The sequence below is a fragment of the Opisthocomus hoazin genome, chromosome 9, assembly GCF_030867145.1.
Source record: "Opisthocomus hoazin isolate bOpiHoa1 chromosome 9, bOpiHoa1.hap1, whole genome shotgun sequence".
Lineage (NCBI taxonomy): Eukaryota > Metazoa > Chordata > Aves > Opisthocomiformes > Opisthocomidae > Opisthocomus > Opisthocomus hoazin.
In genome coordinates this window covers 31,456,298-32,019,781 of record NC_134422.1, presented here as the reverse complement: position 1 = coordinate 32,019,781, position 563,484 = coordinate 31,456,298, and the positions used below count along the sequence as shown (strand labels likewise).

Genomic DNA, 563,484 nt, shown 5'->3' with positions numbered 1-563,484 from the left:
CTTTGGTAATGCCTAAGTGGTGAAAATGCCTGTTAAGGAACAAGGAGAAACAAAGGAGCACCAGGGTTGAGAGAAGAACAGAAAAAAAAATGAAGTTACAAGATTTTGTAAAATGTGATCCTTCATAATGGGAGCACAAGAGGTTTGCTTTGTCCTCTACGTGCATGGATTAAACTGATGCAAGCTTCTTTCCTCCACTGATGACTTAGAGACAGTAGCACAGAGACAGCATGAAGAGTGAGGAAGCTCAGCATGTAAGACCCAGAGGAGACAGAGCAGCAATGCCAAGAGGCATTTATGGAGCAATCAACTCTCTTGCTCCCACTTTCAAAGCAAACCCTCCAGCTGTCCCCAGGTCCTGCACTTTGATTCACATTGCAGAGCGGCCTTGAGGCAACCAGACTGGACTGCTCTAGGATGAAACTAAGCTGGCTCATCTGGTCCCATCACCAAGGTGACTGTAGGCTGCAGAAGGAGACCTGAGCTGGTTCGGTGTAAAGCCTGCAAAACACATACAGCACAAGTTCAGATCCTCAGCACCCTCTGTCTCTCTCTGTGGAGGCTCTCCCATTGCACTGCCTGCCACATAGGTGCAGCTTTTGCATGTGGCAAAGGGATACCTGTTGGCTCCTCCATGTACTCCGGCACTGCAACTGCCTTGGGATGACAGGGTCATGCTCTGGCCAAAGAAACTGCCAGTGACACCCTGTCCCTCTTCTCACTGAACTCATACATGCATTGTTCTGGTTGGAGCCCAGAGATTTGGAGCCCAGAGATTCGCTTTGAGCTTTTCCTTGGGATAAGCATCATGCTAAGGCTGCTGATGGAGCCCCATCTGGCAGCTGGGCCCTGCAAACTTCTCCTCCTCTCTATAAACCTCCATCCCCACCTCCTCACAGCATTCAACAGTGAAGTGAAAAACCTCCTAGAGAGGTTTTCTTGCAAACCTGAAATGGGGATCGTACAATCTTTATGGCTAACTACATTATTAAATCTGGAAAATCTGAACCATATTTAATAAACACACTTGTTCCAAGCAGAGACAGTTGATCTCCCACTATTAGCTTTTAACCCTTAAAATGTTTCTACTCCAGCAGCGAGGTTTGTATAGGCTAAGGAGTAATTAGAAAATTTAAGAAGCACCCAGGTAAGCTTCCTGAGCTGTTCTGCATTTCCTCATGTAAGTTCAGTGGTCAAATAAAATCTGTTGTCCTGTCCTCTAAAAGGAGTTTGAGATTTCACAAAACTCAGTAAGCTGGGGGAAGACTAATGTGGGCAGAAATGCTAACTGTACTGAGGAGGAGAAGACAGCTCCCAAAGCTTACTTTTTTAGTTCTGAAGAGGCTTCAAGAAGCATTACGGAGTCCTCTGAAGACTTTTTACAAAAGACACATTTAAGGCACAAATAAAAAATCAAGTTATTTAACAGTAATGATGGCAGCAATTGCTGATGAAGTGGCTGTGGGCACCCTAGCTGACAGTCAAGATGTGAGAGGGATGGAGGAAGAGGATGGTGATTCATTTTTATGCAGTTGGGTAAATCTTGCCTGGTAAGTGTTGAAATACCGTGGGAGATGGAGCTTGCAAGCAAACATCCCCCATAGGATGATGCTCACGTGGGAGTGATGCACAGCTGCATCTCCCATAGCCACAGTTCCTGCCATCCTTCACTGCGCAGGAATTAAACCAAGGGAGTCAAGTAAAAAAGAGATATACATCCACCCTTTGGAGTCCTCGGTACCACTGGTGTATGATGACACTTTGAACCAGTCTTTCCAGCTTTGATAACAAAAGAGCAGGAAAAGGCTGTCCCATAGTTTGAGACTCCTCATCTTCAGGGCTGCTGAGCTAGAGTCCTTGTGGTCACTTCGTGAGTCTGCACAGCTCACTGTGAATCACACAAACATCCTAAAATTCATGGACTCCTTACAGTCTCTTTAGGCATATGTATTCAACTTGGCAGGTTACAGGTCATAGTTATATATATATACTATTAGTATATATATCTATCCTTTCCCTAGAAGTTTCCCATGTAAGCCTTACAACTTATCAGCAAGTAGCCTGCTGCTCTCATTTTGGGTAATATGTCCAGTCCTGTTCACCTGTAAAGCTGGACAAAATATAGTTCATGCAAAAGAATTGATAATATCAAGGACTGAAAAACATGTATTGTTTGTGTATTAGAAAAAAGAGGGAAGAAAATTTTTACCAGACTAATAAGAACTTTACCACCTACCCATCCCCTCTCCCCAAAAAGAAACAAACACCAAAAAATAAATTTTTCAAGATTTCAGTGAAAACAGAGCAAGTATCTGCTATTTCAAGTTAAGGAAATAATCTTGCCCTAGAATAAACAAGAAAATTACCATTTATACACACAGACCTAAGCATCTGCTGGCTACAGATAAGCTACAGCAGGGCTGGAAGTTGCCCTAGATCACCTTTTTAAGGAACAGGAAAGCATAAGCTTGCAGAGGAAAGCAGGGAGGTTTCCTGGGCTGTGAGAATAACATCAGGCAAAGGGATCCACAGTCCACTGCAAAGAGAGAGGGAGGCATCTCAGAAGGGGACGGAAAGGCTGTAAAGCTGTAGTTCTCCGACTTTATTAGTAGGCAGGAACCAAAAATCTGTTTTCCCACATTTAGGAGAACCATAAATAAGGAAGTTTGGAGCATTAGCACACACATACAGAGTACTTGAGAGAGAATCAGGTTTGTGGAGTGTTGGGGTTGATGTAGCTTGAGAGTTAGCATGACTAGGCCACTTAAGCAAAACAGCATAACTGAACAGGCCACTGGAAAGGGCAGCTAAAAATAGCCATTGAAAAAGTTCTGATAGTGCACATGATGTGGGTTAGCAAAAACAAGATGTGTTCAAGGACATAGAGGCGGTCTGTTTCTATTGGCGTTAGTGCATAGTTACCAATCATAAGGGAATATGGGGTGCGTGAACAGCGCGTGATTTATGTCTGTAGCCTATCCAAATAAGCGTGATCGCGTGTACAGATATGAAAAATGTATATAACCACGCAAGCAGATCAATAAAGGGAACTGACTGTGCATTGCATCAATGTGTGAGAGTAGTTCCTGTCCCTGCACGGATGCTGAAACTCGGCAGTGGAGGTACAGGAAATATTCACATTCAAAGCTACTACAAATGTATTTATTAAATATCATAATGTACCTACATCTGTTCTTTTATATCCATCATCTTAAATTGTGGATGTAGCTATTAACAACTAAAGGAAATTTGTAACAGCAGATTTTTAGAAGTAAATATTTCAAGAAAACTTCTGAATAGCCTGTGCTTAGTATATTCCTTTTTTCTTGTATCTGTATCATGCTTCAAGAGTGAAGCCTTTCCAATAGTCTGATAAAGAATTCATCTGGGAAATGCTGGAGGGAGCTCTAAGATTGCAAGTATTTCCCCCCCCCCCCCCCCCCTTTAGTTCCTGTTATTTGCCTGCGCAATTGCATCTTAATTTATGTTATCTTAAAGTATTAATAAGCCCATTGTATCTTTTCTCTCTACATAAATAGCTGGAATTCCAGACAATGGTCATATTCAAACATTGCACTTTCTTGCCTGGATAAATAAGGAAAGCTGTAGATCTTCAGCAACTGCGCAGGGTCAAACTCCTCCTGCCACGTGTCATTGCTCAGCGCTAAGGGAAACGTACAACAAAGGTTCATTAAATTGCTCTTGCCCTGGAGCCATCACACTGTTATGTCAGGCTGTATTTTAGGATAAAGCAGGAGGAGGAACACACTGCTGCTTTTACAGCTCTCTAATGCAGTGAAGGTAATCACTTATGTCAAATCACCGAGATGGAACCCATCATCCCACTGCTTTAGAAGATCAATCCAGTTTTATGTTTGCTTTACATTTTGGGGGAAAGGGGGCTTCAAGGTTCATATGTAATGTCAGAAACTCAAGAAAAACTTTTTCTATGTGACTCTTAGCCCAGAAGAAAGTATTTCTTTCAACTCCACTTGTTACATAAAGGTAACATTACATACATTTTACATTCATTGTTTGTTACAGATCCATTTAAACTGCAGCATTAAGATGAGATACAGCTTTGGCAGGCCTTACAATACCACAGATAGTAACACGTGCAACAGATACAATGAAAACTATTTTCAACACGAGGGTGGTCAAACACTGGAGCAGACCGCAGAATCTCCATCCTTGGAGATGTGCAAAACTCTAGTGGACAATCTCCTGAGCAGCCTGATCTAACCAGACTTAGATGACTTCCAGTAGTCCCTTCAACCCTGAATTATTCTACATTTCTATTAATTTCAGACTTTGCTAGGAGTTCCCAAAAACTGTAAGAGAAAGTTCCACAAAAGATGAGCTCATGGCAAACAGGTAGTAAGTTCTTAACCCATCACCTGCTAGGTTGGGTTTTGAAAATGTGAAGCTCTACACAGGGTCATTGCACCCTACATGACATGGTGCGGTGTGCAGAATATTTTTGAATACTGAAAATGCACACTGTCTGAACATGCCACCTCTACAAGAGCCTTTCCATGGTGTCCAGCGCCTGCAGATTAAGAGCTCCTAGTAGAGTTGCTCTGACCGAGGGGGCAGAGCTGTTGCTGTCTACCCAGCCCTCGATCCACAGGCTGCAGACCACTGGAACCAGTAGCTTCAAAGAAGCTTCTGCAGCCACATTTGCAGAACTGTAGCAGTTCTGATGGAAGCATTGCACAACAAGCAAGTGGCCTCTCCTTCCAGAAAGCAATTCACAAAATCCCAGTTGTCCTGGTTAGCCAAATGTTTGTTTCCCTGCTAGGTTTCTGTACTGTAGTTCTGCATCAGCTCAAATGTGGTAACTCCACGGCAACTAATAGAGCTATTAAGTGTCTGAGAGTGAGAAAAAGCCAAAACATGGGGCAGCACTTGGTTTCTTGCATGAACCACTCCCTTGGAAGACAAACTAAGTGCTGGCACTTAGTCCTATATATACCTGCCCTGCTGCGGGTAAGCAAGCTGAAATCATCCTACATCTTCTCATGTCCCTACAAAGATAGTTCCCGTATCTCTGGACACCATCACCTAAACACTCTTGCTAAGCTAAGTAAAAGTATAATTAAGTATCAAAGGTCAGAACTGACATTTCAGATAGCTCCCTGAGCCTACCTAGTAGAACACACTGGAAGAAACAAGATGCCTTGCGTGGCAAGGTGTCTCGAAATTTCTAAACTCATTTTATTTGGATACTCAAGACTGTGTTTTCTGCACTGTTTTTACAAGCTGCCAGCGGGAACATATCTGCATTATTTTTTGAAAGAATGAAGGGAATTAAGAACGAGAAGCTTTTTGGTTTGGGAATTTCCCATTTCATGGGAGTGCTCAAAAGTCCTTGGATTCTAGGCAACTCCTGCTCTTGTAGTGAAACCAAGAAAGCAAAATTTTAAAAGCTAACTCATTTCTAACACAAATGTAACAACAACAAAAACAAAATTGAAATTGAAAAAGGCACTTAACTACGTTTTCATAGTGTTGTGCTGAAACACTGATCCGCACTACTGGACTCATAATTCACTTCAGAAACCATATTTTGTGATTTGCTCTGTTTCCATCAGTAATGCATCACTAATGTTACAGTGCTAGAGCTTGGTAGGAAACACTTCTGTTTTAGCCAATAAATTTCTTCAAGACTACAAAAATTCCTCCCTTCCCTGTTGAAACAAACCCCTACTGTGACTTTTCTTCCATGACAAACAGCAAAGGCAGGGAAAATCTCCCCAGAATGCTGCTCGTAGCACAGTGCCAGGAGGGCCAACAGGGTAAAGAACATTCAACTTAAGTCTTTCTTCTCCCTTCCCCACCTCTTTCAAGTACTGCAAATTACAAGCCAGAGGTCTGTCTATCCGATGAAATATTACCATTCAGATGACTCAAGTGAGATGATCTGGCTGTACTCCCATCGAGTTAGTCAAATAGTATGGCTCCGACATCTCCTCCAGAGAATGAATCACACATGTAGGAACAGGCAGCTATTCAGATATGTAAAAGGAAACACAAAGCTAGGCATTCTTCTTGAAGTTCAGGGAAAAAAGAGAAATGTGCCTCCCAACTAAGCCTTTAATTTGTAGTGTAACCCACAGTCATCCTCTTACATCTAAAGGGCAGAACTTCTAATGAGGTCATTTGGGAATGCATAGTTAGCATATTTTTAATCTGTATGCCTAAAAGCACATTTGTTTTCTTAACATGTGCACGCTCATCAACCTGACATGCTATAGCCCCAAAGACTGACCTATTTTCAAAACCAGTTTAAGTCACGGAGAGTCGCTACACAATTTAATTCAAGGCCCTAATAGTCTTTCAAAATATAATTAAAAGAAGCAAGATAAATGCCATCTCATAAGCCCCTGGAAAATGTGAAGTACTGGTTTATGCTCTTATTTCTCTTCTGGAGATCACAACACAGAATGAATAGTTTATATGCATTCTTAACCAACATATTACACAATTTGTTTTAAAAGTTGCATTTCTATTTTGTGTCCAGCTGACAAGTTTTGAGTAGTCAGAATTCATGAATGTTTCTGTGAGTTATGAAAGGAGAAATCCATGTCCTTTCTGTGCATCCAAGAGTCTGAATATCCCTATTATGATCAACTTTATTTAAAAAACAAACAACAGAAATGGGGCACAGCATATTAAAAAAAAAAAACCTCAACATACTGGAAAACTCAATCTCACCATTCCAAGAGTATCAAGAATGTCAACAAGTGGCAATGGTAGAGGAAGAACATATATTAACAGAAATGTCTTTTACTTGACTCATATGAAACTTATTTACCTTGTAGCTCATGATCTGAAGAGTGCCTGTAGCATAGATATTTGGCATCCTGAGAAAAGTAAACAAGGTGGCACTGGATAAAATGGAGAGGTTATGTTGTCCCTCTTTTTCACTAAATAATTAATGTTATTACTGATGTTTTCTATTAAACAGATAAAATGAGATTTTCAATTCTAGGCACGAAGACTCATCCATGAAACAGCCAAGGCATTCTTAACTTCCTCACATTACCATTTCCTACTCTGCTCTGAATTCTAAAGAGCCTATAGACAGCCTGAAGACTTTCTTGCCTTTACAAAAATAACTGTGAATCAAGAGTAAAATTTGTTAATTTTACTAAAGATAGTCATTATTGTTAGTTTTTGCATGGCTCCTTACCCACAACTTTACTTTTTCCAATAAATGAATATGTTTTACCAAGTGCTGTCACTGTATTTATCATATGACTAGGACGTATCACTTCAAAATTAAATAGAAAGCAAATATAAATTAAGCTATGGTTATAATAAGAACTCCTAGCATTTATTTAGTTCCTTTAGACCCCGGTCTGAAACCCACCTGAATAATAAGAGCCTTAAAGAACCTTAAGCTGCATCCTCTGGAGCACAGTGTTACTACCAATTGTGGTGGTGTATCCTGCATTCGGCCCAGATAGGGTTAATTTTCACCAGAATCCAGGAGGTGACACAGCCGGCCAGCTGACCCAAACTGGCCAAAGACACCGGTTATTTGATACAATGTGCCATCTTGCTCAGTTCCGAGCGTGGGAGCTGGCCGGGGGGAGGTGAATTGCGGCTGGGGAGCGTGCTGGGCACCGGCCGTGACAGAACTGCTGTCTGCATATTCCCTTGTTCTTATTAGTATTGTTGTTGCTACTGTTCACTTCCTTTGCTGTTCTATTAAACTTCCCTTATCCTGACCCACGAGTTTTGCCTTTTCTTCCCCTTTTCCTCCCCACCCCACCGGGGGGAGGGGTGACAGAGCAGCCACGTGGTCTTTTGCTGCTGGCCAGGGCTAAACCACAACATGGTGCAATGCCAACCATGCTAGAGAAGTCAATGCCCCTCACTTTCCATAATTAATTCTCACAGTAATTAACCAATTTCAATACTATCTATCCTTGTTGATCCACTTTTACTCAAGTTTTCTCTGGAGACGCTCAGAGAGAGAAAAGAATTTGGTATCATTTAATAGAAGCTACAGCTCAAGATCAGATTTTTCTACAATTATTTCCCATTGTCTTGAATTTTTTGAGATTCAAGCTTATAACCATCTGAGATGCTGGGAAACACATTAGTTATGCATAGTCCTCCTTTGCATTAACTTTCCATACCAGTTTCACTGCACAGCCAACCTCAACATTGCCCTCTATGCTGTGCCTTGTAAAGCATCCAGTTTTCATCAATTCACATGAAACTAGCATCCTTCTTTCCATTCTGTATCTCAAAACATATCATACCTCTTACAAAAAGACTACACAACCAACAAATTCCTGTATGAAAATCTCCACGAAAACATTCTACTATCAGCAAACTCCTACATGAAAACCTCCAGCATAATTCTCTACCATCAACACATTTCTATCAGAAAACTTTACATTGTCCCTAAGATTCCCACTCAAAAAACATCTAGAAACAAAGATCTACTGTCCCAACAACAGCTAAAACACCCCAATGATCAGTGCAAACTTAAAATCAGGAGTGCACTGTGATTTTGTTGGCATGTGTTAATGCAGAGTTGGGTTTGAAAGTTGTTAAGTGTGTACCTTACAGTTTCATGTGGCATTCACTGAAAAAATCAGTATTCGCACTTTGAGAAGTGCGGATACAGAAGCTTTTTTAAAAAGCCAGAAGAAAACTTCTCTTCAGTGCTCTGAAGTCAAGGGTAATCAGGGACACCTGTATCTCCTAGCAAATATCTTCTGCTCCAAACAGAACTTCTGCTTGTATTACCAACCTGTAGACCCCTACCTCAAGCAGAGATTTGGCCCTGAAAACCTGAAAAGGTAGAAGTACCATTTTCCAAGTGCAAATTCAGCATATTCTGAACTTCATAGCCACAGTCATAAAAATTAGCATCATCATGAAATTAGAGCAAAATCTTTGATTCCCTTAACACTGAATACAGCTCTTACCACAGAAGGAGAGAATTACAGAAATAAATAAAAAAATCAAGAAGTTACATAGCCAAACCTGCTGCCTTCTTACAAGACTAAAACCGGCATTTACTTCTGGGTAACTTTCAAGAACAACATTTGCAAGCCTGATAAAATGTTTGCAGTTCCTCTAGCAGAGGATTCTCATTCCTATAGACCTTTACTACTGACTGAAGTTCTTAAAGCACACAGTCCAAAAACATCATTGAAAAGCCAGCAAATGAAAACTAATCGGTATACTCCAGTCCAAGGTAAGATCATACCTCCCATATTATTGCAGTAGGTAAAACCCAACCATGCTGTACCAGCTATATTTTACCAAACTCCTGTAATTACTCCTTTTCCTTGCCTGACTACTGGGAGGGCCAGTAACGGGCCACAGCTGGTGGCTTTTAACCTTCCACTGCTCCCAGCAGCTGCAGCCCTGGCTTCACTTTGGGCACAGCTTTAATTAGCTGTGATATTTTGGGTGTAATTGCATCTTAAAGTTGATTTCTCCCTGTTTTGTTTTTTTTTAAGAAATATTGACTGATGTATTCTTTGTCTCTCACTGAAAAGGAATGCAAATATTAAAGTTACCATGTTAAAAAGGGTAGAAAGGTAACCTAAAATAAACCTAAGTTTCAAGAAGATTCCTATTTTTAATATCCAGGTTTGTGAGACTTTTTATGACACAGGAGTTGGTGCGAAGAGTTTGCAAGTTACTCATGAGATGGCTCAGTTTTGCTGCTCATCATTGTACGATGCTACGCAGGCAAATAGCCCCAGGAAGGTCAGCAGGGTTTGTGTCTTCCTTGGGGAATGGTGCAAACAGTAAGACATTGTAGGACACAAGACTGGAGGTCCAGAATGTAAATCCAGAGTAGGAGATTTCCGTATTCCTTTGTTTTATAGGCTTGCAAAATGGGGGAATGCACAGTACCAGCAATCTAAACCCAAAGGCAAAACATCAATTAAAAAAAAAAAAGTGCTCGTAATTGTTAAGACAGCATGTTAATACTGAATAATAGCATTTCAATGGCTCTGTTGCTGCAGAGGTATGGCAAGCACTTCCCATGTTGAATTAACTTTATCATTCAAAATAATTTGCTATTTAACTGAGAATTTAAATATGCTTCAGATACTCCAGCCTAACCTCTTCCTTTGAGGCAGAGCTGACTGTGACTGTTATTCCCAGGACACATCCTTCTATGACTAAAAATATTAGTGTACAGGAAAACCTTCCACCCTGTTATTGCTTCAGCTTTTGTGGAATGAGCAGAAAACACTACTGCCTACACTGAGGTTAAAGACCCCCATGCATGGCATGGATAAATGAAACCCTTTAGCTGTTCTGTATTTTGTGGACAGCTGCTAGGAGTCACAAGTTAACAGCACAATGTTGGCAGAAGCTAACACACTTCCTATAATCAAAATTGTAATAAAAAATTAATATGTTTTAAAAAAGAGTCTTTGAAATATATTTAAGCTAAAAAAGAAAACTTTTTACTTTGTAAAGCAAACTTAATTAATAAATAGCACTGAACACTGAGGTTCCTAAACTGACACCTGGGAAGCCACTGTCTGAAATACCTATTTCCAGGCTGCCTGTCCATCTAGGAGAACATCAGGTAAGTTTGCCAACCAGAAAGCTAACCAACACCCAGAAAAACTATCCAATTTACTGGCATTTCAATATAATGCTCTCTCATTACAGAATCACAGAACGTTCAGGGTTGGAAGGGACCTCTGTGGGTCATCTAGTCCAGCCCCCCTGCTGAAGTAGGGTCACCTAGAGCAGGCTGTACAGGACCTCATCCAGGTGGGTCTTGAATATCTCCAGAGAAGGAGAATCCACAACCTCTCTGGGCAACCTGTCCCAGGGCTCTGTCACCCTCAGAGAGAAGAAGTTCTTCCTCATGTTCAGATGGAACTTCTTATGCTTCAATTGGTGCCCATTGCCCCTTGTCCTGTCACTGGGCACCATTGAAAAAAGTCTGGCCCCATCCTCCTGACACCCACCCATAAGATATTTATAAGCACTTACAAGGTCCCCTCTCAGCCTTCTCTTCTTCAGGCTGAACAAGCCCAGCTCCCTCAGCCTTTCCTCATAGGAGAGATGCTCCAGTCCCCTCATCATCTTTGTAGCCCTATTATGCAATTATACTTTATTTTGAGACAATCTTCCTTGGCAATAGCTCATCATAGCCTGTGAAATGTTTACTGCTTGGACACACTTCCATTTCATCAAAATTTTCCCTGAAAATGGTTGTAAATATTGTAAAAACAGAATTTTTAAAAAATAGTCTACTCTTTAAAGGGAAATTTGTTAGCATACTGCTTCTTCAAATGCAGGCAGTTCCATTGCTGATGAACTGGCATCTAATAACACTGTTCACTTCAGCTTCTATTTTTTCACTTTGGATGCCCAGTAAAGTGATATTAATGAATCAACACTGCCTCCTTTTGAGGCTGGTACCTTTGTTACGATAACTATTTCTTGTCATACTACGTCATTGCAACAGAAATCAATTGAAAAAAGTCAGATTTTTGTCATAGTAAATCTACTGCACATGACATAGTCTTCATCAGAGTACCTCTGCTTTACACTTTTAAATACCATCTTTGCATTGCCTTACACCTCCCATCTTTATTTAAAGTGGCATTGAGCATTAGCTCAATTAATTTATCAACCTTTCCACTGAAAACAGAAACTCTTCACTTGCAAACACTGCCAACTATATATACATATGTATAAAGAAATCTGCACGTATATTTGATCCCTGTTACTCCAGTTTTGTATTTGCTTTCATTCTGCTTAGTGTCCAGAAAATTCAAAGGAGGCCAAAGAAAATTAACAACACTTGTATCAAGAAAAAATTTTTTTAGATTTTTAATTTATCCATCCTTTTTGCTATGAAATGAACCATTGTACTTGTGGGTAACATACAACCCAAAGCAGCTTTACCAGCCTGTAACTCATCATGTGGGAATGTAATAACCTTTTTCGCTTACCCAGGTAAGCAATACCGCAAAGACATATGTATTGACTTAATATATATCCTTAATACCTGGTGCAGCAATGGTAGCCCATTAGCTTTCTGCCTTGGTTAAGCAAGCAGTCAGAGATGAGATGCCTAAGATAAGCCATGAGTTCATACAGCAGAAGCAAAGGAGAGAGTTTAACTCTCATTATTTCCAGAATAACCCCATGATTTCTCCCCAGAAACTTTGCAAAGATGTTGTCTATCTTTTCGTGGTTCCAAAGCTTGGTTTTCCCTGGATTTTGCTGCCTGAAGCATTATGAAGGGGTTTTCCTAACCAGTTCTCTGGCATCCTTGGGAGAAACAGCAGATTTAGTGAGAAACTCACTAAGTTTGTGTGGCTTAAGGGGATAGTTTTAGGTGTCTGCCTTGTTTTGGTTAGTGTTGCCTGTGCAACAGCCACACACAGGAAGCCTGCAAGAAGGAAATGGCTTAGCAGTAAGGAGCAAGGGTGCCATACAGATAGGACTAACTAAACTGAAAATCGAAAACAAACAGACAAGTCTTTTTTATCATTTATTGTGTTCCTTAAAAATGAAATAATGGGAAAGAAAAGGACCTGGATGGAACAGGAGTTACAAGCTTCACTTGCACCTCTAAAGCTGTTGGAAGTAAGGATGCTTACCAGGTACTTTTATGATTTTCTGTTTGTTTGCTTGTAGGAGCAGCACTGCTTATTCTCACATTCAGTTGTTTTAAAGAAATAACCGTGGAAAGGAGAGTTCAGAGTGGCAGAATAACATGTCCAGAGAGCAAGGTTTAAGACATGAAGCTTAGTCAGACAGAAACTCCATTTCCAAATTAATTTTATTTATGTCCAGCTTAATGTGCACTTACAGACATTTTTCTGCTCTTCTTGTGGTTTGCATATCTTGAGGGCAGCACCAATTTATAAAAATCACCAAGACACACCATTTGAGACTTGAGATGCTGTCTTCTTATTACAGAATCAACTTTAAAAAAAGGATACAGATATTTTCAAGAAGCATTGTGGGGTACCACTAAACACCATGTCCTTCTTTAGATCAAGTCTGTCTATGGAAGAGTTCATTGTGCAAGACAAGCCCCCACCTTAGCATCAGCTGGGTGCACCAGTCAGAAAACAAGAATTCATTAAGATCTGATGTTTAAAACAGTTTGAACTAGCTTACTCATTTAAACAAGATAGGTCAGCTCACACATGTTTGGATTGCTCCATTAGTTTCCTATAACACTGTAACTACTACAGCTGAAGTTTGAATATCGGTTGGTATTAGACTGTAAAGTCTTTGAGGCTGGAGGTATCTCTTTAACCATGTCTGGTACTATGGGATGTTGCCTGGGGTCTACTGCAAGATGAGTAAAAGGATTGTTAGATTAAGTTCTCTATATTGATTTTGCACCTGAACATTGTAGAAAGATGGATCTTAGTTAAAATAATCTGGAGGTATGGAGATAATTTCCTTCTCCTCCCAGCAGCAGCCATGCTCACTCTCCTGTCACTTTCCCATGGAAGCACTGGTGCTCCTTGACCTCCTGCCAGTACTCTCCAGCCTGTGACCACCGTGGGCAGAGCTCAATGTCACAGCAGTATGGAGGAAATTCCTGCGTGGTTTATTGAGGATATTAGACCTTCTGTCAACAGTCCTTGCAAATCATAAGCAAAGTCTGAGGTGGCAAGTTTTGGCTGTGGTGCCAGTGTTGATTATATTGACTGACTGTTTGCCTTCCTGGAAAGGAGCAACATATGTCAAGACACCGACGTAACAAATCCCTACTTCATTATAGTTCAACCCTGAGCTTTTATCCCACACGGAGCTGGCTGCCATTTACCTTCAAGTTGCCTGCACAGTGCATAACTCACTCCAGGTGATTCTGCCCCCTAAAATACACATCCACCTCGTCTCCAACCTCCCTTAGTCCCCCATCCCTTAGCTTGTGCACAGCTTAAAGGCTAAGAGAGCTGTACTAAACGTTAACCTGGGCCTTTTCACAAAACAATATAAAACCCGATGGCTTTACCATACATGAAAGTCCTTGCAAAATGTACCTGACATACAGCAGTGCCAGTTTCAGACATGCTTCAATGCTGAAACTCACTTTATGTTACAGATGGAGAAGAAGAAATCTTTACCTTCTGAGGTTTTCTGTTTTTTAAAAAAAGACAATATCAGTTCAAGTAATGGATTGGCAAAAGTCAAACTTCCTTTACAGGCCTGAATTTGTGTTTGCTAGAGTTTCACGCATCCCTGGAGTAATATATTAGCACATAATTCCTTCTTCTCCCTGTTTCAGATTGGACTACAGCATTTCAAGTCATATCACAATTTTGGTCTATCTCCAAAAAAAGCATATATTCCAAAATTAATGGAATTTTTGTCTGAAAAATGTGCTTGACTCTCCAAGCTCTGAGGCTGATGTACTTAGGCAACCAAGTATATTTCTTTTACCTAGTGATGCAGAGCATATTCCTTAACTGACTTCAGAAGGTGATCTTTCAAAGCTTTGCATAAAATTTGTTTGTAAAAAGCTAAAATGCATTACCAAAATTACAGAATTTAAGGGGAGATTAACCCAAATGGTGTAATTTACAACAGCATAAAACGAATCTACATCAATTGAGATTATAGGTGGAAGTGTCATACACCTGTCTTCCACATACCATCAAAGCAAATCAAATAACTCCTGATACAAAACAGTCTTAGAATATGATCAGATTAAGTTGTTTAAAATAAGGGGCATGCGAAAGTCATCAAACACTGACATCAGATGGAAATCAGGCTTCTCTTCTGAAAAAGCTGAACACACGTAGGTCTTAGTGTATGACCAGAAACTTTCCTGGACTGTTTCCTGCTCTCAAATGGTTTAGCAAAATGCTTTTAATAAGTGTAATAGACATCCAAAAGCATTTAAAAAGTGCCATCAAAGGAGATCTATCATTTTAATAAGATAATAGGGTGGCTACTTTTAAAAGCAGAACACAATTAGGAAAAAAACACTGTCAGACAGGAATCAGATGTAGAACCTACATCAGGTTAAACAGAGCATGTTAGCATGGAAAGCCTACTGGAAGCATGTCAGAAGACCCAAGAGACCCTTCAGCATTTTGCTGAATCGGATGACACAATACCTGGTAAAAGCATGTCCTTACCAATGAGTGACGCACATTTCACTTCCTACAGAAAGATAAGTAGATTCCTTTTCCATAAGTGACTATTCAATATTTGAAGGTATCTGTGGATAATGACATTAGAAGAAGTTATTATCTTTTCTAGGTATAACATCCATGCCTTAGATATCGTAAGAGAAAGAGACTTAGAAACACCTAGGAGGTAAAAATTTTTTTAATAAACTAGTTTATTAGGAACAGAACAGCAATGATGACCTCATCTATAGGAGCCGATGCACAGTGAGATAATTCCTGTGATACTTATGCAAAATGTGCATTGTGGGATTATTTTTTTTCCTGATCAGAAAAGTGAAAAGAAGTATTTTTCCATCTTCTTAATGGCAACACAAAACTCTTACCCGAGTTAAAGGGGAAGGCATTATGCACTTCAGCTCTTCTAGAAGAGAAAGGACGCTACCAGGCTTTTCTTCTGAGACAAGCCGCGGAAGAATTTTCCTAGCCTGCAGACATGCCAGCTCCTGCCACACTTGCTCCCAGTTCCATTCAGCACAGTATTTACAGGGCTGAACAGCCTTGGAAAGACACAATGTCATGCAGCACAAATCGGTTTATATTTGTAGTTCCCAGCTTTACTAGCACTTGCCAGTCTTCTCTCTCCTCCCCACCATCTCGTCCGTCGCCCTGACTTGCACATGCAGCCCAGGAAACCACTGTGCTCGTGGGTATTACTCCCCAGGGCTGTTAACGGCCACGACGCAGCTGTAACCCGAGCAGAGGAGCTGAAGGCGAGAGCCAGCTGTGGCTTGCAGCTGCACGGGGCAAAGGAGGGTTCCTGTGTGACCAGGGAATATCCGCAGATGGAAATGCCCAGGAGAGGACAAGAGGTGCAATAGGGAAGATAGATGCATTGCCAAAAAATGTAGTGGAGCACATGGAATTAAGGGAAGAGATATGAAGTGTTGGTGGAAGGTAGGGATGGCAAAAAAGGAGGCAGAAAACTGTGTTTCAGAGCCTGAAATGTCACTAGACATTCTTTGGTGGAATATGTATGAAGTGAGCCCTGAGTGGCTGAATGAGATCTTTGGTGAGGAGGGAGCATGGCCTGAGAGCAGTGTAGAGGAAAGCTGTTCGTTAAATAGGTTTTCCATTAACATGCTGACCACAAAAGTAATACCCTGACATTTACCTTTTCCTCTCAACCTTCCAGGAGTAAAAAACTCTGAAATCCAGCTGAATGCAAAGACATGTCTCCTGGCTCCTTTGGAAACGATATTTGGCAAATTTGTCAGCAATGATGTGTATCTTTCTTCTAGTGCATGCAGGGTATGCATTAATTCCTCATGGTTGACCCTACCCTCTTAATCCTGCAAAAATGTCTGCACTGAAAATAAGAATTTCCTTGCAACCATGCAGGAAATGTTGACTCCTTCCTTGCTGAGATTGCAACCTTTAAAAAACACGCTGAATTTCAGATATATGAAGGAGCAGGGAAAAAAGTTTCAGACAGACTTTCGGGTGCGCATCAAGTTTGATTTTTTGAATAGGGGAGTTCAAAGTTAATTGCTGATTACACAGAATACCACAGGACTTGGTATCACTTGTAAACTATTATACAGCAGTAGGAGCAGGTGTCTTTCCTCTATAGTAGAGGGTGATTTACAGCAATGCCCAAGTGGTGTTTGGGACAAGTAACGAAGTCCAGCCTTAATTTCTTGTAAATTAAATGTCTCAAAGCACATAGGATCCCCATCAAGTACAATGTTGCTAGTGCTCGGAGACTTCGCTTTATTTCTATTCATCCCATTCACAGAGCACTGGAGAAGCTTCTCCCTCTCCAACAAGCAGTGCCTGCGGAAGACAAATGAACTGTCCTGCAGCCAAACATCTGGCTGGTCCCAGAAAGACAAGGAATGGCAAGAAAGCCCCTACCTCCAAGCACATGGGCTGGCACAGTAAAGCTCCATGAAACCTATTCACCATTGGATTCATCATGCATATTGCCCAGGAGCCCTCACAAAGCCGTAGTTACAAATGTAAATTAACCTTCAGAGAAATCTAAATTCTCAAAAAGATGGAGGTGTAAATCATGGGGAAGGACATCAAAAGCAAAAAAGAATTTTAGCTGAAGGCAGTCAAACAGTCTTCCAGGAATTAGCAGAGACTTCACAATGGATAAGACAGGGTTACCAGGGATTCAGCATGAAAATTCAAGTATTAAAGACCTTTGAATTAACCTGTTTTCAGGATAATGATGGCAGGAATGTGGGCATCAGCATTTGCTTCCCTTTTACTATGTGATTTTAAGTAGGGGAAGGACCAAAAGTCTGAATGATCTTCAGGGCCATTTAAGGTAAAACTGCACTTCTCAGCTTTCCGAATCACTCCCAGAAATATCTGGAATGCATGAGAACATTTTGGGATCCACCTGATACTGAATGGTTGTCGTAGCAGCCACACGCTGGACAGATGGGAACCTCTCTGCAGCAGAACTTGTAGCCTGAAGAGCCTCCCCAGACCCAGCCAGAGCTGGCCTTCCTGCCAGCTGCAGACGTACGCTGACGTTAAAAAAGAATGAATGCACTAAAACGACAGACTGAAATTCAACTAGCAAATGCTAACCTCTTTTTTTCTTAAGTACTATGTTAAGAACACCCTGTGCTGTGTTTTGCACTCAAGGAGAAACTGGCCTTGCTGGGCAATTGGCTACTCAGCATTTAGGTATCAAGTGAGGGGCTTCTCACACGGAGGTACTTAAGGCTGCCCAATTTAGGGCTGCCGAATACTTCTCCTAATAACACTGGCAAACTGTAAGCCCTGAGCTGAAGTATTTAGCAACTGTCTAGTTGTACAACCTAAAGAATTAAATACCAGCTGCTTGGGGGCTGGGGTTGTTTTGCTTTGCTTTGGTTTCAGACACAGTCATTTCCAGGGGCAAAGCTAGGGAAGAACACTTCGACCACTCACGCAGGTGAGGAGAAGCCATATCTCTCTCTCAGCAGCTCCAGCACTTCCTTTTCTTGGTGATCTAGGGTGGAGGGAGAAATTTGACACTAAGTCGTGAAGGCTGCCACAGGATCAACAGTGTGCCAAAAGCTCTTGGGCATTTCAGTTTAAATTGTCCAAAGATTGGGCAAATTTCCCTGTGAGTGACACACCTTGAAAGCGGACACCAGGCGACGGGAGGAAGCAAACATCCCTGGTACCCAGCAGCCAGCAGTAGGAGGCTTGGCTCCAACTGCAGGAACAGGGGACAATGAGCGGAAGAAAGGGAGATATGCAGCCAGGAAACAGGAAGGGGAGAGCAGGGCAGAAAGCCACGAGAAAGCAGAAAGGGACAGCTGCAATGGGAAAAGCGAGACCAGCATTCAGCTGAGAAAAGAAGGGAAGCCCCTATCAGAAAGGAAGCCCTCAGGAAATGTCAGATAGTATGCTGGAGCAAGGGCGCCAGGACAAAGGCTCTGCAAGGGCCCAGGGAGCAGGAAAACAATACCAGCAAGGGTGAGTGGCGGGACTAGGAGCCCCTCTGTGAAGTCCCTGGGGTAATGGAGACTGGCGCACAGGATGGACAAGCCTGGTTATCCTGTTCCATGGAGAGAAAAGGTCACTCAAGACAAACCTCCCAAAAGGAAAAGCTGGAATGAGCTGGGATTATGGATGTAAGACCAATGTCCAGTTACAGCTACTCAGTCCAGGATGAAAAAAACGGTGGTGCAGATCTCCCTATTTTAGCTGTGCAAAGAAAGGGCCAGAAGCAGACACATCACCTGGGACAGAAACAGGTCTATACGAGGCACAAAGAGGTTCAAGCGTCTCAATAAACCATATAGGATTATGCAATCAAAGTCTCTTCAGGCCACCTATTTCAAACCCTCGATAACTGCACACAAATCTTTATTACAGGAAGGTCAGGTTTGCCACATCAGGCATTCAACATTTAGGAAGTCCTACAATTAAAGCTATGACCTGTGATGTTATGACGTTGCATATAGTTACACAGTAACACTTTATTTCATCTGTGGGATCCTGAATTTTTTCACAGAATCACAGAATGGTAGGGGTTGGAAGGGACCTTTGTGGGTCATCTAGTCCAACCCCCCCCTGCCAACGCAGGGTCACCTACAGCAGGCTGCACAGGACCTCATCCAGGTGGGTCTTGAATATCTCCAGAGAAGGAGACTCCACAGCCTCCCTGGGCAGCCTGTTCCAGTGCTCCGTCACCCTCAGAGGGAAGAAGTTCTTCCTCATGTTCAGATGGAACTTCCTGTGCTTCAGTTTGTGCCCATTGCCCCTTGTCCTGTCACCGGGCACCATTGAAAAGAGCTTGGCCCCATCCTCCTGACACCCGCCCTTCAGATATTTATAAGCATTTATAAGGTCGCCTCTCAGCCTTCTCTTCTTCAGGCTGAACAAGCCCAGCTACCTCAGCCTCTCCTCGTAGGAGAGATGCTCCAGTCCCCTCACCATCCTTGTAGCCTTCCGCTGGACTCTCTCCAGTAGCTCTTCATCTTTCTTGAATTGGGGAGCCCAGAACTGGACACAGTACTCCAGATGAGGCCTCACTAGGGCAGTGTAGAGGGGAAGGAGAACCTCCCTCGACCTGCTGGCCACACTCCTCTTGATGCATCCCAGAATGCCATTGGCCTTCTTGGCAGCCAGGGCACACTGCTGGCTCATGATCAACCTGTCATCCACTAGGACACCCAGGTCCCTCTCCGCAGAGCTGCTCTCCAGCAGGTCCGCCCCAAGCCTGTACTGATGCATGGGGTTGTTCCTCCCCAGGTGCAGGACCCTGCATTTGCCCTTGTTGAACCTCATCAGGTTCCTCTCTGCCCAACTTTCCAGCCTGTCCAGGTCACGCTGATGGCAGCACAGCCTTCTGGTGTATCTACCACACCTCCCAGTTTGGTGTCATCAGCAAACTTGCTGAGGGTACACTCTAACTCTTCATCCAGGTCGTTGATGAAGAAGTTGAACAAGGCTGGGCCCAGTACTGACCCCTGAGGGACACCACTAGTTACCGGCCTCCAACTAGACTCAGCGCCGCTGATGACAACCCTCTGAGTTCTGCCATTCAGCCAGTTCTCAATCCACCCCACCGACCACTCATCCATCCCCTCTGTCGAAAGCCTTGCTGAAGTCTAGGTAGACAACATCTACGGCTCTCCCTTCATCTACCCAGCCAGTCATGTCATCGTAGAAAGCCATAATATTGGTCAGGCATGATTTCCCCTTGGTGAATCCATGCTGACTACTCCTGATAACCTTCTTTTCTTCCACTTGCTTGTTGATGACCTCCAGGATAAGCTGCTCCGTCACCATTCCTGGGATGGAGGTGAGGCTGACCAGCCTGTAGTTCCCTGGGTCCTCCTTCTTGCCCTTTTTGAAGATTGGAGTGACATTGGCCTTTCTCCAGTCCTCAGGCACCTCTCCTGTCCTCCAGGACCTCTCAAAGATGATAGAGAGTGGCTCAGCAATGACATCCGCCAGCTCCCTCAGCACTCGTGGGTGCATTCCATCGGGGCCCATGGATTTGTGAACGTCCGGATTGCTTAAGCGATCCCTCACGCGATCCTCCTCGACCAAGGGAAAGTCATCCTCTCTGTAGGCTTCTTCTCTTACCTCCGGGGCCTGAGATTCCTGAGGGCCAGTCTTAGCACTGAAGACTGAAGCAAAGAAGGCATTCAGTAGCTCTGCCTTCTCCGCTTCCTCCGTCACCAGGACACCCGCCTCATTCAGCAGCGGCCCCACATTGTCCCTAGCCTTCCTTTTGCTGCTGATGTAGTTGAAGAAGCCCTTCTTGTTGTTTTTGACATCCCTTGACAGCTTCAATTCCGGGTGGGCCTTGGCCTTCCTCGTCGCATCCCTGCATGCTCTGACCACATTCCTGTATTCTTCCCAAGTGGCCTGTCCCTCTTTCCACATTCCATGGACCCTTCTCTTCCACCTGATCTCTGCTAGAAGCTCCTTGTTCATCCATGCAGGTCTCCTGCTTCCTTTGCTCGATTTCTTTCTCAGGGGGATGCACTGCTCCTGAGCATGGAGGAAGTGACGCTTGAAGAGCAACCAGCACCCTTGGACCCCCCTGCCTTCAAGAGCCCTGGCCCACGGGATTCCTCCCAGTAGCTCCTTGAAGAGGCCAAAGTTAGCCCTTCTGAGGTCCAAGGTTTTGATCCTGCTTATCGCCCTGCTTCCTCCACGCAGGATCCTGAACTCAACCATTTCATGGTCACTGCAGCCGAGTCCACCTCCAACCTTCACATCCTCCACCAGTCCCTCCTTGTTTGTTAATACAAGGTCCAGCAGAGCGCCGTTCCTTGTTGGTTCCTCCACCACTTGCATCAGAAAGTTATCATCAATGCTCTGTAGGAACCTCCTGGATTGCGCCTGCCTAGCTGTGTGGTCTTCCCAGCTGATGTCAGGGTGGTTGAAGTCCCCCATGAGAACCAGGGCCTGTGACTGTGAGGCTGCTTGTAGCTGCCTGTAGAAGGCCTCATCAATCTCCTCCTCCTGGTCAGGTGGCCTGTAGTACACACCCACCATAATGTCACTCGTGTGAGCCTGTCCCTTAATTCTAACCCACAAGCTTTCAACTTGTTCCTCATTTGCCCCCAGGCCAAGCTCAATGCATTCCAGTTGCTCCCTCACATACAGAGCAACTCCACCACGTCTCCTTGTTGGCCTGTCTTTCCTAAAGAGTCTGTAGCCATCCATGACAGCATGCCACTCATGCGAGTTGTCCCACCACGTTTCTGTGATGGCAACCAAGTTGTAGCCGTCCTGCTGTATAATGGCTTCCAGCTCCTCCTGTTTATTGCCCATGCTACGTGCGTTGGTATAGATGCACTTGAGCTGGGCTGTCAATCTCACCCCTGACCCTGGCATGCCAAGCCTGGGCTCGTCCCTAGTGAGCAGGGCGATGTCTTCTCCCCCCTTCGAACCTAGTTTAAAGCCCTCTCAATGAGCCCCGCCAGCTTATGGCCAAGAATCCTTTTTCCCCTTTGAGATAGTTGCGATGCACCTGTTGCCAGCAGGCCCGGTGTTGTGTACACCTCCCCGTGATCAAAGAAGCCAAAATTTGACCGATGGCACCAGTCCCTGAGCCATCTGTTAACCAGGTGAGTTTTCCTGCCCCTTTCAGTGCTGTTCCCTGTCACTGATGGGGAGGAAAACACCTCCTGCGCCCCTGATCCCTCAACCAGTTGTCCCAGTGCCCTGAAGTCCCTTTTGATGGCCTTGGGACTTCTTTCTGCTATCTCGTCCCCACCAACCTGCATTACCAAGAGGGGGTAATAATCAGTAGGCCGCACCAGATCAGGGAGTTTCTTAGCAATATCCCTAACCCGGGCCCCAGGGAGGCAGCAGACTTCCCTGTGGGATGAGTCCGGGTGGCAGATCGGGCCCTCTGTTCCCCTCAGAAGGGAATCGCCTATGACAACTACCCTTCTTTTTTTCTTAGCTGAGGCAGTTGTAATACGTGGGGCTCTCTGACTCGTTCTAGGCAACCCCCTGGATGGAGCTTCACCTACACCCACTTCCTCTGTGGCCGGTCCCTCACGTTCCAGAGCCCCATATCTGTTGCTTAAGGGCAACTGGGCAGGTGAGGGAGGCCATGGGAGATTCGCTTGCTGCCCCGAGCAGGGACCCGTTTCCATTCCCCCCCATCTCTTCGGTCCCCTCTTTCTGCTTGGTGGCAAGAGGGTAGGGGGTCCTCTGCTTTTCGTGGAGCCGCCTCCTGCTGCCTCTGCCTCAGGGAGGGCAGGGTGCGGCTCCACCAGTCGATCTCCCTCTCACACTCCCGGATGCTCCTCAGCCTCTCCCCTTGCTCTTTCAGCTCCGCCACCAGTCTGAGCAGCTCATTCGCCTGCTCGCACCGAATACAGCCATTGTCTTTGCTGTCCTCCGGTACGAGCGCCAGGCTCAGGCACTCCCTGCAGCCAAAGACCTGGACACCTGCGTTCTGTCTGGGTCCCCACACTCCTTCTAGCAACAGCTTTACCACGGGTGGTAACCATGGCTAGAATATCTCCTGGACAGACAATGCCCACTACTTGAGTTGCCAGGAGGGGCGGCTGCACCCCGCCTGTCGCCTTCCCTGCTCGCCCTGCCCGCGCAAACTGCTGCGCCGCTCCCGGGCTGCTGCGCCGCCTCTGGTCGCTCGCGCTCCCCAGGGGCTGCTCTGATCCGTGAGGGGGTTTGGCCGCTGTCACACTCGACTCCGCCCCCGCTGAGTCAGAGCTGCCGCTCGTTGGCACCTCCCGCTTTCCCGCTTTTTAACTACTCAGCACCTCCTGAAGCTGCTGAAGAGCCACCCATTGTACAGTATTTCAGTGACGTTCTTGCTGCCACAAGTAGTCACAGGAATGAACAACTTTATCTCCATGAGAAATTATCACCCTCATTTTACAGCTAAACCTAACCCACCAGAAATATGCACTTGGTGCAGAGTCTCACCCTGAGACGGGATGCTTTAGAGTCTCACATTTTTAGTGCATTTTACACATAAGATGTGGAGGGTTGCTCGTTTGTGCTTGCAAACACGTGGCATCTGCTGTCCAGGTGTCTACCTGGCGCCAGGAACAGAGAACATGGTGCATCACTTGCTTTTCACAGTGCATCGCTTGGGAAAGGTGCACAAGAGCACAGCCATAAATACTTTCTGGTGCCTTCATCCTTACACCCCTTTTCCATCACTCCCCCCGTCTCACTTCATTATCATTCATTAAAGCTTTCAAGCCCTGCAGTGGGTGAGACAGCAATCAGCTGGCCCGAAGCACCATATCTGCCAGCGTGGGATTACTTCTAAGCTAATAATCTCTCTTGCGTGGCAAGGTTTATTTGGGCCTCGTGTAGGCATCTATAGCTGCTCTGTGAATGAAGCAGTTGCACAGTTTTCCATGCCCAACCTAGGATCACAATAGTGGACTCAGTCGGCGCTGGCATGGGGGTCTTTCCCCTGGGTTTCACTACATAACATGGGCTAGTTCGTAGGGAGTTTCTGAGGGATTAATTCAGCCTCTGGATTTCCTAGATCCCCAGCTGCCCTGTTTCATAACTGTAGGGAAGCTGCCCATCAAAACAGCTACTGCTCCTACCATGGCTTAGACAATTCTGCATCTATATGTTTATCCAGCACAAGCTGAAAATTGAGGTTTACTGCACATCCATGAAGCCTTGTGCAAGGCAACTTTGGTTTGGAGCACAGCCTGATGCTCTCCAGTGTTTGGGAAGCATGGGAAGAACAAGACATTAATTAACCCAGTGCTGGGAGGGGGGGGTGTGGTGTGTGTGCTGCAGTCCCCATGGTGATAGGTCGGAGGGATGGGCAAATACATCTCTCCCAAGAACACTGCAGGGAATCAAGCTTTTTTTTGTTTTGTTTTTTCCCCCCAAAAGACAGAGAACAACAGTTTGACAAAGAGGGTCAAGCCCAAGCAGTTTTGCTGCCGATCTTGGTGCTAGTGGTGCCTGGTCAGTGACACTGTGGTGATGCAGTTACAGACAGCTTTCTGGACATGTTGCTTTTTGGTATCATCCTCGTTAATAGTGAGGTGCAGTGACCATTCAGGAATGCATTTTATGGATAGGGCTCCGTTGTTTATCCTCAGGAAAGGGCAACTGTATTGCAGGGATGTTTACATTTTGTTCTCCTTCCTCTGTTCATTTTACTGCTGAAGGCTTGCAAAGCACAGAAGTGCACAGAAAACACCAGCTGTGGCTCATGTGCAGCAAGACAGCAAACATCAGAGTCTGTGCATACCCATGCTCCAACACCACTGTCCAAAGCAAATAATAATCAAATAACCTGTACCTTTTCAGGGAGGGAAAATTCCCTCTCCAAGGATGACAGAATGACTTATTAAATTCTCTCCTGCAGGACGCAGAGCTGTTGTACTGTCCTATAGATGAAGCAGAGGACTTTTTTTTTTTTTTTTTTTAAGTTACACAGTGGCACTGCCAGAGAGCAGGAAGACAGGCCAGGGGTCCTCACTCTGTTGACTATCGGGACTGCGCCATAAGTAGACATTACCTGCTGGTATGGGGTTTGGGTTATTTCAGGTGAGAGAAGGGAAGCAATAGTAGCCAGTAAATCTCTCCCACACAGCTGGATTTAAGCATCCCCAGCTGTATTACTTCCCCGGTGCATAACATTCATTTGTTCATTCATTCTTACTATGTCATTAACTTACCTTCCTAATTTATAATATACAAACTCTTAAAGGAATGGATTTTGGCATCTTACAGAATGGCAGCAACGTTCAGGGGAACCAGACCATGGCACTGGCAGCCTCCCAAAACTGGGGACCCTCGCAGTCCACCTCTTCCCAGTAGGCACTGGATTTACCCGGGGAGTAACTCAGAGTAGACATATTTCATCCCATCATCAATATCACACTTGACTGATGCTTTTCTCAGGCTTGATATACTAAAATCTTACAAAAAGAAAAAACTGATTCCAGCTGATTCCTATTCTATAGTCTGATATCCTCTAAAACCACTGACACCTTCCCCTTCCACTTTCCCCACCACTGCCACTGCACCCCCCAAGGATCCTGATGTTGCATTTTTCTCTGAACAAAGGCTTTCTGAAAGCAGGAGGCCCTCCGGCTGCCTACTGCTACTGGCACTGGCTCTACCTGCAACCCTGTTCGGATCTGTTATTTTCACGCCATTGCTAACGTGTCCAGATTTATTAAAACCATGAGTTAACCCCTGCCCAGAAACCAGAGACATTGCTTATGAATAAGCAACTTTGGTGTTTATTCCTCCTGCCTTCTCATCTGCCGAGCTGCACTAGGAAAGGCTGCCTTCTGATAAGCAACATGTCAGGGTAATTATTCACAGAGATTTTAAGCTGCATATTTTCTCTCTGGACTAATATAACCCAGATGTGGGAAAGGCATGGTTTTAATCAATCATTCTATACATCCCATGACACTTGGTCACACATGCACACGTAGGTATGTGCATCACCCAGTAAAATAACCACGTTGTACACAATTAATAAGCTGGCTGCCGCACGCCATTTTGTTTGCCCTCCTTTTAAAGGATTTTAGTGCTACCTCCAAACAAACTAGTTCTGCAAACAGAAAGTCTTTGCATTTGCAAGTGAAACAAGGAAATACTCTTAATGATTATAGAGCACTCTTTCCATAGCTACAAAGGTTTTCATAATAGATTGGGCATGATCCTCAAGTAGTTTCACTGCAGGCAAAAAGGGAAGATTAAAAGCTATATACTGTCTCTATACTGTTACAAAAAAAGCTTGGAAACAGGGGAAACCAGTGTTCCCTCCAGCACGCAGATGGCCATTTCGAAGGGATGCACCACCAAAGCCCATACTAGAAGCTACAACACAGCCCGTGGCCGAGCTATGCCACTTTACAGTCATTCAAGTCTTTTTTCCTGAAGCAAGTGATAGAGCCAGGCCACGTGGTGAAAATGGAGCCCTGCACAAACTGCAGGGTCACTTACTAACATCACACTGAACAGCACAGGATATGAAATAAACAGCTGCTTTTTATCACTGGTGGAACCCGACTTTGGATGTTGCTATCACTGCAGCAAGCAGAAGCTGATTTGCCTCCAGACTGTATTCCTCCAGTATTAAGGACTTGAAGATGATCAGAAACTAGTTCTCATCAATTAATGAAGTAGACCTACTCCTTTTCTTTGTCTCCATACAGCATTATTTTTCCTTTGACCCTAGCTACAGGGATTACAAGATGAAGCAAGAGTATCTCACTTTCAGAGATGAATGGAGCAGATGATGGACTGGAAGCAGGACTTCTACGAACAATTTGAGTATTAACACTACATGTCAGCAGACAGAGACCTGCTTTGAGCACAGGACTGGGGTGATAGTGAGGGGAAGCACAAGGCAAAGCTCAACAAAACTTGGGGAAGACAAAAAAAAGCATTTTCACACCATACTCTAATTCTAAATTACATGAGAGGTTAGGTGACTCTCAAACTGAGACCTAATCAAGGAAGGTGTAAAACTACAAACTTCTTTGCTTTCTTCAGAAGGCTATGAGGGTGGCAACAGGATGACAGTAGGAAAGATTACTCAGAAGTTTGGGTTTCGTGGCTATCTGTGCAAAAGATTTTCTTTCTCCTATTAACTGCCTGCTATTCACAGATTTCTTAAAAAAAAATAAAAGTCCAAAGCCTAATAATTAAATATGATTCACAATGGGCTTCATAGGACTTGCTACTTCATGATGATGTCCACCTTGCCATGCCTACTGCTACCACCACACGCAGAGATCTGCTAGCTGGTACTGAGGCTGGAAAACACAGGAAGCAGGTGACAGAGTAAATGAGAACACAAGCACCAGACAACAATGTCCAAAATATACCAGGGCAATGTTTTCAAATGGGAATAGCTTTATTGCTATTGTTTAAATGATGATGATTATTATTCTAATTCAGCTTCCTCTTTGAAAGTCCTTCCACAGCTTCAAAGCCAGCCCATGCAGTACTCTGAGTAAACAGTGAACTAGCTGGAGGATCAACATACCACTGGTAGCTTTCATAGCCAACCCTTCCCCTAAATTTTCCCCTTTAGTTTTCATTAAAAACAAAAAATATGACTGTTGCAGGAAACAGTTCTATGTTTCTACTTACTTGGTATCCAGTCCAATGGAAAACCTGCCCTGAGACCTCTGATTATTAACTGAAATCTTAAAATAGCACTATTATAAATATTCCCAATGTTGTGGTTTGGCCCCGGCCACAACAAAGGAGCACGTGGCTTCTCTATTGTCCCTCCCCCTGGTGGGGTGGAGAGGAGAATAGGAAGAAATAGGCAAAATTATGGTATCGAATACCCCGTGTCTTTGGCCAGTTTGGGTCAGCTGGTCAGCTGTGTCCCCTCCTGGCTTCTGATGAAAATTAACCCTATTCAGGCTGAACCCAGGACACCCAAATATTTTTGTGTTTATGTACCATCATCATATTTTCAAACTACCTAACAATGCAACACTGTTTTCTTAACAAAAGGCAGCCCTAATGCACTTAAGACAATACTGACAGCTGAAAACACAACAGCCATGTGCATCTTAAGTAGAGTGGGTTTCCCTCTGTAGACTACAGCAAAGAGGACTGTTATTTTATGTATGCTATTTTAATTTCTTTTGAGCATGAAAGAATAGAAAAACAATTTCAAATATGTCAGCACTATCTGCAAAGAATTCTATAAAAGCATAAAAATTAAGGTTTTTTTGCTTTTTATATTTTCAACGGTAATATAAAAAAAATACGACATCGGTTCAAATGTCAGATAAGGTCTGTGTCGACAACTACAATTTTTTCTATTGGACATATTTTACTGAGCATCAAACATTTATTCATGTAGGCACAGATTTAATAATAACACCACAAAATCAAAAGCATAAAGTGCAGACCTGTACTAAGAAACAGGCCTGGTAGGTCAGTCTACTCCTACAACGCAGCAAAGAAAAGAAAGAAAAGGGGAAAAAACCCCGCCGCTGTAAGAGAAGTGTATTACAACTTATGTCCTGTGGTAACAGAACTACATAACCTTTCCTGCAAGGTCCAGAGCACTGGAAAACCCAGGTCCCCTGTCTACAAGCACACCATGTTTGTCGCAGGAAATATTTTAAGTTAGACTTTGGCTTACACAAGTGGTTTATTTATAAGAAAACAAAGGTGTACTGATTAAAACAGTTTTCAACATCATTTCTTCATATATTTCAGAATTATATTTCAGAATAAAAAATTACTGACTTAAAAACAGGTAATGACCTCCTCCCGACACTAAGTTTCAGCAAAGTGACCAAGAAAGAGTAAAAGGGGGAAGCCAGTGTGAGTCATGACTTTAAGCGATGGTCTTTGCCAGATCTCATTCCTGCTTCCATAAGAATTTTCTCCCTAAGAAGATTTGGGAGATAAAATGGTAAATTGAACATGCCCTTGTCTTTCTCCATGTCATAAGGGCAGTTTTCTACAGTTCTTAGTAACAGAAAAAATATATGTACTTCCAGAGCTTGCAGACATCTGAAAAAAAACAGGCAGAAAACAAGAGGGAGAATAAAAACTAATATAAGCTAAAACATTATTTTGTAGTAAACAATAGAATATAACGTGCAATAGTGCAATTTCTCCTTTGCTGCTCCAACAATGAAGTCTTGGTAGATAGTCCACTCTATGTCAGTGTACAGCGTCCCACATCTAACTACGTGCTTGTCGGGCACTGCTGGGTTTGCTGGGCTTTGGAGCTAAGTTGCTGTGTCCAGGCTCTCCCTTCCCCTTCCCAAGGTGGCGGAGTTTCTGATCCCAGCGCTGCATATTGAAAGGCAAAGAAATTACAAAAGAGATTACAGAAAAAGAAATAAGTAATATGTAAAGCAACCACATGTGTTTACAAACAGCAGCAAAAAAATAAAAGCCATCACTGTTTCCACCATGTTACCTTCCATTGGGCTCAAATGGTGGAATGTGAGGTTATCAGTAAAAGTCACTTTAAATAGAAAACCCATTTCCTGGCTTTCTTGTAGCCTCTGTGAATGAAGGGGCTGACACAAGGCATAACGGCTTCACCAGAAAAGCATCTCGCCTCCCACAAAACAAAATGTAAATGAAGCTATCTGTGCAATCACTGTGGGAAGCAGGATGAAAAGTCAAGTGATTTTTATTAACTTTTTTAAAAAATTACTTTTTAAAATTTTAGTACTGATGACACTTTTGGAAAAGGAGATTGCGATGAGAAGCGGTGGCGATATGGCATGGTCCTCAGCAGCCCCAGGCTGGGCGTGAGGGCAGAGGCAGGGGGTCACGGGCCACAAGAAAATAAGTGAGAAAAATAAGTGAGTTCCCAAAAACACACCAACAAATGATACTGCCACCTGAGAACTGGAACTGAGCAGAAGTCAGCCCACAGCGGTAATGTGGTATTTGCTCTGCGGCACTGGATTTCATAAGGTTCTGCCAAATCAAACAACAACTTGGAATAAGATCCCCATATCTTATCACTCCTGTAATCTCTGTGGATGCGATAAATGTGCACAGAAAAAAACTTGCATTTTTAATCAGAACAGTATTTTCCTGCCAGTCACCATTAAGGCTGTTGAAGAAAGTGTTGAGTGGAAGAGAAGACTGGTTTGCACAGGCACAACCGTTACATCAAATCAATGGCTGAGAAACTGTGTCAAAATAAGAATACTCTGTGCAAAATGACACTCCTAACAATGTCAAAATCACTAATACTTTGAAGTGCATCAAAACATAAAAATGCAATCCTTCCAGAACTTGGAAGGCATTAGAATACATTTAAAGTTGAAAACATTAGAACATATTTTCATATATTGCTTGCAATTGAGCTCATTGTCCAATCTGCTATGCTACGACTTTCTTATCATGTACCTCCCTCATCTAAGCCAGGAAGGTAAATTTAAAATAGTCACTAGTCCACACTATTTGGTTAGAGAACTGTATTTAAAGAATACTAAATCTGAAAAGTATAATTGTGACTTGGTCTGCAAAACATTTGTAAAGCTTTTTATTTTTTTATTTAGTACCACAATCCCAATTAAGCAGATGTGTGTTGCAGAATGCACAGTTTGCCTACAGAGTTAAAACACTCCTACTGTTTGCTTTTTTGAGATGGAGGTTTTGATTGCTGCTACACTGGTGCACTTTGGGGTAATTCAACATATCCCTTTAGTTTATTCAGCATGCATTTTCTAAGTAGTGCAGCAAATAACACACCAGGTTAATTTCTGATACTTGATATTAATTAACTGGGGTCAGCATGTGTATTTTCTTCCCTTATTTTGAAAAGATTAGGTAGATGTTTCATGGTTTCTGCAACAGTTGACATTTGGTGAGATATTTTCTTACCTTTACTTTTTTACCAAGACGATCCTTCCATTTCTCAGCTATGGAGCCTTCCACCAAGAGTAACCTATGCAACGGAGACTACCAGTTACTCCATCAACAGGCACGCAAGCTATACAACACAACACATGCAAGACTAACATCTCTGTGCCTGCAGAGTGCCTTGTCCCTCCTGAATACCATTAAGAAGATGTACATAGAGTCACACCAAGTTCTCCTTAGCTGGTGGCTCTGAAGTTCAGCTTTACAGGCAGGGGAACAAACAACAACAAATATGTTCCACGGACAATGCAGAAAGAGTTACCTGGAGCGCTCCTCGTCTTCATAGCCCATAATGATGTACTCTTCGTTGGTGCTGAGCAGTGGGCACAGGCAGCCAGAGTTCGTGTGAAGGTTTACAGTGTCCTTTGGGATGTTCACCAGGGAAGATTTTAGGATATCCTTTACTTCCACTACTGCAGTGATGTCGTGACATTTAGTCTTCACCTCCTTCACTTTAGCCCGAATGACTGGTAAAAAAGTCAAGAAGAGTATAGTTAGCAGCAGTAGATAATGCAGGTCACCCCCAAGCCCTTCTTGGTGACCACTGGGATTAGCCTTTTGCATGGTGTATTATCAATAGCTTAGCTTAACTCCAGCAATGTCCCTCCCCCAATCTCTTCATTACTTCATCCTCCACCACGAGGGTCCAGACAGCTCATTATATCTCACAGTAGTATGGTCACAACCAGGAGTTACCTGTTGGATTTGCATCCTTTTCAAGTTGGGCTTAATTTTTAGCAACCCCCCTTCTTCGCCCTTTCCAGTTTGAACATATTTATTTAACTCCCGAGCTGTAAATGCTCCCTCTTTGACTATATGCAGTACAGATGAGTGAATTAAATTCGTCACTCTCAACCTATTGTGAAATGTGAATGTGCATTAAAACTTCTCATATCACTGCTTCTATTGGATGACAGGCCCTTATCTTGTTTATTCTCTTTCCAGTGACCTAGCACCAATCTGCTCTGTTCTTTATTAACTCCAAACGCTCCTGATCTTGACCTGGTGACCCATCTAACTGTTTCTTCCCTCACCCTTTCTTTTTGCCATAAGTTGCATAGGAGGAAAAGTTGACTGTCCAAGGCAATGTTTTTTTGATTTCCTCATGGCAATCAGTGAACTGATACCACATGCAAATGCAAAGCTAATCCAGAGGTCATGTTCTAGAGAATACCACCTCTTTCACAGCTTGCAAACACAAGTCCCTTTCCACTACAAATAGCAGATTCTCAATTTCTTCTAACCTATGTGCAAAAAGTAATACGGAAGAAACAAAACCAAGGACTTCTTACATCTCTATTCACATGCACTGCCCATAAAGACAATCGGCCAGCATGTTTTGCAGCCACATTAAAAACTGCTGCCAACAATTGATAGCTGTTATGCATTTAACATGTACAACTTACCCCAAGAGATCCACTTCCTTAAAACCTCTTTAAGATTTCCTTAAAAACTCTTTAAGAAAAGTAACAGCCTGGACCTCTGATATGCCTGAAGACCAGGACAATCCAGACAAGACAGGACATAATACGGACTCCATGCACTTTCACAGGTATTACTGACAGCATAACACAGCTTGCAGAGATGCTTACTGCAGGCTTTGATATGTGAGAAGGAAACAACCTAGTATGCCTGTTAGATCCCATGGTGAGTTTGTGGGCATGGAGGTTAGTAAAAACATCCTTTCCTGTGAAAGGATCAGAGCTGGGAATCAAAGAGGCAGTTCACGCATAGCACGCATGTCATTTTTGTCACATCACTTTTCACACTAAAGAAGTGCACAAACCCAAGATGCCTGCGCTGACACTGAAATAACACTCAACGTCAATAAAGACACTCGTACACTAACACATTAAGCTAATCCCTTCCATCCTTCTAATTTGGAAATGTTTCAGGCCACATCTTCCTTCTGTAATAAGTACCAGTGGATTAACCATCAGTAATTGGGCCCATAGTCTTTTTTAATGAAAAAATTTCCCCTTACTTTAGCCTGAAAAATGCTAGGAGCTGGCCATGCAGCTGTCCTTACCGTAGTTATAATTGTTGCGTAGATAGGTCTTCTGGGTAGCTTTTACAGGCTTGCATTTGCAGCGCTCTAGAAGACAGAAACTTTTGTTTAGAAAGAAAAGAGTGTATGTTCAGTGACAATCTCATGCCTAATGAGAACTGCACTGAATTAACTTGTTTATTACAGGCATGTGAAATTTCAAAACCCACAGGGTATTCCTGGTCTGCTCTGCTGGAAGATGTTGTGGAACCCTCCATGAGATCTCAAAGGTTTCTACCAGAAAACTTGGCATGCTGAAATTTAAAAAACAAAACAAAACACAACAAAACTACTACAACCAACTAACCCCACAAGAACAAAGACACAAGGACCTGGAGTCTGAAGTGACAAGATCTTCCATTATAAGCCAATTCAAGGTTTAATCTTGGTTTCTTCTATGCTTGCAAGTGCTGTGATTCCATATCCTTACAATGCCATTCTCTCTTCTGTACTACATTACTGAATGCCCTCCCTTCTGCACCTTTAATCATACAGACCATAATACAGACACAGAAAGAAAATACTATGACAGAGCATGGTTTAACATTTGATTGGAGACTACACATCTCAGCTCTGTTTAACATATTGGGATATGCTGGCTAGCATGCATTCACCATACGAAATATGATTTTTATGGCTAATTCTCAATGTACAATCCATATCTAGAACTGCACCAGAAGATTTCTTACAGTGGCACAGCCCCTTTACACCTAAAGATGCCTAAGAGCTACAGCCAACAGATGAAGCATGTTGGAGGGCAGTGGGACCAAGCAGCATGTAGCTCTCTGCTTCTGAACGCTTCTGGGACGGTCCCAACAAAATGAAACTCCAACCATGTTTCTTCAGCAGTGTCTGGTAGGAGATTTAAGATATTAAGTTTAAAATTAAGAGGCTGAAGGGTCTTGACTACTGCAAGTGCTTAGTGTTACCTTTGATCTTGCTCTGGACTCTCCCTCTAATTAATAAAGCCAGTCTTGAGCAAATGGTCTTTGACTGAACTGTACATTAGTCTTTACCAGACTTGGCTGGTCTGTTGAACTTCGTGCTCTACACAGGACTAACCTAGATGGATATTTTAGAGCACTAAATGGAGAATATTAAGCACTGGCACATTTGCATTTGATTTTACCAATCCTGTAACAAAACAAACCAAAAAAGGCATTTCAAACATAGGGCTAGTGGAGCTGCCTGGAAAGGCTACCGCCAATCCTCCTGATAAATTTATGCTGGGGATCATCAGACCTGAGTATAATTTAAGCCCATGCCACACATGTGGAATTCAGACACCTTTCTGTCTGAGTTTGCTGTGTAAAATTATGACCCACAACTTCAGGTTAATCACCACAGGGAAATTATTAGCCCTTATAGCACTAAGGATCCCCTTCAAAAGACAACAGAAATGAGCATCGTCACAGCAGCATTTCCAGTGGTGCAGCTGCCAGACAGGTGGGAACCACAACAGAGGTAAAAGCTCTTTCATTAGTGCCTGGGGAGTGCTGGGGCTGAAGCTCCAGATCTGCGTGCTCATTAACACCACTGATATTTCACAGCTGGTTGTTCCAATGCAAATATTTACTTATTGCAAGCTAGTGTGTAACTGGAGTTTGGAGGAGTCGTATAGTCAAGCGCAGCTGACTGATAGCTCCCCCACCAAGGCCACTGCTGCAGCCACTGCAAACAGCAGGTCCCAGGATAACATATATGTGGTCATCTATTTTGACATGTGACTTGACATTTAAGTGTAAGTAGACTTCATGCAGCCTATTTCTACACACCACTGTTCTAAAGTAACAATGCATTTAGCTAGTAACTAAGTTAAATCCAACGTGAAAAAGAACTTTGATTTGCTACATAAGACTTTTGCATTTAAAAAAAAAGAAGAGATGGCATCATATGCTTATGGACTTATCAAATCTTTGTTTATTTTGTACTGAAAGAATTTTTGTAGTTGAAAATACAAAAAAAAATACAAGAAAGAAGAGAACATTTCACAAGAGGATATTGTTTCCTTGAATATCAAACACATCCTCAGGAATCTATATATAGAGTCCTACAGACTTCAGCTTTTGTATGAGACTGTGTTAAAATAATAAATTCAGAAAAAGGAAGTGATTTTTGACTTTTCTTCTGCCTGTGGGAGCTCACATATACTTTAGGTCAAATCATGGCCCATTTTGCAAGCTGCCTCGAAACAGCCATAAAAGATGTGCTCCTATGACCCAGGCTCATGCAGGCATCTCAGCATTCATGTCCAACAAGTCGTACACTTTTATGTTCTGCTGCTCTACAGTGCTTTGCTGTGTGGCACAAGTGGAATAAAATAGTCTAAATTACAAGACAAGAATACATGGCCTCATATTTCCCTCAATTTTAAGACAGCATTGGATTATTTTCTTGTATTGATTTGAACAACATATTTTATTGATTTGATGAATATATTTTATTAGTCTTGTTCTAGACCTGCCCATGTTCTTAATGATGGGTATCTCCTAGTCGCCCTACTGCTTTTCAAAGTTTCACTTCAAAGAACTTTACAAAATGCTGCATTATTTCTAACTACTCTTTAGAGATACAGAAAGTAACAGAGTCACTTGCCAAGGACAGCTATAAAGTCAGTCGCAGAGCTAGAACCAAATCCTCTCTCCCAACTCCTGCTACAGTGACTTTCAAAGGAAGCACAGCATGAGTATTAAAGAACCCATATGTTACTCATGCACATTTCTTGCAAAGCTGAGCTTTCCCTACGGAGTGGGAATACCCACAAAAGATGGCTATAAAAACATTCTGCATCTCTTGATGCTGAGGGAAAGTCCCATCTTACATGACAGTCTCTTCTGAAGCTGCCAGAATTACCAGAAGATCTCAGAGACCACGACAACATCATATCCCAAGCACCGAAACAGACAAAGAGGTTCACAGCAATTCTAACTCTGTCATTAAATATTATTTTTTAATACAAGTCAACATAGGACTAACAAAAGCTCAACACCTAAACTTTTGAAAACTTCTCCCTATATAAACACAAAAACAAAGGGACTACATGGGAAAAGGATTTTCTGCACGTCACTACCAAGAAACGTGCCCTCTTAAGTATACATGCATGCACAGTCTAAAACTTGGCTGTAATAGTGATTAGTATAAGCACTCAAACCTGGCAAATGCTTCCCTTATAAAATAAGGATTAAAAAAAACCTCAAAACACGCTTGGAAAACTTCTAAGTGACTTGAAAAGCATCTGATGAAGCAGACAACAATGTAGTTTACTGTCCAACAATGTAGTTTGCTGCCCCCACCCCCACCCCCCCAACCGTTGCAGACTCAGAGGGAAGGTTCTGCCAGTGGACACTGCCAGGGATAAAAGGTGCCTCGAAGAGGGGTAATACACGAGTATTGCTCACCGCACCCATGCACAGCAGCACATGCAATACGCTCCAGAAACCACAGAGCTGGGTCCAGGATTTTTAAAAACACATCAGGTTGTTACTTGCAAAAAAAAAAAATCTATTTACAATGGCAAAATTACAAATTTACTGAACATATAAATACAGCAATTATGAAACACAGCCTTTTAGGTGGCTGAACTGTGTTTGTCAGTTGAAACAGGTGCAGCACATTGAACCAGAAATCATGTTTGTACAGCAAAAAGCAATAAAAATATTACCCTTCCTTTTCATCAGGTCTTTTTCTGCACATCTTCACCCTGTTTTTTGGATTGGATTTTTTTAGGTCTCATATTGCTTTCACTAGTCGAAAAGCACCATGACAGCAACAGTATAAATGAATCTTACTATTTTCTCTTCCGCTGCAGGGCTGCTTACCGGTATTACATGCAGTCTGCATCCCTAAGGACAGGCAGTGCTGAAGATATGTTTAATATTTCTGATACAAGGTGACACTGAAGGTATCCAACGTACCTTTCATACTCAAAGTGAAGTTTGTATGCTTTTTGTACAGTCACTGTAGAGCATGCAATCCACTTTCTCAATGCCACACAATTGAAAACGACTTAAAAACTAAGATACTAACATTAGTAATAAAAATCTTTAGAAAGTCTTTCAGACACAGTCCCATGCTCAAGGCAATTTTAATATGAAACTTCTGGGGCTTACTTCTGTTGGGTTTTTCTAATTGCAGCTGGCTTTCTAAAGGACGTGCACAGTGATTTAAATAACATTTTGCACCTGCATAGCTACTTTCACATTGTGACCAACTGATCACATTTTAAAAATGTACTATAAGGTGGGCATTGTTAATACCTTTTACAGTTTGGTCAGAGATTAATGCTGAAGTTATCCAATTTTATGTAGGTATCTAATTTTGTGTTTCACAACCATACTTACATGTTTATATTATATTATTATATTAACAAACTGAGCATCAGTGTACACTGTAGCTCATCAGTCCTTCTGGAGAAGGAAAGACACGATGGCCAACACTAGGTTTCCAAGTGTCATCTTTTTGACAAAGGCCTAAGAGCAAAACACCTGAAGGAATCGTAACAAAATTCAAGGAAACCTATAGTCATTGGCTTCCTTGAGCAACAAACTCACTTTTCTGTAACCTATTAGCTACCAACGTGGGCTTTATTTCTTTGCATTGCCTATGCCAAGTGGTAACACTCAAAGGGTTTTACTCAATTCCAGCAAAACCAAACCAAACCAAAAATAAAAGCAATAGGAGATCTGCTGGAATAAAACCAGTCTCAGAAGGTCTCAGCCTCAACCGCTTCAGGGTAACTGGAGTTTTGCCATTATCTACACAGAGGTCAGAATTTAATTTGCAAACTTTGAAGTCAGAACAGTTTTCCCCAGTGAAAATCCATTTAAATGATCACTCTCATATTCAAGACAAAACCTTTCATGAAATCAGCACAGCCCTTTTGATTTGATGGAAATTTTGCCCTGACAAAAGCAGACGAGACGAGTGCTAAAAGACGCACTAAAACGTTAATTGAGTTGTCTGCTGAGAGCTCCACAGGCTGACCAGCCCTAAATCCCAACTGCCCACGGGATACAAAAGCACGATCTACAGGACTCCCAGAGAAGACAGGGTTTTTAAACATCACTTAGTACATCCCTTACTTAATCAAGTATCAAAAGGATTTGAAAGACTATAGCTTATTTACAGCTTTATAAAAGTGTACTCACCAATGCTGGTGCCTCTGCAGTTGCCATTATTAGAATCCATAGGGAAATCTGGCACAGATTCGTAAAATACGTGAAGAAATGTTAGTATGTTTAATATTGGATTATATCAATACACCAAACCTTACAATATTTCTCCTTCTCTAATATTTAGTACATTAAAACTTAATAACTTAATTAACTAACAGGTTGTAAAGTTCTACAGGCCAGCCTGTTAAGTTGACACGATTTCTTATCTGAACTTCACCCGAATCTGGCACACCATGTTAAATGCTGAAGCCGATGAAAGATTCCATTTCTACTGGTGCACAGGCTGGCAGGTTTAGGACAAGGATGTAAATTTACAGCATAAACTTGCGAGCATCTACAAAAAGTACATGCACTATTTGCATTTAATTAGGTGATGAAGGAGAAAATACTTTTGGTTTATTTTTTTTGGTTACTGAGGAAATCAATCCAACCAACTACAATCCTATTGTTGAAGCAAATGCCAAAGAAAATGTTTTAGGCTCTGACCTTCCCCTCAGTTTAAAAACATACTGATTATTTTAAAGGACAGATAAGGAACAGAAGGGAAAAAAGGCACTATGCTAGAAGAACTGCTTTTAGACACATTTGTAAGTGAAATGTGTCCCACTTTAGTAAAATGCATTATTTCAAACCTCTTCTTTATTAAATCACACAATTTAATGGTTTTATACATATACTTAAATCATGAAAAACAAGTATGTTAATGTGTATGATGTCATACAAGTTAGGGAAAAAATAAATGCAATAGAAACAAGACTCAGGAGAGAGGCAGTATACTTTATTAGAATGACATGTAAAATGGAAAAACAAATGAGCTTTCAAATAAAAAGCCCAAATGTTTACACAGCTTTTTCAACTCTGGAAGCTGGTATCATATATTACCTTTCTTACGTCCTTACATCATCATAGACACAACATTGCTTTCACAATATAGAACAAATACAACAAAAACTCCTCTCCTGCAGCTGAAGCTGGAAGGATCTGGCTGCAATACAGCCTAGGACGCTGATGATATTCTGAGTAGGTATTAAATTTTAAGGTTTGGGGCCATTATTTAATCACAAGTTCTGTAAATATGTATTTAAAATACTTAGTTAAGCTTCTAATTTGGCCATCTTCCTTTTTTTTTTAAAAAAAATCTCCACCTTAATGCATATTTGTACTTCTCACAGCAACATGAAACTTCCTTTACATAAATGGGGATATGGCTAAATGATAGTCAGGGCAAGAGTAAACCTGAAAAACAACTAATTCCCTTACATAGTAATTAATGTCACAAAATTGAGACTTCAGGAGTAACGATTCCTATCAATGTAAAGAGCAAAGGGTATAGAAAATAGCACAGAAGGATTGAACAGCTGCCCTTTTACATCCGACATCGCTAGTAAAAATAACACCCATTTTCTTCCAACGGAAGTTTCAAACTACCACAGTAACTTAGTTTATAGAACAAACCTAACATTTTCACTGCTTTTTTTCTTCAGTTTTGGTTGGTCTTCAGTTATCATGCACTTTCACAGCAGCTGTAAGACCTCTCCATGCTGCCTTGTAACAAGTCAGACTACACATGTCAATTCACAGAATCACAGAACGTTAGGGGTTGGAAGGGACCTGTGTGGATCATCAAGTCCAACACCCCCGTGCCGAAGCAGCGTCGCCTACAGCAGGCTGCACAGGATCTTGTCCAGGTGGGTCTTGAATATCTCCAGAGAAGGAGATTCCACAACCTCCCTGGGCAGCCTGTTCCAGTGCTCCGTCACCCTCAGAGGGAAGAAGTTCTTCCTCATGTTCAGATGGAACTTCCTATGCTTCAGTTTGCGTCCGTTGCCCCTTGTCCTGTTGCTGTGCACCACTGAAAAGAGTCTGGTCCCATCCTCTTGACACCCACCCTTGAGATATTTATAAACATTTATTAGGTCCCCTCTCAGCCTTTTCTTCTTCAGGCTGAACAAGCCCAGCTCCCTCAGCCTCTCCTCATAGGAGAGATGCTCCAGTCCCCTCATCATTCTCGTAGCACTATTCTTATTTACGTGTTTTACTTTGATTATTCATCTGAGCTATTCTCAAATTTTACAAAAGCTGTGGTTATAAGGTGGTAATTAGAGATCGTGACCTCTACCAATAGTATACGGAAAAAAAAAATAAAGAGGTCTTCATAAAATTTTAATTAATTTTACACCGTATCAAGTGCCTTCATGTATTCCAGGACAGGATGAATGAGAAATTAAAATGGTCTCCCTCTTACAAATGGTTAAGTAAGAGGATGATCACCTTTCTTCTCATTCACCCTCTCTTGAGGCAACCCTCTGTTGTCTGCTTCATTTCACCAGTGCTTTGCTTTACACCTGCAACTCCTTCTGATGCGGTAACAGCATAGAGAACGCTTGGGTTTACAGTCTGATAACCCTCCCATCTGCTCCTATGGCAGACAGATATCTGCAAAACCTCCCAACCACCAACTACGGAGAGGTTGCTCTGCCTCTCCGTATGCCTAACACTAGCCTGAGATGTTTCACCACTCTCTGGGCATTCAAGACCCCTACAGAGGAAGTTCTCCAGATTCACTGTCCCTCTCATTCAGTTGCGCTGGCCAACTTCTCAGGTTGCCTGCAAGGCCGGCCGGCTTTGCACATGCCCAAGGCAATTCTTTCTGGTGTTTCACGTGGCCCAGCAAGTTACAATTCCTATCAAAACAGGTACTTCAGTTATGAATGAAGGGATGGTTCATTCACACCTCCAAAGCACATTCCCTGCGCCAACAAAACCATCACTGGCTGCAGAAAAAATTTTCATCAGCAGAGGCATCAAGGGAAGTATCAGGTTAAACGCTTACCATCTTTACATCCATAGAACATGGAAGGAAAAAGAAGCTCTGAAGTGCACTTGCCCTTACTAAATCAAGGGCTGATCTAAGCAGTCACGACTTCATGCTGTTTGAGCAAACCAAGTCCAATTCACTCTGGAATTACAAGTAAACACAGAGCCCAGTGAGCGGTTTGCAGCCTTCGCTGACACCACTTGAGGGTAAGATGCTCATGTGTATTAGCTTGAAGTAACCATCTTCAAACGCACACCGATGCAAGGAGGGCTGGTAAACAACCAATATGCCCAATATAAACCTGGTCCTGCAAACAAACACAGAACTAAACTGCTTTCCACCAGGTGTTCCCTTCCACTCCTAAGTATACAACTTGTTTTATTTTTATCAAATTACAATGCACCACAAACTCAACCCATTTCCTAATTCTGCATTCATTTGCCAGGTCCCTTGTTCCACCCCAAACCAGCGGTTGTGGGGTATCTGATGAAGCAGCTGGCTATGCAGCAAGAGTAATTAAGATGTGTGCAGAGCAGCTATTAATTGAAATACCTCACACTTCTGCACCTGCGTGAAGGCTGTGGTGCTCAGCACGTTGTGCTCTCCAATTGTGGTCAGAGCACAGTGTCTATCAATGAGCAAAGGAGGAGTAAACTGGTACCAATATGTCCCTTCATGATTCATTTCCCTACTTGTGAGGGCTTAGGCCAGGCAAGTATTGACCTTGCCTTGATGCTGACCTTTCCCGGTGCACTCGTGCTTACTTAGGGATGAGCAGTTTCTACTGATGAAGAGTAGTGTGGGCTTGTGGAGGTGACCAGAGACCTCCACCACTGTACAACACATCTTGGGATCCTTGCCCCAGTCAAGCTCATACTGCCTGGTCCCTTCTCATTTAGCAGGGAACCACTTGGGAAAAAGGGTCTGGGCCAGCCCTGCCACCAGCCACTCACAAGATCTGAGGTGGGCATGAGCAACCATGATATCCCATCCCCTGACCCCAGCAGTCTCACGGGCAGAGACCTCTCTCCATAAGGAGATGCACACTGCTTAGACCTCCAACCTTAATGTAGACAGGGGGGGGAAAAAAAAGCAAAGCTGTATTTAAAAATAAACAACTGACTTCCTCCTGTTCCACTTCTCTTCTAAGGTGACCTCTCTGCCAAGTTTTGTCTACACAAAACAATCTTTTTGAAAGAAATATCTGTCAGTGATGATTAGCAGGCTTGCCAAAGAGGAAATATTATCCAGAGCTCCAATCCAAATGCTTCCTGCTAAATTTTGTTTAAGATCAGGGGAAAAAAAATCCAAACTTATTTTCCCAATAAGCCATTTTAATTAATTGCCTTTCAGAGGGATGTTATATATAATAAAACCCAAACCACTAACAAGGAAAGCAGAATAAAGGCCACTTGCGTAGTAAGTGTACAAAGCAACAATGCCTGAATCGCAGATTTGAATACGAGGTTTGGGAAAAGGAAGCAAGTCGGTAAAACACAGTTTTGAGCAAGCACTTTACTTTTGTCACAGTTTAAATAAATAAAAAAAAAAAAAAAAAAAAAAGGCAGAGGAAAGAGCCAAAAGTAACCTGATCCTGATTATCACTACAATTAAAGAACATGGCCCAGCTATTCCTGAAGCCATTCCAGGCACCCTGCTCCAAAGAACAAAACCACAGTGAGTGGTTGCTGCTTGGGCTCTTTCTTCAGATGGAGACATCTCTGCGCCCCATTGATTAAGAAACCTTCAAATATGCATGAATTCAGCCTTTGTAATCTACTTCAGGTCTTAATACAGAGAGGATCTTTGCTAATCTGATTGCAAAAACATGCACAGCAAAGCAAAGTAATAGGAAAATTGATCCTCATTAAAATTTGATACAGTTCAGTTCGGCTCCAAGTGGCAAAGCAGCCTGCAACATGGCAACACGGCTGCTCCACATAACCGATTACTCCACATAACGAACCCTGCTGGGTTTTGATGACATTTAATGGCCTAGGTCTTGAGTTGATGCTTAGACTGTAAAAGGCATTCTAGGGGACTCAGCCTACAAAGGCAGGCAAACTGAAGCGACAGTATGACACCACCGATTGTATCATCATTAATAAGGTTTAAATACTTTCCCCATCGTCTTTAAGGCTAGAAGCTTGCAGTGATTTTCTTCTTTAACCAAGAAACGAGGCTGCTTCTGAGTTTTGAGCAAATACCTGACACAAATGTCAACTTTAAAATGACAACCTGGGCATGACTACTCGTCTGTGGTACAATCTGAAATGCTCTCCTAAACCACCGTGTATTTCGGCTACTATAAGGAGAGCTATGCAAACTCTAAGTCAGAGCTTGGAAACCACTGTTTTGGAAATGAAGTTAATAACACATGAAAAACAAGCATGGGAAATGTCTCCTTCACTTTTAAGCATACAAAGCCAAACTCACACGCTGGATTACTATGAATTCATCTAGGCAGACAGGCAGGCACGGAGGACTTGGGCCTGCATGGGGAAATCATGGGTTCATATAAGATTTAAGAAAATACATCTCTATCACTTGAGTAATCTTTAATTTTCTTACATGTTTAAGAGATGGCATTTTTTTTTAAGAGATTCAGAGTTCTCCTCAGCCATCTTGTGATAACAACACAAAACGGTTTGGACATTAATTACACATGGTTGATATCTTGTGATGTTGCTTCCCTTTTCTCCAATACCTCATTAACAACCCTACATGCCTTCAAGCTGCTTTTCTATCTAAATAAGATATGGTGAGACAGACCCAGCTGACAGATCTGTCCTTCAGTATGCATGGTATCCATCATATTGCTCTGGTTGTATTGCCAGTTCCCTCTTCAAAGCAGGAATATACACATCACTTGAGACATAAACACTCTGCCAGACAGTAGCAGCCAAGCACAGGTGCTGAAGCACTTTTTTGAGTCAGCATCTCAACACCAGCAATGACTGTGGTCAAGGTGGTCATTCATTGTGTGTAAAATTAAAGACAGGTCCCGGCATTGAAATTTTAGATTCAAGACAGTTTTTGTCTATCTGCACTTCTTGCTGCTTCACAGGCTGAAGAAGATTTGATAGGACCCCGAATGAAGGAAGCAGATAACCTGACAGATGTGAGCAAGAGTCAGCATATGCACACAGAGGCTTAAATACATGGAGCATGTGAATGCGACCTCCTGCCTACACAAGACAGCTTGTATCCGGGTCTGTGAGCAGAACTGCTTTCACCCCCAAAAAGCAAAGGACTGAGATGCAGGATAAAAGCCATAGGATACAGGAGACACTAGCATATACTAATTTCTCATCTGGGATGTTAACATAGCACCAAGAGGCTTTTTCATCCTCCATCCTAGACCGTGATTTGTTGGATCCTCCACAAAAAGCCTAAATATTCAGTGTCACACCTGCCCCCAGAACACCCACACCATGCCTAGAGCATCCCTTTGCTGCCTGGGTGCAAAGGAACCCAGATGTTTCCCAAAGATAATGAAAAATCAAGAAAGATCTGCTTCCCACATGACATTTGTTTGAAAGTGGTCCCTGTAACTTGAGGAACTACAGATCTCCAAATCAGCAGTGTGGTACAGCAGCTCACACTCAGGTTTTGAAGACCAGCACGAGCCCCGGTGGTCTGCAGAGTTTTTCCTCAAGCCCTAACCAAGGCGCTTCTACTGTTCTTATCTGCCTTCTCCATCATAGACATAGTAGCGCCTATTGCATCGCTTCAACGCATCAGCAGCTCTGAAGAACATCAGGAATAAGACAAAAATACCTCCCTTGATCCTGCAAAGAGGAAGCCTCTAAATCATCCTTACCACCTTGGTTGCACACGGAAAAAGGTCCTAGATGTCTGTGGAGGACCTGTGCCTCAGTAACCTAAAGTGAACTTCTTACTGGGATTTGCCACAGATTTTACCAACCACAGTTACTCCACGTTTTGCAACAGCCACCGTCTACTAGGCATGGGGAATACAACTGACATGAGAGAAATTTCTCATCTTTTGCTGCAATGTCAGCCAAAAACCCTCAAGTGAACTTCAAATGATCTTCAATTTGGCATCACTGAAATGACAGTCAAGTCCAACTACTTTAACGGTGACAGGGAATTTTTGCGAGCATCTATGTAAGGTCTTCCTGGCCACAGAAGAGCAGATGACAACTGATCCATCATGTTAACCCACTGCACTCTCCTGCAGGCGACACAAGCTGGAGAGAGTGCATCCTAAGGGTGAGAAAAGCCCTTGCATCCAGATGAACCAGGCACTCAGAAAGATGTACAGTCTAATATTGTAAAAGGAATGGAAATTGGGCTTCCTGAACCTCATTCCTGCAGCAAGCACAAACATCTGACCACATCATGCTTCAGGCTGCTGCCATGTAGAAGGGACTAGCAAAATGCATTAATCCTCACCAGTAATAACGCAGAGACCACGAAAGGAAAGGGAACAGTAGAATCCTGTAAATTTGCAGGTAGCAAAAAACGAAAGAAAAATCAAGATTTCACTTCTGAAGAATAAAAAAATTCCCTCTCCTACAACAGAAGCCTATAAAAAATGGATTTATGTTACTGCCTGCCTTACTAGATGTAGTTTACAGACAGCACAAGGGGCGGGAGTACTTAGCAGATAAAATAACAGCAGGTACTCTGCATGGTCCCCCTTAGGCAGTTGGTTAGTTGTGTCTCCTACTTGGCTGCAATCCCTTCATTTGGAGAATTGAATTTGGAAGTGTTCACCTTACCTCTTCCTAGAACAGGAATCCTTCACTCTGCATTCTAAAGAAGTAGTTTTATTCCCTCAAGAAGGATTCTTTCAGTCTGATACATAATGCATTAGTTCAAAATTTTCAGCCCAGAAATGTGAATGTCATCGGGTTCTCATTCACTGAAAGAGAGTTTTCATGGATCCGGCCCTCTAATCCCTCAAAGAGGTTATTGTACTGCTGGGGTCCTCAGAAATAGGTAACTCGGGGGCAATTTTAGCCAAACTGCCTCCCTCCAGATTTGAATGCCTTTGCTTTCAAATTGCTGCAGATCTGCCAAGCCCCATTCAGTTTGGAGCCATTTTTAAGGTGGTTTTGAAAGCATCTCAATGCTGCAGAGAAAGGCGCTTGGTGTTCAAAACTGCATTTCCTCAAACCATCCCAGCAGGTCTGTAGCCCACAGAGAGCAGCAGCAGCCAGGGAGCTGCAGGCAAAAACAGATGGTTGGTTCATGGGCTGGGGACAACTGTGGGGGGGAGGAAGGACAGAAAGGTGAGAGGGGAGCCATTAGAAGCATTAGAGAGTAGTAGTAACAACCGGAGATACCAGGGTATGGTCATTAGAGAGTAATAGTAACAACCGGAGATATCAGGGTATGGTCACTGAGCTGAGATTTCAAAAGGTGGAGAGGGTAACTGAATGGAGTCAGAGAAGGAGCAGGGTTAGTCTGGCCTACAAATAAATGCGGAGGAGTGGAGAGAGCAGCTCACCCAGGAAGGCTGAGCTGGGCAGAACAGTCAGGAAACCGAAGCATGAGATGTTGTTGGGAGAGGAATTACAGCATCTGGCATTGCTAGCAATGGGATACATAAAGCATTTGGTAACGGGACAGAAGCACAGTCAAATACTGTGCTGAGCATAGCATAAAAAACCCAAAACTTTCGTTCACAGGCCACTGCTGGGGGAGAATGGAGAGGTGGGGTCTGCTGCCCATCAGCAAGATGCCACAACCTGGTGTTGCAGCTGCAGGCACCGAAGGAGCTGGGTGGCAGCACAACGAGCCCATGGGGCTCTGCTCTCCTGATCCTGTGATGGAGACATCTGGCAGACTCACTGACACAGCAGCTTTGCAGCGAGGAAACATAGCTTGGTTCCACCACCAGCAAACGAGACAGAAACTGTGGTCATTTCGTAAAGGTCAGCACTCACTCATGATAACCATCCACTGGCTTGCTTCCATTTCCTACTCAATAGCTCCTTCAATTTAATATTTCTGTGGTGCTCATCTTGCCACGCTGGACCTGCGCCCTGCTAACTCCAGCCCAAAGGCAGCCGTTGACAGGAGCGCACCTTTAACAGAGCAGAGCCCCTGAGCAACAGCAGGTTTCACAGAATGGTTTGGGTTGGAAGGGAGCTTGAAGATCATCCAGTTCTAATGACCCTGCCATGGACAGGGACACCTTCCACTAGACCAGGTTGCTCGAAGCCCCATCCAACCTGGCCTTGAACACTACGAGGGAGGGGGCAGCTACAGCTTCTCTGAACAACTTGTTCCAGCACCTCACTATCCTCAAGGTTCCACCCTCAAGGTCTGTGGCATCATGGTGGCCCAAGCGGTCAGATGTCTCCACTTGACCACCCGGAGATGCTCCTGCTTCTTCGGTACCCCCTCAGACAGCAGCCGGTCACCCAGCACCAGCTGTCCCATGGGACCAGTGAGTGCAGCTGGTGAAACAGGGTACAGTGAGAAAGCTGAGGGGCTCCAACAGCCCCTTGGAGGCTGTGGGGTTCGGGTACCATCAGAACTGTGCTGCTTCAGTGCCGGAGGCAGCCCTCAGCTCGCTTGGGGATGACAGGAATGGAATGCAGTGGAAGGCTGTACCATTGCTGCGCTCCTCTCCTGACCGCAACTCGTGAGCTCTGGGACCTGACAGGGGGCCTGTGCAGAAATGGAGCGTTCGGCACCAGCCGCAGAGACGAGTCTGTCTTCTGCCCTTCGGCTGGCGCGGGAGGCGGCCAGGGAGACCGCAGCCCCCCAGCTCCGGCCCGGGGCTCTGCTGGGCACGGCTCTTGCCTCACAATCCACTGGCTAGGCCCCGGGGGGCGATGGCCTCGGTGGTATGGGAGCAGCCTGCTTGGGAAGAGCGAGCGCCTAGGGACACGCAATGAGAGGCAGTATGTCTCTCCCGGGCGGCGCTGCCTTCTCAGCACCTCCGCCGCCGACGGAACGCCGAGCCGGGGTGTTTCCCACATTAGAAACGTTGCCGGTTCGCGTGAAGCGAGGGTTGTCGCTCCCGGTTTTTAAGCGCTCCCCAGCGCGACGGCAGGGCTGTCAATTGTCACATCCCCCCTTTCCCAACAGCAAAACTTTTCCAGCAGCGACACGGCCGATAACGGCGGAGAAAAGATAAGAAAAAAGTGGAGGGAAAGGAAAGAGGCTGAAGAGAACGGTCCGAAGGAGCGGCGAAAAGGCAGGGCTCCCTGGGGCGGGCTCCCCTCCCCGCCCGCCGGCGCCCATTGTCCGGGCGGGCGGGCGGCGCGGAGCGTCCCCGGCCCCGTCCCGGTGCCCGCGCACCTACCGGCGCCCTCGGCAGTGACGATGGCCTCGGGGGAGATGCAGACGCCGCGGTCGTAGAGCGGCAGCTCGTCGCAGGCCAGGCTCTCGGGCCAGGCGTGGCGGTAGCGGATGAGCACGGGCTCGCAGCCGGCGCGGGCGCGCTCGCAGACGGACTTGCAGGGCTTGATGGGCTCGTGCTGGAAGTCGATGGTGCAGATGGGCGCGTACATGGCGCAGAGGAAGAAGAGGAGGTCGGGGCTGCAGTTGGTGCCCAGCAGCCCCTCGAACTGCTCCATGGCCAGCACAGCGTTGGCCTGCGTGCTGTGGTGCAGGTGGTTCGGCATCTTGGTCATGTTCCATGGCAGCGACTTGCACAGCGGGATGCGCACCGGCTCGCAGGCCGCCGACCGCCCCGCCGGCGCCCGCCCCAGCACCAGCAGCCCGGCCAGGGCCAGCACCATCAGCCCCCGCCACATGCCCCCGCCGCGCCGCGCCGGGCCGAGCGGCGAGACCTCGGCGTAGGTGCCGGCTCCTCCGGCAGCTCCGACCGCTCCCGGCCCCTCCGCGCCTCCCGCCGGGCGGGATGGGGCGCGTGGCGCCGCGCGGCCCGCCTCCCCCCCTCCTCCCGCCGGCCGGCGCCCCGCTCCGCCCCGAAGTTTGGCCCCGAACAAAGGAGAGTCCCGGCGGGGTGCAGCCGCGCCTCGCTCCGGGGAGGACAACGGGAGGTTTCTTTTCTGTGTTGAAAGAAGAAAAGAAAAAAAAAAAACCAAACCCCAAGAAAAATTCTTTCCCTCGCTTGGAAAGAAATAGAAAGCATTGCTGTGAATGCAGACTCAATGCATTCATTTCAGATCAGTCTCCTGGAGATATATTCGTATATTATTTGGGAAATGCCTATTTTTAAAGCACGCTACCCTGCACAGTGCAATGCTCGAGAAGGAGGTGCTTATGCAGAAAGAGCCCTGACATAGTGACAGGAGACCATTTTTAGAAAAGTGCTTGTAATGGTCAAAGGGTTTATAAAGAGGCTTTTTTTTCAGGTTAAAAAAGGGGGGGATGCGCCTATATTGATGTTTACATAACTTGCAGCACAATGGTACTACAAAGGGTGTCCCAACTTGACAAGAACCTTAAGAGAAGCAGCAGCATTTATTAACTGAATAAATTCTTCCTCATTATAAAGGTATCAAGCAACCGCTTGAGCATGTGCCTGATTTAGTTTTAGTGGGGTAGCAGGGGGCTTATTGTTTCAGTTTCTGATGTTAAAGCAAACCTGCAAGTAGAAACACACCTCCCAAAGGGCAGCGCTCAGAAACCAGATCAAAAATGTGGATAGGTTGTGAAAGCAACCACGGATACAAACTCAGAAACACAGGGGCCTAAGCCTGGAAAGGCTTTTTTGCATTTTTTTATCACTGCAGATGAAACCTTGATCCCTTTAACTCAGCTGCAGAAGTCCTGTTGGCTCCAGTGAAGGCAGCATATGTCAAGCAAACCGGGAGTTGTCATAAGGCCAGTGGAGTTGAGTGCATGCTTCAACTTCTCGGCCCAAGTATTTGGCCTTTTTTTTGCCTACGTCTGCAGGCAGGCGCTAATTTCAAGGACTGGATTGTTCCCTGCACTCCCAGAAGAAAATGTGGGCCTCAGAGAGGACTAGAAACATCCATACATGTATGACTCAAAAGCCATCAGTCAGGCTGCCCATGCCCCTGAGCCCACATCCAGGCTTGCAAAACAGCCATGAGGGGAGGCAAAGAGGAGCTTGTTTGTCTGCAGGGCGAATTAAAAAGAAATCTGGTTTGACTCACCCTCTCAGCTCCTCAAATGAAGTCATAGCAAAGTCCAAGGCTTGAATTTCCTCTTGTAGTATAAAATACATGTTTAAAAAGTACGCGGTGTAATAAAAACCTTACCTAGCTGGTTGGGAACGGAATATGCTGGCTTTCTCTCCAGGACCTACCTGGCAATGATGATGGATGTGGGAGTGGCGCATCTGGGGGTATCCGAGTCAAGTGAGATGGGCCAGAGCAATGCAAAGGAACCACTGACATGAATGAACTCTAGTTAATATTTCTGTCCTTCAACATGAAATATTCTAGTATCTGTATTTTACATCTGTGAATAATTTTTCAGATCACCTCCAATCTGATTTAGAATTGATAATTACACAGAACAGCATTAAAAACATTTCCTATGCTTTGCAGGAAAAAGCATCAATATGTTGAATATTCCTGTGTGTGCTATAAGGCTATCAAGTAAGTTTAATTTTTGAACCCCAAGTCATGATCTACATGTGATGACCTTGCACTTCTTTCTAAACAGTAAAAATACTGAAAATACTTTCTCAGTACAGCAAATGCAGACATTTCCACAAACTTACAAGCACTGACATACGTTCCAATGCGATCTGGCTCTAAATCTTTCAGTGTCAGTGTGAAGGTATCTCTGATGTATTTAGCTGGCAGAGCATCGCCCACCATGCTGCTCCACTGGCAAGCCCCTCGTGCAGCTGTAATTACCTCAGTGGTAATTACCTCTTAGTATTTCCGGTATAAATCAGCTTACACCTGGTGGCAAAAATACCTTGGCAAAGGCAATTTGGTTACTGGCCCAGAACATTTTTACTGAATACCTATACCCCAATGTCTGTTATTTTCTGTTAATACAGAAGCACGATAGCCAGTCTTGACACCTTTTTAAACACATGAGGAGGCTAGTAAAAGAGAAGAGGAAGGCTGTGGTTTCATGCTATAAAAGTGCGGTTGCAGTGCTTTGCTCTGCATGTGGACAGGTTATGCCAGAGGGAAAATAAAATGGCTGGAGGAAGAGAGCAAAGTAACAACCTGCCCTCTGTCTTCACATGCAGTTGCTGCAAAACACAAACTGCTAATTGAAACTAAAATATGTGTATAGACTTAAAATGAGGAATATGCGTTTGTGTGTTAGCTGAGAAAAGTCCATGCTGTGGGATCTAGAATTTGCTACCAGTCTCAAAATACTGTATGAGAGGTCAAAACCACCATCCCATTTTGCAGAGGGAAGACTGCAATGGGAGAGGGGAAGAGACTTGCTCACCTCTCCCCGGGCTGTCTGTGCTTGCACCACACAGCCCCAAGGGTGCACATTTTCCAGATGACCACACAAACGATGCACAAATTTTCACCCAAAGCTCATACACAGTCAAAAAAGGTTCATCAGGAACGTAGATTTTACTTTGGGTACCACCACACCACCGTTGGGAATTTCATATCCTTCTCTCCTGCCACCTTCTTAAGATTTAGGAAGAAAACAAAATCTCTTTCTACAGCTTGCATCAACAAGGGCGATGTCAAAACTTTGGGGGTGGGTGGTGACAATAATCAGATTCCTAATCCTGTACAACACCAAAAGGGCTTAGTCAAATTATTGTATTATCATTGTATCAGCTGAATGTCAGGCATGATGTGTATGACTAGCAAAAATTTCTCAATAAAAAGCATGCCCAGGCAGTGGTCTGGGATCAGCACTGCCTGCCTACGGGTTTCCTGGTGGGCTTTGAACGGTCGGTACAGACCTGGAAGTTTAAAGAATACTACTGCAGCCCATAGTATCACACACAGTCATTTCCTAGAATAAACAAGTCCTCGGTGGGGCTGAGGCCTAAGGTGAGGATTTGACCCTGCAGTAGCTCATATGAAAATCACAGAGAAAATTTATTGTTATTACAGCATACAAAAATCACGGTAACACACAACAGTGCAAAACGCAGCCCATGGCCAAACTGCTCTCAGTTACTCATCTGTAACCCTATGACAAAGAAATAACCCAGTGGCCTTGTGGTGTCATGAGGATGGATTTCAGCAGGAGATGGCTGGACAACCCTCACAGCTCTGGGGATGGCAAGTGACTTTATTTGGATACAGAAATGTAGCAGTATGAGGAGTGCTACAGAGAACATGAAAATGGATTGAGGGCTTTGTTCCTGCACCATTCCCCTAAAGAAGCCGAGTAAGGAACTGCTTCCAGACGGCTGACATTAATTTATTCATTTGTTGGTTTTTTTCCTTATATAGTGTCTATTGTTCCTCCCTCCCCCATTGTTCTTCTCTCCTGGGAGTCAGATAAACAGCAACGGGCTTAAGAAGCAAGACCTGCCTTTCTAAGATGCTCTGACGTCCAGCTCAACTGTTACAGTCGCACATTAGCAAAACTACATGGCTTAAAATATAGAAATGTATTTATTTTAAGTTTAGGCTGGAAGAAGTACGTTACTGAATAGAAATATTACCTTATTAAAAATAAAATTGAAATTCAAAGCCCTCTTTGCAACAGTAAGAAACACATATGAGTTTGGCCAAGACAAACGTGTTGTAGCCAAGGTACTCCTGAGTCCATTTGTTAGCATCAGTTCTATCCTGAAGTGCTACAGTCTCCAGTTATGTAAATGTAACATCCCCATGCATATGTCTCAGCAGCTTGCTGCTACGAGGCAAGGGGTGTTTGTAGGCCAGAGGACGCACAGGGAGGACAAGAGCCGAGCTTAAACCAAGTAACATCTGCTCTGGCTCGGGGCAGAGTTCAGCAGATCAACAAATCTTGTATTTACATTTCTAAGAGGAATGGTATTAAGTAGACCCCCATAGTCTGTTGTGACCTGTTGAGAAATGAGTACATGTCTAAAGTGAACAAGGATGATGTGAAATTCAGAAAGGGAAAATTAGAGCAAAGATCAGGAGAAAATGCAGACCAAGTGTGTCATTTTTCCTGATCTAACAACTACCCTGATGATGAAGAGTCCATGTTGCGTGACACATTTGTATTTCAGATCCCATAAATCCCACTGGCACCACAGTGAACAGCTTGCATTAAGCTGCAAGCTCTAGGTGACATTATTGTTAAGTCACGTTTTCCCTTTCAGTTTGCACGTTCTGCCAGACCCTACAGACCTGGAACGGTGTTCAGCAAAGACACGACTTCATCCTGTTCTTGGTGGGCTTCCCATTGTCTTACCAGTTCAGGCTGACCACATGCCCAGTGAGCTGCTGTTTATAAACCAGGTGCTATGTTTTATGGTCTGCTCCTGTCCATTCCAACTGAAAAAAAGTGCAAGCATCTGTTCAGGCTGTTCCTAAGAAGAAAACTAGCTGAGATAAAAATACTTCTTCAAAACAGGTTTTCATTTCACTGAACCTTTCTATAGCCATCTCAGGATTACATGCAATTTAATTTGCTAATACACACTGCCTTAAAAAACCAAACACAAATCCCAAACCAAAACACAAAAGCCAAAAAAAACACAAACCAACATAGAAGCTCACCAAAATCAAAACCTAAAATACTTCTTACACAGCTGTTACGAAAACCATAAAATCATTGACTTAGAGTCATAAAAATGGGATTTATTGTACATTTCCTGTTCCAGCCAGCGTCTCATTTCAGCTCCCTCAGGTAGACAAAACACAGGGGACTACTAACTTCATTTAATAATCTTTCAAGCCTCTACATGGACAACTTGGAAGTAGCAAGGAAGGTTGTTTTAATGCAGTCTCTTTCAGACTTGTCATTTTTGGGACTGTTTTTATTAGACAGCTCATTATTAACCATCCCGTACCCTCAGGGTCTGCATGCCTCTTTCGAATAAATTTTTTCATACTAGTATCTGCTCACATTACTTGTCTTTATCGTTAAACACCAAGAAGCCCAGCTAACATGCATTTCAAAGACAAAATGATGCCAATAGCAATTTTGTTTAATATTGCCTATTTTAGTCTGTCGACACAGACACTTACTCATACGCATCTCCACAGAAGTCTCATTTTGCAGGGTGATTTTGTTTGCTGCCTGGGGTTTTCCCAGATTTTTGTGGCCATGCCAGCGTTTACAGCTTCTCAACACTGAAGTGTGCTACCTGCTCATTTTCCACCTGGACATTGGAACCTATATTACTGTTCCTGCAGAAAAGCACAGCCGGACTTATTGCAAGCAATTTATTGCTTTTCAAAGCACTCGGCCACACTGAAGAAACTTAAGAGCAGAAGACAAAAAGCTAAACTTCCTGACCTATCTTTGTAATCCTCCTCCAACAATCCTTCCAGCTCATTTTAAGTGCAGTAGTCGACTGCAAAAAGTCTTGTGCAAATCTGAGCACAAGAGATGCCAGTGGAAAGAGAAATGCTCCTGTTTCTTGTTTAGCTGGAATTATGATGTCCGCAGATTTCCTCATCCCCAGGTTGTGCACACATTAAGTGCACATTTGAGTAAAGCAACAGATGGAACTTCCATCTTTTCCTTTGCCATCTTAAATTCACAGACAGTAAATGCTTTCTATCTATAATCTATAGCTGCTGAAATTTGTGACCACAAAACTAAAAATATCAGAGAGCTTTTTATTGTTCCAAATCTTGTATATCACCTCAATATAATGTCCAATGTAATTCCTTCTTTGTAAATGAATTGCCTGAAGCCTGTGATCACATTCAGAACAATGTTTTCACATTTCAAAATACAGAAAAGAAGTGCTTCTTGTGATGGATCACCATACATACAACGCTCTGTCTCCATTGAACAGCACACAAGGAGATCTCAATATTTTCAGTCACACAAGTTTATCACTAAAAGCATAGGAAAATAAGGCAAAAGCATGCAACAGGTACTTAAACATATGAAATGCGAGAAGAGTCTATTTTTCAGAGGCATTAAGAACAGAAACTTTGTCCCCAGTTCCACAAACATCCCCCTTCAGATAACAGTACTGCAAGTGTCGTAAGACTACCATTTTTGTCTAAATACTTGCAGAATCAATTTACATGGTGAAAAATATTAAGTAAACAGCAAAAGGGAGCCAACATGATCACACACCTAAAGCACAGTTGGTTGGGCTCTACTTGGGCTCATGGACTTAAGACTGGGAAAGCATTCGCCCGCATTTCAAAGCAAAGTAGCTCCATTTTCACTAAATTCCACTGTTCTTCACCATTCTGTGTTAATACAGCAATTCTCCAGTGCAAGGATGAAGTACAACCATCTACAGTCATGTAACTGTACTGACTGAAATGTAATTAAAGTCCTGAAGGCAGTTCTTGATCCACTGGGGGGGACCTGCTGCTGCACTGGACGGGATACTGGGGAGGATGCTTGGTTGCTTCACTTCACAGCATAATTTTTTTTTTTTTAATTATTGCTCAAGTATTTATGAATGCAAGATAGTCTCTGTGTTTGTATTATGTACAGATGTTCAATTTAAATACACATTCAGTTCATTACTCTAATTGCTACATGCTATTATGATGACCATCCAGATAATGAAAGATACATTCTTCCCTCCCACTGTGGGCCATACTAGAGAGACAACAGAATCCACCGAACCCTCTCCGAATCATAACCACCTCCAAATGGAGCATTTAAGGCAAAAAACCTGCAAAGCTCTATAACACCATATACATTACGCAGCATTTCTAGTCTGGCCCCTGCAGAAATAATTTGAGATGCCTAGCTTAAAGGCCATAACCACTCAGAATTTAACTTTGTTAAATCATAAATTTACTACTTCAGATTTACAGCCTCTCTGGTTGCATGGCCTGAGTCTGTCTCTGCTCCTGCTTACCCAGATTTATTACCAGACCCCAGCAGTATTAAGTACCAAATCACACCCATGCCAAAAAACAAGCCCCGCACAAACAGCCTAGTATTGCCAGGTGCAGAAACTCTGACTCACCACTGATTTCAGTGGGAGGTGATTGGGTTTGACATGCCCTAGGATCAAGTATTACCTATAAATAGAAGCCAACATACTTCATGTGTATTTTACTCATGCTTTGAGCAATTACTGGTGGGATTACAAAGGGCTCTATATAGGAACCTCAGCAAGCTTAGGAAAAGAAACATTGCCTTTTACTAACACAAAACAGCAGATACTCTAGAAAACGAAAACCTATGAAACCTAATCTTCTATAAACAATTTCATTTTAAGAAGTCAACCCACATGCACAGTTTTTAACTCTTCCAGGTTAAGATTCCCAGTTGCCTTACGTCTATGCCTTGATAGCACCTTTGCTCCATTAGACCCCTTTCAGTGGTAAGCATGCACAGCCAACGATGCTTTCCAGATGAGTAGCTCCTCGATGCTGATTTTTAACTTCACAACTCAGTTTTTTGTTCCATTTCTGATTTACTGAAAAATCTTAAAATTGGGCAAAGTTACAGAGGCTGCAGTTACTGCTGTGGCTTTGTGAGGGTGTTCACGTTTTGCCACTTTATTTTTACTTCTGTGAGGGATAGTAAAATAGAGTAGAAAATAAATATAGAAGGATTCACAAAATTAAGGAAGAGCTGGTGGTCTATAAGCACAAATGTTATTTAAATGTGAAGCCGTTACACAATAACATAATACACAGTCTAGCCTAAAGTAAGTGCCCAGTCTCTTCGACAAAAAAATCTTATTTTTCTGCAGAACTTTTCCTTGCTCACCAGATCTTTTAGCTCTTTGCAGCAATCCACAGCGTTCAGTATGACCAGTGATTTACAGTCATTTCAAAGTATGCACCAGGCCATGCTAAAGTTCTTCCCCCCACAAAAAAGTGATTTGGGGGACATTGTGGGAACTTTGTGACTTTCAGATCATAGTTCTTAATCCCACACAAACTTCAGTTGTGACAAAATAAAAATCATGTCCAGGAAATTAACATGTTTATCATCCTCCAGTTACTTGATGATATCAAGAATGTTTTTTTAACTAACAAGAAAAAAGTTAAATAACGAGGTGACAGTGTTGACAACTAAAGGTTCTAAAGTTGCATTACCTCTCTACTCAACAAACTTCCATAGCTCAACTAATACCAAGGGAAAAAGCTAATGGCATTTTTCCAGAAAATATATACAGGTTTTAAGTGTGGCGATTCTGCTGTCCCTCCCCTAGTATTTCTTGCACAAGATCCATAAAACTAACCTCCCAACAAGCTTTTCTCAGGCTAGGGTTTTGATGGTTTTTTCCCCCCACATTTACAGACTGTTCATACAACAATGTTGCTTTTTTCCTCTTCCCAAAGCCACAGGCTTGCTTACTAAAACTGGAAACACAAATCTTCCTTTTGTAGTATAGCTCACAAGCGTACACACTTTTGCCAGTTTAACTGGACAGGAATAAACTTGATCAAGGCTTTGTGACTTAGAAAAGCTTATGTATTTTACTCACTCACTAAGGACTAATTAAATACTCGATAAGCCTCCCCTCTGTTCGCAGGGCTCTCAGTCACCATGTTGGAATCATTAAAATACAAGTTTAGAAAAAGACATCTTCTGATACCACAGGATTTTTTACTGGTAGCTTTCCTTAAGGCAAAGGCAGCAGGGGTTTTGCCTGCTTTGCATTTCAGCTCCAACTCTTTTGCAAACTACCCACACTCTCACAGCGCCGTCCCACTTGATTCAAGCAGCATATATGGTGGTTTCAAAATGGTCCTCCGTGGTTATCCCTGGCTTTCATTTCCCCTTCACGCTAGCATCACCGGGTGCTCAACAGCAGATAGACCTAGAAGTTGAGGTCCAGACACCTCAACGTTACGACAGAGGCTGTGTCCTTGCTCGCTGTTCTCCATCCCCACCACCTACCTGCAAAATTACAATACTGATACGCACCTTCTCTTTTTTTGCTGCTTGGATCTTCTGCCAGTAACTAAGATTTTGAGAAGCTCCAAGGTCATGTCAGTCTGAAACGCTTCAGCACCCTTCTTGAAAGGCATGTGATCCCTACTGCAACTATGCCAAGTGTCTGTCTGCTTGGCCAACAAAATCCACGGGATGGTGTCTATTTCTACCCGCTCAAGAGACATATTTAAAACCAAATCCACACACCCCTTAGCAAATGATTTTGACCAGGTTCAACCAGCACCTGTGCCACCAATGGATTAGCCAGCAAAGAATTAGTATTACATGATAACACTCAAGCACATTATTTCTGTCTTGTCATATGGTTTCCCTCTGAGCTTTTACTAGATAAAAGTTTACATATTTTCTTGGTATTCAAACAAAAATCGTTATGAAAACAGTGGTGCAATTATTTCCCTAATAAAGTTACCTCTAAAGCAAGTGTCACAGTAAGTCCATTTTCTCAGCTGCTTTTCAGCCCTTTGAAGTGCCTTGTTATCCAAAATAATAAACTGCTGAGATGAACTCTTTTGCTTAACCGATCTCATTGTAACACTAAACATAATTCCTGACATCTTCCACTTAAAAGACATAAATGGAACTAAATCCAAACAGCACAGAGCATCTTTAGTGTTTTCCTGTAACAGGCATGAGAGACATGTTCCTATCCAGTTGACTCAGTCTTGGCAAACACATGCTCATACTAAGATACCTCAAAGTTTTACACTTTCGAGCATCCTTTATTTACCAGTGATCCTAAAGCTGGACAAGTTTGCTTCATGTAGAGAGTGGAAAACAGATGAAGATGATACCTCAGTTGAAATTTTTAAATACAGTTCTGAAGTCTGTAAGATACAACATCGATTCAATCCATGAAGTGTCAAATAAGACTTCAGAGTTACAAAATTGACTGAGTCACTAAGCAACATCTTTCCCAACTTCTCTGAGCACCCTGTGATCACCACGTTCAACTTTCCTTTCACCTCCCTTTTCTTTTCACTCCTCTTTTGTATCACGATAATTAGCATAAGATTAATTTCCAGTGCATTCTTACTTTCATTTCTTTCCTTTGTGTGCCTATGCAAGGAATGATTTCATTGTTGTTGCTATTATGTCCTTGCTATTATTAAAAAGATTATAATTTAATTTGTATTTAGAAATAATACTGCTCTTGCCAAACCCAAGTCTTCGATTCTCTGCACTGGCTGCCTGTCGGGTTTACCTCAAATTCAGCCAAACTTAAAGGCTAATGACAAGGGCAGAGAGGGCAAGAGTGGGAGAGTCTGCAGGTAACCTGCGATAATGCTTTCCCCATCTTCCAGTCACAACCTGAAGTGAGTACTGACAAGATACGAAATTACGTTGCTAATGGACAATGAACTGGATTTAGTAGCATCAGGGTTTTAAACATTCAGCTGTAATAGCTTTGCAGCTTGCATCTGTACTTACACAGGTGTCTAATTTTTTATTATTACCTTCATTATTTGTGAGAAGGCAGTTTTTAAGATCACTATTATCATGAACAAGGTGATAGCCTGAAAGTCTACACAAGAAACTATTCAAATCCCCTTGCCTTACACTAAGCTCAACATACCATTTTCATTCTGATTTTAATTCCAACATCTTCTATTACTGAATTGTGTAAGACACACCAATGCTATATCCAGCAAGCAGGTCATTTTGACCTAGTAGTACTAAAACCAGCATGACTAATAGCAAATCAGAGATGGTTTTGGACACGGGTCAGGGAGCCATTTTGATTTTGTTATGTGCTAGCACAAATATTTATAGACTTTATAACATGACAAGTAGAAAAAGGATAAAAGGAGTGGTCAATTCAAGCAAAAAAAATCTGTCATTTCAGGGGAATATTTACCTTTATCATAAAAATGGTTCAAAAATTGTACTTAAAGAAAAAATAGGCAGAACTTTAGTTTGAAAACTGGTTATTTGACAACACTGAAAATGGTGGCCTTCATCCATGAAACCAAATCGAATGTGTAGCTGTCATTTAAATTACCTTACCTTACACAGCCAGCCATGTCAGTGTTTCAGGGCTAGCCACAAGGACTGAAATGAAAGCAGTTTCCCTGTGTTTGTTCAGTCCTTAATTTATCAGCCAAGTTTAGCAGTGAATACGACTACAATAAATTACTTTTACAGCATCCAAAATGCATTATGGAGTTAAAAGATGCTTGTATTTCAATATGAAAACAACTTGAAGCCTATTTGTAAAAAACTCTTTCATTGATTCAATAGGGTAATTGGCTACACCTACAAACCTAGCTTTGAGTTTGGTTCAGCTGGATGGAGAAATTAGCGAAAAATATATTACAGCATTAGTTCAGACATACCTGAACTTATAGAATTTGTAATAGTTACTGGAAAGTAACTGAGAGTTCACTCTTTAGTATGAATCACAACGCTGAATCCCAGGACCAGGGAAACCTTTGGAAAAAATACAGCTGAGAGGCAAGGCATATTTACTTATGGTCGAGAAATCTTGAATCTGGAATGAATAAGCTCTGAAGTCATACAAGCCCATGATGACCTGCTGAAGGAGTCTCGTATCTTTCCTCAAATCACCAGCCTCATTTCAACACTTTCTGGGGGGAATGCCATTTTCCAGTGCATCAAAACTAGTATAGTCTAAATGTCAAGTTTGGTTACCAATTCCTTTTTTTATCTGAAAAACAAATTGCTACAGCAAAAAAGGTTTAACAGTAGCCCTTGTTTTCAACGGTAATCTTTTGTCCTGATAGACATATATTTTTAAATTACAAAAATAGTTTTCTGGGCAGCAACAGGACATTTTTCCATGCTCCCTTGCACGAGGCTAAGCCCTCCCCCACGAATCATACATTTGATCTAAACTGGCTCCATATGGGACCAGCTCAGCCATCTCTGCTTCATGCCCCAGGAATTACAAACACTTCTGGAAATGCACAAAAGGCCACCTGAGATGACTCAACATACAGTACTAACAGTTGAACTTACTAAGTTGTGGACACAGTGCTGCTGGCTCCAGAGGAAGAATTCTTTCTCTAGCTTCTTCCCCAACAAATTTGGTCCGACAGGCTTATTACGGTCTGTGTAGCGCATGGACACAGGTTGTCTTGATGACTATGCTTGATGTGTTGGATGTGCTCTGCCTTCCACAAGCAGGCTGAACCCTAAAGAGCTTTGTGGTAGCTCAGCTGAAACCAGAAATAACAGAAACACAGCAAGCAAGAACAAAGCAAGGACACCCTTCCACCCCCACCCAAAACCACTCCAAAACACAACCAATACATGGATGAGTCCACATAATTCTTACCCAATTTCCCCGTTCTTTGGTCTGGTTCTGAGCATGCTCTCAGTTCTTGCAGGAAGGGGCTGTTTAAAAGGCATCATCTCAGGCATTTGTGTGCCAGACAGCACAGCACAATCATTTTAGGATTCCCACAGAAACTACTGAGTCTAAAAGGTTCACAACTAAATCTAACTAACCGCGTCAGAAGTAGCTTCTTGCAGAGATACTGCACTCGTAATCTGTTTGTCAGAGATTACCTGTTTTCTAGAGATTACCTATTTTCACCTCAGACAGTGGAAAGCTGACAGAGATTCAAGGTAAACAACCAAATACAATTCCTTAGTACTTAAAAAGATTTAAGACATAAAATAGGTTATTTCTTAAACTTGAGTTTTTCAAGAGTCAGTCTTGAAAACAGGCATTATTTTTCCACAAAAGGCTACATTACAATAAAAATCTTAATTAAAACATAGATATTTGAACATACTAGATTATAAATATTACAGAATACAACTCTTAGTCTCACATTTGATCTAACTTCTTTATGTATAAACTTCTTCATTATGGTATTAAATTATCAGTTTAAAAACAGTTCTATGGTTATAACATAAAATGTGTAATTAGGAAAAATATGGATGTACTGTCTTACTTCCTTGGGACAACTTTATTCCAGTACTTTTTTCCTCCGGACAGGGGAAGCTATTGTAACTGAGCACACAACAGTTCTTTCATAACAGAAAAAGTTACTAGCATGCACATAAGTTGCATCAAGAACAGGGGCTCTATACAATGTCCAGAGCCTGTTAGAAAACACATAGCTTTTATATGCTGTGGATTAAAGAGCACAACCATCTGGTCAGCTTTTAGGCTAAATGAGCCAATGCTATCTTGTGTGCCTATTTGCGCGATTGATAAAAAAATGCCTATTATACATCTGTCTCAGTAACGTCTGATGTTACGGTCTTAGCAACACTCTCCTGCTTTATGATTATTTCAAGTTTTATACTTTAACAATACACTTATTTCTATGGGTACAACTGGCATCGCTACATACTATAGAAATGCTTTTCTCGCTTTATTATGCAAAATTAAGATTTAAAGGATAATGGCACTAAACTGACACTTTTTACATTGTTTTTAATTCCTTCCTCCAAGTTTTTACAAGATTCACTATTGCAGAAGCCAAAAGGTGAAGGATTAAAAGAAGTCTTCACATCAAAGCTCTAAGGATTGATATTTAATGAACTGTGAGATGTAAATCAATGCACAACAGCATAGTTAAGCTTAAAATACTAGGATAACATTTATATTAAAAATAATTCACCTACAGATAATACAGTCTAGTGTTAATTGTATGTTATGGAAGGTACACTTGAATTTCAAAAATCTAAAACATATAAAAAGTGGTTAAGGGCTAACATTTTATCAACGTGATAAATGTGTAAGAATGTTTATTATACAGCAAGGTACAATGGTAGTGTTAATGCCAACAGGGCACCACAGAAGTTAGTTTAAAAAAAATTTCCACTATGCTTTATACAAACAACACCACTTGCTGTTGTTTAAGAGTATCAGGAGAGGACTCCTGTCTGAAGCATAAGCAGTCCTATAACATTTTTAACATTAGATAGTGTCACAGTATGTAGATTGGTGAATGTTTCAAAATAAAACTAGAAATGTTGTAATTACTCCACAGAAATGCACATCCAATATTTGTTTTCAATAAGAACAATAGGTACAAGATTATAACTCTCCCTATATGAAATAATTTACACACAGATGAAAGCTATGCTATCTAAAATAATCACTAAATACATTTTTCTTCTGGGAAATAAACAAGCAATTTCTGTTTTGCATGATCAATATCAAAAAACATATAGCTGTAGTAGTTTTTAAACATAACCAATGCTCTAAATTAAAAAAAAAAAAACCAAGGAAGAAATGAGAAAAAAGATTTTTCCATGAATGTGCAACCTAAAATCAACCAAGCTTATATTGTAGTACAACCATATTAAGAAAGCACTGATCAGAATACAACTTTATGGAAAAAGTTTATAATCCACAAAACTGTTCATCAGGCCATAAAGTAAAATAGCTCCACAGTTTACAGATAAAACTGAGGCCACATAGATGCGTGCTACGTCTTACGTCCAGTAAGTAGATACTTAGGCAGAGGATGTGATACTTTGTTTGTAGACAGCATGGTATGCATTTCTCAGCAAGACATAAGGGAAACAAGACTCCAAGAGATCCATTGTCAGGAATGGAGACTCCTGCACTATCTGAAAAATACCAGAAACACAAGGTTTTGCAGTACACCTTCTAGAGTCTGCTGCTGATAATCTATTTCATGGAGATACTACTGGTCTGCACCACACCACCACTCACACATTTCATAGCAAAAAGAAATAATACAAAGTGTAAACACTGAGGAGAAACACATTGCTATAAACTCACCCCTTCTCAAAGCTAGTCATTTAGCTTTCCTATAGTCATACAGCACTGCAGCCACTTTCAAAAGGCACAGAATACTGAAAGGAAAACCTCCAAGCAGAGACGATTTTCCCACACACACTCTGAAAAGCACTTCTTTAATATGAAATTTCATTTTAATATTGTATGTACTAAATGATCAACGAAAAGGATCTGAACAATGTGATACAATGCTCTAGGCAACAAAGGATGACAGTAAAAACGTGTGTGTTGGGGCAACGAAAAAAGTTAAATTTCCAACATTAGAATGCTAGGAAGAATGACGTAAAAAAATTATTTCCACTGGTTGATGAGCTACAACATACAAGGAGACACCCAAAATCCCCTTGCTGAATGATGCAATGTGGAGCCTATTCCTTAAGTTAATATCACATAAAATAAACAAACGCTTACCATGTCTAGTAGTAGGTAAACAGATTCTCTGTTCCTTGTAGTAGTTTTGTCCGTCTCCTGGCCAATCTTCAGCAGACTAGACGATGCAAGCTACATAAAAATGAGTATTTCAAAGCAATAAATAAAACAATGCATTGATCGACTTCTGCTATTTTTCTATATACACACACACACACAACTTCTCTGAAGAAATCAATAACCTAGCCCACAGACACTGCGGTGTACTAGTAACTACAAAGGAAAGTAATCCTGAATGCACGAACCATCACTGACATTTAGTCTCAGTGAGCCATTTCTGTTTATTTCTAGCAGTGTTTAATAAGCAATGTGCTCTTTTAATACAAAAAGTGATTTAATTTATTGCAAAGAACTTTTGGTTGTAATAATTGGTTGACCATTATAACGTCTACTGAAATCAACAACAGAACTTCCATGGGATCGAGATCTTACTTCCTCTGTCATTCCCAAAATGTATGTAAATTTACTGCATTTTGGTAAGATTTAAAGTGATTGGAGTTGCTATTGTTTGAAGTTATACCTATTTTGCAATAGAAGGACTAATTAAGTTTTACTTCCTAAACTATATTTTTAATTGAAAAAATGTCATCCTAAATGTAAATCAGTAATATTTTATTAGACCATAAGCAACCCTACAATATTAGTTTTAAAAGATATCTTATAAACCTTGTAACATGTACTTTGGAATTTACAAGCTCAGGGTGACAGAATACAGTAAAAGACATGCACCGATAACCCATGTTTTCATGCCTCACAGAAATTTGAAAAACAACTCTTTTGAACTTTCAAATGTACAATCATCATTTATACCCTCACACTAAGCAATGACAATGTGTCTAAACCACACATTCACTAGAAATGGATTTTAACTTAAACGTTAACTTTAAAATCTAAATCAACATTCTTCTTGATCACATTCTCATTAATCAATTTATAATATAAAATGAATGTGTATACTTCAAAAGAATCTTAGCACATGTTCACCAGTATTTAATAACCTAGTTAAGTTTTTTCTGTATTTAATTAACTTTGACAGGAAAGCAAATCTTCACCAGCAGTACATTTTCTTCTTAAAAGAAATGTTTTTCTTTCAGACTAACAATAAGTCATATATAAAAGGTGTTAGAAAAGAAAGATTATCAAAATATCTGAACCATCAAATCATAGTCTGTGAAGTAAAAGCAGTGGTCTGAAACCAGTTCGTAAGCACTGAAAAAAAGGCAAACCTCATACCAAAAGTGTTTTTATCACATGAAACTCTACTGGTTTCCTTCACTTGTCAAATGTATGCAACTTGACACAACCATTTCTCTTTTATCTTTTACAGCCAGCAGTTGCATTAGACAAGGTCAATGGCCAAAGTTTTTTTTGTTTTACAAAATGCAATGAATTTCCAGAAATGAAAGACCCTTTTAAGGAAAAAAAAAAAAAAAAAGGAAAAAAAACCCCAAACTATTTCTGTGGACTTCTAGTTACAGAAAGTTACCATTATCCCACTTCCCTAAGTCTGTAAGGCACGTAAAATAAGGGGGGAGGAAGAGAATTTTTTTTCCTATTTCAAGGCCAAACTGCAAAAAACAAGAATCACTCAAAATCAGTAATAATTTTTAAAAAATTTTTAAAAGCTGCCGTTTTAGCCTTTAGTTTCCCTTCAAGTATCAGCTAATTAAGAGCCACTTTAAAAATTCTGTTTCTACTTGGGCAGCAGACGAAAATGTATTTAAAATGCATCACCATCACCCTAAGGCCTTTTGATTTTTTTCTAAGCATCACTAAAGATTTCAGAAGCTTTGATCTTCAACCTACTCTGAAGCATAAAAATTCCTCTCCCCAGATAGCTCTGTAACATACCACTATCAGACAGTTACTGTTTAAGATGGACAGACACGTCAAAACATACAAGTCAAAAAACACTCTGGTGTTACATTCTTTGAAAAAGTAAAATAAACTGAAGAGTCCAACACATCATGGGAAAAAGTCTGCTAGACACAATCTTGATTTTACACGCATTGTACATTTCTTTTTCCAGTCGTGGGCTACACAATTTAAGAGATGGTATGTGCTAAAATACTAATAATTATACCGAAAAAAAAAATGTAACACTGGTATTGATTTGCTTCTGTTACTTTCTAAGATCACACACAGCTGACTATTGCTAAAGGACTACGATTAAATGTAATCTACACACAGACTTGTATTAACAATATGCTTTTCTCTCCTGCGTACCAAACCCAGATTTATATAAAATCAATTGCATTGCACCCCAAATTAATATTACATTTTCCACCTCAATTTGAAAATACTTCCTGAAGTCAATACATATTTTTCGTGTTAAGATAGGAATTGCTATTGGAATAAATGTTGGTTAATCTACAGTCATCCATACTAATCTAAATGTCTATAGTATACCTTTGTGATTAAGATTACTCAGGGCTGACTGCAAGTGTTACCTTTACAGTGGCAATGACAAACACATTGATAATTTAATGACAGCACTGCACAAGCTAGAGTATGTATAAAAATGGATTGAGGGGCATTAGGGGGCAAGAGTTCCCCTCTTTTTAGAAGAACTAGCTCTAGAAATGAAGTTATACATACGGCCAAAAATTCTTTAAGACGGTCTTCAATGCTTCCTTTGTGGATGGTAAATAAAGCTGCAGCGATCTGATTGATAGCTTTTGCCAAGCAGTGAATGTTGTTGCAATGCCCTAAACAAAAACATATACAAATTACCTCAGCATCACATTTGAAAATGACAGTATTCTTTGGAAAATATCACAAAAGAGTAAATAGACTTGTCACAATGAAAGATCAACTTTTAGCATCTTACACAACAACAAGGTACTCTTCCCACTGAACTTGGTATCAGGAAAGCCATCAAAAGTGCAGATCTCCCTTCTGAATGCTGTAATGTAATAGTCACAACAACTTGACAAAGATCCCTGTGGCTTTTAGAAATAAGGAAAAAGAATATACTGGAAGTTTATTTGGTTTCTACAAAACTTGAGAGCACTACTACTTGACTAGGCTATAAAGACACATGAAAGCAGGATTTCTTCAAGCTAATTCACTGCTTTTCTCCCTTCTGTGTAAATGAACAACTCATCATGCCCTGACAGCATTCACTCAAGAGATCTATAGGAACTCAAGAACAAAACTGTCAAATTGCTATTTGCTGTACGTAACATCCTGCCTAAAATTCACCCAGGGTTCTGAGGTCTGAAAGGTGATTAAATGACACCAGTTTTCAAACAGACCAGAAGAACTGCTCCTCAGTAAGCCTGATATCTCTTCTAGCCAAATTAAGTCAAATCTACCACTTTAAAACAAAATTAATAGACACCTGGGTAAGTACCTTGGGAAAGTGCTAATGTATGAGGAGGAGGAGGTCTTTGAAGGAGTTAAGAAGCATATAAGCATACAAATGCCACTGATTCTTACCAATTCTTTTTGACCATTGCTGAGAACTGAGCTCATTTTTTCATTCAGTCATCTACCGTAACTACTAGATCATGCTTGAATAGCAAGGTCAGCCAGACCTCACCACTGCACATGAGAAAAATTAGGTAATTCATTAATTTTTTTCCCCATGCATATCACTAGTCTTACTTTAATTTTATCTGTTATTTTATTGCCCAATTTAATCAGTGTCATAATATCTATCTGCAGCTCTTTACTCCTCTAACATCCTCAATAACTTCACACGATACGAACATTTTCTCACCTCACTCTTCAACCTCCTTCTGGGTGGTCTATATTGTGACTAGTAGGTGCCAGCAAAGATCCCTGTGGATCTCCATCAGCAGCCCCCCAGAGTTGATACTCCTACTCTATCTGCTATTTTTAATTAAATATTGCTGCATGAATATGCTAGTCCAAAACAAAGAACAGATCACCACTTTCCTTGAACATCAGTCAAGAACACCTGTTCTGCTTAATTCTGCTGATTTAAGTTTATATGTTTTTGAAGTGTCTTCATTTTTGTGTCTCAGACTGTAGAAAAAGCAAGGAAATTCGGCTGATGAATTGTTGTCTTCCAACCTGCGACACGTTTCAAGTATTTAGAAAAGGCTATGCTTCTTGCAGACTAGTGTTCTATTCTAGCCTCTGGACGTCACACTAGTCCTCCAGCCTGGTATTTGACTAGCAGTTCAGATTTCTTACTGGGAACAAAAGTACAGGTCTGTTACAGTCTGAGCCTTGTGAAAGAAACAGGCTTGATCCTGAAGCAGGCAGAGAGAACACAGACATTGCTAAAGCTGTCCAAGGACTGTCTGTATTTTAGAGGTACGTCTTGCCAGATTAGAAAGCTGAAACTACTTCAATTTTGTGACTTGTTGATGGATAAATTCAGCATTTGTCTAGGGAATTTGCTTCATAAAAAGCAGCATTTATTAAGTTCTCATTCTGGAAATAGCATCTATATTAAGTGTCCAAAGCCACATGTTAAACATAAGGGCAGAACACAGGAAAAAGTAGTATTATGTAAGGAAGGCCAGACTGACAAGGTCTATTCTGTTTATTTAGTTACTTTTGTAGAGTGAACATATTTTATATATTCCTTTTGCCAGACTCTTTTCCTTTCAATAAAAAAGAGCCCACTCACTAAAGAATTACATAATACAGAGGCTACATCTCATAAAATCAGTAGCAACTCCTAACAGGGACTTTTTTGAGTTCTAGATGTAACTTCTCTCCAGTCACAGTTTTATGAGATCTTATTAACTACACTTGCTTTAAGAGCCCACTTTGAAATAGGCTTTGTCTGACTTCATGTTAAGAGTTACTGAACATAAATGAAATCACAGACACTGAAATATTTAAGCTACATGATATAAAAAAGGCATAAGATAGAATTAGCTGTTATTTCAGCCTGCCAAGACCCTGAGGACTAAGAGGGTCTTCGGAAGAGATGGGAGTTCGAGGAAGGCAAATTTGCATGAGCTCTAACCTGCTGGAGAACCTCTAGCTAGCCTGACTCATGTTCTTAGAAATAAATCATCAGAGATTTATCCAACTTCTTCCCAACTGCCAAAAGGCTACACTATCTGTTTAAAATGAAACTAGAGTTAACAAATCCCTGATCTCTGAAAACTGAAGAAAACGTTATTTAACCCAATTTAAAACAATCTTGGGTCTCTCAAAAAATGTGATCTGCATACTACATTAAGTGGTACAGAAGGCTACCAGAACTTTTGATATTTTCCTAATTCTTTAAATTTTCAGAAGTCAGTTTACGCATTCTTTATGAGTTAAATTTTGACTGGATCAAAAAATGCAACTTAAAAAAAAAAACAGAAAAAAAAAACATGCTACCTCCAGTAAATGGATGCAGAATAAACATGGTCTTTTATGTGAGCCATGCTACACAACACAAAGGAAATAGCTTGAACAGCTGAAAGATGACTTTGTGTGTGTTGGAAGAGTTTTGTCAATTTTTTTTTTTTTCAACTTCATTTTGTCTGAAAGGGAAATTTTTTGTGGATTACATACAAAGAATTTCCTTGAGGCAAAGATTTATTTTTTTTTTAATAAGAAAGTTGAACTACTGTGTAGGATATAATTCTGTTCACAGCTTACATCTTCCAGGTTCTGCTTTCAAAATTTTATGCTTAGCTTAATGCTTATGAATAGCATATTAAATGTAGAAAAGACACCTTGTATGAGTGACCCAACACCAATGTAAAGATTACTAAACCATTTATACTATAATAAGTCACACACTAATTAATGTAAAATATATGCTCTAGCAATTCCACATATTGGGACGAGATTGCCCCCTGCAGTATCTCAACTGTTCTTAAAATCTCTAGTAGAAGACTTTTTTCACAGAAAGTTCTCTCAAACAAGAGTTAAGTAAATGTTTTTTAAAGCAACTTTCATAGAAACTTTCCCAGATTAGGACCAACTGATTTTTAAAATTTGTTCACTACAAAATATGAGTAAATATTTAAAGCAAAAGTATTCAAGAAACTACCAGGACTATTATGAAGAAAATTCACAATTCACTCATGCAAATATTTAGCTGACTCTACATTACCTTCAATGGCGGGGCTATACTGAGACATCACATTACTAGCCAAAGTCGGCAAGGAGACTGCCACAAAGACCATGAGAAGGCAAGCAATTTTATATTCTTCTTCTGGACTAATGTTTTCTAAAAACAAAAACAAAGTTCTTTAATTAAAGAAGTAATCTTAAAGTATTTCCTTTCAACTAACAGGTAATTTAGAATATAAAATGTATGACCAAACTGAAATTTAAACCCATCAACAACCAACTCAATGTCTGTATTGTGAAAGGAGGCACATTATGTTAGTCTTGCCAAAAGACACAGGGTGGGGCTTCAAAATGTCTAGTTTGTTATCTATGAGAATAAAGGCAAGCCACTGCCACCCTATCACTTCTAACCATTTAGTTACTAAGACTTTAATATGCTGAGCAGAATAGTATTTTTATATGCTGGTGTAAATCCACTTATTGCTTTGGGATGAGGAGAGCTTCTCCTGCACTGACCCTTTGGTAAATAAGCAGAAGGTGATGTGCACTCACCTCAATTCACACTAAAACCTTGTGTTTTCAAAAATTGCAGCATCACCACACATTAGCATAAGATTAGTTTAAAAAAAGTCAACAGCTGGTAAAATACAGTACTTCTATCTGTATATACAGAATTACTAAAAGCAAAACACTTCAAACTGCAAAGGTAAGAATCAAAATACAAGATCCTAACCAATCATGAAAATAAACAGAAACTCTGTCCTGTTCACCTAGCTTAAACATTTCACAGCTGCACCACAATGAAAATAATCTATTTAAAGTACCATTTCAGATACTAGCTGTCTTCCAAAGATATACTTATGTGTATTATAATGTATTTAAAATAGATACACATTTTACTTTTAAGGTACACAAAGAAATTGTGCTTGACACTTAAGTTTGAATATTAAAATAACCCTTGGAATTAGCTGTATTTCCCCTTTCAAAATAACTACTAGTAAAGCAAGAAAAAACAACTTAGGTTGCATTCAAAATATTCACTATCTGATTATAACATGAACTATACATTTGTCACGAATGAGTGGTTAGGTCGCTTAAATGATAACTCAAAAGTTTTGCAAGAAAATGTTTCACTGAAAATTTAGAAAATGTGATCTTCCAAAGTTTGTTGGCAACATTCACTCTATTACTTATCAAATCAATGGAATACAAAATCAAAAGAGGTTCTGAGTGGAAGATGATTTATACAGAGTAAAAGTGTAAGGGGTAAGGGAGACCCTCCCGTTGAATCACCAGATTTGGACTGGACCTCCTTGCTTTCTAAACTCCTGGGTGTAAGTGCAGCTGCATCCAGAACCGGCCTTAGACCACAATGGTTTATGTCTAAAGAATATGTTTAGCAGCAATTCAGGGTGTGTTCACAGTTTAAAGAGAGAAAGAGAATCAGAGGAATTTAGCAGCTATTAATCACTGGTTAACTTAGCATGTACAGAGTGATTAGAAAGAATTTGCTATTACAATCACAGTAATGGAATATTACATTTTGAATCGGTTCACACATAAATGCGCACAATCATAAAAATTCCCCATGAGTTCAGTGAAACACTCACTTCAAATCAAATGATTTCTCAATGGGCGAAGGTTGAGTTTCAAGGAGATCAGCCCAAATAGCTCGTGAGTTACTCAGAGAAGCATCCCACTCAGAGGGAGTTACTCGGTGCAGCCTTGCTGTGGACCAGAAGAGCTCAAAGGGCCTTCCTTGGTACTGCTGTTTATAGGGTCTCAAGATGATTGACTTTAGGCATCAGTGATTTTCCATCCTGGCATCCTGGTCACAATCCACATGATGCAATCCTGGTATTTAGACATCAAACTATACAATTCCAGCACTACCCGGACTGTACAGTTCTGACATTTACCAGGCAGGTGTGACTCCAGGCATCAGGAGTTTCAGGTGCGGTCAGGGAGTGCCTGATCGGCCCAACTCACTGCTCTTGTACAGAGACAAGTGCCAAGTCATCCCGATTCAGTGCACACCAGCTAACTATTCCTGCAGTGCAAGCAAGAATACAATGTTGGCTGGTTCTGGGATTGCAGGGGGTAAAATTGGTAAAATTTTACCATTTTTCCCCTTGTAAGCTCCATGTTAACGCTTGCATAACACACTGGTAACACAACGTGGTGAAACTGATGAAGCGCATTCAGCTCCTAATGCCTACTTACGCGACAGATTTTTTACATGACTGTACAACAGAACTGATCATGTCTGTAGTCGTTCACAACAGAGTCCTATTTTCATTGTCCTTAAATTACAGCAGGTTTCACCATTAGCTATTAAACTCCTTTAACATCTACTCATTATTCTTTTCTAGGTCAACAAATTAATTCATCTATCTTTGAAAAGATTCTCAAGCTAACACATCAGTAGGCAGCAGGCACAAATAATTCACGTTATTTGCCATTTATGGAGTTCATCCAAGGAATACAAAGGACTCAAGATATAAAAGTCTCCTCCTGGCACTTTAAACACTTCCATGCCTGGGTGCATTTATTTTTCTGCTCCCCCTATTTTTTATATATATATTTTTTAAACACTTCTATTTTTCAAGTTGTAACTTCTTACCTGATTTTTGGGAAGACAGTGCTACAACCAAGGCAGGATCAATCTCACAAGGCAATCCAGCAGCTGATGACAGTTCATATACATTCATTGCCACCTGAGGACCAGAAGACAGATAATTACAAAGAAGACAACACTGAATGCTTTTTGTGTAAACATGACGAAGCACAGTTTTGCTGTCACGTTTAAAATGCTCATATTAAGAGTTTGAGGCACTAAAGAATTTCACAGACTTAGTTAAAACAAGAGACTCTAAATTTTTATTTCTAACCCACACTGAACAGCTGGGTGAGAACTTTGTGTGCTAGATTATAATTTCTTCCTGTCAAGCCAAACAAAGCTTGTACGCTTTTCTACATTATCTCCAAAGCAAACATCCTGACTTCCAATTACCTCTTTCTACATCTTTCTTCACTGTTCATAAAAACTAACAGATTTTCTCTACCAGATCTAAAGTATCAGCTAACATCTGCAAACACAGCATTCTTAGACAAAAGCCAAAAGTCACAATCTGGTGAAATATTAGAGTAAAGCAGATATCTTACAACATTCAAACTTCATAGATACAGTGTCCAGTGATTCCAAGTGCCAAGAATTAAACTCTTAAGTGGCCCTAACACTTAAAAGGAACTAAGTGCATCCTGAAACGTATCCCACTTTCCAGCCTGTCCCAGGCTGCATCTTTTATTGCCATTAATAAACCTTCACCACAGTTCTCTCTTTTCCTAATTTACATTTTGGACAAAGTATCTGAAGCTATAGTTCAGAAGAATCTCTGCAAAAGCAGGTTTGTTCCAAATACAAAGGACTACAGGAAACACTAGCAATGTGTCTTACTGCCACTAATATTGGAGAAGTTTTACACTCTGCCCGTAAGTCGTCACATACAGTAGGTCAGCTGCACGTAGCGGATGTTGTGCAGACTATCCTTATTCGCATGCTTCTGCCTGGCTACCGGAGGGCAAGTTCTGATATGAAAAGCATACAATGTCGTTTGCACAGTGCAATGCTGTCAGCAGGACATATATCAGCTTGAGTACAGTCTTGCATTACAAGAATTACAGAACATCTTGACAGGAGCTGATTCCCAACAAAATGGTTAAGAAGCAACAGTGGAACAAATGCCAGCCTGTTTCTAAAAGCCTGTATAGACATCCCAACAATTTAATATTAAAAATAATCAAATAAAAGGAGAACAAATCCCCATTTTGCCAGTCACCACAAATCGTAAGTTTCAAGGATATTAAAATAACATTGCATAAAAAGCATTTATTTCATCCACAGCTTTAAAGCTATTTATGCTTTGTTTGGTAAATTCAGTATACAGGAAATTAATATGTTATTATGTCCTAAAATATGCCCAATCGGGCAATTTTCCCAACCCATTGTACAAAGCCTTGTAAAGGTCTGTCTGTTGACATGCCTTCATTTAAGAAAACAAGTCTCCCTTATTGTCCCAGAAGAAGCCTTTGCTGTCTACAATTGCACTGCTGTATGTGACAAGGCCAGAAGAAAGCTCAGACAATGAGCTGCTGATTGTCTGGAAGGCTTAATTGCTAGCAGATTTATAGCACAGTTCTGGCTCTTCCAACAAGCTACTTTCAAGAAACACCTCTGGCAGAGCTGTGGGGTAGCACAGGTCAGAATTCCCAGTATTCCCAGTAGGTACTACAGACAAGACTACACAAGTTTGGCTCCTCCTCCACGCACAGTCCTCCAACATTATCCAGGCAAATTATACACTCTCAAACAAGCGTCCATGGCATCATGCCACACCACAAGACATGACATCTATGGTTGGTATCATGTGAACACCAGGATGGTAGACCGTACCACAGCACTTGGAATTTATTTCAGACACTTTGAACTAGAAAAAAACCACACACAAAATATGTATATTTAAGAATCACAGCAGAACTACAGCAGACCCAGAGAAGGCAAACAGCCAAATGTTACATGAAGCAGAGGCAACTAGGCGGTCCTAACTGGCATGAACCAGTCCCTCAGCATGGTTTTACTTAGCAGTAGATAAGTTTTTTTGCCATCCAATTATTCCAGTGAGTACAAATTACTCTAGTGACTTCCATTAGAGAAGCAGCAAGTACTACGCTTTCTCATATCTGCTAACACAAATTAATTCAGTGATGTCTTTAGAGATCCACTGAGACACTGAAAATGATCTGTTACCATAATCTTGAAAATATCAATGGTAAAATACTGTCTTCAATGATTACTGTCACAGCCTTTAACCCACCCTGTTTTTCAGCACCCCTTTGATACCAGAGGGTGTAAGGTGCTTTCTGAAAATATCAAGCAAAGTAAGCAGTGAACTTCCATTCTCATCTCTTCTGCATGCTGATTCCTCAAGTTCAGTAATGGAACACGATGCTTTGGTGATCAATGATTTTCTCTGTAACTACAGGTGAGAATTTTAGAAAAGCTTTTCTTGAGAAGTGCAAAGGCAACTTGCAACATTTTGCTATAATTTTTATCGTTAGCCAGTATCCTTACAGTTAATTTTCCATAGCTTTTCCACAGAATTCCTCTATTGTGGTATGAATACGAATGTTTTCTGAGACATCAAAGATTCATGGCTGGTGCGTTAGCATTGCAAGTTTCAAAGAGCAGGTGATTGTATTTTTGAGTGAAATAGCATACGTGTGAGATTTCAGTAACTTCTCGTATTCTTCATGCAACCTCTGACTCATTTTTCAGACAGACTACTAAACCATGTCTTCTGAAATCATGAGGCCCACCACAATGGACTCTGAACTGTTCTCATAGTGTACTTTTAAAAAGAAGATGGATGTTTTTTATGTAGTGAATCTTCATACACAACAGAACTTAAGTTTCTTTCCTGAAGAGTAAACAGCAAAATGTAAACTTCAAGTTCAGAAATAACAATATATTCCAGCCCTCAAAAAACATACTTTGCTCAAGAGCAGATTTCTAATATTGTTTCGGTAAAAGTGAATCAAGAGTTGCACAATGTTTATCGCACTACACGCTTTCTGCAAATCAAATTGCCACAATACCATTAGGAAGCTTGCGAACCTTTATAGGCTCCAAGGTGCAACAAGATACTAAAACACCACCTAGGCTGCAGCTACTGTGCATACATGTCCAGAAGCCACATGATGTACTAACAAGGGTTTCTGGATGGAAAGATACTACCATTTAGCAGCAAGGCACCTTATTTAAGCTGCTAACTTTTTTTCAAGCATTTCATACAGGCTTGACAAGAATTTTCAATTTAAGGTCAAAATCAGACTTGCAGCTATCACATGCATAGAGCTCCAATCATGTACACAGAGTGCTTGAAACATTTAATTTTACCAGTTATACTGCTCACAGTATGAAACAGCTCAGTATTCTTCCCTTTATTGCTTAGTCATGGGCAGATAGAGACTTGTGCTTATCCTATCAGCTGGTTGTGTTTTTTCTCCCCAGAACATTAGAATGCTGCTCTTTGGAAGAAAAGGGTGTTCTTTGTTTTTGGATTTTTCACACTAAGCATGGAAGTCTTGCCCCTTACATATTTTCAGTAAGCTCCAAAAATTACTCAGTCTCTCTTTGGACCAAACATTACCTTCATGTCAGTCTCTCTTGGAATATGATCTTTAAAGTCCTCGATGGAACTTACAAGGAAAGGAATGTGGTAGGACAAGACCTAAGAGACACAAACACATACAAAATGAGAAAAAAGTACTTCCCATGTTAATAATCAATTAGGCACTACCATTATTTTACTGGATTTATTAATTTTTAAAAAATTAGTTTTTATTTAACGCATGTGAATGTTTGTAGATTTAAGACATTAAAGCCTAATAAAAACAAAATCAAGCTGCTTGCAAAGTGAAATGAAAGCTTTTAAAATGTACTAAACACAGAAAACATTGAAAGGCACGGTCAAACTAAAACCTGTATGTCTAATGCAACATTTCTCTGATCCCCATCCCTAACTTGCAATTAAAAGCTCAGTTATGACTGAGTATTGCCATTTTACCCACATGCCAAACTTTTAAGAAGCAGCATTCCTAAATCGTGAAGCTTTAAATACCTTATCATTCCATTGAATTAAATACAATGAAAATTATTCGGAACATATTCAGTTATTTCTTACATCTCTGAGTGCCTCCTGTGCCAAGGACCGAAAAGACAAGATAACACCAATAATCGTCATTCTCTTCAAAACACTGTCAACAGCTGAATAGAAATGAAAACAACAGTGAGCAAGAACCTGTTGATGTTTACAAGCTCAATTCTTCAAAAAAAGAAAGTAAACATTTAACAAAAAACTAAAAAACACAAGGTACTGAAACAACAACAATGAAAAAACAGCATTCCTTAAGAGAGCCAAAATAAACACTGCTTAAGCAGGTTTTTATAGCTGAGTTGACAATGGGAGTTTCAGTAGAAGACTATCCTGTTAACCACTTCATGGAATGAACCCACTTACACACAGCTGATAATACTGGATGCTAACACTAGTTCTGTGTTTTCCTGAAGCCAAAAATGTATCTTTGTAATAATTATGTTTGTTAAAAAGTTATGTTAATTACACATAAAAAATGGTTCCAAAGAATACAACAATTTACACTGTGATGGAATCATATCAGAAACGTGTCAAAAAAAAGCCTGTGTTTTGTATTCTACAGCTATGCACCTGGTTTGCAGACTACTGTTACAGCTATGTGTTATCATCCCTGAAAAGATGCTCAAAGCTTATCACTACTACAGCTCCTGTGTACTAATTAACACTGAAATCTCATTTTGTCTGTACATCAGAACACTGGAAAATTTTGAAAATATGCATCAATTTATATGAGCTTATACATCTTTTGCTGCTTCTGTACACTTAATACAGAGAAATTAATTTTTCTCATTTTCTTTACAAGGACAAAGATTCTGCATCTTTAGTAGGACCTTGCCAGTTACCCACAGGATAATCTTTTAAAGAGTGCTGCCATCTGGTCTGGCTTGTCGAAGCTGGTCCTCATTTGCGTTAGAACTTCAACATTCTCCACCACAAGTTTCTAAAAAGAAGCAAGGATTCAGGTCAGCTATAGATTTCAGTATGTTACCAGGATGAATGCATGGTTTAGGACATTTCAGTCTGGTAGAGAGGCAACTAAACTCATGGAACACAGATGTACCCACTGTGTTCTTAATGGGACTACAACAACAGTTTTATCATCAGGCACTGCTCTACACAAAAGCAAGCTCCGAATCAAAAAGCCAAGGATCTGATACCCCTTGGAACATGATGTTTATATTCAGCAATGTATACAACTTCTTAAAACAAGGGAATGAAACTCAGTAAAAGCAGACAATAGCTCCTCATGTTATTCAGCTTTTTATAAGAAAAGTACACATGTATCAGTAAAAATGCGGATTCACAAATAATCCATTCTTTTGGGTTGCTCCTTTTACTAGTTATGCCGTAAGGATTAGGAATTTAGTGTTATTAAAATTGAAAAATGGAATGAAGAGGGTAAACAGTTTACTTGAAAATTTTCTTCCATTATAATATAAAATAAAAACAAAGACATTCATTCAAGTCCCAACACCTTAGGCTGAAACAGTTAAACTCAAGTGCAATATCTTCATGTCAGTTAGACCAAAAGAAAACATGTGTCTGTTTCTAATTTGTAACAGGTCTCATACATGCAACTCGCAGCATTAGGGTAAATGTAATAACTTTCCTGAAATCATTCTCCAAATATGTATCAGACTTCAATTCAAATTACAGATATTGCATAATCACATCTATAAAATGTCAGATCCAAAAAGGGTTTCTTGCTAGGTGAGGAACTTCTTTTGTGCCAAGTAGTACTTTTAAAGTCTGTTCAAGCAAGAAATAGGTACGTTATTCTCACAGAAAATATTTTTGCAGTTTGAATGCAGAGTACCCTATTTCAGAAATGGAAAATATGATTATCTCTCTTTAGGTAGAGGACAACCATCAGCTAAGAAAATTCAGGTATCTAGTGTGCTTCTGAACATTAAATTAAGAAAATGTTTCCTTTCTTCTAAAGATGACTTCATTTAGTGCTTTGTATACTAAACAATATCAAGGCAGAAAACAACTGAAAGATGGAGGAAGAAAACAAGATATTGTGGATTGGGAGTGGTCTTCCAATAACTTTATTTTTCAAGTGGATGCATTCCAATCCATCTTAATTACCAGGCAGCACAAAGAAGGAACAATGAGGAGGAAGCAGGAAAAACTACTACTCATTACACATGTAGTCCACTATAAGCCTGGAACATAATTTAAGATATATGATATAAAAATCTCAGAGACATACCTGCAGGAAACCTACTGCTAAGGATCTCAGAGCATTTGACCTCTGATAGTTCTGCTAACTGCTTCAATAGCTTTATTTTACTCGCTTCAACTCACACTAAAAACAGGTCAAAACACAGCAACTGGCAAGCAGGGAGATTAAATTTCAGAGTAAATATTCCTGTGACCACAGGATGAGAAAAAAACAACACAATTTAAACTATAATGGTGCTATGAAATAAATGATGGCCTGCATTTACTCCCACCTCCCAGTCAAGTAGCCCGTGCAAAGCCGATCTGTGCAACAGTTTAGACCTCTCAGATTCAATTACACTGTGTCACAATCATGCTATTTCCATAAACTCAAGTCTGTCCATAATTCACCCAGTCTTCCCACTTTTATTCTTCTTATCTTCAGTGAGAAGCAAGGAAAGAAATAAGCTACACAAGGTGAAGCAAACTAACCACCTCCAAGAATGTGTGCATGTGTACAGGCACACAGACACACAAGACATAGTTCTGTGCTGAAAACCAGAGCAAGACTGGTTTGCACTGAAATCAAGATGGGTAATTTTAAACCAATCAATGTGTCAGAACTTGGCAGATGTGTGACATTTTAATTTAAAACCCTCAAAGCTCTTCACAATGTCAGATTGAAGGCAATAGCCCACACACATTGTTATGAATCAAGCTTTCAGCTTTACGAAAAATAACCAGCATATTATCTTAAAATTTGAAAAGAACAAACTGGAATACTGTTACTTATAGTTATTTAAATGAGGCAAACTTTCCCTCCTCGCCCCAGTCTTAATCTTCAGATATAAAACCAACACCTGGTCCCACTGCAGGAAGCAAAGCGAGCATATTGAACCCTACTCTTACTTAATAAATGCTCTGTTCTATCCTCTTGTTGCTTCCTTCCCCCAAGCACAGATGTTTCTCAGTGTTCTCTTGCTAAGCAAACTGCATCTCAGCCAGAGATGAACATTTTATCACTTTATTTTTTTCCTTCAAATACATGGTCATGTGCATGTGAATCTACATTATGTTCTGCTTATCCTTAGCAGTATCAGAAAACAACAAATCTCAGAGACAATTTAAAGTTGCTTTTAAAAAAAATACACAGAGCTACAGTATCAATCATGCTAATTTTGAGGAATTATGACAACTCCACAGTAAGCGGACAAATACAGCAGCAACCAAGAACCACCTCCCCAACAGCTTTGTGTTTTACTTGAAAGATGACAGATGTCACTTTGTGCACAGCCAGGAGTTATAGAATTTAGCCTTAAACTCGTAGCGTTCTCATCTGGAAAGTCTCATCCTACAACTCAAAAATTGGAATGGACATAAGGAATCAATTATCCTACTCAGCAGGTCACTCAGGTCAGGGTTGCTGCACGCTCTTTTGGCAGCTTGGAAAGCACAAGCAGTCCCTCTCCTTAAGCTGTGACACTGAATAAAAGGCTTCAAATCTTTTAGGGCATCATACATCCTAGCAACTCAGCAGCATTAAAATTCACAATGTTTACAGAGAGAACACGATTTTTGAAACTGTAACATGGGCTATATTAAAAACACACACTTTTAAAGGCCTGGTTATGCTAATAATAATAAATTGTTGAAGAAAAAAAGGAAAGTTCCTTAGATCTCTTAAGTATTCATGTGTATTTTTAAAACATAGTACACATGAACAGTTATAAAAAACCCTCCTTATCACAATTAGTTGAAAATGATGAGATGTAATAACAACTTGGAATTAAATTCGGAAATTGCACTAAAAGAGTAAGTCATATGAAAAGCAAAAAAATGCCGATTAGTGATATTTTAATAGTATGACTATCCTGGGAAAGAAGTACACATTATTAAATTTATTAAAACCTCTTTCCAGAAAGAGTTAATTACATAGGCACCAACTGCTTACCCTGTCACTGTTTGTTGTTTTGAATATACATGCAACTAGCTGCCTTGACATGCCCATATTTCCCTTTTTTTTTTTTCAGGGCACCAACTTTACCATTTGTTTGTGTTGCTGTAGGTATGGGGTTTATTTACCAGAATACAGACATTTGTAACAAATGGATACTGTTCAGTCAGAGGGAAAGCTCTGTCTAAAACGCAGGAAAACTAACAAAGAAAAAAGACCCCAAGTCTCCCATCCGTGTAAACTGAACAACATATGCTAACACACACAGTAAAGACGTAAGTTCTTATAGATGACAAGGATACATTTGAGATTATCATGCTAAGACCTGCAACTGAGACTTGGGTAAGCACTTCACAAGCACCTGGACATCTTGAGAAACATTTCTCCTCCTGTTGATGATAAAAAGAGACTTGACTCCTAACTTAGGGTATCTAACATAGAAATTAACAGAGCCTGCATAAAGTCCTGCTCATCCAGTTGCTGAAGAATGTGGGATACACATAGACTATGTGTGCAAATGCACTACACAATGAGTAAAATTCACAGCTTTATCATTTTTTTGATGCAGTCATGTCAAAAAGATGGCATGCAGAAGTATAGCTATTAAATATCCTAGAGGAAGCTTAAACAGAAAATTACCCGACTTCCCACCCACTAGTTTCCCAAGGTTACCTTAAGCTCAGCAACCTGTGAAGAAATGTGCCACATCAGACTTTCACTTAGGAACTTCATGCCATATGGTCCCAGAAGTTCAGAAAGGGCTCTCATTTCTGAGAAATAAAAAAAACCAACTGTTCTACTTCAAACATTCTATCTTCAGTTATTTGATGCCTATCACGTATCTAGCAATGGTGTTTTAATTGCAAAAATATTTTACCGCAAAGTAGAATTTTAGATAAAAGAACTTGTATCATCATAGAACTGAAGCAGCAGTCAGCAACACATCATACGCCTATCCCTGTAGCTTAAATCCAACAACCCTACTTTGACCAAAAATAGGAAAAACAAGCTCTCTCAAGACATGGAGGCAGCATGAATAAAAAGTACCTAAAATACTACTGAAGGTTAACAAATGCTGTCTATAAAAGAATGCTCTAAGAGTTACTGTTATTCAAATTATTCAAGCATACAAAAACTATCCCTCACAAACATACAGTAGAAACACCAAAATTTACCTGATATGTCAGAGTATTCCTCAGCATTAAATGTCAATTCATTTTCTGTAGGCAAATTCACGAATGCCTTCATGGCTGGAAAATAGGCTATGTGACCATTGCTGACTTGCCGTAGCAAAGTTTCCAAATACCTATCAGGAAGGGAAAAAGTTTTAGATGAAAAGACACATGTTCGTAGACACACTATACACATGAAGTATACTTGTGTGACAAGGGACAGCAAAGCATACAGAATAATTTTACTTTCATAGTTCAACTGATATCTGTATGTACTCTACCTATAAAAAAAAAATGAATTTCACAATAGGCAAACTTTAAAGTGATTTTAACAGGTACTGGGAGAAGTAAACTTGTGAAGTCGGAAACTTCAGAAAATTTCACACAACTTCACTTCTCCAATTCCAGATTTTTAATTACATAAAAATAGTACTAAAAACTTGTAACCAGTGTTCATATAATTACTTACCAATTTGTGTACAGACTGGTAATGGTTGGCTCACCATGACTATCTAAATGCTGGGTTTGCTGAAGCAGAACATTGTTAAATACTCGTGTAATGTCGATCTGTACATAATTTTCTATTGACTGGAGGACTGTCATATAGGCTCTTACACTGGTTAACAGCTCTGAAGGCTTTGCAATCTCTTGTGTTGCTTGATTATACATAGTCATTCCAACAATTGACCTTTTGGAAACAAAAAAATTGGAAAAAAAAAATCACATTTATTAGTAAAATTAAACAGAGACAAAGATGCAGCACAAAAATGATTTTATATTCAAAGCTTTTATCTGAATACTCCTCCAAACTGCAACTACAAAACTCTAATCAGTGCACATACTATACTAGCACTTTTAAAAATAGTTCTAGATGCCAAAGACAACTGTATTCACGGTTCCAGAAAAAATTTCATAAGACTGTGAGACTACTCACCCAGCACTTTTTAAATAAAGCTTCTTTCTTCCCATATATAAGGGCAATACACAATGAGGAAGACTTGTAATATTACAACTGCTTTGGTAAATAAATTAACACTGAAGTCTTTTAAAATGCAAAACTTCTAGGAAATGCAAGAGCAATGATGTATTAAAGTGTTCAAAGCATATTAACTAAGGCAAAAATTCTTTGACAAAAGGTATCGTCATAGTTTCAGTTTGAAGTGTCTGTAAAAAAATTGTATAGCTATAATTAAGTATGAATTGAAAACACCCAAAGCAAAACTTCTGTCTTGTGTTGCTTTACATAACAATTTAAAGGCATGTCTGTTTATCTGGTGATATTAACTATGCCTACTCTATTTGAGGGCATAAATTTTGTAAGACATGGACCATACCATTTAAACTCTCTTTCTGACTCAGCTTACACAATATTTAAAAAACAAAACAAACAAAAAAAAAATCACAAAGTTATCGTGAGTGATCTCGTCTCTTTTGTAATGCAGGTAGTTTGCTAGAGCATCCTTTTTTTAAAAATTACATTTTAACTGTTTTAAATAACTTTCTTGAAAAGTTATCAGAAGCACTGCTTTCAACAGCTAATACCTCAGTAATTATCTTGTAAGTTACATTTGTACACACAATTTTAAAAATTTTGGTACATGTTAAGTAAGTAAGAATCTTACTAATGAAAAACAAATCTCCCTTTAGCTGACAGACCGATTTCTATCTAAACAAAAAGTCAAGAAATTTCAGGATGTACTTTGATTTGTTCAAATTCTGACTATAAATAAAACCAGGCTTGTAATGAAAGATGTCCTATACATCAGACTAGCTTTCAAGCTAGATCAGAACTGCACAAAGGACTGTACGTGTCTTTTTAACAAAAATGGACACGGACTTTACTCAGTATCTCACTGAAACCAGGCCCTCAAGCAAACTATATCAGGGGGTCCTTAAAGCAAATAGTCTTCTCAGCAAACAAATGTTTGTACTATTCAGTTTAGACTGTAATGGTCTGACTTTCAGAGTTGAGCTTTTGAGTGGTATGTGCTTTTCAAAAGCAGAACAACCAAAAAAAAAAAAAAAAGTAAGAAATCGGTAGCTAACTACCTTCATCAGAGGTGAACGGGATGAGTTATTCCAGAGGAGAACATCAGCTTATTTAAGTAACATTTTAGTTGTTGCGTGGAAATGTGCAAATAACCCTGTTTTCACAGGTTTACGTCTGAGAGTCTCTCCTTTGTTTTATAACTAATTCAAAAATGGTATTATTACAAAATTAAGTGGCACAATAATAAGCTGTAGTCCAGTCACACATGAAACAGAGCAGGTTGAAACAGTAAGCAAAAAAACCTCGTAACACTGAAACACTAACTCTTTATTTAAAGGCAAGCTGCAAACCTCTGGAAGAAATACCTTTTTACAAGGGTATGTAGTGATAGAACAAGGCGGAACGGCTTTAAACTAAAAGAAGGCAGATTTAGATTACATATTAGGAAGAAATTCTTCACCATGAGGGTGGTGAAACACTGGCACAGGCTGCCCAGAGAAGCTGTGGCTGCCCCCTCCCTGGCAGTGTTCAAGGTCAGGCTGGATGGAGCTCTGAGCAACCTAGTCACAGAATCACATAATAGTAGGGGTTGGAAGGGACCTCTGTGGGTCATCTAGTCCAACCCCCCAAATAGTCTAGTGGAAGATCTCCCTGCTCATGGCAGGGGGGTTGGAACTAGATGATCTTTAAGGTCCCTTCCAACCCTTACCATTCCATGATTCTATAAATGCCACTTAAGTATCTGAAAAAAAATATTACAAATTAAACATTTATTCTGTTTGGCTAACAAGTCTCATTTCTTTCATGAGGTAAGAAAAAGGAATGCAGTCTCTGAAAGCCATCTGCCTGTGGCTTCAGCCCCTATCCATAAGCCAAATCGCCCCAAAATTTAAACAATAAGCACAAGTGACTAACGCTGGTCTAAGTTCATAAACCCGAAGATTACAGCTGACTTCTTATAAAGTCATGAAGTTATTGTCACTTGTATGCCACCTTGCCTTAGTTCAAAGAAGTGCTCTAGTGAGCTAGTATGACGTCTTGACCATTGTTTATGTCTGCACATATAACTTAATTGTAGGTCAAATTCCAGCTACAATGACAAGTTTCGCAATCTGCCTTAAAAAACTAGTTTTATCTAGTAAGTACATTTAATAAAATACCCCCAACATCAAATCAGCAAAGACTTATCTTGTATATGAATACTTCTAACTTTACAATATTTCTTACTTGGTAAAGCGGATTTCCAGGTGAGATGTTAAATACTCTCTTGGGGTAAATGTGTGTTCCCAAACCACCATATTTGGTACATAATTGATTGAGAAGCAGAGCTCAGAAAGTGCAGTGTGCAGTTTGTCCAGGCTTTAAGAACAGGCAACAAGAAATAAAGAAAAATATTTAATGTAACATAAGTACGTATTATCATGGAAAGCACACACTGGATGGAAGATGTCTCCAGAGCAGGTAGAGCTCTAACCCTTTCATTATCTTTTTCTGCTTTGACATACTTTTCTAGCTTATTTAAAAAAAAGTATTTTGGGTAAGAATACATCCTACAACCGCGTACTGATCTGCATCACACACAGTGGTGCAAGAGATACACAGATAGATAAAAATACGTATAATTTTCCCTCAAAAAGAACAGTCCGTTTAAGGTTTTTTCCCCAGCTGAACTAAGCAACACAGGTAATGTTTGCTAGTAGCCACTACTAAAAAACTAAAAATATTGGGGTAGGGAATCTCAAGCTACAATTAAGTTTTCTTCCCTCAACTTCCCTATATTTACAGTTCTCTGATGTTTGGTTATTGCAGCTGTAGCAAAACCACTTCCCTTTCAGCAGTGTGTGTGTTTAGGTACTCCCAGCCATAACACTAAGCTTTGATTGTTTCCTTTTTTCTAGCTTCCTTCCTCTTCATACTTTTATCACTCTTTCATCTTCTCCTCTAATCTCTCTTAACAATTATCTTCTACTTTTTCCTCCCTCCCCTATTATATGTATGCATTAATCTTTCCTCTTACCTCTTTCAGGTGGGTTTTTTGGTTCTGTTACTGATTTGCTGGTGTTTTCAATTGTTCTATAGCCACTAACAAGGAAACCTTCCCCACTTGGTACAGGCACTGGAGCCTCAACTCCATGCCTGCAGCTGAAGGCAGCAAACAGCCTTTTGGCAGCAAGAACATCCAGGCCAGCCTGTACTTTACTTAGTTCAGAGTGTTAAAGCGAGGCAGAATCGAAGACACCATCCACTCCTTGGACTCCCACTTCCACAACAATTACTACCACTATACAGGAAACCTAGCTATAGCACAGGGGATCCTTTCTGCTCAGGAAAGGAAAAAGCTGAAGGGATAAATTCAAGAGATACACATTCCTATTGCTGTGTAACAGAATTCAGTCTCTATACAAGCTACAGAAGCATCACATGCTCACAAAGTTGTCATATTTACAGTCAATTAAACTTACATAAATTAAGCAAGAAGCATTCAATATGTAAAACACACATTTTGACTTGTGATTCAAGGTGAAAGGAACAGAAGAGGTGGCTTACTTTGTCACAACCAATCTGTTTTTCCTCATGCTTTCTACTCCTGGTTTCTCTCTTTCAGGTTCTCCTTTCTTTCCAGTCTGTTTTTTTGATTTTTTGTTCACTGCTTGACTGATGGTTTTGGCACAATGCTTTGGCAGCAACTAGTAAGTGAAAAGTAACAGCCCTTCCAAATTAAAAATCTAACTTTTTAGTAGCCATGAGATACAAAATAAGCTTATGGTCCAGATGGAGACTTCATCACACAAATAACACATTCTTCCTTTGATTACCAACTACACAATTCTAATATTAAAAAGCCTTCTTCAAATCACCTTCCACTTTATAAACAGAAAACTTACCCAAAGCAGAGAAAAAATAAAAGCAAACAAGAAACAGAACCATAAAAATTCATAAAGTTGACCAGAGAAAAATTTCAAAGAATTAAAATAGACACAACCACACTGACCTGATCACTCAGCGTACACTGTTCTGTGCAAATGTCTGTGATAAGATTTCGAGCTTGCTTAGCCATTTCATCCAAGAACATGTTGCACAGGGAAAGACTACGATCTCCAATGTGATGTCGCTGTTAAAGAAGAAACACCAGGAAGTCTGATTTCCAGTTTCCTGTTATTCCTACAATACTCACCCAAGACACACTGTACTGCAGATAACAGTTCACTAAATCACATAACTAGGGTATGAGAAATAATAAATTAATTAGTCCTCAACAATCTCAGCTGCAGGATTTTTTTCTTTAAGCAATCTGAACCATGATATTTTCAAAGTCACTGAGATGGCATATTATCATGAAAGATACTTCGCTTACTATATTTTGCAAAATATTTTCTGTAAAAGGAGGCAAAATAGATTTTAAAGAGTACGTTTTCATGTTTAATTTTGGACTGAATCTACTTTAAGTTGTCCAATACTCAAGATTTCTGTAAATCTCCTCTTCATTAACTTGTACCAGTACTAAATGTAGGCGAAAAAGAGCATGCAACTCAAGCTATAGAGAAAGCACAGTATCCTTCACAGCACTGAAAAAGTCAATAATGAAGCCCTGCTGCAGTAATTTCTGGATTCAGTTCCTTTGTCACTGGATCTGCAAAAGCCTCTGTCTCACTGAAATCCTTCTTTCACCACTAATGTATACTTTCTAACAGACACACTACTACACATTGTACACAGTACAATGAAGATCATTTTTCCAAAATCATAATAGTTACCAAGTCACACACTTTAGATATTGAATTCAAAGTTCTGCTGGCTGTGGCAATATGTGCTTGCTGCAGGTGAATTCACAGTAACTAGAGTACAGTGGACTTTGGCTACTGATTCCTTACTGTTACTGGAATTGTTCTGAAAGGCATCTGTTGTCCTAAAGGGAAGCTTTCCTGGAAACTTTTAGTGGCTGTCTAGTATAAATAGAAGTTGCAGCTGTTTAAAGCAAAGTATACAGGGAAAATAATGATGCAAACATATATTGAGATGAAGTTTAGCAGAAAAAGATTCAATGCTTAAAATAGAAAGACCCGTATCATGCGTATTACAACAGATCTTATTAATCCAATTGTTTCAGATTAGTACTGTTAAGAATGAAAACACACTTTCATGAGCACTACATAAAATTGATCAAGTTGATCCCCGGAGTAATTTCAAAGTCAATGGACATACAGGAAATGTACTAAAGGACTGACTTCATCACAACAAAATAGAAAGAATTTCCTTAGAATGAAACTACTTCCTTGAAAAAAGGGTCCATTTCTTTAAGCAACACTGATTTTTCTTTATTTTTAATTCTAACTGAAGAGGAGGGCTTGCATCACCCGGTTCTTACCAAAACGAATGCTTGCATCATCCTCTATATCAATTAAGAACTTTTCCTTTTTTTTTTTTACTCTTAATGAACAAACACTGTTTATACCGAGCCATACAGAACTCCCAGCTACCTATTTCCTTTTTATAACTATGAGTTTATAAACCATTCGAAAGAAAAACTGTTGCTTGTAAGTTTTAATATGCATACGGGATTTATTAGCATCTAAGCCTGAATGATCCCGGAAAAGTCATCTAACCTTTGTACCCTACTTTCATCTCTCTCTAAAGCAAAGATAATAATGCTTATTCACTTCAAAAAAAGGATTTTGAGATCTATGGGTGAAGAATCACATAAGAAGGTATCTACTTGCTTCACTTTTCATGACTCTCCTCCCTCAAATCTTATATTGCCATAACAGATATCATCTTCTAGTGTTCAGCTCTAGTCCTCTCTACTTTGAACAAGAGATGAAAATAGCTAAGACAACATATTTAAAGATTACCTCTTCTGGGCACAGTTCATGGGTACAGCTCATAAAATGAGTACAAAGCAGTGGGAATGCAATTGAGTATCTTGATTGAGAGGGAAGCTCCAAGCACTGCTGAAACATCTTCTCAAAAGCACGACTATAAAAACTGATCAGAAATAGACATTTAAATGGAATACACACATAATTTTGCTGCAAATAAAGTCTACTTCACACAAATCAAATATGCTATTAGTGTCAGATTTGTAGTTATAACTTAATATACCAAAACCTTCATCATGCTTTCACAGAAGTTTGTTTTCTGTATTCACTTCTTATGCATTTTATTTACATCTCTATTATTATCACATTTTTTTGCCACACAGGCACTGCAAAAACTTCCACCTTTTGCAAAAATGTATGAAGAAAGAATCTGCAAATAATGCCAGATCAATTATGTGACTGCTTGAAGAACCTCGCTGACAGATCTTCAGAAATATTTTTATCAAACCAACTTTGATGGAAACCAGAACTTCTAATTGATTCTCCCACTGGCCTATCTTCCTACCAAGTTTGCTATCAAAAAATTACTCTTGCAAGGACAAACCAAACAATAAATAATAAAAAGCTTCTACAGTCAGGTTAGTAACATACCAAAAAATAGAAAGATCTGAGGTTTCAACCAGCATCTCCACCAAAGAATCTACCATTTTTGTGTGGAAAATGATTGTGTTCATCATTTTTCCTAGTTCTCTATGGTCTGCAAGACTAAGTGAAGCTTTAGAAACACTGGTGTAGGCCTGAAAAGACACAAGAAAAATTTTATATTGTATCTACAGCTGCTTTTTCGCAAATTCCATTGCCCAATACATATGCTAAATACTGATTATTCTATGCATAGGACACCTGTGTACTTAAAGACTGCGGATAAACTATTTTATCTTTCCAATATAGCTTAAGAAAAGCAAGCTGCCTTTCAACAAAGTCTCCGAACGTCACATGACACCAATTCACAGATAAACTGTATAACAAATGTATTGACAAAACACAAGTGTGCACTTGTGAGCTCCCACTTTAACAATCCGGTTTTAGAAAACAAGAAAAAGAATGTGTATTTTGAAAAAATAAAAATAACACATCTATCTAATCTTGAGATGATTTACAGTCTAAACAATACTTTATTAGGTCAATTGAAGACACTATTATTGCAATGCACAGAATTGATCTCACTGAACATTATTTTCTCTCTGAATGGTCTCTACCTTCCCTTGGCTGTGCTGGCTGAACCACACTCCATACAGTACGCAACTGCCAACAAACTGCTCATCCTCAACACACTCTATTTCCAAACTGTTATAAATACCCCAAAGAATAATTTGCAAAAAGTATGCAATGCAGACAAAGCTATATCAAAACGCAGCACATTATCTGCTTAATTATTTGTTTGATTTTGAAAGAGTAGGTTATCCCTAGACAGCCTACCATGCACGCACAGTGTGTCAATAATGTACAAGAGCAGTAATTTGTTAAGCCTTTTGTTTTTCACTAGTAAAGTGTCACACATATTTACAAAATCTTACCTGCAATCTAAACCAATCTAACCTCATTCCTCTGAAGTCAAACACCTCTCCATCTTCAACTGCATAATGGAAAAATACAGAACATAAAACCTTAGGAAAAACAACTAGAAATTCAGATATACTAGATCAGACCTTCTAAAAAATCTCAAGGTACTTGAGAATTACTTGGGTACTGAACCTCGTGCTTTTACCTAAGAATTTCATTAGCACAGCCATGCCAAAAGGAATTCAAATATCTAGACGAAAATATGTGCAATATGCATTCTAAATTAAAGGTAGGATTACTTCCCAATAGCATTCTCAAAAGCTCTATCTGTACAGATCTTTCCTGGAAAAGGGACATACAAGATGCAGACACCATGACAAAAGAGAAAAAAGGGAACATATTCAGATTATGCAAGTTCTCTGCTTCTACCGAGTGCATGAAACAAAAAGCAACGAAGCTTTCCAGAGTAATCTGTCATTCTGTTACCATTTTCACAAGTTCACTTAAACTTACCTTGTTTTACACTTAGTGAAGTCATTGTGTTTACAAAAGATGACATGATAATTGATTCATCCTCTGGGCACACTGAAAGATTCTAAAATAAATGTTGTTGCTATTATTATTTCAAACTTGGTTTATGAAACAGTGTCAATACCCATGCCCAATTCATCAACTATACTCTGAAATGTACAGAAATTTACAAAAGGTAACTTAACTGAGTATTTAAACTAGTGCTATTTAACTGCTTTCACTTTTTAATTTGTTGGTTGATGACAAATACCTAGAAAACCTTGCTTCCAAACCAACATTGGCTCAAAACGGAAAAATCTGTCAGTAAACATGTCCACGCATTTTCAGGCTGTAGTAATTCAAAAAATGGACACCAAACTTCTTCCTGTTACACAACAGACATCAAACACTTTTCTGATCTCTCCAGGCACCTGATCTGCCTGCTTAGAAAATATGGCCATGGCAGGATATAATGGAGCCCACATCAGCGTCAATTCCTGCAAAACCCTCTCTCAACAGTTTTTTACTACCATTGATTTGAATGATTTACACCACCAGAAAGATGGGCTATCAAGATTTCAAATTTTACAAAACTCAACCATTCACGAAAAAAGCTGTTTTAGCAATTCATAAGATCATGTTTCTACTAAATAATACAACACAAATTTCTCATAATTCCAGCTATGACTAACATTTTAACCTCAAGGTTGAAAACATCCAAATTATCACTCAACCATTTGTTTAGTCTTGTGCTTGACACCTGTTATAAATTAATTACAACTAAAATTCAAGCCTTTTTTTTTTTCCTCATTTCAGTTTGATCCGAAGGATTATCCTGTCTAAACACAGCACATTTGTGCCACTTGTACAGCATTTAGAAGTCATTCACTAAATCAAGGAACTAATTTCCCAGGCGTCAATGACGTATGTCAGAAATATTTAACTCTGTTACTCAAAAAAAAAAAAAACCCAAAAAAAACCACATGTATGTATATAGTTATAAGCAAAAAAAACCCCAAATACAGTTATTTTGTTATTGAAAGTAAACCCAAGGATATAGTTACATTTCATAATTTAAATAGTGACAAACAGGTATTTAGATTGTTTAAACAGTTTGTTTAAAGAAACAGTAGAGTAAGTAACTTCCACCTTCTAGTAACTGATGTAATGCTTGAAGTGTGAAACTAATTTTTGAACAGAACAAATAAGCTTACAGTACAAACTTATCAAGTTTAAGTAGCTGCCCTAATCACAAAATTTGAGCTCCATCTAGTGGTCACTAGGAAATAAAATAACAGTTCAGAAAGCCCATCATTTCTTTGTCAGCCTAAATAAGAAAAAGTTTTTGCAACACTCTTTTAGTGGCAGTACCCATTTTCATTGTCTCTAAATAAAACATCGCTTTAGTAATACTTATGTATTCATATAACAACCAAAAGCACAACTTTAAATCACAGAATTAAAAAGTAAGTTAAGTTAATTTGCCTTATTTTGTAACAGTCACCAAAATCCACAAACCAGGACTGAGTTTCATAAAGTCATTTTGGACAAAATGCCCTTTTTAAAGTTTGCGTCTGAGAACCCAAAACCACAGTCGTGCCATACCTGAACAAGCTCATTTAAGACCACCGCATCAAAGCCAGAGAGATATTGTACATAGTATCTCTGCATCACGGGTCCGTATTTTCGCACATGTGCTCTGAGTTCCTCCATGTAAAATATTAGCTCGGCTATGTGTCTAGGCAAGAAGAGAAGGAAGAGCTTACAAATACAAAACATCCAAAACATTAAAACCAATTTCTATCAGTGGAATTCTTTTCAATGGGATGTCCTCCTATACTTTACTTTTAAAACTATTATTAATAGCTAGTATCTGTATGAAAAATATTTGTTCACATTGTAAAATGAGTTTACACAGGTAATTTTCTCTGCAAGGTAAAATCCACTCAACAGACGATAAGTGGGAAGGATACTATCACAGAATCCTCAAAGGTCTGTATAACTATTCACTTCTTTTTTGAATAATAAGCCCTTCTATAATATTCAATGTGAAAAAAAACATTTTCTCAAAACATGGTTAAATCTGAAAAATACAATTTTAATAACTGCTTTTCTATATTTATTTTATTTAAACCATGAGGATGGTTAAATACTTGCACAGGTTTTTTCAGAGAGGCTCTGGGACCTCCATCCTTCCCCTAGCACCTAAATCCACTGAAGAAAACCCAAAGTTTTCCTACTCCAGCTCTAGAAATGTCCTTGTGATTGTCACTTGTTTAAGCTCCTGTAGACATTACACAGACTTTAAGTTCAACTTTGTGTTCAGTAATCTTGAGAACATCTCAAAGACTAGTGCCCTTCTGCCTATCCACATTCAGAAGACCTTGTAATCACATTTCTCACTTTTACCTTCTGTTTATGGTGACACTAATGTAAATCTTATCTGATTTAAAAGGCAGTTTTGCTACAATACAGGACATATTCTATAAATCAACAAACCAAGCTTTTTGACAGTTTACTTCCCCCCACCATTGATATGCTCAATGCAAGGCAGTAACACTGAAGACATAATAAAGCTTCTTTTTGCTTATTTAAAGGATATAAAATATTTTTATTTCATAAATTTCATTTTCTGCAGAAAATGAATTTTCATTGATGTGCTCCAGTCTCTAATACAATACTTCTAGTTTTCTGTTTTGATGGGAAGTTTAATATTCCCAGGTAAAGATTTTCTGAACTGTCCCAACTCTTCCATTTAGTCATACTTTTCTGAGATTCCCTTGCCTTCAAATGCATTTCGTCTGTGAAATCTTCAGAAATATTTAAGGTATCACAATAAAAATTAACATACTTATCTATGAAATCATCTGCGCTCTTCTTTGGCATATTATCTGCATGACGAAGTAGCCAAATAATTTCATCACGAGCAAAGGATAACGCCATAAATACAAAAAGTGCCTAAAAAAGAAAAATTGTTCACTAACTTATAGATATGTACAACAGCTAGACAGCTTGTGCACACTAAGAGGCAACTAGTCTCTAAAAGCAAAGAATCTTTAAAGTAGGTTTTCTCCCAGAATGAAGTGTGGGTTTCCCCCCTTCCCCAACCAAATTTCATGTCATACTGTCACTGAGAAACACACTATAAGATTGCATAAACGCAAAACATAAGAACTGTAATTACCTTGGGACCCAGCAGGCCTGGCTGATCAGATAGGACAGTAGCCAGTTCCTTGAGTGCAGAACGTAAAAACTTGCGTCTCTCTCTATGCATTGAGCCACTGCATCAAAAGAAGAAAACAAAACATCATCCACTGTGCTAACCACAGAACACTTGATTTTGCCAAACATTTAAGTCCAAGCATAGGCAGCTCATATCATATCAATTTCAGTATCTTGAAGGATGTGCTTCAATTAAAATTAGCATTCCCACCACCAACGTTGTATATTCCTGAAGTATGGTTACATTTATAACCCAAGTTCTCTGCCCCTGCTCTATGATTTGCGTTTGACTGACTGAAACATTTATATTTAATATGCATTCACATTAAGTACTTAGACAAAAAAAACCTGTAAACTAAATGCTTCCACCCTGAAAATCTGAAAAATAATCTAAAACTTGGGAAGTTAAATTGGTAATGGCATTAAGCAAATCCAGATTTAAAAGAACGAGTACATGATCTTATTTGAATAAGCACAACTAATTCAGGATTCAACAAATCCTGTTTATACTTTCTTTTTAACTTTCTTATGAAAAATAACAGTAAAATCTGTCAGAAAAACTTTAAGACACTTACGCATGTGAAACAGCAGCTTCTTTGCACTCTCTGATGTCATTAATACGCTTGTTGTAGCTGCAAGCAAAAAAACAATCGAACACAGTAGTAAGTAGCACAATTTAGCAAGAGCTGAGTGGGACCTGAGAGGAGCTGCAATGCCACAGCAAGCAGGATACAGCAAAAAGCTCACACAAGACTTATTCCCCGATCAGACCTAAATGCTAAAACTGAATACCCAAACCAAAAATACTCTCTACTGATGTCCTCCTCCTGGTGTTCGCTGGTAGATGTCTCAACTGCATTTCTGCATTTTCATATGATGTATTGCAGAAATAGTGGCAAACAGTTGCAAATCTTCAAGTAAACTCTGCATTCACAACACCATTCTCTTCACTAGATTAACATTCGTGGGCAAGATCATTGATTTTAACTTTTGCCACTTCGGAGACTGATTCACCACACTTTTTCAGAACTGAGATAAAAAAAGGCATGATGGTTATGGAATCAGGCTCCTGGAAGTTATGGATTATAGACACAGTCAAGGTACTAAGCAAAAACGTTTGTGTACTGACTATCCTTAAGCAGAACTTATATGAAGTAGAAGTAACATTTTCAAAACAGTTCAAGAAATTATACATTTTTAGAAGGGAGAAAAGAACTAAAACTTACCCTCGTATATTTACAAACAAGTCTTCTGCAGCTTTGTGAATATGGAATACTTCATCTCGAAACAGAGCCAAACAAGAGCTGCTTTGAAGTGCAAGTTTCCAAAGGTTCAAAGCTGTAGCATCGCTATTTAGGATTCCATGGCACAAAATAAACCCAACTTCAAAAGTTCACATTCATGTACGTCACAAACCAGATGCACAAAGAGAGTAACAGAACAGTGAGATTATTATGCATTTTCTCTTAAATAGTTCAAATAGTTCATTGGTAAACTGTTTAATGGATAACATTGTTCTATATATATAAACCCACCCCACACAGTTCTAGTTGAGCTATTTTTGTAATATTAATTACTTAATCCTGATACTACTCAGCTATTTTCACTGGAATTACTAAACCCCTCACTTTCAGTCAAAGTCTGGAATGAACTGATGACAAACTCCGTTCCAGCATATGCTGAATTCTAACTTCACTGTATGTAAAAGTATGATACATACAAATGAGCTTTAATCAAGTTATCTGTAACGTAATTGGAACACAACATCTATTGTACAGTACAGAAAAGCAAGTACTCTTCTAAACATTAACTGATTTTTTCTTAATACTATCATGAGCTTTTTCAGAATATTTTACTCACAAATGATCCATTTTTCCATTGCATCCAGAGAGAGGTATTCACATGGCATCTGTTGAAAAAAACAGTAATTGTAGCAAACTAGTTATATAAAAGATAATACATTTCATAAGAATTACTTTTTAGAAAAAGGGACAAATAAAGCTTTCAATACTGATGAATTATGGAAGACTGCTTCTGATTACTAACAGGGCATTGTTTCATCCCTCTAGAAATTTAGGGTGTGAACATTAAATGAGCTTCCATACTCTCCAGTACCTTGAACAAAACCGTGAACAAATTTTGACAAATGTTTAGCTTCAAATGTATTTAAGAATATATAAGAACAAAAGGCTTTTGATGTATACTAATCACAACTTGGCAACTGTTAATGTTTGAACTTTTCAGAAAGATAACCATTCATATCACAGCTGAGGCAGCAAACAGTAAAAATTTTAATCAGTTCTGATTTTCAGTCTGCTGGCCCACAAACATCTGAGACTGTACACAGGATTCCTTCCTTCTACATTGCAGAAGTTAACATTGCTTTCCTTAATCTTTTGATTATCAAATACTGGAATAAAAGGTAATCAAATAGAAAATGAAACACCCCCACATTATTTTAATGAAAACCTTGCTTAACTTTATTATATAGTGCAAATTAAAAGGCCATACTGTATCAGACTGTGCAGGATTAAGCATTGTACTGGGGGCACTGATGAGGCTCAGTAGTTGTGCGTTTCTCCACTGGTCAGCTGAGAGATTTCTTCGAGGATAGACCATCTGGAGTGAAATCAGAGCATCTGAGAGGGACTAAAAAGGAGACCAGTGATTAGTTTGAAGATGTCCTCAAGGCTCAGTCTTGGATAAATATCCAAGTTCTTTACATCATTTTGTCAGCTGTGTACTGACACTGCCACACTCCAAGCACAAGAGACACTAAGTACTATTGTACCAGTAGTGCTATTTTCTCAGCATTATTACTAACATTTTACTGAACTAGTTCCAAAATGAAACTTGAGGTTAAAACCCATTGCACCTATTTTATTTCACATATGAAAAACTACTCCAGGCTAAGGGAAGGATGAAGAGAAGCAGCAGGGTTTGATTTTTTCTTTTAACTAGAGTTCTAAAATTCCAAGTTCAGAATTAGAGGACATGAAAAAAAATCAACAGGGGACAAAAAAAATCTGTCACAACCAAAAATTGTTCATTATTTATTCAAGCATTCAAATTATTGTGTTATTGCCTTCTCTGCCACTTCATATAGTATGTCCCTCCCTCCTTGTTAGCAAATTATTATTTTGAGCAGATAATGTCTACAGGGGCATCTTCTTAGCAGATCTAGCTTATCTGAGTAAGTGTGGTCCTATGCCTTTTCCCTGTCTTTTGCATCAACACTGGTGCTTGTCAACACTGGGAGCCAGAAGGTCACTCAGGAGACAAAAAAAAAAAAAGTCATCTACTGAAGCTAATTTAAAGGACTAAACAACTGTCAGGATTACTGCAAAGCAGTGAGATGATGGAAGGACAACTCAAGTGCAAGAAACTCAAGCGTGTTTCTATAGCATGGTGCCTGAAGGGATCCCTGACCCCAATTCATACCTATAGTTCAGAATAAGCAAAAGAGCAAAAATCAGACTGAAAAATGGCTTTACAAAACATTTCAAAGGAAATGATTGGTCCACTCTTAAATAAAAGAGCATAAATAAAGATAATAGGGAAAAAGTGAAGCTTCTTTCCTAAAACGTGCACAAGATTAACTGCAAATGAGATCCTTAGCTAAATAAGTCTTAACAAGACAGGAATCATGCAAAGAAGTATAACAAAAATTATAACAAAAATAAGATTACAGATTATTTAGACATATGAGAAGTATTTAAAACTATTTCAATTCAGAGCACTTACAGAAGTAGCTGGAAAACTGAGCTTCTAGTGACTATCTTAAATTTAAGGAAATTAAGAAAAATCTCAGGAGGACTAGAGCAGGAAGACACAATCATTACCTAGACTTCAAAACAGAAAAAACCCACACCTTAAAAACTTTAGGCAATAACTTTGTATTTAACTTAAACTCCTGCCAAAGATTCCAAAATAAGTTGTTAGGCAATCAATTTGCAAGCACCTAGAAAATAACCCCTTTTAAAATAAGTAACAGTCAGTACCAATCAAACAAATATAGTTTCCTTTGACAGAATAGTAAGCCTAGCAGACAAATAGGAAGTAATAAACAGGATATACATTGACTTTGGTGAGATTTCTGTCACTTTTCTTAAGTATTCTGATATGAAAATACAGCCTAAATAAATAATCACAGGACTGCAGCACAACCAGCTACAGAAGAATGCAAGCTTATAAACATTTGTACAGAAAAGGCTGAAGGAATTGGGTTCATTTAACTTTGTGAAGTCTACCAAGCAGGGTACACAATGTCAATTTTTGAGTACAGAAGATACTATTAAAGAGGCAGCAGTAATCGCCAGAATCCCCCGTTTAAGGACAATCCAAAGCAAAAACCCTCTGGCTACAAAACAGAAAAAACACATCCATCTAGGATGGTAAACCAGCAAAAAAATGGTTTCATAGAAACTTCTATGACTCTCCTTCATTTCAAGCTACAAATCAAAAAAACACACAGACATAGCAATTCTCAGACAATCCACAACTGATTATTTAATCAATTTATAATCCTTAGTGAGTAAAATGGAACCTTACCAGCAGGTCTTCGCATTCCTGTATTTGTACAGGTTCTATTATTTAATAGGATACCAATCCCCAGCCCCAGACATCCATTATAAGCAAAATATCCTGTAAAAATTATACCTAATGGCCTTTTGACAAAACAAATGCATATTTACTTTTTTATCTCTGCTTCTGTCAATTAAGGTTACCACGTGCCTGTGAAAAGTAGTTACATACTTTACTGTGAGGTACAAATTCCTCCATCATTTTCTTTAAAGGATTTTCGTAATCCACAATCATCTGGCCAAGGCGTGGATATTCTCTGTCACTAAAAGCAACAACAAACAATTCACTCAGGTGGAGCTGTTATTATTATTATTACAATCATTTCTTATACAAAAGATTTTTACCTTGCTCCGTGTGTCATTTCATGGGCATAGTTATACAATCCAATGATGGCTTTCCTTTCTTCAATTCGAGACAGCAATATCATTAAAGTTGTGTAGGTTATAATCAAATCTAGGTAGTTCTTTGTTAAATCAAAGTTTACAGTCTAGAGGTAAAAAACAGTAAAATATCATTCTAAAGCTTTTAGAAACAAGCATAAAGCTTTTTCCTTACCTTTCTACTGCTTTTCAGCATTTTTTAAGTATAATGGACTGTCTTGAACAAAGTTTTTTTCTGGTTGCATACAGACTTTGTATAATCTTACTCTATTCACTCAAATTCCTAGAACTGTTTGCATTCATGAAAAGAAGCATGCAAATAAATCTTTCCAGGCTTAAGTGTCACAGTTCAGCTGACAGACCGCAAAACTTTTCTTGGGTGTTACTAAGCAGTCAGCAAGCACATTGCCTATGAACTACATTTTGATAAGACTCTGTAATGTAAAAAGCTAGCACATAATCCCACTGGCCTGATAACATCATTCCACATGATATATACTTGCTCCTCTTTCACAGTATAAAACTACGTCAGCAAAATTTAGAATAATGACTAAAACTAGCAAGGTGACGTTATGAAAGAAAGATGAAACCAAGAGAAAAAGGTGTTTGGTTGTGTGGGTTTTGGGTGTGTATTTTTTTTCCCAGTATAACACTTTTAGCTGCTTTTGTACTTGTTTTAGTGAACACCAGAAGTGACCTCCCACACAGCTTAGGTGGACACCAATAACATTCCTGTCTTGTAAGCCTCACATGGCTTAAGCATACAGAGGACAGTAAACCCTAAGAATTAACTTGCAGATGCAATAAAGCAAAAATTACAGAACGATTTGTATGTCTGGTAACAGACAATGCTGTTACAACTGTCCATAAGTAGCTCGTTCAAAATGGTCTATCTTCTGATTGCAAGCTATTATAAAAATCAGATATCTGAAGATTACAGTGGTTTTATTTCTCTTGCATTGACAACCAGAGATGTCATGTTTCTCGGGCTAACATAAGCAAGTCCTTCTGATTCTCCACACAGGACTCCAATTAGAAACATTTTTAAGCGGCATTTGAAAGTTTAAACCCAGAAACTTACAATATCAAAGAAGACCTGGCAAACATCAATAGTGTTCAGCAGCTCACAAACATGGTCCTTGAAAAACAAAGTAATAACTTTAGTTTTAAAAGATCTGAGTAAATAACTTTACTATGCTTAGCGATGGAGACTGATTTTTTTTTAAAAGAACTCAGCTACAAGTTCAGCTATTTCATTACAGTGTTATTTCATAAATAAAAAGACAGAAATCTGATGTGACAGAACAACTGACATATTTGCAATATGTTACCTTAAATTCCATAACATCAACAAACGTGAAGTAGTATAATGCCAGGTTCTTCAGAATCTCTGATTTTTCTTTCTGGAGCTGAGCAAGCTGTTGCTAAAAAAGAAACATATACATATACGCTGGTCTTAGAACACATTGAGAAGACTGTTGAAAAATAACACCTGTGAAGCACAGAGTAACCACCAGGCTATACAAAGAAGCCTTAACATGGTTTTCCAAGACTGAGATTCTAGGTGTCTCAAATACACACAGAGTTCTCAAAACAGATCATTTTAACAGCTGCCAACTACACTATGAAGATAAAAGTCAAATTAGTACACATTAGTACCAAAGTCACATTGTTTAGCTCAGATAGAGATGAAAATGGGTAGTTAGGAAAACAGTGTTATCATACATATAATTAGCAAAAGCAGAACAGTACAGTACATGAGCACCAATCAGTATGACAAAAAAAAACAACATTACTTAAGGTGGGAGAAAATAAGGTTACAGACTTTACTACAGAAAAACATTATGCTTTTAAATTCTGAACTTACCAAAAAGAATATCCAGGCAAAGCCACGTTAAGCATGCAAAATAAAATGTAGATACAAACATAAAATACAGTAACGGTTCTTTCACCAGTTCCATATAAACACAATAATACATTCAAGCAAAAGCAACAAAATAAAGAAACAAAAAAGAAGCAAAACACTAGTGTTAGACACTGGTGGATAAAATGAAGAGGCAAATGTGAATACAAAGGCATAACATAGTTCACATGGACTTTTTTCTTTAAACAGACAATGAAATAATTTAATTTCTGTATTTTTCAAAATTTTCTGAAGGAACGAAACAGATCACTTAATTACAATTAAGAACACCAAAAAAAGCAGCTGCTACTGAACAGCCATTCTGTTTATCTATGTATCAGTCTCACAGCACTGCAAGAATCCAATCATTTTACTTGCACTATCCAGCTGCTAATTAAGTCACTTTCCTGATATATGAACTGAAATGAGTTAAAGCAGTCATAACACTCAATATGAAAAAGTGCCCTCCAAAAACCCACAAGATTTTAAAGACTAATCAAGTCAAATAGGATTTTCTTCTCAGCAAGAGCAATCAATTACAAAAAAGATTAAATAAATTGTTTCAAATTGGTTAGCACCGAATACGCTTCTTCACATCCCTCCCTTTATAAAACTGTACTCTGCATTCTCAGTTTTACGTGAAGCACTAGAATTCCTCTAAATTCAAAAAACAGACTGCCTGGACCACTACATCATACATAAGATAGTTTTTGCTTCTTTCCTCTGAATTTTTAGAGGTGATTACGCATTTTTAGAGGGAATTATGATTTTTAGAAGCCCTGAGTCATAACACTTTCATTATAGCCAAGGAAGACAGGCATTCATAGAGTTATGAAACGGAACAAAACATATTATCAAGTATTCCTGCTTATTCATAAAATCAGAGTAAAGGCTTTAACTTCAAAAGTCCAACTTTGAATGGACGCCCCATATAACATTAAAGTTTCTTTCACATAGTCATCAGCTGGGACTTAAATGAAAAATGAGTGCAAGTACATGTGTGTGTTCTTTCACTTCTGATAATCTCATGCACTAGGAAATACGTTATTTCCATTTAAACTGCTGCTGTACAAACTCCGTTTTCAAATGTAAGTCCTATGAGTTGTATTTTAATCCTCCGTACGAATTTACCACTACCTTTTCCAGTGTATACCTTAAAGTTTAACTGCCTTGTGCTCAGAGAACGAAGTATCCAGCATCATCACACACGTAGCCTGGAGCTGCTGCAGGTCTACAGAGCTCCAGTATGCCTCCAGGCTTGTATCCACAATCGGGACCTCCCCATAGGAAAAAGAGTGCTTTGTACTTTCAGGGCTGCTTCCTCAATCCATGGTTCTTACATGATAAACATTCATCACCTAAGATGCTTGGTTTTAATCTTCATCATGACCCAGTGGTTCAAACTATTTATTGCAAGTAATTAGGTTTTAAAACACCAAGCAGAAATAGGGTTTGTTTCTGTGCAACTAACACAAGCATGAATTGGCTGAATTTGAGGAATTGTTTCACGATTTTTCAGGAACAGACAACATGCTATTGTTCAGAAATAAGAATAATTCTAGTGCAGAAAGACGACAACACCAAAACTTACACTACAAGTGCAAATATGCTTTAACAACTTTTTCCAACTGCAATCCTAACTCAGCATTGCACTTTGTTTAGTGTAAGGGAGACTATCAAGATTACAGGTTGTTGTACACAACACCTATGTTTGGTTATAACCAATAGCAATTGAGTGTCCATTTCTGGAGGACAGGACAATTTCAAATCCACAACACATCTGAGCCACAATATGTGAATCGGGGAGATACAGCAAAAAGGGAGACAGTGATGGGAACTGTGCTTGCAACAGAAATAATCTTTTTTTCAGAAATTCTGTGAAGCTGCGCATTAAGTAAGAGAATACAGGGAGGTATGCATTACACTCAACCAAGAACAAAGCAATCACTGCTGTGCACTGTGAGCTAGTTACCTGCATTTCCAGAAATACTTAAAAGATGTTAAAACTTCTGTACAGAGTTAAGGTGATAATTCTTTGAACTCTAAATGTTGAACGTGTCAGCAAACTTTGATATTAATATTTTTTTAAATAAAAGTAAAACAATATAGCAACTGTAATCACTGTTAAATCAGTGTGGTGCAAACAGTTCAATTCATGCAGCACAGCCTGATCAGCGATGTTTAAAGTACAGCTTACAGAATGTAGGGTCTTGGACGTTTATTTGCATTTTTATCACTAAGGAATGTGGGTGTAGCTCTTTCCACACCCACTGCAACAAAACTTTCCATTACTAATTTCCTAACAGCTGTTTAGAAATAGCTGGTGCTATATCGTATTGTATTTGGTTTGAGGCTTTTTTCCTTAGCCTGCAATTCTATTTATCAGTAAACATTTCTGTTTCAAATATTCAATAGAAGTTTTAAAACAGGATAATCTGAAGAAATAACTCTTAAAACATTACTAGCATCAAAAGATTTTTTTTTTTGCTACAGCTAGCCATGCCTTGTTGATTGGTTAGACCTGTTTTATTTATTCTTAAAGAATCTGAAGTACAAATTATACCAACAAAGACAACAGTATTTTTGCTCAACTAAGTGAATTAGCTTTAAGACATGTGAAAAGCTATAGAAATCTTAGCATAATATAGCAAGGTCAAAACAAAATTTGAAATAATTTATCTGAAATAATTTTGTCTATTAACAAAATACCACATCTCCAATCTTATTTGAAAGTTATTTATAAATTGGGATTCTAATACCAGAGAATGAAGCTGACACTCTGTCAAGTACATTACCTACAAGAGGGGGAACTAATCTTTACCAAGTTGTCTTGTGCCTTTCATTCTTCATATTAAACCCCCAAATCTCTACACAACTGATTATGAACATGGAGAAAGTACATTAAAATGCAAAAAACAAATCAGAAAATGCAAGACAGCCTCAGTTAAAGCTTCCATGAACACAATGGCTCATAGACAAGAAAGCAATGACACAGATGCTGGCATATTGACAATATGAATAAATATGAATTTAGTATGAAGGCAGAGGAAAAATATGAGACAACCAGCAAAGGTTGTTCAGAGAGTTTTATGTGTAGCAAACCAGAGGATAACTGTAGTTCTGTAACTATTTTATCATATTTATTTGACTGGTAGCAGTAGCCTTATTTCATGCTCCAAGAATAGACGGGTAGGGGAATTTTCTCCTCCTTGTATCAGTGTGATGTTCTCCCTCCAAGTATGATCACTAAACACTTGCATCTGTCTTCTGCAAACCAACACCATAGATATTACAACATCCCCAGAAAGAACACCATCAAATTCATCTTACTACCCAGAATATAAGCCCCCAAACGAAGCATTACAAATTTTGACTGCTAAAATTCTGGGGATAGGGATAAATAACCACTGTCAGTATTCTTACTGTCATTTATTACATTCACTATGCTTACTACATGTAGAGTCTTTAGGTGAAGACTTAAAAAATTCAACTCATTTGAACAAAGTTCTGTGTCTACAAAATCCATAGCAGAATGGTGGGAGGAGAGGGAAGGATCTAATCAAATGAAGAAAATCAGTTTTAAATTCTGTAAATTAACTGTAGAATGATAGATGTGTCCTTGGTTTTCTTATTTCCATTTAAAATCAGCCTCTGAAGCGATATGCTGCATATAAAAATATGTAATAGAACACTTCACATGCTTACTAATGTATTTCTACTGCAAGATCTAATCTGGGTTTGTTTTCAAGTTTCTAGCACTAAGTTAATTCCTTTGAAAAGGGAATAGTCACCCATGACCCCCCACAACTGTCACTGTCCCCGAGGCTGACCATATTATTAATTACAGCAGACAATCAGCGCAGTGAGGCTCCTCTTTAGAAACTGATCTACCCATCAGTCGTAAGCAACAGTTTCCCCATTATCTCACTTTCTTTTACCTAAATTTATACAGCAATTCCTACATTACACTCATTACATATTATGGTATCATACAAGCTTTTGCCACAGGTCTTGATACCTGAGGCAACTATTTACAGAATAACCGTCTCATCTGTGCTGTTCACAGAACAGATAAAAATATTTTGGACATACGTCTCTAGCTGCCCGCATACTTACATTTCTGTAACGAAATCATGAAAGAACTATTAATCTAAAATGCATGAAAGCTAATTTTGGAATGCCATCTCAGTAACACTGCTTAACTAAAACAGCCTTCAGGTATTAATGAAGTTTGCTTTTTCATGGCCAAGCTCTTAAGTTGCCAATCATCAAATCAAAAGAGGATTTCAGTTTTAATGGAGGAAATAAACAGGTTAAGTATTACACACATATTCACTCCTTTGCAGGTATTGCATATGCTATTCAGCAACAAGACTGAGCACATAACTAGTTTGGTTTACCTTGGCAAGTGACTTGTATGCACTAATTTGACTCACAGTAGTGTACTACAATGATTTATTACCAATAATGATACAAAAGAACTTGTATTTAGATGCTACTTCATCTCAAATTCACACACAATCAAGGGTTAAGCCATGAATATAAACAGTATACCGATAGCACTTATAATTTTGAAAAAGTGATAAGTTACATTTTTGATAAGTTACATTATGACAGTTCTGTTTGGTGAAACACTTTAAAGAGATGTCCAGTTTTCGCATTACCTTTTGGAATCACCAAGAAAAAATGCTCAATTTCAAATGACTGTTAGGCTGAAAAATTTTACATATTATTCTCTGACTATATGATAGCATAAGCAATTTTAAGCTTCAAAGTCAGTCTTATGCAGGCAACAACTAAGACATCAGACATGCTAGTTGTGTACAAAATCAGAACAGTAGGTATGGTTGTATCAGAGCAAGGCATTAGCAGAGCAATTTCAATTCTAAATGATTTTTAGCAAAAATGTAGATTAAATTCTATTTGTTGCAGATATTTTGCTGTTTCTTCTGAACTAAAGTATCATTAGTAAATCCTATTCTCAAGCATAAGAAACCTCAACTGCTCGTACAAAGCAGAACACAGACTAGTTACTCATCAGCTAGCTTTACTAATGAGGGGGAACTCCCATAAATGAAATTACTGCCTCCGTGAGTTTTGGAAAACCAATCCCATTTGTGGTCCCTTCAGCATTGTAAGTTCCTTGAGCAGTAGCAGAGCTGAACAGGCAGCTGTGCAAGAAAAGTACAGCATCTTCTTACCTGGAAAGGACTTTAGTCTTCATGGCTAGAAGAACCAGCTGCCACAGGTGTTAATTCCCATATAATTTCCTCAAAAATAAATGACTGTTTCTTAGTGAAAAAGGATTACCAATATACCAGGCAGCACAGCTGAGACCCCAAAGATTCCTCAGAAGACAATTTCTAAATTATCTTCACTAGCTCTGTGCAAATTAGAGTATTAAAAGCTTCATTAGAAACAAGCAAACAAGTGACATTTTCCTTTAGGCACTGTACGCCTTGCAGGGGCTGAAAGGAGTACTTTAAAAAGCAAATAATTATTTGTATTTAGTTAAGTGTTTTGAAAAAGACTAATTATTGGAAGCACCTATCACAAATTAAAAAAAAAAAGATTGATTGGTTATAAAGTGCATATTTCAATTATTTTATCCCACATCCAGCTAATTTGCTATGCAACCAGCTCGCTATGAAGTGAAACTGAAAGACACAGTAAGCAGACCACACATACATACTGGGATCTAAAAGGAAACAGCCAACACATCCATGAAGGAAAAGTAAATAAAATGTAAAGCAAACTAATTCATATCTACACATCCTAACCTAGGCAGGCTGTAAATGCTTGCACTGCTTGTACTCTACTCATATATTATTTCCAGTCCCACTGACCAAATACAGCAGAAAATTATTACAGTTAAATCAAGTAAAGAAACCCCCAAAATACTATTTCCTAAGAATCTGAATGTGTAGTCAATACAAAACACAACAGAATTGATACCAACCATACTGGGAAGACAGCTACTAAAATATGAACACTAGCAGTATCTGGAAAACATGGATGTTCCTCCCACTAACCATACACCTACAAACTTCTGAGTAATGTTTCCCTGGTCTGCTTACTGCTAAGCAATGACTAAGCATCAACTTCTCTTGCAGACATTTCAAAATGTAGGAAGTTTTTCTACAGAAAAATTGCTAAGGAGTAATGAGTCAAAGAAAAACATACGTTCAAGAAAAGACAGAAATTCTCACTACTTCCTATATGCAGTGTTTTGGAAAGCAGAAAGAAGGCTAGCCCCATCACAAAAAGACACAGTGCAGGCAGCAGATTTTTCAGACCCTACTCACATCTACAGAAAATCTACATCTTTTCTCTCTGCATCTCCAGTTCCTCATTGTAAAGTATTTTATTCTGGCTTGACATGGCATAAAATGTTACTGCTGGCTAAGAAACGAGTGTTACAGAAAATATTAGTCAAAACGTAAGAAGAGTCCCTGTTTTGTGTTCTGGTATACTACTCATATATATATATATATATGTTCATATAACTAACTTGCTTAGCATTAGTGGCCAACTTCACTGAAGCCTTAAGCCACACATTGCGAATTTGCCACCTGGATACAGTGAACTGTCATTGAACCCTTGCCAAGCTCAGTGAAGAAGAGCCCCAAGGACTCAGATGTAGCTAAAAGACAAGGAAGTTCAGTCACCAACTGACAGCAGCTGCCTCTTTGAAGATAAGGAAAGAATCTTCAGCCTGCCTAGAGACAACCAAGGGGAAAAGAGACCCCAGACCCAAATAACACAAGTTTGGGCACAAACTGAGGCACTGGGCACAAACTGAGGCACAGGAAGTTCCGTCTGAACATGAGGAGGAACTTCTTCCCTCTGAGGGTGACGGAGCACTGGAACAGGCTGCCCAGGGAGGTTGTGGAGTCTCCTTCTCTGGAGATATTCAAGACCCGCCTGGACAAGGTCCTGTGCAGCCTGCTGTAGGTGACCCTGCTTCGGCGGGGGGGTTGGACTAGATGACCCACAGAGGTCCCTTCCAACCCCTACTATTCTGTGATTCTGTGATTCTGTGAACACCATTGGATCAGCTGCCACTTGTACACCATGTGGAGAACTTGTGCAACATGGGAACTTAAATTGTCAGGGCAGAATTGCCCAGGGATTTCTTTGTTCAGGAGTCCCTGAGCTCGAGGTGTTTTACACCACTGTACCACTCAGTAAATTTGTCTGGCATACATCACATTGGAGACTCTGCTTCAGGAAACCTATGGTCGAGCCTGAGGAAGCACCCTAGAGTGAGTGCGTGTGTGTGAGGAGTCGAAAATGGACACCCGTCAGCTCACTGGAGTCGCCCGCTGCAAAGGGACTCTGGTCCTAGCAGTTAAAGTGGTGTGTGTGTGTGACTCCTTGAATGGTGTGTGAATGCTCAGGCACTGGCTTCTCCCTTAACAAGAGTAATTTTTAGGTCCTATTACATTGTTTCAGAGTTTCATATGTTCTCTTCCAACTTGTCTGTGGTGAGAGCTTTGCCGGTACACCTTATCAGAGGCTGAGGTCTAAAAAACAGGCTGCTTCTGCATCCCTCTCTTTGGAACTTTTCTTCTGAAGCTAGTCTAGGAAATTCAGTAAAAATAAATACTACCCTGAGTCAATTCTAGCACAATCAGATCATAGAATCATAGAAAGTTTTGGGTCAGAAGGGACCCCTAGAGGCCATCTAGTCCAACCCCCCTGCAGCGAGCAGGGACACCGCTAACTAGATCAGGTTGCTCAGAGCCCTGTCCAACCTGGTCTTGAATGTTTCCAGGGATGGGGCCTCCACTACCTCTCTGGGCAACCCGTTCCAGTGTTTCACAACCCTCATTGTAAAGAATTTCTTCCTTATATCTAGCCTAAACCTACGCTGTTTTAGTTTAAAACCATTACCCCTCATCCTGTCACTGCTGTCTCTACTAAAAAGATTGTCCCCATCTTTCCTATGGGCTCCCTTTAAGTACTGAAAGGCTGCAATCAGGTCTCCCCTCAGCCTTCTCTTCTCCAGGCTGAACAAGCCCAACTCTCTCAGCCTGTCCTCATAGGAGAGGTGCTCCAGCCCTCGGATCATTTTTGTAGCCCTCCTTTGGACCCGCTCCAACAGTTCCATGTCCTTCCTGTGCTGAGGGCTCCAGAGCTGAACGCAGTACTCCAGGTGAGGTCTCACCAGAGCAGAGTAGAGGAGCAGAATCACCTCTCTCCACCTGCTGGCCACGCCTCTCTTGATGCAGCCCAGGACACAGTTGGCCCTCTGGGCTGCCAGCACACATTGGCGGCTCATGTCCAGCCTTTCGTCTATCAGTACCCCCAAGTCCCTCTCAGCAGGGCTGCTCTCAATCCTTTCATCCCCCAGCCTGTATTGATACCGGGGATCACTGATCTGACCAAGAACAATGGTGGTGTTAAGCTTTTGGAAGGCTTCTCCAACTTAGAGGGCTTTTTCAAAACAAAGCTTAAATAAATATAAATACTAAGGTTTCCCAAGTGCAGAAGACAGATACTTTTTACTATTATATAGTATCCTTTTCAAATAGGACTCTAAAATGTTTATTTCTCACTTTGTCAGTCCTTGAAATGACTGTTCACATACATTCCCTCCTTCTGCAGGTTTCATACACTATTAAGCAGTACTGCACTGCTGTACAACATCATTAACACTCGATTTAAGAGCTCAGTCTTCAAACTTCACATTGTCAAGGTTATAAAGTTCATGATGCTGATTGAAGAAGAAAGAGTAAGTGTAAGAGATCACAGGGACTGCCCTCAGACAACAGGAGAGAAGAGTTATGAACTGATGAGGTCCAGAGTTATCTATAATCGATCCTTTGGAAGATGAACTGCTTCATTTCATTTTTCAGCCTGGGCAGCAAGGATTCATCATGCACTTCATTTTTTTTTTTTTTTAACTGCTCATAAACTTTCACTCTTGCTACAACATCGAAAATCAGCAACTGTCAGACATCGCTCTAGTCTAACTCAGCACAGCAAACACTGCAGGGAGAGCGAAACTAGGAGCTGTATTTTTTGTGAATAAAGATGTAAAAGCTGTCAATAGCAAACATAACAGAATCACTTGTTTCAAAAGAATAAAAACATAGGCTTTTCAAGATCAGGCACCCATCTGATTACAGTAAAGACTGCTCATACCCTTGAATAAAACGTGGTGTTCACCTCTGACACGCAACACACTGTAAATGATGGTACACCAGAAAAACAAACAGCTAAGAACAGGTCAAAAAAAATCCAAAAAGCAGGCACTGCTGATTCCCTTTCCCTAACTGAATGCAAGCTTGTTTGGCAACATCACCTACTGACATGTCAATAAGTATTACTAACCGTACAGGTGCACAATGCTAAGCTATGGCGACTGCTGCAGTTGAATGTACAAAATTCAAAACCCCTCCCTGAAAGGCTGTCCTGGAATTATTGCTGCAAGAAGGAAGCACAGGTTATGATTTCTCAACTATTTCCCCTGCAATAATCCTTTGCAATACTTCGTTAATTGATGTGTCCTTATTCCAATAAGCCTTTTGCCCTTTTAAGTCTCCCATCACCCGTTTCCCTACTGAGGGAACTCACTGGTGTGCCCTCCTAATACACGGTGAGTTGGCTGTTGGCCAGCAGGAGGAGGGAGACAAAGGAAGAGTAAGGAAGAGAGTATCTTTCTGACCAGGAGATAGCTGTGTGTGACTTTTTGAAGGTTTACAAACAAAATTTTATCTTATATCAAACTAGAAATTTCTCTGCACACGATATGGCTTTTGTCTCATTAGGTATCTGTTACGGGTAAAGGTTTATTTTGGGAGATACAACACTCTACAGGAAAACATCTGTAAATAATAACTAAGACAAGAAAACTCCTGTCAGCTCTGACCGCAGGGAAGGAAAGCCCAGCTGCCTATGGCTAGAACTCAAAATCATTATTTTCAAGCGTGCTGATACTTAACGAGGGTAGGCTTTTAATAAGCATGCTTAATAAGCACAGGCCTAGCTGGCTCATAGTAAACAAACACAAGACAATGAAAAAAATCTTATAAGCGTGTCCTATTTTAGAAACTGTGATTGTCAAAATATATTGTTAGCTTTGATCTCTTTCCATAAACTTCATAGTACCAGATCCTTAAATATCTATCGTTCATTAAGCTCCAAATTCATAGTCAACAACCAGAAGACATACAGAGCACACACGCAACTGCATTAAACAAATTCTATGCACATAATCTTTTACATTTAATAGTAGATCTGCCACTGAAGTTTAGAGAATGCAGAAGCATTTACCAAACATGGTTTAAAGAGTTTACTACTTTTACATAAATTTGATAAATTTACCATACTTGTTACTAACACAATCAGATTCAATACAGAGATGAGCAATATTAAACAGTGCAAAGCAGATACAAGTTTTAAGTTGAGACAGCATATTGTTACTGAAGCTGTTTCCTCCACAAGGGAAAGATTTTATCTTTTTTTTTCATTGTTATTACTGAAGACATTACATAGGAATTCTAGATGGCATTGTAAAAGAAACTAATTCTTCCCACTACTATTCTGCAGAAACCTGAATACTCAAAGCAAGCCTAAACCTCTCAAGCACACATGCAAGTAGTTGCATGCAGGGAACATGCAAACCCAACACCTACCTCCACTTTCCACCTTTGGAAAGAAATATAAGCAGGTAAAACAAAAATCTTTTCCTTGACTTTCTAACTGAAACAGAGAAACCAGTGTACACCACCTGCCAAAATGCCTACCTGTAATCTAAAAATCTTAATTATCTCTAAAAGGCTACAAAGTTAAATTCAGTAATATTGGATCACTAGGGTGAAAAGTAATTTCCTGTTGCAACTGAACTCACTACGTCTGAAGAGGAAACAATTATATTTCCATATTTTTGTACTTCACAAGATTTCTCCTTACGTACTAAAGCATTCTTTACTCCCATACAGATTGACCCTACAGGCAAGGGCACCTTTAAGGTATGAGCACCTGCAAAGTACACATGCATTTTCCCACTTTGCAGTCAGGTGCCTTTTATTGATCTGCTAATCAGGTCCCACCAGATATAAAGTTATGCAACTACCATCTTCTGCAATCTGTCTGATCACCAAGAATTTCTGCTATTTCTGAAATGGAACAGAAGACAGTAGGCAAAAAGAAAACCAGAAAGTGTCCTACCCTAACAAAACCAATCCAGAATTGAAGTATAATATTCTCTCTTTGGAGATAGTTCTTTCTTAAGTATCCTGTCAGACATCTGAATCAACAACTATATTCCATCTGCACCAGTCACCATCAGATGCTTTATAAGAACACATAAAATCTCACAGATTTGAGCAACAAGTGCTGCAGGGTATCGAGAAAATACTATATACAGCCATTTAGTTACTTACATTGTTGTTGCGTGTTTCTACTGCTGGAAACTTCCTGACTATGAATTTGACAGCAGATTCCAGGTTTTTGTCAATAAGATAGGATGGTTTGGCTTTGGGGTCACCGCATGCCTATAAAAAAATAAAATAAAAAATGAAGTAAAAACACAATCATCCATGTAAAGCTAAGTGATAGTTGCAAATCAGAAGACAATCTAGAAAGATTCTTTTTTTGTTTGTTTTTAGTGAGCAGGTGATAAAATGAAAGGCAAAGTGCAGGGACTGTCACAGCTGAAATATGCAATGGGAAACAGTACAGAGATGCTCTTCTACTGAAAAAGATGCATGGAAGTATCAAAGCAGTTAGTGCAGAACAGCAGTGAGGGAGAAAACTCAATCCTAAAAGAAGAAGGAAAAAAAAAAATTGTTTCCTTTAAATGCTATTTCAGGTTTGAGGTAGTGTTGTATTCATCCGGAGTTAATAAACTGTCAGAAAATTCAATCATGTCATCATCTGTGGAGGACAGTGGTGGGCATGTTAAATGATTAAACTATCCTTTGTGGAACAAAACTAAAAGCCCCATCACCAATCTGCATTTATTTTTGCTTTAAATTGTTAACTGCCAGAAAATCTTTCATCCCACAATAAAACCACCAGTACTTGTCTACAGTATCTTATTTCCTTAGACTAAGAACTCAAGTTTTGCTCATCTTCTTTACTCCTACAGTAGCATAGGCTGTGCTTTAAAAGCAGCAATCAAAGAAACTTCACTAAATTTTTATTTGAACAGAAGTTGCAACTAAGTGTTAGGTCTCTCAACTTGCGTAGACATATCAGGACAGCTTCTGTGGACAAACAACTGCCGAAGCACCTACTTTTGCCAGCTATAGTGCATGCTGTCAGACACACTACTACTTCTCAACTACTCTGACTAGCGAGCCATGTATACCACTGAGTTTGGATAAACATAATAAAAGCAGCATTACTTACATAACATAAGTTGTGCTCAAATTGTATTTTCTCAAATATTCATTTAGTTTTATAGTCCTCATAGGGATTTGCAAAGGAGTTTTGTGTCTCATGCAAAACTAAATTACATGCTAGGCATTTCTAAGCAACACAGTGAACTCAAATGACAGCTCATTTAAAAACTTTTCCACACTGATTTCTGTGACTGATTTGTGGACTGTAGAGACAGAAGTCATGAAGTATGAGACCGATTCTGAAAGCGGGCAAAGGGAAGGTGAAAAGCTTTGCAAACCTTCCAAACTTGTCCTTGCTGGGAAAGCAGTGTAATAAAAAGAGAGAAAAATTACATATAAACAAATTACTCTTAAATTCTAAAATATGTTACATTTAAGTGAACTAATACACTATTACCTACATCCAAGATAACATTACGACCATCTCTTACTCTAGGCAGCACACTTTCTACTGGATGGTGATTATTCTAATACTCACAAACAACTTTACATGTGCTTATTAGAATTTTACTGTTGTGCAAAGCATTGTGCGTATGCTGAGACATGTTACTTCTAATAGTATTTCCAAACTAAGTTCAGGTAGGGAGAGAAACAAAGGACTTAACAAACATCACATGCAACTACAGGGGAAAAAAATAGAGAAACTCAGTGAAGTTTTACATACCTGAAAAAGAAACGGTAGCCAAGAAAAAAAAACAAAACACAACAAAAAACAGTCATTATTGTAAGTTTCTAAAAATCCTATGACAGTACATGACGATCATGATGTATGGTAACACACTACTCTAATACCAAAACTCTCACATTTGCTAATTTTTCCACAGAAATACTAAACTTTATTAAGATATCAGATCTATAATACTACAAGAGGAATTTATAATGAAAATAAATTCAGCAACACTCACAGTACCAGTTAGATATTAAATAGTTGCTTCAGTATTCTTACAGCAGCAACACCACGTGCCACAGAAGATCTATTCTGTACAAACCTTAATTTCAAAAGTATAAATTATACTGTAAATAGGCATCAAAAAATTAAACCATGCATGCCTCAAATTTATGAATCTTAACTACGTCATGAGTTTGTCAGAATCTGCGTCAGATTATTTCCATTTGCTGTCTTTGCCACCCATTATATAACTTTCTCTACTGAAAGAAGGATTACAAACTAAGAAGACAGCTTAACAGACAACACATATTTGTGACCTGTTGAATTCCAATATGGTTGCTGTTACACAGGAGACAAGAAATCTGCCACCGTTGACTTCCTAAATTTTTCAGTCTGAATTCAAATACTACTTCCCCATACACTTCTTATTTTTTCCTAGCAACAGATGTTTTTCCATCTATAAATCCGCTCTCCAAAATGTTTACTAAAATTTTTTTTCTGCCCAAGCCCTTACACATAGATCATTCACATGGAAACAGATGTCTGAAAACAGTAACATGCACATCCTCACATGGCTTCAGGAACTCAGTTCCCAGAGATGACAAATATTATCCTCAGTCTAACTGGCAATTCCCTCAATATATCTGAATATGCAAGAGAGCTTTGCTCCTTCCCATTGTTTGTTTGCTAACCTCACACTTAAAGCAACAGTAATTCTTCCTACTAATAAACTACACGAGAGTGATCCATAGATAAGAAAGAAAACTGCTGCAAGATATAAAAGGTTAAAGGTATCCTTCATACATTTCAAAATTCCAACTTCTAAAAAGCTGTACAAACCTACCGACACAGAGTGAATAGAAAGAGGAAGACAGACCCCACCAAACCAGTGGGTCAATGCCTTTTACTTCCCCCTCCCATGTTCCACAGCATCTCAGCTTCTTTCTAAGAACTGGTATTACTTCATTACTAGCTGTTGTTGCATCAATACAGTTTTCATCCATACTGTTACCTGCATTCAACATCACATGTAAAACAGTCAACATAAGCTAAACCTCTCCTACAACAGCAAACAGACCTATGAAGCTCAAGATCACTACAGTTTACTCTAGAAGGCATAAAAGAATGAAAATACAAACCCCAATCCTAGTGATTTCACACAAGTGTGAAAGTGTGGTAAGGCACATAACCACAATTTTGTACTGCAGAAAGAACAAAGACTTTGAGGGAAATGATCTTAGAATACCAATAAGAAAGGCAGCTTTTGCTTTTAATAGTTGTATTAGTCAATACAGAATCACAGAATGTTAGGGGTTGGAAGGGACCTCTGTGGGTCATCTAGTCCAACCCTCCTGCCGAAGCAGGGTCACCTACAGTAGGCTGTAGAGGACCTTGTCCAGGTGGGTCTTGAATATCTCCAGAGAAGGAGACTCCACAACCTCCCTGGGCAGCCTGTTCCAGTGCTCTGTCACCCTCAGAGGGAAGAAATTCTTCCTCATGTTCAGACGGAACTTCCTGTGCTTCAGTTTGTAAATTGTATACAATTTGTATACAATATCCCTTGTCAGTACTGTCATAGCTAGGAACATCACTGTACAGCACACAAAGATCACTTTGCCATATACAGCTCTCTAGCATTCAAACAGAATTTTGAGAATTAGCCAAATGCAGTATCCCTTTCTCAATCAGCCTCAGATACCACTTTTTCCCCCTAAGTGGACTGCAATAACCTTTCTTCATTTCTTATCTTGGCTACATTTTTTGAGCATTAAAAAGAAATTCAAGAATTAAAAGTGTTCTTACTAGTGCAGCATTCATGGAATACAGCTCTGAAGCTATGGGATTCCAGCTGCTTCAGCCCCAAAATATTATACTGAAAGAGTTTCCCAGCAGTCATACCTAAATTCCTTTGCACATTACTAACCAGCTGTCAAGCAGTTATGCTTAAAAAGATGATGCAAAGCTACTGTTAGAAACTAATCTATGTTATTAAAACATAAAAAGGACTTAGGCACTGGATTTCTATCAAGTTACACAGCATTTCTTTCCACAGCACTTCAGAATGGTACTCTGCTATGATAAGCTCTCAGCTAAGTGAACATATTTTCCTGATCTGATCCTGTGCATCCAACTCTTAACAAGAACAATATGATTTGTATAGCTAACAGATTCGTTATTCAGAATACTAATTTGCTATCATATGCACAGCTCATCAAACTTCAGAGAGATCAGACTGCATTTACTGTTTTGAGATGCTTCACTATGCCATAAGTTTTGAAATACAGCAGCTTTTTCCTACCTATCCTAATAATCTAGTTATCTAGACTATTATTATTAAACAAAATTCAGACTCTGTTTTTCACTTGATGTTATTAGGTTGCTCTGTACTGTTTTCGCTTTGAAAATAAAGAATACTACATAATACTACATAGCTCCACTTTCTAGGTTGTACTCACTCAGAAGCAGCCAACAAGAAAACATCCAACAACAAAAACCTGCTTAAGGTCTACATTTAATATAAGTAGCCTCTAAAGAATAACACAGAATCCAGTACAACCACCTTTGGCCCAGATTACACCAACATTAAGAGACATGGCAAGAAAATCTTTTGCCCCAGTACAGTTACAGCTATCACTGCAAAAATAAAAGCCTAACATTTTACTTCCTACTTCAGGGCAGAGTATGTTGGAGGAGAATAAAAAAACATCCATCAACAAAATTACTACACATATCCAGCTGATGTGACATGAATAAAGGGAAGCTTATACTCAGGTACAACCACTGTCAAAATTCAGTGCCAAGGCACAGCATACAGTGTGCAAACTTGCATTTAGAACACCTAAACTTCACTCACGCCTTTTACATAAACCTGCCACGTCCTTGAATAAGAACACTGGGAAGTATTACCCGAGTTACATGGGGTACGATGATTAATAAAAAGCCTAAATAAGTTACTGTATTATGGAAATACTTTTTATAACCTTTTTGTTGCTAAACCCAACCTATTCCAAATGATTACCAGGGCTGTTTCCCAATAAAAGAAAAACAGGGCTATTTCAATGAACAAATTCCCATTTTCATCCCCAAAACCTCATACATCAGCAGATGATTGTAAAGCAAGTCACATTTTGCAGCAATTTAACATGTTTTCATTACTTCTGGAGATCTTGATTTACTGCTACTGTGGACTTGAGATAAATCATAGCTGAACACAGTTCCACTGGACTGTGGTAACATATATTGAAATAATCTTAGTCAACACATCACCTCACCTTCAAGTTTACTTTACAAACAAATCTGCACTAAAAAACTCCGAATTTAAACAGAAAACTGATGGAATTTCAATGACAGTAAAAAATACGCCATTCCCCAAGTTAGGAACTTTCATTAGTAAATGGAAATACACTAAGATTTCTCATCTCTGATGAAGCCTGCAACAATTGCTTAGCTGTATTTTAGGTTTTGTGGAAGCCTAAGTTTAATAATAAACAGGCTGGTCCCAATAAGCTTTGTGGATGAAGCCTTGTCCCTCTTAATAGCTATGCAAGCAGATGCAAGAATTAGTTGGTCACACATGGACAAATTATTATAGTTTAATACCTTTGATGGCTAAAATTTAACTGTCCTACACCAGTATCACTTGGGTAATCTTGTATCAAGTAAATTACATTACTGACATTTGCAGTTACATAAATGATACTTGTACAAAAGGTAAACCTGTATTTTGATATATAAACTATGCTAACAGATTCAACCAGAACTGTATTGTTCCCATGATCCAGCCAGGATCTGGAATCAGAAGAAAGTCTCTAGTTGACTAATTTTTGTACAGTCTCTGTAGGCCTTGGACATATCCAAAATATGGCTCAAAATTATTACAAATTTAACAAGTATTGCACTTTTCATGCATGACCTTTCAAAATTTTTAAAGACAACACACTTTCATATTAATTCAAAATTACAATTAAAGGTATTAAAAGTCAGTCTGGTGTTTCCTAGACCTAAGCAAGATGTCTTCCCCACTATTATTCATTATTTGATGTGTCTTGAACCCCAAAGCACATACCTTATTCTAAATCCCAATGTATCTCTACTCAGAGACCCAGTCAATTAAAATGTACACTCCTGTGAAATCAGAAGAAAAGGCCAGAAAGGTCTTTGAGAAATTGCCTACCCCACTTCACTTTCCTGCTCCAAAGCAAGATCAACTGTATCTATACTACTCCTGGGAGATGTCTGCCAAATCTTTACTGACAGGTCTCCAACAGGCTACATTCAAACAATGTTCTCACAGTCTTTTCCAACATTTAGCAATCTTTTCCATTAGGAAGTTCTAAGATCTAAATTAAACTTTTCTCACTACAATTTAATTCATCACTTCTCTATCTCTGTGGTGATACTGAATTGCACAAACTATTCCCCTTCTCTCTCCGAATGTCCTAAACACTTAGAAACTTGTATCACTGTTAATTTACTTTAAACAAAATCTTTGATTTTCTTAATGCATGAAATTTTCTGCATCACTGGTCTTTCTTATTATTCTGCTCTGGACCTTCTCCACTTTGTCCGCATCTTTCTTGAAAAGTGTGTCAAAACAGATACATTTCAGATGAGACTCAATGCATGCCATGTAGAGCAAATGGGTTAATTCCTTTGTCTTCAGACTATGTTGCTCACACGTTTACAAAGCCTCATGTCATCCCTGATTTTTTGCAGCAAAACTCAGTTGGCTCACATTTGCCCTGGCATGCCCCTAACCCTTCCCAGCTATTTTCTGCAGACTTGCTAGCTCACTACTTTTCATTTTGTGTTTTAAATTTCACCAGGCATAAAATGGCTTACAATCATACTTGCTCAGCCACCTCGAAGTTTGTTACACCATACTTGTAATTTGTTAAGCTCAAACTGAATTCCAGTTAGGTTCTTCATTATTTCTGTAGCTTCTCCCAGTTTCCTACCTACAAATTTATTAAGCATGCTGTGGTCATCATCTAGGTTGTTTAATACAAAGAGCAACTGGAACCAGAGGCAAGACACACCCCAACGAGACCCTGCTGAACCGTGGACCAACAATGAGATCTTCGTAACCGTTCCCCAATATGGTTACCCATCTGCTTTTATCACTACAATTTCATCCAGACTGTACTTCCTCAGATTTTTTGTGAGAACAATCAGATGAGATAATGTCAGCAGCCTTGCTAAGGTCAACATGTAAAATTTCTACTAAGTTTTCCATACTAGAGTGACCTGCCACCTCACCGATGAAAAAAATACACCTGGTTTGACACTGTCTGTACATTGATCAATTCACATTGCCCTCTTGTAACACCTGTTTCAGTAAACACTTAGTTCTATTAATCAAACAAGGGGCAGGTAAAATGCAAAGAAAAAAGATGAAGATAAGTTTCACTGTCACAAAACTTTCCTTAAGTGCAATTTATAAAGTAACATCTTAATAAAAGAAAGCAAGTCAATGGGAATGCCCTGTCTATTCTGAATCTAAAGTGGGAACTCTTAAGACGTATTAGCTGTATCTCCTCTGCACATGTTCTTCAAAGTGTCTTGCAACTAAAATTGGATTTTGTTTTGTGTCAACAACACATGGCAGGGCAAATCAACAGTAATTAGGGGGCACGTAATTTGTATTTGTAAGCAAAGAAAAAATGCAAGATAATTCTGGGTATCTATACTTGATGCAAAAGGATAAATACACCTGGCTTTCTCTCTGTATATTTTAGAAGATATGTGACATTTTTACACTTTATTAGAAAGTCTGTTTCTTTACCAAATCAGTTACTTTTCCAAGTTAAAAAAAATAACGTGACATGATATCATCCATTTTTGTTTGCCTCCTGAGCAAAGGCTTTTTTTTTTAATTGTCAGCACTGACTGTGAGTGAGTTTGGAGCTTCCTCCTCTTCTTATCAGCAGGACAGTATTCCCGCTATATAATTATTCCTCCAAAATCACAGACACAAACAGACAAACACATACTGTCATCTTAACCTTTAAAGAACTGCTGACATCCAGCCAGCACTGGAAGCAATACTGCCACACCCTAAGACACTTCCTGACAACCTGAAGACATTATCCATTCTTTCTAATACCAACCTTACAATTGAAAACTGGATTTTTATGAGCTTTTCCTCTCAGCTTAAAGCTCTGCACTCCAGCACAAAGCTCAGTGGCAAAAGGGTAATCTAATCCTACACCCTTCCAAACTTCAGAGCTCTGCAATTGGAAACTCCTCCATGTTCTGCCAGTCACCTAAAATCTCTCCTACTTTTTCCTGAAGAATCGCTGTAGTGCCTGAGCAAAGCAGTACACTTCAACTGGTTCTATTAATGAAGCAGTCAACAGGCTTTTGCAACTGTCCCCTGCAATGTTTAGAATTTGTGAAGTCCTCTCTAGTCCAGCTTTGGAGATCTTTTTCTTCACCCCAATCTCACAAGCAGCGTAAAAGGCTGGTGAAGTAAGATTTGACCTCTATTCAGCCTTGGCTGATCTGGTCAATTTGTCACCATTTTACCACAGGAGACTTGAAGCAGTCGTCCTCCTTCACTCACAGCATATGCCTTCTCTTGCTCTTTTGAAAAGAGTATGTACTTCAACTACTGCAGAGGAGAAAACAAACAGGGAAAACAGAAAGTACTTAGTCTTTAAAATGGCTAACAAGTAATACTCTCAATACAGGTAAAAATCCAATAGTCCCACTATTGCATCTTTAAAGAACTAACTGGCAATTAACACCTGCTAAATGACTTTAAATCTGGCTTCATACTATGCTATATGGTGCTCATAATAGGATTGGGACCACACTTTTAGTTTGTAATGGTAAAGATAAAGGTAGTTAAAGCCTGGACAAATACTTCTTCTGTTCCTTAACTATGACTTCAGTTTGGTTATGAAGTTCATATCTAAGAATTGGTTTAAGATTCTCATTTTTCATATACTGTGTAATCATCAGAGTTGCCAAAGTCCAAAATTTCCAAAGAATTTTTTAAATGACATTTTAAGAAAGAATTTTGCACACAAAGGTAGAATTTGTACCGTGAAGAACAACAGAACATTCTAGCAAAGCAATTAATTCTAAATTAATTCATCATGTTCAAATAACATATACTCTAAGTAATTCAAAACCTTAACTTTTATCACTAGCAGTTCTGTTGACAGTAGCACTGCTTCGACATTCATCAAAATTGCGCTCTCTTGATTTACTCTGGCTACATCCATACTTCAGGTATTTTAAGATTAAATATCTTACTGTAAATACTTCATGGTATCCAAGGGCTTTAGAAACAAACAAAAGACAGGCCCACAGAAAACAAGGTTATTTCTCTGCCACCAGTCTTGAAAAATACATTTTATTTTACAGTACCAGCAGCACTACACACAGCTTACCAACACGGTCTCAGTCTGCTCTGAAAGGCAACCACAAAATCCAGGCTTCATCTGAGCCAGGATGGCATGAAAAAATCCCTGCTGTCTTTGACTTACAGAGGTCTGGTTGTAGGCAAGTAATGACAAAATAATTACATGGAAAAGCAATAATACAATTGTTGTCCTGGATAATTGAGATAAATTCTTAAAAAGTAGAAGAAACAAACCAGGAGATAAACCACAATGGTAAGATTTTCAAGTTTATGCTTAATGCTGGTCCCAGTACAAACGACAGATGAAAGCAGCAGGCAAAGGGTCATCCTTCAAAATAACAGCAACAAAAAATCCACCTCCATACAGATCAAATGTGAGTTTTGTCTCATCATCCACTACTACCTTAGTAACTCCAGTTTTTGTATTTTCCATGTCACTCTCAAGGACAAAAAAAACATACATTTAGATACTCTTCCTTAAAACCAACAAACTTAAAAATATTTCAGAAGACAACAACAGCACAGAAGGTCAGTAAACAGCAAACGATGAACAATTAACAGCTCTAAGCACAATGACATCAAATCTGAAATTTATATCAGCAGATGATAAATATCAAGCTGCTAACTGCTTTTAACAACTTCTGTAATTCCTTGGGAAGTAAAATTTTCCTGCTTTGTTTCTAAGAGTTGAGAAAATTCTTTACCCTTTAAAATCTCTGCTCACTAGACAGCATCTACAGCAATCTGTAAGGCAGCTACGAATACTTCACCTCTCACTTCCTCTTATTAAAACAAGTCTTCACTATTTCCTCTAACCGCAATACCACATATTGTGTGGTTGTATCTCGTAACTTGAGTTTCGATATCATCTTCAGTGGAGGAAGCTATGAGAATCTTAAACAGCAGTTTTGGAATCGACTGTTTTCTGAGAGGGAAAAAGTAAAAAAAAAAAAAAAAAAGAAAGAAATTAAAGTGTTCCAAGCAGCCAGCTATGCTACAGCTGGGCTGAAGAGAGATCCGCAGTAAAATACAGTAATCAACCACAAGACTTCTGGGGTTCACCATCACAGCTAGCCAGTTACCACCGTCAAGCAGTACTGACTGCAGATTAAGAAAACAATTCTTTGAATCAGAAATCACTACGTGAATACACAGCTGTGTCTGCGACATCTCCAGATCTACACAGCTATACGTCACACAGTAATCAAGCCGCTTGGACATGCCTTCTCTCTCTCTGTAAGATCTATGCAATTTTGGACTCAGCTCATGGCATTTGCAGGAAAAACCGGTGTCACCTCTAGCACTGATGCTCCCTACTGAGAATCTATCCACTTCCATCACTTCACTAACACTAGCAGCAGCAGAAGCTACCACCATATGGGCAAACACGCTCAGGACTCTGCCATCTCAACACACCAGTGGAAATGCGTCGGTAGGCACTGGACTGCTTAACATGAGGAAGCGTCCCCAAACCAGAACACTGGTAATGAAAACAGAGTCCACACTCAGAATGCTTAAGGCACAGCTGTGTGTCAAGAAAAGGTTTCATTCTTGTCTTGTTTCCTGCCTTCTCCCCCCAAAGCAGGGCTATGCTCAGGTGAAATTCCCCTAGCCTGTTTTTCACCTGGTATATTTCTTTCAAAGCACAACAATCACACACACACAATTTCCCTATTTTGATGCTTTTCCCCATAAATAGGGAATTTGTTTTGTATTAGAAGTGTGATTGTATTGTTACAATTATTACATTGAAGCAATTCTCCATCAAACAAAATGGAACGTCACTTCTATTTTGGAAAGATCGGAATTGGCAATAATTTAGTCAGAACACTTTATTTATGCCAGTGAAGATCTGCAGAAACACTCAAATGCACATCAACTACTGACATTGCTTTCCATCAACACTGACTTCTGAATACTTCAATCATTTGGGGCTTTTTCCTCGAAATAATAAATCAACTAAAATCATCACTGCACTTGGTATAGCCAAGTAGCCCTTACTTCTTGGTTTACTTCTAGAACACAAGTCTACCACATGAGCAAAACAATTTGACAAAACACATCCTTTAGCTCAGATCCATTAGGGAGGATCATTCCTCAGAAACTTGGGTTCAGAAGCCAGAGCATTCAAGCAAGCACCTAAACCTCTCAAACTCCCTCTGCTATTACTGGAGTGCAGACCAGCTGAACCCAGCATGTGAAGGGCATAGAAATTTTAACACACTGAACCTGCAAAGGTATGATCATGGCTTGAATGTAATAACGAACATTTTCTTTGAAATAAGAAAAACCTCTCAGAAATCGTTGTGTTCAAGGCAAAGCAATAAAATCCTAACTAATATTCATTACTGAAAGTGGATTGAGCAGCCATACACGTTCAGATGACGTATTGCACATTAGGAAAATTAAGCTGGTAAGCATACATGAAGCACCCGGAGCCAGGGACGGCCAGGGACTACGTTCTTCCATATAGAAAATCACAACGATTTCCTCGCCAAGAGAAACTAACGAAGTAGGGAGGCGTAACCCCTCCTTTCCGTCAACTCCGAGACCGGCAGCTTCCTGCACCGCCGACCCACCTCGCCGAGGCAAACACCGACCCGTTTCCTTTCGGGAAGGCGGGGAGCAGCCTCAGCACCCACAACAGCTTCAAACAACTGCTCCATCTCACACCGGGAGCTGCTAAGCAACAGCGTGCCTCGAACTTACTGAAATTAAACTTACTAATTTTACGCCAAACCCTTCAATTCGGTAGCGACGGGTTTCGCCACTCGGCGTGGGAAAGCCCGTGATGAGCAGCCCACTCCCAGCTCCCGTGACTCACGCACGGCGAGGCGGGAGCAGCTCCGGGCGACACCGGCTGCGGCGGGCGCGGGGGCCGCGCCGGGCCTAGGCCCCGCGGCGGGGGGCGCCGGGCCTGCGGGGGCCGCGCAACACCGGGCCTCCCCTTCCTCCCTCCCTCCGGGTAGCGAGGCGGCGGCCCCCCGGGAAGCCCGAGCCCATCCTCGCCTCCGGGCCCGCAGGCACCGCAGCAGCGGGCCGGGCCGAAGCGCCTGACGGTTCCCTCCACCTCCCCGCCCTGCCTTTCGGGCCCCGCAGTTAGGCCGCAGCGCGGCCGGGTGAGGCGTAAACCGCGCGGCGGCAGTGAAACGCCGGGCCGGCCGGTGCCCGGTCGGGCGTCGGGGTGGTTCCTCCCCCCGCCTCCCCACCGGAGCCCCCGCACCTTCTTGATGTTGTAGAGCCGGGTGAGCATGCCAACTCCTCGGTCATTCAGGATGGTGAGCTTCTCCGCCAGCTTCTGCTGGCTCGGCTGCAGCACCGCCCGCGACATCCCGCCGCGCTCCGCTCCGCGACCCGAGCCCCACCGCTCCCAGCCCCGCCGTGGTGCGGCCACCACCGTCCTCGCTCGCTGCTGCCTCCGCGGGGCGTGGCCACGGCAGCGCGGCTTGCGTCACGTGGCGCGGCTCTCGGCCGCCCCCTGCAGGCGGGCGGTGGCTGTCGCGGTGGCGCGGGCCGGGCCGCTGCGGGAGGGGACCTCGCCGTCTGGCGCAGAGGGCAGGCGGTCTGCTGCTGCCACGCCGCGGAAACCGGCAGCGTGGAAACCGCGGGGGGTCAGCGTTAGCTTCGCTTGCATGTGGCGGTGGGTCTTTCTGGCTGGTTTCCTTCGCTCTTCTTCGTATCAGACCCGTTAGGTGGTGTTCTAGGTAAAACCCCCAGGCGTGCTTTAAAACCATGAACATTCATTTCTCTTCAACGTTTGTAACAAAACACGATTTTTTTCCTGAGTCATCTGAAATAAGTAACTGAAGCTCAGAAAAGCACTGCACTGTGTGTATTGACACAACCGCCGTCAGGCCTCATTTTCTGCGAGCGCTGCTGTTGGCACCACAGACGCACCCCTGCAATGGGCCGCGGGGGCAAGAGGCACCCAGGGACAGCTGGGGCCGAGGGGGATCCCGCAGCCACCACCCACTGAGGAGGTTCCCACCATTCTCCTGAGCCGTTGCTCTAGACCCATGTACAGCAAATTCAGGGAAACACTATTTCACCCATTAGATGAGTCACATTGCTGCTATTTTTTTCTCTTGAAGCCATGGGATATAAAGCACATATTTTTAAGGAGCAGTGAGATTTCCATGCTGTGAATGTCAACAAGAAGCTTCCATGAGAGCTATCCCTTACTGCAACCTCTCACTGAGGTGGCCAGCACAACCAGCTGGGATTCACGGCTCCTGAGCCTAGTTAATGGGAGATAGGCTTAGGAATTAGCCTGCTAATCTCATTGTTTTAGAATGACACCACCATCTGTGCCTTTTTTTTTTTGCATATTAATACATCTATTTAATTTTCACTTTACATTTTTGCATTAGAAATCAGAATCAGATGATCTCAGCCTTTCAGTGGTTTTAAACTAATAGATTTTAGAAAGCATAGAAATAAATGCGAGAAGCCTAAGTGTAATTAAATTGTTACTGACCTCCTTCTTCACTTTAGCAGTTACAAGATAATTTATAATTCAGAATGAAACCAGGAAGCAAGAACTTAGAGTTCTGATCTTAAGTCTGCTATTGACTCATTCTTTGGCCTTTACCAGATGATTTCCTGCCTCAGCTTTGTCTCCAAGAGTTGGGAATAGCTAACAACCATGTTGTAATGATTAATTAGGTTAGACCTGACCTTTCACTATTGGAGTCTATGGAAAACATCAGAAACATTCAAATCAGCATTTAAATTTATAAAGCATAAAATGCTATGTAATTTCAAAGTATTTAATGAATAATATCTACAGTAATATTTTTACTCAAAGCATCTCCTATTATTAATTTTTTAAAATATCAGATATAATATTTTTATTTTAGTTGCAATAAAGATGTTTTCCATGTAGTTGCACTGCAAAATAAAAATATTGCTGAGAGCATTTTGTTTCTCATCTAAAGCTAAAAAAAAAGCAGCCGATTTTTAATTCCATATTCAATTATTTTTCAGCCATATTGAGTCTTCTGGAAGTTTCAAACATTAAGAATCACAGAATTTGTAATTTATATATCACCAGGCAAGAGGAATGATAACAACATAGTGACAGTTTGTTGTGATTTTTGTGTGTCCTGTTGAATCATCTATGATATCCCAATCTTTCTTCCTCTGGAATTACTGGAAAAACATGAATTACAAAGGAATCAAAGTCACTTGGTTTCGACAAAGTTTGCACTTCCAGAGCTCACCAGAGAACTTTCAAGCTCTCTGTAACTACACTGCACAGATAGTAGGTTGAGGCACAGAAGGGAAAAAATGACTGAACCCTTTGTAGTAATGGCAGAGCACTCCTACACTATTTGTGAGGCTGTCCACAAGATCCTATTATAAGGAGCATCTCTGGTGGCCTTTTTTTTTTTTTTTAATGCAAATGGTGCTGAGTTAGCTGCATTTCTTGAAAACATACTGAATATCAGAATAGGGAAAGGATCAATATCAGTAAACAAGAATTTCTGATACAACGAATTTTTACTACCTTGCAGCCATACAGATCTAACACTAAACTGATTATCTGAATTATCACTGTAATGTGGTTAGTCACAGACTTAACAATAATCTTCTAACATGCAAGCAGATACATTAAAACGAAAAATAATCTCCTCTTTAAGTAGAGACTGACAAAGTAGACAAGATGTTTGCAGTTACAGAATGTCCCTTAACACCTTCCGCAAAATGAGAGTTTTTCAGGAAAGGTATCAGCGAGGTGCCAAGACCTGATTAGGAAAAGAAGGTGTACCATATCTCCATTCAGAGAAAGACATGAAAGGTGAGTTCAAAACTCTGTGACAGAAGATGTTACTGACCATGCAGACACAAAGATGCCGCTGATCACATAATTGGCAGCATCTTGCTAATCTGAGTGTCAGGACTGGCTTCAAGTTTGTAACTACAAAACATGCATTTCTCCTCTTGCTTTTAAACACTTACTGCTTATTAGAAGGAGAAAATGTGCACATCTAAGGAAGATACAGAATAGCTGAAAAGTTAGGCTTCATAGAAAGCACATAAAAAAACCCATGGAAACCTTTGCTATATGTGAATGCAGAAATTACAATGACAGAAAGCAGATGGCACTGAGATCAAACTTAGTTTATGTGAATGCATGTACTTAAGCAGTCAACAGTTTTGTCATTGCTTTTAATGGCAGCAGCATAAAGCTCGTGTTGTCTCACTACTTTTGCTGCAACTTTGCATAGAAACTGCAGGAATACGTATAGGTTGTTGGCAGGAAGATTTATTGCATATTAGATTATAAAAATGTCTCCATCTGGGTTTACCAGTCTAACAGCAAGCATAACAATAAGGTGGAAATACAAGCTTTGTCAGTAACAGCATAGCTCTTATAGGTGTGGCAAAATTAAATGAAGGGAAGAATAAGGCTAACAATTAATTTAAAACACACAACTAGTATTTGCTTGATGATTTATTAATGATTAACATTTAAACAGCTTTCTATATTTATTTCAAAAGTATGAGTTTAGGGCAAGTTTCAAACAGCACTTTAGATTTGGCTTGAATTCAGCTCTGGTCCTTTTAAAGTCAACTATCTGTTCAGTTCAGGGTTTAATTGTGGTATTTACTATAGGACTTTCAGACAGTAATGAAAATGTTGTTTGAGAAGCTTCAAAAGAATAATCACCAAGCAGCTCCATATATATCAACTCCACCTGGTGTACAGTGAATCACGTAAATAGTATGTATACTTCTCTAGTATTGCTACTTTAAAACACCTAACAGAGAATTTACTACTGCAGAGTAGACTGTATTACCACCTAAGTCTTTGCTACTTTCTAACTTACATTTCTGTAGAAGTATTTTTATATATGTATTTCCTTTCCTGTCTGCATTTTTTTTCCTCTGTTTAACTTCTTCTGACTTGGGGACTATTCAAAACTCCATGACCAGGAGTTTCAGTGAAATGGCAGCCACCAGGAGCTGCACTCTCCATGAGTGATCCAGCATGGTCCACTGCATGACTTCTGCCCATTTGGCCAACAGAAATCAAGAAGACATTTTTACAGTCTCGTTTTGTTCAATATTTCCTTTTCAGGTAAAAACAATTCAAAACACAAAGCCAAACTGTTATTTGAACAGACCAGAATTTTTCAATGGTCATCATAATCCAAATTATTTGGGTCATGCCATAGTATTTGTTTGTTAATAATCCATAAATATTTACTACATTGTTAAACTTGCATGTAAAGGCACACAAGCTGAAAACTTTATCATACAAAGGCTATACTCTTGTTTAGATCACCTACAAAAATAATAAATAGCATTGAACAAACACAGTTGCCTTTATCAGACAGACTTTTAATCTTATCTGAAGGAGCAACAGGTTCAGAAGACCTATCACCCTCACTAAACCAAGCTGACAGAGTCATTATATTTTAATCTATAATTCTCTGGACGAATCCAAACCTCTTTCATTATTTAATCTTTCATTAAGCCAACATGTCTGCAATTTCATATGTTCTCTTTTTTCTTCTCTTTAAAGGTATTTAGGCATTATTTTCATCCATTCTTTCATTAACATGCAAACTCATATGTTTGCCAGCTCCCTGTTCAATTTTCTGCCTGTCTCCAAGTCCTTCCAGACAAGGTTATATATGACATATAGTAGTTGCTCAGAGATACTAGGCCTTTGAACTTAAAGAAAAGAACATGAACATTGGATAGGAAGGACATAAAAGAGGTTTGCAAAGCCTGTTTGAAAGAGATGATGAATACTATAGCAGCTATTGTCTCATGCACTGCTGAAACCTGCCATCTTCAGAATGCATGAGAACTTCTGCTTGTACTGGACAGTGTTGCATTAATTTGGCAGAAAATAAACCCCCTTGCATTCTAATTCTCTTCACCAGAGTGAGAGGCTAGGTGCGGCTAGGTTTAAATTCTGAGTGATATCAAATTTGCCACTATCAGTCCAGTCAATACAAATATGATGAGCCTGCTCCAGAACTTCTAGTCAGACATTATGCAAATGAGCCTTTATCAGTAGAGAAGCAGGTTGTTATCAACATTTCAGATCTAGCTTTCTTTCTCAGCATGTTCCAGGTCCATGACTAATCAGTAATGCTTAACTGGCATATCAAATGTCAGCCTGGTAGCCATGGAAGTTCATGGCAGCAGGAAGAAAATTGGTTGTGTGTGAGCTATCAGCATGGCTAAACAGAATGAGGTTAGACAGTATAGATGGGCTATGATTTGGCTTGTTTCAGTCTGAAGCACTGATTACTTTTAGAACAGAGGTAGAATCAAGATGGTAGGTTTAGATCCAATTGTATAGTTTCAGAGTTACAATTACAGTTAACTCTTGCAGAAACCATTGAGCAAATGGATTAGAGTTTTCTTGCTGGCAACCAAACAAAGCTTAGAAGGGCTGTCGGAATGAGTCACCAAACTAAATTAAGGTCTTGAAATTATATGGATGTAGACCTTAAGTTAGGTTTCTAGACAGGGGTTACCAGCTTTAAAAACATCCTGGTAAATACTGGAATTAGAAAGGGTACTGGATTAGGAGTCCACCTATATTAGAAACAGCGTTTTATTTGCAGTTTCCTTAAAGGCTGAAGAATAAAGAAGAACCAGTGGTGATCAACGAGACGTCTGTGAGGCCACTAAATAGAGACAGAGTGCCTAATGGGCTGGCAAATTTTCATCATAAATATGAGTTAGCCTATGCTAACTGCCCATTGACCAGAATAAATCAGGAGCGATCAGTTTGCAAAGAATGATCTGTGTCCTCTTTGAAACTGAGATGCGGTCAGAAAGCTGAGCATTGATGCTGGAACACAGATGTCAGCTACTCAGACAGGACCCATCAAGGTGGTCCTACACACAGAAAAATTGTGGGGCTTCTTCTGGCCCCACATTTTTCACTATCTTCATCTACCTACAGAGCCTTCTTTCACAGGCACATACGAGCTCATGTGCTCTGACCTACTTTCTTTAGCCTCTGTTAACATTTTATCTGTTCTAGATAAATAGGTTAGCACCAGGGACTAATGGGTGGCTACAGTTACAAATGTACAAAAAAAAAAAAAACTATTAGAGGTTTCTTTGTCTCCTCCCTTCCTCTCCCTTTCTCTCAGGAGAAGCCAGGGAAATAGTATGTACCTCTTTTAATACATTACAGCAAAGAAAGAAGCCCTCTGTCTTAAACTTACCCTATATTTCGGTGAGGAAAATTTTAGCCAAGCAACACCCAAAGAATGAAGGGTTCCCCTACTGTTTCTAGGAATCACAGTTACCAGTCAGTGGGGATCTTGAATACTGACTATAGTAAAAATCAAGCTAAAATGTTCCCTTTAAAAGTTTGAAGTTTACGTATGACAGAACAGTCCAGCTGTAGATTTTTATAAATAAAATATGCACTGAGAAAAGCAAGGTAGTGGAGAAGGATGATACAAGCATCACCCAAAGTGTCACACCCATGAGCTATGATCAAACTGGGAAAAAAAAATTTGAAAAACTACTACAGTTATCTTCCACATTTCCACCCGTAATGCTTTCTCTATTTGACACAGAAATAGGAATCATTTGAGAGTGTAATAAAAACATAACAGTTGTTTCACACAGCACTGAAATACACAAATTCAGACAGAAATTGAAACAATACTGAGATAGATATGACAGAAGGTCTATCTCTCTGGTATGCAGTATGAATCCCTATGTCTGGAGAAGGGCAGCAGGACAGCATAAGACTGTGAATACTGAGGGGTGATCATACTTCAAATAATTGTAGCTCAGAACTGAAGTTCAGTGGTTATTAAGATTGCTACAATAAAAATTATACGTAGTCATCACTTCAAATTCACATCACTTGAAAAAACAGACGGAATGACTCTGCACTTTAACGTTCGCCATTCAAATAGGACAGTTTGTTGAGCTCTTCTTTGAAACACAATGCAGAAAAATTTGCTTATGGGGAAAGCAGGTATGGTAATTTTCCTGCAGGGAGCATAAGTACTTCAAAGTAGTTATTTCCTAATTAATTTGTTCTCTAGGGAAACATTGTATGATTGCCTTCACTGAAGTAGAGGATTAGATACCAAAGAATTTCCTTGTACAGGTTAGTTGAATAACTAATGTGATCTATACCAATTATTCCTATTGGCTCTCCTTGGATAGATTAGCTCTTCTGCATTTCAGGCTTTTCACATACATTTCTTCTTTGGTGACAAAATGTTCAGGTTTTTTGTTGCTGTAGTGTTTGGGCTTTTTTTTTTTTTAAAGGATGTTTCCCTAATTACCTTTTAATATGTTTGAAAAAAGTTTGGCTTATAATTATAACTCATTATATGGATCTTCCAGGATTGGGTTTTGGTTTTGTTCTCCCTGCGATATTTTGTGACATTGATAATGAAACTATTAATGATCTAGCAAGTGCTACTCACAAAAAATAATCATCTCTAATCCAGGAATATCTTTTCCCTTCATAGAGAGTGCTCATGTCAGAAATAGTCCTTGTTCAACTTGCTGAATTATGTTCCAGTAACAAGGGATGCCATTAGCAATTATCATCAGAGATTTCATCTGCTTGAATTAATAAAGCTCAATGTTTAATGTTGGACAGAAAACAGCTATTCCATCTTATGAAAACCTGTGAAGTTTTAAAATTAAGGTGAAGCCAAGAACTGTCAGTGCTGCTCACAAAAAAGTCATTGACTGGTACTCTAAATACTGAACAGCCATTTTGGTAGGACATTTGTCCTGACAACCAAACTTCAATGGAAGTCTTTCACATTCAAGAATAATGTCATTCAGTAAGCCTTTGGTGATTTTAAAAGTGTGGTTAAAACATGTTGGGGGAAAAGGAAGAAAGGGAAATGCTGGTCATGACGTGTTTTGACAAGTTACTCCCAAAGGTAAGAAATCTTCCTAATGAAGATGCTATCAAATTAGTAAATTAACTACGTCAAATGTATTCATATTGACATCAAAATTTGTAATTTTCTACCATTACTCTAAGTCTAAATGAATTACATTTTTTCCTGAACTAAATCAGAAAACATTACTACATGGTCTTGAACTTCATTTATGTAAAAATGAATTGCATGTAAAATAATCAAATAATCAATTATTTTAATAAACAAACAGAATGGAAGCTTTTGACTACTTTAAAAGTAACAATTAAATAAGATAAAGTTAGGAGTAACTTTTGAGTTGAAGCAAAATGATTCTGTACTTTAATGAACTACTCGTAGAGCAGACATAGTTGAAAAATCCTGACCTTTCAGTCTGTTTGTTTACTGAAGAATAAAAGAAAAATATTAAACACTAAGAGACAGTTTAGGTCAATCTGGGTCATTCTTTGACTCTGCAGTGTACCAAAATTGTTAGTTTTTTCTGAGTGTGTTTATGCGTATGTGTGTATTCCAGGATGTCATCTCTTTTGCTAGAAATGTCTTTCCTTTAGGTTATCGGTTTCCTTCTTCCCCAAATATTGATAGCTGCATCTATCTCAGTCCTCACAGCAAAAATAAATCCCAGCAGTATCACCTTCTTTGCTGACACATGCAATATCACATTACAAACTTAATTATGATTGTAGTTTTTATCCCACCAACAATATTGACTTGCAAGGCTTTACTGTCACCCACAATTTGTATTCACTTACAGTTCACAGATATAGTCTCTGCGGTCAGGGATTTTATGTAATTAAAATATGAAGTGATTTTATGGAATTTATAAACTTCATAATGCTAAGCTTACTCATTTTTATCATTCACTTGACCAGAAAGAAAATTAAAACATTAGAACTTAGACCAAAAGCCTACCCAGCTCAGTATCCTGTCTCTGGTCGCCAAAGAATGGAGCACTAAGGAAGAGAATGAGAACAGACTAAGCCTGTACCAGTGCCCCTGCAGAATATATTCCCAGACTCCAACAGTTTGTGGCTCAGGGACTTTGTGAGCCAGAGACACTGTCTTGTATTTAATACCTGTTGATCTACTTCTCTTCTATGAATGTGTCCATTGCCCACTGAACCCATGCAAACTTTCAGGATTCTGTAGCAAAGGCTTACTTAGCTTAACTCTCTTGTTTATAGGAATTTGAAGAAATAACATAGGCCTGCTCCTGCCTGAATATATTTGTATTTTGAGAGGGAAAGGAAAATTAGATCTCTCCTTGTTAGTGGGACAGAAGTCTAGCTATAGACATAGAATGAGATAGGGCACAGATAGCTTCACTTTCCTACCCTGCCTGCAGGGAACTTCTTTCTACAAACAAGCATGCAAGCACAAAGCAATATTAGCCATATGCTAAGGCAGAAAAAGGGTGTGCAGAGGAACCGTATTCTCCAATTTTTTTGCAAGAAGCAAGATGCTATGCTTATGCATGTTCCACTTCACCTTAACCCCTATTTATAGAAGGTATCTCTTCATGTCAAACAGAAAGAATATGTCCTACTTCCATGTCTCACTAAGCTAATCTACAAAATAATTCTCCTACTGCATTCAATTTATGATCCTGACTAGAAGCTATAATAGTTTCCTTCTTGAACTCTGTGAAGCTGGAAAAACTTGCTATGTATCCTGGTACAAATTGTAACATTAATATTTTGTTATGCCTGTGGAAGCTACACATAAGCAAAAGTTACATATAAGATGCTACAAGAACTGTGAAATAAACTTTGATTTTACCTGCTTTAATTTGAACTTTCTAGGCTGTAGGCTTGGTCTTTGCTGCAAGACAAACTTTTGGGGACTTTTGTTCTAAACTGAAATAAACCTGTAGAGAAACATGAAGGTTGGAAGACAGATTAATTGTGTTTATGCAAAAGTAGGCTGCTAGAAGCTGAAGTGCAGAATGGAAATTGCTCTTTTGAGTGTTCTGATTAAAAAAAAAATCATGAGTAGTTATAACAGTCAGCCATTGAAAAATCATAATTTTACCTTTTACTGCACCCTTGCCCCCTAAAATGGAGAAAGAAAACCATGCTTCAAGTTTCAAAGGACTTGAAAACATTACAGAAGCTCACCTCTGCTAACATAACTTCTCCTGAAAAGCTCAGATTTTCTCTTCTCTTTTTGAAGGTCTGACTCTTACAGGTACTTTACAGGCCTTACTGCAAAGGTAACTTAAGTTGGTTTTTCTGAAGTGAAGGTATTCTTAAAATGATCTAACACACAAATGGTGGAAAACAACTCCCTTGGTGACTGATGGTCTGTGCTAACTGTGTAGTTAACAATCACTCCTTTGCAGAGCAGCTATCCTGAATGGAAGGTGTTTTGTATGTGTACATTTTTATTAAAATGGACCACATTTTTGTAGTCTCTTAATAGACTGTACTTTTCCCTGATTAACTTTGCCTGTGTCTCTACTACTGAGCTGACACACCCAGTTTTACACCAAGGCTGATGAACACATAAACATTTTTCATATATATATTTATCTATATGTATCTTCGCTCAAACATGACTACAGTGAAGCAAGTCAAAGTGCTCCCAGAGAAGAGAAACCGGAGCGCAAATGGGAGTGGAATTCAGATCCTACTTATGTAACACGGACATGAGTTGTGCCAGATCTTCCTCACACTAACAGGTCCTCAGGGATACTCCCTATGGCTATTAACCACTTCAGCTTAGCATTCTACCCTATTCCTCTGTGCTCCTTATTCAGCATAATCCATGACACACTAAAAATATACATCGTTAGATCAGTGAGTCAGCCTGCTCATTTGCATAGATTGCTCACAAAGTGTGGTGAGAGCAGAGAGGAATGCCCTGATAAGTGTCTGTAGGGCCATGCCCAAAGGCATGGCTTTGCTTCTGGGAAAACCTCCCTGTAGCAATATGAGGAGATACACCAATGGAAACACAACTGATTCAGGCTAGCTTTATAAGAACCAGCAGACAATACTGCTTGAAATAAATACATAAAGAGAAGCTGCCTACACTTCAGGCCAGCCATAGAAGGTAGTGTTTGGAGGAGGTCCACAGACTTACCAATATTATTATGAGCAACCACTGAGCCTGTGATTATTCACGGTCTTTTGCAGCGTGGACTGGGCTTTCATATGCATGTTGTCATAGTAAGATCACCGACTTGGTCTCTGCGGCTCAAAGACTTGAAGAACTGGCTCTTTTTCCAGGCTTGACCAAGATGCATGCTCTGCTCTCACCTGAAGAAACACTACATAGGTAAAGCTGGTTCAAGAATGGTGTAGCATACATTAGAAGCATAGCTTTAATGGATGTTTTGATTTGTATGTTTAAAGGGGTATAGGAAGAGAGGATATGTAAATATGTGCTTAGGATATATACTACCCCTTACGAAGGCAAACCCTCCACAGCAGTAAACGAGTACCACAATTATGTAGAACCAAAGCACAAAAAAATTTCTAGAAGGCTCCCACCAGCTCTGGCCTCACACTATTCCCATTCAAGAGTAACTGCACATTGTTTAGCCAATAAGGTCTAGGGCTTCTAGTGTGTTACAAACTGGCAGAGCCAGAAATCCAGAAACAAACTAACACCATACACTAAAGCTTGGCTCACTAACAACCAGCTCACAGTATCTGTAACTGCAGCAGTATGTGCAGGAATGCCCTGACAACTTTTTGGTAGCTTTCTCTACACAGTCTTCAGTGAGGTCCTGCTTCCTGTAACTTTCCTCATTTGGACCAACTACTACTGCAACACTTTTAAAACAGCATATACTTAACAATCTGCCTCTGCCTTCAGCCCTTCTTCCTGCCATCCTAGAAGACAAAAAACACCCCTACAATAATTGGCAAACTTAGTTTCTTAGGCCTATATGGCTCATCTCAGTGATGTAGTGATCTCAGTACACAGAACTGAGAACCCTTGCAGACTTTTGAATCTTCACTATATTAATTTCCAAAGAGCACTTTCTACAAATTCACTCTTCCCCATAAAATTACATTTCAAGATTTATTTTTTTAGCTTTTTAAGGTCATATGTTTCACTTCCCAGCCAGAATCCCACTAAGATAGATTTTCCAGGCACGTTACTGGATACCAGGACAAAAGAGGTAGTATCTGCATCCTCATTCAGGATATAGGACAAAGGTACACAACCAGGCTGGAGGAGAGGACAAGTCATTCTCCACCAACCTCACTCTCACTTTGCTGGGGCTCTAGTTTTCTTCCAGAATATTCTTTCCATGCCTACCATATGTAGACAAGTCTAAATGATGGAAAACAAATGGATGAGAACAAACGAGTGGTTGTCTGTCAGCCAAAACCTTTCTACACGAGGAAAATGGCATGGCACATAGACACGTGCCAAAGCAAACATCTCTGAAGGGAAACATGATTTTTTTTTCTCTTCCACCAAGCGATGCTCTGGCTATCCTCCTATGTACCATCTTGCCCTGTTGCTTAGATTGTGAATGATCCTGAGTTTGTGGCTCCAAACTGCTCGTTTCTTCAGAAATACGAAAGACAGCAGAAGTAGACATCATGTCTTGACAACTTTGCGAAGCTGAAACTGAGACCCTGTGTCATGTAAGTGCTATGTGGGGCACACCATTCCAGAGTGTATGAGGAGACAAGTCATTGCTAGAAGTGCTTATATGTGTGTTGGCACAAACAGTGGTGAAATAGTTACTATGCCAAGGGGCTACTCCTGCTCATGTCAGTATGGACAGGAGCTGCCTGTCCCAAGGGGTCCAACCACCACAGAGTGCTTCGATGCTAGTCTAACACATACAGTGCAATTTAAGCTTTAAGCTATTCTTTGTACTTGTTTCAAGTACAAGATCATCTTTCTTGAATATGGTCATCTCCAAATAGCACAATGCACTTCCAAAAAGGCTTATTAGAACTTTTTACAATAGCAGCATTATTTCCCTCTCTCTATTTTAAATACCTCCAGACGCATTCTATGGTCATGTTTGCCTTTCTCATCACCACACTACATCCATGATTCACAGTCATCCTGTGATCAACTGGTGCACACAGTTATTTTCAACTTATCGGTTATTTTCAACTAATGAATGTACAGTGTGCAGCAGAGGCTTATATTATTAGTTACATATTATCTGACAATATTTTGATTTTTGCCTCATTTCTCTTACTCCTCAAAGTCATCTGGTCATTGCAGTAATGAAATGTGGTGTAATTAGTGTACTAATTAGGGTTTGATTCTCTGCTTCAGTTAAATTGCTGACATAAGCAATCAACTCTCAGTTTTACATTTAATGCATTTATTTGCATTTTACAATCAAGTTCAACCCTCTAACGTATGCATTCTTCAGAGTGCAAGGCTGGTTTCTCAAAGTCCACTATCTGGAACATCTGGTTATCATTTCTCTAGAAGCTATTTCTTTTGCATTGACAAGTACAGGTAGTACCTACACCACAACAAATACTGGAAGGAAACAAAAACAACAGAGAGATGATGTATCATCATATTTCTGAATACGTACAAGTTGCTTTCTGCAATAATTAGTGTCTATGTTACACATTTCTTAGTTTATACCCACTAGAACAAGCTCTGCTGAATTTCTTGAAAGACAAAACAGAAGAACCACGGACTTAAAAATTACTTGAAACTCTGCTGCATTTGCATTGGTAGGTAGTTTATCCAAAATTTGAAGATCCAGCAATATCATAAATGCATTCAACCAATGAGTGGAGACAGCATCCAGCTCCTGATATATCTTGACCTAAGTCTTCTACCCTTAGCAAAGCATGCAAGAAGAAGTGTTCAAATGTGAACTGAGATCCCAATTTTAAACTCTAATCTAACAATTATCTTCTGTCTTGTAATGGAAAGTATGAACAACTTGACAGCAGCATGTAAATGCCTGCATGAGAAAAATAGTATCTATAAATACTCAGGCTAGATCTAATGCTTATGATATGGACACAATAGTTAATAATATACTAATTGTGCATATAAAAATCTGCACAATATTCGGATTTGAGAGATAACAATAGTACAGATTTTATGTCCAGTAGTGACCCCTGGTGTTTAAGGTAGTCATAAGAATGATAAACATTCCTAGAAGAAAATTAATTGATTACTTTGGAATCAGCTGCCTTTCTGTGTCCACACATATTGCAGACTCTTCCTCAGAGATTAAGGAACAATCTGTAGCTGTATTATTGTTTAATTGTAAGTATCTTACAGATCTGTCAGAGCTTAGTCCTGCAAACGCTTACACAGCATGCCCCATACTTCTACAAGGCAGAAGTTGCTTACAAAGCACATCCTGCAGCCTTGCTACTCTAATGACAGGCTTCTGGGTCTGGACTGCAAGCAAATTTTGCTCAGGCCTTGCCAATTTCCTGATGCACCAGGCTTTCCACATTCTTGCGGGATACCCTCCTTTTCCCGGTCTTTGATGGGCAGCTGTAGCAAGCCAACGCAGCTTGAAAAACAGCCAGGAAATACAATGCAATTGCTGGCTTAACCCACAAACCTAAAGCTCTCCATTGCTTTCTTCTCATCAATTGCATCAAACTTATTGAGTAGATCTTAACAAAGACAAATGAATCAACTTCCACATCATTATTGTTTTTAGTTAACTGCTGTGAGCCACAGCCCACTTTCAGAGAGGCTACTGAATACACATCTACCACACAGAATGTTACAAAACCTCCTAATTGTATTTAAAATTTTTGTGGCATGATTCCTGAGAATTATGTTTTGTCCTGGAGCCTTCTATTAGGCACCTTTGTGACCTCGATCTCTGATCCAGCCCAGATCTCTGTTCTGTTCCTCTCCCTGTCCCAAGCATCTTCCTTGATTTGATCTCTTGGTTTAGACTCTTGCTTTTCCAGACAGTGTGTTGGGTATTCTGCCTTTTTCAGATGAAATTGATTTTATGTCCGATTCCTGTCAGAATGCCTCTGGCATTCCTAGAAATAATTTATACTCTTGTAGTTCCTAATGCTGTTCTCTGCTTCTTGAATTGACAAGGCATTTCAAAACATAGAACTAAGTTGCCTTTGTTCTGTACTGCATTCTAGAGAACTATCAGAAAGATCCTTTCAGAGTCATAATATCCTGCCAGCACAGGTTTGAGGAATACTAGAAAATCGGAGGGGAAGTACTGTAGTAATACACCCTTATTCTACAAACTGGCACGGAGTACTGTTAAAAACTGAAATGTATTTCTGGCACAATTTAAGCTAACAGTATCACCTCTTAACTTCATGAGTAAAGATTTTGCATACTCATGTACTAGCTGTACAACACTACAAATAGTACTCTATAAAGAATACATGAAAAACACAGGCATTAAGTGGTTTAGGAATAAGGGCACATCAGCCTCACCTTGACATTTTCTCCTCCTGTTTGGCCTCTTTGGTAAATATGAGAAGCTGGTTTTGTTTAGCCTTTAGTCACTAGCCCAATGACGCTGGGGGGGGGGGGGGGGGGGGTGTGTGGAAAGGATATAATTCTAGTATTTTCCATTTAACTGCTTACAATATTTTCTCATGCTTCCCACAAAACAAGTCCACATCACAGTCAGACAGGCATTACTGCATGATTTGTTTTTCAAAACCACACTTATTTCAAAAATGGGCATTTTCAGTTGAATGGCTGCTTGGATTACACTTGCTCCATTCTTCACAAAAACCCTCAAGTAATAATTAAAAAAACAGTTAAAACCCCAAAGTTTTAGGGGAACCCAAAACTCTCCCACGCTTGTAAGCACTAAAGCAAAATCATTGGTAAACCGTCTCTGACCGACCCCACCGAAGACCAGACCACTCCCGTCGCCCTCGGGAAAACGGAGCGCCCCGCAGGCCGACGGTTCCCCCACTGCCGCCCCGACGGCTACCGCGGCGTACACGCCCAGGCCGCGCCGCCCGCCCCGAGCCGAGCCCCGCCCAGCCCGAGCCCAGCTTCCCACAACGAGGCCGCGCGAAACAAGCCCCGCCCCGCCCCGCCCCACCCCGCACAAACAGCCTCATCCCTCCTCACGACGCACAGTACCCACTACCGCGCGCCCCCATGACTGCACGCCGAGGCACCGCCCCCGGGGGGCTGGCAGCCAATGGGGCGCCGCCAGCGCTCACCAATCGCGGGTGGCCGGCGGGGAGTGAGGGGTGCCAGTCGGGTAGGCAAGGCCCGTGCGGCGGTGCGTGGGCTATGCAGTCCCTCGCCTGGGAGATCCGCAGCTTCTCCCGGGCCAACCTGCGGAAGCAGCACACCCGCGTGACGACACTGACAGGCAGGAGGGTTGTCGAGACGTGGCGCGGCGCCTGCCTGCAGCTGGAGGAGGAGGAAGCGGCGGCGCCCGACGGCGGCTTCGTGCAGGACCTCAGCGCCGACCTCCAGGTCGGCGTCGTGAAGCCCTGGTTGCTGCTGGGTGAGTGGGGCCGGAGGCGGCGGCGGCTGCTGCGGCCTCGCCGGGGATAGGGGTTGGGGGGCTCCGGGCGGCGGTGCTTCCCGCAGATCAATCGCTTGCTGCGGGGAGCGGGTCCCAGAGCTTCCCGAAGCGGCGAGCCGAGCGCGCGGTACTGCCTGCAGGGAAGGGGTTTAGCGTGGCAACCGGCTCGCTTTCTCTTCAGGGTCGCAGGATGCTGCTCACGACCTGGAGACGATGAAAAAGTATAAGGTAACGTTACAGGGAAATAAAAATGCATCTTGTGTAATGCTTGCTAAGTGGATTTCTTAAGTTAAAAGGCCTAAAATATTCTCGAGTAAGTTGAAGAAAGATTGTATTACGTTTGCAGTTTTAAAAGGCTGCTCTGTTTGCAGCTGGGTGGATGCCTGCTAGCTTCACTAGAAGCTGAAATACTTAACTAATGACTGTTTGGAGCTGTTTAGTGGAACAGATTCTCGCATTGCTATATGCCTTTCCGTTTCAGATGCTGAGCAGCATCAGGCCCCCTTGCCTTACAGGGATTGATGAAATGAGAAAAACAAAGTGGCAGCGCTAAGTCTTTCCCGAACCTTGGTCTTTTTACTGTTTCAGTAATGGGGTGATAAGGCCTTTGGACAGTGGTGCTTCTGCAGGACAGGGAGTGCACCAGTCTGGCACCTGATGCCATCTGAATGTCGCTTTGCTGTAAGTTAGAATAACCCACAACTCGGCCCTAGTCTGAACAGAGCAACGATGGCAGGAGGCTAGAGGTGGTCTCACCTGCCAAGTGGATGTATAGCTTACTCGGAAATCCCTCTGCTCAAGTAAATGGTACTGGTAACTCAGTAGGGGGAACATTAAGCTGATTGGTTAGGGCAGGCTTGAAATTTGGGGAATTCTTGTATGGTATGTGCTCTCATTCCTGTTGCTTTGTCTTATTTTCTGTTTGTGTGCTGACAACTCGCTTGTCTGTGTAAAATCCTTACTTTAGTCTGTGTTTGTCTGAGCACAGATCTTCTTATTTCCTCTCAAAAAAAGAAGAAAACTGAAATTTATCACAGAGTATTTTAACACGCAGTAAAATTTTGCTTGGGGAAAAGCACTCCGTAGACAGCATATGTATGTAAAACTGTAGGTTTTGTAACTTGTAAGTTACAATCTGTGTATGCCTAAATAATAATTCACCTTTGCTACTGCTGATTTTGCTTACTGTCTTCAGAAAATGCCTTTTTTTTTGCCCTAGGTTACTCATGTTCTAAATGTGGCATATGGAGTCCAAAATGCCTTCCTCAATGACTTTATATACAAGACCATTTCTATTCTGGACCTCCCAGAAACTGATATTACCTCCTATTTCCCAGAGTGTTTTGAGTTTATTGAAAAAGCCAAGATCCAGGTACAGTATATCAATAATTAATGCTACTAGTTATCCTGTTCAGATTATTTATTACCCTATGTTTTAGAGAAATGCTTCTTTAATACAGCTGGACCAGTGGCTGACTTTATCTAAAGAAATCCCATTGTAAGTCATTACATCTGACAGAGGGAAACTATTCTACTTGCTATAATTTATCCATCAGGGATGTTGTTTTTGATTAGAAGAAAGCCTAACAGGGCTTTTACAGATCTGTATGGTTTGTCAGCAGCCATCCACCATCCTGGTGCTTTTCCTTGATCATCAATTGAAGATGCAGCACATTGAGCTGTGAATCCACATACAATTATATACCAACACTACCAAAGAGTGTGTTAGTAGTCTTGGAGCCAACCAGTGATTTAACTGCTAACAAAATCCTGAAAAAGACATGACATAAGAAATAGGGTGAAAGGACTCTTGGGGTTGCTTGGCAGACCTGTCTGTAACCAGTCGGCGATGTCTCATATTTGTTGAATTCAGGCTTACTGTGTAATTTATGACAACCGTTGCTTTGGTATCAAACCTATGAGTTGACAACCAAACTTTATTGCACGGTGTTCCACCGTATCTACCATATTTATTATTTATGTAGATTGGGATAAAAGAACATAATATTGCCCCAGCTTTCTTTGTGTTACACAGTGTTCTTTCCTTCTCTCATTTATCATTTATGAGCTACCTGATATGCAGTGTCACTTAATGACCTTTTCAAGGTTTCTGGTTACAGTTTCCATTTCATTTCGGAATGAGACTTGCCATTCATAACTGCATAGTGTTGTTTTCTGCCACTGGTGTTTATGTTCCAGTTACTATTTTGTAAGCTAAGGAGTTTTCATGAGAACTTTTACAGCAGTATTAATAGTTTTATAATGGGAGAGTTGGGTGAAAGAGCAGGTAGTTGATGGAATAGATGTTTTCCAGGATCAGTTCACGAAGCATGTGATAGTAGCATGCGGAGATAGATCCCTGGATGGTTTGAATCACTTCATTTGCTTTGTTAAAATAGCATTAAAAGAGCTTACGATAAATTGTATCATGATGTGCTCTTCTGTTCAAGTAATCACAAAGAGATACTACTGTTTAATCTCCTAACATGGGGGACGGAAAGATGCTCACTGGTGAGAGAGGATGATGTATGATAGATTATTACTAGAACGTGGTGAACTTAATGAAGGAATATGAGAGCACTTGAATTGGAAAATGCAAGTAAAGCCTGTGCTGTTCAGTAAGTCATTGCTAGCTGGGACTTGTCACAGGACGTACTTATTTAAAACTGTAACTGCTCAGTTCTGTAGACGCCATGGTACAAACTCTGATACTGATCAGAGCTCACCTTTTCTTCTAGGCTCCAAACTGGTAGGCAGATTTTCCATGACATGTTAGGTGACCCATGTCAGATCATAGTGCTATGAATGAGGGATGTGGTTTTTTTTAAAATCTTTCTGTTTAATATCTAATTATAAACCCTCTAAAATCTTGTCTTTCCAGGGAGGAAATCTTAGCTCATGCATTAACATCTCTACTTATTGCTCCCTCTGTCCCTCCTAAAGAAAAAGCCCTGACACCACTGAAAAGTAAAGTGGATCCCTAAGGAACTACATTAGCCAATTGCTCTTCATGAAGAGCTTTATGCTTATTTATAATTTCTTTCCTCGGTGAGGGTTTTTGCCCACTATGTATAACCATTTATGTGTAAATATTTGCTCTGAGGACAGTGCTACACGTAAATGTAAAATTTCCAATTCCGACTTTTCACAGCATCATCAGCAAGGAGTTTTTAGTAAGTCGTTATATATTTTTATATGAAGTTTCTAATACTTGTTACAATCTACTTAATGAATATTCCAACTTATGTTTCATTTGTATCTTGAAGGATGGTGTGGTACTGGTCCACTGTAATGCAGGAGTCTCCCGTGCAGCGGCAGTAGTCATCGGTTTTCTGATGAATTCAGAAAGACTCAGTTTTGCTAGAGCCTTTTCCTTGGTGAAAAATGCAAGGCCTGCGTCTTGTCCAAATCCTGGCTTCATAGAGCAGCTTCACAAGTACCAAGACCAGAATATAAAGGCAAATGGAAGCATAAATGATCATGACTGTTTCACTTCTTTTGATCAGTCTGGTTTGGCTATACAGTAACAAGGTGTTGGATGTACTTTAATGTGTCATTTTGCAGTCCCCTTTCACATGTGCATTTTAAAGTCTTTACATATTTTTTTCTTCTTACCCCCCCTTTGACCCTCTTTTTTTCAGCATGTAATCTAGAGGCCAAATGGTATTCCACTGACTTCAGAGGTTATTTTTCCCAAGAACAAGCTCTTCCCAGAGTGCAAATAAAAAGATAAAGTTAAATTTTCCTTGAAATATTAGAGGGGAAAAAAATGATTTTTTTTATTGAAACATCAGAAAATGTAGGCAATAGAGAAAGGAAATGACGGAGATAATTTGCCCTGTTTAATAGTAAACCAAATTTATGCATTTTAGTTGGTTGTAAAATTTAGATAATAAAGTACCTTGATACTGGATTTTAAATTTATATTGCAACTAAAGAGGATTTTATTGAATTTTGTGGGCTAGCCAGCCATTAAATATTTTTGGAAATTAAAATGGATGGTCTTTTGATGGAAGTAAAAAGGTGTACGATGTTTTCATGCATCACTTCTTTCTACTGTTTCTCACCAAGTAGTGAAGTGCACTAACATAACGTTTTCAAAGCGCTGGGACCAGGTTATGAGGGTTTTTTCGTAGATCATTTTGGTGGAGATCTGAAAAATGTTTATAACGACCTATTTCTGACTCGCTGCTACTACCTTTTCTTTGTGTTCGGTCCTCAGTTGCTGTCCCCTCACTCAGCTCCACAGCATGTATAAAGAACAGAGATTGCAGGACAGGTAACCCTCCTGTCAGATCTCAGGTCTTGAGATGGCATGTTTAAAAAAAATAAAAAGTGAAAGATTTTAATAGTGTTTTTGTGGCCTTCATGCCAGCTGTAAATGGTTTGATATATTAATATACAATAAAATAAAAAGAACACTGTATTTTGATAAGTTTTGTGCTAAAGTGATTTGAAAGGTTTGGTTTCAAGAACTGATACAGTATTCTCTCCTTGTACCCCTACTTTGAACTGTATTGTACTCTTGTGTAAGAATATGCTGTGGCTTGTTCTCAGTATTAATTGCTCATGCTAATACAAGGGTTGGGTTACCCCCCTCCATCTGATTGCTATTCTGTGGTCATCATTTCCCTGTTCCCATCAGGGAGCCGGTCACTGCATTTCCATTGCAGATATAGATGGCTGTGCATGCTGCCAAACTTGGAAAGGGCTGACGGCCCTTTTCCCTGGTGCGTAAGCTTCCCTGCTTCATCTCCATAGCAGGTTTCTGAGGAGACCATAGAAATCATCTAGGGTGAGCATCTGTAATGATAAAAAAAAAAAAAAAAATTAGGTCGCGTGCCTAACGATCGCAGTTCACGACACCAGGCCCTCGATACGTAAGCCGGGCCCGGCGGTGGCGCGAAGACACAAAGAGAGCCGGGGAAGCCGCCACCCTCCCCCGACGAGGTCGCACCTCCCGCCCCGCGGTGGCGTCACGCACCCTTCCCGGCCGGCGGTCGCTCGCAAGATGGCGGGAAGGTGGGTCGGAAGTGACGTTGGCAGGAAGTTCCCTCCCGTTTGAACGCACCCGCCGGAGCCGCCGCCGGCCTTTTTGCGCCGCCCGGGCCGACATGGCCGCCTTCACCGTGGAGCCGCCGCCCGCAGGTGAGCCCGGCCACGGGGCCACCCTCCTGCTCCGGGCGCGTGTGGGGCCGTTGGGTGGTGCTGAGGCGCCTCAGAGGTCGCCGCTGCTCGTCTCTTTCCCCCGGCGTTGCCCGCGCTCCTCTGGCCTGATGAGGGGCTTGGGGCCGGCGCTGGTCTCCTGCTCCGGGCGGGGGGAGGCGCTGGGGGGAGTCCGCACGCCGCGGATGGGAGACCGCGCCGGGATGAGTGCCTTCCTCTGGGGAAAAGCGAAAGAGAGCGTGGGCTTAAAGCAAGCAGCCGCCGCGCCGGTGCTCCGTGATCTAAGATCCGTACCTGAAGCATCTCGAATCCCCGGGACGGCTCAGGGCTGTGGCGAGGCCGGCTGTGGCGGCAAGACGACGGGGAAACCGCGGCGTGGCTGGCCGGAGCCCGCGGTGCTCGGTCAGAGCGCGTTCCCTGGGCTGGAGCGCGGAACCTGCCGGCGGAGAATCGTCTTGGCGTCATGGCTCTTACGTAAGAAACACCTTGTAAACAACCCCAACACCAACATTACCCTCAAAACCAGAAATCCAGCCGTAACCAAAGCAGTGTATTTTATATCTCAGCGTGGTGGTTCTTGTAGTTGCAAAAAATGCAAGATTGTGATAAACTTTGCTTACTTGGAAAGTAAATTATAAGAACCGTCTTAGTCACTTACTGTATGCTGGTTTATGTTTCTTTAACAGAACCACTGTTTAAGCAGTGGAAAAGGCTAGATCAGTTGGCTTCTTCCATGTGTTCAAATTTTGTTTTCATTGGCACAGGAGCTGAGCCAATGACTCTTGGCTCCCCAACATCTCCAAAACCAGGAGCTAGTGCTCAATTTCTTCCTGGATTCTTGATGGGTGATTTACCTGCACCAGTGACTCCGCAACCACGTGCTTTAAGTGGCCCCTCAGTTGGTGTAACGGAAATGAGGTCTCCGCTACTTGCAGGTCAGAATTCATTAAGTGCTGAAAAATTGTCCTGAAAGTAAAAATTTGGGTTGACTTACCGCTCTACATGACTGTTGTAGACTTGAATTCTTGGAGTCTTATAGCTTGCTATATATGAACTCAACTCGTGGAATAAATGGTGAACTCGAGTGTATTCAGTAGAGTTTGGCTAAATTCTTCAAAGTAGACCTAAGTTTAATAAATGTTTTAAACGTGGCAGTTTTGGTATGGGGAAAGGTTGCTTTTACAAGGAACCTCTCCTAATATAAAAATCAATTTGTACAGCTCTTTACAAGTCAGTTGCACATACAGCTATCAATGTTTTCTCTTTGTTTAAAACAGAGGTGTCTGCTGGCAAACTGAGTTCTTTGCAATGAATTCTAATAAGTCAGTTACAGATTGTCAGACTTCTAAAAAGTGGATAGAGGGAAAACTAAAAAACAGGTCTCAATTAGTATCTGGTGGTTGTACGTACAGACTAGATGTCTGATGTAATTGTGCTGGAGTAGTGACTTTTCCTAGTTGTAGATGCTCATCTCTTTCCAATCACCTAATTGATCTGACTAAAAGTCCTTACCTGTGTTTCTGAGATGATGGTATTATATGTCTGGTTTCTTCTCTGAGAAGTATGAGTGAGTAGTTAACAACTTCGTTGATTTATTTCATGTCATGGGTGATCTTGGCCTTTGTACTAAATCGTTGGCATAATCTAAATATCTGATGATCTTAGTGTGCTAATCATTCTGAAAGAAAAGTTGAGGGTTAAAGTACTGCAGGATAATTTTAGATATTCTCTTCATTCAGTTTCAAGTAGGGTGGTTTGTTGGTCTCCTGCTTCTTGTTTTCATTTTTTCTTGGAATACAAGCCTCTTCGGGAAACTATTTATGAAATTGAAAATAATCATATGAATTTCACCTAATCGTTTTTAGAGGGTGTTATTACAGCCTCAGAGTATCAATTCTAGAAAAGGGGAACCAATAAGATACTAACATAGGCCTCCCAAAAAGAGTGGTTAAGTATGTCACTTAAAACTTTGATGGGAGAGTGCTTTGTATAATACACTGTAATGGTTCTTGGATGTGTTAAACAGTTCAGAGAGCAGTCTTGAAGCTCAGAATTTAGGATTGAAAAGTACTTTGGAAAAGCTGAATTTCCAGATGTTCTGCAAGTGAAAACTGTTACATCAAAATACATCAAATACAAAAAATATTTGCAAACCCTCAGTGAAACAGTCAACATTCTTTCATGGCTGAATTTACTGTTGAAGTTTCAGTGGTAATTTTAAGTTTCAAGAACAAGTAGCAGCAAGTGAAATTACAAATTTCCTCATGTTCTTCATTTGTTCCTTTTAATTGCAGGAAGTTCTCCCCCACAACCAGTAGTCCCTTCGCATAAAGATAAAAGTGGTGCTCCACCAGTTAGAAGCATATATGATGAATTATCTAGTCCTGGACTTGGATCTACGCCTCTAACTTCAAGACAACCAGTAAGTGGCTTAGTTACTGGCCTATTCTTAGCAGAAGATGTGAGGTAGCTTACTGCTTCAGTGAATTCTTTAACTCAGTTGTATAAACTGCTGTAGTAAAGTGACTGGTGAGTCTTCAGATCATGCTGTTGCTTAGTCTGGTTGTTTGGTGTGCCTACTCTTGTGCAGTCTAAATCAGAGCTGCAGTCGTGGAGTGATCTCCTGTCGTTACTGATTTTTGAGACTGTAGAGACTGAAAAATACAAATCATGGCTCTGTTATCCTTTGTACAGGACAAATGCAGGCTTGTTGCAGCTTTTCACCTTGTAACTTTATTCGGCTGCTGATTGCCAGAAGGGTCCAAATATGCATTATCTTTTCTTTTAGTGGACAATAGAGGCACATACTGGAATAGAAGGAATTTTGTGCTGAGTAAAATACATAAGCAGAATTTGAGCAGGGAGGTGGGATTAATTTTGAAAGAGTAACAGTAAAATTTTTAGAAGGTCATTCTAATAAGCTCCGCTACTTACCTCAACTGAGCAGTAGGTGCTTTTTCGGTGAACGTGATGCTTTTGATGCAAAGTGAAGGCCTTTCACTGAATGAACAGGTTTTTTTGAGTGTTGCCTTCTGAAAAGTTTATTCTGAAAGTTCAGGAATCCACTACTGTCTCAAAGGACTAGATATTTATGAAAAAATAAAAGATCAGCTATCAGAACATGTGTTGCTAGGCCTACTGGTACTCCAGTTTGATCTTGTGCCTAAAAAATGCCGTGGTTCAGGCTAAAAATACACTAAAACTGTTTCAGATATTGAAATCCTTCTATGTTAAAAAGAAAATAACTACTAGCAGCTATAACTTTGAACTATACTTCAGTGCAGTTGCACTTAGTAGTTGAGAGGGAAAGTAAGTCAGGGATGAGGAATACAAGTGGAGATTATGCTCCCGTGATTTCTAAGTCTTTTAGACAGTGAAAATCAGATGCTGGTAACTTTTGATAGTGGTGTGCTTTCAGCCAGCATGCACATGAATATGTGAATTGCTATACTACAGCAATAGTGAGGTGCCTATTTTGAAATAGTTAAACAGTAAGGTTTCTGAGTAATGATACCTAAAGCTACTTGGCTTTTCAAAGTATACGTGATTGGTGTTAGGTAACAGATTTTTCAGTTCCTATTACCTAACGCTCACCCGAAGCCTAAATAAGCTTTCTTCTGGTATGCCAGTAGCTCTTTGTTGTTAGGTCATCAAATACTGTAGACAGTCCCTGTATCCTGTTGCTTGTGGTGCTTCCCTTATGTAGTTAGCTCTACACTCCCATACTATGTTTGATACTTGCGTTTAAGCCTCTGATCAGGGAAGTTAACTGCCTTCTCTTCTAAGGCTTAGTAATCAGTTGGAAATTCCAGAATGTGATAGTTGAGTCCTACTGGCTGTCCAGGCTGTGTGCTAGAGTGTAAAAACATTGTCACATCACTTTTCATTAATAACTTTTAATAATCTTGTTTTGAATATACATGTAAATGTCTGTTCTTACTCTTAAAAGTTAGGAGTAACTTGAGGCAAACAGTTAATATTCTTGCTTGATGCTTAAGTTATGTGAAAGTGATCTCTTCGATCTGAGAAGCGTACCTGTCAGAATGATTTGTTACTTTCTGTATTTTAATCAGACCAGCTTTTCTCTGACACAGAGCCCATTAGTTGGAACTATGCAATCAACTTCTGGAACAGGTAGGTGCCCTGTCAAAATATATTATGTACTTTCTTACTGCTTTCCTTAATACACAAAAATCATCACTGTTCAAGGTACATCAACTCCTTGCTAATTTGCGAAGGGTTTGCATCTTTATTTACTAGCTTTTCAAAAGGTATGTGGATGTGAATAGGAAATACTTCTCCACTCTCAGATTGAGTGAATTTCAGTCAGCTTATTCTTTATTCAAAATTTGTTGTTGATCTGAGCATAGAAATATTTGTACTTGAATGAAGCAGCTGAGGTTGATGGGTTGGCTTCCATCTTCATAAGGTTTCGTGTCTTCTGTATGAACCCATGGCTGCTTGCTAAGCTTAATTCTGTGTTGTTCCTGTTTGGCTTCTGTGTTAAGCTGCTGGTGTTTAGGGGTCAAGGAGAAAGCTAGGTTACTAGGCATAAAATTTACTAGCATGCTTGCAGACGTGAAGTTTGGATTCACTTACCATTTGTCTGTGTCTGCAAATAAATCTCCATCAAACTCTTCCATGTACAAGTGAAATGCTTGATACTGAATTTATTCTTTTACTGTAGGCTCTTAATCTTATCTGTCTTGCAAAAGTAACTTGTTAAACAATGCCATTTGAATTTAACAGCTTCAGGTATGTTCAGTCCTGCAAGTATTGGGCAGCCTAGGAAGACTACTCTATCTCCTGCTCAGCTAGATCCTTTTTATACTCAGGGTGATTCCCTGACTTCAGAAGATCAGCTTGATGACACATGGGTAACTGTATTTGGGTAAGTTGATTTCCAAAGTATTAGAAAAATCGTGGGTGAAGTCTTGGCAGCGTATGGAAAGAAATACTTGGGCTTTGCTGTTGTCTGGCATTCCTCGGTTCTGAAGGAAATACAACTGTGGTTAAAGCCAGCAAAGGCATATATTTTAGTGAACCACCTTAACTTAAGGTGCACGTTAATTTTTGCAAGTTAGAAAGGCAGTATTCTACCACTGAGGTGTGTGGTGAAGTAAGAATGGCTAGAAGATAATGTTCCTCACGTCACTGCTTCAGAAATGGCATTAACATGCTGGTCTCTTTTGGATTTCTAAAACCTCTTCATAGGTTTGTATTTTAGCACCAAAATTCTTAAGCTACTCCTTATAATTTTTTTTAGTATTTTTTTCTGTCTTTCAGATTTCCTCAGGCATCCGCTTCATATATTCTTCTGCAATTTGCTCAGTATGGGAACATATTAAAGCATGTGGTATGTCTTAGTTTGAGATTTGTTTCTGAAAATATTCTGGCTCATCCTTTAAAAGGCTAAATTTCACAATTGTCACTTAATCTGGCACAGATGTCCAACACAGGAAACTGGATGCATATTCGATATCAGTCTAAGCTTCAAGCCCGGAAAGCCTTAAGCAAAGATGGAAGAATTTTTGGTGAATCTATCATGATTGGTGTCAAACCGTGTATAGATAAAGTAAGTTAACAGCTGCTTTTATTTAAATATAAGGCACTCTGCTTTTGGGCTTCCTGTTTATTTTCCCTGATTTCTTTTTTTTTTTTTTTTTTCTTTTTTGAATTGCAAAGCATAGGAAGTTAAGTTATATAGGTATAGTCTATTTTACCTTACGTGAGTTTTTCTTAGGTATTTGACAAAATTTCCTGCTGAGAAGGATCACTATTGGAAACCTTTGTGCTGCTTGGAAATTATAATGTGCAGGAATGTATTGCGGTGCAAGATATGAAGTGGAACCATAACATAAGAGACAATTGAGATAAGAGTTTCCCAGAATGAATTTCTGTCATTTAGGGGCTGCAATAGATATGTGATAGCAGATTAAGACTGTTATTCCTCCTAACTGTCCCTCTTTTTCGTGTGATTATTAATCTGATTCTGGCTTTTCAGTTTATCTTAGTAGATTAAACTGAAAATTTGTTAGCAAGACAACCTACCCCCACAAAAACATGTTCCTGTCTTTTAAGTAGTGGTTGGAGTAGGAATGGCTGTATTACAGTCTAATTTTATAATGAGCTGTTAGTTTCTAGTTGACAATGCCCTGACTGTTAATTCCTACAGCACTCTGCACTGAGTACTGTACATTAGTTTAAGCAAATTACAGCCATTCTCTTATAGTTCACAGACTTTGTTTTTTTGGTCTCCTCTAAGGATAAGTGATGAAAAGAGTAATGTAAGCTTTCAAATGTAAACCATTCTGAGAAAGCGACTCTAGAAATTGAGCTTGCAATTATTTCAGTTTTAATCAGTTCGAAACTCAGTTCTTATACTGATTAAAATTATGAAACAAACATACTTGAGGGCCCCTTTCCTCTGTGGGCTTCTGGTAGGATTTGTAGTCTCTTCTTACCTAATTTACTGTTTTGTTGTCCAGTTTGTATCTATGACTCAATTGCCTATAAGCTGAAACTCTAGAATTAATGATCTAAGACATTTAATTGTCAGGTATCTGATCTTTGTTGCTTTTGAATTTTCATTATGTCTTTTGTGGATAGTGTCCACTTTCAAATACCAACAAATAAACCCATAAGCATTAATCTGTATTTTTCTAGGCGAGAGCGTATTCTGAAGACTAATCTGTTTGAGGGTTTGGCACCAGTCTGTAAAACTCTTCCTTGCAATTGGAAATTAGATATTGATGGGTTTGACACCAGTGCTTAGGCTTCTGATTTAAAAGTAGCAGTTAGTTCCCCTTGTGTTGAGTCAGCTGCCACCCACACTGGACACTAATCGTGTCCTGTGTTTTGGATAGCCATCTCCTGACAGATGTGCTTCTGAATTTCTGCTGTCTTTAGGCTGGCTGAATGCTGTACTCCACTGAGTAAATGCAGCAAACTGGGTTTCCCCAGGCTGGATGTCATTTCCCATCTTGTTTCCTATGTGTTCTTGTGGAACTCGTGGTTCCCATCAAGTCACTCGCTGCCTCTTCTGTTCTACATGCATTCACTTCTAACCATAAGCTTACAAAAATGGAGCATTCTGACTCCTTTTATAGCATTTGCTAAGGGGACTGAGTGAAACTCCTTGCCAGATTGAATCTGAGCAAAAAGCTGCAAGTTGGTAAAGGATTGGAGACTCTCCTGTACAGATCAGGTGAAATATTTTAGAAGTATTTAGTAAGAGGATGTTATGCTACTTATGTTGGTGACCCGCTTAATGGATGAGCAAAAGGCTCTGGGTGTTGTCTACCTGGACTTCAGTAAAGCCTTTGATACTGTCTCCCATAGCATTCTCCTAGAGAAGCTGGCAGCTCATGGCTTGAACAGGTGTACTGTTCACTGGATAGAAAACTGACTGGATGACTGAGCCCAGAGAGTTGTGGTGAACGGAGTTAAATCCAGCTGGCGACCAGTCACAAGTGGTGTCCCCCAGGACAGTTCTGGGGCCAGTCTTGTTCAATATCTTTATCAATGGTCTGGATGAGGAGAGTGAGTACTCCCTCAGTAAATTTGCAGATGACACCAAGTTGGGTGGGAGTGTTGATCTGCTCGAGGGTAGGAAGGCTCTGCAGAGGCATCTGGACAGACTGGATCAATGGGCTGAGGTCAATTGTATGAGGTTCAACAAGGCCAAGTGCCGGGTCCCATACTTCGGTCACAACACCCCCATGCAACGCTACAGGCTTGGAGAGGAGTGGTTGGGAATCTGCCCAGCAGAAAAGGACCTTGGGGTGTTGGTCGGCATCCGGCTGAACATGAGCCAGCAGCGTGCCCAGGTGGCCAAGTAGGCCAATAGCATCCTGGCTTGTGTTGGGAATAGTGTGGCCAGCAGGAGTAGGGAGGTGATTGTGCCTCTCTACTCAGCACTGGTGAGGCTGCACCTCGAATACTGTGTTCAGTTTTGGACCCCTCACTACAAGAAGGACTACAAGAAGGACATTGAGTTGCTGCAGCATGTCCAGAGAAAGGCAACAAAGCTGAAGGGTCTACAGAACAAGTCTTACAAGGACCAACTGAGGGAACTGAGGTTGTTTAGTCTGGAGAAGAGGAGGCAGAAGGGAGACCTTATTGCTCTCTAACTACCTGAAAGGAGGTTTTAGCGAGGTGGGTGTTGGTCTCTTCTGCCAAGTAACTAGCAATAGGACAAGAGGAAATGGTCTCAAGTTGTGTCAGGGGAGGTTCAGATGGGGCATTAGGAAAAATTTCTTTACTGAAAGAGTGGTCAAGCATTGGAACAGCTTGCCCAGGGAAGTGGTGGAGTTACCATCCCTGGAGGTGTTCAAAAAACATGCAGATATGGCACTTCAGGATATGGTTTAGTAGGCATGGTGGTGTTGGGTTGACGGTTGGACTTGATGATCTCAGAGGTCTTTTCCAACCTTAACGATTCTATGATTCTGTGCTCAATTGGGCCTGAAAAAGGTTCCTTCCTGAAGTTTGCTGCAAGTCTTAGAATTTTTTATTTTCTCCACTGTTTCAAATTTGGCTGACATTTAGTTCATACAGTGAATAGATTACAATCTTCCACTACTTTGCAATGGTGTAATCCAACATACAAAGGATTGCAGTGAGGAAAATGCTTTGTGGTGCTCTGTACTGGCAGGCAATTTACCTGTGGTCTTTGCTGACTTGGAGATGTGAACATATTTTATCAAACAATTCTGGATAATAGATAATTCTAGATAATAAAGGTTCAAATACTGCTTTTTAGTATTTGTTTACATTATATTAATTCTCTTTTTAAGAGTGTGATGGAAAACTTTGAAAGAAGCTCTACATCCTCAGTGTCTTCAGTTTTCACTCCACCTACAAAATTGTTTGGCACACCAGTACAACCTGCAAATAATACTACAAGGATTTCTACAATGAGACCTCTTGCAACAGCATATAAAGCTTCCACTAGTGACTATCAGGTATTTTAAGGGAAATGGAAGCATGTGTTTCTTTGTGCTGTCTCCTCTTAGTTGTATGAGGCTGTATACACATTAACTTTAATGTGACCTTAAACTTTTTCTTCTCCTGTCATTTCTTTAAAGATGTGATTCAGGTACAAACTCGGTCTGTTCAGTCTGTAAAACAATAATAATAAAAAGAAATAAATTAATGACTTGTCACTTTTCCAGAAGTTAAGGGCTTGTTTTGAAAATCTTTCAAACATATTTGGTCAAAATATAGTAGCACTTAGGAAAAGAAAATGAAAGAACCTAGTTAGTATAAAAAGAATCAACTACATGTTGACTGATCCTCTTTATTTTCTCTCTTCCTCTTTCCCCTTGCCCTCTAGGTGGTTTCTGACAGACAAACTCCTAGGAAAGATGAAAGTATTGTATCTAAAGCAATGGAATATGTGTTCGGCTGGTAATATACAGGAGGAAGTAACACACTAAGTTGGTCAGGGTTTGAAGTATGCTACTGGCATCCGTGGTTAGTTGTATAACTACTGGTGGCAGTATGTCAACTTCCATCTCACCTGTTATGCCTTCAGTTAATTCAGCAGACATGTAGCTTGCACTTTAAATGATGGCAATGTAAACACAGTTTTAAAAACTGAGTAAGTGTAAATGTAAGTGCTTTTTTCCCATTTGTGCTCTGAATTGCATGATTGTAGAAAAAATATCAGCACTGACTTTTCCTCTGTAATTGCTTTCTGTGAATTACTTCCCTGTAAGTTGGAAATGTTTAAAATGGCAGCTTTCTTTACTGATGCCTTTTATTGTTTGTTTTTTTTCTGGAAAGGTGATGAGATACTTGCAGGAAGAACACTATGCACAGCTGGCTCCCAGGGACAGGGACTGTTCTTAGTATATGTGATTTTAATTTTTTTTATTAGGATTCATTACCATTGTATAATCTCTGGCATCATGTTCTAAAAGTCATAGCAAGCTTTTAACTCTCTATTTTATTAATAAAGCTAAATAAAGTTAAGTTTTTCTTAGGTTGTTTTTCAAACAAGTGTGAGTTCTATTAGTAAAAACTATTTGCAGTACTCTTAACTGCTAAGTATGATGCTGCCTTATGTTTACTGAAGTGTTATCAGCAAAGCAGATGCTGCTGATTTTTACTGAAGTAGTACCAAGCATTGTTAAAACTAGCTAATGTTCAAATGTTGTCTCCATGGGTAATTTATAGCAGTCTGCACTTAACTGGTAACAAACCATAGCATTCTAAGCTATAAAATGTTGAGCTGAAATCGCTGAATAGAAAAATGCAATGTGTCAGTGATCAGAGCTGCTTTCATTTCAAGACTCTTCTAAGAAATTTTCTCTAAGGTATTGGCTGAATGATGTTTTGTTTTGTTTTTTTTAAATGAACTTCCTCCCCCTTGAAGTTTTGTTTTTTTTAAATGAACTTCCTCCCCCTTGCAGTTTTGTTTTGGAGGTAAGCCTCTCAAGTAATCATGTGTCATGTAAACTCATAGTCTTCAAGATAAAGGTCTGTTTCATCTGGGAAGAGAGCAATTTTTTCTCCAATACTTGGGAATATACATGCAACTATTACATTTTTGATTTTGTGGCTCTGTTACTGTGGATCAACATCAACATTTTAGTTTGGGTCAGTAGTGTGTCAGGTGGATATCCAATCATACCTATTTCCATGCTTTGCTTTACAGTTTGGCCAAAAGTTCTTCAGCTGCACTTCTCTGATGAAATTAGATGAAAAGATTAGTCCAGGAGCATGCCTAATGTCCCTCAGATGCTAATAGGCATCCAGTTTATAGGATTAAGCTAGAGATAGTCCTGTGTAAAATTCCTAAAGCACTTAGTGAGAAGTCAGGTTTCTACCTCAAGGCACTTTGTACTTCATTGTATGCTTTAGAAGTAACCTATATACAGGCAGATTCAGAGATTTTTGAGGCATTTTACTGTGTTTGCTGGCTGGTGCTTTTGGAATATCATTTGCTACTCATCCATTTGCTTTTGATCAGAGGAAGCTGCTCACACCTCATTAATATCAGAACATGTTTTCTCAGAATATATCAGGCTTTTTCATAGTGAAAAATACTTGTCACGCAGATGACTTCAGAAAGAAAATAGGTAGTTCAGCTAGATTCTTGGTTTGCTAGTTGCTTTGCAGAATATAATTCTGGTGTGTTTCAGACTTGTAGTGATGTGTATAGGATTTAGTTCAGTGCCGAGTTTCAGCATCCGTGAAAGGATGGGAACGACTCTCACATGCATTGGTACGATGCACAGTCGGATTCTTTATTCTCGCGCTTGTGCAGTTATATACATTTTCCATATCTGCACACGCGATTACACTTATTCGGATAGGCTACAGACATAAATCACACGCTGTTCACATGCCTCACATTCCCTTATGATTGGTAACTATGCACTAATGCCAATAGCAATAGACTGCCTCCACGTCCTTGAACACATCTTGTTTTTGCTAACCCACTCCATGTGCACTATCAGAACTTTCTCAATGGCTATTCTTAGCTGTCTTTTCCAGCGGCCTGTTCAGTTATGCTGTTTTGCTTAAGCGGCCTGGTCGTGCTAATTCTCAAGCTACATCAGCCCCAACATCTCCCCCTTTTTCTTTTCAAAAAAGCTAAGCTATCTTATCATGACCTTAAAAACATTTGCTCAATTTGTGTTAGTTGCATCACAAAAATTTTCTTCACAGTTACCTCTAGTGCCTTTTGTGTTATGCGTATTATACACGGGACCAACATAATCACTGCCATAATCATTACAACAATAAGCAATAACATTTTGATTAGTGACATTAACCAGCCAGAAATTCCCCATCTGTTTCCTGCTGCATCAAATACTTCCACAGCCCCAGTAAATCAGAATGCAGATACAATAGTCTAAAGTCAAAAACCGGAAAACTTACCAAACCAGAAGATGCAAAGGCAGTTACTTAGTCCAGACAAATCCATTAGAACACAAAAACCAAATCAATCCATCAGGTCACATAAATACAAACACTATGACAACAAACACATAAAATCACACATTTATGGTCGCGACCACACACACACGCACAGGCACACCGAGTTTTCAACATAAATCCAAATATTACAAAGACTTATGAACAGACAGGAGGCAGGCAACAAAAGTAATACTGGAAGAATGCCTTTGTCTTATTGATAGTCCCTGCTCATAACTTTTTGGTCCAGTGATCAGAGGTTCTCCCCGAGAATCGCTTGGTGCCGGCTGGAGGTCCTGCGATCCCTCGGACCATTGATGTTGAAGAGCAGGGTCCTACGTGGGTACCCAAACTCTACTACCAGAAAGGAGCAAAGTAATTCACTCTCCAAAACTTAACCCCGGAGCCCTAGAAAGTAGGGACTCATATTGACACTCGTCAGATAGTACAGATAACAGCTATACATCGTTAGGATGTAGCATCTTTGTGAACTGGGTCCACTGTCTTTTTATCACCTCCCCTTCTTCTTCCATGTTCATTCAAGATGGGTTTGATCCATTTTGCCGGCACCCACTCCATCTGTCCATTCATTATCTGTAGAAACACAAGCATATCCCCTCCCCCAAGTGAGTGGTCGTACTGGACCTTCCCAAACCCCTTTATCCGGGCGGAATACCGTTACTAACACCACATCATTGTCATAGACATTTTTGTTTGTTCCCCTGTGCCGAACAGCTGGGGGGTCGCTATGACCTCCTCTAACATTCAACCAATTCAGGACAAAAAGGGTTTTGTGTAGACAGTCTATTGGGGATTGCTTCCCCCCCTTTTTAAAAATATTTAAATGATCTTTTAGTAAGCGATGGGAACACTCAACAATAGCTTGACCGGTGGAGTTGTATGGGATGCCCCGTACATGCTTAACACCCCACCGCTGAAGGAAACGGGCCACCACCTGAGACCTGTAGGCTGGGCCATTATCAGTTTTAATTTGTTCAGGTACTCCCAACACAGCAAAGGCTTGCGCCCAATGTCGTTGTGTTGCTTTGGCATTGGTAGAAGTAGCTGCTGTTGCCCAGATGGCAGCCGAACACGTATCGACAGAGACATGGATGTGCTTCAAACACCCAAACTGTGGGAACTCGGTCACATCGGTTTGCCAAAGTTGTCTGGGCTGTAGACCTCGAGGATTTACACCACCATCCTGTACAGGAGTGAGTCTCGCACAGTCAGGGCAGGCTGCAACAATAGCACGCGCATCTGCTTTAGATAATGAAAACTGTCTTTGCAGCGCCGCCGCAGACTGATGGAAAAAATCATGCGCTGCTCGTGCAGCATCAAAGCTTGTGGACAGTTGTACGGGAGTGGCTGTCACTAGTTGGTCCGCACAGTGGTTACCTTCTGTTAGGCCCCCAGGAATGGAAGTATGACGTCTAATATGACCTACAAATAGTGGTTCTTGCCGCTGTTGAAGCATGTGCCATAACTGAGTTATGGCACTGAACAGCAATGGGTTTTGTATCTTACCGATAAATGCAAAATGTAACCTTTGTACGATACAATACAGTACAGTAAACCATCCCTGGCTATCTTCCAGTTTATTCAACAAGGTATAGGGATTAGTTACTACAGGGTAGAGATCTTCCACGACTTTATTAATGGCTCTCAAATCTTGTACTAACCTGTAACTTTTCCCATCCGACTTCTTCACTGGCAAAATGGGGGTGTTGTATTCAGATTCACATTCTATTAACAATCCAAAATTTATAAAACTATCAATTATTTTCTTAATTCCTCTTCGGTCCTCTAGCTTAAGGGGGTATTGTTTGATCTTAACTGGTTGAGCTCCAGGCTTCAATTTTATCTCTATTGGGTCTGCATTTTTGGCTCTGCCTGGGGTTCCCAAAGCCCATACCCCTGGATACACTTGGTCCAGTATATCAATAGGGACAGTGAACTAAAGCGGAGAGTCGGAAAATCTAAAAAGCGAGGATGATAAGGCAAGACGAGAAATAACTAAAGCAAAGACATCGAAGGGGAAAAAACAGCATAGAAAGAAAATTTAAAGAGTGACCAGGATTAGAAAGATAAAGGGAAAACCTGACAAAATAAGGACAGCAAAATAAGACGTACGTAGAAAGGAAGTTTTAAAAGCGACAGCACTGAGGAAACACGGTAAATATTTAAAAGAAATAACGGCAAAATAAAAGCAAGCAATGGGGTAAATGTATAAAATTGAAAAGAAGGACAGGCATTAAGGAAATAAAGGGAAAAATAACAAAGGAGGACAGAAAACAAAAAGATGGAGAATTTACAAAGCTAGGGTGCTCAGGAAACATAAGAAATAAAATATAACAACAGCAAAGAGGATAGAAGCAGATGGAAAATTTTAAAAGAAATGAGAATTTAGGAAATAAGCAAAAATTAAAGTAGCTATGGTAAACAAAATCAGATACTTAGAAAGAAAATGTAAAACATGACGGCGCTAAGGAAAAACGAGAAACAAAAAAATAAAGGTGACAAACGACATAAAAGTAGAAAATTTAAAAAATTATGAAGACTAGGGATAATAAAGCAAAATATTAACAAGAAGAAAGCAAACTAAAACAGACGTAGAAAGAAAAGCTAAAAAGTCAGGGCGCTCAGGAAAGAGAAGAACTAACTATAAAGATAGACGGCAAAGGGAAAAAAGCAGACATAGAAACAAACATTTAAATAGAGAGTCGCATTAAGGAAATACAGGGAAAGAATAAAAAATAGGGACGGCAAACTAAAACAGATGCGGAAAGAAAACCTAAAAAGCAACAGCGCTAAGGAAACACAACAAATAATTAAAATAAAAGACAGAGATATAAAGACAGCAAACGGGACAGAAGTAGAAAAATCTAAAAGCAAAGGAGACTAGACAAATAAATGGGAAAAATTTTAAAAGCGATGGCGAACTAAAATGGAGATGTAGAAAAAAAAACCCCAAAAAGCGAGGATGGTAAGGAAAGGGGGCAAACTAATTAAATGTAAAGACACCAAAGGGGGTAAAAGCACACAGAAAATTTTAAAAGCAACGGGGATTAACAAAACAAGGAACAAAATTAAAAATAGAGAAGGAGAACTAAAACAGAAATGTAGAAACAAATCTAAAAAGCGTCGGCACCAAGGAAAGAAAGGAAATAACTTTCAGAAAACAGCAAAGGGAATAAAATACGGCATGGAAACAGAACTTAAAAAGCGAGCCGTTTTAGGGAAATAAAGGAGAAAATTAAAAAAACAGGGACAACAAACTAAATAGAAGACACAAGAAAAAAATATCTAAAAAGGGTCGGCACTAAGAGAAGACGAGACATAATTAAAAAATAAAGACGGTGAATGGATTAAAAGTAGACAGAAAATTTTAGAAGCAAACAGGATCAAAGAAATACAAAAAAAAAATCTTACAACACGGAACTAAAAGAGAGAAGTAGAAAAAATTTTAAAAGTGATGGTGCTAAGGAAAAACAAGACAAAATAATTGAAGAGACAACAAATGGAATAAAACTAGGTGGAAAGTTTTAAAAGCAATGGAGATTATGGACATAAGAAAATAAGAATTTGCGATGACAAACTAAAACGGAGAAGTAGAAAGAACGCCTAAAGACCGACAGCACCCCGCGACGCCCAACCTTAGTCCCCTCCCTCCAGACCTTCCCCAGCCCCAGTGGAGGAGTGACAAAACACCATGCATAAATGGTCTCCTGATGCGGCAGCATCACGGAGGCGTCACGGAGAAAGGAAGAGAAACAAATGGCCGGGGAGCAGGAGAGAGGAGCAGGGCTGCGCGGCACCGAGCTGCGGTACCGCGGTTTTACGGGTTTTTTTACAGCAGCAGCGAGCCCGGGTGCACGCGCTCTCGAGGGGCGGTCGCACCGCTTTTCGAGGACCGGGCACGGCGGGAAGGCTACAGAACAACACACGGAACCGGCCCCACAACTACCCTCCGTCCCGCGCAACGGGGGCTGTGGCGGCACCAAGGACAACGCCTCGCCGCGCGTGCACGAGAGCACTGCGGCTCCCCGGTAGCCGAGTCCCCGAAAAGGACACCTCCCGGCATGCCCCGGGCAGCGGGGCGGCCGACCGCCAGCCCCGCGCCCCAGCAGTACAGCTCCCAGCGCGCCGCGAAAGGAACCTTCCGCGCTGCCCGAGCTGGCGGAGACACCGTGTCCCGCCCGCCGGCGCACGCGGTAGGCCCCCGAGCCCCCAGCGCAGCCCCGCGCTCCGCAGCGCGGCTCCGGGCAGACCCCGCTGGCGGCTCCGACGCGGCGCCGCACCCCCACCGCTCCCCGCCTCCGACACGGACCTGGCCGGCCAGGCTGCCCCCCAGCAGCTCCTGCCACCCGGCTCCGACACGGTGCCTGGTGGCCCCCCCCCGACAGGCGCCACTGCCTTCCTGGGGACTTTCCCTGGGACCCTGGACTGCAGCCGCAGCTCGGCCACGGCTCCGCTCCTCCCTTGGAGACCGGCAGCCACCGCATTAAAGGGAGGGGCCGTCGCCATCAGCTCCGCTGCCCGCACCTGGGGCTCCTCCGGCCCCGGCCCACGGCTGGAGCCCAGCAGGAACCGGGGGCCGTCACTCCAGCCCCACAGCCCGTCCCCTCCTCCCCTGGGGTCTGCCGTAGCCCCTCGTCCCGTGCAAACCAAGCACAGACGCAGCCGGGAGGGCAAAAGGGACCGCAGGTGTTTATTCAGTCACGCACCCAGCCAGTCCCGGGAGCCGCTCTGCTCTGGGGCTTGGGGCCCCCCAATGCTCCCTTTGCCCCTCCGACACCTCAGCAGTCCTTCCCGGAGCTGCGCCCATTGCTCCAGCAGGGAACAGTCGGTCAGTCGGCTCCTGGAGCGATGCACTGCTCGGCAGAGGCTGCCAAAAGTGAGGAGCAGGGTGCAGGCCACTGCGAGAGAGGAGAAAAGTGACAGATGGCTGGACAGCGCTGGTGTAGCCAGAAAGCATGAAGCAGGCAAAGGAACAGCGAGAGAAGGACGGGGACAGGCAGTCCCATAGAGGTGGAGAAGGAAGCAGCAGGGAGACTGAAAGAGCGGCAGCAGAAAGAAGGAGAGGGAGCAGGACAAAGACCGAAAAAGACCGATGGGGGAGCAGGACAGAGATGCAGAAAAAAACCCTGCAGCATAACAGAGACAGAAGAAAGAAGAATAGAGGTGGGCTACGTTTGAAGTTTGAGGTGGCAAGACAAGCAAGCAGCCCCAGTCTCTGTGCCTCTGTGCGAGCAGTGCCATGGGCAGATGAGGTTGAGCAACAGCTTTCCAGGCTAGCCCCTTCTGGCTGCGAGCTATCTGGAGACGTTTGCATTTTCGGAGCAGGGCTGCTGGAGGCGCCCGGCAGGGACCCCCGGGCTACGTTTGAAGTTTGAAGTGGCAGGATAAGCAAGCAGCCCCAGTCGCTGTGCCTGTGAGCAAGCAGTGCCATGGGCAGATGAGGCTGAGCAAGAGCTTTCCAGCCTAGCCCCTTCTGGCTCCGAGGTATCTGGAGACGTTCGCATTTTCGGAGCAGGGCTGCTGGAGGCGCCTGGCAGGGACCCCCAAAGCTACGTTTGAAGTTTGAGGTGGCAAGACAAGCAAGCAGCCCCAGTCTCTGTGCCTCTGTGCGAGCAGAGCCATGGGCAGATGAGGCTGAGATACAGATTTCCACGCTAGGCCTTTCTTCTTGGGAGCTATCCACAGATGTTTGCACTTTCATGGCAGGACAACGGGAGGCGCCTGGCTGGGACCCAAGCACTAATTTTGAAGTTTCAGGTGGCAAGGCAAAGAAGCAGCTCCAGTCTGTGTGCATCTCTGTGAGCAGTGCCATGGACAGATGAGGGTGAGAAAAAGATTTCCAGGCTGGACTCTTCTGTGTGGGAATTATCCTGAAACGTTTGCACTTTTGCGGCAGGGCTACGGGAGGCTGATGCAAGGGATCCTTGGTCTACATTTGAAGTTTGCATCAAAAAAGCGAACATATCCAGATAGCTCGCAGCCAGAAGGGGCTAGCCTGCAAAGCTGTTGCCCAGCCTCATCTGCTCGTGGCACTGCTCGCACTGGTGCACACAGATTGGAGCTACTTCCTTTCCTTGCTCCTCTGAACTTCCAATGTATAACGGGGGACGTACCAGGCGCCTGGCACAGCGCTGCCCCGAAACTGCCAACGTTTCCGCATTGCTCCCATCCGGAAGGGGCCTGCCTGGAAACCTCTTGCTCAGTTTCATCTGCCTACGGCAGCGCAGGCACGGGTGCGGAGAGAGTGGTTATATATGCTTCCTTGTTCTCTAAAGCTATGTGTACACCGTGAAACCTGCTGGTGCTCTGACTTATCCCTGCCCTGAAAGTGCCACTGTCTCCTGTTAGCTCCCACCCAGAAGAGGCTAGTCTGAAAATCTGTTGCTCTGCCTGCTCTGTTCACGGCGTTGCATGCACAGGTGTACAGAGACAGGGCTGTTTGCTTGCCTTGTTTTCTAAACCTCTATGTAGAGTATGGAAGCTGCTGGTGCTCTGACATATCTGTGCCCCGAGAGTGCGAATGTCTATGCATAGGTCCCACCTAGAAGGGGCTATCCTGCAAAGCTGTTGCTCAGGCTTATCTGCCCATGGCACTGCTCGAACAGTCGCACAGAGAGAGGGGCTTTTGGGTCAATGTCAGCAGTGCCTTAGGCAGTAGAGGGTGAGCATCAGCTTTCACTGCTAACATCTTCTATATGATAGCTACACTTACTGTCTTTCAGATCTGGGCTGCGGCAGCCATCCAGCAGAGACACATATGCTATCTTTGCACTTTGAGGTTACAAGGGGAGGACGAAGCTAAAGATTTTGTGGGCCGCTGACCACACTGACAAGGGCAGCTGAGAACCAGCAAGAGCTTTCAAAACTAGCACCTTCTGTGTGAGAGTTATCTCGAGAGGTTTGCCATTTTTGGAGGTGGGCTCAAGCAGATGTCTGGGAGAGACTCAGGTGATGTGTTTGAACTTTCATGGAGCAAGGCAAGAGCGGAGCCCCAGTCTTTGTGACCCTATGACAGCAGTGCCAAGTGTAGATGAGGGCCAGCAAATGCTTTGAATCCTACCAGCTCCTGTGTCAAATTTGTCTCTGAAAGTTTACCTTTTTTTAGCTAAGGTCTGGCAGGCTTGCAGGACAGAGATCGAGATTGTATGTTGGAACTCACAGGTAGCAAGGCAAGTGTGGACCACCAGTCTTTGTTGATTTGTGAAAGTTGTGCAAATGGAAGATGCGAGCCCAGAAGATCCTTCTATGCTTTCACTTTCTGTGTGGGATGTAGATGTGGACATACGAAATTTTGGAGGTGGTCTCTAGAAGGTACCAGGAACGACCCAGACCCTGTGTTTGAACTGTGAGCTGGCAAGCAAGTGTAGAACCCCAGTCTTTGTTGGCCTCTGAAAAGGGTCCCAAGGGAAGATGAGGGTGAGCCTTACCATTAGATAGTAGCATTTTTCATGTCTCAGCAAATGCTGGACATTTATAAATTTGGAGCTGGGCCGTGATGAGAGTTGTTGGTGAAAGCCCAATAGTGCATTGAATATTTTTGTGGCACTGGAATGCAGACTCCAGTGTTGTTGGGCCTGTGAAAGGGCTGCCAGTGGAAGGTGAATTGATCTTCAAGTGAAGAGATATTTCATTAAAGCTAAGAGTCCCGTGGCATAAAAGAGTATTTTAGCTCTTAACATAATACTTAGCCTTAATTTATGGTAATAATGAAAAAAAGACCAAAATATATCCTCAGTCTGGCTGTTTGCACTTACATTTATTAAATATAAGGCAGCTACTTTGGTATGTCTGTGTCCTTTAGTAAATCAGTACAACAAAATCAATTACATTATTTTAAAAAAGTTGCGTAAAAAAGAAGCAGCGCAACAAATAACATTCTTCATACCTGACAATCTCAACCTTAATTTCAATCATTTTTGGAAATTAATCACATTTATCTTTTGAATATTTTCTTAAATCAGTGATCTTGTTCATAAAGGATGGATTCATTGTTTACATACAATGTATTTTTGCTTTGCAAAATGGAATAGCTCTTTTAGGAAAAGAAACCAGATGTAAAAGGAAAGATAACGCATTGAATAGGGTAAAAGTTTATGTTACACTGTTCTATTTCCAGTGTACAAGCTAGAATAAACAAGCTCTGAAGGGCAGGATGTTAATATATTTAAAACCTACAGCTATGGCTTGCTTTGATCAGTTTCCAGACTCCTCATTGTGCTCCTTTCTTCATTCATGAAGGAGGTCAGTTTTCCCTTAAGTTTAATAATGGCTTACAAGACAACTTATGGACTTCCATGAAAGCTTTATATCATTATTGTTTCTTGTTTTGTCTAGAAACTTCCAGGATAGCGACACGTTTAAAGAGCCATGAGAAGACCTCTAAAGTCATGGGTTTATGTATGTGGTTGGTGAACTGTAAATAATAAACTACTATTATAGCAGTCAGGAATGATATTTCAGAGTTTTGAAAAATAAATGAGAAAAAAGAATAACAAGTCAACCCTACAGTGCTAGGAAGATAAGGTATATTGTAAGCTGTACCATATACACAAAGTATTTTGAATTCTTTCCCTGTATAGTCCATCATATTTCCACTCTACATTTCAGGTTTCTTCTCGAAACAGAGTTTTGGGTTAGGACTAATCCTTCCCCAAGTCTAATAATGTAGCAAAAATTAATATGAAAAAGGAAGACATGAAATTGAGATTTGCAGTCATCTCACATCTCATAGTTCACCTCTCAATTGTCTAAGTCCTACTTCTACAGTAAATGGATTTTCTCCCCTTTCTCTATACATAAACTATACAAATACTATGCAATTATTCAAATAAATTATAATGATTAAATCATTTAATTGCTCTACTGGCTTCAAAAAGACAGATATGCTATTAAGTGTGCATGCTCTCTTATATGTAAGCAAAGTATTCCTCCTCTCTGAATTTAGCTATAAAGAGCTTGAAGTTGTATTGCGTGATAGAATAGTAAGAGTGTGAGAAAAACTGAATAGGTTTGAGGCTAATTTCACCTGCACTTAGCAAAAACATTTACACTAAAGTAGATGGATAAAAGTTTGTAAAAGTAATCTTTTTACGTGCTTAAGTTTTTTAAAAAGAGAATTACTTACATCTGGGAAACACTACTGAGCTCTTCGTAGTCACACATACAAATTGGAGGTGACATCTATTTACAGAGACAGAGGTATATAGGCGATGTTCTTCAAAAAAAGGAAACCTGTTAACATACTTTGGGTTAAAGTTACATATTTTGTATGCTTCAAGTCTACGGAATTATGATTCTCACACAGCATGAGTTTCTCTATATGTTTCCCAACCAAAGCTTCTATCAAATATTCGGGAAACAGATCCATTCACTTCCTTCCCCAGCCGTTATACTGAACACTATGTGAGCTCGAACCTACTCCGGACATAGGTAGTTCTTCTCAATACTATACAGCAAGAACAATGACGTGTTTGCTTCTAGAATTTGCAGCTCAGATTTCCTCAGAGAGCACTGTAAGCAGGGTACAAGGAATTCATTTGTTCAAACTCTGACCACACAGCAGTCAGTGTTTTAACAGTGATTTATTTCAGTTGTGGCCGAATTTCTTGCTCTAGTTAAAAAACGCTCTAAGATTTTGAGAAAAGCATGTATTTAATGAAATAAATACTGCTGGAACAGCTGGAAAAGAAAGAAATTTCCTCTTTCCCTTCCTTTTACCTTTCATGTATTTGTGATATTCTATTTTTTCTATTCAGCAAGCACTGATGAATAAGGTAAACTTCCTGCAAAGCCTACACTTAACAGTATTTAAGCACATTTTCTGTATGAAAATTATCCCTAAATAATTTTCTAAATGGGGATATCATAAGAAATTATGCATTCCGTCCCTGAATTGGGACCCGCGTGCTCAGACTGGCTGAACATGAACCTGAACTGATGATTGCCAAAAACAACATTTTCCAGTATTGTTGACTGGCTGTTCTACAGTATACATTTAAACCAGAAATGCAGAAATAGTTGAGCATTATTCAACAGGTTGTTTCAATAGTATTAAGGTATTAACTAAAGATTTTATTGATTAATGCAAGAACATATTGAAAGAAAACCCTCAATGAAATTACATAATGCAATAATGCAATTTAATAGCCAAAAACATGCAGTGGATACTACTGAAACAGTACTGAGTAGTCGTTTTGCTTTTTCCCATGACGGTCTCCCATGTGAATCCTAATGGTCCGTACACCACCTTCCTACTCCTTTTTTTTCTAATTTTTTCTCTTCCACTTGCTTTGGGTCTTTTTCTCCAAGTTTTCTCAGGACAGAAAGTAGGGCACAAACAGTTATGTGTGGATAAATGACAATTTTAAAATATAAACAGATGAGAAATATATAATTTTATATATAACAACAGACTTAAAAGAATAGTTTCCTTACCTGTGCGATTAGTTTGCCATGACAAAGTGTAGTAGGCAACTGGGATCTATCAAGTCTAGCACTGCCCACACAGAACTTGGTGCCTCTGTGCCTTGCTTCCCTGCATGCCCAGTGCCAGGTCAACTTAGCGGTTTCAGAACAAAATGAACACAGAATCATAGAATGGTAAGGGTTGAAAGGGACCTTAATGATCATGTGGTTCCACCCCCCTCCGCCATGAGCAGGGACATCTTCCGCTAGACCAGGTTGCTCAGAGCTCCGTCCAACCTGGCCTTGAACACTTCCAGGGAGGGGTCAGCCACCACTTCTCTGGGCAGCCCTTTGCCAATGTTTCAGCACCCTCATGGTGAAAAATTACTTCCTAATATGTAATCTAAATCTGCCCTCTTTTAGTTTAGAGCCATTCCCCCTTGTCCTATCACTACACACCCTTGTGAAAAGTCCCTCTTCATCCTTCCTGTAGGCCCCCTTCAGGTACTGGAAGGCTGCTATAAAGTCTCCCCACAGCCTTCCCTTCTCCAGACTGAACAGCCCCAACTCTCTCAGCCTTTCCTCACAGGACAGGTAATCCAGCCCTCTGATCATGATCGTGGCCCTCCTCCGAACCCGCTCCAACACATCCATATCCTTCCTATGTTGGGGGCTCCAGAGCTGGATGCAGTACTTCAGGTGGGGTCTCACGAGAGCGGAGTAAAGGGGCAGAAACACCTCCCTCGACCTGCTGGCCAGGCTTCTTTTGATGCAGCTGTCCTGGGTTTGGCCAGGACAGGGTTAATTTTCACTGGAAACCAGGAAGGGACATATCTGGGCAGGCTGAGCCCACCTGGCCAAACAGAGCAGGGCATTCCATACCATGTGCGTCATGCTGAGTTCCCGTCGGGGGAGCAGGGGCGGCGGGAACTCCGCCACTGCTCAGGAGGGCGCGGTGGCGGTGCGGGAGAGCTGCTCTGTGGGTTGTGCTGTTTTGTATTGTGTTTTCTCGTTACATGTATCATTGTTCTTCCTGTTCCCTTTGTTTGCTGTTCTGTTAAACTGCCCTTATCCCAACCCACCAATTTCTGCCTGTTTCTTTCCATTCTCCTCCGCATCCCGTCAAGGGGAGGGGCGGCCGCGTGGCGCTTTTGTTGCTGGCCGCAGTGAAACCATAACACCAGCCCAGGATACGGCTGGCTTTCTGGGCTGCAAGTGCACATTGCTGGCTCACATTGAGATTCTCATGCATGGGTATGCCCAAGTCCTTCTCCGCAGGGCTGCTTTCAAGCCACTCTCCACCCTACCTGTAGTTGTGTTTGGGACTATCCCAACTCTCGTGCAGGACCTTGCACTTGGCCTTGTTGAACGTCACACTATTCACGCAAGTCCACCTCTCCAGCCTGTCCAGGTCCCTCTGAATGGCATCCCTCCCCTCCAGCGTGTCAACAACACCACACAGCTTGCTGTCATTGGCAAACTTGCTGAGGGTGCACTCAGTCCCACTCTCCATGTCGCTGACAAAGAAATTAAATAGCATCGGCACCAGTACTGACACCAGAGACACAGCAGTCGTCACCGGTCTCCACCTGGACATCGAGCCAACATATGAAGCCAGCTCCATCCCTGGAATTACTTTCCTGTGTATTAACACAACTGGAAAAAGAAATCCCTGGTTGACAAAGAGACCCTCACAAAACTGGCCTGACTCAGTATTTGCAAACAAATTAAACCAGACATGAGACTGCAGAACATGTCTCACCATTTTATATCAAAAGCTGCCCAACACTGAGTTCTTTTAAAAAAATTTGCAAGCTCCATAGTGACATTAACAGGAAGCAAAGAATTTTTCTTTTGCAATGCTAAACCAGGTGCTGGTCTTCATGTGTTCTGCTGCTCCAGATGTGCTGTTTAACACTGGAAACAGTCATTTAATCTGTCCATTCTTCAGTTTCCTTATCTATATAATGAAGTTCCCAACTTCGATCAATGTCACTTTTCCAAGTTGTAAGTTCTGCAGGTCGTACATCTTCTGAGCAGCCTATACAGTGCTTACAAAAGTCACTATGAGAAGAATGGGATTCTAAAACCAATACGAGAGTACAGGCATCAGAACAAATAGTTCTGGGTACCACAAGGACCCAGACATTCATGCAGGATTTGAACCATTTAAGTTATCAGCAGATTCTAAGTATTTCTGCTGAGGAAAATTTTCAGCAAATAACAGAGGAAATTCCTAGGATCTATGCAGGAATTGTCCTACAAGATTAAGATCCTTTCTACATAGTAGAGAAACTTTGGAAACATGTGCTGTTATTTTAACCTAAAGCTTCTAGAGCACGATTTTCTTTTCCTGTACTTATTCTCCCTGCATAGTAAAGACCATGAAACTTTTTCCCTGCCTAGAATCTCAGCAGTTAAAAATGTATAAAAAGAATTCACCGATTTGTCATATGAATTGCCAGGTATTGTTGTTTGTTTATACGGAGGAAGGCTTTTGCTGCTGTGCCAACATCAACAAGAGATACTGAGAACAGATTTGATGAGTAAATCAGAATACTGACACAACACAAAAGGAAAAGGCCCATTGAAGAAACTTTAAGAACAGGATAAATGCAATGCAATGGTGGGCTACATTTTTTTACTGCAGAACATTTACTTGTATTCTACAGAAAGCAAAATGCATGCTATAAATTGGGAAGAAAACTGTTGGATAAAAGTTATAGATAGGATACGAAATTGTGATCAAAATGGAATTGTGATCAACAAAAAACAAACAAAAACATTTAACATGAGTGGTAAGCCAACTTAAGAGGTAGTGCTGAAAACTTTAGGCCTTCTTCTATTAGCTTTCAAATTGTATAAAAGTCTGCCTTGCTTATAGTTAAATTTGTTTGATGTCATTACTATACTTGTTTGTCCAAGATTATTAAATAATGAATTATACACACAATTCTTTTAACATACTGTCAAATTCACCAACTATTCAAGTCCTGTCGCCATTTCAGTTTTAAGAATCCCACTGACTTTAGGCGAAAAAAGCTTGGGAAAACATTCTTCTGACTAAAAACACAGAATATGAAATATAATATTGTAAGACTTGAGAAAAGAATACTTAGATTTACAGTTGAAGTAAAATGATTTTTTGGGTCTTAAGTGTTTTCAGAGAACAATTACACTGTTCTCTGTACCTGCAATTTCATATGCTGTTAAAAGTAAACGATAGTCCTACAGAAAAATCAGTCTATGTACACTATATGCAATAAATTTATTTTGGGGCTTGAGTTGTTTCATGAATTTGTTGTTGGGTTTTTTGTTTAAGAATAACAGTTTTGTATTCCTATTAACTAACTTCCGTGGTAGTGTTCCTCAGATTATTGATAATATGTCTTGAAGAACTCCTTCCTGTCATCACACCACATCTTCATGTTTTTCTGCCTTGCATTCACTATGAAAAAAATTTATTTTAAACTACTTCTGTAAATCATTGTACAATTTTTACCACAATGAAGCTTTTATATATATAGAAGTAGTGGAAACACCGTAAGATTATGGGGAGCATCGTTCATGTTCACTAACAGCATCCACCTGAAGCCAAAACAGCAACTGCAAGATGTTACTCACACTGGCAGCTAAAATTTCAATAGGCTAAAATACTGGTGCAGTAATACTGCTGCAGGGAAGCTAGTAGAGCTTTGGTATATATCTTCTGCTTTAGGAAAGAAATAGTGGTTTATGTCTGAACAATAGCTAACATTACCTCATTTCTTTCAGTTCTATAATAAAGATGGCACATCTTTCAGTGGAACCAAACTCTCCCAAGTCACAATGCAGTATTTTTCAGTGAGGAGACAGAAAAATGTCACAGAAACTAATTCACAGACTGTGGAAGCAAATCACTAAACAGAATTTTTTCAGCCCAAAGCGTTCATACAATCTACACGCATAGTTCTTTCCAGTCCATCCTACAGGGACTCAAATGCCAGCAACATTCCAGATGGACAGAAAACGATACCCACAAACACACTACAATCTGTTGAAAAGAAATCCTTCATCCACCAGATGAAAACATGGCATAGAATGGCAACCAAAAATATGCTAGGTAGAGAATACACTGTGCATTTCTTTCATTTCAAGCATTTACAGCATTGGTATATTGACCATATTTCATGTGCTTCCCACTGAACACAGTGCAGAGATAGCAAATTTTATTATGCTACTTTAATTGCACAAAAATGGGGCAGAGGAAGAATACTAAGAAAATGCTACTAAATCTTGCTCTTCATGCTCTGATAGGTCTGAAAGCAAATGACAAATTTATGTAACCTCGTTTTTCTCAAACAAGAGTGTTAAGTTTCAGCTGTAAGTGCACCATTGTTACAGGTGTGCATCAAAGTTAAATTTAAGTTACAGTTTTAATCCTTGCAAATGCATCTGAAATCGCAGAGATACATGAATATAAGCTTCCAATACTTGTTGCATTTTACAGTGGTTTGATGAAAAATATTTGTACAGTAGAAACATTTCCCAAAATTCCAGAATATTCTTCATGCCTTACAAATTTTGTTAATCTTTTTAGAAGAAATAATTATACTAGGCCTGGTCTTCATTATGGGAAACCGTATAACTTGAGACAAAACAGCACTATCTCATGACCTGGAGGATCAGTGCATCCTGTGCCTCCCTTCTTTGTTCTTATGAGATAGGCTGTTTTCACACATCCAGCTGCAAAAGATCCTGGAAGGTGGTATTGGCAAAGCCACGAAGCCAAAGCTGATTTGGTCTAGTAACTACTGTATTTGTATATATTGGATATAAAGATATTTGGACATGAAGATATTCACAGTTGAAGATTATTACTGGTGGTGAACGGCAGCTGAGACCAAGAGGAGACACATATGCACTTATGTGCACACACAAGACGAGCCACCACCCTTCACTGGAACGATTAAGGTGAGCAGCTACGGATTTATATTATGTGACAATAAGCTACAAAGGAGCAAAACTCCATCAAGACACATTACAGAGAATTTTGAAAGAACAAGGTTTTGCAGTATCAGTTACAAAGTTGGTTAAATAGTAAGTTTGGATAGAAGACTATTGCTTGTGGTACTCTTCCTCAGGTTCATATGATAGCTCATTGTGGGGGAAGAATTGCAGAAGAAAAAGGACTTGCAGCTTTAAGTCCCTGAAGAAATCATTATTACTTGGAAAACTGTGTATACAGCTTAAAATGCTCTATAACCCACAGAAACTATCTTACAAGCGTCGGCTGTCCTTCCTCCATTCTCGTAAAAGCAGGAGCAGACTGAGCTGCAGTCTTTTGAAATATGTAGTCCTGCGTACAATGAAACCTGTAACTCAACAGAGGAGATGCGGGCGGTAGATCCACCAGAACATGACGATCCTTTTGATCCTGGGGAAATAGACACCGAGGAGGACCTGTTTTATACCCACCACTAACTCCGGTGAGGGTTACGGCAACACCAGACCTCACAGCAGGTGAAATTTTACAGGAACAACAACAAAAATCAATATCACGTATGTCACTTATTAACAGCGCTTTTGCTCCTAATCCCCTCCCTTCTGCTCCTACATCCCCCTTTGGCTCCTATACAGTATCTGACTCATATGGGACCACTGAATGTTGTCGGACAGTTGAACGTTTTGTTAGATAATTATAGGATTATGCAGTCTGCAAAGGTGATGTTTCTATCCTTCAAGCTATGCCTGTAGTACATAAGCATAACAAAGACCCAGGGTATGCTGATTTACCATCCAAGGTTATTAAGAAGGTTCGGAAATCCATACGAGAATATGGTCTCCAGGCTTGGTTTACTAGGAACCTTATACAGGCTGTAGGAGAATCTTCTGTCATGACCTGTTCTGATTGGCAGTCAGAACTTAGCATGGTTCTGTCATCTGCACAAAAATGTGGTATTAAACAGGGAATCTATATCACTGCAAGCCGCTCTAGCTGATTATTTAAATGACGTTATACTCTTCCACAACATAAGCTGTTACATTCCCTCTCTCAAATTCCATTGCAGCCAAAAAAAACTATGAGTTTGTTTTCCTATTAAAGGAGAACGAACAGTGTTTCTGGACAGATCAGGGAAAACACACAAAGCTGTAGCTGTGTGGAAACAAACAGATTCGTCACACTGGCAATCATATATTTTAATCATTGAAGGACCCACAAAATTTCTTCAACTATCAGCGGCCTTGCATGCCTTTAAATTGTTTTTGACTGAACCACTCAATGTTGTCACAGATTCTGCATATATTGTGGTTATTGTTAAACGGATTGAAGATGCAATGATAAAAGAGGTCAATAACAAACAATTTTTTTCCTTTGCATTGAAATTAGCTACACTACTTAAAAAAATTGAGTACATGTATATTTCATTATGCATATACAGTCACATACTACTCTACCAGGACCAATAAATGAAGGAATTGCTGTAGTAGACAAATTGATAATGGCAACAGTACTGCCGTGCAGTTTTGAGCAAGCCTGATTATCTCACAACTTCTTTCATCAAAATGCCTCTTTGAGTAAACAATGTGCTTTGTCTCGAGGGCAAACCACAGAAATTTTATGTGCATGATCTTATTGTCAACGTATTACACCCTTATCATCATACACAGGAGTGAACCATTGTGCTTTACAAGTTGAGTTCTGGCAAAGTGATGTTACACATATATCAACATATGGTAGACTGCATTATGTACATATTAGTGTGGATACTTTCTCAGGATTTCTGGTAGCCAATGCAAATACGGGGGAAAGGCATGCGATGTGAAACGCCACTGGCTAAGATGTTTTGCCACTATGGGCATTCCAAAAACAATGGAAACAGTTAACGGTTCTGCTTGTGTTTCACGAACAATTTCTATCCTCCTACAGAACTGCGGTATACAACATGTTGCAGGTATACTGCATTCTCCCACTGGACAAGATATTGTTGAACATGTCCATAGGACCTTCAAAGCTATGGCAAACAAACAAAAAAGGATGAATCCTATGGGTAGTGTTACCCCACAGGAAAACTTAGACAAAGCACTATATGTATTCAGTTTTTTACCCGTTCTGATCATCAATTATCTACAAGAGCAGCTGACCGCCATTTCGGGATGGTCCCTCCATTTGCGGCTCAACCACAAGTATGGGATAAAGAATTTGGGGAATTTCAATGTACAATAGAACTAATAATGCGGGAAGAGGGTATGCATGTGTTGTTCTTACAACAGGCCTCCGATGGTTACCAGCAAAATATGTGAAACCATATCATGAGCTGAAAGAACGCAACACAGAGTCCGATTGCAGAGATGACCACGCTCATGCTCAAGGAGCAATCTCTGATGCGGAAGCAGCAGAGATCCACTCTGGATGATCCTATAACACAGGGAAAACTGAAAAAATTACAGTAAATGCAAGTACTCTGATGTCTGCAGTGGGTGCATCACCCACTCGATTAATACATTCCATGCATATTTGGCAATTATCTCCCACAACAGCTTTTGTATAATGAAGCAATCTTGGAGGACACGGCATACGTGATTTTAGAACTGAGTTTGCACACAAGCAAAGGTCAACTAGAAGACACCGTGAGGAAAAGTATGAACCTTCATCTGATGTCTCCCGACAACTGCCCAGAGGTGCCAATAGACAAGTACAAAGGATATTTATATATAAAAAAAGGAAAAATGATAACCCCTTCTCAGAAACGTATTGATTATGTACGTTAACATGGCATAAATCTCTAGCAGTTGTGTCTTTTCGGTAGGCACATTTGGGTGGAACTATCCCCTGTGCGTCCAGTACTGCAGTAAAGAATGCCTGCTTTCCAGAACTCTAAAATTAGGTTTTAAGAAGTTAATTATTTTGCCACTTTCCGTTAACAGATTTTGGCACACTAGATGGGACCCTTCTCCTGAACCATAATGATCTGAGGGCTCACAGGACCTCCAGCCGGCAACGAGGGATTCTCGGGGAGAACCTCTGATCCCTGGACAGAGGAGTTCTGAGCAAGGACCATCAATAAGGTAAAGGCATTCTTCTAGTATTATTTCTTGTTGCCTGCCTGTTAGTTGTAGTGAAAGTTTCACAGCATTGGGCTATATCCCTGAGGAGAAGGGAATGTACCATTCCTAAAACGGAATTGAAAAGTAAGTACTCTTCTTGGAAGTGAGGCTCGGGAATTTGTCTGCTAATTATTGAATACTATTGTAAGTCTGTCTATTTGTAATATTTGGATTTATGTTGAAAACTTGGTTTGCTTGTTCTGTGCAGTTGCGACTATGATTGTGTGGTTTTTATGTCTGTTGTCATAGTGTTTGTTTTTCTGTTATCTGATGGATTTATTTGTTTTCTGTGATCTAACGCATTTTTCTGGACTAAGTAACTACATTTGCGTCTTCAGTTTGGTGAGTTCTGAAGGTATTGATTACTTCTGGTTTTTGACTTTGGATTTTTTGTATCTAGATTCTGAATTCTCGGGGCTGTGGAAGCATTTGATGCAACAGTGAATAGATGGGCTGAAGTTTGCAGATTTATGCTTTTATTTACATTGATTTTAGCTTATATAGTTAATGAGTTATACTCTTAGATACATTGATCTTAGCCTAGGTGATTTATATGAGTATCCAATACTAAATGTTATGGATGCTTGTATGTGTGATGATTATACCTATAACCCAAGTGCAAATTTACTGAGCTTATATCATAGACCCACTATTATTTCCACTCCTTACATGGGGCGATGCATCCCCTCTGATTTTCAATAATGATGTATTGTGGTCAAGCGGTGCTTGGATCCTACCATCCACACAGAAAGAAAATTGGATGCAAGCAAATCAATCTACACCTATATGTTAGGTAACAGATTTGCCATCAACATGTATCATTCTCAGGCTAATTTTATCTTTCTTTACACACAGCGCACTTCACATCTCTGTATCTTTAATTAGCATTTTTGTTGTTGTGTCTGTTTTTAGTATTGTAGTTTGTGTTGGCCTCTGAGAAAGTTGTAGAAAGATGAAGTCCAAATTATGTCAGCTCTTATCATCAACAGTGTCTGGCTAAACAAAAAAGGGAGATATGGGAAACAGTATAACTTGAGACAAAAGAGCACCCTGAAGGATCAGCGCATCCTGTGCCTCTCTTCTGTGTTGTCATGAGATAAACTGTTTTCACACATGCAGCTGCAAAAGATCCTGGAAAACAGCAACTGTGAAGTGGCATTTGCAAAGCCATGAATCCAAAGCTGATTGGCTGTAGTAACTATTTTATTAGTATATAAGGTATTCACTTGAGCAATAAAATAATTCTGATGGAGCACAAGAGAAGTCATTCACACTTCATCACATTATGTAGTGGATCAATGATACCCTGAATATCTGGTATACATGTTCATTGTAGACCCACTTGTTTGTGCAAAAATGCGATCGTTCACCCAGTGTGCAATATGCCAATATACACAGAGCAGAAAACTTTCTTGTGTTGCATATTAGCGCAGATATGGGTGATAGGTGATAATTCCACAAAGCTAGAACACTGCTTAACAAAGTCACAAGGACTACTCATATCCTGAGCTTCATCAAAAGAAGCGTGGCCAGCAGGTCGAGGGAGGTGTTTCTGCCCATTTACTCTGCTCTCGTGAGACCCCACCTGGAATACTGTGTCCAACTCTTGGGGCCCTCAACATAGGAAGGACATGGATGTGTTGGAGCGGGTCTAGAGGAGGGCCACAAAGATGATCAGAGGGTGGAGTACCTATGCTGCAAGGACAGGCTATGAGTGTTGTGGCTGATCAGCCTGGAAAGAGAAGGCTCCGGGTTGACCTTTTTGCAGCCTGCCACTACCTGAAGGGGCTTACAGGAAGGATGGCGAGGGGCTTTTCACAAGGGTGTGTAGTGACAGGACAAGGGAGAACGGCTGTAAACTAAAAGAGGGCAGATTTAGATTACATATTAGGAAGTAATTCTTCACCATAAGGGTGGTGAAACACTGGCGCAGGCTGCCCAGAGAAGTGGTGGCTGACCCCTCCCTGGAAGTGTTCAAGGCCAGGTTGGCCGGGGCTCTGAGCAAGCTGGTCTGATGGAAGATGGCAGGGGGGTTGGAACAATAAAATCTTTAAGATCCCTTCCAACCCTTACCATTCTATGATTCGATGACTATATACTCTTACAAAAACAAGGATATTTTTCATTATATTCTGCTTTTTCTATGGTGTTATACACTCATCTTAAAGGTGTGTTCCTGGTTTATTTAGCTAAGCATGCTCGCGAGTTGGGGGTGTAGTCTTCCTTGTTATGAATTGAGTCAGTTGTCGTGATCTCCCCCTACCACCACTATCATTCTCCTAGTTACCCTAGATTTCTGTCGACATCATGCTGCTTTGGCAATCATGCAGCTTTTGGCACCTTCCCTTTTATAAGTCTGTTAGCGCTTCTTCAAGGGCATAGCATGCACTGTGTGGAAAAGCAGTCAGGCCTAAATTAAACTATGTCACTAAGACCCTATACCACATAGAGTCAGATGCCACAAAAGTCTCCTAGAAATAAAGAGATACCGAGCTGTTCCTGCATCACACTTTGATATTCTACTGCAGCTTTAATTAATCCAGACACACTTCTTTTCACCTGGGGCACAGAATGCTAACTGCCACCACTGTACTGCATCTAGAAATAAGTTGTAACTTGTACTAGTTCCATAGTTGTAGTGCTGTGAGTTGAACTCAATGATCCTTATGGGTCCCTTCCAACTCAAGATATTGCATGTTTCTATAACTTTCAGGGCCTTTTTTCAGCGGCAACTTGGTATAGAGCTGGAAAAAAAACATTTCAAGCCTTAACCAATAAGATGCTCAGCAAGGACTAAATGGTCAAAGCTGAAAAGACAGTAATTACCATAACATATTCCATTAAAATGCTCATATTGCAGTTAATCATTATCTATTAGGCTAGTAGTCGCCATAAGAAAATAATTAAAAGTACATTGTAAGTTCTTTATTATGCAACTGATTCGAAGATCCGGTAGGAAAAACCTAACAGTACAATGTATACTGTTAAGCAGGGATTCTTTATTGTGGTAATGGGCACACGGGGGATTTCTCCTCCAAACGTGCGCGCCAGACACCCTGTTGCTTCAGGTTAAATACAATCACACATGTAAATATTCATTATATTTCTAGGAACTAATTAGCATATGTAAATATCTTTCACGCATGTCTGTTAGCATCTTTGGGTGGTCTTCGGGGGTCCCAAGATGAAGGCCCATCCGCTTCATTACGCTGTTCACTGATTGACATTCGTCTCTACGCAAACTCAGTTCTAGGATCACGTATATCACGTCCTTCAGGTTGTTTGGCTCTAGTCGTGTTGCTCTCTCGGTGCCTCCTTATCTCTGTAGCTTGGCGCATTTGCCCTCCCAAGGCCGAGCTGTCTGGAGTAGAATTATTTAGGAGTCTCTTTTATCCCACAATTATCCCAATTATTTGCTGAGAACCAAGACCACTTTTGTTTCACTTAATTATTTTGTCTAACGACTAAGTGATAGCTTGTGCCCATGTCCTTCTACTACATTCCTTAATGAGAAAAAAGCGATTAGTGTAACAGTTACGTCGTTAGATCACTATGCATGCAGAAATACAAGTTACAGTACTAAAGACTACTAAAAACTAGAAAATATTAAGGCTTTTTTGTTATAGTTTCATGTTTCTTACAATCCTCTCTATCATTCCCCCCTTTTCTTTAAGACTTTTGTTTCTTTTAGATCAAAAAGTCTTAGTAATCATCAGATCAATCCATTCTTACATTCCCAACATAATCGATTACAGCACTTGCAGCATTGAATCATTATGCAAGCTAAAACACATACACCTACTATCACAAGAGCTAGGAAAAACAGGTTCTTTAACCAGGATAAATTTGGTAGCCATGAGGTGAGTTTATCAAATAGCTGGACTCATGGCTACCATCATTACCCACAGAGTTAGATCTGTCATGGTCATCTTGTTATTTACATCTTGAGAGGCGACTGTTGTTCTACAGTCCAGGGAACAGAGGCTTTCTTGACCCTTGAATAATGAATCCAAGCTAGTTGTTCTCGGATTTTGATTGCAGTAAAAGTGGTTAGCAGCACTTGATAAGGTCCGTTCCACTTCTCTCCAAGGGGATCACCTGAAAGAGTCTTCACAAAAACCCAATCTCCAGGTTTAATCAAGTGTATTGGTTGGTCTAGGCCCCTACCCTGTGCTTCTAGACTAATTTCTGAACATTATTTATCTGCTTTCACAAAGCTATCAGATATTCTTGTAAGTACCCCTCCCCAATTTGCACCATATCCTCCCCTTGATATGACAATTGATCAGGCCTTCCAAACAAAATTTCAAATGGACTAATGCCCTCTTTGCTCCTGGGTTTTACTCTGATTCTCAGTAAAGCTAAGGTTAGAGCTTTGTGCCAAGACAAATTTGCCTCCTGACCGATTTTTGCCAGTTGTTGTTTGATCAGATGATTCATTTTTTCTACTTGGCCACTTGCCTGTGGTCTGTAGAGGGTGTGTAGCTGCCAATCAATACTGAAAATTTTACTGATGTGTTGTACTACTTGTGCGCAAAAATGTGACCCTCTATCTGAGGATATGATTGCTGGCACCTCAAACCGTGGTATGATTTCATTTAACAAAATTCATACCACTTCCCGAGCCTTATTTGTTCTACAGGGAAATGCTTCAGGCCATCCGGAAAACGTGTCTGTTATAACCAATAAGTATCGATACCCCCCTTTTCTTGGAAGTTCTGAAAAATCTATTTGCCAATGTTGTCCTGGTATGTTCCCCTTTCCAATTTTCCCAAAGTGTACTTTGCATGTTGTATTTGGAGTGTTTCTCAGACAAATTTCACACATTTGGGTTGCTTGTTTTACAGTAGTGTACAGGTTTCTGCCTACTATTCTCTTGTTCAGACCCTTATATGGTGCATCTGCTCCCCAGTGAGTTTTGTTGTGTTCTTTTCTGACTACTTCCCATAATAGATTTGAAGGTATAACTGTACGATTATCTGGTGTTAAATACATCTTACATTGTTCACTTGCTCCCAAATCTTTTACTAATTTCATATCTTCTTTTGAATATTTAAATTCCATTTCTGTATCTACGAGTTTACCGTCTGGTACCAGTGCCAAGGTTTTTACAGAATTTCTTTCTGCTGCCCTTTTAGCCTCTTGATCTGCTAGTTTATTTCCCAGTTCCTGTTCAGTGTGACCTTTTTGATGCCCTCTGCAATGCATTATTGCCACTTGTTCTGGTAGATTTATAGCTTCCAAAAGCTGTAAGATTTCTTTTGCATGCTTGATCTGTTTACCTTGAGCTGTGAGTAGTCCTTGTTCTTTCCACAATGCTCCATGAGCATGGACAACCCCGAAGGCGTATTTGGAGTCTGTCCAAATATTTATTTTCTTTCCTTTCGCCAATTCTAAGGCTCTGGTTAAAGCGATTATCTCTGCCTTTTGAGCAGATGTACCTGCAGCTAAAGGTCTGCCTCGATTACCTTGTGTGCGGTGGTTACTGCATACCCTGCTTTACGAGCTCCGTCTTTTATGAAGCTGCTTCCATCGGTGAACCAGGAGTCCTCTGCACTTTCCAACGGTTCCTCCTTTAAATCAGGTCTGCTGGAATAGACTGTTTCAAATAGTCTCCAAGCAGTCGTGCGTTAGAGGTTCCATAGTGGTGGAATCTTTACTAAGAAAAGATGCTGGATTTACAATGTTAGCTGTCACAATATTAACATCATCTTGTTCCACCAAAATAGCATGGTACTTTAGGAATCAGGATGGTGAGAGCCAATGGCCCCCATCTTGTTCCAATACTCCAGAAACTGTATGTGAGACTATGACTGTCATTTTCTGGCCCATAGTGAACTTACGAGCTTCTTGAATGTTAAGGACAACTGCTGCAACAGCTTGCAGACACCCAGGCCATCCTTTGCTTACCTCATCCAATTGCTTGGAGAAATATGCCACTGCTCTCTTGTACGGCCCCAGCTGTTAAGCGAGCACTCCCAGGGCAATGCCTTGTCTCTCATGAGAAAATAGCCAAAAGGGTTTTAGAACATTTGGAAGTCCAAGAGCCGGGGCTTTCATAAGTTCCCTTTTTAATTTTTCAAAAGCCCTTTTTGCATCTCCGGTCCAAATCAGGTGTCTGGCATTATTTTTCAACAGTTCATACAAGGGTTTTACCATTACTCCATAATTATATATCCATAGTCTACACCATCCTGTCATTCTTAAAAAGGTTCTTAATTCTTTTACCGTTTGTGGTTCTGGAGTCCGGCAGATTGCTTCTTTCCTTTCTCTTCCCAGTTCTCGTTGTCCTCTTGAGATTTTGAGTCCGAGGTAAGTCACTTGTTGTTGAATCATCTGAGCTTTCTGTTGAGAAACTCAATAACCATTAAGTCCCAGAAAATGAAGAAGACTCACTGTCCATTTTTTGCAATACCCCTCTGTTTCTGCAGCGATGAGGAGATCATCGACATATTGTAACAAAGTCCCCTTTTGTGTCGGAGGATTCCATTTTTTGAGATCCCAAGCTAGCTGATTTCCAAAGATGGTAGGGCTATTTTTGAAACCTTGGGGTAACACTGTCCAGGTTAATTGGGTTTTTGGTCCAGAATCTGGATTTTCCCATTCAAAAGCGAATAGGTTCTGACTGTTTGAGGCCAGAGGTAAACAGAAAAAGGCATCTTTTAAATCCAGTACAGTAAACCATCCCTGGCTATCTTCCAGTTTATTCAACAAGGTATAGGGATTAGCTACTACAGGGTAGAGATCTTCCACGACTTTATTAATGGCTCTCAAATCTTGTACTAACCTGTAACTTGTGGATAGTTAGGGCCTGGTAGTCGGAAGATGTCGCGCTGTACGGAAAGGTAGCCCCCCCCCCTCCTCTCCTGATAACCAGTAGCGTTTAGCCGTGCCGTTCCTGAACCAGGTCGCCACGCCAACAAAGGCAACAGTAACTTTTCCCATCCGACTTCTTCACTGGCAAAATGGGGGTGTTGTATTCAGATTCATATTCTATTAACAATCCAAATTATAAAACTATCAATTATTTTCTTAATTCCTCTTCGGTCCTCTAGCTTAAGGGGATATTGTTTGATCTTCACTGGTTGAGCTCCAGGCTTCAATTTTATCTCTATTGGGTCTGCATTTTTGGCTCTGCCTGGGGTTCCCGAAGCCCATACCCCTGGATACACTTGGTCCAGTATAGCCTGAGGTATTTCTCCTTTTTCTATAATTTGAATCAATGCCAGGCTCAGAATTTCGGTTAATTTAGTATCCTCAATTTTAAATTCTATTTGTCCTTTCCTGAAAATTATTGTGGCTTTCAGTTGTTCCAATAGGTCTCGTCCTAGAAGGGACTTAGGGGCCCCAGGCAGGTACAAAAATCTGTGTATTCCAATTTGCTTACCTAATTTGTACTTTAATGGTTTTAGAAAATATGCCTTTTCCGATTGGCCTGTAGCGCCCACAATGGTTATAAAATCCTTATCCAAAAGCATCAGTTGTTGATTTAAAACAGAAAACGACGCACCAGTGTCTACCAAAAATTCCACATTCCGTTTCCCTAGCTTTATATTAACCAGTGGATCCGCTAGGGTGGATTCCCCAGGTCCCCGTCATTCAGTATCCTGTAGGTCAGCAACTATTCTGGGGCAGCGTGCCTTTCTCTTCTGCGGACATTCCCTTTGCCAAAGTCCGAATCCCTTGCAATGAGCACACTGATTGATTTTTAGTCTCCTTTTATCGTAATTCCTCTCTCCTTGCCCCCTTAATATTTCTTCATTCTGTTGGTACAGTGCAGCCACAGTAGCTGAAGCTAATACCCGGCCCATTTTCTTCCTATTGTTCTCATCCCTGTTACGATACACTCGCCATGCCTCTTCCACTAGTTTCTCTAAATTCCTTACATCTGGTTCTTTAAGTTTCTGCAGCTTCTTTCTAATATCATTAGCAGCCTGTCCTATAAATAGAGATACCAGCTGCTGTCTAGCTGCATCTGATGCCGGATCTATGGTAGTGTATTTCCGCACTGCTGTTCGTAATCTAGCCAAGAATTCTGTCGGGGTCTCTGTCTGACCTCGTTTTACTTCATATAAGGCTGACCAGTTTACTGCTTTCGGGATCCCGTGTTCCAGCCCATACTGAATCCAAATACGGTATTGCTGTAACAGTCGATACTGGGTTTGATCATTAGGGTCCCACCTTACTACGAGTACGAGCAGTGATGGGACGTGATCCGCTAGGCGGCGTTCCGCCCTCATCAGAGGACTCGTCCCCGTCTGCGTGGGCGGGGGTTCCTGCAGCCGACCCAGCATCAGGGAGGCGGGGGGTGTGACATAAAATTCTCCATATGCTCCTCCAATTTCTTCTGATTCCCCTTTGTTTTTAGACACCTTTGCCCTATGCTGCACACAGAACAACACTGCTTAAGTTTCCCTGGCTCTTTCTTTCTATCCCTTTCTAATGCCAACACAAGGTGATCCTGTGGGGCTACATTTATACCACTTTCTTTTTGCCACTCGGGGTGATTTCGCAAAGTGAAAAACATATCGGCATATGAGACCTCATTCCATTTTCCTTCTCTTCTCAAGAACAACATTAGCTGTAGCAAAGTATTATAATCCAGGGTCCCATTCTCAGGCCACTTTGCCTCATCATCTAACTTATACAATGGCCACCACTGATTACAAAACTAACGTCCTTTTATTCACACTGCCTCCCGGGGATCCCCCTATCTTTTTCCAGTGTTGCAAAATACAGCCCAAGGGGCTCTTCTTCAGAATCTCTTGGCTCTGTGAAGTTCGCATTATGCAGCACGTCCACCTCTTTGTTCCTCAATCAATGTACAGCAAACCCTAACAAACAAACCTAAACAAATCCTTTTAACGCCGATAGCTCTAATTACTTAACCAAAATTCTATACTTTAAGCTACAAGAAATAGTTACTAAACCACGATTTTACACCAGAACGTTGTACGACACTTATAACAAATACAACATACTATTATGATTATCACTAGTAGTATTCCATCAATAACAACAATGGGATAATTACTTTAAAGTAAACATTCACTATTTTCTTACGCTTTGTTTTTCACCGGCTGCTTCCCTCATGGGAGAACAGAACCGCAGGTCAAAACTCCACACTCACACTTATTTATATGTCTCATTCACACAGAGGCCTCACACACAGTCACACAATATTAACCCAGAGTTACTGCAGTCCGAACCGTTTGCCAGAATCGTAGTCAATTTCCATATATCAGTCAAGACCACGTCCAGTGGGGACTCAAACCCCTACAGTCGGGACTTGAACCCCTGTATACCTCTAAGGTGCTAGCAGCCCAGTATACTCTCCCTGCGTAATTAAATTACGACTTAGGGGACTCGAACCCCGTTAGTAGTGAAGAGTAGTAAAAGAATACCTTTACTCACGGATGGTCTTTGTCTGTTCCCGCGGTGATCCAGATAAGGCGAGGAGCCCCTTCGGGAAAAGGCTCCCGAGGGCCCAAGGGGGTCCTGTTCTTACCGGGTGCCGCAGCCAAACAGAGAGAGTCCCATCTGGGGTGCCAAACTGATTCGAAGATCCGGTAGAAAATACCTAACAGTACAATGTATACTGTTAAGCAGGGATTCTTTATTGCGGTAATGGGCACACGGGGGATTTCTCCTCCAAACGTGCGCGCCAAACACCCTGTTGCTTCAGGTTAAATACAATCACACATGTAAATATTCATTATATTTCTAGGAACTAATTAGCATATGTAAATATCTTTCACGCATGTCTGTTAGCATCTTTGGGTGGTCTTCGGGGGTCCCAAGATGAAGGCCCATCCTCTTCATTATGCTGTTCACTGATTGACATTCGTCTCTACGCAAACTCAGTTCTAGGATCACGTATATCACGTCCTTCAGGTTGTTTGGCTCTAGTCTTGTTGCTCTCTCGGTGCCTCCTTATCTCTGTAGCTTGGCGCATTTGCCCTCCCAAGGCCGAGCTGTCTGGAGTAGAATTATTTAGGAGTCTCTTTTATCCCACAATTATCCCAATTATTTGCTGAGAACCAAGACCACTTTTGTTTCACTTAATTATGTTGTCTAACGACTAAGTGATAGCTTGTGCCCATGTCCTTCCACTACATTCCTTAATGAGAAAAAAGGGATTAGTGTAACAGTTACATCATTAGATCACTATGCATGCAGAAATACAAGTTACAGTACTAAAGACTACTAAAAACTAGAAAATATTAAGGCTTTTTTGTTATAGTTTTACGTTTCTTACAGTCCCCTCTATCAGCTGGCAAACTAGCACTCAAAAAAACTCCCCCAGTCTGGGTTCCAACTAAAATATTCAGCTACAGAACTTTATCTGATAACCAATTCTGGACTATCTTCAGGTTTCAAAACAAATGGTCTATTAAGAGTAACTGGATAACCCACACCACAGAACTATCATTTCCAAGATCTCCACATTCATTCGTCAGGTTATCCTTGCTTCATGTATTCAAGGTTACCCTCTGAACACCAGGAGGTTGGAAAGATCCTTGAAAAAGAAAACAGCATTTTTTGGACCTTAATTCTGCAACAAGGGACAGATTCTCACAGAACACACAGGGCTCCACAGGTAGCTAAACAAGATGCTAATTAGGTGGCTGACATACACAATAGAAAGGGAAAAATATGTTTTGTTGCAAAGTTCTCTATTTTTCATACTGAAAATTTAATTCATGCCTACAATGAAAGGTATGTTCATGAACTGTTTTCTGCTGTAAACTATATCAAAATCTGATGCAATAAACAATTGTGCAAAATAAAACAACGACTGTTCAGAGCAATTCCTTATTTTCATGCTGTTTGTAAGCAGCACTTCACCTACACAGACCAGAATGGGTCTCTCGGGGTCACTTTAATTGCATCTGCTTACTTCTGCAATAAACTCTCTTATTTAAGCTGAAAGTTTACTTATGAAAACTGAAGAACTTGAAGAAGAATCAAGATACTTGATGACATTATACACGACATAAGAATTTACAGCTTCTCAGACATGCTCTTGATTTCAACATGAGTTTTCCTTCCAGAGAAGCGGAAAAATAGGACTTTGTTGATAGAAGCACAGTTTATATGCATTACACAAAAACATACTAGAGTCAAAGGATTCCTTAATAAAAGACCAAAAACATTTTACAATGTTACAAATTATGCACTCATTTCTAAAGGTAACTTCACCAACTGAACTCATTTGTAAACACTAACAGAAGTTTGACAGTCAACACTGTTTGCACTTTGACACTTACTGAGACACGTACATCAAAATAACACCTTTTACTCTTGTCCAAGCAATTAAAAAAAAAAAAAGGCAGCACTACCAGAAAGCCATGAAGTTGCCTGAGGACTGTTTTTACTAGAAATCTACAATGTTTATTCCAGTACCTTCTCACCTGCAGTCTGAAATTCTGTAAACCAAACTCCTGATTTAGAGTTCTCTGTATGCCAGTTTATTTTGTTTTCACTCATTTAACATCTGAACATCTTACTATTTTCTAAACATATTTAAGCAGTACATGTTTGCAGAGTCATCTGTTATATGGTCATCTACAGTCAAATTAAAGAAAACTGATGCAAGTCTTGTATTTTTACACATGTACTCAGACTATCAGAAAAAAGACAATTATGTTCATACAAAATGGATTTCGTTGTATATTCTGAGAAAATATCATTTGGCCAATTTATCCATCCCAAAACATGGAATGGAGTGAATACTGCTCAGATTTTAAATAAAGTTTAAGAACTATTTCATTAAAATAATATTTAGAAATTTGAATCACTCCCAAATTAAGATATTTCGTAAATTTGTCCTTTCTTCTATTATGAAAGTACTTCAACTAAGATACATTTAAGCACTGCTATTTTCCCATAGTACTCTTTATGTACTGTGTTTTATTACAGTACAATTAAGATACCATATTCCATTCAATATCAGTTAAACCTCTCATTAAAATTCTGAAGAACTACCACACAGTGGAGGTACACGCCTACAACTGGAAATGTGAGGCAGACATGATGTACTCTAACATTTGATCTTCATTTTATGTTCGTGTACAGGGATTACCCAAATAAATATCACTCTGAAAGTTACTGGAAAGCTAAATTGAGGAGGGGTGAGAGGAAAAAAAGGAGGACAAAAAAAACCATTACCTCCAAGTTATAATAGTCTTTACCAATAAGCTATCTGTTAAAATTGTAGTGAAATTACAACTGAAACAAGACAATTCCTTCTAGAATTAAAAACTGTGCAGATCTATATACTAGAAGTGAATTACATACCTGAGTAACATGCTTGTATTTGAGGCAGACAACAGAAAATAAGTATTCTTGACAGTTTTATTTTAAACTACAGCCATAATCCTGTGAAAAATGTTGTCCACAGTCTTACAAGAAATCCCACACAACTGAAGCCAGAACTTAGCTTCATGAATGTTACACAGCACTAGCTGAAGTCCATAACTTTGGTTTTAATGTAAACCACATCTAGCTACAGCTAGAAGAGAATTCTTCCTTATTGCAAAGCTGCAGGCACATAGTCAACAAATGGGAAGAAGTGGATTTTTAAATGCAATGCTACCAAAACACAGTAGCTAGTCTTGAAAATGTTTACCTGAAGACCTTCGAAGTGTTTCAGAGACTCTTCACACATGAAAAATTTATCAATATCCTCTGCCCTTTCACACACGGCCCCTGTACACTCATATAATTAATAACGATATTATCAGGAACACATTGCAATGAAGTTGTGCAGTGGTTTGTGCAGTGTGAGCCTGTAATGTTCTCCCACTTAACTATGCCCAAATCATTGATACTGGGGTTTAACTAGTGCTTGACACTAAGACAACGTATTAAGTCTTACCAGCAGTCTTTACCAGCAGAAGCCGTATGAAGATAATTTCTTAATGTTACTGTCCAGAAGTACAAAGCTTTATATGTTCTAAACTTTCTTCTCCTATTTACTACCTCTAGAGCAAAGTAACAATATCCACTACTCCCAAGTGCTCTACAGGAAGTTGCAATGACCTATTAGTAAAATCGTGCCTAAAATTATGAAAAACAAAAGGCTAAGGTCTGGGGAAAAAAGACACCAAATCTAGTACTTATTGGTAAAACAGGTCAGCCAAACTAGTGACTTTGGCTCCAGCTCCTTCCTTATGTAGTTAGCTTCTGACTTACTTGATCCAAGTTCAATCTTATTCTTCATCACTTCACTGAACTGTTGGAGTCAATGTAGCTTGAGAATTAGCACAACCAGGCCGCTTAAGCAAAACAGCATAACTGAACAGGCCGCTGGAAAAGACAGCTAAGAATAGCCATTGAGAAAGTTCTGATAGTGCACATGGAGTGGGTTAGCAAAAACAAGATGTGTTCAAGGACGTGGAGGCGGCCTGTTTCTACTGGCGTTAGTGCATAGTTACCAATCATAAGGGAATGTGGGGCGTGTGAACAGCGTGTGATTTATGTTTGTAGCCTATCCGATATAAGCGTAATCGTGTGTACAGATATGGTAAATGTATATAACCGCACAAGCGGGAGAATAAAGAATTCAACTGTGCATTGTACCAATGCGTGTGAGAGTCGTTCCCGTCCTTTCACGGATGCTGAAACTTGGCATTGTGGTGACCCTAAGGATTTATCGCAGCCAAAAAAAAAACGCAGGCCACTTCCAGCTGGCGAGGTAAGCCAGGCTGCCCAAGAAAGGCAGGAGCAGATCCGCGGCACGCTGCGGGGGGGCATGAACATCGGCAGCATGGGTTCCACTGTATCAGCGTCAGAAAACACAGCGCTGAAAAGCCTGTTGGAATTGGCGGATCAAGCCGACGCTAAGTTAACTAAAGGAGACATATCGGGACTATTATTATGGTGCCGCCGCTGAAAGCTGGTAACAATGGATCAGCTGTTCGATCCGGATGCATGGCACAGAGTTGGGATGGATTTGTGAGACTCTGTGCAGGTTGGAAACAAAGAGGCGCGACAATTAGCCCCTGTTTTCCGAACTGTTAAAAATATGATTGCTGATATGAAGGACGATGTTACTGTGGCTGCAGCCGCCGCGAGAGCTGTTTATGCAATCAGTCAACCCGCTGGAGAGTATCAAGATCCCTGTACGGCGCCTTCTGCTTTTCCCGTTCGTTTTAGTGAAATGGAGCCCTGCGGAGAACCGAGTGCGGCACCAGCGCCACCTGCAGCCCCACCACTGCCGGAGAATGTGCCGCTCCCGGACTCTGATTTTCAAGAAATGGATACTGACTCACCCGAAGGAGCAACATCGCTATTATACCCAAAGATTCATAAAAGTGAACTTACGGACATATTGAGAAGGCAGCAGGATCAAATGACAAAGCTGTTCGATGAGATGCAACGACTAGATAAAGGATCCCGTAACTCCACGATTAAACAGGCATACCTTTTTCAAAAATCAGATATTAGTGCCAGCTGGTGCTCGAGCCTTGTGAGAATTGGTGTTGCCCCCCACTGCCTTTATGTTGTGGAAGGATAAGTGGCAGGATAAATGTGAGGTTGCAATGACGCAAAACCTTCAGCTAGGTGCCAATGATCCTTTACGTGCAGTTACACTAGACCAGCTCATGGGTACTGGCACTTTCCGCGACGGGGCGGCTCAAGCAGCGCTAAACCCTCGAATATTGCAACAGTGACAGAGCTTAGCCCTGGCCACTTTAACTGAGTTACCACAGATTGGGAAGCCTGTATTACCTTATACGCAGATTCGTCAGGGTCCTGATGAGCCGTACATGCACTTTATAGACCGATTAAAGGAAGCATTAGATGCGGCACCAAATCTGCCAAGTGAAGCAAAAGGTGCAGTAGGAAAGGATTTAGCTTTTCAAAATGCCAACACTCCATGTCAACAGATAATTGCATCCCTACCTAGTGGGTCTACCCTTAGTCGGTACATGGAGGCTTGTTCCCGATTACCTCACTTAGCGGAGGAAAGAGAGAAGGCCAGAATACATGCGGCTGCTATGGCCGCTGCTTTACGACCTGCCATGCAAATGGAGAAAGGGAATCGAGGTGCTAAAGCAAAAACTGGTTGTCTTATTTGCAGAGAGGAAGACCATTACAAAAGAAACTGTCCTCAGATCAGGAAGCAAAAGGTGGTGGCTGACGAATTTGTAGGGACATGCCATAGATGTGACAAGTTCGGGCATAAAGCAGCTCAATGCAGGTTGCAGTTTAAAAAGGATGGTACCCCCCTGTCGGGAAATGGGCAGAGCAGCGCCAGGATGGGGGGGGCGCAAGGACAAGAAAGTTCCCCACAGCTATGGCTGTCTTGACGAGCTCTGAGCCGCCACAAACGGCTCCACAGGAGTCGATCTGGCCGTGGGACAAGACATCACTATAGAAGATGATAAGGTGCATGTTGTCCCCTCGGTAGCCACAGGACCTTTAGGTCATGGGCTGAGTGCATTGTTGGTAGGGCGATCCTCTTCATCTAGTCAGGGAATTTTTGTCCTACCAAGGGTAATTGATGCAGATTTCACAGGCCCAATAGGGATTATGTCAAAGGTATTCACGCCACCATGAACCATCAAACGAGGCAGCAAGGTTTCCCAACTGATTCCTTTTATTGCTCAGGTCCCCCTAACTATAGGGGAAGTGACGCCTTTGGCTCAAGTGGACCCCCCTTGGTGGCATTCGTACAATCTCTTTCCACAGAACAGCCCATAAGAAAGATCACTATTGAAGGACCGAACAGCATTGTACCAAAAGACCAGAAAATGTTGTTAGACTCCGGAGCAGATGTTACTATAATCCCGAGGGCCCAATGGCCAGAGTCATGACCATTGACGGTAGTGTCAGGCTCGGTGGGTGCAACAGCGACACAAATGAGTACTGAGTTCATTACCTTTGTAGACCAAGATGGTAAGTTGCTGGCACAAGCACGCCCTTATGTCTTGAATACCACTATTTGGCTATTAGGCAGAGACGTATTATCACAATGGGGTTGTGTCATTCAGATGCCTTTTTGACAGTGGCCATTGAAGTGAGCGCATCCAGGCCTACACTGAAGCTCACGTGGTTGACAAAAAAGCCGATCTGGATGGACCAATGGCCACTGTCTATTGAAAAGCTCGCCCATCTCCAAGAATTGGTGGATGAACAAGTGAAGTTGGGGCACTTGGTCCCGTCCACTAGTCCTTGGAATACTCCTGTGTTTACCATTCAGAAAAAGTCCGGAAAATGGAGACTCTTACAAGACCTAAGAGCACTTAATGCAGTAATGCAGGATATGGGGCCGCTACAACCCAGACTACCGTCGCCAGCTATGATACCTGAACAATGGGATATCCTGATTCTACATTTGAAGGATTGTTTTTTTACCATCCCGTTACATCCAGGTGATTGTGAAAAGTTTGCATTTATGGTACCTGCCATTAACAGAGCATCACCCACAAAGCGATACCAATGGGTAGTGCTACCACACGGTATGAAAAACTCACCAACAATGTGCCAATGGTATGTGGATTTGGCGCTGCAAAGACAGTTTTCATTATCTAAAGCAGATGCGCGTGCTATTGTTGCAGCCTGCCCTGACTGTGCGAGACTCACTCCTGTACAGGATGGTGGTGTAAATCCTCGAGGTCTACAGCCCAGACAACTTTGGCAAACCGATGTGACCGAGTTCCCACAGTCTGGGCATTTGAAGCACATCCATGTCTCTGTCGATACGTGTTTGGCTGCCATCTGGGCAACAGCAGCTACTTCTACCAATGCCAAAGCAACACAACGACATTGGGCGCAAGCCTTTGCTGTGTTGGGAGTACCTGAACAAATTAAAACTGATAATGGCCCAGCCTACAGGTCTCAGGTGGTGGCCCGTTTCCTTCAGTGGTGGGGTGTTAAGCATGTACGGGGCATCCCATACAACTCCACCGGTCAAGCTATTGTTGAGTGTTCCCATCGCTTACTAAAAGATCATTTAAATATTTTTAAAAAGGGGGGAGAGCAATCCCCAATAGACTGTCTACACAAAACTCTTTTTGTCCTGAATTGGTTGAATGTTAGAGGAGGTCATAGTGACCCCCCAGCTGTTCGGCACAGGGGAACAAACAAAAATGTCTATGACAATGATGTGGTGTTAGTAACGGTATTCCGCCCGGATAAAGGGGTTTGGGAAGGTCCAGTACGACCACTCACTTGGGGGAGGGGATATGCTTGTGTTTCTACAGATAATGAATGGACAGATGGAGTGGGTGCCGGCAAAATGGATCAAACCCATCTTGAATGAACACAGAAGAAGAAGGGGAGGTGATAAAAAGACAGTGGGCCCAGTTCACAAAGATGCTACATCCTAACGATGTATAGCTGTTATCTGTACTATCTGACGAGTGTCAATATGAGTCCCTGCTTTCTAGGGCTCCGGGGTTAAGTTTTGGAGAGTGAATTACTTTGCTACTTTCTGGTAGTAGAGTTTGGGTACCCACGTAGGACCCTGCTCTTCAACATCAATGGTCCGAGGGATCGCAGGACCTCCAGCTGGCACCAAGCGATTCTCGGGGAGAACCTCTGATCACTGGACCAAAAAGTTATGAGCAGGGACTATTAATAAGACAAAGGCATTCTTCCAGTATTACTTTTTGTTGCCTGCCTCCTGTCTGTCCGTAAGTCTTTGTAATATTTGGATTTATGTTAAAAACTTAGTGTGCTTGTGTGTGTGTGTGGTTGCGACCATAAATGTGTGATTTTATGTTATGGTGTTTGTATTTATGTGACCTGATGGATTGATTTGGTTTTTGTGTTCTAATGGATTTGTCTGGACTAAGTAACTGCCTTTGCATCTTCTGGTTTGGTAAGTTTTCCGGTTTTTGACTTTAGACTATTGTATCTGCATTCTGATTTACTGGGGCTGTGGAAGTATTTGATGCAGCAGGAGACAGATGGGGAATTTCTGGCTGGTTAATGTCACTAATCAAAATGTTATTGCTTATTGTTGTAATGATTATGGCAGTGATTATGTTGGTCCCGTGTATAATACGCATAACACAAAAGGCACTAGAGGTAACTGTGAAGAAAATTTTTGTGATGCAACTAACACAAATTGAGCAAATGTTTTTAAGGTCATGATAAGATAGCTTAGCTTTTTTGAAAAGAAAAAGGGGGAGATGTTGGGGCTGATGTAGCTTGAGAATTAGCACGACCAGGCCGCTTAAGCAAAACAGCATAACTGAACAGGCCGCTGGAAAAGACAGCTAAGAATAGCCATTGAGAAAGTTCTGATAGTGCACATGGAGTGGGTTAGCAAAAACAAGATGTGTTCAAGGACGTGGAGGCAGTCTATTGCTATTGGCGTTAGTGCATAGTTACCAATCATAAGGGAATGTGGGGCGTGTGAACAGCGTGTGATTTATGTCTGTAGCCTATCCGAATAAGTGTAATCGCGTGTGCAGATATGGAAAATGTATATAACTGCACAAGCGCGAGAATAAAGGGAACCAACTGTGCATCGCATCAATGTGTGTGAGAGTCGTTCCTGTCCTTGCACGGATGCTGAAACTCGGCAGTATATGAGCAACATCACTAAGAATACTATTAACAAAAGCAGCCCAGTGCTAATTAAGGACTTAACCCAGGAACTCAGATTCCACCCTAATCCAGTAAAAATTTTGTCAAGCCAATTTTCTTGCATGTCTTGTTGAATCTTCTGTCTCCCTCAATCTGTTCTAATAAATCTAAGTCGTGTTCAACATCCTGAGTAACACTGGGGATATGTATACAGCAATGATCTACTCTTATCTTTCAGGTATCCACATACTCCATGTTCTTTTAACAAGAGCATGTCTAAGGCCATTCTATTTTGCAAGGTCATTCTTGAAGTTGCTTGCAAACTGCAGGTTTAACTGTTTGAATCCTTTTGTTGTCACATTTGCTAATTTTTCTACTTGACCAGTTAGTTTATATAACCAGGTCCTATTCCTTTAGGTCGATAAGGGAGTCAATAAAGATTCTAAAGCCCATCCAATTTTTACTTCTGTTGAAGGCTCATTCCAGTTTTCGTCTTCCTCAACTTCTGATCTCTTTAGTTGTAATAATTTCAAATTCTCAAAGTTCCCTTTAAAGGGAGTCTTTTTCCAAATCGGACATAACATTTTCTACAGCTAAAACATGCTCCCCTTTTGGGCTTATATGTATCAGTCAATTGTAAATCATTTTTAAGTCCTCTACACCAGCATCCATATTTTAAGGCAGCTGCCAGAGGTGGAACACTTTGGATCGCTTTACTAACTGTACTGCAATTATATATCTTTGTACAATTCCACCAGGGTATGATAATTTCCTTTTCTCGGGAAGTACTTCCTTTGTAATCGATCGATGGGAAAGCTGCGAAAATCATCCCAAGTAAAACACCAGGGGGCACTGGCCATGTACTGAAACTGAGATGTGATGATGGCCATTGACCATACTGAATCCCACAAAGCTAGTTCCTGTTTAGTTTGGTTGGACTTTCTGCATTCCCATTCCATGATTGTTCGACTAACGTTTTTCTTAACTGGTTCATCATAAGTGCACCAACCCACATTATGAAACCTACCTATTTTGATGAAAACATAATTTAGTAACTTTTCACAATCTTCTCTATTTCCAGGGGTTTTCCATTGCTTTTTAACATAACCTATCTGTTCCTGCCACTCAACAACGGGAACTTGCTCACAATAAGTACCGTCATTGTTGGATTTTTCGCTACTCAGATTTGTTAAAATTCCCCATGGAACTGATTCCCCCACCACTCTTGGGATCGGAAGACATGCAGTTATTTGGGTTACGTTCTGTAAATTAGCAAATTCTTTTTTTAATCCGACCATCAAATTTTCCTCTGGAGTTCTCCTTGGGAGGTATATCAATTGTTCTGCTTCTATTGGCAGCGGATTAGCACTCCCTGGTTTCGCTTCTAATACTCTAGACAATGTTCCCATCATGATCAATTTCCAAATTAAGATCCATTTCCCCCGTATTTTACAAGTGATAACCACCCTTTTCAGACATATTTTAAAATCAGTTTTGCAGTCTCTGGATCTCTATTGATGATTCTCCATGAAGGGGCCTTCTTCACTCGAGTGTAGTGTATCCACTGTTCCACCCCTTCTACTTTGATCGCAGTGTAAGTTGTTAACAGTACCTGGAAAGGTCCCTTCCACTTCTCCTGCAGTGTTTCAGAGTTCTAAATCTTTATGTACACAAAATCACCTGGTTGATACTGATGCACAGGTGTATCCAAAGCAAGCGATCTGGTCAGCACAATGCATTTTCGGAGTGCTTCGAGGCTTTTTCCTAAAGAAATCAAATACATTTTAAAATCTGTTTCCCCTGCTATTTTCATATCCACTGGGATTAAAGGAGTCTGATAAGGTCTGCCATACAAGATTTCATATGGACTTACACCATCTTTAGATCTTGGTTGAATTCTGATTCTCAGAAGTGCTAATGGTAAAGCTTGTGGCCATTTTAAAGATACTTCTTGACAAATCTTACTTACTTGTCTTTTTAATGTTTGGTTCATTCTTTCAATTCTCCCACTTGATTGCGGCCTCCAGGGGGTATGTCAACCCCAATTTATTCCTGAAATTTTACTTACTTGTTGAACTATTTCTGCTACAAAATGTGGTCCCCTATCAGAAGACATGCCTATTGGTACCCCAAACCTTGGTATTATTTCTTCTAACAATATTTTAACCACTTCTCTTGCTTTGTTGGTGCAACAAGGAAAGGCTTCCGGCCATCCAGAAAATGTATCAATTAATACTAATAAATATCTAAATCCATTTTGCCTAGGTAATTCAGAAAAATCAACCTGCCAATAGTCTCCTGGGGAGTTACCCTGTTTTGTAACGCCTAAGGGTGCCTTTTTCCAATTTAAGGGATTATTTTTGAGACAAAGTGGACACTTGGCCACTATTGATTTAATTATTCCTGTCATTCCTACACACACTACAGATGATTTTAAACTCGAGACCATAGCATCTACACCCCAATGTGTCTGCGCATGCTTTTCTTTCTCCATTTGGAGACTTCAACACCCCCCACCCCTCCCCCATTGAAGACTGTCCCCTTGGGCCCCACTCCACTGGCTTTCACCAAGCAGAGACTTTCCAACAGAGGTACCTCTTTTAGCCCAACCCTGTGTGGCTTTCACCGCAACTTACGAGCAGGCTTTAAGCCACGTTACTTATTAAAAGAATGCCTTAATTAAATTCCAGGGGACTTACTTGGAATCCTAAGGTCCAGGGATCAGAGGTTCTCCTCGAGAATCCCTCGATGCCGGCTGGAGGTCCCGTGATCCCGCGGATCCGTCGGTATTCAAAAGCAGGGTCCCACCTGGGTCGCCAGAAACTGTCACTGAAAATCTGGGAATAAAACCTCGTAACACCAACGTAGTGTTAAAAGGCAGGCATTCTTTATTGCAGTGCTGGATGCACGGGGGATAATTCCAATGAACGTGCATACCTCATACCTTTTCCGTGCAGTTTATATAGATCAAAAATATACGTATTCATTAGGTTTCCCAATCCACCTATACATATGCATAACCTGTCCCTTTCATATTAAAATCAGTTCCAAGAAGTAATTTCCATAGACTCCTCCCAGCTGCGCTTGCGCAGTGCCTCCTAGTGGTGGTCGTCATGAGTCCCAAGATGAAGGCTCATCCTCTTCATCACAGTTTCTGTGCAAACTCAGTTCTCTTCTGGCTTCCATCCACACAGTGGGGTCGTCTTGAGCGGTTCCAGGCGACTTCGAGCCCCTATCAAAAACTGACCCCTTTGTATGGAGATGCAAGACTCTCTGCTTCAGTTAATTTACACAATAGATAGGTACTATAAATGCACCTGCAACTATTAGGTAATGCTATTTCTGTTAAAAATTCCCCTCACCACTATTGTTTAACTTTAATGGTTACCTAGAGACTAGACCCTCTGTTTCCAGACCCAATGTCCAGGTGGGTCGGGCTGTACCAGGAACATAGCAGCATTGTTCATGTTTATGGTTAACTGATTCCATCATCTTGGTTATAGCACCACCGGAGGGGCCGCCTGGGCCTGCCACCCCGCGCGGGGCCCTCCCCAGCCGAGGGATGCGGCGTGGCCGCTCTGATAGAAGGGATTGTAAAAAATGTGAAACTATAACAAAAAGCCTTAATATTTTCTAGTTTTTAGTAGTCTTTAGTACTGTAACTTGTATTTCTGCATGCATAGTGATCTAATGATGTAACTGTTACACTAATCCCTTTTTTCTCATTAAGGAATGTAGTGGAAGGACATGGGCACAAGCTATCACTTAGTCGTTAGACAACATAATAAGTGAAACAAAAGTGGTCTTGGTTCTCAGCAAATAATTGGGATAATTGTGGGATAAAAGAGACTCCTAAATAATTAAAAAAAGACAGTGCCCTATTCTCATGACTGTCAGCATGGAGGAGGTACCTTGACAACGGCTTTTAAATACAGCAAAAAACAGACGGACTTTTCAAAACAATAATCCTCGCCTATTCTTATTTTGTGCATTCCATAAAACACTGACCTAGCAAAGACATTAGGAACTATCATATGTCAACTGTGTCATTGACATAAAGCTACTTGACCTATAGATCTCCAAATCAGGGCCTTTACCTTCACCTTGCTTGGTTTTCACTGAGCCAGTTGTGCTGCATGTAGAGTTGCGTTTTGTTAGTGGTGGGCTTTAGTATCTGGGTTTTTTAAACTCTTTTAGTGAAAAATCCACATGAGACTGCATGCAAAGCTTTCGGGCAATAATCCGTTTTGCACTTTTCCTGTCTGACTGGCTTATTGCACATTCAAACACACTGAAAGGATTAAATACGCTCTATGAACAGGTACGGCTTCACAGCCCTTCGGAAAAGTCAGGGCTGCAGGGATTCTGCTGCTCAGCCCAAAGACAGTACAGATGCTTCTCTGCAGACAGTTGCGTCTCCTCTCTTTTCTTCAGGAGTCACACTGTCCCGTTTACGTCCCAACAACCAGTACTGCAGAAACTGGTCCCCAAGTGCCAAGGATTCCTACAGAACACGGGTCGGAATACGCTTCTTCTGTACCGTCTTGCAGGAAGAGCGTCTTCAGCCACGCCGCGCAATCTCACAATACCGTACAATTTTACACCTCCAATGCAATCCTTACTCCCAACAACAAATCACAAGAATTATGGTCAATGGGAAAAAGAAACCCACAAAACAAAGACAGATGCCAGGGTTTTGACAAGTGTCTACTTTCTGTCCAATCACAGTTTAAAGCTATTATTAAATTCAATTTAAAAAAAGACAAAATAGAAGTATTCCAGCAGACATCTTCTAAGAACGATCTCACCCACAGCTGAATTTCAATGCACTATTCCATAAACATAACATCTGTTAAATGTTCCATTAATGAACCTCTAAAAATCAGGATTGCCAGAGAAAAAAAAATCCTATACAAGCAAGCCTGCTTTACTTCAGTTTAGACATGTTTGATAGATAACTGGGTCTTTCTGAAGCCGTGTTATTTGTTAAAATACTGTCTCATCTTGGTGTGCAAACTGGAAAAAATGTTAGTGATTCAGGTATTTGATTTGCTTTTGTTTCCCTTGGGAAGTCATTTTACCAACGTGTTAGAGAACAAACCTTTAATATTAGTTTCAGATATTTGAAAAAATAGCCTTATATTGCTCTCTGGAGAAATTTTCATCCCTACAGAACTGAAGTCATAAATTCTTCCAATAGCTTTCCATAAGATTTGAAATGTACTCACTGTGTAGTTACCCTTTTACCTCAACCTCCAGAAAACCCTTCCCAAGGACAAAAACTTCAGAACAGAAGCCTGCTCTGTTAACTTTGCTTTCCGTGATTTCCATGCAAGCCTTAGAATCTGAAGTCACACAAACACATCTCGGCTAAAACAGTGACACAGAAATCACAGCTTTGGGATCCAACGGATTTTTATCCTCTGTCTCCTCCTCACAAGGCTTCTCTGCAAGGTACTTACATCTGAACGAACTATGGAAAGTAATTCTGCAGGAGGAAATAATTGTTTTCATGTGCAACACAATTAGATTTCAGCCAGGACAACCAAAAAGAAATCATACAATACCATTTAAGCTGTCCCAGGCTCCTTCACTTTTCTCACGGTGAGCCACAGCTCCCACTGGGAGCTTCCTGCTAAGGCAGAACTTGGATTTCTTCACCTTTCAGTTAAGTGTTCATATGGAAGTATTTTCTGCTAGAAGTTTCCTTTTTAAACAGGTGTTTAAAATGTGCAACGCAAATTCTAGTGCCAGTCACTCTGCACCCGCCCGACTCTACACAGGCTCAAGCCTGATTTAAGACAAACTAGCCAGGTATGCCTACCAGTTGCAAGTCCTCAGCAAATAACTTTGATTCTCCTTTTAAAAAAAACGCCACAGGTCACTGACCCTATCACAATATGGTGTTACAAATCTAGCAGAACATCCTGTGCAACCAAAGCCAAATGCTGAGCTTGGCTGCATTTCGGTTTATGGAAGGGGTCCCTTCCAACCCAAAACTTTCTATGATTCTATGATTCTATGATAATTCTACTCCAGACAGCTCGGCCTTGGGAGGGCAAATGCGCCAAGCTACAGAGATAAGGAGGCACCGAGAGAGCAACAAGACTAGAGCCAAACAACCTGAAGGACGTGATATACGTGATCCTAGAACTGAGTTTGCGTAGAGACGAATGTCAATCAGTGAACAGCGTAATGAAGAGGATGGGCCTTCATCTTGGGACCCCCGAAGACCACCCAAAGATGCTAACAGACATGCGTGAAAGATATTTACATATGCTAATTAGTTCCTAGAAATATAATGAATATTTACATGTGTGATTGTATTTAACCTGAAGCAACAGGGTGTCTGGCGCGCACGTTTGGAGGAGAAATCCCCCGTGTGCCCGTTACCGCAATAAAGAATCCCTGCTTAACAGTATACATTGTACTGTTAGGTTTTTCCTACCGGATCTTCGAATCAGCTCCCTCGGGTTCCCTCGCGGCGCGGGCCGGGCACCAGTCAGCTACTGGCGTGCGACGTTAAGTCATGAGGTCGTGGGGGGCGGACGCGCTCACTCCTGGGGAGGGGGAGATGAGGCGGGCGGCCCCGCTGGCGGGGCAGTGGGCCGTTAGGTCCGCAGCACAGGGCCGGCGACCGGCATCGGGGAAACCAACCCCCATTCGCTGGTACTTCTCCCTCCGTCCTGTCCGGCGGAGCGGAGTGGTCCGCCCCGGGCGGGGCGGAGCGGAACGCGGCCCTCCCCTCTTCCTCTCGCGTTGGTTCCACTCAGAGAGCTTTCGTTGCCGTCGCATCCCGCTGCTGCTCGTGTCCGTCTCCGCTCCGGGCCGCTTGGGCGTTTTCTCTCTGCCTTAAAGTCGGTGAGGAGACGGGCCGGGGCGGGGGTATGGCCGCCGTGCGGTGCTGGGGAAGGCAGCGGGCGGCGAGGCTGGATGGGGCCGGCTGCCGCCGTGTGAGGCCCAGCCCTAATGGCCGCGCCGCATTCGGGTGGAGGCGGCGGGCGGGGTCTGCTCGCCCTTCGTCTTCCCCCGCACAGGCACTGCAGCGCGGCGGTGACAAAGCGGCCACCTCCGCGCTGGGCGGTGGGGGTGAGGGGCGCCGTTGCCGCGGTCTCCGCGCAGGTCTCGCCAGCGCTCTGCGGCCGGCGCCTCCCCGCCAGCGGCCCTGTGCTGCGGGCAAAATGGAGGCCGGGGAAGGGCAGGGAAGGGAGGGAGGAGCGGCGCGGGGTCAGGCGGGGGGAGCTGGCGGCGGGGGTGGGACGGACGCGACACGACGCCCTCCGCCGGCGGGGTGGGCGGGCTCCATTCCCGGCGTCCTGAGGCGCCTTTCTGCTTCCTTTCAGGGTGTCTTTTATGAATAATCAAAAGCCACAGAAACCGACGCTATCAGGCCAGCGTTTTAAAACTAGGAAAAGAGGTAAGCTTGCTGCAGTATGCATACCGCTTGTACCTGCTGTCAGTGCTGCGTGTGCAGCCCCCAGTAAAAAGTCGGTTTTTCTCAATAAACGATCTGATGCCTTTATGCTGTTCTCATAAGTCTTTTAAATGAGACCACACTAAATACAATTCTTGAGGTTAGCTTTGTGTGCTAGTATGTTCTCTGCACTAATAAAAGATATTTGGCAGTAAGAGTTGTAGCTGAAAATACCCTGATAACCTTGGTTTAAGAGACATTCATGCTAGAACTGTACTGTGTTTAGGCTGAAAGCAGAAGTATCTAGTACCCCTGAGTTACAGGGAAACTCCAGCACAGACTTGTTTCAAGTTAATACGTACATCTAGGGAGCATCTAACTTAGGAATTTCAATGCTAGCCGTTGAATAAAAGCTGCATTTTTGCCTTAATGCTATAAGAATACCTGTTATAAATTAAAAAAACCCCACTTCTAGAACCCCCCTCACCCCAAGCAAACCTCAAAGTGTGAGATGTGCAAGTGCTTATTTCTGTAATTGCACAGTTACTGCCATAAGCAAGAGTTGATGATTGAAGAGGTGTGATGAGTAATTTAGTATTTTGGTGGTATTTTCTTAAAGAGAAAGTGGAGACAGCTGTTCTGTTTAATACTGTTTTATTAATATATAGCAGTGTTCCAGCTCAAACTGACAACACTAAGGATGCTGTACATGCTGAAATAGTAATTAATTTGTACAGAAGTATGTGTTGACTTACAGAACCTATTTTAATGGTAAAGTAAAAGTACCTTAAGAAAATGCTGAAGTGAGAGAGTTGAATCTCCTGGGGTTTTTTCTTCAAGAATTTAGCTTTCCGGCAGGCTTCCGAGCATCTCTGCAGTAACAATGAGCTTCATGGATCTGTCCTGGAAAATAACTGATCCAGTATTTCTAGACTTCCACCCAGCTGTTACCAACATGTTCATACTTTCACTGAGTGTAAGGACACTAGTCTGCCCTTACAGAAAGGTTAGTAACAGATGCTAACAAAACTGGCTAAGCTGTTACAGACAGCACTCAGAGTTGCAGCCGAGTTATGCATATTTGGAAGCTTTTGCTCTCACGGTTTGCATAATCTAAGGACACATTGAGATGAGTAAAGATGAAGACCATTTACACAGGAAGATTTCTCACATGTTAACTATGCCCTACCTGTAGTGAAAACAAGGCTACGATAAACTGATGTCTCTTAAATGCGAAGAAGCATGTGTTCTGCTTTAACAACAGCAAAGGATCTGCGATTACAGTCCACCGTTTCATGTTTACTTAAGATTAAGAAGTTAGCTCAGATTTCTACATTTTCCTCAACGAACTTGAGGAGAAGCAATTGCTTCAGACTCATTTAACTCCATATTAAGAGGAGGGGATGGTCTTCATAGCCAAAAAGCAAGTATTGTCAGTTGGCTCTAACAAGATAATGGTGTGTAGCGTTTCAGTCAGAATATTTTGTCCAAAATGGCCAGAGGCCCAAAGGATTGAAATGGAACATAATGGAGTCAAAGGTACAGAACTGTAGGGGCACATATTAGGAGTTGCCTTCCAGCATGTAGGTAAGCCTGTCTTTTTGGAAGGGAAGAGTGATCTTATGTGTAAATAGGGGTATACGAATCAAACTTGAGAAGTCCAGTAAGCTTTATTAGAGCCAACTAATGATAGTCACAAACAATTGTTGTTCTTATTGAAAGTACTGTAAGAATTCAATTAAAGGTAATTAAGGAATGTTTTAGCTTGTGATAGCCTTTCTCTGAGCCTTGACTGAATAGGGGAGTGAAAGCAGTAAAACTTGTTACTGCTGTATTGCTGTTGAAAATAATTTTAGGCTACATGCTTAAGTCATTGTTGTGCTTGTTAATAACAGTTGTCTTGGAAGACTGGAATGATCTCAGTTGTGTTTACCTTCAGGCTTGCCAGTGCAAGTTTTGTTTGGTTTGTGTCGTGTTTTTTTTTTTTTTAATGAGATTAAAATTGCAGTCTCTGAAAACCAATCGGCTGTGTGTGGCAACTTCATTTCAATGCTTTGTCTTTACAGATGAAAAAGAGAGGTTTGACCCTACTCAGTTCCAGGACTGTATTATTCAGGGTTTAACCGAAACTGGCACTGACTTGGAGGCAGTAGCAAAGTTTCTTGATGCTTCTGGTGCCAAACTTGACTATCGCCGCTATGCAGAAACGCTTTTTGATATCCTGGTGGCTGGTGGAATGCTGGGTAAGTCCCTTTGATGGGGCTGCTGTCAACCTTTATTCACTTAACTGTGCAAAAGCTCACTGTTTCCTTTCACTGTAAAAACTCTGCTGAAGAGCCCCTTGAATGTGTAGAAGAAGGTTTGAGTTATCTGTGGTAAGCTATATGACCATCTTGGTGAGTGACTGAGCAATCAATTACTGTAGAAATACTCTGTATACCCTACTGCACTTTTGCTTAAGTCGGTTTGCATTTTTCAAAGTAGACTATACAAACTTGGCTTAAAGGAAAATATATTGGACTTTTTTTTTTTTTTTTTTTACTTTTTTTTTTTACTAGGAGTGGATCTTGACGCTGTAGTCAAGTTCACTTCTGCTGATGTGAGATGTATGAATGTTTGTTTCAGGTGCATGATCTCTGGTCGCAAGCCTAGCGGAGTTACCATGAAAGGTTCTGGCACAATCCTGTGCTTTGTGCACCCCACCCTGTTATTTTGGAATTGTGCTTGGTCTTGCAGAATGCTATTAGAAATCTTTGTTGGCAATAGTGAGGTCATGGGGTCTAGCAGATGTCAAGGAGTGAGAAATGAGAGGAGGGTGGTCAAGTCAGCAGAAAACACAGGGAACTGAGGAAGTGAAATGTGATGACGAAAGTCTCATGTGCACACTGTGTGTAAAAAGCAGAGTGGAACAGATGCTTACCAACCAGGTAAGAAGCAGATGAAGCTAAATGAGGTTAAAAAAAAAAAAATACTTCTAGATTTAGACTTTATATTTCCTGTTTGGCTAAATAATGTTTCATGAGAAGGGGTTCAGATGGCAGGGGCCCATTTAAAATACAGGCTGTGAAGAGGACCCTGTGTGTTGTCTGCCTACATTGGAAAAGGTCAGTCTCTAATTTTAGTATTTGTTATGCAGTAGTTGGGGGGAGGACTTAAATCAGAAATTTGGCAGTTGCAAAAGATTTTCTGTAATGTTGCAGAAATAGAATTCGCATTACCTAAATGGGTAGGGGGAGGAGAGGAAATACCTGATTCTAGGCCACAGTCAGACTGTGGCTTGCAGTTTGGCGTGGGGGTGGCCGGTTTGGGAGGATGCATGTGTTGTATGTTCAGGTGGTCTTCACACTGATACTACAGAAATGTCAGGTGACTACCTCAAACAAATGCTGAAAAGCAAAGCTTTCAGAATGGTTTAAATGCATGAAGTGTGCCTGCTTATCTCAAAGCTGTGTACTGGAACAGCGTTATGTAGACTGAAGTTACTGCCATGTTCCTTTTGGCAAGAGCCTCTGTTGCTGATGCTAGAGCTGGTAGCGTGAGTAAAGAAACTTGTCTGCCACATGGAGCATCGCTGCTAGAAATCGTTAATGTGCAAATTGTTAAAATCAGTGGTTTTACATTCAAAAGTCCTAACCAGTACATGCTGTGTTAGGAAGTATTCCTTCTAGAAATGAGGGGGAAGGGAAAAAACGCATTGCTGTATTAATGGTGATACCGGGATTCTTTACTCAACTCCCTCTCTGTAACAAGTTGCTAAGTAGACTAGCTTTGATCTTTAGTCAGGCAAGGCCAAAATACAAACTGGCGTCCTGTTGCCTTACCACCTTTTAATATTCTTACCACTGATGTTTATCTCCATCTTAAAGTCGTATTTATGACTAATACACAACAAAAGGATCTAGCTTATATGTAGGATGGCGCAGAAATTGATGATGAGATATTCTGGTACTGAAATTCGTGACTTGAATTCACCCTAGTTAGTGAAGCAACCTGGATACCAGTCAGTATTAAACTGAAGAGGAATGGTGAAGAACCATCCTGTAATGAGCAGCTAAAAAAGCTGAAGTGCCTTTCAAGAGTGAAGTTTGAAGCTCATCTGTGGGGCACTGAATTTTGAACATGCATCTCTATGTGTTTCATCTTCTACTGTGACTTAGTCTGTTATTTACAAAGCAGCACTATTGCAGCAGACACTAAAAAGACACTTGCTAGGATTAAGCAGCTTTAGTGGCTTACTTTAAAGGAAGAGCAGCTTATATGGTCATGTTAACTTACCCACATGTAAACAAGATGTATTGCCAATCCAGTTAGCAGTAGGGGGTCAGAATATTTAAATGTTTGTATCTAAGCTACTGATTTTAACATTCCACTATGTGGAGCAGATGAAAGTGCAGACGTGCCTGAAGTGATTCAGTCGTTCAGTTTATCATGAAAGGACAACATGTTGCATGTTCCGGCTATTGGAATTCTTACTTTTGAGACTACTTGGTACTCTGACTGGGAAGTAATACCACTAATGCTGAAACCCTTCTTTAGCCCCAGGTGGTACCCTGGCAGATGACATGACACGCACAAACGTCTGTGTATTTGCAGCACAGGAAGACCTAGAAACCATGCAAGCATTTGCTCAGGTTAGTTCTGAAATGAGTACAACTAGTGGTAGAAAACGCAGTGTTTGTGTTGTTGAAATTTTAGGTAGAAATAATGCATGGCTTTAAGAAGCTTACTAGAACAGGTAAAGTAGTGCTGTTCTAAGCCAGAAGTGCTCTAAAGAGTTCACACCAACTTCACTGAACTTGATTTTTTTTAATTCTAATTAAACAATAGTTCAGAGCAAAAATAATACACTCTGTATCTTTTTAGGTTTTTAACAAGCTAATCAGGCGTTACAAGTATCTGGAGAAAGGCTTTGAAGATGAAGTCAAAAAGGTATGGAGTAGGTCCTTATCAGCAGACAAACCTTCAAATTCTGGTAGTTCATCAGGCTATATAGAAGAGCTATGTAATGAATTATTAACATGGAACACTTAAGTTGTTAATACAAGAACAGCTAGCTTGTATGATTAGTGGAGAAGACTACCAGTGAACTGGTAGCAGTGCTTCTGCTAGTTGAATAGCTTGACTGAAACAAAAGTGTCTAACGCGGAGGCAGTAGCTGAACTTCAGTGAGAGATGCTAGTTTTATGGCAACTCTTCTTACTTCCTCTTGCAGTTGCTGCTGTTCCTGAAAGGATTCTCAGAGTCTGAGCGGAACAAACTGGCCATGTTGACGGGTATTCTGCTAGCCAATGGGACACTTAATGCATCAATTCTCAACAGTCTTTACAATGAGAACTTGGTTAAAGAAGGTAAATGTTCCCCAACTCCTCCTTTAGCAAATGATAGTGGGGAACAGAACCATGACACGTAGGTGGAAATTGTGATGACAGTACACCCTTGCAGCTCACCAGTTTCATCTGGTGATAGATTTACTACAGGATTAGCAAAGGTAAACATGCTGTCTCACAACCTGGAAGGTCTTGCTGAGACTTAGAAAACTAGTCTTTTCAGAAAGCTTGTGTGTAGGACAGCCCTGCGTGACACTGAGGGCTGCTGTCCTTAGTGTTGCCCAGCAAGGCAGTACTGTATTTTGGAGAGGGTCCTTTTGGGTTGCAGAAGGTGTGTCATGTCTTTAGGCTCCTTCCTAAATTGCATCAAGGAGAGGTGAGTTTAGTGCAGGGAAGCCTTCATGTTGCTGAGTGGTGAGAAATGTCCAACATGCTGGAGGCTGCAGTATCCTTAGGCAGAGATGGTGCAGACTGTGCTGGGGCTGCCTCTGATCACAGCTGCTGCTGCTTTGAGCGGGGGTCTGACAAACTAGGCCCCTTGTGTGATTCCAGTTGTTTGAATTTCAGTATATTGAACTACTATTCCTGTTGCACAGGTGTTTCTGCGGCTTTTGCCGTCAAACTGTTCAAATCATGGATAAATGAGAAAGATATTAATGCAGTGGCTGTCAGTCTTCGTAAAGTAAACATGGATAACAGGCTGATGGTGAGTATGACTGAAATTACTGATTTACTACTTAGGCCAGTTTAGTAAATAGCACTTGTCAGCAAAGTACTCAATGCACATTTCTTTTGTGAAAGAGTTGTTGTAAACTTTGTTTTCAGGAACTCTTCCCAGCCAACAAACAGAGTGTTGAACACTTCTCCAAGTACTTCACTGAAGCAGGACTAAAAGAACTTTCTGAGTATGTTCGGAACCAGCAAACCATAGGAGCTCGGAAAGAGCTGCAGAAAGAACTTCAGGAGCAGATGTCACGGGGGGATCCGTTCAAAGATGTAAGTATTTGTCTATACACAAGGTGTAGGTCGTTGGTTTTTTCTCTTTTTCTGTAGGAACTTAGCTTAAAGTATCTGAAATACAATAGCATCTAATACTAATCTGAAGATACATGCCCAACTAAATACTGAACTTTTAAACTCCTGGATCTCACTTGAGAATTAAAATGAGAACCAGGGTGTTCTGGTATTAGCTTCATAGTCTTTCCATAATGTCCTGAATCCTGCTGTATGATGAAGGGGGTTGTTTGTGGTTCTGAAAGCTTCTGGATTGCCTTTAGAGCAGAAGTTTAAATTTAGCTTAGTGTCATATGTAGCCTATATGCTGACTCTTTGACTGGCAGATAATCTTGTACGTGAAGGAGGAGATGAAGAAAAACAACATCTTGGAACAGACTGTGGTAGCCATAATCTGGTCAAGTGTAATGAGCACGGTGGAATGGAACAAAAAGGAGGAGCTGGTAGCAGAGCAAGCCATTAAGCACTTGAAGGTATTGTAACTTAAGTGCGGACTTTTGCACCTGTTGGGTAGGGCTTGGACTTCCCTCTGTCTCCAGCTCCCTTTTAAAGGAGATAAAACCTACAAACCTCCTAATGCAGAGACAGCATTGGACAGGGAATACTGTCCAAGTTACTGATGCAAAAGCAGTGACTTCTGCAGAGGCTCTCTGGGGTGGGGAGAGGGTTGAAAACTGCAAAGCAGTGGCTGATGGAAACTGTGAAACCAGTCTAGTCAGGTGGTAAATGCGAAGTGCTCTCTGTGTGCTAACTTGTTGTTCCTGTTACAGCAATACAGCCCTCTACTTGCTGCGTTTACTACCCAAGGTCAGTCAGAGCTGACTCTTCTGTTGAAGATTCAGGAGTATTGTTATGACAACATTCACTTCATGAAGGCCTTCCAGAAAATAGTGGTGCTCTTCTATAAAGGTAACTTCTGTGGGGTTGTATAGTTTTTGGGGTTGTTTTTTGTTTGTGGGGTTTTTTAAGCCTGTATTTGCAGAATGCTTCATTCCTGATAAGACTGTTATGGAAGATCAGTGCTACAATATTACACTTCATAAGCTCAAGAATTTTCCACCTTCTGTTTGCAAAGATGGACCAGTAAAATGCAAAGGTGGATACAGCTGTCCTTGGCATGTGAAGAAATAATCATTTAGCAAAGGATGCTGCCTGCCTACTAGACTTTAAGAGCTGTGGTAGATCAAAGCTAAACTTAAAGGCCCTTGGGCCCTTTTAAGTTAGGGGAAGGTAAGTGATAGTGTATTCTTCGTAGTTCTCTGAACATTGACTGTGAACAGCCAGAGATTTGAGACCACCAAGATGTTGTGGGGTGCTGTAGGCTCTCTATTAAATGGTTGTTAAAAGGTGTTACTGAAAAACATGCTGTGGAAACACCATAGGAACATAAGGGAATTTGTTGTTAAACTGAAGGTTATATTTTACTTGAAAAAACAAACACTTCCTGTGATGCACTTTGGGCTTTAAAGAGTTTGCATCTGTTGTTAGCAGTTGACTGAAGCTTTCCTCAGAGTGTTTCATCTCAAATAGCTATGAAACACTTCAGACACTGTTATTCGAAGTGAAAGTGCAGCTTCTGGATGCAGTGCTCAGGAAGCCCTCAGCAGCCAATCTGAAGTTCATGGTTCTCAATTTTGAAATAGGAGGAACTCTTGGTGTAGGTATGTCCAGCCATACCCAGGGAAGGAGTATGGATTGTGATGCTTCTAGGAGAGGAAGCAAAGGCTGCCAGGCAGGGGTTCTCAGTAACTGGTATCCAGTGGTTTCCTGTGTTAATACTGCTCTTGCACATCTTACAGCTGAAGTTCTGAGTGAAGAACCTATCCTGAAGTGGTATAAAGATGCACATCTTGCAAAAGGAAAGAGTGTTTTTCTGGAGCAAATGAAAAAGTTTGTTGAATGGCTCAAGAATGCTGAAGAAGGTAACCAGAAGCTTAGCTCAGAAGTTGAGTTTGTTCATTTTGGGAACCTTTAGTGCAATAGTGCTTTGTTTGGGGGGTGTGAGGTATGTTAATTGCCCCTCTGTGTGTGCCCCCCAGCACTGGCTAGAGCAGCTTGCCAGTGAACTCCACGTGGGTCCAGTCACAGCTGTTGCATGGGATGCAGGGCAGTGGCTGAAGTTGAGGGCTGGGGGCTGACCTCCTGGCAGCCTGTTGATGAGGTTTCTCTATTCCAGAGTCGGAGTCTGAAGCTGAAGAGGGTGACTGACCTGTGAAACTTTGTCCCTCAGTAAAGCAAACAGGAGCTGTAGATAAGTGTCATGTCTTCTGTCCTTGTGATTCTTACATCCTACCTCCCTGTATCAAGCATGATATAAGGGCTCTCATGGCAATTTGTTTTAACTTTTTTCTAGAGTTACTGAAATACTGGATTTAGTTTTTAAAACCATGTTTTAAGTAGCTTACAAGAGCTGTTACAGATTTGACTCTAACCTGCATTTGTCCTTTCAGTTATATTCTACCTCCTGTATTTTCTACTGTAGTAACATAATTTAAGGCCTTCCACAATGAAATCCACTTTGCCCCTTGGGTTTTCTATCTGTATTTGAGTAGACATGATATGGTGAATGAAATTCACGGCAGTTCTGTTTGCAAATTAAACTGTAAAAAGCCTCCAAAGAGGCCATGGCTTGTGTGGTAACTTGGGTGTGATGCTTCCATCTGTACCACTTGCTCCAACTATCCCTGTTCATAGGTGGTTGTCCCTCTCCCCCAGGACCGTCATCTCTTTACTTACTTCTAGTATAAAGCAATCCTCTGTCCCAGCTGCTGGGTGAAGCAGCTGCCCTACTCCTGGGAGCTCAGTGTCCTACTGCAGAGCTGTTCTGGTGGCAGCAAAGGGTAACCACGGTGGGGTATGAAGAGTGCCATCTCTGAGCCCGCTGGTTGTCACAGCTGGTGGCCTGTGTGCCCAAGGGGCTGCCAGGCTGCCTTGCAGTGAGGCACCAGTTCTGCAGGAGCCTTGCTACTTCTTGTGGAAGAGGCTGTTCCCCATGCAGCTGCCCAGCAACTTTCCAGAGTCCTGGCGTGTGCTGCTGGGGGTGGGGGGGCACGGGACGACATAGCTTGCTTGTGCTTTTCTGTAGAAGTCTGACTGCTGGAAGGTAAGGCAGACAAAACTAAGCATAGATTCTTTTATGGTGGCAGTTGGCATGTTAAACCAAACAGCTCATCTGCTTCCCAAAACTTTGACTCCTTAACTGAAATTCTCGTGAAAGCTCACAATTCAAGAAAGATTTGGTAAAAGAGTGAAGTCTATACTGTTGTAAGCTAATAATGAGCATTAACTGAAATACTGGCAACCAGACTACTCCTACTAAAGGGAAAAAAAATGCTAATCACAATACAATGTGTTCAATACTACAGTGATCTTCCTTTTTTTTTTTTTAACAAATAAAGGCCATCCTTACACTAAATGTCACAGGCTGTCTCTGTTCTCTTACCCAGAAAGGAAGGGTAAGAATTAGTCCTAGGTCTTTTGCTGTTCCAGTGATAGCTGAATAAAATAAAGTAATACTTTCTTCCTGTTAGGAGGCCTGTGGGTAGAGAGTGGTCTCTTCCATGTTAGAAGTGCAACCGTCCCGAGATTTTTTATTTACTTGAGGAAATGCAACCACGTTCACCACTTTTTCTTAAATAAATTTTATGCCAGCAGCTGGATTAAACTTCAGTATCCAAAAAGTCATAATAAAAATAGGGCTTTTACAAAACAACAAATATTTAACATATTTTACGTTTCTTTGGTGGACTGACATCTGTACAGGAGACAGTGCCCTTTTTTCCCCGTTTCAATGGGAAGAAGAAAGGATGTTTCAGGGCTTCTTGAAGAGTAATGCGCTTGGCTGGGTCATACTCCAGCATCTTTTGAATGAGGTCAAAGAGATTCTCGTGGTCAGAATCATGGCAGGTCATGAATTCCTTCATGAATGAAACAAGAAAATGTGTTTGTAATCTTGTAATTGAACTTAAAGCTCCTTTCCCCAAAAATATTTTTCTTCTGTCATCTTACCTTCAGGGGCTTACAGCGCCTTGAGACGTATCTTCCAGCAGAACTGTGTTCATCCCAGTCCAGCTGGTCATGATGGAAATATTTGCGTTTCCTTAAACAAACAGACCACAGCTTGTTATTCAAAGATTCTGTTTTGTCTCTTCACTAGAAGTTTATCAGCATGTTTGTTCACAACTTGGGAACTGATGTGGGAATATTCTACAAGAGTGGCCAGCTTGTTAAATTAAGCAGAAAGATGAATCTGAGCTTATAATTAAAAAAAAAAAAAGCTATTGAACAAAATCTTAAAGTATTTAAACTAAACTATAGCTGTCCAGAAAAATTTAATTACCTGGTTTTTCTGATCATGTCATTTGGTAAAGGCCCCAGTACTCGTTCCATCATTGCAAGGTGTTCTTTGCTGTCACGGGTCTGGAGGGAATTCAAGATAAGACATTTTTGTTCATTTGTACAGGAACTTATCAAGAACCACACATTAGTCTTACTTCATTTTTTACTGTATCCTGCAATCAATAACCAATTTCAGCTTAAGAAAAAAAAAAAGAGAGGCTGTAGTCATCTGTTTCCTGAAATAAGTTACAATCTACTGGTATTTTTTCCCTTTAGCCTGTCTTTTTTTTATTAATAAATTTCAAGCTTCAGCAATACTGTCAAGATGACAGAATTTGGGTATTTTAGTAGCATTTGCTGATGGCGATAGGCGAAGCGACATCTGGTTTTAGCATGGCTGCTAAATTACAAATGTTCGCAGTGATTCTTCACATCAAGCCGCGGCCAAAATGTTTACTGAAAGCAACTTGTAGAAATCTTAGCCTGCTGAGAAAGTTCCTTCGTGCCTTCATCTACTGTTCTCTTCAACTTGGCATTACAGAGAAACACAGCTTAATTTCTTGTACAGACCATTCCCCTCAGTCCCCACCTCTCTGTAGCATATTTTCACCAAGCTGGGGAGCATTACATATGCTGCATCATTTTGAGGTTCATTAGTTACATACCGGAAATACTGTGAATCCAAGGTAGTATTCTATGAGAATACATCCGATGCTCCAAACATCACATGGTTGTGACCATCCCAGTGCTGTGAAAAGATTCAGAAGGTTTGTGTTTATACCAGACTGCGAACAGTTCAACAGCTCAAGCAAGATACGCCACACTTCCTAAGCACTGTTCAATAGCATACAAAAAATTTTATGCAAAAGATCAGCCTAACAGACTTCTACTGACCTAGGATAACTTCAGGAGCTCTGTAATGTCTTGTAGACACCAAAGTGCTATGATACTCGTCATCATACGTTGCGCTCCCGAAGTCCACAACTTTGATATCTGGATTTTTTAACGTGCGTTCATCGCATTTCTGAAATCAAGCACAATGGGATGCAAGTGACCAGATAAACCCAGACAATGGCTGAGAGGGAGGTGGGGAAGAGGACAAGCAACTTACGAGTTTGGGGTTATACTCTTCTACATAGTCAGACGTCACAAATAAAATATTTTCTGGTTTCAAATCCGTATGTGTCAACTTGTTCAAATGCAAAACTGCAAGATGACAAATATAGTTAGCAAATTCCATGAAGAACATTTAACAAATAAGGCAAAAAAAGAAACATACTTACAGTTCACAGATTTGCAGATCTGATATGCCATCTGTCTAATGTGGTCCAGCCTGAACGGCAGAAAACCATTCTCTTTAATAAAGTCGTAGGTGCTGAGCCCCAGCAGCTCAAAAACAATGCAGACATGTCCGTGGTACTCAAACCATTCTAACATCTGAACACAGCGACTGCAAGAGCAGGAAAATACATGAATTACAACAGGATGTTGTATAATGCTCAGACACATACATCATATATTACAGAAAGCAACATCACAGAAATCAAAGCCAAAACAAAGTCGGCTTTGTGTACTTACTATGTATTGCTAGGATCCACTGCATTTAAATGTTCCAGTACTTGTACTTCTGCACGAGCTGCTTCAGAGTACCTATCAACATTTTTCACTATTTTCACGGCTACATGTCTGTCTTCCCTGAAAATACAGGGTTTAACAGTGATTAGAACAATGAGTAGTTTTAACTAAGAATATTCAGTAATTATCACCATATACACTGTTTATAACAACGGGAACCTCACCAGGAAAGGTCTTTTTTTTTTTTTTAAGTACATACTGACTCAGTATAACCAAAGTTCATCTATGCACAAACACAACTGATATTTAATCTTTAAATTTTGAAAATATACTCAAAATCCTTAAGAGGAATACTGATCTTTTTACTGAGGTAAAAAGCCCCGTTTACCTCCCCTTTCTATTTATGTATTTATGTATTTTGGGCTAATATTGAAGAAACTTCCACATACCACAGCCTAACACGCCTGCCAGTCAAAAATGACAAGCCGCCTTCAGTCGTTTAAATTGTAAAATTCTAATCCGAGGTGTCAAATGCCTTCTTACAGTAACTAAAAAGAAAATCCAGTTTCATACTATTTTGCACAGCAAAACTGCCATCAAACACAAAATACATTCTTGACTTAGAATATACTCACCCAAACACATTGCATCACCACAGATCATACCTTAAGGTAAGCTACAGGATTGTCAGAGACCCTACTTATGATACAGCCCTGGGGTGGCACAGGCCCTAGGACTGCCCCACATCCGAGGTGCAGCTTCACTCCACATTCTTTAGGCCCCTTCCCTCATCAGCCCTTGATCTCTACCAGGCTAGGGTGTGCCTGCAGAGGATGTACCCATCGCCTCATCCACCAGTCCTGCACAACCCTCATGTCTAGGTGTCCTTTTTAGGATGACATACTAACACAAATGTATGTTTACGAACTGCAGCAGCCTTGAAGAAATATATGGAGCAGCATGAGAGGAAGTAAAGATAAAACCTGATACAACCAGCAAGCACTTCACAAACCACACTGTCATAGTATCAGTAAGAAAAAGTTACATGTATTTAATTAAAAAGACTTACGCTTCATGATCGATGCATTCCACTACTTTTCCAAAAGCACCTTCACCTAAAGTGGCAACAATCTCATCTATAAAGAAAAGAGCTCTCAGTCACAGAAGTTGTGAAGTCAGTTACTCAGCTATTAAAAAAACAAGCAAACAAATACAGACTAAGTACTATCACTGACAATTATTCTAGACTGTGCTGCTTTAAATTGTAAATATCTAGTTTGAGAGATGTTATTGGACAACTCTCATTAAGACATTTACAGGGATCTCATTCTAGTAGGTTCATTAACTTCATTTACTATTTTTGGGGGGGAAGGGGGAGGGAAAAAGAAAAAAGAAACATATTTAAGTTCTAAAGAATAACAATCTCCACCCCCAAACAAAAAAAGACAGAAAGAAAAGACTTCCAAAGCCCCCTTGCATCTTACGCTATAAGAACTTATTCTATCTTTAAAGTTAATAAATTTTGAAAAATATTCTATACATCTTGCACTTAGTACGTCTCCACTCTGACAGATCAGGTGACCCTCCTCATCATCCTCTACACTCCTGGATCTTTTCCTTCGATGACTCTTCTGGAATGGCACCAAGATCGTCCAGCCAAGCAATAAACCCGAGTGAATTCAGGTCAGAATACGAAATTCATTCAGCAGGGAGATATTCAGGCATTCAGATACACGCCAGGCCACAAACGGTTGGCAGGAGCAATTTCAAATTCAGTCCCCGGAAATTCACAGGGCACATAGTTTATGTTACAGGAGAAAAACATGGCAAGGAACAGATTTTCAGATGAGATACACAAAGTGGCAAGGCAACAAAAAATTACAACACAACTGTTTTTTCAAAAGATTGATTCACTGAATTTTACTTTAGGATTTCAGTGCTCATATTATTTTTTTAAAGCAAAAGGATTTAATAATTATCTTTTATATAGATATATATAAATAAAATAGCCTTGTGGCCAAATTAAAATACCCATCTTATGTAATCAAGATTAAATCACTAGTCTGAATATTTGACAAAATTTATTCTTTAAAAAATCATAAATAGCATATACATTTTACGCTGTCTCAGCTGAAGATCTTTAATTATAAATTCTATCTTCAGCTTTTTTAAGAGTTAAATATGTAACAAAGATGAGAAAAACTGCCCTGCTAGTGGGCAGATATCGTACGTATCTGACTCTACTGGTTTTTCAGCGATCCTTAAAACATCTTAATAAGTAAGTTTTTTTAAAACATAAAAATCTGACATGATCTCCTTGCTATTTCAGTGATACTTAGTCAAAAGCAAGTTTAAAAGCTTGTGCTTAGATTGAGTAGGGCTGAAATAAATGTTGTAATAAAATTTCTGAAGGCGTAAAAGTGATGCCTGTATTCCAAGTACTCCAATTGATGGTTATTATTCATTAATCTGCTCAAATATACCCAATGAACAAATAGCAAGACTATGTTCTGTGGTATCACAAGCATATGTACAAACTATACACTTTCAGTGAAGGAAATAAAATCCTAGTAAAAAGAATAATCTACTAGTATTAGCTACAGAAATAAACTATTACCAACAGAAATCCCCAAACCCACACACTCAATTATTACTGCCCAGATGAGAACCTAACCTCTTAAAAAAAAAAAATCCTAAATTAAAATTCACACCACCTGTGAATGATGATGACGACACGTAGTATGATGTGTGTTGTATTTCCTTTTGTAACTACTTGTCCCACTATGACCTGATGATTTGCTACTGTGATGCCCAGTATCACATCCTTGATTGTACTCATTTCTGTATTCTTCAACATAGCGTCGTTCATGATGGTCTCTTTCATTAACAGATTTGGTTTCTGAACAGGAACTACAAAGAAAGATCAAATAAACTTCACTAAAATAATTCTGGTACCCCTACCAAGACAGCTTTTTGTTTTGAACTGTAAAACATCTCTCTTGAAATATTCCAACTCCAAAATGAACACATTATCAGATGACCTGATGAGAATAATAAAATCTTGTAACAGATGCTTGCTGATATCAGAACTCAAAAAGTTATTTACCTGTCAGGAAGTTTAGAAAGATCATGTTTGCAGTGCTTGTTCTCCTGTGCACCACTTAATGATCTCCTCTTTCTCTTATTAGCACTGTCACATCTTCTGCGATCCGGACTTTCCTTTTTATCCCAGTCAGGATAATTAGTTCGCCTGGAATGCCGCATCTGTAACAAAGATATTTTACGCTTTGCACTACATCCCATAGACAAACAATTAATTTTCAAAGTCACTAATTATCGAATTAACACTGCGTTGAAAATTGTATTTCCCATCAACTACCAATATTCATTTTTTCTCTACTCTTTCACGTTGTTTTTTAATTCAAGAGCTTTTCACATTAACCATTTTTGATAGGGAACATAAGCCAATAACCTACTTCTTACAAAAAATATTAGAAAGAAGTATCGTGTCTCAGACTCTAGACACGTCCTGTGCATTTTGTTTCTGCAAAGCTGCTCAGGCAGCCAAGGGTGCATGCACTAGGAATAGGCAGGCTTCCGCGTACTTAAAAAGGGCACACAAATATTGCCCAACGTGTGACTTCAAGGAAGTTTAGTAATAAATTTTTACCATGCTCCTTTCTATAGATTCCCGGAGAATTCCTAACGCCAAGTCAGAATGACAATAAAACTTAGGCTCGATGTCCTAGCTCAAAGAGAGAAATAATTCATTTTCCAAGCGTAAAGCGATTCTAGCGCACAAGCTGCGCCTCCGGCCGACCCGTCCGGGCTCCGCAACAACGGCGATGCGGGACGCGGGCGCTCGCGGCGCCGAGACACCGCGGTTGGGCGGTGCGTGGCCGCTTCCCTTCCCGAGGGAGTGGGCGACGCGCCCCGCACCCACAAGGACGCGCGGGGCGCTGGGTCGTGCCCACTCCCAGCCCGGGCAGCACGGCGTCCGCGCCCCGCCAAATCCCTGCTCCGGCAAGAGGCCCCCTTCTCGAACCAAGCAGGGACACGCGAAAGGGCTCCAGCCCGCCCCGCTGAAGCGACCGAAGCCATTTTCTCTCCCCACGGAACAAGGCGTGGCAACCACCATGGCGGCCAGACGGAGACGGGTGCACAGGGGCGCCCCAGGCACGAGACTCGCCCGCTCCGGCAAGGGCGAGCTGAGCCATCGGCCGCCCTCCCCCGCGGCAGGAGACAGCCCCCTTTCTCCGCACCACTGCGGTGCCCTTCCCTCCGCCCCGCCTTCCCCATGGCCCCTGGAGCTGCCCTCCAGCGCTCCCCCGCCGCCCGGCGGCACCGTGCCGCAGCGAGCACCCAGCGCCCCGCCCGTCGCCCGCACCTCCGCGTCTCGGAATAGCCGCCGCCGCTCTCGCCGGGAACCGCCACTCGCTCTCTCCCGCCACGGCTGGGCTCGACTTCCAGCCCGCTGCAAAATGGCGTTGCCAGGAACTTTCTGGAGTGCGGCGGCGCGTCACGAGACGCACCCGCCGCGTCACAAGGCGGGCGGGGCCGGCCCGCCCCGCTACACCCGGTTCCCGCGCCTCTCCGGCTTAGAGTAGGTGCTGTTCCCAGCATGACGTACGTACCGCTACCATCACAATGTCAGTAAAGGTCAGAGAATCTATAACATACACGATGAGACCCTCCATCACAGCCACAGTGCAAGGCTGTTGTGTTAATGTACATATTTTCCTTTGCAGGGGTAGATTTATTTCCGCAGAACTTGCCTTCCAGCTGTAGTGCTTGTGATAAAGGACGAGGCTGATGGAAATAATTTCTAAAGCATAAGCTGAGAACAATAAGAACAGTACTGTCTGCAACATTTTTGCTATTTAAAGGATTATATAGGTCACAAAAGTCCAAACAGCTGGTGACACGACAGCTGACTGCGCAAGAACTAAATTGCACATACACTGTACCCAGCAACTGCCCACAAAATCACGTATTTCCACAGCTGGGCTACTTCCTACTCTCTGTCTCACATTCTCTTTAACAAGTGGATGGGACCAACCCACCACCATTCCTCCTGTTGTATTCCAGGTTCTCAGGGAGAACCTAGGAGAGGTTCAGAGCCACAAAGAGGAAAACCGACAATACAATTTTTAAAAGTTAGGATGTAATTCCATCCCGTAAGATCACTCTTAATACGGAGCTTCAGACAAAAAAGAAAGGATCTAAATTTAATGTAACCTCCAGAGAGCAAATTGCTTGGTGTCCCTGTATTTCACACATTCCATATAACAGCTTTCTTTTTGTAGAGGAAAAAAACAACAGACCTGAAGTTGTTTCCAGTTCAGTGATAGATGTCAGCATTTTAAATTATTTGTTCCTTTGCACTGTAGGAAAGTTTCCAGTATGTCCTTCCTTCTGCATGGCAGCAGTGTCAGTGTAGCAGTGAAACATGCAGTTGCATCCTTCTGTCTACTTGTTATTACCACTGGCTAAATGGAGAGACACAGAGCTAAAAATAATAAAATCCTGACTGACTGAAGTATTAGACTAAAATGTATTAAGTCTGGAGCAAGGCCTAGGAGCTTTAAGCAACACTCCACACAGAATATAGAAACTTTGTGCCAGAGAGAAGGTACTGATTAACTCTGCTCATTAACGCCTCAGTAATACATACCTGGCATACCTTTGCGTTCCTCTTGCAAATAAGTTCTCCTTTTTATTTTAAGAGGCAAAGTCTTGAAATGGGAAATACCAGTCTGAAGCAGCCTGCAAGTCAGCTGGACCTGGACCTCCCAAGGATCACAAGGCATAAAGGTAAGCATGGACTTTGCTAAGACTGAGTCCAGAGAGGATTGGGGGAAGAAGTCCAGAATGGCAGGAGATGGATGCAGGAACTGTGTGTACGCTTTCCTGTCCAGGTCCCCCATGCACAGTTGCAATCAGAAATATACCCACTCACCTCTACGTATTATAGAGCCAGAAGGTCAGCCTCTGTGCAAACTGGTTGATTTTTTCCTGCTTCATGAAAACAAACTGATGCCAAAATGCATTTTTAAAATATACAAGGAAGAGTACAACATTCTGCTTTTCCAGTTGGCCACGGTGGTTAACTGCTTTTCTTGTGTGTACAAATCACTCTTCCCTGCTTAAGTCAGTTTATGCTTACTATACTGACTTGAGCATAGGATCAGCAAAATATATACACACATGCATATGTATGCATGTATTTTATTTTTCTTCTCGACCAGTCAATATTCAGATATATCTGTACCTTCTTGCAGACTTTGAGTCCAACAACATTTGGTCTCAAATAAGACCAGACAACAGCTTTCTCTTATTTGTTCAACACCATCTTGGCCACAGTATCTTTTATTATTTTGGGTGTATGAGGATATTCTTGATTAGAAGTCTGACCAGAGTCTTTTTGTCACTGTTCTTTGTTGCCTTTACCCCCTATTGTTTCTGCAATATAGTGATGAAAAACAAGTTACAGTAAATCCATGGTTACCTAGTTTTGATGAACAGCTATGTAAAGACACAAACACTTAACTCTTTCATACCGAAAGCGTTGTGCCAGAGGCAGAGGCGATTGTTTCCGATCTACCTTTTGGGGAGGCTGAAGAGGTTACCATTCCAACACAGCCATACAAGCACAAGCACTCATCTAAATAGGGTCTTTAATCCTCTAAGAGAGAAAGGTTTCATCTATCTATGACACTGCTCTCACCTAGGAGAAAAAAAAAGCATTATCTTACTCAGTTTTCTAAAAACCAGTAAAGTAAGGAAGATTAGAATTTACATAAGAAAGTTTCAGAAAACCGGTAGTAAGAAATCATAGCAGACGACACTTTCAACATAGTATCACTAAAAAAGGTAATGCAGAAAACAAAGATTTGCAAAAAAAAAATATTTTTTAAAAAGTATTTTCTTATTTTACAAGTATGAAAACCAATGTTTAAAATCAAAATCCTGGAAGATACTCTGGAAAAACTGACTTCTACAGCACAAGACTCCTTTGTGACAACTCCCAAACAATGTCACAACTCCTGAAAATCCTGCATTCAATGAGCAAAGCTATGATCCAACTGAAGTAACCCTTTTTAATGACACATTAAACCCCATAATCCAGCAGTCAATCTGACCAGTCTCTAACGAATGTGTTGAGGCACTCTGTGGCTACAGAGCAAAAGGGTTGGCATGAATTGTAATATCTTTAATGCGAACATCATTAAGAGGTCGGTAAGTTTTCTCATTCACAGGCAGCTTCTCCAGCTCATCCAGGGTCTCCAAGCCATCAATAACTCTGGAAGAAAAGCAGAAGTGGTAGGAGTCTCCTTCTAATAACGATTTAAATTTCACAACTGAGATATCGCAAAGCACTTTACATTTAAGTATCATAGAGCAAGGACTTTGCAAGCAAATGATACAAATAAGAGAGCCAGAGCATTATATATGACATATAACATATTTTGAAAGGAAATATTAAGCATCCATGACAGATTCAGATAAGAAGTACAAATCATTCCCACTGACCTGACAGTATCATATTTTATACCAACCTTAGCTGTATAGAGACCCTGGCTGCACTTCGTGGCAGGCAGGACTCACCAATCATAGTATAAGTTTATGTAGCAGCAAGATACCGGCCGTACCAAACTTCAATGCGAATTACTGAAATCCTATGGCTGGAAAATCAATTTCCAGTGTGAGATTATAATTTCTACCCTTCTGACTCAAAGACAAGATTGGACAGAATCATTAATACCTGTGTAAATGTAATGGCACAAATATGTTTAGGCTTTCAGATTTCCTGTTCAGGCTGAAGAAGTGGCAAGATAGATTGTTCTAATAAACCTCTTACTTTTTTGTTTAAATAACTAGCTCTGGTAAATCTTGACAGTTTATTCCTCAGTAATGGACTCAGCGGAAAACATGTTGTGCTGTTCACAGTTCAATTCAGTCACACTCATCAATTCTTTTGAATCTAGGATGCTCGATTGTGGGCCAGTAGGGACTACGTACGCTGTTCTGCTGATTCTGCAGTTGGGGCAGAAGTATCTTAAACTCCCACAGAAAATCTGGCAAAGTTCATCTGTCAGAGCCTCTACTCTTTTCTAACAAACGTGTCTAAAAAAACTACTTTCAATCACACTTCTAAACAAACTCAGAAAGGAGAGCATTGCCTACACTTAGATGCCTATAAACAATACAAATGGTAGAAAATAGTATTTTCACATTTTGATAGTTTCCTTTGAATATTTAACTCCATTTAGTAAAGGTAACTTTTTCTCAACAAATTCACTTCTACACTAGAGACTTTTTAACAACAAGCGAAAGAAAAGGCATCACCATGATTCTGAGATAAAAAAGCAGTATCTGAAAGACTCAAAAATTAAAATTTGCTTTAAGGATGATATATTATCAGTAGCGTCTATTAACATAAGAATGTTTTAAAATAATGATGCATCTTAAACACAACCTCATCTGATTTTACAATCTGTCAGTTCCATGAGTTTTATTTGACCAACAGGAAGTTCCAGCTAAACAAAAGCATGACCATGTCAATACCACACCCATCCCAAAATCCAGTCCCAAATCAGATCCTTGCTTCTCAGTAAACCCTACAACTGTGTATCCAGTTGTTCTGGAGTTTGCTTAAAATCAGGCTACATCCAGTCAGGCACGGATGAAAAGGCAATAGGGGGAAGAAGTGGGGTGAGGATGCTCCACTCTTGAGGTAATTTTTAATGCCTATTTCCACTGAATTCCCTACTAAGAAAAAGGGAGCAGCATTTTGGAGCAACTAATTCTGGTGACAGTGCAAGAGCATACATTTACATACACACATCCAATATTTTAAAGAGTTTTAGAACCAGAGGCTTCTAAACTTGCACTGCATGTGCCCCGAAATACTCAGATCCTTCACACACTATGATAAGAAGGCAGGCAGTTGGATCACTTACTTTCCAAACACAGTGTACTTCATGTCTAGGTGCGGTTGCTTGCCGTAAGTGATGAAGAACTGTGACCCATTAGTATTCGGACCATTGTTTGCCATTGAAACTACCCCACGGACACTGTGCTGAAAGAGAGGAAAAACCTCAACATGAATATGCATCTGTGAAAGCAGGACTTTAACCTGTACAAAGGGCTCTGTGACTTTTAGTACTCTGCCTCAACACCATTATAAAGACGAAAACTTGGTTGCTAATGTATTCCATCACCGTCCATAATTAGCTCCTCAAAACTGCTCATATAGTGCAGTTACTTGTTTGCCTTCAGTGTATGAAAAATACTTCATTACAAATTCTTTCAACTTCTGTTCTCAGTGATGAAAACCCTCAAACCTAACTTGCCAAATGTAGAAACGCCTGTTCAATTTCAGTAATAAGCTTTCTATCCCTTTATTGCTGGATTATACTTTGCTTCATAATTACAAAAGTATTTAATACAGTAGAAAACAATGCTGATCGTTCTCTAACCTGGTAAGAAAATTCATAGGAAAACATAACTGCACCTTGAGAACACAGAAATACCTTTAGGTATTCACTGAATTCATCTTCAAACTTCTTGCCCCAGATGCTGTTACCTCCTTTCCCAGTGCCTGACAAAGAAGCACTATAGTAGATTACTGTATTTTCAGACTGAAAAATTCAGAAATTATGTTCCATTTTACAACAAAGACCCTAGAAAGCCTGTAATTCATTTGAGGCACAGATTGGGTTCTTGTGTCTTGATATTGAACAGAGACATAACACTGTAATAGGAATATCTGCTAAGTAGCAAAACAAAACATTGACATGTCCTCAAATTAAATTCAGGGAGTACAAACAGACACATAGTTGAATCGGATTTTCTCCCAAACAGCTGACACTGTTTTTTCTAAAGCATTTTCCCCAAATGCTTTAGAGGCAGAAACCAGAGAAAATGCAGTAGCAACTACTACTTGTTCAACAGCTGGTAAGTAAACAGAACCACCATATTTAGTGAAAACAGCTGGAAAAACTGGTTTGTAGAATGCTTTACTACTGCATGATTATTTAGAACTAGGGTAACAGCTGCTCTTCTGTAAGCTCACCACAGAAAAGTAATATCATCATAAAAACCTCTACCAACAATACAATAATTCTTATATTTTATTTTTACTTTATTTACACTTTGGTTTTAATACTCATGCTTAAAATTTCTTTGTATTTATTGGTATTTTATTTGTATTTTATTTTCATGTACATTTTTCTGTAGAGACCCTGACAGAAGAATTTACCTAATGGATCTCCTGTCTGAACCATGAAGCCCTTTATATTCCGGTGAAATACGCAGCCATTGTAGTAGTTACTCGCACAGAGAGCCAAGAAATTCTAAGGAAATGAAACAAACCATATTAACAAGCAATTCAGAAATAGCATCCTCTTACTAAAATGACAGCATGGGCAAAACTAACCCTTTTGCCTCTGCTCTGCACTATGACCTTGTGAATTCTACAGAGTATTGCCACAGAATAGTCATGAACAAATTATAGTTAATATGCTCCTTTGACACTGTCACAGATACAAAGGATTTTAAATAAAACTTACAGCACAAGGTTGTCTGACTTGCGGAACAAACAAGAAGCCTGAGACATGCTCAGAAGTATCACTTCCATTCAAGAATTTTATTTTGTAAATGTAATTTTGTCATCAATAACTTCATGCCTCAGCTTTGTTAGTTTAAAAGTAAATTATTTCAAATTAAGCTTAAGTTTACTGCAGAAAGGAAAACCTGGGGCCTCTGACAAACTGAGAGTGATTCTCACTCTTTTAAATTAAAATAAAATCTGTGCGAGTGTGAGCAAACCCAGGGAAATTCAGCAATCCCAGGCCATGTGCCTTATCTCCCCTCAAGGGCAAAGGATACTTGGAGATGCTGGAATGTGGAGAGAAGCAGCCATTAGCTAAACCTTATCTGGTGAGAAACAGGCAGCAAAGCTCTACGCAGTATGACGAAACGCACAAGTGTACACCACACAAGAAGTTCCACGAGTGGAAGAGGCACTGTACCAACTTAAAACGTTAGTATTCCATTACGTGAAAAGATGAACTGCAAAAGCCACTTCACCTCCTCTTACAGCCTTCGCTATTTCTACTGCTTTGTTTCAACACTAGGCAATCCTGCTCCTGTTACATGACTTACTTCACAAGTCTTCGGTGTACGCTCACAGAATAGTTCAATTTTAATATCTCCTACATCAGTATGCAGTGTGACAGCCTGAGCAAGAGGCAGAAAATAATAATTAAATCAGCAATGAAATACTAACATGCTCAGTTTTATGTCCCCATCCCACCAAGAACATAAGCAAGTTCCCACTACATATAACCACAGTTAAAATATTTGGCATCCATATTTCCAGTGAAATCGCCAGAAAGCACTTGGTTTCATTTAGTTTCAGGACAAATCAAGTTCGCCTTGGTAACACAGCAGCTCTGTTTCATGCTGTTACACTCCAGAGATACAGTATTCATTTGCAAACTGGACCTACTCAGTCACTTAATTGCAAAGTTGAAGAATCAAAGTTATATCGATTTCAGGAGATCAGTGTGGTGCACACACACCACTGGTTTACAGCCAGAGGAACAAAAGTCCTGCAGCCTAGTTCTGAATGGCACCATATATAATCTGCCTTCGCAAACAAGCAAATCTACAAAATTACACACTTTTCTGAAGAATTTATGCATAACCTTCATAAAATTTAAAATAGCAGTTACCCAGCCACCAAAGCAAATATATATCTATAGGCCCAGTATATCACAGTGCTCCCACAGAAAATGCTAAACTACGCAAAAATAATTACTGTGGGGCTATACAGGGGATGAGGGTACAGAAAATCTAATAAAAATCAGCATCATGTTCATAGTGGCATACTGCTCCACAAGCATACAAGTAATGAAAAGATAATTGCCTGCAATGTCCGTGAAGATGCTACAAAAGGTGCATATACAGTTTAAGATGTACAGTCTTCTCACCACTTTGTGATTTGCGAAACTTTTAAAAGCCTGCAAATATAAAAGGTTACATACACTCAAGCAGGGCTATGTGCTTGCAACTTCAACAATGCTTCTGTGGTAAAAGAAACCAAACTAGATGAGTAAGTATTAGCCACAGTAGGATTAAAATTTAGGATCTTAAAACTGAAAGTCTAATTATTTTAGACTGCTGAAATAGTAAACTGATCTATTTTATTTTTCACAATATCTTGTTAGAAGCCTGAAATGAAAACCTAAGCTTTTCATTAGAAACTCTTCACAGCACCAGAGTAAAATGTGTAATCCTTTGAGATGCAGAGATTCACTTTGCAAGAGACTTCCATTTCAGAAAGAACAAAAATACATAAAAAGTGCTCTTGTTCTTACCATGTCTGCTTGTCAAAAAGCCGAGGTAGATTTGTATATAGCAATTTCCTGCAAAGAAAACAAGTGAAATTTGTTGGGTTTTTTTCCACCAATCCCAAGTTCTTTTTGATTCTAAAATATCTGTGTGGTTATATGCTTTTACACCACACAGTTTTACAGTGTCATTCAAGTGACACTGTAGATAAACCTTTGACTTCCATTATGCAACTACGCATCATATAAAGAACTAGAAAACAGTAGAACAAAATATCTTAGAGAAAGGAGGTGGGGGCAAAAAACATCCTTTCCTAAGGTGAAAGTTTATGCTAAGCAATCACAGTTTTTCCACAGATTACAGCTTTATAAATGACAGAAACTGGCAGGAGAAATCCACATGCCAGTACCTAAACAGAAGTGTGATTTGGAGCCACCTTCCAACAGCTGCAGCGCCTGCAACAGACTGGTACCTGCATCCAAGCACAGGATCAAACTTTTTCTATCTCAGCAATATTTTCAAATAAAGCATTTAGAACGATGATAATAAAACCACAATTGCATAGAAATCAACGCCTTTACACGCTAATTTCTTCTCTATACCCAGCCCTCCCTTGCCAGCCCCGCGCGCGGGGCAAGGCCTCTCATCGAAGCCGGGGAACCCGCCAGTAAGGAGCTCGGGCCGGCCCCGCCTCGCCGCGGCCTGCTTCGGGCGGTGGGGCCCCGGGACGAGCAACCGGCACCGAGCACGGCCGGGTGAAGCACCCCAAGGGCCAGCCACGCTCGCTGCAACCCACCTGCCCTCGCCTCTTGTCTGACCAACGACAGCTCCTTCTCTGCCTACCTGAGGTACTTCCACCGGAAACCCACGCGCAGAACGCGCGGGCTCCGCTAGCCCCGCCCCGCCGCCGCCGGTAAGCGGCTCCCCGGCCCTCGCCGCAGCTCGCCCGCAGCAGGGCGCTGCGGAAGGGCCATCCCCAGCCCCGCTAGCGCGGCGGAAGCGGGCGCAGGCCCCGCCCCGCATCCCTGGCCCTATCGCGCCGTGAGGTGAGTAAGGGGGCCCGCGGTGGCGGCTGCCGCTGTCGGTGCCCGGAGGCCGCCTGTCCCGGTCCCATTTCGCCCCTCCCCATCGTGGGGTGGTGTTCGCAGCCTGAACGCTCTCAACTCTGCTCTTCTCAGCCAGTGAATTACTTAGGCTTATTCCTGCCTTTTTTTGCCCCCTCTGCAGATAGCCGCATGCTGCTGTCTGGCACACCGCTGGTTCGCCGGTCTCTCCACTGCATCCGTGCTTTGGGCCGCCCGCCCTCGCGCTACCCCATGAACCTCCGGGAGCTCGTTTCTGCCCTGAACGACTTTGCATCCCTCTCTCTGGCTGAAAGCTGGGACAATGTGGGGTTGCTGGTGGAACCAAGTCCTCCCCATACTGTGAACACCCTTTTCCTCACTAACGATCTCACTGAAGAGGTGATGGAAGAGGCAGTGCAGAAGAAGGCAGACCTTATTCTTTCTTACCACCCTCCTATATTCACACCACTCAAGCGGGTAACGTGGAAGACCTGGAAGGAACGGCTGGTGGTCCGAGCCCTGGAGCACAGAATCGGGATTTACTCCCCGCATACAGCATACGATGCCATACCTCTTGGAGTCAATAACTGGCTGACAAAGGGACTTGGTAAGATTCTGTTAAAAACAAACAAAAATGGTTAAAATTATTCATCAGTTATTTTATGTGGGGACCTTACCTCATTTTCCTACCTTCCAGCTTTTACAGGTGTGATTTGAATACTTATTTTTTCCCCAATATTCTTCTAGTACTTCTAAGTATCCTAAACATATCTTAGGGAATTTATCTTGGTGTACCAGATAAAAATACTGGAGGACATTTTCAGATTCATGACTGTAGTATTGGATGTAGTCGGAACTGGTGCAGCATATTTATTGTCCGTCCTGGTTGCAAAGCTTAGACCACTGACTTTAAATCACCACTTATAATTTCTAAAGTGCAAGATCTCATTGTCTGCAAAGGACTTAAAGTATCTGGAATTCATTTAGATTTTTTTTCCTGTAGTGTGGCTCATAAATGAAAACAGCTATGTCTTTTCCAGCCCAGTTTACAAACCGGAAGCTGTTCTGCTTTTATACAATTCTTAGGATAAAATGGATGGCATTAAGAATGACAAATAATATATATCCATCACCTTCTTTGCACTTAAAATAGACTGTGCCTAATGGAGACAATAGGGCAAGAAGACCTCGGTGCTGGTCAGGGAAAATGGATTCAAGTGCAATCAGTGGATTCAGGTGTATCTTTTTGTTGCATCTCTTTAGGATATGTGCTAAATGAGTATTAGGATACTTATCCAGCTTTATGAAACAGAAATCTTGTACTGTTTTCTCAGGTGCCTGTACATCCATCCCACTGCACCCATCAACTGCGCCAAGCTATCCAGCTGAGGGCACTCACCGGGTAGAATTCTGCGCAGACAACACTGAGCATCTGGACACGGTGCTGTCCAAAATCAAAGACATGCAGGAGATCTCCTGTCTCACTACTCTCTCTGCCAGGTATCTCCTGCGCTCTCTAATGTTGTATTCTTTCTGTTGTTTGAAACAGTAAGTTGCTGGAATTGTATTTTACTGTTGTAATCACTTTGTTCCCCTGTGCATTGCTGCTATTTTTTTTCAGCAACTAGAAACTTAAGCAATAATCATCGTTTTCTGATCAATCTGTGTTATACTAAATGGTAACAGCAACTCAGTGTAGCATCACATAGATTAGAGGTGGTAAAAAATAGTATTAATAGGAAATTTGATAAGGACAATTGAGTTAAAATCCCGTATCTGTTTCTTCCAAGAGAGTGGACTAGACTAGACTAGGCTGTTTTTTTCTTTCTCTGTGGTAGAATATCCACTGGGATAGACTAGCTTTATTTTATTTAACACAATGCTGAAATTTTATCTACTTTCTTAGCACTGAACATATCTTTTCGTAGGGTTGAAGGTGAGAAGCAAACACGAGTCAGTTTGAACTGCTCTCAGAAAGCACTGTTGGAGGTGGTGGCATTACTGTCCCAGAACAGCCTTCTTTATGAAAAGACTGAGATTCTTTTACTACAGAAGGTAATAAAATCATATATTACTTCCAGTGAATGTATTGCTTGTGTGAGCTGAGTGCCCTAAACACTGAAATCCAGTAGTCAGTAGCATCACAAGTTTCCTGTGCTACCCTGTCAGTGCTCTGAAATGCTGGCCTGTGGGGATTTGAAGCTATAAACATTTTCCAAAACAATCAAAATAGCTGTGTGGCCTGTACTAATTCTTAAATCAGTTCCAATAGCTAGTGTAGTTAGTATGTTACATTCAAAAACATCACGTACATGTTTTTTTGTAAAGTTCAGAGGCATTCTGTCTGAATACCCAATATACTCATTTTTGTACAGCATGGAAAGCAGTGCGAACTTCTGGAGTCAGCTTTCTCACAGTAATTTTAATTTCTTTTCAGCCTCTTCTTCCCCATACTGGAATGGGACGTCTGTGCACACTGAGCAAGCCAGCCTCCTTGTCAGACATAATTGACCGTATCAAAAGCCACCTAAAATTACCCTACATCCGCTTAGCCGTGGGAGTGGGCAAGACACTAGGTAAACAGGCCTGCAAGTAAAGCTATCCATTAGAACGAGTACTCCAGGAAGACTAGGAGCATGTGTGCATGAGCATGTGAAATACTGCTGCCTTGGATAGGTTTACTTCCAAGTAGTGTGAAGCACTGTTAAAGACAAGAAACAGTATTTTAGAATTTACGTGATACAATCATGCAAAAAGACTCTCATGTATTTTTAATTGGACGTTATTATGCTGGTTTGTCACTGTGAAGAAGGGACAGCTGAATATGAGGCATCCTTTTTTGTAATTTGTGTAAGGACTTTTTTTTTCCCCCCCCTAGGATATCAGACGTAAATGTACATTTCATTGTACACTCCCTTTTGTGACTGAATGTTAAATTTCAAAGCACCTTAAAATAGTAAGACCCTTTATGGTATGCTTATGAACATGTAACCATTAGAGAAATAGTGGCAAAGAAGGTGAACTAGCCTAGCTTGAACAGTGGGTCACTAGTAAAATGTAGAGCAGATGTCCTCTTATCTCGGTTACCTATCCTAATCTTCAAGGAGAACAGCTACTAGAACTTGTGAGAGCAAATTTCTTGAGAACTTACGAGACAGCAGTCATATTAGAAGTCTCTTATACTAGTCATTGCACTTAAAATACCGCAAACTATTTTGAAGCCCCTCATTATGATGTGGGATTGTAGTGATGTGACTCAAATCAACAGTAGTTACATGGCAACATACTGTAAAACCTTAACAGAATTTGAAAACTCTGTGTCGTGTGTTCCCTCTCCATAGTGAATGTAATACATATGAAGAATTAAATTCCTGTCTCTGTTATGTATATAATAGCTTGGAGTCAGCAATCATAGCAAACACGCAAATTTTTAATGGCATGGAGCAGCTCTCGGCTTGCACTGAGACTGGCCTTCTGAGAGCTAAAAGTTAGGAGCCAGTATATCTCAGAGGCAAAATGCTGCCTTAGTAGCATCATTAGTTGGAAAACTAATGATGGTGAAACATGAGAGTTCTGGAAAGAGTAACAACCTACTAAAGGGTTCAGAAACCTAACTAAACACCTCACCAGGAGAGAACTAGCCAGCAGCCAGCCTCCATGCTGTAGTTTTCTGCAAACTTTCCTACCCCTTGAATAAAAAAATCTATGCATCTATTTGCTACACAGAAGATTTTGCTGTATTATCAGAGATGTTATAGGCCCATGGCTGTTTGAAACTGACAGATGTGTCCCTTCCTCCAACAAATTTACATTAACCCTAAAATCAAGGTAGTAGTTATTGTGAAACAATTAATAGCAATACTGACATATGGGCTGAACAGAGGGAAGGGAGTTTAACTGTGGCATCTTGTATCCTGCAGAATCGCCAGTGAAAAAAGCTGCTCTGTGTGCTGGTTCTGGGAGCAGCATCCTGAAGGGAATGGAAGCTGACCTCTATCTCACAGGTAAAAGATTATGTTGCTGTTTCATTATGTTTATAGAAATAGTCACTAGGGGAAAAAAAAAAAAAGGAAAAAAAAGAGTTGACTGGCTGTTGAAAGATTTGGCCAGAAAGAATTACATGCTATAACTGAGAAACAGTCAGTTAGTTATTGGAATGATAGAAGAGTAACATTAGACGTATTGTGGATCAGATGGCTGTGTGGCATGGTGAAGGTTATTTGAATTAAAACATTGCTATACGTGCATTATTTCAACACAAAATCAGTGTTAAGGGCAGTCTATTGCAACCTTCAGTGTGTTTCTCCTTTGGCAAGATAGAAGGTACTTGCTCAGTTCCCTGCAGAATTCCCTAATGGTAAATGGAATATAATAATAGTTTACAGAATCTTCCAAAGGAACCCCATAGTGTATCTGACCAAATGGACACTTAGTCCATTACCCTGTTTTCCGACAGTGGGGCAGCTACTCCCTACAGCTTGCTCAACAACGTGAAGGGTGCCTTGCATTCTGTAGTACTTAATTCGAGCAGGTTCTTTGGTAAGGCATATCCCCTCTCCCCCTTACGTACAGCCCTGCAGAGCTGACCCTCAGACAGCTTCTTCGCAAGGCTTCCCAGTTGCTATTCTCCATCACAGCAATCCACATGACATGCAGACAGTCCATTTCCAAACCACTCTGCACACTGCCCAAAGTGTGCAGAATCTACCACTATTCAAAGAGGGCAAGGAATTTCTGTGGTTTTGTCTCAGTTGTATACGGGGGATATCAGCTGAAAGTCCTTCAAGGGATGCTAGGAGTGTTCCATATTCTTAGAGCAGGTGGTGTTGCATTCCCTCTTATGGGCTATATCCCATTACGTCTTCCCAGCTTCTACCTAAGATTCTGCATACATTGCAAGGAACTGGTTACCTAAACTGTACTGTTAGTGATCTACATGGCATTTCTTTCTGAAAATGGCAGGAGAGATGTCCCACCATGACGTTCTGGATGCAGTTGCCAATGGGATAAGCGTTATTCTGTGTGAGCATAGTAACACTGAGCGAGGCTTCCTGTCTGAGTTGCGTGACATGCTAGCTCTCCACCTACAGAACAAAGTCAACATAATTGTGTCTGAGGAAGACAGAGATCCCCTCCAGGTGGCTTAGAAAAAAGAAAACAGGAGAGAATTCAGTCAAGAGTTTCCTGGTATCTTGCACAGACCTATTCAACTGCAGGCTTTATGAAGATGCTCTGAATTGGTTCGGTACAGAATGATTGTATTGTGTGTTCCTTCAAAAGCTGGGGTATATTTTGTCATCTGTCAGATAAATGCATGCTTGTTTTGGGCTACTGAAGGCTGATTTTCTCAATTACTGGGCTGCCCTTGAATAAATTTACTGTTACTGCATAGTCTTATTAGATACATTTGATAACCGTGATACTCAAGCATTGGTTTGGGTAAAATACAAAAACCTGACTTACCTCCAGTTTTAAGCTTACACAACAGTTCTGGCCTACTGCAGTTATGTCTAATCACATCAGTACAAGTCACTGGTATTTTAGCTAATAAATCTCCTGATAATAGTTAATGAAAGGGTATGGATCACCCACTTGTATTAACAGTTTTATTAAGCACCACTCATATGCAAATATAGAACACAATTCAGGTATTTGGTAGTAGTATTCAATTGCACAGTCTACCATTAATGCAGCTTTAACGCTTTTTAATAGAGGGACTCTCAATTTAAAAAGCTTTGGAATGTTACAACTCAATTCCTTAACAAAGCTGTAAATTAATTTAATGGGCCTTTGTTACCTTCTTTTAAAAACAGTTTCTGTAGCTATGGCTCTTAATTACAGGATTACTAAAACTGAACAAATGGCATTTTCACCACTGATTATGCTTGCGTTTTGTTTTTTTAGGGTTTTTTGTTGTTGTTGTTATGTTTTTTAAAAGAAAAAAATCTCCCAAGTTGCATACCTTGCCCTCTCTGGATCATGTGCACACCGGAATAATATTTAAAATGAAAATATTTCCATTGCAAATTTGTAAAGATCTTGGCACCATCCTTTTAAGTTAATAAAACTGGCTCATCAAGCAATTTCTTTACTGCGTAATTGCATATGTCTTGTTCCACTTAAATGTAAGTGGAAGGCGATGACTCCAGTATTATCTGAAGCTACTGAAGCTGTATAAAGGTGATCACTCTTATCAATACCATGAAGACCTCTCAGTAAGCTGAGTAACAGGAAGCGGGAAGAAATTTCTCCTTTCCCAAGTAAAGGAAAAGAGTGTAGAAATGATCCCTCTAAATCCAACGGTTCTGTATTGCTACAGAAGACATGAAAATACTGTCTTAGTACATATACAGAATTAAAGAGACAGAAAATTAATGCATAGGTGGGGTAATAGTCCAGAAACAGCATGAAATCAGGATAAAATATTTTTAACACAAAACCCACAGGAATTAATTTACAGTAATTTTCTTTAGCTTGCATGCTTGTATCACAGAATCAGCAGCAGCCAAAAACTGATTCAAACTTAGGAGATGTGTGGTATCTCCTGCAGCCCTCTTGGCCTGTATGGGCATCTGCTACTCTACCAAAACTCTTAACAGGTAACTCTGAACTCAGGATGATTGTAGCACTTCATTAAAGTAAATTTCACATCTAGAAAACCAGATATAATTGCACTGAAAATGCACCATAGTATCACTGTCTGTGAACACATTAGGTGGTGTCTTCCATACATACTCAGAATATAAATTAAATCTTGAGTTTCATAGGAACTGTGGAGAGAGTCAAAGGACTGCAAAATAGGATGTGGTTGCTGCTTGTCTTCAGTACTTTTTAAGTCTTTCCAAGAACACATCTCTTAAGTGGCAGAGTTCTTGTACTTGAACTCTACACCTACCTTACAGAACTCAGGTAAGACACAATGCCTTGATCCCAGTGATAACTGTAAATGTAACAAATGTAACATGTAGGGGATGTTATCACTTCAGGTGGTCAGAAACAAGTCTTGGTTCTTTGTGAATATTAGGACGGTTGCAAGACAAGGGACTCCTGAATAATCCCTTTAGGCGCCTGGGCCTTGGGAGAACAGGTATGCAAACTACAGAGATAAGGAGGCTGCAGGATAATCTGAAGATCCCTGCCGAGAGACGCCAAACAAACATGTGCGACGGACATTACCATATATTAATGAATTCTTGGAAAAGCCATTACTATGATAAACATTTCTTGGAAATGTAATGAATATGTATGTTAACATAGCATAAATACCTAGTAACTGTGTCTCTTCGGTGCACACGTTTGGAGGAGAGATCCCCCGTGTGCCCGGCGCCGCAATAAAGAATACCTGCTTAATAGTCTGCCGACTATTGAGTCTTCAATTCTGGCTTTTCACGGCATCATTTCTGGCACCCCAGATGGGACCCGCTCTGCTCGGCTGCAGGACCCGCTGAGAACAGGACTCCCTAGGGTACCCCCGGGATTTCCCGGAGGGACTCCTCGCCTCACTCGGATCACTGCGGGAGCAGACAAGGACCATCTAAACAAGTAAAGGTATTCTTTTTTTTCCTTTCTTTCTCTGTTTTGGTATTTGAGAATGGTCATTTGGAGAGTTCTCATAAGTCGTAGGAGACGTCCTACGCTGAGCGCTGTACACCAGGCTACTAGTGCCTGAGGGTGTACGTCTTGGTACGTTGGTGCAGGCACGGGTTAAGGTTTGCACTTCTGTAATAACGTGCTTTTGGTAATTGTGCGTTGGTACAAGCATGGGTTAAGCTTTGTACTTCTGTAATAACGTACTTTTGGGTATTGGTGCGTTGGTGCAGGCACGGGTTGTGCTCTGCACTTCTGTAATAACGTGCTTTTGGTAGTTGTGCGTTGGTACAAGCATGGGTTAAGCTTTGTACTTCTGTAATAACGTACATTCGGTATGGTACTGTAACCAGGGAGATGAAATCTGTTAACCATAAACATAAACCATGTTGCTAGTTATGTCCCTTGTATAGCCCCTGCCCATCTGGACGTTAGGTCCAGCAACAGAGAGTTTGGTTGCCAGGTAATTATCAATGTTAAACAATAACGGTAAAGGGGATTTTTAATAGGAATAGCATTACTATGGTTGCAGGTGTGTTTGTGGTTTTTATCTATTGTCTAAATTAACTGAAACAAAAGTTTCCCACCTGAAATGTTAGCGGTCACCTAGAGTCAGTCAAGGCGACCTAGCTACAGCGACATAGTTACAGCGACCTAGCTATGGGACAAGAGCCAGAAGAGGATTGCGCATGTGCAGAAGCTGGGGTCAACCAGCGGACACTGTGATGAAGAGGATGAGCCTTCATCCTGAGACCCCCGACGACCACCACTAGGAGGCACTGCGCAAGCGCGGGTGGGAGGAGTGTATGAAAATGAACTAATTTTACTATGAAAGGGATAAGTTATGTAACCTAATAAATATGTATATTTTGATCTATATAAACTATACAGAAAAGGTATGGGGTATGCACGCTTGGTGGAATTATCCCCCGTGCATCCAGCGCTGCAATAAAGAATGCCTGCCTTTTAACACTACATTGGTGTTATGAGGTTTTATTCCCGGATTTTCGGTGACAGTTTCTGGCGACCCAGATGGGACCCTGCTTGTGAATACCGACGGATCTGCGGGATCATGGGACCTCCAGCCGGCATCGAGGGATTCTCGAGGAGAACCTCTGATCCCCGGACCTTAGGATTCCAAGTAAGTCCCCTGGAATTTAATTAAGGCATTCTTTAGGTATAATAAATGCCTGCTCATAAATCACGGTGAAAGCCTTGTAGAGTTGGGCTAAAAAGGTACGTTGTGAAAAGTCTCTGCTCGGTGAAAGCCGGTGGAGCGGGGCCCAAGGGGGAGGTCTTCAACAGGGGGTTGAAGTCTCCAGGATCTCAGCAGGGGGCTAGGATCTGAGAGGGAAATCTCACAGAGGGTGGGATCCCTCTGGCTAGTGTCTGTGATATAGTGCACAATCACTACCACTGGTCGTTTGAAGGATGGGCTCTTTTCCGAGTAAGAAGCCCATCCCACGGGGTACACCTTTGGGATGTATTTTGAAACACTGGAAAGAGCTGGGGGGGGACCCTTTAATTCGGAAACAGTTAATTGAGTATTGTAATCATCGGTGGCCGTTATATACTCTGGATGATGGAGAGAAGTGGCCCGAGAACAGGACTCTGCGTTATAACACCATTTTACAATTAATGTTGTTTTGTAAAAGGGAAGGTAAATAGAAAGAAATTACATATGTAGATTTGTTTTTCTCGTTGAGAAATCATTCGAAATGGCAAAGGCAGTGTGGGATACATCCGCGTGGTTCTATGGTAATGGCTTTAAAGAAAGGAAACTGCGAAAAGGGTTCAAAGAAATGCTGCGCCGCTTGTAGTGTCAGCAAAGAGTGTTTGAAATATGAGCCTGAGGAGGATGATGTTGAATTAATGGTTGCACCTCGCCGGAGATGGGGAGGTGATCAGGAAGACCGAAAATCTGAGACTGATAGTCCTTCTGTTTCTCCGATGGGGGGGGGGGGGGGGGGGGGGGCAGGAGGATTTAGCCCGGTTTCGGGAAGGACACGGGGAAGGACCGGGGCGGGGGGGGGTGGGGGTGGGGTAAATAACAGAATTGGCTTCTCCCCTCCAAGCCCCTCTCTGAGAAGCTAGGGAATGAGGAAGTAAAATTTTTAATAAATACAAGGACTACTTATTTGGTATTAAACACATGTAAAGGGAAACGTAGTCATAAATCTGTAAATGTTGTTGGTACGACAGGGTAAAAAGAAAATTAACCTTTTTTAGAGCTGTTGAAATTTAAATTGGGAAAACAGTGGGTAACACACCAGTTTTTATATATGCCTGAATGCCCTTTGCCTTTGTTAGGGCAAGACTTGTTAAGTAAATTGGAGGCACAAATAACTTTTAAAAATGGGGAAATTGAATTATTGATACCTGAATCAAAACCCATAGAGGCGAAAGTATTTATGTTACAGAATTCTTTTAAAGAAGAACGAATTCCAGAAGAGGTGGAAAATGCTGTAACCCCCTTGGTTTGGGCAAGTGAGGTTCCAGGACGATCTAAACTGGCAGAACCGGTAAAAGTGACCTTAAAACCTGGATCCAAACCGGTAAGACAAAAACAATATCCTATTAAGTGGGAGGCTCGAAAAGGATTGAAGGGGTTAATCACGAAATTTTTGGAACATGGACTTTTGGTAGAATGCGAGTCAAAATATAACACTCCCATATTACCAGTAAGGAAATCTGGAGGAAAAAAAATATCGGCTAGTCCAGGATTTAAGAGCTATAACTCAGATAGTTCAAAATATACACCCAGAAGTAACCAATCCCTATACTTAATTGACATCTCTGAAAGAGAAACATAAATGGTTTACTGTACTAGATTTAAAGGATGCCTTCTTTTGCATAGCTCTAAACATACAAAATCAAAGCATATTTGCTTTTGAATAGAAGAGCCCTGCAACAGGACGAAAGATTTGTATCTGACATGGACACCTGAATGCCAAAAATCATTTAAGGAACTTAAAAAGGCATTGATGATGGCCCCTGCTTTAGGTTTACCCGATTTAACCAAACCTTTCGAACTGTTTGTCCATGAGAGGCAGCATCTGGCCCTTGGAGTGCTGGCACAATGTCTGGGATCCTGGAAGCGACCAGTAGGATACTTCTCTAAACAACTTGACCACGTGAGTAAAGGATGGCCGGGATGTTTGCGCGCTGTGGCAGCGACGGTATTGCTGATTCAGGAAGCTCAAAAATTGACTATAGGCCAAAAGATGGTGGTGTATGTACCACACATGGTGGTAACTGTTCTAGAACAAAAGGGGGGTCATTGACTATCCCCCAGCAGAATGCTGAAATATCAAGTTGTCTTGCTGGAGCAGGACGATGTGGAATTGAAAACCACAACCACTGTAAATCCAGCAATGTTTCTGTCAACGGAAAATCCGACAGAAAATCCAGAACATGACTGCCTGCTAACTGTTGAACAAGTCTATTCCAGCAGACCGGACCTGAGGGATGAGCCTCTGGAAAATCCTGATGTGGAGTTGTTCACGGATGGAAGCAATTTTGTGAAAGAAGCAAGACAAACGGCCGGATACACTGTTGTCACCACCACCGAGGTACTGGAGTCAGGAACGCTGCCTGCAAATACCTTGGCACAGAAAGCAGAACTGGTGGCATTGAAGCAAGCCTTGCGAATGGCAGAAGGAAAGAGGGTAAATATATGGACTAATTCCAAATATGCATTTGGTGTAATTCATACTCATGAAGCCATCTGGAAAGAAAGAGAACTGCTCTCAGCCCAAGGATCATCGATAAAACATAAAGAAGAAATCCTTCAGTTCCTCGAAGAGGTGCAAAAGCCAAAGGAGGTGACGGTAATGCATTGTAAGGCTCATCAATTTGGTCAGACAATTGTAAACATAGGCAATCAATTGGCCAACAAGACGGCAAAGCAGGCTGCGGAACAAGGTATCCTTGCACTAGTACCAGTAAAACAAATAAAAATCCCGAATCTGAAACCAAAATATAGTAAATTGGATGAGCAATTGGTAGAACAATTAAAGACATCACAAAATACAAAAGGGTGGTGGGTAACACCAGAACAACAGGTAATAGTAACCCCGCAAGTCATGTTAAAACTTGTGAAAGAAAAGCATGCACAGACACATTGGGGTGTAAATGCCATGATCTCGAGCCTAAAATCATCTGTAGTGTGTGTAGGAATGACAGGGGTAATTAAATCTATAATAGCTAAGTGTCCAATTTGTCTCAAAAATAATCCTTTAAACCAGAAAAAGGCACCCTTAGGAGTAACAAAACAGGGTAACACCCCAGGAGATTATTGGCAAATTAATTTTTCTGAACTGCCTAGACAAAATGGATTCAGGTATCTATTAGTATTAATTGATACTTTTTCTGGATGGCCGGAAGCCTTTCCTTGTCGCACCAACAAAGCGAGAGAAGTAGTTAAAATATTGTTGAAAAAAATAATAGCAAGGTTTGGGGTACCAATTGGCATGTCTTCCGATAGGGGACCACATTTTGTAGCAGAAATAGTTCAGCAAGTAAATAAAATTTTAAGGATAAATTGAGATTTACATACCCCCTGGAGGCCACAATCAAGTGGGAAAATTGAAAGAATGAATCAAACACTAAAGCGACAAATAAGTAAAATTTGTCAAGACGTGTCTTTAAAATGGCCCCAAGCTTTACCATTAGCACTTCTGAGAATCAAAGTTCAACCTAGATCTAAAGATGGTGTAAGTCCATACGAAATTCTGTATGGCAAACCTTATCAGACTCCTTTAATCCCAGGGAATATGAAAATAGCAGGGGAAACAGATTTAAAAATGTATTTGATTTCTTTAGGAAAAACCCTCGAGGCACTCTAAAAATACGTTGTGCTGACCAGATCGCTTGCCTTGGATACGCCTGTGCATCAGTATCAACCAGGTGATTTTGTGTACATAAAGACTTGGAACTCTGAACCACTGCAAGAGAAGTGGAAAGGAACTTTCCAGGTACTGTTAACAACTTACACTGCTATCAAAGTAGAGGGAGTGGAACCATGGATACACTACACTCGAGTAAAAAAGGCCCCTTCGTGGAAGGTCATCAATAGAGACCCAGAAACTGCAAAACTGACTTTAAAGTACATGTAAAAAGAAAAATTATTACTGCAAAATGCCGGAAAATTGTATCTGGCAATTAATGGTGATGGGAGCTCTGTTTAGTGTGTTAGTAAAAAAGACAAAGAGTGTTGATCCACTACCAATAAAAGCTGAACAATTAATATACATCCCAAGGAGGACTCCGGAAAAAAATTTGATGATTGAGCTCATAAAAGAATTTGCAAATTTACAAAATGTGACCCAAATAACTGCATGTCTTCCAATCCCAAGGGCGGTAGGAGAATCAGTCGCGTAAGGAATTTTGACCACAAATCTGAGTAACAAAGAACCCAACAATAACGGTACTCATTGTGAACAAGTTCCTGTTGTTGAGTGGCAGAAACAAATAAGTTATATTAAAAGGCAATGGAAAACCCCTGGGAGTAAAGCAAATTGTAAGAAATTACTAAATTATGTTTTTGTCCAAATAGTTCTTCCCAATATAGGTTGGTGTGCTTATGATGAACCGGTGAAGAAAAACGTTAGTCGAACAATCATGAAATGGGAATGTAAAAAGTCCAACCAAACTAAACAAGAAATAACTTTGTAGGATTCAGTATGGTCAATCGCCATCACATCTCAGTTCCAGTATATGGCCAGTGCCCCCTGGTGTTTCACCTGGGATGGGATGATTTTTGCAGCTTTCCCATCGGTCGATGACAAAGGAAGTACTTCCCGGGAAAAGGAAATTGTAGTACCCTGGTAGAATTGTACAAAAATATATAATTGCAGCACAGTTAGTAAAGCGATCCAAAATGTTCCCCCTCTAGCAGCTGCCTTGAAATATGGATGCCAGTGTAGGGGACTTAGAAATGATTTACAGTTGACTGATACCTATAAGCCCAAAAGAGGAACATTCTTTAGTTGTAGAAAATCTACAATTCAAAGTCCAGGACACTTAGTTTGGGCAATGAGTGATGGAACCTGGTCCACTCACCTACCGGTTGATGGTAAGGTAAAACAAATTACTTTAAGAATGCCAACATTATGTCCAGTTTGGAAAAAGACTCCCTTTAAGGAGAACTCTAAAAAATTTGCAATTATTACGAATAAAGAGATCAGAAGTTGAAGACGACGAAAACTGGAATGAGCCTTCAACAGGAGTAAAAATTAAATGGGCCTTAGAATCTTTATTGACTCCCTTATTGACTTATAGGAATAAGGCCTGGTTATATAAACTAACTGGTCAAGTAGAAAAATTAACAAATGTAACAAGAAAGGAATTCAGACAGTTAAACCTACAGTTGCAAGCAACCTCAAAAATGACTCTGCAAAATAGAATGGCCTTAGACATGCTCCTGTTAAAAGAACATGGAGTATGTGGATATCTGAAAGATAAAATAGATCATTGTTGTATACGCATCCCCAACGTCACTCAAGATGTTGAACATGACCTAGACTTACTAGTACAAATAGAAAAAGACACTCAAGAGATTCAACACGACATGCAGGAAAATTGGCTTGACAAAATTTTTAATAGATTAGGGTGGAACATTAGTTCTTGGGTCAAATCTTTAATCAGTACCGGACTGCTTTTATTGGTAGTAGTTGTAGTAGTAATGCTCATATATTATTGCCTAAAAAAAAGAACTCACCAACAGAACTGCTTTTAATCGGAAAATTATTCAAGCTGTTGCTAGAAGACAAAACCCTGGTGAATCGGCTGCTACACCTCCACCACCCTGTAGCGAAATAAATGAATTATAAAACGAATATAACAATCAATAACTATCTAACCATTGCAATTGAAATGAAGTTTGATATAGAATAAAATGGAAGTATTGAAAAGATAATTATTTCAAAACTTCCAAAGGGGGGAAATGTAACCAGGGAGATGAAATCTGTTAACCATAAACATAAACCATGTTGCTAGTTATGTCCCTTGTATAGCCCCTGCCCATCTGGACGTTAGGTCCAGCAACAGAGAGTTTGGTTGCCAGGTAATTATCAATGTTAAACAATAACGGTAAAGGGGATTTTTAATAGGAATAGCATTACTATGGTTGCAGGTGTGTTTGTGGTTTTTATCTATTGTCTAAATTAACTGAAACAAAAGTTTCCCACCTGAAATGTTAGCAGTCACCTAGAGTCAGTCAAGGCGACCTAGCTACAGCGACATAGTTACAGCGACCTAGCTATGGGACAAGAGCCAGAAGAGGATTGCGCATGTGCAGAAGCTGGGGTCAACCAGCAGACACTGTGATGAAGAGGGTGAGCCTTCATCCTGAGACCCCCGACGACCACCACTAGGAGGCACTGCGCAAGCGCGGGTGGGAGGAGTGTATGAAAATGAACTAATTTTACTATGAAAGGGATAAGTTATGTAACCTAATAAATATGTATATTTTGATCTATATAAACTATACAGAAAAGGTATGGGGTATGCACGCTTGGTGGAATTATCCCCCGTGCATCCAGCGCTGCAATAAAGAATGCCTGCCTTTTAACACTACATTGGTGTTATGAGGTTTTATTCCCGGATTTTCGGTGACAGTACGCTTAGGAAACCCGCTTAAGTTGTACTTCTGGCAATACGGATTTGTTGGTATTGAACTCGGATATCGGATATCTCGGATACTGGCTTGTTAACATACCCATCAGGCATCATAAAACAAACAAAAAAAAAAACCAAAAAAAACCACCTTGCACGGTGAACCTCTTTTCTTGTGACCAGAATATTAATTGTCACATTTTTGGAACGTGGTCAGAGCGGGACAGAAGGGGACGACAGATTAAAATTGTTAAGATAAAGACTAACAGAGGTACAGAATCAACAAAGTAAAATGGGGCACAGCAAAGCAGTGGTATTTTAAAGAAAAGCCCCTTAGGATGTATTCTAGCACATTGGAAAGCTTGTGTGACTGTATGAAGCCTCTGTGTGAAAGACAAATAAGTCAAAAAGAAAAAAAAAAAAAAAAGAAAAAAGAAAAAAAAAGAGAGAAAAAAAATGGTGAAAAAAAAAAAAAAAACCACACCATGTACGTTTGGTATGTTCTGCTGATTTCCGGTTTTTGACTTGGGACTGTTGTATTTGAACTCTGAGTCTTCGGGGCCGTGGTTTATGATTTCTTAAGTATCAGTGCAGGGTCTTCCCGTGGGGGGGATTTTGAGAGTCTCTCCCAGGATCTAGACGGCAACATTGGGAAAAGTAGGGGGAGACCCCTCACTCAACAATGTCTTAATAATGTATGGGGTTTGGTTTGCCTAAAGAAAATCGGCATGATTTAGGAATTGAGTTGGGAATTTGGGGACTGGTTTTAAAATACAAGTTGGTATATATTGTGGGGTTACAAGTTCTCTAGTTATTTGGCATTGATCGATCATTTAGGGACTCTGGTTTTGGGGTATGTATTGAATATACTGTATATATTGTTTTGAAAGAGCTCTATGTATATAAACATGTTAACTGAAGTGGTTTGCCTGTATATATTGTTGTACTTAGGTGATACAGTTTGTAAACAGAAGGATTTTAAAAGATCGCTTCTAGGTTGTGTGTGTGTGTGTGTTGTGTTAACCGATTGGCGGAGAAGTTGAGAAGTTATTTTATTGTAACATGAGCTTCAGAGGGAGGTGATCCCCTCACAAGGAAACAATTAATTGAATTATGATATGTTGTTAGAATTGATGCGGTTTTGTGGACAATTAAAAAGTATAGGAGATGAAAAGTTTAACGCGGTATTGAAAAAAGAAAAAACAAAGAAAAACCCAAAAGGAAAACTCCTCTGGATTTTCCGAAGGGCTGTGTAAAGTCATTAGAACAGAAAGGTATCAAGTTACAAGCTGCTTTGCTAGCTGCTGCTCTAAATGAAGAAAGAAAAAAAAAAAGCAAAGTTCTTAGAAGTTAAGCAACAGAAAAACGAAATGAAAAAGAGGGGAAACAAGGTAACTTTTTACAGTATGGACTACTAGTGGAGTGTGAATCAGAATATAATACTCCTGTGTTACCAGTAAAAAAAAAAAAACAACAACAAAAACAGGTGGAACTTACTGGGTAGTACAGGATTTAAGAGAAGTGAATAATATTGTTAGGGGCATACACCCTGTGGTAGCAAGTATGGTTTACAGTATTGGATTTAAATGATGCATTCTTCTGTCTGCCTTTAGCCAAAGAAAGTCTGAATTTATTTGCATTTGAGTGGGAAAATCCTACCACGGGTAAAAAAACCCCAGCTTGCCTGGACAGTGTTACCCCAAGGTTTTAAGCATAGCAAAGCGATCTTTGGAAATCAACTAACACGAGAACTTGAAGCATGGAACCCGCCCTCCAGAGATGGAACCCTTTTACAGTATGTAGATGACATTAATAGCAACTGAAACAAAACCTGACTGTATACAGTAGACTATCAGTTTGTTAAAGTTTTTGAGATTAAAAGGGTATCAAGTCTCTCAACAGAAAACTCAGATGGTGCGGCAATGGGTAACCTACCTTGGATGCAAGCTGTCTGGACAAAGAGAACTAGGAACAGAACAGAATGAAGCCATCTGCAGGACTCCCCTCCGTCAGACGGTAAAAGAGCTCAGGACCTTTCTGGGACTGACAGGTTGGTGCTGGTTATGAATTTATAATTACGGAATAATAGTGAGACCTTTATGTGAACTTTTGAAAAACAACCCCACCGGATTGATCTGGTCCAAAGAAGCTCAAAACTCATTTCAGACACTTAAGCAAGATCTAATGAAGGCCCCGGCTCTGGGCCTGCCTGATGTTACTAAATGCTTCTGGCTGTTTTCTTATGAGAGACAAGGCATAGCTCGGGATCCTAGCTCAACGGCTGGGACCCTACAAAAGAGCTGTGGCCTACTTTTCTAAACAACTGGATGAAGTAAGCAAAGGATGGCCAGGATGTCTACGAGCTGTGGCGACGGTGGTCTTGACTATTCAGGAAGCCCGAAAATTCTCCTTGGGCCAAAAGATCACAGTACCGATCTCACACAGAATATCAGCTGTACCGCAACAAAAAGGGAACTACTGGCTTTCCCCATCCCAATTTCCATGATACCAGGGACTAATATTACGAACCCAGCTTCTTTTCTCAGCGGATCAATCTCTGAACCATCGGTACCTGATTGCTTAGAAACCATAGAGACTGTGTACTCCAGCAGACCAGATCTGAAAGAGGAACCCCTGGAAGATGCACAGGACTCCTGGTTCACGGATGGAAGCAGCATTGTCGGACAAGGTATTCGAAAGGCCAGGTATGCGGTGACAACAGCAGCCGAAGTAGTTTGTTCTCAATCACTACCTGCTAGAACATCAGCTCAAAAGGCTGAAACTATTGCCCTAACTAGGGCTCTGGAGTTAACAAAAGGAAAAAGATAAATATATGGACAGATTCCAAATATGCCTTTGGAGTTGTCCACGCTCATGGGACAATTTGGAAGGAGCGAGGACTACTAACTGCTCAAGGGAAGCAGATTAAATATGCTGATGAAATCCTTCGACTATTAGAAGCCATTCAGCTACCAACAAAAGTTGCCATCATGCACTGCCGAGGACACCTGAAGGGTAACACTGACCAGGAAAGAGGTAACAGGTTGGCTGACTCTGAAGCTAAACAGGCAGCAGAGAGAATGTAAGAGATTTTAGCCTTAATTCCAGATTATAGAAATAGAAAACTGAGTGACCAAGAAAATGTTGAGTATTCCAAAGCTGATGAAGAATTAATAGAGGGATTAGGGGGCCAAGTTCCATCCCAGGGTGGGCCTACTTAAGTGATGGCAGAATTATAATCCCTGCTGAACAGATATGGGGGGTGGTTAAAGAAGAACACAATAGGACACACTGGGGAGCGGACTCCCTGTACAAATTTTTAAATCAGAAATTAATAGGGAAAAATTTGTATACTACAGTCCGACAAGTAACCCAACAGTGTGAAACATGTTTAAAAATAACCCCAATACAGGTAACCGGGTACAATTAGGCGGTATTGGGAAGGGAAGTATACCGGGACAACATTGGCAAATTGATTTCTCTGAACTTCCAAGAAAAGGAGGGTACAAGTACTTATTAGTACTTACGGATACCTTTTCAGGTTGGCCAGAAGCATTCCCTTGTAGAACAAATAAAGCAAGGGAAGTAACTAAGGTATTATTAAATGAAATAATACCTCGATTTGGGGTACCGACAATTATCTCCTCAGATAGTGGGACGCATTTTTGTGCAGAAGTAGTGCAACAGGTCAGCAAACTGTTAGGAATCAATTGGCAGTTACATACGCCCTACAGACCACAAGCCAGTGGGCAAGTAGAAAAGATGCAAAAATATGCCAAAAAGCAAATCTATATTGGTACCAAGCATTGCCTATTGCACTACTTCGGATACGTGTAAAACCTAGGGCCAAAGAAAATTTGAGCCCTTTTGAGATACTATATGGGAGACCATATCAGGCTAAATATCAGGGGGAAGATTTGAACCAGTTGGGAAATCAGTATCTACAGAATTATGTTATATCCTTAGGAAAACAATTAGAAAGGATTAGTAAAAATGTTTTGGGTACCAGGGCTAAAGGGGTAGATCACTCGATCCATCCATTTAGCCCTGGAGATTGGGTTTATGTTAAGAATTTTTCAGGTGATCCACTGAGAGAGAAGTGGAATGGACCTTACCAGGTATTGCTGACTACCTTCACTGCAATCAAGATTAAAGAACAACCGGCCTGGATCCATTATTCCCGAGTGAAGAAGGCTCCTAAACCAGGATGGATGGTCGAAAAGGCTGGCAGTTTGAAACTATGATTGCGGCGGTAACTTTGTTAAACCTAGGCTTTTTAGGATACTGCGATCATGACAACTCGAACTACATGACTGGACCAAGATGTGACCTACAGATATTAGATAACAACTCCCAGATATTGGTCAGCAATAATAGCTGCCTATGGAAAGCAAGATCCAACACTTGTTCGTGCTGACCCCCTTCCATATACACAAAAATTGTACTTGCAGAGATGGGTGGAATGATTATTTGATCAACAAAACTACAGTAGAAGTAGGAACTTGGGATTTGAAAGGGACATGCGCGATATATATAGATTTTTCTAACAGAACCCAATTAGAAACCTATAGCCCCTCGAACTGGGATTATTTCAGGAATGTACCAATTGGCTGGGTAAACCGTGGAGCATTTTGCAGAGCTAATCTCACAGCCACTGACGGGCCCTGTAAATTACACAACACGTATTGGTGGCTATGTGGTGATGGAATTAGCAGAAAGCGACTCCCTGCGGGTTGGAAGGGAATGTGTACCATAGGTCATCTAGTCAGCCAGGACCGAATATATAATCAGTCCCAAATACCTAAAGGCATATTAAGAACATCATGGAGACAAGCCAAACGGGAAGACAACCCACTTGTAAGTAGGGGAACAAAATTTAACCTCTTGGCTCCCCAATTTAGAGTGATTGAAACAATTGTTCATGGGAATGATCACACTGGTCATTTTAGGAATACTTGTTTGCATGTCTCTCAAATGTCTCCTTTGGTGTTGTCGGGATTCAGTTGAGACACACAGTGATTGGAAAAAGGAGTAAGATTAGGCAACAAATAGAATTATTTGAAAATAATACCTACAAAATAGAATAGTGAGGATTCATAGCTTTCTAGCTACAAATCCTCAAAAGAAAAGGAGGGATTGATAACTGTAAATGTAACAAATGTAACATGTAGGGGATGTTATCACTTCAGGTGGTCAGAAACAAGTCTTGGTTCTTTGTGAATATTAGGACGGTTGCAAGACAAGGGACTCCTGAATAATCCCTTTAGGCGCCTGGGCCTTGGGAGAACAGGTATGCAAACTACAGAGATAAGGAGGCTGCAGGATAATCTGAAGATCCCTGCCGAGAGACGCCAAACAAACATGTGCGACGGACATTACCATATATTAATGAATTCTTGGAAAAGCCATTACTATGATAAACATTTCTTGGAAATGTAATGAATATGTATGTTAACATAGCATAAATACCTAGTAACTGTGTCTCTTCGGTGCACACGTTTGGAGGAGAGATCCCCCGTGTGCCCGGCGCCGCAATAAAGAATACCTGCTTAATAGTCTGCCGACTATTGAGTCTTCAATTCTGGCTTTTCACGGCATCACCAGTTTTAGTGATTCTGATGGTAGCCTAAGTAGTAATAGGCAGGACCTGATGGATTTTCCAGTTTTGGAATTGCAGCCTGTAAAATGCAGATACAAGTGCCACCAAAAGAGAATGTTAGTTGGAGAATGTTCTGGGGAAGGAAACTGGGGAATACTGGTGGCATGCACCAGTTTTCCGCATCAACCTCTCCAGCAAAGCTAATCAGGTCCTATATTTGAAGAATCAAATTGTCAGTGGGGTAAGCAGATAACCTGTGTTTTCAATGCAAACAAAAGTCAGGCTGTAAACATCTGTCTGTTTCTTCTGTCAGTGGGGGGTAGACCAGGTAATAATACTATTCCATGTGATGTTTTAGTTCTCTTCAGAAGCTATATACTAGTATTAAAAGGCAGGCAAAGTATTTTTAATTCTGACACCTTATAAGAAACAATATAAAATATTTTTAGTAATTGGTTTGAGATCTTCTGCACAGTGCATGAGGATTTGCACAGATGTTTGACATAGTAACGAAAATGAGGCTTTCACACAACTGCCAGAAGGATCTCTATCTTCCTATAACATAAAAAGATTGCGGAAGACAAGACAAGCTAATGAAAATTAATAAAGTACTTTATTTGATTGATTTGAACTATTACAACATTGAGCTGTAAAATAGCCACCAAATATTAGACATAGAGTCCCTAGATTCTGGTTGGCAGACTACAGTCGATGGAACTATAGGGCTTACTCCTACATACCTGAGAAAAAAAGTGAAGAAAAGCTGTCAAACTTCAGCAGTCTCCCAACCTCTAAGGGCTTAAAAAAAGGGAGAGCTTGTAAGTGGCATTTAAGGCCTCCTCCAAGATCAGTGGACACTCCTGATGTAAAAAACACATATATACAATCAAGCTTTTAAAAAATAAACAAAAAACCCTTCACATTTCTGGACTGCAATTTGGAAAGTAGATGAAAGAAGCTGGATCCACTCACCCTCACCAACAAGGCCATGACTTGAGTCCATTACAGTTTTGGTTATCTAAGCCTTCTTATAAAAGGATTTGGGTTTGGGGCAAGTCCTTCAGTTCTACTGCCAGAATTTAATAAGTCACCCACAGTGTCCTAAGTGCACTAGCATTCTCCTGTCCTCATACAGTCAAAGCAGGTCTCTTAGCATTATAAATCTTGGCTTCTTCATACACTGGAAGCTAGTCTTCTCTTAACTGGTAAAGCAGTACTGGAAAGCACTCAGCTGAGAAAAGTTGCACCACAAATACAAACTAAAGCTCTAACTATCTCGTGATTTTCACTCCACAAGTAAACTGCGCCAATCAAGCCCTTGTGTCTGGTGAGGTAGAGAGCAGAAGGCACAGTCTTACAGAGTTTGTTTTTCTGGCTGTAAGGTTGGCTGCATAGGTACGAAGAAAGTATCATCTGAGCTACAAGACAAAGCAGACAAATTTAACTACAGAGCAAGAGATAGCTTGCTTACAGAAATCATCATTCCAAACTACCTGAAGCAGTTGAACAACGAGCATCATTCATTACAATTATTACATTTCAGTAAGTAGTCCAGCAAGCCTTGGGGTTGGAGGGAGAGAGATCTGTGTATAGGCCCCTCCCCAGCAGCCCTTGAGAGCTATTGCCGTAGACACTTTGAGAACAGAGAGACGTTATACATCTTCATCCTCCTTCTCTAAGAAGTCAGTCAAGGTACTGTCATCTACAGGAATTAATAAGTATTCCACACCGTCAGCTCCCTGAGAACAGACATGCATACACATTCTATTAAAACCAATGCACAGTGCAATGCAAGCCACTAGATAGCACTGCAATGCTAACGTTTATTTGCAGTCTGGGTGAGAGCTGGGCAGCATTCAGAAGGCATACGTTGCTAAAAACCAGGAATATTTCACTAGAGCAACACTGGAAATGCACAAATCCTCAGAAAAGTCAGTATATGAGAAATCTTCTGGTGGGCTATGCTAGTCTGACACTACACAGCTCCTCAACACTGTGTTCCCGTATCTAGGAATGCTATACTGCCTAGCTTGCATTCTTCCCTCTTGCAAATACAGGGAACTATTGAAAGCAGACTGGCAGGCTCCAGAGCCCATTACTTATCAAGGTCTTCAGGAAGAAGAGACCTGTAGGTTGCTGAGTAACCAAAGCACACTGCGTTTTTACAGCCCTCCTATCCATGTAAAAAGTGTTGACAAGTTGGAGGTACAGAAAGAGCTGCAATTACAGAATTTCAGCCCTTTGCTAGTTCCTAGGTGCTTCAAACAATATAGCCACACTGTGAGCTGCAGAGCAGTTACTTAGTAGCAAGTAAGCATCATTTTTGTTTAAGGTGACTGAATACCCAGAATTATCTTCTTCCCCCAACTCACCCGCTTGGTCCGAATGAGCTTGTGGTCCCTGAATTCTGTCAGCTGTGCCCTGAGCGTCAGGTCACTGTTCACAAGGAAAGCCTCCCGACACTGCTGGTAGAAGTCTTGGAAAGACAGCCCTGGAGACAGAAAAAGGTGAGAACAAGAAGTTGAAGTGTTATGATTGTCAGATTTTTCCAGGTTTAACAACACATATTATCTCCACCTACAAATCTTGCTTTGGCTTAGACCAGAGTGGCTACAGTAACATCATCACTTCTTTCAAGTATACAGCCAGCTAATATTTCAGTAATTAATGGAAAGCAGCTGAATTAACGTTCCAGTCACCCTGTTGACCTAATGGAATTTTTATAGCACTTTAAATGCACTTCCCAACATGATTAATCTCTCTTAATTTCCAACTCCTATCTTACTTCGAAGTTTCTTTACCATTAACATGTTATTCATATCCCCTGCAGCACCTGTTAGGGACAGTGACAGAATATTCCACACATATCCTAGAAAGCAGGGACACATCAGAAGTCACTTAGATAGGAGCAGCATAGGAACAGAATCGCCTATCTTTCCCTGGTGCTTCAAGTGCTAGTTATGCAAATTCATATTCTTCCCTTATTTTAATTTTTTAATTCCACAGTCCCCCATGAATGGTCTCATTCATGTCTAAACATCAAAGCAGACAACTGTAAGAGGAGGTCCTTCAGAACCAGCCAGTCTATTCATTTCCTGTCAGACACAGTACCACTAGAAAGACAGTCTACGCAACCGAGTCTCACTGAGCCAACAGTTACAGCCCTTCTATTGCTGGTGATGTAACCTGCATACCAAAAGCCAGATCACTGTGACTACGCTGGGAATGGCAACACCCCAAACAGGTGAGAAAAGGTGGGTACATACCTGGATAAGATGGGTTGTCCTTGTTCTCCAGCTGGTACTGAGCAAGCAGTCTGAATATCCCCCTAAGTGAAAGGGGGAGAGGAGAAAATCAAAAGAAAAAAAAAAACCCACAAACCCAAACCCCGCAAACCCTCACACCACTAGAAAATATTAACTGATTTTTCCCTCATGACTAGGGCTTTGTGCATGAATCTTGTTAGTGGACAAAGCTTGCTATCCAAATGCTGTTCATTTAAAGTTACCTATCAACTGAAACCTAGGTCCTACCATCTTCAGCTTGAACACTGTTGTCAGAAAACAGGGATTGCCTCCTGCTAGATTTAGACCAGAGTAACCAAGTAAGGACTGGATCCTCAGCAAGTGCTACTACAAAGCGTAACAGTGTCTTACCTGGCATTGGGAGTGAGACTGTGCAGAACATGCGTCAGGGAGCTCAAAGCCAGAGATCCAGACTGTTGTACTAAAAGCGAGTTCTCGTAAGACGTTTCTTCCACGTAAGGACTAAATGTGGTTGTTTCATACCAAAGCCAGTTGTAGAGGCTTAGCTTTGCCTGATCCCACACTAGATCAGAAGAGAGAAAAAAGGAGCAGACAGAATTGGGAGATTTAGCTTTTCTAAGGTGTTAAACAAGCAATATTAAGATATACTTAGTTCTACTGTAGGATTTGAGGAAAAATGGTAGCTTGTGAAATTCACAGTACATATGCCCAGATACTCGCAGTTCAAGCAAGACAAATTCTCTGCAACAAAACATTTGCGCACACATCCCTTTTTCATACCAGCTTCATAGATATACTGCAAATCCTTCCAGAGTCAGCAGTGCGCAAAGAATTTCTGGCTGATAAACCATATTGTTTAGATACAATGACAGACATAACATCCAATCTCCATTTCAGTAAGTCCCTAAATCAAAGGGTTCCAGAATCTTGGAGTTTGTTTTACATATTATGATCAGTGAGTGCTAGTTCTTTATATGGTTTTGGTTCAACACAGCCACAGTCCCTATCAGGGCTTCTAACTGCTACCACCATACATACACCACCAGAGCTATTTTGCACATCAACAGTAATATATGAGCTTATGAAACATGATCAACAGCCCCAAAGTAGAACATAGATTCTTCTCCCTTGGCTACATCAGACTCACTGAGAGGAGCATTGATGTGATCGATAGAGGCAATGAGGTAAATGCTAGGCAGAGAGGATAACTGTGCAAGGATCTGCTGACTTCTTTCTCCTCTCAACATCTGGCTGTCCAGGTTATGAATGAGGACATAGAGCTTTAAAGATGAATCTGCAAGGTCAGAAAAAACAGCAGAGAACCAATCAAAGAAACTGCACACAAAGTGGCTTCCCATTCCCGAGCAGCCTAGGACAAGTCTATTCCATCAGGCTCCATCACTCCAATATCACATCACTTTCTTTGTACAGTTTACTTTGATCTCTAGCCCACACTTGGTATTTCTGAGCACCTAAAAACTTTTTCTCAATTCAGTGTATCCCTGTTCTCATCACAGCTACAGTTTTTTCTGCAGTTTAAGCTTTTCTCTTATAATCCACTTTCCACTTGCTCACAGCTTTATCATGAATTTCCGTTTTAGCTGTGATTTTTAGTCCTGTGATTCAAGGTCATTTAAATGTATGTTAGGATGGAAGTCTAACCACAGTTGGTTCAGCTGCTTTTGAGTTACATGACTAGGATCGTTAAGCTCCTCCTCACACAATAAAAATTCAGGGTTGGATCCAAAGCACACTAACTTCATTGGAAATCATTCCCACTGAGTCCTCAAAGGAAGTTACAAAGACTTAGCTTGGATAATACAAATGGTAGATGATAAAATTTCCAGCTAGCTTGTTGCTGCTGTACTTATCCCTGGGAACAGCTATTACCTAAGTCCAGAAACAATTCTGGAACAGCAGCCAGTTTTTGTGCAAATGCATACATACTTGGCAGCCAATGGAAACCAAAGGTTCCTCAGACCCCCAGTCAGATCAGCTATAGTGTACTACAAAAGACTGATTTAAGTAGATTCAGGTAGGTACCACCGTTCATCTGTCTTTTTCTCTTAGTCCTATGAGAAATACTCATAAGGTAGTGATGGAAAATACAATGTAAACATTTTAACACCAATGCCACGCACAATTAAGATTCCAGGGCAATTTGTGTATGTATACATAAGCAGTAAAACAGACTTTCAAAAAGAATTCAGCAAGTATTCCATGTGGCTACACCTGTTTAATTTTGCTTTTGAACCCAGTTCTAAACTGCTTGTTTGACACCACTGTTCTTTATTTCATCTTAATGTCAGTATTTGCATATATCAAATTTAAATGACCATTCCACTAAACCATGTACATTTAAGCCTTAATCCAGCCTATACTGAAATTTATGGGAAGACCCTCAGGGCCATGATTTCCCAGATTTGCTCAGAGGACTTTATATCTGTCAGCAACTGTCATTCCAAATTGTTTGCGAGTTCTTCATTCTGTTGATTTCAGTGAGGTTTGTATCAGGTCCTCAAGCAGTCACTAAGAACTATCTTCCCTCATATAGCTAGTTTACCTATCCTGTCTTCCACCAGGAAACACATGGCTACAGAAACATCGTGTAAATAAAGCACAAAGGCACTGTGCTAAATGTAAGAGATGAGCATTTCAGTTTGCCAAAGGGTTGAGGAGCCTCTGTCTTGTTAAAACACTTGTGCCTTCCTCCTTCCCATTCTAGAGAACTTATTGTGTGAAACGCTGACTGAGGTAACAGCTTGGGATCATGCACACATATATTCCTGGTGCCTGTGTTTTCATACACGTGGCATAAATTACAAGCAAGAAAATATACTAACTACAATAAACTAAGAAACTTTAACTGCACATATGAAAACTGTGAGGAAAGAAAACGTCCAGGCTCTCCTAATAGTAAGTGGACTCTAACTTTTTAAGTATAAAGTTAGTAATTTTACCTTCTTTAAACATTTTAATGATGAATTCAAGTTGGTCAAGGGGGCTGCGGAAGGTCCCTATATGGTCCAGTACCTCCTCTGTGATGGAGTTGAGAATCTGAAAAAGAAAATAGCAGTCCCTTCTGAAGGGCTCTGGCACTGAAGTACCTAGTGCAGAAAATCTGAAGGTAGAGAGGTAATCAGATTTTTTACCATAAAATCTCCAAACAAGTCAACACCAAAAATTTCTACCCCTTTTCAAAACGGTGATATAAAATAAGGCTTTAGACTAATGAGTAGCTATTAATGATGGGAATTATTGCAATTCCTTGGAAAACACATGGGCTAGTTTCTTTAAACTATTCAAAGAACTGCCATCATTCAAGAGTCTCCTGCTACAGGATGCAACCCGTTTCTTTAACATTTTACACTGAAAGACTTTAGAGATATCTGTAACACAAGATTATTAGATAAACCCATAAGCTTTTCCCACACTTACAGATCTCACAGTGATGCTGGGGAAGTAGCCATTAACCACAAGGTGAACAGAATCCTGGAGCACAGAGGTACGAAACTTCTCTAACAAATCACGCTTTGAGCCCAGTCCATAAAGCACGATACTGAAACCCAAGCTGCAGAGAAGTGAGCAAATACACTGAATCAAAAAAGTACAAGTCCCTTTTTAGGTTCATACGTTCACTAAGCAAAATGATCCATTGCAATCTTGCCTCTAAAACTTTCATGTTTCATCAACACCAGGCTTACCTTCAGCTCATAGCTGACAAATAAGGTTAGCTGCAAGGAATCTGAAATGTATGTGCATCCTAGCAAAAGAAGCATTTTAGCAGCCTGGAAGCCCACATACTTAGCAAAACATCTATGGAAGAAAATGGTATTGTCCAAGAATATGAGACCAGATTTGCAGCTTCAGATAACGAAGAGTAACCAGCATTCACATACACTCCCTCACCAGTGATTATATTAAGTGTTTGCCATGCGTCACAGCAATTTCAAGAAAAAAAGCAAGCCTTCATAGTGGTTTTCTACTTTGATCCACAGGCACAATTTCAAAGCAAAATTAAACTATTCTCATATCTCTTTCTTATCCTAATTGTTCCACACAGAAAGAGTCAGGAAAGCACAAACAGAACATGGTGGAGAATCACAAAGCTTTGTTTATTTTTGAGAAACAGGAAAAGCATCATCTTGACCAGAAAGAAGAGTATCAAGTCACTCAAATAGTATTGGGCAAAGGTAAGGCGTTCAACAACTGTCATTGACTTCAGTACCATTTAGGGATTTCTTCCTTGTACCCTGCCACATACATCTCTAACCATTTGCTCAGATCACTGAGTCACAGAGAACTCCTCCTCTTGCAACTCTTCACCTTTCAAAGCTAATGTCTTTTTCATATGCTCTGTCACTCCCCAAGGACCAGAAATTTCTTTATGCTTCACTCCCTTGCAAAGCTTCCATGGGGCTTTCTCCTCAGCAACATCTGCTCCTGCCTCTGCACTTCAGAGCTGGTGGCCTGCCTTCTCTAAGCTGCTTCAGAATCTCACAGCTTTCTGTAGTTCCCCATTTGCTTTCCTGGATGCTTAGTCTTTTCTCCTTCCCATGAAGATACACACAAACCCAGATAAAATTTATAGTGCTGATGTTTCCAGTAGCATTAAGGTTTCTTCATGCCTAGATCATCAGGTACCATAGGCATTCAAAGTTAACTGCTACACCACTGGGGATAGCCACATACTGAAGAAATTGGTGGTGGGCTACTCACTACCAACCACGCTGCTGTAAGCAAAACTGATTGTTCGCAAAGGACGCTTTTCTCATAATTCATGCTCTCTGTTTTCTCATTATTCACATTCCTTGATTGTGAACGCCCTCTAGCTTAGTTTACAGAGGCACAGACAAACTAGCCAGGCAGAATGCAACCTCCTTTCACTTCAGGCACTCAGTTCCAGGAGTTAGTCAGATATGATTTGTTCTACAGGAAACAAGTGTACTAAATTAATGTCACCTAATTTTAAATTTAACCAATCAAAGAAAAAGTAATTCCTTAACTCATCCACAGGATGTTGTTGACATGAGAGTAAGCCTGCTACTAGGCTGCTTCAGTGATTCTCATTGGATACTTACTGTAATTGCAGCATCCACTTGGAAAACAGGGATTCGTGTTGCTGGTTTAGCTCTTTAATTTCAGCAGCATAGGCAAGGGGAGCATTTTTCAAAAGGTCATGCAGTGTTTGCTGTGTTGAGAAAGAGATACGATGACAGTCATTCAAAGCTGAGAAAAAACAAGACATATGTGGATTCCACACTAATACCCCTCTAGATGCCCTCTAGCTAGGGAGCAGAATAGTTTTCACTGACCGTGCACTCAATTCATACTTTTTTCCATGAGGACTGCTCTAAAGAGTTTTGCTACTGGAGAAACAAAGCAGAGATTAAGTAACCTTATTACAGAAAATGGCGGCCAGAGTAGGACTAGAACTGGTATCGCACTGTGTTTTATCTCTTCCTGCTGAGTATGGGAAAACCACTACTGAAATAATGGACACAGTCAGAGCTTACAGCACCGAGCAGTGTACCAGGAAGATACCAACACCACAACCCTGCTCACAGAAACAAGGGCTCCAATCTGCCGAACCTTAGCAATGGTTCAGGTGTTTCTCATTACAAGAAAATGCTCACAAATATGACCTTAAGAAATAAATGGGAAAACCAATGGATGTCATCTATCTGGATTTTTGTAAAGCCTTTGACACAGTCCCCCACAACATCCTTCTCTCCAAACTGGAGAGCCATGGATTTGATGGGTGGACCATTCGGTGGATAAGGAATTGGTTGGATGGTTGCAGCCAAAGGGTAGTGCTCAACAGCTCAATGTCCGGATGGAGACCAGTGACGAGTGGAGTCCCTCACGGGTCCGTACTGGGACCAGTGCTGTTCAATATATTTATCAATGACATGGACAGCGACATCGAGTGTACCCTCAGCAAGTTTGCAGATGACACCACACTGAGTGGTACGGTTGAGACACCAGAAGGACGGGATGCCATCCAGAGGGACCTGGACAAGCTGGAGAGGTGGGCCTGTGTGAACCTCATGAGGTTCAACAAGGCCAAGTGCAAGGTCCTACACCTGGGTCGGGGCAATCCCCGCTATCAATACAGGCTGGGGGATGAAAGGATTGAGAGCAGCCCTGCTGAGAGGGACTTGGGGGTACTGATAGACAAAAGGCTGGACATGAGCCGGCAATGTGCGCTGGCAGCCCAGAGGGCCAACCGTGTCCTGGGCTGCATCAAGAGAAGCGTGGCCAGCAGGTCGAGAGAGGTGATTCTGCCCCTCTACTCTGCTCTGGTGAGACCTCACCTGGAGTACTGCGTTCAGCTCTGGAGCCCTCAGCACAAGAAGGACATGGAACTGTTGGAGTCGGTCCAAAGGAGGGCTACAAAAATGATCCGAGGGCTGGAGCACCTCTCCTATGAGGACAGGCTGAGAGAGTTGGGGCTGTTCAGCCTGGAGAAGAGAAGGCTGCAGGGAGACCTGATTGCAGCCTTTCAGTACTTAAAGGGAGCCTATAGGAAAGATGGGGACAATCTTTTTAGTAGAGACAACAGTGACAGGACGAGGGGTAATGGTTTTAAACTAAAACAGGGTAGGTTTGGGCTAGATATAAGAAAGAAATTCTTTACAATGAGGGTTGTGAAACACTGGAACGGGTTGCCCAGAGAAGTAGTGGAGGCCCCATCCCTGGAAACATTCAAGACCAGGTTGGACAGGGCTCTGAGCAACCTGATCTAGTTAGCGGTGTCCCTGCTCGCTGCAGGGGGGTTGGACTAGATGACCTCTAGGGGTCCCTTCCGACCCAAAACTTTCTATGATTCTATGAAATATAGCATTTGCAGCAGACAGCTAAATGTAGAAAAAGTATTATTTCAAAAGCATCAGGAATCAGGGGATTAATTCAGCTTTAAAGACGTCCTGGGATGTTGATGTTTAAACAGCATAGTAGCATGACAAATGGCATCAAATCTGCACTGGCTTCTCCTTCAATTTTAACAGCTTTGCTTTCCACTCCCTTGCAGCAGAAGACAGTTTACTCTGGAAAGAACACAGACAGCTGCAACGTATCAGACAAACATAAAGCACTGAGACACAGAACTGCTAAGCCTTCAATTTATTTGGAGCCAGCAGTAGATTTAATTCTGAAAGCCTTGATTTCCTTCCAGAGCTGTTGTGAAAGAACTTGTTAAGAATCCAGATGTTTCTCCGGGTAGCAATTCCAGGCAATGGCAGGCATCAGGCAGTCTGCATATATGCCATCTTTTAAAACACAGATGTGTGCAGAAAGCAGTCACAGACACAAGAGCTCCAAGTATTTTACACACTTCCCTGGCACCTGTCCTTGTGTACCTGTCTCTGTAGGGTGCAACTGCTTGCTTTGAACTGCTCGTAGAAGTGGCGCATGAAAAAAAAATATATACAGTAATTCAGTCACCACAATTAGACCATTCCTGTCTCCTAGGAACTGGAAGAGGCAAAGTGCATTTCACAAACTAGGTGACAACATTTAAAGCTGTCCCAGTCCTGCAAGTGGCTTGACCCAATAGTGCTCAGATGAAAAAGGTTCTCTGTGTATCTTCTACACATAAATAGTCAAGACAGCTTGTAATTTTCCTAAGCATTTCATTGACAAAAATGCTGTTTTGGTGATAATTTTTAAGGCAGGTCTCTACAACTCTACTTCTCCCTGTTCTCCCCCAAAACCAAACTTAAACCTGTTTTAGCAACTGCAGTTTTCGACTATCTGCTCACTTGATAGTGCCTTCTCCCTGCATTTTCCCTACCGTCTCAGGTTCAAGTAACTGGGCACTGTCCCTGGTCAGAGCAGCAGCAGGAGACACAATGCTTAAAATACTACCTAAATCAGCATTACCACTGAGAACGCAACCAGCAAAAACAAAGTGAAAATAGCAACATCAGGAAATTTTCGTGACGGAAATCTTCATCAAAAAAATCAAAAGCTCAGAGAGTTGTGTGATTCACTATGAAGTGTACCTGATTCAATCTTCTTCTCTGCAATTTCTGCAGTGTTCGGTCTGAAGTGAGCACTTTGGAACTGCTGTGAGCTTCAAAGTATTCCTCCACCGGATTGCTCTAAAAAGAGACAGCAATATCAGCCACATTTCTCCTGCTATCAAGTTACCCCTCTCCCTTTGCACCCACAAACATGTCTGAAGATGGCCAATATGAGACATAGAGCAAGAATGAATAGAAAGCCAGAAGATATCTGCAAAAATGGCTTCTACAGTAGCATTCTGCCAAAGCTAACCTAGTCAGATGGTTCTTTCCTGACAACACAGACAAGAAAAGAGATTCTGAGAGAGCAGAACACAGCAATAATTCTAAGCAGGTGTGGGCACCCCTGGTGCTGGGAGGAAATCAGACAATGATGAACACCAAGCCAGAAAGTAATGTGTGCTTCTCTTGGTGCTACAGGAGTCAATTTCTTCACCATTCCTCAGTACAAGGTCTCCTGGACATCTTAGAACTTCTCTTTCTGGAGCTGCTGAGGATACAGACTGGATTAGCCCACAGGTTCACACGTCCAACAGGGACTTCTGAGACGTACAGCAAAAGCCAACCCAGCTGGTTTGATTTGAAATTACTCTAGCAGTTCTTCCCCACAGACAGGTGACGTCACTGACACTTACTGGCACCAAACATCCCTTCACACTTGCTAGCTCAGGGGTATATTTTCTGCACACTCACCATCTTGTCCTCCTTAATTTTTCTGGCTAGGGTGTTTCTGGAAGGAGGCATAGATGCAGCCTTCATTTTTGCTGGGGTCTTTCGACCTGATAAAACAGTGCTGGCTTCTTTCTGGTCTTCCTCATCCTCCTCCTCTGAGCAGGAAGCAGAATATTCACTCTCACTTTCTAAATATGGATCTGGAGCTAGACCACAAATTTAAAGTTAAAAGCTAGCAACGACTTCTTACACAGAACACACTTTGCACTATCTCACATACATTCTCTAATGTTTTTTAAGCATATAATTCCTAAATATATTTCACAGAAAAGTAAAATTAATGCTTAGAGGACTGCATACACACACAGCCGTTTCTTTCCCAGTTCTAGGCTCACAAATTATTGTTTAGTAAAGCTTGCTCCTTGATACCAACTAAGAAACATAATCCCACCATAAAAAGTAACTAAAAATGGACAATGGAATTCCCTATCTCTCTTAGCATCTATATGTATGTTTTCCCAAATGCCAGTCATGCAAGCTGACTATCTTCTGGGTCACATTCTGCAAAAAAGGTTTTGTAGAAGACCTCTGTCACCAATGTTGATTGAAGAGCACAGATGGAATCTGGCTGAGTCTTGGTCTCCCAACACAAAAGAAGAAATAGAACATGAAATGCCATACACTAAACTCTCCTCTGCATTCATTCTGGGCACACATAGCCAACCAGCTATTGGAAATCCTTTACCATGAACATCCCAGCCATCATCAAAAAGTTTTATGACTTGGTTCAAGCAATTGTGCCAGACTTCAGTGTCAGCATAGGTTAGATTACTAGGAGTTTTGTCTCTTGATCAAGTTACTGATCATGTTCAGCAACTCGGTGCTTCCAACCCTTCCACCCTTATCTAAGTAGCAATCTGTTGTAGGGAAAAGGTCTACACAGACTTCTTTAAGGACATTTCTACACTCTCTGCAGGATGAATCAGATGGTAGGCTTCTGCCTGTAGCAGCAAAGAGAAACACTCTCCTCTGGACACAGTGCCTCACTGACTGTGGGAGCTGACTGCAAAGGTTGATATTTACCTGCTAGCCTCTTTCTGAGTCTGTAAGGTGTGGTAGACACAAATTCTTTCTTTTTACTCTGTAACAGCAAAGAAAAAACATGCATTAGAAGAAGAAACATATACATCCTCAAAACAGCACTCTGCCAAGTAAAGAGTAGAATCAGGCTACATTTCCAAGCTATTTGAGCCCATGAGAAACTGGGAAAGTGAAGGCAGTAAGCATGGAGAGTTCTTGTTTTGCCATTCAGAGCTAGAGGGGAGCAGGATCAGGTTCCAAAAGGGGCTTCATTCTTTCAACTAATGATGTCCTGAGATGGAGGGTAGAAAACTGTGAAATCTCCAACCAAGATGGCAACCTTGTCACCTCAGGAAGAGTCAAACTGAAGCAATGACAAAGTGGAAGTGCTTTGGCTCCCCACAGCAGTCATGTTCCACGTCACACTTTCTACTCAAAGTCATTTGGAAGTCCACTATGAGAACTACCACCAGAATGACAAAAGACTTGGAATACTAAGCCCAGAAGAAGTACAGCAAAGGGAACCCAAGCTTCCTGGGCTCATCAGGTTGTAGTGGCACGTCTTCCTTACTCACCTGTAAAGCACATGCCTGACGAGGACACCAGATCAAGTCTGTAATACTTAGGAAACACGCTTGATAATCCTGTCACAGTGGATGTGAAATCATCAACACGGCATCCAAAATAGCATCTCTTACAGACATATCTCATCCTGGAACCTTATACCAGAAAAGCTGTGCACACATTTCTAGTGTGATGCTATACCACTTTACAAAGCCAACTGTTTCACAGCACTCTATAACCACCACAACTGGCAGTTCTGGACTGTGTCTCTCTATAGCATCACAAAAGATGACATCAACTTACATGTTGCCCATTATCCAATTTACTTTTTATAAACCAATGCTAAAGTAAGTAACTGAATAGCACCACAGTTCTTGAATTCCTGTTCTAACAACACTCCTTACAATTAAGGCTGTTTCTTCCTTTGATGAGAAACTGGAAAGCCATGAGTTTAACTGCATATTAAGGGACTAACATCCTCGTTTGTGTGATGCAAGGAAATAGTCTCTACCTAATGCTAATTAGGCTGTGAAACCCACTGTTTGCCCACTGACTCAAAATTCCATAGTTGTGATTAATTGTAGCTCTGGTTCTCACTTGAGTTACTCCTGCCCAGTTGGATTAGGAGAGACATCTGTCCAGTGCACGCAGCTTTTCAAGGTCCTTCCTATCCAGAACTGTAGCAATTGGCCAGTTCAAGTTTTTAAACATGGGGAAAAAAAACACACACAAAAAGAAACCCACAATCAAGGCAGGGTTATGACTCACCCTCTGCTGCACTTTGTTTGAACTTGAACTTTCTGCAAAGCAAGAAACAGCATTGATCAGAGTACTGCATATTTTCAACAGTGGCACAAGACAGTCCATTAGAAAAATAGACATTCACTATTCAAAGGTACACTGCACCAGAATATCAGCTTCCTGTGTGGTTAATCCTATGAGGGAAGCCTCTAGTTCCTCACAGGTAGGCAAGGAGAGGCCAAAGGCAGTCAGTGTTAAACTGCAGAAGGCAGCTTTTAATTCTGGTCACAGCTTTGGGAGGCTATCTTTGGGAAAAGGCTGAAAAATCAGCTAATGTCCTCTCCCTGAGCACATCAGGCTCCACTTCTGAGCACAAAGTAACATGCTTTTGCCAGTGTTGACCTGCACTGACTTCTCCCACCTGTATTTCTCACTAGAGCATTGGGTGCTTGAATATTATATAATAAAGCGTGAATTTACACCTGAACAACCACACAATCCTGCCCATTTGATGCTCAACATATGAGTGCAGCTCATAATTCTCTCAAGTGCAAGCATTTCTTTTGAACACAAAGGAAATCATTAAATGTCACAGCAACAGATGAGAGCGAAGTTACTGTTTTCTCTACACCAGCATGGCAGAACAAAAGACCTAACACCCAGGTGAACCAGAGGCTGTGCATACCAAGCAGTTCAGTCTACAATGTTAAGCTGACTTGAATTACTCAGGCATGACAGAAGCTGGCACTCAAGCATCCACTCCACCACCCAAATAGAAACATAACCCCCACTCCCTCAGCTTCAGTTCCCCAAAGCATCACAGGTCTTACTGCTGCTTTGAGGGGTTTTGGCTGTCTTCTCAGGGCACTCGGAGTGATCAGGTGCAACACTCTGTCCTGGTGTCTGGGCTAATTCAGAGGCTGTAAGAAATACGGGGGAAGGGAAGAAGTTTCTCACGTCAGGTACAAAACTCCCAGCTCTGACCGGTCAGCCATGGAGCCATACACCTGAAACACTTTCTAAGTATTAATTTCCTAGCTATTTCAGGAAGCGCACCAAATACTTCAATTTTGCCTAACCCTAATGGTGAATGTAATCCTTAACAAAGATTTTAAAAGACCAAACTTCTCAGTTAATTAATTTCTCAATTTTACAGCTGAGGCAATGGCAGACCTGGGAGACCACATGTCTTCGAATCAGAGCAATGTTTGGTCAAGTTCACCTAATCCTTTAAAACCGCTCAACTGGACATGGTAGAGCATCAGGTATAGCAAACACTTCAGTTCCCCAGGAGGTGGGTTCTTGTATTCTATTTACTTCTTTCTACTGCTTATCACCACAAGCTGAAGTTGAGTCACTGATCTGTACATGGAAGGCCCCCATATCGTGCTAACAGTCCCTCAGGAAAACCAGCCTTCCATTCTGTGACCTGCCTCAGTTTCCAAGCTGTCATGGCACTAGGAAGGAGCACCAGTGAAACCTACCCCGCCACAGAAGCAGGTGTAAGAAATACACAACTTCCCAAGACACAGCAGAAGCCCAGCAGAGAGGTAAAGAGGTACGGAAACCAGTTTCTGTGCAGTGATACAGAAGAATGACCCCTCTCACTTGGATCATCCTTTGTAGGATGTATCAGTAGCTATGACAGCTAAACGCTAATGAAGTTCAGACAGTGCTGGGCACATAAAGACTCTTTAAGTGAGAAGAAAAGTAGTGGCAGTTGGGCTCAAGCATTCTATTTGAACCAGAACAGCCCACGCTCTGCAGAACTGCCCCTTTCTGCTTGCTTCTCCTAAGTCCACAGTTAGCCTAGCAAGGGACACTGAGTAGGAGAAATCCCCTGACACACAAAGCTGATACTGCCTTTTTTTTTTTTGACACTTTGCTACATGAGTTATTCTCATATCCTTCTAAGCTACACAAATAAAACCCCTGCCATCCTTTAGCACTTACATGCAGACTTTATCTCGGCATTACGAAACATCTACTTTCTGATATTTTTTATTATCTGTATTTCTTATCCCCACCACTCCTCTGCTTTGTCCTAGTCCTGTGCTTTTGCTTCTGAGGAAACTCGATTCAGAGCCACATAAAAGCTACTGAAATTCTCAAATAGACGTATTGAATAAACAGAAGTGAAAAATCACATTAACAGGCTACTCTAAAAAAAGACCATAACTGGACCAAGAATGAAAGAAGAAAAAGGAAAATGTACCCAGCTCTGCCATTTTGGTGGAGCGCTTGGGAGTCTGGAATGAGTAAACTTCACCACCACTTACACTTGAGCCATTTCCCATTGGATCTGTGAAAAGAAATGTTACTTGTAGCTATTTAAAAAGCATTGGTATATTCCCAGTCCAAGGAAGACGGAATGCAACATTTTACTATTTGGCTCAAAGGACTCGCTACATTGCTGGTGTTATGACATAAATATCATAATAAAATCCTAGAACCATTATCCTCTCCTTCAGCTGTTAGCACAAGCACAGCCAGAGCTGGTCAGCTCTCAAAAGCAATTTCATCAACATTGTACAACACTGACACTGCAAGAATGCCCTAAAGTCACAGCTGTGTTAGGTTTTCTCCCGCTAATACCTTGGGCACATACTCCAAGAGCAGCGACATAGTTCTTCTCTTCCAGGATCTCCTGAGCTTCATTGTCCGAAATATTCTCAAGCTTCTTCACAAATCTTTTCACAGTGACTGTTAGCTGAGTCTTGTCCTTCCGTAATTTTATACCTAGGATTGTGATAAAGGCTTTAACCTCCTGCTATTTCACTATTTCTACTGCAGTAGTATGCAGCTGCCCCATTCAGAGACCAAGTTCCTGTTGTGCAAATCAAATACAACATTGAAAATATGTCCTCCTGAAAGAATAGCTGGTCTGCACCCTGGTGGTCAGCTGACCCCTACAGCCATTACTCCGTCCTTTAGCACCCTTCAGTCCACCAGGACAAGAATCCTGTTTCAGCACATCAGCTTCCACAGTTTGGGAGAAATGACAGTGACTAACACACAGAAATATCAAATTGTGTGCAAAGGGGATGGTATTTGACATCCCCTATCTTGCCTAGCAAAGGGGAGCAAGTCGAAAAGACCCGGCCTGTAGACTGTGAGTACACTCCTGGGAGCATTTAGACTGAGACACCTCTGTCTGACCTTCTCAGAACAAGCCCAACAGCAAAGTGAGATCTGGGTGCTCTGTGCCTTGTACAGGCAAGTTTTAAGCATCTCCACAGAGATTCCAAACGTTACAAGTAGTCGAAACTGCTACAACAGACTCCCGTAGCAGCCACCTGGAACCAATTCCCATTTGATTCTGTACGCGTCTAACCATGCCAGGGGTGGGAAGTTACCCAGACTGCTTGTGCCCCCTCTCCCAGGCTGTTACACAGACGTTGCTGCTCGGGAAGCTGGCATCGAGAGCTAGTATCCCCACCACCTTCAGCCGACGGCACTTGCCACCCTGCCGCAGCTGCCCCTCTCCACGTGCCGGGGCGGGGACACAAACAAACCGCGGAAGGGGCAGTCGGAGGAGGGCGGCGCTGAAGGCCTCGTCCTGCCTGCAGCCCGGGCAAGGCACTCAGCTGCGCCGGGTGCTGGAGGAGGGCTCCCTACCCGGGCCGCACCGCGGGACCCCCTCTCCCAGCGCCCTGGGAGCAGCGGGCGCCGAGCCGGCTGTACCTGCGTCGTCAGCAATGTGAGCCAGGACCTCCTCGTCAGGCACGAACTTCACCTCCAGTGCGCCGCCGCCCTTCCCCTCGGGCTGGCTCATGGCGGGCACCTTGCAAGCACCCCCGGGTCAGCCCCGTCGGAACTGCCCTCCGCCTCACCGCACCGCGCCCCGGAGGGCCCGAGATTCGGGCTCCTAACCCCCCACACCCTGCTCCGCCGCCGCGAGCTCCCGGCCGCCCCCTGCGGCGGCAGCAGGAGGCGGAAGCGGGCTCACGTGCCCGACAATGGACGATTGCACCACCCTCCCTGAAGGCGAGCTGGGCGCGCACTGAACGACGCCGCCACGCCTTGACTGACTTACACCTCGACCAATCCGCGACCCTCCTTTCTGTCTCACCTCCCGCCGGCGGGAGGGGCGAGAGGGCGCGACTTCCGCTGCCAGCGAGGCGCGCAGCCGCCGGACGGGCGCCCGGGGTTGCCGTGGCGACGCGAAGCCGCCGGGAGCGCCCATGGCTGTCCCCGCCCTCCGCACGGTCCGGCCCCGGCGCCGCTTCAGAGGGACGCCCCGAGGCAAGGTCACCCCATACGCAGCCCCCGGCGGCTGCTCTCTGCCTCCCGCCGAACGCACTCGCGCGTTTGTGGGTCTCCAAGTTATGAAACCCTGCAGATGGACTCTGCATTACGCACCCCCCATCAATGTCAATCAAAGTTAAAAAAAAAAAAATAAACCCAACAACAGCCAGCCAGTTCACAAAGCACACATTTCTGTTCAGAAACAGCACAATATTTATTTAACATCTTTATATATTTATATAATTTTTTCTGCATTGCAGATTATGTTGAGTTTTATACATCTCTATTTACAATGGTTTAAAATAATTATAATTCAACTCTGGCAGGTATTTACAAAGTCAATATTAACTACATTTCACATTTCAACAACAGTCAACAGCATTAACCAGCTCAGTAAGACAGTTAAGGTAATGGCTTACATGCACCAATAACATGATCTTCAATGCGTGCCACCTTCACGTCCAAGAGTGAAGATTTTCCCTGGTCCCAGCTCAAAGGACATCACACAGCAGAGGTCGCAGCTACTAAAAACCCATCTGGTTTAGTCCTTCACCAGTACCGAAACTCAAAGGTCTGGGGCTCGTACCAGCACGCAGGGCTATCCCGGTGAAGAGGGGCTCACGCCACCAACCCACGTCCTTTTGCCTAGCCTGTTTGTCCACAGCAAGTGGGCTACTTGCTGCTTATGCTCCTTCTATGACAGAGGTATTACATAATGCTAAAGTAGTAAAAATCCTCAGAAACCTTAGTTCAGAGAAACAAACCCAGTATGACAGGAAAAAGTAAGAATAATCTTTCAACCCCTGCAGAATGTTTCTTTATGCTAGCAAAATTGACAGCATATCCTCTATTCTTACAAGGATGAAGAGATCAAAAGATTAATTGTAAAGTACAGGAATTACAAATTTTAAAAATGCAGCATGGGGGGTACCTCTATTTAGTTGCTGGGTTTTTTTTTTAATAGCATAGCATAGTAAATCTAAAATGTATTAAGAGTATCTGATTTAATTATTAAAATTTTTATTAGCTTTTTCCTGGAATCTTTGATATGGAAAAAAGGTTAAGTGACTCAATTTTATTTCATCATATGGTATTTTTCCATAAATAACCAGCTAGTAATATCCATGCCAAGAGTATCCACTGTCTGCAAGAAAACTGAAGTCTTGTTTTAAAGTAATCATTGAACACTGGCACACACAAACACTCAGACACACCCCAGTACTAGGAATCTATTAATACTTTGACAGGTTGGTTTATCCTGAGTGATTGGTAACTCACATCTACTGTATACTTGAAACCACAAAGTTTTCACTACCTGCATTTTTCATAAACTAATAACATGAAAGGTTAGCACAACAATAACTGCCTGAACGGAAAGAACAGTGTCAGTAGCCAGTATTTCTGTCACTCCCAAGTCCTTCGTATTTTAGAACAAAAGGTAAAAGGTTGCTTCATTCAGACTATTTTTTCTGTTTTGTGATCAGTTCTGGGGAGGATGAGGACTCAAACACATCGGATCCACTACCGATTTGTAAAGAAGTTTCCATGAGAAAGCACCATACAGTCACTTTACTAGCAGATAACTCCTGAACAGAAATCTCCCCCAACCCTTCCACCCTCTAAAACCAAAAACCTGGGTGAATTCTATACCATATTTTAACGAGTGATTAACCATCTCTTCAAGAGTCAAAATTTTAATTGCTTTGATGAGTTCTATCAGAACACAAAGATATTCCACCCTAAATTGCTTACATCTCACTGACTGTAAAACACTGGGAGCTCACAACCAAATAATTGGATAATAAAACTTGATCTCATCACTTTGCTCATCATGCACAAGCTAAAATGTAGGGTTTACTGTACAAGACACAAAGTTTTACTATACATCTGTTCCCATCAACAGCTCCTCAAAGGAATAACCTAGTAATCCTTTATGATAGGAGGGATAATTTATGGACCCATTTTAAATTCATTTGGTCCCTCAGAAAATACCTTTGGTAAAATCTGATGAATACAGAAAAAAAAACCCCAAACAACAGTCAACAGAGGGGGGTAGCCTAGAGAAAAATAAAAGAATGAAGCAAAAATTGTAATTTTTTTCATTAAATCTTGAATACAGACAAATAGCATGGCACAGATTTTTACGCAATCAATTTTGGAAGCTGTAAGGTACTCATAGACTTCTACAGCTTGCTTCTGAACTTCTAATGTCACAGACCATGACACTTGACAAACTTACTATGCAAGTTTATCTGAAATAGCTGTTATGTTTTAAAATCTTGTTCCAATATTTGTTTTATTTTAAATAAAATTTCATAACGACTATGTAGAAATCCTCATGTACATATCAGTCTTGCAAAATCCACTTACTGCTTGTTGCCAGGATCTACTGGCAAACCAAGCTGCTCACAGCTCTCCATCGTCTTCCACCACCATGTAAGAGGCAGGTAAGTATTTTAGCTCTTCAGCTAGTCATGACATGCAAATTTTGACAGATTGATACATGTGTTCACTAGCACAACACCCATGTCATGATCTGTTACCCTGAATCACCTAAAGAAAAGCCTTCCACAGCAAAGTTTATCCGAGTGCCAGTGGGAAAACAAACTAAAAAATAGCCAAGAGACATTAAGGCCCATATGCTAAATAGCATTTAAAATACTGAAGAAAATTTAAAATATTCAACAATTTGATATAAACCAAGAATGCAACATAAGTACGGAGGATCTGGCTTCTTTGCTTTCCGTGTTTGGAAAAGAGTGGTATTTTGCAACATTAGTCCTGCAATTATCCTAAACAAGCCATTTAAATAAATAAAAAAAAAGAGGGCACGTTTACTGTTCTGACGCAGACCATTCCTATGATGTAAATGGTTGTACCTAGCTAATTGCTTTAATGATATATTAAACATGCCAAGTTAGCAATGAGAGAATTGCAGAATTTAAGCATGAGATTATTAGATTGATTAACATCAGAAACATCTTTTTGTTTTGTGTGCAGTACATATGTTTCATTCAAACATGTTCCATTATATTTTCCACACCTCCTCCAGGATTATGAGTACAGTACCTTGTCCGTAATGCTTGATTTTTATCATTTTACTCAAAAAGTTACTCAAAAGGTTCTCAGTCTTCAAATTAATTTAAATTTGTAAGCCAAGATAAACAAAAAATTGTGGCTTGTGACCGAAGTTAAAACGCTGAACACTTAGATAGCCATTGGTTCATGATAAAATTGAACAAGTTAAACTCTTAGGTTAAAATACAGCCATAGCATAGAATTATATATTCCAAAATTATTTTGTCAAACATAATTCTCTGAACATGTTATACATCAACTAGAGAAAAATTTCCCTGGAGCTAAAATTTTCCAAGAACACTAATAATTTCACTAAAGAAGTAAAACAAATCACATAGTATCTAGAGACAAAAAGGGGTTAGAGTTGAGGTCACCTTACGACAGAGTAGCTTTACCACCATTAAGATGCAGGTTTCCCCCTTACTCTTGAAAAATATGTTCATATTTACATAGAGTATACTCACAGTTGAGGCAATTGATTGTCAACATGTGACAAATGTATGCACCTACCCACACACAAGTAAACCTCACATTGTGAGAAAAAACCCTGTCCCAGTAAACTCCAGCATTCATAAGTAGTGCAAATAAATACTTTGTCAGAAAACAATTTTTTTCTCACTATTTTGATGTTAAAACATATAATTTTAATTATGTCAAAGCTAGCAGGACTATGTTGGAAATGTACTTAAGACTAACACACTTGCGAACTACAAATACTAGATCTAATGCTTACTGGATGCAACATGACGTTCAGCATTACAGAATGAAGTATGATGTTTATAGAACTTTCCCAAATCCACATCAGAAAGGGTGTTCAAAGAAATCTGCATTTAAAATGGACAGTGTCCAAATGAAAACTAAAAGGATAATACAGAAATTCAAACTGTCATCTTGCAACATTCATTTTAATAGGTATTTTTACTTCATCACTTTGCTGCTTGCACGATGAAAAAATGGGTCATCATTCGGCTAAAAAGCTGCTCACAATAAACCCCTGAAAAGGATAATCAAGCTGGAGTTAGCAATCCAAACGTTTTATATTTCCTTAAAATTATAAAGCACAACAAAAAAGAGTTGCAAAATGGCAACATATTGCAATGTGGTAAAAATCGTATCATGGAATAATTCATTTATCCCTACTTATAAGTATATACACATTAAAATATAGTACCCACACTACCTCACCTAAGAATTACACGTACGTGCATGCATGTACACATACACAGGAAAAAAAAATCCTAGTGTTCTGCTTTTGACCTTCTTTTATAATGCTGCAGTTGCACTGAAATACTGCAGAAATCTAAATCTAGTGCCTCATGTCAAGTACCAAATGTTCTAAAACAAGACACAGCAGAGTGAATTTAAGTCTAAATATGTCACAGGTGTCAGAAAATTTAAGTATGTTTTGTAGTTTGTTTAGCACATATAATTAGAAAGACTATTCCCTCAACCCATATCCCAGACACTTCCAATTTTACTTCTGCCACATACTTTTAAGCATACTGAACATCAGTGTATAAAGCTTCGCTACAATCTTAATGCACCTTGGCATAGTTTGAGACACATCTAGTAGCATCAATGGTAAACATGACACACAGCACTGGCAAAGCATGTTATTACAGCTGATTTGTAGATATTAGTGATGACTCATTTTGTAAGATAAGATGTTGAACAGTACTTGTCAAAAACAACAAAACAAGCTTCCACAACTGAAACATTGCACCAAAAGAGTAATTTTGAGAAGTTATAGATGTACCACATCAGCACATAGCAAAGATTTTTTTTTTTCCAGGGATAAATTCGAACTCTTTAAAAAGCCTTATATGGGGTAGTTATAAATACACTAGAACAAACGAAAATACAATGGATGAAACAATAAGAAAAGGCACATCATCAAAATCAGAACTGTAAAAATATCTTAAAAGGCAGTTCGACTAAAGTTTTAACCAATTTGAATTTATGCATGTACTTTTGACTTCCCTACCTGAAGTCGCTGAGCTGTCTCACTTTCCTGAAATAGTTTAACAGTGTGGGACCCCACACATAAGAATATTTAAAAAAAAAAAAGTGCGTCCTAAAACTTCTGGAGGAATGCTTATAATGGCAAACGTAGAACGTAAAGAACCTTGCTAATGAACAACTTTACTTTTTAGAATACTAGAATAAAGTAATTCTTCAAAAACTAGCTAACACCCCTGACCTTTTCTTTCCCAAAAATTTAAGCAAATTATTTGGTCCTTTTCAATTTTCAGTGATGGCTCTTCAACAGAATTTCCTTTGTGATGGTCTCTACAAAACAAACTTTGGACTTTCAGGAAACAAGCTAGCAAGCAATATTCTGGACAGCTATGACTTACCAATTGTCTCCACTCACATAACCGCATAAAATAAATTAAAGAGTTTAACCATACACAACTTCTGACATTTTTACAGAAAATGCCTCATAGCTTAATCTCAACTTTGCCTTAGTTCCATCTGTGTGTGACTGGTGGTCCTTTAAGATTAACTTCAATTTAGAAGCTGCAAGGTTTTCTTTCTGATGATGATTCTATTCACTCTTTAACTGAATTTCTGCATCAGACCAGATGTAATTTAATTCACTTTACGAATGTAAGATATGAGGACTAGACTACCAAAGTGACTTGTCAAACCACAAAAACCTTCAAATATTTTAATGAATTTTAATGTAAATTTGAAAAAAGTTCTATTTAAAATAGAGATTAAAAAGCAAAAACAAACCCAAAAAACCAAAACCAACTACCAGCAATGCAACACCATGTCATTGTCCTGAATTTCTCAAAGACTATCATTCAAAGATAGCCTTCTATTTAGAACTGCTTGTGTTTATTCTTCACAGTGACAGCGAAACCAAAGTGCCCACATAAAGACAGTAACTCGTTCCTGTGGATTTACAATTTGTAAACTTCCAGGATATCATACATGATGTAAGCATAGAGGATGAACTTTCCCCTTTTCTCTCTAGCAATCCAAAAAGAGATGGAGAGAGATGGGGAGAGAATGACAAACATTCTCCTCTGTAACCAGAAGTGTGCTTCTAAGTAGTGTTCTCCAGCATAAGTACCAGCCAGTGCCCATACACCAGTCATATACATTCAAGGCTTGGCTCAATGGCACGAGTTCTGAATTTTCTAGAGTAGGGGACAAGTCACTAAAATAACAGTTAAAAAAACTCAATGGATTATAAATATCAAGGCAATGAAGTGTGAGCCTTCTGGGAAAAAAAGACTGTCAATACCCCTTTGTGCAAATGGTGTTTTTAGAAAAGCATTTCACATTGAAGCTTCAGTGTTTCTAGAAAACTACTGTCTCTATCCCCGAGACAGCCCCTTAAGAGCATGGTCTGTCTGGACTGCAGAATTCTTCAAATTACTCCATGATTGAATTCAGTGACACTGAGAAAGCAGCTGAGAGGGGCAGCGGTTTCCAACAGCCATGATACCATAGAAAGGAGCCTGAGAAATACTCTTTACCTGAATACGCTTTTCAATTCAGTGATCGCCACCTCACAAGAACAACAACAAAAAAAAATGGAGCAAAGCTAGCCATTATTTCCTGGCAAAGTAGTGTCTCCCTCCCACTTACAAACCAAATTGCTTTAACAGCATGGCATTGTCTAAGTTTTAGTTTATGCAGAATAACCCTGTGTCCTGGAGGGGAAGACATAACATTACATACGGCTACACCACCATTAGAAGTGCATTGTAACCTATCTTATCTACTTACAATCCTCTCTCTGAGGGAAAACAACTTGTTAATATGCATGTCTCAGTTGCTGAACATCAAAAGCTTCTTGGATGAGAGACTGGGGGCAGGCAAGAAAAAACTACCCTCATTTTAATGAAAAAAGTGCTGTAGGCAGCCAGGAGCAGCAATGACAATCCCCTCCCCAGAATTGATTGCACAGACTCAGAGAGGTCCAAAGTCACACTAGAATCTCTGAGGCGCTCCTGGTTCTGAGAAAGAAAAGTCATGATCCAGTAGTCTTTGCAGTACTGTACACCAAGAAACCAAACCCGTTTCTATTTCTTAACAAAGCCAAAACATCATCTCATAGGGATCACATTCACCATTTCCACCGGTGTCTCCAGTCTCACAGTGTTGAAATGGGACTGATCAGCCTACGATGGATTGCACATCACCCAAGGAGAAAGGAAGGAGAAGGCATGGAAAAAGGCATACAGTACATTATATACGGCTTTCACAACCATGTTTACAAGGGGGGCTGGGGGGGAGGATGAGATGAGGGAAGAATTATTGCTGTTTCAGTAATACAATATGATAGCTAAACCAAATCAAACAAGATCACAACAGTCAGTATTCTCACACTGCAGGATGATGGTTCATGTTTTGCCCAAGGATGAACTTGCCTGGCGATTAAGGGGAAAGAGGAAGTCCTAAGGAAGGGAGTAAAAGTTACACCTGGGATATCAGCTGCATATTGAAACTTGGAGATCGAGACTGCTTGGTTAGGGGAGCTCCTGGGGGAAGGAGATCTTTACTTTCCCCAGCTTGGCCTAGTCGGTCCTCCTGTAGGCTGATAGTTGAAAACCGATTGGTGTTGCCAGCTGTTAGATTGGTAACACCCTCTGTACCAGCTCCAGCACTGGAGCCTGCTTGACTGCCATTCACATAGTCAAATGATTTACTGGAGGAAGCACTGGCTGTCCTGATCAGGCTCAGACTGTTGGTTTTTGGCACCACCTGCCCAGCAGCCAGGGTGAGGTGTTTCTTAGTAGGTGTCATCTCAATTATATCTGCACCAAGGTCAGTGGATTGGTGCGTGTACTGCTTCCGAGCTACTGAATCTCGAGGGCTCTCACTGGATTTTGCTGCAGAAGAGGTTTCTTTATCCTTAGCAGAACGCCCACTTGCTGTTTTCCTTAAGCTGCCCTTCTGGGATATAGATGATAGAGGTTTGGTCCCAACTGGCTGGCTGCTGAGGGAAGCTCCTGATGAAAATCCTTCATCAGCATCATTAAGGTTCACCGATTCCTCTCTTCCATTTACACCTTCAGCATCTATTAAGAAAAAAGAAATAACAAAAAAAAAAATCCCAAACCAATCAGAACACACAGTAAGCATTCAAGTTACATGAAGACAAAGATGAGCACAGAATGTCAAAACAAACCTCATTTGCTAAATCAACCTGGTTTCCACCTGTTCAAAAATTTCTGATTCTCAGCCAATAATCTTCCTGTTATATTTAGCAGAACAAGTGAGTCTAACAACAAGTACTCCATGAGCTTGATTTGCCTTACCTCTACATCACTTTTATTAGTCAGAAATATCTCCCAAATATTGTCTATAAACAGGGAGAATTAAGCCCCATTTGGTTAATTTGTTTTAGTTCTGTCTGCAGATACTGGTGCCCATTCGCCTCCTACAGGTGGTTAAAAAAAAAAGCGCCCTTCAGACTATTTTTATCCTATTTTGAAGCAAGATCTAACCATGTTCAGGAGCTCTTCCATTCAGAGTAAGTTCTGGCGAGTGCTCAGCAAGCTTCAGAATTAGGTTACTTCCTATGCCAGCAATCACAATGCTCCAACAGAGGTACAAAGCTTCTCTTGTGTGTAGCTGGCACTTCAAACAATGTGACTATAATTTCTGTTGGAGATTAACCTAATTCCTAGTTCTCTCTCCTCCAGAGCTCAATCCTCCCCGCATTTCCAGCAATCCTATCTAGGTGCTTCCACCATATTTGCTTTTATCTCAGCATCTAGATTTTTCAGAGAACACCACCTGTATTAAATGTTTCAGAAGTTAAATTTCTCTTAATGTTGTGGAAGTACTTTTGACCGGAATCTTAAAGAGAAAAAAAACCCTGACAAACTTCTTTCTTAAGCACTTGTTTTCAGGCCCATAATATGATTAGGGCTGCACACAAAGAATTCTTTTTTTATTTAAAGAAAAAAAAAAAAAAAAAATCTTATTCCAGTCTTTTTTCTAAGCTCCAAGTACTCAAAAGAAGAGTTACTGTTTCAGCAGGAACCTGATCAGCATTCAAACTTCAAAACTGAAAATGGAACTTGTGTTTTTGCTTCATAGATCTCATTTCAGTGGAAAAAAGCCAATAAGTTTAACCACGTTAGCAAAGGTAGACATTCAGTCTACAAGAATTTCACTTTTCTTCATAAAAGCTATGGAGCCTGGTTACTTGCGAGAAGTCTGCAAAGCCTATGGATCTGTCCCAGCTAAAGCCACTGTACTGCTCTACTGGCAGTTTGTTCAACCCACCTTGCCGCTAAGGAAACATGTTTAAATCTCTTTTGTGGAATGGCGGAAAAGTGGTGGCGAGGATCTAAGGGATTCTAACATTTAAGTGGAAGCCCATCCTTTCATGCTGATTGCTAGCAGAGCACTAAGGAACATTTCATGTTATGGCAAGCAGAACAGTCACAAAGCTTTCAGTGTTGTTGCTGCCTCTGTGAAGCAGGAATATAGCCTGATACAACTTCACATTTCTGGAGTGTAAAGCAAAAAGAAAAGTTTACAGAGAGGTTTTATTATTCTCTTTTAAACTTACTACTTCTTTTCAGGAAACTTTGCCTTGGAATTACTATTACTGTGTATTAGCTTACAAAAGACATTTAGCCATCTCCAAATGATACCACCCTCAGGCCTCTCAGAACAATGCGACGTGATATCATTCTGTATTATATAGTTCTGTTTGACTCATAAGCCTCCCAGAAGAAGAAAGGTAATATAGTTCATGTACTGCAGTCTTCCTTCCTTGGTAAAGCCTTTAGTCTTAGAAAAAGAAGCTTCTTAGGTTTCAAGGGCTATTATTACACTCAAGGGTGCGTTACTTGCTTTAACTTCCTGCAACCGTATTTAAAATACATACACTTTCCCCACCTCCTGCCCAACCTATTTGGTCAGACTAGGCCTTCACCTTCTCACTGAGACATAAGTGTCTTTTCTTACATTAGACAATGATATATTTTGTTTACAATCCACCACTTCTCCACCCCCACACCTTTCCACACATAATCAAGGATGCTAATAAAAATATGACAAAACTGGAACATACTGAAAGCAAGAGCACTTTTTCAGTAAACCAATATTTATATTTCTTTATATAATCATGCAAAGCTGGATGAACGCATGTTTAGTCACAAGCAGCAACAGCAGCAGCTGAAGTCCCCTCTGAAGCCCTTCTTACTCAAATGAAAAATGTGTCACTTGCAAGAAGGTACCTCCAGAAAATACTACTAAATTTTTCATTATTATAAGAACATTAGTCTTCTTCAAAGTTTACGTTAAAACATTGCTGAGTAACAGGATGCTAAAACAGGCATTCCTATTCAGGGACAGTGAAGCAGAAGAGTCACACTGAAAAAGCGGCATTTTATCCACAGAATTTGAAGTCAAGACTGAGAGGGGTTGTTGCAGGGTTTTGGATATTGCAACTATACAGAGACCCAAGCAGCTCAGCAGTACTCAAAAAACGAAGAAGATAGAGAAGACAACATGCAAGAGAATTTCTGTCTAGTCAGATCCATGTACCTATTAAAGTTCTCAGTGGGACTGAAGTAATTCAGAAAACACATATTCTTTTCCCAATACATGTTATTTTTCCTCTAAAAACTGCCCTCAAACAATCAAAAATGTTTGAATCCTTACATACTCCATTTGGGGGGAAAAACAGGATGAAGTTTTCTTTTTTCTTCCCCCAATAGACCAATAAGACAATTAAAAAAGAAAACAAAAACTAAAAACCTACTTGTCCCAAGCACTCTTCTACTGTTAGGCCAGAAGAGAAACAGACAGTGCAACTTGACAATTGTACTACAGTGTGTATTCAGGACTCTCACTGTTCCTTATCAGAACAAGTCTGTACCCAAAGAATGTGTTATTTATGCCTGTACATAATTAATTCTGTAGATGTAGCTACAGCATTCTCCACTGACCCAAAATAGCACACATTACCACAGCTGCTATCACCTAGAACAGAAATACCTTGTAAGGCATTACTAAATCATTGTTGAAATCTTTTGCCTTTTTCTACTTATTGGGTCAAAACACTGATCTGAAGAAGGGGTTTTATACAACTGTTTCAAGTGACTTTTATTTTGTTGATCCTTCCCATACATGAAGGTTGAAAAGTCACTAGAAATGATCTGTCTTTCACTATATTGTTTGATATCAAAATCATATTTATAAGCGGGAATTTGCTAGCTGAAACTTTCTGCGAAATCAACATCAGTAAAATAATAGACCACCATATATACACATACAATTCTATACTGATAAATCAAGCCAAACTCCATTCCTTGGCCTTCTCCCAGATGCTATCAACTGGCAGAATTCAGTTTGCCCAAGCATACAATTATACATTGCTAATGTTACAGAACTAAAGGGTATTCGACTTCTGTTGAATTAAAGCATGGGGAATAATGCCTTATCCAAGATCATGCCCAATTATATAGATGTCTTAAAATAAATTAAGACTAAAAGGTCACATCTTTATCAACAACTTTCCTGCTTCCTGTGTCTCCCAGAAGGTTCTCTGCAGCTGAGGACTTCTCCATATCCTTCATGTCATGCACATGCAAAGTTTAGTAAGGAGTAAGACCAACTGAACAAGTGAATTCAGGAGAAGACAGGACTCATTTACTGAGCATGCTCAAATTCATTATGCACCAAGGAGCAGATTATAAACCCGCACTAAACATTTTTATACAACAATCTTCTACAGAAGCATGATGTCTTAATTATTGTTTGACAGCAACTCTGATTAAGAGTAAAGATTCTGTGATAACACTACAATAAATCTCTAAATTCTCCAGATCATTGCTTCCAGAAGAACAAATCTGAAATATATGTATCTTATACCCAAATGTGCAAATATATCTCATTTATGATCAACTGATATGCTTATAGAGGCTGGAAACATCAAAGGAATGTTCAGACAGAAAAGAAGACTTAAGATAGGAGAACACTTGAAAATTATTATTTAAATTTACAAGAAATTAATTCTCATCTCTGAGAAGAAATTGTCATTCAAATTCAGTACTCAAAACCACATCTTTTATGGAGTAAAGATGAGAAAATTAGATGAACTTAAGCAAAATACATTTCTGCCAGCCATTCTATCTGCTATTCTTGGCTGCAGAGCAGACATACAAAATCCTACAGCTCTGTGTGGACAGCATGACTGAAAGAAAGCAATAATTATTTCCAAAGATTTTAGGAACATGACAACCTGAGTTCTTCTTGAAAACGTAAGTGCTTTTTTGGTACTTGTCTTCAAAGCAGTCAGCTCATTCATGTAAATGTCAGCAGTTGATTATCTGTCTTAGACAGGCTTGACTTTTAATGGGAACAGCAAACTTTGTTCTCGGAAATTTAAAATCTGCAGACTAACAAGACCTACGGTAACCAAGTTGTAGCCAAATCCATTTATATTCTATACTTTCAGCACTAGATTCATGTTAATCTGGTGCATTTTTTCCTTCTGAGTATTTGATTAAACATGCTCAGTAATAGAAGGTTTCCAAGCAATCCCAAAGCTCTTGGCTATTACCCATCTTTTTTTTTTTGCCATGCCAAGCAGTCTTTCGCCACACAGATGCAAGCCCCAGGCCAGCCCACATGATAACAAAAGGTAGTACCTGACCTGATGTTAGGTATATAGGGGATGCGTGTATTGCAAAGAGAAGCTAATACACCCTGGGATAGCGGAAACACACACTAGAAGGGAAAGAAGTTCTGCTTGGGGATAGGGAGCCAGGATCCTCCTCCAGCAACTGCCTCACTGACTTCTGCCTCCTCATCTCTGTCCTACCCTCTGTTGTGGCTGCTGCCAAGGTGGGCTCCAGGAAGCCATGCTCAGGGGTCCTGCGCATCAGCACCTCCCCCTCTTGCTCACGTTTGATCCCTAGGTCTGTGGAGCCGTGTTGGATCGGTGAGCCAGGTATGCTTGAGTCAGCCTCGTTTGAGAAGTCAAAGCCATCTGGGATTCAACACATAACATTTTAGTGCTTTTCTGTTCCTTTCTTGGCATTCCAACCCAGGCAGGGAAAACAGAAGAATTTTGCAGACATGGAACAAACACAAAACATTACCCATGCTTAGTTAAAAGTTGTGAGAACATCCACAGAAAGGGACAGGTGGGCTACACTGTAGACCAGAGACTAACAAATAAATATAATGGCAACTACAGTGAAGACAAACATGACCCAGAGTCCTGAAAACAGAAGACAGCTACTTCTTGTCTCGGACATCCTGATTCAGCTGAAGACCAGAGGTCATCACATCCTTTTGCACATGATACGAAAAAAAAAAAGTATCACAGGAAAAAATGTAATCATTGTTTTCAGATTCTTTTACCCTCAGTTTATTTTCAGGTTATTCTACTTTTTACCTTCAGCCATTTATATAGCATTTTTTAATCAATGTTTTATACATGCAGCAACAAAGCTTTTTAAGTAGTATGACAAAGTGATTTCAAAGCAAGCTTTTTGCTACACCTTTGTTGAAGATGTTATCATATCAAGGTAAATATTACTACATATTTATATTTCTTCTTCACACAGTCAAACATACTTCCATAAGACATTAAGTACTCACTGAGAAAAAAAATGACTAATTCTAAGCTATCCAAAGCTATTTTATGACATGCCACCTCTCTAAATTGGGCCATACGATGGTAGGAGTGTGATGTTCAGCTTTTCCCTCTCCCACTGTCTTCAGTAGGCTTAGGTAGATGGAACCCTATCAATGTCTGGATAATACCATTCACTCCCTGAGCTATTTATGATGGGAGGCAGTTGATGTTTAGTGTGGATTAAAGAAAGAATTCAAATTCTAAGCCAAACTCTACCCCTACAATTTTATGCTGTGTAACATGGAGGAAAAAAAAGAAGTTTTACCGAACATATTCCAGCTTCTCCATTTTCTCACATACCTCATGGGTTATCACCAAATCAAAAACAAAACAAACACCCAAAATGTTAACGTTCACGCAGTGCTCTGAAGATGTAAAATACTATACACTGTTACAGAATATCACTTTCCAAAAACAAACAAACAAAAAAAACCCCAACCAACTGTTCTGAAAACATTCAAACTCAGAAGCCAGATTACAGTGATGATGATGAATACAGTACACTATAGTATTTGCTTTTGGTAGAGAAAGCTCACCTTCTCTCCTCCAGCGATGACGACGAATAGAAGCTGTTGTAATAGCAGTTCGAGAAATCCTTGGCACTGTCGGAGTAACTTCTACTTTCAGTACTTTCTGGCCTTCTTGAGATGCATCAGGAGCATCAAAGGGCAGTGAGTTCTTCATGGCATTTGCAACCTAAGATAAAAGTAAAATGCTGTAGTACTGCTGTCCTTGATTGCACTAATGGCAATATTGGATCTCTTGCTGGATATGGAAAGGGAACAACCAAGAACTGTTAATTATGCCAGATCCCATCCAGATGGATTGCCCCATCCCCAAGATTTACAGTTGACAACTACATTGAAAAGCTTATCACAAACCTATTCTCAAAAGTATAGCTGAATTTTCTCCATTTTTTGAGGTAATTTATTTCATTCCATGTTTGCCACCTGTACTGACAGAGCTAACAACCTACACAGGAAGATCTCCATCTAAAAGAGACCACAAAACAACGAAAATACCATTTATGATTTATAACAAGAACATCATAAAACCAAGTCACAGGCCAAGCCAATGCAAACAGCATATGGCCTTATGCATAGGGGAGACAGGGTCAGTTTCCACCCACTCCCCCAATAACTACAACCAGCCCACCCCTACTCCCCACCTCAAAAAAAAGCCCAAGCACAGGGATTAGACTGCAGGTACTTGCAAGATTTAAAAAAAACCTGCAACCTAAGCAAAAGTATCAAATCATTAAAATGCATTCATCTTATTAGATCTAATTTTTTGTCGTAATAGCCTATTATAAAGTCAGAAGTTCTGTTTTGCAGCTTTGCGGATAACAAGTCACCTCTTTCGGCTTTGATGTTTTAACTGCTTCTTCATATTCCCATAAAATGCCTTTGTGGGATTAGAGCTTTACTTTTAAGGGGGGGAAGCAACTTCCAGTTAATGTTTCATAGTTTACAAGTACATTGTTCGAAAAGTGAACTGGTGTACTGTCTCTTGAAAAGCAAGCTGGGTCACTACTGCATCTGCAGTATTCAATAGTAACAAAGTTGCTGCACACAAAGTGTGATTTAGAACTTTTTTAAAAGTATCATTCAAAGTGAACACACCTTGATTTTCCAAAATCTTATTGAATTTGTACAATCAACCAGAAATAGAAATATTGGACACATTTTAAACTTAACATCACAACTTCATTCATAGATCTCATGTTTCACAGACATCTGACTTCCTACATGCTCTTTACTGCCCCCCTCCAATAAAGATAGTAGATAAGAGGGTCAGAGACATCTAGACTTCAAATAAAAATAACATGGAAAATGTAACTAGCTAATCTCTATAAAACCCGACCTAACAACAGTTCACACCATAATTTGGGCAGGCTATTCTTTTCATTAGTTTACAAGAAGCATTATGAAAAGCAACTTTATTATGCCTCCTAATGGATTTTCTCTTGTATCACAAAAAAAGTTTGATCTCTCAAGCTGCAAAATCAGAGTTCACTATAAGACACGAAAAACAAATTTCTTTAAATGCATGTGGTCTGCATGTCCTAACTCCATGTAGTCTATTTGTTAGCTCAAGGCAAAGGCATGTTTTAAGATACAGATGAACTATATGGTTGACCGTTCTGTTCACTCAAATGAAATACAGACCTGCTTTAGAATATGCATCTTTGCAGGATACTCCACTTTTCTGACCATGCATACATACATTTTTCTTCCTTTTAGTCCATGTTCTTCTCCTAAGAACAGGCATTTTGGTTTTTTTATAAAGACTTGTGGCTAGCTGATGGGAGCAGTATCAACTGTAGCACATTACTACGACCAAGCATTTCCTAGTGTTATGCTGTAAGCAATATTTTCATCTTCCCTTGAACCTAGTGACAGAATTAATGCACTTTCAAACCTCATCAACAGTGGCTTGATATTCTGAGGTTGTCAGCGGCCTTGGAAACGTAAGGGACATCCAACAAATTCTTTGAACTCCCAAAGCCCACATATACCAAATCTGCTCTAATTAAGTCATCTTTCATTAGCATTCAGAAAAACACAAACTAGGATAAATCTATTAAACCACTGGAAAAGACCCTATTGGCAGAACTTGGTATGATTTGTCCTGTGAAGGTCTAGGATAACATTTGATAAAAAGAATATAACAATGCATATGGTATGCCACAAAAGCTCCATGAATTAAAGGTGTATATTTGCATCATAATAAAGTACAAGTGACTTTCCCACAAGTTTCAACAAGCAAACCATCCAGCAATCATGAGAAGAAATGAAACTGGTTCAAACAGTAAAGCCACAGGTTGCAGGATATTAACTAATCAAAGATTTCTCACTTCCTGGGGGCCTGGAATGGCTGCCATGTAGCTGATCCTGATCTCCAGCTGCTGTTGTCATCCTGTAACTCCCCATTAAACATCTTCTCCACTGACTTCCCATCTGACTTCTAACCAGCGCAAAGATTACTGGCACCATCAAAATGCTCCTTATCGTTCTGCCTTCCACTTGTCCAACTTTGATTTGCCCTTTGCTAGCCAATTGTCTCAGCCTGAACACTTGCTTGTGAAGTGCTCTCCTATACACACATAGGCCTTTTTCCATGCCATCCTCTCAAAATGGTACAAACTGCATCCACCTTGATCATATTAAAGACTTCAGAAACTAATTCCTGCTGTATTGAACCAAAGCAGATGAAGTTCAGCAGTATACAACGGTTTGCTTTCCCATCTTCTACTCATTAGTGTTGCGCCCGCTTTTGAACAGGTACCCTTCTCAGTCTACAGGATTAAAATCTAAAAATTAGTAGCAGAAAGCTTCTGCAACAGGACCAGAAAAGGGACAGAGCATGTCTGTTTGTTCAACCTTTTAACAGCTGGCCCTTTCTAACAGCATAAATTGTACTTCTGGGGACTGAGGAGAAACAGAACTGAGGAAGATAAAAATCAATGCAACAGTAAAACTTTTAGACAATCTGAAAAACCAGTTCGAATGAGTCACAGCCCTTCTCTGACAAAAAAAACAAAAACTGCAATCCTTCGGGATGCAAAAAAACTTGCTCACTGTATCTAATCCACCTCTGAAAGACAGGAAGACAAATGAACAGCACATTTCAGACTTGACAAGCCAAGTCTGCAATTACTGATGACAAAGCAGGGCTGGTTTCAGGCCAGACATCCACTCTTGCCTACCAGAAAGGAGCTCTAAGGAAAAGAGCATCCAACAAAAGCAGTAAATACATCAGTAAAAACACACTTGATAGAGGTGTTGTCACAATAGGGACTTGCTGATCCGTGCTTCTTGTGTACCAGGCTAAGAAACCTTGTGTGTCTCTTCACTGAAGACAGGGATTTCCATCTGAAACAAGCGCAGAACTCTTGTGTTCAGAGGAGGAGAATGATTGACTGTAACTGAGTTACTCCCCAGGTCCAGGCTTGCTGGCAAGTAATACTGAGTCTTGGTGATTAGATTCCCCTCTGTAGAAACTCCTGCTTTTCATGACTACGAAACCAATACTCAGTGTTTGTTAACGGAGACACTTCTTTTTTCCCAGAAAAAGCCTCTCCCTTGCATTATTTCCTGCCCTTTCCAGTGCAGTCTCTAGGTAACAATGAAAGAAGACCAAGTCTACATTACAGCTATTTCACAGCTCTCTGATGCTGCTATTTCAGCCTTTTTTTTATTTTATTTTAAGTCTGCAGGCAATATAAGCCTATTCAAATAAGAGCACGGATCTATTATATTGTCAAAAAAATTTCTCCAAGAGACATACCCAAACATAGGGACCGTGATTTTTCTCATTGTAATGATGACTGATGGTATTCCCATAATTATACAAATAGCTTGAGTACAGCTATCTAAAAATAATCCTAATGTGAGGGTTTGCCTGCACATTAAACGGACTTCAAAGAATTTGCTGCTGTTAAGAAATCCCAGGCAGACGCTGAACTTGAAACTGGGATGCTACTCAGATGGTATTTTACTTAGTGCCAGTAGTTTCACGTTTAAAATACAAAAATTTTAATGCTGCTAAATTATACACAGCTCCTGGAAAATGCAATGAGGCGAGAGGAGTCCAACCTTCGAAAAAGTCAAATCGCTTGAATATATAGCATGAGGCCAAGGACATGCAGGTCATCTTTTTATAAAACTGACAATTTCTTAAAGTTGCTTTTTAAAAATTGCAGTAACACAAGATAGGAAGCAAGGCAATGATTAGGGTATTAAGAACAAAACTTCACAGATGTGCTTGCACACATATGCATGAAAAACCTGACAAGTGGGGAAGGCGGGGGAAAAAATAATTGGTGATGTCATCATGTCACCAACACCACACAATGGGATGGAGAAGCAAAAGTAGCTTTGGAAAAAAACAAAGACATTCCAGAAGATTCTTACAATTAGAAGTAATCTCTAAGGACAAACTGATTGAAAATGAACAATCAGGACTGAAAATTGTCATATCATCAATTGAATTAAGTTCCAGATGCTCCTACAGACCTTTTAAATGTAGTAATTTGATACCATGGCCCAATTCAGCAGGTTCAATATTTAATTTAAAAAACTTTCAAACTGATGAAGTGATGAGTCATTTCCAAAAGCAACCAGCTACTATAATAATTTAATGGATAGCAAGCATTTAAAATGCAGCAGTGTCAGAAAGCCAGTAGATAAATTTCACAGCCAATATTAATTCATCAAGACAACAATTTTACATAATTTATTGCAGAAGTGAGGGATCTCAGACTGCCACATAAAAAGATTTTTTACAATCCAATCCTTTCTCAGTTATGTAAAAAGCAGTAAAATTTTACTGCTGTTAGTTCAGAGGAGCACTAAATGCTTCGTCATAATTCTGATGCAGAAACCACAGACAATAGTCAATTTGCTTTATTCTCCTTAATTTTCCCTCTTTTGTTGATTGTCATCTATGCATTTGACAAAAAATAAAATCCTTTCATTCCTCCTTCCTCTCCGTCAACCTCCTCATCCTCCCCAATCACATCCACCTATATCCAGCCCAGTTTCACCACTTTCCCTATTTCACTTCTCTCTTTTTATGATCAGAACAGCAAGTACAGTGGAAACTGAAAAGCTAAACAATCAGAACTCCATTCTATTGCTGCTCCTCTAAAGAAGATAAAGACCCATGTGACTTTGATCAATCAAAATCTGACATTGACTCTGGAGATGAAGCTCCTTTCCACTGAAGGTCTAGAAGTGAAGAAAACACCTTTTTTGCAACCAATGTCCTATGACATACAACCATTCGGTTAAGCTTCTTGGAATCACTCATTGGTAGCTTATGCCAAAACAACATAAAAAATTTGATCCAACTGTAATACACTAGAAAATCTTAACTTTCAGCATCAATGAGTCCTAGAAGATCCCAACATCCTAGCTTAACGCTGAAGCAGAAAAAGCATGGCATAAATAGCTATGTCGAAAATACCAGCTGCTAACAACCACTTGCATTTGGGAGTGCAGTAAATGGCCACAACTGCTTTCATTACCAGTCCACTTCAGAAACACATCCATATTCCTCTTAACCAAGTCCACAAATTGCAATGGATTGTTTCTTACCAGCAGAGGCTGTGAGTAGAGTTCAAGCTGTGCTCTGTAAATTATGTCCTCCAATACCTCCTGGCCAAGATCCCACTGACCATTATATCTAAAAAGTAAAGAAAGATATTTATCTTTCATATCTTATTGACTCAATCTTGTCTTTCTTCTGCCTAAATCCAGCTCTTCACTTCTTTGCTTATGTAGGAAGTTCAACCACCATATGTACACCTTCAAGACTTTAAAAAGTATAGACAAAGCATTTTATTATAAATCTTGTTGGTATGACAAAAAATCTGTTCCCTGTCACCTCCAAGCAAGACAAAGTGCTGGCATAATCAGGACAAACAATAAAAAGAATAAGGTCAAGATGTAAAGTTAACACTATTTAGCAGAACTGAATTTCTATCAGAAATGGAGTTCTGCTACCTCAGAAGCCACTGACATTCAAGAGGCTGTGCAGGTGCACCCGCCCCGATAAAAACCATGGCTTCTCGCAGCTGGTCAAACAATGACCACTGTGCCCACCCTGCCAGGAGACCATGACCCTTCTCATGAACTTTCCCCCGGTGGTGGAAAGAGAAAGGCGGGACTCCTGTGTCAACAGGCAGGGTCCTAGCCAATGACCTGCCTCAGCTCAGAGAAATTTCTAGACTTCTGACCATAAATGATCACAGGTCAGATCCAACCGGGCTATAAAAGGGACCCCTCGCTGGAAACACACGGAGAGAGACAGTTCTCGGGAGCAGCAGGTCTGTGACTGGGGACTCTCTCCGTGGGATGAGATGCCTCCCACAAAAACTTCCCAGGATTGAGTGCCCTTACCCTTTCAGTGAGTGATGATCTATTCTGGATATCCTTGACTGAGCCCTTGCCCCATCTGGGGTGAGCGATCCTGTCTTCTTGGTGCCCTTGAGTGAGAGTTTCCCTGTTGTGAGCAAATGCGTGCACACCTTGGACCACCATGCTTGTGTGTTATGTAGTGATAGACATGTAACTTATTAAATGTTGCTGGAGTGTCATCCTAGTTACCCCCCCGCTTAATTTCATTAGTTTTGGTTGTTCAAAGTGTGTCTGAGTATATACAGCCACACAAACCGTGTAGTATTAGGTCCCAACTGACACCCTGACCTGTAAATGCGCTGTGTCTGCTGAAATGTTTGTAATGCAAGATTGCCATTCAACTCGACTGCTGTATTTTGATACTATTAAACTGATTTTTGAAACATACTTTTGGTCACTCTCACACTTCCACAACAGAGGTTTGCATTTCATCAGATTAGCTCGGCATCCGAGCTCATTATGCTTGTGAATAGAAGGTATCTGGTGGTAGTGGAAACTTGGGAAAGATGAAGCCAGAAGCCTAACTTTCTTCAGCGCCTATTACTGCCCCTTCATCACCTAATTCAACGCTGACAAAGATATTTTCAAATTATGGCTGAGAGAGCAAGTAATGGGAAATACACTAATAGAGTTATAAACTTGCATTAGAAGTTCAACTGTTTTTTCAATCATGAAACAACTAGCATATATCTTAATTCGTGTAAAACCAGACATTTTTCCTTAGACAAAAAAAACACCCACTTACATGGCGTAATAGACACCTGTGAGCAGCTGCACCATGAAATCAGGGTCTAACACCACTCTACCACAGTGTTCTTTCCAGTGTTTCTCATGCTGCCGCGGAAATCCACTAACACACAGCCTGAAAAAACACACCATTGTAATAAAATGTTAACCCCACAAAGACTACAAATGTCTTTACAGAGATTTTAGTTTATTTTCAAAATTTATTTTTCAAAATGTAAGTACATAACATAGAACATTCTTATGCTGCTCTCTCAACCATTAAAGCAGTTTTATAACAGTGCCTTGAGATGTCACTTGCTGATAATCCAGTGGTATTCCCATACAGCTATTAATTCCATTTGTTTTCTTCAAATCGTAACCAGCTTCTAACGAATGAGCATGGCCAGGTGTTCTCTACTGCCAGCCACCAAGCAGGAGACTCTCTCCAAAATTCAGTAACCAAAACCAACTTTCTTTAAAGGAAACATTTCAGTGGTATGGAAGAGAAATATGTCATCTCCCGTCTAACGTATGATGACAGCATGCAGCCACCTTCTACCTAAAGTTGGATAACACAGACACTGTATTCTCGAGAATTGCTCTCAGCTGCCTTCTAAAAAAAAAAAAAAACAAAAAAAACCCCAAAAAAACTTCTGAGTCTTGAAAAAGGCCCTGCCTTCTCATATACTGCATAGCACTGAGTCCCCAGGAAAAAACAGAATAATTTATTCATAACTCTAATAACTGAATCTTCATCATGGAAGCAACACATGGCCACTAATACATAATAACTGCTGCACTGTTTCAAGAACAACAAGGAAATCCCTAACCTATGAAATGTTGTGTCTCATCTCTACCCAAAGAACGGATCTAATTTGCAAATACAGGAAAATTTCAACATACTTAGCAAATTTAGCATAGCCACAACTCAAGTGAAGATGATGGAAGCATACCAAGAATTAACCCATTCCCATCAGAAATCACGGGAAAGAAAACAGGCTATAATCTTAACTGCATGTATGTGTTACTACAGAACACATATTGTTGGAAGCTAGTCTGATCCTTCTTTGCTGCATAACTGACTTGCATGTAATACTTTTCTTTCATGGTAGTACTGTGCTGAAGCACAGAAGCTAGATCAAAAAACACTTAATGAGTTTGGGGGTAGCAAGAGAGAGTATTTATCTCATTTCAGACAAAAATACTGGTAAAAACAGGCATATGGGAATATCAGATATACTTCAGATTTTTCAGAACAAAGAGCAGGAATCTTTGCCAACCAGATGCTTCTAAGACTATTCAAGTAGAAGATTATATAAAGGGCCTGTATAAGAGTTTGAGAAATCACAGTAGTGTGCTCTCCATACAGTGGGATGTTATTATCAGGTGGAAAAAGAAAAGGGGGGGGGCAGAAACACATAACACACACTCAACCAAACCAACAGAAAACCTAAACAAACTACTAAAACCCAGAATATTTGCAAGCACTTCATATAAACCATCCTCAGAAGGAAGACATTAGTCTTTGGAAGCAGAGGAAACTGGTAGTATTCCTCACAGGATTTTTAGGCTGGCCATACTGAAAAATGTCTGAAAGATATGCAAATCCAAAAGATGCAAATGAATGAGTATCTTCAACTAATTTTCCCCAAAAATTGTTTGTTTGTTTTTTTCTTTCCAAATAACAGAAAGCTACATAACTAGAACAAAAGCCCATGCAGTAGTAAGATAATCCACGTGTTTTATCTATGTGCAAGCACAGCTTCAAATTTCCCGTTAAGTTGCAGGACTGACCAAGAGTAACATATTTTAAAGTTATTAAACACAACAAGTGAATTAATTCTTTTTTTGCTGGATGAATATTTAGAAGTCTAGATGCACCCTACAAGACCATTTCAAAGGCAAATGTCTCACCTGGAACCCATCCTACAAAGTGATTGGTAAGAAGAGGCAGGCATGTAGACAATAGCAGAATTGTAGCACAGCATAAGAAAGCTCAGCACCTCAAACCTGAAAAGAGACAAGAGCAAAACCTTGCATGGTTTTATAGAACTGGATAAGTCTGCAATGCATTCAAATTTATTTTATCAGTTTTCCAAGAGCTGGCTTTAGGCACAGGTAAAGCTGGCAGTCATTATAACAGGACAATTTTTCTCATCCTTGGTTCTATCTATCCACTCAGCTCCATTCCTCTCTTCTAGTGGAAAAAGCAGTCACAGCCTCGGAGCCAAAGCTGAATTTTGTTACACGTCCAGGAAAATTTGAGTTGACAGACATAAACCCAAAGATATTCCTGATGGACACAGAAATGACAGAGAAGTTACTCTCTTCTAAATTAACCAGTACAAGAACACACAAAGTTGGATCAAACAACAAAAATACTATACCTCAAGATTACCAGGACTGTTATCTAGATTTATTTCCAAGCACTTCATGTTGAGAAAGCACTGAATACATTATATATTTGGTCTTAATGTTTAAGGACTTGTTGTCTGCCTAGTGAAGCACCTCTAATACTAGGATACATCCACCTACCGGTTCTGTGCTGTGAAGGTTTCTCTTTGGGGATGAAGATCACTGTAAACTACCCTGATTAGATCATGCTGACACAGAGCTCCTTCGGTTAACGCCATGGATCCAATAGTAGAGGGCTAGAAGCAGTTGGTGGGAGGAGGGAAGGAGGGGGGAGAAAGCAAGCCATAAGTAAAAGGTCTCTAAAAGCATTAAAACTCCTAACCACCCAAGCCAAAAGACACACTTGTCTTGTGACCTGTAAAAATGAAGATTATTCCAGAATACAGTAAGTCTCAAAGCATTACATAATTTCATTATTATAAACATCTTCCACACTTACAAGCAACAGAGCAGGTGAGGGCAATTGTCAACTTTGATTCTTATACATCCATTTATAGCAAGTTTGTACTAATTGCATAGACTTTTTGTACAGCAACAGTAGAGAAAGAAAAACACGATTCCAAGTCCAAACTGTATTAAGGAGGAGTTAGAAGAAAGAAGACTACTTTTATATTAACACATAAGCGGCAAAAAAACACAGCTGCAACTACAAGACAGCTGACCTCCATTCAAAATGGGCAGTCAAAAGTCTTTTCAACATTTATATTCCTTTTCTTCTACTAATGCTACTGAATTTGATTACACTAATTGGAAGCTATTGACACTGAAAATTTACTGCTATAAGATACATCTAAAATGGCCTGTTGCATCAAATCGATCCAGTTTTCATTCCTCTGATAGATCCAATTCTAATTTACCATAGCAGCTCTCTTACCTCATGATATATTGAGGGTTTAGATAATGAAGGTATGGTGAAAGATAAAACTTTGTTGTTTCCATCTTTGTCAGCAATTTCCTGCATTAAAAAACAAAACCAAAACTCAAAAAGAAGTAAGGAGATAGAACTTGGAATAATTTTCAACTCTTAGAAGGCATTTAACAAATAAGAAGTTAGATGTCCTGATCTGGTAAGACTATTAACACCCTAAGATCTCTGTGCATTTGCAGAATATCAGCAAATTTACATAGACATTTAAAAAGAGGGAAAAAACTCTAACACAGACTGTTCTGTAGAATCAATAAACTGCAACACTTTAAAAAAACAGCATTGGCTCCTTGATCAATGTAACTTCATCAAAACCAAAAAAGAACAAAAAACTTTTCTAGCCCACCTTTACATTATAACACTTATTTATAAAAGAACTGCATAGTGGAGAAAGGCTAAAACTTTAAGCTCAAAAGATATAGACACCCGAGGCCTGATGAGTCACTTGCTGACAATGGGCAGCACTTCATATTAAACACATCACAGAGAAAAGGTGAAATCAAGGGGACTGGTAAGGTTTCTTCAGGCACTCTATCAGTAAGAAATACACAGAATCTTTTCTCATAAGTCTTTCAAACTGGTCAGATATTGTAGTTGCCTAAGCAAATCCAGCAGTTTTTCAAGCAAATATACTAAGAGCAATTACATAAGACTATACCAAAAAGGAGTCTAAAATCATGCCTTTTTACTTTGTACACCAAACTTCTAATCAATGAGCTGTAGTCATTGCAGTTTATGTGAAAACTTAGTCCAAGGTAGCACAGTACTTATAGTAGGCTTTAGCGATCACAATGAGAGGACAGTTGATAGAATTTAGCAGAATGCAAAACATTTATCCTTGTCATTCGCTATCTAAATATTGAGAAAAGAACTCTTTCAGTCTCAGTATACATGCAGAAATATATCAACAACTTAACCACAGGAAAAAAAAAAATAGTGGGAGGCACTGTCCATTTTGAGGCCTCTTTCCTCATGAATCTGGAGAGAATGAAGAAATTACTGTCCTTAAAAATATGAATCACCAACATGACTTTCAAAGGAACTGCAAAAGGACCTTTCTGAGTAGAGTCAACAAAGATACACATGCTACTTCAACCCAGCAAACAGTACCAAAAATCAGCAAGCAGTTAACTTTTTTCTATCTGAATAAATCTAAAATAACTGGATCTTCCAGTTGTTAGAACGGATCTACAGACACATAACACAAATACTAGACTTTTTTAAGAATCATAGTTTGACTGTTCTGTGTCTTATCGTGTAGAAACATGATACACAATTTAAAGGAGGGGTTTACTATGATAGTAGAGAAAAGGGCAATGTTTCAGTATAATACGTTTTGAAGTCAAATAACACAGAAATTCCCATAAGAGAATGCCTATCTTGGCAGTATTGCTAAATTTATCAAACACAGAATCACAGAATGTTAGGGGTTGGAAGAGACCTCTGTGGGTCTGCAGGGTCACCTAGAGCAGGCTGCACAGGGCCTTGTCCAGACACGTCTTGAATATCTCCAGAGAAGGAGAATCCACAACCTCTCTGTGCAGCCTCTTCCAGTGCTTCGTCACCCTCAGAGTAAAGAAGTTCTTCCTCATGTTCAGATGGAACTTCCTGTGCTTCAGTTTGTGCCCATTGCCCCTTGTCCTGTCACTGGGCACCACTGAAAAGAGCCTGGCCCTATCCTCTTGCCACCTACCCTTAAGAAATTTATAAGCATTTATAAGGTCCCTCTCAGCCTTCTCTTCTTCAGGCTAAACAAGCCCAGCTCCCTCAGCCTTTCCGTACAGGAGAAATGCTCCAGTCCCCTCATCATCCTCGTAGCCCTCCAGTGGACTCTCTCCAGTAGCTCCTCATCCTTCTTGAACAGAGGAGCCCAGAACTGGACACTGTACTCCAGATGGGGCCTCACTAGGGCAGAGTAGAGGGGAAGGAGAACCTCCCTTGACCTGCTGGCCACACTCTTCTTAATGCACCCCAGGAGACCATTGGCCTTCTTGGCAACAAGGGCACACTGCTGGCTCATGGTCAACTTGTCATCCACCAGGATACTCAGGTCCCTCTCCACAGAGCTGCTCTCCAGCAGTTCTGCCCCGAGCCTGTACTGGTGCATGGGGTTGTTTCTCCCCCGGTGCAGGACCCTGTACTTGCCCTTGTTGAACTTCATCAGGTTCCTCTGCACCCAACTCTCCAGCCTGTCCAGGTACAGCCTCCTAACATTACAAGAGCAAATATTTCCAGACTAAGGTAAGGATATAAAGAACTACTTTTACATCCAAAAGCCAAACTTAATCCTCTGCAGTCACTTTTACTATTAATATATTATTATATGTATGTACACTTAACCACAGATACATAGAATATATATATTTAACCACAGTTAAGTATTCTTAACTGTGGTTCCACTCAAGACAACTATCTGCCTCAAATGTACACATGTGTGTGTCTAAGTGCTAGCACACAGAATGGTTTCACCTTCACATTACCCTTAAAAAGACATACTCAGAGTAAGCAGGGGGGCAGAAGGAAATGATACATGAAGAGTGACAAGGCATATTGGCCTGAAATTCATCTCCATAGAAAGTTGTATTTTTCAACATTAAGGAGGGCTACTTAATTTCCTTACAAACACAAGCATATTACAGTTCAAGAAAGCCCATGAGATTATCTTTTTTCGTTAAAATGTTTATCCCAAAAAGAGTACTATAAAAAAATGTTTTTGCAAACACGTTTGTACTAAACCTTCATTACATTACGCTTTTCCTGAGATTAAATATGCTTTCATGTAAGCGTATTATAATTTTAAATATGTTGTTCCAAAACTTTATTTTATTCCTAGTGGTCAGTGATGCAAAACCTCAGATCAAAGCTTTTCTCAGCCATTCCCACTTATCTCACTTACCAAGTTGTAAATGCCAAGCAGCAGTGCTTCAATGCAACCATTACTCTGCCTATCCCTGCTGGCAGTAAGATGCAGATACACCCAGATCAGCTCTGGCAAAAATTGCAGTGTGAATCTCTTGAGCCGAACTTCAGAACTACGATAAAGTTCAAAGAGCTGGTGGCAAACAGGCTCCAGGAGCTGTGGAAAGGCAAAAAGGCTAATGAATTACTGTCAGGCTTCTCTAATAAGAGAGAATGAAATAGCAAATATAGGAGCTACATCATATAGCCACCACAGCCAGTAAAGATTACACTCTTTGATGGCAAGTAAGTGAATGAATCAAAATGATATATGCATTCCTTTTAAGGACATCTGTAAGGACAGACCTGAGCAGCACTGCTATGCAGTATTGGCAAATGTGGCCTTATTACACTACCACCTTGTGCTTTGAGAACATTATTCTCTAGGGCTGTCAGTATGAGATTTATTTTGTATATAAGTACCAATTTAGGCATGTGGCAGACACGTGGCTTGAACTATGTGCACCATAAAACTTTAATGGTGCAGTTGTAAGGTTTATAAAAATACAAAGGTTAAAGACTAGCTGCTAGTGACAGCTGTTAATGACAAGTCTATTGACACAAATACAAATTAATTTCTTACCTAGGGCTTTTTAGCCTTAAACCCAACAAGTGTGCATTTGTTCATTATAATGCAAACTGATTTTTCCATCTTTAGTTGCCCTTCAGGTTTCAATACAAGAATCAAAAAAAAGTCCTTATCAAGTCAGTGTGATATAAGCACAAGAAAAACCCTGCCATTTTAAGAGTATACAATGCCAAACCAAAAGTTATGATGCATCCACAGAATTACTAATGAACAGGAAAAAAAAGAAAAAGAACCACGTCAAACTGTCTCACCCTTTCCCATGACTAATCATGTTTTTAATATCAAAGTCAAAAACTACAAAAAAAAATTTCCAAGAGGAATTTTAGTAAAGTCTGTGACCAGTATCTAGTATTACACTATAAGTAATAGGACGATCTGTTGTAAGGAAAATACTCATTCAATATCTAAAAAGACAGAGGCATCCATGTAACCTAAAGCATCTATATTCATGTAGAAGAGTTACAGAGTCAGAAAATAGAGGACAGAATCTCAAAAAAGTCTTCTTTCTAACCATACATGCCTTATGCAGCTCTCACATACATACATGATAGTATTAAGCATTAAATTATACATATTTTTTAGAGCAATAAAAACCCTACATTTGACCAACACAACAGCAGCTGTACTGGTGAGACAAAAAGGCAGAAATAGGAAACACCCAGTGCAGAGCAGAAGATCAGATAAGGCATATACGACTCCTCTTTCAGTACACACTTTCACTCCCAGGCATACACAGCTTAGGACTTTCAGAGCATTAGCAATATGTTTCATAGACTTTGACGCATTCTTCTTTCATTAATTTGTCTATTCATAAAAATCTTAGTACCCAGAATTTCCTCTAGAATTCACTGTCACTCTTTTGCTATGCTGTATGAAGATACACTACTGTGATTTGTTGTGAACCATGCATACTCTTAAAACACTTTGAAGAGGTCCCTTGCTATTAGCAGAGGGACAGACATCTCTACCAGGTATTAGTTTGAATGTTTGGTAAGTGTGCAATGCCATAAATCTGTATGACTGTACAACTTCCCATATACATATTTATACTTTGATATTTTACTCTAGTATATTGCAAACACAAAACATGAGTTTGACAGAATTTTCTATCAAGACAGCTGCCTTAAGAGAGTATCACCCAAGAAAGGGTAAATACAGTTTCATTTCTAACACACAGTATTCTGGTCAATGAAACATACCATTTCTAAACCACTGATTACATAAGCCATAACATGACAGCTACATAAAATTTCGCTATCATACAAATCTCTTCTTATAAAAGGCTCTGGTATAAGTACCTTGTGTAACAAGGCTTCTGATTGACAGCCTAGTTACTCCAAGCTAAAAACCTGATTCTACAGCAGAAGTAAAGACAGACTCCACAAGAGAGGGAGGGAAGAAAGCTGACACTGATAATGTTGATACGAACTGAGAAGACCAGTAATTTGGAGCACACAGATTTTTACAAGCCATATATGTAAAATACCTCACCACTTCATTTTTGTTTTGAGATCTAATTGAAATTAGAAGACCATAAAGCTTCTACTGCAATTATTTCAATAAAACAATGCTAGGGCTTTCTCTATCAATTTGAGCATATATTATCTAGTATATTTATTCCAGTATTTCATACATGTATAGCACTTTTTGCTTGAAAGATGCATGAGTATATCCTTTCTTAATTAATATTTAGTAGAAACACCTATCTAAAAGTGACACTAATTATTAAAACCATCTGTTACAGTAAATGTTCAAATCCTCAGAGACAGAACTGTATCCTTGTTTTATGAAAGGCCCATTTGAACATCTGAAATGTACTAAAAAAAGTAATTAATAAATAATTCAGAGATCACAATAAATTTATAGGTTTTCTTGAAAATATGAGCAAGAAGCTAGCATAAAGAAGGAAAATAAGAGATCTCCGGAAACCATAAATACAAATATATCTGCAATGAGATAACAGGTGCAAGAAAAGCTAAATAAATATTATCAGAAACCAGATACAGCAGCATTGCTATAAATAGTACTTCCATTAGATGAGAGATGACAGCAGCCTGAAGCTGTTTCCTGTTTGAAATGAGCCACTCTAATCCATGTCCCATTAAAAACAGTGGAAAAGAATAATTGACTAAAGTTAGATGAAACTCAACCAGAGCAGTTACTGAGTTTATTCCACTTCCTTTCAAATGCAAAATTCTATAAAATTAGTCTTTTAAGTGAAAGCATGCTCCCTAGAATGATACAAGCAATATCCAGTCACTGGTGCTGCAAGGGTGTAAACACTCCTAATTTCTAGTAGTTGTCATACTACTTTTGCAAAAGGTTTAATAACTGCAAATTATGTAGGTGAAAAACCTGAACGTTGTTTGCAGCAACTACTATCACGTTTTTGGTGTGTTTACAGTTCTCAGTCTACAAGAAAAAGCTGCCATCACAAAGATGCTATAACACAAACTTTTTAAAAGGCACGAACACCCAAGTTTTTCCTATCAAAGCATAGTACGATCATCTGCCTCCTGGAAATACAAAACTTGACAGTGTAAGAAAGAACAAATATTTTCTTTGCATCTTAGTTTTCTGGCTTTTCAGAGAACCCACCTCTTCCAATTAATTCTCTGAATTTAAATATTGAGAAGACACTGGATAAACAGAGGAAATGAATCTTTTGTCACAAGTAGTAGGTGTACATATGAACTGCCACGCACTTTAATTCCAAAGATTTTTTCAGTCCAGAGTCAAAGGGAATTTAGCAGCACAGCAGTCAGCCAAAAAATCCAAAGTAAAAATTCTCTTAGAACTCTATTTTTTTTTCTGACAGACTAAAAGCCTACATTAAAAGAGCTTTCCTCTTACCATAAACAGCAAACAAAGACTGGAAATGCTTGCCTTATTGAAGAATTCAACCACAGCAGAAAATAGCGTGCTCATTTTAACCATAATATAATGGGTCAAATTAGTTATTATTTGAAGAGTACTGGGTCTGGGAAATGTTTGTCATTGCAAAGGTGATTATTTTGTTTCAAGGCTGAGCTTTCCAAGTTAAACCCACACAGGCCCACATGAATATTCAGTGTTCAAATTTCAGTACTGCATTAACTTAAAATCCATAGAGCACTTATGTCTACAACCACAAACCAACTCCAAAAATTATAAAATTAAAAAGACAGTACTTCAAAAGCACTTTACTTCAGAATTCAAATTTACGCAAAAATCAATATATTATTCAGTTAAATAAGCTGTTGATGAGGAAGATCACTCTCATTATGTAACTTTCTGTTCTGGTCATTATCTTCTCCATATTAAAAAAAATCATGGAATTTCCTAGATATAAACAGTAACAATTGTATTTAACTTGAAAGCATGCTTGCCTTTCATTTGATAGCTCTCAAATTGGTAGACAACCCTTAAAAAAAAAAAAAAAAAAAAATATATATATATATATATATATATATAAAAACACCTGGGTTGTTTGTTTTGGTTCCTAAACATGCAGGTTCCATGTTAAATTAATCATCCTGGTCTTATGAAGATAGAATTATATGTTTCTAGAAAAATTCATGTTTGCCCTAATCAGTTTGGTCCTTTCAGGAAGTTTTAAAAATAAGTCAACTTAGTCAACAAAGTTGTGCTAAAAAAATGACTTGTCCACCAAGTTTAATATTCCAGCAAGTATGTTTTTATGATAGTCTACTGCTTAAGCTTTATCTTCATAAGCAATCAGTTATTCTTCTAACAAACGATACCCTATAAAGGATATTTTTTAAAATTGTCACTTAGACCCAAGTATTACCACAGAATTATGCAAAGTAATGAATTTACTACAGTTATACTCCTCAAACACAAATAAGTTTGCACAAAGTGCAACAAGGAAATACATGCTGTCTTAATCAGCAGAACCTGAAGTTAGTCATCTTTGAGTCTGGGGTTGCTTATCTTATACCTGATATCAGAATCAGGCCCAAACAGCAACAGCAGCTCCAGAGAGTAATATGCGACAAGCATCAGTGTGCAGTAACATAAGATTACTGTCATGCCCTTAAGAAGATCTCTTTTTGCAAATCTCGTTCTTTGCATCATTAAAAAAAAATAAATCAAATGCTTATTCTCAAAGCAAAGGAAAGCTTGTATGTTTTTGGAAGTATACACACACACAAATACATATACACTAGAAGACAACAAAGCAAAGGTGGCTTCAGGTTGGAGGGAGAATAACGGTAGCTTCAGTACAAAGAAAAAAGGTCACTACGCAAGTTATTTGTAACACTGAAATTAAGTTGACAGCTATGAAGCATTTTTTTTTTCCATTGCATGAGTATTATGCAATCTCCTTTAAGCTCAATCAAGCATTCAGCTTACAAAAGCAGTTGAGCTGTGCTCAGGAAAATAAAGAACTTCCTTGCTGGGTACACTTCCCATTTAATTTATCAATACAGAAGAGATCACATATGATAAATCAAATATTTTGAAGCATTTTATCTAAAGTAGTCTAGACAGCAGAGAATGGTATGCTTACACAATTTATTCAGAAGTCATATTTCACACACTTTCCCAGAAATGCTCATAGCAGAAGCCAATGGAACAGAAAGCTTGGTTTAACATCATTTGCAAAATGAATTACCTACAAGCATAAGCGAAGTTTTCATTGTGTATATTTATATTTTGGGGCCCTGGCTCTCCTCTTGTTTACATCAGCGGAAACCAAATTACACAAACATGGTACTACTATAAGCAAAAGAAGATCTGGTTATTTTAATAGGATTTAATAAATTGATTCCACCTTCCACTAATAAGCCTCTAGGTGAGAAGCGCATTGGTCTTACTGAGTTTCACTGTAAGGCCTACTTTGTTACGACTGAAAGATCGTAAAAAAACAAACAACCTCACGCCAAATCATGTGTAACAGTCAGCTGTGTCAAGTAAAATATAGCAGACAGCATAAACTGTATTTCTGGGAGCAGATGAGGTTGTGTCTTACCAGAAAGGCATTCAAGTAACTGTCAAAAAGCAAGAGAGCAAAAAGAGAAATGACACCCACGTTAGACTATATTAGAGAAATGAATTGAAGAATCTTACTCTCCATTTCCACTTCTCAGTTACTCTAGTTTTAGTTGTAGAGGTGGAATATATATGAATGTTAACAAAAATATTTTTTAAAGTCTTCTACCTCATTATTTGGGTCTTGAATGACCTTATAAAGAGCTGGTACCAGTGGTTTTTTTCGGTGCAATGTAGCTGCATAGCTGGAAATTTGTGTTTCAGGTAATGCCTAAAAGAAAAAAAGAAAAAGTGTTACCCTGATAAATCAATGCTTACAAGTATTAAAGACCTCCACAAATGGATTCAGTCTTGTCCCAACATCAAGAAAAATTCCTGAAGTTCAGTAAATTTTGAGGCTTGTAACCTAGTTCATTCAGTACAAGTTCTTCTCCAATAGCATTTGGGGGCACATATCAACTTTCAGGTTTAAATCCAAAAGAAGTTTCAGATTTATCTTTCATAAAATCATTTGCTCTTGCTTGATAGGAAGACTTTCTTTCTTGATATTCTGTATTTAACGGGCAGTTTTCAAAGTCTTTATCAAATCACCTCAAATTATTTAAGAGGTGTGAATAACCTAGAATGAGCACGGACAGCCTCGAGTATCACCAAGCCACCACATCTGTGGATTTTGCATCCTTGGCTCCTCAACAAGTTTCAAACAACATTACATCATGACTTATTGTGTATCATAAATAATGTGAGGAATTACTAATTCTTAATTTAAATAACAGATTAATTTCATATCAGTCATGAAATACAGTTTTCTTGTTTATGCATTATCCTGTATTTCACTAAGCATAATTATCAACATGCAAAATAGCTTAAAAATACTTCAGATTCTTCATCACAAAACAATTAATTTTATGCAGACCATAGGAAAAAACAGCCAAATGTTTTTCTTTAATATTTCTTTATACTCCAAACATTTCTAATAATTTTTTAAAAATAAAAATGTTGCTCACTTAGAAATTTGAGCAGTGTTACCCGGCTGTCAGTTAAATTCTATTAGCATGATCACACAGAAATCTATGCTTTAAAAAACCAACATTGCTATAGCAGTGTTCTGCTCTACAATAAAAATAAACTACTATTAGAACTACACATTGTACATTATGTACCAGCTGAATAATTTACACAGACTTTTGCATGCTTTATTATAAGAAGTTGAAAGAGCAAGTAATAAGTATTTTAAATGTTAATTATTGGATATTAATAAAAAAAACAAAGTTCTGTGGCATAAAGCAAATGGTAAAGCTATCATTCATCTTCTCAGCTAACCTTGAATTCTGACAGCCATTCTTCCACGACACCTCGTTCTGATCCCAGCATTTTCTTACTTCTTTTGCTTCTCTCTTGCCTTTAGAAGAGAAAGGAAAAAAGAAATTAGAATCCTGGCAGCAAAACACTGTTTTGCAAAATCCTACCCCAATGAAAAGCTTTTAACATATTTCCAACAGAATGATATAATACCAAACAATAGGAAAAGTTGCATTTTGGACAACTGGTCCCATCTTCTAACAATGATTAAACTGTTTTCTTCAGACTTTAAGTCAAAAGTACTACATGTTAATGGAGGAGAAGGAAAAAGGAGGACTCAGTGCTTCAGGTTAAAATGTACATTATTTAAGATGAACACATCATCCCATTCTTGCTTCCTTACCAAACACAGTAAAAAGAAAAGATGAATGGAACAAAGTAAAGAGCATCATGGAATAAATCATATGAGACATTGTAATGACAGTTATAGATACAGCTCAAAGTAAAGCAGTTTCATAAAACCACTTATTAGAAATCCTAACGGCAGAATTTTACTCCTTAAACCTTGTTCTTAAAGGATTTTGAGGCTTCTCATTCAAATGACAAGATTTAGCTCCTGTAATAGTATGTTGGAATTCTCAGAAACAAAAAAAAAAAAAAAAAAAAAAGAAAACTTACAAGGACAACTATTGTGATTATTTTCCATTTTATACACAACAGTCATATTCTAACATCTTTCAAATTCTCATAAATATAATTCTCAGGGCAATAGCAAGAATGTTTAAAACACAAGGCATCATTAGACCCCCTTTGCCTCATGTTTAAATAGGTCTCAGCAACAAGGGTCATTTTGTCTTTCTGGGTGATCTCAGTACAGGTTGGCAATACCTGGAAGTCATTAAGGTCCCAGAAAATTTGAATCCAATGAAGTGAAACTAAGCTGTAGTCTAATACTACAGACTAAAACCTAAGAATAGTGACCTGAAAATGGATAAATTGAGGAGACAGTAAAACACAAGAGCTGTTTGAAGCCAGTGATTCTTAGTTAAGGTTTCATCTAAAGTTTATTTTTGACAGGACCTGCAGGTTAACAGCTTCCTGAACAGAAACAAGAAACCGAATAATCTGTGAAGGGACACTTTGGTCACTTTTTTTTTTTTCTTTAAAAACGAAGTTGATATTGCTATATATTCCACAAAGCTGTTCCATATTGTCATATATCTTTACCACATTTTTCCTAAATAATTACTAATACCTATCAGCTTCAAAGCCTTTTTTTTTTTTTAATTTAATATTTTTTTCCTTCAATACAGTCAACTTTTTCTGAAGTTCTTTTAACGTCCTTGGATGAGGAAAAACAGATAAACACTTCCACAAACAGATGATAACAATATGAAGACAGATACAATCATCTTTAATCCCATAAACACTTATGCTCATCAAATTCAGACAAGTAATGTCAAGAATATATTAAGTGCTACAGTTGCTTGCAGAATTTTTTGTAAAATTTGCAAAAGGCAGGTAAATATGAAGTTATTTACTTTTTACAATTTTCTTTCAGATGTGTTTTGAAAATTATTTAGGTTCAACCAAAAATTATGGGTGTGACATACAAGTTACATCATGGAAGTCCTATGATAAATGGCCTTTTAATAGCCAGACTACATGACTGGAATCACCTATTCTGGTCTCAGAACGTAGTTGTTCTGATTTCTGAAAGAACATCTGTATTTAAGAACAGAGCAGTATTTGTTAAACAGAAAATGAAGTGAAATAAGATATAAAAATTCTGTTGGAAAGCTGTATGTTCCATGTTAGGAACTTTGTACGAACAAGGCTACATACAGCATTTTGCACAGCCCTTGGCAGCAAGTCATTCAGAGAATACAAACTCCTGTGGGTAAGGAACCGCCTCAGATTTCTAAAGCATGTTTCAATATCCTATAAGATATCAGATTTAGAAATAACATTAGATTAATTTAAATTCAAGTAACACTTGAGTGACTGACTTCAGCAGAAGCGCTGACAAATAATTCTAAAAGATCACACAATACAACTAAACAGATCTCTGAAAGTAAACGTTTCCAAAGACATTCTTTTCAATTGACAGGGAAACAAGTATCAGTCACCAGAATGAGACATGGATATAAGTTAATTTAAAACACCACAGGACATGCTACAGAAGAAGCTGAGATTTAAGTTCACTAGCTGAGATTTAAGTTCACTTTGCCTGGGAAGAAAACATTTTCTACAGAAAAGTGCAACATTCAACTTTACCTCTTTAAAGAAGTCAATTTTCTAAAGGAGGAAGAGGAAGAGGAATGCAGCAGTTTTTCAACCTGGGATGCATTTGTCAAGACTTCAAGTACTGTCCCGTTTTCTAAAAGGTGAAAAGAAACTCTGATGATCACAAAATAAGTAAATAAAAATATAAAAACATATAATTATTAAAAAATATATTAAAGTAAATCAAATAGTAATGTATATATTTTTTGACCTTACGAATTGAAGTTTATCAAATCTACTGAAACATATCTGGGTCCTGCTGTAACAAAGCAATTTGTCATTAAGAAAGAAAAAAAAAAGGCTTGGCGTTTTAGCAAGAGGAAGAAGGGATGAATAGCCTTTACCCAGAAAGAAGGCTTTGTCACCTATGTGTAAAGTCTTGCATATTAGTGGTGCACAGTACTACAAGCACACTAGCAAGGAAAACTGAAGCACTGTATCTTACGATGAACAGTTCCAGAAAGAAGCAAGATGAAAGAAAAAAGTTACTCTTATAAAATGTGAGCTGAATCAATACACCAACTTGGAAGAATACACACCTCTTATAGGGAATATATTAAAGACTCTTACTATCGTTGTTCTTAACACACATTCCAAACAGAGCCAAAATCTCAATATCATTGCAAAAACCATGTGCTACGCTAAAGTTCACCCTTCACACACCACACAAATAAGCCCGCTCTACCTAAATTAAGACTATTTCAGTATCTGGAGACCTCTAATAGGAAATTGAACTATATGAACAATGGGTGTATTCCATTCCATACTGCTTATTCAGTTAATTACTTTTCCAAATTACTGAATTACTAAAAGGTCCTCTTTTTTTCCTCCTCCTCCATGTTAATTAGAGACAGGCTAGGCTAATAGGAGGTGCCATCCTTTTCAGGCTACTCTGCAAGTGAAAGCTTTTATCACAAGATGGTATAGGCAAACAAAGGTCCTCTATGCATTTTCTAAAATTAACTGTTTTTTAAAAAAATGCAATTCCTTGCAGAAATGTTAAATAATACACTTCTGAATGAATGAAATTCAAATCTACTTCTTCCTTCCCTGACAATATTTATGAGGGGTTTAAAAAAAATAAACAAATTTCTACCCTATAGGCACATTGTGGCTGATTATGTGCAGATTTTTAAACATGCACAGGAGACCTGAAAGACAAATATATGTATGCAATTAACTTATTATCAGTTATTTCTTGTAATTATCAGGCACGCATCTTCAAGACAGAGTATCAGGACTGCGAGAGTTGATTCAGGACCCCTAAAAGCTTCCATAGTTTTACAACATGCTAGAAACAACCTTTACATCCAGACATGATATCTGACATACACTACTCTCTAGAAATGTCATGGGGTCCCAACTACTTCGACATTATTACACTTGCTATCTAGAGGTTCAGTTGTACCTAACCTGCTATCCTTAGTGTCAAAGCCAAAGACACAGATCTTGGAAGTTCACCAGGCAGGCCCTTCCAGAGCTGCATTAAGTTAGACATCATTTGTTCCTGGATAAGAACTCAAATTATTTTAGCCCCAAAGCAAGAACCACAGTTATATACCAGCAAATCAGACAAAGGAATTTCTGTTTCTGCACATTTTTCCTCACAAAAGGACTAAACACGAGCAGATGTGCACAGACCTGTTTGGAGAATAAGGCTGTAACAGTTCAAATTTTTTCATTCACTTGTCAGTTTGCTCACAAGCCAACTCTGCAGGTATTCTAGAACTAAATTTAAGTAGGAGATTCCACCCTGACATCTGCTGGGAAGACCACACAGCCAGGCACACACACTCCAAGAAGTTCCTGCAAGACCACTGATGATAACTTTTTGATGGAGGTGGTGGAGGAGCAAACGAGAAGAGGTGTTGGACCTTATGCTGACAAATAGAGATGGACTGGTTGAGGATGTGAAGGTTGAGCGGGGTCCAAGAGAGCTGGTCGCTATTTAAGCATCACTTCCTCCATGCTCAGGATCAGCGCATCATCATGAGTAAGAAACCAAGCAAAGGAGGCAGGAGACCTGCATGGATGAGCAATGAGCTTCTAGCAGAATTCAGACGGAAGAGAAAGATCTAAGGAATGTGGAAAGAGGGACAGGCCACTTGGGAGGAATACAGGAATGTTGTCAGAGCATACAGGGAAGCAACAAGGAGGGCTAAGGCCCATATGGATTTAAATCTGGCAAGGGATGTCAAAGACAACAAGAAGGGCTTCTTCAAGTACATCAGTAGCAACCAGAAGACTAGGGAGAATGTGGGGCCGTTACTGAACAAGATGGGTGCACTGGTGACAGAGGATACAGAGAAGGCCAAGTTACTGAATGCCTTCTTTGCCTCAGTCTTTACTGCTGAGGCTGGCCCTCAGGGATCCCAGCCCCTGGAGGTAAGAGAGAAAGCCTGGAGAAAGGAAAACCTTCCCTTGATTGAGGAGGATCAGGTGAGAGATCATTTAAGCAAACTGGGCACCCACAAATCCATGGGCCCTGATGAGATGCACCAACAAGTGCTGAGGGAGCTGGCAGATGTCATTGCTGAGCCACTCTCCATCATGTTTGAAAGGTCCTGGAGAACAGGCAAAGTGCCCGAGGACTGGAAGAAAGCCAGTGTCACTCCAGTCTTCAAAAAGGGCAAGAAGGAGGACCCAGGAAACTACAGGCCGGTCAGCCTCACCTCCATCCCTGGAAAGGTGATGGAACAGCTCATTCCGGATGTCATCTGTAAGCAAGTGGAGGAAAAGAAGGTTGTCAGGAGTAGTCAGCATGGATTCACCAAGGGGAAATCATGCTTGACCAATATGAATGCCTTCTATGACAGCATGACCAGCTGGGTAGATGAGGGGAGAGCAGTGGATGTTGTCTACCTCGACTTCAGCAAGGCTTCTGACACTGTCTCTCACAACATCCTCATAGGGAAGCTCAGGAAGCGTGGGCTGGATGAGTGGTCAGTGACGTGGACTGAGAACTGGCTGAATGGCAGAGCTCAGAGGGTTGTCATCAGCAGCGCTGAGTCTAGTTGGAGGCCTGTAACTAGTGGTGTCCCCCAGGGGTCAGCACTTGGCCCAGTCTTGTTCAACTTCTTCATCAATGACCTGGATGAAGAGTTAGAGTGTACCCTCAGCAAGTTTGCTGATGACACAAAACTGGGAGGAGTGGTGGATACACCAGTAGGCTGTGCTGCCATTCAGCGAGACCTGGACAGGTTACAGAGTTGGGCGCAGAGGAACCTGATGAAGTTCAACAAGGGCAAGTGCAGGGTCCGGCACTGGGGGAGGAATAACCCCATGCATCAGTACATGCCAGCGGCTGACCTGCTCTGCAGCCCTCTGCAGAGAGGGACCTGGGTGTCCTGGTGGATGACAAGTTGACCATGAGCCAGCAGTGTGCCCTTGTTGCCAAGAAGGCCAATGGTCTCCTGGGGTGAATTAAGAAGAGTGTGGTCAGCAGGTCGAGGGAGGTTCTCCTTCCCCTCTACTCTGCCCTAGTGAGGCCCCATCTGGAGTACCGCGTCCAGTTCTGGGCTCCTCAGTTCAAGAAAGACGAGGAACTATTGGAGAGAGTCCACTGGAGGGCTACGAGGATGATGAGGGGACTGGAGCATCTCTCCTATGCGGAAAGGCTGAGGGAGCTTGGCTTGTTTAGCCTGAAGAAGAGAAGGCTGAGAGGGGATCTTTTAAATGCTTATAAATTTCTTAAGGGTAGGTGTCAAGAAGACGGGGCCAGACTCTTTTCAGCGGTGCCCAGTGACAGGACAAGGGGCAACGGGCACAAACTGAAGCACAGGAAGTTCCATCTGAACATGAGGAAGAACTTATTTACTCTGAAGGTGATGAAGCACTGGAACTGGATGCCCAGAGAGGTTGTGGAGTCTCCTTCCCAGAGATATTCAAAACCTGCCCGGACAGTCTTGTGCAGCCTGCTCTAGGTGAACCTGCTTTAGCAGGGGAGTTGGACTAGATGATCCCCAGAGTTCCCTTCCAACCCCTAACATTCTGTGATAAGTAAGAAAATAATAATTTATACAGCATTACAAATTGGGTGTGAGGGTTCAAACTGTTTCACACATAGAAAATAGTAAATAACTGTCCTTAAATCAGAGGCAAACACCAGCTGTAACTCACGGCCAAAAATTCCCCCCTCCCTCAAATGACTACTTCAGCTTGGAAGATCCGGTTACAGACTGGAGGCAAGAAGCTGCTCTCCTCGAGCACTGTATCAACTTGAGAGATTACATCGACTGTATGAAGTTGATTATTTCCTTGGAGAAACCTTGCAAGGAGAATTAAGATTATGCTTAGAAACAAACTAACAAAAACCCCATGAACAACAAGAAAACCCATAGCAAAACACAAATCCTCCTTCTCTTTACACTTCAGTGAATAGCAATATGTATTAAAGTACAGTACAGCTCCAACAGGAAAGCAAACGTGTATTAGATAAAGCTATACTGAGCATCAAATACTATTGTATATTTTAAGTAGCAGTTATTTAAATATACTATTGTGTATTTTAAGTAGCAGCTTAGCTTTGCCCTATAGCTCTACAATTCAGAGCAAGACCACAAAGTGAACACTAAGCAAGCTAACTTTTGCAGAAAATACAAAAGGCTGTCATGCAACACATGTATCAGGACAGTAAAAATGTGATTTAGAGTAAGAGAAGAATACTACAAATAAGTGAAATTAATGAGCTGAAGAATTAACAATTCTTCTGAGTCAGGATTTAACCTGGCTTATTTAAAGAAATTATAAAAGCACCAAGAGTCGTAAACATGATTCAAATGCCTTATTGCAAATGTTATAGAGATCCAAATGTTCCTACTATGTTAAGTCAAAAATGTCAAGTATCATAATGGCGTAACACCTAACTTACCTGAGAAATTAACTCCTCTTACAGAGATCTACTGAACCTTAGAAAAAGTCCATATATAGATGTTTGTCAAACAAGTTAACTCACATAAAGTTAAAGAATGAACCTGTGTTGGTATCAAAATTTTTGTACAGTTTAGCCCATCTAGTGGTTAGCTACCGTGAAAAAGGAAAAGTCTACCTTCCCCTCCAGTATCCTACATACGTCTCTCCCAATGTTTGTGCCATGCATTGACCTTCAAAGCAAGCACGGTTCAGGGACTTCTTCCAGCGTAAGTCAGCTACAGAACCAAAGCCATACCTGCTGCCTAGGAAAGCAGACATCTTGAGAACAACTGCTGAAGCACAGAGCTTACGCTATGCCCTTAAGAACAATGCCAGAAACAAAATCCAGTGCACAGTGTTTTCTTACATGTGGTACAGTAAGACTTTAACAGCTCTACTTTGAAAGAGCAGAAAAACTTTTGTTAAGGTTGTATGTGATAATCTCCAAAGTATGCAAAGGATTAGAATATCTACTACAGGAATCTTGTGCTTATTCATCCCTGAAGAAAAGGACACTGTATAATACTTTTTGTGTATTTGTTAGGAGAATGGGGGAGAAGAGAGCTTTACACAGTAGATCTTTTTGGGCCACCTCTACTGTACAATCTATCCACTTTCACTCAATGAAAATTCCACACGCAGCTTTGCGTGGTTGCTTATATAAATACAGCTAGTTGTTCTAATGCTTTCATAATGTTTTTGACAGGCTGTACATTTAAGTACCTTATTTATTTGTCAGTCTTGCAACACATTTATAGAAAAATATAAATACATATTTTATTTCTCCAATGCTACATTTGCATCCTTCATGGAGGACTTCTTCAGATGTTAAAGCCTGCTTTGCTCACGTGGCTTAAGAATGATGTAGACATATAGCTCTGCTGTATCAATACAGCAGCAGCCCACACCTATTCCAGATAGGATTACTCTACTAGTTCGGTTTTAGGACAAATCATCTCTCCCTTTGAAATTATCTGCCTGGATATTAAAAACATTTTTAAGGGCTTGTACAAACAGGCAAGACAGTCAGGCCACGGATTTTACATTACACTAACTCTGCACTGACGCCACACAGGAACACTCAACAGAAGCAGGGTGAGCACCTTAGTGCAGTGCCTTGTGGCTGTGCCTCCCCAGCTGTGCCACCCCGCTGGAGTGGGGAGTGCTGCCCCATCCTGCTCCGCACCAGCCAGGCTGCTCCTGATGCACTTTGCCGCTTTTGCTAGAGAGGAAAATAAGCACAAGAACTGCGTGGCTGTCTCTGCCTGACACACAGATCGCACTCCGGGATACTCACATGACCATCTGTAAAGCACACCTCGTGCTCACATTCACTCCCTGGTTTGCTGTACCTTTGGGGAGAAGAAAAAAAAAAAAAAAAAAGCACCATGGCGGTGTGTCTCCAAAATAACTGCATTAAATCCTGTGCATATTTATTCAAAGTTGAAGTGGCCTGAACTAAGAGCATGGAATTTCATTTCCAGAGTGTTCACATCTCTCCAAAAGCAAACAAAATACAGGGAATAGATTTCTCATGTTTACTTTAAGGACTAGATTTTTCTTTTCTGCTGTGGCTCAAAGGCTCTTATGTAGGAACTGTAATAACTAAGCAGAAATTCAGTTATCAGTAACAGTAATGTTATCACAGAGGCCCTAAAATAATTGAAAGAGCTGGTGTTCTGTATAAAGGCCTTGGTATAATTGGAATAATGGGAGTTCACTGTTCTTTGGTTAGAAGAAGAGTTCGTGTTACCTCTAAATCAGGGAACTGTAAATATGAACACCCTGAGAAGAATGTTTGTTAGTGCTTGGCTGGTTTCAGCTGGTTCTGGCAGGAATGCAGTGTAATCGCACCCCCTGACAGAAAGACCCCCAGACTCCTCCTCACTGAACATGCACAGTACGAAAATGCTGACCAAGTATTATGCAAATGATGTAACCAGTCAGCGCATGGGACTGCCCCATGGGCTGGAACTTCTTGATAAGAAATTGAATAAAGATTGATGTTATTTGTGAATCAGGTATGCTCGTTTTATCCAATATCCAACCTTGTACAACTTCATAATAAATCAGTATCTCGTCTCTGTGTGTGAGATTGGTCATTGTACACCGGGAACAAACTTGCACTTTTTGCGACAACAGCAGTAATTAAATATACTGAAATACTTTTACACCTGGACTGATTGTTAAGATTCTTTAAATACCAAGCAAGTTTAACTTCACACTACAGCATAGAACAGAAAAGTTATAGTTGGGAACACAGTCAATCAATGTTAAAATCAAACATAAAAATAAATTACTGAAAAGCTTCCTAAAAAAGGCACTTAATAATAAAAATGTTTTCTCCGAAACTTAGTCATTTGGCATAAAGTGGTAGAATGAGAGACATAGGGCTGTTAAATCATTAGACCTGGTATCTTTATGCTTAATATTAAAGCTACAACACTTTGTTCTCAAAGGAAGTCACAGTCTTGCATTGCACATCTGTCAATTACAGTTGAGCTCTAAACAGAATTTTACCAAGCAAAATGACTCTCCTAGCTCATGCTATGCCCACAAATAAAAAACTATGAAACCATGGGTTAACTCCTGATGTTAACACATGAGCTGCATAGACATTTAAGCACTTAACTTTCATTGGGATATATGAGATAGCACTTCACAACTTTGACTTTCCAGGTACACCTATGATAACCATTTGGGGAGGATTAGACTAGTTATAAAATACGTATAAACCAACAGACACTGAAAATGAAGTTACCAACAGACTGAAATATCATAAGATTATGTTTAAATTACAATCCTTTTATTTGCTTACCTGGAAATAGATTCCCATTTTTAAGATACCTTTCATATAATTCACCATTCCCTGTATTACCGTCTTTGAAAACATGAAAGTCTGAAATAACACTTATTACAGTAGTATACTATTGAAACAACGAAACGTAAAACTCTAACTGCCCAAGAATTTTTGACTTCTACAGTAACAGACATCAAAAAGGGTTTCATCAACTTCTCTCATCAGAGAGCATGTTTTTCCACTTGCATTCAGAGTAAAAACATACTGGCTAAATAAACTATTGTTTACCAGTCGGCACTTCAACCACTAACCAAGATCAATTTCTAACAGCAAAATGATCACCCAAATAATAAGAGCCAACAACATTTGCTATACAGATATACCAACTGTTACAGTGAGGATCAAAAAGAAAAAAAGTGCTACCAATTAGATATTAATAACTGTTGACATTTAAGAAGATATGACTATTCAAGTATGCAGAGGGGTTTTTGTTGTTGGTTTGTATTTTGTTTGGGGTTTTTGTTTGATTGTTTTAAAGAGGCCAGGATTTTATACTTGCTTCAAAATACGTTGGGGAGGTTACGTAAATGAAACACTTCAAAAATAAGTCCTTTTTTTTGGCCATTATACACTAGATGTCATGATGTAGATAATATAATTGAGTCCTAGCTGCATGATGAATAAAAATATATATTATCTCAAAGGCTATGGCAAGAATATTTTGCCATTATAACCTGGACTGTCTCAACAAAAAGAACAAAGTGTCAAGGTGCACAGTCTCTTTCCAGTGCCACTCATGCAAGAGAACATTACTAGCTGACAGTAGGTCTAAAAGAACAGAAAACTCAATTATTAATATAGCTTGTTCTTCCAAGCTACATATACAGTCCTCTCATATCTGTAATCCCTTACTGGACATCGGAAGAAGTGTATTTAAGGAAAGGTTTTTCCATGCTACTTCTGTAAAAAAAGTAGCATAGAAAGCATCAAGAATGCATCCTTACTCTGAACTAAATCTACATTCAATTCCGTTGATCCATAATGTTCATAGCTCTGTAACACGAGCACCTTTGTTTAATATAGTGAATACTCCAGGAAGCAGAATAGATAAAAGACAACATGAGATTAGGTGGTCAGAACTACATAGGAAACATGCTTCCCCACCACACACACACTTTAACAAGACTGGTGAACTCTGGAGAAAGGACACTGGGCAACATGCTGAAAAACACAGATAAGAAAAAAAAAAAACAATTTGAACTTGTTAAGATGAGTTATTCCTGAATGCAGAGGTTTAAAAGACTGAATGGAAAAAGAGTGGGTAAAGCATTCAATAACATAATGAAAATTTCTGCTCAGGAGTGTATCAGCAGCCAGAAAAGAAATCAAGACATTTGACCACACAGAAGTGGTACAAAGTAAATCTGAAAACATGTAAGTAGAGCATACAAAATTGATAATATGATCTTCTTTGAAATACTGGCCTACACTTGATTCAAGCAACCTAAAAAGAGGTATGTATAAGGCAGAAAAGTGGTTAAGAGGCAGTTAACAACAAAGATCACGAAAAATAACTTCTACCCTGGATATGGGAATAATTTTATAAATTCAAAGAGAAAAGAACTCCCTGTCTTAGAAGCACATGGAATTATGTGTAATAATAGTAATATAAAATAAAACACTAAAATGTAACAAGGTAGAAATGTTAGACTGCTAACAGTATACTGTTTCTCATACTATAAGAGTAGGACTCATTGTCATAAAATATCATGAAGGCAATAAAAAAAGATTCTAGATAAGAAATCTAACACCTGTTTTAGAGAATTACTTCTTTTGTAGAACAAGATGAGTAAAGGAGAAAACTTAATGGTGTAAGCTAGCACTTAACTGACACAAAAAACTTCTAGGAGCATCTGCTTCCTTAATTGTTCAGTATACATCTTCATCCAGCTTCTATCAAGTTACATGCTAAGACTGTATTAAACAATCATGGTATGGTCTGATTTGCACACTGCAAAAAAGGATTGACTCTTAGGCTAATCTGATCCCAAGAGAAAATAAGACCAGCCTTGGGAATGTTCCATTTCGGTAGATTACTTCTTGTACTTATTTAAAACTGCACGTATTATATATTTCTTACAATAAACATATCACAAATACCATCGTGATTCCATCCTATCCATCTACATAAATATATTATTCTGTCACAATCATATATAATAAACACTTACATAAGCTGACGTTTTGGTAAGGACATAAAAAATAATTTTAAAAAACCCTGTTGTCCTCAACAAATCAGAACTAAAACTGCATCTTGGTGTTAGAAACAGGTACAAGCATTCTGCCAGAACTACCTCAGCCACACAGCTCCACAGCACAGAGAAACAAAAACTTCTACAAGGTACAAAACTGACAAAGGCAGAAAGAAACAAAACATTCTCTGGACAGTTATTAATTTAAATCATCAGCTCAAGCATTCTCTTTAATAGAAAGAGAGCCCTCTTCCAGCTCCAGTTCTTAGGTAATTTAATTGCAAGTTTAAGCAGACACACATTCCAACTTTAAAATATAAATGCTGACGTATTCTATATGTGGGATTTAGATTGCCAGCCTTATTAGACAAGCCTTAGTCATGCAAAACAACTTGGATACGACATTTCTTCCCTGCCCACTCTGATTCACTAGTAATAACCAGGCTAAAAAAGCATTCTTCTTGGATACCAGCAACAAAGAAAGTTATGTGAAAATGATGGGGGAAAGCTTTACCACAGTGAAGTCAAAGATGACTGACAATACTGTAAATTTTTATGGTACCACACTTGCATGGTGAGCTCCCTTTCTTATCAAAAAGGTTGCATCAATTTCAGCTGCTGCCAAAAAAGAGGTAAAGACACAGCCCATCTGTTCCAGAAAGCCTCCTTTAAGTCATTTTAAGCCTTAAATTACCTTCTGCGCCTTTTCAAGCACCAGAAAGCTCAGCTGCTAAACGTCTATCTTTCTACAATTACTACAGTAAAACTGTGCTTTGCAGACACAAAATTGCTGAAGAGAAACAATTAGGGCAGTGTGAATGAAAATACAACACTGAACATAGACACTTTATAACAGAGTTTAAACAAGTATTTCAAAGCTGATGTTTTCATTGTATTGCACAGAGTAACTGCAGAAAGCTACGGAAGCCAGATCACTAGAGAAAAAATTAAGTCCTGTTTGCCTCACAGGGTCAAGAACATGAACAAAACACAATTGTACACTTCTAAATAAAATTAGGAGTTCATGCAATGAAAGTTCATGCAGAAAAGAGTTAAGATGTCGAGAGTGCAGAAGGAGAAATTTATCTTCTACATATGAAGAAAGTACTGTATTGGTAAACAATAACAGAATGAAGAAATTATCCTGCAGCCTTAAATACAGCAACACACATGCTAATTCTTCTGTTATAAAGACTCAACGCACTTAAAAAAAAAAATATATATATATACATACACACATGTAGGTTAGCCATAGAAATGTTACCTTATTCTCCCAGCACCAGTTTCCTTAGAAACAACTTTATGTAGTCATACTACACTAAACCTAAGACATTCTCTAGTCAGGATCCTGTGTGATCACCGATCCTACGCTAAACAATACAGGCTCGTCCTTCCTTTCCATCAGTTCATATGCAATTACTCTTCCTATGCTAGTTTGTCTACAACTCATTAATTTCTTTACTCAGGAAAACATTTCCATGCAAATTACTTTCCGTGTAACCCTATCTCTCCCAAACACCTTCTTCATTCACAGTTTTGGTTCATGAAGTAAATTAAATCTAGAAAGACGTAACTAAAGACAGAAAACGTGTAGTAAAAATGGAGCCAAAAGAAGAAACAAAAAAAACCTAACAGCAAACCAACACACGCAAAACCACAGGTAAGGGACATTCAGTGCTAAGTACTAAAAATGAACAGGCACAAGCTAGAAGAAATCTTGAAACAGAATTTCTGTGGGAGCAAAAACAAGCAAACAAAAAATCAACAAAAAACCACAACACCAAAAAACCACAACACCAAAAAACCCTCAACACACACTTTGGAATAGGACTGCAAATGTTACACTAAGAAAGATCACTATCTTGCCTATGAAAGAAAAAAATGCATGCAGACACAGTTCTAGACATATAAACTGTGATTCTAAGCAGCTTCCCATTTTTGAGTTGTAACATCCCCATTTGATAGAAATAAATGTCTGTTATAATATGGAAACAGCCATAAAAAATTAAGGCCTCTATCAATTCCAGACCAATAAATTATCAACACACATTTCTCGCTGTAGTATCTGCTACCAACTGTAATTCACGTGAACTGGAATTTAGGTTACATATTCATTAATTAATTTACCTAACCTCCTTTCTTCTACCCTAAATATTCCCAAAGAGTTCCAACCTAGAGGACTCTCTGCTGAAAGTAATGAAATCCCTCACTCTAACGTCTCTGACTTCCAGATGGTAAGGTCTTCAGCTCCAGGAAGTAGAGTGTAAGTAAATGAAGCTGAGGTGACAGATTCTCTCCCCATCCATACACTTAATTACACATCCACAAACTCTTCAATAAGTGGAACGTTCAAATTTATTTTAAATTTACTTCAATTATAGCTAAAATTATATCATAACTGATTTTTTAAAATGATACAATAACAATACAAAGTTGCAACATAAACTTTCAAAATGGCAGTTAAAGGTCCAGGAGCATTAGGATATATTCCTTTATTGCACGATGCCATAAATTTCATACATGTGACTCATGCATCATTCACACTTAAGACATATGGTTTTCAAGGATAAAATGAATTCTGATTGATATTCTGGTCTTACTTTTCCAATACAAGTTCCCAGACTTTAAAAAGCAAACTGAACAACAAACATAGTTACATGAACATCATTGATCTCACCGCTACCCATCAAGACAACACAACTTCAGAACAGCACAGATCTCTTCTGCTTGACCTAACAGAATATACAAGGCAGTCCAGTTCAGCACAGAAAATATGAAGACGACTTAAAGCACACACAGAGGCTGCTTGCTCTTCACAGGTAAAGTGGAGTAGCAACAAGAATCCAGAAACATAAGATCTGCTTCAACTTTCAGAGTCAGGACTGCTCAGACCGTAGCTGCCTCTACTACTTACAATTGTTAACTTACAGGAAACAATTTGTCTTCTTCCATGCCATGCATTACAGCATTATTTCCAGTGTCAAGCATTTTCAATCTCACACTTGTTTTCTGAAAGTTAGAAAGGGGTTTCAAGAACTGCAAAGAACAATCTCACAAAATGAGAGGAAAACCACTGTTATTTCATATTGAGATGAGACAGACCGTACAAGTTATGATTTCCACACATTAAGTAGTAACACATGTTCCTGACCATCTTCATTCTGAACAACACAATCTCTTATGGGCTACCTTAACATCAACTATCCACATAGTTGACCCAATTGATTAAGGTGACTGTGCTATACAAAATCACGCTCATGACCAACCCTACTAAGGTCACTAGGATTCCTTCAGAGCAAGAAATTACACAGCCTCTGATGGACTCTCTCCTTCACCGCAAGCAGGCAAAGAAACAATGCCTCTGTAATGTAACCCTTTTTAATCACCTTATTAGAAGTCCTCATGAAATTCTGAAACTCAGCTCACTGTAACTGTCATTCTGCGGCCTATCACATGGAAGCATATGCTATTTCTCTGTGAAATAACTGTATGAGAATTAAAATATTAGTAAATGTAAACTAGTTCAACAACTACACTAGTTTCCTCTTTTGTCTTGGTATGAGTTTAATTATTAATCTTCACTGTTGAATAGTCAAACACAATGCATATTGTTTACACAGTAGTTATTCTTCTACCGTTAAACCAATATTAAAACAGGAACAGAACAGAGACTGACCAGTCATAAGGAAGGACTAGTTAATATTTTAGTGTGAAGTGGTTAACTCCTAATATATTTTTAAAATAGTGAGGAGCGCTAAGTTACTAACATATGTGAGGGTGTTTCTTGGGGGGGGGTGGTTTTTGGTGTTTTGGGTTTTTTTAATCTTAAATTTAAATTCTCTTTTTCTGGGACAAAACTTTGCATACAATCTCTTTAGGAAGGAAATGTAAACCCAGCACAAATAACTTAAATCAACAAGACCTTTTACGCACCCTATTAGGCAAGACCTTCCACAATGCTTATAGTTTATCTAAGCTACAGATCAGTATAAAAAAAATTTAAAAAAAAAGAAAAAGACAACAAAGTAGCAGCCTTCCACAGGTACAGCCTTGTTGACTTCACCTGAAATGCACAGCCCTATTCCCCCCATCAGACACTATGGAAACAAGAGCAAGACATTAAATTCATAATGCAATTTTCATGCATATTTTCTACTCATAGTCTGAACAAAATTTGAAGTTTTTTGTCGAATACTCGCCTAATGTAGATTCAGAAAGCAGAAGTCTTTCAAGGTTATGAAACACTACAGATTTAACAGACAGCATTGAAAAATCCATGCAGCTAGCTTCATGGGTACCCTTCCTCCAGTTTGTTTGGTGTAAAGGGAGGAATGGAATTTATTTATACATGGTCAATTTTACAGTCTTCTAGGGTTTTCAAACATATTTTCTGGCACTCAAAATAACAGCAGAAATTCTCACCAAGGACTCAATGTTCTAAACCAGCCATTTTTACATAACCTTACCCCATACACAAAGAAATTCTGGGGTTTTGTTTGTAATACTAAATAGTTTTCCTGCTGAGAACTAACTTCAAAAGCAGTTGGTATAACAGTGTTTTTCCTTCCCTCCAGTCTCCTGAGTAAATTTAGCTTCGGAAAAGACCAGAGATGGCCTTATATGCAAACATGTCAAAGAGTTACACTACTGCTTTTTGCAACGTTAATCTTCTTCAGCAAATTCTACATGTTACATTTACTTTAAATAAAAATACATCCACATGAACTATATTACACATAAGTAGTTTCCTTATTCTTTTATGGGTAAGTCACACTGCCCATCTAGGTAATGTTTATGATCTTACACTTTTTCTATTAATTATATTGGTAATGCAGCAAATTCAGTTCATTCTCTTGGAACACATCAAAACATATTAATCAAAGCCCGAGTTTAATTAAACAGCCTGCTAAAAGTGTCACTCTTCTGTCTCCCTGCACAATTGTGCTCCTAAGAATCAGCAGTATTTACCAAAGTTCAAGCACCAGGCATCTGAAATTGTTGGATTATATGTTTTTGCTGTAAGGACTATACTCATCTAACACCCTTCACACAGCATGCTTCACAAAACACATGCAGCCCTTCAAGCGCAACTTAGACAGAAGGTTTAGGAATACTGAAGTTACTGGCATGCAGACAGTGGACCTGCAGAGCACTGAGTATCTTCTTGAAAAGCAGGGTTGATCAGGTATAAAACCAAAACAAACACACACCTCCCCAACCACCACCACCACCACAACAAAAACAACAAACCAAAACCACACAGTCCAAACGTGACTACTTTAGTACACAAGAAAACTGTTCTGAACAAAATTTGACGAAGCACTGGAATAGGCTGCCCAGGGAGGTTGTGGAGTCTCCCTCTCTGGAGACATTCAAGACCTGCCTGGACAAGGTCCTGTGCGGCCTGCTGTAGGAGACCCTGCTTTGGCAGGGGGGTTGGACTAGACGACCCACAGAGGTCCCTTCCAACCCCGAACATTCTGTGATTCTGTGAAAATACAAATCCAGACCTAACACTCTGGTACTTGCAATTATATGCAGATTTGCAAGTAAAGACAATTATGCAATAATAATTTCTTATCACTGAGCAGCCAGAGTTTCACGTCTGGCAGGGGAGTGGTGGTGGGAAATCCTCATGCTTTTTGCCTTATCTGCCAGCTATCCAATCGGAACATTGAAAAGCCTTTTGGAACCATATTTTAACAATTTCGTTTTCTAATCAGTTCTGTTTCATTTGAATAACTAAAACTAAGAAATAAGACTGTAACTTCAAAGATTCTTCTGCAATAAAAAACTAAATGCTAATAAAAACCTTTTTCATTTGCCATAGATGTAACGTATACACATAAACATGCAGAATTGACTTATAGCAATATTATGCATTTCAGAAAGATATAAAATCCCCACGCAGAGACAAAAAGATAATCATCACAATCTATTCAAAGTCAACACACATTACTAAAGCAGAATGCCCCAACAGTTCATAGAAATAGTAATAAAATTACTATTACTGGAATTTTGCATAAAGCCAGTACATGCAGAAAAAACACTTTGTCTATCAAAATCTACGCACTGAAATTTGAAATACCTCAAAACTTGATAAAGCTGAAAACTCTTTAAATGGTGATTAAGATTTCCTAATTAGCACAATAATGTCCATTTAAGATCTGTTCCCTCCTCTCTCCCACTAGACCAAAAATTTATTATCAAAATAAGCTATCAAATACAGTCCCTGGTAGGTTACAATCATGGGAGTATCATCAGCAGAGAAGAGCAGTTGACTGTCACACCCATGCACAACTCCATCAGCCAAACGTGATAAAGTTCCTACAAAATATTTCAGTAACATGTCAAGCAGCAGCACTGAAGCATCTCCTTCCCAGCAGTTGGGGAGGAAGGGCATAGCACCCCCACTGCCTCACTGACCAACAGATCATTTTAAAGCTTTTTTTGGCATACACCAAATCTTAACTTATTAGAAGAAATTAACATCTAGAGGCTCCCTCCTCTTAAGTATCCTTGAACAGTGTTTTGTCTTTAGCACAGACCAACACCTGCAAGTCTGAGAAAAAGGGCACAGAGGAAATGAAAAACAACTTTTGAACATTTGGTTAATTATACATCACCAAATAAAGTAAAAGGGGAGACACACATGCCCTGTGACAATCAGCACAATACTTGATTACACAATTTCAGCAGCATCAATGCCAATTAGTATTGGCCACTGAGCCCTAACCCAGTCTGGAATCCATCCACAGACCTTAACCAGATTAGAACTTTGTGCACAACAAATGTGAAATCCCACAATTACACATTTATTTTTCTGCCTTAGCATCATGAGTTTTACTCAATTTAACTACTGAAGTGGCTAGGGGAAAAAGGGTAAAATTACAAACAAAGTTAATGTGTAAACATTGTTATGGAATTTTTTAAAGCATCTCCAACTATTCCAGAGTTTACATTTGAGATAAAATGTTAGCATTTTATGTCTGTTTTTTAACTTGCCAAGTTAATTTAAATTAAAAAGTGAAATTAGTGCAGTAGTTTTAGTTTTGCAATGTAAATTGTAAAAACTAACTCCCAAAAACCACAGCAGACCTGTAGCTAACTGAAAGGATTTAACCTATACAGAGCGGGGAAAAAAGCAAAGCATGCACACTCTCAAAGAGTTCAGTGCAGTGATTCCTGGAACACAAGATACACCTGTATAACGCACCTGCCATCCCAATGATTCAAACATTTTCTATTTTCTATGGCTGAAGTTACTATAGCAATCCAACAAAGTTTCATTTCAGTATGCACAAAGAATGACTGCATACATATTTTCACCATTAATTCTCACTGTATAATAGTAGTCATTTAGGATGTACAACTTAAAGGACTACGATGCATATTCCACATCCATTCAACACCTGTACAAGCAAAAGAGCATCTCAGCTATTTTTGCAATTGGTCCTTTGGAGACTCACACGCCTAAACTGTTCACATTCCAGCAATGAGCTGGACAGACTGTGCAAATATCAAAGGCAAATAATTCTAAAATTTTTATTTGCTGTCTCAAGTTCTAACTCGGACTATGGTGAAGAGAAAGCAAATCTTGTTCTCCTCTTCTCCCCCAAACAAACAAAAAGCAAGCTACGAAGTTCTCTTATTCCATAGATAAAGAGATGTTTCTCTGACTCACCTGGTGTTTACAATAACCTGGGTGAAGACAAAGTTGAAGAGCCGAAGCATGAGAAACAAGCTTTGGCAGGCACACAGATCTAAGCAAACAGAAAAGGTAGTAGCCTGCTAGTAGCCATCCTGTTCATTGGGGAATCATGAAATGCATCTGACAGTTATGATTTAAAGGAAGGGTTGCTGTCACAGAACATCTACGAAAATAAAATGTCATGGAAATACAACTAATGAATGCTTAGCTTAAACTATTTATTAATTATTATTAAGATATTTCTTTTCTACTTTCATTCAGCTTAGCCTCCAGCCCAGGATTCCCATGTCTATTTGTACTTCCATAGGTAACAACTGTTTAAGAGACTTTCATGAAGCTCTTGCTACTCTGACATGGCAAGATTTGAGCTGCAAACTGCTGCAGTTCGTTAGCTATTAGAATGGCTCACATGAAGACTGACAAAAACAGCACCTCATTCTGTGATCTTCCCAAGAAATTACCACAAATATGGTTTAATAACTTCCAGAAACTTAAGGATGTTACTATTTGAAACTATTGCACAGACGTAACATTGAAGAGAAACCATCAGGTATCACCATTTGTCAGTTACGTAACTATCAAATAGAATGCACACACAATTAACAACCCAGAAGCAGCTTTGGAAGCTCAGCAATTTTGTCTAAGGCCTGTTCTTTCCCAAGAACAAGAAACAAGCAGCTTAAAAAAAAAAATAAAAAAAAATCTACACACATAAGGAACTAGTAATTTTTCCATTCCACATCTAAATCCTTCTCGTTCTCCTCTGTGTCCATATTTAGCTCACGTTTCTATGCTGTTCCAGCTCAACTAAACATCTTGGAGAAAAAAAAAAGGCAATGGAAAGTTCTCCACTGTTACACGCAGAGAAATACAAGCTTTTGTTAGAATAAATCCTTGATCAGCTTGCCTTACACTTCTATGTAAAAGCACACATTATTATTACTTAAACTCCTCAATCACTTCTTGTGTAATTTCACCAAAGTAGACTTGAACCAATCATTTGTCTATCCCACTGCTGTCATTAAAATATTAAGAGTTTGAAAAGATAATAACATCCCCTCTTACTCCTATACTATCACTACTGTACAAAAAAGACTTGTACTAGCAAGACTGGGTTCTAACTACAAACACATGCGCTAGTTTTGTCTGCTGAAGTTCAGTTTTACATATTTTAACAAAGCAACATGGTTACAGCAGAAGCCTGGAAATTCACACCCTAATCTTAATTTTGCAGATATATAAATCTTAGCATTGACTTCAACTGTGCCAGAGGCATGAAGAATTTTCATCTGCAAAATCTGGATAGCAGGTATCCACACTTATCACATTTTATCCCTGGTGGTCTTCAAAAAAAGTGTAGATGTGGCACTTGGGGATATGGTTTAGTAGGCATGGTGGTGTTGGGTTGATGGTTGGACTTGATGATCTTCGAGGTCTTTTCCAACCTATGATTCTACGACCAAGTGATTTGACATCTTTTGTTAAGCTATGTGCAGATACTAAAGACTAGTAAAACAACCATTCTAAGTAGGGAGCTTTTTCTAATTACTATTTTTAACTGCATGTGTGTTTCCAACCATAAAGCATGAGGGACAGCAGTCATGTGCAGAAGCATCAAATATTTTTTAAAAAAAGTATACCCCTAACCTGTAGTAATTAAGAGATACCCAAACTCAAAGTTGAACATTTAGGTTTTTCTTCTTTGCTCTCCTCTGACGGCATACACTAGGATGCTTGATAAATTGCTCACTCTACCCTCTCTGTAACTAAGCTTACATAAAAGCCTCCTACTTTCTGAAACATGTCTCAGTTGGAAGGTTACTGACCCACCTATGCTCAGCCACCACGATGTTGCTATCACATTGTCTCAGGCAGACAGTGGAATTATCACTGTAGCTTACACTGGTAACGGGGCACGCTGGTCATTAAGTTCACGCTTAAAAAAAAATTCTAAAGAATTTCTAGCAAATTTGTTTTCACATGCAGGATGTATCATATCTAAACCTACAAAAACAAGCTAACTTCAGCTATTTCTAAAACAAAATCCGCTACACTCATGCCCATGTGTGTCCAAAATCTTGTGCTTTGGATATTTAGGAAAGTTGCTTGAATGACTACTATGAGCTTATTCAGAATTTTTTCTAAATGAAGTTTTCAACCTTGTGCCCCTATTTCATATCAGAACAGAGGCAGGCACGCAGAGGGGCTCTCCAGCCTCTCCTAAAGCTCAAGGTATTCTCAAACCTAAAGGACACAAAATGGACAAAGCAGCAAGTAAGATGAGGAGACAGAAAGAAGAAAAAGACACCAGAACTCTTAGAAATAAACAACCTAATTTGAATGAAAAGAAAATAAATTAAGACAAAAAAGGAAGGAAAAAAAAAATCCAGGCAAATTTTACATGTATTTCATCTCATTATCTTTCAACCCAGCATCTTCTCAGTTGAATGGCCATGAAAAATAAGATCATTCTATGAAAATTCCTTCCTGTCTTTCCAGATAGACATAGAATAATTTCCCCCAGGCCAAATACCGGTCAAGGCAGGGGAGAATAGGAGAGGAAGACTCTAAATGGAATTAAAGTTCATAAACTACTAAACATAGGGAATGGAAACAGAAAAAAACCCAGAAGTATCAACATTGCCCTGTATGAATCAGCAAACTACAGTAATGCAGCCTGCACAAATGTCCACGCCAGACATTTCACTTAAATATAATTCAGAGTAACAGTGACGTATCACTATATAAAGAATTCATGAACCATACATAATATTGACATCAATATAGAAGACCTAACCAGTTCAGTTTTCTGAAAAATCACGGTAAGTAAAACAAAAACATGGCAAGATTAGCTAAATTACACAGACTACACACAAGAACATAGACTTAGCATTTCTGAATAGAAGAATAGAATATGCAGAAAGAGTGAATTCCTGGAATAGTTTTTAACAGGTTTGAACTGTTTCAACTATGTCCATCAGGTCCTGTGCAAAACAGTATTATGCAGCCAGGGAACTTGGTATTTTCCAAGTAATGATACTCAGTACAGAGAGATAAATAGATAAATAAATAGTTGACCGCTTTCCAATAGTTATTCACCTGACATTTTATTTCACCACCCCAGTGGGATCTCCTTCCAAATGTCTCTGGCTCTCTACTTTCATGAAAAAGGAACTTAATAAATTTGAACCATAAAATCCATATTGCTCTACAGAATCACACCAGGAGGTCAAGGTTGCAGATTTGACATAGGCAGTGTGCAGCAGGGGCAACTTGGACTGCTTGCAGAAGAACAGAAAACGTTCAAGGAAAGATCAAAAAGGTGACTTGCCAATGACAGTTCCATCTTTCACAAATCACCTGAATTGTGATTACTAATAAAATATCTGTTGAAGTAGATAGCCATAAGTGGTTTTTATTCTCATGGACATTTTCAATTAGATTCCATAGTATGGGAAACAGAGGATTTCAGAGGAAAAGGATATCTCATGGTAACAGAGTAATGCTGCTGTGGAGTGCAGCCTAATCCTTCATTGGGGTACATAAGAACCAAATTACTATACAGTGGCATTAAATTAAAAGATGCAGATTACTTTAAAAGTAGCTACATGCTTTGTTAGACAAATATGTTCCATGGCCACATAATTTATTATTCTTAGAACAGTATAAATTAACACAAATGTCACACAATAAACATGTGTAGCAGACCATTTTTATCTTCTTTGACTCCAAGGAAAACAGAACATAAAAAGCATGTGCCCAAACTCACTATATGTGATGGAAAAGGTAACACTAACAGAAGAATGACTAATCGCCATGCAGCAATTCTCCTTACAACGCAAAACTTTCACCGTTATTAATAACCTGCAGCATGAGTTGGAACAGTTTGCAAACTGTATATTATTTTACCCAGCCCTTGGTTAAGGTTTAGATGTTCTCATCTCTGTAGTACTGATGACAATAGAGAACTTTGGCTTACAGTAGGGTTTTACTAGATAACTATATTTTATTTCACCAGAATTGCCCCTCTACCTCTTGATCTTATATTTCAAGTTTAGAAACTAAAGTCAGAATTCTGTACAAAAAAAGGAGACCACTTGAGTCACTCCCATAAATCTGTCCTGCGATTAGTTTATTTTAAAAAAAAAGTATATCTGAAAAAAAAGTAAAATTATTGGTCTTGTTATGAGAAGCATGAATTATCCAAGCATAGGTACAGAGAGAAAAATTCAACCAGCTTGCTATTTTATCTACAGTTAGTGACACAAGCACAAACTCAGAATATTTTCTAACTCTCAAAAAACTTTGCATCTGGACACATACTGAAATATTAGAAATTCCACTTCTACATAAGAAAAAAAACTCCCTCAGTATGATAGTGTTTAAACACTGGAACAGGTTACCCAGAGAGGTCATGGAGTCTCTGCCTTTGGAGATATTCAAAATCCAACTGGACAATGTCCCAAGGAACCTGGCCCGCCTGGCCCTGCTTTGAGCAAAGGGGTTGAACTGCATGGTCACCAGAGGTCCCTTTCAACCTTAACTGGCCTGCAATTCCATTTTTTAGAAATCTATACTTCTGCCAAAGAAGATCACAAAAAAAAGGTTCAGCAAAAAACCAACAGATCATTTGGATAACACCTGACACCTGCAAATCTTTCTTACAGTCATCATCTTTATTTTATAGTTACCTCTACAGCCTACATGAAATGTCTGAACAATTTACACAACTCAAAAGTTAAGGTTTCCTTGAACATAACTCTGCATGAAATTTTATCTACTACAAGCAAATAACTGCAAAGGAAACACTGTGGAAAACAGCATTAAAGGAATCAAGAATTACTTCTCATAACTATTCCATTTGGAAATGAAAATAACTGACTGAAGTAGCAAGTCAAACTGTAATATTGATGACTTCCCTGCTCAGATCAATTTCACCTGAAAAAGAGTCACAGGACTTCTTCTTAAATGATCATTCCTGCAGCACAGATATCCTTCACCAGAAGTCAGCTGGGGAAGCCTCCAGCTTCAGTTCCTGATATTAGTTCATTTCTTAATATAAGGGAACAAGCATAAAGAAAATTAACAGAATCTAAAATTATTTTTCTGCCCAGACAAGTGTTTGAGTGAACACATTACCCACATTACCCTGATCTTTAAGGATTCTAAACTCCTATCACACTGCTTGGGAAACTGCCAAACAGTTCTGCCCCTCCTCATACAGAAAAGAGGGAGTATCAAATGAAGATCTCAGGTAACAGGTCTGAAACAGAACAGAGGAATGACTTACTCACACAACACATGAAGTATAGTGCTTATTGCCAGAAAAAGCGGTAGATGCAAAAACCATACATGGGCTCAAAAGTTTTTAAAAATTAAGTACATCCATGGAATAAAAATCCATACAAAACATCATCCCCACTGAGAGACTGGGAGAGCTGACCTAACAAGTAACCCTATATGCTTGCCTAGAAAAGAGTATAAGAATAAAGCACCTGCTGTCAAATACTGCTTAGCTGTGGGAGACAGGCAGGACTCGAAACAATGGTCCTGTCGCATATCACGATTCTAGAGCTTTAGGCTTCAACACAGAACAGCAGATTAGCCCAGCGTGGCTATTCATGTGAAGAATGGTCTTCGGGTTACCAAAAAAGACGAGCAACCCAGAAAGAAACTAAGGCTATTGGCTCCAGCACCTCACTTCTCCAAAGGAGAGGCAAAACAGTGGCTTGCGATTGGGATGCTATCCATAAAATATTTAGCTCTCTAATCCTGCCTAAGAAGGTAATTTGCCTCCCCACCTTTCACAGCATTTTTTTAAAAATATCCAAATTACAATAATGATGGAAAAGATCTTTCTTTAGTCTACCTTGGTTAATTAAAGCAGGATTAATTATTTTATTCAAGTGACAAAAGGCTTCCAATGACTTATAAATAACTACTAACACAAAGCCAGAGAAAGTAACACGAAATTTCAGGAAACAGAAATGCAGTATTTAAGTACTTCAAATACCTATTAAGATAGTGACTTCCCCCCACTCCCCCCTCAAAAAACCAAAAACAACACAAAACCCCAAAAACAACCCACAACCCTTTTTTATCATCTCAAAAATGAAAATACTCAGGTCACTGTCCGTTGCAGAGCCCTCTACTCCAGAAAGCAATCATGAAGAGCATACAACTGAACACAGTTCAGTGCTAGAGAGAATACTATATGCACACGCAGAGAGCAGTATCCATAACGTATCCCACAATCTGTTAACCCAGAATGCATATCAACACAGATTTCTGGAAACCTGCGCTTTTGAAAGCTATTCAAGAAAACCCTACCACCTTCCTCTAACCTAGGAACATAAGCAAGGATCCCAGCAATTCATAACTAGCACGGCTGGACACACGCTAATATAACTGTATCATAGAACACTTAATCTTTTCAGTAATTATCACCACCATGAATAGTACAAAAAAAGTGCAACTGAATAAACCACCAAGTACTGATTATTTGTACATGGACTCCCAATGACCTTCCCTTTCTAAAGGACATCCAGCATTTTTCAGATAGATGAAAATTTCTTTTCTTTATGTTAGTTCCTTGTGCATGTTACTCATTTCTTCAGACTGACACTGTAATTACAGAGAAGTTTCCTTCTCAAAAACAGGATGTAGCAAGACTAAGCCCCCTTGAAATTATACAGACTCATTTATTTGGTGAAACTACAGCTTCAAAAAACTTCCTATATTCTCAAAACATCACATTCCTCAAATCTGCAGTCTAAAGAAAGAATACGGTCCATGCTGAAAGAAAAGGAAATTTAGGAAACAAAACATTAAGCAACCTCATGGTAGAGCGAATCTATCAATTGCATACAGTTTTCCCATCAAGAGTTTTTATGTACTTGGGTAGTGGGAAACAGCTACCCAAAACCCTGTCAAACCTTGAAAGCGATAGCGTATTTGAAGATTAACCTTGCCAGGCACACTCCTCTGCCAGAACTCTGTTCAATCGCAATAGGTCATACAAAGTCAGAATTCTAACTATGATCAGAACTGAACATTCATGATAATAGACCCAGCAATACCAGTAAAGTATGGCTTCATGCATAAATAATCAAGTCATGCTTCCAAGAACCATGAAGAAAACAAAACAAACAAAATAAAACATAAATAAAACCAGGACTTTGTATTTTTCCTCCAAAAAAATAAAACCAAGGTGTCTGGTATCTAACATGCCTAGAGATCACTGAAATTTTTTTCTGAGGAAAATATCAACATTCTTCAGCAATGCCAGACTTTGAACACGTACCCATTAACTTCCAGCCACAGTAAGAAACAAGAAATACTTCACAGGTATCTGACAGAACTTCTTTCTCTCTTGGCAGAGATTTAGGTACCTCACAAATAAAGAGTCCTCCTGCAATTCCACTCCACACACATTACAGAAAAACAAATGTGTCTCCCCTCACCCTGACACTGCATTCACAGAGAAGAGACTGCTCTGAATCCTGCAGACTTCACCTCACAGTGAAAAACATTCAGAGCTGAAACCAGACAGAAGCAGTCTGAATTAAACAGATGGCACTCTATTTAGAACAGTTTTACTTTAATAACATGCTAATGGCATTCCTCCTGGAACTCTTCTCACAGGCTCCCAAAATCTCTGTTAAAAAACCTGAAATACAGAAGCAGTTTTCATGAGGATATTAATAAAAAAGAAAAAAAGGCACTACAGTCTGTCCTAAAATTCTGCCAGCATAACGGTATAAACCGGTGTTTATTCTCATTCTCATAAAAGCATCAGAAATTAATATAACAGAGTTTGGATTCTGTTATAAAGAAATAGCTTTGGTATACCATCCACAACTAAGGAATAATTTAAGCCTTCATAAGCCACTGACTGAGTAGTTAATTTTTACCAGTTTCTTTTCAGATGAAGCAGACTATGCAGTCAACCTTAAGGAACATAAAACATAATTTAATTATGCAGATACTAACGCAATTGACACTTCATAATTACATAGCCACGGCATGCAAACGGCCGAGCTCCCCTGAGACAGGTACTCAACGGAACCAAACAACCACCTCGCTCAGGAAGCGGCTGTCAAGAGAGTTCCTAACTTCCACTTACCTCCCAGTGCTGTTCCAGGATTTCAGGGCGTCTTCCCGCTTCTCCTACAGAAACAAACAGCGACGCTCTTTTAGGATGCATCCACGGAAAACCAAAGCTCCGCTCCTGCTGCCAGCCGGGCCTGCGAGCGCCTCCGATTTCCCCCGCGACTTCTTTCCCCGGCGAGGTGAACCCTGACGGCAGGCAGCGAGAGGGCACTGCCCCGGGCCCCGCGGCCGCTCCGCCGCTCTCCGCGGCCAGGGCTCGGGGCTTACATAAGCGCCGGACGCGGGGCTGCTCCCCCCCACCCCCCGCGGTGCCCGGGGAGCCGTCGTCTGCGGGGAAAGGCGGGGGGAGGGGAAGCCGAGCGCGGCGCCCCGCAGCCCGCCGAGCGGCGACGGTGGGGGGGGAAACAACGGCTCGCGCCCCCGCACGCGCAGACCCTGCAGGGCTTCCGTCCTTGCTCGCGCACCCGGCAACGGCCAACCAGCGAAGAGACCGGGGTGGGGAATCCTCGCTGCCGTGCCAGTCCTGGTGCCGGTCCAGGCCCCGCCTGCCGCCACCACCCAGCAGCTCCGGTACCGACTACTATTGCCGCCACCCCATCACCCTCTTCTCCGCTGCCACCTCCAGCCACGGCCAACCCCGCAGCGCAACAATGCACCCGCCCATTGGGCTGCTCCCGCCCCCAACAAGCCCTGCATTGATTGGCCGCTTTCGCTTCCGTGCCTCCCTCCTCCCCCCCTCCCCCCATCCTACTCCTCCGCCAGAGTTGGCGGCGCCGCTCCGTGTGCGGAACCCGCCTCGCTAGGCCGCGACGGGAGTGCCGCGGGCAGCCGAGGGCTGGGTAGCTGCTTTGCTGCTTTCGCGCTTTCGCCAAGACAGTGGGAGGAACCGGAACGGAAGCTGCCCGGAACCTTCGTGGCTGGCTGTGCTTCCTGTAACGGCTGGTCAACTCGCTGACTTCTGCTTCCGTGTGGCGCCTGCGTCCTGAAGGAGGTTCAAGGAGCGGGCAGGTATCGAGGGCCTGTTGGCGGGGGGCGGGCCTGGGCGCCCTCTGGGACCTGCCCGCGCCGCTACCCGCCCCGTGAGCGTCTGGGCTCCGGAGGGGAGGGGGTGGTGGAGCCATCTGCTGCTCCGGGTGGTGCCGCCGTGGGCCGTCTCGGCGCGCCGTTAGCCGGACACCCGCCCCGCCCGGGCTAGCGGGCCTCGCGCAGCGGGGCACGGGCTCGGCCCGTCTTGGGGCGCCTCCCGGCGCTGCTTCCGCCGGTTTTGCCGGTGGAGAGCGCCCGGCCGGTGCTGCGGTGCTGGCCGCGGCGTGCGGGTGTGTACGAACTCCTTTCTTGTAGGAAGGTAAATACAGGTAGGAGAGGGATCTTCGGGTTTTTATGGCAAGAGCGTAGGCTGGGGTTTAATTTTGTGGGAGCTTTTTGGGTAGTGACAACATTAGAGCTCTTCTTCACGTTTCCTTCTGCGAGAGAATCCTCTTTGCTTGCCTCCACAGCTTAGGGTCCTCAGGAGTTACAGGCTTCAAAGCTGTGTTGTTGGTAGCGTTGCATTCCAGTCAATTCTCCTGAAAATTAGAGACACTAAATCTGTTCGTTGCTAGCAGATACATGTTAAAGTGGCAAATTCTGTCTCGAAGAAGTCGTGGGTGGTTTGTGAAAATAGAGACTTCAAAGCCATTGTTATTTTCTTCTAGTCTCACTGAAAACGTTCACCTTACCATCTGCCTTGATCGCTTTTTAATGAGAACCCTAATATTTTCGTAATTCTGTCAGACGTGTATCTTGAGTAAAGCACATATTTCCAGCCCTCATGGAATGACTCGTAAGGTGCATCTTGTAGTCCATTCATCCATCCTGTACCTGTTTATCGCCACAGTTGTGTTTGACTGAATTGGAGGCAACTCAAAAGCAGCTGAGGAGCCAAGTCATGTTTTTCTCCAGAGCTTGATGTCATAGCTCTGCCATACCTAAATTAGAAATTTCCAAACGGAACTCTGAGTGTTTTGATGTGTTCTGGAAAGCCTGCAAGTTGGTGGGCCCTGGTGTCACTGAAGTGCATTTATAGACATTGGAAACAATTGTTTTTCTGGCACAGAAAATTTACATAGCTGCTTCACAAATGTAATGGTGGTGGTGACTTACAATGCAATAACACTTAACTCTGCACAGCTTGCCTTATTGTGCTTAATCTCCAACTTGTAAAATGCAGCATAAATTCTCTTAGCTTTTTGTTCGACACTATACTGTGTACAATGCATAAGATGCTTCATGTGCAGTATTATGTGCTTTGGAATACCTCTTATAATCTCCCTCTTTCCTGTACAGGGTATTCTTCTTTGCAAGCGTGTGAAAATAAGATGTTACTTTCTGAGAACTAAAAAACTCCTATCTTTTCTTGTAGGTATGGGGCATGGAAATGAACATGGCCATAGCAAAATGGAACTCCCCGACTACAGGCAGTGGAAGATAGAGGGTACGCCACTAGAGAAGGTCCAAGAAAGGCTAGCTAAACGGGGTCTTAGGGATCCGTGGGCTCGGTAAGTGCAAGAGCCTCAAAAGTAATCTTGATAGGTTGTGCTGTAGCATCAACTGGACCTTGTCTTTGGAGATGATTCTGTAGTAAAAATAGTGAAAATGTGTCTAGAATATAGTAGTCAGAATTTCAATTAAGTCTTTTTTTTTTTTTTTTTTTTTTACTTTTTTCATGGAGTTCGCACCTGGCATCACCTTGACCAGTCTCCACATTTTGCAAGGCATTCTTGCATTTTGTGATGTGTCATGATGATACAGATCAGGCACAAAGACCAATACCTCATTCACCAAAGCACTTACGTAATATTAGGTCTTGCACACATGAGTAAGTCTATCCCTTTTCAGCAAAGAAATTGTGTGCTCAGATCTTGCTGAAGTTGACAGAATGTACATTGACATTCTGAGTAGGAATGTTATTCCTCATATACAACAGGAGGCCTTTATTTGGAAAGAAGAAATATACTAGTATAGAATGTGGAATTTGATTCAATTGTGCGTTTCATTTTGATAAGCAGTGAACAACATAATGGAAGATCAGATTTTTACCTCTTAATTCACCCCACTCTATGATGAATACCTCCTCTTTTTTAGCTAGAGTAGTTCTGGATCATTTAGGCAGCTGTTAAAACACAGCTTAACATATTTCTCCCACATCATGAATTATGTAATCCTTTGCTCAAGTACTGTTTAATCTTGGGGAGTATAAATGCTAAATGTCTTGTGCTGTTGTAGACCGGTTCTTCTGTAAAGGAAAAGCTACATAAGCAAACTATTCCAGGAGCCTTCATAGAAAAGGCTTTACTTCAAATCACTACAAGAAAAATGTAAGAGCAAAGAGGTAATCTGTTAAAAAGTTGTTACATGCTATAACCTCTTTCAGGGATTTGGGATTTACAGCACTTTTTTCCTTCTTTTGAAACAGTTTGAGGCTGTAAGCATACAGTAAACCATAGTTTTGATGACAATAAGAATCATTTGAGATATGATTCCTTAGGATTATCAGTTACTAATTCACTTTCCAGGCCTGTGTCACATTTATGTTGCCTCTGTTTCTGTGGAGTGCAAGCAGTGTTAGCTTTTTTCCCTTTTGCTTCAGACAAATTTGTTTTCAGCAAGCAATAGGCTTATTCCCATGAAAAAAAATGGACACAGATTAATAGCATAAATTTAGTGTAAATTAACCTGACTTTTAGTGCATACACTTCCAAGTTCAGGAAGTGCTGCAAAACTGCAAACTGGAAGAGAGCTCATGTGATATTTGTTGCCCCTCCTAGATAAAAAAAATTCATGTTTCTCTGGTAAAAGAACGGACTTGAGCCAATTATGTGAGGAGTTGAAATAAAGAACAAAGTCAAACTCTTGAAGCATGAGACGATTCCTCTTGAACTTTTCAAATTTTATGTAATGTAATTTTTCAGTTCAATAGGACAAATATGAGTATCATGCTAATCTTTAACAAAGGAGAAGTTAAAGTATCAGGTTATTTGCCTTGCTAATCTGGCAGAAGATTGCATAACTAATACTAGAATTTTGTGCACTAGAAGTCTTGAAAAAGTAACCTTCTCTAGGGCTCCCCTCTTTGGTATATTAAGTTCCTTTTAAAGGGGATCATCTTTGTAGCAATTGTACATTAATGGACATATTCAATACAGAATAAGTTGTGTGAAAGATGTCATATTTGGAAACCTAAGTCTTTAGCAATTAGTACCCTGTACTAGCATCTACAGGATACCCTTCCATGACAGCATGCCTTCATCCTGAGTCACAGAAACCATCTGCATGAGGGGATTATCTATGAACATAAATACTTGACCCCCTTGTTGAAAAACTTGTATCTTCTCCTGAAATGATTGTTCTGATTTTATTGCTTGTTTCTGTGCAAATAGTTTGGGTTATTTTTCTTCTTAAGGACTTTGAGTCCATAGAGATGGACAGTTTGTCTCTTCTATAGATTACACTGGTTGTGCTACACAGAAATACTTGTAGTCAATTATAGCAGTGACTAACATTTCAGTAACAATGTAGGTTGAAAACAGTAAAGCAAAACAGCATGAGGTTTGTAAATATTCTGTAGCTTTTTAGCTAAACACAATTTTGTCAGGGGTTTTTTTTTTTTTTAAATCGGCTTTCATAGGCTTTTCTGACCCTAATATAGTTAATGTCATATTGTAAATATCGTATTGTAAAACAGAAGGTGCCTCCACAGTAGGATGAGTTTTCTATGGCTGGAAAAACTTTCCCTATTAAGATTGAACTATGCTAGCATAGTTAGTGCTACATAGTCACAGTGACTAGCCTTTGTAGTTACTCCCTCCCATGTGTGTGCTAGTGGGTTCTGATTTTGTTTCAAACAGAATGAAAACAGAAGACAACAATTACCTAAGGGGAGGTGATTCTGTTACTAGAATTTTGTTATTTGCTGGTGTTACTTGTATCTCCAATTATTTGCATAAAGGGTTAGACTTAATATCATGAACTGTACTTGTGGCTACTCCTGTTACTTAAATGACAGAAATGTTACAGTCTTGACGTATATCTAGTTGAAATACCTTCATGGTTTTTGCCAAACAAAGATATTCTTGTTAATGTTTATCACAGTGGCTGCACTGATCTTGTTTTATTCTTTTGGTTTCATTTTTCTTCTAGTAATGAAGCCTGGAGATATATGGGTGGCTTTGCAAAACCTGTCACCTTAACAGAAGTTTTTGCTAGGGGACTCAAGTGGGGATTTGCAGCTTTCGTCATAGCTCTTGGCATTGAATATACACTGTTTCCTCCAAAGAAGAATGGAGGCCATCACTGAAGATCAAATATGACAACTTATTAATTACTAAACTGAAACATACATAAGCCTGCTGCTCACTATGTACTTATAAAATGCATATTAAAGTCTATCACAGGCAAAAACATGTTTCTTTGATTTTATCATACTTTTGTGGAAGGATCAAAAAACGTAGCCAAGAGTGATTTACCTGACTTCAATCTGGGGGTGGATGACCAATTCTCTTGGGTTTGCTGTACCATCCTATAAAGAACAGGGGAAACTATCATCCCAGCTCTTTCAAGCCTACATGCTATTAAATGAATTTGAGGAAGTGTGTTGCTTTTAAGAGAAAAATTGTACTGTATTATAATTACAGGTTTAATAGGTATTATTTGCTAGTAAGTGGTAATGAATGACTTGTCATTTCTTAAAAGTATCATTTGTTACTATTCACTCTTACGTCTCTAAATAAAAAGAACTATATCTAAGCTTTGAAAAGTACCCAAAACTGCCTCTCAAAGTATATGAAAATACCAAAGCTTATACTTAATCCTACTGAAGAGTTAAATTAATTTGGCAGACGCTATGCACTAATCTGCTGTGTAATATCCAGAAATTAAAAATTACATTGCTGTCACATGTACTAAGCAATGTAGAAGGTTTCACTCGGCATAACTGTACCTCATCCTAATATGACTTCCAATATACTTGAGTGTAATGTGAAAAAACAGAACAATTGCTTTTTTACTTCGTATTGAGTTGTAGATTTGTAGTAGTACAGACAAATTTATTTATTTTTACACTTATTCTGTTTTAAATTGTTTTAAATTTCCTATTTTTTCCTCAAACTATCCAACAGCTTCTGGAGTGCTTTAAGAATGCCTGGAGTGAGGACTATAGTAGAAAAGGGCCTGTTGGCAGTTTATGTCTTCTGCAGCACTAGGAATTAGAATTGGCTGAATATCTTATTGTAAATTCTGTTATGCCATTAGTAACATAAGCTAAGGAGGGTATACTATCTAATTTTTCAATCCAAACAACAGGATATCTGTATCACTAAACAGAAGAGCAAAATTAAACAAACAAGTGAGAAACTATAAATGCCACTAGACAATTACATAGTGTATTTCCATGGTGAAGAAACTGGAAAGTTTAAGTAACCGTGTCAAAAATTGCAGGTTTACAAAAAACTTGAAGGTCCTACCAAAACATGGCTATATTTTTTTTTAATATGTATTTTCACACACAACCTTTCTGAGTACGATTATAATAACAGCTTTTTAGAGCCAATGAACATTTTCTGTTGTGGGAGTGCAGCTGTACTGTTCAGTGGAGTTTGTCATCTCTGTATGACGTTGCTCAAGGCACTGTTCATAGGGCAAACATCTGTTTTAATAAGCTTTTCTTGCCTAATTCTTTCTCAAGTATCCCTATCCAATTCCATCATTTCCTGAAAAGCAAATCAAGAACCTACTGCGTAAGGTCTGTTGCACAACATATTTCTATGTTGTCCCTTAGACAGTCCCACCCAGAATACACATTTTCAAAGACTGGTGTTCACTGCTTGTTTTCTATCTGTGTCCAAGACTAAACTTCTTAAGGTAACTGAATTTTAGATGGGTTGTTCAGAAAAAGACAATTAACAGAGCTAGCATTACATGCAGTATTGGTGAATCTTGCACTTAAGTCACTTCAGCTGCTCGTTGTACAATTTTCATTTGGTGTGCAGTACTTGTGTGCTAAGTGGCTATTTGCTCCCCACCCTGCCCCAACTCTTTGCAGCTCTTCCAGAAGCATAAGCCTTAAAAAAACTTCAAGCAGCAGTTCCTGTCCCATTTAGTTTCCTGTGGGAAAGTTTGTTTCCATGTTCTTCTGTACATATGCTTTTCATTGTTTTTTTTTGTTTGTTCTACATCGAATGCTTCAGAGTCTGAGGTAAAGTTGCTGCAAGTTCCTGTAGAATTTCTCTTTTAAAATGTTATAAGGCTGCCAATTCACTGATACCACAGACAGTTCTGTTAAAAATCAAGAGCTTTATTTACACTTGCTAAAGAGATATTCATACGTTATTTTCAAGTACTAGCAGATGAAAGATTTAAAAGTTACTGTATTCATATTTTCAGCATACATAACCTTGGTATGTTGCTTAGTTTATTAAGACCAAAAGATGTAAAATACGTACAAATGCAGTTTGGCTGCTATATAAATTAATGCATTCCTCGACAATTTTTTTAAAACAGATAATTTTGTTTATCAAGACTTTATTGTACATGATGAAAGTTAAGACAATCAAAATCTTGTCTTTAATTTCAGCCACTGTTTCCAAAAAACTGACATGCAAGCAAGTAATCTCATGTTAATTTCCACAGATGCTCTACTTTAAAGATTTAAAAATTAAATTCATGCATAAATGCTGTCTTATATAGGGAAGTTCGTAAGAATCAGCCTTACTAACATTCTACATAAGCAAATACATTGGGCATATTCACTGTTACACTAGACTAGTTTAGGTAAAATTCATTAATTTATCAATTAAGGTGGTATCATTCAATGGTTTAATAGCCAGATGGCAGCCACTGCCCTAAACAACTACCTTAATTTATGATGGACATATTTTGTCAATATTGTGGAATATAAAAATGTCTCGTTATTATACATACAATCTCATAAAGATTTTTATTTCACAGGTAGTATAATATTAATCCTACCTGGGGATGGAGTATTTCCTGTGTATTAAAATAATGGTACCAAATCTGCGTTCACTGTAACCATAGCAATGGCTGTCCTTACATTAAAACAGCCTTTCTACCAGCACAGATATTCTACAGTGCAAAGAACAGGGTGACAAGCAGCAGTAGCACTTGCAGGTGAGGAACACACATGATTGTAATGCCACAGTCATGAAGCTCTTTCTGTATCTTACATTCTGAAAAATAGAACTGATGATGCTCCATTTTCTGAAACGCAGGTGGAAATCCCATCTCCATCAGTAGTCAAAGAGCTATTTCTGCTCATTTGGAAAGATACTTATGATTTATCTATTGTTTTTCCTAATGCTACCTATAATATTTTCATCATTCACATCATCTTCCAAATTTGTATGTTACAGAGAAGTTAAAGCAAGCTAAATGATTCCAATACAATAGCGACTACATTGTAGTATAAATTGGATGTCTCTGAAATTCCTGTTTCAGAGCATAATAGAATAACTGTTCTCATGATGTGAGGCAGTTGCATTTTGAATAGCAGACTATAGCTGTGTGTTTGTATTGTTAACCTGCCTTGAAATCTCCCCTGAAAACCTTCCTACAAATACCTTCTTTGTTGAGCTCTCAAACTATGAGCTTCTATCCTGCAATTAGATCTTTGCCAGATCAGCATTTATTAGATAGACTTTTTACATCAATGCAAGTGCATTTTCTATATGCAGCTAATTGAGGTTAGGAGTGTTTCTTTCAAGGGGTTTTACAAGGAATGTACTCAGGACCCATGCTTGTCTTCCAATTAAGTGTACTGATTTCATCATGGGTATAAAAACATTCAGGGATTCATCCAAGCTGTTTTACATGTATGGCAGGGAACTGATTTTACAGATGCTCTATACATTCTCTGTCCTCAGCTGAAGCCCAAATAATAGAAATCTGAAACTTAGATAATCCTTTTACCATTGTTCCAATGGAGGAGAAAAAACCCTGAAAATAATCTCTTCCCTTAGCACTTACCCTTTTAATAATAATAATCATAATAGCAACACCAACACAGAACAAATGAAACTAGTGACACCATTTATACATACAAATATAATGCACTCACCCTGATCACAGCAAATCAGATTTTGAAATATATAGCATAAAAACAAGGTTCATAGTATTTTAGGAGGCATAAATTTGTAAAGATTTTTTGTTTTACATAACTAGGAGAATTTACAACATGAAATAGATCAAACCTGTTATGAAAGCAAATCAAGAGAAATATGTCCAAGCCAGAGATTTACATCCGAAGCCCTCTAAATTGAAACATATAGGACCATTTCTTCTCAATCACATCCAAACTTACTGGTATGCTCTATATTCTACATTTATACTGACTTACAGTTCCAGTTTACATGAGAACCTATCAACGAAGACAATGTAGTATTTCAACTTAGAAAGGGGGGAGGAAGAATGAAAAAAACCTTTGCATACAACTCGTAAATGCTGTGATGTGAGAAATTGGCTTTTAGTACGATTTCGCTATAGCTTTAGTTTTAGTTTGTTACACAGCTCTGCAGCCATGTCGAGGCAAGGGTTAACCACTGCCAAATGGTCTGCTAACAAGGACTTCTGAGAGCTCAGATGTAAATCACAAGGACTGCTGCAAGCCAGATGAAGTGAAACAGGGATGGATAAGGACTGATAACTGGGAATTTATGGCCTATAGGGAGCATCCCTCTAGCTGAAACTGGTTCTGCAGTTTGGGACTCAGCCAACACAGACAACTCAGGAATTTTGAGCCAAGGTAAAAAGTACACAGCGAGCAAGACTACGAGCCTTCATCCAGAAGACCCCCACAGACGACCACCAGACAACACTGTGCAGGCGCTAAAGAGGGGTGGAGTATGATAATAAATCCTTAGAAATAATTATAATAATCACGCCTATTCCCAAGACTAATTGTAATAATCCCACCTACTTATATAAACTTTGTAATAAATAGGTGCACACTTTGTGACTCAGTGTACAAGTTAGGAGGAGCGATCCCCCTTGCCCCCGGCGCCATAATAAACATACCTGCTTTATAACTCTTTGTGAGTTGTGGAGTTTGTTTCTGCACATCAGCTGCATATGAAAATGTGAAAACTGTTTAATAAGCAGATAAAAATTAGGTAAATTAAGGAAAAATTGGAGTAAGTAAATGGAAGAGTATATTGGTCGCTTAAGTAATAGCTGTGTTAAATTGGAAAATCATTCATTCAACCATTTCTGGGGGGAAAAAAAAAAATCTTCTTTTTCCTGCAGCCATACAATGTCCTTAAACCTCTTCTATTAGCCTGTACAAGTCTTTATGTGTTTGTTATGAGGTAGATCCAAGGAGGAAGTCTGCATATTGATTCACAGCAGGTAGCTGGTTTCCTCCTGAATCACCACGGATCCAATGCTATGTCTCAGATACCCTTGCATGACTGACATTAAAGTGAGAGTCTGACCATACAATTTCAGTAAGAATCCAGGTATTTTTTCATAGCACAGAGCAGTCGCTTGGTACCTGACCAAATTATAGTGTGGATGAGTGCTTTCTGCCTCCCTTTTCCCTGTAGTTCCAAAGAGGGCATGACTTTTTGCACAACAGCATGCTATCCCAGAGTACTGTGCTGTATTTTAAAATACTGCTGTATTTTTAGCAGCACAAAAAAATGACTCACTGTTTTGTAAATGCTTTAAAATCCTTTGAGCTAGGAGTTATATATGATGTGTCTAATTGCATCACATACAGAGATGGCTTTTGTCTAGTTCAGCTAATAGTCCAGAAATTCACATTCTAGGCCTTGAAGAGAGCAGCTCCAGCTACAATACTGGCACCTGAGAGTAAGCCCATTCATGGAAGTTGCTGGTTTACACGAAGGGAATCACAACACCCAGTTTACAAGGTCAAGGCATTATTTAAATTTATTAAAGATTATAACAATGGGAGGCATACAACTGTCACACACCTGTACAATATTATTCTAATAACGAAGCCAGAGTGATAGAGCAAGCGATGAACCAAGTAAGGGCTGGCTCCTGTATACACTTCCACCAAAACACATGCCCACACTTGACCCCAAGTCTGTAATTGCTCATTGAAAAACTGCCTGTTTCCACCGAATGGCGACTGGGGCCAAAGCTGTTTTCTCTGTCCTCATACCAGCAGCAGTATAAAAAGCATAATCCCATAAACGTCTATACACACGCTAAACTCAAGACCACCCTCCTGCCAAGCTCCCCTCCTCACAACCCTCTCAACAACCCCACGCCCCAGCTACCCGGAAGCCATTTTGTGCGTGACCGACACCTAAAGGCGGCGGCGGGAGGTTACGTGCGGAACGAGACGCCCCTTCCGCCCTAGCCCCGCCGCCATATTATGTGACCTGGGCAGGTCTGTTTGCGCAGCTCTACGTTTCATCTCCTGAGGTAGGACTGTAAAGTAAAAGCATAATCTTTTCCTTGCCTCGCCGCAAAATACTCAGTGGCCGGACTCCCGATAAAACCGTAAAGTTTAGCGAACGTGGTTTGGTAGATGTATAATGATGGTAAGGTGGCTAAAGCCAGTTCTCTCGTTCCTCAGCGAGAGATCTCTGTTTTCAAGGCAGCGTTGCCGTCTACGCGCAGAGGTAGCTGAGATCTCTCCAACAGCCATAAGAGGCACTAGCGAAAAGCGCTCTACCTCTCACTCATGTGAAAGAGAAGCGATACTCGAAACCACACCCCGTGCGGAGCAGCCAGTTGCTAGCCCGGTACCGCCCCCTACTCCCCATGCCGGACCTGGCCCCGCTGCTGTAGATGGGACTTCTCGGCGCGTTTGGGTGCGTTATACCTTTCCCTCTTCCTTTCACCCACACCTCCCTTCCTGCCCTGCGCCTTCAGTATAGGTGCGCCAACACAGGGTGTTCCGGGATCGGGTCCTCTTCCCTGTCTCGGCGCGGTCCTCACTGGAGCGTCTAGCCCACGGCCTGAGCCTGACTTCGCTCGTGAGGGGAAACGAAACCTGACGCTGCCCATCCACCTGCAACCTTTTTTATCTTGCAGATTGGAGTTTCCTCTCGCTTAATTTTCTAAGTGTGAATTAAAATGATGTAGTTAGAAAGTTGCGTGGAAATGTGCATGAACTCCTTACGGTAAAACCAGTTTTAGTTTGTTTTTTTGATTAGGATGACTGGGGTGCTATTCTAGTGTATCTCTAAATGGAAATCACTGTAATCACTACTATTTTACACTGAGAACAAACTAAGCGTAATACAGTAATGAAAAATGTGAACGTTTGTGTGGCATTTCCCTGTATCTTGTACCAAATCCTCTTTCTTTTATAGGGAAATGGGAAAATTGTGGAGCATGCTTGAAACAATCCAATGCTTTGAAAAATGGCAGATGATACAGACTCTTGTGTGGTTTCACCACTTCTGCCTCTTCAAACAAAGTAGAGCAGAGAAAGCACAAAATGCAGCTAGTGCCTCCTGTAGCAAAGTAACCTCCTACACTCTCCGTCTAGCATAGGGGCTTCCACATGAGCTCATCTTGTGAAACAAAGATCATTTTTGGAATCAGAACTACGCCCACTGATGTTATATCCTGTTTTTGGTTGCTGCAGGGATGGTTGTGAAACATTAAACACATCTTGTCAGAAATGACACTCCAATCGTAGACCATGTTTAGAGTGTGAAATGTTTCCCTTCATGTTTCCCTTTCTTAATATGAGGCCTGATATGCTGACTTACCATCATTAATACAGGACATTTCTCTCTGCCTTGATAATCACATTGGTATTTGTATATTGTACAGTATTTGTGTTACAGTCATGGGAACAAGGGATTCATGCATGGTGTTAAACAGCAAAGAGTAAAATTGTTTGAGCCTTGTACACAGATACCAGCTTGTTAATGCTAGCCTGGAGCCTTGTGTGTCTTTGTGAAGTTTTAGCATGTTGATTTCCTGCTCCTTGGGGGCAGGGGGTAAATGTCCCTGATTCTGGTTATGTTCTGTATGGACTGCGGGTATTGTGAAATAGTTAAAAAATAAGAGTATAATTAAAATAAGAGTATAATTCACTTCATTAGCTTCAGAAGCTAATGAACATACAGATGGTTTTCTGCCTGTTTTAGTATGGAATGGAAATTATTTGTGGTCTGAGGAGTAAATATGCTTGCTGATATTCTCGGATGTTTACCTTAAAAATTTTCTTCATGTGAACCTTGTTTACAGTGCAATACCCAGAGTAAAAAGTCAGTATAGACTTAGACAAATACGCCTGTGACAAAAGTGGTTTCCTGTGCAGTGTGTGAGAAATTCATCAGCTTTAAAACCTTACACTTAGTTCAGGGAAGTCTGAAAGTTAACTAAGCTTAGCAACTTGTATTTAAGTGCACTTTAGTACAATCTCCTTGAGATGTATTTGCTCTCTGACCTCTTTTGGTGATAAGAGGACAGATGAGTCATGCTAGAATCAGTGATTTTCTTTCCAGAGACCCTAAGACTGTTCCCAGAAGATCCCTTCCTCTGTGAAAATTTGGGGTGATAGTGAACTAAACCAGCCAGAATTACAGAAAACTCTCCCCTGTCATTTTCTCTCAGCGTGCTAGGGGTTTTCCTGGTTCTTTCAATACAGGAGCAAAAGAGATTTTGTTGTTCTGTGTGTAGGCCTACCCCTTTCACTCACTCTGCCACTATCGTTACTGATGTGATCTTGCAGTATCCTTTTGTCTGTCAGTGGTGGTGGTTGTGTTAGACTTCAGCTATTTGGAATAATTCTGGATTTCTTATAAATCGGGAATGTAAATAAGAGTATGTAGTATTTTGTTTCTTTTTTCAATCATCTTCCTGCTCCATGAGCTTTGCATTGAAATCTTTAGTCAATACATGAAACATTGAACTGAAGAGAAAAATCTTGAGAGTTTTCTTGCAGCAATATTGGCAAATTACACATGCATATGAACCCACAGACTATTGGGGAAACTTTATACCTGGTGACTACGAACTCTTGTCTTCTCTCTTGAGAAGATAAGCTGTTTTTCCTCTCCTCTGTGTAAAGAATCTCACATTCAATAACTCTTCTCATTCCAGGGCCCAGGTAATCTAAATTGAAAGCCAGGCTGCTGGGTTTTACGTTGTCACCGCTTTTCTCTTTTTCTTTAATAGTCACAGCTACGATAGTTGTATCTGATATTTACAAAAGTGGTCGTATCAGATAGAAAGGTGAAGCATGATGCCCTTCACCTCTCATAGTGACATGAATCTGGCTCAGATGTATGCAAATGGAATGTATCAGGCTTGCACCAGTAGTGTGACATTCTTGCTGTCAAAATATGGTGACATGATTTTTGGTGCAAAGTTATAAACTATTTTAGTTTGCACTAAACACTTACTTCATGTTGCTCTTACTCATTCCCCACCCAGAACCCTGCAGGAATGAATGTTATTGACAAATTACTGTGTGTGCGCAGTTGTTTTTCGTTTTACTTGGAGCATCATTCTTGGTTCACTGGACCAGTGGAATCATACAGAAGAGTGCACAATGCAAGGTCATTTTCATTGTTTTTCCTCCAACTAAAATTAGGAAGTAATTTGTGTGATTTCCCTCCAGCAGTAGTTTGTGATATTGATATTTGTCCAAAATGAGCTGATGTAATAAACTTTGTGGACCATCATTGGAAAATACTGAATGGATACCAATGGGTGCTGGATCTGGATCAGTGGTTTGGCAATGGTCAAATGCCAGTCTGTCAGTGTTCTTGTGGACAGACTTGTGTACAGGTAAGAGAGTTTCAGCACTGAAAGTGTTGGTCAGCATTTTTTTATAATGAGCATACGATTTATTTTATATAAAGGAAGTTCACAAAAATAAATAATTTGTATGTGGTTTTCAAAGGCAAATTATGTTTTAAAATAACATACAAATAGTAATTTTACATGTCTGAAATTTTAACTCTGTAGGGAATTCCTCCCCACCACACACATATGCACACCTCTTTTTTTAACTCGTTTTAAAAGATTAGATAAGAATCTAGAGTTCTCTGAGATTTCTGAAAATGGCCATAACTTGTTAAATTCCCATCTCTGTTTAGAGTGAGTCATAAACATGACTTCCTCAAGCTCGTTTGAAAGTCCCAGCTGAATGTGCCTGTGAGATGCTTTCATGAGTGTTTTGTGCCTCCCCCTTCTTGACTGCGTTATGTCATGTAAACAGTCTTTTTCTTTCTGTAGAATTCTCACAGATGTTTGATGCTGGATTGAAAATAAGAAGCTAGCAATAAATATGCTTTTCCTTTGATAGAAAACACACTTTGTAGTGCATGAGGGGTTCCTCTGCTTATCAGAGGCCTGAAAATTTTCCCACCCTGCCCTTCCACCCCAGCTGTACAAGTGTTAGGGTTGCAGGTCCATGTGTGAAATAGAACAGGTTCACAAGTACAGATATTTTGTCTACCCAGTTTGGATTTTTGTTTGGAAACAAAACTTTTCAGATTGATATATTAAAAATACTGTGGTCCTGAGTATTTGAAAGGGGCAGCTTCTACTTATGTTTCATTTCTGTTTGTGAGGTTTTTTTCTGTTTGCACTGTTTACATTAGGGTTAAATGTTGTTGCACTTAAGCAAACTGCATTTAATTCTTACAAGTTCCTAAATGGTGTGGTGTGAAGTGATGAGGGAAAACGTTGTGTTTGTGCCTGTCCCTTTTGGATTCTGAAGAACAGAACTGTGTCAGAGAGGACAGGTGTTGCTTTTTTGTGGTTGTGTGCTGTAGCAGGAGTACTATAGTTGTGCATTTTCTCTAGCTATTTAGCACAGTCTGTGTAGAACACACATAGGAGGCTGTGATGGGCCAAGCCTTATTATTGTCAGCTGCAGTTGAATGCTCTGTGCTTCTGAAAATGAGACAAAGGGCCGTTTTGAGGACCCTGTTGTGTATATATTAAATCTCATTTACACTGGTAATGTGTGGTATGCGAGTGCAGGAGTACTTAAGCTGGGTAATGCTTGGGTCTTCTAATGTGGTAGGTTTATGATATTTTACCACTTGTCTGTGCTGCGCTTTCTTACCTCCCTCTTCGGTTTTGCTTCCTGAAGGTGGGATCTTGAGGTCATAGCAGCTACTTGTGTTATAATCCCCTAGTGATTCAGACATGCTATCAACAAGATTAACAGTGCCTTTTTGGTTTTTTTTTTTTAATACTGATGGCTTGCTATTGTGAGTGTCATCAACAGTGCTGGAGAAGGCCACTGCAGTCTTTGACTCTATAGAAAATATGGCTCACTGGGATAGATGCAGATAAAGGAGACTTTGCCCTAGGAGCTTGATTTTGATATGCTCTTTTAGTGGGCACTGCAACCCAATCCATGGGTTTAATCAAATCCAATGCTTACTCCCTTTCTGAGGAAAGTCAGGTGACAGTTATTTTTCATTTAAACAGCATTATAATAAAGGGAAAAAAAAAAAAGCTTGTAGATGAGTTTATCTCATCACCTTAATGCATGGACACAATATGTGGCATTGTTGATTGTGACTCCCAGAATGTGTAAAAAAAGGCTGAAAATGCATTAAAAAATGTTATCCAGGTGCTAGAATCTTTCAGTGTGTTAGGCTTTGAAGTCAGATTGGCATTTACTTTTTAGAGGGGTTTAAACAAAACTGTGCAGTATACTGACTGAACTGCTTGTAAGGGCGAAGATTTGTCTTCAGATTGCTCATTTCAGCTTTCTCCATATAGGTAATGGGGATCAGAGAAGGTTAGCTAGAATTTCCATAGTTGATGGCGGTGGAAATTGAGCACAGCACCCTACTTATTTTGTTAATCACAAGAGTGGGGTTTTGTCTAGGTTTGAATTTTTATTTCAGTTTTCAGTATGGTGAAACATGAATGTCACATGAAGAAAAAGGCAGTTTATGGCTTATCTATACCTTCAGACTTAACCAATTTGCATACTTAAAGTTGGAATTTTTTTCTTTGTGTGGTTCTTTGATCTTTTTGAGCGTGGAGGGTGTGTATGGGGAATCCTTAAAACCCCAGTAACTCATTCAGATTGGAATCACTTTAAAGGATACTAACAAGTAAGAAATCCACACGTTCCTGAATTTATAGATAATTAATGGTTAAAAATATTACATATTATATTGTGAATATATGCTTTATGTAGACTTCATTTAAGGCAAAGTTCATGCCTGATAGCAGTGGTAGTCGTGGTGGGGTATTAATTCTTTTGTTTACAATGTGTGGTTACACTACTTCTTAGCTCCCAAAACTCTTCCTGAAAAATGCCTGGAGACTTTAGGGGAGAAAAGGTGGTGGTGAGTAGGAGGGTGTAGAGGTTAGAGCTTTAGACTTAAATTGCTGTGGAACTTAACTCTTATTTCCAGAAACGCTTGAAATATCACTCATCAACAAGCTGATGACTTTTGTTTCACTTCCTGTGGAATTTACAGACTTGTGTTAAGGTAATTTTACTTTAAAAAGAAATTCCTTTTTTTTTTTTTTCTGGTTAGTATGATCTACCAAGTAATTTTTGTTCTGTAATGAATAACTAGGAGAACCCCATTTGAGAATAGGAGGCCTGTGTAGACTACATTGGTGTTTTAGTTGTAAGTGATGTCAGATAAGAGAGTTAACTGTAAACTTGTGCAGCAGATCACTGATTTGGTACATTTTACTTCTCTCCCACAGAACTGCTTATGTAAAAATGCATCTACTTAAGAATGAACACCAGAGAAGTGCTGTGGTAGACATGGACTTCATATCATGTTGGCTTCCGGTTCAAAAAACAGCAGGCTGGCAAATTTAAAGGGACAGTAACAAAGTGATGACCAGGTGCCAAGTGCCAGCTGTCCTTATTCACCAGATTGAACAAGAATTGGATAAAGAAGAAGAAGAGATTATGGTTTTCCTATGTCGAGACCTTGCTCCCGACTTGGCCACTGCCAACCTTAGAGAGCTCTTGGTGGCTCTGAATGAGAGGGAGAAATTGTCTTTTTTTGGCTTATCTGAGCTGTTGTACAGAGTTAAGAGGTTTGACTTGCTCAGGAGGATCTTGAAGACTGAGAAAGGAACAGTGGAAACTAACCTTGCCAGGAGTCTCAGACTTGTCCCTGCTTATAGGTAATGTATTTATTTCAGATTTCAAGGCTACTCTATTTTGTTTAAAATGTGTGGGAGTTGTTTTGGGGGGTGGGAGGGTTTGTGTTTTATTTCTTTTTTAAGTAGGTCTTGAAGGTAAAAGAAAAGCAGAAGAGGACATTATATCTAGAGTTACAGTGAAAAGAATATGTCAAGTTTAGTCCTTAAAATAAGCCTCAGTAGCTTCTTACAAGTCATGGCATTGGAAGCATCTGTCTTTAAGGAGTTTGTGGGTGTTAATAAAACCAGTAGTGTTTGTACAGTTCTAGATTAGCACATAGAAATGACACTTTATGGGAACATGATTAGTTAGAGATTTTGTGTTTTTCTAGTTTACTTTGGGCACATAGCCTTGTGGTGTACCTTTTCTCAGGAGACCTGTCACTTAAAACTACAGAGTAAAAAGTAGTTAAGAGGCTTAAATTAAGAAACTCCAGTTATTTCCCTCAAGAGACTTCAGAAGAAAATAAATGTACTCATAAGGAAGCTTTTGCTGTGTTAACTTCTCACTGAAATAAAAGCTCTGTAACTTCTAGGTAAAAAAAGTTAAAGATGTGTTCGGTTGTCTTATTCTCTCATTTCACCTCTATTGAAATATTGAGGAGATTTCGGTTTTGGTAGCAGTGGCTATTACACAGTCAGAGTAACGCAGGTGCTGATTAGCAAGAGGGAGGTGTTTTGTAATTGGATCTTGGAGCAGGGTAGGCTTTTTCTGGTTGTTTAATTGGGAATGGTACGTTAAGACTGGAACTTGGGATAAGTTGGGTAGTTGGGCAAGGGTGGGAAGCTAATACTTTAGAAATGTCTCAACTTTATTTCAGGGTACTAATGGTAGAGGTTAATGAGAATCTGGAAAAAGAAGAAGTGGGTTCTCTTGTTTTTCTACTCAGAGATTATGCACCTCATATGAAAATGGCAAAAGATAAGGTATGTCTTTCTGCTGCTCTTCTCCTCTGGAGCAATGAGAGATTAAAGTAGAAAGGGAAGTAGCTAGACAGCAAAGGAGACAGTGCTGCAAGGGGTAGTGAGGCAGGAGTAGACTGAAGTCAGGAAGTAAAGAAGGAGTAATGGTTTCTATTTGATTTTTTTGTTTTTTAGTTCCAGGAAACAAGCATGAGAAACAGTAAGAGGGAGCAGCGAAGACATGCAGTAGTGAATGGTGTTAGCATGAACCTCACAAATGTAGAAGGCATTAAAAAAAATATTTCAGTATTACTGATCTTGAAAGTTCATATATGAAGGATCTCAAACCAATATGAAACACATCTTGAATTACAGGGTCCCTTTTTGTGTTTGTGCTCTGCTCCACTTAACAAAAGAACAGTTTTATTTTAATTAAGTCTTGGACGTTTTCATTCTGAATAATTAAGTGCTCTGAGAAAGCAGAGATTCAGTAGAGAGGGTTCAGAAGACTTGACCACTGTGCACAGAAGACTGAATATTTCCATCTTCTTCCTTCGAGGTTTTTTCTTTTTCTCTCTTTAACCAAAGGAGAGAGGCCCTGCAAATTCCCCAAAGCTTTTCTTACCTCTTGCGTTGTGGCATGTGAGGTGACGTTCCAGGTGGCTGGCTTTGTAACAACAAGGAAGTACAAAACTATTTCCTCAAAAACTTTGATTTAAGAGTATGACTTTCTAGTTTCCATTACTCCTATGATAATACCAAGAATTCTTATATCTTCCAGATAATTTTCTTAGTGGTTCAGTGTTACAACCTTTATGACCTCTGTATGTTATTTTCTGGGTTGCTTTTGTTACTTACTGATAGGAACAAATTACTGATATGACAGCTTGGTTTTCTGTCACTATTCTAGAGTTTTCTAGCTCTTGTGATTGACCTGGAGAAACTAAATTTGGTGGCTCCTAATCAACTGGATTTGATAGAAAATTGTTTTCGGAATATTCACAGGATAGACCTGATTAGGAAGATTCAGAAGTACAAACACGAAGGTAAGATGCTATTTTTGCTCTCGTTACTCTTGATATCAAGGATCAGATGTGCTCTTACTGAAGATAAAATTATGAGTTACAAGTCAGAGTATTTGCATGCTTCACGGATTTAGGCTTTTTAAACAGCTGATATATTATGTATTTCTCTGTGTGTTTCTGTTAAATTTTCAGCTTTAATGTCCTCCGTTCATTCTCAGCCGGTATATGTAAATGCACTTCAGGCATCTCTCCCTAATCTCAGTCTGATTGATCCTCCTTATAATTCAGGGGTAAGTAGACAATAGATCAGACAGATCCCTTTATTTCTAAATATCGCCAGACATTGAAACGGGATTCATTTTTGCAGAGGCGAAGGAATGAGAGATTGCTAGTAACTAAAATATTACTTGGTTTATTTCCTTATTCCTGTTATTTGGTGCATTTAGGGTCTGATTTAAATCTTCTGACTGAGAAAGATCCCCTTTAAAGCTGGTGTGAATTTTTTCTGATTAGTTGGACATACAAAATCTGTATCTTCAAAGTTTTTTCTACTAGCAAAAGTTGAAGGGGAGTGAAAAGTTTTGCTTTGACTGTGCTTTGCAAAGCATGTTATTCTTCTCTGTACTTCTGGACTTTGCAGGGAAAGTAGCTTTTTAACTTTGGAAGCTGAAGGTGACAGCTTGTTGAGGACAGCTTTTCGGATTTATTTTTGTGTTTTGTTTTAATCTCACTTTAACAAAGATATCTCAGTATGTGAAAAGTTGTCAAATCCTATTCATGCAGAATTCTTTGTATTTGGGTTAGGTCATGTTACAGTATCAGACCTTACTTAAAGTCTTTAGCCTTACTAAATGATTTGATGAGATTATTTCTGTTGTGTTCAGTAAATATGTATGTATAAAGCTTACATACAAGACACCAGTGACACAATTTGTCTTTACTAACAAAGCCACAACAGCTTTTTTTTTCCAGAAGACTGATAGGAAAGAATTTGCATTGACTTTCCATGTTATAATTTACTTTCTAATTCAGTGAAAGTTCCTCCCTGCTGCTCTGTAGGAAACAAAATTCACATCTTCAGAATTTTTTTTGTTTGTTTTACTAATTTAGAGAGTAAGCTTTTCTTTGCTGTTCATGGCAAGCTGGTAAATTTTTCTGAGGAGGAATGGTTTGGGGTTTTAGTTTGTGGTTTTGGTAGGGGTTTTTTTACTTGTTATTTTGTAATTAGCTGATAGATGTGAATCTAAAATGTGTAATCCTTTTACTGAGGAAGAAAAATACTATTATGTTGTATTTTGGAACTAGTGATTATTAATTCTTGAAGGAGAAAGGGAAAATATACTCTTTTCTTCATTTTTAGATCCAGAATGTGAACAAAGAAAAATCACAAAATGGGCAAGGTCTTATTCTGGGTAAGAGCATTTTATCTGAGTTTTGATAACGTAAAAGAGCCAAACGATAAACTTCATTGTACCAAAAATGGTTTTTGATAGTTGTGTTTGTGGCTAATCCAGTTGATAACACGAGGAGCAGAGAGTATTTGGTACCTCTGAAAACTGAGCCTTGCCTTATTATTTGCTCTTGTATTGGCTTTTCTTGTGCTGCCAGATCTTAAAACTTTATTGAAATTGTTGTGGGCTTCCACTGTCACAACTTTTTAACAGAATAAATAGCTTATTAATGAAATTACATAAAAGGTTGACTAACCAGCTCTGGAGGCCTATATAGTGCAGCAGTGCCCATTAAGTCTTGAGCAGGAAGTTTTGTGTCAGTTCAGTGGTGGACTCTCCACCAGGCCAGCCAGGAATTTGTCCAGTGAGTACCAAGTTGTTACCATGTGTATTGTGTTCTTTCTGGAAACCCAAAATGCCTCTCAAATATGCTGATTTTTAAAAGAAGGGATGGCTAATTTCTCTCAGTGTAGGAGAGATTGTTTGTTTATTTTAGTCACAAGCAATGTGGAATGCAATCCATATAACATTTTAGAGGTGAAAATTTTGGTGTTTTTTTAACATCAGTAGCATATATAGAAACTAAGAGGTCCAGGTGAGTGAGAACTTGGCTGAACTAGATAGGTTCCTCTTTAACTGATTTAGTGTCAAAGAAATATGGCTGGTACCTACATACTGAGATTACTTCTGTGTTTTAAATCCAGCAGAACCAGTCCACATGTCCATTCAGGAATCAGGACCCGAGTCACATAAGGTATGTGCTTGTGCCTATGTATGCATGTAAATAGAATAAAAACCTCTGCAAGTATTTACCTTGGTTTTCTTTGTGTTTCGTTGTGAGATTTCCTCTAATTGCATGCAAACAGCACAATGTGTACTTCCATATCTTCCTCGGCCATAAAAAGGTTCTATGAATTGCTTTTGCAGCATATATTTTTAGTACAAAATATTTGCTGCTACTTTGGAACCAACAGTGTGTAAAGTACATGTACATATGATGAGCACACAGAATTTGTATATTAGGGGAGGCTAAGTCAAAACCTGTTGCAAGTCAGACCTCTTGCCATCTGCATTAGAATCGCAGGGCTTCTTTGCATGCAGTAAATTTTGTTCTTTGTTCTTTCCCTGGCCCTTGCTCTCTGGGTAGAAGACAGACATGCTTTGGGTATTAATGATAAGACTGGACTACTGCTATTTTCGTTAGCTCTCATATAGGCCAGGAACCAGACAGTTACCTATAGCAAATTGATTGTAATCTTTTTAAAGAGGAGAGGAGTTGTGATAGAGTCATTAAAGATTGTTTAGGAGCAAGGAGGTTGTTCCACTAAATAAATAAATGTTGTTCTGATGAGCAGTACCTGCTTGCACACCTGAAGAACACAAAAGTTCTCTGCACTTACTGTATTGGCAATATGAAGTCTATAGCTCCTGAAACATCTCAATAGCAGTTACACTTAATTAATGAAATTACTTAATTAAAGGAAATTAATTTGGAAGTACTACAGAAGTATCATTGCTGTCATAGTCCAGGTCTTTAAAAAGCCCCTCCACCCCATACAGCTTTTTTTTTAAACAGTTGAAGAGCTGTCCAGACTTAAGGGTCAGTCTTAAACTTGCTTCTCTCATTTCTATTACCGTCTTAGTCTTTGTTTAAGGATCATTATGGTAGTATGATTGCATAGCACAAGACACAAAAATTAAGCCTCTACTAGAAATAGGGAAAAAAAATCATTTCCATGTGTCCTGATTTTTTTGTTTTTTTTGTGTAGGTAAGACATACTACATTTGAGCAGATAGACTCCTAGCTACTCTATGAAAAAACAACAGAATGTGATTTAATAGATTGGAGGTTTCTCTGAGAAAAGAATCGAGTCTGTAAGTCGAGAGAGTAACTTATTAACTTAGTATTTGTTCTTTATGCTCCTCAGGTGTTTGATGATCAGTACAGAATGCAAAGTCAGCCTTTAGGAATATGCCTGATAATAGACTGTATTGGCAATGACACAGGTAAGTCTCTGGAATTTGAAGTTCCTTATCTTGTTAACCTTGGATAGTTAGAAGAATTTAGTATAAAGAATGTGATGTACATTTAGCAGCCAGACTAGGGTAATGTCCTAGTCAGCTAGTCTGTCAATTCTATTAAGTTTTCTAAAGCAGAGAGTTGGAAGGCCCAACCTGAGATTAAAGCCAGCTGTCCTGACTACTGCAAACAATGTATTTTGGCACAGAATCTCTGAATAAAAGAACTTATAAGGGGATAGAGTGACTTTTTGGAAGAAGAAAAAGGACGTTCAAAGACCAACAGAATAGTTAAGCTACAGTTGTACAGAAGGTTATTGGCAGAGATAGTAGTGTTTCCCACCAGTTAACAAAACCAAAACCAAAGCTGTTGCAGATTTGAAGCAGAGTCATAGTGAACACCGCGGATTTTGAACAGCTGAAAGCAAGTGGTCCTTTATTAATAATGCACCTAGGCATCTGTTGCATCTTGCACAGTTTAACTGAAACCGTCACCATAGCTTTATAGGGAAAGGAAATTTCTTCCTTCCCTCTTGGTTTAGTTTAAAAAAAAATAAAAAAACACAACCAACATAATTCAGAGTAGTCAGTGCCATGGTTAAAATGTGGGGGTTTCCTGATTGCCTGTGTAGAATTCAAGAATTAGATTCTTGCATGAGCAAAAAACCCCCCACTCTCTAGTCATTGCAACACATGAGGCTGACAGAGTAACAAAATTTTAATAAAAATAAGAGTACTTGCAGTCAGTTCTGTAAGAGGCTAGGAGATGCAAGGGAAGAGGGTTTGTGGGCATATCTTTTCTCTTTCTTGTAGTTCATGGTCTAGCAGATGGACCAACTTATAATTATTGATGTAGTTAAAGAGCAGTGGAGGCAGAGCACAGACATAGAAAGTAAAATTTTGGTGTTTGCTTGAAAATAGTGTTTTAGGTAAATGATATAAAACAAGACACTTAGTTTGCCATTAGGGTAAGAGGAACTAGAACTGATTCACAATCCTGCCATGCATGGAGAAGAGGAACAAGGAAAGCACTTAACTCAGTTACATGCAACTGGGAAGCATCCTTGGGATTTGATTTTGGTCTGTCCTACCAAGTTCTTCAATGACTTCTGGTTAAAAAAAACAAGGATGCAATTGCTGGATGTAGAAATCAAATTATTCAATCTAAAGTACTTCTTCAATATTACTCTCAAAAACAAAAAAATGCTGACTTTGCCCTAAGAGGAAAATAAAACAAAGACAGCATGTCAAGGACTGAAAGAGTTAGGTGGGCACAGCGCTTGGGATCAAACACTCTGCTCTGTCCTCTTGCCTGCTTCTTTACTTTCCTGTTCTTCTCTCTTTCATGGTAGTTCTAGAGAGCAAATAACCCTTTTGATGCAAAAAACTTACTATACAGCCCTAATCTGGAGGCTAGTATGGTAGTCTGCTCCAGTACCAAAATAATAACTTACTACTTGAAGTTCTGTATCTTAAAAGCAAATGCAAAAAGAATTGCTAGAGAAATTTCCGTGTGGAGAGCTAAAGAAAACATGAGGTGTGAAAATAGCCTTCTTAAAAAAAAAAAAAAAAAATCTTCAATTTTCATTGTCTGTAGTCGGATATGAGGATTTATGGAACAAGAGTGTTTTACTATGCCAGGTCTTACTTTTTTTAAGTGAAATAGTAAGTATAAAAGCAGATAAGGCATGTACACTGGAGAAAACAGGAAGTAAAGAAGGAGCTGCTGTGTCAGTTCCTAGTCACAGCTACATAAATTTAGATCTACTCTTCCTTAGAAGGTATGGGTCTTTTGCACAGGCAATATACTGTGCGGACCCCCTTGTCATAGTAATTGCTACTAAATACAAAAATATGCACAGAATTAAAAAAAAAAATCAATGCATGTGGTCTTCATGAGCTCGTGGTAATTTCAGTAGTTGTACAAGAACAGAAAGTGTAGATGTGATAGAGGAAATCTGCTGACTGGAAAGGACAAAAACATGTTACATGTGTAGCATCTGGCATGTCAGATGCACCTGCAAATCATGGCTCTGCTGCTGTTGTGCCAAAACTACCCAAAGCAAATCTTGGGGTACCTCAGTCCCCATACATCTCTGCATTGGATGCAGAAGCAATTAAATAATGTGTGTGTCTCAGATGTTTAATGTCACCAGTGCATCATCAGTATTTTAACATGGTAGAAAGCAAGACTTTCACAGAAATATATTACTGTGCTAGTGAGATTCAGGAGGGGCAGGACGTATGGTGTTGCTTAAAAGCAGTTTATTGGAAAGGCATTTGCTACTCCATAGAGTTGTTGTGCCACACTCCTACTGAAGTTTGAAAATGCCAAAGAAAGAAAAGAGGGCAGGGAGAATGTTAGGAATTGTATCTGTGGCATGCATTAGAGTCTGTAGCTATCCCAAGATTTAATCTGAGGAAGCTGACCAATAATAGATACTGTAGGATCAAGGATTATAACAGTTGAAAATGTCCAGTGTAAACCATGTGAAATCATCAGATGCTGATAAAATTCAAACTGAAATGCACCTTGCTGTTGTGTAAATAGAGTCTTGCTGTTTTGTAAATGGCTGCTTTTGACTTTTCCATTTGGAAGCCAGTTTTTACCCTTACGTTGTAAACAGTCAAGGGGAGAAAAGGGTAATTTTCATGTGGAGTGGAAATGCTTAAAAGTCAGTGGAGGGTTGTTGAGAGATAATTGCTGTTGAAGAAACAGATGTTTTCTGATCTCAGGTTGCAGCATGTAGTGCTGTGTTTTGTCTTGCCTGAAAGTAAAATTGCTGTATCCAAAGCTTACGATGTATAATTTTTGATTCATTGTTAAACTAAGTTATCAGCTCTAAGTTTGTTGGGTTAAACTTTTTTTAGTTGTGACACTTAGGGTGTGTGTAGGGTATAAGGTGATGCCAAGTTTTGTATCTGTGTGTGTGCTTCTGTACATGCTAGCGAGGTAAGTAAATTATAGGAAAAGCACTCTCGGTGCTGTTAACTCCCGTTTTGCCTATGTACTATGCCGGGTCTCACCATCCGTGAAAGGACAGGAACGACTCTCACACACTGATACAATGCACAGCTGATTCCCTTTATTGGTCTGCTTGCGTGGTTATATACATTTTCCATAGCTGCACATGCGATCACGCTTATTTGGATAGGCTACAGACATAAATCACGCGCTGTTCACGCACCCCATATTCCCTTATGATTGGTAACTATGCACTAACGCCAATAGCAACAGACCGCCTGCACGTCCTTGAACACATCTTATTTTTGCTAACCCACATCATGTTTATTCTTAGCTCTCCTTTCCAGCGGCCTGTCCAGCTATGCTGTTTCGCTTAAGCGGCCTGGTCATGCTAACTCTCAAGCTACATCAACCCCAACATCTCCCCCTTTTTCTCTTCAAAAAAATCTAAGCTATCTTATCATTGCCTTAAAAACATTTGCTCAATTTGTGTTAGTTGCATCACAAAAATTTTCTTCACAGTTACCTTTGGTGCCTTTTGTGTTATGTGTATTATACATGGAACTAATATAATCACTGCTTCCTCTACATCTCCCCCTTTTTTATTTAATGAATTTAAAGCAAGTGCTACATTGACACACCTAAGCATCACTATTGGCTGTATGGTCCAGTAACAGCCCCGCTACAGTGCAATACTAAAAACAAACAGAAGAACACAAATGCTAATAAAAAGATATATAGATGTGAAGTGCATACCATAACCTGCATTCATATTAATCACCTAGGCTAAAATCAATGTATCTAAGGGTATAACTCACTAACTATATACAATACCTGCAGAACTCACCAAACCAAAGACGCAAAGGCAGTTACTTAGTCCATACAAATCCGTTAGATCACAGAAACCAAATAAATCCATCAGAACACAGAAATACAAACACTATGACAACAAACATAAAATCACATATTTATAGTCGCGACTGCACATGCACAAGCACACCAAGTTTTCAACATAAATCCAAATGTTGCAAAGACTTATGATTTTTTTTTTTTTTTTTTTTTTTGCAATGCAAAGACCTATGAACAGACAAGAACTTACAATAACATTCAACATTTAACAGACAAACTCCCAAGCCTCAGTTTCAGGAAGAGTATTCTCTTTTCAGTTATGTTTTAGGAAGGGCACTTTCACTTCTCCCCAGGGATATAGCCCAGTGCTGTGAAGCTTTCACTATGACTAGCAGACAACTAACAGGCAGGCAACAAGAAACAATACTGGAAGAATGCCTTTGTCTTATTAATGGTTCGTGCTCAGAACTTTTTGGTTCAGGGATCAGAGGTTCTCCCCGAGAATCCCTCGGTGCCAGCTGGAGGTCCTGCAATCCCTCAGACCATTGATGTTCAAGAGCAGCGTCCTACCTGGGTACCCAAAATCTATTACCAGAAAGCAGCAAAATAATTCACTCTCCAAAACTTAACCCTGGAGCCCTAGAAAGCAGGCACTCTTTGGAACTCATTAGCATATGTTAATATCATAATCAGCTAGAACAGTTTGCAGCGATAAGGATACAAGGAATTCTACTGCAGTAATTGAATTATACACACTTTTTCCAACCAAGTCCTTGAATGTCAGGAAGATGCTTCTTGCCGCGCTGCTTCTGGGCTGGCTGGGACAGACCGGCGCGCTGGGATGGGGGGGGGGGGGGGGGCCAGACCGCGCCAGACCCATCTGGTGTCGTGGTTGCTGGCGCTGCGGGCTGTGCTGTGTCTGATGGACTGCGCGGTTTTATGCTGGAATTTACCCTGCTTTGATCTCAGGTCGGATACGCCGATTGCTGTAGAGGGACCCTGTTGTACACTTTCGGGGTGCCGGATTTTGCACCCCACTTCCCATTTCTCTGGATTTAAAGGATTGTCAGGTTCTGGCTGATTTACCTCCCGCATTTCTCGTGTTGGGTTAGGAATTTCATCGTATGTAGGGTTAAATTTCAAAAGACTGCAGCTCTGTCCTTGCTTTGGAGATAACAGCGGAGGAGTAGTAGCCGCTTCTAAGATAGTTTCTACAAGTTTTAAAGCATTTAAAGCTGTATGCACTGATTTCCAAGTAATGATTTCCTCAAGGCTTTTAAACTGCAAGACTTTGTTCTTTCAAAATTCTCTGTAAAATCTTTCAATTGAGCTTTCGTTCCTTTCAGCTGATCATGCTTGTGACAGCTCGAAAAACAGGGGCTAATTGTTGCTCCTCTTTTTTGCCGACCTGCACAGAGTCCCTGATTCTCTGCCACACATCCAAGTCGAACAACCGATCTGTCGTTGCTATCAGCTTTCGTCTGCGGTACCACAATAATAGTCCCAATATCTCTCTTTCAGTTAACTTCACGTTGGCTCGATCCGCCAATTCCGGCAGGCTTTTCTGCGCCGCATTTTCCAACACTGATACAGTGGAACCCATACTGCCGATATTCACACCCCCTCAGTGTGCCGCGGGTCCGTTCCCGCCTCTCTCGGGCAGCCCGGCTTACCTCGCCGGCCGGCAGTCCCCTGCATTCTTCGGTTGCGGTATCACATCGGGGTCACCACAATGCCAGATCTCACCATCCGTGAAAGGACAGGAACAACTCTCACACACTGATACAATGCACAGCCGATTTCCTTTATTGGTCTGCTTGCGTGGTTATATACATTTTCCATAGCTGCACATGCGATCACGCTTATTTGGATAGGCTACAGACATAAATCACGCGCTGTTCACGCACCCCATATTCCCTTATGATTGGTAACTATGCACTAACGCCAATAGCAACAGACCGCCTGCACGTCCTTGAACACATCTTATTTTTGCTAACCCACATCATGTTTATTCTTAGCTCTCCTTTCCAGCGGCCTGTCCAGCTATGCTGTTTCGCTTAAGCGGCCTGGTCATGGGTTCGGCCAGGACAGGGTTAATTTTCACTGGACTCCAGGAAGGGGCACAGCCGGGGGGTGGGGGCTGACCCCACCTGGCCAAACAGAGCCCGGTATTCCATACCATGTGCCGTCACGCTGGGTTCTAGTGGGGGGGGGCGGCGCGGCAGGAACTCTCTCCCGGCTTGGGCGGGGCACGGCGCCGGTCCTGTTTGAGACAGCGGCTGTCTGGGTCCTGCGGTTCGTTGTTGTGTTTTCTCCTTATTTGTATCGTTGTTGTCCTGTTTCCCTCTGTTTGCTGTTCTGTTAAACTGCCCTTATCCCGACCCACCGGTTTCTGCCTCTTTCTTTCCATTCTCGTCCGCACACCGGCGGGGGGAGGGGCAGCTGCATGGCGCTTTTGTTGCCGGCGGCAGCCGAAACCGAAACATTAAATTGGCACCCACGTGTGGGGCGGGGATAACGGCAGGGCTGAGCAGCGGGTGTTAAAACTGCTTTCTTACATTTTGTTAAATTTTGTTATACGCGTTTTTCTGTGTTAAACAGTCGCCGGTAAAAATGTTTCTGTCTTTGATCACATGGTTGTGGTATTTGAACCCGTATTTGCTGTACATGTTCCCTGTGGTGATGTTCATTACCTCGGGGAAAAGGATCAGGATTATCATTTTACTGTACTGTATGATGTCAACTTATGACATGATAGCATCACTGTGTATGAAATTAGGCTTGTATTTGCAGGCAGCACCGCGGTCATTTCCGTACCTCGTATCCTATGTCTTAGAATTTGTTAATAATCGAACCCAGCCTGTGGGGAAAACCGGAGGGGATACCTCCCCCCACTCTTTCACCCCCCCTCTCTCCTTCAGACTAGAATTTCAAGTACCCCTGGGATGCTCAGGCCAGCAGGCTTCTATTGTTCTGCCTCCTGAATGGGTTGCAGGTTTTGTTTAGGGCTAAACAAGTCATTAAGAACATCGTGCAGAGACCTGCCCCGGGGCTGGATAGCTGTGAGTGGCTGGGTGTGTGGGACAGCATGGACAAGTACCTAGGGCAGTGGGCACCACCGGTGTGTTTTAAACTCACCCCTGAGAATGTACAGGATCCAGACAGTCTAGTAAAATATCTGCAAAAAGTGTGTTGCCACCCTGGCAACTCCAGAGAGACACAAATCACCGCAACGTGCTGGGGTCTGGGCCACGCCTACCGAGCTGCCCTGTTTAACACTGTTCAGTGCCCTAAAGGGGAAAGAGGGGGAAACGAAGCGGCAGGCGCTGCGACTGGCGCTGCCCCCCCCAGCAGGCCCTGCAGCCCCTCCAGCCCAGCAGGCAGTCACAGCCCCCCCGACCGGCACCACCGCTGCCACTGCCACAGCTTCAGGGTCTGCCTCGGTTTCCCTGGCAGGCACAGCAGCTGCTCCAGCCCCAGCTCTGGCTGCAGGCATCGCGGCTGAGCCCAATGACCAACCTTTGCCAGTAGCAGTTGCCCCTGTAAAACTAAAGAAAGACGCAAAGAGAGCAGATCACTCCGGGAGGGATGACGATGAGCCAGGGTCATCACGGGAGATAGAGACAGAGATCATCACCCGGTTCCTGTCCCTGAGCGAGCTGCGAGACATGTGGGAACATTTCAGCTGCCACCCAGGCGAGCACATTGTCACCTGGCTGCTGCGGTGCTGGGATAACGGGGCCAGCAGCTTGGAGTTAGAGGGCAAGGAAGCCAAGCAGCTGGGATCCCTGGCCAGGGATGGGGACGTTGACAAGGCCATTGGGAAGAAGGAACAAGTCCTCAGCCTCTGGAGGAGACTTCTCTCAGGCGTGAGGGAGAGATACCCCTTCAGTGACGATTTTGTGTGTTATCCTGGCAAGTGGACCAATATGGAAAGGGGTATTCAGTACTTGAGGGAATTAGCTGTGCGGGAGCTGGTTTACTATGAACCAGACGATGAGCAGTTACCTACAGACCCAGATGAAGTCCAGTGCACAGCATCTATGTGGAGGAAGTTTGTGCAGAGCGCACCCTCCTCATATGCCAACTCACTGGCAGTAGTAAACTGGAAAGGTAAAGAGGCACCAACAGTGGATGAGGTGGCTGTCCGACTCCGGCAATATGAGGAAAGTCTCTCTTCCTCCCTTGTCTCAGCCATGGAGAAATTGTCCCAGATGGTCCAGCGACTCGAACAAAATATTTCCTACTCCCCACCTGTACAGGCCAGCATCTCAGCTATTAGTGGCAAGTGTTTCTCTGCTCAGGAGAGGGAATACAGAGGCTACACACCATGGGGCACTCTGTGGTTCTACGTGCGTGACCACGGAGAGGACATGAGGAAGTGGGATGGAAAACTCACCTCAAGTCTAGAGGCACGAGTGTGTGAGTTGCGAGGTAAAACAATCAGAAAAGGAGATTCTGTTAGGAAAAATGCCGCTCCAGTTTCCAGCAGCCAGCTCTCCAGACCAGGTAGACAGTTTGATTTTGATTCCGATCCTCTGGAGGGGACCTCCAAGTCATTTCTACAGCAGGTGAGCAGCAAATTCTCTGACGAGGATTAGAGGGGCCCTGCCTCCAGCCAGGTGGAGGAAAGGGACAACCGTGTTTATTGGACGGTGTGGATTCGGTGGCCTGGCACGTCAGATCCACAAGAGTATAAAGCTCTAGTGGACACTGGTGCACAGTGTACTTTAGTGCCATCAGATTTCCAAGGGTCAGAGTCCATTTGCATTTCGGGAGTGACAGGGGGGGTCCCAAGACCTGAGTCTACTGGAGGCTGAAGTGAGCCTCACTGGGCAGGAGTGGCAGAAGCACCCCATTGTAACTGGCCCCGAGGCTCTGTGCATCCTTGGTATAGACTATCTTAGGAGAGGGTATTTCAAGGACCCAAAGGGGTATCGGTGGGCTTTTGGCATAGCTGCTGTGGAGACAGAAGAAATTAAACAGCTGTCCATTTTGCCTGGTCTCTCGGAGAATCCTTCCATTGTGGGGTTGCTGAGGGTTGAAGAACAACAGGTACCCATCGGCGACCACAGCGGTGCACCGGTGACAATATCGCACTAACCGAGACTCTCTTCTCCCCATTCATCAGCTGATCCGCCAGCTGGAGAGTCAAGGAGTGATCACGAAAACTTGCTCACCTTTTAATAGTCCCATATGGCCAGTGAGAAAATCTGCTGGGGGGTGGAGACTGACAATAGACTTCCGTGGCCTGAATGAAGTCACAGCACTGCTGAGTGCTGCCATGCCAAGACATGTTAGAACTTCAATATCAGCTGGAGTCAAAGGCAGCCAAGTGGTACGCTACGATTGACATCGCTAATGCATTCTTCTCCATCCCTTTGGCAGCAGAGTGCAGGCCACAGTTTGCTTTCACCTGGAGGGGCATCCAGTACACCTGGAATCGACTGCCCCAGGGGTGGAAACGCAGTCCCACCATTTGCCATGGGCTGATCCAGACTGCACTGGAAAAGGGTGAAGCTCCAGAACATCTGCAGTACATCGACGACATCATTGTATGGGGTAACACAGCGGAGGAGGTTTTTGAGAAAGGGGAGAAAATAGTTCAGATCCTTCTGAAAGCCAGTTGTGCTATTAAGCGAAGTAAAGTCAAGGGATCTGCACAAGAGACCCAGTTTTTGGGGAAAAAATGGCAGGATGGGCACCGTCAAATCCCAATGGATGTCATCAACAAAATAGCAGCTATGTCTCCACCAACCAGCAAAAAGGAAGCACAGGCCTTCCTGGGTGTTGTGGGTTTTTGGAGGATGCACATGCCAAATTACAGCCAGATTGTATGTTCTCTGTACCACGTGACCCGGAAGAAGAATGATTTTGAATGGGGCCCTGAGCAATGACAGGCATTTGAACAAATAAAACGGGAGATAGTTCATGCCGTAGCCCTTGGTCCAGTCCGGTCAGGGCAAGATGTTAAAAACGTGCTCTACACTGCAGCCGGGGAGAATGGCCCAACCTGGAGTCTCTGGCAGAAAGCACCAGGGGAGAATCGAGGTCGACCCCTGGGGTTCTGGAGCCGGGGATACAAAGGATCCGAGGCCCGCTGTACTCCCACTGAAAAAGAGATCCTGGCAGCATAAGAAGACGTTCGAGCTGCTTCAGAAGTGGTCGGCACTGAAGCACAGCTCCTCCTAGCTCCACGATTGCCGGTCCTGGGCTGGATGTTCAAAGAGAGGGTCCCCTCTACGCATCATGCCACCGATGCTACGTGGAGTAAGTGGGTCGCTCTGATCACCCAGCGCGCCCGAATGGGAAACCCCAGTCGCCCAGGAATTCTGGAGGTTATCATGGACTGGCCAGAAGGCAAAGATTTTGGAGCATCGCCAGAGGAGGAGGTGACACGTGCTGAAGAGGCCCCACTGTATAACCAGCTGCCAGAAGATAAGAAACAGTATGCCCTGTTCACGGATGGGTCCTGTCGCATTGTGGGGAAGCAGCGGAGGTGGAAGGCTGCTGTATGGAGCCCTACACAACAAGTCACAGAAACTGCCGAGGGAGAAGGTGAGTCTAGCCAGTTTGCAGAGGTGAAAGCCATCCAGCTGGCTTTAGACATTGCCAGTCAAGAGAAGTGGCCAGTGCTCTGGCTTTACACCGACTCTTGGATGATGGCCAATGCCTTGTGGGGGTGGCTGCAGCAATGGAAGAAGAACAACTGGCAGCGCAGAGGCAAACCTATCTGGGCTGCCCCATTGTGGCAAGATATTGCTGCCCGGCTGGAGCAGTTGGTTGTAAAAGTGCGTCACGTGGACGCCCACGTCCCTAAGAGTCGGGCCACTGAGGAACATCAAAACAACCACCAGATAGATCAGGCTGCTAAGATTGAAGTGGCTCAGGTGGATCTGGACTGGCAACATAAGGATGGACTTTTTCGATGAAAACTTAGCAGAGCACAGCGATGATGGAACTGGACCTGGTTTTCAACAACTGGCATCCAGCAACTTCATCAAGATCAACATCTCCTGCAGACTATGGGCATGGGCCGCACCAGATACATCAGCCGTGAGCTCCGGATGCAACAAGTGACCACCCATCACCACACATCACCTCTTCTGCCACGGAAGACCATTACGACAGATGGAGCCTGAAGTCATGGATTGAATGAACTGAATGGACACTTTAGAGTGATGATCCATAGACTAAGGGAATGATATCTGGAGACAGGAGAAGTGGTGGTGATCAACTGGACAATGGGGGACCTGTGCATGACGTAGATAGTATGGAATAAGGGGTGGATAATGTCCTGGGTTTGGCCAGGACAGGGTTAATTTTCACTGGACTCCAGGAAGGGACACAGCCGGGGGGTGGGGGCTGACCCCACCTGGCCAAACAGAGCCCGGTATTCCATACCATGTGACGTCACGCTGGGTTTCGGGGGGGGGGGGGGGGGGGGGGGAAGGCGGGAACTGTTCGGGAGAGCGGCTCTCCGGGTTGTGCGGTTTGTGTTGTGTATTCTCCTTATCTGTATCGTTGTTGTTCCTGTTCCCTTTGTTTGCTGTTCTGTTAAACTGCCCTTATCCCGACCCACCGGTTTCTGCCTCTTTCTTTCCATTCTCGTCCGCACACCCGGCGGGGGGAGGGGCGGCCGCGTGGCGCTTTTGTTGCCGGCGGCAGCCAAAACCGAAACAGGCCTAGTCATGCTAACTCTCAAGCTACAACAACCCCAACAGTACTACTGCCCTCTCATGGATGTAGTGCTTCATCAAGTGTATAACTGCTAACGGTATTACTACTGAATCTTCCACCTGAATTTTGAGAGCATGTTTTATTGCCTAAAATGGAGGGGATTTTCCTTTCTGTTTCCAAATGAAAAGGTGTTTGGAAAGTTTTTAAATTATTTTACAAAGCTGATCAAACCAACAGAACTGGAATGAAACTCGATAGTTTGTGTTTATCACCTCGCTGTAGAATAGAATTTGCCTCTACACCCTGTGTTTTGCTGAGGAAAGTTAGAAGTTCTGTTTCCTGTTTTCACTGTGGGCTTTTTGAGGAGAACAGTGTAGTAGTACAACTCCAGCTTTGCTGCAACTTACCTCTGAAATAGTCTCTGCCAATTAGAGTTTCTGAAACTTCTGAAGTCAAGGAACAGTCTAGCTTCCTGTGTCTGTAAGACATATTACATAAACATGGAACTTGATGTTTCCTGTCGTATCAGAAACTGTGCATGGGCCATGTATATGTAGTTTATACTAAAGATACGATGCTGCAGGTGTGAGTCATAGTTTGTGGTTCTATGAACACTTACATGGTGGTTAAAACCACAGTTTTTATCTGTTTTCACTCCCATACTAATAAATAGTTGTTCAGATCATAGCACATTTTCCTGCAGGACAGGTTAATGCAAATATAATAGAGTTAAATCTTGATTTTTGGCTATCTACAGTTTTAATTTCAAACACATTTGAAAGGGTTCATTGTTCAGCTTTTTTTTACCCCCGTGAAAATGCCCTTCTGTCACAGTTAAGGCTCCAGTGTCCATTCTCCACCTGGAACTCATCACTTAAAGTCCATTTTATATAATAGGAAGCATAAAGTACTCCTGAGGTTTTTTTAATTATTGTGATGAAATAAACATCCTATTTCCAGTAGCAAAACACTGTAGACACTGTAATTCAAGATAGTTGAGAATGAGCTGTGATGTGCTGTGATTTAATTACTTCTTGGTTTTTTCAGATGTGTTAGAAGAGACCTTCAAAGGCTTAGGCTATGACGTTCGTTGTCACAGATATTTGAATATGAACAGCATGAATCAAACACTGCTTAAAGTTGCAAGGTTGCAGAAGCACAGACATTGTGACAGCTTCATTTGCATATTGGTCAGTCGTGGAAGTCCTCAGAGCATCTTCTGTACAGACCATACCTTTTCTGGATTCCCTCTGGAACAAATAAAGAAATACTTTACAGCAGACTCATGTCCTGAACTCCTAGGAAAACCGAAGCTTTTTTTTATTCAGAGCTACATTGTGCCAGAAAATGAGCAAGAATGCACTAGTCTGTTGGAAGTGGATGGGAATGACGAGAAGACCATCACTAACACAAAAATCCCTTGGAAAGTCACTATCCCCCAAGTAGCAGACATCTTTTGGAGTCAGTGCAAGGTGGATGTATCTACACTAGAAAAATCTCCAGGTTCATCCTCATATTATCTGCGTTGTCTGGCTGAGCTACTCTGCAATCCTCATAAAAGGTAAATTACAAAAAGAGGAAAAAGAACCCTTTTACTATGACAACATGCTGTTCTAGAGAAAGAGGTGCCATAAATTTCATCCCATCTGATCCTGAAAAGTGTCTTCATGCTACGTCATAGGTTAAAAGACAAATATACCTGATCCTGGAACAAAGGCACAGGAAGTCTAAAGTAGCAGTCGAAGTTTCTGATTCTGGAGAGTAAAATTAAAGTGTTTTATGGCACTGGGGTTGCAGAGTGGGAAGGGACAAACCTGTCCTGGGTAATGTATGTCAGTGCTTTAGACAGGATTGGAAATCTTCCTCCTCCAAGATAATGAGGCACTCACCAGGCTTCTGTCAAATTGAGGATTGCTTAATATCATTAAGAAGGGCTCTGCTTGCAAATACAAAACATCAGTACCTAAAATTGGGGAAAAGGCAGTTGAGAGGGAAGGATTTTGTCCTTTCTTTAGATCTAATTAACCCTATGCTCAGGGAGCCACTAGATTGCCAATTTGTAATCTTGAATTTAAACTATTAGAAGACTTTATCTAAAGAGATTATCAAAAGGAATCTGAGCATAAATCAGGTATGTTTGGATATATAACTTACCAACAAAGGTCGTCTTTGTACAACTGATCTACCAGGCAGCTAGCAACTGTTTTTCAAGGTAGTTGCACAGTTAACATTTAGTAACTTTTTACAAACCCTAAAACCTTGTGATGAAAGAACAGATCATCATGTCAGCATAACCAGTATCACAACACTGATTTGGATTATTTGATTGGCTCCAAATTGCATATTCAGCCTTGGGTTTTAGAGGTGTAACCTCTGCAATAAAGACTGAAATTTGAAACTTTCTCCATGCTGAGTCTAAAGTTGTCTTCTCTCTTGTGGATTCTTAAATGGTGTCTTACTTCGTTCTCTAATAGAAAGCTTTAACTTTTGTTGCTGCAGGAAACTCTCTATATTAGATATCCATACGGAACTGAACAGAAGAGTTTATGAATGGAATAAGACCACTGACCCAAGCCAACAATACTCACTTCTGCTCCAGCATACACTGAGAAAGAAACTTTTTCTTTCTCCCACTTAACTGCTGGTGGAAAGGACATGTCTGAAGTGGCTAACGAGAAACACATACTATGATCCAGACAGTTTCACACATACTTTTACTTTATGCATTATTATTGCATGTGTATCTAAAGTGCCTATTGCTTCCAAACCCAGGGATTTAGAAGCTTTTTTGTGTGTTAAGGCACTAAATTTTGTATTTTAGTACAGAAGGCTCTGAGAGATGAGATGGATGAGAATGGCAGCTATCGCATAGCACTGCAACAGATCTTACAACCAAGTACAACAGGTAAACAGGGTGGAAGGAGCTCCAAACTGTATAGCTGTCGGGTTTTCCATGGTTTTGTGTTTTTATTGTTTCATTGGTTGTTTTTTTTAGCATACCTATTAGCAGTACACTGATCTAGGTTCTTCTGATGATGCTTAAAACAAATACAAGCCAGTGCAAATCACTGAAATTCACTGGGTACTTTCCCCAGCACCTGATAATGGAAAATGTGTCAGGAAAGAATGCCTACCCAGCGATGCCAGTTCTTCATTAAGAAGTTCTGCCTTGTGTGCCTCCACAAACTGTTGCAAAACAGGAGGAGGAGAGAGATGGTCTTTTAAATAATTTGGATTCCATCTGCCTGCTGCTTTAGAGGTTGTGATTCACCCAGAACCCTGTGTTGTCAGTACTGTCCACAGCACAGAATGGTTACATATTAATAAATAAGACAGTCTGCCATGTTTTGGGCTATGTTTTCCGCTGATGCCAAAATGAGTGTACATGTGGCAGTGCTTTACAGTAATCTACCACACAGTTAAAATGTGGGATTTTGGCAGGTGTTTTGTGGAATCTGAAACATAATTCACACTTGTTGTGCCAGGCGTAGTTGTAAAAGTGCACTTTGTCATATTTGAACCTAAATGTCATGTAGCAGACATTGGCTCTTAAGATTGGATTAAATTTAACACCCCGCCCTCACTGCTTTTGTTTATGAAAAAGGATATGTCTTTATTAGTTGATTTTTTTTTAAGTTGCCCTTGTTCTTCTGAAAAAGACATGAGTGAAAATTGTCCTAAATACAGAAATTTTTGTCCAGTGGAGCAGATGCCTAACATGAAGTGTTCAGTTAACCTGCTTGTTATGTAACAGTATAACCTGGATGAGTTGTATTGAAATGTATTGTCACTAGATTTATGGCGTTCTCTTCCGTCCTGAAGTAGACCACTTGCAAACTTTTAATAGTCCTAATACAGTCTCCTGTCCAGGAAAAAAATTCAAGGCCTCAGCGTGCTTTGCTTGGTTTCTGGTGTAGTTATACCATACATCCTTCTGGCATGTGTTTCATGCAAGCAGAAAGGAAAGGAGTTTTCAGTAATACAGGGTATGCTGGTTCTTTGAGCAGACATACTGTGAAAAGATTTTTTGCCAATGTAGCTGCATTTGATTTGAGCAAAAAGCATTTACATCTATAACTTTACCAACAATGCTTTTCGTTGTAGACCAAGTCTAACAGCCAGGTAGCCTATTGATACTATACATTGTATACTATCAGTATAGATTAGTATATTGATAATAATTAGGAGGGCTTGGCCAGTAAACTTACTCTGGTAGCAGTGACTTTTTTTGTTCCTTGGTATTATGTTGTACTACTTAGGTGTTGGCTTGACACAATTGTTACTAACTTTTCTTTTAAACCAGGCTTCTTAAGTTTCATTCAGAAAAAGCCAAATGAGTTTTCAAGTAGCTTCTGTAATTGAAAGTAAAAATCACTTTTATTTGGCAAAGAGTAGATATCGAAGTTTAAAAAGTGCTCAGGAGTCCTTTCTTGTTATGTGATGTAGACCCAGTATCTGACCGGCTTAAAAGGTTCCTAAACTGCTGATTGATGAGGATTGTTAAGAGTGTACTGAGAGGAGAAACCCACTGAACAAGTTTTACCTTATAGTCTTCAACTATGCGTATAAAATGTTAAGATTAAAATATGTATTTATTTATATTAATGTACCATTTTGTATAAGAGATAAAGTAAGGTTTATATAATTGCAATTAAATCTTTACGTGTTATCTTTTTAATTTTGTATTCAGTTTTATTTGCATGTTAACTCTAGAAAGTTAAATACACAGTTGTGATGAAAAGAAATTTTTGCACAGTTTAGAAGAATAATTCACCTGTATTGCAAGCCTATACATTCCATTCTTTTCTCTTTCCACTTCATAATCTATAGCGTACTCTTTAATAAAAGTACATGGAAACTTTTTAATAGCTTTGAATTGGGGAAATGCAAATTTTATGTTAAACTATGGGTACTTGTGTTATTTGCATTACTGTAATTTTATGTAGGCACAGTCACAAGAAGAAAAATAGAAAATAACTTTCTGCAAAATTCAGACATCTCTAAAAGCTTGTTCTCAATGAGCATTAAAAGTACTAAATCCAATTTCGTGATGTTATAGGTGTGAAAATAAATGCATCATAGCAGGGCGGGGAGAGAGGGCAGGTCTTCCTTTCAATTTACTAAGAAAGGACCTATTGAACTGGTTTGTTTCATAAACTAGTTCCATATTGCTTCTAACTTTAAAAACACTCTGTGTCTTAAAATTATGTTTATATGTATTCCACACACTGAAGTAGAGAACTTCCTGCGTTGCATCAAGAGAAGGGTCTGTATTATATGTGATAGGCTAAAAAAATAGCATTCATTTCTAACCCTGAATATTTAATAACTGACCATCTTACAATAAAATAAAGCACAAGTGTAATTTTGAAACTCTACCTTGCTCATGTTTCACAGGGTAAGAGAAGGATTATGAAAATGACAGATTTAGTCTTGGAAGTTACTTCCTGTAGTAGCTGGTAAATGGTGGAAATGGTGTGAAACAAACATGTTTTCTGTGGTTGCAGAAATAAGATGCGATTCCTAGTTATCATATATATGTATGTGATGTTAATAAATGTAATTTCCTTCACAAATTAATTTCACTTTTTCCCATTTCCCTTACTAGCTTTTTCATGTGATGAGCACTTCTGCTGCCTTATAGACAACCAAAAGCAGGGAGAATGGAACCAAGAGGAGGCAGAGAGATGAGGGAAAGAAATACAGAAATTTGAAGCAGGAGCAAGAAAGGGAATGGTAGGGACAACCAAGAGAAGAACAAGTAGGGAAAAGAAGATTTGAAGGAGAAATACAGCATCCGTATTGGAAGGAGAAGGAAGAAAACAGGAGAAAAGGGAGAAAGGAAGTAAGAATAATAATGGCTATCCTTACAGCAGCTAACGATGTGGTGGGTTTTTGTGGGTTGGTTGTTTTGGGGTTTTTTTCAGTGATGCTAAATACAAATATTTACTTAAAATATTAGCAATAGGATATATTCTGTTTCTGATCGTTTGGTGACATTGTAGATTTGGTGTGGGTGTTATGAAGCGTACATGTTCTTCACCTTAGTGCATGACACAGCAAGTAGAGTCCGTGTCCTCTTCCTTAAGAAATGATGAAGAAATGCTGTTTTGAAAACTGTAGAGGTTCCTGTAAATAACCCTTGCAGTGAAAAAGGACAGGAGTCTGTCTGTGCCTGGCTGCTTGGGTCAGAAGTGATCACAGCCCTCTAATGACCAAAGAGTTGTGGGGAAATGTCATGTATTGTGCAGCATTCATGGATGTCACATACCGATTTTCTACACTGATGTCTTGACTCTCAGTAGATTCTTAAACCATAGCAGTACTCATTCAGTAATCACGCATCTAAGTGGTATTTATTGCCTTGACACCTCTTAAAAGAGTGGCGTGTGAGTAGATGGATTCCCTGTACTCACTGCATAGTGAAAAGTAGGACTGAAGTCAAAATGTATTAACATGCAGTAATTTTGTGATGCCAGAAGTTGTCTGCCACCATAGCTTTTTGTGTCCCTCTGTACACGTGATAGGGACTGACTGTTGTTGCTGTACTGTGCACCTTAAATTTCAGTCTGGAAAGTGACTGGATGCAGGGCCTGGGTTGCATGAAGTTGCACATGTGTTGCAAATGGAGTGGTTGAATGATACCAAACTTCCATTCAGTAGCCAGAAGAAAAGGGGGAAAATAATTAATTATGGATCCATCATGAGTTTAGTGTGTTAGCACAGGAACATAAAAAGTGACATGCTGGTGAAATTTCGTGGTCACGGACTGCCAAAATGTCTAGTTTTCAGAACCTGCTGTTGAACAAGATTAAACAAGCCACTCCTCCTCTGCTCCTTTATTGTCAGTTCTTGGAACAAGGCTGTCTGTGAGATTCACTGCTCCATGGCACTGAATTTCAGTTTTGCTTTCTGATAACCGAAATAGACATTTGTTGTACTACTGTATGTGCTGTATATATGGAAGAGGGAAAAGAGAACTGGCAGAATAAGCAGCTCAGAAGATGTACCCATGAGGCAGAAGATTCTGTGGTGTTTTGTACCAGGCTTAAGTTGTGTGATTTTTCTCAGCCGCCTACATTCACATGACTAAGCCATAAATCCAGTTTACTTTGTACTGTTACATGCTTGTGTCTTACAGTGGTTGCCATCTCATCCAGAAAAGAAGTTATGTTCAACAGGAAGTTATGGTGCTAACAGTTGTAGGTGGAGCATGCTGTATGTCCAATCTCCCCTTTCAACTCTGTGTAAGAAGTAACACTGACTCCTGTTACAGATACCCAAGTTGGAGAAGCTTTTTGTGACAGTTTCCGAGAATTCTGATACCTGCAGTTTTAAATTTCTGACATACAGGATGATGTTGCTGAGAAGCTGGCATACACGTGGGTGATCTGTTGTGTATCTATGTTCTGTTTAAACTGTATCTCATGTACTAAATTATTTGACAACTCTGTGGCTGTTTTGGAGAATGTCTTCTAAGAATTCTGTTTTTGTGGATTGTGCCTTTCTGTACATGCCATATTTTCAAATTTGTGTTACTCTGAGTGTGTATTTTCAGTGTTTGATTTGTAGAAACATCATAAGAAATGTGATTTGGATTGGCGCCTACTACTAACTTATAAATGCTGGATTTCAAGCTGATTTTCTGAAGAATGTTTCTGCATGCAGTCAGACTGATTGTCCCTGTCTCCTTCCAGACCACAGAATAAATCTTAAAATTATTGGTCGACTCATCTTGTAGACTTCTAGGGCTTGTTAAATTTGGCTGTGATGTTCTACAGCTCTATAAAAATGAGCTGACTGAATAAAGGAGAGCAGGGCTTTTACTTTCAACAGCTACCTCGGCCATTGTTTGCATGTTGGACAGCAGCTCTTTGGCGTGAGCAAGGAGTTCCTTCCCATTCTGGCTCCATTGACTCGAGGGTATGGGGGGAATACAGGCGTTACCGGAGATGCTGAAAGCGCTGAGGAGCTTGCGCCGGGCAGGGCCTGCTCACGTTCCTCCTCTCCTTACTGCAGCAGGGGTGTGGAGGGGACAGACCTGCATAAAGCCAGTTCCGCAATTGCCACTCAAAATGCTTCTTCTTGGTGGAAAAAAAACCTGCCAAAAACTTTTGGGGCTCTTCTGCGATGCAGCCTGCCTTAAAATGGCTTGACAGCGCAGGCGAACTCTGTACTGGTCACTTTCTGTATGTCGTCCTGGAAGCGCTGTCGGTTGCTTTTGCCCTGACTGTTCAGCGAAGTTCTTCGGCGGGGGGAGGACGGGCAGGCGGTTCGAGGTACGCAAGCCCTGAGGCCGAGTGCTGGGAGGGCCCCGACTCGGGCTCGGCGGGAGGGGAAGGGCTTCCCCGCGCTCGGCGGATCCCCGCGGGGCGACTCGGCGCTTTGTAGGAGCCCGCCCAGCCCCTGGCAGCGGTGTTGCGCCCCGCGAGCGTGCCCCAGCGCCTTCCCCAGACAGACTCTGTCCCCCATTCCGCCCCCGCCCCCGGGGATTCCGCCTCCTTCCCGCGCGGCCTCGGGCTGGCAGCGCGCCCGATCCCGAGGGCGGCAGGGCGCAAGGCACCGCGCCCCGCCGCAGGGAGGCCCGGGGTCGTGACTCAGCAGCGGGCCAGGAAATAAACCGCGAAGCGCTGAGCCCCGCGCTCAGAGTAGTTGCCGGGAGAGGAGACGGGGCCGGCTTTCATGTGAGAGGTGAGAAAGGGAGACTGAAGTGGAGGAGGAACGCAGGAAGCCATCAGCTCCTGAGTCCGGGGCCTAAAGCGCCTTCCTTCCTTCCGGTGCGGCGCAGCTGCCGCCGGGCTGCCGGCGAGGCTGGAGCCGGGTACTGCGCTTGCCTGTGGGGCTGTGGGCTAGGCCTTGGCATTGCCGTGTGCTCCATGTTGCTGCATTATTCTTAAATCTTTTAGTCTAGCAGCACCCCAGTCAGTAAAACTTTGAAGGAAAAACCAGTAATTTCATAATCCTCATTGCTTATTTTATGTGTTTTTCCTTCTGTAAGGGTATATCGCAAAACATGAATTAGAGGCACTGATCCATCACTTTTCTGGCTATCAGTGTTCTGCCTGCTAATGTCCTGCTAGCCCTAGCTGGAGACGTTAGGGTGAGCCGCAGCAAACCTGGGGAACAGGTAGGTCCTGGGCCCTGTGTGTGTTAGTGCTGGGTGTTTGGCATCATCTTGTTTTACTGGAATAGGGATTGCTTGCTCGTTTTTCCTTCTTTGCTTTAGGACTCTGTTTTTTACCATGATGTTTTATAAATGGCCTGTAAAATGCATGAAGTGGTAGAAGGTTCTAAAAACACCGTAGCAGTAAGCTGAGCAGGGAGTGAACTGGCAGTATTTCCTTTTATCGCAGAGCTGGGAGAGAGCCCAGCCTGCGCTCAGTACGGAGGCGGGGCAGAGAAGTTGCAGACAGCTAGTAAATGCAGCACGCATTGAGAGGTCTTGAGGGTATTCCAAACTCAAGCCAGAAACCTTTGGAGCGAAAAAAGCTTTCCAAGAATGGCAGCAACACAGACTTGAAAACTGTAGATGAAGGAATTTGTGCTGGATCTTGCTTCAGTTTGATTCGCTGATGAAATGACTATGCACACCTGATGTACACACAACTTGCCCCTGTTCTCTTAAAGCGATGATTTTTTAACTCATTTAGTTGAAATCATTGACTCTAACTTCTGAATTGTCATAATTCGGTTTGAACATGGATTATATAGGCTTGTTAATTTAGGCAGGAATAAGTTCAACCTGAGTTATTGTCCTGGGTTTGGCCAGGACAGGGTTAATTTTCACTGGAATCCAGGAAGGGACACAGCCGGGCGGGCTGACCCCACCTGGCCAAACAGAGCCGGGTATTCCATAACATGTGCTCTCATGCCGGGTTCCGGTGAGGGGAGCTGGGCGGCGGGAACTCACTCGTGGCTGGGGAGTGAGCGGCGCCGGTCCGGCCTGGGAGAGCGGCTCTCCGGGTTGTGCGGTTTGTGTTGTGTATTCTCCTTATCTGTATCGTTGTTGTTCCTGTTCCCTTTGTTTGCTGTTCTGTTAAACTGCCCTTATCCCGACCCACCGGTTTCTGCCTGTTTCTTTCCATTCTCCTCCGCACCCCGGCGGGGGGAGGGGCAGCCGCATGGCGCTTTTGTTGCCGGCGGCAGCCAAACCAGAACATTTAGTTTGGTGCCCAGGCGTGGGGCGGGGATAACAGCAGGGCTGAGCAGTGTGTGTTAAAACAGTTTTCCTAGATTTTGTTAAATTTTGTTATACGCATTTACTGTGTTAGTTAAATAGTCGCTGGTAAAAAATGTTTCTGTCTTTGATCAAATGGCTGTGGTATTTGAACCCGTATTTGCTGTACGTGTTCCCTGTGGTGATGTTCATTACCTTGGGGAAAAGGATTAGGATGACGATTTTGCTGTACTGTACGATGTCAACTTATGACATGATAACATCACTGTGCATGAAATTAGGCTTGTATTTGCAGGCGGCACTGCGGTCATTTCCGTACCTTGGATCCTATGTCTCAAAATTTGTTAATAATCGAACCCAGCCTGTGGGGAAAACCGGAGGGGATACCTCCCCCCACTCTTTCACCCCCCCTCTCTCCTTCAGACTAGAATTTCAAGTACCCCTGGGATGCTCAGGCCAGCACGCTTCTATTGTTCTGCCTCCTGAATGGGTTGCAGGTTTTGTTTAGAGTTAAACAGGTAGTTAAGAACATCGTGCAGAGACCTGCCCCGGGGCTGGATAGCTGTGAGTGGCTGGGTGTGTGGGACAGCATGGGCAGGTGTCTAGAGCAGTGGGCACCACCGGTGTGTTTTAAACTCACCCCTGAACAAATACAGAATCCAGACAGTCTAGTAAAATATCTGCAAAAAGTGTGCTGCCACCCTGGGAACAAGAGAGACACAAATCACCGCAACGTGCTGGGGTCTGGGCCACGCCTACCGAGCTGCCCTGTTTAACACTGTTCAGTGCCCTAAAGGGGAAAGAGGGGGAAACGAAGCGGCAGGCGCTGCGACTGGCGCTGCCCCCCCCAGCGGGCCCTGCAGTCCCTCCAGCCCAGCAGGCAGTCACAGCCCCCCCGACCGGCACCACGGCTGCCACTGCCACAGCTGCAGGGTCTGCCTCGGTTTCCCTGGCAGGCACAGCAGCTGCTCCAGCCCCAGCTCTGGCTGCAGGCATCGCGGCTGAGCCCAATGACCAACCTTTGCCAGTAGCAGTTGCCCCTGTAAAACTAAAGAAAGACGCAAAGAGAGCAGATCGCTCCGGGAGGGATGATGATGAGCCAGGGTCATCACGGGAGATAGAGACAGAGATCATCACCCGGTCCCTGTCCCTGAGCGAGCTGCGAGACATGTGGGAACATTTCAGCTGCCACCCAGGCGAGCACATTGTCACCTGGCTGCTGCGGTGCTGGGATAACGGGGCCAGCAGCTTGGAATTAGAGGGCAAGGAAGCCAAGCAGCTGGGATCCCTGGCCAGGGATGGGGACATTGACAAGGCCATTGGGAAGAAGGAACAAGTCCTCAGCCTCTGGAGGAGACTTCTCTCAGGCGTGAGGGAGAGATACCCCTTCAGTGACGATTCTGTATGTTATCCTGGCAAGTGGACCAATATGGAAAGGGGTATCCAGTACTTGAGGGAATTAGCTGTGCGGGAGCTGGTTTACTATGAACCAGACGATGAGCAGTTACCTACAGACCCAGATGAAGTCCAGTGCACAGCATCTATGTGGAGGAAGTTTGTGCAGAGCGCACCATCCTCATATGCCAACTCACTGGCAGTACTAAACTAGAAAGGTAAGGAGGCACCAACAGTGGATGAGGTGGCTGTCCGACTCCGGCAATATGAAGAAAGCCTCTCTTCCTCCCTTGTCTCAGCCATGGAGAAATTGTCCCCGAAGGTCCAGCGACTCGAAGAGAGCATGTCCTACTCCCCACCTGTACAGGCCAGCATCTCAGCTATTAGGGGCAAGCGTTTCTCTGCTCAGGAGAGAGAATACAGAGGCTACACACCCCGGGGCACCCTGTGGTATTACCTGCGTGACCACGGAGAGGACATGAGGAAGTGGGATGGAAAACTCACCTCAAGTCTAGAGGCACGAGTGTGTGAGTTGCGAGGTAAAACAATCAGAAAAGGAGATTCTGTTAGGAAAAATGCCGCTCCAGTTTCCAGCAGCCAGCTCTCCAGACCAGGTAGACAGTTTGATTTTGATTCCGATCCTCTGGAGGGGACCTCCAAGTCATTTCTACAGCAGGTGAGCAGCAAATTCTCTGACGAGGATTAGAGGGGCCCTGCCTCCAGCCAGGTGGAGGAAAGGGACAACCGTGTTTATTGGACAGTGTGGATTCGGTGGCCTGGCACGTCAGATCCACAAGAGTATAAAGCTCTAGTGGACACTGGTGCACAGTGTACTTTAATGCCATCAGATTTCCAAGGGTCAGAGTCCATTTGCATTTCGGGAGTGACAGGGGGGTCCCAAGACCTGAGTCTACTGGAGGCTGAAGTGAGCCTCACTGGGCAGGAGTGGCAGAAGCACCCCATTGTAACTGGCCCCGAGGCTCTGTGCATCCTTGGGATAGACTGTCTTAGGAGAGGGTATTTCAAGGACCCAAAGGGGTATCGGTGGGCTTTTGGCATAGCTGCTGTGGAGACAGAAGAAATTAAACAGCTGTCCATTTTGCCTGGTCTGTCGGAGAATCCTTCCATTGTGGGGTTGCTGAGGGTTGAAGAACAACAGGTACCCATCGGCGACCACAGCGGTGCACCGGTGACAATATCGCACTAACCGAGACTCTCTTCTCCCCATTCATCAGCTGATCCGCCAGCTGGAGAGTCAAGGAGTGATCACGAAAACTTGCTCACCTTTTAATAGTCCCATATGGCCAGTGAGAAAATCTGCTGGGGGGTGGAGACTGACAATAGACTTCCGTGGCCTGAATGAAGTCACAGCACTGCTGAGTGCTGCCATGCCAAGACATGTTAGAACTTCAATATCAGCTGGAGTCAAAGGCAGCCAAGTGGTACGCTACGATTGACATCGCTAATGCATTCTTCTCCATCCCTTTGGCAGCAGAGTGCAGGCCACAGTTTGCTTTCACCTGGAGGGGCATCCAGTACACCTGGAATCGACTGCCCCAGGGGTGGAAACGCAGTCCCACCATTTGCCATGGGCTGATCCAGACTGCACTGGAAAAGGGTGAAGCTCCAGAACATCTGCAGTACATCGACGACATCATTGTATGGGGTAACACAGCGGAGGAGGTTTTTGAGAAAGGGGAGAAAATAGTTCAGATCCTTCTGAAAGCCAGTTGTGCTATTAAGCGAAGTAAAGTCAAGGGATCTGCACAAGAGACCCAGTTTTTGGGGAAAAAATGGCAGGATGGGCACCGTCAAATCCCAATGGATGTCATCAACAAAATAGCAGCTATGTCTCCACCAACCAGCAAAAAGGAAGCACAGGCCTTCCTGGGTGTTGTGGGTTTTTGGAGGATGCACATGCCAAATTACAGCCAGATTGTATGTTCTCTGTACCACGTGACCCGGAAGAAGAATGATTTTGAATGGGGCCCTGAGCAATGACAGGCATTTGAACAAATAAAACGGGAGATAGTTCATGCCGTAGCCCTTGGTCCAGTCCGGTCAGGGCAAGATGTTAAAAACGTGCTCTACACTGCAGCCGGGGAGAATGGCCCAACCTGGAGTCTCTGGCAGAAAGCACCAGGGGAGAATCGAGGTCGACCCCTGGGGTTCTGGAGCCGGGGATACAAAGGATCCGAGGCCCGCTGTACTCCCACTGAAAAAGAGATCCTGGCAGCATATGAAGACGTTCGAGCTGCTTCAGAAGTGGTCGGCACTGAAGCACAGCTCCTCCTAGCTCCACGATTGCCGGTCCTGGGCTGGATGTTCAAAGAGAGGGTCCCCTCTACGCATCATGCCACCGATGCTACGTGGAGTAAGTGGGTCGCTCTGATCACCCAGCGCGCCCGAATGGGAAACCCCAGTCGCCCAGGAATTCTGGAGGTTATCATGGACTGGCCAGAAGGCAAAGATTTTGGAGCATCGCCAGAGGAGGAGGTGACACGTGCTGAAGAGGCCCCACTGTATAACCAGCTACCAGAAGATAAGAAACAGTATGCCCTGTTCACGGATGGGTCCTGTCGCATTGTGGGGAAGCAGCGGAGGTGGAAGGCTGCTGTATGGAGCCCTACACAACAAGTCACAGAAACTGCCGAGGGAGAAGGTGAGTCTAGCCAGTTTGCAGAGGTGAAAGCCATCCAGCTGGCTTTAGACATTGCCAGTCAAGAGAAGTGGCCAGTGCTCTGGCTTTACACCGACTCTTGGATGATGGCCAATGCCTTGTGGGGGTGGCTGCAGCAATGGAAGAAGAACAACTGGCAGCGCAGAGGCAAACCTATCTGGGCTGCCCCATTGTGGCAAGATATTGCTGCCCGGCTGGAGCAGTTGGTTGTAAAAGTGCGTCACGTGGACGCCCACGTCCCTAAGAGTCGGGCCACTGAGGAACATCAAAACAACCACCAGATAGATCAGGCTGCTAAGATTGAAGTGGCTCAGGTGGATCTGGACTGGCAACATAAGGGTGAACTCTTTATAGCTCGGTGGGCCCATGACACCTCGGGCCACCAAGGAAGAGACGCGACATACAGATGGGCTCGTGATCGAGGGGTGGACTTGACCATGGACACCATCACACAGGTTATCCATGAATGTGAAACATGCGCTGCAATCAAGCAAGCCAAGCGGGTAAAGCCTCAGTGGTATGGAGGATGATGGCTAAAATATAAATATGGGGAGGCTTGGCAGATTGACTACATCACACTGCCACAAACCCGCCAAGGCAAGCGCTATGTGCTCACAATGGTGGAGGCCACCACCGGATGGCTGGAAACCTATCCTGTGCCCCATGCCACCACCCGGAATACCGTCCTGGGCCTGGAAAAACAAGACCTGTGGCGACATGGCACTCCCAAAAGAAGTGAGTCGGACAACGGGACTCACTTCCGTAACAGCCTCATAGACACCTGGGCCAAAGAACATGGTATTGAGTGGGTGTATCACATCCCCTACCATGCACCAGCCTCTGGAAAGATTAAGCGGTACAATGGGCTGCTAAAAACCACTCTGAGAGCAATGGAGGGTGGGACTTTCTAAAACTGGGATACTCATTTAGCAAAGGCCACCTGGTTGGTTAACACCAGAGGATCCACCAACCGGGCTGGTCCTGCCCAAGCAAAACTTCCATGCCCTGTAGAAGGGGATAAAGTCCCTGTAGTGCACATGCGGAACATGTTAGGGAAGATGGTTTGGGTTAGTCCTGCCTCGGGCAAAGGCAAGCCCATCCACGGAATTGCTTTTGCTCAAGGACCCGGGTGTACCTGGTGGGTAATGCTGAAGGATGAGGAAGTCCAATGTGTACCTCATGGGGATTTGATTTTGGGTGAGAATAGTCCATAAATAAATTGTATAAAGTTAGTTGTTAAATAACCCTGTCACTGTCTGTTATCACTGTTATAATTGTTATATGTTGTACCAGTAGTAGCATAGTAAGAATCGTCCAGATTAAAGAAGGATGGACTTTTTGATGAAAACCTAGCGGAGCACAGCGATGATGGAACTGGACCTGGTTTTCAACAACTGGCACCCAGCAACTTCATCGAGATCGACACCTCCAACCTGCAGACTGTGGGCACGGGCCGCACCAGATACATCAGCCGTGAGCTCCGTATGCAGCAAGTGACCACCCATCACCACACATCAGCTCTCCTGCCATGGAAGACCATTACGACAGATGGAGCCTGAAGTCATGGATTGAATGAACTCAAGGGACACTTTAGAGTGATGATCCATAGACTAAGGGAATGATATCTGGAGACAGGAGAAGTGGTGGTGATCAACTGGACAATGGGGGACCTGTGCATGACATAGATGGTATGGAATAAGGGGTGGATAATGCATGGCTACATGGAAGAAGTTGGTGCAGCAGAAGGGTGATCAGTGTCTGTTAAACTTCAGTAAGATTGAATTGCTTGTGTAGAGCGTATTTAGACTGAGCTCTATTACATTTTAGTTGACATCTATTTATAAGGGAGGCTTTAGGGTTTTCCTATGCCAAATGTGAAACACAGTCTGGTAGCAAGATATGACTAGGCATGGATGGATATTCCACAGCTTCAGCTTGGGTGTCAGGCTTGTAGCAGAGGAACACCTCCCTGGTACAGCCAGAGAAGAATGAGCACCTCGGACTGCAGATGAAGGAATGTGTGTTAACCACTGTGCTCTCTCCACTGAGAGTTGTAATAAGTTAGTGCAGGGACTCTTCCCACCTACGTACAATGGAGAGAAGCAAAGATCATAGAATGCTTTGGGTTGGAAGGAACCTTAAAGATAGTCTAGTTCCAACCCCCCTGCCATGGGCATGGACACTTTCCACTTAGACCAGGTTGCTCAGTGTGGAAGACGTTTGAAAAATAGAAGAACTTAGGGATCTCTTGAGGTCATCTAGCCCAGTTTTCTGCTCAGAGCAGGGCTAACTTCAAATTTAGACTGCGTTGTTCAGAACTTCTGCCACATCTGGTCTTTGTTGTAGCCTTGTGTTTGGAGAAGGAAGTTAGTTTCAAATGTATTTAAAAGGAAATTCCTCTTCTGCAGAGAATTCAGGACTTCCAAACAGCTATTGGATGAAATCTTATTACAAGGAGCGTTGTATTGAATATTCAAGTGTTACTAGCATTTGCTTTCTACTTTCAGGCAGAGAGACTGTTGGTTCCAGCAACATGGAGGATGATGTCAGCTTGAAATTCCATCAGCAACTTCTGCTCATTGATGAAAATCTGGTGGCTGAAGATGTAGCAGCTTTAAAATTTCTCTGTACTGACTTGCTCCCCTTCAAAAAACTAGAAAGTGTGAAGTCAGCAGTGGACATCTTCCAGCTTCTCATGGCTGAAGAATATCTGAATGAGCAGGATAATTTCCTACTAGCTGAACTCTTATACAGAATTAGATGTCACTCCTTGCTCAAGAAACTTGGTTATACCAAGGAGAAAGTGCAAGAATGTCTGCATGAGAAGGGAAGAGTGTCTCCATACAGGTAAGCTTGCAGTGGGATTCTGTTCTCTCCATTACTGCCATCTATGCCATATATACTGTTTCCATTTCCATTTTTAAATTCTCAGATTGCTTTTGGTTTCTACAGTGTCTTCTGTTCTGCTTTTATCTCACTGGGTCTCTGTTACAGGCAGATGCTGTATGAAGTGGCAGAGAACATTACCAATGAGGTGCTGAAGGATATCATATTCCTCCTACAAAACTATCTTCCAAAGCGACGGATAACTCTTGTATGTGAGGAGAGAGCCAAACGTGTATATGGTGGGAAGGGAAGAAGGAGGGGCGTGGGAACAGGAAGAAAAGCATGAAGAGAAAAGTATTTGGCAGAACAGGGCATAATCTGCAACTAGGTTAGTCAGTATTTATAGGGTTAGCAAGGAGGAAGCTGTTGACAGGTAAGTGTGGAATTTGATGCTTTGTGCCAAGGTCAGTCACTGACAGACACAGTCTTGCATTAGATCATAAAAGGATGACAAATCAAATCTTCACCCTGCTTGAGCCATATGCAAAGGAGATTCATGTCCTTATGTCATTGGTACCATTTCAGAGCCATAAAGCCTTCTCAAAGCCAAGAGACATTAATATGGTTTCGTTGAATTTGTTTAAACAAGACCATACCAAATAATAATGCAACCAGTAGCTTTCCATGGAGCAACATTTCCATCTCCCACAGTGATAGAAATTTGACTGTTTGGTCCTTGTTGATAGGAAACAAAGCAGATAAAAATACAGTTGTTTGAGGCAGACAGGGATGAGGCAGGTTTTGAGTTCTAATGAACAATAACTGTATTTTACTCTCTCCTTTTGGCTGTCAGTCTGCTCTGGAATTGCTGATTTTATTGGAAAAACAGGGTCTTTTGACTGAAAACAATGTACAAATGCTGGAGGAAGTCTGTATAAATGTTTCACCTGATCTCCTGGAAACAGTAAACTGCTACAAAAGGGCAAAAGGTAAGAAATTCAGAATCAGGGAGTAGGTTTGCTAAAATGCAGGAAGAACTAGAAGGGTGTGGGCAACTGAACCTCAAGGTCTTATGTGTGCATTTCTGGAACAGGAGCTAGAGTGGGATCGCTCATCTTCACACACAAATTTGGCGTAACAGTCCCTAGCTGGCATTACTTCTTAGCTGAATTTCAGTAGGGAAGTGCTGGAATATCTGAAGCCACACAGAGTAGTCCAGCACATACAGAACAGGCTGGGAAACTGAAAATCTGTTTATAGTTGTGTTGCACTTCTCCATTTCCCCATGAACAGTATTGAGATGATGATGACTGTCCTGTAAAAGGCACTTTGTGATTTATGAATGTACACTACAACAAGGCAGTTGCCTGCTAATAAGCTGGTGAGGTAAACTGTGTGTGTATGTGTGTCCGGTACGTAGTAGGCTTTATTATTAAATGGTTGATTCACATTATCAGAGGTTATACTGCAGTTTGTCATTTTTCTTCATTTAATGTCATGTGGAGTGACTGTAAGCATACTGGGGAAAAAGTTTTATTTCCATTTAAGCACTGGGAAACAAATTCTGGGAAGTACAAAGCTACATCTCCCCGATAGGGGCAAGGGCACTTAGTGTTTCATGAGTTCCGTTCCCCCGTGCTTTCTGAGTGTGTTTCAAAGCTTTCTATTTTAATACATCTTTCAGTAAGTATAGATCTGTATTTGCCTAATGTACAGATTCATAGTGGTTCAACTAAAAGGCACATGGCTTCTCTCATTTTGTGTTTTTCTGCTCTTAGTGTCTTTGCCTCAACAGGAGAATACTCTGCCAGTCAAGGAATCTTCATTGTCTCGCACTAGAGACATCAGAGTAGTCACTTCCCCACAGGTACGCTGGAGTACATAATGCCAGCTTGGGTTTTAGTGGTTTGAGGGGCTGGGATTATTTTCTTGCCTTTATTTTGAAACTGTACTGGCTGTGAGATTTTTTGCTAAATCTTCTTACTTGGTTTAGGAAGGGAACAAGCATATTTGTTCAGCATGTAAGAAATACAGCTGCATATAGTATCAAATAGTGGAAGTAAAAAATACTACTATTGGTTGTGCAATTGGGGAAAAAAATAATGTTAGGAAGATAAATGAGAGAAAAAGCTAGACAGGTGCCTTCTAGAGAATGGGTCAGTCAATTTCAGCTGATGAACACTAAACTATCTCCAAAGGCTAATATCATACTTCGATGATCAGTTCACTTTAGCTGCTGCTAAAGGAAGTGTTCCCATTTTCTCAATGTACCAGTCCTTGATCAGTTAAACCCCTCCTGTAGTTGCATAATGAATCAGATGATTGGGAAACTTATCAGGCTATAACTGATCTCTTTTTTTGGGGGGGGGAAGAGGAGAGGAAAGGAGCGAATTTTAACCCAGTTCTGAATGAGGAAAACCAGTGATCTTTCTAAGGATGCTTCTCAGAAGTGAAGTTCTAGTAGACAAGAGCTGAGGAAAATTAGCTATTTGGTATCAGAAAGATTTGCGTTACTGCTGCTTTGAGCTGTATTTGCTCTACATGTGTAGAGGGTTTGGGGAAGACTTCATGCATGGTACTTGGCACAGTAAGAAAATGAATGTAGTTTTATTAAGAAAACATAGATTTAAAAGAATTTTTAAAAAAGGCTGTTTCCATAATCCCGATTCTCATGTTTGATTTTTTTTTTTTTAAATGATGAGAGGTTGTACACTTTTTCCATGCTGTATAATGAACCATTGACACTTACTGCTAGAAGATGGCCCTTAGGCAGGACTAGAATCACTAGTTATAATGATGTCTGTTCAAATAATTGACTGTCCAAGAGAACTGATATGGGACTATGTTGGGACCTTGATTTTGTTTATAGTGACTGCCTACCCCTATAGGAAGTAGGATCCCCTATAGGAGAGGATCATTTGGAGGTGAAAGAAAATTCTTTGCTGTTTCCCTCCCAGCTCTGTGAGATTTGCCATAAGTCGGGAAGTCTTTTGTAATGTCATTATTAAGTGCTTTACTGCTCTTAGGAATTCAGTATTTTTCCTACTCACTACTTAGAGCTTTGTATTAACCCTATTTTGCTAAAATCACTATGAAAACTTATTATAAATAATAATTATTTTTAACATGGTATTCCCCCCATTCAAAAAATAGGAGACCTCAATCAAATCTGTCAGTTCTAATATCAACGGTAAGAATTTATAAAAATATGTTTGCTTTTTATTACCTTTATGTTTAATGTTGCATTCCTTTACTTTCTGTGGGAAATTTGTAGTATCTGGTTTAATTCAACACGCTGACCTTGCTGTGTTCTTGGAAGGGTCTTTTGCTTTCTGCACAAATAGATTTGAAGGATTTCTGTTCTTATATAAAAAAGGCAAGAGAAAATAGGCAAATCCTGTGTACTTTGTCAGTCATTTACTAGAAACTAACTAATGTGCTTTCTGGGAAGTGAAATAAGGCCTGGTCTGATTAGAAGTAAAAAGATGACTTATTTCCTGGAAATGAAAAATAAGTTTTCTGTTTAAATGTCACTGGGAGGACAAGAGAATGGGTCACTATGACTGTTTATAAAACCAATATGTTAATTTTTGGGGGTGCAGGATTTTACCTCTGACTTCTTTTGCAGTATAGATTGTTATGTTGGAGAGCCTTGGGAGTGTTGCATAGTAGAGATGCATGTTTTGAATGCATTAAATAGGGTATGATTTGTACAAAAGGAGACAAGCATTTTGGGGCATTCAGAAGCAGAATTAAATAAACTAGCAATAAATAGTTATATTTTGGATCAGAACTCTGAAAAAGATTCTGTACAAATAACAGTGGGTACTTTGCATCCATATTTGTGTCTCCATGTCAAATTGACTAGTTACAAAGTATAGCAATGCAACATCTGTCAGCTTTTTCCCACTTTCAAGCTCTGTCAGTATAGCCTTGCTCTGAAAGTTGATCTGAGAGTTATTATCAGTAATTCAGGAACAAACAAACAAAAAAATCTGTAATGGGAGTTTCAATAGTAACGTTGTAGATCCTTCTTGCAATACAGTTTATTTCTAAGCTGATTTCCAAATGAAAGTTCATTTGAATGTCTCAGGTAGATTCTGTCCTTGGACCATGGATATCTTTGTTCCACATTACCAATACAACTAGAAACCTTGCCTTTGTTGCAAAAATATATATAACAAAAATAACTGGAGACATGTTCAGAATAGATGCTTTGAACATGATGATGCTATCTCATACATAGGAATTATTCCCTTCAATGAAACAGTATTTCAAATACAAAAAGTGCTGTATTGTAGCTAAACTCTTGCTACATCCACCAATATTGGATTTCTCTTCACAAATATCTCTGCTGATTTTTTTTCCTAGATAACAAAGCAGCTAATCTTACACAAGGCTTCTCTGAAATTAACCTGGAGCTGCCTGGACAATTCAGCAATTTAGAAAATGAATCCAAGGTTTGAGACAGTCTTTTAAATCCTTCTTTTTGAATACCTGGGTGTGTGAGGTCTTAATCCCTGTAATGACATTTATCATGCGAGGACATGTGAGATGTCTTTGTGTCTCATGAAGTTTTTGGAGTTACCTGATCAGCTGGAACATTTCAGAGAATATTTTAACCTTAGAGGCCAGAGACTTACCAATATTGAAAGGTGTGGTGGAGGCGAAACAGGCATAATACCTTTGATGCTGTCCACACATCAGTGCATCTGCTTATCTTCCTGATACAGACAAAGCATTTGGCATTTTTTTAAGTTGTGTGTTTTGGAGAAGGCAGCAGAATGTGCAAGACGTGGAGACAAACATAGCTTCACAGTTCTCTTTTCTGGATCTGTCTTGGAAGAAGCTTCAGGGCATCTTGAAATTGAAAACGATAAGGGATAGCATGCAAAGACCTTGTGAGAAGGATAAAAGAGGGCCAGAGTTTTTAGTAAGCTGTTGCAGGCATGTGACAATCTTACTCAATAAACCAGAGGTCTTGGTACAGAAGAAAAGATCCCTTTTGTGAGATCCATTGTTAGAAACCTTATGTGCACTCTAACCTTGTACAGCAGTGTAACCACTGAATTCTCCCTCAGGCTTCTTCCTTCTGATGAGCATGGATATTGAGGGAGCAAGCTGCTGCATTTGTTTGTAGCTATTTAATTTCTTGTGCTTCCGTGCTATAACCTTTTCATCACCTACTGTTCAGACTGCTGTAGTAAAAGTAATTCTTGCTGCTGTTGAAGGAGCTTGGAGTGCTGCCTTTGTTTTGTTCTACTAAAATGCACAAAAGCAGAAGTTTATTGCTTTCTCTAGTGAGCAGAAAGGAAAGAACTGGAGTGGTGGGAGTTTTTTGTTTCAACCTGAAGTTGATCTTGAAGAGATGGTACTTGAAGTTTTGGTGACTTTTCAGTTTTTAAAACGTTTTTTCTGAAGAGTGGGAGGCAACTTTTAAGTCTTAGCAAAACTAGTGCTGTGGCAGGTTTATGCACTTCTGAGATCTCTGTTCTGCTTGCATCTCTTCCTAGTGGATCAGTATGAACCACCTGCTCCAGGTATTCATCACTGCCCTCAAAAACCCAACTTGGATGCCTAACATCCTAGAGTTCCACTGCAAACTTTTTGCCATCTGAAGTTAAAATATTGTTGTGATGTTGGAAACAGTTGGGGTCTTCTATCCCCATCACGAAATCAGATTGCAGAGTTTGGCTGCTGAAACCTCCCTTTTGCATACAGATGACCAACCCAGCTGATAAACCTTTCCTCTACAGTTTGATAGTGTGGTGACAGAGTGTGCTTGAGGCTTCACCCATGCCTTTCCACACAAGGAGGCACCACTGAATTCAAGCTTTTCAAAAGTAACGTGCAGTCTTAGGTGCCTCTAATTTTTGGATGCCAATTTTGACACATACTAAGGAAATAAAAGTAAGTTGAATAAATTAATTGAAGCTATAAGCTTTTTTCCTCTTGTTTCTACAGAAGATGACAAGCTACAGAATGGATGGACAACACAGAGGGTTTTGTCTTGTTATTAATAATGTGAACTTTGATGGGTCTCTTCAGGAGAGGAAGGGTTCTTGCAAAGATGCCGGTAAGTTACTGAAGTGAGATTTTTGGAGGATTAGTCTCTCTGTTTTCCCATGCGAGTTGATTGCCTAGTATTGCTCTATATTTTATTATCTATATTTTAGTTAGTTCATATCTGTAAAGAGTAAAATGTTTAATATGTGTTAAATTAGGTATTTTGTGTATCCTAGGGGAGGAAGCGTTAAAGGATGAGTAGCCACTGAGTTTCTGACGCAGTTGGATCATTCTTGAATCATTTTAATAATTCCTTTCTACTAAGCCGTTAGCTAGAGCTATAATAAAGAACTAAAATTAAACCAAACCATCATCCTACATAATATAATGGAAAATTCCATAAGCAAGCAACTCTGTGCATATTTCTGTTTATCTCTTGTGTATGTGCAATCAAAACTGCAATTGGAAAATAATGACATGAGGAAGATTTTGTAAGATCTGATCTGAAACCTGTAGGGGATTCCTCATATTTTGAGGTATCATTTGTGAGCTCACTTAGTATGTCATTATACATTGTAAAATGTTGTTGTATTTTCTGAAACTTGTCTTGAAAAATCTGAGAACTCTGTGTTTGCGCTGATGCCACCTTTTTTCACTCCAGTTAACCTTTAGTTGATACTAGTATAAGGATGAATCTGTAGAATTGTCAGGGTGTAAGGTTTTTCCTGCATCAGATTAGCTTGCATGGTGACTTCATGAAATGGTTTTTTACTGCCTCAAGTTTTATTTGTATCTTTATTTTAATTACAGAGGAACTGGAGCGAGTATTCACATGGCTTGGTCTGGATGTGAGGACTTACACAGATCTGACGTCTCGGCAGATTAAAGATCTCATGCAAACTTGGCAGCACTTGCAAGATCACAAAGACAGGGACTGTTTTATATGTTGTATTCTATCTCATGGAGAGTCAGGAGCAATCTATGGTAAAGATGAGGAACTTGTATCAATCCGCATGATCATGTCCCACTTCACTGCCAGACAATGTCCACAGCTGGCTGAAAAACCCAAACTCTTTTTTATCCAAGCATGCCAGGGTAAAGAGATACAGTGTCCTGTCTATGTTGAAGCTGATGCACAAGTTCCTCACTTTTCTTCCATGCAACAGAGCATTTCTCCTTCTGAAAGTATTCCTGAAGAGGCTGATTTCCTCCTAGGCATGGCCACAATTGACGGATATGTCTCCTTCCGGCATATTCAACAGGGTGCTTGGTATATTCAGGCCCTGTGCAGCAAGCTACAGTTGTTGGTACCAAGGTAAATATTTTGCTTGGCTGTTCCATGAAAAAAGTGGGAGGAACTTCCACCTTTTTTTTTTTTTCTGCAAAGGCAAATTCACATAGGAACACTAATCCATGTTCTGAGGTGGACAAAATTAGTTAAACTGATGATTTGTTTGGTTGCCACTGATAAATTTACATTAACACTGCTAGTACCATAATCTGGAGAATGTGAAGTTTATTGTAAAAAAACCTCAACACCTCCCATCTGTATTCTTTGAGGCAGAGCCATCTGTTTCCTGAGTGAATTTAGGTAAAAATAGTTTACTCCATTATTTTTCTTGACTGGGTGAATCAAGCAAGGCAGAGTAAGAAAAGTCTTTCTTTTTTGATATTACTCAAATGAGAACAAAAGAGGAGGAATTTGGAGAAAAGGATGTGTTTTTTGTGTTTTGAATGTTTATACTATATTTTTTAGATGATCTGAGATGTATTAAATGTAGTGCCATCTGCTCATGAATAAGTCTTTTTTATTATTTTTGCTCTCCTTCTGATTGCAGGGGTGAAGATATTTTGTCGATTCTTACAGAAGTTAATGAAGATGTGGGCAGACGTGTTGACCGCTTGGGGACAAAGAAGCAGATGCCCCAACCGGCATATACCTTAAGAAGAAAATTTATATTCCCGATACCTAGAGACCCTCCTCCTTCACAGCAACATTGAGGCTTTTAAAATACATCCTTTTATCAGCACATCTCATTTAAATGCAATTTACCACACTACCTATTTTAAGGCAGTTACCCAGAATCCTGAGGTAACTGCCTTCAAGGCAAGGCCTCATAACAAACTGTGAAACTCTAGGAGACACAATTAAAACAATCCATGTGCCAGCTACTTACATCATCTATATACCAGAGTCAGGGTTGGAAGAAGCATGCTTCTATCATGTTAAATGTTTTCGCATCTGCACAGACTGCAGATACAAAAGTATGTTTCTGACAGCATAAGGGTTGTATGTAGCCTTCCATATCTAAACCAGGATTGTTAATGGACTGGTTTAGGCTTATCATGTTTTATTTTGCAGGCTAACAATTTTACATTCTGCCTCTAAATCCACTAGCTATGTTCGTAGAGAAAGACAAAGGTGGGAGTGAAGAGCAGAAAGCTTAAGTAGTAAGTGGAAAAGGATTTCTTCCATCTGTAATTTAATTTAAATTATGTTTAACTTCATGGAGAACCAGGTAAGTATTGAAATCAATGATTTGTTCCACAAGGCACACTGATACCGTCTAATGGCTAACATAAACCTCAGGTACAATGAGATCTTTCCAAAACCGAGTAAAGCCAAAATGCTGTGTAGTTTGTGAACTGTCATTTCCCCATCACTTCTGGGAAGAAAAGTTAGGGTAGATGATTTGCACACTACGAAATATGGCATTCAGCAGTGTATCTGTATAGGTTTATCAGATTGATTAACTTTGTTAAGCATTAAAGTTTTTTATTACCATTTCTTATTTTAAGACCTAAAATGCAGCCATATGAGAAACAAGGCTCCTTTATTGATCAAGCTTCTAACAGAGCATTTTGTGAGTTAACTGAAATGATGTCATGTTGTTTTGTTATGAGCATTTACTAAGTATGTCTGTGTTCTTCCTGTTTGTTACTGCATTAAATTCATACTTCTTTTTAAGAGCTTGGTGAACTAAAAATTATGTACTGGGGTAAGGCTTATCTGTGTTTCTGACTGGCCCCTGCACCTTGTTGAGCGGCATGAATCAGTGGGGTTTTAACTGCCTCAGGGTTTAAGCTGAAGTGAAACTCAATTTATTTCAGCAAAAAAATGATTGTTACATATGATTACTAGGCGTACGTTAGGGTGAAGATTTGAAAGAGTACTGTCTAGTGCTGTTGGACGCAATTTTTAGCTTGCACTATCCAGGATTTTTAGGAGGGGAGTTTTGCATCATACAGAGCATTGAAATGCAGTCAGTTTGCGAAAACATAATGGTCACTGTTTATGATGATGAACTGATAGTTGTGTGATCCATTGCATTTTGAGTCTTCTGAGTTAGTATGGCTGCCACACTTGAAGTCACATTTGTGCCACAGAGAAAATGTTTTGTCTGTTAGTAGAATATATAACATATTGTAATAGAATCATGAAGTTTCTGGCTCACAATTACTGTTCAGACTTGGTGCACTCTTGTATATTTAGGTAACAATTGAATTTTTATCAGCACAGAGCAAACACTGAGAACAGTTTTGTTTTGCAGGATCTTGTTTTCATTTTTAAGTTTGGTTATATTGCTTTCTCTGTAGAGCAATCTGCCTGGGTAATCTCCAGTTAAATCATAGATAAATAAAGGCAGTCAGAAGAGTCTAAGATGGCTTCTGCCTTGAGTTCCCTGGGAAGAAGGATCCACACTTGTGAAGTATAAAGGCTAGTACAGTCTCCCTCACTCATAATAAGGCTTGTTCAAACACAGTTTACACTACCATGATTTCTACTATTTAGTGTGAGTATTTTCAATGTGTATGTTGAGGGTTGTATTTATATGACTGTATGGCACACTGTAATACTTCGGTGCATGTAGTGGTACTCTGTCAGCACAAGCCCAAAGGCAGGGTAGGCTTAGCACTATAACTGCAGCTGCCATTTAACAAGGTTTTTGGACGTGTCTGCGTCATCTCCTGCGATGTATCGCAAGACAGCGGTTTGAAAGTCTTGAAGGAATGTGGGTGGGTTTCATACAACTTAGATATTCATTGCTCCTTGCTGTCCACACTGTACACCTTTAGTGTAACTCTAGTAATACAGAGCTGTACCAGAAAGAAATCACCTTAAAACAAGCAAACAAAAAAAATGTGGTTGGTTTCTGTTGAGGCTTACTGATGGCATACAGAAGCATATGCACCTGTGCATGCACTCCACCTACAGAATTAAAGAAGGGTTGTGGCTTGTGCAACACTTGTTTAGACATATTTAAGTGGAACCAGCATAAAAAGAGTTTTTCTGTTGGGGAAGTTGGTGTCTTGGGAAGAGCATGATCATAAAGTGGGATTTGTAACATCCACAACTCTCTGGTATTCCGTCCCTCCTGCCAGTTTTTGTGCAGGACCTGCTTTGTGCCAGTAGAGGCCACAGTCACTACAGTTGCTGTGTAGTCAGTAGCCTCAGCATTTTCACTTCCCCAAGACTGGCCTTTCTGAGAGACGTGAATTTTTGGCAGGCTGCTGTACAAGGAATAGGTTGGGTCACTGAGACAGTTCTAAAGGAAGCCCGAGGGACAAAACCAGGGTGCAGGGGAGCTGAGGGAAATTGGAGAGACCTTTTGTAAGTCAGCAAAAGGACAGGAACATTTTGGAGAAGGGTGAGAGAGGAAGAAAACAGAAGTGAAACAGTGAAGACGAAGAGGAAGAACAGTGGCAGGAGGGCTGGTCCTTGAAACTGCTGCATGATGGGAGAAACCTCTGTCTGGAAAGAGCCAACTTAGGCTTGGTGGTGTCCACAAATACTTTTCACACAGTGCTGATCACGGCGTGCTTCCTCTTTCAAACTGCAACTGGAGTCTTGATTCAGGTTGAGACACAGAAGTACTGATGCAGGGAGAGAGACGCTGAGGCATGGGATGACATGGAGACAGAATCATTTTGGACCTGAAGATCAGACAGTGCTTGTGGTGTCCCCCTGTGCTGCTCCCAGCCTTTGGATAAAAGGACAACTTGTGCCAGTGAAATAAGTCAGGCACGTTCTGAACTGTTACTGCCGTGTGCCTTTTGGAAGGAATTTGTATGCCTCATTCTATCAAAGGGTATGTTACAATTTTGAGTTTATAAAGGTAGAGAGATTGAAATCAATGAATGATTGTTTTCTTTGCAAAATTTTAACAAATTTTGGCTCTCCTAACTGTCTGTCTTCACGATGTTGACTTCACAAGATTCAGAGTCTGATGGCTGGCTGTACTGATTGGTGATCATATATTTCCTGCTGCAAGGAAGATACTGGTGACCAGCAGACCATACTGGGAACCTTACCACTGAAGGGAGAGTTCTGTAGTTCAGAGAGGGTGAAAATGCCAAAAGTTAATTATTGCTTAAATTCTCTTGTAAATGGGGAAGTCTGTTACATAAATAATCTCAAAGGAATGTTTAGCCTTTCAGTTCCCTGTATTCACTGGGTACTGCTACTGAATTCAGTGCTGATAGTTGGCTTTTTTTAAATTTAGGGAATAACATTCCATGAAAATGCATGTTAAAAATAGGCTAGGGTGAGTTGGAGAGGGGCTTCAGAGAAAGGAGGTAAAGTCATGGAGGATCTGGTAACACAGCAGAGCAGTGGGACCAAGATATTTTTAAATGGGATGATATAATTGATTCACCCTTCCCTCACTGTCTTTTAATTAGGATTTATGTGTGGGAGCAGATACAGTGAGCTGTGCTGTATGCTGGAAAGTCCTGGCTGTGCTGCTTAATGTGTCCCCTTAAAACAAAAGCAAGACCTCGTTACTTCTGTGGCTTGTTTACCAGTTTTTCTCACAAGCACTGTTTCCTGAAACTGGAACTATGATAGGTGGAGTAGTAAACTGCTGCATTATGACCACAGCTTATTACTTTGTTCTAACATACTTTTTGTTAGTCATCTGACAATATAGACCATAGTGCAAAAGGCAGTACTTTTCTTGGAACTTTGGAGACTATGGCTGTATCACTTTTTTCAGGGTTGTTCAGCAGTCCTCCAGCATGTCCTCCCATGCAAGTGATGTAAAATTATTATTATTAGTAGTAGTATTAGTAGTAGTATTAAACAGTTTGCTTGCTGTATCAGTTGTGTCTTTAATTCAGTAAAGAGGAAGAAAAAGAAGAAGTTAAACATTGGTTTAGTGTGCTCCCTGTATTTACAGACAGGCTTAAATATTAAACTTACAGCCTTTGAGAAATACCAGAAAGATTTACTTTTATAAGCACATGCCTTGTATCTTAAACAAAAGGCATAATTTATGAAGTTATCTTCTTTCTCACATAACTAGCTACCAAGAAAGTATTCTTCTCTTTCCTGCGTGGATATAAAAATATACAGTCAGATCTGAGATCATTGAATTGTGAGGTTAAGCACATATGATGCGTTTAGATACTAGTGGTTTTGTGGTGATACGGGCTGAATGGTGTAGATTCTAGTCAGTTTAAAAGTTCAGTTTGAATGGATGTGAACAAAACAGTGTTTGGGGGCAGAGCCTGAATTTATATGATGCATCACAATGCATGTTTTGCTATTTTATCAGGTTTTTTGGTAAACAAAAGTTTAAGATTCAGTTGTATGTTCACTGTTGCTAACTAACAGAATGCTGACAACGGGTGTGCCACAAAAAGCTGCTTTGCTGTAGAGTAGTCCTTGGAGGAGAGGGAAGTACAATTTTCTGCTCATTAATGGTTTTTTACTATTTACTGCAGTATTGATTCGCTTAGTCAGCTGGGCTGCCTTGGAGTTATTAGCCTTGGTATTGAAACACTTGCAGTAGCAGTAACGTTAAAATGGATTGCCTAATATTCTGGTAGCGTAGGAGTAGAAAGTTTTGATTTGCTGTTGTCAACTTTTCTGTCACCCAGTGTGTTCAATGGGACAAGAGGCCTCTACTGAATGCATCTCTGTAGAGTTTGTCTTCAGAGATTCCTAGGTGTCTTAGATCTAAGGCAGAGAGAGTAAAGTGGCAAATGGCTCTCTTACAAGAGAGGCAACGGAGACAGGTCTTTTAAGTGTCAGGGTGAGGTAGCTGGAAGGCTTGCACTTGGTATTTTCTAACTTTCTCTTGTGCTCAACAGTTAGATCCATAAGCCAAGTTTAATATTTCTAAGTTGGTGGAGGAAACGGTGGAGAAGGGAAGTGCTATTCAATGCTCAGTGAAACAGAACTAGCTTGACAAAATTCTCCTGGCCTTTTTGAAAGGGTTGACATGATCTGTATTTGATTTGAATATGATAAATTCTTTGAGAGCTGGGAACTGAGTTTTACTTCATGCAAATAATCCCAGACAGGAATAGGTGCTTTGGCTATGCTAACAAGGGTCAGAAGCAGTGTATAAAGAAAGGAGAAGCCAGATAGCTTAGAAGAGTTGTACTCATGCAGACTCTGATTTTTGTTATGATGTAAAACCTTTATCTTTGTTATCGTGTAAAACCTGGCAGTCTCGTTTACTACATAGTCAGTATTTCAGACCTGCAAATGGCTCTTGGTCCCAGATGGGATCAAACCTCAAAAAAAAAAAAAAAAAAAAAAGGGAAACCAAAACAGCAGCAGCCTACCAGGATTGTACATCCTGTACATTGGTACTTCCTGCTGTCTAGACACACCTGTCTTGGTTTCGGCTGCCGCCGGCAACAAAAGCGCCACGCGGCCACCCCTCCCCCCGCCAGCGTGTGGAGGAGAATGGAAAGAAACAGGCAGAAACCGGTGGGTCGGGATAAGGGCAGTTTAACAGAACAGCAAACAGAGGGAAACAGGAACAACAACGGTACAAATAAGGAGAAAACACAACAATGAACCGCACGACCCAGACAGCCGCTCTCCCGAACAGCACCGGCACCGCGTCCCCCCAAGCCGCGAGTCCCTTTCCGCTGCCTGCCCCCCCCCACCAGAACCCAGCGTGACGTCACATGGTATGGAATACCGGGCTCTGTTTGGCCAGGTGGGGTCAGCCCCCACCCCCCGGCTGTGCCCCTTCCTGGAGTCCAGTGAAAATTAACCCTGTCCTGGCCAAACCCAGGACATTATCCACCCCTTATTCCATACCATCTACATCATGCACAGGTCCCCCATTGTCCAGTTGATCACCACCACTTCTCCTGTCTCCAGATATCATTCCCTTAGTCTATGGATCATCACTCTAAAGTGTCCCTTGAGTTCATTTAATCCATGACTTCAGGCTCCATCTGTCGTAATGGTCTTCCGTGGCAGAAGAGGTGATGTGTGGTGATGGGTGGTCACTTGTTGCATCCGGAGCTCACGGCTGATGTATCTGGTGCGGCCCGTGCCCACAGTCTGCAGGAGATGTTGATCTTGATGAAGTTGCTGGATGCCAGTTGTTGAAAAACCAGGTCCAGTTCCATCATCGCTGTGCTCCGCTAGGTTTTCATCGAAAAAGTCCATCCTTCTTTAATCTGGATGATTCTTACTATGCTACTACTGGTACAAAATATAACAATTATAACAGTGATAACAGACAGTGACAGGGTTATTTAACAATTAACTTTATACAATTTATTTATGGACTATTCTCACCCAAAATTAAATCCCCATGAGGTACACATCGGACTTCCCCGTCCTTCCGCATTACCCACCAGGTACACCCAGGTCCTTGAGCAAAAGCAATCCCGCAGACGGGCTTGCCTTTGCCCGAGGCAGGACTAACCCAAACCGTCTTCCCTAACATGTTCCGCATGTGCACTACGGGGACTTTATCCCCTTCTACAGGGCGCTGAGGTTTTACTTGGGCAGGACCAGCCCGGTTGGTGGACCCTCTGGTGTTAACCAACCAGGTGGCCTTTGCTAAATGGGTATCCCAATTTTTGAAAGTCCCACCCTCCATTGCCCTCAAAGTGGTTTTTAGCAGCCCATTGTAACGTTCGATCTTTCCAGAGGCTGGTGCATGGTAGGGGATGTGATACACCCACTCAATACCATGTTCTTTGGCCCAGGTGTCTATGAGGCTGTTGCGAAAGTGAGTCCCGTTGTCCGTCTCAATTCTCTCGGGAGTGCCATGTCGCCACAGGTCTTGTTTTTCCAGGCCCAGGGTGGTATTCCGGGTGGTGGCATGGGGCACAGGATAGGTTTCCAGCCATCCGGTGGTGGCCTCCACCATTGTGAGCACATAGCGCTTGCCTTGGCGGGTTAGTGGCAGTGTGATGTAGTCAATCTGCCAAGCCTCCCCTTATTTATATTTTAGCCATCGTCCTCCGTACCACTGAGGCTTTACCCGCTTGGCTTGCTTGATTGCAGCGCATGTTTCACATTCATGGATAACCTGTGCGATAGTGTCCATGGTCAAGTCCACCCCTCGGTCACGAGCCCATCGGTATGCAGCATCTCTTCCTTGGTGGCCCGAGGTGTCATGGGCCCACCGAGCTATAAAGAGTTCACCCTTATGTTGCCAGTCCAGATCCACCTGAGCCACTTCAATCTTAGCAGCCTGATCTATCTGGTGGTTGTTTTGATGTTCTTCAGTGGCCCGACTCTTAGGGATGTGGGCATCCACGTGACGCACTTTTACAACCAACTGCTCTAGCCGGGCAGCAATATCTTGCCACAATGGGGCAGCCCAGATAGGTTTGCCTCTGCGCTGCCAGTTGTTCTTCTTCCATTGCTGCAGCCACCCCCACAAGGCATTGGCCATCATCCAAGAGTCAGTGTAAAGCCAGAGCACTGGCCACTTCTCTTGACTGGCAATGTCTAAAGCCAGCTGGATGGCTTTCACCTCTGCAAACTGGCTGGACTCACCTTCTCCCTCGGCAGTTTCTGTGACTTGTTGTGTAGGGCTCCATACAGCAGCCTTCCACCTCCGCTGCTTCCCCACAATGCGACAGGACCCATCCGTGAACAGGGCATACTGTTTCTTATCTTCTGGCAGCTGGTTATACAGTGGGGCCTCTTCAGCACGTGTCACCTCCTCCTCTGGCAATGCTCCAAAATCTTTGCCTTCTGGCCAGTCCATGATTACCTCCAGAATTCCTGGGCGACTGGGGTTTCCCATTCGGGTGCGCTGGGTGATCAGAGCGACCCACTTACTCCATGTAGCATCGGTGGCATGATGCGTAGAGGGGACCCTCTCTTTGAACATCCAGCCCAGGACTGGCAATCGTGGAGCTAGGAGGAGCTGTGCTTCAGTGCCGACCACTTCTGAAGCAGCTCGAACGCCTTCATATGCTGCCAGAATCTCTTTTTCAGTGGGAGTACAGCGGGCCTCGGATCCTTTGTGTCCCCGGCTCCAGAACCCCAGGGGTCGACCTCGAGTCTCCCCTGGTGCTTTCTGCCAGAGACTCCAGGTTGGGCCATTCTCCCCGGCTGCAGTGTAGAGCACGTTTTTAACATCTTGCCCTGACTGGACTGGACCAAGGGCTACGGCATGAACTATCTCCCGTTTAATCTGTTCAAATGCCTGTCATTGCTCAGGGCCCCATTCAAAATCATTCTTCTTCTGGGTCACATGGTACAGAGGACTCACAATCTGGCTGTAATTTGGCATGTGCATCCTCCAAAAACCCACAACACCCAGGAAGGCCTGTGCTTCCTTTTTGCTGGTTGGTGGAGACATAGCTGCTATTTTGTTGATGACATCCATTGGGATTTGACGGCGCCCATCCTGCCATTTTATTCACCAAAACTGGATCTCTTGAGCAGGTCCCTTGACTTTACTTTGCTTAATGGCGAAACCAGCTTTCAGAAGGATCTGAACTATTTTCTCCCCTTTCTCAAAAACCTCCTCCGCTGTGTCGCCCCATACAATGATGTCGTCGATGTACTGCAGATGTTCTGGAGCTTCACCTTTTTCCAGTGCAGTCTGGATTAGTCCATGGCAAATGGTGGGACTGTGTTTCCACCCCTGGGGCAGTCGATTCCAGGTGTACTGGATGCCCCTCCAGGTGAACGCAAACTGTGGCCTGCACTCTGCTGCCAAAGGGATGGAGAAGAATGCATTAGCAATGTCAATTGTAGCGTACCACTTGGCTGCCTTTGACTCCAGCTGATATTGAAGTTCTAGCATGTCTGGCATGGCAGCACTCAGCGGTGGTGTGACTTCATTCAGGCCACGGTAGTCTATTGTCAGTCTCCACCCCCCAGCAGATTTTCTCACTGGCCATATGGGACTATTAAAGGGTGAGCGAGTTTTCGTGATCACTCCTTGACTCTCCAGCTGGCGGATCAGCTGATGAATGGGGAGAAGGGAGTCTCGGTTGGTACGATACTGTCGCCGGTGCACCGTTGTGGTTGCGATGGGTACCTGTTGTTCTTCAACCCTCAGCAACCCCACAACGGAAGGATCCTCCGAGAGACCAGGCAAAATGGACAGCTGTTTAATTTCTTCTGTCTCCACAGCAGCTATGCCAAAAGCCCACCGATACCCCCTTGGGTCCTTGAAATAGCCTCTCCTAAGATAGTCTATCCCAAGGATGCACAGAGCCTCGGGGCCAGTTACAATGGGGTGCTTCTGCCACTCCTGCCCAGTGAGGCTCACTTCAGCCTCCAGTAGACTCAGGTCTTGGGACCCCCCTGTCACTCCCGAAATGCAAATGGACTCTGACCCTTGGAAATCTGATGGCATTAAAGTACACTGTGCACCAGTGTCCACTAGAGCTTTATACTCTTGTGGATCTGACGTGCCAGGCCACCGAATCCACACCGTCCAATAAACACGGTTGTCCCTTTCCTCCACCTGGCTGGAGGCAGGGCCCCTCTAATCCTCGTCAGAGAATTTGCTGCTCACCTGCTGTAGAAATGACTTGGAGGTCCCCTTCAGAGGATCGGAATCAAAATCAAACTGTCTACCTGGTCTGGAGAGCTGGCTGCTGGAAACTGGAGCGGCACTTTTCCTAACAGAATCCCCTTTTGTGATTGTTTTACCTCGCAGCTCACGGACTCGTGCCTCTAGACTTGAGGTGGGTTTTCCATCCCACTTCCTCATGTCCTCTCCGTGGTCACGCAGGTAATACCACAGGGAGCCCCATGGTGTATAGCCTCTGTATTCCCTCTCCTGAGCAGAGAAACGCTTGCCCCTAATAGCTGAGACACTGGCCCATACAGGTGGGGAGTGGGACATGCTCTCTTCGAGTCGCTGGACCTTCGGGGACAATTTCTCCATGGCTGAGACAAGGGAGGAAGAGAGACTTTCCTCATACTGGCTGGAGTCTGACAGCCACCTCATCCACTGTTGGTGCCTCCTTACCCTTCCAGTTTACAACTGCCAGTGAGTTGGCATATGAGGAGGGTGCGCTCCACACAAACTTCCTCCACATAGATGCTGTGCACTGGACTTCATCTGGGTCGGTCAGTAACTGGTCATCATCTGGTTCATTATAAACCAGCTCCCGCACAGCTAATTCCCTCAAGTACTGGATACCCCTTTCCATATTGGTCCATTTGCCAGGATAACATACAGAATCGTCACTGAAGGGGTATCTCTCCCTCACGCCTGAGAGAAGTCTCCTCCAGAGGCTGAGGACTTGTTCCTTCTTCCCAATGGCCTTGTCAATGTCCCCATCCCTGGCCAGGGATCCCAGCTGCTTGGCTTCCTTGCCCTCTAATTCCAAGCTGCTGGCCCCGTTATCCCAGCACCGCAGCGGCCAGGTGACAATGTGCTCGCCTGGGTGGCAGCTGAAATGTTCCCACATGTCTCGCAGCTCGCTCAGGGACAGGGACCGGGTGATGATCTCTGTCTCTATCTCCCGTGATGACCCTGGCTCATCGTCATCCCTCCCGGAGCGATCTGCTCTCTTTGCTTCTTTCTTTAGTTTTACGGGGGCGACTGCTACTGGCACAGGTTGGTCATTGGGCTCAGCCGCGATGCCTGCAGCCAGAGCTGGGGCTGGAGCAGCTGCCGTGCACGCCGGGGGAGCCGGGACCACGCCAGTGGCTGCAGCAGCCGTGGTGCCGGTCGGGGGGGCTGTGACTGCCTGCTGGGCTGGAGGGACTGCAGGGCCGGCTGGGGGGGCAGCGCCAGTCGCAGCGCCTGCCGCTTCCTTTCTCCCTCTTTCCCCTTTAGGGCACTGAATCAGGTTGAACAGGGCTCGGTAGGCGTGGGCCAGACCCCAGCACATTGCGGTGATCTGTGTCTCTCTCGAGTTCCCAGGGTGGCAGCACACTTTTTTCAGATATTTTACCAGATTGTCTGGATTCTGTATTTGTTCAGGGGTGAGTTTAAAAAACACCGGTGGTGCCCACTGCCCTAGGTACTTGTCCATGCTGTCCCACACACCCAGCCACTCACAGCTATCCAGCCCCGGGGCAGGTCTCTGCACAATGTTCTTAACGACTTGTTTAGCCCTAAACAAAACCTGCAACCCATTCAGGACGCATAACAAAAGGAGAGTGCTGGCCTGAGCATCCCACGGGTACTCGAAGTTCTCAAAAGCCGTTAGGACCAGCCTGAAGGAGAGAGGGGGGGCGAAAGAGTGGGAGAAGGTATCCCCTTCGGTTTTCCCCACAGACTGGGTTTGATTATTCACAAATTCTAAGACACAGGATCCGAGGTACGGAAATGACCGCAGTGCCGCATGCAAATACAAGCCTAATTTCATGAACATTGACGTTATCATGTCATAAGTCGACATCATACAGTATAGCAAAATCATCACCCTGATCCTTTTCCCCGAGGTAATGAACAGCACCACAGGGAAAACATAGTGCAAGTACGGATTCAAAAACCACAGCCATCTGATTACAGACAGAAACATTTTTACCGGCGACTAGTTAACTAACACAGAAAAATACGTATAACAAATTTAACAAAATCTAAGAAAGAAAGTTTTAACACCCGCTGCTCAGCCCTGCCGTTATCCCTGCCCCACACTTGGGCGCCAAATAAATGTCTTGGTTTCGGCTGCCGCCGGCAACAAAAGCGCCACGTGGCCGCCCCTCCCCCTGCCGGCGTGCGGAGGAGAATGAAAAGAAACAGGCAGAAACTGGTGGGTCGGGATAAGGGCAGTTTAACAGAACAGCAAACAGAGGGAAACAGGAACAACAACGGTACAAATAAGGAGAAAACACAACAACGAACCGCACGACCCAGACAGCCGCTCTCCCGAACAGCACCGGCACCGCGTCCCCCCAAGCCGTGAGTCGCTTTCTGCTGCCCGCCCCCCCCCCACCGGAACCCAGCGTGACGTCACATGGTATGGAATACCGGGCTCTGTTTGGCCAGGTGGGGTCAGCCCCCACCCCCCGGCTGTGCCCCTTCCTGGAGTCCAGTGAAAATTAACCCTGTCCTGGCCAAACCCAGGACACACCATAGGAAGCAAGAATGATCCATATCCATGACTTCTTCTGTTAATGTCACTTAGTAGAGAATTTTTCATATTCTTTGTTAAGTCAAGAGCACTGAAAGAGCTAAGCATCAAAGCTATGATAACAAGACAGCATCTCTGTACTGAAGTACTTTTGATTGCATGTGTTTATTTTTGGCTATTCTACATGATGTAATACCTTTTATATCATGTCGATGCACTGCTGTTACTGATAAATGAAATCAACTTCTGTTTGTGTTTAGATCCAAATCTAAATGATGTGAAATGAGTACAGACTTCCGCAAACTCCTTTTTGACATTTCTGAGGCTTTGGTCACAGATGAAGTGGTGGCTCTGAAGTTCCTCAGCCTGGAGCACATCCCCATGAGGAAGCTGGAAGCCATCCAGGAGCCCAAGGCCTTCTTTGAAGCGCTGCAGGAGAAAGACATGATCGAGGTGGGGAGCCTGTTCTTCCTGAAGGAGCTGCTTTACCGGATCAATCGGATGGACCTCCTGGCTGCCCACCTGGGCTCTAGCCGAGAGGAGATGGAGAGAGAGCTTCAGATCCCAGGCAGGGCAAAAGTGTCAGCCTACAGGTAAGCACAGAAGTAAGTAAACCTTTGCATGCAAAATGTACAACAGCAATGTTGTGTGTCTTGCTTTCTGTCTGCACAGTTGTCTTATGAATATCCCAGCGTAACTGTATTTATTACAGCATGACTGCCTGCCATTGTGAGTTTTACATTTTGCAGTTCAAAAGTGTAATTGTAGTGTTTACTTCTCATAACTTTCTTAATCAGTCTTTCTCTATTCTTACTGCCAGGCAACTGCTATATGGAATTGCAGAGGACTTGACTCCAGAAGATGTCAAGAGCGTGAAGTTCCTACTCCAGAAACAAATACCAAAGAACAAGCTCCACGATAATGCTGTATACAAAGTGATCTTGATAATTTTCTTGCAAGGGTAGTTCAGAGTCTGCTAGTTTTTGTACGGAGGAAAGAGAAAACAGTCCGCTGTCACTAAAATCTGATGTTGAAAGAATTGTAATGTTAGCTGATAGCTGCTGTGTGAAAGAATGGACGCTTTTGTACTCATTCTATCTTTTCTCTGCCTTTTTTTGCTCTCCTGTTTGTATTTTCCCACTACCATCTGTCTCCCTAATGTTTTCTTCTTGCAAAATCTGTCATGCTCTTCCTTTTGTCTTTGCTTGGCTCTTGTAAGATGTTTGTACATATGCTGTATCTAGGAAGAGTGATGTTTGCTAGAGGAAAAACAATGTTTTTGAGACAGAAAATCAAGTTCTAATGTGACTTCAGCCACAAACTTTTCTGTGTCATTGGGTATATTTTCTACTTTATTGTAATTTGAGGTAACAGCATTTTGTTAACTCTCCCAACAAAAGTATTAAGAGGTTTGATGAGCTAGTTCAATACTTCTATTGTAAATAATAAACGGTGTTATAAAAATGCTTGGTATTACTAAGAAGCTTCCTTAAAAGTCATATTTGTATTGTGGCACTAATAGGTAAATCAGCAGTTTTACCTCCAACTTGGCGGACTATCAAAAAAAATAAAAATAGCCCTGAACACATTTTCTGTGACAGAAAATGTACAATGGCACAGCTAAATGACTTAACAGCACTTCATCTGAACACCGAAGTACAACAGGATGCCATGTTGTTATCCACACTGGGGTGTTGCACTGCTGAAACAAAGCAGGATAGCCTAGCCATAGGCAATTTCTAATGATCCTGTCTTAACCTTAGTGATGTATTTCTTGAGTTGCATTGCATCCTGACCCTTGTTTTAATGAAGTTTGGAGGAAAAAGAAATTGGTCTTCAGCTGGTCGATCTCTGGGAATGAGGATGTTATCTTGTGCTCTGTCCAGAAGTGCCTGATACTGCAGTTGTTGAAGTTCACTCTATGAGTTTGGGTTATGTGTTTTTGTTTTACCAGTCAATGTTGAAGGTATTACTGGAAATGGAAAGAAATGGAATAATTAAAGAAGATGACCTGGCAATGCTGAAAGATATATTAAAGGGATTTAGAGCTGATGTAAAGAAAAAAATTGATACCTATGAAGAAGAAAAAAAAGGTAAATTAATCTGCTGTTCAAGAGTAGAGCTGGTATTCTTGTGATTATTGCCCTTGGCAGCTTAGGAGTCCAGAGTATTCTTACAGTATCCTAGGATAGGCAGAGTGGCTCTTGATACCTGTGGTTTCTGACATTTTCTGCTACTTCATTATCATACCTTCTTGTATCTCTCCTTTAAATACGTTCTGTGCCTTGTGAATGGTCTGCTTCTCCCTCCTCTTTGCCTTAAATGCAATTTTTCTCTTCAGGAAACAGTGCAGTGCTGGTTTTAGACCAGGATAGCTTTTCAGTCACTGAAATAGACTGGAGGTGACCGTTCTCTTGGGGAAACTTGTATTGGGAGATCGTCAGCATTATTTTCTGTTAGGCAGGCTGTTTGCTCTTAGTCAAAGTTAAAGTCCCTGGAGACCAGGTACTTGGCTAAAGTGTAACCGTTAGCTTTCTGTACCAGATGCGAAATTTCAAGGACTTCAGCATTATCTGGGCTGTTGAAGCTGGGGTGGCGACCTGTGACACTGCAGCTGGGCCTTACTGTTTGGTAAACAGGATGTGTCAACCAACAACAACTGAAACCTATTGAATTTTTCCCCAGAACCTCTTTTTGGATAACTCAGGATGTATGTTTCCTTAGACATATCAATACAGCCCATGCAGTTCCCTGCAGAGATACCAACTGGTTTCCCCAGCATGTCTTTGTGCTGCTGACTTGTACTTGTATCTCTAAAACAGCAGAAGATAATTGCAAGGGTGGCTAGTGTAAGCAAGCCCTGTGTCAGGGGAATGGCGTTTTTAGTTCTATTGTTATTATTTTGTTCCCCTTGGTAGGTAGAAAAAGAGTGAGTCTTACAGATCTTGTTGCGCTGGCAATTAAATTCCATGTAAACACATTGGTGTAACTTGTAAAAGGGGTACAGTGACTTATTTCCTTGGGTAATGAGTTTGATTTCTTCACTTAATTCAGGCAGTTGTAGCCGAAGAATTGTTTTGTTGCTTTGAGGAGATCTTCCATTGTGCTGGTATTCTGCATCCTTGGTGTGTCCACCCAAAGTAAAGTTCTCTGGAGAAGAGACAATGGTGTCAAAAATAAAAGAGCTAGTTGTAGTGTACCACTGTACAAAAATGGGTCTCTTCTGTCACTTATGTATCCCATAGTGGACATGCTTGTGAATGGTTTGCCTGGGGTGACTACTCACATTCAGCCTTTTATTATATGGCTCTTGCTACCAGTAAATGAGCAGAGAAGAAATGGAGCACAGCTCTGCACAGCTTCAATAACCAGCAGTCTGTGAAACTGGAACCCTGCTTGGCCCAGCTCTACAAAAGGATGGTGTCTCAGTGATGCGGAAAACACCCTCCACCTCACTCCTTGCACTGTTTTTTTTGAGTGTTGAAATATGCACAGTGGAAGATTTATCTTTTTAGTCATAAAATGTTCTGTTTATCTTCTCCCTCATAGAAAGTGATTCTAAGGAAAAACTCCACTATCCACTGTCTGTGTCTGTGCATCCAGCAGGACAAGGAGCAGAGGGGGAGACACCACACGTGGTGAGAAATACCTCAAGATTACCTTGAAAGTATTTATCCAGCTCCTTGGAGGAGGGAGTGTAAATTCTTAAGAATAATCAGGTGGAAGAGCTGAAAGGGAGGGATTCTGGCTTTGTATATAGGCCTTGGAACGATTCCTATTTTCAAAACAAGACCAAGCCTTGTTCCTTTGTGAGGACCTGGCTGTCAGCAACCTTTTAGGCAAGAAGTGAAGGAGTGGCTGTTGTGTATCTTAACGATAATGGAGACTGGGGTATTGAAATACTGGTCAAGATACTCCTGGACAGATGGAAGGGAACAATAGAATTTGCTGTCTCACTAGAAACCCACAAGAACGAGGAAAGGCTGAGGGAGCTGGGCTTGTTTAGCCTGAAGAAGAGAAGGCTGAGAGGTGACCTTATAAATGCTTATAAATATCTTAAGGGTGGGTGTCAAGAGGATGGGGCCAAACTCTTTTCAGTAGTGCCCAGTGACAGGACAAGGGGCAACAGGCACAAACTGAAGCATAGGAATTTCCGTCTGAACGTGAGGAAGAACTTCTTTATTCTGAGGGTGATGGAGCACTGGAACCGGCTGCCCAGTGAGGTTGTGGCATCTCCTTCTCTGGAGACCCACCTGGACAAGCTCCTGTGCAGCCTGATGTAGGTGACCCTGCTTCGGCAGGGGGGTTGGACTAGATGACCCACAGAGGTCTCTTCCAAATCCTAACATTCTGTGATTCTGTGACTCTCAGAGGGAATGACAGGTTGCAGGAAATTTTCCTCTGCACATGCAAAGCTGTGTTCCTGGATACTCACTTTCTCCCATGCCAAAATCATATCCTAACCACAGAGAGAGAGGAGGAGGGATTCAGGGAGAAAAAGCAGATTCATCTCCCCTGTAGCTAACTTGTATTCTTAAGCTTTTCCTTTCTTGTGTCTTGGCCTCATGATTTTTTGCACTTGGACATGAAGAACCAACAATCTGTGTATAGCATATTTCTCTTTTGGATTCTCAGCACTGCTTTCTTACCTGCTTTCTTTGTTTCTATAGCTTGTGGAATCATATAAGATGAAAAATAACCCACATGGTTACTGTGTGATTCTTAACAACTACATTTTTAAAAATCCGTATGAAGCCAGAGAAGGAACAGTGCAAGATGGAGGTGAGTACTTTTTTAATCCAATTATGGGTTTGGTTTTTTCTCTGATAATTCTCTGAAAGAATGATCTAATCTTTCCTGTGAAGAACAATCATGTCCACTGAGCTCCTTTGCTTCCAGAGTAACTGGAATGACAGTCACTGTAGTAACTGGAAATACACTACTTCCAACAGTTTAGCTGATGGCTTAAAGAAGGAACAGCTTTCTGTTCTAGGTAAAAAGCATCATCTTAGTTGGTCATATGTACCAAATAGTGAAGAAGGGATTACTGTTCCACCTTTTGACTTTTTGATTGTTTGTAATTCTTAGCTATCATGGCATAATATTCTTAAGTCCTTAAATTCTATTTAATGCTCAGATAAATGCTACTGCTTTATAATTTTCCTTAAAGCCTGTCTCCCTGATGGAGTCACTTTTAAGGTAAAAAAGTAAAATCTGTTTCATGAAAGCACACATCACTGATATTTTAACTCCATCCAACCTGTCTACAGGCTGCTTGCTTCCCAGCTACTTTCTCACTGCCCACACAACAATTAAGTCAACATTTGCTGAGAATTCTACATAGCATGTGTTAGCAGGTTACCCTGCCTTCCTTCTTGCTGTATTGATCATTCTTACAGAATGAGGGATCTACCTTATTTAAGAGTGGCAGAATTTGTCATTCTAAAAAGGTACCTCTTCTTTAACTTGCTAAGTGTTGTTCTTAATCATCTGAGATTACTATGCAATGCACAGTTAAAGCTTGCTTTAACACAGTAAGCTTCGCTAATTTGTACTGATTAATCAAATAATCTGAAACTTTTTTTTTTCCCAGATAGTGTGATGCTTAACCCAGTTGTATTTAAAAAAAATAAAATTAGGCATTTGGGTTTTTCTAATTAGATTTTGCAGGCTAAGAGTCAGTCAGGTGAGTTTATTGGTGGGATCTGAACGCTTCTGCTAACATCTGTTCTACCACACAGACACTGATGTTTCAGCATCTTCCTTGCCACTGTTTGTTTAACAAGTGCCTTCTGACTTTTTTTCCTAGAGGCTGTGAAGAAGGTCTTTAAGTGGCTTCAGTTTGAGACAGTTGAGCACATGGATCTAGAAGCAAAGCAAATGTATGCAAAAGTTAAAGAATACAGCAAAAAAGATCACAGTAACATGGACTGTTTCGTTTGCTTCATTTTTTCCCATGGTGAAAAAGACAAAATAAAAGGCATTGACCATGAGTTTGTAAATATTAAAGATTTACTCTCCTGCTTCAGTGGATCTAATTGTCCTTCTCTTGCTGGCAAACCCAAGCTGTTTTTCATCCAGGCTTGCCAAGGCTCTGTCGGTCATCCAGCTGTCACAGTGAAAGAAGACTTTTCTGGCCATCTTGAGACTGATGCTGTCCCTCTGACTTCCATTCCTGATCAGGCTGATATTCTGGTTGGCATGGCTACAGTAGAAGGCTATGAGTGCTACCGCTGTACAAAGACTGGCAGTGTTTACGTTCAGTGCCTCTGTGACAAGATGAAGTTACTTTGCCCACTGTAAGTACTATTTTTAATCCACGCTTATTTGGGGTATTGCAGACATATATATATACATAAGCATGCTGTGCTGAAACATCAGTGTTTTGCATTTGTGCTGTATAATGCTTTTCACCTGCAGGACAGTTCAGAACAGTAAATATTCTAGAACTGGGCATTGTTATTCTTCTACAGATTAACCAAAGTACAAGTGACTTCCCCTAGCTTGCCTGTGACAGAACCAGTGTTGTAATGCTGGAACATTGCATGTAAACAAGTGTATGTATGTCTGTGCATGTTTTTAACATTTTTTGACTGAGAAATTATTTTTCTTCCAGTAGCACCTGGTAAGACGCAAATTTGAGTGATTACACAGACAAAAAAATCAGTCATCTTTAGTCATAATTTTCATTGTTGCCTCCCTCCCATCCCCATCATAAACTCGATTTAGAAAATAAAATTTCTCTTCAGACATCACTTTCTCATGGTGTCCAGAAGAGGGCTTGGAGAATGCATAGGTTTGTTGTTGGTTCTGTTTCATCTTGGTGCGCTCTTCTGACTATAACCAAAGTAGGGGACTGTGTGTGTTGGTAAAGCAATGCTACATGGAGATTGCTTTTATTCCCCCGAACACATGGTATTCTGTGGTTACACAATGGAGTGTGCAATTTCTGTGACAAGTGAGGTGAGGGGAAGATGCTAGCCGTCCCTGAGATACCACTTTATTGGAGCAAACGTAGATCAGCTTCTTGGCCTAGCTGCAAGTACCGTGTATTTCAATGTAACTTTTCTTCATTTTTGTTCAAGCCACAAAGATCTCATAACCATCCTGACCCAAGTGAACAAGGAAGTGGGAGGAAGAGTATTAAATGGATGGAAACAAATGCCAAAGATAACATCAACCCTACGGAAGCAATTGATTTTCCAAGTTCCACGACGTCAGTCAACTGAAAACTAGAAAAATAAGAATATACTCAGTTAGGAATCACTTCTGGAATGGACTTCCACAAGAAAGAGAATCTGCAAGAGAGATTACCTGGACCTGTGTAATTAGCCCCTGTCTTTCAAGGGGCCACAGGGCCTAAATTTTCCAGTTCCCATGTTAAATCAGTCTCCTGGCACCTCGGTCTGTAGCAGTCTGGTAAGGCCGTAGAGGAGTACGGATCTGGCTTTCTGTACTGCAGAAGCAGTGGAGTCTGTTCAGTCTGGGTTTCAAGTGAGGAAGCACTTCCAAGTCGTACGAGTTACTGGAAGTGCCAGTGGGAGTCCCAGTACTGTCTGAGTTGTTGTAAGTCCCTGAAATCTGAAGAAAAGAACAGATAGATTCAGAATGCTAGATCTCTTCCCAGGGAGCATGTGTAAATTGTAACTGATATACCCAGAGGTGAATCATTGGCTGTGTGTGTGTAATTGGCTATGTCTGTATAATTTTTCATGGAAAATAACATCCCTGTCCAGAAGGACCAAAAAAAGATGATAATACAAGTTTGGTTTGCTTTATGTTATTAATTTACTTGGCTAAACAGCACTGCTGTTTAGGTTTTTTAGTAGTAAGGGTTCTAACTGTGTTTTTTCTCAGAGCTCTTAGGGGACAGTCTGTTCTGAATGGCTGTCAGCCTGCTGGAAGGAAGGTCGCACTCCATTAGATCCGCTACTCTTGAGATGCCTTCTCCTTCTGGCATCTGACTCTAGCTCCTGTGGACTTTTGTTTCTGTTGTAATAAACTCTCTTGGTTTTCACATTACCTTTGTTTGTGGTATGTTTCTCTTTCGGATGAGCTGACTGAGGACAGTCAGCATGACGAACAATTTTACTTCAGCAGAAGACGTTATTTTGTTCTCGTTGAAGTATTCTATGGCAGCCACCCCAAAGGGTAGCATATTGATATCCCTTCATTAGCAGCTGGAGAGATAGTAGCAAAGAGTAAGTTTAAGTTTAGGACTTTCGTAATAATGGCAGCTGATACCAGTGAGGCTGTTCTTACCTTGCATCCTCAGCAGCATGTAGGTGGTGTGTGGGAGCGGTGTGGGATTCTAACAGCTACATTCCTTCTGAGTTTATAACAAGGTAAAGGATGGATTTGAGACACTTTAACTTATGCTTTTTTTAGTTTGTATTTTTTGGAAATCTATGTCTAGCTGTAAAGCAGGGCTTCTTTATTCAATCCTGCTTGTGTTCTTGAAGCGAAACTTTTTTTTCTAATTCCATACTATGTGTTGGCAGTTTCACTTTTCTCCCCTTACCCTTTTGCACCTCCCAGGTCAAAGGGAGAATGCCCATGCTTAGAATCACAGCTCTGTTCACACAGTTTTCATAAATAATACATAGACTTTACAAGCACTATAGAAATGAGAGTGCTGTTTGTGGCAAAAGTTACCAGAAGGTGTTACCAGGAGTGATACAGTTCTGTGGCTTAACTATTTAGGCAGTATGGCAACAATTTATTTACATTGTTCTAATGTTTTCATAAATGGGACCCTGAGATGAAGTTAGTAATTAGATTTGTGAATATTGTTTTACTATAAGGAAATATAGCTTAAATGAAGTAACTGCTTCCTCTGGGAGAAACTTGCTGGAAGGTGGCAGCTGCTCCAATAGTAAAGTTGCGAATCTACAGCATTTGTGTGTTTTCATATTTCTCTGTGTCAGAGTTCAATACACTCAAATCAAGTTCTTTCAGATATGCCACATGAGGAGGAAATGGATATCAAATTTACTTTTTTGGTGTTACGTTTTGTAGAGTGATACAGAAACATACTGAAATCACAACACAAGCATAATTTAGAAATTGCAATATACAATTGAATCAGAATACAAACATGATGCTTGTTATCTGTCTCTGTGTGCTGACCATCATGACATTGAGCATCCCCAGTTACGATAGAATGTGTGGGTTGAAGCCAGCTCAAGCCCTTTGTTCTTTTCAAAGTTTAAATGTTTTATCAGCTGTCCAGTTTCTATACTTTTATGTTGGGCTGAGCCATGTATTCACACCCCCTATGCTGGTCTGGCTAGCTCAGGAAGACATTATTCTTTGTTAATTGTCTTGGGGAACCTGATGATTCACAGGTGCAATTGTCTCCTCTAAAACTAAGGTTACCCTCCAGTGTCCCTGTTGTTGAGGTGAATTGAGCTTTTTTTATGATATATTCTTCCCTGAAATCATTGGGGTTTTGCCTTTCTCCTCTGAGCTGTCCTCCACTGTGGGGGGGATGCTGGTCAGTCACACCCTGTCATGAAATTGTGTAGTATTTTGTTCTACCTGTTAAAATCAGGTGACCTCCACAGCTAACATTATTGCCTGCTGATGAAGACCTACTAGAAGGGAGAGAGAACCCTGTGAAAATCCTCTGAAGGACTGCAGGAAGTAGTGGTACCATAAATTTATGTGTGGTTTATGCAGTGATGGAGGAAGGGGAAAACACACTTTCAGTTTTATGGTTCTGCGTAACGTACGCTCACACATGCCTGCAGCAGGGTGGCTGATACGTTCTTGCACGTATTTGTGGACCTCCCACAGAACTGAAGGGTAAGAATGAAGTTGGATCTGCAATTTTCTGACTAGTTTTTTCTGCTGTAGCACAACTGGGAGAATGGTGAGGGCAATCGCCTTTCCTCTCTGAAGGCCCTCAGCTATAGTTACTTTGCCTGTCCTCACTTTTCTTCAACTCCTGGCTTGGAGGCCAAATGCTATAGCAAAAATAATCCTGGCATTCAATTCTATGTTTTTATTTTCAGCCAGCAGAAGTGCTACCACCAGAAAGCGGAGTCAGAACATTGGTAGGAAAGCAAAGTTGGTGAGTTGAAGTCTTGCAAGCTTAAGCTGAAGGCAGGCAAGGTCACAGTGATGCTGTTTGAAAAGGGAAATGCTTAGAATAGTTGGGGAGGACTGTTAGCTGCAGAGGTGGAAAGGTTATTCAGTGGCATGAATCCATGCCCAGTTATTTGCATCTTGCAAGCTACCTATTCGTTCAGTTTAACACCACTTTCCCAGAGAGCTGTTTACGGCCACCTTCCATGCGAAGTTTGTCATTCTCTCCACCATAACTGTTTTGGAGTGACTTGTGAATGTGCTGCTCTTGGGATGGGTTAGTGGTATGTGTGAGTAGCCTGCCCGTGTTTGCATTGCTGCCAGCTTCTCACATTGCATGCGCTGCTCTAAGTATGGGTTTTCCCACCACCTCTGTAAGGGTTCACACTTCGTTCTCAGAGATAAATTCAGATACTGACGAGTTTTGATTAGTTGAACTGTTGGCTATGTCTGCAGTCTGTAAGAACCCCTGCAGGAAATCTTGAAGCCCAGGAAGAAGTGGAAACAAAATACACGCCATTTAGGAGACTGAGCTGTGCAGCAGGCAGTCCAGAGCTAGATTTTTCTTGGGAGATGTTGGGTGTTCAGCCCTTGCTGGTTACCCTTTTTATTCTGACCCCTAACTAACATGGGCACATTCTCTCTGAAATTACTCAAGTCTGCCTCTATTCAGCTAGAGATGTGTCAAATTATGAACAGAGAATGGCACGTTTAATCTGCAATGACTTCTGTGCAATGCGCTAAAAAATATTAGCTGAGATTTTTGGGAATTCCCAGATACTCATTTCTGTGTGTCGTTTCTATAGTTGTGCCTTTGCTTGTCACTGTATCTGTTTGTTACTGACAGCCACAGGAATTCCCCAGGCCCGAACGTGGCTGGCTTTTATGGGTGCCAACTGTAATACATTTCTAGCTAGGTGCAACATTATTCTGGGCATGTCTTCTGAGCTTGGCCTAGGCCTTTTACATTAGTTTTATATTTGTGTAGCTACTTTGTATTTAGGCTTGATTTGTCCAGGCATATCAGTGCAAAGAGAAGGATCCATACCTCCTTCAGTCTGTTTATGAGGAAGAGCTTGTTTTAGCATGACTTGAGGGCGTGTTCGCTCGCAGGCTGTTAAAAAGTGTCTTGCCATGTTCAGATTACTTCCACCTTTGACCCAACTTGCCACACACAGAGTAATCAAATATCTTGTGTAGAGTTTTGAATGTTGATAAGCCAATTCTATGAGAACAATGTAAAGATGTCTGCTTAATATATTGTCAAACTGTTTTTCCTAGGTTTTGGGGTGAAGGGATTCTGGTTTTAAATCAGTGCTGAGCGAGAGTGCTGTTTCTTTATTTGGAGAGTATGGATGCCCTGAGGGTGGCTCTCCTGCTCAAGGTGAGCACCAGACTGTTAATGTTTGGTTTCAGAAGGATGAAATGCCAACTGGTAAAATTTCTTCCCTCCTCCTTCCTCTTCTTGTTGCTGTGAAATACCATCTCTTGGGAGTGCTGCATCAGAGGTGGCACACCGTTTCAGGGCCTTATGCCATTGCGCAGTGCTCCTGCTGCTGGAAGAGTCTTCAGCGAATCGTGAGGGTGGGAAGGGCCGGTTCCATGGCCCATTCCTGTTGGGGTACAGGGCTGAGCACCCGCACTGGGCGTGCTGCATTGCCTGCCGGCAGCCCCAAAAGCCTCACAAGGAAGACGTCAAGTCAGCGGCGTTATGAGCTTCTTTCTGCTTGTATTAAAATGGCAATGAACTGTGAGTGCCTTTAAACTAGGGAGGCGATTGCAGGAAAAGCTCGGGCAGAAGGCAGCCTTTGGACCTGCACTAGCAAGTTCAGTTTTCTCGAGAATGGACTCAAGAATAGTCAGTGCTGCGTAACTGTAAACGAAGGGAGCTTAAAATGCGTCCGAGAGAAGTCAGTTGTTAAGTTGTGAGGTTTTCGGTTTGTTCCAGTCAGACACCTCGCCGGCCCTCCAGAAGCCCGCCGCCGCCTCCTGCCCGCCCCAGGCTGGTGGCAGGCGGAAGCGCGGCGGGGAAGCGCCCTCTGCGCCTGCCCGGGGCTGGCGCGGCCGCGGCGCGATGGAGTTGCCGAGGCAGCGGCTGCTGGTGGTCAGCGAGGAGCTGGGCCGGGCCGAGCTGGAGGCTTTGAAGTTCCTCAGCCTGGAGCACGTCCCCATGAGGAAGCTGGAAGCCACCCAGAAGGCGCAGGACTTCTTCGAAACGCTGCAGGAGAAAGGCATGATCGAACCGGGTAACCTGTCCTTCCTGAGGGAGCTGCTCTACCGCATCGGTCGGATCGACCTCCTGGAGGCCCAGCTGGGCTCCAGCCGAGAGGAGATGGAGAGAGAGCTTCAGATCCCGGGCAGGGCGCGGGTGTCGGCCTACAGGTGGGTGACTCGCGGCGCGGGTTGGCGGGTCCGGGGCGGGAGCTCGCGCGCCGCCGGGCCGGGCCGGGCCGGGCGGAGCCTCCCCCGGGCGCTCGCGCGCCTCGCGCGGTCGGTGTGAGCTTTCGCTGAGGGGCGGGCTGGGGTGTGGCAGCGCGCGAGCGCCTTCTCGGAGGAAGCAGGTACGAGCCGTACGGAAGTTAGGATCTCTGTCCAGGAAAGGGGAGAAAAGTAATCCGCGCCTTCCTGATACACTTACCGGCCCTCGAAGGGCTCCCTGCCCGGGTGTGGCGTGGTGGGATAAGTGCGTGGGTGCGAGTCTGTGTGCTCAACTCCAGAAAGCTTCAGCGTGGTTTTGGTTTTAGGAAAACAGACCTTTTTAACTGCAGGTGAAGGTGGTTTGACTTCAGGCTGTACGGGGACTGACATCCTCCCGCTGAAAAAGGAAAAAGAACGGGGATATGTGCCTGGGGAGAGGGCAGAGGGGGCAGTTCAGCAGTACGGTGTTAAACTGTGCTACAGGACATGCTTGGGAACATGATGAAACAGTGTCCTCCACGTCTCTTTCTAGATACCTGCTCTTTCAGCTGTCAGAGGACATCACTGAAGATGAGCTGAAGTCTTTCAAGTTTCTTTTGGGGAAGGAATTACCAAAATGCAGGCTAAACCCTAAGACTGTAAGCATTTCTTTAATTTTTTTTAATTATAATCCATAGAGGCATTTGGGTTGCTCTGAGGGGAATGAGTGTCACTCTTCTTACGGTGAAAACACTGTAAGAAAAAGGATGCAGCTGGAAAGCGATTATAGGCTCTCCAGCGCATATGTGACTTGTCTGTGCTGCTGTTATGTGTGGCGTTTGCAGCAGTGTCACAGCCCAGAAAGCAGGGGCCAGTCCAGTGCCAGGCACAGAGGCCATTGTGTCCGAGCACCATACAGGGCCTAGGGGAGTCAGTGGAAGACTGATGAGCACATTCACTCATTTTGCCCAGCTGTTTTCTTTTGGCTGCTTTCTAAGCCATTATCAAACACAGAAAATCACCCGCTGTGGCTATTACTTTATGCCTTTGTTCTGTTTATTTCCAAACTCAGAAAATATGGATCTAAGGAGCAGATCCTTGCCAAGACTAAGGCCTGAGAGCTTGGAGTTTACAAATAGCCTTGCAGAAGATCCAGCTGCTCTTGCAGTCTCTCAGTCTGCAGTTCTGACTGCTGGGTACTTTGTTCTGTCTAATGAAAACTCTGAGCATCTTCCCTCTTTTCTTGGAGGTGATACTGTGACCATCTAGTGATAGCTGTTCTAGTAAATTTTTGGGGTGGTCACTGTGCTCTGCTGCTCACTGTTTGGCAAGAGCTCCTGTACCTTGGGTCCCCTTTTGCTTCATAGTGATCTCTACACCATGCTTGCATGGTTATACTCATTTTCGCCATTGCTCAAGATGGTCACTACAGTTATTCTTGTGTTTCACTTAAGTGCACAAAGTAGCCACTGGAAGTCAAATGAATGAAAGCAGTCATTAAAAATGACTAAATTGTATGAATATGTAATTACACATTCCTGTATGATCACCATTAGATCTCCTGGATTAGATCTTACTCGATCTCGGATCTTTGAGCCGCAGAAGGGAAATGAGTATGTTTTGAGAAGATGTTTGTACTTACAGTACTTGTAGGTTTTGTTAAACTAGGTTTAACTGACTCAGCTGAAGTTTCGGCTGAGCTGCCAGTCAGCTGGACTGACTCTGTGGGTTGCATGTGCTGTCAGTTCGTTAAAGCTTAGGTGCACATGCTGCAGCTTCCCTCCTAATGGCAGGATGGATGTGCGCTAAGAGCAAACTACCTTTCTGATTACCCAGACAATGCTCGACGTTTTCATTGAGATGGAGAAGAAGGGGATTTTGGGAGAAGACAACCTAAGTATCCTGAAGAGTCTCTGTGCAGAAATTAACATCAGCCTGTTGAAGAGAATTGAAGAGTATGAATTAAACGTGTTTGGTAAAACAAAACAAAAAGGCCTCTTTCCCATAGTGTTTTGAGGTGACACATAGGTATCATACAGGAATGACAATGAATGCTTTTCAGGTGAAGAAGAGATGCTCATCACAGAGGAACACAGGGGCAGCACAGGAGGCCCTCAAGGTAATTGAAACTCTCAAAAAATTAATGTTTAGATTTTTCGCTCTTCTTCAGCTTTTGGACTCTCTGCACCACTTGCATCTTGCTTCTTTACACAGGTGCCTCTCTAAAAATAGTGATCAAGTATCCAGTTACTTACTTAATTGATCACAATACATTTTACTCCCTCTTAATTGATTATCTGGTGGTTTATAGCTAACAGGAACAGCTGTTCAACCACAATTCAGTGGTTTCAGAGAACAGTTTTACCCTGGGAGGTACTAGCGGAGATGGAGAATAGGAGCAGAGCTGCTCTCCTTTCTCTAGTGCTACATTCTGTACTTAAACTTTTTTGTCTGTACTCAGCCCATGCCAGATGGCCGGCATCATCTGTGGCATCTGATTCTCCTGCCAGTTGGAATCAGTTTTCCCAGGTAAGTCTGTTTCTTAGAAAAATCGTTGTTTTGTCTTAGAAGAGATCATCCCTCCATAAGGTGAACAGTTAAAGCCCAACAGTTAAAAGCACTGTCTAGAAAAAAGAAAAATGCACCACTCTGTAACATCCTTTATTCTGAAGCTAAATCACGGGCAGCAGCTGCCGCAGTGGTAAAATTTCAGAAACATTTGTAAAGGTAGCAAGATAGGCCGAGTATCTTACAGCAGGAAATACACAGCTGGCAGCTGGCTGGGCACGGAGGAGTTGGTGAACGCAGCACCCTGTGTGGGCTGGGCAGGATGATGTGGGTCGGAGGGTGCTGGCATGCTGTACACAGACTCCAGAGGTGGTGGGGCAGTGCATTGCCAGGTCCTGGGAGCAAAACTGCATGGGGAGAGCTGCCTAGAGAGAAAGCCAGCTGGCTTCTTACCCTACTGTGCAACTAGCAATGGCTGAGGAGCACCTGGAGGAGAGGGCAGTAGTTTCACCAGTAGTCTTTATTTTCAGCAGCTTGAAGCTTACAAAATGACTAGCCAGCCCCGTGGAGTGTGCTTGATCCTGAATAATCACAATTTTGCAAAAGCCAGGGAAGCAGTGCTGGAACCCAAAAACATGAAGGATCGGAATGGGACAGATGTGGATGCAGGTACGGTAAACATTAAAGAGGTACTTGCATATCTTCAAAAATGGAAACCTCATTTCTTTTTCTGTACTAAAGGTCTGAATTTCAGTCTTCCCTTTCCAGGATACTTTTGTTGTAGTGGCTGAGTCAGCTCTGTTTCCTGTGCTGACAAACAGTGGTCAAGTCATGAAGCTTTTACTGGCTGACCCAGAACAACAGCATTTCTTTCTTTTACTGAGTTTACTGCAACCTTAAGCAGCAACCTCAGCCTGGGCCTTACAAGCTAGGCTAGCTTTGTGTTAGCCTTATGCGTACTGCTTCTGAAATATGCAGAATCAGAACCAGATTTGCTGCTGAACCAGAATTTGGCATTATTGTTTAACATCCAACTTAAAAAAAAAAAAAGAGAGAGAGAAGGGGGATATTGGAATTTAGGGTCTTGATTACCTTGCTATTCAGGGGCCCTGATTTTAGCATGCTGTCCTGCAGCAGCATTCATTTCAGGTCCTGTAGTCTGTGAGATAGGTGTATTTGCACTGCGTGCCAAGAGATAAAATCCATCAATGGGCCTTCCCTGACTGAATTAATCTCCAACTTAATTCAGGAGTGGAATGCAAGGTTTCTCTTTTCTGTGACACAGGTACTACCCAAATGGGTAACGCCCTCTCCTCTGGGGTAAAGCAACTGCACTGCTCAACACCTTTTGAGAGATGAAGGGAGTAGCTGTAAAGTGGTTGGGGGAAAGACAGACAGCTTTCTTAGTAGTTCTGCAAGCTTCTCAGACAGAGGCAATAGTAAACAGGAAGACTGTGAGGAAGCCTTTTAAAGAGAGCTAAGGGAACTCATTAGAGACACAATTAGTGATTAGACTACTAGATTATTTTCAGAGCAGGAATGTAACTACCTGGATAGTAGTGTAGCAGGATTTAAAAAAAAAAAGATGATTTAGATCTAAAAATGCAATTTGCAATTGCAGAGTCCAAATTTCACATAACGAAACAGCTCCAATTCCCCTTCTGTTTACTTTCCAGTGGCTCTGAAAAGAGTCTTTAGCAAGCTTCATTTTACAATAGCAGAATACAGAGACCTCACCGCAGAGGAAATCCGTAAGACTGTGAAGACCTACCAGCGTGAAGACCACAAGGACAAAGACTGCTTTGTTTGCTGTATCCTGTCTCATGGGAAAAAAGGCATTATATATGGTGTTGATGGGCAGGAAGTACCTATCCAGGAACTGACCACTTCTTTCACTGGACAGAATTGCCACTCGCTTGCTGGAAAACCAAAAGTCTTTTTTGTTCAGGCCTGCCAAGGTGATGCTTGCCAGAAAGGTGTGACCATTGAAACAGATTCTGGAGAGCAAGATTCTTCTGTAGAAACAGATGCAAGATTTCAGCTCGACTGCATCCCTGCAGAGGCAGACTTCCTCTTGGGCATGGCTACCCTGCAAGATTACGTTTCCTTCAGAAGCCCAAGGCAGGGGACCTGGTACATACAGGCGTTGTGCCAGCACTTGGAGTACAGCTGTCCTCGGTAACTATATTTCCATAAGTTGCTTTAGTTTGCCTCTGAATGACAGGACTTTGATTTGGATGCAGAGGTAGATGATAGGCAGTGGGAGTGCTCCTTCAGAGTGGAAACAGTAGTGTAGGACAGAGCAACACCATGCAGATTGTTCAAAGCAGTTTATCTAACTGCTTTGAAGTCTGCTTAAAACAGGAGCCATTAGCATGATATATGAGAACACAGTAAATTTCCTGATGTTAACAGCGTCCCTAATACAAAATGTACTTTTGTTTTTGCAGAGGAGAAGATATTCTCACCATCCTGACAGCAGTCAATCAGGAGGTGAGCAGAAAGAGTTGCAAGCTAAATGCAGAGAAGCAGATGCCACAGCCCAGTTTTACATTGAGGAAAAAGCTCATCTTTCCTGTCAACTAAATGGGAAGGGACTGCATGGCAGAGAGCTGCAGCAGCCTGAAAGCGGCTGGTATCAGCCAAATTTGGTAAAACACAACAGACGTTCAGTGTCTGCTCTTACCACAACAGCAAACATTTTTATTGAAAATACAGTCGAGAAGCAAAAGCCTTAAGAAATTAGTGTTAATGCGTACAACACTTCATACTTGACAGCATTTCTGAGCTGGTCTCTGATTTGTGGCTTGCTACCTAAAATACACGCGGCCTCCTCTGTCAGCTGTACCCCACTGCTGTTGCTTTAGTAAGGTATCTTTCCAGTGCAAATTTTAAGACAACTGTTATGAAACCCTGTGTATTTTATGCCAAACTTTTGCAAAATAAGGGGGGAGGGGGAGTATGCTGCAAATCTTATAGGATGTAATCAGCTCACATCAGTGTGTTTTGTTACTTTTCTGCACCACTTAAAAATCATTCGTTTTTAATGTCTTCGTACACCTCAAGGAAGAGTCAAGCACTTGACCTCCAGCACCTCAGCAGGATGGGACTGTGACCTGCATTTCAGATTATCCTCTACACAGAGTAGTCTTAACAGTGAAAAACAGTTGCTCAGGTGCAGCTTCACATTCATCCTGCATTCACTCACTTTGCTAATCTTTGAGTCTCAATTCTCGGCACAGCAAAAGTCACTAAAGTACCCAGCACCTCAAAAACATTTTTTTATTGCCCCGTGACTAGTATGGACACAGAACTGTGAGTTTTAAAAGCTCTGAGTAGAAGTTGAAGCTGTGTTAGTCTCTCTGTTTTGTTTTGAATGAGGTGTTCACTCTGTTACACCAGAATGTTACAGCTTTCAGCAGTAGTAATGGTATCAGTGCAGGTGATAATTAACTGAACAGATAGATCTTCACTGGAGTTATTTTAAGATCCTGCATTCTTCCCTGGACTCACATGCTGAATACTTCTCTCTTTGGTACCAGTTTGTGTCTTCGAAGATAACGGCACAGAGATTATGGACTGTGAAAATGATTAGAATCTTAGCAGCTGGCAGATGCAGTAAGCAGTTACAGAAACGGGCAAATCCGTGCTTCCAAATTCTAGGAGTAATTTTTCAAGCTAGTTGTTATGTTTGTTTAGGGATTCATCATGAAACCAGTGAGGGCTGTGCCAAAGCAAAGACTTGTGAGGGAGGCTGAGCCACTAGCAGAATGAAACAGAAACAGGTTGTGGTTTAACCCCAGTGGGCAGCTTAGCCCCACATAGCCAGTTGCTCACTCCCCACCACTGGGGTGGAGGAGAGTGGAGGAAGGGTAAAAGTGTGAAAACCCGTGAGTAGAGATGGACAGTTTAAATAGGTAAAGCAAAAGCCATGCCCAAGCACAGCAAAAAAAAAAGGAATTCATTCACTGCTTCCCAGTGGCAGGCAGGTGTTCCCAGGAAAGCAGGGCTCCATCACATGTAACAGTTACTTGGGATGACAAATGCTGTCACTCTGAACATCCTCCAACCTTCCTCCTCCTCCCTCCCCAGTTTTATTGCTAACCATGTCATCATATGGCATGGGACATCCCTTTGGTCAGTTGGGGTCAGCTGGCCCAGCTGTGTCTCCTCCCATCTTGTGCACCTCCAACCTCCTCACTGCCAGGGCAGTCTTAGAAGCAGAAAAGGCCTTGACACTGTGTAAGCACTGCTCAGCAATAAATCCATCTTATCAACACTATTTTCAGCACAATTCCAAAACATAGCACCATACTAACTCCTATGAAGAAAATTAACTATCCCAGCCAAAACCAGTACACAGGTTTTCTGTCTTTCCAATTCACTTGAAAATTTCTGCTAATAGCACAGTTTCTACGCACAGAGAGCTCAACTGCAAGAGTTACAGATATTTTTAAGTGCAGACTCCAGCCCACACAACAGGCCTTGCTTGTATTCAGTTCTCCATTGTATAAAATGCTAGTTAAAGGCCCTCGCTCCTGGGAGACTGTCAAAAGTCTTTCTTTTAGCAGTATGTCCAACTAAAAGGAAAACAAGAAAGGAGCTCAAGGCAGTTCCAAGTCTTGTGTGCAGAATCACTCCAGAATTTCTTTCCAGAATTCCTGTCCCATTAATTTCCAGTTTTCTCCAGGAAGCTCTCCTTGCACATTCCTCGGGAACACCTGAGCTTTTGTGGCTAGTTCTAGCTCTTTTCCTGCAGCTTCGAAGGGGTTACAACTCTCTTCCCTTACTACATCTCAAGTGCCAGAGAACAAGTGGTGGGCAAAACAAAACAAAACAAAACAAAACCACCCCCCACCTCCACAAACCCTTACGCACACTTAGCATGTACACTCTTACAAAGCAGCAGCCAGCTCCTCAGGACAGCTGAAATCTCTTGAGTTCAACAGGAACTTGTATATTGACATCAGCTTTCTTCATACACACTATGAACAGCTTTGATGCAGAGAGACCATGTAGCCAGAAATCCCAGTTACAACACTATCAAATGTTCCTCTGGTGCCATTTAGCTGCCTGTGGCTGTAATGCTTCTCCCCTGTGGGCCACAATTCTGTAACATCATTAGCCGACTGTAAGTTGGTAACGCGGGCCTTCAATGTGAGGACATGCAACTACACATGCAAACGTGTTAAGTACTTACGTGCATAAATACAACAAATATTAGGAAACAGTCTAAGTTACTTGCTAGTGAAGGAAACTTGGTCAACATCTATTGCAACCCAGATGCTGGTGTTCAGCTTGCAGCTTGATCCTGCTGAACCATTTATAGGTGTGACAGAACAGCAGGAAGAGAATGTCTCCTCAAAATGTCCAGCTTATAAACTTCAGCATATGAAAAGTTGAGCTGAAAAGTGAGCTTCAGACTGACAAAAGTGCAAGCCCTTCTTATCTCAGAAAAAATAAGAAAGCTAAATAAATACAGGATACTTACCATATGGTAACAACAGTTCTCAAGTTCTTTGAGATGCCACACACAGAGACTACTAGAGAAACCACTTTCAGTAATTGTTAGACTAATTCAAGCAAGAACCTGTTAACTGCAAATCAGTGTTGTTCCCATTCTGTACCACTGAAGGAACTGAGTGTTTTCGGGAAAATGATCAGAACCTTCCAGCTGGAAACCTGAGTGCAGGGGCTTGCGCTGAAGGTGGTTTTCACAGGCTGACACGACTGTGCCAACAGAACTTACACTGAGACCTACACAAAGGGAGTACTCTTCAAGGGTAAGTAGCTTGGTTTCTCTACGCCCGTTTTATCACAAATATAGCGAGCTGGCATAACATCAGCTACTGAGATGGAAAAACAGCAGTGGTGTTGTTAGACAACAGTGTCATCTAACACTACAATGCTAGAGGAACATATTAGCTGCTCTTGTAAAATATAAAGGAAAAAAAAACCAACATACACAAAAAACCCAAAGTCAGGCTCACATTCAAATATTCTATACCGACGCTGATGACCTATTCATTCGTGAAGTTTTTAATTCTCAAGTAAAAGGCTTTTCAAACTGCAGAAGAAGGTACTCTGTAAGTGTCCTGTTCTACATTTAAGCGTCACGTTTACTGTGCAATCAGACTGCAGCTTGTGCTGCACATATGCCACTGCTTAAACACAACACTAAACACCCTAGCACAGCCTGATCAAGTTTTTAAATCAGTTTCTCGGGTCTTACAGCTACCACTTGTGCAGATACCAACTCACTAAGCTCACATACAGTATATCAATCACTAAACTTTAGGCAAGAAAGGCCTAATTTTAAGTAGTATAGAAGATGACATCTGGAACAAACCACACAAGATGACCAATATACGGAAAAATGGTGTGTTATACATGTTTATTATGAAATTTACATTCTACTATGAACCAACTATAAGTGCAAAAAGCAGATGAAAACAATACCATGAAGTTCCCAGACCATGCAAACATTGTGTGTAATCCCCTCATGTACCAGCCAAATGAGGCCCAAACCCGGTATTATTCTTCCATCTTTGCTGCTGTTTGACTCCAGCAAACTTTGAACTTAGCCCACAGGTATTTTGAGTGTGCAGCTCACTGAGTTTATCTAAAGCAGTGAAACTAGACTATAAATTTGTGCTTGTTTTAAGCCAATCTGAATAAAGGTAAATACTACCAGGATTTCCTTCTTTCTCTTGAAGCTTTCACAAGCATGGGTAAGTCTTTTCTTTCTAGCATCTGTTTTTGTCTCAAACCTGCAAGGTAACAGAACCTTTCCGAAATGCAATTCTCCATTCCTTCTAGTTCTGCCTCCTGCCCAATGAAGTCATGCTTGTGCAGGATTAAAAGATCTTGTGCAGGATCTCAGCAATCTTAGTCATACATGTTTGTCTCCTCTCTTACAGAAGGCAACAGAAGCCAGATCAGTTCCTAGAATGATGGCATATTTTAGTATGTTCTCAGAAACACATATGTTATTCAAAAAAGTTTATTTTCTAGTTTTTGGCATAAACCAGTAAACTTGGGAGAATAACCAATCTTCCCCGTTGCCGCAAGCTAGGCACATACAAAACGTGTGTCACCATCCAAAGGTATAAACAGATGACAGAATTTCAACAACACTGCACCATAGCATCAACCAACCCGATAAACACACAAACACAATAGTACACAGATCCTTCCATTTTCTTGTTGCCTTGTGTAAAATATCTGATGATACATCATCCTACAGAAAACCAACCAACCAACCAACCTCCTGACATGCTCATAGTATTGTTTGAACTGAACCAGTTTATATTGCTGGGCTATGGAATATGGAAGCGTCCCAAAGAGAAACATGCATTTAATTAGTGTGCTTTTAGATTAATTTTAACTGAAACCTGGTGTGCCAAAGGAATTCTGATTTAGTTGATTTGCTACTTCTGCTGATAACACAAAGCATGATCCGATAGCTGGAGTTATCTAATGAAGCTAGTCAGAAACACAGTGTAATACCTTCAAAAAAGTATCTTTAATTTACATGTATTCCTGTAATAAACACACATAAAATGGACATACTTTTGACATACTACACACTTCTCTGTTGATACCAAACTCTAATCTTTTGTTAATTCATTTCTGATGTTTCCCTAGAAGTTACAGAAATATAGAAATATACAGCAGACATACCAGTCTTAGTTCACTGGAGAGCAAAATTGCCTCCCCCCTCTCCTTTCACTCTCACCTTATTTAGCTATGCAAGACCCACGCACAGCGAAGTACATACAAACAAATACTTACATAAAGAAATATTTTTCATTTAAAAAAGAGATTTAACCCTTACATAGTATTTTAAATAAAATTCACCTTTTATAAGTGTAAGATTTTGCTTAGAGAGCAAAAGGCAACTCCAAGAGTTCCTGAATATTTTTGTGCGCTGCTGACAGAAAAGTTTCTGCTAAGAATCCCTGTGCAAGTTTGAAGTGGTTATTCCTTTTCCTTTTAAAAAACCCGACTGTTATATCAAAGGGTCATGACAAGATCTACAGAACTGCAAAAGCAGAAAGGCCACGTTACAAATTTCCCACAAACCAGGTTAACAGGCTTTCTTTTCCTTCCCCACTCCACTGAACCCTGCAGCAACAAAGGTGCTGATGATGGCAGATGCGCCTTACGGCAAATGTGAATCAGTGTAATTACACTGATGCTTCACACCACGCACCCAGACAGGCACCAGCTATGTCCCACAGACATTGTAACAAGCAAGGTAAACTTTGACCATTTTATCTAATTGTATGGAAACTAAACTTTAAAATAATTTTAAAATGTTGATAGGTAGAGTGAAAAATTACATAAAGATTAAAAACCTGTTTCCATTCAGGTCACTGAATCAGGTTGCTGATTACCACTGAGAATCAGATTTCTAAAATGGACTTCTGTTTTGAGATGGGAAGTCTGCCTCAGCTTTGTTCAGAATTAGGTTCAGAACCACTTGCCATCATCAAAACACAGGATTTCAATGCAGACATTGATTGATTGATTGATTGACATTCATTAAAATGCTACAAACAAAACTAGCTTTCATCTTCCTGTTTCTGAATATAGACTGGTAAATTTTGCTCCTAATGAAATCTTCTAAACAAAATCCTGCCTAGAATCAGAAATAAATGAATGAAAGGCATGAAATTTACTGCACAACTCTCTAAATACACATAATGTCTACCTGTCAAGAGTCAGGTTACTGAATTTTCGACACTTGTCTTGAAGCAAATGCTCTCCACTTATGTCAAATAAAAAGAAACACCGAATCAACCACCTTGGTTTTATTTCCTCTTTGCAACACTGAAATGTGCCTGAGATTTTTTGTATGTGTGCAAAAACACCCTCATTTAAAAAGATGGACAACACACTTTGGGAAGATTTCTTAGCTTGCAGTTTTCACCCTAATACATACTTTCCTGCTTCTTTATTCTTATGTATTGCACCTTCATCTGTGTGCTTCTGAAGCTCTGGAAAGAAATTAACTTCTGTTAATACCTCACCACCAACACAACTGCATTTTTTCAAAATACAAATCCTGACCACCAGTTTCTGTGTACGTAAACAGAAGTATTGTTTTCTCACATAGAGCTAAAAGTTCTCTCTCCTACTTCTCAAAGTGCGGAGGAGTTCAAAAGAGGACAGATTCTGAAATGGAAAATACAAGAATTAAAAAAAAAAAAAAATCAAAGTTTTCATATTTGTTTCCTACAGAGAGGTACTTGGACCAATAATGCTGGTCAGACTGACTGTTATTTTGGTATTGCATTTAAATGATACAGCCTGACTGCTAGCTAGTAAAATACTATGGTCGTATGGTGGGCAAAAAATAGAACAGCACCTGAAAGACAGTTCTACACATACAGTTTAAAAGGTTAAAATACTAAGAACGTCTACAATGGTCTATTTTTGCCTAAGTGAAGACAGATGGTGAAGGGGGTCTCAAAACTAATCTTTGGTTTCTTCTTTCTTCCACAGAAGTCGTCTGCCTCAAATCCAAGCAATGTTCTTTTTCTCCTTGATCCCAATGCTTCTCTCTCCCACATCTTTAACATGCACGCACCTTCTCCAACTCTTCTGTAACACATCTCACTATGCCTGTAGTGGATGTTTATCCCTCATGTATTATTTACTAGGCTAGAAGTCAATCACTTTTCAGACCAGTCAGTCCTCCTGCAGGATATCCATTTTTGATGGCTGTGTGCAAACTGGAGCTCCCAATGCTCCAATCATGGCTGGAAGACTCTGGTTTCTTCTCAGCCCTGCCATTAAGTTGCCACCTGCATTTAAAAACACAGCCGAGTCCTGCCTCCGCAAGCTAACCTCTGGCCCCTGTGTCTCAGGGGCCTTGATCACCCTGGCAATACCCAGCCTCTTCAGTCTGTCCACTAGGTTCATCTTCAGCTGCCCTGCGTCTGGAACATTACGGGAGGGCTTTAGGCCATACATTTCTTGCAAAAATGTTTCTGCTGGTCGAGAAGCCAGGAAATTGTCTGAGTGATGCACTCGAGGCTCAAATGGTGGAGGTGAAGGACAAGGTGAATGCGAGGGAGAGTTTGGTGGAGTAGAAGGAATGGGGAGAGTTCGAGGGGGCTGTAGCAAAGGCAGCTTTTCTAATACGGGGCTATTGTAAACCTTGGCAGAGATGCCTCGTTCATGCAAAAGTTCAGCCAGACTGCTCGTGCTGCTGAAGGTAGTAGTTGAATCTCTTCTGTTGGTGAGAAATTCTCCAATACTAAGCCTGCAAGACATGGCTGGAGTGCTCACTACTGGGTTTCCAATACTGCTGCCAGTATTTCCCAGTGAAAATGGGGCACCCATGGAGCTGAAATAAAAGAAAAATGAAAGAGAGAAGATGCACGTTAGACATCTTTATACCTGCTCTGCTCTGTATTTGCCTTTTAGTATACAGAAGGCTCAAGAAAAAGTAAATTATTTCTATTAGCTGTGACAGTTTCAGCTTTAGTAGATTCAGAATTATTGTTCTGCAAAATATTTAGAAGATACTAGGCTGAAAGAGAGGCATTAAGAAGAGTGTGGCCAGCAGGTCGAGGGAGGTTCTCCTCCCCTTCTATTCTGCCCTAGTGAGGCCCCATCTGGAGCACTGTGTCCAGTTCTGGGCTCCCCAGTTCAAGGAAGATGAGGAGCTACTGCAGAGAGTCCAGTGCAGGGCTACGAGTATAATGAGGGGACTGGAGCATCTCTCCTACAAGCAAAGGCTGAGGGAGCTGGGCTTGTTTAGCCTGGAGAAGGCTGAGAGGGGACCTTATAAATGCCTATAAACATCTTAAGGGTGGGTGTCAGGAGGATGGGGCCAGACTCTTTTCAGTGGTGCCCAGCGACAGGACAAGGGGCAACGGGCACAAACCGAAGCACAGGAAGTTCCGTCTGAACATGAGGAAGAACTTCTTCCCTCTGAGGGTGACGGAGCACTGGAAGAGGTTGCCCAGAGGGTTTGCAGAGTCTCCTTCTCTGGAGATATTCAAAACCCACCTGCACGAGGTCCTGTGCAGCCTGCTGTAGGTGACCCTGCTTCGGCAGGGGGGTTGGACTAGATGATCCACGGAGGTCCCTTCCAACCCCTACCATTCTGTGATTCTGTTTTGGTGTATGCACCAATGAATTTACCCTGTGGTCATCTATACTGTATTAGATAGGGCATCAACATAGCTCTCCAGTAATGCTTTAATTTAAAAAAAATTATGACACAATTGGGGAAAAAATTATGGTAGTATCAATTTTTTTTTAACAAAAGGAATATGATACAAGGCATTTTCTATTTAAGAGTATTAATTTACTTCCTTTAAGTTACCCTAACCTGTTTTAACTCTCATTCTAGAGAATTTCAGGTTTCCCCATCGTAATTACAACTATTTGTACGAGTAATATCCTACATGTTGCCTAGCTGTCTTGGTATTTTTTAAAACTGGTCCATACATCAAAAGCCAAAAAGCAACTATTTAATCCTATGCAGCAACATTTAGGATGTCAGCAGTCATCATACCTGGGAGTAACTTGAATGACATCAGATGGGTGAAGGATCCTACAGGTAGTAAAGGTAAACGTGGAATTTGTGGAAGACAGACACTTCCCTGGATTTGAGGCTGCAATGTGTAGAATTTACATCCATTGAGGGTAAAAATAAAGAGAGATAAGGACTAATCAAAGCAAAGTTTAAGACAATGTTATTATCACTGCTATTTTAAGTAAAGAACAAACACAGTAAAGACAGCATTGTCGCAAGGTCAAATACTTCCCACTGAGAAAAAGACACTGCAAAATAAAAAGAGGAAAAACCACTAACCATGTGTCTTACCAGTGAGTGGTACTGCTGCTGAAGTAATAGGTGGCAAGAAAATCCCTGCCACTGGCTTTGCCACTGTACATTTCTTCTCCTCTGGGAAGGACTGTTGCACTTGAAATGTTATACCTCCTTCACCTTCTTCCCCATCATCCTCCTCCAAATCAGAGATGTGGTACACAGTATCATGAGACAAAGGGATAAAACCTTTTGTAACAACACCTGGTCTTGGGTCAAGAATGGTGCCTAGGTTGGGCTGAGCAAGCTGCTGCCAGTGAAAAAGGGTCTGAGATCCTGGTGTGACAAAAGAAAAGAGTCTCAGACAGCAAATACCTACTACTGCATGGAGTTACAATAATTTATGATCAAAACAACTCCAGCCAACTGGTGCTGACAGTGTGATACACATGATGCACTTGGATGGCAACACCAAGAAAAAGGCCTAACACTTAATGCTGTGTAAGAAAGCCAGGTAGAAAGTGATACTGAGGAGCTAGCTGTTATGTAGCCTACCAAATACTCTTTGAACTCCTGAACAGATGCTTTGTTTCTTTAAGAAACTACTTCCTCTTACTGCATATCATACCTAGCTATACACACAGCAACAATGATTTAGTTAGCAAACTAACGTAAAATCCTTTTCTGATGATGAGAGAAGTAGATCATCCTCTTACCTTCAATGGGTTTAACAATTTGCAATTTTTCTGGTAGGAGGACACGGAGATTACTAGAGCTGGCAGAGAGATCAGTGAATTCTGAGTTTGTAGCCAGGGAAAAACAGTTTTCTGTCAGTGTGCTACAGCCACTAGCCCCTTCTTCCTGCTCAGCCAGCAGATGCATTTTTCGCTCCCATTCCTCCTCAAAGAACTGCTTCTCACTCAGGTAGTTCTGACGACGAAGGGAGAGCCTGTGCAGAGCTGTGACTAACTCATTGTCTCCAGGGGTTCCTGGCTGGCCAGGATTATGAGTGTCTCTATGAGAAACATCAAATAATAATAGGTATTAAGACCATTAAATTAACTACTTCTCTCTTACACAACAGAGGTCCAGTCTGGATTTAGTCTTGAATGAGTTTTTTTAGAAAGAGGATAACAAGCTGTGTTTCCTACTTCAAATTCTTCTCGGAGCTGCTCCTCTGGGTCATCTGTGTGTGGCTCTCCAACTGGTGTACACCAGACTGGAAGGGCTTTGCAGTCATAACAACACTTGACCGATTAGATCCAGGGATTGGCAACGGGATAGGAAAGGAAGAGGAGCGGCCACGAGTGACATTAGCAACCTTGACAGTGTCAAATACTCGTTTCTGTTGACCCCTGTAGAAAAGACACCCAAACAAATGTGGTTTTCAGAAGCATTTTGAAAAAGATATAATAAAGAAAAAGCTCTGAGCAACAGACTTTCTAAAGTCTGCAGAGGCCCGACTAAAAAGATTTAATGCCAGAAAAATAGGATTGCCTAAGACACCTAAGACACTCGTGTTTTCAGGAGTACTATTCTGTTACATATCAGAATTACCACTTACTTTGACCTGAAAGACCTGAACCTCTATTGATAACCACTTGAGAGCATTCAGGAGCATTTATTTTATTTATTTAATTTATATATGCTTTCAGAAGCGTATATTTAGTTTATTACTTCTTGCTCAGAACTAAGAGATCCAGGAGTTTCCAAAGCTTCAGGGCTTTGGAAACTGTAATCAGTCTTTCAGTTATAATTGAATTTGTCTGAGAATTTTTCTATAAGATTTAAAAAGAGATAAAACTAGTTCTGTGCATCAGAGAATTTTCATGAGAAGTTTGACAAATTAAGTAATGAAATAACATCCATCTAGCGAGTTCCCAACTTCCTCATAGAATCAAATAAGAATAGTAGATTTCAAAGTTGAAAAGATTATATAATACTACAAAGCACTTTTTACCAAGTTATGTAGTAAACTTATTATAGAGGGACTATTCACATTTATAGATTTCCAGAAATCAGTTTCACCTTACTTAATACAAGCATATGGGAAAATACTGAAATAGCACACAGAAATCTCAAAACATACTTTTGCTTGGAGAGAACAGATTCATCACCCTGACTCAATTCCTTCCGCATTGTCCCTTCAATTTCTGCTGCAAGGGAATCCTAGAGAAAAATGGAAATCAGAAGAGTTGGCAAATCAGATTCAAGTCTTCCTCCTAACAATTTTAGCAGAAAACACCTCTAAAGGAATACTCAAAAATCTTCATTCGTTTCCCTGGTATTAGTAGGTTTCAGAGAAGCCCTTCAGTCTCTGAAGGAAGGGCATGAGGCAGAGTTTTCCACCATAGCTACACCTATACATAATCAGCATGGGTTCAGTTTTCATTAGCAGCATCTGCTTTTTCTTGGTACTCTTTATGTTGATTTCTTAAGCTAAGTTACAATTGTAAAAACACTTCTTACAAGGCGAAACATGTGCATAAGGGATTCTGTCTACACAGAACAACCAACCAAAACCTGACAAATTCGCAGCACAGCCCAGAAATTTTTCAGAATACAGTAATCAGATCATACCTGACACTAATAAAAAAGAAAATAAATGCCTTTAACTGTTTTCCATTGGTTTAGTTATCTCTGGCAATTAGTCTAAGGTCACACACTTCTGATGATGCTTAAAATTTAATCTCACAAGATAAGGACATAAATTACATCATAAACTACATAAAGGAAGAAAAATACTCTTTGAACTCTTGAAAAGATGATTTGTTTCATAAAGAAACACAGTCAAGTTATAAAATTCACATCAATATTGAACAATATACTAGCACAACTGAGCACTAGCTGTAGAACATGCCAATTCCTGTATTTAACACAAAAGGCATATAAAACGGAAAAATTATTTTAGTATCACAGTATGGAAAGTGAATGATTATTTTCGTAACATAAAATTCTCAAAAGTGTACACATCAAAGAACTGCAAAACCATCAGTAACCTTCGCCTACTACAAAACAGTTCCTGCTGCAGCTCCTGTAACAGCTGTTTTACTCATGCAGTTGTATGCTAACACAGGCCACATGTGCCAGCAGGTGTATGCCATGCCAGTGACATTTATTACCACAGGAAATGCTCCACATGACTGGGGGTGGCAGAAACAAGCAACAGAGCTGGCTCTGCTGCGCAGCAACTTCACTTCTTCTTGTGATTCCTGCAACATCCCTAGACACTCTGCATTCCGATCTTGCAACTCATGTAGCTGAAACAAAAAAACCGACATCACATGATACCAGTGAGCTTCACAGAAAAGACAGAATTAAACTGAATTAACTCCTACAGAAACCTGTATCGACTGATTTAACACTGTAATATTTTTTTCCAACTGCACAGCACATGCCAACATCTGGAATGGACAACGGTCAGCATAGCACCTGCACTAATTTTAGTGGTGAAGCATGAAGTCCAAATTAACACTTGAAAGAGGAAAGCGTATAATAAAATCCAAAGGAAAATACATTGAAAAACTCAGCAAATCCAGTAACTGCTGATGCAAAAGAAGCAAAAAAGAGAACTTCCTTAAAATCTAATGAGCTACATATTGTTGATATAATCAGTAATATTCACACTAAAACACTCTTTCTCGTTAACTACTAAGAATAGTAAGACCTCCCTACCTGGAACACATTCCTTGCCTTTCATATTGCTGTGAACTACAAAATATTTGTGTAGACTTAAATAAAAATAACTATTTTTTTCCTCCAATCAAATTACTCCAACCACAATGAAAAATTAAAAGCCCTACATAATTAAAAAACAATAGTTCCCATTCTCTCTTAGTTTTCTTTCTCTCATATACTATTCTAAACATTTATCTAAATGTATATATATAGGAACTTTAAGTACCTCTGTTGTCAGTTGTCTCTGAGCATCTTTGGAAGCTTGTAAGTGAAGTTTCAGCTCTTCCTTTTCAATCACATGCTGAAAGCACAGAAAGGTGCTCATCATTGTCTCAGCAAATTTCCCTGAGAGAGCCGACCCATGCTTTCCTGAAACAGCCACTCTTTGCCAGTGTAACCCTGTGGCTTGCAAGTGAATTTTTACCTGCTGTAAGCACTGGCACACACACATGCACATATGCACGTACACTTTTTCACCAGCATTCCCTTACTTCTTTGAGTTTATGTTGAAGATCGACAATCTGAGACAAGAGGGATGAGATCTCTTCCTGGTACCGAACCAACTCCTCACTCTTCTCTGACAACTCCTCTGTTATTCTGGAAATTTGAGCATTTGTTTGCCCTACAAAACATAAAAGGAACTTAGGAGAGAGCTTTTCGCAACAGATGACAAAAACCCAAACCAAACCCAAAACTCAGAAAAGATCAGTGAAAGTCAACAACAATCTGCAAAATAACCAATACTTTTAGGAAATCAATTCATAGTACATAAGAGTAGGTGCCTTAGAACATCTATAAGGAAAAAAAAAAAACAAACAGTGGGGAGGAGAGGAGAAAGAGAGTTAACTTCAAATGCAGGTGTAACATATTAACAGTTAAGTACGCAGAACCTGAAATACATATCACAGGTATGTGAAATGACCATAATAAAAAGCATGCCAAGCTGCTATAAACAATTTCAAATGACATAGTGGTTCGTGGCCAAGGCCAGATTTGGAATATGCTGAAGAAGTCAGACTCTGGATTGATCTTGTTATTAACTACCATTCTCTGTAAGCAACGGTATTTTGTCAGACCTTGTCAAGCATAACATACACCTATTTAGCTCTTGATTCTGGTCACTATCTATTCCCCAAAGACACGCTGCATCCAATTTCCAGTTTCTTTTTTTCTTTGAGCAAGCACTTCAAGTAAGATGACAAAGCAACTCAAAAAGCTGAAATATTTTAATGTGGAGTCCTGGCTGGACGAGAGGGGACATAGCTTGGTGCATTGAGCAACCCAGGTTCCGATCCGGAAGTGAGCCTTGGGAGCGGCTGACACGGAACCCTGCTGGGAAGGGAGAGCAACGAGCTCGGAACACTGGAGCAGGGGGAACGTCACTGTTTCCTGCCACACTGTCACTTCCTTCCTGCCACATTGCTGTTTCCTGCCACAGTACTGTTTTCACATCGAGATGCAGCTCTGCACCAATCACAACGAGTTGCAGTAGTTTTGCCTATATATGGATTGGGGGTTTAACCATTCAGATGCTGTAATAGTTTGCTATATAAACCTTGGTTTTGCTGACTAATAAAGGTGAACGATCATACTCATATTGGGGTCACATCGTTACAACGGATCCGTAACCCACGCCAACATTTTAATGCAGTTAGTATTGCTTGTATACTTGCCCTGAAAGCATAGCAAAGTCATAATGAAGTCTCACCAATCTTGCATAAAAGTCACAGTACAAATATAGTGGTTATTATACCTCACATATTTACTGCAGAACAAGGTCGTGCCCATGGGCCTGTGGACATTTAAGCTCACAGTCAGATACCTTTTTCCTGAAGACACAAATTTTAAAGCTGTAGACCAGACATCCTTTGGGAGAAGATTCTTTCTGTGAGTCTAAATTACCTGGCATGCCTATATGTGCTATAGAATTGCACTAAACAGAACTCACAGACATTCTCATTGAAGGAAAACAGGAGAGCTTATATGAAGTAACTTCTATTTGCAAAGCATATATATTTACTCAGAGGGAATGGAGTAAGTTAATGACGAGCTATGGATCAATACATAGTATTTTATGGTCATCTAGAACAAGAAAAATCAAGCAGCAACCCAGTCTTCTTTATAGTGGTTGTATAGAAAAAAATACTCTTAAAATACAAGCTTAAGGTTATTATGCACAAAGGAAGTAGCACGTATCAAATGACCACATATAAAAAATTTGTACCATTGAGTGACACAATAGCCACACACAAAACACACACAAAAAATTGTTCCTTATTGTTTCAGAATACTTACATAAATTTGTATAAGAGTAGCTGCAATTCTATGCAAGTAAGTAGTCCCCAAAGGAAATACTGATGACTGTTCTAGACAAATTAACACACTTCCAATTTAAATGTTTTCATTTATAATACATATTTTAAAAATAATGTGTTCATAAATATATAGTGATTTAGAATGAGCATTTAAGAGTCTGTGTACTGATACATTTCAATGTCATATATGCTGAATACTCTATAAAAGAAGTATATTTTGTTGATTTTCCAGTGTCTGTAGGCTTCAGTTTAGGAGGTTTATGAACGTTAGATTTTGTGTTCATTTTCTTTGTCTAAACACCATACACATACCTGAAATTGAATGCCAGAGTGAAACTTGATGAGATACAGAAACAATTTTGCACTTGGGTAACGAGCAAGACTTCAACTGGCATGTAGCTCATTTTGGGATTCAGGGCTAACTAAGAAGGTATAGGCACTAGGTATTTCAAATACCATTTTGCCATTGTAAGATACAGCCTGGATACTCACGGAGCTCTTTGACACAGTCATTGACTAGCTGCTGTTCCTTCTCCTCATATGTAATGGTTTCTGTCTTCAGATGGCAAGCCTTCAAGAAAATGAGTGGTATTCCAATATCAGTTTATCTATACATATATTTATCTTAGAAATTTTTACTTCCAAAGTTCTTGCAACTGAAGAGTGTCCCCTCTATTTATCTTTATAATTTCTGTGCATCTGGCCATACTCCCCTAACCATTTTTTTCACCATAACCTGTTTCCCTGAATTGTACAGGTCTTTTGCGTGAGAGGCACACAGACACATGAACAAAACCTGATCTCTCTCATGCCTCTAACAAAAAATTGTTGCAAAAATTATGTGATTTGGTAGGGAAAGTAAACCAACACAGTAATCAGGAATAAGCAATTGAATTTGCTTCAAAACCTCTTAAGGCGAAGAAATCTTGAAAAGTGAATGATGATAACCAAATCTTTTACGGCACTGAAAAGCTCTCAGTAGAACAGCTTTTCTCCATATTCCCCTACTAGTCTATTTAGATTGCATATTTTCCAGGCCAGAGTCCAAGTATCACAACAGATCTAAACAGCATCAAACATACTAGATTCCCACTTCCATTTCAATAGTGAGGATGACAATATTAAACTTTTTACCCAGAAGTCTTCTATATTCAGAACTGTTTGCCAGTAAGTGACTCATGATAAAACTTAGTAAATGGGTCAAAAGATTATCCAAGCAAGCAGAAGCACAGCTACACAAGTGCAGACAAATACACTTCTTTACACAATGCTGTCACATGAAAATTAAAAAAAAAAAGGCGGCAAATACAGGCTCAGTATGATTGAGGCTATTTCAAGTCAGTGAAGGTTATGTTGTATCACAGAATGATTGCAGTTTTAGGAAGGATGTGCATCTCAGGCTGAATATTTTGGAGACTACAAGGGGGGAAATATATTTTTTTCACATCAAAGGAATTTAGTCTCTGTTGTAACAAGCTTACATTAGGAAAGGCTTACATAAAAAAACAAATCAAGAAAACTACACACACCAAACAAAAAAAACCCAAAACAACTTTCTTCCAAACAACCGCACCACTTTTAATCAACTTCCTATTTCACAAGTTCCACTCTCCACCTATGAAGAAGAGAAACTGCATCTGTAGATTCCGATTCTTGTAACATTTGCTGTTGGTTCCATGACTTTTATAGCCATTTATTTTGTCTGGCCATTTAGTCTCTACACTTGTAATGGCACAGTGCCTGTGTTCATGTTTTATACATGACACACCAATTAAAATACAGAGACTAATCACACGGTCAAAACTAAGTGTATCTTTAGAACAATTTGAGTAGAAGCTTATTAACCCTTAATATTGACTACAGGTTGACGAAAATGTAATGTCAACACAACTAAATTCCCAGAATACTACTACTAATTGCAGTCAGATTTATATCAAAACAGGTCGCACAAACTTGAGGGTCTGATGGGTCCAAGTACTTATGCTGGGTGCTTACATATGTTCCTATACTCTTTCACATACTGTAATGGCATTGAGAAAGGACTACTAGAGGACCCTGCAGATAATAAGGAGTAGTGAAGGAAACAGAAGGATGGGGGGGGCAGGTAGGGGAAAGTGTTTGGGTATGATTTGAGTACAGCAATACAGAACAGTCATATACTTCAAGAGAAACCCAAATGCTGGATTTTTTAACCATCCTGATTTATTTCATATCCAACATACGTGGTATACACTGTAAGTGAGATATACCTTCGATCGGAGGGCAAAGTTCTCCTCTTCCAGCTCCCTGAGTTTATCATGCAAGACATCCAACTGTAACAGATCATGTGAAACACTGAAAGACTCATTGAAACGAAGTGGTGTGGAACAGCTGGAATCTGCTTCACTCTCCTCAGAAGCAATTGAAACAATACGAAGCAGGTCATCTTTCTTTGACAGTTCATGCTGCAGCTGGTTAACCTATGACAAAAGAAGATAAGCTTATATACTGTACTTTAGCTATACAGTATCACAGTGTATTACTTATGCAGCTTCTTGGAACATCACTGCTCCAGTCTAAAATGAGATTAATGAAATAGCTCACAGGTCATGATCAATTTATGTTTTCAAGTAAGATTCTATAAAATAAATAGAGACTGAAAGTTCACAAAATCATAATTTTAACACTGTAAGGGAGGCTATTAAAAAAGTAGTCCATCCTTATGTTATCTTGAATTTTCAGTTTACTTCAAAAAAAATTTGCAGCTGCTTTGATACATGTTTACATTGTAACATGCTAACTATCAATTTGATTATGACCATTTTTCTGAACTGTAACTTCCTGGAGAAAAGGACTGATAGACAGCTACTCTTATGTGTAGACTAGTCCCCCCTAGTTTATACATTAAATGAACCGCAGGACAAATAAAAATGAGTGAAGAGACAGATCTCGCTCAGAAAAATTCTATTTTGCATATGTGTATTTTTATATGAATACATAATTTATGCTGTCATACAGTTAACTATGAGTATGTATTTATTACCAGCATACTGCTTTATACAAGCAGCTGAATCCATTTCGCTGTAACAGACTACATCAGTTGACCTTAGGGTTAAAAGACTTGGGATACTTTATAGGTTGTCAACTACTTAAATCTTTTTTTAAGAAAGAACAACAAAGAAAAGATTAGGTCAAGGATCTGTGCTTAAAGGAATAGATGGAGTGAAGAACTTGAGCAGAATTCAGTTTTCATTACTTTTTTTTTTTTTTAATTTTCTTTTTTTGTAAGCACCCTGTTAAGCCAGCTCATATTCTGGCTGTTTCCTCACCTGTGAAGTTGTTATGTAGCAGGTCATATCAGATACCAGCTACTTATTTTGACTTACATCATTAGATTCTTAGTTTAATGGCAGGATATCAGACTGATGGTCAAAACAAACACTTTGAAAATGCAATCCTGCTGTAGATATATCATAATAATATCTAACGTTCTCATAATTTCTCATTAATTACAATATGCAGTCTTCCTAGCCAATTCTTGGACCGAGAAAGGTGATTGAACTATGACAATTAGAAGAGTAACTTCTAAGTATAATTACGTAGTTTAAGAGCAGCAATCACCTCCTTTCACAATGAAAGAATATATTTCCATTAATCCTCTTCCCATCATCATGAAAAGAAAAAGGGCGGGGGGGGGAATCACTCACCCGATCTAGAGTTTGTCCTAACTGTTCTTCTAGTGCTTCATTCTGTTCTGTCAACCGATGGTTTCGCTTAAGCAGGGCTTGTCCAATTCGAGCTGCCAGTTCCAGGTCCCGATCTTTCTGATCACAAAATGAGAATAAATGTCTACTTTTGACCAGATAAGGTTTAAATTCAGAGTAGTTTTAGATTTTCCTAGCTATTGTTTAATGCATCACCACTTCAACATCCCCCTTCACTCTGAAATGGATCAACACTGTTAGAACAATGATTAATCCTTCATCATTTGGATCCAGAACGCATCTGTAACTGTGTTTCTTGATATAGCACATTCTCTTCCACAGTCATTTGCAGTAACGGGGTGAGGGGAAAAGCACCAAACCTGGGGACAGTTTTTGTGTTTGTGCTGAGTACTGAAGAAGTTATATGGGCTCTGCTGAATCACACAAAGAAGCTGCATATGCTTAGGCCTGTGGTCTTTCAAGTGACACTTTCTCCAAAATAGACTGCTTACCTCGAATAGTGATGAGAGGGTAGAAGCAAAGGAGCAACAAGAAAGCAGAAGAAAGCTTACACCTCACTGGCTCCCATGGGTGCCCACGGTTTTGCTAAATTTTGTTTCTGAGACAGTGTAACCCAATATGCAGCTTTTCATTACCCATGTGTTTGATAAGCAGCTCCTGAAGATAACTGAACCAAAATTTCCAGTAGCTGAATAAAACCCTTCCTCAAATACAAGTCCTCAAATACATTAACATAGTTTTACAGAGATGGGCATACCTCAGCTAACAGATGTTTGACCATGTCAGCATCACTGTAGGTTTTCTGCTCCACATTATCTGTGCCAAGAACCAAGAAGAGAAAAAACATACTTACTGAAGTAGCTTAAGTACAAGAAGACTGCTGGGAAGGGAGAGTGCTAAAACTCAGAGGATGTTGTTTATATACAAATACAGTACTTAGTTGATGAAACCAGCAGAGACTATGAAAACGCATCTTAACTTCATAAATATGAAACAATACTCTTTTGGGAGACTGACACAATGAGGTACCGAACATTTACAGCTTTCAGCTATATTAGCTAAAACTTGAGGTGCTCACACATCCTTCAAATTTAGAAAAAGGAGAGAAATCTCTTAAGATCAACTTTTTGAATACAGCTAAGCTATGAAACCATCCAGCCTGCTGGGGAGAGAGGGAAGAGCATATTGGAGCATATCCAAGCATTGCTGAACACATCTGCAGACTTTACCCTTGAAACAAAATTCTCATTAGTGTGCGTGACAGCTATACACAGAAAGTATGGAGACCCCAGAGACCAGTCTTGAAAACGTATTTATTAAGTGCTTGATCATCTTAGAAACAGTTAAAAAGAAATGGGATAACGTATGTCTGCAATTAAGATGTAGCAGTAAATCCTTTCTTACTGATTGAGTGACTTTACAAACACTTCGTAAAGCTATTAAAAAAACTGAGAACAAGTTGGATTTGAAAAACAGGACTGAGTCAAAAATAAACATAGCATGAAGAATTTGCTACAACTCAGAAAAAAAACCAGTGCTAAAACAGAAAGCGCTGGTCTGCTCTAGTTCTTGTCCTGAGAAATAGAAGATGCTAGTAAAGACGAAATCGTAATTACCTTGAGTAAATTTGTGAGATCCAGCCAAGGAGGAGGAAGGAAGTTCAATAAGAGCTAGAGTGATAGAAAATGAAAGATACGCGGGGGAGAGGAAAGAACGAAGAGGAGAAAGAATTAAAATGTAAGGAAACAGGCGATTTATTCGCATGCATCTGCCACCACCTAAAAATAAATGCACGCATAAACACACATTTTACACTATTAAAACTTTCTTAGAACTTTAAAAGAACCACTTCAATATGATTCACTTCAGGAGCAGAATTACACATCTCGCTGGTGATGGATGTTTGTGCTTGTTCAAGTTTAACAGAAATTTGCTATTTTTGCTTCATGGAATCTGGATCATGAAAGCAAAGAATACAGCAATATAAATTTAACAAATATAGAAGTATGTGCTTCAACTGAAGGTCTAAGTTAACCTGTTTTGAAATTGTTTCCATCATCACTGCACTGCAAAATGAGATTACTATGGATTTGGTCTAAATCTATTTCTGAAGATTTCCTTGACTCTTCTACCTTGTTTAAATCTGATTCATAGTCTGAACACATAGTGGTATTGGTTGTCAGTTTTCTTCTTTATTTTTTGTTGAGGACTGCACACTTAATTATAAGACAGTGAAGTGCCAAACTGAAGTGCACACTAACTTTATTTACGTAAGCTATGTATGTCCTTCACATACATAATATCCATAATTAACTTTTCAAAACATAACCCTAAGGCTATGCCAAGAACAAAACCAAGCTGCATTTCAGTACAGAAAAAAAAAAAAAAAAAACTTTCCTGCAGTCTTGAAAAATAGCAGAACAGAAAGAACAATATAGAAGAAAAATGTTTACTAAACTGTTTCTCTTAGAGCTTATACAGAAGGATAAATCAAACTAATAAATCAAATGCTTTTTATCAAGTAGATATAGTAGGTGTAAAAACCCAACACATGCTGTTCAAGCATTTAGGAGCTTTGAACTTACAGTAGTGCCATTTACTCATTGTATTTCTGAGCAAGGCAAAAATAAAAGTTCCTCATTAAATTTAAAGTACCTATCTCCTGGTAGCATAACACGCATTTGGGAGATCAAGTTTACTGTACTGCTTGGTTGCTGATACTGGCTGCCAAGAGGGGACCCCAAACTCATCTGGCTTACTAGTATTTGGAAAATTCACTGCACATACATAAGTAAGTTTCAGCCATTACAAGCAGAGTATTATAGCCAGCTCTCCTGTGGTAACTATTCCTACCAGGTAATTTCAAGTTCAAACTCTCTACTCAGTACTAAGTCACTTTCATAAAAATTGAAACTAATTACATACAAGGTTACTCAGGTAGTAGGTTTCTAAAATCAAAAGCAAATATATTTACTCTGATAAATGAAATCACAGAACTAACAGCTTTGAAACTTAGCTCTATATAACTTTTGTTATTTTCTCACAGTACAGGACCAAAACTACACATAGTTTGTTATAATTCTCTCTTATGAACATGCACAAACTCCCCTCACTCACCTTGCCAAGTGAAAGCTGCAAGCACCTTTTCATTTTGGTTAATATTCTTGTTATTTTGTTCCATGTCCCTTTATTGACATAAACAAAGTAGGTCTGAAGACAGATGTTCTGTAATTCAGGGCTTCATATGCTACCACAGTTGAAGCAGAAAATAATTCTTCCAGCTCACTGAAAACACTCTGTGGGAACTCAACTTGTCATTGGATAAACCTTCTAATAGGCAGCAGCAGCCATAAAAAGAGGAGGAGCTCAAGTGCAATAACTGTTGTTTTGGTTTGTTTTTTTTTTTTACCTTGGATGCCCACTACAAATTCACTTGAACTGTGAGTTTTAGGAAAAAGTTATCAAAATGTTTCCATACATATATAGGGAGGGGGAGATATACACATAAAAAACACAGGTTGTGCTTCAAGAGTATGACTGTCAAATTTATTCCCAATTCCATTCAACAGAAGAAAGATACATAATTCACCTAACAAGCTATTCAGCAATGATTATAACTAGATTTATATCTGTATTTGTCTGTGACCTTCCCAATATCTCCCTTTAAGTTATAAGGCTCAAAAAGGCTAATATGATAACTAATACATTCAATCTCTTTGGACAATTTCTAGGAGAAACATAAACCATATTTATCTTGAGTTTATATGACTCAGCAGTTACAACAGTGTTCTTAAATGATAGAATTAGTTTTATATGTGATGCCTAACAGTTATCTTTTAGCTTAAGGTCAGTTATTGTTACAGCTCATTTTTGAGAATGTCAAGAAAACATCAATGGCAACTGTTCCAAAAAACTCTTCACAAGCAGTTTACTATTTTCACAGGACACTTTCTTTAGCTAAAAAGAACTTCTCACTGGGTGAAAGAGGAAGACACCACTTTCTGTAGTACCTTCACAGCCAAATAATCCATGACAAAAACATTTTTGCTAGAACCCCTTCCTCTCACTGCAGTTTGGAAATGCAGGCTCACACTGACTGAAGCTCCTTCTCTCAGAGGTCTGTGCTTCATCACACTGGAACTGCAGGTGCTGAGCGGAGAGCCTGAGCAGAGCCACATTTGATGCAAAGTTCCTTCCAGCACTGACAGACTCTGATCCCACCTCTTTATAATTAAAACTTAAGAGTTAAGCACACACCCCACTGACTACACAACTGCTTTCAGTAACTACAAAAGTGTTCACTCAACTAAAAGATCACTTATGCTTGCAATATTATTATCAGAAACAGACCGAGCAATAAACATTAAACAGCTTTCCAAATAATTTCCACAGTTACAAAGAGTTCCAAGTCTGCAAGTTCAACTGATAGCAAGGTTGCTTTACATTGTTGAGTACTGCATTCTTAGGAGGTAATATTTCACTTTTACTTACTCATTTGCTATACACACTGGGTGGAGGCTTAAAGCACAAACAACATCAAAAAAACCCTTCAGAGGTGGCCTGTGCAAGGAAGAGGTAATCATCATAGACTGTCTACAAATACCAGGGTTGTATATAAATACCAAGTTCACTCTCCCAAGTGGTTTGTTCCCATAGTTTCAGCATATGGAGGAAACAGGACTTCCCCATTTCTCTAAAGTGATTACAATGCATTCTCCTCTCTTCACATGAAAACACTTGAAACTACAGATAAGTAAGTGTTCAGATCTTTTGGCAGTCTTCTATAGATCTGATTTTTAAAATATTAACAGTTTCTTCATGTGATTGGAAGCTGTCCATTTTCTTCCTTATGATCTGCTAGGTTTAAGGATAGGTGACTTCGTATTTTCAGAACTGGAAGGCAGTGATCAACACCGATCTAGCACCAACCTCTCTGGCATTCACACCATTATCTCCAGAAGAAACCATTAACAGCATTTCAAAAGCAACACTAACACAAAACATCAGGGCAAACATCATCAAAAGAGCCACAGCATCATTAACGTTCCTGAAAAGAGAGCTGCTGCACACTCCATACCTCTCATATTACATCTAATCTAGCACAATTATAGGTTCCTTTCACTGTCACATGTTCCCACTCTTACTTCTATGTGAAATCTAATGATCAGGCAGCCATGGGATGTGCTAGGCCTGTAGAAATGCAATGCTGAACTACAAGCACTTCCCCTGAATTCAGCTTTTTCTTTCACTTGTCCAAAGTTTTCCAGATTTTAATACTAATATTAATAATATTAATTTTATATTTACAGTTTTCTCTTCAATAAATGAAAAAAAAAATCCTAGGCCCAGGTATACTCACTCATGTAGCGGAAAGGCTCCTCATCATGAGCTGGAGAAGTGATGTCAGGAAGATGGCCATGGCAGGCAGGAGACTGAATCCAGTCTTGATTTTCATACAGATACAAAGAGTCCACTCGTAATTTGTAATCTGGCAACTGTTCTTCTAGCATGCTCACCAACTCTACCTCAGGAAGGTCCTCACTGGAGCAGGTATCTGAAAGTAAGTAAATGCCAGTAATAGCACATTATATTTAATGTTGCTACAGCAGTATACATTCTATATACTATAAAATACTTCATAAACCTTCAGTAGATTTGAAAAAAATTATTCTGTACTGGCCAAATTACCAGAATACTGATTGAATCAATACTTGATCTACACTGTAATATTTGTATTACTAGTCCACAACATCCTGGAAAGCTGGTCTAGCCATGATTCCCTCTGACTTCTTGAATATGGTATATGTAATGAGTTTCAGTTTCTGTCTTTTCCTGCTCACTGAACTAAAACACATACCTACATTTTACCAGCTATTGATTTTGTAAGGTTTCATTGGCTTTAGCATAGTTATACTTCCCTTTTCTGAAGGAAATCCACATTTTTCTTGTTCTTCTGTTCATCCTTTGGTTTGGTAATGAACATAGACATAAATAATCTTAAAGCAACTACAAAAATAAACGGAATACTGCCTTGAAATCAGGGAACAAATACAAATACAAAATTCCATTATCATTCATATGGAATCATGCTCTGAGAAACACAATACTCAAAATCCTGGAAAGGAAGTTTAGCTCTTCCTGTGTTGTGTGGGTGTCCCACTCCCCCCCTCCCCCCCCGCAAACTATTCACAATTATTGCAAAAAAAAGAAACATTAATTCTAAGTTGCTAAAATACTGCACATCAGATGCGTATGATGATTATCTTTCCAACATTTCCACTAAAGATGAAGACTATCTTCAATATCTTTCAATGGAAAAAACGCCAATGTTGATTATTGACACTAAGAATCTTACAAACAACATTTTACAAAGGAAGCTGATTTTACAAGTTGGTTAAGAGGACTCCCCATTTTTCTTCATTTCCAATATCAGATACAAAGAATGCGAAACTGAAGGTTGTTTTCAGGTTGGTGTTCTATAACATGTTAGACACATTCAGGATTTGTAACAGTTTATTCTTCAACTTACCAGAGGCTCTCTCCAAGCCCCTGTGATCAAAACTCATGAGTCTGTCCTTCACAGTTCACTTCTTTGGAAATAGCATTCTGTAGTCAGATTGTGCCTTGTCCCCTTATTGCTTTGGTAGAAAGACGGCTTTGGTTTGGAGACAGAGTAAGAGAAAGCAACAAAGGCTCTAAAAAATCTGGCATCAACTCACTTCTGTAGACTGGTTCATACTGCAAATCTATTGCCATTTTAGGACATGCTTATTTCATCTGGGCTACCACTGATCAGTAGAAGTATCTATACAATATTTCATGGAAGCTTCATGAGCTGCTCAGCTCAGCCATCATCTAGAAATAAAACAGAGAGATTGCCAAATTTTAACAGATGTCACTCTTTCCAATGAGACAGGTAAACTAATGTGACTTTAATGTGTTTTTTAAATGGATTGCTGAAAAGCATTAACTACACACACATACATCTAAAACAACTCAGTACAGCAGAAGACAACACTTCAGAAGACTGCTGTACATCCACACAGCCAAGATGATTTTATCTTGTAATAAAAAGAGTCATTGTAGAGTGAGACAAAATTCAGCAGCATAGGACAGTTTCTTCACAACTCTGTTGAGTTTTAATAATGTAAAGATGAATGCTACTTCCTCTCAAGATTGGATTTAATCTCTCTTGTAAGTAGTGCAAAGCAGAAACACTATTTGTTGCAGGTCAATCTCAGTTCAGCCAGAGGAAAAAAAAAAAAGAAGAAGAAAAAGAAAAAACCCATTTGGCTCAAAGTTTTCTAGAGCACCAGGCCAACATCAAGCTATTGAATTGAAAGGGCAATCTCATTTGTAAAACCTTTGAGAAGTTTGCTAGATAAGAAAACACCATAAAAGTTAATGGTCACATTTCAATGCTTCTCATAGCTTTAGTTTAGTGGGCCATGGGGCAACTTCTCTGGAAAAACCACCAGCTAAAGCACCATGCAGTACCACCCTGAAAGTGACCCCATGACCCTTTTACTCTGCAGCTATAAAACTGTTCCCTAAGTGCAGATTCCTTCTGCAAGTTACAACTATAATTAAATACATTTGGACAAAACCATAAAATTTATAACATGGCTTTAAAATATATCACCATACTATAAAAATATGGTCTAGAAATTAAAATTGTTAAATCATGCAGACAGACACGCACAAAACAGAAGCCAGAAAACTTAATCGGGTATTATTTTTAATCTGTATTTGTAAATATTATTTCCACTGTCAATTTACTATATTCATTCCACACAGATGTACTTCTTATCAGGTTTGTCCCCCTACTCCCTCATATGCCAATTTCCCATTGATGTTTGAGTTTTTCACAAACAGGTTAATTGAACATGGAAAACAAACAAGAATAATTCAAATATTGGAGAATGGCCTATATGCAGGAGTGGTGCTTTCAAAAGACTTTCTTCAAGGCAGGCTCAACAGAAATAGAAATATCAGACAGCATTTTATATACATACATATCTATCTCAATCTGTGTATTTCTGTGCTCTCTAAATTAAATTTTGCTCCACGATGTGTGTTTCACATTTCAACTATCATGCGGCTTGAAACGGTAAGCTAAAACTAGGAGTACCTACAGCATGCTTACAAAAAAGACCTCTTGAAGAAGTCAGAACTAGTCCTAGGCCTTTTGCATCCGCCCCACAGAATCCAAGTTGCTCTGAGGTTTGCTAGATCATCTGTGCACAGGAAATGGAAAAGAAGCTCAAAAAGAAAGGCAATGCTATGACCCATTCATACCAAGAAGTATTTAAAAACTGTGGAGGACTACCACTTATGACCCAAGCAACAGTCTTACTGTTCACCAGTGTTACAACAAGAGCTGAAAAAATTGCCAATGAAAACTGTACAAAAATTAAAGCATAAGCAACAAAAAAAAAAAAAAAAAAAAAAAAAGAGAAGGGCTGGAAAAATATGTTAAAAGCATTACGAGAAATACACATCAGTTGTCTACTAAGTGGTAAGATGTCATAGTGTGTAAGTTAAAAAAAGAAAAACTGAAAGAATAGGAATCACATATTCCATTAAACCACCAATATTTCAATGTATGGTTTGATCTTGGTAGCAAAGAGACAAAAATTAGTTTTGCTGACCACATGACAGGAGGTTTATTAATTACTCCTTCAATGAGGCAAAAGGTCTCAGCCAAGATTAACTTGCAAAGCAATACTGAATAAAGCCTTAGAAAAGCTGAAATAGTTGTAAAATATTTAAAATTATTCTTATATTTGTAACTACCGCTTTGAACAATTTTGAATGGATGCAAAAAGACAATTCTGTCATCTTATTTCAGAATGTAATTCTGAAGACATTCTACCACTAGAGAATTCTAATTAAAATTGAAATTATCAGAAAGGTTAGATGAGTTGCTTTTACAACTGGAAACCATAGACAAACAAATGTACGTGTTTATTTATGCATAAAAAGTTAAAAATATATCCAAAATACTGGCATATATTTTGATAACATCCAAACTCAAACATAAATATCCTGTTAATCCTGCTGTTTTCCATTTGTTGAAAGCAGCTGACTCCTCACAAGCACTTGAAAAGACTAAACTACATCTGCTCCTCAGTACAATTCCTGGGTGCGAGACCAGGAATTGTACAAGAGCCACAACTGTGCAAGGCCACAACTAAAACAAAATTACAATACAAAGAAGATTCTAACTTGATTAAGAGAGAAGGTAACAGCCATTTTCCAAAAGGAAGCCAACTGAACAAGTCAACTACTCTGCGATGCCGAATTTTACTGCTATGTAAATATGTAATTTAAAAAAAAGTATCAAGTCATTAACACAGTAGTTTTTTCATTACTAAAACTGCAATGGTGTCAAACCAGCTAATAATAAAAAACATATTTTGCATTTCAAGGTTAATGAAACAGTTCTATTCTTACAGCAAACATGACCATGCTTAATTGCTGCCAAAACATTCCTGAGACTAGCGCTCAGAGGCAGAGGCCAAACTCTTCAACACTATATAGTGTGAGATGAAGGACAAACGACTATATATTGAAAAAGAAATCTATGTGAACATGAACTTCATCAATCACAATTAATATTTGGTGGCTAACACCTGTTACTTTCAGCCATTACTATCCCTACAGAAACCTACTTAGTGCTTGTGTTTCTCTAATGTAAGGAAAAAAGAAATCTTTTAAAAGAGTACACCGATACATAATCCTAATAACAAGTGTAATAATCACAAGCAAACCTGCAACAGACCTTCAACCATAAATGGTATGGTACAAGAACGGAACTGTAAGAAAACAAAACAAAAACACCTCTACCCCACCCCTATCTCCTGGATTGTTTTTAATATGTGGTGGGAATACAGGCTCAGAGGGGAAGCTGGAGAGCACCTCAGAAGATGCTGACTATCAAGGAAGGTGTGAAGCTGGCCACAGCTGGTTCCCTCATCCTTTTTAACCAGTTATGCCAAGCCAGACTCGCTTTTTCTCCTTGTCAGTGATTTGTAATAATCCATATTCTCCATAAGTGGCAGTTACCTGTTAAGTACATGTATATATGCTTTATGTATATGTATACACATATACTGTTGAATACCACAGTTCACAGTAACATTTTTTTTTTAAGTCCTACATACTTGGAGGTTGTCTGCATCATCCTTAGCACACAATGTAGAAATAGCATATACTTAACTGAAGTCTAACTTTGTCCGAAACTATGAATGCTACCTACATGACATACCCGTAACAAGTTTTATTAATTCCTAATTCTTTTCCGTAAATGCACAATCATAACATTATTATGTGTATACACTATTTCTTGCAGGTTTTCTTCTTGCAGAAGAAAAAAGTCTACCTGCAAGACACAATGTATGCACATCATAATGTTATGGTCACAAGGGAACCAATCTCTTTTTTCAGAGAATAAAAAGAACTGTCATGAATTCAGTATCTATTTGTTAGCACAAAAATGCAATATATGCTCTTGAGGCAAGTGCTGTGCTAATATTTCATTATAAGTGTTGTTGGAGGCTTCTTTTAAAATTGAAGCTTGATCTCTACAAAGTATTCTTGAAGTGAACTTAAATAGCATTTAACTGAAATCACTAATGCATAGCTGAGTTCACGCAAGGAAGTGGTTTAAGTTCCTTAATATATACCCCAGCCAGTGCTCAGCATTAAGTTACAATTTAGTAGTTATTAGAATACACCAGACTGATCTATATGACTCAGTCACCAGAGTATCACTAGCAATCTAACTAGATAAGAGGATCTGTCTCTTTTGTCACCATTTCCGTGAAAATGTTATTTTTGCATCTTCTTGGAAACCTAATCAATGAATCACATTTATCCTTCCTAAAAGACAGCCCTCCTACTGCACAATATCCATCCCAGCAAGCCCTCTATGGGAGGCAAATCACCACATCGCAAGTCTGTCATTTTCCAACACTACTACTTCCAACACTCTTTAAGTCATATTTTCAGATACTCATAACAGAAATTTGATAAATTGATACACTTCTAACAGATGACACCTTGACTAGAGAGTTAACAAATTTCAGGTATTGGAAATTAATTTTTTTTTTTCGATTTAGCTTCAGTGTTAGAAGTGTAATTAAAAAGAAGTCTACCTAGTTTTACTCAGAAATACATCTTTTGAAAGATAACAAGTATCTGAAAGCAAATCTAAAACTGACTATGTTGCCTTTTAATGTTGTGTGAAAAGTTATTTACTAGTATATTAAGTACTTCCATCAGACTCTCACAATCAGTCAACAATAACTCTGAAACATAACCAAAAAACAAGCATGTATGCAACAGCCTACAGAATGAAGACTGCGTTAAAAAAAAATAAACACAAGGATGCAAATCCACATAGCACTTTTCCACTAGGATGGCTGACAGAATAAGACATTTACTGACAGATACTCTTACCACAGTTTAATCAGCTGATCAGAACGTAACAATGTGATTAAAAAGCTGACAGAAGCCAAAATCTCGTTGCCCTCAAATCCGTACATAAGCAGGACCACAACTAAAATGTCGTCAAGCTTTAGCTGCTAAGAGCAGTGGCGGACACCTCCAAGGCGAGCCCATACTATGACGGGTACTTCTAAGGCAGGCAGGAACTCCCGCGCACGCTGAAGGTCACAGCGGCCACCACGCCTGCAGTCGCAGCCAGAGCGTTTGACTGCAGCCTAAGCACGCAAACGGAGCGGATAACGGTTAACACAACCTCTGTCTACGTTACCACAGCGAAAAGAGTTCAGTCAGCTGCAACACAAGAAGGGAAGAGGAACCCGCTATGTGCCTCCGCTCCCCGGAGGGCCTGCCCAGCGCCGCACGGCGCGGGACACCGCCTCACGCTCGGACCCCGCGCTCCAGCGCCAGCCAGCCGCACGGAAGCCGCCGCCTGCCCACCACAGCCCGCTGTACCTCAGCGGCCTGCGCCAGAGGCACAGCGGGTGCCCCGGGTGGTGCCGCGGCTCAGTGGGGAACGGCCCTAAGGGAGAGGGGAGGGAGGAGGCGGCCCTGAGGGAGCAGAGAGGGGGGAGCTCGCTCAATTGCCCCTCAGGCGACAGAACCGCGCCAAGCACCTCTTACCCGCCCCGCGCTCACTCCACGCTCCTACTCCCCGCGGCCGACAGGCGACAGCCCCCGCCTCTAAGGAAACGGCGACTGAGGAAGGACCACCAACGGCTTCCGCCCGGCTCCCGCCCCAGAACTACAGCCCCCGGCTCGCCGCGCGGCGCGGAGAGGCCGCCGGCGCAAACAACGAGCCCCACAATGCGCCGGGCCACCTAGCGCGGGCGGCCCCAGCCACCCCCTGCGGCTCCGCGGGGACTGGGAGAGGGGCGGGGTTCCGAGCTGGCGGCTCCGACCCTGACTTCAGGCGGCGGCGGGTAGGAGCGGGAGCTGCCTCCCCGCGGGGCTTCCCGGCCGCGGCGGGGATGCCGGGGCTCCGGGCAGGCCGCGCCCTCGACCCCGCTGCGGGGGAAGCCCGGCGGGCCGGGGAGAGGGGAGCAGCGCTCGCTGAGCTTGGGAGGTGGCTGTGGGGAGCGGCGCCGTGGCCGCCGCGCTGGCAGGGGCGCAGCGCTGTCCCGGCCGCCGCGGGGAGCCGGAGGGAGGCGGGGGCGCCTTTAAACCGGCGCCCGGCGCGGGAGGAGGCGGGGGCGCCGCCGGGAGAGCAAGGGCCGAATCTGATGGAGCCCCTCTCGGGAGAGCCCCTCTCGGGAGAGCCCCGGGGCGTCGTTTCCTCACGTTCCGTTACTTCCATGGCGGACGGATCGCCGAACTCGAGACACGATTGGGAGCCGCCTCGGTCACGCCGAGCAGCGCAGTGCGAACAGTGGGGGCTGCCGCCCAGCGTCAACAGAACCGGAGTAACGTGCGTTCGCGGTACCGGGCTGTGCGCTCCAGAGCCTCCGCGCTCACAGGCGCGTTTCGCTGATTCTCCCCTGCATTACTAGCTGCATCTGAAGCTTTGGCCAGGCTGGCATCCGCCTGTCAGTTCAGCTGTGCGATACTGGCACTGCCCGCGGTACAAGAAAAAGCCTGCGATACACAAAGAAAAATGTGGAAACAGGGAAAAGGTTTATGTTGGGACATCCAAAACTGTATTGAAAATGGAAACAATGTGAAACTACATAACAAAAACAAAATTTAAAATCTCGCATTTGTAGTGTTATTTGGACAACTGTGGATCATGGACATTTCTGTTGGCTGGCTATACCCCTTTGAACAAATTCTACAATTACTTTACTTTAGTGCATTGTAGTTATTAAGACTATTCAGCTTAGCTTTTGCGGCTTCATATTCCAAGCAACAGAATGAATTACCTTGTATAATGAAATGAGGCATCTCCTTTCCAGGTAGGATAAGGATGCTGTGGCCATCACAGTGCTGGCCAGTATCTTGAAGCTCCTGCATTTTCTCCTTACTCTGCCACAGGGTTCCTCAGTGAAGCTGGGTAAGTCAAGCCCTGATCCTCTGAAGGTGCCCAATACATCCTAAGGATTTAATTTTGTCTCAATTTTTAATCTTTAATAAGGAATTGCAGTATTTCTTTACTTCAGGCAGATTTTCAGGGTAAAAATATTAAGGATTAAGAGTGCCTTGGATATTTTGCAGTGGATAGTGTGGTGGGAATTTGTCAGCTCTTCAAGCATGTTGCCTTGATTAAAATGTGGAATATAATCAAGCTTAGCTCCTTGATAAGCAAAATGATCAGTTTCTGATCTAGTGTTTCACCTTTTTAAAGTTAACTTTCAAGCAATAATTCCATATTAATGTGGAACTACCTCCTGTAGCTGATTTATGTCAGCCGCCAAGTAAGATTCATCATGGTAGAAGACTTGCTTGTAGCTAAAGTAGACTCGCTTGTTCCACTCTACGCTTCAGAAGCTTTGATATTCTTGTTAGACATAGTCATCTCTCCTTACTGCGAAAGCTTTCAAAGCATCAGACATAATAAGTCTGCTGAAGGACTTTGAGTGGCTGCCCTGATCTGTGAAGGAGTTTGAATGCTGATTCTGTATCCTAAGTTTACTTTATTATCTGAGTTTGTTCCCCTCTTTTTATTTTTACTCTAATCCCTTAAAATAGAATTTTGTCTCTCACGTGTTTATTTTTATTGTTTTGTTTATTTACAATCTTACATTGCTACTTTCATTTTTCTAGGATAAATGGGTGTATATGACTTTTCCCCTGATGTAAAGTGGTTCCATGTCTTGTTTGGTAAGTTTGTATTTAAAAATCTTTGGCAGTTGTACCTTGTTACCCAGTCGTACCTTAATGTGAAAAAGTTCTGATGAAAGGTCTTGCTTGAGGGGATTTGCACAGTCATGAGATGTTTAAACTTTGTTGTATCAACTTTTGGTGATGGAGACTGTTTAGTATCTCTTCTCCCTAGATCTGCTGCCTATGCACTCTATGCTGTTTCTTAACCTCTTGCCTGACTGACTTGTAGCAGAAAACTTGCTGAACTCCTGCTTATAGGGGCTACTTTTAATGTTTTCCCACTGCCGTATTTAATAAATTGCAGGAACTGCACTAACATTCACTTTTTTTAAGGACTGTTCCTGTATTCTGCATACACCAGTTGAATCAATCAGATCACAAGAGCTATCTGAGAGCAGCGTGCATGAATGCCTGGTAAGAAGAAAATAGAAACATTAACTGGCAACATTAAATAGGAAGCTGGTACATATTAAAAATAATCTCATTAGGGTGTACTTCTTAAAATGTTAACAGCAAAAATAACCAGAGTATTTCAGGTCTTCCACTTTAGAAGAAGACTATAGGTAATTAAGTGTTACTCTTAATCTTGTACCAATTTAAAAACAAAACAAAAATACACAAAAAAACCCCCAGTAGTTCATAAAACTAAGTCTCAGCGTAATGGTAAAAGCACCACCTTGAATGTTCTGGCTTGAGTACTTGATATTAGCATTCTAATTAATGATATTTCTGCATTAATTTTAACATGTAAATGTTTAGAAATTACATAGTAATTTTGAGAACTGCTTTTCCTCACCGTTAGGCTGATTCTGATCTAGCCTGGACTTCCCCATCTACAGGAAGAAATGAAATGGTATTTTGCTCTTCTAATGTCTCTCACTATCAACTCCAGCTGGAAATAGGTAACATAAGTGTACCTTAAAATATTTCTTGTTCCTGCAGATGCATACTCTCAATAGGTTATTGCTAACTGCAGTAAATACTAAGTTTGGAAAATGTATTATCAGCTGACTAGAACTATTTTCGTGTCTCCTTAGTTGAGCAAAGTGCAGAACATTGCTCATGTTTGAGTAATCACTTGTTTTAAGATACAAGACAAATCAACATTTACCTGAATTTTTCTCTTGATATTTGTGCATGTGCATATCAGTTTTCTAAACCTGTGGTATGTGGACAATAAATAACAGTATTAATTAACATCATGTCACGTCACTTGGTTACCTGAGTCGATTGTCCGAAGGACGGCTGCATTGAACACTGTGCATGCATATGTTTATGTGAATATGCATGTTAAAAGTGTTGTTCATTTAGATGTATAATTGATACTGACCAATGTTTAAACACTTCCAGTTGTTCTAAAAATAGCAGAGCCATGCTTTAACTAATTAGCTGCATATTTTTTGCTACAACTACTTAAGTTCTTGACACTCTTAAAGAAAAGGCCATGCTGCAATGAACTGCAATTTTAAACTGGAAAATTATCTCTAAATATGAAGGAAATTATGTGGTGGATTATTACATTTTTCAATGTTAAGGTAGCCACTTCTGTTTTCAGGAAGGAGGTTCAACAACTTAACTTCAGTGTACCTTGCACGGCATACTCCTACAGGCACACAAGTAGCTGTAAGGATCACAGACCTAGAAAATTGCTCTGAAGAGCATTTGAAAGCCTTACAGGTAAAGCAACAGCATTTCTGCACAACTCTAATGAAGATAGTGATGAATACATATGAAGTTACTAAACAGAGGTAGGCTTTGTGTTTGCACTGGGTCATTTCAGTCAAGTTTTTTGCCCAAAAGAGTAGATGTAAATTTGAGAGTTGCTTTCTGAAGAAAATAGTTGACAAGTGTTTTAGAAATACTTCTGTACAATTTTTTCTTTGAAACAGGTTCTGTACTCTCTAACACCAAACTTCGGACTATGAGCAAACTAGATTTACTTCAGACAAATGCAATTACAGGCAAATTATTCACATTTCTGTTGCATCAAGTGCAACTTCATATAAATGCACACAGGGAACAGTTCTTTCTACTGATTACTGATGTAGTTAATGCTCTTAGTAAGACTGTTGTCTTGTGATTAACACATCCACTTTCATTTAATTCCATAGAATGAGGTGGTTTTATCCCACTTTTTCCAGCATCCCAACGTAATGACGCTTTGGACAGTGTTTACAGCTGGTAGTTGGCTTTGGGTCATCTCCCCGTTCATGGCCTATGGTAAGGACTGTTAACTGCAGTTCTGGAATAGGAAAAAGGGCTGATACCGTTTGGACCATGTGGTCCATGAGAGGTTTTTCTTTAAGCATCTCCTGTCTTGTGGAAAAAACAAACTTTCCCAAACCATTTGGTTAGAGAAGTCTTCTGTACACAGTCTTCCTCCCCAGTGAAGACTGGTATTTGAACTGCATTAAACTGCACTTAGTCCTAACACCCACCATGTGAGGAATGGCAATTAGGAGATGAATTTGACCTTATACAACTTTGAATTTTGCCAGCAGAAAACTTGTCTGGATTGAATACAGGTTTGGCATAGACTTTTAGTTAACAGGAGCATGACTTGAGTGTGATCTGATGGATGCATCAGTTGCATCCATGTAAGTGTTCTTGATGTACCATATTCAATATGAAGATCAGAATGCCATTCTTGATGAATGTATACAGTGAAGCAAGCATAGACAAGTATTTTAACAATACTTGTTAGGCTTAGCTAGTTTTTTTTTCACTTCCAGGTTCGGCTAGACACCTGCTGAAGACTTACTTTCCTGAAGGAATGAGTGAAGCTTTGATAGGGAACATTCTGTTTGGTGCAATCAGAGGATTAAATTACATGCACCAGAATGGCTACATTCACAGGTAGGAGAATGTCATTTCACTTCAAAACTCATTTCCAGCTTAAGTGTTGTCTCCTTTTTCCATATACCTTCTTCCATCAGACAGTGCAGAAGCAAATTTTTTCAGTAATACAGCAGAACCAAGTTTGTAGAAGCTTAACAAGAACAATATTCATACATTATTTAAAGCCAGTTGTTACAGGGATTAGACATCTGTCTGGCTTTGTCTCTTTGAAGCAGAAGAGAATCAGTTGTAGAAAGGGCTTCCTTACTTTACACCCTTTGCAGGGAAGGAGGGCCCTTCTCCAGTTTCTGGCAGTTTTTTCTTGCTGATCTCTCTCTTGGGGCTGTATTAAAAAGATGACTTATACTGAGTGAAGAACTTCCATGAAAATAATCTGCTAGATAGAACTGCACACTAACATCTCATTATAATTTAATGAAATACAAAAACCTTTCTACTCTAGTAGTGCTTAGAGTAATTCTTGTAACTAAAACTTACCACTTTATGTTACAGGAATATTAAAGCTAGCCACATTCTGATTTCAGGGGATGGGCTGGTTTCTCTGTCTGGCTTAAACCACCTCTACAGTTTAGTTAAGAATGGACAAAAGTCAAAGGTGGTATATGATTTCCCAGAGTTTAGTACCTCTGTGCTTCCTTGGCTGAGTCCTGAACTACTGAGACAGGTTAGTATAAATCATACTTCATTTTTCCTATTCAAAGTTACTGGAAGTACTCAACTATTAAGTCTGCTTGTAGAAGTGCAGTGGAAGCTGTTGAACTGCAGCTTCTAAAAAGACAGATGTACTGAATTTGTAATTCTCCTAAGGAGAACCGATCCTGGAAACTACTGCAGATCCTAAAACTTGTCTTCAGTACAATCATCAGATTTCTGAACAAAGCCTGAGATTTCACACTTTAATTGACTCAATCCCATGTAGAGTACAGGGTGTTAGAATCTTGTTGTGAAACACACACTTGTGTTTTTGTCGTCACTGCTCAAGGGCATCAGTGATCAGTAGAGTTTTCTTTCTCTCACAGGATTTGTCTGGGTATAACATGAAGTCTGACATTTACAGTGTGGGAATTACAGCGTGTGAATTAGCCAGTGGACATGTTCCATTTCAAGATATGCGTCCCACTCAGGTATGATGCTAAACTCTATTTCTACTTCAAAACACTTTGAGCTTTTTTGTTTTACTTGGAGAAACCAATGCTATTACTGCTGAAATGGTGTCTGCTTTTTGTTATTTCAAGTACGCATGCTTCTTTCTAGATGAAATAATCCTTCCATTCCTGGAGTTTCACAGCTTAGCCTGAATAGGTCTGGATAGCTGTTGAACTCTTATACTGCTATTCCTTTCTACTAGATGCTGCTGCAAAAGCTGAAAGGTCGCACATATTGTCCTTGGTATATAAATACCTTTCCCCGTGGGGAATCCAGGATGAAGAATTCGCAGTCAGGTGTTGATTCTGGAATTGGTGAGAGCATGACACAAACAATGACCAGTGAAAGACTGCAAATTCCCTTTTCCAAAACGTTTTCACCTGCTTTCCACAACTTGGTAGAACTTTGCTTGCAACAGGACCCTGAGAAAAGGTAACCTTCTGGTGAAAACTAATTTTCTGTCACTTCAATCAAAAACCAAGTGTAGCCCACAATTTAAGATACAGTAATTAGTTGAATACAGTTAGAATTTCAGACCAGAAGTACTGTGCAAAACACTACACTTACCTTTGATTATGTAATTTAAGAATTATATTGTCTGATACAAGAACCATGCTTTTAAAGTCATTTGACCTCTGGATTTCTTGTAGTATGAGTGTACTTTGTAACAAGTAAAATTAATTTTTAAACATGCACTTTGTCCAAGAAAACCAGAAATCTTAAATATATGTTTTCAGTACTACGTCTCTTCTGAATGAGGCATTAAATTCCTTGTTTAAGCTGAAAAAGCCTTTAAAAATAAATTTCTTTAGTAGTGCCCTCACTACAAGTTGAGGCATAGAATGTAGGAATTCTGTGCTTCTCAGTCTTGTTGATGAAAAACCACAGGGCTTGAATTGATTTGTCAGTCTAGCCCATTTTCCAAAAGCAGTATTTTACTTTCCAAAACATAATTATATTGTTCATTTTATGATCCAGGCCATCAGCAAGCAGTTTGCTTTCGCATACGTTCTTCAAACAGGTGAGTTTATTACTACATTTTGTTAAATGACACAGCTATAACCTAAACAAGCCACAAAATATTAGAGTTGGATTACAAAATAATTAAGTTAGCTGGAGCCGAAAAACATCCTGCAACAGCATATCTGCTTCAGACTACTCTTTTTTTTTTTTTTTTTTTTTAACAAAATGGTATTGATAAGAGTATAGGAAGCATAAGAGTAAACCATTTCCCCTTTGATAAAGTTGGTTTAGCTTAACTAAAGTCAGCCTAAGTAACAAGAATAATGGTTAATACTCTTAAAGTAGAAGAACTGCATAGTTAATCTAATTAGTCTTGAAAGACTAATTCAACTTACTCTAGAGTGAGGAAAGCTAAACCCCTCATCCTGGTATTTTCAGTATTGTAACATGCAAAAACATGGCTCCGATTTCACGTGCTTTTAATGAAGTCAGATGCAAGGTTATGTAGACTTTTATGTGTAGCCCTGTTTTAACTTTTCTTCTTTCTAGATAAAAGAACAAACACAGAATTCACTACTGTCTCTATTACCACCTCCTATTCAAAATAACAGATCAGAGTTCTTGGCAGTGCCCGCATCAGCAGCTGGGACTGAACTTGGACATATTACTGCAAACCAAGATGATACCGACTGGGAATTCTAAATAAATACCAAACAATCATACCTCTCCTGTACTTCAAAGAAGGAAAATGTGATTTGTATTTGCTGCTTTAGTTTGTATGGTTACAATACAATTAGACAAGGTATACTTGAAAATGCAATTGAAGTGGTTGTATTTTATTAACTGCTTCCTCTGTTGGCATCACGAAGTGCACCGTGCCTCACTTTCTGACCATAAGGAAAACTATATATAGATAATGGCTGAATGCTTATCTCCTTCTTTCAAAATATTTCTTAGCAAGAGAGTTCCTCTTACTCTGTACTGTAATTTTCATCTCATATTGCTGCAGTCCATGTGCCTTTCTGAATTCAGGCTTGGGTTTTGTCTGTGACCTTACCTAACAACCTATTTGTCTTTTCATTGTCACCCAAATAACTTCAGTAAAGGAGAAATCCTCCACTTCCAAGTCTAAATTTGAAACCACACAGATTAGTTACTTAAATGTTTCTCTTCTCACACATCCCAAAAGGCATTTTTCTCACTTGACGTGCTGTCATACTTGCCAAACGTATGCATCATTTTTCATGCAGTTTTAATAACATGTGTTTGCCAAAGAAGTTAAGCTCCTTAAAACCTACTCATGTTCTTGCATTTGTCAACATTCTCAGTACAGATTTGTGCTTTGGCATCTCCAGTTATTGTTGTGTCATTTTAGCAATTAATCTGAGGACCTCTTACTATGCAAAGTGAGTCTCAAGTTGTAACAGGTACGGGTTAATTTTGAAGAATCAAATAATCTAAAATTACTGTACATATTTTTATTTATACTGTCTTCCTGTTCACCACCAGAATTTACCAGAACCTAATAACTGTTTTCTTAAAAGAACAGGCAACATGCATTAAGTTTCACTGGCACTGCTGCTGGCAAACAAGCCTCCTCTGCAAGCCACAGTTAAATTCCGATGGATAGACTCAGCCTCAACAATAACCTAATAAAACCCCTAGTATCCTAGTGAAATTATCTATTCTAAACCAGATGAAAAACTGCTTTTCTTCTCCCTACAATTCAGTAAGTTCTCATCTCATACTATACCAGGAAACTTGAGCTGAACAAAAGCAGCTTCTTTTAAAAAAGGCTGACTATTATCATCGTGTTTTAGTAAAGTTGTGTCCCAAAGCCAGTAATACTTTACTGATGTAAGTTCTGACTGAAGTAAAAATGCATAAATAGATATTGAATGGACATATTTTAAATTTTCAACATAAACAACATTCCACATTAAGTCTACAAGTCTTCCATAGCTGAGCTAGTCTGCAACCAACGTTGAGAGTACTTCTGTTTTGCCAGCAGCTTCACTACAAAGGCTTGAAGACCAAATGACTAATACGCAAGCCCCCGATAGACAAAATTCTAAATGACCACATGAAGTATTAACAAAAAAGTTGATTCTACTTACTATGCTGTGAAAAGAGCTCTGTATTTCAAAACCTAGTATGTGAAACTTAAGATTAAAAATCTCTCAATAACCTTGCCCTATCTGTCTCCATTTATTTCTGTAATTCTTGTACTTCTATTTTCACTATAGTCCAGTCATACTAACAGCTTCTTGTTACTGCAGGAGAGATGTTTCATATTTATGTCAGTCATCAGGTAAGAAAACAGTTGTCAAAACTAGAAAATGACTCTGATCACAAAAATGTTAGTAACTTAATTATGTACTCATAGAGAAGATATTTTCACATGATCCCCATGTTCTTAATTCTTAAACACTGCAAATTTGTAGTGTTTTCAAATCAAATACATTACATAGGATCTACAAGTAACTTTTGACTTAACAGTACATGTAAAACCTAAGTCAAATAAGTGAGAACACACATGAAGTTGCACATATTTTAGTTACAGAACTCTGAATAAACATTAATACTCTTTAAAAAAAAAAAACCTGCAGAAAATTTCAGGTAGCTTAACTGCTAGTATTTGCAAGCTTCTCTTGAAACAACAGTGCCGTGCGCTCTCTTTATAAAATGAACTTGAATGGTAATAAAGTATAAATTGATTTACACAACCAGGTGTGCCCACTGGAGTTACTTTGCTGCTATCTCCCTCTGTGGGAAAAAAAAATTATTTCTAAATACTGGTCCAGCTTCTATACTGATGTAACTTTTAAGAAGAAAATGAAATATGGTTCTGTAAGTTATAAAGCTCACAAGTCTTTACTGTTAGAACTATTGCTTTTCAATAACTACAGTATTTTGAAACGAGCAATTAGGAGGCACTGTGACTTCTACTAATTCTCAAAATAATCAGAAATACTTGAAACTAGTCCCTGGATTATATTTGCTGAAAGGTTTGTTGCAGTTTTGCTCATTAACTGTGATACTTTCTATTAAGGAACAATGCAAACTAGAAATACTAGTTAACATTAAAAAAAAAGTATAATCATCATATTGTTAAGGCAGTTTCAACTACCTGTCACTGAAAAGTTGTTCTTGGAAACAACAGTGCTCTACTGAAAGGCTGAAGTTTTTACATAGTATTTGTAAAATCTGAGATTCGTGATCTGTATTGTTAAGATTCAAGTTGCAGAGACTTTCTATTCCAAGCTGACACAGTTCTAAGCACAATTTGTCTTTTTTTTTTTAGCACACTTTACTCACTTATACCAATGATGTGTATTCTCAGCATATAAACTAGAACTGAACTTGGACTTGCAATTTTCACATATCTTAGATTTAGGCTCAATGTGAGGTATTTTCAAAGGGGCTTATGGAATTTTTATACATTTGCAAAATCTCATAGCCACTGAAACACAAATTTATTGCTTGGTTACTTTTGCAATACTTGTGAAAACAACACAAGGTAGGGGTTTGTTGTTTTTTTTCTTGCCACCTTTCTTTCTGCTATCATTTAACACTACATAAAATAATGAAATATCTATAACAACAGAAAACTTAATTAACATTATCCTGAATATATGCTCAGTGCTGTTGAGTTTCTTACTATCCTGGCCTGATAGTACAGCAGTTTGTGAATGACTGCATGGATGAACACAGGAAGAAGTGTGGTTTACTCAGAGTCAACTTGATCTGCTATAAGAACTACTCTCTTCAAAAGAGTCTCAATGTAATAAATATGCATTGAGGACATAACAATTTCTTCCACTTGATACTATTAAGGAACAAAAATAAATAGTAAAAAAAAAATCTTGAGTTTTACCTTACCTCTCTTCCCCATCCCATCTCCCTTTCTTCTCATCAAGTGCCAGGAAAGCAGTTTTTAGCCTAGAGGATGGGTAAAATCATGGGAAACCATTGTTCTGAATGACACAAGGTGGATACCTAAGTACCCTGTCTTTCATCATAGAATCACAGAATCATAGAATGGGTTGGGTTGGAAGGGATCATTCAGTTCCAAACCCCCTGCCATGAGCAGGGGCACCTTCCACTAGACCAGGTTGCTCAAAGCCCCATCCAACCTGCCCTTGAACACTGCCAGGGAGGTGGCAGCTACAGCTTCTCTGGGCAATCTGTGCCAGGGCCTCACCTCCCTCATAGTGAAGAATTTCTTTCTTACCTCTAATCTAAATTTACCCTCTTTCAGCTTGAAGCCATTACCCCTTGTCCTATCACTCCAGGCCCTTATAAAAAGTCACTCTAGCTTTCTTGTAGGCCCCTTCAGGTACTGGTAGGCTGCAATAAAGTCTCCCCACAGCCTTCTCTTCTCCAGGCTGAACAGCCCCAACTCTCTCAGCCTTTCCTCACAGGAGAGTGCTCCAGCCCTCTGATCATCTTTGTGGCCTCCACTGGACCCGCTCCAACAGGTCCGTGTCTTTCCTGCAGCCCAGGATGTGGTTGGCCTTCTGGGCTGCAAGCACACACTGCCAGGTCATGCTGAGTTTCTCATCAACCAGCACCCCCTTCTCCTCATGGCTGATCTCAATCCATTCTCTGCCCAGCCTGTATTTGGGCTTGGGATTGCCCCAGCCCATGTGCAGGACCTTGCACTTGGCCTTGTTGAACTTCATGAGGGTCGCCTCTGAAGCTTGTCACGGTCCCTCTGGATGGTGTCCCTTCCCTCCAGCACGCTGACAGTACCACATAGCTTCATATCGTCAGCAAACTTCCTGAGAGTGCCCTCAATCCAACTGTCCCTGCCACCAACAAAGACGTCAAACAGCACCAGTCCCAATACCAACCCCTGAGGAACACCACTTGTCACTGGTCTCCAGTTGGACATCGAGCCATTGACCACAACTCTTTGAGTGTGACCATCCAGTCAATTCCCTATCCACCGAGTGGTCCATCCATCAGATCCACGTCTCTCCAAGTTAGAGACAAGGATGTCATGCAGGACAGTATCAAATGCTTTGCTCAAGTCCAGGTAGACGACATCAGTTGCTCTTCTCTTATCCAGAAATGCAGTAACCTCGTTGTAGAAGGCCACCAAATTTGTCAGGCACAATTTGCCCTTAGTGAAGCCATGTTGGCTGTCACCAATCATCTCCTTGTTTCCCACATGCCTTAGCATAATTTACAGGAGGATCTGTTCCATGATCTTGCCAGGCACAGAGGTGAGACTGACTGGCCTGTAGTTCCTTTTTACTCTTAAAAATGGTGGTTATGCTTCCCTTTTTCCAGTCAGTGGAAACTTCACCAGACTGCCACGACTTTTCAAATGAATATGATGGATAGTGGCTTAGCAAAAAATCTTCACAAATTTGCATGTCAAATGCTAGTAAGTAGCTTTCCTAGAATATATTAGGTTGTGTAATAAACCTCTAAAACAACTAAGTTAGCTGTAATGATCTGTCATGATGATGGTCATCCCTATTGGGTATGAATGAGGAAAAACTACTAAAATTCAGAGATACTACACAATGCATCCAGTGAGATAAACCTCAAAAGACTGAGTAAGAACCATACTATGAAATAAAGCTATTTAATGCAAAAGACCAGCAAAGATTTAAGGGTTTACAAAAGAAAGCACTGAAAAAATGAGGTGATCTACTAATAACCAGCTAGCAGAATAACATTTGGTATTTAACATAATTAAACCTATCCAGAAACTTGAGATAAGATGAAGGAAAGAAAGGTTTAAACACATTTCTGTGGAAACCTCCATCATTCCCAAATCAAAACAACCAATTCTACTCCATAAATTAATTGCATAAGTGTACATTACTTATCCAGAAGTTCAATAAAGTTCCTGAAAAAAATGCCAAAAAAGTCCATAAGCAATTAGCTGCAATTGAGTGCTGGTTTTATTTTTAGGTATGATTACACAATACACCATTACTACTGGATTTACCCACAGATGCAGATTAATGGCATCTGCATTTGTCCTACAATGAACTCCACATGTAAGAGAAGAGACCACTAATACAGGCTGAAATCTTGCCTAACAGTTTTAATAGGGCTTTCAAAATTTAGGTTATAGTAAAACAAACTGACATACTAGTAATGAAGGACCATTCCCACAAAAATTCCTAGGAAAGAACTCTGTGAACTTTCAGAGTGGCTGCTTTGGCTCACTGTAGCTATAATACTGTAGTTAATGCTGATTATCCACATTAGAAAACATGCACTTGAAAATATTTACGTTTTTTAAAAATACTACAGATTTTTTTTTCCTTTCCCACACTTTCACATTTCTGAAATACAAGAGAGTCTTGTTACTCTGCTAGCAGAAACACATTTTCCATCAAGGTCATATTTTCTTGCAATGGTCTAGTCTCTTTGCCTAATCTGCTAGCCTATCACATCAATTAGTTACAATTCTGATTAAGATTGCACAGTATGCAACACCTTATTTTGTAAATAACCAAAGCCAGAAAAGCTATATAACACCTTTTATCAAATCCAAAGGTCCACTGCAATGTGAAAACACATTTCATGTTGGTTAAAAAATTACTTAAAGTGAAAGCTGCAATAAAGATATTGCAAGAACGTCATCATCGTCATTATTGTTACTACTACTACTACTACTTCATTACATCTCTTTTTTTCATCACAGCCTGGGAACATTATCTTCCCTAGTGAGATTCCATGTAAGATTTTTCCTTGCCACTTTTCTTTAGAAGTGCGTTCTGGATTCACTTGTCATTTTGGGGTGTCAAAATTCCCAGTAATAAATCTTAGAGAATTTCACAGAATTCACCTTTTTCTTAGGATCAATTTCCATTTGCTCTGTTTGAATGTTTTGATTCTCAAAATTCAAGTTGGTAGTGTCTCACAACTGTAACTTTAATAGAGGAATCCAGTGCCCTTCGTGAAGAGAGTGATGCAATGTAAGAATTAATAGACTGTATTCTGGAGGTCTCTTTAGCTGACATACAAATATGGGGAACCAGTACAGGGTCTTGCAGAATAGAGTGGCTGACTCACATTCTCCTGGAGTTCCTCCTAAAGAATGTATTTTTTCCTTAATTTTATCGGTAAAAAAAGAATATTCACACTTCACATTCAGTGACAATGTATATATGCCCAAATGTATTTGCTCTAAAATACTTTATCTAGAACCTATTGCCCTCTATCTGTCCCCTTCTTGATATATCTCATAACTTACTAATCAGGTTTATTCTATTATTAGCAGTAGTAATAAAATGTAATGTAATAACACACAAGAAGGATAGGAAATACACATTAATAACATTTTATAGGATTCCTGTAAAGTCCTTCGAATATTTGTAATGGCTATGCACTTTCAAGAAGAGGAATAATTTAGCACATTTTATTCAAAGATCTCAGTAACCACTGCCCCATGATTTTAGCAACTCTTTTATCCACAACTTAATTCAACCTACCTCTGCAATGTAAAGGGAAGATGAACAATTCTAACATTACAGTTTAGAGCAGAAAACAAACAGTGTCATATGGAATTAACATTATAGGGAAAAATCTACAGGAGCATCAATTAAACAACTTGTCCTGAACCAGACTGGTATATCATCTCTTCAAAAGTATAGTCTATGGTTATTTACAATGAGGAGCAGGAAAAAAGGCTAATTGCACTAGTCATGTGGAAGCAATATTTGAATCAAGAAAAAATTGCAAACTATGGTTAGCAGCAGCACCTAAGCAGCAGTAGCAGCTGATGAAACAAAAAACTGAAAGAAGCACTCACAACTGAAGTGAATGGTGTAGTCCAAAAAACTTAGGTGTGTTTTCAGACAAGTTCTTCTTTACTAGGGGAATTTCCTGATACATATAATACGAATACTGTAAGGAGAAAGTGAGGAACAGAGGGATTGCTGGCAGGATGCACAGGTTTTCCCCTGTTTTGTCAAAATTTACATGACATATGGGTCAAGAGTATCAACGCTGAGTTTATCTATTACAGTTTATTTAAAAAGTTTATTTACATTCTGGTATCAGTTATCGTTCTAGTTCTCGTATGTTTGATGTGGTCAATTAAAAGAAAAATATTCTTACAGGCAGATTTCCTCTTGCCCATGTGAAATCTGGAAAGTTACTTGCAAATAAGTCTTCTTTAAATGCTTTCATAGTTTGAGATAGCTGTTGTTCTGCAGTAGCTGATGCAGCCATCACAGGCTTGTTTAATTATTTGTTTGGCTGGCTGTCATGCTCTTTTCCCTGCTCCACTGTCTGCTACAAGTTTTTCTTATTATGGGAGAACACAGATGACTTGGAACCCTTGGACCCCACCGCATGTGATGTTGAAAGAGCTACTTCAGCATACTTTCCATGTTTTTTTAATTTACAACATCACTAGGTTTCCTCAAACTAGTTGGTTTTTCCTTCTTTAATTGTGTACTTGTTAATATTTGACCCAGATGTTGGTGGCATGGCATGGCACATTTCTTAGAAGCCTTACTACATCGCTTGTCTTTTGACTTCCAGTCAGGATTTGTTGACAACTTTTCTTTACCCTCATGCTCTGCTTGTAAAAAGACACATTTTGGGCAATTTGGTTGAAAGGTGAACCATGGGCTACAAGGGTATTCTGCTTGAATAACAGCATCACAAGCATTTAAAATGGAAGAAGGATATACTGTTTCAGATATTGCTTTCTGCTCTTTTATCATGAGACTTATGATTTAACAATTTCAAAATCTTTTATTGACTGTGCTATTTATTTTTTTGCCCTTTCTTTTTTCAAAAGTGATTGTTGCTTGTTTGGTTGGTTGGGTTTTGTGGTTTTTTGTTTGGGTTTTGTTTGTTTGTTTGGGTGGGTGGTTTTTGTTTGTGGGTTTTTTTTTTCCCCAAAAGTACATTTCATTGTTTGTTTTTCACTGTGTAGGTTACATCTATCAGTGGGTGTGGAAATTTATCCACAAGAGGATCTTGCTTTTTTTTTTCCTTGTTTCAGTATCATTATCTGTCTGAGGTCTGCCTGTACCAACCTGAAAAGCCATGCTCTCTTCCATTTTACTGCATACAATACAGGAAATCACTACAGGAAACTGCCTTAGCTAGCAAGGACTCTGTAAGTTTTTAAGTTTGAAGAAACGATTACATAATTTTAAAATACAGAATTAAAGCAAATAGTTTTGTTTGTGTGTGGGAACATACGGTTTCCCGTTTCTATTGCAGCTACTACACAGCCATGCACTGACTGCTACTACCAAATAGAGGTGGATGGCAGAGGCACCCAGCTCTGTCCCCATTAAGAAATAAGCCTTTTCATCCCCAGATGACGCAGAGAAGCAAACCAGCACCAGCCTGCAACGACGCCCAGTAGGAGAGGAGAAAGACCCAGCCCACGCACAGCGCTGCAGGATCCTGCGGCTGCCGCTCCCGTGGCGGCCGCGGGCGCTGACGGGCCCAGGCCCCCACACCGCGCGGCTCCGCCCGCACCTCGGAGCGCAGCGTGCCGCCTTCTCCTCGGCCCCGTCCGGCCGTGTCGAGGGACTGCAGCAACGGCTGCCCTCCCGGCTCCCCGCCGCGCCGGAGGGAGGAAGCGGCGAGCACGGGCAGGCAGGCGCGGTGGCCCCGCCGCCTCCCTTCCGGCCGAGTCTGACATGGCGGCCCCGCCGCCGCCCTACAACGCGCGCGGGTCGCCTCCTGGCGGCGCGGCGCGAGGCCGCTCCGGGGTGAGGGGAATCGAGGGTACGAGATGTGAACGGTTTGATCGGTGAATAAGCGGACGGGGGAAGGGATGACGACACACAGCTCGTCCCCGACAGGAGGGATCGGGGAAAAAACATTCCCAAAAGCACCTGTTCGAGAAGCAGCGGCCGGCGGGTTTCGTGCGGCGGGGCAACGGGCCTCGCCCCGCTGGGAGTTGTGCTCCCTGCCCTCCGTGAAGAGAGCGAGCACCCCGCGGGGAGGGGCACAGAACGTTAGTAAATACCCAGGAGAAAAACAAGCCACCTCTTCAGTGTCTGTGGACTTAAAAGACCGACTTCAAGCACGTTTGCACCGAGTAGTACTACAGTACCTTCCACACCACTATGAGGAAAAAGGAAGAGAAAGGTTAAGGCTTACAAGAAATATGTACCTGATGATTTACTCTTCTCTCAAAACCTTCAGTTATTTGAATTAATTCTGCTGCAAATATGAAGCAAATAATCCTGACCTAACCATAACCCTCCTGAAGTTTACCTCAGCAATACCAAAAAAACTTTAAAAGACACTTTTCAGATTAATGCCAGCAGGCTTCACATTGAGAAAGCTAAGTGCAACATTTCAAAGAAGAAACATCTGGAATTTAACCAAATTTTAATTGACTGCCTTTTAAGAAGTAAAATAAGAACAATTTTGCTCAGAAGAGACTCTGGAGGCCCACTGTGTGCAGCCTCTGCTCAGGCTGCACAGGGCTCTGTCCACCGAAGTCCGGAGCCACTTTGGGGATGGAGCTCTCACAGGACAGCCCCTACGGGCCCTTGACCACCCCAAATCCTCACTGTCAAAACTCCTGTGGCAGCTAATGTAATTTTCCTGATGCTGCCACTTATTCTTTCACTGTCCAGCTGGAAAAGAGTCTGACTCTTCTCTTCTTTTTAATCACCCATTAGGTGGTTAAAGACAGCAATCAGATTCCCCCCGTTAATATACTTCTTTTTAGGCCACACAAACTGATAAAATATTTTACTTCCTAGTTTTCAGGCATTTACAGTCCAATTTCTGATTATGCAAAAGACCAATACAGCAGCAAGAATCTGATGGAAGAGAAAGCAAAGCCATTATTTACAACAGTGCCACAAATACAGAAAAAATAATTACCTGTTCAGAGCTTGTATATTATACATAATATTAGCATTGTGAAAAAAATTAGACAGACTGATTTATTTTAAACAGACTAATCATTTGGAAACAGGACAAAGTAGTACATTAATTTCTTACTAGTTTAGAGCAGTTGTTTAACTTTCATATATGTAAAAATGAAATTGGCACTAACATCTTTGTAATTTTTTCATTAACACAAATACTGCATTAAAAACAATGGTATGGAAAGGGCATTTCAGTTAAGGCTTCTACAGATACTGCATGTTCTGTAATTAAACACCTATTTGTAAATTTGTTCTAAAACTTTTCAAGTAACTGAATAAAAAAGCTCAGTTAAACTCATATTCCATTGTGAGGCTTAACTGAATGAAAAGTACTTTGTAGAATAGATAATTAGCCATCAAATTGTTTATTAAGTGTGATTTTAAATGGCAACCTCAAACCTCATTAATTTAAATGTGCCTATACTCAGACCCTCCCAAAAAGATACACTGGAAAGGCAAGCTTGGTTTGAAATATTGAACTTAATGGGATCATTAACTTAATACCTGCTCAGCCACCTCAACAAACCATTGTATTTCACATTGAGAACAAATCTGGCTCTCTGCTAGCATCACTTTATCCAAGGGATACTTGGAAGGCCAATTCCTAGTAATGAAGTCAGAAACCAAACAATTATGTTATTCAACTTTTTCCTGTACTGATTTGATGTTTCAGCACGGTTTTGCCCGAGCTCCATACTTTATGGGCAAAATTGTACTTCTTACCATGCCAAGATGACAGAAATGTCAAGCAGCAAAGAGAAGCCATTATTAATCTCATCTTCAGGAGCTCAGCAATTCTGTAAATCAAACATACCACATCTGCAGGTGTGGTAGCAATCTACAAGGGAACACTAAGTACTGCCTCATCCCCCATCTGGTACAGCCAAATCACAGCAAGAAACTCCAGTGTAACACTGAAGGGGAGTGGCACCCTGAATCTCTCCATTTTAATGTACAATGCAGTGCCAGCCATAATTTGGCTCTACAGTTTTGCAAAAATACATACACAAGAGCCATAACAATTTCCAAAAAAGGTTAACAGCTCATTCCCAGAAAGAAGTGAAAGCCCCAGAATGCAGCCAACAGCTGTGGAATGTCTTTTAATTCTGGTGGAACTCTCCCCACCCCACCCCCCCCCAGCATTTAAATGTCATGAACACTGAATTTTCAAATTACTTAAATTTGCTGGATGGGCATAACTGAACTCAAGTCCTCAACTCAGCAGCAGCAGCCCTAGTTACTCATGTTCCCATCCTTGTTTTAAAGCAACTCAGGTAACAGCATAGAAAGTTACTGACTTGTTAATATCCCCCTTCAAGTCTTTTATCTGGCTACTCTCAACTTCACTACTAGAAAGTGCAGTAATTCTCCATGAAACTTTGACAACTGCACACCCTTTACAACCACACTTAGACACACCCATTAAATAAAATAATGCAAAAGCAATACATATGCAAAATAGTTTTGGGGCTTTAGGTGACACTTTCTTGGGAAATGGGATTTCACACTAGCTCTTGTCTATGGCTACTAAGGAGACTTTCACCCTGCAATACATCTGTATTTATTCACATCTGCAATGCCACTTTAACACAAATTTCGTATTAATTTTGCCACTTTAATACAAAAGAAAAAAAAATGTTGGCTGTCATCATCAAAACCCACCAACTGCCACTATCACTATTACATCACTACACAGAAGGCGAGTTGCTGCAGTTTTTGTTTTGCTTTAGTAAGCATTTCTGCTAATTTTAGGAAGAAATTTCCCATTCCATCCTAACACAAAACAACAAACATCCTTTTGGGGAAAATCAGTCTCGATCAAAATAGGTAGAAGTAGGAACATTTTTAACATCTGTGAAATCCGTGTTTCTTTAGAAAGAGCAGTGAATAATACTACCGCTCTTGCCATACAAGATAAGGAGAAATTGGAACACTGTTCATGTGAATGGCTTTGTAATAGTTAGGCGTCCTGACTTGAGAAATTACAGGACACACATATATCCTGTTGGCCACCCAAAAACACCCTGCTTGATAAAAAGATGTATTTAGGTATTCATTAGTTGGCGAAACTGTTGCAACATTAAAACTTCTGTTTCTTGTGTCTACATCAACTTGAAAGAACTTGTTATCACCAAGATCTCTGTAAAGAGAACTAAATGAAGAAAAATAAAGTGTCTTCTTTAAGGAATTACGAAACAAAATCCCTGACAATCCAGTCCCTTATTTTAGCAAATACTTTTTATGACAACTAAACCCAGATTATTATATGCTTACTAACATTGCGGGGTTTATGTTTCCTAACTCTCTTTTGTTATAATCTTCCTTAGACTACTTTCTTCATAAGATTTGTTTTAATCTCAAGAGAATATTTACCCAAATCAGGTAAGCCAACTGCTATAAGCATTAGTAACAAAAGCAGGTTGTTGAAGACTATACAGCGGTCAAAAAAGCACAAAATACCCAATCTTCTGCATCCGTCTAGTTTCTTTGGCTATAGAGGTAGCAATATTTATAAAATCACCTTGGCTTTATGCACTAATCTACTTTGTAGAGTAAAAAGCAAAAGTATAAAAGTTTTCCATCACATTTGGAAATCGTAGCATACTTAAAAAGATAAAAATCAAATATATACAATATAAAAATACATTTTTTCTTTATGAAAGTTATAATACATGGCTATAATACACAACATGTTGAGCTACCAGTCACAGCTACAATATTTGCAGATGCTTGTTCTGTACTATGGCTGGACTCTGGGTATGGTATCTCCCTGGGGAAACTCCTCAATTTCAGCATGAAACATCAGTTCTAAAAGAGAAACAAAAAAATTATGTTTTCTTCTAAAAGTTTCACCTGAATATTTCATTATTCCTGAAAAGTGCTCTCACATTCCCCCAAGCCTCCTGCTTTTCTTCCTGATCATAGTATCAACAACTCAGCAATGGCAAGGGCCATGACTGTCTTTAGAAAACTATTGTTGCCCCACCCAAATTAACAGAATTAGCAATGATGTTAGGAGCTGATCATATGCAGTATCATCCTGCATTCAACCTGGACAGTGAAACAGAACTCAGATTAAGGGATTATTAAAGTTTTGAGAGCGTTAGACTCAAGAAGGAAGATTTCTGTGGAGACTCATTCATTTATGGATAGATCTGCTCTGTGTATCACAGCGCAAGTTAGCAACACTGGAACCTGGGATAGAAAGAATCATGAGTGATACTGCTCCCAGCTGTCACCACGGCAGCTCAGGCACAGGAGACAGCCTAAGGTCAGCAGTGAAGAGTTCCTCGCAGAGAAATTTGGCTAGGCACGCTGAGCAGCTGATGAGGTAGGCCTTGTGGAGCTCTGTGCTGCTGAGGGCAGTTTTCTCATATATGGGTTCCCTTACATATCTACACTGCACCCTCAGCACAGGCATACTTTCTGTCTTGCTAACAGCACATTCAGCATATAGACCAGGCTGTGTTTGCCAACTGTGTCAACATGGTAAAGTCACACAATCTGTACATGCAACAATGTGGTTTAGCCACTCAAGTTTGAGATTCACATGTTTTTGCCACCTCACCCTCAGTAGACTAAACTTCCTCTACTATTTGGGATAAGTCCTAGCAGAATTTCTCTCTCGAAATTTCTGCAGCAGGTTTTCTAATCTTAGTAGGCACATGTAAGTATCAAAAAAACTCATCAAAATCTGAGTTAAATCCTGCCACTGGCTTCCTTAAGTAAGTGTTTAATATTTAAAAAATGGGCGTTAAATACAATTTAAACATCTATTATGAATTTTACTGTCAAACATTGTAAAGGCTGCCACCTAGGGTTTTTTTTAACTCATTAAGTGTGTTTTAGAAATAAACAGAGTAACTGGGGCCAGGTGAAATACAGGAATCTCTACATTAAAATTCTAAGTAATCTGAAGAAGCATGTTGAGTCTTCTTCAGCCTCCCAAACACAAACTGTGCTTCAACTCATGAAACTATTTGGATACCTCTTGACTTGTAAGTTGAAACTTATGTTTTGTATGTACAGCATATCTTCCAGTCACAGGCTGCATGCACTTGATAGGAAAGCTGAGTTACAATATACCTTTTGGATCCCAGGTGGAACAACAAAAGGAAGAAGGCCTGGTCTCTAGCAAAGTTTCTTCTAAGAAAAGGGGAAGGCTTGCTTTCCTCCTCCTCCAGCTTGGACCAACACAAGCAGTCCTCATTTGAAGTCCTGTTCTGCAAGCACAAATCTAACTTTTCAAAGCTCGGAGTTCCCAAAACTACTGCAATGTTTTATTAAAAATAATACTGAACTCCAAATGCCTTCAGCATTTGCAAAAGGAACATTAATAACATCAGAGAATTTTCTAAAATATCAGCAGAACAAATACATTTCAAATACTCAGAATACTGTTAAAAGTAAAGATGATTTTTCCCTTCAATGAAGGAACGTGATCTCTCATGTTTCAAAATTCATGTTGCTTCAGCCACGACAAACCAGGCTTTTCTTTCCTTTTTAAATGACTGGTTTTTTCTTTATAAAACCAAACACAGACACCAGCATCCTAAGAAGCACTTGCTTTGGAAAGCTGCTAGGAGATGCTTTTCCTCAGCCACAAAATCTCTCAGGACTAGTTTTGAGCAGATAAAAGCCTGAAGAAACAACATTGTGCCTACTGATATTTCCTACCTTCACTGTGGTCTAGCTCTGGTCGGTAAGACAAGAAGATCCAACTCGTCCCAACTAGAATAGACACTACTAGATTCACCACAACCCATGGCTGAACAATTTCTTCCTCTGTACCTGCCATCCTGGGAAAAGCACATCAGCCCATCAGTCAGGGATTCGCTGGTACATACAGGTTACAATAATAATTTCAACAGAGTATCACGAAAACAAGCTTGCTAAGCCAGATGTGAAAATAGAACTACTTGTACCATCCGGATAGTCTTGCATTGCAAAGGCCTGATAAAAAGATCGACTACCAAAGACAGTGACTCAGCTAAAAGAAACCCCATTATCTCATAGAGAATGTCCACTGGTGGATTTCAACAGCAAATTCCTTTTCTTGGCCAAGAGACAGAAAATAAAAACCAAAATGCATGGTCAAATTTTACTGTGGTGAAAGACACCGCACAATGTCATCAGTTGATCTTATTTTTAAGCACTTCCTCATGAGGCAGCCAGGCAAGTGAACAGCAAGTCAGTGAAGTCTGTCTGGAAGCCAGTGCAAGGACTTGTGCACAGATGCTGTGGGATGGATGAGATAGGGCTTTAAGAAGGTTATAATTTAAGTTAGCTGACACTTTTCTTACTGTCGTAACAGTAGTGGTTTTGTTACTAGAATCTAGGTTTTTTCATAAAAAACTCAACATTTATAGGAGCCCTTAAAAAAATAATTAACTGCCCACACCAGCAAATTTTAATGTAAATGCTTCTGTTCTACTTCTCCCGGTTTATTTTAAAAACTCGTGCTACTAGAGTTTAAGTCCATAAAATATCTAGTACAGAAAGTAACAGTTTTGGATAGGATTTCCTAACATGAAACAATGCTTCATATTTAATGGCAGCTGTGTCTGCTAACCCCTTGCATCCTGTGGCAGACATACCACTTTTTCATAATACCATGACATTCATTTCTTGGACAGATTAGACTATCTTCTTCAAAATCAGTCCTGACTCTCTACAGAACATCCTGCTCTTGAACACAAAAGGATTACCTCAGTAGGGTCCCATTTCTCCAGCAAAAGAGATTCTTACAGTTCCTGCCAAGTAACACTTTCAGCATCATTCCAACGGGCTCTTGTCTGAGGTATCATGGATTCGCGACCAACATGACCAAACCCATTCCCGAGTTCTCATTTTTCAGTGAAAGTATCAAAGATTCAGGACAAGCTCAGACAACGGGAGGTTTAGTAATGAAATACTTCATTAATACTTTCTTCTGTATATTGTGTAACCTTTTCAATCCACCAGTTTGACTAAGGTTCCTGAGTGAGCTATGTTATAATTTACAGAAGTGATTTTCTAAGTTTCCTACCAGATGCTGCCATTTTCCGAGGGTGGTGTGTAGAGGTTAATTCTGTCACATGTCATCTGCTGGCTTAAGGATAAGATAAGAGCAGCAAAGTACACTGGAAGAAATGGAATTAGTAGTGTCAGATACAAACCCCCAAAATGCTGTCTCATCCTGACATGATAATTATCAGAACATTTTCTTTCATTCCACTGCCTCCAGTGATAGTCTCCTTTAATTCACCCTCTCTTCTTTGACATTACCCTGACACATCAAAATCTGCTTTCTGCACGTTTGCAATCCATCAGCTACATCAAAGTGGCATCTTGTGATTCTGTTTTTTGCTATGTCTGTGTTCTGTATTCAGAAGTGTGAAAAGAACTATCCTACTAACAGCTCCACTAATGCTACTATTGCAAATGCTTTAAAAAAAATCTGTAGCAAAGTGTTCATAACCTTTGAATGCTATTTTCAACTACTGAGCAAATCACTTACTCTAAAGCAGTAAATAGCCAGGCAGGAAGACTGGATCGATGGGCTGAGGTCAACTGTATGAGATTCAACAAGGCCAAGTCCCGGGTCCTGCACTTGGGTCACAACAACCCCATGCAACGCTACAGGCTTGGGGAAGAGTGGCTGGGAAGCTGCCCGGCAGAAAAGGATCTTGGGGTGTTGGTCGACAGCCGGCTGAACATGAGCCAGCAGTGTGCCCAGGTGGCCAAGAAGGCCAATGGCATCCTGGCTTGTATCAGGAATAGTGTGGCCAGCAGTAGGAGGGAGGTGATCATGCCACTGTACTCGGCCCTGGTAAGGCTGCACCTCGAGCACTGTGTTCAGCTTTGGGTCCCTCACTACAAGAAAGACACTGAGATGCTGGAGCATTTCCAGAGAAGGGCAATGAGGCTGGTGAGGGGTCTACAGAACAAGTCTTAGGAGGAGCAGCTGAGGGAGCTGGGGCTGTTTAGTCTGGAGAAGAGGAGGCTGAAGGGAGACCTTATCGCTCTCTACAACTACCTGAAAGGAGGCTGTACTGAGGTGGGTGTTGGTCTCTTCTCCCAGGTAACTAACGATAGGATGAGAGACAATGGCCTCATGTTGCTTCAGGGGAGGTTTAGATTGGGTATCAGGAAAAATTTCTTTACTGAAAGAGTGGTCAGGCATTGGAACAGACTGCCCAGGGAAGTGGTGGAGTCACCATCCCTGGAGGTGTTCAAAAAACATGTAGATATGGCACTTCGGGATATGGTTTAGTAGGTATAGTGGTGCTGGGCTGATGGTTGGACTTGATGATCTTGGAGGTCTTTTCCAGCCTTAATGATTCTATGATTGTATGATTCTATGAAGATTTCACTGAAAACAGTAAGTAGGATTTTTCCATTTACCATCTTTTCTGGACAACTTCGTATCTGCTTCAAAATACTTACAGAAAGAGGCTATGGCTGCTGGGTCAAGGGTAAGAAAGCCCCTGAGTGCAACTGATGCTTTTGCCAAATCAGTCCTGATAACAAAACCAAGAGTCATTAACACAGCCCAGTAAGACAACAATATCGTTCCTCTAACAGTATTCTATTGTTCTTTTAGTTTTTGCAAGATACCTTTTTCTGCCTCTGTCACAGTGCCTTAATATCTCCCACATGTGGCAATGGTCCTCATTATGCCAAATCCAAGAAAGACTGAAACTAAGGAGGATGTTCCATGACGTTTGGAGCTTTCACACTGCAGTGCTTTCTGGAGCAGGGAGAATGTAGAGATCTGCCCCCTCTCTAATCCTTACCATTCATTTTAGTGTTCATACCACCAACCAAGTTATGCTAATATAACAACTGCTCACAGAGCTTACACCAGTACAGCAGCAATCAAGAATAACTCAGGCCTCCTCCCTGCCACCACTCCATGAAAAAAAAGTCACAATTTCTTCCATAGCACAGACTCCTCCCCTGGCTTATCATGCTGCCATGAAACTATCTGTAACTAAAAGAAACATCTATAACATTTATAACATTTATGAATCCACTCTGTTTATGATCTTCTTTGCTCCCCTTGCTGTTCATTCCCACTTTTAAGCTGTAATGTAGAAACCCCAGCTAACCAAGGAAAACTGTTTACGCAGCTATGCTGCAAACCTGACTGGGGAATGGATTCATGTGAAAACCTGATAGGAACATCAGTTGTTCTCCACCCCTCTCCCCTACAAAAAAAACAGGTCAGCTCTTCCATCTGGTTCACTTTATGATCACACAAACAGCACCAGCACATTCAAGCAAGGCTGCAGGCAATGGACAGAAATGAGTAACAAAGGTCTGAATGCACAAGTATACCCTTTATCTGTCTAACCAGCCATGTATAAAATCATTCTTTAAGTATATGACATTAAATCATCAGCAGCAGATCAAAACGTGCCATAGGAAGGATAAAGGAACATATTGCACACAAATTACATATACCTTTCAAATACAAACATATTTTACCTGTCAAAAGCTGAGACTGTACTGATAGACAGCAACAAATAGAACAAACTTTGAGCTGGGTATGCTAGTGTCTTATACTGCTCGAGCAGGTTAGAAACCGTGGAAAGCTGATTTCCTGCCAAAATGTAGATAACAATGATGTTCCATACAGCATAGCCAGCGAGGAAGCCATGGGTAAAGAGTCCGATCATCCTGAATGGAGAAAAGAACATTCGACAAGTTTAACATCTTGAATTAACGAAGAACTATAGACAGAAAAGGCCTATGGATCCCTTCTGCTGTGACACGATCCTAGCCTTTCACAGATGCTTCTGAGTGCTTTTTCTGATCTAGTTTGAAAAATTCTAAGCATTGGGACTTCTGCTTCCTCCCTTGACAGACTGCACTAGAACCTGAGCACCTAAAGAAAATCAAGATGTTTTGTTTCATCCTATCACCACTTCATTGCTGCTACAGGAATCAAATACTTTCAATCACTGCTTGTAGCTTCCCAAGACCACTGCCCCTTACACTTACACAATGCTCTTAAATTTCATTTCGAGTTAGTCTTTTCATTATCTTCCTTGCTAAGAAAAAGGAGGAAGCACAGGCTTCCAGATAAAATACACCAGAGAAGAAAATGGCTGTCATCTTCTCATTCTGTATCACAACATGATGACATATCAAAAGAAAAAAAAAAGCATTTTTTGTCATTGTGTGCAAGTTTATGCCCCAGTCCAATTTCACTCCTTCCTCTTTTTCACCAACCAGGAATTTTCTTTGAGAACTACCTGAATTCAGGTATTTTTATTCTGGTCTTACAGCTGATGGGCAAATCTCATTTTGTAACACATTTCTTCTTTACGTCTCTAATATTTTTTTATCAGATCAATCTCTTGCTATTCAGATTTTGTCTGAATCTTTGCAGTATGACTTCCTTAGTAATTCTCAGTTGCATTTCACATGTGATGTGTAGACTAGAAATAGGTATTCTTGACAATAAATATCAAAAGCTAGAGGACTGAGAAACACTCTACCTGTTGCATCCCGAACCACCATTTATTAGGATTATCAAAAAGAAACAAAGATACATCGCAATGATAGAGAAAAGATATTAACTTTCAGGAAGAAGAAGAAAAAAAACCAACCCTTCTTTCTTTCTGCTTATTTGCATGAAAACATTTATCTTTCACCTGAAACTTCGGTGCACTGAGAGGGCAACATCTCTGGTAGTCCATGAAGCCTTCATGTCCATAAGTACATCGATATTTTCAGTGGTTTTAATCAATTCTGCACGGTCAGCTGCCTGAAAACGTCCTGAAAGTATGAGGAAATTAGTTTTAGAGAGTACTGTTACCTTCTCCAGTCTTGGCCTTGCTGGACTTGTCAATGACATGATCGGACTCAGGCACCAAGAGCCAAGGAGTTAACAAAGGGAGCAACTGACTTGTACTTATCGGACAGAAGAAAAGGTCGATAGCCCACCACTGTAAATCAATTAATCTCTGGGATGTGATGGAGGCCGCACAGCCACAGGTTGCTTAAACATTTGGCCCCCCTGAGCACATACCAAGATGCCCACTCCCACAGGGCCGAGTCCCACTTGTGATGACATTCCATGCCAAGAGCTAATCACACATAATAACTTAGTCTCACCTTGCCAAAAGATTTTCAAACATATAAAAACTGGCACTTGAGAACTCTTTTTGGGAGGAAGAGCCAAGCGAGAACCTTACCTGACGTGTTGACAGCCCTGAACCTCTCTTCGACCCCCAAGAAGGGACGCCTTTTTGGTAAGAGTCATGCCTCTGACTTTGTCAGACGTATCCCCAGGAACACATTGTTAACTAAAATGCTAAACCATTACTTTGAGCTCATATTTTTGTAGACAATGCATTTATCAACAGCAATCCCAAATCTGTGATACCTGTCACTTGAATACATTACCTATTGTTTCAACTTTGCGAAACCGTTTCAGTGAAAGTCCTTGGAAGGGCTCTGACAGGCAAGTTGAATCTGGTAAGTGGCTGTACACTTAACCCTTTAGACACAAACTGTTGACCAAGTCCGGGACTAGGAGTAGATCCAGCTGCACCTAGACTCCTCTCTGGGAGAGAGTTTAGAACGCAAGGGGGTCTGCTCTGAACCTCGTGACTCAATGGAAGGGCTTTCCTTTTGCCATGTATCAGACTCCTTTACCTCTTTTAACACGACACCCTCCATCACAATTTCAATATTAATACTTATTAGTGTTAAAAAGCTGTGTCAGAAATTCCATCAGAAAATTTCTTCTCCCCACTTCCTGCCCTTTGTCAGCTTACATTCATACCAGGATGCCTCTCTCAGTCCTCTCTCAGCACCCTGGTGGGTCAGGTGATGGATTTAGGAATGTGCAAAGCACTTTGGGTAATTACTCTGTGTTCCCTGGTATAAACAAACAAACACACAAACAAGACAACCCCAAAAAACCCAACCCAAAACAAAACCAAAAACCCCTTCCACTTGAAAGGACTTTTTGCAGTATCGTAAATGATACTTTCTTCTCAAAGTACTGTGACAGTATTAGGTCAAATACGCTCAGCTGTGTACTATCAGTCTTTGTCACCCACACCATGGAATTAAAAAATTCAACAGCACATGCCAGCACAGCAACACTAACATTCACTGTTGAAAAATTATGTTTATTTCCAAATAGTTTTTGTTCTGGAAAACTTTTTTTTTTTAAATTCTTCCTAATATTGCAGTATTTGGATTTTAAATACAATATGCAAGAATGTCCTTAAATTAAATCATGAGATGTACTTACTATTTTTTTCAACAAACACTCTGCTAACAGGCTGGCTAATTCCAGTGGGAGCAGCAAACACAGGCTGCTGATCTGGGCTCTTTCTGTGCTCATTTTCAACGATGTCTTCCTCCTCCACTTCCAGCTCATTGGAACAGTGCATTTCAGCTGGCCGAGGTTTCCTATCAGCACAGAACATACAACAGGGCAGAGAAAGAACAGGAAGTAAACTGTAAAACCTGAAGGCTCCTATGAACATTTAACATGTCTAACTTGACTGATAAGAACTGATCAGGCTACTGACCTGTATAATATTACCCCCGTTTATAATTTTAAGGACTAAAGTTCTCATGGAGTTAGTTAACTAAAACCAGGAAGCTAATCCTTGATTTTGGGGGTTTTACCTCTATTTAAATTCCTTCCTGTGTCAAAACAATACGGTAGGAAGAAGTACATATCAAGAGATTAACAATTAGAAAAAAAATATACAAACTAAATACAAGGTCAAGAAAGTGGATGCTTTTGGTAGAAAGGTGACTAAAATGATTTAAAGGCATAGTTTTCAGAGAAAAGGCAAATAAAAAGGATGAGAAAGCAGGTAAGTTTCTCATAAAATTAAGAAAAAGATAGTAAGAATGCAAGAAAGCAGTTACACATTCTATTTTTTCATGTATGTGACTGAAATATTAGGCTCATGTGATGTACTGTAATGCATCCAGGTATGCATAAAACAAACAAGTGAAGAAAGTTACATCTTAAGCCTGGAAAGAACTGCACACGTACTATTTACTGCACAGGCTGAACGGTATCATGGTCTTCAAGATTTTACATTTTTGTCACGTGACAATGCAAAATACTGCTCAGCTACATTCTTTATCACAGTTATTCCAAATTATGAGCTATACTAGTTTTGTCTCACTTTGTTCTTCTTCTCTGTTTGCGGATCACCGTTTCTTCAGCTTCAGGGACATCCATGCCACTTCCATTCTGAAATAGGGATGCAACATTTTGCTGCGTAAAAGAGGTCTCAGAATCTGAAGATTTAAAATAAACCACATGAAGGTTTCACAGCTTTCATAAAATGGAAATACATTCACTTAAATACATACATAGTTATTATCTAAACACAGTGGCAAAAAAGTCAAAATCTTCTGAGCTTTGAATGATATAAAAGATATTTTATCACTTTCAAAACTGTATTGCCATTACTGCATGAGGTTTGTACCCTACGGAATCTGAAATCAGAAACTGAAACTCTAAGCTACCATTCACTCAGAGTTTACTTTCAGCTGTTTTAAGTACAAAAACACATGAAATGTTTTAAGCCAAAATACAAGCTGACCAATCATTTTTCTGTATTACCAAGTTTTATTCAGTGCTCTTTCCAGTCTACGATTAAGTCACATACCGGTAGGTACTTTCTTCTTCTTGCGTTTCCTCTGAGTAGGAACATCATGAGGTTCAGGAGTTAGGGGCTCACTGCTTTCAGACTGCCGACGGACTGCTGCTTGGACGATGCCATCTGAAAACCAGATGAAAAGATCCAGTAACCTTAATTCAGAGCTGCTGAGAAACAGGCAAGAAAAAGCTGCCTTTTGCTACACTGTGCAGAACATCTGTATTTACCCAGCTTACAACTGAGATGAAAATGTATTGGCTAGGAAATGTAAGAGTTGGGAAATAAATGTGGGAAGTAAGAATATACAAGGTGATAGCTAACAACCCTCCTTTCACCCTGATGGTTTCATGCCCAGAAGGAAATGTAAGTATCCAAGAAGTATGCCCAAGTAGGAATTGTACTACAGCAGAGGACTGATTGAAAGCAATCAGCCATGGGAAAGAAATATACCTCTATATTTTTGCTTTCCACAGGTAAAGACCATAATGCAAGGGGAAAAGAAAAAATTAACAGCTTGTTACAAGCTAATTCACACAGATACGTGATAAGGCAAAATAGCATCATATCTAAGGGCAATGTAAACGCTAAACATACACCACAAGAACAAAAGGAGAAGCAAAAAAAACAACACCGAAGGATGTTTACTCCAGTCTGAGAGACAAATTACTACGCTTTGGAAGAAAAACATTTCTGTTGGAGGTTAACATGAATTCGTCAAATATTCTAGCAGCAGTAACATCAATTTGCATGATCAGAAGTAGAGAGACAAAGTTACTTCTCCATTTTATGCTTTTTTACAGCTCTTTCCAGTACTGCAGTTTCTATGATAACAACTGAATCTCTCTCTGTTTTCACTTCAAGCACAGGTTTTCCTTCCTTTTATAAGGCTTTGCTGTGCTAAAAGGCAAAATTAATCAGCAAAGTCATGGCCAAAGGCAAGGCATACTTTGCACCATCATTCAGCTCACTGAAAACAACAGTAAACAAAACCTGATCCTTGGGAAATCCTGCCAGCAACAGCACTACTTGTTGCATTTCAAGGTCTTTCAGTAAGGCCTCAGCTGTACACTCTTTTAAGCAAACAAAGGAAGTTTACTCATCAAACCATCATATGGACCCAAGTCAACTGGTTGACAGAAATCCACCAGATTCTGTCAACACATTCTGCTTTATCAAAATAGATCAGACTTGTAATCTTGCTTAAAACAGTAAGTTTCTTCTGCAGATCCACTTCTTGTAAAAATACAAAGCTGTAGCGCTACTCACCTTTTAGGCTCTTAACTCTTTGATGATAACGGAATGATTAACTTGTGACTTGACCAAAGACTGAAATTGAGCCTATTTGTTAAATGAGTTTTATCTTAGTTCATTCAAAAATTAAAGTGCTTAACACATTCAACATAACAAGCAGCTTACAGCTGTAAATTACTATTTAATGAAGTATCCAGAAATTTTAGAAAGGAAAAAATAGCAGGAATAACGGAACTTTTTCAGTTCAGTATCAAGACATGCAGTACCGGAAATGGACCCAGGGAGAAAGAGCAGAGGATGGAACAAGTCACTTCAGTTAGCATTACAGTCTTGTTCTAAAGTGGCACCACTTTGGGAAAAAAAGATTGCAGTTGTTCAATATAAAATAAATAGCAGTAAATTAGCTGAAACATTACTCAAAAATAGAGTACAAGACTGAAAACCATGTATCTGTCAGAAGCTTGGCTACGGCGCAGGTTTCACCCAAGATTACAAACACAGTTTTCAGTCTTGTCAGGACCTTACCTAATGCAGTCTTTCCTTTGGGTTTCCTTTTTTTGGGACGACTGAGTGGAATTTCATCTGCAGAACATAAAACGGAAATATAGGTGCACAGCATGCAGAAACCTCCATTTCCTTTTTTTTAACAGTCACTCTATTGCTAGCTAAGAAAGGGATTCCTTTTTTACAAGTGAAGACATCCTTCACCTTCTACAGGTAAGATGACAATAAAACAGTTCACACAAGCAGAGGAGTGCAGATGATGGGATAAGAAAACTGTCTTCAGTGCAACAGAGGCTAAATATGCCCATGCACATGTTAAGTGAAACACTGAAATACTCTGAATAATGCTCTGAAGAATAAACTTCTTGTTTAGAGCACAGTGACAACTTTTCAGATACCTTGATTCGGTATGCAAACAGCAAACAGTAAAGAGAACAAAGAAAAACAACAGACAGTTCTAGCAATGGCAGCGCAGGTATCCATGCAGTTTAAATAATCAGCCTGCAGTTAGGAAAAGTATAAGGCTCTTATCTTTCTTAAAGAGAGGATGAAGTGACACCAAAAGGAACTACCAATCTTTATAATTCTCTTTGATGCCAGAATAACTCACCTTGGTTTCCACTGCACATTTAAGGAGAAAAGGTATTGAAGAGCAGTGTAAAAGGAAGAAAGATGAGAAAAAAGTTAATTCTGAATCAATTACAATTCACAACAGTGAGATTCACACTGCTGCTTTTCTTACTCATTTCCTTATCCCCATTCCTCATTCTCTTTATGAGCAGTTGTGTACAACAGGGTTAAGGGTACAAAGCCATTGTCAAGATGCAACACTTTGTTCATGACTATGCACAGTTTCTTAACTGACTATCTGTGGATCAGATTAAAAGCTTTAATCACCTAGCTAATTAAAAATTGTCTTACTGCCTGATATGTAACAAACCAAAAAAAGTTATGAAACATTTGAGCGCATACATTACTAAAAAACCACTATCTTTATATGTCATCAATCTGAACATCACATTTGCTTTTAGGTATTGTGAAGGAATTCTGAAGTACCATCTCATAAAAACTGTATCATTGCCTTTCCTTCCACACGGAAAAAAGCGCCCAAATTTTTCCCTATACTATGTTGAACTAGTAGACACCTATACCCCTATTCAAGAATATCTAGCTAATTTCAGAAATTCCTGTTCTGAAGGATTTGTGATTCAAATAAACTGAAGAACATGAAACAAGAGGAAAGGAAGAAAAGATCGAAAAGAAGGCCATCAATAAAACTAAAGTAGATGTTAATAAAATCGAAGTAGCTATTTGTCTGAAACTTTTTAAAGGGTTTAGAATTAAAAATATTAAAGCTGAGGTAGCACAGTAAAATTTCTCAGCCTCTGTAAAACTTTAAAATGCTTTGTATTTCTTGTAAGGGGTTCTAGGACAACAAATTATCAAGAAAAGCAATTATTTATAAAGCTGTTATGACTACTCAGATATTTATTAAACTCGTTTCTCTTAATTTCATTACTTTTAAGAACACTGCAGTACAGAACCATGATCAATTCTACAGAATGAACTGACTTTACCTTGGCACTGGAGGGAGGGCACGAGGGGGGCACTGAAAGACAAAAGAGAGACAAAAGTCAATTTCTATCAGTGTGCAACCACCTCTCAGAAAACAGCTATTTCCAGATACGGTCAGAACACACTAAGTATGTTTTGCTTTGTATGCCTCTTAAATAGCTAGAGACTCCTGATGGAGATGTTAAATAAAAGTAATATGTAAAAGATGCAGGAATAATATGTTTTTACCAGAGTACTGATGGGCACTGCATTAGGGACATGTACCTAACCCCTGTGTGGGAGGCACAACTTACATTTCAACTTCCCTCGAATAACTTCCACTTTTCATGTAACGTTCTGCTTTCATTGGAAAGCTTATCCATCATTCTGTTTAAATATCAAAATACTGCAATAATTTCTGCATTCAGTATACTTCGACATATATATATGCAGTATAGAGTGTGAACTGAGTATTTTCTATTAATGAAGTTGTAAATTCAGAACAACAGTAAAAGCAATACAAGGAAATAAGCTTATTTATAAAAGACTTTTAAATATAACAAAACATTAATTTTCATACAATTTTGAAAATATTTACCAGCTCAACTAAAATCTAAAAATAAGCATCTCCTGTTAACAATCTGAAACCGAGATCTTGCACTTTCTCTCACCTACAAAAAGGAATGCACTTTACTTTCAGATTTTGTATTATATAATTATATTGAAAGAGTATACACTAGTAAGTGTTTCCCACACACCAAAAATTCAGTTGATACCAGAAATAAAAAAGGCTGCAAGACTGGTAAGACTCAAGGATCCAGAGACTTACCACTTGTTTCTTTCCCATATCATTTGAAGCTGTTCCCTGGAAGAGGCACTGTGAACCAGCCTATACTCCCTCACACTGCTCACACTGAATCTAAGCTAATTCTGAACTAAAAATAAGCTTCTAGCAGCCAGGATTAGCTGGATGTGAACCTTCCTGCCCCTAGGTTAGGGCCCAGCACTAGTCCCGTTTCAAACAACGGCAGCTTGTTCTGTGGCAGCGTTATTTGTGCCAAAAAATCTGTAACTCCATATGCTGGTACAGGCTCCAGTGAGCAACTTTTACTTAGTTTGGTTTACCCAAAACAAATGAGACACCTTATGCAAGCAAGGGTTTGCAGGATTAGGTCTCAAATCTCTCACTTGGATTTTGGCCATGCTGAAGATGCTGAAGACTGACAGCAAGTGCCATTTACACAGGCAGGGAACAGCACACCCAGCAAACTGGTCAGGGCTAGCCACACCGTACAGCTGCACCGTTAAGGCAGAAAAAGTACAGATAAAGATCGGAGCTCATTTATTGTTTCCCACATTCTTGCGGCAGTAACTATTAATGTTTAAGGCAGTCAATATTTTAAAAAACTAAAATCTAAAGACCCCTAAAAATTAAAAAAACCCACCCTTTTTATACAGCAGGCACTACCTGCACAGTAGTACGGCTGTGTTTTGTAGTACCTCTCTATTTTGTTGTCTTCTACGAAACAGCTGAAAAGTGAATTAATTTCTGTATTGCTTATTCTTTGCAACAAAGGAAACCACGTGCAAGCAGGCAGTGGTTAACACGGTGAACACTCATCTGCCCATCTGTATGGAAGTCCCCAACTCTGCCATACTAATACCAGCTTTGTTCTATTAGTTTTTGGTTTCTCAGAGCCTGAAGGAACTCACTCCAAACTCCATACAAAGGGTGAGTTTGGGCACAGGTTTCCATGGACCTTTCGTTACTGACAGAAGAGCCACCAAGTGCCCCCTCCCACCGACAGCTGCTGCCCCAGTCACAGCCCGTGCTTAGGCAGGAGCCAGGCCACACCACCGTGGAGCAGACTCGAGCTACCCCACCCCCGGGTGCCCGTTCCGCGGTGCAGGTCAGCAGAAGCCTTCGCTCACACGCACAGCAAGCAGCAAACCGCAGCGAGCAGGTGCCTTTACTGCCCGAGCACAGCGAGCTAAGCTGCGCCACCAGACCTCGGAGGCGGTACCAAGGGGGCAGCTGCACACAAACGCCAAGGTTTAAAAACGCTTCAACAGTTTTTACAAATTTAAAGCTTTGTGGGTTTTTGGGGGTTTTTTTTTAGATATATACATTCGTGAAAACACGGAAACAGCGAGGAAACTCTTGCGCCCCCAGCAAAGGACAAGCAGGAACGCAAGGCCCTCCCGCCGGCTACACACGGCTGCCCGCGGGCAGCGGCCGCCTCCCCGCCGGAGCCGGGCCGCCGGGAGCCCCGCGCCCGCGCCGTGCTCCACCTCTGTCTTCCCGAGAGCAACTGCTCAGGGTCGACCGATCTCCCGCCGGCGCTGCTGCCGCCACCGCCAGCTTGCCGCCCGCCCCGGCCCCGGCCTCACCCCGCTGGGTCCCGCCCGCCGCGCCGCCATGCCGCGCTCGCCGCCGGTCTCCCAGGCGCCGCGGGGAGGGGCTAGCGGCCGCTGCCGCCCCGCGCCGAGGCTGCGGCCGCCCCGGCGGCGGGAAGGGTCGGCCCCCCGCTCCCACATGGGTGCGCCTGCGCTCGGGCCGGGCCGGGCACCCTCAGTGGGAAAACAAGGTCTCTAATCTCCGTTATCCTGCAGCCGCGGACACAATGCGAAAGTGCACACGGCAAACGGAAAGCAAAAAAGCAGCAGAAAATAAATGTGATAAACTTTTCTTCCAGCACAAATGGACATGAAGTAAATGCAGCTCTAATGAGAACATGTTTCTTTTCTAATAGTGACAGCAGATATGTCTGTAAGCAAACACGTGAAAAATAGGCAAGGAGAAAGCGGACAAATGCCAGTCTAGGCAGCAGAAGTGGGGAGCTGGTCACCCTCCACCCCAGTGACATGCTAGAACTCTGGTCTCTCCAGTTTTACTTCTAAACAAGGAATACTAGGCCTGACTCTAGCATAAGCAGGCATGCTGGTAACTGCAATATTTGACTTTGAATAATCTCTTTTTAAACTGTTTAAATTGCTTTTGTTGATTTTGCCTCCAAGGTGAGGTAGGCCGACAATAATCATGTGTGTCCCTCAGGGGCGAGACGGCTGCAAAGCAAGGTGAAGAGAGTGAGGAATGCATTTGCAACAAGCACTGCACTGTTTGGTGAGGAGCACACACTGCCGTAGAGCAAACCAATAGGAAAAGGGGCTTCTGACTTCATTCCTGTCTTTGGTAAGTCCACGTTCTGGCAGTTGTTCTGTCAGGTTTTACTCAGTTGAGCTGATGGACCAGAACAAAAGACATGCTACATGTACTGTGAAGATAAGGGTGGTTTCTAAAGTAATTTTTATCGTGACACCACCACTTTGCTCCTGTCTTAAAAGGTAAAAAGGATAAGCAGCAAACCAATTCCTTAATAAATAACACTCTTTGCTCAAAGACAGCATGCTAAAAGCGCATGCTCTTGACTGAATATTGGCTAAATGTTTGTCAGTAAGGCTTCCAGAATGTTCATGTATTACAGTACCAAAATGACCATAATAAAAAGAACTTTTCTGTAGCTATGTATAAGTAAATTATGCAGACATGCAACAAAATAGATTTTTCTTTATTCTTGTAATTGAGCACTCACAATATTTCCTTTTTCATACAAAAGTGGATGCAGCTGTAACATAAAAAGCTGAAGAGCTACACAGAACATAGTATGATTGTATCTCCTGTAGCAGCTTCTTTCCTAATCCTCTTCCAAATCCCTCACATACAAGGACAAATTCTTGCAATCCTGACATTAGGATTATTCTTCAAGTAAAACATAAGCTGTAATCTTTCTGAAGCTGCCTGCTGCTCAGAATTAGGGCTGCGTATCTGAGCATATCCATATTGCAGGGACCCACTGGGGCTCATCCTGTGCACGATGGACTGCAGACAGCAGCTGTGCAGATGCTTCTTGTAAATTGTCATTCACAATCACTTGATCAAAGAACTGACCAAACTGATCTTCCATTTTCTTAGCCGAATCTTCCATCTCCTGTAAATCTTCTTCCTGTGAGACACAGAGTAAGTCCATAAAACTTCAGTGTTGTGTCGAGAAGCATACCTGCAATGGCATCTGCAGAACACCTTGGGCCATGTAAAAAGGAGGTGAATAGATAGTGCTAGTGCACCTTATTTCGTTTACAGTTTGCTGTTGTAAAGTATGCCTGCCACAGTCAGTTCCAAGTCTCTGAAACAGAGCTGACTGCCACATCCTTCCCAAGGAAGTATCTCGTGTCTCGGTATGCTCCATCTGCCCCAAAACGGTTGTTCTACTGATGAGTGCTGGCAGAGGATGTTAATGGATTGGAAGGCAAAGCTTGTGTTCTCAAACACTTGTGTTCTCGTTCCATATTTTAGTTTATTTCCCCAGTATTCATGTTTGTTTCTGCTATAGCAATCATGATTCATTTCCATATGCAGTTATGGACTGAAGTGTCCAAAATTTTAAGATGCTAAACTTGATAACTATTTGCATGGAAACAATTGTGACAATGCACTAGACGCATGTAAATACAAGATACGCCTTTCCTACAAGCAAGATTTGTGTTTTATATATAGAACTTAGTATAGAATTGATATTGATACTGTCATTAAGCATATGTGAAATAACAACGCATTCTTATAACTACATGGAAAAAATATTTGATTAAATTATTGAATGAAGCACATTCCAGATACTTCAGTGCAAACAGTAAATATATGTGTTGACTCAGATCTTGTCACAAAGCAGTTAATTAAAACAAAAATATACAAAATAGCCTCTTCTTTAAAGACATTTTGAAGCAAAATTCCTCATTCCCCAGGTACAAATTTCAACCCTTCTGCTTCAAAGCAAATCTGGAGGGGGAAAAAAATTCCAACAAACTAAACAGAAAAGGACAAGAATAATTTAATGTGATCCTAAAGACACAATAATCTTTTTTAAAGAGGTAACATAGTAACATAGTAGAATGCATTGTGTTCTAAACACAGACTCCCAGAATAATAAATTGAGTCTCTTCTATTCCCAAATCTCACCTTGAATTTCATGTTCACATAATAATCCGTAATGATCCTGGCATTTTTACGAGTCTGCCTCATGCAGCTTATGTTGGATGGCTTGATGAATATAATGTAGGGCCTTAATTCATGAGTCCGGGCTACTTGTATGCCCTGCAAATTAAGAGTAAAAAGGAGTTAAAAGTGTTTCAAGTGTATTTATCCCAGTTTTACTCTCATGAAGCACTAATTGTAAACAATGTGCTGTTATCTCCAGACCTAGCAGTAATCTGTTTTAGAAACACCTACTTTAAAATGACCTCACTAATAATCCGTGGACCAGACGTTGTTAAGCAACTGTAGTATACCAATCACTTAATTCTGCTTCGTAACCTTATTAGGAGGCGCTTTCAACTCCAGTGAGTGACTGGATATTGTCACTAACAGATATCTACAATCAGCAACATTAAAGATGAATCTAAAAATCTGTTTTTTCAACTGCTGGGGAGTTACCTTTGGAAAAAGTACACCTTTATTCCTCCACACTGGAAGAAAGTACCCTGCTTTCAGAAATCTCTGTGCTGTGTAACATTCCCTGATGCTAATAAGCATTTTTAAACTACTGCAAAGCAGTGGAGGGAACTAGAAAAAAGGAAAAAAACAAGCACAGCATGTAAAGTTGGCCAAGCCACCAGATTTAAAATACAAGTATGCAAGTATGCAGCTGGGCAGTAATTCTCCAACCTCACGGCAGTTACTGAAGAGTAGCTATGTGCCACTACTTCACACCCTTCCCAAAACTTACCGTTTAAACCCTAGAAAATGGTAGTGGCACATCTCTTCAAGTAGCAAGATTACATTTTTTTCCCCTCTTGTTTAGAAGTGTAGGAGAAGAAACCCAAGGATGATTTTAGATGTCAAATGAAGACTTAAGTGTGGCCTAATCTGCCCCCTCTAGCGGTTTGGATTTTGAGTAGTACCCCACACGTCATGTAATAACTTTTATTTCAAACAGCGTAAACCACTGATAACCTAAGGCTCTGACTATACTGGGTCTGCATCATTGGAGGGAAGTCTCTAAAAGTTATGAGTTATGGTGTCTCTCTTTACATTCAGTTAGAAGAGATGCTGAAACCCCATTGCCTAAACAGCTCCTAAGTACTAAATACACAAGTAGGATTTTGCTGGACACAGCTTTAAGTCTCTTAGATATTTACAAACTCAGGCCTTTATTAGCCTTACCTTCATCAGCAAATTCAATGCAAAGATACAAGGGAAAAAAAAGTGAATAGTGTCTAAGTGAAAAGATTAGCATGATCAGTAGTTCTGAAAGCACTGGAGGTAATAAAAGTAATTAAGAAAAAAATACAGAGGAATGCAAAGATTGCATTCAAAGTTTTCTTGCAATACTCAGCATAGAAACATCTGGTAATCACCCTAATTTTTGAAGCACCTCTTGCCAATGTCTGCTAGGGCATATGTGAAGCTGTGCAGGCTGTGCTTTCTCATATAGTAAACATTTGCAAACTGCGGTTCCTAGATGAGTGCTGGTCTACACAGCAAGCACTGGCTGGAGGTTCTTGTAGAGCTGTTTGGTCATGTGCGCCAGCAGCTTACTCCCACCTGTTTACTGCTGAAGAGAAACAAATTCATGATAGAATTCCCTGCTTTTGCTTGATTACTTTAATAGTTACTGCTTTTACCAAAGGGTGTTCAGAGATTGCTAACGGAAGGACAGAACTCTCAACTAAGAGGCCTCGGAGGAGGAGGAAATCCCATGCAACAGTCTCCACGTGAAAGAATAATCCTTGCTTCAAGCAAGTACGAAAATTCATTTCTGTACCATTCCACCTGATAATGCAGCTGCTGACTTGGAAACAAATTAACTATACTGACCTGCACACACTTGTCACTGTAGTAGTCCCCTCCCAAGACCCATGCAAAGAATAATCTATTATTAATAAGCACCATGAGCTTAATATGATGAGGGAGAAACAAGACAACGCAACTAACACTGTTCCAATAGCTCAAGAATGTACAGAGAATTATTTTTCCTCCCAGGAGATATGAACTGTAGAGTCCCTGCCCCTTTACAACTCACCTGTGGTTCTAAATCTATTACACAGATCTTCCCTTCATCGAGGACTGTTCGCACTGCATCAATACTGGTACCATACAGGTACCCTTTGTATTCCCCATATTCCAGCATTCTGCAACAGCGGTGAGGAAGAAGGAAAATGAAAGAGCACTTGAGTCTCAGAAGGTTCCATGTAAGGGTGAAATTTTCAAATGTAATCCAGTGATCAAGACTGAATGATCATAAAACATAGTGAACACTGATGACCAACCTCCACCTCTGCTCTTCCCTATTACACTGGACACAAAGTCAGAACCATTACAGTTCAGCATCTCCAAAGCATGCATTTTTTTTACTCATCTTGTTGTTACAAATTATGTGTTTAGAGGTTGTGATTCTAATGATAAAATGCTTGTCATTTATACAGTACTTCATCAATCAGAAGATCTTAAAGCACTTGGCACAGCCCAAGGACTGTAGCTTCTGGTATTGGGCTGGTCTGTCTTAGCAGAAGGATTACTAATACACAGAAAGGAGCAGACACTTTTGAAAGTTTGGCCCTTACAGTTCAGGTGCTGAAGATGTCCATCACTGCAGAGGTTTTGCAATAGAGATGTACATCAGGATCAGGTCTGACTCACTGCTCAACATCAGAAAGCAGTCCAGTCTCCAGAAGTGTCAAACTCGTAACTTACAAGCACATCAAATGAGCTCAGGCTTGGAGATGCCACTTTCCTTCAGAAGGATTCTGAGATTAACTGTTGACGAGTTTATTTGCAACTGCACACAGTTTTTGAAGCAACAGGCTCAAGTAGTTTGACTAAAATTTACACCCAACATGCACAGTAAGTATGAGTGGAGGCGCGCAGACTGGGGACCTAACTGCAAAACTGTCTTTTCTTGGATCATGTTACATTTGAAGTAACAAAAATGTAATTTCTCTCTCCTAGTTACCTGTGGCTATACACCATGTTTTCAAAAGTTTCCTTTGATACGTAATGATATTCACGACCATTAATTTCATAACTCTTCTGAACACGAGTGGTGTCTGAAAAGATACACACACAAAAAAATCAACTGCAAGTAAATTCTTGTATTTTTATAAATGAAACTGAGACAACTTTCATGAAGGACTACAAATCAGTATTTTCCATAAGTAATAAAATGAATTGTTTCCACTTGTTAATCCAGAGCAAAAGCCCTATCTACTGTACTGATTGCCCAGTGGCAAGTCCTTGAAAATTAGCAAAGCACATCTCTGTTTCTTGGACTGGAAGGAGAGCAGTTTAATCCAAATATCTGACTCAAACCAACCAGGAACTGCTTTGGAAATGGTTGCACAACTGGTTTTAGTACTCTGAGGTAGAATTTATTAAAGTTCATTTGGAAACATCGCACAAGCCTTCCAATACTTGCATCTTCCCCATATCTGGGAGCTTAAGCACAAAAAGAATTTCTGAATTTTCAACCACCTTCAGATTCATACATTTCCTGTTTGGTTATCCAAATCACAAGAACCAAATAAACACAGGTAGAAACAATTTCAGTTATGATGTCAGAAATTAAGCTGTGTAAATCTCACCTGAGACTAGAAGGCTAATAAGGAAAGCTGCAAAGCCTATTAAGCACCAACTTCTATTACCTTCATTCTCATATCTGATCACTTAAACACTATGAACTTACAATATCCCTAATAAACACTCTTATTTTTAAATCTAGGAAAAGCAAACATCAAGATTAAACAAAATCATGCAGACAATCTGCTGCTACATAAAGCTTTAAGGATTTCAGGAGCTGTAACTTGAAAATACGTTTGGGAGTTTTGCCAAAATAAGGAGAAAGATAGTATTTTAAATGAACCCTTATAAAAGCAAATGAGACTGGCTAGCAGTAGAGCTGAAAAAATAGCCATACAGCAAAGAGTGTGTGAATACACAAAGGCAAGAGGGAGGTACCTGACATTACCTAATCCTGTTTGAAGGGGGTAGTGGGGCAGAGAGGAATAGTGTTACATACGAGGTACGGCACTCTGAAACTCTCGTGGGTTACTTGCGATAAGCTTTCGCCTTAGCTCATTCACACCAACTCCTGCAGGACCTGAAAAGTTGGAAAAGCAACTAATACGACTGACAGAGGTACTTTTTGTATGCACACCCCCCATTTTCTAACACATTGGGCACACCCAAATGAAATGCAAATAAGTTCCCCAAAAATGTACCAGAATTGATCAAAGCATCTTGATTGATTCAGGGTACAAATCACCTCCCAGCAACATAGTCATACCCAGGAGGCAACTCAGCAATAACATTTTAAAAGAAAAAATTATTATCAAATACTTCCACACTTAGAGAGGACAATGGATTTGCCTTTACCCAGTTTGCTTTATCAGGATCCTGGAACAATGCAAAACAGCAGCTTCCTTTCAGTCACTGTCATGAAAGACTACGTAAGAGCCTGCAGCCCACTTAATATTTCCTATAGCAAGTAATATTAAAGGCCTATTTTTATCTTTCCCTGCCGCCCATGATTGAGATTTTTCTAGTAGAGTTTAAAATTAAACATTCTTCTTACTGTTGCCATATCCATGCATTTAACGCTGGCTGTAGAAATGCCTCCATGTAAAGATGTTTTCCAGTAAGTTACAAATGTTTTCTCATTGCTTTCTGTACCAGTCCCAACTGAATATAAAACTGAACCATTTCCCTAATAAAATCCGTTATCAACCAGCATTTATAACTGTACGGCTTCTTCTGAGGACATTTAAAAAAAAAAAATCACTTTCTCAAGCAAAGAAGATGATACATACATTAAACTTTAAAACCAACAATAGGGTCAAACTGCAGACAATCACTCTTGAAATGTTGCTTTGAAATCTGCCTGCAGTCTGCAACTGCTGCAATGAGCAGCAGGAAATCTCAGTGGATCAGACCATGACTGACTGTTTCCCCCCCTCTGTTACAGGCTGTGAAATTTGCATGAGAAAGTAATTAATCTCTTACCCACTAGTATAATTAGTCTGTTCCGGTCTGCTGGGTGCCGCTGGTACCTAACCACCTCTTCATATGGAGCTGCGAGCGTGCTGTAACAGCTGCTGGGGCACCGAGCATAACATGAGTGCTGGTTGGTCTGGGATTTCCTGCGACACAGGCGCATACTTCTACGGAAACCAGCTGTGAGGGCAAAGACATCGGTACTGGAAAATACACCCAAGATGCACGCAACTAGTGCTTTAATCTAGAGTGTCTATTTCTAAGCTGCACAATATACTGTTTTTTTGAGCCTTATGCGGGGTGGAAGTTAGTGAATTTCATTGCTTCACTTGGAATGTCAGCTTGGTAGAACCTCTTGCACATTAGAAGATGGCTAAATAAGAGGTCCAATCTCACTGAAAGTCACCTGGAAATTAGACTAGAATTAAAGACCCCCAAAAGATCCCCAAAATAAGCCAAAGCAGAAGTTTCTGGCCACATAAAGTATCACTAGGGAACTATTTTTTGATAGCGTAGCTCGTTAACTCTCCTAAAACAAATCTAGAACATTTGCTCCAGCCTTCAGAATGAATCTAAATATTTTAAAGGTCACTGTCGTTCAGTAACAGGGATAGGTTCATTGCTCCACCTTATCATCCAGCTCTCAAAACCTCACTTTTAGGTCTACTTTTCTAATGAAAGCCCTCATGATTATTGTCAATGGATGACAGAAAACTGAACAACATTACACTCTAGCAAAACTAATTGTGAAGTAAGGGAAATCTAAACAGTCAAGTTAAAATAGTGGTGATCAGGTCTCAGAAGAAACCTAACAGGAAGAGAGATTTAAATGGAGAGAACAAGCATTAGTAGGAGGAAAGTGACTTCTTGAAGTCTGGAAAACAGAGCACGTAGAATTCAATTCAGTAAGTTTTCAGGTGAAATAAAGAACTTCAGACAAGCACTTAATCTAGATCAAGCCCAAAACATCTTACTTATCTTTAGTCATTGCGTACCAATAAAGACTCGTTGACCAAATTCACCAAATTCTTCCTCTTCTACAATACGAAGAACAAATACTCATAAAATAGAAAAAGAACAGTGAAAGCTTAAGAGCTAGATGGCTAACAATTATTGCTGATCCCAAATGAAAAACAGTGTTTCAGTAAACATATGAAAGTACCATGCCTAATCTAATAAAAAAAGCACAATACTCCATAATATGAAATATTCAAATATTTCACGTGACTGATGACCAATTCAAAGGACCAACACTTCTGTGAAAGAAAAACTAAACATAGAAAGTCTTGATATTTCCTAAATTAGATTTGCAACTCAACATTTTGTTTCATTCCTAAGATAACTAGATGCCAGACAATGTTTTGAAATACTTCTAGTGAAAAAACCTCCACATAATTTAAGCTTTTCATGTGAAACCTAGCTCACAAGAATTCTTTAGTTATAACATTACAATAACCAACAGTGGCTTATAATCAGAAATAAAGAAATTTATAACTCAGTTTCTGCCCAATAGCATGCTTGCAAATGCAACGTGCATCTGCTCAGATCTTTCAGGCAGAACAAAAACCTGACTTTATTACTTCTTTTTAATCATCTTTGGATCAGTGATATCTGTGCTCCAATATCTGACGTGAATCCGTTTCCTCCAATTCTTTTTGTCCCCATTCTCATGCTGCTCCTTGTGAAGGCTTAACCATTCAGGTGAGCCTTCTAAATCTCTACATGTGTTTTTTTTAAATGAAATCTCTCCTGTAAGGCTCAAAAATATCAATTTCCTAATAGATCAATGTTCTAACATTTTAAAAGTTATTTTATAAAGGTGATTTGAAAACAAGTAACTAAGGAAAAAAAAGGGTGTCAGCAGTGTTTAGACTTCTCTTCAAAAAGGACTCCTAATCTTCCCCTAATCATGCATGCAGTTATCCAAACTGTGTACTCCTTTTATTTAGGTGTTGTTAAAGCAAGAATACGATACAGGAAATATAGGTGTGTCTTTAAAGGTAGTAATTGTTCCAAGGCAAAAAACAATATTTCCACTTGCAAAGCATGAAATGTATCATCTTTTAGTACTAGATGCTTTTGATTGACAGTTCTCAAAGCATTCAAGTATCAAAACAAAATTAGATGCATCTTCATTACTCTTCGTTCACATCTATACACTCTTCGCTACTTGCACTTTTAAAATACAGTTTTATTCCTACATTTCTGTCTGTACTAACAACTCCTTCTCTATGACTGTAGAAAAAAAATACTTGGCACAAAACTGCTCGTTCAGGGCAAAGTTCAGAGTACTGTTCAGCTGACATATACCTGCATCATTTTCATCTCCAGGTCTTTTAAGCCATCATTCAAATCTTTTTAAAAATTTCTGCTTTATCTACCTTCTATTCTATGGTATGGAGTGCAGTATGCAATCCTACAGGGAACAAGCAATTCAGCTACTGGGTACTGTAAGAGGAGTGGTAGTTCCTGGTAATGGAATAAACACAGATAAATTCTAATAGATTACTGCTTACAGGAGACAGGGAGAAAAGAAAGTTAGTGTTACCTTCTTTAAGCTCCTCTGCACATTCAGATAGACACAGACATAAAACAATTAGTTTTGAGAAGGCAGTCTATACTAAGATTTAAAAAAAAATCCAACCAGCATTGTGCAATGAGTTTAAGAAATTTAGGAAACAGGTACTGTAGACTTTAAATCTAAAGTATGTCTGTTCAAGCATGAATTCTCAGTTCCCAGAGAACAAGAGACTCAGCTACAGCATTTATGCCAGTACTGTACTTGCAAAATACATCACATGGATGTTCAACTACTGGCTGAAGTAAAATGTAAAATAGCAAATATTTGCACCTTTATTCCTCTGACTGTCTGGATACAGCAGAGAGCCGGCCTAGCACTGAGTAGTGAATAGGATTTGCAAGAGTAATCCCTCAGTGCAGTTATCAGAAACATCCTGGCCTGAAAACAAAAAAGACTGCCCTGTAGACCTGTCTTAAAAGCTTTGGACATTGCTTGAGAGGTGGAAGAGAACAAGCCACCTGTGATAAGAGGAGAAGATCTGACTGGCAAGTAGGAACCTTGTGGAGAAGAGCAAGTGTAAGGTGGAATGACATTTTCTCCACAAGATTACCAAGTATCTCGAAGTTTAGCAGTAGTAGATTTATTTTAGCAGGAAAATTATTTATTTTAGAAGACCGAAGTTCTGCAGAACTCCGAATATGCTGTAAATAGGTAGCTTTTCCCTAAAAAAAAACCCAAAACACCCCAAAACCAGCTTGTTTAAAAAAATCATGGATTGATTGTATGTCTGATACATAAATCATTCATTTTATAAAACCATTTTTGTTTCTTGTATGCCAGCCACGCACACAATAAGGAATACAGAACAGCTCTCCTCTTTACTACATCAACTCCTACAGGTGCCTGGGATTCAGGCCTCTGTTACCCTAAAGTAATCCAATTATCCGCTGACATCAGTGCAGCCCCTGCTGTCACAGCTTGCACAATTATAACTGATTAGGATTTGATAAACAGATCTAGTACCGATGCACAAGAAGAAACACTCACGCCTGTGGGATAACAGGACAAAAACCTTACTGCTAAGGTAATGAGAGAGCAAGACGAATAGTTAAGGCAATAGGATTTTACATAATGGCTTTTCAAGCCAGAATGGCTTCTAAAGCTAAAATGTCATTCTAGTTTCTGTCACCTGCTTGTTTTTAAGACAGTCTGGACTCCCTTCTTGCAGCAGAACAATAGCAAGGAATTTGGAGTTAGGTCAGAGGAACTTACCAGACTCAAATGTTTCTTCATCTTGTTTAGTAATCCAGATAGCAAAGATATTAAAATAAATTAAAAATTTAATTATTTTCCTCCTATAGAATTTCAGGATCAGAAATCTCTTTTTCAGCACCTATTAGTCGGCCTCACATATACCTTCCCCACTTCCCTCTACAGTAAGGTGGCAAAACACAGCTTGCCATGCTGGAATTAACTGTCTGGTCTCCACCCAGTCCTACAGGATCACATCCCTCTGTGAGAAGTTTCTCAGTTACCTCGTGAGAGGGAAGAATGAGCTGTGCTGCTTTAGGAGGCAAGTCAAGCTAACAGTCTTCACATGTACTATTTACATGTAAAAACCTATTCTTACTCAGTGCCTAAAAACATATGCTCCTGAGATCAGTTTCTTGACAATTAATTGTGTGGGTTCTCCAAGACTACCAATCATCTGTGGCATTAAATCTACAGTAGGCAAAAACTATGGTAACTTTACTGCCACAGTACAAAACTGGAATCAAAGAGGTTGGATTGCATTCACACAAATATTTTTGGGGTGGTCCCTCTTTTCAGCACAGCACTTCACTATAAGCACTGTACAGCGTAACTGCAAACAGCTCATTTTAATACACTAATATAGGATGAGGTTTCCAGGCTATGAAAAACAGAATTTTCTACCATTAAGTTCACTAGGAGAATGAGTGTTTTTATCTAGGGAATAAAACCACGCTTTAACTAGCTACGACATTGAAGCAGACAGAATTCAGTTACCTGTTTCCACACACTTCTCATCGATCTGCATGTCATCCTCTACAGATCAACGCAAGGGGGAAAAAAAAAAAATCATCTGAATCAGAAAAACACTGGGGAGGAAAAAACCTTACAGATCTTACAAGACTGAACTCAGACATCAGAAAGAAAATATTCAAAGCTCAGATCAGCTCTAGACATCTTTAAGGATTTTAACATCATTCACTCCAGCTTACTGATGTTCCCTGTCTTTAGTGAGGAAAGGGGTCTTCTTAAAATAGTGCTCTGAAGGGCTTGTGGCAGAGAGGCAAACATGTCTAAATTGAATTCTTCTTTTTCAAGTGATAAAAGGTTTGACATTGCTGTCACTCTGTTTATCCTGTAGATACCTATTTATTAAGTATTACCGTGACAGAACATAATTTTCCACTCACTCCCTTCTCTCCTGTAGCTTTTATAAGTGTGATTCTTTCCAATATGCTTCACTCAAAGAAAGGGTTTTATTTGGTTGATTTTATTATTATTTGTACAAGGAAGAAAAGGAAAAAATTGATTCGGCTCCCTCTCCACCCCCAGACCACCATTAATTCACATCCCTGAAATGCCATCTCATGGGCTCAGGCAATCTGATGGGCTCACAATACTGCACTGTTTGTGTGTTCTGTTCTTGCGTGCGCCTCCAGATAGGCCTGGTAGGAGCTATTTTCCAGTTACAGGGCAATTGTCAGGGCATCTGTCAACCATATTCTGCCCATATAAAGAAATACTCTCTCAGAGCTGCTTGACTCAGCTGCTGAAGATAGGAGAGAAAGAGGGAGAGGAAGGGAGAAAGAAAAAAGTAGTCTCTCCTTCCTCAAAGCAACCCATCCAAACTGTCAGTTCCCTACCAGATAATGCATAGCTTAAGTTTCCACTTTAAGACAACGTAAGCTTTTACTATTTCAGGTGAAAAAAAGACTTAATTTCAATTATGCTAAGCACACACGATGCCAAGAACTTGGGTTTCTTTTGCATGTATTTACCAAACTGCCTCATTTCTGACAACTTTTTAAAAAGCCTGTAAAACCATGTGCTATATTGATTCCAGGTACAGGAATGCAATGTTGTCAAGATACGATCTCCTACCTTCTTCCACAGTGCTTACTGCCCACCACATATCCATTGAAGCAGTTAAAATGTAATAAAATTATGGTGAAAGCGAGCTCCACCTTTAACGAACAAAGCAATCAGTGCAAGAAGAATCTTAGGCAATGAAACACACTCAATCTGGGAGCTATCACAAGAGAAAAACGAATTTTATACTAGTATAAAGAACCATAGAAGAAAGTGGGGAGAGAGAAAACAGGAAGATTGTTCTTTGTCTGGGATTAATTGCATGTTTACAGAAAGTTACAGCTGCCAGAGGATAACGTTTCTAAATTGTCATGACGAACAAACTCATGGGCAGCATAGCTTATCTTGGCTCTCAAGGAAAAAAGTTCTGTTTTTCTGTCAATAGTTTTGATGACAAAGAAACATTCTAAGCATACTGCATGGCATCTTCCAGTGCACAAATGTTATCTGTGTCCCCAGAAAGCCAGGCTAGTACAGTTGTCACCTCAGACTTATTCACACCCAATTCTCCTAGAGAGAGAGAGAGCTCCTAGATCTTACAGACTTCAGAAGGAGTTGAATTCACAGCTTCTCTCACAGTCAGATCCAAAGTACACTGGAGACAACCACCTCCACCAGGTGTACTCCAGGTACAACTACCATTAAGTATTTATTTTCCTGGGGATAGTTAACACGCTTCTGAGGTTACAATATGGCTCCAGAAACAATGTCTTTGAATTAAACTGAATTGTATGAGCTTCTATTTCAGTATCCCTGGAAACAGAGACAAGACCTTTCTTTCCTGCTCTACCATTCAAACAAGTTTTCACTCACACATTGATGATTTGAGACAGAGATGGGGCTGGAAAGGCTGAGACCACCAGAATTCTCGCTGCTTCCTACATAGAAATAGATTTGTCACAATTAAAGAAACAAAACAGTCCACAAGCACATTATGCTGCAGTCAGATTTACTGCTTACATATAAGATCAATCAGTATTGAGCTGACAGAAGACACCAAGAATGGAAATCTTACCAATGTTTTAGTCCACAACAAAGTTCTGAAAGAAAGCCAACATGCTATCAGAACTACTTAAAGGCAATTTCCAAAGCAGCAGCCCAGAAGTTTTTGAGTATTTTGAGTTTATATAAATATAAGAACAGGAAGACAAGCCATACTGTAGTACAGACTCCTGAAAGTAGGAGAGTGTGCTACTGCTATGGGTAGTAGTACTACTACCTCTGCTATTACACAGAGCCTCTTGCTTGCAGCCTCAATCACAACCTAGTTTTATTTTAACTTTCATTATATGGACTACAGCTAGGTTTATAGTACAAATCAAAGCTTACTATCTACAGTTGCGTGGCCTTATGTTTTCCTGACACAGACGGGACATATGATTAGAGAATCAAACTGGAAAAAGAGTGCTACAGCAGTTTAACTAGTCTGGTTCTGAAAGTATGTACTGTAAAAATAATGGGCTATTTATGCAGAAAATAACAGGCAGGGGAACCTTGTTCTTCCTTGAACGTGTTTTTTTGTTTTGGGGTTGTCTTCTCTTTTAATCTTGTCTGCTCAGTTTTGACCAAAGCTGAAGAGGTCACTTATACCTCACAGGGCATCTTTGAATAAATGCTGTTTTTTGATACAGCTATGCCCTTATACTGTATGTTTAGCATCCTGCTTTTCTCTCCCACCCACCTATTTTTTTTTTTTTTTAAGTCATAGACAATTGTCTTAATTTTCACCCATCTTTCAGCTGCTACACTCCACTAGATGTCTTGGCAACTAGCATAGAGACTAGGCAACTGCTGTGAACTTCTTAGATGTCAGTTTAAGATGATATAGACGCTTGTTCTCACATAGGTGCTCTTAAGGGAAGGAGAGCAAGAAATCAGAGAACAGAAAGAGGAAAGATGTTTGTCAGGTGTCACTCTGAATCATACTGCTATATAACTTATGAAAATTTTAAATAGCAAAGTCCGAATAACTGATTTTTGAACTGGAAATCAGAAAAATAAAGGCTTCTTTACCTTTTAAGAAGATGATTTGAGGGTATAAGTCCAGCACAGGCACTGAGATCTGAAACTTTCCTGGCCTGCCACCAGAGAGCATCATTCTGGTCCACAATCTGGAGTACTTCACCCTTCTTAAACGGCAAACCTGCATCAGCACACGGTATGGCAGGATCTTGCAAGGGACAGTAATCTGCCATTGCTCGCATATAGAGCTGGTAAAGGAAATACACAAGAGTAAGTGGAAGCCATGTTTAGAACAGATACAACATGAGCTTTATAATCACAGGGCCAGATATTGTTGCTGCTTAAGTCAATTCATGATTCAGTCAAGTTTTAAAAACAAGATCAAGCCCCACAACCTATCTGCTCATTAAGGGAGAAAAAAAGATTCGTCTCATACATTGTGAAAAGAATTCACCTTCAACCTGAGATCAATTTGAAAATGTCTTCATTACCTTTAACAGAACTACATTTCAGCTTACTATTTTTACTGCTTCAGCAACAGCATACTGATGTCAGCTGAGAGGTAGCCATAAAGGCAAGTAACACTATAAGGACTGCAATAAACTTGTAAGTAAACCATTTGTTTGTATCACACTATTAAACATTATTAGGGTAACTGTTTGCAGTAGCAGTCTGGAAAAAAAGAATGTCTCTTACTGTTGTTTGGTTGCTGACAGGCCGATCAGAAACTGGAATTACTTTGAACATAATTGTCCCCTGAGACAGGGCCTAAATGATTAAATAAGGATTAAAATAGGACTGGTATTCAACACAAATATCCAAACATTGGCAGCACAAACTTAACACAGCATGGCTTTGAGGTTACTATAACGTCTATATTACAAATAGAATTTAAGCAGACAGAGTCAATATGACAATAGTATATTTTTTTGAAAAGGAAACTCAAGAATGAAACTTCAAAGTCTTGCTAAGTATTTTTAATTCAGTGAAATCTGTGTTTCATTAGAAATATATATAATTTCAACATTAATTCATACCAAACTTTTCTACTGAAATCTAATTTAAATTAGTGGCAGGGTCTGGTTAGACAAGTGATGTAAAGGAGGGAGGAAAAAAATATAAATACTTAAGAATTATGCATTCCAATAGAGTTTGTATTTCTTATACTTAGAAATAGTACAGTCACAGAAATAACACATAGAAAGACTGGATACTGATTACATACAGCAACACCTTACTGACTGGCACTAACACTTTGCAGTGAAGAACACAAAGCCTGTGGGCACAATGATGAGTAACAGGGACAGCTCAACAGATTTCTGCATAAGAATTTTGACAACAGTAATTACAACTGCCCTTTTTGGCAAGGCGAGGTATGTAGCTTGCAAGCTCATTCACTCTGCTTTAGTGCATTTTGTAACATGGACTCGTATTAGAACAGCACCTGTCCACTACTTTCTTGTGGAATATTAGCTGAGTGGAACTTCCAGAAAAAATACAAATCAGTAAAATTTGAATAAATTACTATTTTTCCCAGAAGTTGCAGGTGGAATAGCCACAATTCCATTAATTTCCATCCAGAACAGGGGTTAGATTTAATTCTGGTTTCATACATTCTGATTTCATGAGCAGTTGCGAACTTCATCCACAGTAAGGAAACAATCTGAATTTTCTGTTAAAAATTTCATACTTTCTCCTCTAAGAGAGTCTGTGTGTATAAAAAACAGCATACAGTTACTCTTAAGGTACAAAGTTGAAAAAAGATTCAATACCAGAATATTAATAACTTGCTCAGGCTCAAGTCCCTCAACAGGAACTCCATTTACTTCCACCAGTTTGTCTCCAGCATACAGCAATCCTACAGTGAAAACAAGGATGAAAGCAGCAGCAGTTGTTTTATCACAGCACGGATTATCTTGGGTAGGTGAGGCAGGGACACACAGATATACCACAGGTTTGGAAGTCAGCATTAAAAGTTTCCACACACCAGACACTTTGGATTTAGGCTATATTGCCCCTGGATAGGACTGTAGACTTCTGTGGGTCACAAGAAGGCTGTGTGTTTCAGTTTTCTTATTTCCTCCCACCTCCCCCATACAACATGCTGACAATCTATTGATGATTTGCCTTAAAAGTAGCAGAAACATTTTAATATCGCTCCATTTCCCAAAGTAATTTCTGAACCTATTCTAGCTAAACCCATTATATTAATAAACCATGAGACTTGGAATCAGACCCTTAGAAATTCCAGGTGCAGTGAGAGGCCTTGGGATTCCTCTCTGTCCTTTACAAAGTCTTCACAATATTGTTTACTTTTACATTTTCCTTCAGCTCAATTAAAACGTTAATCAAACTAGGAACTTAATCAGCTGTTGTCTATAGTTTGGGTTTTCTGCTCTATACAAAGGCCAGAAAATACTAAAAGGAACTACTTTATAATGATTACAGTTCAATTTCACTTCTGATGTTTTACATTTTAGTTACATTACATTTCCCAAGGAACATGGAACACATTCAATTCTAGGATGACAAATCAGTAACATTTCCAAGGAAACTCCTTGGAAGATTGCTTAGCAACTCATGCTACCAAAGTGTTTAGTAGACTAGTGCCAAGAACTATTACTACACATTCCTTAAAGCCCATTATCTTATAGAATCACATTTCTCCACTAGGGAATGAGCTGCCAGTACTCATACTACATTGCAATTTGGGATATTCCTGATCAATCTCACAACAGATTTATCCAGGTATTGGTGCCAAGAACACATAATGAAAAGTGCATTTGTACCTCAACTCAGTCTCAGACATAGCACATTCATATGAAAATTAATGAAGCCAGAATCAAAGTCACTGCAATAAATCACTTTACAGCGCTGTCCAATGTACGCATCTTCTTGCTCTGTAATGGAAGACTAATTGTAGAAGCTAAGCTATGATCTTACTTCAAATATCTTATTTCAAGTTCAAGTTTTTGTATTACTTTGTTTCAAACTACACATACCACTTCTGTCTGCTAGCCCACCATGGATCACACGGGCAACCATTATGTCACCTGTTACCTCATGGCGTTTAATGGTGGCACCCTGACAAACAAAAACAGAGAAGAAACACAAGGATCACTGGAGAACCCCTGTAAGTTTCCTTTCACATCACAAGTCTGATTTTCGCAATTACAAAAAGGCACTGAAAGGTACAGCCTTTTTAACACCACACAGAACTATTGATAACATAACATTATTAGTACTAAGTCCTTCAATGCCTTCAACTTCCATCATACTAAAATAACCTCAATGACTGACTGTAAGAAGTCTTTTCTATATCAAATATTGCAGCTATCTTTTGCTAAAACAGATTAGCTAAGCTATACAATATTTTCCACCTATAAGCACGAATGATTTCTAAAGAACCTTTCAGAGTCTCTCCTTCTTCCTTGCTATTTCGGCCAAAGGAATAGCTCTCAATCCTATTTGCATTTTCATTATATGAGAAAAACACCTGCCAAATATTCAAAATCTGAGTGGACAAGCCGCTGAACAACCTGCTCGAGTTGTACCCACACTGAGCAGGGCTAGATGGTCTCCTAAGGCCCTTTCCAACCTCAACAATTCCTCTGATTCTGTCAAAACCAGACAAGAAAGCACACAATTTCCATGACATTCCTGGAAAGAAACCAATATGCATTATCAATACTTGTGTAAGTTAAGACAACTTGACAGACATTGGAAAGCTCCCTCACCAGAGGCTGGTTGTTTTTCACTAAGCAGACAATCCTCATAGCTTCTTCATTTTCAGGTATGTTGTCTGGCAGTGGTGGAAGCGTTGGTTCAAAATCTTTCTGGGCCACAGTATCATGAGCAGATAGCAAGGCCTGTTACAAACAAAACTAAGCAAACCAATCAACCAACCCATAAGCAAATACCATACAATAGAACAACTTTAAACAGCAACTGGCCAGAAAACCAAAATCAGCAAATAAGTTCCTATGTGAACATAGATTGCTTTCACACATTGACATTTTCTTCTTTCCACTTCAAAATTCAAACTGTGAAATACAGTTTTAAGAACAGTTCCTCTCTCTGCTTCTTCTGGAAAACTTGCAAAAGGTGAAACATTTCTATTTCAAACTCCAGGGTAAAGAATGCAGGTTTTGCAATTACAAGGAAAATTTGGTTTTATATGTCTGCACCAACTGCTGAGAATTTAACTTGGTAAGAAACATCTCTCTCAAATGTAGCCCTTAAACCAAATGCAGCCCACTGCAGGTACTTCAGATATACAGTCCACATCTGATTTGACAACTAGGTTAGTTCATGACTAGGAAACTGTATCTCTTCTGGCTCCTTTGCCAGTTCTTGTGATTAACTGGCCATCTGTTTCCTTTCCCACTGCAGACAGCTCTGTGAGCAAACTTCTTTCCTTAAGCAGGACTTGCCTTTAAGTGTGGAGCTCGCAGTAGTTGTCTTAGCTCTTTGATCTCTCCAGACTGAGGGGCTTCACGCAAGAACTCTACCACCTGATAAATGTAAGAGAGAAAGCATAGAGACTGGTTCTGGTGGACAATTAATTTAGAAAGCTCTAAATTGAACTTGGAGGAATATGGTATGGTAAGAGTGTTAAGATCCCCTACGTTACATGACTTGAAGCATAACCATATAGTTTGCTCTAGAATTGGACAATATGACCACAGATGCACAACACTCAGCTAGGCTTAACTGAGTTCAGGCACAGTGCCATGTGCTCTAAATTGCTTTTTTTCTCCTGTGCCTCAACCAATTTCATGGCTAGTGTCAGTTTCTCCACTTAGTCATTAACTCTCAATCAGCTATTATGATTAGAAAAATCCAAAAAGCTTTTCAAAATCCTGATGTCAGACTGCTTGATTGTAGTCGTAACACTGAACCGCACAGTTACATGGGAAGAAAAATACATGGCCAGCGGTTAAAACAAGTAATTTATGTATTCAGTACACTGGCCAGGGCTCATGCAGTCTCGTGATCCCAGCTGCACGCATTTCCCATCCCCTCCTCTCTTAACACAGTAAGAGTTTTCAAGTAGTTGGACAAACATGAGGCGAGAATCTTTCAAGTTTATATAGTGTACTCAGACTTGAGACACAAAACAAATACCAGAACACTCCTATTTGCAGCTAAGTTGACTAATTTGATATAAGTAAGCAAAGCAATACGCTATGTATACACAGTCTTACCTCACAAGTCAATGCACGTGCCTGCAGCGTGACAGGAACTGGTCTTTTTCCAAGGTAGTGTTGAAGGCATTCATATATCTATTACATGCCATGACAGATAAGACAATGCAATGATGCTATGATCTGTTCACGTGATCATACAGATACGTACACCACACACAAAGGGCAATATCATATTTCTAGGAATTTGTCTGTCCAACTAGAGCCAAATAACTTGCAAACTCAGTCCTTAATGTCTAATGCATCTAGAATTGAGTCTATAATTGATTGTCTTTCCACATTATCATACAGCTGGCCAGTTATGCTGTAGGTTTGAATTTTCTGATTAGAAGAGCTGATCACAGAGGACACCTGTTGGTGTCAATTCTCTTGACTTGTAGCTTGCTTGCTTCCCCTAGTTGCAGGCCTGATTAACAAAGTAAATTTAACTTAAAACAAAATAAATTGCTCCACTAAAAAATGACCTTATGGACATTCTTGTCCCCTGCATGTTTTTGTTCTTTAAAATTTAAAGATTTTAAAAATCCTTCTTAGAGGAAAGGCAGAATTTGTGCAGAATTTGTCTCAGAGATACAGTTCCGCTCAAGAGAGAAACGCTGGCCAAAACTCTGTTCTATAACAACATAAAATCTTCAGGTCAGTGTTGGCAAAACCAAAAAATATAATTTCACAGGCATCCATGCCAAGAAGTGGGATGCATAGCCATACAGAGACTTCAGAATAGAAAAGACAGCTGAGCAGTGCTGTATTGAGCCTATGTCTCCATCTCCCTGGCCTCAGTACAGATGTGTGAAGCAGAAGAGCTTTAATGACTAGAACATTATGAAAGAGAATACTTTTTTTAATTTAAAGTGAAAGTGGTTTTGTTCACCTTGACTGCTGATGTTTGGACTGACATTAGGACTATCAGCACTTAGTGTAAATAAGCATTTAGTGTCCTGATTTGGCAAAATAAAGTAGCTATCCTCTAGAGATTGTTCTCTAGGAAACCTTTGCCCTCACAACTGAGTATTACTTTACCTTTAGAAGTGCTTGCAGCCAGCGAGATCTGAGCAGGTCATATAATATGCCAACGCCATTGACATCTCTTTTGCAGAGCAAACTCAGTTCTTGTAGCACTAGAGTCAGAACATGAGATATACCTGAGCCCAAGAAACAGAAAAGCGCAAGACATTTCAGTACAAATGGAAGACCAACCAAAGCCAAGCAGTGACCCCAGGCCTTTGAAAAACACCTTTCATCAGTTTATACTTCCAAGAAATGCACCCATTTCTTGTCTGCTTTACTGGTCTCCTGCAATCAACTGTTACATAAGAGCTTTATTTTATTATGTTATTAGTGGGCAGGGTTAGGTCAATACTAGCAGTTTTCAACTGATCTGTGAGGAAAAACACACATCAAATCTCACACATATCAATCTGGGTTCCAGCTCATACCTCCTACTGAAAAGAGGTAAACATAAAAAATTGCCTTGTTCATTTTATAGGCTTTTCTTTTGGATGACCCACTGTTTGGGTCAGGGACCATCTGTTTTTCTCAAGTCTTGAGAAGTGTAGTCACTTTGGAGAATATCACTAATAAAAATGCACATTCCTGCCAAACACATACCGTTGTCAGACACCCACAACACGTCCCAGGAAAGGGGAAGAACTGCTCTTACTATTAGAAGCAGCACTTGATCTGTTAGGAAAAGCATTCTAGTACAGTGAAAAACCGAAAAATCCAGTGTCTTCCTAAAATCTCAAGGAGGCAGAGGCTAAGAGGTAACAAATAGCTGTTACACAAAGTCAGGCCTAAATACAAACTGGATTTTTGAGAGAGCATGGAAATTAATCTTACCTCAGAAATGACAACAGATCATTTCTGATATGTGACACACTCCCCAAAAACACAATGTTTATAACAGCACTAATACAATACCATACCAAATGCTAGGAGTTAGATTTATTAAACTATAAGGATTCTCAAAGAGACCACAAGAGTTGGATGCCTGACTCCCACTGAATGTCAAAGGAAATTAAGTTTCCAACTTTTGTGTATTTGTTAGGCACAAACTGTCTCTTTGCTTTTTCAAGCCAAAGTGATCATATAATACAATTGTAACTGGGGACTTTCTTTTTTATTTATTTGTTTACAACATTAAACCTGGCATATTTCAATGAGTAATAGTGTAATACAAGAAAAATGTTTAAATAAAACCAAGACACTAGGGTCTTCTGAAGTTACATCAGCCAAAGTCAAAATAATAATTTGTTAAAACTAAAGCTTATCCAGCAGACCTAGAATAGCTGAGTACTTGCTACTGCAGACAATACCATCAGCTGCTATCATCCGGTCGCCACAGCTAACCTAAACATGGAAGCCCTTCTGTACTTACTTCTCTCCTGAGTACAATTTTTATAGCCACTGACAGTTAACTGTATCAGCTCTAGGCATTGATGTTACCAACACTTAGGTGAGACCTGTCTTCCACTTTAGTTTCACTGAGGTATTTTCCTTTTGCATGAATTTATACAGATACTTGCCTGCCACGTTTCTGCAGATGGGACTTTTACCTCAATCCTCAGGCAGAATTATTGAGTATCCAAACTGAGAAAGCCTGGAAATATACCTCATTATCAAAAGAATCATCTGTTTCCAAAAAGCAGACTTCTAAGCACTTACAAAAACATTAAGCTCTGTGAATCCTGATTGTGAGCCCCACAGGGAAATATCTCCCAAAACATAGTTAACTTAAAAGGATTCTCTTCTACAGGAACTTCCTACTTACCTTTACCAACATTACCTTTGGCGGAGACACTTTTTAAGATCTTTTCCTCTTTACTAGTTGCCTCTTTTTGAGATGATTTGTACTAATTATCTCCTAGAATGCTATCCCTACATCAAACTGGGCTCAAACAGACCAAGTTGTTCCATACAGAAGCACAAACCTTCAAACTACAGCGAATCATTTCCTTAAGCAAAAAAATCTCTTGCAGTTACTAGTAATTTTTGATACAGCTGCAGAGACCCTTGAATTTATAAGACAGAAACAAATGCCAGGTATTCTCTTCTGATGCTCTCTAAATCAACTGTACACCACCACTAAACATAAAGAATCGTTCCAATTATTAATAGCAATACTTCATCTCCCTCATGACTCAATGGAAGAGTTACAAGTACCAAGGAATACAACTTTTTGCCAGTTTTATTTCTCTTTGAAAAAGAGATGCAAAAGTTATGAGTACCATTATCTTGACTGCAGACTGTTGGCACCTCCATCTTTTCCTTATTCAAGGAGACTCCACCCACTTCTTTGAGTACTGCATTTGTGCCAACCAGGTTTCACAAAGATAGATGCTGAACTAGGGAAAAGAGTATACTCATATCAGAATACTGTCAGGTATTTTAGACTGGTAAGAAAGTAGAATTTAAAACAAGGGGGGGCAACCATTCATATCTGAAGTGCACAACAGGTTTCAAGCATAAGTTAAATACATGAGTCCCACCTGTAATTCAGTTACCCACTAGCATCCAAAATGCAGTCAGACGAACCTCAACTGCAGTATGACATTTCCTTCGTAAAGTTGTCATTAGCTTGCTTCATTAAGCCATCTAAAATAACAAGCTACTGTGTACATTTTCTGCTCCCCAGCTTTTTAAGTGCATTACCATGGAAAGTTATAATTTTTTCCAAAGACTTTTAAAGCTTGCTTTACATAAATATAGCTTGGAAAATAATCTTATTCAAGAACATATTACATTTAATTCCTCTTGTTATTGGCATAATATTAAAATTGAACAACTCTGGAGTTTCTACTGAATTTTCATTGAGCATGGACATGATTTTGCAAAAAAAGGGATACCTGTTTCTATTGCTGTTAGAATTCAAAGTCTTTGAAGGATTTGCTCCACAAAGGTTTCATATTTTCCTCTATTTCCTCACCATGAATTAACACATAAAAGTAACCCAAACCCAAATAAAAAAACCCCTTACCTTACCTTACTGGTATCATCATTTCTCTCAGGCAATTTATAATTTGTTGATACTTTTAGAAACAGAATCAAAGAAGTTATTTGCTAATATAAAAATCCCTCTTATATTATCTTTCATTATTAAAAAGCAGCATATACTATCTTTTTTTCTTTAAAGTTTAAAATAGGAATTTTTAAGTAATGCAGGAAGCCAACACATGCTAATTAATTTGTATCCATGTTGCACTGAACTTTTTGCATATAAAAAATACGATAAAAATGTAAAAAATATAAATATATATTTTAGCCTTCTAGAATTTTCTTCCAAATTCCTTCCCTCTGTTAAACATCTGTAACAACCTATCACTAACCTTTAATGTTCCCTTAGACTGAAAATGGAGGAAGCTCTCTAATCTGCTACTAATAGGAAACAATGCAGTACAACATTGCTTCAGAGAATTCTCAGAACTCTTCTTTGCAAACAAGTATGGAAATTCCCCAGGGAACACTGTGTGGTGCATTTATACCTTAAAGCATCAGGAATCTATACATGAAAGCTCTGAAGCAATTCAGAATCTTCATTAAATCCTAGTTGATCTAAGTTCAAATCTTATTTGATACAACTTTGAAGATACTGTCATGATTACCAGTATTTTAAGATTACTCTTAAAGAGTTAGATATTTAAACTGGTCATTCAAGAGATGATTCAGAGTACAAGTTAAAAAAACTTGTAACATCAGATATCTAAGCACCTCAGTCAATAGTGAACCACAGTGTGATACTATGCACAGTGAATGCCTTACCAAATTCTGTTAAACATACAGTAGTTTATCCCCTGTATCAGTAAAGCAAAAATCCTCTAGATTATTCTGCGGACAGAAAACATAGGTACAAGCAGGAAAAGTACTGTTTTGATCTGCTTATAAAAGCACAAGGCATTACTGTCACTTTTACTGTACTTCTTAGTACTTATTTTTAGAACATGCTTCCTCTCTCCTGCTAAATCATAAAAATGCTTTCAAAACGCAGTGGAAATTAAGGCGGGGGGTAATCAGAAGTTATGAGATTATGATTCAAACATTTTGTTACTGAGTATTAGTAATTCATTTCAAGTTACCTCTACAGGATACTCAGTAATACATCTTATTGAAATTCTAATCTAAAGATTGCTTTTAAAATTATTTTTTCTTCTTTCAAGGAGTAACAAAAATATAGTTTGATCCTCCCCCAACACTCAATGCAACATTTCCATTTCAGTGTTACATTATACCGCATAATCATTTTTCCACTGGGAACAACTATTTTTCGTATTTTATGAATGTAACACTGAATCCTTCTACCACACATGCAGTGGGAACTGGGTTTCGAGCTGCAATTATTTCTTTTTTTTCAACAGTCTGAGTTCTGTTCCTTTAAGAGTGTGCCTTCTCCTTTGTTAAGCTTAGTTGATCTGCCTAATGATGGATTTAACAAAGCAGGCCATATAAATCTAGTCATCAATACCTGTCTCTTAATTACTGATGACATTAAGAGCAGGACAGAAATCTTTTCTGTGGGATGGTATAGACATGGAAAGAAGAATCCCTACACTACAAAGTACATTTGAGACAGTGGTGCTCCTGGTTTTCACCAAATAACAGCAATATGAAAACACAAGTAACCCTCAGCTTGGCTGATCTCTGTCCCATTCTGTGTCATGTACACACACACCCACTTTTTCGGAAACTGAGGGTCTATAGCTCCAGATTCAGTTGAAAAAGCACTTACAAAGGGATAGTACTCAAATCTGAGTTATGCCCTAAAAGGAAACAACCTCTGACAGCTTGTCCCATAAACTACACTTCAGAAACCTAATTTCCTATTATTATTACTAATTCTAAAGCTTCTCCAGCTTTTATAACTGGTTTTTTTTTCAGATTTTTTCAAGAACTAGACAGACCCTGCTGACATCTGTTGGTTGCCATGTACAATGGCCGTTTACTTTGCTTTCTATAGTCTACACAGTCATTCAACAGTATGCTCCCAATTCAAAATCCTGATTACTTTTGTGGTAAAGGAGGTTTGAAGACAAAAGAAAAGAGCATGTCCAAACATTTCAGATGTACTATAAGGGGGCCGACTCCTGATCTACATGTATTTCACATACCAAAAGTCCAGATTTAAAAACCTCACCACATACATCCCTTAAAAAAAACCCAAAAAACAACCCAACTTTTTTCCCTCAAAAAAGAATACATGAGTAAAATCCCTGTTACAATACAGCTGGGCTTTCTGGGACAACTCCTCTAACCCCAGCTGAATTCGTCTGGCCAGCTCACTTCTACAAATACATTCTGGTTGTCAGCTGTGATCAACTTTACTTATTACTATGCATCTGTTACCACATGTATCATTTTATACCAATTGATATTGCATATACAACTTTTATCCATAAATATACTCTGCCACCCACAGAAGGCTCTCAACACATTGTACTTACAGTATGTTCCCATTCAACAAAGCCCAGTTCTCTCCAGAATAAAACTCCAGTTATTTCAAGTCTAGATCTGGCTTTTCTTATGTTTTGTCCTATTTAGCTTCGAAGCATCAGACTGCATGCCCTTTTAAGTAGGATGGGATCCTGCGAACATGTATAAGGAAACATGTGAAAGACAAGAAATATTTCCAAAAGCTTTTTGGTTTAACTAGTTAAAAGAAACTTTAGAAGATCTCTTAGCCTCAAAATAGACAAGCAAAAACCCTTGTTTTTTTGGAGAAGACTCCTCAAATGCATACTGAAAACAAAATCTCTTCTCGTGATAACTGTAGTGAAATTACCATGATCTTAAGACCTGCTTTGTTCAAATAGTGCTGTCTACCAAACCAGCACGTTACCATGTTGTCAGTTAGCATTGCTTATATTCTGTTACAAAACAGAGAAGTTTAAAGAGGAAAAAAAAAAAAAAAAAAAAAAAAGGCAAACCAAAACACACAACCCTCTCCAGTACAGTCTTGGGAATACCTTAATCCAGGTGCCTTGTAGCCTTTGGGAGCTGGATCATATTTATTTGCTCTTAGCTGGGATAGATCTTACACAGCACAGTGACTCAGAATGGGAAAGCAGTAAACCAAAGCAAGCAATTCACCCTGCTGCTGTCAAAGAAAGAATATTCTAAAATCTTCTATAGAACAGTTATTTCATTTTTAAACACACCACTGAAAATCCTCCTGCAAATAGACAAAGAAGAACATTTCTGGAGATGCTAAAATAATTCAGATTCTGCTAAAATACTAACCAATATTATTACCCCTCTAAAATACTTGCAAGATTATTTTATTTTTTTTTCCCCATGGAGCCTTGCAGCTTCTGGCATCACTACTGCTTCCATAGAGAGCAGATGTGGGATTACCTAGGGTGTGTTTAGAAGTTTTAGATACGCTATTTGTCTTGAAGGTTTACCTTAGATTTACACGAAAAACTGGGAAAGCTGCTGAATGCTGATAGCTATACCCAAGGATTTCACCCAAAAAGGCAAGCAATCAGGGAGCTGCTAGGGTTAATAACAACCAGAGTTAGTAATCCTTCCATCCATTGTTGCCTTCTTAAACTACAGAGCTTATGCTCACACTGACAGAAACAGCATTTAAACATCAAAATCTGTCAAATTCTCAACACCACAGCTCACCTCATTCATGAAGTAGTAGCTGTTTCATTTTCACACAACAAAAGGAAAGCAGCTTCCAACTGTGAAGCCTGGTTTCAGCAGCTGTCAGTAGCAACAGATGATGAATAAGTCATCACCAGGGCAGAGGAAGAATAATATCTTCCTTCTGTGTAGTTCTTTAGAAAAAGACCTACTAAATTGCTTGCTTAAAGGAAAAGGTCAGAGTTCAAACAAACTTGTAACGACTACTGTGCATTCATTTCCTGAAACTTTTATCTATGCAGACTATTAGAGCTCAGGGTCTCCTCATCCCAGGGATCTAAATAAATCAGATGGAAGTTCTTACTAAAAGGCTTACATGACATCTCCTAGCCAGTGCATGGTCCTTTCCATTCACATGTATTGCATGCAGATACAAATGCTCATTAATAGAAGACATTTCTCTGACTATTACTAGGGACAGAACTGGACATCCACGCTGTGTGCGCCAGAATTTAGAGTCACAGAATCACAGAATCACAGAATAGTAGGGGTTGGAAGGGACCTCTGTGGGTCATCTAGTCCAACCCCCCCGCCGAAGCAGGGTCACCTACAGCAGGCTGCACAGGACCTTGTCCAGGCGGGTCTTGAATATCTCCAGAGAAGGAGACTCCACAACCTCCCTGGGCAGCCTGTTCCAGTGCTCCGTCACCCTCAGAGAGAAGAAGTTCCTCCTCATGTTCAGACGGAACTTCCTGTGCCTCAGTTTGTGCCCATTACCCCTTGTCCTGTCACTGGGCACCACTGAAAAGAGCTTGGCCCCATCCTCCTGACACCCACCCTTCAGATATTTGTAGGCATTTATAAGGTCCCCTCGCAGCCTTCTCTTCTTCAGGCTGAAAAAGAGTCAAAAGGAGTCCATCACCTCATGTCTACAAATATCAGTTATCCCAAATTTGTGCTACAGGGCTTACCTCCTTAAGTAGTAGAACATGAAATTCCTTGACCCTATTTGTCTTACTGGAAAAAAAAGCCAATCCAAACAGCCACCTGACAACATCACTGCATTGATACTAAATCAGCCTACAAGTACATGGCTAGGTAGTTCAAAGAAACGTTTTGTTTCACAGTCCCGTATCTTTCCTCTACATTATCTCTCACCATACCAGGACAGGTCGTTCCCTAAACTGCTCCTAACAACAAGCACAGTTAGGAAGTGAACCTACTCTCAGCGAAATAAGTCAGTAATGTATAGCAGCTGGCATTCAAGACAGAATACTTTATGAAGATTAGGAGCAAGGAAAAATTCTCTTTTGAACTCCAACTCCCGATTCATGCATATCTCTAATATTTAGCTAATGGGAATTAAACAGGTGACAAGTTTAATTAGCTTTGCTGTAGCCATGAGAAGAAACTAAATTTCACAGTTGCATGGGGGAAATGCATCTATGCAGTACAATGGTTTCAGTACAGTGCATATTTTCTTACCTGCAAACACCACAGAATACATCATGTTCAGCTCATGCAGAATTTCCAGAAGGAAAGAGTATTTGCTGAATGTTAGTAGAGCAAGTAACCTCAGTGCCCTAGCTAATCTACGGACATCCTCTCCTTTCTAATCCGCAGAAACCTAACCTTAGAACCACTCATTACCAGGGAGAACAAATCCCCTTAACCCTTTTCTTGCATAAAAAGCCTACTTTAAGTTGTTTCTCACTTAAGTAGTTTCTTATTCTCAGCAGCTTTCCCAGTCAATAGAGCACTGGTCTCTTAGGGTCTGACTCCAGCTACCATGCCTGCAATCACAACGAGAACCTACAACACTGTAATATTGATCTGTTGCTGGTTACAGTATTTCTGCAGCAGCACAAGAAATACCCAGCTTTCAATTTCAGGAAAAAAAAGAGGCAAAGATGATGAGAAAAAAGTATTTACCATGAAGCAATACAGACAGAGAAGTCCTGCAGGTGAAGTCATTTCTTTGTTAGCTTCAGAAATGCACAAATCAAAGCTGGTCTGTACTGATTTCCTAATGCATCACAGCCCATGTAGGCTGTAAAGTGGAATCTGTGTCAGAAGCACATTTAATCCTAGGAGTCTCTTCAGCTAATAACTGAGCTATATATCAGAAAGACCAAAAGACAGCCCAGGCTGTCTGCTTCCATTAATCAGCAAGCTACATTCATATGTGATATCACTACTTTTTATGAGAGGGGTGGTATGTGTGTGTACATATGTATGTAAAGGCAGATGTGTTATGTGTTCTTTGTTTTTTAGTTCTCCACTTTGCATTATTCACAACAAATCAAGTTAAACATTCAAAGTTGCTACATATTTGGTAGATACACCTCCTCCTTGAAAGGCAGAAAGATTATGGAAAAACTTACCAGCTCTAGTTACATTCTCAATTTAAGGCACAGAAACAGTGTGGGAGCAAGGTCATATGAGCTGAAGATTAAAATAGTTCCTTTCTTCCAAAATATCTGAAGACAACAAACACTGACCCTCAATAGTTACGGGGGGTGGGGGTGGGGGGGTGGGGTGTCCAAACTTGGTTTTAAGGAGTACACTTCTAGAAAAGGTGAAATAAATCCCGAATTCAGATCTTTGCAGATGGAAACTATTGCCATTGATTTACTCAGCTGTTCAGCATAGCTCCTTTTCAAAGAGCAGTTCTGCTCCTACAGGTTTCAGTTAAATACTTTTTGTACACTGGGTTCCAACAGATGATAGCATGGAAAGACTGCATCTAGCACAAAAGATTAAGTGTTCAAATTCCTGGCTTGTATTTCATTATACTGTCCACCCTTGTGTATCTTCCCCCCTCCCCTTCTCAAATTAACTTCTTTTTATAGCTTCCCTTTTATTCATATTATTGCTTATCTCTCAAAAAATTAGTCAGTATAATTTAAAAATAAGATTAAGCTAACAAAAATTGTTTGCAAACATGAAGAAGTCTTATTTTCTATTATCTCTATAGTCTGTTGCGAGTGTAACAAGTCTAACAATAGTTTTAAACATCATCTTTGAATTACTCTTTCTCCTTCTCTGATAAAACTAAAAATAATTTCAGGAAGACCAATCTTTTTTACTTTATTATGAAAATTGCTACATTACCATCACTGTTCAAAACAGTATTTTGACATACGGTTTCTTTCCGTTTAGGTGCCAGTACACAAGCCACAATTACTATTTCAAAAATATGATTAGTATTATCTATGGTAGTTTGACATAACTTAAGCCATTAGATCATTCTATAATCTATTCCTCCCTCCCCCTTTTTTGAATGGTAAAGAACAGCACCTACAATACCCAAAGCATCCACCGGTGTTATTGGTATAAATAAAGTTAACCATAAACCACAGAAGAACACACACACAAAAATCCCTCAGGGAAATTACTTGTTCTCTACAAGTTCAAAATGAAACAAGGTTAGCTTTTTTCACTCTGACACATAAATTAATAAGCAAAAGTCTCCAATCTAATCCATTGTCAGCTTGTTCAAGAGCACATTCCCATTCTCCCATCACATAGGCTTCCAGAGAAAATGTGTGTCCTCAGACTACAGGGTAATGAAACTGAACTCCACAGATTCTGGGTATTTAATTCAGTGCCAAAATTTGAAGTGGTCAGTGCCTTTTATTTATTTCATAAACAGAAAGACTAGTGAATGCTTTTATATTTATAATTCTAGTAAAAAGGGAAGTCCATAATAGTATCGATTATTTCCACAACAGCACATTAATACTGCATTCAGCAATTCTGTTTAACACAGATGCCTCAAAACCTTTACAGCCAAATACACTATAGGTTACCCATTATAAATACTAACATATTTCTATTTTTTAAATAAACAATCATAATAGCTTAATTCAGGAAGACCGAATGGTTCTGTGGTGGAATTCATTCTCTTTAAATGTTTTTGTTGACAAACCAGGAATAATAAAACCAAACCCACTGCTTTAGAAGCCATGCAGTCCAGACTTTCACACATACTTTATGTATATGCCATGCCTTTTTGCAGCATTGTTAATTGAAAAGGAATAAATAGTCTTTCTGTTAGAACAGGAAATTACTTCTTCTTGGCAAGTACTTGACAAACCAAGTCTCTAGCTTCATCACCACTTCACAGACAGCAGCCTCTGTCTGCAGTTATTCAATCTTAAAACTGAAAGTTCAGAAGAAACAACGGAATATTTTCATCTGTAACGAGATGCATTTTCTAAGTGCCATTTCAGGGAAGAAAGTGGGTATTAGTGAAGTTCCACTGAGCAGATTATCCCACAGAGCCAGGTTGTAAATGATGGTCTAGGTAAGCTTTTCATGTTGAATCTGGTAGTAACATGCCTGAATTAAAACAAAGTTCAGTTTAGCATACATACCAGTTCTCAGTGAGCTGATAAAGCATCATACACAAAAAGGATGATTTTTTTTTTTCTTCTATCCTAGAAAACACAGGACTAGGCTTTCTACAAGCAGTGATGATAGCAACACTCAATACATGAGAATCTTGATATGTAAACTAGCAAAATGAACAACAGGAGATTTTAAGTTACAAATTATGTCCAACTCAATGAAACAAGACAGCATGATTTGGGACTCTGAATACTTCCTCAGCTCCCAGCTTTGCCAAGATGAAGTACTTTTTTTTTTTTTTGCTCACAAGTCTTTCTTTGCCCTTTGACAGAACGACCCAAAAAACAAAATATTTTCTTACAGGACAAGGATGCAGGGATTAAGCATTTCAAAAGCACTCAGTCTGAAAAGCAAAGGTTTATCATCTGGATAAATACCCTGACCTGCTGCTTGATAGCTATTCACTCCTTAATGCTGTTTCAGATATGCATTGGTCAGCTACGACCAGAAACTTAATGTCTCAGATAACACTTGCACTCATGGAAAGTAAGATTCTGCTTGTACTGCATGGATTCTTTGATAAATTTTAACGAACTCAAATCTTCCCTTTTTGCAGCTCTATAGAAATAACAGGTATGAAAAAGCCTCTGCACCCAACTATTTCCAATTTGCACAGACACAAAATACAATCATGTTCACCTAGCAGCTCAGCTTAAGGTTTTTACTTAAGTTTCAGGTTAACAACCTCCCTCCAAAACAACCACACAAAAAAGCTCCACATAGATGAACTGTCTCACGACCCATTTGTTTGAACAGTTTTGAGGTACCAAAACAACCTATTTCCATTATGGAGGTCCTAGTGTACAACAGGATACCAATCAAAACAGATTATCTCCCTTTTTCCATACTTAAAAAGAGAAGAGAATAATACTAAATAGAATGTGGAGAGTGACACAGTAAAGAGATCTTCCCCCAATTAAATTCCTGAAACATCTTGATGTAGTGTTAGACTTAAACATTATTGGAATGGCTTATCTCCAAAGCAGCACCTCATTCCAATTTTTACAAAGGGAATAAGGTTTATTATGTTGCAGGGGAATGACAAGCAACAAGTGAGCATTCAGAACAGTCAACAGCAACCAGTGTTACATTTGAATAAATCACATATGCACATTGCACCATTTTATTAGCAGTGCTTGCAATTGTTAGGTTATCCTAAGCTCTAAGTTAAGTTTCCTTGCTCATCCTAGCTAAAAACTTGAATAAAAATGTCATAGAAGTTACAACCTAATGTTCATACAATTGTCCTATGCTGATCATCATTGGTCAAAGCTGATTAATGGCCAAATAAATCTTTTAATAAGTTCGAATAATTTTCATACCTTCAAAGTAGTGAACATGATGCCTTGCTCCCCATGCTGCAGATAAGGATCCATCAGGTCTTCGATTAAGTGCACCTCAGACCCCAAATTCCTTATCCTGTCACATGGGGGAGAGAGAAAGAGAACAGGTGAATGGAAGATACCATTATAATGTTTTTACTTTTTTGTACATGGTGTTGCACAAAAACCACGCTTTTCCCTAACCTCATTCCGAGGTCACAGCCATTTCACAGTTAACTGTTCAAAATTTTTTCAGGCCAAAGTGAACAGCCAAAATGGAAAATTTACGAAGTTACGAAAAGCTAGCAAGCAGTCCTATAACGAGAAGCAGGTCTGCTTAACACAGGTAAAAGTACTCATACTACCTACGTTGAGCTTGTGACTGATGCCACTCTTAGGGCCTACCTGGCTCGTAGCACCACATAGAGAAAAACAGGAAACAAGTCATCCATGGACCACAGAAAATCTTCCTGAAGAGTTTCAAGTACATTCTGTGAGATCTCTTCAAAAGTCTGCTGAATCACCTTCAGCTTGTCAGCTGGGGTAAATGTGGTACTGTTTGGAGAGCAAGAGCAAAACAGATAACAATAAGAAGTTACATATCTGCATCTAAATTAGGAATACAATTTGCTGGCTGGCACGTCCCCATGCCCAAGAAGATGAGCCAGATCATTCACACCACAACAGCCACAGCTGCCAAGGCTATGTAGTACCCCAGGCTACAATTACCAGATCCAGGCACACCGCTGCAAGTGAAACTGTCTTCACAGTTTTAAGTAGTTTTAACATAGTGGTAAAGGGGGAAAAAATCCCTTTCTAAAATCCCTTAAATTTCTGCTTATATTTTCACAGCAGAATTCCTTATATCAGCTAACAGACACAGAAAAGTTCCCCCCACAGAAGCCATCTTGCCACAGCTGCTTAGAAATTCACATGTATATTTGATTAGACATCCTCCTGCCTTTGATTCTAAATGGCATCCTATGGACACATCTCTTAGTGACATTTATGAGGCTATATTTCATTCCCCATTATGAGAATTTGCTAACAATTTTAGTAGGAATTCTGAAACTTCTTGGTGACCTCTCCTATGAAGGTGAAGAAAAGGTGTCAGGTGAAGGATCACAATCAAGTAAACAAGACACTACTATAGCAGGAACAGTAAAACACTAAAAGATAAGTTTCAGAGAATTACCTGATTTGCTGTAAACATTCAACTGCAGAGGCAAAGCAGGCATCTTTTGTATTTGATGATACCTGTGTAATCATGAGAAGATTTATCATGCAGGTTTAACAGCCTCACTTTCAGTAGAGGAAGAGAAGCAGCATATCAGGCAACACTAGCATAAAAGACTTTTTTTCCAGTTTTCCAGTGCAAAGAAAGGGGAATGTGCCTGGACGCTAAAGTCATCCAGGAAATCTGCCTACATATAATTTGTATGAATTTCATTTAAAATTCAGAAAAGCCTGTACTGATTCCTTAGTATGTCACAAGAATCAGTGATAGTTTTGGCTGTCTTCCAGGTGAAGCAAGACTGAGAATCATTAAATCTTAATGGTTAACAATCAAGAGGGAACCATAAGACTGGAACAGCTGAAACCTAGAAAAGTCATAGCAGTCTGTTTGGAGCAAACAGAAAGGAACAACTACAAATGTTAGCTCTTAACATGCAACTGAGCCTAAGTCTTTCTGAATGGAGCAGGCAGAGAATGGATGCATGCAAAAAGACCTAGAGAAATTCACAGAAATGAGGAAACTGGACAGAGGAGAGAAGCAGATAAACATGATGTCTTGGCTAAAGTCATCCTGTTTAATTGAAGGAATGACCCAGCAAATAAGGTAAATGGCTGCAGAGAACATCATATACTGCATAATTCAGAGAAGACACAAGCCGCATAGTACTTCACAGTGGAGGGGCTCTACTCTATAACCAAAAAAAGTCAGAAGCGTGAAGGCTTCAACAGCTGGTAAGAATTTTGCCCAGTACCTAAAAATACAGCAGATGTGAAGTAACTCAAGAAACGTGTTATTGCTGGATTTTGTAACATTTAAAGTCTGAGTGGAGGTTTGCATCACATCAATCGTCAACTTCATGGTTTGGGAAAAAGGAGATTTGTCTTGCTGGAAACCCACAGTCTCAGGGGTGGAGTTCAGCAGCAGCTTTGGTTACTATTACAAACTCGTAACACTTAATCTCTACCAAGGGTATCAGCTTGTCCCTGCACAGCAACTACTATGATGAAAGCCATGCTTTCAATTATTACAGACTGTGCACAAGCCACAGTTACAAACAGGAAAGAGGTGAAGGCAAGAGTATCTAAATGACTATAAGAAATGGAAAATTTCAAATAGACGTATACTGTTTCATAAATAGATATGATTTAAAGCATACTGTGAATAGTCATATTGTTCAAAGTTATGATTATTAAACTGCTCTTACTGGAGCACAGAGATTCAGGACTACACTATTATGATTTAAAACCAGTGTTCAGCCACTTTCACCAACACGATTAAGAATAAAAACTATACAATACTTCTCCTAATCAGAAAGTATGCAATAGTATAACTCTCTTTATCAAGCAGCTTGAAAATTTCCTTGGCAGACTCTTATTCTCACACTTTCATAACTGGAGACCAAGCAAATGTCTTCCTCAACTAGAATTCATTACAGAGTAAGACTGCAAGTGACAAACCCAGACTGACAGCTATTGTAAGCAATCACTAATGCAGCTTTTAAGTAGCAGACAAATTTTAAGAAAACAAGATAGCATAGCACCTCTCAATCAAAATGCTTGGACAAAAATTCTTTGACTGCTTCTTCATGATCTCAGCTTCTTGAAAGAAGGACTGGGCAAAGTACACCTGTAAATCAAGACCCAATAAACATACCTTTCTACTCTCTCCAAGGATGGATACAGTTCCTGGCCAAAATTTCCTGCAAGAAACCCAACATAATGTATTGACAGAGCACAGTCTTAAGGCATTTTTCTCCTTATGAAAATGAAGTCGTCATGTTGTTCCAGGAGATACAACAGCTCTTTCTACAAGATCAACTATATCTAGCACAAATAGCTGGAAAATAGCCTAATTTGAAATGCCTTGCTCTGGTTTTGTAGGGATGCCAATCTTTTCTTCCTTTTTTTCTTCCCCTCCCTCTCTTTTTGGAAGAGGGAAGTTTTGATTCACTCTCAACCATACTAACTAGCTTGAAGATATATTTAGATGCATTTTAATTTAAAAAAAAAGCACTTGAGATAATAGGGTTTTTTTTAGTGGCTTTATCTATTTACATTCCATAATCTTTTTCTAAGTTCTGTCTTATTGTTGAAGCATACTCACACTTGCACTCCAAGAAAACTTAGAAGAGCCATATCAGTTTGTTTGTTTAGACGCAAAACACATTCCCAGTAAATATCTTCCTCACGCTCGTTGTCTAAGGCATACAGCATAAATAGAGGAGGATAGAGTCGTGGCAGTAATACAGGCAGCAGCAAGCCAAAACTGGTTACCACATAGCTACAAAAAAAAAGAAGAAAAAAAAAGAGGGGGTGGTTTGAAGAGGAAGACATTTTAAAAACTGAATGAAAAAGAAATAATTGACCAATCTGTCATTTAGTAGGAGCCTATTCTGTGAGGGATAAGAATAATAATATCAGTATGAATCCATCAAATAGTACCTGTGCTAAGAAATACTTAGGAGTAATTTTCCATTACAGTCCACATACAGGTGGGTTTGGGGCAGGGGCAGTGGTTGTGGTGCAGATTTTTTGTGGTTTATGTGTTTTAAACAGCACATTGCTTTTCTTCCTTCTATAATGTCAAAGTTGAATACTGAACTATATTCAAAGTTGTACCTGTAATCTTCATGCTAACCATTTAGCCCCCATTCTGAGCCACTGTGCTGACAGCTGAACTTTACCTTCAAAGCACACACTAGAAAAAAGGCTAAAACCCATTAAGTCATCTGACCTAGCTCCACACACTCACACTCCAGGCTTCATAGAGTCAGCAGTTACTTGGCATCAAGCTGTAACCCTAACAGGGAAAGCTGAACTCAAGGTACCTACTAATGCCACCTGCACAGGTCACTGGAGCATTTCTCAGATGGGTCTCCCTACTGATCCCTCTTCCTTGTTTTGACCACCCCTGAGGCTGCTGTGGACAAGAACGATGGACTCAAGGGTGATCTCCATATGACTGGCTATTTGTGATGCAGTATATGTGCCCTGGACCTGCATTACCCCAAACATTTTTCTGAAGCCCAGGCCCAAGCCTCAACTTGTTTACCCACAACAGACAAAAGCAAGTTTGGGCTTAATTAAAGAATCCTTGTGTGGAACAGGGATGAAATGTTTATTGCAACCACCATGTGGAAGTTTGCTTATCAGAAACTGTCATCAGAACCAAAGGGAAAAAAGTCTGCTCATATCCATCAGTTAAACATGTGCTTATCTTTCTTCCCCCACCCAAGAAAATAACTGCAAACAGAAACAAAATTAAGACTTCCTTAGTTCAGTTTTTTTTTCCTTTAAGTACCCTGGCTCAGGAGATTCTGATCTGGACTCAGATTTCCCACTGCAAAATGATCGTCGTCCCTTTGTCTCTGTTGCCAAAAATGGAATTGTGCTGCCCTCTTCTGGAAGATCAGGAAACAAGAACCTAAATAGCAATACACATAATATCGCATGATTTCATTTCATAACGTTTCTACAAATCACAGCATTAGAAGGCAAGACTGGAGAGGAAAGACAAGTCAGCTGAAATAAATACACAGTGGACTAAGACAGCACAGCTAACACACGTACAGTACCAGCTACCTGGAAGAAAACTTACAAAGGCCAACCCCTCATGCCAAAGACACCTTTCCTACCTTGACATAATCACTTCCCTCCAGTCAAGGCTTCTAATAGTTAATAATTTGGAGTATTTCTGCTTTCATATTGGCAGGACCCAATTAAAGCTGTAATTGCTCTCAAGAATCTAAGCAAACACTTCATAGGAACATTGCTCGTCCACCTTGGTAACAACTTCAATGGTATACACTGCTAGTTCCCATCCTCACTGTTCTTCTATACCCTTTGACCACTGTCTTTTCACAGCATGGATATCCAGAGACACTAAAGTGGAAATCCACATTCAAGATGAGCTTCTTACGGTCATACTTTAAATTACAATGCAGGATGTAATTCACTGTGGTGAAGATCTTAATTTGTCTATTTTGACAGAATATTCAAGACTCCTTAAAAAGGTTAAGGATCTATAAGCAACCCCCAAAACAGAGCAAAGATACTGGCACACTTGGACTGCATAAACACTAGACAGTTTCAGTACATGAATTCAACAGTAGTTTGACTTGAAAATTAGAGTCTCATTACCTAACCAGTTGGAAGATGCGTCTGAGGTAGGACTTTATCTCTCTTACAGCCTCCTGCAGTAATCGTCGATTAGCTCCTACTCCAACATAGGTCATTCTGTAGACAGCTACTAGCGTTTCTACCAGCTTGCCCAATGGATGGAGCGGAGTATCACAAGCCTGAGGTGAAAATTCAAGAGAGATGGGTCAGAGATCCAACAAAGGGTTTGGAAAAAAAAATATTACTAGTACATGAAAAAGCAAGTTATATTTAACAAACTGGCATTTGGTTTATAAAATTTATGTATTAGCTGAATACAGCTCACAGAGGAGTCAAGACAGTACAATAGCTTGTGTTACTACCTGGAAAAGTCATCTGTCCAGTACTATTAAAATTAACATGCAATAATAACAAGCATTTCAAGATGCTTTACTGGGATCCAGTGTACAAGAATTAAAACAGTAACTGAGCAGAAACTGACTTTAAGGCAGTATCCATCAGGTATATAATGATTTTAGTCTTAGTTGTGGATTTTAATTCAATAAATAAGGATGTTATGAGCAAACATGAATGAATATAACATGGATTACAAGAGTGCAAATATGGAATGAATTAAGAAAAAGTATTACAAAGTAAGCTTGACAACCAGGTATTACAAAGTGAGCCTTACCAACAAGCTACGTGAGCATTTCAGAGTCACAATACCTTTGTCAAATATTTTCTTATATTTTCATATTTTTCCAGGGTGAAGGCACCAATGTGTTGTGGAATGAACTCCAAACTTTCCAGTGTCTGAGTATGTGAGCGGCTCAATAATTCTGGGCTGCAGTTATAAAAAGGACAAATACATTGTACAAATTATTTATTAGACATACAGTAGGAAAAAACCTGAAGCTAACAACTGAACTAATTATAAACATCTGTATGTCCCTGAAAAGGTTTATAGTGCAGAGTTCTGATTTTCTCTAGGATTTGTTGTTTGAACTTTTACAGTTAGAGATTTCAGTTTCTTTCTCAATACTTTCTTCACCTTGCTGACTACAGTCTCTAGGAACCAACCTATCTTTGTGTTGCCGTCGGTTGGTGGTCAGGGCCACTGCAATGTTGTCCCAAGCCTTCCATCTGTCCCCCTGGCCTGGGCTCTCGCAACCAAGCTGGTTCCAGCATTCTTCAAATACTGCCTTCCATTTCTCATCAGGAGGCACTGCCAGGATCCCAAGTTTCCGCCTAATAAAATGACCAGTTAGCCTGTTAAAATCAAACAGTCGTGAAACAACATATTCAGCTATGAAAACCACCTATAGCTAATGTCAATCTAATATCTCATACTATTTTACCGAAAGCTGATACACTTAGTCTCTACTGTGAACTAAGTTTCACTAAGAATAAACCTAGAACCTACTATTTAATTAATGTCTTGAGTTCCAACACCTTTTTAAAAAGACCTTAAAGTTATCCTTAATTCTTTTCCTTGCTAATTAACATATATTAATCCATGCAACACATTATAATGCTACAAGATTAAAATGTTTTTAATACCTACGTGTGGTAAAAACTATGAACATTATTACATTAGACAAGTCAGTCTTTTTCTTTCTTGTAGTCTTCTTCTTCCAGGAAATGGTTTAATGCAAAAAGGACTGGTTTGATTTCCAAGAAAAAAGGACATACTGCACTTAACTGGGCTTATCTTCACCACTGGCATTCATTCAGAAGGCTCAGGACAGATTCACATAGCAAAGACAGTACAAAAACATCCCAAATATCTCACTATCCTGGAATGTACAAATAGCATAGCTACACAGATAAATACCACGAACGGATACAAGGCTTCTGCCCCCAAAATAGTATCTACATGTGACATCACATGACACATTACGGATGTGTTGGTAGAGGGTAAAACCAGCTCAGGCACCTTTTCACTGACAGCCGGTGGTCAGGGATCCTCTATAGCCAAAAGAAAACCAAGAACTGTTGTTCTCCCTGTATGTACAGGCATCTCTGCATCTCAGACATGTAATGAAATTTAGGGCTTTGAAAAGCTTTCATAACACAAATAAATGCTGTCAGGGTTAACAGTTCTATCTTGATTTAAATCAAGTGTCAGAAATAGTCAGACCTTTCATTAATATTTTTCCACTACATTTGAGATGAGAACTAGCTACACAGGTATTTCCCCGTGCTTCCAAGTTTCAAAAAAGCAGAAAAAGTAGGCTCTAAGCCTTATCACAAATTATACCACAAGATTGTCAACTTCAAGAGAGCTGGAAAAGGGTACATGAAACCCTTATTTCACAAGCAATCTTCACAAATATGTACATACATTTATTCATAGACTCCCTACTAGGGTAAAAAGCAGACAGTTGCTAAGGTTGCAAGTCTTCAGTTCAGCAGGGAGGCCTGCTTAACTTTGCATCCTGTTGTAGGTGTCAGCACTGTCACGAGAAATTACCAGTGAATGCTTCAGGAAGCACACCGAGAAGTAATCTAGGTAAAAACATTAGCATTGTGTTTCCCATTTTAATCTGAAATTTGAGAGTATGCTTCAAATATATTGAATCCTGTACAACAATTACTACTATTGTAAACCAGTATACAGTGCTACCAAATACTGAAATTTCACCAACAACTCTGTAAATTTACTTAAATTCTTCTACTGAAAGTCATCTCAGTTATGACTTAAATAAAGCAAACGTATTTTTCTGCAAAGATAATGAAGTAAATTGACCTAATGCATCTGCTATAAATAGGGTTGTATGGATACTTCTCAAAATTACTTTTTGCCAAGTTGTTAAAATACTCTCTCTTGCAATTCAGCAGTTTTTTCTACTATTTTCTTATGCATTGTTTGGAAGAGGCATAGTAACTAGTTAATTCTGTCCAAATGTATCCCCACTGGCATTATTGAATGACACATTATATGAATTAATTTACCAACAGAATAATTGGCAGAAGGCAAAGAGGTCTGTGATTGCCTTAATCACTCAGATGTAACTTAGTCTTTCTCAGTACCTCAGAAGTCATCAGCAGCTGTGAACTCGGGTTCTAATAATCAGTTCAGATATAAATAAAAAACATTCTGAGACTGCTACAGGACAGTAAGCAGCAGGTTGGCTATCCTGTACTTTCATGCTGTTACTTGCGTATTCAAGTAGTAATTAAAGCATGAACAGCTATAAAGAAGATTTTTATCTTATTTTATTTCCTAAGCAGGAGGGAAAAGGAATCAGAAAGAAAAAATGTTTTCAAAATCTGTTTCTCTGGAAAAAAAAATTTTATCTGGCCTTTGAAAAAAGACAATAGTATTACTGAACCATATGAGAAATTGTTTCTTATTCAACACTCACAATGCTTTAGGTTTGTCCTTCTCATTCTCATACAAGCTAGGCTTGAAGTAGGTTCCTGTGATTTTTATCCCAGATCCCCATTCTCCACTGAACAGACCTTCAATATAATCTCCATTTGGCAAGGTCAGTGTTCCCTTGAGAGAAGATAATAAAAAATTTAACTGAAATCCATTTGGAACCAAATCACAAGGAAAGAGACTTTTTTTTTTTTTTTTTTAAGATGGTAACAGTTTACAAGTGACAACTGTAATACCAACCTTCCCACTCAGAGTCCAGTTATCTGAAAATTCCCCCTCATAGACTGTATCATCCTCAGAAAGCAGAATTCCAGTTCCCTATAAAGAAAATCATGAAGAACACAAAGCGGTAATTGTAACAGAAGGCCAGATCGCAGATCTAAAGATACACTGGAAAAAATGTTACTAATTCTTAGCAAATAATAATTTTTTTTAAAAGCAGTTTCTGAAGTAGTCCTAGGTGAAAGAGAGAAGGGATTGTGAAGACAGTTTAAAAACCCAGGACAACAGAAGGTTAGAAGAACAGAAGGTTTATACAGTCTAACATTCACTCACGTACCCCAGAAAGCCACCACACTTGGAAAAGTCACTATAGCACAGAGCACAGTGTTCAACTCACCATCATTTTGTTGGTGCTGAAGGCTCCTTCATAATACAGTCCAAACTGAGTAACCACGACGCCATTGCCTTGGCAAAGATCATCTTGCCACATTCCCATATACTTTTCTCCTCTAAAGAAAAATGAGGTAGGAAGAATACAGTCTAATTAGTACATTTATATCCGTTCTTTGGCTTCACTGCAGTATTTGACCATTACAGAAACCATTAGAAAAAAGTCATACAGCACTTTCTTGAGGTCTGTCAATCTAGTTGCACTAGCTTCATGGAAATAATGACTCTTTTTGATTGAAATAAACTATAATGAACTTCCTTTCACAATTCACATTACAAATTGGCCACATCCAAGCAAAGTGTTCCTGATAACCTGAAACAATGCTAAGCCCAGTTAAGGCCAATTCAAATCCAAAGGAACCTGAGCAGTAGGCACAGCACAGAAGAAACCGGGAAATTTGCTAGCTGATTCGAATCCGCTTTACATAGATTTAAGTTGCATATGAAAGGGGATCTTCAGCTTCACCAGGCATCTACACATTGTATTTAAAAGTTATTTTAAAAAGATGCAAGAAGCTTATTTTAGGCATATTTTTTTTTTGCCAAAGCTTTTGATTTTTTTGCCTGAAGTCAGATGAGAGTTTAATTGAGAGAATAATAAATGAAAGAAACCTAGCCTTTTTACCTAGGGGACAGGAGGTAGACCTACAAAGTCATACATGACATTTTGAAAATATCAGAGTGCAAAACTGCAAGGAAATAGATCACATTGTAGAAAGTTTCTGGATAATAACCTAACTAAGGCCACATCATAAAAAAAATATTAAACAATTAAAGATTGCTCACAAGTAAACATCCGCCTCTCTCAGACTACTATTTAAAATACTATTTTGTAAATGTAAGTCCACAGAGGTCAGGCTAGAGTGTTTGAAACTAAGTGCAAGTCCCAAATATTTTGAAACAATCTATTTTTACAGTTGTTCTGAAAAAGAACATGATGTTTTCACCATACAATTAATAATGAAAAAAATTAACTTGTCAAGGACTTTTTTTGTTTGCTTTTAGAGGGAAACTAGTGATGGTTTAATAGAACTCCGCTTATCACAGAGCACTTTCCTTCCAGTATCCAGGAAAAATTATGGTCATAGTAAAGAGAGTAAGCCCAGTCATTAATCTAAATTCAGGGGTACCTTCCAGCTGATTGGACCCATAACCTAGTAGGATGTTGGTCTGATTCATCATGCCAGCAACTGTGGTATTTGTTGGGTGAAAGCTTCTTGGAGAGACAGATGCAGCATACTCAGTCACCAGGATGGAAGCATAACAGAGTAGAAGCCCCACTCGCACAAATGACTGGTTTACAATAACGACAGCGAGTTATAAAGAGTGTCTGCAACTATTTATTATTTGTCTGGGCTGAAGAACAAGAAGTGAAGAAAATTAATCCTTGGGCCACAAACATATGCATATATCCTTCCCTGAGACCAGAAAGAAAACTACCATGAGGACAACTCACTCATACTTGAGTAACTCTGGAACAGAAAGCAAATGCCACACTCCTTCCCCGCCAAGAACTGCCACTGCATTTATAAATCCTGGAGGTGAGAGGACCTGCAAGGAAAGCTGCCATCTCTTTAGCTTGTCTTAGATAAATAACTGACTAAATAAAGTATGTGGAGACATCCTGACACTAGAGTATAAGAACAACCACTGCCACTGAGCAAAACTAGACGGAAAACTGACATCAAGAAATACCTAGAGATGCTACAATAGTTCTGTTTCAGAAAAACATCCACATATGCACACCCACACACCCCCTTCTCCTCCAGGCTTTTTACTGTCTGCTTCTTAAGTGGGTGTCCTGGGTTCGGCCAGGACAGGGTTAATTTTCACCAGAATCCAGGAAGGGGCACAGCTGGACGGGCTGACCCAACCTGGCCAAACAGAGCAGGGTATTCCACACCATGTGCCGTCATGACGGGTTCTGGCTGGGGGGAGCTGGGCAGCGGGAAGTGACTCGCGGCTCGGGAACGCATGGCGTATTCTCCTTATCTGTATCGTTGTTGTTACTGTTCCCTCTGTTTGCTGTTCTCTTAAACTGCCCTTATCCTGACCCACCAGTTTCTGCCTGTTTCTTTCTATTCTCCTCCGCACCCCAGTGCGGGGGAGGGGTGGCTGCGTTGTGCTTTTGTTGCCGGCCGCAGCCAAACTATAACAGTGGGCTTTCAGTTCAGTTAAACAAAAACCAGTTTCCTTGGGCTTTCACCAAAAGCTCTCTTTTCAGGAAAAAACAGCATTAAATTGGTGACTCAAAAAACAGACTATATTGATCTCTGCTCAGACAGTAGTCCTTCAGTGCACGTAACTAGTGCAATTCTGCTTCTGAGACCATCATTTCGCTAATATGCCCTGAGAGAAAGTATCTCCCCTTTGCTGCACTGACAAAGTAAGCCAATGGAAAACCGAAGCACAAGCTGAAATTTACCTAGTCCTGTATAGCTGATCACTGAACAACCCAGTCTTATAGGCCTGAGATGAAAGAATACTCCTCACGTGACATTCATAAAACTCTCAGTGCTTGCGCAGCAAGATACCTTAATAAGATACCATATTCAGGCAGAAAAAAACGAAGCAAACAAAACCCCCACATGTATTCCAGAAGCATCAAAAAGCAGTCTCTAGACTCAATTCTTTAGATCATCAACCCAGGCATCCTAGTGTTAAGGGGTGGGAGGGGAGGGGGCAGGGGGGAAGGGACATGCACTACTACTGCTGCTAACAGATCCAGATGAAATCCCTTTCCACTCTTTTTACAATTCTACGTCATACCAGTGTTTAAGGATTTATGGAACTGAAGCATTACCTTGTGATATCATCAAAAACTCCATAACCACTCTTCTTATCCATTGTCCACTGTCCAATGAACATACTGGGAGAGGAAGAGGTCAGCTTCCCACTGCGTAGCAGACCATGCCCATGACGCATGTTATCCTGAAAACACCCTTCATATACCTCACCAGTAGCATAGCTATAATGAAAAAGAGAGAATAAGTAAGAATCCTATAATCTACTTTTCTGTTGTGGGGTTTTTTGTTGTTGCTCTTGGTGTTGGGTTGGCTTTTTTGGGGGGTGGGGTTTGGGGTGGAGGGGGAGGAGCTGTTGGTTTGGGGTCTTGGGTTTTTACTCCCCGGAACAGATTAACCTTCTCTTTTTGCTTCTAGGTATTATAGAATTCATTGGAGCCACATCCAGCAGTAAAAGTATATTTGGGATAAAAGTGAGCCTTTAATACAAGTGTTTTTATGCTTTGCTGTTTTAAAGCAACTCTCTCCCCTGTAAGCAAGGCTATTAGAAGTTGTATTTCTCTCTCAGGAGAAAGAATCCTCTATTATTGAAAGGTGGTAGCAACATTAGAACTTATACTAATAACAGAACACTGTACAAGTATGCATTGTGAGCAGTCCACCACAGGCAAAGCAGAGAACAAGCCAAGCTAACTATAATTACAAGTCTGAAATGGAACAGGAAAGCTACACACAGAGGCTTGGTAAGCAGTGTGCCAGAGCATCAGCCCTACTCTCCCTTCTGCAACAACAGCAACACAAGTGCTACGTGTTACCTGTAGACTCCATGCCCACACATTTTGCCTTCCTTCCAGTATCCCACATAATGGTCATCCTTACTCAATGCTTTGTTTGGCACTCTGTATTCACCATACCTGTCAACGCATGGAAATGGAACACAAGCAGACATAACATTAACACATTTCACGAAAAACAGGAACAGATACGTATCACAGATCCATTCTAAGATCAGAATGCTCTATATAATTTTTAGCGCATCTCTTCAACTACAGCAGTTACATTTAAGTTATTTTTTTGAAGAGAAAGCAGGAATTGCAGCGTCACTAGGTCAATTTAGTCCATACTGCTTTTCTCCTGTTTGATTGCGGCATGTTGTGTAAGTATTCCCCTCTCTACCACTACTGCAGCATTTTTCTCAGCTTTCTAAAGGCCACAAGTCTTCTCATCCTAAGACTGCTTCTGCCTTTGCTGTTTTCTTCAGGTATTGATAATTCAAGCACACCTTTATTCCAGGGAAAGATGAAAACATATATCGCTACAGAGAACGCGTTTAGAACAGATGCTAGCTTCCAATTATACTCAAAGAGCAGCACAGAATTGTTCATAATTTCAGTATGCCTGAACAGAATGAGACACAGAAATTTTATTTATTGATTTTAATCTTCTCAGGAGATTAAAATCCAGTTATGAAAGTTCTCCTGAGAGCATGCCTACCCAACAAGACATTTCTATTGCTACATGCTGAAATAGAAATATATGCATCTGACAATCCTAGCAATTACACCTAAATATCAATCCATTTATTTCTCGTGGGGATTTTTTTGTAATATTTCCATGTCTAACAACCCTAAAATCACCACGGTTAGTTACACTTACTATTAGTTAAAAATGATCGAAGTGCTAATCTAGTTTTATAGTTTGACATTATACCAATAGCGAAGGTGCATTTTAAAAAAGCTGTATGCAGCCAGATGACATTTCTATTTCCCCTCCAACTCAATACTTCAAAAATACATCTGGAAGCCAATGGGAGTCCTCATTTATTTTTATCCTGCCCAGTACAGACATGTCTGCTCACAAGATTCACATAAAAATGCATTTGGAAAGGAGTTAACCTCTTAGCCTCAACAGTGCCCTAAGCAGATTCTTAGCAATGAAATCCATAGATTAATTCAAACCTGTGTAATAAATTGAGTTACTTTGAAGTGGTCTCATTTGTTTGACCAGAAAACTTGACAATATCTAGGACTTCCACACATCCTATTTTCAAACTCCTCTGTACTAGTTATCTTAATCATCAGGATCACATACTGTCATTAGTTTTGTTTTCTGAAGTCTCAGTTCAAGGTTTTATTGTCTCCTTCCTGAACTATTAAATCCTTGCTCTACCAGAAATACACAAAGGAAAACATGAGAGAAGATGCATCACTACATTGTATGAAAGGCACTGCATTTTCTAGAAATATAAAAAAAAACCCAGCACTAGAACTTCTGAAAGAATATTGCAACGCAAAAAGTTAATAGTTACCTATACAGCAGAAAGTTGACTGCACACTTTTCAATTGGCTTCCTCTGCTTAGGATTTACAGCCACCTACCCATTCTTTCTCCTCAGCTGTTTCACCATTTCTTTCCTCCATCCTACAGCTGATTACCCCAATAAGTTTCAGTTTTTGTGAAAGCACAAGTTTTTAATTATGCAGTTGCAGAGTCTGTTGTGAAGACAACTAGCATACCTCTGGATAAATGAGAAATTATGTCTGTATGTTGATATATAGATATCTTGTTAATATACATAACCCTGAGTCACAGAATCACAGAATGTTCGGGGTTGGAAGGGACCTCTGTGGGTCATCTAGTCCAACCCCCCTGCCGAAGCAGGGTCACCTACAGCAGGCTGCACAGGACCTTCAGTAAGAGTCAATAAGATGCACTGCAAAACTTTTTAATTAAAAGGTTTTTGTTATTATCTCCTACAACAAAAGTTATTTCTTGCCTTCTGGCTCCGCAAGTAGTGAGAGGATCTTACCCATCCTCCAGCCCAGTCCGAAAAGTCCCAGAGTACATTCTTCCATCTGCCCACTTTAAGATCCCTCTGGAAAAAACACAAAGCCACACACATCTATAAGATAATCAGTTCACTTTGCACTTCACAAGTAACTTCTGTGAATGAGCCCACTTATTGACACAGCAATCACCTTATTTTGTTTCCAGCTGCTACGTTCAAATGTTTTTACCTGCCATGGGGCTTTCCTGAAAGCCATCTCCCATCATAAACAGCATCCTTAAATCGAGGGTCCTTATAGAAGGTGTATTTGGCACTGCGAGAAATAGGAGGTTCTTGTCTTGGCACATTCCCACCAGCTCCATACAGAATTAAGTCAGAAGTCCCTCTAAGGGCCTGATCCACTGCTTGGCTTATTGCTCTCAGCCACTTCGTCTGAAACAGAAAGTGTTTCATCACAGAATTTAGCTAACATCTGTCTTTGCACTGAATCTCACCCTTATAGCAACTACAATAGTCTCTTTTGCACTCCTCAGTACAGTGTTGTAAATTGGAGCACTGCTACAGTCAACCTGCATACGAAGTTGTAGAAAGACTTCATTCTTGGTGAATACTTATGCAGTACTTCTCTTTTGGTTTCACAGTAGGAGAGAAAAAACTCATTCATATCACTGAAGCCATGTAAAATTTGTAGATATGCCTACCTTTTCCTGTGGTGTTGAAGAAACAAGAACAAACTGTTCTTCTGGTGTTGTAATCTTCAATCCACTCCTATGGGGGGGGGAAGGGGAGGGGAGGGGAGGAATTTTAATCTAGTGAAAATTCATCCTGAAAAAGGCAAGGTTTCTTAGAGCATGAATATTGTATCTTCCTTCCCACAGCCCACCTAGCATTTACTCAGTATTAAAGTCAGTAGTGAAAAGAAGCAGCAGAAAAGACTGCTTGTTTTCCTCTTGACTACCTTATTCTTTCTGATGCTTATACAACTTTTTTTTTTGACACACAGTAATACAGTAAGTTTTCTGAAACAAGAAAGAGGACTAGACATGATTGCATCCAGCCTATTGAGCTCCTAGTTTACAATAATTGGTTACAAAATGCTCATCGTCCCTCCCAAGATACCTGGTTATTTCAGCATCACAAGCAAGGATACTCACACACTACCAGCTTCTTCTGAAAGAGCTTCTACCCACAGTGTAGACAAGGGAAAAATATGGTGCGTTGAGAACTGCAGGCAAGGAGAAGGAGAAGGGAAACTTCACCAGGTACTGATCCATTACTCCTGCCACATACTTTTTCTGAACAGTTATTTTCCTTTCTTTGAGGACTAAGGAAAACTGAGCATTACAGGCTCCTTCTATGCACCTTGCTCTGAGAAATAGCCATGCCAGCCACAGGGCAACAGCAATAAAACATTAAAAAAAATTTAAAAATAGTACATCATTTCAAATTTATCTGTAAACATAAAAAAAAAAAAAAAATCGCTTTTAAGTGTTCAAGTAACACTGCAGTGAACAGTGCAAAAACTTATCTTCACTACATGAAAAGTATGTCATATTGTTTGAAGCAAAGAAAAGGTTTTGTTCCTGGATACAAGCTGGCTTACCTGAGCATGTACCAAAGCATCGTTAAAGAGGATGAACCAGTTTACAGAGAATCTTCCAGCATGCTGTAGGGACAACCCCCGATTGCTGCTTTCACAGATTAAACGACGCTCTGGCTTCCGCAAGGAATCCTGCAGGTAGGGTTGAAAGAAAATTACAGAAGCTTACTTCTCACTGATTGTGACTTAAGGTCAATGCTATATGTCTTTCATAGCAAAGGCCCAAAAGTTGAGTACTACATCAACACGAATTAGAAAAATGAGACGTGCAACTGGGACAGCAGCATCAGTAACAGACTCAGGATATAATGCTAACAGCAAGAGTTTCAAACTGCTAATGGACTGACAATTGTCATTATACCGTCATTTTCCCAGGAAAGGTCTTCCAGAAGCCAAGTGTGTATTCTGCTTCTTTCCTTTTTCTGCTAAGATGGACAGCAAGGCTCTCATAACAAGAACTAGAATCCTGTAGCTTCTGGTATTCTGGAGATGCCTATAGGGCACAAGGTAAGACAGACCTAAGAGTATTTCTGAACACCTGTGCCAACAACACTAACCAAGCTGCAATGCAACTGCTCATTTTATTAATTCAGCACCAAACACATGACAGTTGGTCTGGTTAATAAAGTAACAGTGGAGGCTAAGTTATTTTCTTGGTCACATGTTCTGTTGGTGTGCTGGGAGTTTTTAAAATCACAAAAGTTCTATGAATTTTAAGAGGAGAATGACTAATATATGATTACATGATCTACCTTCTTGCAGCTTAACAAGCTGTAGCAGAAGTCATGCTAATAATTGCAGGAGTAATACTTTAAATGACTATATTGGGATAAATGTACAAAGAGTTATTGATCTTGTTTAGTCAGCTTTTATTTCAAAAGAATGCAATTATATACATCTAAATGGTTGGTAAAAGTCTACCTAATATATCTGTAGTATTTTTAGTAGAGTATTACAGCCAAGGATAGCTACAATAATGATGCCACATCGAACTGAAAAGCAACAGGTAAACAGCAAATACTGTATTTGTAATTAAGCTCTCAGGCACACAAACAAGTTCTGGCAGGGTAACAAGTTTCTACCGTCATGTGATCTGTGCAGGTGTGGTGTAAGATTGCACAAATAAATGTGCATGATCTTCTCTGCAGCAAATACAAGTCTAAGGTAGCTTCTCTGAGGACTAAGCTATTTCTCATTACCTGGCATTTGCTTCACACAGTTACTTCCGAGCCGTAAGTTTCATATGTATGTTTATTCAGATATAGATAACAAAGCCAGCTTACCACTTCAAAACACGTGGCAAGCTTTAGCAAAGTTCTAGCGTAATTATGAAGTCGTCCAAATGGCATGAAAAACAGAGCATTCAGAACTTCCACTAGCTGGAGGTTTTCCTCATTCTTCTCACTTAGTTTCTGTAACAGCTCCTGATTTTTACTCAAGAAGTCTCTAAATGATGGGACCATTGGGGAACAGAGGGAGGAGAAAAGGAAAAAAGACAGCAAGACATCAGTGATGTTTTATATAAATGAGCTCAGAATGCCCCTTTTTGGATTATCACAAACCAATAAAAATTACAAAAGCAAATGCATGCTGCTTATTAATCTATTCCCAATTTAGGTTAAGGAAGTACAGTAATACAGACATGTAGCTCTCAAACAACTGCAACACAGGACATTTTTTACTTCTAGTCTCACAATCTCACTCATTAAGTTGTCCCACTTGGAGAGTAACTTTTTTCCCCTTTAACAGTTGGTTAGCAAAAGAACTAACAGGTGCAATGACCTCCCCATTACTGTTAGAGTAGTAAGTTTCAAACACTGTTGATTCGCACAAGAAGGCCTGAAAGAATCTTAACCTTGTTCCAGTGCACTTCCCTAAAAACATATCCAAATAATTTCTTCCCCACCCCTGCTGTTCAAGGCAACTGACCAGTTTTTCCCCTAACTAGAAAAATTACATCCTACCTCAAAGAAAGGCAGGAAATCTGTTCAATCCTCAGTCTGATTTCCAAGAGGGAGAACTAATCTAGTTCAGAGAAGAAGAGGGAAATGATTCCGAAGACAGTACATTAGCACACGAACCCAGGATTTCTTCATTAAAAGGAAAACAAACCTACTTCTCCCTCTCCTTCACCATATCTTTGTGCACAGATGTGTGGCACACATGACATGTGCATTAAAACACATCCAGCTGGTAAGCATTTAAATCACAAACTCCAAGAACCAGGTGAGCCTCAGAAAGCAGGCCCCAGGGACAGCAAAACAGATTAGGGAATTTCACAGCAGGGTCCCTAAGAATTCTACATGATTAATAAGATAGCATTTCACACATCAAAATAATGTACCTCGTCTAGGTCTGCTAATGATACTTCAGAACTCTCTTGTTCAACAAGCCATAGGAATAAAGTCTTCTTTAGAGAAGACCATATTTCTTAATTTTAAATTTAACCATCTGGATAGCTTGCATTTTTATAGTGCTTCAAGACCCTCGCATGGAGGTCTCTGTAGAAAAGTGTCAAATAATAACAGATTCATAACACCATAGCTCATCTACTCTTTCAGAGGACATGCTCAAAAACCTGCCAACAACGGAGACTTCTATTGAACCTAGCACTTTTTAAAAGTTGGGACTACTGCTAATGCATTCATATTGCAGAATATCCATAAAAGACAGGCTGACATCATTAACGACTCACTTAAAACATCCCTTGGGGAGGGAGTGGGGGGAAAAAATAATCATTATCAGGAAAGATATTCTTGACTTCCCTTTGCACGTAGCAGGACAAAACTTCTAAGACATCTTCTCCCTGAAGTTTCAGAACCTGAAAAAGTGTTACTCACCTAATGAGACCCTGATTGCAGTAGAAGTTGTGACACCTGACAGTGACAACTGATGTGAAGAACTCAGTACAAGTAATTTCAGCATCCAGAACTTCTCTATACTAATTATAAAGAAGCTTATATTGAAACTAAGATTTCCTTTAAGTCACCCTAAAAATCTTGACCAATGCAGAAAGATTCTCAGTGTCTCTCTGCAATGGGATTTTGTATTTAGTCTTTGGCACTGGTCCTCAGGTGCAGAAGATTCTTTGCACTAGGTACCCTGGCGTTTCAAAGAACGTCCAATAGCATCATTTACACAAAATTCAAAGTGCTCCATAACAGCTGTAACAGACTTACTCCCAGATTACAGAATTTAGGTCGGAAGCAAAGCTGGCAATTCATCAGACAAGTAAAAAAATACCCTCATTGCAACAACTTCTTCACAGCACCAGAGTGAAAGATGCACAGTGTTGTTACTTTATTTCCCAGACAAAAATACTACTGAACAGAGAAAAAAGCTTTACTATATGATCTATAAACTTCAAATATACTGTCACGGGCCTTAAGGTGCAATTCCTTCCTCACATTTAAGAGCATCTCTGCATGAAATAAAAGTAAGGCAACCTTGAGAGGCAGAGAAGATACACATGCAGACATGTTGTTATTTTTGCATCATTTTAAAGTGTTTCCATAAACTTAAAGAATTCAAACGAAAGTGAATTCACATTACCTACTCTTACTAATTCTTCAAGAGAAGTTTGCTCTTCTTTTGTATTTTCTTGACAGCAATATGTGAAAGAATAAAATACTAACAAACACTGAATAGATGACGAAAATTTAACCTCAAGCTAAGCTTTCAAAAAAATCATTATCTGAGATCTATTTACATTTCTTTCTAGGAATTTACAATAATTAATGCTTTTTTCCTCCTTTCTCCACCTTCAAGACAAAGTAACTGAACTAATTCAGCAGCATTTTAAACTAAATATTTATCACAGTTGAGGGGAAGTAACTTTTTCTTCATCTGATGGAAAACCTATTAGTGTACTCAAGCAAGCCGAGATCAGGTCTCTGCATGCTCATTACTAGACACATACACACACAATTCTTTAAAGTACAGGTCTTTGCTAGTTGATCAAAAACTCCAGAAAATGGTAAAGGTTTGCTTACACTGCTGGCTTTGCAAGTAGCATAAATCCTCCCATTACAAGGAAGTTTGTTACTGAAGTACAGTACCTAAAATGGAGAAGAAAGATCTTCAATTACAAAACAAGAACATCCCTGGAAATAGCAACCGTTGTAATTTCCAACAGTTTACCAGTGAAATCTGTAACATCTTTTACTATACAAGTGGGGCTGCACAAGTGGGTTCGGCTGGGATAGGGTTAATTTTCACAGTAAGTCAGGAGAGCGCACAGCAAGGCCGGCTGACCCAAACTGGCCACCCATGTGACACCATGCTTGGCTTTGAGTGGGGAAGCTGGCCTGGGAAAGTTTAATCATTGCTCGTGAATGCACTGGGCATCCGGCAGTGAGAAAATTGCCCTGAGTACTCCCTCGTTTTGTATATTCTTATCAATACTGTTGTTGTTACTGTTCACTTCCTTTGCTGTTCTGTTAAACTGCCCTTATCCTGACTTACCCCTTTTCTTCCCGCTCTTCTCCCCACCTCACTGGGGGAAGGGGCGATAGAGTGGCCGCATGGTTCGTTGTGATTGTTGCTGGCCAGGGCTAAACCACGACAATAAGTAATCCAACTGCTTGAGAAAATATTACAGTGAAACACTCGATGGTACTGGAACACTTAGTATTCGCTTTTCACATGGAGCATAGAACATACATTACTATTCCATATTTCTGCTGCCATTAGCACAATGCAGAGCTTACTATGCAAACAAAACTTCAAGTTTTATGTTTCTCCCAAATTTGGGTGTGTACAGAATAGGCCATCTGTTTCAACAGTTTAATACTGATAGCTTCTAATTATATTCAAGATGGAAATTTAAAGATCAGCATTTCTCTTTTCCTGCTGTTCAACATTCTAACTTTCACTTTTCCCCTACCAAAAAAAGAAAGCCATTTTAAAAAAAACCACCTTTCTCTGAGGGAAGACGTCTCAGCTTAGCCCAATTGACAGGTAATACTTACATCGCCTGATGGATCTTTGGAGGATGCTCAAGGCGCTATGCTGAGGAGCATGCATAGGTTTTGATGCCATACACAGAAAAACGTGCAATGCATTAGAAAGCAAAGGGGGAAAGCAGTAACAGGCAGTAACAATGAGAACAGAAATTAGGTATTTCAGTCTTTGACATGGAAGAAGAAGAAATTAAGAAACCCATCTAATCTGAGTAATAAGAATCAATTCTGTAAATCCAGGTTACAAGAAAAACTGAAGTCAAAGGCTAAGAAGGGAGAAAATACATATTTACAATTATGAACAACACATTTGATAAATGGACAAGAAAGCTTCTTTTAGGGTGATATGGCATAAGTTTATCACTGGCCCAGTAAAAGTGGTAACTGTTGTGCCTGTGTTAGAAAAAAGTACAACTAGCTGCATATTCAAAAAGCTACTGCATAGCAACTGAAATTGATGATCTTGAAATTTTGTTTCCTTAGAGATTTTCAGATGTTTGGTAACCAAGACTACGTTCAGAGAGGACGTTTTTAGACTCTCCGCTCTGTCAAGCTGGTATTTTTCACAAAAGCCTGTAGGTATTAAATATGATGAGACTTCTACTACATTTGGATGAAATCATCCAGCAACTACAAAAGTTATTGAGGAGAAAGACAGCATACATGTCGTTTATGCATGACTGCATAGACAGTGTGACTGTATAGACTTCGTCTCCCAAAAGCATTAAGCTAATAAAAATAGTAACCAGGATAATTCAAGCTTAATTCTGAGCACTAAAGCAGCTGTCTTTTGGGTGAAAGGTGTAATGCTAGCTATTTAGCAGATATCAGGACGGAAGAATCATTCTTCTGGGAGAGTTTTACATTAGGAAGCTGAAGCTGTCCAGTGTGCTCCACTGGCGAAGACTCTGAAACATAGCTCACTACAAAATGAATTAGTTTGTGTAAAACTCTCCATACATTTTAAACTCCAAGAATACAATTTGCACAACAGTTACTTACGTAGCCTTCCTTATAATCTACTGTCCCCTAACTCAGGGCTTGTTGTGGGTGGTAGACTAAGCCTGCAGAGAATCAGAATGAGAAGGAATTGGATACTTGCTCAGTGTAACTATCCAAAAAGAGACTGGAATGCTTCAGGATGGCCAAGCTCCTGGCTTCTTTCACTCCATGAAGAAAGCTACTTAAAGAAGCTCCATGTTGACCGATGAGATAGCATAGCCTGCTGAACCTGCTTGCCATTTCCTGCAACATCTGGATTGTATTTGCATTGCCCAAATTATCTGTAACAGATCAGAAAACAATTTAGCCTACCTTGCGAAAGAGCAGCACCCATTAATAAAGGGAATTACCACAAAGTACTGTTTAGATGTTTTATTGGCAATTTCACCTCATAACTATATTATCCAGAATCAGGAATTCAACAATTTTAGACTAAATACAGCTCAAATGATTAAGTTAAAGTGAAACAGTCAGGAAAGTGCAAATACTAATAGCATACTGCAGACATCAAAATGCAGCTGTATTTCACCAGTTCACGTAAACTGGGTACAAGAGTAAGACCTTAGCTTTATCTTAAAAATATATAATTACTTTTAAATTATGTGTAATTTAAGAGTAATTATATTTGTTTTGGAATCTAGGGGAAAGAACATCAAATAAAATATTAAAAGAAGTCCTTACCTAATCCTAAAAGAGGTCTAAGAACCTGAGATTTGATCTCACTCAGTCTGAAATAAAACCTTCTCTCAGTAGAAGCCAACTCATGCAAACTGGCAATATATCCCATTACGTTTTTGTCTACTAAGACCAAACAGTTGTGACCACCAGCTATCACATTGCTTATGTACCCTATCTGAAACACGAAAAAGAGAAAAGAAAAAACAGCAGCTTTAATACTTTTCTTTTTACAATTCATTCAATACTGTCTTAGTACAAGAACAGTAAGAATAGAAACATTTACAGTCAATGCTGTTCATTTTCCTGGTCCCGACAGAACCTAAAACACAATAAATAGACCATCTTTTAAAATGACTCATACAACCATTCCATGTTTAAGAGACAGTGACCTTAAGTTCAATCTCTTTTAGAACTGCAATATACTTTACACTTACATCAACAATGTTGATATTAAATAGTATCACTACATCAGCTATTTTGCCTATTAACTAGAAAGCGAGAATAACAAGACTTTAATATTATGACTGTGCTCTGAACTATAGCCCTTTCTGGACCTGAACGACATTATTTTATTGATAAGAGTAGTATTACAGTATCAATAAACGGGACTAATACTAATAACTACACTAACACCACAAGTGACGTTAGTACATATTTGCTTTCCACAGTAGTTCGAAGCAAAATTCTTCTCTAAGGTCAGCACAAGTGCCACTGATACATTGTGGCTCATCATTAATATCATTTCACATGCACTACCATATAGTAATTCAGTGTTTCAGCTCTAGGTTTATTTCCTTTGTTGTTAAATAGAGGATTCCTTAGAAACATTGAGTCAGAGTTGTTAAACAAGCAACCTACAGGCCAGTTCTGATATGCAAGAGCCTACAAGTCACCCTACAAGAGAACAGAAGGGAATGGCTAGCAACAATCTTATAGAAGGAATACAAGTGTGTGTGTGTCTGAGATCACATACATGTGTGCACATGCATGCACGCACATGCATGGATCCAGTGTCTAAACCCCCGTCCCTCCTCAAAATGCCTCTCCAACTGCTATTCTGATCAATCTAGGGAAGTAGCAACAACATCCAGAAGAGCTGCATTCTACCCTCACCCGTCTCCTTTTCGTTACTTTAAACTCAAGTTGGCCTGAAATCATACAAACAACTTGGAAGAGGATGTGCAGAGCACACATTTCCCCACCTCATGTCAACTTCAAGGCAGATATGATTCAGCTTGATGCAAAAAATTGCATAGGGGCACCTCTTCTCTCCCATAAACATGCAAATGTACATTTTGGTGCCTTTGCTCAGTTCCCCCTTTAGACCCATGAGAAAAGGAGGGGGAGGGAAGGAGATGGTGCAAAAATCAGGGGGACCTCCTGCCCATTCTCAAACAAGATGCACAGGAAGCAGAATGGAATACAGCAGGAAGTGCTCTTAATCACTTGAGAAACAACAGGAAAATGAGGAGCAATAGCAGCGAAGAATAAACATACGAAGACTGTGGTCAAAACAGAGCACAACATAAGGGTACACTTCTGCAGCATGCACGCATTGAAGGAAATCAATTAGATACACTGGAAACACTTCCTCGTCCCTCACATAGAAGACCAAGACGACAGGCAGGGAAGAGAACAATACTAATTAGGCCTCCCTCTCTGTCCTCCATAAGCTGTGCTCCCAATTTGACCGCTAGGAACCAGTTACTTGACTTGACACCCTTAAAGCTAGCTGAACAATCAGCACTGTGCTGTTTCCAAAAAGCATCAGTATGATTTGCACTAACTTAAAGGAAATACCACTCACTTTACTACAGGATAGCAGCAAAACTGGACTCTTAGTACAGCTATTTTCATACAAATTATCTTCTGTTGTTGTCTCCTGGCCACTGTAATATAATCCAGGTTGGAAGTCTTCCTCATCTGCTAAGAAGAGGGAATAATCTAGTCCTGCTGCTGTACTCCAAACACCATCACCACACATCTGAAATTCATGAGGAAGGAAAAGACATTAGAAATCATGATCTAAAGCTGGAAGGAGAAGAGAGTACTTAACTCTTCTAGCCACATGTAATATTCCTGCCAAGAAAAAGTACTGCAATAACTGGTAAGTTTTCAACTTCAGCATCTCATATACTTCTTGCATGTATCCAGAAAATTATCTTTCTTTCCAGCCTTCTTTGTAATGGCTGATTTTTTGCCTTTAAATTATGAATCAGTTTTATTTTTAAATAGACATCAAGTGAGCTTGATTAAAGTTAAGACACTATTCTCCCCTCTACATTTAACTAAAGTAACACATTCAATAAATTTTGGAGACAGTTAACATGTTATACATTAATTTGCATAAGGCCTAAGCAGGAAAACTCTGCAACTAGTTTTCCACCAAGACAAGCACCAGAAAACATAGGAAAGGATCTTGTCTAGCCCCAAAACCATTATTTGGCTATTCGCTCAATGTGATGAAAAGTTCAAAACAAACAGAAAACCCACTGCCAAAACAGCTCTGGAAATACAGAAACAAAACCAAATATGGTCATGGTCTAACAAAGCTAAAAATGGTAGAAGCAATTGTTTAGAACAAAAACAGTGTTCCAAAGTATTGAAAAGTTTCAGCACTGCAACACTGATATCAGAGAAACCAAAGGTGCAGTGAAATTTGGTAGCAAGATAAAATCAACCACATTTCTGAGTTGTAGAACTTCAATGCAGTCAAAGGCCAGTGAAAGTCTGTGTAAAGGATTTCTTGGGTAGATTTTCACAAGCTCATCTAAGGATCATATTCACAGTGTAAGCCAAACACACCAAGGAGTCTGCTACTATATAGCACACAGATCCATAAGCAAGGTCAGTTTCTAGAAGCTACTTTGCACTCACTTGTATAAGAAAAGTCCCTAAACTGAAAACACAAAAATACAGAAAACAAACTACCTTTGTGAGACGAGGGACTGTTGTTGGGGAATTCAAGTGACCAAGCTGGCCACAGAGATTACTGCCCCATGAATACACCTGTAAGAAACATAGCTAAACATCAGGATGTAAGTTTATATACATGGACACATACTGAATTGTAGTAGTACAACACATGAAGTATGCAAACACACACAAGTCAAGGGTGTAGGATTCATGTACCAAGAAGCACTTCCCTCATTCCCACTGTCTTCCTATATTCTCAACTTGTCTTCTCACATACAGAAATGGAAGGCACCAAATCAAGTCACTGCAATCTTTACACATCAAGTTGATGGTACATGCAGAACTTTGGCAGAAATAGAATTACAATTCCACACTGCTTCCAAGTTGCCTCCCACAAATGGAAACAAAAGTTTAGAAGCAAAAGAAACAAAAGTGTAGAAAACACCAAAAGTGACAACTATGTCCTAGATAAACAATAATCACTTATACCTGGGATTTGGCAGTGAGTGCTAAGGAATGATGGCCACCAGCAGAGAGGTGAATCACTTCTTTACCATCTAGGCTTTTCACACATAGTGGCTGAAGCCTGCCAGTCCCCAGAACCCAGGGAGGGGAGGAAAACAGATTATCAGAGGTATTCTTAAATCAAAAGTTAATTCCAAGTTTTATTTTTTCCCCAAAAACAAATTGGAGAAAACAAACATATATGGAGTCTTTTGGCAATAAACCAGCTTAGTTAAAAAAGTCATGAAGGGCAAAAGTTGATGATAAACTTCACCTCATCTTGGACAAAGTAAAAATATCACCAAAAGTCCCAGTGATTACAAGGGGATAAGTCATAACTGATAGACACACAGTAACAATACAGCATAAAACACATTATTTGGAAGAACTTAGGTCACAACACAAAAGAACAAGAACACAGCGCAAGGCACTGATTGAGAAAGTTGAATATTCAAAATTTCCCAGGGACCCACTAAAAAGGATTTCTGAAAGAAATCTCACCGTGGCAGAACATCGCCATGTCCTAGCTGTCCTTCCTTCCCCTTTCCCCAGCTCCATACCTCCGTTCTTAGAGAGGGTAAAAGCGCATCAGCCTCACCACTGTAGGTTGGAGTCAGAGCTACAGTCCTCATTTTTGCCCGCCCTACCTTCCGTAAGAGCCTAGGAGAAACTGAACACAGGCAAAGAGAGAGAAAAATTGCTCATCATTTTAGGTAACAGTACCATTTGAGATAACTGATGAAGACTTCTTAAAGAGGTCTTAATTAAGACTGAGAGCAAAGGCTGACGTAAGAAGACAGATTACTGATACACAGCAGTAACATTTGTGCTAGAAGTAGACAGATCCCAAGTAATTTTTACCACCTATTAAAGGACAACAGGCATATGAGAACTATACAGTCATACTGAAGCAAATGAACCAAAAAAACTATACATTAAAAAAAAAAGTACATATTGAATGAAAATATATCCTTGCAGTGCACAAAAGATTTCAATACTTTCTAAAATCTCCCCTCAGATCCAAGATCAATATAGAACTAAACCATGTATCCATCATTCAGAGCAATTAACAACATTAAAATCTACGAGGGAAGAAGCTCATTAACTTTGAAGTTTGGCAGCAGGAACTGGAATATTTCTAGGTCCCTGGCTCAAAACCAGCTCAGTGCAGCAGGGATTACAGGCCACGCAGATTTTTATCTGCTATGCAACCTACATGAAAGACAGTTTGCCATCATTTTGCAATAAGATGCCTAGACTACTAAAATGTGCCCACTTTACCTTACCTTTAGCAATAAAGAACATTCCTAAACCCATCACGCTTTCAGTTTTCTTAGCATGCGGTATCTGCTAGCCTTCACTCCCCCCACTGCCTTGAAGTCCTAAGATACAGTTTACAATTCATAAACACCTTTGGTAGATGATTAGATTTATGTTCAATAAACATGTTTTATTTTGTGATAAATGTCCACATCATTCTAATTTGTCTAGTCTCTTGGTTTTCACAAAGTGCTTGTTTACCTTGTGACAACAAGCCAGGCAGGGAAAGCCTTCGACTCCCTCCTTCAGATTCCTCCTCTCTAATATCTACTAAACTGGAACTCTTCTTTCCCTGCATGGATTCCAATCTGACCTGCTCTTCTCGACTGTCTTTCAGAGCTTCAGGCCCTGGGGAACCACCACCAGATTGAGATCGTGGTTCACTTGAAGGTGTGCCATAGAAGTTCATTACTTTCTTCAGAGACAATGCTCCAGCTTCATACGTAGCAGTTACTCTCACACCAACTGCTGATGCACAAGAGGCCACCAAGCTGTTCAAGGCAGATGTGCTGGTACCTGGAGGGCCAGGGATACAAGCACTGGGTTGTTCTTCTTGAGAAGGCTAAAACCAAAGAAAAATTCAAGACTATCATATCAGATAGCACATAACAGTAGGATGATGATATACCCCATTCACTAATCAAACTATGTGCTGTACCGAACAAGACATTATGAGGAAGCTTTTTGTATTTAGGTGTACACCTATTCCTCAGAATCACATTTTCTAAGGTAGGACCCAGCACCATTTCTACAAGGACTGGGCTTTGCTTGTTGCGCTTGTCTTGTAGCTCACCGATAAGAGCCTGTGGGTCAGTTTTTTGTTTTTTTTAAATACCAAAAAAGCTCGGATCTTTGCAAACAAAAAAGGGATTTAATTTTAGGCTTATTACAAATTTCTTTGCCACCAATTAAAGTGCATCAGTGAGCATGCTGTATTTACAGAGAGGTAAGTTCTCTCTTCAATACATTAAAAGGAAAACAGTAATTCATGGACTCTTTTTGTAAGGTCTATCTTAAGACCAATCTGGGTTATGCGTCCCCTTATGCTAGTGTTAATAATCATTAAGTCACACTAGGGACAAACTGACATCAGTCCCAGCACATGATTACCTATAATAGCAATCAATTTGCCCATCAAATAAGAAATAAGGCACAAGACGGTATTTGCCAAATCATTAGAATGTTAAAAACACAGACAGCAAAGTCCCATTTTCTCACCTAATAGACGGTGGGAAATAACACAAATATAAATATTATAGCTCATCGTTTTCCTTCTGGCAGGGTGAAATCTTTTTACTACTTTTTAATGAAAAAATTGGCTAAAGGATTGAGACTGGTCCTATTTACTTGTACTTTGTTCCTATTTACAAAAGGCATGCCTAGCAATACAGAAAAGGAAACTCAATTTGTGTGGGAAAGCAAAGAGCAACAATGCATTTTACTAATGCTGAAACATTAGAGTCCTCATCTCTGCTCCTCCCATTTATGCTCAACTGAGTTCATATTCTGTGAATCAATTCCAAGCTTGTTTATTCCTGAAACTGTGCAAGGGAAACTGTACTCTGGAAATATTCCAGGAACAAGGAGTTGAGAATGGGACCATGAAACTACGTGTTTCAGTAATTTCCTAATAGCAGGTGTTCTCGCATGAGTCTGAGGCCCACAACAACTAGAATGTGTTTGTACTAGCAAAAAGCAAAAGGAAGGACAACTGTGTTCACAGTGTTTAGTTCTCTCGCAATGCGAAAACATAACTTGCTGGATCACCAAGTTACTGGACAGTTTGTTTTGGTTTTAAGACTAGGGAGGGTTTTTTTGCAATCAGAGGTAATAACAAAAACTGGTTATTTATAAGGCACTGTGAAATTTATCTCCCAGAACCACTGTGAAAAATTTCTTACCGTAACTATAAAAGAAAAAATTAAGAAATTGGTATCTACACAACACCTGAAATGACAAAAGAAGTTTTCAGGATTGTATGAATCTTGGATATTAAGCCACAGAGTGGCAGTTTTTCTCACAGATCTTACCTTTACCATAAACCATCCAACAGGACAGTACTTATGTAAGGACTGCCAGACTGCACTGCAAGATTTTGCATTTGTTTTCTAATAGCTTTCGGGTCATATCTTCTCCCCTCCCACCCCAAATAAGCTTTTTTTTTTTTTTTTTCAAAACAGTGGAAAACATAGTATTTTGTCAGGAAGCCTTCATGTCAAGCATTTTCTGATGCTTATTAGAAATTATTACTTTACTGTTCTGCTATAGCATCAAAACAGTGTTATTGAACCATTTCCCACACCACACAAAACAGAGCAGCACTTTAGTATTTCCCATGCCTGTTCATAAGTTTATGCCACCCCTACAGATTAACATTAAAAGCCTTCTTGTCAATGCTTTATCATTACCTTTACAATCTTTACTTGCAATCTAGAATTTTTAACTGACTGAGAAATTAGATTTGTGAGGGAGTCATTCCACATCAGTAGAGAAAGCTTCACCTTAAAGGTAAATTAGACAAGTACCAGCTTACTGTCCCACACAAACAGGAAACCGCTAGAGAATGGGAAACTGGCTTATGTCGTTCTGGTACTGTGGACCACAAGGAGGAGAGACTACAGCACTGTGAAGGATGCTCACATTAAACACAACTGAACAAGGACAGAATCATAGAATGGTAAGGGTTGGAAGGGACCTTGAAGGTCATACCACTTAAAACTTAAGAACCATCACAGAGAAGAAACAGTCTGAAACTACAGGAACACCACAGCCACAATAAACCAACCGAATTTTTCATTGGTGAAAAGAGTAACATTGTCACATATACAAGAAGAGTTGTATCAAATTAAGAGCTAGTGACTAGGTACCAACCTGCTCAGGTTCTGTGCAGATGTTTTGCTTCAAGTTCTCATTTAATGAGTGATCTGATAAACTGATTAAGTACTCTTTCACTTCTTTTTTGTCTGGAAACAGAATATTTCCAGGACTAGAAATTCCACTGTCTTCCTGTCCATCATTGCTGGAAAGCATACTTGCTCCATCAGATTCTAAAGCAACAAGTGTATGTTCTTCCACAACTGGTTTCTGACAATCTTCACTTTGGCTACCTGTTACGCTTTTTCCTTTTAGGGTCTCCAATGAGGGACAGAAGACATGGTTTTCTGGTTGGTTATCAGACAGTGCTACACCCAGTGGACAACAGTGACTGTCTGAAATGATTACATGATCTTCCTTGTCCGTCATGGTAATGAGGAGTTGACTGCAATGATTGCATCTCTCTGGGATAGGCTTCATTTCCTGTGCAGGGAGACACTGTACCAGAGCCAGGCTATGGTAGGCTCCACAAGCGATCTGGAGCACAACACGTCCTGCCAGGTGCTCTACCTTCTGTGGCTTTGTCACTGGGAAAGCTGTTGTTATGAGACCGAGCTGGCAGCCACTCCCCCAAGCCCATATCTCTCTGCTTAGTGATAGTGCCAGCGTGTGTTCCTCTCCACATGCTAGCTGCAAAATCCTTACTGTTAACAGAGGACTGGTTTCAGAATCAGAAATACTGATGGGTTGGGGCTCTGGCACACATGGCTGATCAGCAACTGCACACTGGCCAGCAGAATTGTTCCCCCACATGTACACCACACCACTTTCTGTCACGGCTCCGTTATGGAAGCTGCCAGCTGCCACTGTAATAACATGACGCCCAAGCAAAGTATTTTCTAAGACAGGACCAGCAGGACATGACTCCTCCAGGCCTGATCTCCAGGGCAGTCTTCCGAAACTGTAGACCTCTCCGCCTGGGAGGAAAAATAAAAACAGCTAGAATGAGTCTAATGAAGTTAAACCAATACAAAAAATTGAAGATAGATTCAGATAAACAGATACCAATTTTTAACTTTCTCCAGGCTCAGCAGAACTATGACTACTGATACATGAAGACTGCTGGTTGCTCTCTGCCATTGTTGCTGTTGCGTTCTATACCTCATGTTAATGTTACCCTGTGCATGCATGCACTGCTGAACTAAGTAATGCTTTTCTGCTAATAATTCTACTATTCCCAAGTTAAGTGTATTTATTGGTCCTTTCTATTGTAAGAACATATGACATATTAAGGACATACCACCATGCTTGAAGAGCATGACAAAGTACAGAGCTCATCCTTCCATACAGCGATCTAGCATCTCCAAACTGTACTGTTTGCCACCCTACAGTAAAATAGGATTGCTCTATTAGGTGGAAAGTGGGAGTGGTGGGTAAATGTATCGTGCCACTGGTTTGATGTCATACTGCAGCCTCTCCAAAATTTCATTACCTTTACCTGAAAAGACTGCAGCAATGCCAGGTCAAGTTACTTTGCCAATTCTAAAGAAAAGCAAAAATCTATTTTTAAAATGAACAGTTGTTTTCACAGTGAGAGGAAAATGGTAAATCACATCCACAAACAACATGCTCCATGAAGCAAGAACACACATGCAAAAAGTCCTTTTAATTATGAGAGAAACATGTTCTAAAAAAAAAAAAAAAGAATCCACTGGAGCTCCATATCAGTAGAGGAGAGATGCTTGTATCCAGCTTACCAATAACCTGGGAACTTTCCTTCAAAAACATCAAAGAAAAAAATCAAAGAAGCAACCTCCAGTTTAGTCTTTACAACTATATGTCCACTGATCAGTACACGTAAGGACCAAGCTATGCAAACACTTAAACGTACTGGCTTTGAGAAATATTTTGATTCACAGTGCCAAACTGCTCACAAAACAAGACTCAATCCATTGCATCTATTAGTTCCACATTTTCCCAGAAGCACACAGAAACCAAAGCTCATACACTGCAAGAGAACCTCTTGCTGTACTGTCTTTTTTGAATGAAAGACATCACAAGAAACGCTGTTTTGAGTTAACACTATCCAAATTACACTGCCATCTTTAAAGAAGAAATCCAGAACCATTTTTAAAAGAAAAAAACACCCCAGTATTAAAGAAGATACTATGCATATAATTTCTACTCCAACACAGTTTTAGGTAACTTCTAACTAAGAAGGAAATACTGGCAAAGATAAAAATATAATTGTTTAAAAGTTGTGTATGAGACACAGATAGAATGAAAAAATAATCTAAAAGAAGAAAACTTAACAATAACTACAGTTTGTCATTGCCACAAATCTTTACAATTCAGATGTTTATTACCTTCTGTTAGAAGTAACCCATGATGTATTCCAAGGGCTGCCTGTAACACAGTCTTTCCACTGAGGCCTGGAAGCCTTTCTGGAGTTACAGAGCAAGAACCAGCCTTCCAAACATAGACCAGGCCTCTCTCTTTGGCTCCTTCTGCCTCTTCTGAGCTACAAAAAAGACTGGAGGAAATACAGAATCAGCTTGAAGTTTTCTGTTGTTCGGTAATGTCTAGTATCCTTTTCAGGTACGTAGTTAAGGCTTAGTATTTCAGGCATTAGTTTTAATTTCAGGAAGTCAACATACTTCATTTCGAATTTGGTAATCTTCATTTAAATGAAAACCAAGTATCTTCTATCTGAAATCATTCGCATTCTTTTTGATTTGTACTTTACTGCCTGAAAAGCAGTTGAGTAAACTTAAAGATTCTTTTATGCACAACTGATATAGCCTTTATATTATACACTGTACTTGTTGCTCACAGCACAAATTAATACATAATTTTGCCATTGTATGCTGAGGGACATCATTGCATGAGTTCTACCCACATGTAAGCAACTGTGTTCCTGTCTGAACAGTGAGATTTATAATGTTAACCCTTCCTGTGTTAGAAAGCAGAAGGAACATTCTTGTTTATTACATTTTATTCATGTTTTGTATTATTCAGCTTCTGGAAATCAAAATGCAGGAAAAACAGCCTTACAGCCATGTTTTTATCAGCTACGCAGAACATCAAGTATGCTGGAAATATACATAAACATCTCAAATAACATTTGTTTTAAAAAGAAGTAATTAAGCAAAGGATGTATTGTGTGTAGATTTTACCGTGAACCAATCACTCCGACTCACAGTGTCTTCAAAATATTACACCTATAAGAGCTCATCCTTCATATACTTTCATTTCTACCTTTAGAGAGAAAAATGAGGTTTTGGTTGTTTGGTTTTTTAGTTCCTCTTTCCATTCTTAATGAGTTTCTCAGACTCATATGAACCAGTCGTTCAAATCAATTGAACCAAGGCAAAAAAAATATCCAGAAGCACAATGGAAGTATCTGGGCTTGCAGGAGTGATTGAAACTATCCAAAGCTGGTTTAACATTTCAACATGCTCTGGTTTGAATCCTCAGTCAGCAACTTCTCCCATTCAGCAGACAGAAATTCCTCAAAACTTTGACAACAAGCACACAGTTTTAACAGTTTGTGGAATCACTTGACTTAAACATAAAAAGCCATTTTAAAGACCATTACAGACTGAAAGCATTTCAAGTTAAATTTAGAGTTTCCTTTAAATTAATTTAAAACTTTATATAGAATAGATTGTTATCTACCCTGCAGAAAAAAGTAGGTTTAGCTCCTTATTTGCCAACAAACCAGTCATTTACTCCCCATGTAAATCAGTTCTGGCAGCTTTGCATGAATTTGTGAAGTTAAATATGTAAGGCAGCACGAAGAGCTTTGACAAAATGGCAATCTTTGTCTAGAACAAAGGGCACAAAAACCCAAATGTATTCCTTTACTGAAGCAAACCCAGAAAATGCTAGTCTGATAGGCTGCATTGCAGACAACTTATGCAAGTAGCACATTCAAAAGCTGTAAGGCCCTATTCATCAGACTACTACTTTTTTAAACTAAAAAATTTGCTACTTGTGGTGCACAGGATGAACAATACCTTTGCACAATCTGTCTCAAAACATTCAAGATGAGAATAACTAAGAGATGGAATTATGTCTCCTTTAGCTCCTGTGCCCATCCCCAATCTCTCTTCTTTTCCACATAACAAAGAAAAAAAGTGACAGTCAAAAACTCTTCTAAAATTCACATAAGCAATTTAATACAAACAACATACATAGTATTAAATGGCAGAATCCATCTTGCATTTTATATACCTAGGACTTGTGTTTAGAATAGAAGTAAATTTAAAAGGAACCAATTGAGTAATACATAGGCTAGAAAAAAAAAGTTAGAAAAATCCATCATCATAGTTAGGACATTTAGGTAAAATCAAAACAGGGATTTTAGTCAGATGAGCAAAGCACAGCAAAGAACACAACATGATAATATAGAGAGTTTTCATCAACACATTGTGCATTAAATTCAGTTCAAAGCCTGATATTTGGGCTTTTATCCATTTAATAAGTCTTCAGAGAACAGTGTATGACAAATTTGAACAGTCACATGCCAAGATTTATTACAAGACACTAATTTTCCATCCCCAAACCTTCTGACCTCTGTCAGGTATCTTAGTGCAAAAAGCAAAAAAGAAGAGTCTACTGCAGGGCTATTAGTCCAGAATCAAAATTCATAGGTGCAGGTAACAGATATGATTTACTGTTCACTAGAGAATGGTACTTTCAAGTTTCCAGCCTATGGCTGTCCCCTCCACCAGTTTCAACAATCAACTTAAAGAAGTTGTAATAAGTTGAGTGTTCAAGACATTACTGAAACTAAACTTACTCCTCTTCTTCCCTTTAAGTTACATAAAAAGTATGCTGACACCACTTCATAATTTTATAGCATGATCACGAGCTGGCATATTTCAGGGAGCCTCTGTGGCTTCACTTAGCTGCTCATTCTTACCTTCTTTCCTGTGAGTCCATCTGTCAGTGGCAGCACTCCATCACCACCAAATCATTTCTCTTTCAAAAGGAACAATATAATTTCCACAAACTGTAAAACACAAAAACCAGCTATTTAACTGCAAATAACATTAAGCCTTAAAAAGAATCCCAAAACAATAAACAAGAAGCAAAGCTTTAGGTTCCACGTTCAACAAATAAGCACTTCCACAACACTAGCATGGGTTGAAGTATTTGGTTCTCTCACACTGAGTTGGCAGACAAAAGCTAAACAGCCAGACTTGTCCTACCTACTCATCTCCTCACAATAGGTCTATTGTAAGGACAGACTGAACAAAACCTAGTTCAAAGGCAGAAATTAACATAAATCTCTCCCTAATTCTCAGTATACAGCTCAAGAAACACCAAAGCAGAATAGCTGATCCATTTTCAGTCTAATATAAGAGAGAAATCTATGCTCAAGATACAAATTTATAAGGTAAACAGATTTGTATGAGCAGAAAATGGTTTAAGAGTTGAATTCATAACCATATTGCTGAACCAAAGCATGTATTACCATCAAAAGGTACAGTTCTGCTAAAGCCTGTGCAGAAATGCAGAAAGCCAATTAAGAATTAAAAACATTTCTTCATGTAAACTGGTAGCAGAATATCTATGAAGATACAAGACCATGGAAGTCAAGGAGAAAATGTGGCTGCTCTATTTATGCTTTTATCCTTTCAGATTTTAAATTTTACAAGTTCACCCTCACACCTTTCCATCTTCATGAAGATACCTTTGGATTACTTTTCTTGTAATAAAGCAAAGCTACAGTTAATCTTTGTTCTTATAATCTGTTTGGCTTTTTAATATCGAAATAATTGTAATTTTCCTTGTTCTACTGCCTCACTAGATGAAGTATTAAAAATTTTATTTACATTAATACATAAAATAAGTTTCACACAAATTCTTTAGACCTTTTGCTTTATTGAGTTGCTGTCTGATAACCACTGTAACAAAACCAGATAATAAATTATTAAATATAAGTCTTTCAAGACAGTACATCTCCATGAAAGATCCACTATAAGTAGTCTGAAGCTCTTGCATACAGAAAATAGAAATAAAATATGACCAGTCTTGATTACAAGAGACAATATGTGCAAACCTGTAACTTCCATACAGAAGCTTCAATTCACACTTGGTAACAGTAATCATCGAGTTGATAAAGAATTTAAATAACTAACACAAATCCCAACACTTCCACCGGACTGCTCTGAATAATGACATACCAAGCAGACCTTTATAGACAGAAACAGCAACAGATAACACCAAACGTTTTCAGTTTTCCAAATACAGAATGCTAAAAATACTGATTTGGGCTTCAAGGTTGGCAAAGAGCACATCACAAAAAGATAAAAAGCCACAAAAACATGAAACAAAATTAATGTGATAGAATAGCATTGTGATAAGTCATATGCACCTTGCTCTAAAAAAAAAAACAAAAAAAACCAAAAAAAACAAAATCAGAGCACTCTTTCTAGGAACGGATACACACTAAGCCACACTTATCAGAAAGATACTGCTTTCAAGATACTTCTGCTTCTTCCTCCTCAACTAAAAACAAAACAAAAAAAAAACAAGCCACAACAATAAAAACATCCACAACTGTAAAAGTCCACTTTCAAAATATTAACAGAGGAAGTCTCACAAATATAAGGAAACCATCACGCAACACTTCAGTAAGAGGTGTTGATGAAACATCAAAGGAAAATGGAAGAGTATTTCTGGAACTTCTAACTTTGTGACGTGCTCTTCCTCGGAGTAAGTACATCTGGTGTTTTTTTTAGTGTACTCAAAATCATCTAACCCTACAATTAGCTTTCTTGAAAGTGCTAGCAAGTGAAGAACTGTAGCTTGACATATAAATATCCAAAGGATCAGTGATTCACACGGAGAGATGGGAGCTTTGATAGAGACACTGGAGTATCAACAACTGTATCATTTACGTTGTATATACTTTTTCAGCATCAGGGAACTGAGGCTTAAAATACTCGGCTTCTATAATTTAGGGATTTTTTTAAAATTATTTTTACTTTTTAAGGGCTATTCCATTTTCATAAGCTTCAACTGCACAAAAATTTACTGTAATTCTCATGACAACTTCCAATTATAACAAAACAAAGTTAAAGTCAGGCATCCAATTAGCTGTTTTGCAAGATCTCCCTTGAAAAGATCTCAATTGAAAAATGATTTGTGCAATTACTAAGTAAGAAACCTGCAATACTGGTGTACTAGAAATTAAGAAAGTGATATGATGATGGTGACACTTTTTGTTTTCTTTACAAAGTCACACTTAGGGCTGCATTGCTAAGTATTTATGTGTATCAGGGAAAATGATAGTCAAACTGTTTTCTTTCCATAAATGAGACATCTTTAAGATATTTTAAAATAATTTTCAAGTTCAGCGCAAGTTTTCATTCACTCCTAGGACACCATAATATTATTCCCATTTCACAGATAATATAAAAGTCATTTGGTCACAGCTACAAACTAAGTACTTAGAAAGTTTCTTCCTCCCAATAGGAATACACAATTTTCCTTGCTGATTTTCACCTAATTTCACATTCATATAGTATTACGTTGCAGCATTACATACACCTTATTTCTTTTCCACTAAGATTACCTCAATTATTATTAGGTTTAATGTTCATAGAAGTGAACAGCCAGGCACAATACACCATTCTCATTGTATGGAATATCGGTATGATACCCGCACCTGCACTGCTCTGCCCGTATATTTACTTTCTACATTTTTCGCTTCAACCCTGCAAGAGCAAAAAAGCAAGGAGTGCTGAATAGTGCCAAATTATGAAACAGATTTGTGTTACGGACAGATGGTCACTAGCATGACACTGACGTCATACTTGCCACTTACAGAGTAGGATGCTAATTGAAATTCTCCAGAAATCAAACACTACAACACCATAATAATTGCTATGGCAGGGGATCATGTGGAGTAAACAGTACTCTCTGTGCCTGGCAAGATGATGGAGCAGATCCTCCTCGAAACCATGCTAAGGCACATGGATAACAAGGAGGTGACTGGGGACAGCCAACATGGCTTCACCAAGGGCAAATCGTGCCTGACCAACTTGGTATCTTTCTGTGATGGGGTTACAGCGTTGGTGGACAAAGGGCAGGCAACTGACATCATCTGCCTGGACTTGTGCAAGGCCTTTGACACTCTCCCAAATTATGTCCTTGTCTCTAAATTGGAAGGACATGGATTTGACAGAGGGACCACTCGTTGGATAAGGAACTGGCTCGATGGATGCACACAAAGAGTTATAGTCAATGGCCTGATGTCCAGGTGGAGACCTTTGACGAGTGGTGTGCCTCAGGGGTTGGTATTGGGATTGGTGCTGTTTAATATCTTTGTTGGCGATATAGACAGTGGGACTGAGTGCACCCTCAGCAACTCTGCCGATGACACCAAGCTGTGTGGTGTGGTTGACACGCTGGAGGGAAGGGATGCCATTCAGAGGGACCTTGACAGACTGGAGAGGTGGGCCTGCGTGAACCCCATGAAGTTCAACAAGGCCAAACAAGTCCTGCATGTGGGTCGGGGCAATCCGAAACACAAGTACAGGCTGGGCAGAGAGTGGCTCAAGAGCAGCCCTGAGGAGGACTTGGGGGTACTGGTAGATGAGAAGCTCAACATGAGCCAGCAATGTGCGCTTGCAGCCCAGAAAGCCAACCACATCCTGGGCTGCATCAAGAGAAGTGTGGCCAACAGGTCAAGGGAGGTGATTCTGCCCCTTTACTCTGCTCTTGTGAAACCCCACCTGGAATACTGTGTCCAGTTCTGGAGCCCCCAACACAAGAAGGACATGGATGTGTTGGAACGGGTCCAGAGGAGGGCCACGAAGATCATCAGAGGGCTGGAGCACCTCTCCTATGAGGACAGGCTGAGGGAGTTGGGGCTGTTCAGTCTGGAGCAGAGAAGGCTCAGGAGTGATCTTATAGCAGCCTTCCAGTACCTGAAGGGGGCCTACAGGAAGCATGGAGAGGGACTTTTCACAAGGGTGTGTAGTGATAGGACAAGGGGGAATGGCTCTAAACTAAAAGAGGGCAGATTTAGGTTTGATATTAGGAAGAAATTCTTCACCATGAGGGTGGTGAAACACTGGCACAGGTTGCCCAGAGAAGCTGTGGCTGCCCCCTCCCTGGAAGTGTTCAAGGCCAGGTTGGATGGAGCTCTAAGCAACCTGGTTTAGTGGAAGATGTCCCTGCTCATGGCAGGGGGGTTGGAACCAGATGATCTTTAAGGTCTCTTCCAACCCTTACCATTCTATGATTCTATGACTGCTTCCTTCACTGGACACTGAGCACTCAGTAATAAGCATCATAGGTATAAAAGTAATCTTACATTCAATGCTGAACAGGAACAACTGGTAACTTCCAGAAACTCTAGAACTCCCATCAGCCTCATGTATTTATTTACCTGCTGCACTTAATAAATCCTACAAACACTTCTATAACTTTCAGACATGTTTACTCACAAACATTTTTAATAGATTTGTTGCACCATATTTAGCTATAACACACTACCAAGACTGCAAGTTTGTTATACAAAATTATCTACTGAGGTTCTGAAGGTTACCTCCAAGCTTCCCAATTCAAAACAGTTGTCAATATTAGTCTTGCCTACATATATATATTTATTGTCGCTAACCGTGGTTCACAAACAATGCGTTACCAGTTCAAGAAGCCCTCATGTTTTGATCAGCACTGACTAGGTACAACCACTGTTTCTAACGTTGTGTGATTAAGATCTCAAAGCAAAACAAAACAACTTGCTAGTAAAAGGCAGCAGCAATCCCTTCAGGATGAAGGCTCAAAGCTTTCAAAGCTGGTTCCAGTGAATGAGCGATGGTAGCAAACAAGGTATAACAGTACAGGAGTCAGGGAAGAAAAACACCAAAACAAAGAAAGGGCCTAGTATCAGCTAAAAGAACACAGTTGAAAACTATCTCCTATAGCACTTAATTAATAATTTTAAATTTACCAAACTTGTAAGACTCAAAAATTTCTTAATATCCCCTTCCTCCTCTTTTTCTTTTGAAATTACACCTCCTTAATTTAGCACACATGCTTCCCCATGTGAAAACAGTTAACTCTATAGAAGCTGAAAGATGGTAAGTATAGCTAGTTTTTATGAGTTGCTGCACTACAACAGCAGTGGCAAAGTCTTGACAGCAGAGATCAACTACCAGTCATCTGTGACTACTCTAGTTGCTCCCCCATGTCTCACCAAAATATTTTTGTGCTGGAAGAGGAAGCCTGTGAGAGCGACAGCACGCTCTGTCATCTGTAAATAATACAGCAGCCATGCTAGGACTACCATTCAATAGACTCCAAAAGTTGAAACAGCATTTACTTCTGAGCAACCAACTCACACAAGAGGAGGGACTTTGAAACGGAAGTTGAAGGAGATAAAGGACATCCTATTTAAAGTTCAGCTGCTCTCTTCACATCAAAAGGGAAAAGCCATTAAAGAACCTACAGAAGTAAATCTCATCTGTGCTCTAGCAGCCTCTCGGAGAGCGAGCAGAGCCGGACAGCCAGCACCTTCAGTCAGAGCAGGGGCCCGCTCCCCGACCGCCAGCGCAGCAGAACAGCACATCACCTCCTGCCCTGCAGCCCAGGTGCGGGAGGCACAGAGAGTGCGGCGGGCCAACCCAGGACGCTCCGGCCAGCTGGACTCCCGCCACACCGCTGCACTCCCCGTTTCCCCTCCGGGAAGGGCAGCCATTTCTCTCGCTGCTCCTCACAACCCCCCCAAACTTCCCCCACCTGTTGCCCTGGCTGCAGGGCAGCACCTGCCCCGACAGAGCGGCTCCCAGGGGAAAGGCGGGGGGGGGGAGGGGAGGGCGATGCCCTAAACCGGTGCTGAGCGGCGGGGGAGCCCGCCGTGCATGTCCGTTGGCGGGGTGAGGGAGCGCGCGGGTGATTAACGGCAGCCGTTGGGGGAGCGGCCAGAACGTCCCCCACCCGCACAGGTCGGCGCCCCACGTGACTCGGGCTCCACTCCTCCCGCCCGCCCGCCCCCGCACCAACAGCCGCCTCACCCGGCGCCGCGCTCGCTCCGACCGCCGGTCTCGCCGCCGGCTCCCGGTGCGCTGAGCAGCTGATTCACGCGGGGGCGCGGGGCGGGGCCTCCGCCATGCACGGGGTGGAGCCCAGCGTCGAGCCGCGCGCGCGCAGGGGCGTCGGGCAAAGAGGACGCAGACGGGTCCCTCCCCAGGACAAAACAGGATGAGACGCGCCTGAGGGGCCCGGCCCGGCCCGGCCCGGCCCAGCCTCCTCGTCTGCAGCCGGAGCCGAAAAGGCGCTGGACCGGCGGTGCTGTTGCCAGCGCGTAGAGCC

The 563,484-nt window shown here is 40.5% G+C and overlaps 19 protein-coding genes and 1 long non-coding RNA gene across 65 annotated transcripts; 10 read left to right on the top strand and 10 right to left on the bottom strand.

The window, feature by feature from the left end:
* Positions 1 to 28,352: 28,352 nt before the first annotated feature.
* Positions 28,353 to 48,785, bottom strand: FRZB (frizzled related protein). Of its 2 annotated transcripts, XM_075430337.1 has the most exons (6): positions 48,332 to 48,785; positions 38,199 to 38,246; positions 33,034 to 33,099; positions 31,267 to 31,471; positions 30,966 to 31,029; positions 28,353 to 29,408 (listed from the first exon to the last, which is right to left on the bottom strand). In XM_075430337.1, the coding sequence occupies exons 1-6, from the start codon at positions 48,783 to 48,785 to the stop codon at positions 29,298 to 29,300; spliced, it is 948 nt and encodes a 315-aa protein (XP_075286452.1). In that variant the 3' UTR covers positions 28,353 to 29,297. The 2 variants fall into 2 exon arrangements, with proteins under 2 accessions (XP_075286452.1, XP_075286453.1); XM_075430338.1 differs by lacking the exon at positions 38,199 to 38,246 and having other exon boundaries at positions 48,332 to 48,748.
* Positions 48,786 to 61,718: 12,933 nt separating this feature from the next.
* NCKAP1 (NCK associated protein 1) lies at positions 61,719 to 125,148 on the bottom strand. 7 transcript variants are annotated; one of them, XM_075430418.1, is made up of 33 exons: positions 124,944 to 125,148; positions 113,738 to 113,755; positions 112,497 to 112,607; positions 100,532 to 100,624; positions 100,282 to 100,338; positions 99,165 to 99,307; positions 98,992 to 99,082; positions 96,748 to 96,885; positions 96,097 to 96,145; positions 95,463 to 95,619; positions 94,812 to 94,868; positions 94,199 to 94,295; positions 93,866 to 93,972; positions 92,620 to 92,752; positions 91,018 to 91,099; positions 90,519 to 90,577; positions 89,593 to 89,738; positions 88,975 to 89,107; positions 87,117 to 87,236; positions 86,672 to 86,811; positions 85,352 to 85,483; positions 82,604 to 82,822; positions 82,138 to 82,268; positions 81,635 to 81,732; positions 77,689 to 77,782; positions 76,870 to 76,952; positions 76,336 to 76,416; positions 75,001 to 75,162; positions 72,750 to 72,843; positions 70,167 to 70,283; positions 66,725 to 66,834; positions 64,109 to 64,198; positions 61,719 to 63,504 (listed from the first exon to the last, which is right to left on the bottom strand). In XM_075430418.1, exons 1-33 carry the CDS (start codon positions 125,049 to 125,051, stop codon positions 63,388 to 63,390), a joined length of 3,567 nt encoding a protein of 1,188 aa, XP_075286533.1. In that variant the 5' UTR covers positions 125,052 to 125,148; the 3' UTR covers positions 61,719 to 63,387. The 7 variants fall into 7 exon arrangements, with proteins under 7 accessions (XP_075286533.1, XP_075286534.1, XP_075286535.1 ...); XM_075430419.1 differs by having other exon boundaries at positions 100,532 to 100,618; XM_075430420.1 differs by lacking the exon at positions 113,738 to 113,755.
* A 15,582-nt stretch (positions 125,149 to 140,730) lies between these two features.
* Positions 140,731 to 145,675, top strand: DUSP19 (dual specificity phosphatase 19). Its single transcript, XM_075430208.1, has 4 exons — positions 140,731 to 141,052; positions 141,255 to 141,301; positions 142,293 to 142,445; positions 144,340 to 145,675. Exons 1-4 carry the CDS (start codon positions 140,833 to 140,835, stop codon positions 144,598 to 144,600), a joined length of 681 nt encoding a protein of 226 aa, XP_075286323.1. The 5' UTR covers positions 140,731 to 140,832; the 3' UTR covers positions 144,601 to 145,675.
* A 433-nt stretch (positions 145,676 to 146,108) lies between these two features.
* Positions 146,109 to 156,514, top strand: NUP35 (nucleoporin 35). 3 transcript variants are annotated; one of them, XM_075430207.1, is made up of 9 exons: positions 146,109 to 146,221; positions 147,004 to 147,174; positions 148,534 to 148,661; positions 150,313 to 150,373; positions 150,989 to 151,130; positions 151,526 to 151,595; positions 151,686 to 151,814; positions 155,038 to 155,205; positions 155,577 to 156,514. In XM_075430207.1, the coding sequence occupies exons 1-9, from the start codon at positions 146,188 to 146,190 to the stop codon at positions 155,652 to 155,654; spliced, it is 981 nt and encodes a 326-aa protein (XP_075286322.1). In that variant the 5' UTR covers positions 146,109 to 146,187; the 3' UTR covers positions 155,655 to 156,514. The 3 variants fall into 3 exon arrangements, with proteins under 3 accessions (XP_075286322.1, XP_075286321.1, XP_075286320.1); XM_075430206.1 differs by lacking the exon at positions 146,109 to 146,221 and adding an exon at positions 146,241 to 146,713 and having other exon boundaries at positions 150,334 to 150,373; XM_075430205.1 differs by lacking the exon at positions 146,109 to 146,221 and adding an exon at positions 146,243 to 146,713.
* A 17,634-nt stretch (positions 156,515 to 174,148) lies between these two features.
* On the bottom strand, positions 174,149 to 201,968 carry LOC142362372 (uncharacterized). Of its 2 annotated transcripts, XR_012765012.1 has the most exons (5): positions 201,675 to 201,968; positions 197,926 to 198,034; positions 186,085 to 196,990; positions 180,622 to 180,788; positions 174,149 to 180,041 (listed from the first exon to the last, which is right to left on the bottom strand). It is a non-coding gene; the product is annotated as an uncharacterized LOC142362372 (long non-coding RNA). The 2 variants fall into 2 exon arrangements; XR_012765011.1 differs by having other exon boundaries at positions 174,149 to 180,788.
* Positions 201,969 to 201,987: 19 nt separating this feature from the next.
* On the top strand, positions 201,988 to 211,621 carry BZW1 (basic leucine zipper and W2 domains 1). Its single transcript, XM_075430236.1, has 12 exons — positions 201,988 to 202,087; positions 202,570 to 202,643; positions 204,707 to 204,883; positions 207,177 to 207,271; positions 207,504 to 207,569; positions 207,853 to 207,988; positions 208,564 to 208,673; positions 208,793 to 208,963; positions 209,308 to 209,454; positions 209,752 to 209,890; positions 210,781 to 210,903; positions 211,158 to 211,621. Exons 2-12 carry the CDS (start codon positions 202,580 to 202,582, stop codon positions 211,187 to 211,189), a joined length of 1,260 nt encoding a protein of 419 aa, XP_075286351.1. The 5' UTR covers positions 201,988 to 202,087; positions 202,570 to 202,579; the 3' UTR covers positions 211,190 to 211,621.
* A 1,076-nt stretch (positions 211,622 to 212,697) lies between these two features.
* CLK1 (CDC like kinase 1) lies at positions 212,698 to 219,478 on the bottom strand. The gene is made up of 13 exons (XM_075430234.1): positions 219,282 to 219,478; positions 218,001 to 218,158; positions 217,609 to 217,804; positions 216,435 to 216,525; positions 215,964 to 216,030; positions 214,898 to 215,014; positions 214,603 to 214,769; positions 214,431 to 214,525; positions 214,214 to 214,343; positions 213,985 to 214,067; positions 213,321 to 213,400; positions 212,990 to 213,080; positions 212,698 to 212,898 (listed from the first exon to the last, which is right to left on the bottom strand). The coding sequence occupies exons 2-13, from the start codon at positions 218,156 to 218,158 to the stop codon at positions 212,701 to 212,703; spliced, it is 1,473 nt and encodes a 490-aa protein (XP_075286349.1). The 5' UTR covers positions 219,282 to 219,478; the 3' UTR covers positions 212,698 to 212,700.
* A 2,496-nt stretch (positions 219,479 to 221,974) lies between these two features.
* Positions 221,975 to 228,246, bottom strand: PPIL3 (peptidylprolyl isomerase like 3). 3 transcript variants are annotated; one of them, XM_075430240.1, is made up of 7 exons: positions 228,051 to 228,246; positions 227,281 to 227,328; positions 226,064 to 226,138; positions 225,159 to 225,252; positions 224,431 to 224,498; positions 223,858 to 223,976; positions 221,975 to 222,197 (listed from the first exon to the last, which is right to left on the bottom strand). In XM_075430240.1, the coding sequence occupies exons 2-7, from the start codon at positions 227,281 to 227,283 to the stop codon at positions 222,071 to 222,073; spliced, it is 486 nt and encodes a 161-aa protein (XP_075286355.1). In that variant the 5' UTR covers positions 227,284 to 227,328; positions 228,051 to 228,246; the 3' UTR covers positions 221,975 to 222,070. The 3 variants fall into 3 exon arrangements, with proteins under 3 accessions (XP_075286355.1, XP_075286356.1, XP_075286357.1); XM_075430241.1 differs by having other exon boundaries at positions 228,098 to 228,246; XM_075430242.1 differs by lacking the exon at positions 228,051 to 228,246 and adding an exon at positions 227,664 to 227,687.
* On the top strand, positions 228,158 to 243,933 carry NIF3L1 (NGG1 interacting factor 3 like 1). 3 transcript variants are annotated; one of them, XM_075430238.1, is made up of 8 exons: positions 228,158 to 228,300; positions 228,482 to 228,925; positions 229,653 to 229,818; positions 230,247 to 230,373; positions 230,756 to 230,894; positions 232,239 to 232,322; positions 236,923 to 237,046; positions 240,730 to 243,933. In XM_075430238.1, exons 2-7 carry the CDS (start codon positions 228,490 to 228,492, stop codon positions 237,036 to 237,038), a joined length of 1,068 nt encoding a protein of 355 aa, XP_075286353.1. In that variant the 5' UTR covers positions 228,158 to 228,300; positions 228,482 to 228,489; the 3' UTR covers positions 237,039 to 237,046; positions 240,730 to 243,933. The 3 variants fall into 3 exon arrangements, with proteins under 3 accessions (XP_075286353.1, XP_075286354.1, XP_075286352.1); XM_075430239.1 differs by lacking the exon at positions 236,923 to 237,046; XM_075430237.1 differs by lacking the exons at positions 236,923 to 237,046; positions 240,730 to 243,933 and adding an exon at positions 233,281 to 234,401.
* A 5,782-nt stretch (positions 243,934 to 249,715) lies between these two features.
* On the bottom strand, positions 249,716 to 330,980 carry HYCC2 (hyccin PI4KA lipid kinase complex subunit 2). Of its 5 annotated transcripts, XM_075430233.1 has the most exons (27): positions 330,797 to 330,980; positions 330,346 to 330,389; positions 304,538 to 304,640; positions 302,282 to 302,360; positions 301,128 to 301,229; positions 295,313 to 295,492; positions 292,366 to 292,446; positions 291,612 to 291,727; positions 290,991 to 291,086; positions 289,096 to 289,212; positions 287,529 to 287,616; positions 281,964 to 282,123; positions 266,067 to 266,210; positions 265,687 to 265,773; positions 264,302 to 264,391; positions 263,499 to 263,530; positions 262,170 to 262,227; positions 261,108 to 261,292; positions 260,394 to 260,492; positions 257,469 to 257,578; positions 255,826 to 255,958; positions 255,348 to 255,444; positions 253,535 to 253,681; positions 252,778 to 252,949; positions 252,388 to 252,449; positions 251,494 to 251,612; positions 249,716 to 250,860 (listed from the first exon to the last, which is right to left on the bottom strand). In XM_075430233.1, exons 4-27 carry the CDS (start codon positions 302,330 to 302,332, stop codon positions 250,774 to 250,776), a joined length of 2,613 nt encoding a protein of 870 aa, XP_075286348.1. In that variant the 5' UTR covers positions 302,333 to 302,360; positions 304,538 to 304,640; positions 330,346 to 330,389; positions 330,797 to 330,980; the 3' UTR covers positions 249,716 to 250,773. The 5 variants fall into 5 exon arrangements, with proteins under 5 accessions (XP_075286348.1, XP_075286346.1, XP_075286345.1 ...); XM_075430231.1 differs by lacking the exons at positions 281,964 to 282,123; positions 287,529 to 287,616; positions 289,096 to 289,212; ... (7 more) ...; positions 330,346 to 330,389; positions 330,797 to 330,980 and adding an exon at positions 267,156 to 267,408; XM_075430230.1 differs by lacking the exons at positions 249,716 to 250,860; positions 251,494 to 251,612; positions 252,388 to 252,449; ... (10 more) ...; positions 265,687 to 265,773; positions 266,067 to 266,210 and adding exons at positions 267,925 to 275,836; positions 280,606 to 280,773; positions 310,755 to 310,809.
* An 84-nt stretch (positions 330,981 to 331,064) lies between these two features.
* Positions 331,065 to 335,773, top strand: NDUFB3 (NADH:ubiquinone oxidoreductase subunit B3). 5 transcript variants are annotated; one of them, XM_075430246.1, is made up of 3 exons: positions 331,065 to 331,336; positions 332,734 to 332,869; positions 335,511 to 335,773. In XM_075430246.1, the coding sequence occupies exons 2-3, from the start codon at positions 332,736 to 332,738 to the stop codon at positions 335,665 to 335,667; spliced, it is 291 nt and encodes a 96-aa protein (XP_075286361.1). In that variant the 5' UTR covers positions 331,065 to 331,336; positions 332,734 to 332,735; the 3' UTR covers positions 335,668 to 335,773. The 5 variants fall into 5 exon arrangements, with proteins under 5 accessions (XP_075286361.1, XP_075286358.1, XP_075286363.1 ...); XM_075430243.1 differs by having other exon boundaries at positions 331,066 to 331,340; XM_075430248.1 differs by lacking the exon at positions 331,065 to 331,336 and adding an exon at positions 331,389 to 331,411.
* Positions 335,774 to 341,705: 5,932 nt separating this feature from the next.
* Positions 341,706 to 373,080, top strand: CFLAR (CASP8 and FADD like apoptosis regulator). Of its 12 annotated transcripts, none has more exons than XR_012764990.1 (14): positions 341,719 to 341,777; positions 341,932 to 342,169; positions 342,674 to 345,110; positions 347,714 to 347,791; positions 348,018 to 348,449; positions 349,289 to 349,394; positions 350,281 to 350,416; positions 350,588 to 350,685; positions 351,756 to 351,807; positions 352,551 to 352,600; positions 353,775 to 353,853; positions 366,407 to 366,920; positions 367,859 to 368,264; positions 370,968 to 373,080. XR_012764990.1 is itself a non-coding variant. In XM_075429880.1 (13 exons), exons 5-13 carry the CDS (start codon positions 348,154 to 348,156, stop codon positions 367,995 to 367,997), a joined length of 1,470 nt encoding a protein of 489 aa, XP_075285995.1. In that variant the 5' UTR covers positions 341,719 to 341,777; positions 341,932 to 342,169; positions 342,674 to 345,110; positions 347,780 to 347,791; positions 348,018 to 348,153; the 3' UTR covers positions 367,998 to 373,080. The 12 variants fall into 12 exon arrangements, 10 of the variants coding, with proteins under 10 accessions (XP_075285989.1, XP_075285995.1, XP_075285996.1 ...); XR_012764991.1 differs by having other exon boundaries at positions 367,859 to 371,204; positions 372,501 to 373,080; XM_075429880.1 differs by having other exon boundaries at positions 347,780 to 347,791; positions 367,859 to 373,080.
* Positions 373,081 to 373,856: 776 nt separating this feature from the next.
* On the top strand, positions 373,857 to 391,411 carry LOC104334214 (caspase-10). Of its 4 annotated transcripts, XM_075429610.1 has the most exons (11): positions 373,971 to 374,050; positions 374,358 to 374,486; positions 382,119 to 382,458; positions 382,606 to 382,705; positions 383,291 to 383,426; positions 384,216 to 384,304; positions 385,591 to 385,627; positions 386,809 to 386,897; positions 388,402 to 388,513; positions 389,254 to 389,758; positions 390,282 to 391,411. In XM_075429610.1, exons 3-11 carry the CDS (start codon positions 382,145 to 382,147, stop codon positions 390,442 to 390,444), a joined length of 1,545 nt encoding a protein of 514 aa, XP_075285725.1. In that variant the 5' UTR covers positions 373,971 to 374,050; positions 374,358 to 374,486; positions 382,119 to 382,144; the 3' UTR covers positions 390,445 to 391,411. The 4 variants fall into 4 exon arrangements, with proteins under 4 accessions (XP_075285726.1, XP_075285725.1, XP_075285724.1 ...); XM_075429611.1 differs by lacking the exon at positions 374,358 to 374,486 and having other exon boundaries at positions 373,857 to 374,050; XM_075429609.1 differs by lacking the exon at positions 373,971 to 374,050 and having other exon boundaries at positions 374,152 to 374,486.
* A 2,043-nt stretch (positions 391,412 to 393,454) lies between these two features.
* On the top strand, positions 393,455 to 410,686 carry LOC142362352 (caspase-8-like). The gene is made up of 8 exons (XM_075429615.1): positions 393,455 to 393,533; positions 402,972 to 403,304; positions 403,532 to 403,637; positions 404,666 to 404,804; positions 406,261 to 406,349; positions 407,382 to 407,493; positions 408,521 to 409,010; positions 409,797 to 410,686. The coding sequence occupies exons 2-8, from the start codon at positions 402,994 to 402,996 to the stop codon at positions 409,945 to 409,947; spliced, it is 1,398 nt and encodes a 465-aa protein (XP_075285730.1). The 5' UTR covers positions 393,455 to 393,533; positions 402,972 to 402,993; the 3' UTR covers positions 409,948 to 410,686.
* Positions 410,687 to 414,856: 4,170 nt separating this feature from the next.
* Positions 414,857 to 422,171, top strand: LOC104334215 (caspase-8). 3 transcript variants are annotated; one of them, XM_075429613.1, is made up of 8 exons: positions 414,857 to 415,182; positions 415,751 to 415,856; positions 417,034 to 417,172; positions 417,260 to 417,316; positions 417,659 to 417,726; positions 418,239 to 418,374; positions 419,382 to 419,883; positions 420,156 to 422,171. In XM_075429613.1, exons 1-8 carry the CDS (start codon positions 414,875 to 414,877, stop codon positions 420,289 to 420,291), a joined length of 1,452 nt encoding a protein of 483 aa, XP_075285728.1. In that variant the 5' UTR covers positions 414,857 to 414,874; the 3' UTR covers positions 420,292 to 422,171. The 3 variants fall into 3 exon arrangements, with proteins under 3 accessions (XP_075285728.1, XP_075285727.1, XP_075285729.1); XM_075429612.1 differs by having other exon boundaries at positions 418,236 to 418,374; XM_075429614.1 differs by lacking the exons at positions 414,857 to 415,182; positions 417,034 to 417,172 and having other exon boundaries at positions 415,783 to 415,856; positions 418,236 to 418,374.
* A 3,417-nt stretch (positions 422,172 to 425,588) lies between these two features.
* Positions 425,589 to 451,526, bottom strand: TRAK2 (trafficking kinesin protein 2). 3 transcript variants are annotated; one of them, XM_075431020.1, is made up of 17 exons: positions 451,326 to 451,526; positions 445,913 to 446,048; positions 444,553 to 444,747; positions 440,810 to 440,863; positions 439,951 to 440,009; positions 439,176 to 439,292; positions 437,739 to 437,948; positions 435,982 to 436,060; positions 433,666 to 433,796; positions 433,401 to 433,475; positions 432,619 to 432,756; positions 431,586 to 431,665; positions 430,648 to 430,851; positions 430,213 to 430,511; positions 429,554 to 429,832; positions 429,242 to 429,341; positions 425,589 to 428,062 (listed from the first exon to the last, which is right to left on the bottom strand). In XM_075431020.1, the coding sequence occupies exons 2-17, from the start codon at positions 445,947 to 445,949 to the stop codon at positions 427,402 to 427,404; spliced, it is 2,718 nt and encodes a 905-aa protein (XP_075287135.1). In that variant the 5' UTR covers positions 445,950 to 446,048; positions 451,326 to 451,526; the 3' UTR covers positions 425,589 to 427,401. The 3 variants fall into 3 exon arrangements, with proteins under 3 accessions (XP_075287135.1, XP_075287134.1, XP_075287136.1); XM_075431019.1 differs by having other exon boundaries at positions 445,723 to 446,048; positions 451,326 to 451,524; XM_075431021.1 differs by lacking the exon at positions 440,810 to 440,863 and having other exon boundaries at positions 445,723 to 446,048; positions 451,326 to 451,522.
* Positions 451,462 to 460,813, top strand: STRADB (STE20 related adaptor beta). Of its 3 annotated transcripts, none has more exons than XM_075431025.1 (13): positions 451,462 to 451,624; positions 452,594 to 452,691; positions 453,402 to 453,458; positions 453,795 to 453,875; positions 454,264 to 454,363; positions 455,017 to 455,138; positions 455,573 to 455,681; positions 456,194 to 456,317; positions 456,813 to 456,984; positions 457,340 to 457,444; positions 457,669 to 457,898; positions 458,445 to 458,487; positions 459,041 to 460,813. In XM_075431025.1, the coding sequence occupies exons 3-13, from the start codon at positions 453,447 to 453,449 to the stop codon at positions 459,080 to 459,082; spliced, it is 1,140 nt and encodes a 379-aa protein (XP_075287140.1). In that variant the 5' UTR covers positions 451,462 to 451,624; positions 452,594 to 452,691; positions 453,402 to 453,446; the 3' UTR covers positions 459,083 to 460,813. The 3 variants fall into 3 exon arrangements, with proteins under 3 accessions (XP_075287140.1, XP_075287139.1, XP_075287137.1); XM_075431024.1 differs by having other exon boundaries at positions 455,603 to 455,681; positions 458,979 to 460,812; XM_075431022.1 differs by having other exon boundaries at positions 458,979 to 460,812.
* A 7,949-nt stretch (positions 460,814 to 468,762) lies between these two features.
* Positions 468,763 to 487,714, bottom strand: TMEM237 (transmembrane protein 237). Of its 3 annotated transcripts, XM_075430042.1 has the most exons (13): positions 487,657 to 487,714; positions 485,289 to 485,320; positions 484,322 to 484,332; positions 483,733 to 483,789; positions 481,966 to 482,079; positions 481,477 to 481,591; positions 480,579 to 480,739; positions 478,966 to 479,089; positions 477,794 to 477,985; positions 476,750 to 476,823; positions 475,350 to 475,443; positions 473,999 to 474,120; positions 468,763 to 472,129 (listed from the first exon to the last, which is right to left on the bottom strand). In XM_075430042.1, exons 1-13 carry the CDS (start codon positions 487,684 to 487,686, stop codon positions 472,062 to 472,064), a joined length of 1,194 nt encoding a protein of 397 aa, XP_075286157.1. In that variant the 5' UTR covers positions 487,687 to 487,714; the 3' UTR covers positions 468,763 to 472,061. The 3 variants fall into 3 exon arrangements, with proteins under 3 accessions (XP_075286157.1, XP_075286158.1, XP_075286159.1); XM_075430043.1 differs by lacking the exons at positions 484,322 to 484,332; positions 487,657 to 487,714 and adding an exon at positions 486,095 to 487,598; XM_075430044.1 differs by lacking the exon at positions 473,999 to 474,120 and having other exon boundaries at positions 472,052 to 472,129.
* A 1,138-nt stretch (positions 487,715 to 488,852) lies between these two features.
* Positions 488,853 to 515,204, bottom strand: MPP4 (MAGUK p55 scaffold protein 4). Its single transcript, XM_075430453.1, has 23 exons — positions 515,074 to 515,204; positions 514,552 to 514,692; positions 511,345 to 511,461; positions 509,138 to 509,259; positions 508,118 to 508,195; positions 507,344 to 507,424; positions 506,648 to 506,779; positions 505,913 to 505,994; positions 504,683 to 504,768; positions 503,607 to 503,678; positions 502,962 to 503,158; positions 501,762 to 501,826; positions 500,961 to 500,978; positions 499,857 to 499,895; positions 499,101 to 499,121; positions 497,856 to 497,870; positions 496,303 to 496,344; positions 495,317 to 495,487; positions 494,334 to 494,414; positions 493,272 to 493,365; positions 492,342 to 492,450; positions 490,280 to 490,414; positions 488,853 to 489,269 (listed from the first exon to the last, which is right to left on the bottom strand). The coding sequence occupies exons 3-23, from the start codon at positions 511,376 to 511,378 to the stop codon at positions 489,078 to 489,080; spliced, it is 1,866 nt and encodes a 621-aa protein (XP_075286568.1). The 5' UTR covers positions 511,379 to 511,461; positions 514,552 to 514,692; positions 515,074 to 515,204; the 3' UTR covers positions 488,853 to 489,077.
* Positions 515,205 to 518,762: 3,558 nt separating this feature from the next.
* Positions 518,763 to 563,275, bottom strand: ALS2 (alsin Rho guanine nucleotide exchange factor ALS2). 2 transcript variants are annotated; one of them, XM_075429964.1, is made up of 34 exons: positions 563,187 to 563,275; positions 557,078 to 557,167; positions 554,517 to 554,683; positions 552,208 to 553,127; positions 549,538 to 549,898; positions 548,518 to 548,686; positions 548,002 to 548,098; positions 547,528 to 547,605; positions 546,404 to 546,580; positions 544,600 to 544,771; positions 544,019 to 544,199; positions 541,948 to 542,013; positions 539,239 to 539,401; positions 538,317 to 538,448; positions 537,959 to 538,087; positions 537,510 to 537,580; positions 537,057 to 537,123; positions 536,585 to 536,787; positions 536,377 to 536,442; positions 534,384 to 534,482; positions 533,628 to 533,792; positions 530,772 to 530,883; positions 530,393 to 530,470; positions 530,136 to 530,269; positions 527,848 to 528,036; positions 527,494 to 527,611; positions 526,810 to 526,967; positions 525,971 to 526,093; positions 524,774 to 524,950; positions 524,324 to 524,369; positions 522,629 to 522,690; positions 521,839 to 521,988; positions 521,434 to 521,530; positions 518,763 to 520,042 (listed from the first exon to the last, which is right to left on the bottom strand). In XM_075429964.1, the coding sequence occupies exons 2-34, from the start codon at positions 557,095 to 557,097 to the stop codon at positions 520,004 to 520,006; spliced, it is 4,986 nt and encodes a 1,661-aa protein (XP_075286079.1). In that variant the 5' UTR covers positions 557,098 to 557,167; positions 563,187 to 563,275; the 3' UTR covers positions 518,763 to 520,003. The 2 variants fall into 2 exon arrangements, with proteins under 2 accessions (XP_075286079.1, XP_075286080.1); XM_075429965.1 differs by having other exon boundaries at positions 527,848 to 528,015.
* Positions 563,276 to 563,484: the final 209 nt, after the last annotated feature.

What these genes read in the sequence shown, in the direction of transcription:
- FRZB (XM_075430337.1), bottom strand. Translation starts at nt 48,785, where the DNA reads ATGTGGCGGGGGCTGATGGTGCTGGCCCTGGCCGGGCTGCTGGTGCTG. An exon ending in CGTCACTGCCGAGGGCGCCG is followed by an intron (nt 38,247 to 48,331) that starts GTAGGTGCGCGG and finishes AATCTGTGCCAG; the next exon opens with ATTTCCCTATGGATTCTAAT. An exon ending in CTGCAGAGGCACCAGCATTG is followed by an intron (nt 33,100 to 38,198) that starts GTGAGTACACTT and finishes TCTGTCTTCTAG; the next exon opens with AGCGCTGCAAATGCAAGCCT.
- NCKAP1 (XM_075430418.1), bottom strand. Translation starts at nt 125,051, where the DNA reads ATGTCGCGGGCGGTGCTGCAGCCGAGCCAGCAGAAGCTGGCGGAGAAG. An exon ending in TTGATGTTATGGAATTTAAG is followed by an intron (nt 100,339 to 100,531) that starts GTAACATATTGC and finishes TTGTTTTTCAAG; the next exon opens with GACCATGTTTGTGAGCTGCT. An exon ending in ACCAGTCTGTACACAAATTG is followed by an intron (nt 82,269 to 82,603) that starts GTAAGTAATTAT and finishes CCTTCCTGATAG; the next exon opens with GTATTTGGAAACTTTGCTAC.
- DUSP19 (XM_075430208.1), top strand. Translation starts at nt 140,833, where the DNA reads ATGCAGTCCCTCGCCTGGGAGATCCGCAGCTTCTCCCGGGCCAACCTG. An exon ending in GAAGCCCTGGTTGCTGCTGG is followed by an intron (nt 141,053 to 141,254) that starts GTGAGTGGGGCC and finishes CTTTCTCTTCAG; the next exon opens with GGTCGCAGGATGCTGCTCAC. An exon ending in TTGAAAAAGCCAAGATCCAG is followed by an intron (nt 142,446 to 144,339) that starts GTACAGTATATC and finishes TGTATCTTGAAG; the next exon opens with GATGGTGTGGTACTGGTCCA.
- NUP35 (XM_075430205.1), top strand. Translation starts at nt 146,350, where the DNA reads ATGAGGGGCTTGGGGCCGGCGCTGGTCTCCTGCTCCGGGCGGGGGGAG. An exon ending in GAGGTCTCCGCTACTTGCAG is followed by an intron (nt 147,175 to 148,533) that starts GTCAGAATTCAT and finishes TTTTAATTGCAG; the next exon opens with GAAGTTCTCCCCCACAACCA. An exon ending in CTCTAACTTCAAGACAACCA is followed by an intron (nt 148,662 to 150,312) that starts GTAAGTGGCTTA and finishes TATTTTAATCAG; the next exon opens with ACCAGCTTTTCTCTGACACA.
- BZW1 (XM_075430236.1), top strand. Translation starts at nt 202,580, where the DNA reads ATGAATAATCAAAAGCCACAGAAACCGACGCTATCAGGCCAGCGTTTT. An exon ending in ACATGGATAACAGGCTGATG is followed by an intron (nt 208,674 to 208,792) that starts GTGAGTATGACT and finishes CTTTGTTTTCAG; the next exon opens with GAACTCTTCCCAGCCAACAA. An exon ending in AAGCCATTAAGCACTTGAAG is followed by an intron (nt 209,455 to 209,751) that starts GTATTGTAACTT and finishes TTCCTGTTACAG; the next exon opens with CAATACAGCCCTCTACTTGC.
- CLK1 (XM_075430234.1), bottom strand. Translation starts at nt 218,158, where the DNA reads ATGCGGCATTCCAGGCGAACTAATTATCCTGACTGGGATAAAAAGGAA. An exon ending in GTCGTCATCATCATTCACAG is followed by an intron (nt 216,526 to 217,608) that starts GTGGTGTGAATT and finishes GTGCCATTCCAG; the next exon opens with AAGAGTCATCGAAGGAAAAG. An exon ending in GACATGATCAGAAAAACCAG is followed by an intron (nt 213,081 to 213,320) that starts GTAATTAAATTT and finishes TGTTTGTTTAAG; the next exon opens with GAAACGCAAATATTTCCATC.
- PPIL3 (XM_075430240.1), bottom strand. An exon ending in GTACACCGAAGACTTGTGAA is followed by an intron (nt 225,253 to 226,063) that starts GTAAGTCATGTA and finishes TCATTTCCTTAG; the next exon opens with AATTTCTTGGCTCTCTGTGC. An exon ending in AAGTACACTGTGTTTGGAAA is followed by an intron (nt 222,198 to 223,857) that starts GTAAGTGATCCA and finishes CTTTTCTTCCAG; the next exon opens with AGTTATTGATGGCTTGGAGA.
- NIF3L1 (XM_075430237.1), top strand. Translation starts at nt 228,490, where the DNA reads ATGCTGCTGTCTGGCACACCGCTGGTTCGCCGGTCTCTCCACTGCATC. An exon ending in CTGGCTGACAAAGGGACTTG is followed by an intron (nt 228,926 to 229,652) that starts GTAAGATTCTGT and finishes CTGTTTTCTCAG; the next exon opens with GTGCCTGTACATCCATCCCA. An exon ending in AGCTGACCTCTATCTCACAG is followed by an intron (nt 232,323 to 233,280) that starts GTAAAAGATTAT and finishes TGAAAATGGCAG; the next exon opens with GAGAGATGTCCCACCATGAC.
- HYCC2 (XM_075430233.1), bottom strand. Translation starts at nt 302,332, where the DNA reads ATGCTGGGATCAGAACGAGGTGTCGTGGAAGAATGGCTGTCAGAATTC. An exon ending in ACAGGTGTCTATTACGCCAT is followed by an intron (nt 287,617 to 289,095) that starts GTAAGTGGGTGT and finishes TTTACTTTTTAG; the next exon opens with ATATAATGGTCAGTGGGATC. An exon ending in AAGTGGATGCTGCAATTACA is followed by an intron (nt 255,959 to 257,468) that starts GTAAGTATCCAA and finishes ACTTCTCTGCAG; the next exon opens with CTTGGGTTTCAGTATCGTGC.
- NDUFB3 (XM_075430246.1), top strand. Translation starts at nt 332,736, where the DNA reads ATGGGGCATGGAAATGAACATGGCCATAGCAAAATGGAACTCCCCGAC. An exon ending in CTTAGGGATCCGTGGGCTCG is followed by an intron (nt 332,870 to 335,510) that starts GTAAGTGCAAGA and finishes TTTTTCTTCTAG; the next exon opens with TAATGAAGCCTGGAGATATA.
- CFLAR (XM_075429874.1), top strand. Translation starts at nt 348,154, where the DNA reads ATGACCAGGTGCCAAGTGCCAGCTGTCCTTATTCACCAGATTGAACAA. An exon ending in TCAGAAGTACAAACACGAAG is followed by an intron (nt 350,417 to 350,587) that starts GTAAGATGCTAT and finishes TTAAATTTTCAG; the next exon opens with CTTTAATGTCCTCCGTTCAT. An exon ending in ATCCTCCTTATAATTCAGGG is followed by an intron (nt 350,686 to 351,755) that starts GTAAGTAGACAA and finishes CTTCATTTTTAG; the next exon opens with ATCCAGAATGTGAACAAAGA.
- LOC104334214 (XM_075429608.1), top strand. Translation starts at nt 381,230, where the DNA reads ATGATATCTGGAGACAGGAGAAGTGGTGGTGATCAACTGGACAATGGG. An exon ending in ACCTGTGCATGACATAGATG is followed by an intron (nt 381,300 to 382,118) that starts GTATGGAATAAG and finishes TTCTACTTTCAG; the next exon opens with GCAGAGAGACTGTTGGTTCC. An exon ending in CTGCTACAAAAGGGCAAAAG is followed by an intron (nt 383,427 to 384,215) that starts GTAAGAAATTCA and finishes TTCTGCTCTTAG; the next exon opens with TGTCTTTGCCTCAACAGGAG.
- LOC142362352 (XM_075429615.1), top strand. Translation starts at nt 402,994, where the DNA reads ATGAGTACAGACTTCCGCAAACTCCTTTTTGACATTTCTGAGGCTTTG. An exon ending in GCAAAAGTGTCAGCCTACAG is followed by an intron (nt 403,305 to 403,531) that starts GTAAGCACAGAA and finishes TCTTACTGCCAG; the next exon opens with GCAACTGCTATATGGAATTG. An exon ending in AGGAACAGTGCAAGATGGAG is followed by an intron (nt 407,494 to 408,520) that starts GTGAGTACTTTT and finishes TTTTTTTCCTAG; the next exon opens with AGGCTGTGAAGAAGGTCTTT.
- LOC104334215 (XM_075429612.1), top strand. Translation starts at nt 414,875, where the DNA reads ATGGAGTTGCCGAGGCAGCGGCTGCTGGTGGTCAGCGAGGAGCTGGGC. An exon ending in GCGCGGGTGTCGGCCTACAG is followed by an intron (nt 415,183 to 415,750) that starts GTGGGTGACTCG and finishes GTCTCTTTCTAG; the next exon opens with ATACCTGCTCTTTCAGCTGT. An exon ending in GTATGAATTAAACGTGTTTG is followed by an intron (nt 417,173 to 417,259) that starts GTAAAACAAAAC and finishes AATGCTTTTCAG; the next exon opens with GTGAAGAAGAGATGCTCATC.
- TRAK2 (XM_075431020.1), bottom strand. Translation starts at nt 445,949, where the DNA reads ATGGCAATAGATTTGCAGTATGAACCAGTCTACAGAA. An exon ending in TTCAACATAAACTCAAAGAA is followed by an intron (nt 433,476 to 433,665) that starts GTAAGGGAATGC and finishes CTGTGCTTTCAG; the next exon opens with CATGTGATTGAAAAGGAAGA. An exon ending in AGCAGCAGTACCACTCACTG is followed by an intron (nt 429,342 to 429,553) that starts GTAAGACACATG and finishes TACACATTGCAG; the next exon opens with CCTCAAATCCAGGGAAGTGT.
- STRADB (XM_075431022.1), top strand. An exon ending in GCAGCGTGCATGAATGCCTG is followed by an intron (nt 453,876 to 454,263) that starts GTAAGAAGAAAA and finishes CCTCACCGTTAG; the next exon opens with GCTGATTCTGATCTAGCCTG. An exon ending in TCAACTCCAGCTGGAAATAG is followed by an intron (nt 454,364 to 455,016) that starts GTAACATAAGTG and finishes TTCTGTTTTCAG; the next exon opens with GAAGGAGGTTCAACAACTTA.
- TMEM237 (XM_075430042.1), bottom strand. Translation starts at nt 487,686, where the DNA reads ATGGCGGCGCGGCGGGCGGGACCCAGCGGG. An exon ending in ACAGTCTCAGCTTTTGACAG is followed by an intron (nt 476,824 to 477,793) that starts GTAAAATATGTT and finishes TTTTGTTATCAG; the next exon opens with GACTGATTTGGCAAAAGCAT. An exon ending in AGAGCTAGACCACAGTGAAG is followed by an intron (nt 472,130 to 473,998) that starts GTAGGAAATATC and finishes TTTCTCTTTTAG; the next exon opens with AACTGATGTTTCATGCTGAA.
- MPP4 (XM_075430453.1), bottom strand. Translation starts at nt 511,378, where the DNA reads ATGGAGGTGCCAACAGTCTGCAGTCAAGATAATG. An exon ending in GTTTCAGAGTGCCGTACCTC is followed by an intron (nt 493,366 to 494,333) that starts GTATGTAACACT and finishes GTATCTTTTCAG; the next exon opens with ACACCACTCGTGTTCAGAAG. An exon ending in AACATGGTGTATAGCCACAG is followed by an intron (nt 492,451 to 493,271) that starts GTAACTAGGAGA and finishes CCGCTGTTGCAG; the next exon opens with AATGCTGGAATATGGGGAAT.
- ALS2 (XM_075429964.1), bottom strand. Translation starts at nt 557,097, where the DNA reads ATGGACTCACAGGAAAGAAG. An exon ending in GCCTGGCTTGTTGTCACAAG is followed by an intron (nt 548,687 to 549,537) that starts GTAAACAAGCAC and finishes GCCTGTGTTCAG; the next exon opens with TTTCTCCTAGGCTCTTACGG. An exon ending in CCTTTCCTGGGAAAATGACG is followed by an intron (nt 538,088 to 538,316) that starts GTATAATGACAA and finishes CCCTACCTGCAG; the next exon opens with GATTCCTTGCGGAAGCCAGA.